This window comes from Xiphophorus maculatus, chromosome 12 (assembly GCF_002775205.1).
Source record: "Xiphophorus maculatus strain JP 163 A chromosome 12, X_maculatus-5.0-male, whole genome shotgun sequence".
Taxonomy (NCBI): Eukaryota; Metazoa; Chordata; class Actinopteri; order Cyprinodontiformes; family Poeciliidae; genus Xiphophorus; species Xiphophorus maculatus.
In genome coordinates, this window is record NC_036454.1 from 17,268,191 (window position 1) to 17,811,774 (window position 543,584).

Here is a 543,584-nt window from a genome sequence, read left to right on the forward strand (position 1 = left end):
TGTGTGATCTCTGATGCACCGTTTTAGACGTGTAACTTTGGGGCTGTTAGAGTAGGTCTGTGCTGTGGCCGTAATTTGTGTGTGTATGTCTGTAGTTAGTTGTTTGTGTATGTGTTTTTCTGAAAGTGTGCGAGTGTGTGCTTTGGATGACAGATGTGTGTGTGTGTCTGAGTTACAGGGGCCGTAAATGGGACTGGGGCTATACTTGCATGGTTTGCCTTTTGGACATACCGTACATTCCTGTACTGTTGTTTTTGTGCTGTAAAGTGCTGTTTTTGACTCCTCTTTGTCATATCTGTGACTGTGAAGATTCTTAGAAAAACGTGGTAAAGACGGTATGAATTTTTGACATCGATATTAAATGTTAGTGCAAGAAAAAATATGGGTAGTTGTACTCGGATAAATTTGAGATTAAATTAATCTTTTCATGTATTTTCCTGATTTTTGAAAGGGATTAAAAAAGCAACCTACTGGACGTTTCTTTGACATGAAAATTAATTGTCCAGGTTTAGATAATTTAGATGCATTCAATACTGCAATCATGAATGGTGACTATTGTGAAATCTTTGCTGAATGTTCCTATTTTGTAATTGTGTAGGTTAAATATACAAAATATGAAGTATGTTGAGAAAAATCAAACATATATATATACATAAGAGACAATCTATAGCATAAAGATTATTTTACTTAAATTATGTATTTATTTTCCTATTTAACTTAAATTCTGCTGGCCAGTTACAGAGCTTTTTTTCAGGGCAAGTGTCCAAATTATATCAGAGATAATTTATTTTATTTTTACTATAGAGATGATTTCTTTCCATTTTAGTAAATTAAAACTCTTCTGTCATAAGTGTAGATGGTTTCGTCTACGTGTGTTTAAATAATTGTGATTGAATGACAACAAAACTCTTAAAACCTGGATTGCTGATCTATGAAAATGTTTAAATTCTGCGATCAAAGCATTTCTGTTTATGAATTTGTTGCTTTGTTCTCCAATAACAAATCTAGTGCGACACGATCCAAAGGAATAAATTACGATCTTTTAAATTATGCTTTTTGTCTTTATTGCTTCTTGACACATCTCCACTACAGTTACACGGTATTTATGACCCTTGAACTTTTTATTTATTTATTTAAACAATTTTATATGTTATTGTTGAAACCAGGCAAACGTAGAAGAGAACTTGAAGGAGATGCCTCTTCCTGTAAGACCTTGAATATTAATGAATACAGACAATGTGTCAATCTGAGTTTTTGCTGTTTTTGCACTAAAGGATAGGAAAATCCTTCAGTTTTTCTGAAATATCAAAGTCATTCCATTACACATAATGCTACTGTTTCAAATTTTTGTTTCCAAACTGAATTGGAAAACATTTTTTTTATCACTTTGTAATTATGGGACACTTTGAGTTTATGTATCATAAAAAACTCCACTAAAACGTATCAAAGTTTGTGGTACTGAGTCAAAAAGTGAAAAGGTCAGTTTTTGTATTTGTGAGTTGATGGTATTTCAGTTTTTATTATCGATAATATTTCTATGAATTTTACATGAGGGTCAAAATAAAAAGTTAAACGCTGAGTCATATACAGACGCTGTTCAACTTTTCGTAGTTTCCAGGTTTCTTTGAAAAGATTTGAATTAGAAACAGGTTTAAGTCTCCATTTGTGAGTAAAAGTCGGTAAAGCGACATATTTCTCTCAAAAGGTTAAAAAGAACATACTTATCAGAATTTTTGCTAAAATTAGAGGGGGCATTGACTCTGTTATTGATCTGATATTTCACTCTGACAGGTCATTCTGTTACTGACCTACTATTTTAAGCATTTAAGTAAATATTCAAGAGTAAACACAATTGGAGATCCTGCTGAGGGCAACATCCAGGACATCTTGCATCATGCTTTTCCACCCTTTGTGACAAGTGTTCGCAGTGCCTGTTCATGCTGACTCTTCCTTTCTGATGCAACACTGCTCAGGGATTGACCTGCATGGTCTGGTGACACAAATAAAAACCGTAAAACAGAGCAATACTCACAGGGTGAACTGAGTCATATGATAAAGGCTGGCAGTAAAAACAAGGTTGTCATGTTTACAACCTTTTCCTCAACTAAAAAGATTCCATTTTATCTCCTTTAGTTTTCAGAACATAGACAGTGTTTATTATCACTGTCTATGATCTGAATTTTAAATTTTAATCTTAACATTAGTAGGGAAAAATAAAAAAAACCCATTTAACTGGTTTTTTGATATAAGCAAAAATGTTCCTTACATGAAAGGCTGATATTCTCCAAATAAAATTTTGTTTTCGGGTTATAGCCAAAGTAGCAGATTAAATTGATTAACTAAGCCCATCTCTGGGTTACTGTGGAGCAGCATGTTCACAAACATCACATTTAATCATATTACACAGGAAGGCCTAAAGCAGTAGATGTACATCTGAGCATAGTATAATTAATTATTTTCAGATACTGTTTTCTTTCTGCGTATATTGTTCACCTGAAGGCCAGTTTCCACTCTGAAACCAAGTCAGACATGATCACTGGCCAGGTTTATCCGGGTCTCTCACCAAAACCAGAATTTTCTGTGAGTGTCTTATCAGATAATTTAGGGGAAGAGTGGGTTATACCGAAGAGTGTAAATGACTTTAAAAAAAAGACGTTTTACCTGTGTCATAAGTTTGTTCCAGTGATAAAACACCCCACATGCCACAATACCTGCTACAATTAACCTCCTGAGACCCGGGCTTTTGTTTGATGTGCATTTTTTATGTCTCCTTACTATTTGGGATTAGTATGACCTAATTTTAGTTTAAATTAAATTTTAGCTTTCTATGTGCTCTTGAACTATGTCAAAACCAATGCCCTCATATGAGGACAATGGGTCTGTTTTTGCATATACATTTCTCCTTGTCATTTGGGATCATAAGGACCCAATTGGCCTAAAAATGAAATTTCAGCTTTCTACAATAAGTGGTTTTCTCAAAACCCAATGTCCTCAGACGAGGACATTGGGTCTATCTGTGTGACGATAAGACCATTCAATCAATGTTATTATTTACATCTGTGTTTACAAAAATGTAATGTCCTCATATGAGGATGCAGGGTCTCAGGAGGTTAAATTTGCAAAAATATTTGTTTATATACTTCTTGATTTAAATACAAATTAAATGTGTAAAAGTTCAATTATACTTTTTACTCAAAGTAAGATATTGTTTTTAAGCAGTTGATGTTAAAGTCCTTTGTAAATTCTGTAATAATTTAAGTTTTAATCATGATTTGACAAATTTACCTCATGAATAGAATAATAGAATTACTTTATTCATCCCAGCAGGGAAATTATTTGTGTATGACAGTACACAAATAAATTTGTAGCCATTTAAAAATGCAACATTCAAAGTTCTCGAAGAAAAGGTATATTGTAGTACTACCAGTGTCACATATTTAGTCAATTTAAGAACTTACAGATTATTAAAAAGCAAGATTTCTAAATGTTTACTTATCCACTTTTTTGTACGCCTAATTCTAGCTGATGTCAAGATACTTAAAGTGGTCAAAACTAGAAGAAATGCTGCTATATTAACTGCCAGATGTTTGCAAATTCAGCATCAATGTTTTACTCATGTCCAGTTTTAGGTTGCGCAGCTTTTATGAGTCGGTTATTGGAGTTAATTTTACAACATTTTAGTCATTTCTGGAACTTATTAAAGTTTAACTTACTTGTTTAAAATTCTAGTTTTCTGTTGATCTTTGTAGGATTTTTTTTCAACCCACTCCTCCCCTGTTTTTTCTCTCTCATTAATTCATTTAGTAATTAGTTAATTAATTCATTCATTTCCTATATATACTTGTCCCATTAGATCTCAAATATGCTTTGCAAAGAAAACCAAGACTGCATATAGCGACCAATTAAATAATAAAATATGTGAACAACATCATTGCAAACATTTAGACTAGAGTTTTGACAAAATCCTTAAATATACTCTGGGACACAAGTTTTTTGGGGGTAAATTCAGATTGGCAAGCATTATGCCATCAACTAAAGAGCTTTCTTTACAATATAAATTGCTACTCAAAGTGGAGAGTCTCATTTTTTTGTTTGTTTGTTTCCATATGACAATTATGGCTTTTATCCAGAATGACTTGGCATACCAGTAATTAAGGTGACTCCCAGTTTATAGAGTATAACAGAGCGCTGAGAGAGAAAACGAAAGTTGGAGCGCATGTGACGAATAAACAGATGAATTCATTTTCATTGCTTACAACAGACAGTAGGGGGCAATATACCAGTTTGAAAAAGACCAAATCACAATGATGATTCATTTTGTCTAGGTATTTGTCTATCTATTCAAGGTCTGTTTAACAGTTGTTAACTTTTAACTGTTGGGTAACACTTGACCAAGCACTGAACCAAGCGAGATTCATTTTGAAGCTTTATAAAAGTAAAATTTAAACGTTGTGTGTGTGTGGAGAAGCACGGAAAGTATTCATACATGCAAAGTCACGTGGAATTTTGCTGATAAAAACATCACAGTGTTAAATATCTTATTTTATTTATAAGCAGAATTTCAGACAAACTGAGATAAAATGAATTTAAACGGACCTCCGCTTATTCTGTATGATTTCACATTTCATAAAGCCACTATATTGATAAAAAATGCTCGCATAAAAACGTGCGTACACTGGGAGCAAACCTGATTCTTGTTTCAAACGTAGAGTTGCGTAAACGTGATTTTTGTAAATTTCGGACCAAGCACCGCATTCTTGCTCGCAGTTGGATGCTGCCTTCTGATAGGTTCAGCGACACGGACCGCCTCCTCTGACGTCAGGACGTCAGACTTCACAGTATAAATATTGGAGCTCTGCGCCATGAGGCTCAAGTTTAAGGATCAAATACAGAGGGGCAGTGATTCCGTGCTCTGAAATAACAGAGAAAAAAAGAGTCAATTTTATTGAAACGTGATACCTAGTCAGCGTAACATTTATACTAATTTGTAAAAGCAGCCGCAGTCATGATGAACGGAGAAATTAATGGTTTCCACAACTCCCTGATCGAGGAGGACTGCTTCTTGTTCACCTCAGAGTCGGTGGGAGAAGGACACCCCGGTAAGGCTCGACACGCCGGCCTTTTCTGCTTCATGTACCAGGCAGCTTTAGAGCATCGTTTTAAGGTTGTATCTTTCCTGCCTCTGTTTTTACACGATACTGGTCATTTTGAGTCTCTTATCTTGCATAAAAAGCTGTAAATATTTAAGGTAATTCTTTCCAGCCGCGCGGCTGTCGCGGGCCAGTGCTCAGAGCACGCGCTGCTACAAGCTAATGCTAGCTAGCTCATAAAATGCTGAGTCTTGTAGAGATTTTTTTCCACATTGTGGACATGACTGGACAGACAAAGGTTCCTGACGTGCCATTTGATTTCAGTAAGCAGTGTTTAGCTTGGTGCCATAAGTAGGTTTATATCAAGATTTGTTTCCGGTCTCGGTCTAGTTGCCCGCGCTGTCTCCGCCACCACATGTACAGCTGCTGAAATGGCGACTGTAACGACACACCGTGTCCCTTCTCTCCCCTTGCCTCAACCGTGACCAGACAGCATTAGTAAAACTTCTATCTCTTCAGTCATCTGATGCAGATGTATATCTTTTTGTGATCTTTTTTTCCCAGATAAAATCTGTGATCAGATCAGTGATGCAATCCTGGATGCCCATCTCAAGCAGGACCCAGATGCCAAAATTGCATGTGGTGAGACATGCTATGTTTCTCTCATTATCATGACTGATGTAACTAAGATTTGATTTAGACTGAAGCTCCTTTGTGCTAAACAGAGCAAATCACTGCAATAATTAATGGCTTAAAAGACTCTAAGGTGTATTTCTTATTCTTTTGCATCTGCTGTCCTAATGCAGAAACTGTTGCCAAGACTGGGATGGTTCTGTTGGCGGGGGAAGTGACATCGCATGCTGTAGTGGATTATCAGAAAGTTGTGCGTGAAACCATCCGTCAAATTGGATACGATGACTCATCCAAAGGTACAGCATTTATTTATTTATTTATTTTCTCCTTAAAGCTTTCTGTTTATACGTGTAGGGGCTTCATCTGCAACTGTTCTCTATACAGGCTTTGACTACAAGACCTGCAATGTTCTTGTGGCTCTGGAGCAGCAGTCTCCTGACATTGCTCAAGGTGTTCACATTGATCGGAGTCAAGAGGACGTTGGGGCCGGGGACCAGGTCAGTAGTCGATGCAAGGTTGAGTGTTTTTTTCATAAGTATTACTTGCTTAAAGCTCACTTATGGTTGTTTTGTTTGTGTAGGGTTTGATGTTTGGATATGCAACGGATGAGACTGATGAGTGCATGCCTCTTACAATTATCCTTGCCCACAAGCTGAATGCTAAAATGGCTGAACTGCGACGCAACGGCACTCTCCCATGGCTCCGGCCAGACTCAAAGACGCAGGTAGAGTTTGCGTATCATGAGCCTTTTTAGTAAGCTCATCTAAAAATGGGAAATACGGGTGTTAAACGTTGCTCAATCTTCTGGCTGATGCTTGTCATGGAAATTGATTTTGGAAGCTTTATTTAATTAATTCGTCTTCTCGCAGGTTACTGTGCAGTACCGTCAAGACCGTGGCGCCATGCTCCCCGTGCGAGTGCACACCATTGTTGTCTCTGTCCAGCATGATGAGGAAATCTGCCTGGAGGAGATGAGAGATGCACTGAAGGAGAAGGTTATTAAGGCCGTTGTTCCTTCTGTCTACCTGGATGATGACACCATTTACCATCTGCAGCCCAGTGGGCGATTTGTCATTGGAGGGCCTCAGGTACACATCACATCATGTGACTTGATTTTAACTAGACATCCTGGAAGTTACTAACTGGGAAACAACTGTTCTTCTCTACAGGGAGATGCTGGCCTGACTGGACGTAAAATCATTGTAGACACCTATGGCGGATGGGGAGCCCATGGTGGTGGCGCATTCTCCGGGAAGGATTACACAAAGGTGGACCGCTCTGCTGCCTACGCTGCACGCTGGGTGGCCAAGTCCCTGGTAAAGGCTGAACTGTGCCGAAGAGTGCTGGTGCAGGTAAGATGTGTTACCAAAGTTTGCTGCTTCTCTCTTTAGAGTGAGGGGTTCCCAGAGGTTTCCGCCTGGAGTTTTGCGGGGGGTTTTTTGTTTTATTTTTTATATATATATGCTTGTTATAACATATGTGTGCTATATTAGGTATCCTATGCCATTGGAGTTGCCCATCCACTCTCCATTTCTATCTTCCACTACGGGACCTCCCAGAAGAGCGAGAGAGAACTGCTTGATATTGTGAGGAAGAACTTTGACCTTCGTCCCGGAGTCATTGTCAGGTAATATCAACCTCTGAGGCTTCATCAAACAGCAGTTCCTGAGCCTGCTAGGAAAAACAAAGTATAGGAATGGGCCAATATTAACATTTTGATTTAAGACAGTTTAGGGGTAATTGTTACACACCGAGAGTAATTAGCATACTCTTAATTGCTATGATTTTTTTTTTTTTAATTAGAAAATTGAGAAGCATGTTTACAGCAGTTGAGATGTTGTAATATTTGATTCTTTGAGTATTCAGTCCCATGGAAGATTACACTTTCTTTGCACTTTATAGAATTATAAACGTATAATGAACAAAGATAAGCTTGCTAGTCAGGCTATCTGCTCTTTTACAGTTTTCATGCTGCATTAGCTTATCAGTTGTAGTCTAACAATATGCTGGCTTGACATGTGGTACATTTTTTGTTTCATCTTAAGTATTAAATTTGAGTAGAAGTATTTTCAAACGAACATTTTGTCTGTCTTGTAATCAAAGGACAGTGTTGGGACTATATTTCACCGTTCTGTGTAATTTTGATATTGCATATAGATAGAAATTTTTGTTTTTGTAAAATGGACAAGTGTGATTTTTATCTGCAAGCTGGAGCTTCTATCTGAGGGGTAAGTGTTTGAAGATCCATTTTTCCATCCAAGTATCGGCCAGTTTCTTCATCATTGGTCATAAGGCTCGACACTGGCGTCTTTACCTACTTGTGTGAGAATCAGTGTGTTTCAGTTTGAGTATGCGATTGGTGCTAAATGTTTTGATTATGTATTCCAGGGAGCTGGATCTGAAGAAACCCATTTATCAGAAGACTGCAGCCTATGGCCACTTTGGCCGAGACTCCTTCCCATGGGAGGTGCCCAAAAAGCTCAAATACTAAACCTGTTAAGCTTTTCCCCCCAGGCTTGTTGGTGTATACTACAGAGAAGCCTCCAAGGTTCCAGGGGTGAAATGCACTTCTTTATTTCCTCTCTCCTCCCCTCACTCACAAATGACACATGACTCCCTGCTTCACTTGATTGTCTTGTTACTATTTTCTGATGGCTGCACAGTTGTGCAGGGTTCTAGGAGACACGCCTCAGAAATTTGGTGTTTTAAAGGCTAGGATGAGTTCCATGAACTCATGCGTCGTAGTTCTTCATGTTCTCCTGTCTTGATGTTCCTTCGCTTTCTCGTTGTGATAGTTGTTGAGTAGCTGCATTCATTCGTTCTCCTTTGGCATTCCAGTCTCGTCAGTACCGTGAGTCTTCAGTGTGATGTCACTGCGGTAGCATATCTGGCAATATGTGCTACCCTTAAGTTTCTGGTGCTACTGAATGTACGGAGCCTGCATGACATCTAAACTTGCTTGGATGCCTAATTTAACTGATGGAGAGCCTTCACCTGACATGATCCCCTTTCAGTTCAGCTTTTTTAACATTCCTCCTCTTCGGTTTTGACACTTATTCCTTGTCCTGGTGTTTGTTGGTTTAGCTTTATTCACTCATCTTTGTGGAGGATCCTGGAATAGCACAATTAAAATGAAAGGGATGTTACTGTCGTCACTAAAAATGCTATGCATTGCAGGCTATGGGGAAAGCCAACTCCTAATCATACAAGCTCAAAAGAGCATAAGGCCTCAAATTTCCCCACAGACCTTTGCTGTTTTCTGACGTAATACAGAAAAGTCAGAAGCTGCTATGCCACTGCTTTGGTCTGCAGAGGGTATCGGATATACTTGATAGGTATTGGGGAAAAAGTAACTTGTTTATGCATTGAAATTCAATTTTAACAGTTTTTTTTTTATTTTTTTTATGGATCCCTTGTTTTTTTTTTGTGGTTTTAAAGTGGCTAAATATTCTTGTACTCTGTGAGTTTATTGATGGCAGGTGTAGCTACAGAGAAACCTGTTTCCCATCTTTAGCTCAACGGGGTGTGGTTTTTGCTGCAGAGTCTTATTGACCACGAAATAAAAACCTCAACACTATTTATTTGTTCTCTGAAACGCAGCGTGGATACAGAGAAGCTGACGTTTCAGAAGGCAGCTTTAAACAGACTTGGAATTACTGAATTGTGAATTATTTTGACTTGATCATTTCAGTGTTTGGCTTGAGGTCCCAGAGTGTTGTACAGAAAAGCTTTGGTCTGCCTCGACGCGTCACTGGCAACTGTAAATGACTTTTACAGGTTATTTTTATTTCTGGATTGCATAACTTATTTTTTTAGGTGGGTTAGTTTTGAAATCCCGTTAAACTACCAGGTGTGATTCTTTGGCTCTCATCTATCCTCATTAATGTGGTGGTCTCATTTAGCTGGTGTGGTACAGAGAAACCAGCCTTGTTTACATGGCATCACATGATCTGGATAGATTAAAGGTTTTGGTTTTGTTCCCTTTTGCTACTTGGTGGCCATCCCAATGGAATACAGTAAGTGTAAGAGTGCCTTTCTTTTTTTTCCTCCACCCACTCTAATTAGATTTTTCCCTTCTCACCAACATGCATTCAACTTCCAGAGAAACAAGTAGCTCGTACTGTAATGTGCTCCATGTCCGAATTGGGTAGCTCCCTCTGTAATAAAAAAGCTATTCATCTTAAAAACTCTTGTGTTGGGTATTTTATTGTGTTTTAAGAGAAGTGTAGACATTATTTTGACCGTTTCTGATCAAATACCAGTTTCAGTATTGAAATGCATAAGTACTGGGTTTAAACTTGTTGCAAGCGTTTATTGCAATAAAATGAACGGTTGCATCAAGTTCAAAAGTGTATAGGAAACAAAAAAAATGGTTTTCGCAATAAATAATTGCATTATGTGCATGGTCGTCATGGCATTACAATATAGCTCATTTCCCACATGAAGTAAGGGTTATCTGAAGGTTAATTTAAAAGGGTGGGATGTTTTAGATGCAGCATATCCAAAGTATTTATGTATCTGAAATCTCTGCAGTTTGTGTCTTTAGCTGTAATTTCAAGATGCCAAATGTGTGCCTTTACCCGACTGTGTGACAGAGTAGATGAGTCATTAAAGCAATTTGTAGCAGTTGATAATGTAACTTCAAGTGTTTGCTGTTACATTAAACCATAAACCAATCTTAGGATCAGTCTTCAGCTAAATGAAATGAGACCGACCCTAATTAGTCACCAGAAAATTTCAGACATCAAAATGTACAGTAAACCCCCCTAATTATCCACACTCCTGACAAATGTAGGCCGTACAGTGATCTTTACATCTGATAGAACTAGTCTGTCTTTTTCTTTTATTACTGTAAGTGAAGCTAACCATTTGGAGTGATGCCTATTCAAGTCAGTGTCCTGATTTGAATAGGACCCATGGATGGAGTAAAGCTTTAGGGTTATGGTAAGGAGCTCCTCCATCCTCTGGAGTTGGAGTTTATCAATAAAGATGAGAGCAAAAATACCAGTGGAAACCTGCAAAAAATAAAATGACAAGGGTTTGATTTCTGTCATGTTTTGCACATCTTTCATCCATCAAGAATGGTATAAAATATTGTATTGACTACAAAAATTGATAAAGCATTTTGTACGTTTTAAATTATGCTTTTCTTATTTAATATAAGAAACTGACCTTTTTGTTGAGTTATTTTAATTAAAATGACCAGGGATATGAATAACTTTTGCCTTAAGATGTTAAATATCTATTTGCTGCTGAGCATCTCAACCCTAGAAGCAATTAAAACTTTTAGCTCAAGATATTTTGATACATCAGTGACATGAGTGATTAAATGCTGAAAGGTATCCTGCTGAGTCCGTTGCACTTTACCTGTTAACCATTTTGATTACATTCTGTACCTGCAATTAAGTCATACACCTACATTTTGTACTAAAAATGTGTGTAAACCTTTACCACATTCAGTTATTTTCACAGCTACTTAAAAGTTGGTTACATTTGAATACAGCAAATTTGTGTTATGAACTGAACAAAGTCTGATTCAAAATATTTTCCATGGAAGCAACTGTAAAGGAAGTTAACTGCTCAAATAAAATGATAACGCCTTAACCTGCGCATTTTAGACATGAAGAGGATCAGTACACTATATTCTTCTGCATGATAAGGTTGTCAAAACTTGCCTAAATCAGATTTGAAAAACATCTGACATGCTCATTGATGATGAGTAAAGATTTTTCCAGTGATCATAAGATCACATTTTCAGTACAGATCAATGTATTTGAGGTCATTACAACCTGAATACCACTGAAAGTTATCTTCACAAAATCTTAACTGTTCTTAGAAAATGTTTGGCACAAGTGTCCAGTCTAGAATTCAGTCCACCACCAAGAAAAACTCATATAACTTTGGCTCCTTTGCAAACTGTCCAATAATATATTTCTTACAATTTAAACACCACCCAAGATCCAAACTCATATAAGAAGATAGTGGTCAGTAGCTGGTTTTCCAAATGTATGAAATAAAAGAGCAGACATATCCTTTGCTGTCTCAGTCGGGAAATTCAAGCAGCAAATTAATGTTTGGTGACAACAATGGTATTACAGTTTCTTGTAATACCATAGTCTCTTGTTTTCTTACAAGAAACTACAGTAAGGACAAATTTATACGATAAAAACAATAAAATTACCAAAGACAGCATCCTCAGATTAAAAGAAATGTGCAACTGAGTTGGGCAATTTAAAGAAAAACACTGCAGTGCAAACTGGAGCTATATAATAACAGTGCAGTAGTTTTTTTTTTTTTTTTAAAAAAAAGAATTTCTTCCTATGTTTTCTATTTAGTCAATTTTTGTCATTTCCGGTAGATTGCTTCATTGGAGTTATATTTTTTCAGGAAATGAATACTACATAACGGTAGAAGTTATCAAAGTGCACCAAAGATCTGGCATGATATGTTTAAATAAAGTGAGTACAAGAGTACATGTTATTGACTCTTGTACTGAAGTAGAATTGAAATGAGCTCAAAAACAAGTTTGGGCTGGTTCCACTAACCACTGATCGCCCAGGGCACGAATACAGGCAACCGCTGTGGCAAACATATCAGGGGAAAGGCGTGCTTTGGGAAAATATCTTAAAATGACGTTTCTCCAGACAACCAGTACAGAAAATACTTGTTTTGAATTGATATTTTAAACGCTTGCAGAACTTCAAGTCAGTTCTTGTCACTGACTTTTTGAGGAAATGATTAGGTAACTCTTGGATGTTGTCAAGAGTTACAACATAAAAGTTTTGTTTCCACCATAAACTTTTATGTATTTTGTGTGATAGATCAACACAAAAATCACTTAATAAAGTACATAAAGAATTGTTACAACTGCAAGTATTTTGTCTTTGCAAGCTTTGGACATGCAGAGACAGACATTTTTGCACGTGCTTATCAGAGTAAAAGGGAGGTGAATAAAAATGCACGCCAAATTTTCCACGATTGTAAAATATTTTGGAATAACATTTAGCGTTTTGTATTGCAAAATAAAATCCAGACGTTAAAGTTTGTGTTTTTAACATGACAAAACTTTAACAGATACAAAAACTCCAGCAAAGTACGACACACTGCCACGTGTGCAGTACGTGAAGCGGTTGGTAGTAGTGCTCCAGTTGCACCATGAAGGACAGTTACAGCAGGGGGGCATTTTCATTCCCCACATCGGCTCAGTCTGATGGCTATATTTAACTGATACTGATGGCTTGGCTGGCGTGTCGCCCTTACAGATCCATGAATGGACAACATTCCTCACCACTACAACAGCACAGCTCCACTGATACACGCTCCTGAAACACTGGGTATGATAGTTTATCAAGAGCTTTGTGGTAAAGCCTTAACAAAGGATGCACTGATAAAGATCCGGCTTTTTTTTACTCTCATTCTGGTTGATCTTTAGTATGCAGTTAGTATTCAATAAACTAGAATATGTGTTTAGATAAGGCCTGCTTATCAAGTTAAAATAATCTTTGGAAAATAAAAACTTGTAAGCAGGTATTAAGCATACTTTTCTCTAATCCCACTTTTATGTATTATAAAATGTTTTTATTGGTATTATGCAATATTCCAACTAAATATCAAGTTTCCATTACTTGTAAGTAGAAAATTGTAATAATTAACACCGATAAAGGCTTTCAGACATCTATCTGTGTGTAATTAATCTACATTATGTGTTTCCATTAGTGATAAAGTTATTGAAATAAGTTGACTTTTAAGTAATACTATAATTTATTAAGGAAGAGGAACATACCATGACCTGCTCTGTGTAGCCTCAGAGAAAACACTGAGAACTTTCCCACAACAAAGTGGGCACCACTTGCAGCAGCATCACACACCAAGACCAAACAACCCATTGAGAAAGCCAGATAAAATGACACTGAGGTTAAAAACTATTGTGGACTCAAGAGATAACATCTCCTGATATGTGTGCTGTTCCCCACACGCACTGCAGCAGACTGAATGTGGAGGGCAGAAGGTTGCCTGTTAAGCTGAGGTCAGTGGGATTTATTACACAGATTAGGTGACAGCTGATGCAATACTGCTGGAGCTTGCTGCTACTCTATTGTATTTTTGGGGGGCAGGAAACTGAAAGCAAACTCATAGTTTGCTCCTCTAATGTTTGGCACAGAGGAAAAAAAAAAATCACATGTATTTCAGACTTCAAGTTTGCTGAAGCAGCAGTTTGAAAATTGAGGTGTGGTCATTTGAAAGGGAGTTGAATTTGTTGACCCTATTATTTCTTAGTATTCTTAGCATAGTATTCACGTCTGTTAGGATAGCAGATTTGTTCAGACTCAAATGATTGTTTACACTTTTTAAACACTTTGTTTGCTCTTGAGTTTGCAACCATCATTTCAAGGACTTTACTATTCTGAATTCTAAGTGAAGGTTGAGTGGAAAGAAAAAGTGTGGTTGAAAAAAAGGCGCACAAGAAACATGTGTAATCACAGCTTTGAGGATTGTGAAGTAAAGCTCAAGTAGCGGATGATCCAAATCTATGTTGCTGTTGAATAAACCAAGACTTCTTAATCACTGCAGCAGATCATCTTCACACTGTGACATATTGATGCAATAATTAAAGCAAAAGGAGCCATAACCATTTATTGCGTGAAGTTCTCTACTAAAAATACCCTCTGTTATGTAGTTTCCTAGTGGTTTTCATTAAGTGGAAGCCTTTATCATCAAATTTTACCAAAGCAAGCACTAAAAGTGTAACAAATCTGCAAATGAGTTTCACTTATATAGTAGGATTACTTAAAATGTTTATCTTTGTATTGAAATTCAGTTTATTGAGATAACTCAACAAATTAACCAACAACAAGGTTACACCAGGACGAGAACAAAATGTACAGAGATTTGCTAGAGGAATATGTTTTACATTTTAACAAACACACTGTGATAACATTGTTTCATTAAACTCAACTTTGCGTAACAAGACAAGTGCTTTGATGTCGGTTATGAATCGCCTTTCTTGTATCATATTAAACTGGGAGTCATTGAGAACTGGTGATGTGTGACTGGGTTATTTTCCAACCAACTGAAAAGCTGTAAAACTGAATGATTAGGTGAGAGAAGAGAACATGTGACTGAACCTCCTCTGGTGTAAGTTTAGTCACGTGCAGAAGGAGGAATGAAAAGTGAACCAGAGAAGGGCGTCGACGGTCCAACGGGGGAGTGTGGCTGATGCACCAATGGCTTCACAGATCCCACTTCTCTTACCATGGGAAGGCTTTACATAACACTGCATATCCTGACCGACCACATGGCAATAGGATGAAGTTTGCATATTTTCAGGCATTAATGAAACAACGAGTTAATCTTCCTCCACAGTCTGAGTCAACGCTGCCAGAAAAATAAAATCAGCCTTGTGTTTTTCCAACGTTCGCTGATGGTAGTGGAACTCTCTACATTCACTTATTTAAACTATATTTTATATTTGCTCTTCTTTTTTTTTTTAAACACAGTTTTATTAGTTTTGTGTTTCAACAAGCAAATAAAAAACATAGTTCTGTGAATCATGCTGTTATATCACATTACATAAGTGGAGAAGAAGTAAAAGGGAACAAAAAAATGTCTTCAATGGTGTTATGCTTTACTTACTGTCATTATGGTCACCAAACATTTTCATACACATTTAATACCTGACAATAGCACAGTCAGAGCTAGCAGTTATGGTGATAGAAAAAGGCATAGTAACACAGAAGGAGGATGTTCATTGGTTCATTGGTGAGACTGACCACTTTATTAGATTCTGTCCCCTCATCACATTTGCTCTTCTAATTTAAAAAGGTTATGCTGGTTACACATTTTCTGCAGGTGACTCACTGTTCTGCTTAACAACACGTGTTTCAGGGGGAAGGATGTGAGTAACTGATTGGAGTGAAGTCTTATATTATGTACCTGACTGGTTTCAGCTTGTTGGATCTGGCACAGATCAAAATCGGAAACAAGCATTAATCACTCTGTGCAAAAGGTCAAAACAGAGCGAAAACATTATCACCCCAACTGTCACTGTTCGTCTAGGGATAAAGTTCACACATAGATCTGGTTAAAATATACATGTGGACAGTAAAATACAAGGAAAGCTATTAATAACCTTTTGAACTTTGAGCTGAACATGATCACTCTGAATTGTGTCACAGGTGCATGTTTCATAATTTGTGCATATTGCTTAGCAAAGAACAATGAATGGATGGTTTGATGTCCAATTTTTTTTGCAAGTAAAAATCTGTAGTGTGCACATTCAACTCCTCGGTCAATATATTGCAGATCCACCTTTCACCGCCGTTAAAGCTGAAATGTTTACAATATGTCTACAAGCTGAATAGACAGAAATGTTTGCCCGTTTTTCTTTATAAAATATCTCAAATTCAGTCACATTGAATGTAGCATATCAGAAAAGTAATTTTTAGTATCACAAGCTCTAAATTGAATTTAGGTCTGGACTTTGACTGGGCCATTCACATGCCTTGCTAAATCATTCCATTGTTGCTCTGTATAAATGATTGGTGTTGATGCAGATCCTCCCTGAGGACCAGGATTAAAAAATCTTAGAAACATGAGGGACAAAGATTTTTCATGTTTCTGTTTGTTTGCTAATGTTCCCTCACAGAACATCTGGGTTCATACTGAGGTTATAACACACAAGAGTTACTAATCAGGAGTCTCCAAAATTTGTTAAAAGATTTATTCAGGGGTGTCAGAGTACAGGTGGATTTTTAGATTGAAACAATGTAAAAGCCATCACCTTTACTCTACATTTTATATACAATTTCTAGTAAAAGGAAATGTATCTTTTCAACCAAGACCTAGAGATCAAAAATTTGACTAGCATTATAGAAATAGTTTGAGACAATATAGAAGAAGCAGGGTAGTCATAAAACTGACAGTTGCTGCCACCTGCTGAGGATTTCATGTAAATCATTTAACTCAGAACATTTCTTTAGTCAGAGCTTATGTTTCCTGCAAAAATGTCACCTCGACAAAATGAATGAAGAGTCACAGCTAAGGGTGGGTGAGTCAATAACAGGGGACATTATCCTGACTCTATTGGGAAACTATAAATGGCTTTTAAGCTAATGTAATCTTTTATTCAAAAAATTCAGCTGTCAAAATGTGTCATAGTATCAAAAATAATGGTATTTTCACAACTTGTAATAAATAACACAACTGGAAACTACAAAACAGAGTTACCACCTAAACAATGTTGTGGCCGCTACTAAACAAGACGAACTTCTCATTTTCAGAACCAAGACATCGCTTATACACCAAAGCTCCATGACAACAATCTTTTTTTTTTTTTTTCTTTCTGGTACCAAAAAAAAGTAGATGCTTCTAAACAAATAAAACCAAGAACATGTTCATTTGATATTCATGTAAACCTAATGGAGTGATAAGTGCTTTTCCTTCTCCTTCTTAACCAACACATGGCTTGTCTTCATGTCACCTCTGCCAAGTGTCATTGTAAATGACAGCAGGATCCTCGTTGTGCTCAAACCACACAAAAGCAGGAGCACAGAACTGTGACTTTAACAGCTTTGTCTTTTAAATCTGCTGTTTGTTGCCCCCCATCACCGGTTGTCTCGTCTTTTATCAATTTCCTTTCGAATTCGAACCTCCAAAGCTGCTCTCATTGCAGCATCCAAGACGTTCTTCTCTGAAACACGCTCCACCACCTTCTCAGGCTTATCCTCCTTAACAAAGACAGAAAGAACAGGTGAAATTTTAAACCAAAGCAACAAGCAAAGTGACATACTTTCAGGCAAAAGAAACCAGTGTTTACCTTGTGCACCAAGAAAGAAGTGATGACTCCAGAGTCCTCCTGATAGTCGAGCCAGAAGAGTTCTGTCCTGTGGATTTCAGTCTCTGTGCTCGACCCACTCTCGTTCCACTCTTCGGGATCGACACCAGTTTCTGGTTCTGAGCCACCTGGAAAATAATCAAAAACCGTTTTAGCTTTTCTCTGCGTAGTCACCATCAAACCCTGAAAAAACATCACAGATTACTTACGCCTTTGTCTCGGATGGTACACCTGGATGTCGGGTCGACGAGGTCTTCTAGGGGTTGTCGTGTGCCTCCGCCTCTGTAGCTCTTTAGCCTGCTTTACTTCTTTATCATAGTCATCTCTTAACACACAAAAGACATGAACAATGTTAACGGCATGACTGATCAAAATTAAAACAAGTAGTGTTTCATTCACTTAAAATTAAACTTGTCTTCCTTGCATAAATACTTCTTTACACAATTATTTAATTTTAGTGGGACTAGTAATGTATTGCTATTTTTAACAGTGTTGCTAGGAAATTAAATCAACATCCTTACAAACCTCCACAGGAGTAGGAAGAACTGTGTGCTGTAAGAACCTTTGGTAGACGACTGCTCTGACCTTGTAACAACAACAGTGGACCAACACCAGCAGATGACATGTTTCATCTGTTGGAAACATCACTGACGTTTCCATCAATGGCTATGGAAACATCACTGATCCCTATATTAGGTGTCTCAGCACTGTTACGCCAAACACTGGGACCAAAACACAAAATTCCCCAAATTTCTTTTTAAAAGAGGATTCTGGACCACTGAACAACAGTTAAGTCATTTATCTCCTTAGTCAGGGTAAGATGCTTCAGATATTGTCTCTAGTTCAGCAATTACAGGTACAAGTACTGTGACATTTATAGCCCAGATAAGTCTGTGAAAGCTGCTCTTTCTTCTTTTTTTCAGCAATCCTCCCACAAACACATTTATCTCCGTGGAATTTTTCCTGCCTTACTTTTTCCTTGCACTGAACTTTCTATTAAAATTCTTCAGTAAAGTGTTCTGTGAGCAGCGAGCTTCTTTGACCCTCCCTCATGATAGTCTAGGTCTAGGACATAGCATAGCATTTTTTTGTATTAGAAAGATGTTTATGGTCTTATGTAAAATTCTAATTTTCGTAAAATCTGAATTCTGTTTATTAGCTGTGTTAAGTAATATAGTCATCAACGTTAAAAGGGCGTGTGGAATATACCACTGTGTGTAATGACTCTTTAAAACAACAGTTTCACATTTTAAATATGCTGAAATGAATAAATATGTTGCTTAAAGTTTTCTAATTTATTTCGAAGCACACGAACAATTCAAATCCACATTATTTATACGCCTGTAGTTTCACACCTTTTGTCTTGAATCCGCAAGGCCTGCTCAGGCTTCCGTTGTTGTTTTCTGTTTTATATGTTAAACCTTTTGTTTTCAGCCATTGACCAAGGTCTTTTCTGTTCTTTCATATTATCTTTAACCTTCAATGTCAGAAGACAGGCTACTGCTACCCTGAAAGTACATATCGTAAACAATTAGCTTTAGCTAACAGTGTCTGAGGAAATTACCTAGCAATTTGGTTCCTGCGGATATGGTGAAGGAAGCCGTGGTTCATGTCCAAACGACCACCGGGTTTATGCACGCCTTCGTCTCTCAAAATATCCATTTCGTCAAATAGTTTTAATGTGAAATGCAGTATTTATAACGTATTTATTACAATAAATTTCAATCAAAGCTCTGACAAAAGCTAAGCAAGCTAGCTGCCCATAAATTGTTGTCCAATTGTACCATTCCCAGCGTTCACACAGACTGGAAACTAATACTAAAATAAAACACCTTGTAAAACCACCTATATCATTTAATATTAAATACAAAGCAATATAGTAGTAGTATAAATAACTAAACAGTTTAGGTTCTGATACAACAACAAAGTTAAACTTTAAAATAAAAAAATATTTTAACACCGGGTTAGGTTTTTGTTAGCTCTTCTTGAGAGCTACGACGCACAGCCGCCGCGAGTTTCGAGGTGCTTGGATTAAACCCATTCATGTGTCCCAGTTAACTTCATCCTTTGTATTTATGTGATATTAAGGCAGCAGAATAACGTATGAGATGATTTCTTTGAAGCGCGAGAGAGATAATGAGGAGGATGACGATGATCACGAAGACGGGGGTCAGTTTGTTTACTTCTAACGTTGGCGCAACGTTTGTTAGCCATTAGCTAAACAGATAGCTAAAGATAAAATATTAGTTGGATTATATGTACGGTTTGGTTCAGTCGGACGCTGGAGACAGAGTAGATATTATGAATGTCTAATATAAAGATACACACTTTTAAAAAAAAATATTTTTTTATATAGTTATGCAGTTAAAAGCTATGTTAGCTAGCATGTTTAGCTAGCACAGTTGTAGCGAAATGTATAGAAACTTCAGTGACTTTGTAAAAAAAAAAAATTGACGAACGATCTATTTTTCAGTTGCTGCCAAAAGAGGCCGAGGACGTGCAGGAGAAGACCGTAGAAGCCGCCATTGTCCGTATCTTGACACCATAAACAGGCAAGACTGAGTTTAATGAGCACAACCGCTAGCTCTCCATGCTAGTTAGGTCCATCCTTAGCCAACAACGTTTCCTCTCTGTTTATCCTTTAGGAGTGTGCTGGATTTTGACTTCGAGAAGCTCTGCTCTATCTCCCTTTCGCACATCAACGTGTATGCTTGTCTCGTATGTGGGAAGTACTTTCAAGGTAAACAATATGAACTGAACCTTACCTGCAGGGACAGAGCATCTGGACTGACTGTTGTGTTTTTCTTGCAGGCAGAGGTCAGAAGTCTCATGCATATACCCACAGTGTACAGTTTAGCCACCACGTGTTCCTCAACCTGCATACCCTCAAGTTCTACTGTCTGCCAGATAACTATGAGATCATTGACTCTTCCCTAGAGGACATTACAGTGAGTGAAGTTATACCATATCTTTTTGATTCTATGAGAACCATCACTTCCATCCATCACAATTGGCAAGGATCATATCCTTGACTACATTGTCTGCCAGCCTGGTTTCTGACCATATGACCAGATAGTAATTTAGAGGGATGGCAAGAACAAAAGAGGTTGATTAGCAGTGTTTCCCAACATGTCCCAGGACACGTTCCTGTGGACCATTGACTCTGCTTTCCAGAAATTGACCTGTTAGCATGTCAGGATAATCATGTCAGTGAAATTGCAACAGCCTCCAGTCAGGGGTCTCTTTACATTCATTATAGTATCTGTTCAATTTGTTGTCTTTCCTCATTTATCATTTTACTTAACTAATTTTCCACATTCTCTTCTCCAGTATGTACTGAAACCAACTTTCACCAAGAAGCACATTGCGGCATTGGACAAGCATGGTAAGCTGTACAGAGCCTATGATGGAACGACTTACCTGCCAGGCATCGTGGGGCTCAACAACATCAAAGCCAACGACTACGCCAATGCGGTGCTACAGGTATTGATGTGCGATTCTCTAGATTTTGACGCTGGGATAATATCAAGTAATATAAAAGGTTTATATTTATCTTTCTAGGCTTTTTCAAATGTTCCACCTTTGCGAAACTACTTCCTGGAAGAGGAAAACTACAAGGGAATCCGCAGGCCACCAGGGGACATCATGTTTCTCCTGGTCCAGAGGTTTGGGGAGCTGATGCGCAAACTTTGGAATCCAAGAAACTTTAAGGCGCACGTGTCCCCACATGAGATGCTGCAGGCCGTCGTGCTGTGCAGCAAGAAAACATTTCAAATTACTAAGCAGGGTATTTCATCTGTACTCAACCTGGCTTCTAATACCTATTGGTGTTGGAGATAAGGTTGTTTTGCTGATGTTTTTTATTGCGTGCAGGTGATGCTGTAGACTTCATGACGTGGTTCTTGAATGCCCTGCATGGAGCTCTTGGAGGCACAAAGAAGAAGTCATGTGAGTAGGAGAAGATTCAGAAGATTTTGGGCACCATATCGATGTTGTACAGTTTCCAGCAGAAATTGTAAATTGTAATAGAAAAACTAATTGAAAGGCATTAATGGAGAAGTTACTATAGTCTTTCTTAAGAAAACGTTTCACTTTGAGTGTTAAATAGATTGTTTCTCTATTCTGTCCTCACAGCGATCATCACAAAAGTTTTTCAAGGCTCCATGCGAATCTTCTCTAAGAAACTTCCACACCCAGATTTGGTATGTTTGCAGTAGTATTTGAGTTATTTAAATGTTTAAATATCATCTTCTAAAAATGGAAACAATAACAAAGTTATTATTTACGCTAACTTACATTTTTGTTAATTACCAGTGTAAACATGAGCTACAGTTTGCTTTGCATTTTTCAAAACTTCACAGCCACCTGAAGAAAAAGAGGCGCTGCTTCTCACAGAGGAGTACCAGGAGCAGATGTCAGAGTCCACCTTCCTGTTCCTGACCCTTGACCTCCCAACAGCTCCTCTCTACAAAGACGAAAAGGAGCAGCTGATTATCCCTCAAGTTCCTCTCTTCAACATCCTTGGCAAATTCAATGGCAATACTGAAAAGGTATGGAATGTAATGCCCTCATTTATAATAGAGAAAAGCTTTACTTTTTACTATTAATGCTACAAGCATGTCTAATTACATTAACCACTAATGCTATGAATGTAACCCTTTCCACTTTGCATTCAGGAATACAAAACCTACAAAGAGAATTTCCTCAAACGGTTCCAGCTGACCAAGTTGCCACCTTACCTCATCTTTTGCATCAAAAGATTCACCAAGAACAACTTCTTTGTGGAGAAAAACCCAACAATTGTCAACTTCCCAATCACGTACGTTAATTACAAAAACGGGACAAAACTTGTACTTGGTTTTTTTTTCAATAGGTCAAACATATATTTTCTTTTTAGAGCAAATATGAAGTTATTTATGCTGACATTTCAATTGCTTCCGCAGCAACGTAGACCTTTCTGAGTACCTCACAGAGGAAGCTCAAGCTACAGAGAAGAATACTTCCTATGACCTTGTTGCAAACATTGTGCATGATGGAAAACCAACTGAAGGGTCCTACAGAATACATGTCCTGCATCATGTAAGTTGTTGCTCTTTACATTTAACATTACTGGCTGAAATCAAGGGAAAAATACTTTTGTATATTGTTCCTTGTCTTTCTAAAGATGTTGATCTTTATTATGGGGGCATATAATGACTGATTTGATGGATGTTTTTATTTTCCACTGCTTGAGTAAATTCTCATCATAAACCTCGGCTTGGAAGTTCTTGTTTTTGCAGCTGTGCAGGATCATAGGAGGACAATAAAATAGCAAAATATGATTTTAAAATTACATCCTCTCTCTCTTTAGTGACTATTTGCTAAAGAGTTGCATTGGAAAATGGTTTTTATTCAGGAAAAGGATTTGATGGAGTTTTTTTTCCCCAAATTCACAGTAACTGCACCCTTCTTAAAATGAATACACTAAATGTGCAGTGTTTGGACTCAAGTGTTTCCATTAGTTTAAGATGCAACAGATTAAAATCCCTAAAATTGTGTGTCTTAATTCTTTACCCTTTGTATATAACTGTACTATTTTAAATGTATTAACTTATTCCCATTCTTAAATTTTTTGTGCAGCATGTAGTCAGCTATGATGTTGTGTGTAGGTGTTTTAAATATAAATTATGCTGGGAAAGTAGGATGATTTACATTTGTCATAACACTTATTAATTTTTTCTGAATGTTTCTCCAGTCATAAAAAAAAATATGCACGTTCTGTGGATTTTCCAAACCTCATTGAGCTGATTTAAAACCCAAAGAAGCTTTTTATATTATCTTTTACACTGTTTAGGATTTTACTCAAGGACCAAATTCATTCAGTTCTGACTGATCACAAATACTGCTTTTTCATGACTATGTGTGTAACACTGTGTGTGTGACCAGGGGACGGGAAAGTGGTACGAGATGCAAGACCTGCAAGTGATCGACATTCTCCCCCAGATGATCACATTGTCAGAGGCCTACATCCAGGTCAGTCTGACACATTTATCTGTTAATTGTGTGTTTGAAAAATTGTAAAGTAAACTGTAAAGTTACCATAGACTCAAAGAAGAATCAGACATTTTATAACGATAAAATCTGCAGCTTCCAAAAGCATGAACTGGATCTTTGTGTACGAATATTGTATTAAAACATCGAGATATGGCTGTTGCTCAACTGTTATTACAACTGTGGAGACACTGAACATACAAGAAAAAAATGGTAAAAATTTTTTTTAAAAAGGCTTAAATTTGTTTTATTTTTCTGATTTGGGATAAACTATGTAGAATTTATTATAAAATATACTAAATATCTGCTTAATAAAGTAGTAGTTATCAAGTGCTTTTAGTAAGAATGCTATATCTTCTTGCCTGGTCATCTGCTTCGTTTATTCCAATCAGGGACAATGTGTAAAAAAACATTTATAAAAGATGGTTTAGCCTAAGATTTAGTTTAAGCTTGACTAGCTAGAAAGACACGACTGTTTGATAAAAAATTGTAAATTATCTGTGAGGTATTTGAATATGTCCTATAAAGGTTTCCGCTGAGCCTCCTTAGGCAGTTTTTAAAAATAAAAAATACTATCTACGTACAACAAGAACAGTGCAGGTGTAAAGTAAAACTGCTAATTTCTTTGCTGATAACTTATTTTCCCCTCCTCATTTTTAACAGATTTGGAAAAGACAAGAGAGCAGTGACACAAACAACCACAGAGGGGTGTAAGTGAGGCCCTCACAGCTGTTAGTTTTGTAATCATTTTGGGAATCAGCTAAATATTTAAGCGACTGGAAGAGAAAAAAAATGAATAAAGTGGCAGAAGAACACGAGGACATTCTCTGAAGAAATGTTAAAACCTCCATGTTCTTTTGTACTGTTTTATGTTTTTACTATGTGGATGTTTCTTAATAAACCAGCACCAGGATGTGTGTCTGTGTGTACATTAAAGTGTAATAACACATTTACTCCCATTTTTAGAGTTTTATTTGTATGGCATTTGCATTTCGAAAAGTCGTCAGAAGAGCAAAAAAAAGAGATAACAAGGAGTCCCTCATCTGAATTGTTGGAGAAAACATGAACGTTTCTTCCTGACAACCAGAAAAGATATTGCCATTTTGTTTTTACATTCATAATGACAGAGACAACCTCATATACAGCAAAACATGCAGAAACTGATAATTCACACAGTGCAAGTATAAATATTTCTCAGTATGTTTGACTAGAAGGGAATTGGATAGGTTCAAAATCAGTAAATCAGAACAAGTGGTTGAATTACATTTACGTAACATTTTCAGTGCATTACATCTTTTCAAAGAAGGTCAAGGTCTGCAGATGTGGACCTCACAAGGTTCTAATTCTTCCACATGTATTTCTCACAGAAGACCTGGTTCTGCAGATTAAAAAAAGAGAAAATAAAAAATACCCCACAAATCAATCTTTAGAGATTTCTTAAGTTAATAGGAAAAATGACCCAATCCCACTTTTAGCTTCGGTGCCTGACAAGCAAAAATTTAAACCCGGCTACAAATGATTGTGTATTTATTGGGATATGTGACAGACCAACACAGAGTAGTTGTAAGAATCTACAACTATTCTGTTGTAGATTAGTAGTTGTCATTTTCCTTCTGTTTTTGTGAAACAGAAGGAAAATAACACGTAATAACCTTTCCTGCAAAATCTGCAGTGTGGCATGCATTTGCTTTCAGTGCTCTAAACTGCAATTAACTGCCTTTAGTATCTATTTAAATCTGAAGTCACATGCTCTGCTCATTTTATACATGTAAAATGCTGCCGCAGCAACACATGAACAGCATGGTCCACAATGTTTAAATGTTGTCTGAAAAGAATGTAAAACACTTCTTTTGACTTCCCAATCATGTTTTACCTTGTGCAGGACTGTCAGATAAAATCCCAATACACTACATGGAAGCTAATGGTTGTAACATGAAAAAATGTGAAATTTAGGATTTTACTCACACCCTTATATGTGCTTATTGCTTTAATCTTATTTATGTGCAGTTATGTGCTGAAGATATAGATATATATATATGTATATATACAGTACAGACCAAAAGTCTGGGCACACCTTCTCATTGAATTCAATGAGAAAGTGTGTCCAAACTTTTGGTCTGTACTGTATATACTGTATATAAAAGTGTCAAAATGATCTATAACGGGAAGGTTGATTCAGTAAATTTTTAGGACAGATTACCTTTTTTATTCAGTGCGGTACACTAGCAAAGCCTGGGCAAGCTTTGAAACTCGTTTTTCTTAAACTCAGATCAGCAGTCAACACTAAAAACACAGTGGCATGGAGCTTAATCATTTAAATGGTTGATTTGTACTTACCCCACACTCCTGAGCAGTGTTTATGTTTTTGCACCAGTAGTTTGGTCCCCAAGTACAAGGATTACTTCCCAGTGGCTCCAGCTTCTTCGATGAAATGCACAGGCCAGCTTTCTGCAGGGAAAAAAAAATCTCAAAACTATTTGGATGCAATAAAAGGTTTTAGCTGCAGAATTAATTTCTACAAATTGATTTAAAAACATAGCGGGGATGTTAATGAAGTTGCATTTCTTTGAGTTTACGTTTCAATCTCCTGTTTATTTGTGAACAAGTCGCTGTCTTGAGAAAATGACAGCTACTCTTTGTGACTTTTATCTTATTCTTACTTCGCAAACATGAGGAACGTCCATTTGGTTTCCCAAAATCTTCTGCAGCTGAGGCCCATGGATTCTGGTGAAAGCATCACACTGAGAAGAGAGTTCAGAGGTTAAAACGAAGCAGTAAATATAAGAACTCTACGATGACAAAATTCACTAAGATAACTTAAGGTTTTTGTATTATTTGACAGATGTTAGCAGTCGCTGAAGCTCAGACCTTAGGGACGGCTTTGGGGTGGAGAGCACACACAGACTGGAGGAAAGCAGACGTCTGAGGCTCGGTGGCGTTCAGCCCCAGGTGCAGACGGCTCAGAGCAGCCAGCGTTTGGCAGGAGTCACAGTCAGAGATCAGGTCCACTTCTGGGAAGGACACCACAGCATTGACCACAGTAAGCTTTCAGAAAACCAAAGAACAGTGATCAGTGGACCAAGAAGGTCACTGTTTTCATTTAATTTACATCGCATTGGTGAAATCTGGCCCACTCTGTTTAGCAGAATTATTTTAATACAGTCACACTAGGGGGTGTACAAGCATGTGCAGCCTATTTAAAGTCACACTAGAATATCTGAATATTCATATTTTTAACCTATCATGAGGTGAACTTGCCGTTCCGCTTTGAATCGTTGATCTGATTCATAACTAAAAAGGTCGCTTCAGCTAGCGGTCACATACTGACCGCCACATTTTCTCCTTCAGTATTTTCTTTTAGAAAGCAGAATTCATGGTTCTGCTTTCTAGTGACTCAGATCTTAAAACAGCAGAGGCCCTGAACATAACACTGCCTCCACTGTGTTTGACTTTATGAGGTTCTTTTTCCTAAAAGCTGTGCAGCTTTCACACCTAATGAAACAGTATACTCACGTTTACAAAATGGATGAAATGCATGAAAAAGCATAGCTTCTGAAAAGCACCAACTGTAAACAATCACCAGGGAAAGAGATGGTGATGATGGAGCTACTTTGAACTGTATGTTCTCTTTGTTTTTCTGTCAACAGTCGCAGTTGTAGTATTGTGTTATAATCAGGATTATATTATAATGAATGAAATCAATCGGACCCAGTGATCGGATTGCTTTGGATACATTTGAATTATTTTAAATGAATTTTGAATAAATAGGATTCCATGTTGTATATGAATGAAATCTGTTTGTCTTGTAAAGGGCCTTGAGAGTCCATTGTGAATGATGCTGTGAAATAGAAACTATCACTGGCTCCCACATATCAGAGGTAGAGCCAAAGTGTCTCAAAGTGATCCTCATTTTAATTTAAGGAATCCATTTCAGAGAGCTTGACTTGATAACATGAAACCATGTTGTGTCAGATGTGGAATCAAAATGACCTACAGAAGATGAAAACAAAAACTCCTAACTGACCTGCAGCTGGGTGCGTCTCAAACAAGCAAAGGTGCAACAGAGAGCAGATGGTGTGTGGTGCAGCCGAAGATAAAAGGAACTCAACGATCTCCGCTCCATATTTGTCCACAAAATCGTTACATTGGTCCTTATAGCTGGACGGTATCAGATCACAGACCTCTTCCATGAGCTTCTTCAAAGTTTCCTGCAGGTTGAGAGTGAGAAGATAATGACCCTGCTGCTTTAAGTGTGGGCAGTGGAGATGAAAGTCTCACCTCAGTCATATTTTTAGGCAACATTGTCTCCAGCTTCTTGATAACCATCAAACACAAGGTGCAAACTGGGTTGAATACATCCTAGAAAGAGGAGGAAGGCACATGTTAACTATTTATAGGGGAAACCATGGTTTCACTTCTTCTGCCAGTTTCTCTTCTGCTTTCTCACACTGACTTCAGAGCCAAGTGCAGAGCTGGACGTGTCTTTACTGGGGACATGATGAAGCTGCAGTTCTCTGTCTTTGCGGGTGGCGCAAAGTCCAAAAACCTCACAGATTTCCTCTGGTTTCTGTTAACACAGATGCAGTGTTAAGTATAATAAAACAAACAAAATGTACACTCCAAAACACGAGTAAGGAGAGGTCAAACTCACCCACTGACTGGTTGTGTGCTGCAGGATCTTTGGCAGATGGATTTTCACCTGTGACTCACATTCTGATGCCTGTTCTTCAGGGAGGCGGCGGCACAAACCATGCAAGGCTGTAAATACAGTCACCTGCGAAAGTGTGATAGATAGTTGTTTATGTTACGGCAGAAGTGAAATCACAGTGCCTCCAAAAAATATGAACGTATATTTTTTTTCCCCACTTTATATCATCCAGCATTATTGCATTTTATCAGGATTTTATATTTTACGCAGCACAAAATTGGGAGACAAAAAGGTGCAGCATCTGTATTGAGCCACCCGATTAAGATTTAGGTTTTGACTTTGACTGGACTATTCTAACACCTGTTTATAGAGGGATTATAATCTCTTATTTTAATTTTAATGCATTTTTCATCACATTGATGTTTGCATTTATGAATGAATGTATTTTGATATTTACCTGCAGCGATGGACCCTTATTTTAACAAATTTAAACCAGCCGATTGTGTTATCTGAACACAATCAGCTGGCTCCTTACCTTGGTGTCTCTGCTGAAAACCATGTTGGCGGACAGCTGGATGATCCGACTGCATTCTGGACACATACCCTGTGTCTGGGGAAAAACAGAGCATGAAGACCAGCTTATTAATAATGTGTGCAATATGTCGCGATGAAGGTCGCATCTTCCTACCAGAGGTTTTTGTCCAGTCAAAGAATCGAAAATAAACCTGGAGTCTCCTGTAGCGAGGAGAACACAGAGTGAAATAGATGATATGACACCAGTACTGAATATATTATAGATGGCCGGGTTTTTGCAGGTATTGTTCAGCTTGATCAGTAAACAAAAAATAAATGGCGACCGACTGTGTGTCGGCGCGGAGCAGACGTTAAAACCTCACCGGAACACAGAGACGCAGCCAGCACCAGCAGCACGAACCCCGAAGCAGACATGGTTGGAAGGACGGACGGAGATTGACAGAAAAGCTGGTGTTTTCTTTAGAAAAACAGCTGTGTTATTGATCGACCGGAAATTCAGCCCCACAGCCTCACCCTATCAGAGCGCGGTCCGTAATGCGCAGGCGCTCTAGTCAACAATAGTATAGAGAGGACAAGGAACGAACATTGTGATAAACTGGGAAACATAATAATAATAAAAAATTGTTTCATACGATTACTCCATATTATCTCAAATTCAACTCGGGACTCTGGCTTGACCTCTCCAAAATGTTAATATTGCTTTCAGCCAAATATGGTGGTAAAACATAAAAGGGTCTGAGTCATTACGCACTGAACTGTCAACAGCAATGGGACAAAAGATTTTTTAAATAGTTTTTTTTAGATTCAGTTTTATTTAAAAAAAAAAAGTGCATATAGTTGAAATTGTTTATTATTTACTCCATAAAGCTGTTTCCTCTAAGTAAAATAAAATTAATTATCAGAAATTGGGTAGACTATTTCTAATTACAAAGTTTATCATACTGATTTTGTATTCTCCCATTTGATGTTATGAAATTTGAACTAGGAAATAATAATAAAAAAAAGAATAAGGGTTTTACTAAAATATAAAAAGGCTATTTTCATGACTTCCTTTCAAAGCAAAATACAAATGTGGAGCAGATGTATTTTCCAGCCTGTATTATTTGAACTGAGGCATTTTGAGTAGCATAAAATAGTCTCTCTATTCCGACTGGGAACTACAAGTTTTCAGTGCACACTGAAACGGAATCAACAGAGGGAATCGTTTTCAAAGAAGTGAAAATGAGCTAAAAAACAAACAAACAAACAACAACAACAAAAAACAAGATAACCAATTTATTTTCATTTTACAGAAAGCCCTCAAAAATCAGCGCTAGATGGCAGCAGAGTAAGGAAAACGTTTTGTTGGGTTTTCTGCTGTAAATGAACCTACATGACCTGAAGACACATGACCAAACTATAGGAACATGAAGTACAATGTTCTGCATTACTAGAGAGCAGCTGAACAAACGGGATGTGTTGACTGACAGCACATTAATTTAATTATAGTGCAAATACTGCAAATAATAACAAGCAATATCATTTTGAAGCACATTTTTTTTACTACTGAGGACATATTTACTGACACCTCTGGTAAAAACATGTAGATATTTTATTACTGAAATATGATTTAGACTGAAAAAAAATTATCTCAGTGAGGAGGAAGAAAATCCCATATAAAGAAAAATGTTCCACACAACCTCCTGTTGCACAATTCATGGCACCCTTAGAAATGAACTCCAATTAAAAGAAGGATTGTTTGTTTATTTATACTTTTAAACTGTTTAAAGTTGTGTTGGGATTTTCTGCTTCACAAACGTAACAAGTGTAGTTTTTTAAAACCTAACAGGGACACTAACTGGAATATTGTGCTTTAATCCAGTTTACTGTTGAGCTTTTCGACAACAAACATGGAGGTTGGTGTGAGGTAAAGGTTGATTAAAAACTAGTCCTCAGTGTTAGGTTTGGTGAGGGATTAGTGATGCTGCGGGCTGTGTTCTCTTCCAACAGCACTGTGAAACGTTTTAGAGTATGGTCTCATGAACTCTTTAAAATATTTGAAAAAAAAAAAAAAAAAGGGTTGGGTTGACGTTGCAAAATAGCTCATCAGACAAGATGTTTTCCTTTGCTGGTCTGAACTTTGACTTCCGAATTCACAGTAATGCATAATTGTTGTGCAGTTATGCAAGTGATGTCTAATTAATGCTTCTTGTAAATGGTGCTGCAGTGAGGAGGTGTGCCTGTTCTATTTTCTGTTAAAACATTCCAGCTCATTGTTGCATCTTCAAAATCTCAAATACAGGAAGGACAAAAACATTGAACAAAGAATTTTGATCAGTTATATTTATTTGTTTGCCTTAATCACAACAGAAACAATCTCAATCACAGATTCTTTGATCCTTTAAATATTTTCTTCAAATCATATCAAAAAACATTGGCAAAGAGAGATTCCCCCAAAGTTCAAATTAAAATACTGGATGGACTTGAATGAAGGAGGTGTTTTTTTTATATCCTAGTCTGCTGCTAAATGATTATTCGTAATAAAAAAACAAACAAGAAAGAAAACAAACAAACAAACAAAACAAAATAAAAAAAAATCCCCAGAAGAAATGCCATTCATCATTACCACTCTGCTGGGAATCTAATGATGACAGAAGCTTTCCAGAAGCCTGTTGTTCTGTGAGGGAACCAGACAGACAAGTTGCAGACAGAAGCAGTAAGCTGCTTCTGTAATCAGGAAGATGAATGGTAAATGGACGATAAATAACCGTAAGCTCATTGTTCAAGACTCCTGCACTTCCTGAAGAGAAGCATATGCCTTTTATATTACAACATTATATTTAAATCCTCCTCTTATGTAATGACAGACAACTAAGCTGACAGGTGGTCTCTGTCTGCTCCCTGCTGCTTCACCTTCAGTGAAGTCGACTCGCATGTTCCTCTTAAAGCATTCATCACTCACATTTCTCCAGTATCACCAGTTTCTCCTGTTTATTTGTTTTGTTAAGTTTGGACTCTTCTTTATTGCTGCATTTAGGTTATCAACACAAAAATCTCCACAGAGTCCACTGCAGAACTTTAAATGTACAAATTTCCAGGTGGCTCCGAGAACACTGGCCTGACCAGAACCCCGCTGACCATCTGTTGAGATGATGGGAGGCGTCAGTCCATACGACCTGAAGGCCGCTGTTAAAGCACCCGGCGCATTCATTACTCCTCAGCTGAACCACAGGCTGATGCAGTAATTCATGCAAAATGAGGCCCAGCACATTAAAATGAACACACTTTTCAGAGGTCTTATATTTAAGTTAAAAGTATCATTGTTTTTAAAAAAACTGATCTTATGTAATATCCTTACTTACTGAAATGCATGATTTTCGTCACCGTTACAAGAAGAAAATATTGAAATATTTCATTCTTCTACACATATGAATTTGTGGTTATTATGAGTATCACTTCATGAAATGAGTCACAAAAATATTGAACCTTTTCTAAATATAATTTTTTTTAGATGCACCTGCACATCCATGCAGGCAGTTGTGGAAACACATGGATCGATTTACAATGTTTCACATGTACATAACAACTCAAAGGCAGAATTGAAGCCAGATGAAAATTAAGTACAGTAATATAAATAAGAAGGCAAATTAATGTATTTTATTCACATATATATGAATTATATATTATTACGGTGGCTCTTTCAACATGTATTTAGCTCAATAGTTCTTCTCCCTACTTTCCTGCTAACATTATTATTTCATAACATTTTTATTTAGCACAACTCTATGTATGCGCTGAAGAAAATTACTGAGATTAAATAGTGAAATAAACAAGGAAATATGTGATTTATTTTTCTATTTAACATCAGACATGGTCATGGGACCGAAACTGACTGATTTGGACATTTTAGTAATTTAAGAAGCTACGTACTTTCCATGTGCATCTATTCAGAGAAAAAAATAACCACCAATTCCAGTTAAAAGTTATTCAGAGAAACCTTACCTTCTTTGAAAGAAACATCTTATTTTCTCCTGATTATTGGAAATCTGTTTCTGGTTAAAATGAAGTTTTCACTCCCAGAAGAATTAAGTTGCATTGACAGAAAGTAATTTAATCCTAAAGACAATATCATTTTCACAGAACTGTTTTTTCTCATCTTGACTGGGAAACTCTTAAAACTTGCGTACTATCACTTCATAACTGCAGTGTTTTAAATTATAAACTGACACCAAGCAGCAAATACATGTGAACTGGGATTAAGTGAGTAGATCTCCTCAAAAATCCTCATCTGATTCATCTGTAAAATGATCAGAGATTCAGCTGTTCTGTCAGTTTTTCCTGGCCACCTGATCCACGTTAAACATTGTCAGCTTACTTCTTTAAATCCAATGATCTCCTTAATCTTTGACCAAAGACACATGAAAAGGTTTTAGTGTGATAAGCCACGGCAACATGAGCATTGTGTGTAAAAGATAATTAGAAGTTTAATACCTCATGTGAAATTAAGATGCTTTTCAGGTATCTTCAGTTGGAGTTTCTCCAACATTTGAGAAATGTTTACTTTTGAGCAGCTGGTTCAGTCTATTTTATTTGGATTTTATAATAGACCAAATCAAAGTAATGCATATTTACAAGGAAGACACGCCATACACAGATTTCTGTTCGTTCATTCATCTCTCTTTCTTTTGATACCCCAAAATAAAATCCAAGGCAACTAGAGGTCATCCAAGTAACGGAGTCCTTTTGTATTTTATTTTATCTCTATTTATCGACGTTGGTAGAGTACAATGATTTCGAAATTCAGAGATTTTGTAATCTGTTAAATGATTAAACTTAAAGTTATTTGGAATTGAATTAAGTATATAAGTATATAATCAACATGTCTACTCAGACATGTTGATTAAAAAGCATTATAATATTTCTGTTGTTGAACTCATTATTAGTCACTCGGTTTATTTCACCAACATTCGTGAAGTACATGGCACACAAGTAAACTAATAGAGACATTTTCCCTAATACAGGCTTAAAACGCAATAAATAACATTGTGTTGGTGAAATTCAATAGAAACCAGAGTTGGATGCTGTCTAGCATGAAGGAGCGGCTGGTTGTATGATTTGAGGGCTGCAACAGCAAAAGGTCAAAACTAGTCGGAGCGTCACCCTGTGACCCGAGGAGAACTTGAAGCTACCGCACTCCACTTTGGTGCAAACAAGATTATGGTTTTGTTCAAACTTAAATCTTCCTGGAAAAATACAAAGAATTGCGTGATGATATCCTCAATCCCATCTGTCTGATCAGTGTATTTGTCATTCAACTGCATAAGAAAATGCAGGTTAAGCTCTAGCCTCACAGGAAACCAATGTTTTTACTTTGTACAGACATCCATCAGCAGTCTGAATAGTTTCCTATTTTAAAATCCTCATCTGGGTAAATAAGTGACTGAGACATCTTTTCTAACCCAGTATATTTGATTTCTGCCATATTATTTAGTTAACTTCATTCAGAGTTATGTATCATAAAAATATGATAAAGCCTCCAGGAAGTTTTTCTGTTGTTCTGGAAAGAGTTAAAGAAAAATGCTCCAGTGGAACTCTGAAGAATGAAATTACCCGTAAATACAAGGCGCTTCTCGCTTTGAACAGGGAAGTATTCCTCCTTATTTGTGATATATAAAACTCAACCTCCGTGAATTCGTAAAGAGGAAAGAAACATAAGAAACATAACGTCATCAGTCAGATACTAAGCAGAGACAAACACGAGGAAACACTAGAAACTTCCAGACATTCCTGTTTCACCCTCGGTGTACCAGAAAAAAAGCATCATCACAGAAATCCCCGGACACCGATGAAGATGTGATAACACACACGTACACACACCCCGTCACCCACACACACAGGAAAATAACCTCTAAATGTATCTCTTGTGTTCCTGAACAATTGAAACAAAGGCACTTACTACCTGCATTATTACTCACATAGCGTCACTTTAAGATGATGCTCCTCTTTAGTCTGCAGCATTGCCAACAAAAGGCGCAGGCAGTGTTAGGTATGCTGTTGCTGTCACTTGGACTAAAACTGAAAAGCCACATACTGTACATCCCTCGCTTATATTTGTAAACCCCATATCACACTCAACTTCAAAACCTTTTACATGACTCTGGTGAGTTTTTAAACCTTTTCAGCAAAGAGGTAATCAATTTGTGTATTTTAGCAATTCAATTATTTTAGGTTATTGTTAATGACTATGGATTACAAATGATGCAAACCCAAAATACACTAAGAAAATTATAATGTTACAAAAGAGCAATAAAAAAAATCAATTTAATAGGGAAATCTCAGCCTGATGAAAACCATCCATCCATCCATCCATCCATCCATCCATCCATCCATCCATCCATCCATCCATCCATCCATCCTAGTCTTCCATGGTTGTAGGGGTCATTAGGCCGGAGGCCTGGACAGGTCACCAGTTTATCTCAGTTGGTTTGATGTAATATTTCCTGAGAATTTAAATTTTGGGATTTTGTTAGTTGCCATAAATATGAAAATCAACAGAATTAATCACCTGAGCTATGCCACTCTCTCTCTACTAATACTGTTATTAAATGTTCAAAGTATCAACATAAAACTCAAAGTATTAATGATTCATTATGACATTGTAGTCTTTCTAAAGCTATTTAGAACCTATTAGTAAAATCATCACATCAATGAAGAAGATTTTATAGATCAATGACGAAGAAGCACCTTGTGGAGGAAAACTAAAGACCTGCATTATTTGTAATAATTTTCAGTTTTTTGTTTGAATTTTACTAAATTGCTTCCTGTTTTTTATTTTCAGCTACATAATTTTGACAATAACAGTGTGTTTAATCTTCAAATTTGACTATTTTAATGATTTGTGCAGTTTAATTTCTTTTTACAGAATATACATGTATGCCATTTTAAGTTTTCTCAAGACCAATTATTCAGTGTTTTATATGTTTTGTTTTATCTGTGGTTTTAATAATTGTATGCATTTATTTTAATTACTTTGTTATCATGCTTTACTGACTATAGTGAGATATTCCATAATTTGTATCTGGGAAAAATGCTCTATGTAAATAAATCTTAATTACTTACTGACTTGACAATATTCTTATTAATTCTATGCAACCTGAAGCTTATTTAAAACTATATTTTTCTTAAACTATATTGAATGCATAATTTCAAACAATTATTTTCCACTGTTTTCCATGGAAAGAAGTTCCTCATTCTTTAAATGAACCAAAGTGACTATGTATGGACTCACTTGTCAGTCAGCCTGTGATTAACCAACAGTCTCAATGCTTAAAGATATTTCCTTCTTCAAATCCTGTTAATCCCTGACTTTAGTCACACATGAGGTCTTACAGTGAATATCAATAGCAGCCCTGTGTGTTAAAGATAATGAGAGATTTTATACTTGAGGTGAAATAAATACACCCTGCTTATGTTTCAGATCGGAGTTTCTCTTTCACTTGATACATGTTTACTTTGACCTGCAAGATCATGAGAACCGACTTTAAGATAAAAGAGGGAGAGAAGTGAGTAAGGACAGATTGTGTTTTCAGATATTCAGTACAGTGAGGAGCTGAGATTCTCTTTCATGCAAATAGCAGCTTTAGACACATTTGAAACAGTAAAACCATTTCGCTCACCCGCTGCTGTAACACATGTTTTTGTCAAGCAAACAGTTTTGGTCATTTTTAAAAAAATACAAATAATTAAGGACTTTTAGTCAGATGGCTATTGATGGCAAAAATGTGTTCTTGTCAAATGGATTTAAGAAGTCTGAATGTCTTCTCTTAAAACATATATCATGAATATTTAGAAAGAATTTGTACAGACTGTTGTGTTCAACACAATTTTTGCATAACACTTAAACCTCTATATATTTTTTCACAAAAATATGTGGTTTTCAGAATGTTTCACACATGACAATCTAAAAGTCTGCCATGCACAACTTCTGAGTTAATATCACCTTTTTCTATAATTACACAATGAAGATACTCAGCACAAAGGTGAATACTTAGTCATTTTCTCCTTTAATGTTTCTTTCAGATTAAGATAAGCTAAGCAGCAGATCAAACACTCTGAAATTGAATGCTTGCTTCTTTAGCAAATGAATTGAAAGATTTAGCCTATTATCATTTTTGAATACTTTCAGTGATGCTTAAAATAAAAACAATCTGTAGCCAGAACAAAAACATATATGGATTCTTATCCCAGCTTCCAGTAAGCAGCATCGTGATAAATGTGCATGCTATATGGCCAATCACTTTAAAAGAAAACTATTATGAATACAGTTTACTTGTAGTTTCTTTCCTGTCATGGTCTGCCTGATGAGTGAACACCCACATGTTGCCAGTAAGTATATCTGTGTGGCTGAGCAGCATTCCAGTCTGCTGGATCTGATTACAGCAAAAAAAACAAAAAACAAAAAAAACAAAACTAAATCAATAAATCATCTGTCAACTAGAGTTATGTAATGTTAGGGAAGCAGCAAACCTTTAATAATCCTAGATTTTTTTTTTTTACCTAAGCTTAATCATCCACATTTATTAAAGAAAAATACTTTACCAGTATTATTTGGGTACATGAAAAATATGGACATTAGCTTTCCAAACTCCGTAGACTCCCAGTAGAAAAGAGAACGATACTTCCAGTACATCTAAAAAATAGAATATTGTGTAAAAGTGCAGTATTTCTTGGAACCAAAACTGTCATTTTACAAAGATGCTTTTCACAACATATTTTAAGCTTTTAAGTTTTGCAGGCCATGTGATTATGGCTTACAAATAAAGAAAACCCAACATTCAGTGTCTCAGAAAAATCATAATATCACATTAAGCCAATCAAAAACATACATTTAAGCACCACTGCCAGACTTCTAAAACTTTTGTACATTTCTATTCACTCTGTCCTTGGTTGGGTCTCCTCTTGCATGAATTACTGCGTCAATGCGCCATGGCCCTGCGAAGGCGTAATGGAGTCCAGAATGCTTTGGTAGCTGCCTTCAGGTCATCTGCCTTGTTGGGTCTGATGTTTCGTTTCTTCCTCTTGGCAACAACTCATAGATTTTCTATGGGATTTATGTCAAAGGAGTTTGCTGGCCAATCAAACGAGCTTTTGGTACCTTTGACAGTGTGAGAAGGGACCAAGTTTTGTTGGAAATTAAAATCAGCATCTCCATACAGCTTATCAGCAGCAGGAAGCATGAATGCTCTACAATCTCCTGGTGGATGGCTGCATTGACAGTGGACCTCAGAAAATCTAGTGGACCAGCACCAGCAGATGACATGGCACCCTAAGCCATCACTGACTGTGGAAACATCACACTGGATGAAAAGCAATGTGGATTCTGTGCCTCTTCATTCTTCCTCCAAACTCTGGGACTTTGAAATGAAATGCAGAATTTACTTTAACCTTAAAACAGGATTCTGAACCCTTTCTATATGATTATAGAGATGGCCAGGGAAGAAGCCTTAAACATTGTCTGGAGTGGCTTGACATGGGGAATGCAACATTTGTATCAAAGCAAATCAAATTAAAATTTATATGTATAGCACCTTCCAGCAACAAGGCTTTTCAAAGGGCTTTACATCTTAAAAATACAAAAATAGAGTCATAGAAGACACAGTCAACAAGTAAAACATTACATTTTGTCAAGCACCATCAAATTATTGATTAATGTTTCATTGATTATGTTTCAATAGCAACTACAAACAGGTGGGTTTTAAGTCTTGATTTAAAGGCACTTGGTGTTTTAGCTGTTTTGCAGTTTTCTGGAAGTTTATTCCAGATTTGTGGTGCACAGAAGGTGAATGCTGCTTCTCCATGTTTGGTTCTGGTTTTGCAGATGCAGAACAGACCAGAACCAGAGGACCTGAGCTGTCTGGAAGGTTGATACAATTGTTGTATGACAGACACAATGATAATGCACTTTATGGCCACTGATAATACATTGATGCATTGCATCAGTTGATAATAATACTGATTGATTGATAGTCCTCCGTAAGATGATGTTTTTATGCATGTTTTTCATATGAGAGCAAAACCTATACAACTTTCAAAAGCTAATCAGTTTTCCTCATTTTTTATGGTTTGCTTTGAAATGACTCGTCTTCCTGGCAATCATTTCATTGTAAAGCTCATTCCTCTCTAAATAAATACAAGTTGGCCCAGCCCATGAACTCTCATGAACTCTAACTTTAGCTCTGAGGAAAACCTCTCTCTCATCTCTGCGTGAGAGAAAAAATAACCATCATCTTTACTCTAGTTATTTGTTTTCTTTTATTTATTTGTTATTTGTTATTTTGTTTTTCTTTCTTTTGTTTTCGTCCCTAGCAGTCGAGTTTTAAATGCTACAATTAATTTTGAAAAATGGCCACACTAATTAGAAGTTGATTCCCACAGTCTATGATGAGCATGAGTGGAAAATACAGCAGAAGAATAATGACTGAACTGTTTTTCTTTGTCTTACAAAAGAAATCTTGAGAATCTTTTAGACACACCTTTCACCTGCTGACATATCATAAAGAATGAGGACCTTTTTCCTGTCAGTAGCTCGTTATATAATGGTATGTGCTTGGCAGGAGCTATAGAAGCTTACACCTAAATTGTAACATTACTCCGATTATGTTTGTCAGTTGAAAGCATGTGTACTGTAAAAACAGTGTAAACTGGATGGATGGCAAAACCTAAAGTTTTTTAATAGGTTTGGTTTTGAAAAAATAAATACTGTGAGGATGTTTTTTTTCTGTGTATTTATGTAGGTTTCTATGTTCAGTCACCTTGTTTTCCTGCCCACACTGTGATTGTCCCCAGCTGTTCCTTGTTTCCCCTGATTACCTTCCTTGAGTATTTAATCCCTCCTGTGTTCCCTGCTCTTTCTTGGATTCATCCTGTGTGTCTCATGTCAGAGTCGTTGCTTCGTTGTCAGTGATGAGTTTCCTTGCCCTCATGCTCACCTGTGCTGCCTGGACTTCTCTGTCCTTCGACTTCACCAAGAAGTTGAAGTCTCTGTGCTCTGCGTTAATTTCTCTCACTTCGACCTGGGTCCACCATGTCTACCTCACCACCTCACTTTATGACAAATACACAAATGTTGTAATGCATGAAAGACAGAAATTTTAACATAAGCAATACAATACCGACAACTTGTGGACATTGGTACCATGTTAAGATGTTTTTTTTTGGTAGAGGTTCTTTAGAACTGACTGGTAGAAAGCTAGACCATTTAACATCATTGTGAATCACCTTGGTGAATCACTTTATTAACATATTTTCATCATTGTATTCCAGACAGGCAGCGCTAAATCCTATCAGCACTGCCTCTTAACATTAACATTGGTAAATGTCGATCTGGAACTCTTCACTCCTTCTGTTGCTTCTTCCTCCTCCTTGTCTATTTAGTAAATCAGCACGCCAGTGATTGTGTGAAGTTAGCTGGGGGCTAACTGCATAAAATTTGCTACTCTTTAATCTGGTAAGCTTTAAAATAAAACTGCTCATCTCATTTTTAAAGAGGCAGTTTTCTATTTCAGCCTGATGTCCGGGATGATAAATACTAGTCATAAAAGCTGGTTAAAAATAAATGAACACACAGGAGTGTTGGTTGAGGTTTGACAGCATCATGAACTTTAATTGAAGGGGCATGCTTCTGAACTAGTGCAGGTGGGTGGAGGGTCATTCAGACTGGACAATTTTATAAACTGGAGAGGGAAGAGAGTAGCTCCCACACCTTGTCATGGAACAAACTAAAAACATCAGTGAGTCCTGAAACTGATGGGCCGTTCTGAAAGGGATCATGTCCAACTTCTGATAAATCACCAACCAACAGCTTTCAAACTCTTGTCATGGATCACCAGGACTAAGGTGAGCATGGATGAAGTTATGAATGAGTTTCTTTCAATGTACGGATCTCTTGGGTGTTAAATACTTATTTTACCAGCCAGCCAGCCAATCAGCCGACAAGATTTATTAATTAATTGCCCAAAGGAAGAAATTCAGATCACTCTGGAGAAAACACAGAAGTGCAGTCCATGCATGGTGGTGCATTCCACCATGCATGGTGATCTTGAGAGAATGTTTTGTCACCAAGAAGTTGCTTTTCAACCATTTCATCTTTTAATCTACCTATTTAACTACCACTTCACTCACTGCAGCCATTTGTACAGAGACAAAATATGGAAAAAAGAATAGTCAGATACTAAAATGATCTGAATAACCTGGTGACGTGTCTGAGGTGTTTCCCTACTGATTGCTGGAAACCAACAAGTCATTTTTTGCAGATATGCAAAGTGACAGTGTAGCATTCTTTTCATGATAAACTGGATGAACAGAAAAATGAACCAGAACCGAATCAGAATCTCCAGAACCTTTTTTGCTCTTGCATCTTCAAAGACTGTCTGCTGCTACATATAAATGCATGCTGATGGTATCTTTTAAACTACAAAAACAAACAAAACAAAAGTCAACAGCATATGTGTTGACAGGTATGCATGTACTTAATGCTGACGTTTTGAAGGAGGAATGCTGAAAACCAGGAAGAAGGAAGAAATTAATTCTTTGTCTGAGTTTTGGCAGGATTACCAACATGAAATGCTGCGTGAAACAACACGCCCAGAGGGTATAAAGAGAAAGACATTGACTCCAAACATCAGTGGCTTCTTGCACTGCTGGAAGTCCAACGTGGATGCAGACAGACAACTGTGGAGTTGAAGCCCAGATTCATAACAGGTGATCTCATTCATTCTTAACATTTCTAAGCCAATTTTATAATAAATGCGGAAAATATACATGTTTTACAGTTAGAAAATTGGAAAATATGTTTTCACTCCAATATGTAATGTGATGAGAATATTTCTTTTTTCTTTTAGAGATGAATAAGTTTCTCTGCCTATTGGCTGTTGGTCTAACCCTTGCCTTGCAATGCCAAGTGGATGCCAGTGAGTAGTTTTCCTCTTCTAATGTCTTACAAAGAATTGAAAACAGATTTATTACTGAAGTAAAACTTTAGAGTATCCATTTTTTTGGTTCAAAGGAAAACAACATCCTTTTAAATATAAGTTATAACTGGATTTTCTAATTCTGGGACAAAAAAGATTTTTCTATTCCAAAAAATAAACTAAGGAAACTGATTCTGTTTGCATTCAGAACGCCATTTGAGCCAGAGTTTCATCGAAAAATGTGTGAATAAGGCTAAAACCAGCGTGGATGAAGCCTATACATACTCCCGTCAAGTGTGAGTGTAAAACCCCGCTCCTCTTCTTTTCTTTTGCTGCTTAACGTTGAACTGAATAATCATCAAGGAATATGTGAATAAATACCTGAACTATTTAAACAACACAGGAGCCTTGACCGGGTGAAGAGAAATGCAGCAAGTCCTGCAGACATCCTGAGAATCCTGAAGCAGCCCAATGGACCGTCCAGAGAGGCGGTGCGCGCTGCAGACTACATGGCCAACACTCTGCATGTGATTAACCACTACCTGTCCAAACGTCACAAACGCTCCATCAATGCCACAGGTATGAATCTGAATTGATCTCTTTAAGGCTTGCTTGCATGGATTGGTGTCACACAACTAAGATTTGCTTTCCTTATGCTTTATTTAGACCTTATCTCTAAGGATGATCTGGGAGTGATCGCCAGACTGACAGGCTGCGCTGCTCAAGTCAGAAATATTCACTGCCAAGATCTTCCCAATCTCAACACGTATCGCACGGCAAGCAGCATCTGTAACAACCTGTAAGGGAAATATCCATTAGCAGTTGTTTACTTAATGCCACCGATAGCCAGAACTTAAAAGTTAGATATTAACCAAAAGTACAACAGCAGCAAATATCATTCAAAATAATTTGTAACATTTCAAAACTATGGGAGTATCAAACTTAGGTTTTATTGTTGTCACTTATAGTAAAAACCCTCGCTGGGGTGCCTCCAACATCCCGTTCCTCCGCTGGCTGCCTTCTGAGTATGAAGATGGCATCAATTCTCCTAAAGGCTGGACTCATGACTTGAGAGTCAACAATCAACTTCTTCCCTTTGTAAGCACATAGAGTATATCTTCTTCTCCTCTTTATGACATCCAGATGACAGCACTTGTTATCTTTGTCTCCATTTCTCCCTTAGGTGAGAGAAGTGTCCAACCGTATCTTGGCAATAAATAGCTCTGAAGTGAACAGTGACCCCCTCTACACCCACCTGGTGACAATCTTTGGCCAGTGGACAGACCATGACATCACTTTCACCCCTCAATCTCCCTCCATCAGGTCATTTAATGATGGCATTGATTGTGAAAAGACCTGTGGCAACACAGAGCCATGCTTCCCCATAGAGGTCTGTATTAAAACATTAAAGCATTACATTAACAAAAGATTAAAACACATTTGAAACATTAAATTCTAAATGCCTCCTGTCCTCTAAACAGTTTCCCTCAAATGAACCTCGCATTCGGGATCACTCTGAAAAGTGCATGCCATTCTCCCGCTCCGCGCCAGCTTGTGGTTCTGGTAACACTGGATACATCTTTGGATCATCCACTGTCCGCCAGCAGATAAACACTCTGACGGCCTTCATCGATGTGGGTCAGGTCTATGGTTCTGATGACAGCAAAGCTCGCAATCTCCGAAACCTCACTACTGATCGGGGACTGTTGAGGGTGAATAATAACTATACAGACAATGGCCGTGACCTCCTGCCATTCACCACCATGGGGGCCAACATGTGTGCCACAAGGCGACGCATGACCAATGATAATAGTGCTGAGGAAGTGCTGTGCTTCTTTGCTGGTGAGTCTCTGTAAAAATAAGCAACTTATTTCTATCTGTAATAGCAAAGCATGTTTCATGACTTTTTGGTCCGGAAGTTATTGTCATCAGCTTATTTGGTTTAATGTGACTTTTTAGGTGACGACCGTTCCAATGAAAACATCGGACTGGCTTCTTTGCACACTCTGATGATGAGAGAGCACAATCGCTTGGTCCGTGCCCTTGCTCAGCTCAACCCAAAGTGGGACGGAGAGAGGCTCTACCAGGAAGCCCGCAAGATTATGGGAGGATACATGCAGGTAAGAGACAGGAAGAGGAGCACAACTTGAAAAACAAAGTTTAAAATCACATAAAACTATGCAAAACAGAATAGAAAAAATACAGATATGTGTGATTGTATGCCCTTGTTTTGTCTCAAAATGTAGTAAAGGGACATATTACATCCCCAAAAAAGTTAAGACATCAAGGGCCTTACAGCTACTGAGTGGAATATCTTTGGATTTAATATTTCTCTCTTTTCCATCAAAGGTTATCACTTACAGGGACTATCTCCTTCACATTGTTGGACCAGAGGCCGTATCAAAGAAGTTGTCCACATATCCTGGTTATAATGAAACCATTGATCCCAGCATTGCCAACGTGTTTGCCACAGCTGCCTACCGATTTGCTCATCTGATGGTTCAGCCCTTCATTTTCCGTCTTGATGAGAATTACCAGGATCATCCAAATTATCCCACCAATCTGCTTCACAGAACCATGTTTGCCCCTTGGAGGATCGTCTTTGAAGGTACAAATCCAAACTCTTAATTCCTCCCAAAAGGAAGCAGATGAACTTGATGATCACATCTAAATGTTTCTATTGTCTCTTCAGGTGGATTGGACCCAATCTTGAGAGGGTTGATTGGTCGTCCGGCCAAGCTGAACACTCAGGACCGCATGCTGACTGAGGAGCTGAGGGACAAGCTGTTTAAATTCTCTGTAAACCTGGCTCTGGATCTGGGATCTCTTAACATGCAGAGAGGAAGAGACCACGGACTCCCTGGTATTTATTAAATATTGATGTTTGTTTTTGTAATTTCTCCCTTTAACGCACTAGATGTTAGTAGTTTCTACAGTTCATACATCATCTTAGACTGTGTCTTCTTGGTTTAGGCTACAACAAATGGCGAAAGTTCTGTGGCCTGTCACAACCAACGACCCTAAGTGAGTTAGCTGAGGTTCTCAACAACACTGTCTTGGCCCAAAAACTGCTGGATCTGTACGGTACACCTGACAACATCGATCCATGGCTGGGAGGAGTGGCTGAGCCATTTGTCCGTGGAGGAAGAGTGGGACCTCTGTTTGCCTGCCTGATTTCCACTCAGTTCCAGAACATCCGTGAGGGAGACAGGTGAGAATACGGACAATTATGAAACATTAAATGATCTAACAATCATTACATTGTTGATGTTTCTCATTCGCAGAACCTAAATTTTAAGAATATGTCTTGTTTTAGGTTTTGGTGGGAGAATAAAGGTGTCTTCACGGATGCTCAAAAGCTGGCAATTAGGGACACGTCTCTTGCCAGAATCATCTGTGACAACACTGGGATCACTGAAGTTCCTGAGAAACCTTTCCAGTACCGACCTCGAGGCTCTGGATACACCCAATGTGACGCCATCCCTGCATTTGATCTCAGTCCATGGAAGGACGGTGGTATGTTCACATTTTGATGTTACATCAACAAGTGTTAATGAAAATGTTCATATAAGATGACAAATATGGATTTCTTTCCTTTAGCTGAAGGTCCAGAAAAGCCACAACCACCAACAGGTAAATTGTTCACTTCCTTTGATATAAATTACTATTGGTGCTATGTCACTTTAAAATGGTGACATAGCACCATTGTGTACTTAAATGGCTTAAGTACACAGCCGTTCAATGTTCACATCTCAAGTTTAGTGTTTGTGCGACTAACATTTACTTCCATGTCTCTTTATTCTCTCTCCAATAATAATCTCATGGGGATTCAGGAGCTTCAGGAATATATAAACTTTTTCTTCTTTCACAAATGAGTAGTTAGGTCAACATAGTAGTTGTTTATTAAATTTTTTTTTACTATTAATTTGACATTCACTTTGCAGTTATTTCAAGAACCCCCCCCCCCTCCTAAAACTTTTTTATTCTCTCAAAAGGTCAACCTGGACCCCCGGGACCCCCTGGACCACCAGGTACTAAAATGTCTTTTAGTAATTAAAGACTATGTAACTGATGTAGAACAAGTAGTATTTTACAAAAGTTTAAATTCAATGTTCTTGCATGTAACACTGTTCATATAATTTTGTGTACAGGACCAATAGGTCTGCCAGGACCCCCTGGACCTCCCGGACCTTCAGGCGCAGCAGCGCATGTAGCTTTCTCAGTGCGCCTTGGTAGTAACGTCCCCAAAGCTGGTACCCCATTGCCTTCCATGATGTCATCTACAATGGACAGAACAGCTATGACCCCAAGACTGGCTTTTTCACCTGTGAGCACCCAGGCGTCTATGAGTTTGAGTTCCACTGCACCATCCATGACAGTGCAGGCAGCTTGAATCTGTTCCGCAATAGAGCCCTGGTTCTGCACTCATTCACCACCCGCCAGAATGGCTACATCACAGCCAGCGGCAGCACCTTCATCAAGCTTGTGAAGGGAGACAAGGTATGCCTGGTGGCTAACAATGGCGGCAACGGACTGACCAGTGACAGCTTCTTCTCTGGTCATCTGCTGTTCACCGAATAGTAGACACTTGTCCAATTTGCACTTTCAATTTAAAGCACTTAAAATTAAGAAGTAAAAAACTGAGTGAAACTGAAGTCATAAATGAGCCTATTTTCCTCCCTCATTATTCTTTGTTATAGTGTGAACCTAATCGTGACAACGATTAAGAAAGGATTAATAATGAACTGCTGCACTTTACTGTTGTGAATAAAGAATGCACTAAATTGTAACAGAAACAAATGAATAAAATGTGTTTCTGCATTATGTGTACCTCGTTTATTTAGGAGAGATTTGAAGTGATTCACAACAAAGCTCAGGACAGCTGTCTTATAGAGCTGAATACATTGTTTCTGAATGAACGGACAAAATATTCTCTGAACATGGATGTGACTGATATGATAAATCCAACAAATAACGTCTTTCTGAGAGACCTTTTTGACTGTGCAGAATGGTCAAAACGTTCCTGAGATCCTGAGATTGCTTACAGTCTCAGGAGTCACAATTCACAATCTGACCAGTAGATGGAGCCAAAGTACAAGTATGTCAACAAGGGGACGCAAAGAGCAACAGGGTCAGTTCCAAAATATTGCATTATTATTTTTGGACATATATTTATTCCTGGAATTTTTAAACTTACTATAGAAAAGTGAATAATTTCGTAAATACCTTTAATGTTTAGTTTTGAACACAGGACATAACTGTGTTGGTTTTCAGATAGAAATATTTGTCTTGCCGGGCTCAGATAAAGAGAGTTGATGTGAAGGGCAAGAATTAGAATACATTTAGTGTATCTGGATTTAACAATTTTATTATTATTATTGGGTGAAAACAATCTGCTGCTACCAGTTTATATTGATGTTGCCTGTTCTTTAGTTATAGTTTAAGGGAAATTGAGCAGTTTTATTTACCAAGTTATAAATTATAAAGTTTCCTTTGAATACAATTTATCCTTTTACACTCTGCAATAAAATGTATCAGTCGTGCTACAGATGAACATCCTGGATAGTTCAGAAACTAATATAGTGCTTTCATACAATTAAAGAAATAACTAACTTGCTAATGTTGTTGCACATATACATTCTTTGTTTAAGTTATGTAGAGTTCCTATGTTTTCATTCCTCTTCATAAAAACAGGAGCAATTTTAACATAACAAATTCATGTTCTGTTACAGATTGTACTTTTAGGTTTGCATCACCTTTGTTTTCTTGTTTTTTGAAAAGGAGTAATTACTCAAGGAAGACTTCGTTAAGGAAAACAAGAGGTTTGAACAGCAACATTTATGATATTCATTTTAAATGATACTCTGCAATCTGGAAACAAACAACAATCACATAAACAAATTCCTGGCACCCTGGAATTACTGAAAAGAATATTGAATGCAACACCTGTGTTTCTCTGATCAACTTCAAAGTGTCTCCAGTGAAGAGGAAAAGTTTCAAATGAGCAGATGTTAAACTACAACCATTTTATAATCCACGTTTTCCAGAAAAAAACACTAATGAATAGATCTGAAGTCTTTCTGTACGAAGCTAAAAGGTGCCACACTTGCACCTTCTTGAAATAAGGGATCAAATAATAATAAAAAGTGGTTATTTTAATAAATGACTGGTTTCATTGTATACCCTCATCCTGTTGGAATCTACATCCTTCATCGAAAACAGAAACAAACAAAAATAAAAAAAAGCTCCTGATATATTGTGATCGATGCGTGACGTCGTGGGTCGCATTAGTGTTGTTGTTTTCTGCACAACGCAGAGGAGAGACGGAAACCAGCTGCTGCGTCTCCACATACTGCCCTGCACACACATCGCAGCGCGCGAGCGCACGTGCACGCGCGCGCCACGCCCCCTCCTGACCTGAGTGGTCACAGCGCCATCCACACAAAGTGACTCTGCGTGTCCCGTGGGAGCAGGGGAATGCTGGAGAGGACGAGCGGCACACGATACCCCATTGTTTAGCTTAGCAGTCACTGATCCCCCTCCACACCCACTCGCAACCCCCTCCGGTCCCCTCTCACCCCTCCACACCCACTGCTCCTCCAAAACACACAGACTGATCGTCTCAGTGAGGGAGATTGATTAAAAAGACGTTTGTGGCTTAGTCTATTCCCCAGTTTTTGCTTGTCTCTCCGTGCTTTAGGAAGTCAGAAAAAAAAAAAAAAAAAAAAAATCCTACACATTCAGTCAGCGGGTTCTGTCGGACCAAAATGGAGAACTGAGCAGAACTCCGGTGTCAGATCCAACAACTTTATTCTCAGGGTCAGATTGAGGGGAGTTGGTGCCCCAGGACCGGAGACAATCTTGGTACCCTGCAAAAACAAATTACAACAGCTTATTAGTTATGTACACATCAACTTAAAAGGTTTTATCTACAATAAAATGCAAAATCGTTGTAATTTGCCTCTTTTACAAAGTTCCTTTTCACTCTTAGTTGACAAACTGCTTAGTGCTGGATTACAATCTGATATAACGACATTTTTATTCAGATCTTCACTTTGCAACATCACAGAAATGCCATTCACAACACAAGATAAAAGCCAATGAAGACAGTATGACATCATCAGTCTCTGTAGTCTGTCCACCAAACATGTTGTGCCTTTTGATGTTAAGAAACTAACTGAGCATCTGCCACTGAAGAAGGGTTTCATTCGGTTTCACTTTGGTAGATCTCAGAGTCCGTTGACCCCACAGGAGAAACACAAATATTTAATAAACTATTTCAGCAGTTTTGAGTGAGAAATGTTGTAAGGAATGGGGCATTGATTCTTTTAGCCAAGGTTTTCACTAAGCAATAGAACCATTTTAAGACATGGAAGTTTTTCTTTCTTTTTACAGAGAATGATAAAATAAAGCTTGCACTGCAAAAATGCGTTGCTGTATCAGACACAACATTAGTACTTCAGAGTTCGTTCATCTGTAGAAAAGTGACTCAAGAAGTTATGGATAATCACTGAAAACATAAAAAGCAGAGAAGAAGCATGCCCAGTAGTTGCTCTTATGTATCAGTTCGTGTCCAGATAGGTTAGAGGTCACACATCTTCCAAAACAGTTGCATTAATTTTCTACAGGAAGATCCAACAAATTGAATGCTTACCTGTAGATTATTTTTTAAACATGTTTTAAAGACATTTATTAATAAAAGGAAAGCAACAACATTATTTTGGGGCCTTTAGGCTCCTTAAGCCCTTGATCCAGTCAGGCCCTGTTTTGTCTTCTAAACATTTCTAATGCTGCACATGATCTGGTTTTATCTCCCAAAGAAACAAAGCTACTCCTACATGAACACACTGTTATTTGATCCACAACTTTTTTTTATGAAGTGATTTCTCTGAATCTCTAACTGAGATGTGAGGCCAATTGAATTCAAATAAGTCTTTATATCTCAACCTTTCAAAAACAAATGTCAGGGCAAAGAAAGAGACACCATTCATTTACAGAAATAGTCAATCAAGATTCAGAACAGATTTTTTTATTCATTCCAATTAGATCTTTGACAAAGATTTCAGCTCACATCGAATAAATCCTTACCTTAAATAAGTATTGCTTTAATTTTAATACAATAATGAATTTTGTGCAAGTAATGATATAAATAAAATCTCTTTTGGCAATATAGCAAATAAAGGTTTCTGACCCAATGACTTACAACACCAGAAATGAAGTACATTTCCAACCCACATTACTCTTATTTTAGCACGCAGTGCCGGAATTTCTACCATGATTTGTCATCATGTGCAGATTTTTCACGGTTTTGGGGTTAAGTGTGGCTGTCAGTCACATAAACAGAGAGGTGTGCTGAGGGACAAGGCGACAGGGCTGGCGACTGGTCCACAGGATTCCCCGAGACTGCGCTTATAATTGGGAGAACATCTGACTTTGTCCCGCGCTGGCAGATGGTGGGCTGAGGCGGGATGCAAGGGGGGAGATTTACATTCATTGTCCGGGCTTCCAAACTCCACATAGAGACAATAGTCCCGGTAAGGGGCAAGGAACCAGGATTCAAGGGGAAAAAAAGAAGTCTTTTTATGAGCAGACCAGTGGAAGCGGAAATTAATTTCAGCTGCAAATCCGTCCAACATATGCAAAATGTTCCTTCTACTGAACAGAAAAAGTGTAGATCAGCTAAATTGTCGAAATATATAAAAAGTAAAAGTTTGCAATTTTTTTTTAAACTGCAACAAACAGAACGATTTAATTTTTTATTTTACTTTATTTAATTTTTTGTGGCTCCACAAAGTAAAATAGGTGTATTACTAAAGTCCCATCAAATTCAAAAGCAAAGTTACATTTACACAATTTTACACGTTTGAGATGGAAATGTCTGAGTGCGCAGCGCTAATTAAGAACTCATTTCGGGCTCTGTCAGGCAGGGGAGCCAACGCCAAAAAGGGAGCGCAGCCCTGACCGCTGCCGTTGCAGATTGATGGAGCAACCAGACGGCCATTGTTTCTCCTGACACTGATGCGATGTGTCCTCAGTGAAATCACAGCGTTCAAAGGAGCAGACGGTGGAGCTGCTCTGAGACGCGCCCCTGTCGAGAGCGCACTTGTGTTAAACGCTGACTTGAATGAAAAGACCAAACAGGATTTTCTTTAGCCATAAAGGATGCTACACTGCAAAAAATTAGTTTTGAAGGTTGTTGAACATTAGCCATTAAATCTATTTAAATTTTATTAAAAGATCATTTTGTTAATGTGATGTTCAATATTGGTTCAATTCATTAGAGACTTTTTTTTTTTTGTGGAATTACAAGAATTTAAGCTCGCATCCAGCTTTAGCTATACCCAAAACGCTATCAAGTTAAACACCATGCAAGACAAGCTTCTTCTTCCAGGAGGAACTTGTTGCTAATGATGAGGTTTTTCTGGGGAAAGTCGACCATCCAAGATTATTAATCTTGATCTAAATAGTTTGAATTCAGCTTTAACTCTCTTTGCAGCAGCGCAAACGGTAAACTTAAGTGATGTAAGTGAATGTGCCGAGCAAAAGTTTTGACAGTCACGATGGTAGTCCCACTTTGACCTATCAAACTTGTTCTGCTCAATTTCAGAAAACTTTGATAAGTTTTTGTGTGTTTTTTTCTTAAGGTTTCCTGAATCTCAAGCTATGGTATTGTAGAGGGGTGAAAAACAAGTTGTTAGTAAACAAAACCAAGAAGTAAGAAAATAGGCACCCCAACATAATTTTTTATTTTGTATCTTTAATTTCTCATCGTAATAAGTTCTGTAGTGTTATTTCAGTTAGTCCGTGCAATTCTACACATGGCCGCTAGGGGCGCTGACGCGTTAGTGACCAAGGAAAGATTGAGCACCAGAAGAATAAATCTTCCTGTTGAAGGTAAAAGGAGCTCAACGTGTGTGTCTCGTCTTTTCTATATCGCAGGTCAGTAAAAATGTATTTTGATGCATAAATGTGGTGTCCTTTAAGAATTAAGAGGTTATAGATTCGAGAGTCAACTGGTGGGTCACTTTGTACAGCTTTGGATGGACACTGTGTAGAAAACGGGACGTATTTCTGGAGGCTAACTAATGCTAATGCTAGCGAACATTGTACACGTGTTGAGCTGAGAAACAGCTGAAGGACTAGAGATTGAATTCATTTTGAACTTATTGTATTTTTCACTTTTGAAACGGTAAAAGACATTTTTTTGGTATCTTTTCTTTATGGGTTATTTCAATAACACAAACAATGTTGTCAAACTCAATGAGTATATGTTGTGCAGAATAAAAATTGTAAAAGCTATTAAAATAGTTAAAAGCAAATCCATATGTTTTTATTTTGAAAGTTAAAAATATAAAAGGTCTGAGGAAAAGGGGACAAGATATTTGAGTTAAAACAAAACTAATTGGTTTGGAGAATTAAAAGCTATCTAAAATATTTTGTCATTCAATAAAATTCATGATGGAGCGTGTTAAAATAATTCTCGTTCGGTTTGAAGGGATATTGCAGTCATTTGTACTGTATTGAATCGAAGGGTTATTTGTTGAAGTTATACAGTGATACCTGAAGTATTTGATATGAAGTATTGCATATGTAGTGTTGTATATGGAGTACGGTCATCATAAGGAGAATAAATCTTCCTGTTGAAGTTCAAAGGAGCTCAACGTGTGTGTCTCGTCTTTTCTATATCGCAGCATCACACGTTGAGGGAAGATCACCTGCTACATTACCCTCAGCCATCCGAGGTTCAAGGGTAACATTATAGATTAGTAAAATTATCCAATTATGATCTAAGTATTTCCAATTTTGACCAGAGATGGTGAAATGCTTCCCAGATTCTTGAAAACAATAAATCAATCAAACAAACAAACAAACAAATTATTAATTTACATGAAAGCTTTGAATCAGAAACCAACTTCAGCATTTTTTTGCTCTACCTTATTTTGTCTTCATTTTTTAACCATGTGAACAACTCTGGGGGGCGCCCACTCCCTATTGTTTGGAAACATAAACAACAGACAAAAATTAAAGTCGCCTCACTGATCAGGGTGAACATTTTCTGCTCTGAATGCTACTAGGAAGGACTGCTGTGAGGACCTGGCCACATGTGAGCACTTTGGGACATCTGAGGGACGTACAGATGTCCCAAATCATTCTTTTTGAGAGAATGATTTGTATCTCCCCATCAGAAGCCTCCAAAAGCCTCCAGTAATACCAGGAAGCGTCGTAAGATTTGTTGTTGGTCACTTCTTAGAAATACATTTAAAAGAGAGATCTGAATACTTGTTAGAAATAGTGACAAGTTTGGAACTGCTGCTTGCTAGCAAATAGAGCTGTTAATAAACTGCAAATGTTGATGGATGTTGTCAATGAAGCTTTACCCTGTACCTTATCATGATAGACTTAAAACATTAACAAACTGCTTAAATTAAACTTTATGAAATTCTTACAATGATTTTATTGTCTTAATTCTTACAGATTGTTTTTTAGTGCAACTTTGGTGCTACTGCCCCGCAGGAACTTTTATCTGAAATGTCACAAAGCTACTTAAATAATAATTTAAAAAAAAACCACACACACACACACACGCATTTTATTTAGCTTTTTGAATCAAAGCTATACTCACAATTTCTTCAGTGATAGCTGAACACAGAATAAATATACAAAATCTCAATGTTAGTTATTCTGTCCAAATATAAAAGTGTCTGTGATGCAGACATTGAGAGTTTGCTTTTCTCTTTTTTAAACAAACAAATAAAAAAAAGAGTCGAACCTGGTTGAACTGTTGTGTGAAAGTTTGTTGTGAGAGTCGCGGGTTGGATAGTGAATCTGGCAGCGGTCCAAACAACGGATGCACTTTACACCAATGAGAGCATCCATTTCAACAATCGGTCCCCCATATGGCACTTGGCCCCTCCTCCACGCTCCATCCCGGCGGAGGGTCTCATTCATGCTCCAGGACAGCGGCTCACTCCAAGCCCACTGGCCTCAGGATCAGCTGTTTTTGATCCAACCCGGCCTTGTGACAAAGGAAGACTTTCTGTGCGCAGATCTACTTTTTTTTTCTTTTTTTTTTTTTTAAAGTACATCTCCATCTCCGTCTGATCCTCTCTGTTGGAGCAGATGATCCGCTGCGCTCCCACTCCTGCTCGAGATGTGCGCTCGGACAATGATTGTAATCTGTGGAGACATATATCTACATTCATCTTTTGAGCCTTGAATGAAAGAAAGTCCGTGCGGATTTCTACTGAGCCCCGTTAAGAGTCATAACACCAGCACCAGACATTTATTTATTGTTTTTCTCCCCCAAACCTCACTGGAAGCTTCTTTTGCGGCGCTTTTGAGGGAGCGCGGCGCCCCGAAGTGGACCCTCTGTTCGTTACTGAAGTGCTTCAACTTGTCCAGGCCATCTTGTCGGTCCGAACCAAATCATAACAGAATTTCAAAAAGTCATCCAAACGACCAGGACAGGGCTTTAAATGTTTGGGATCCAGGAGCAGCTAATACGAGACGTGAGCGGATTAAAAGAGAGAACTCTTGGAGAGGAGATGGATCCAGTCCGGTCGTGGGTGCGTAATGTTGGAGTTGTGGATGCGAACGTTGCAGCGCAAAGGTAAAGCACGAAACTCAACTTTTCCCCGCTACGCTTGCCTCTCAGAACTGTGCAGAATTTAATTTATGACACGTTAGGAAATAGTTTGGAGTGTAGATGTCAGAATAGAGTCAGAAAATGACAGGAAAAGACTTGCTGTAAAATATGAAAACAGCAGCTCGCGTTATGATAAATAAACTCTTTGAAGAGGACACAGCGAGCGATAATGTTGTGAATTAGATTTAGGGTTGAAATTTTGATTTTTGTTTAATGCGCAACAGGGTTTTTCCTGTCCAAAACGTTCAAGTTTGGATGAAAACTGTAAATTTATCGCAAAAGTTTTAATGCAAAGAAGAAAAAAAAAAAAAAAACAAGTATGATTTTTATGTATTGAATTAAAATGTAAACTTAACGTATACTCCACAGTTTTCTCAATTTCGCAAATTTTTTTTTTAATCAAAAAACCCAAAAACGTTTTTACCGCTTAAGCAATTTCAAACTTTTCGAAAAGAGCAAACTGAATTTGATCAGCAGCAGACAGTGAGATTAAAACGTTTTCTTATTATTCTGTCGCACATATTTTGTTTTCCTGACTCCAACTGAGAGGAAAGTTACGTCGCAAAAAGACGAAGTAAAGCTGCAGCTTTATTTAATGAGATAAAATAAGTAGATTTTTTTTTGTTCAATTCAGCGCAATAAGTTGGATTTTTGTTCAGCTAAAAATATTATTAAAACACGCGCAATGCTTAACTCATTATCAATAAAGAGAATTGTCAAGGATGACTTTAAATCAGATTTAAGTATTTTACACGAAACAACCTTCTCAAAGAAAAGAACAATAAGATTTTTTAAAAAAATGTAAATGGACCATTTCAAAGTCGAACTTAAATAAATGTTTCATGTCTGAATGGAGACAAAAATGAGATACGCTCAAAACCTTTACTTTTTAAAATTAATTTCTCATGTTTTGGATTTTAATAAGGTGGTCCTCCAGGTCAAAAGTGTTTTTTGTTTCGTTCATATCACGTTTTATTTTCAATCTATATTATGTTAAGTTAGTGTTGTCAATGTATTTAATTTTAACATTTAAGTCCAAACGAAGGATTTTTTTCAAAACAGGAACATAAGTTGAAAAAATGTGACTTTACACTTTTGCAAATAATGAAGCAAACTATACAATGTCTATAATTTATTTATTAAAGCCATGTTTTTGACTTAAAAATAAAAAGAAAGAAAAATAAACACTAAAAAGCTAAACTTTTTACCTTTCAATTTTTTTTTTTTTTACAGAATATCTGAAACATCTTTACACAAAAACTCCCAATATTTCTCAGAATTGTGTTTCCAGTTTTTATTTGTTTTTCACATTTTAATTTGAAGAAGAATGCACCAGCCTCACACACAAAGAGTTAAACTAGACACAATGATTCCTGAGAGCTGATTGTGTCTCTTCCTGTTGTGTCCTCAGTGGGGTGGCCCTGTCAAGAGCTCACTTTGAGAAGCAGCCGCCTTCCAATCTTCGCAAGTCCAACTTTTTCCACTTTGTCCTGGCCCTCTATGACAGACACGGCCAACCTGTGGAGGTGGAGAGGACGGCGTTTGTGGACTTTGTTGAGCATGAGAAGGTGAATGCCTCTCTGTCTTGATAACTGTCTCAGGATGACATTAATTCAAAACCAATTTTTTTTCATCCCAACACTTCCTTTGAAGAGAAACATACAGTGCAAAAAAATATAATAATAATAATAACGCATTTAAAATCAGACAACATTTCACTTTAACCAGGTGCTCAACCTAATCTTCCCCATCCTGAGTACAGCCAAACATATCGAACAGCTGACGGCTGCATGTTTACATGAGCTTCACCCTCAATGAGCTGATGATGGGGGATTGAAAAAGAATAACTAATGACTAATTAGCAGCTCGCCTCATTAGGAGGATATCACCACTTTTTAAAATGCAAATCATGCTTGCTGCTGTTATGATATACAGTGAACTAATCATCAAAGTGTCTTTTCGTTAAAGCCCCCCCGTGCTTTAGTGGAAGGGCTTGTTGTTGAGTCTGAAATTTCTCAGCTCGGACACGAGTGAAATGAGGAAAGAGTTTCGTGGCAGAGGAAGAGTTGGATATGAAGCAGCTATCCTTCTGACCACATCCGATGGATGTTAGTGTTTTGTGTGGAGGGCAGTGGACCCCCTGCAGCGCCGTCCTGAGAAGAGTAAATAGGGGGGACATCTTCCTGCCACGTGAAGCCGAAACATATTTGTGCTGTCATTCATGCTGGCAGCGGTGCTAATGCCAGGTCTGAAAGCTGTCACTGTGCTGCTCGTCGTGCCACACAGGCCAGCGCCGACTCACATGATGACAGGGGAGAAGTTCATTTTCTGCATGGTTACCCTGGCATCTGTTTTTGCCTCGCAATTATGCAGCAGTAAAGCAATGGCATGGCAAAATAAATGCTCCTCTGAGTGCATTTGCAAAAACTTTATGAAGCCAGGCATCCATCTATCACCTGTTGTGTCGCAGTCTCACTCTTCATATTAGGCTCCGAGTTCGTCTTCATGCATCTTAATTCCTGCACTTTCTTCTTCCCTTTTTTTTTCTTTTTCTTTTACAACTGCCTCGTTTGGCCTGTTTCTTTTTTTCTCTTCCCCTTTTGCTCTCCTCCTTTCCTGAGCTCATCTCTGCGAAATGCAGGCCCTCCTGGGTTATTGGACCAGAGAGCATTCCTTTGAGACCACTTAGAAAGACCAGTGGAGGTAGAGGATGAGAAAGAAAGAGGCGGAACAAGAGCCAAACAGGGAAGAAGTGAGAGCTTGGGCAAAGGAGGGATGGTGGAAAAGAAGTTTTTTATGTCAAGGTCCGCTGGTGCTCGGGCTCACACACAGCGGGGGGGAACACAATTTTCCTCCTGCACACACACAAGCATGTACAAATGTTCCCCCTGCTTCGCAGCAGAAACGACCGTTCAGTCAGATCTCTCTGTTTCAGGATGCTTGTATCAGAGATGATGGTCCTGTCTCTACAGTGAGCCCTGAGCTGAAGGTTAAGTGCTCAGCTTATATGCATGAGGAGCTTTGAGCCTATGGTTCTGATCTGGAAGATGCTCCACGGAGAAGAGCAAGCTCTAGGATGTTAATAAATTTGGTGCTTAACTCTGATGCCCATGTGCAGATGTCTCTACCCCAGTGTACTTATCGGCATGCATTGTGCTTCCCTCTGTGTGATTTTTCCCTGTTTCCAAGGAGCAGACAGGAGAAAAGACAAATAATGGCACTCACTACAAGCTACAGCTCCTCTACAGTAATGGTGAGTTGACAAAAAAAAAAATCAGTTCCTTGTTCTGTATTTTGATTTAATTTTGCCATAACAAGTTATATTAGACTCACTACCAAGAGTCGTAAGAGTTTAGAGGGACACATACCTCTCCGCCATACCCCCAATCCCTCTCCAGCTCATTGCCTGATCTGTCTTTTCTAAGATTTTAAAGCCCTCTAAGCAGCTACCTCTAGGCTCCAGTAGAGGAAAATGAGATAAATGTTGCCACCCCATCCGAACCCCCACCTTCTCCCCCAGCAGTTCCTTCACATCAGATCAGGGGATGCACAGAAAATTGTGGTTCCCATGAGTCACCGCTGCCCCTGCTCTGCCATCCCAGTGGCACCCATGGGAGAGAAGATAAAAGGCGAGTTCTGGAGAAGCCCCGTTCACGCAGAGACGAACGCACCACATGTACACGCGAGCACGCCAAGAGCACTTCCTCTACATGCTCTCCTCCCCCTCTCCTTCCCCCACAAAGCTATATCAAAGGCGTCTCAATCGAGACTTTGATGAGAGGAACACATTTTTAAAAGCAATACTCTCAAAAGTCTCTGTAGAGAAAATACATGAACAGTGACTGTCTTCTCTTATGCAGCAAATCATTAAATGGTGTTTCTTTCCATTCTGCGCTTCACTGTTTCAACTAAAAGTTTCTAAATGTTGTCGTAGTTGCAGATAGGTGCTATGAACCTTTTCAGATTTTGTCAATTTGCGACCAGAAGCATCAAGGAATTTTATTCAGGTGGACCAACGCCAGTAGCAAATGATTGGGAAGTGAAGGAAAGTGATATCATTTGATTAAAAAACCCCAGAAAACTGTGGTGTACTTTTGTAATTGTCCCTCTTTACTCAAATATCCTCAAATAAAACCCAGTTCTATTTCCAGAAGTCATTTAATCCACGTGCGTGTAATTCAGCTTTTCTGTGAAGACCTCAGAGGAGACTAACTGCATCATGAAGACCAATGAACCTTTACGAAAGACAGGCAAGAAGAAGGTCTTTGTTGAAAGAAAGCCATAAGAAGTCTGGTTTTACTGTATGCCTGAAGAGATTCAATGGATCCAGCAAACATGTGAAAGGAGAAGCATGGGTCAAATGAGAAGAAAATTACACCTGAACATCATCATGCCCATTTTCAAGCATGGCGGTGGCAACATCATGCTGTGGGAAAGCTTGGCAGGGTTTAACGGAAGCTAGATGGAGCCAAATACACGGCGGAGACTGGAAAAAAACCCCCTGATTTACCTTCCAGAGGGACAAAGACGCTGAGCTTACAGCCAGAGTGACAATGCAATAGTTTAAATCAAAGCATATTCACATATTAAAATTGCCTAGTCAAAGTTCTGACCAAATTCCATTTGATTGCAAAAAAAAAAAAAAATAAATCCAACAAACTTTTAAATTCTTGTATTGCTTTGTTTTTCTTTCCTTCCTTGTTTGAGTTGGTAAAGCTGCAACATTCCCTTCAAAGGATTAGTTTCTGGATAAATGTAGCAAAATGTGAACAAGCTCAAGGACTATGAATACTTTTGCAATGTTCTGTATTGTTTTACAAATGTTTGTCAATCATCTCAACTTCTAGCCCAAAGCCAACACAGAAACAACCATAAAGAGCACATCCTAGGAAATCCGTGAGAATCCTGTAAATTACAGCCCTAAAGTAGGACATGAGAAATGTTTATCAAACATCAAATGACTCAATTCCCTCAGAAACCATTGCAGAAAAAATATGATTGCACACCACGCTTGTTCTCCTCAGTTGTCTGGACTGAATTCAATACTTTTTTTTTTTTGGTGAGAGACTGTCGGAAGGTTGAAAAAGAATAATGTATCCCATAAATCTGGTTACTTTATTTTTAGCGTTTAGTGGGTGTTGAGAGCATTCTTGAGAATTTCAGGACTGCCCCTGACATACTGTGGTACTGATGTGATTTTTAAAAATAAATCCAGACTTGATGGGTCTCAATTTATCAAATGAAAATCATCTGCATGCGTAACAATTCTCCCTTTTCCTCCTGCTCAGGACAAGTTGCAACGTTAATGATGAGATCCACATCCTGTCTTTTCTTTCTCACAGGGGTTCGTACAGAGCAAGATCTTTACGCACGACTTATCGACTCTGTCACCAAACAGGTTGGCAGACTTTCTTTAAATCTTCCTGAAAGGATTCCAATTCATTCTAAAGAAATTAGTTTAGCTTTTTCCACATGAAACTGAATCCGTCCTGCTGGTCTTTATTTCCTCTTCCCAGCCCATATCGTACGAGGGACAGAACAAGAACCCAGAAATGTGCAGAGTTCTGCTCACGCATGAGGTTATGTGCAGGTGAGTGACATACAGTGATTGAAATTTTTGCCTAACGGGACTAAATCCAAACATCCATTATTCTGTTACACTCTGATTTTCCCAGCATTGATGGAATGCGCTTTTGGGACTCTTTTTTTTCTTAAAAATGGGGGTGTTGTTAAACTATAAGTCTACCCTGCCTGTCATCATCCTTGTTGCAGTGCTGACCCCCTGCTGCTTTCCGCTGTATCGCAGCAGGTCGCCGGTCCAGCTCCTGTTTCTTCTTGGGCCCCCTCTCTTTCTGACGCAGGATTTTTTGCAGGCAGAACTCAGCTACCAGCACCAAGCAATTAATGGGCAACAGTTTCCTCTCTGCTCATTGAACTATAACTCCCTCTGTTATATTTTAGCCAAGACGGCATGTGTGAACATGGTGTGACAAGAGTACTCTGGCAAGCAGTGTTAAAGCGCTGATTTACTAGCATTTAAAAACTTGAATTTGAATCAGGACCAAGGCGATTTTATTGTTATGAGGTGAAGAAAGAGGACAAGTCAAAGGGATGGGGAGCGTGGTCTGGAAGTGGGGCACTGACCTGGGATTCAGAGAGGTAAAGGATGCGGTCCTGGGACACGCAGAGAGGAACTGAGACGGACCGGGCTCTGCCATTGTGTGGCCAGCAGATGCCCGAATGTGACTCACAGCTGGCTAATAACAGAGCCGAGGAGGCAGAGGGCAAGCGTCACAGCTGGGGAGTGAGGCCGTCTGACAGGGGGGCGGAGGGGGGAAGGGCAGGGCCAAGCTGGGACACGGGAGGGCTGAGGCGAGGTGTAGGGGTGGCAGATGGTTAGGGGTGGGGGCACTTTTGTTATGCAGTGAAGGGGACAGGGAGGTGTGTTGGGGGGGGAGGAGGGAGCTGGCCAGCAGGCTCCTCGGACAGAACCGCTGACGAATGGTAGGATGCTGTGGGATAGGGTGTGTGTGTGTGTGTGTGTGTGTGTGTGCAGTGGAGCTGCATGGGGGTTGAGTTTGATTTCAGAATCAATGTGACAGATTGCCTGGCTGGCTTTTCACTTTTGAATGGTCTCTCACTGTTTGTAGGGTGTGTTGTTGTACCTTTTCTTCCTCTTTTCTTCTTTTGTCTATTCTTCCCCTCCCCTCTCATGCCTCCTTTGTGTGTTTCTGGATTTTGGCCGACCGCAGAGAAGCGTTGTCTGGGGCTGTGGATGCTGATGGGCCAGACAAATAATAGCCAGTTTGGTTTCATTTTCTGACTTTTTTCTCTCTTTCTTTCAACCACCCACTCAGCCGCTGCTGCGAGAAGAAAAGTTGTGGCAATCGCAATGAGACGCCCTCTGATCCGGTCATCATTGACAGGTAATGACATGAAACATGTACCTCCAATAGTCCACCACTACACACCTAATGTGCAGGAAGTAAACACTCACACAGAAAAAATGGAAACATTTAACTCTTTCATTTACTCCTTAAATGTAAAGATAGTTTGTGTTTTAAAGCAGGCCCCCTTTCGTACATCAAATGTTGGCTGACACTGTAAGGCAACCTGTCCCACCATTCTGTTCACCTAAGCTGCCAAGATGGGAAATAAAAGAAAAGAAAATATGGTCTTGAGGGTGTTGGTCATTTAATCCCTTTTCTATTTTGTACATTTTCTATTTGGGGAGGTATTCACCTTCAACTCTTTTGCAGTAAAGCCATCTTCTTCTTCTTCTGCAAGAAAAATCAGTTTGTACCCATGCCATGAGGATGGGTACAAACGTTTCTTAAGACGTTGGTGAGCCTGTGAGTCATTTTCTACCACACTTCTTCCTTCCACTTAACTTTCCATTAGACTGTTAGCAAACAGTACTCTTTGAACAGCCAATTTCTTTACCAGTAAAGAAATTTGTCTTTCTTTCTTTCTTTCTTTCTTTCTTTCTTTCTTTCTTTCTTTCTTTCTTTCTTTCTTTCTTTCTTTCTTTCTTTCTTTCTTTCTTTCTTTTTTGTGGGGCAAATGACTGCAGGGCAAGTGTCAAGTCAGCAGTCATTATTACTATGATTGTGTTTGCTATGACTGGGGTATAACATGACATTTATTCTTTCATTAGTCTTACGTAATGTTTAATTTATTAGAAATTGGGTTATATATTGATTTGAATTCCTGATAATCTTCTAATTTATCGAGTCACCTGCTTATCTGCAAATGCTGTTATTTTTAACCTTTCTGGATCTGCTGCAATTTCTTCACTCCTGAAGTTTCACTTGGTGTAAGCACATGTTCCCTTTCATCAGAAGCACATATTTACTCCCTTCCTGTAGGTTGACTCTCATAATAATTGCGCACCTTCACAGCCAGTCAGGCTTTGTGCCAGATGACCACCCCTCTATAATCAGCGTGCGGGTGAGACTTCACGTCCTGGGCTTCCTAGAGGCCAAGTATTGTCTGCTTGGCATTAACCGCAGTGATGAATGCTCACGAGCAAACCATACATGTGGAATAGTTTCTTTGTGATGTCAGAGACACAACCCTCATCACCTCTTCCCCTGTCTCTCTTCCACTCCCACCTTTCTGCCCCTCTTCCCGCTCTTCTGCCCCTCAATTGTCTGTCAAGGAAACACACACTTCATATACGTCAAGGACCTTTTTCTTTTTCTCCTCCTCAGTTCAAGCTGGCTGGCTGTTGACAGTGTGTCTCTAAGGATCTCTGCTGAAGATAGTTTTCATATAACGGAAAAAGAAAAAAAAATGCGCTGTTGTTTCTTGAGTTTTCCCAGAATACAGCAGAGCAGCTGCTTTTCCCATTTACAGTGACATACAGTTCGAACAATGATCCCTTTTGGCCCCTTGTTTTACTTCGTACTTCCTCCTAACATAGTCAAACTATCTTTGAAATTAGCTTGTAAGTAGTTTTTCAGCACATCACTAAGGACATACCAAACTTTTAACCATCTATATATCAGTTTAGACTCATGTGCATCTCTCAAGGGTTGAAATCATTGACCTGCAGGATGAACTAATCAGACTGGGCCCATTTTATCTTGATGGGAGTTTCTCCATCATAACTGATCTGCAGAATCTTCTCCTCAGGGATCAACCAATTAGCAGGCAGTTATTTTCTGATAAGCCAATGGAACTTTGCGTGACCAACATTGGTTTTTCTATTCCAAGACCGAACTTAAAGTGATCGGTTAGCACAATTTGCATCTGCATCCCCAGAATCTCTGCGCTGCTCGTGTGCTCACAGGAATGATGTATGTTTTTAGTGTTTGTGTTGCGATCCTTTATTTATGTATGTATATGGATGTATGAACGATTGTCTGTGTGTCTGCGTGACCCTTACTGTGACCTTTTTCCCCAGTCACTGCTTGGAGCTTAAATTATTCATGTGTGTATGGATGTGTGTGGGGGTGTGTGTGTTTGTCTGCAGCCATGTGTGTGTGTGTGTGTGTGTGTAGGAGACGGTCTGTTTCTGTGGATGCAGTAATCAGCCTCCTGCTCCCAGCCCCAACACCTGTTCTCCAATTAACATGCAGCGTTCTGGGGCCCAGTCGCTCCCGTCGCCCAGCCGCTGCTTTCCACCCCTTTTCCTCCTTCTTTCGCTCTTTATTCTCACACTCGCAGCCTCGTGCCTCCTTCCTTTAAGCCCCCAACCCACCCAAGCTTACACACCCCTCTCTCTCTCTTTTCTTTCGCTCCGTATTCCTACTATTTTGACTCCCAATTTCTTAATTCCCATGCTCCTCTTTGCTTTTCCTTTTTCCGTCTCTTTTGCCCCCTACCCCATTCCCTTTAGCCTGTCTAATTTTGCCATAATTAGGCGGTGTCATTAGGACACCTACCCAAGCACAAGGGAGTTTGCAATTCCCTTAACGGCCCCAAACCCCCACTTTTCTAATCTCCTTTCCATATTGTTTCAGTTTTTTCTCCCCCCCCCCCCCCACCGTCTCCTCCCTGTGCTACTGCTGGTGCTGCTGCACCACACAGCCCCCTGCTCCCCTCCTACTCACTAATCCCGATTTGAGAGAAAAGAGAAAGAGGAGATCACAGCTGATCCATGAGGAGGGGTGGGGATAGGGGGGGGTGCAGGGACGGAAGGATGAAAAGGGCAAGGGCAGCCGCTGACAAAGAGATGACTCAAGTTGCTTATATGGCGAGCATTATCTAATGCTCCACTGCCTGCTGCGTCTAATAGTTTTACATCTGTATAATCTTAACATTGGTGAACCACAGTACTCTTCAAGTGGCTTCTGTGTTTGTAGAAGGCCCACTTATCTTTGACTGATGGGGTGACTGGCTCACTGATTGGTTTGATGATTGATTAGTAGAAAAAAACAAAACAGAGATCGATTACTCTTGGCTCATCACCATAAACGTTGTTCATCAAACTCTCACAGGTAAACTTTATACCGCTTTTGTTTTCTTTTAAAAGTACTTCAGCTAAATTTTTTATATTTGAAATAAACGTGAATATTTCACAAATGAGAATATTTGAGCCCATTAAATTTCAAACAAATTTAAAGAGCAGAACCTAAAACAAATATCTCCCCATTTTAAAAAGTAACATTTATCACCAGTTATTGCTCAATCTGAACTCTCAGTATTAATCTAGGCAGATCTGTTAATGGTGGTGTTATGACCATTCATGACCCTTGACCTCTCAGAAACTATATTGGTTCTGGGCCCAGGATTTATGAGTGAACAGAGGGTTTTTACAATGGAGACAAGCAGATGTCAGTATTAGTGTTAGTCCGGTTCAGATGGGGAGGAGGGGACTGACGGCGAGTGTGTGCTTTTAAATTTGGCTAAGAAGCCCAGATCAATAGATAGTCATAAGGAGTGTGCGGAGGGATCCATCGTATGAGGCCTTGTGAGGGGCAGTCGGGTGATCAATGGCGAGCACTATCTCACTAATTGATCGTGTTTCCAAGAGGGCTCTTTTTTAACAAGCCACTGCTCAGAGAAAAGAAGAATAATCAATAGAAAATTTCCAATGTTGTCAATAGGGCATTTTCCTCCCCCCACACTCAAGATGGACTTACAGAAAAATCTCACATTCTCTCACATTTTCCTTCTAAATTCTGAAACATCCCACCATCAAACATGTATCATACATTTATAAACTTCCAATATTCGGCTGTTTTGCTTCTTATTATTTGAGCTGAAAATTACTTCGGCTGCTCGACTCCAACAGGAATCCATTACTCTTAATCCCAGGTTGTGGGCTGTATTGATCTGTTTGTAGTCTTGGTTCTGGTTATGCGTACCACAGGAACATATTGTTTTCAGCTACTGAACAAAACGGCTTTAATTTTTTATTTTCTTTTTGCATCTTTGTGAATCAATTTAGCTGAAAATTGGCGAGCCTCGACTAAGGTACAAAGACTCCCAGCTTGACGGAGCTTACTGCTTTTATTAGTTATTAATTCTTTAAGCTGTTTTTCCAGGGAGGGAACAGAGCATACATGTTAAATCACAGGAAAACAATGAAGTGTGAAGTAGCTATACAAAGTTGGACAATAAATTCAGATCCTATTTGTTGCTTTATGCAAATGTCTGCTCTCTGCTGATGTGCTATGTCAGTCTGACCATCTGTTTCAGAGTTAGCCTTTCCATATGCTTGTTCCCCGCTTGTCAGAAGCAAATCTTAAAAAATATATGGTGATGCAGGGGTTTCTTGGAGGCCGTCTACTTTGCCCTCACAGCAGGCCGCAGCAGTTTCTCCTCGTCCTGCTAATGGCAGGGAACTGCAGACTCCTCATTTTTCTGCTCGCAGCCAAAAAAACAAAATAGCAGCTAAAAAGTCTTTGGGAAAAGAACATTAAACTATCAGCCAGAGAATAAATGCTGCAGCATTTTTTTGGACCATGTCAGGGGTCGAATTCCTCCCCACTCCCAGATGCGTACTCAAAATCTGCCGCCAAGTCGCTCTGTTAGGCCATTATATAGGCACTCTAAGGTTTATGTCTGAGACAACAATGTCAAACGAGACGGGTTTTCTCAGACTCACTGTATAGATTCGTATTTTATATAGTTGCTTATATTCTCAAATTCACCTCAGCAAAAGGATATTGTGTACATTTAGTTAGTACTGTTTCTGTTAGTAGGTTTAATAATAATAATAATAATAATGATGAAAATAATTTGAATGTAGAAAAACTTGTGGTTTTCCTCTATAGATGCATTTTGTTGCAGAAAGAGTGAAAATTGACGATTTGACAGTATATCTACACATTTATGCATTTAAAAGAAATGGGAAATAGTGAGATGTCTTTATCTAAAGATAAATGTGTTTCCATTTGCAATACATACAAGTACTTTCATGCCTTATGCAAACATTTTTCTTGTCCTACAAGTGCTTTAAACACTGTGTAGTTTAGTGTGGAGGCAGTGTATTCCTACACAAAAATATGTGAAAATACCAACCAGTTTGACTTTGGTTTAGGGAAAAATTTTGAAAAATAAATGTTTTTGTTGGCAAAATTGTTAGCGGCCTTATTGATACACCTGCTAGCAATACTTTGTATTATCCGCATCATTTACTACTCTGTCTCTCTCTGTAACATTTGATATGGTTGCAGCATACAATGGAGTACAGTGTCTAAAGTCCTAAATCATCTTTTATTCAAGGCCAGAGTGTGAAACCTCCCATCCAAGAGATTTTCTCATTCAGAGGTTTTCCTTTAGATGAGAAAAATTAAAACAAATCACCACCCATTATTGTGATAGAAAAGTAATGTGATATAATCATTTGTTTTGTGTTCTGGTGATGCATTTCTGTGTAGATCTGGATCTTTTTTCGATCATTATTCTGCTGAAATAACTTGGTCAAACCCCATTTTTCAGTCTTTTAGCAGAAGTCACCGGATGTTCATTTAAAATCTCCAGATGTTTCAAAGAGTTCACTCTACCAAGGGTTTCCTTTGGAAGGAAAACTGGCCCACAGCATCCCAGATCCTCTATCATGCTCAGTTGTGGGTGTGAGAGGCATTTTTATACATTAATCTTTTTGTTCCCACTGACTGACAAACAGGTCAAGTGGACTTTAACAAACTCTGCGTTTACATTTGTAATGGTAGAACAGAAAAGGCATTCTCCTGGCAACACGTACAACTAGTTGGCATGTAGGCTGCAATAATATGGCTCTCATGTCTTATGGATATATTTGTCTAAGCATTATTATGCCATATTGATACCTAAGAAATATACAGAATACAAATATCCTTTATTGGACTTCAACTAGGAAGTTCCTTGAAACCTAAGTGAACTTAAAAACATAAAGTACATTAAAAATGCTTTGCATATATTTATTTTAAATGGATCAGTTGGATTAAAAAGTAATTATTTAATAGAATTTGATTTTCCTTATGTCATGTTAGAGTCTTCTTCGGATGTTTTCTGTATACCCAAGATCACATTTTGTGTCCATTTTAAATTTTAAATTACTTTTTTTTTCTTTTTTAGTGCTTAAATGATTTTGCTTCCAAAATCTGTCTGCACTGATTCACACATCAATAGCAGAGGTTAATCTGCCCGTCAGTCACACGTACATACATGCCCAGAGACAAAGTCAGACCCTCTGCTTTGCTCAGTCCACTGTCACAGGTCTCTCCCTGGTGGGCCGCTACTGTCCGGTCCCTCCAGACCCCCTGTCAGCGAGCCCCTCAGGCAGGGGGGGACCAGGCAGCGTGGCGACAGGGGGCCTGAGGCTCTAATGCACACAGTGAAGCGGCACACAGGCTGGACCACTGAGCAGCTGGCACAGGAGCATGGGGATGGCTCCTCCCTTGGGGCGACGTGAGCAGAAGAATGACATGAAGACAGACAGGGAGAGAAGATGAATGTCTGGAATATCAAAATCACTGACAGGTACAGTTTCAGACAGCCAGGGCCTCACTCAGAGTTAGACAGAAGACAGAGGAAGTTCAGGGACCTTTGGTTTAGCTGCTTTCTAAAATGTGGTCTAATGTGGTCGGGGCAGATCTTTGACTCTACTGTGAACAGAAAGTTTATGAAATCTGCCAGATCACAAGTCAGATTTACTCCTCTTCAGCAAGTGCTTGTGGCTTTAGCCTCCCCACAAAGAATGGCTCTAGTTTATTTTTGTACGGCAAAAAAAAAAGATGAGAGAAATGTCTTTTCTCCAGAGACTAAGTGGTACTGACAGGAAAAAAGTGAGCATGTTCAATCAAATTAGAAACAGATTTTGTAATTTACTTTAAAAAATACTCTGCTTTTGTAATTTATTTAGTAAACAGATGCTGTATTTGTGCAATCAGGATCTGATTAGTGTGTATATATTCGTGGGTGTGTGGGTGTGTGAGGAGTCAGAGGCCAGTCAGTGGTGGTACTTAGGGACAAGGCCTGTTTTTTCTGGCTGGATGCTGCTGCTCAGGGAGGAGCTACAGTCACGTTTGTGACTCGGTTTGGTCAAATTCCTGTTTAAGGTCTTAAATTTCACAGATGACTTAACAATGCCCCCCTGCTGCTGGACCAGCCCTGCCAGTCACTTTGTTTTTCTGTTTGTTTTTCTGGGATCTGGACAGACTGTGTTTTTCTCAGGAATCGGGTTTCTCCGCAGCTCTCCTTGCATCAGTCTCTGACGCCCTTTTCAAAGACATCTGTTGTTTTACCAGAAATAGATTTTATTAAAGGTCTAATTGTGGCAATAGTTACGTTTCTTTTGGGTCATAGCTGAGAAGGTAAAGATTTTCGCTTCAAATATTTACATGTTAACAATTGTACTGGGGTTTAAATATTTTAAGAATTACAGATTAAAGCTATTTTCATCATACAGAGATGGTACAAGTGCAGGGTGACAATTAAGTAAAGTAAAAAGGAGACACAATGTTCAGGGTGAAGCTGTGTTTCCTGCACAAAAAACATTTTTAAGAGAAACTTTAGAAGCTGTCCTTTAAAGGACGTTTGAAGCACTTTATTGAGCTTAATTTCTGTTGAAACTTTAACATCATCAGCATTGGCTCATTGTCACACATATGCTTTGTAAATATATATATATATATATATATATATATAAAAGCCTTGGAATTAGCCAACACCAGCTCTTGCTTAAAAGACACCATAAGAAATTTCCAGCATGAATCTGTTTTGTAGCCTTTGTAATCTAGACGAAAACTAGCACTTATATACTTCCAAAATGAACATTACTTTTTGATCTATGATTCCATTTATAAAATGTCATATGACAAATTTTGTGTGGAAAATATTTTTAAGTCACATATATACTGTACATGTGAATGCTTGTTCGTCTACTTAAATGTTAAAAAAAAAAAAAAAAAGCAGAGCTGTGCACGTCATAAACCTAAAGGATGACCTGCCAGGTAATTGGTGTCATAATTTTCAAATTCAGGCTGTATTTCTCATAAAATTGCTTGCAAAACGTTTTGTGCTTTATTTCTGTTGCAATATAAATAAAATAATTGCTCTTTTTGGTTGGGGTGATTTGTGGAAAAATTATAAAAAAAAGAACAGTCAACATATGGAGTGAGTGAAATAAAAAAATATATATATTATTATTATTTCTTAAATCCAGCCGGTATTAAAAACAACAGCCTTTTTTTTTGTTGTGCTGTTAGTTTTAAAACATGGAAAGTTTGAGGCTCTGCTTTAACACGCCCTAGACTACAGCTTCAGGAACATTAAAATTGCTTGACTTATTCTCACAAAGCTGCTATTTGCAGTTTCAGTTAGAGTGGTAATTGGCGTTTTGCTAAATAAGGAAGAGTCAGAATTTCCAATGGCGTTGCAACTAAAAACGTATCAGCCTTTGCCTGAGCTGTAAGGACAACTTCAGTATAGAGTAGAATTGAATAGAAATATAGTTTATTGTCCCATGGTGGCGAAATTCAGGTGTACCAGTAGCTAGTTAAATGCAAATAGTAAAACGCATTTTCAAACTAAGATAAAACAAATATGCATATATGAATATATGCAATGTACTGTACAGTATATATAAAGTATACTTTATGTATATACAGTATGTACATAATGTATTTGTACATATATTACTTAAGAAATCACATCAAACGAAAACAATTAATAACTTTTAGCATTCTAATTTTTATAGAAAAGTTGTCACAAGTTGAAAGTTAATGAAATTTTAACTCAACATATTAAAATTAAAGGTGGCATCATCACTTTCTGTGTAACAAACAATAAAGTTGATTCTGGATTTCTTACCAACATGATTAAGTAACCTAACAAGAAAAACAAATCTAGATTCTAGATGCATTTCTTTACTTAACTTATCATTACGGCATCACAGTGCAGTTCCAGACGACATTTGAATTTAATCATAGATGGAAATATTCTAATTTTGCTGAAGTTTTTGAATGTGTGTGTGAATGTGTTGTGGAGTGTGTTTGGGCTCTGATGAATCTGTCAGGACGGAGGGCAGGGGGTGATGTGACTGCTGACAGGCTCCCAGCAGGCCTGCTGAGAGCCCAGATACTCTGCTCGCCCTCCCTCCAGCTTCCCCAGCCACCCAGCTCCCCTTCTCCTCTCTCTGGCCTCGGCTCCGACACATTTGCTGTGTATTAGCCACGGAGAGTAAATTACAGCACCCTGGACCTCTGGATGATTCCTCTCCTTATTCACATGTCCTTCTTCTCCTCTCCTCCAGCTCATTGTCTCCTTCTCTCGGTGTTGTTGGTTTTCTCTCAGTTTTGATCTGTTTTCCTCTCTCTGTCTGTCATTCGCGTCCGGGCTCTTGGACTCCTTCAACCCTGTCAGATTTCGCTCCCCTGTCTGTCTTTCTCCCACTTCTGTTATACTTCTCATCCACCATTCCTCCATTGTGTCACGCTACAAAGCGTTCCCTCCCTCATACACATCCCCTCCACTTCCCATTTACTTTCTTACAAGCAGGTCCCTGTTGTCTAGGCTTCACAGGTTTCTTAGCCGACTCTCTAGCTCTCGCACCTTCTCCCTCTCAAACATTTCCCTCACTCTCCCTCCGTCAGCCCTCCTCCTCCTCCCTCTTTCTGGAAACAGATGTTGTTTGTCAGATCTTATCATTACTGGCTAATTAAGAAGACATCTCTTCTCCTTCTGTTTTGCTTCCCTCTTCCCTCTTCTCTCTCCTCTCTCTCTCTCTCTTTCTCTCTGTGCCATCCATCCCAGATTCATTGTTCTTCTGAGAGAGAGGTTCGGGTCAGGGTTTGATGCACACATGTTATCGGTGAGCCTGATTAGCAACAGATTGACTGAAAGGGTATTAAAAAGGTAACATTAGTGTTTGCTATGTTGCAGGCGACCCTAAGCACATTTGTTGGTGTTACCGTGCATCTCCATCTGACAGTTGTGAGAATATATTTTGAATCTTCATCCCCCAGGGCACACCGAGCATGCTGGGAGAGGTCAGGCCACTGATGGGACGTCTATTCCCCGTCCTGGTTTTGAATTCATGTTCTCTAGACTCCGAATATCCCTCCATATCCATCTATTTGGCAGCACAAACACAGTCCCATGTGGCTGAGCTTTGTATGCAATCTCCGCTTTTGGCTTTGCTCAGGAGACTGAGGCATTAATTCATTTAAAATTGTTAAAATGCACATTTAGAATCAGGTGAGAGGTTGTGGGGTAAAACTGCTTTTGGACCCAGGAGAAACCCAGCTGCGATGTTGGAGTGCCTCTGCTATTCCCTTCCCTTCAGCTCACTTTATTCCTCCCAGCTTCACCATGCCACAGTCAATTTTTCGTGGTGGTATGCCTGAAAGCTTTACAGCAGTACTGAGCTCTATAAATCTGTGCTCGTGTTTAAAAATGTTTGGCTTTGTCACAGTTCTCCATTTTAGTATCGGGCTGGGTCTGGACTGAGGTTGCAGGGCTGAGGCTGGGACAGAGGCGCGGCCAAAATGCACACAATCTGACAGAAGCTACATGGATCATCGTCTCATTGATTATTTTACAACACAAATCCAGGTATTGTGATTTGATGAAGAGATGAGGTTAGAATTAAACTCTAATAGCTTCATGCAAAATGCTTTGTGGAGAAAAAATGACACTGGACACTGTAAGCATTCTTACAGTAGAATATGGTGGTGTCAGTATAATGCTGTGGGGACAAGGAAGCCTGTCAGAGTTGATGGAAAGATGAAGGGAGGGAAATTCAGGAAGAACCTGGAAAAATCTCTAAAACTCTTGTGACTGGGACGGCGATTCACCTTCCAGCAGGAAAACAACCCTAAACACACAAATGATAAAGTAGACGACTTTAGATCAAGTTATATTCATATTCGTGTGTTTGGATGACCTAGTCAAAGTCCAGTTTAAATCCAATCAATAACTTATTGTAAGATGCTGTCCACCCAATCTGACTGAGCTTGCGCTTTTTTGCAAAACGTATGGATCACATTTTATCTTTAAATTGATAAAAGACTTTGCTTTTCAACAAAATGTGGCTCTGCAAAGTTTTGACTCAGGAGAGTAGAACATAAATGCATGCCACACTTTCCAGATTTTCCTATATATAAAAAAATATGAAAAAAACACACTTCAGTTTTGGCTTAGTATCAAAAAATAAAAAATACTAAAGGGATGGGGATATCTTTGTAAGTTGAGAGAGCAAAAAGCAAAACAAACTTGCCTAAAACACACTGAATTTAGACTTATCTGACTCTTTTATAGATATCTGTGTCTGCGTAAAGACATGATGGAGAATGAAGGGGAAAACTAATGGATGTTTGCAGTGATGCTTGCTGCTGAGTGAAGCTGAAGTCACAGATTTCCATGTATGTTTTTGGAGGAGGAGGGGAGGCGTCTGGAGGGACCGGTGTGAAAGGTCCTGTGGTGGTATGCGACAGAGGAGGTATCAGTTCGTGGAGGGTTTTCTGTGCCCCATTAGCAGTGTCAGAGGTCATGTGCCCCGGGTGTTAACCCTGATGACCAGTCTAGCTTCCAGTCTGCCAGGGGACCCTGGTCCAGGGGTATTTATTACCTACCACTACCCCCAACATCCCCCTTATTACCAACACACACAGACACAAACACCCCTCCAAACACAAATCTCCTCATGGAAGAAAACAAATCACCCAAAGTTGATCCTCAGCTGGGGTACATGTACTAATTGGATGCATATCCATACAGCGATGCATGATGACCCATCTGTAGCCTGATGTCTTGGAATTAAACACGGGCTCATCCAAATCTTAGTCTTTAGCGGCGAGTTGCAGCATGTTTTGGCTCCTCAGATGCACTTTGGATCAAAAATCATCTCCTATTTCTGTTCAGATATCTCTGAGACATTCATGTCGGAGGCATTATTTTTACTAATGTAATTTTGCATGACTGATTGTACACACATGGTCGCCTGACTTGGACCATTTTTTCTTCGTTGAACCCGCGAAGGCGTGCTTGTGTGTGTGTGGTTCGCACAGCCTTTGTGTGACACATGCATGTCGGGCTGCTGTATGAGTTAGTGCTCTTAGTGTGTGAGTGTGGCAGAGGAAGGCCCTCAGCATGTCAGTATGTTTTAATGCTTCACATCTGGTTTCCTAATTTTCCTCCCTGCAGCTCCCCTCCACCGCCATGTCAGGACACTGTTTTGTTTTTTCAGGGTGGGGGTGATGGAGGGGATTTCTGATGAGTGATGGCCCTGCATACAGGACATCAACAATCTTCCTCTCTTCCTCCGTCTCTGCCTCTTCTCTTTCTTAATCTTTCTTTTTTGTGTGTGTGCACTCACTTTGTATTCTCACCACCCTGCATCTGAAAGGCTAGATAGATAGATATTGCGAATCAAGTCATTTTTAGTGTCATTATCCTTTTCGCCCTCGTTCTTTCGCCAAATCACTGAATTTGCACTTAGTCAAACTTTAGAAAATGATTACGTAAATGTGCATCTAGCTAACTTGAAACTTGCAGCAAACCCTTTATCAGTTCCCGCTGCCACCAAAGCTGCATTCCCAAGGAGCTGAGAGGCCGATGTGTTTTATGACAATTTGAGAAGGCAGTTTATGTCGACAGTGATTAGTGCTGATGAAATCCTATGAAAGTTTATGTCAAGCTAGGTGCTCACCAGATGATTAAGGCCACGTGTAAAGCAGAAAGCCCTCCTGATGTGTAACAGATGCCCTAATGGACACAGAAATGAGGAACAGAGCATCCACTCCAAAGAACAAAACTATGAAATCTGCCTATTTTTATTTGTTCTCAGTGTCACAATTTGACATTTGGTCTTTGAACTTGGTTTGGTAAAGTTAGTTGCAGCAGTTGGGAAGCTCAGGTCTCTCTGTAAGACATTTGGTCTGTTTGGCCAGAAACAGGGAAATGAATGAAAACAATAAACAAACAAACAAACAAAGATTATATTGAATAATCTTGACAGGAAACATAGTTTAAATGAAATATATTTTAAAATAATAAGGGCCTCTGAGTTTTTGTGCTGAGTTACTAAGATCAGTGTTTGTGCTGGCAGAGTCTAACTCAGAACGAATGCCACAAGAGGAGAAGAAAAATTGCTCTAAAAGCTCTTTTAACCTCAAGCTGACAGCTAAATATTTTATCAGAGAAGTCCATTAGCTGACAGTAAGTTTGATTATTGTTTGATTATTGTTATATTTAGGTTTTCAACCAACTGTGTAAGCCATATTTCAAACTTCAGCTAAACAAAAGGAGAAGAAAAAGCGCAAAAAGTCTCCTTCAGCATCGCTTCCTGGAAAAATATGTTTTCCAGTTTAGTGCATTGCCCCTTGACTGCTTTAACTAAAGTCGGTAAAGATCTCTGGAAACAACATTTCACTCACATCTGGTGTAAAATGATGCAGAGATTTGTTATCTTTTATGTTTCCTGTGTTATAAGCATGATTTTTAATGTAAGGTTCTTGAAGACAGACCCAAATTTAAGCAGACTTTAGCTGTTTAAATAGCTGAAGATGCTCATGTCTGTGAGATAATACCATCAGTGAATCTGAAATGATTTTACTTTTGTATTAGATTGTTTGTCACAGTTTTCTTAGTTGAATGTTTGAGTTCAGCTCTAATTTTAGCCTGCAGCAAAATCCAAAGATTTAAATTAAGCTTTTAAAATGTCTTAAATATAATCACCAGTGTTATTTAGCATATATTGTAAATTCTGCTGTTTTTTATTTATGTATCTATTTTTTTGGGGAGGGAATCCACGTTTAAACATACCTGTGAACCTTTAAAGACTTCTGCCTCTGAAACTGGCCTAATAATGGTCTTTAAAATTGAAACATCCACATCACGTTATCCTGCATCAGTTTCTTCATCTTGGGAAAGTGGGTATTTAAAATGGTTTGGCTTGCAAAAAAATAATTCAGTATTAAGGAATCTGTTGAATTTATGTAACATGTTGAAAACATACTTTGTGCCCTGACTTTTTAAATCATTTTTTTATCTTTTTATTTTTTCAAATCTAAATGTTTTTCATTTGAGTAAATACAAAACACAGAGTGCAAGTGATGGTTGTATGTATTAAATAAAAAGCAACTCATACCAGCCTTGCCGTATGGGAAAAGTAATTGCTCTCTTAACCCTAATAACTGGTTGTGCCACCAGAGACACCAACAACTGCTGTCAAGCATCTGCAGTAACAGTTAAGGAAGTTTTTACATCCAAACCATCATATTGTTTTTTAGGCCATTAAGACGTTTTCTTGATGATGTGTTTTAAATCATGGTTCTGCTTTATGAACCTTGTCCATCTGATCTCACAAGGTATTCTTAGTCAGAAATTGTTTCACCAAAAGTAAGAATAAACTAAATTTGACTATGATGTTTAATAATTAGGATCAAATTCAAATGTATGCAACTGATTTTCACTCTGTCTATACAATTGGATTAAATTCACTATACTCGTTACATACATTGTTCTTTTTTCACTGCTTTTCTTTTAATGTGTCTTAAAATGATGATGTTGTGGATCATCAGAACACAAATACGTTAAATTCAGTCTAGTTACAGTTTTGAAATATCAGAACTACATAATATTACCTCAGTTTGGCATAATGTGCATTTTATTCTTTTCCAGGTTTTTCTTTTCAACAAAGTTCATGCATAAATGCTGCCTTACATCTTTTGACTGCATTACCTAAACCCAAAAGGTTTCATAGTTAAAAATGTGCCACAATACAGACAGAGTGGTTCACAATAGCAAACTAATTGGCTAATTTGATTTTTTTTTGTCATATTTGGCAATAAATTTCTAGAAGACAAACATTTAATATCTGTATTTATCTGAGTCAGCCATGAAAACGCCCACATAGAGGATGAGATATAACCTCAGTCTAGGTTTTAATGTTAACTACTTGACACTTTAGGCTGTTTGTCTTTAAGATGAAATGAAATATCTGGGTTTAGTTGAGTCCATCAAAACCTCCATTACTGAGTGTTGCTGCAAGCATCATCAGGGAGCCGACCTCAGCTCCTGCACAGTCGCAGCCGTCCATGTTTCTCTATTCCTGCCTGTTTTCACATCCCCAGACCTGGAGACAGACTAAACTGGGCTAAAACAAAACCAGGCATCAACCAGCTAGACTGAGACTTGATCGTGGTGGAGTGACTGAAGTCATTTCTTGATTGTGCAGGTCAAGCAGGACTCTGTGGTTAAGCCCATTACAATAATGGGCTTAACCACAGTCATATTTTATATAGTGCTAATCTGATTTAGGAATCATTATTTGAAAATGGATTTATTTTATTCACTCAAACTTTGGTTTTGTCTGGTATTAAAATTTGAACGAAGCAAAATAAATCTGTAAAGGGGCAAAGACTGTTTCACATCACTGTTGTCATAAAGCGCCTGTAACACGAGCCGCAGGTTGAAACACCTATTCAATTTTAACTGGTCTAGTTTTATGTAACTTACTTAATTAAGTCAAAACTATGTTGAATAAAGGCATTAAAGTTGTTGAATTATTTTGTGATCATCAGTTCTAAGCTTACATCATAATGTTCTTGAAAATTTTAAATTGAAATTAGGAAAACTCACAGAAACTCTGAACCCAAAGGTTATTGAACTTAGATCAGACTGTAAAGCAACTTAACTTTACTGCAGAAATTCAGTAGCAGTTCTGCTGAGAAAAAACATTGCGACAATTTTGATATTCAGAAATATTAAATATTTGTTAATATTTAACTCTGTCATAAATAAACATGTATATATTAGCATTTTTTGAGTCGTTTACTTGATAATAACAACTCCACAAAGCTTTATGTCATAAAATCCAAACTATTCCTTTAAAGTGTGTTTAAAGACAGAAAGTGTTACAGAAGATAAAACACAGTTCACAACCCCTGACCACATGCAGCTATGGTTCAACTCAGTTACCATAATTTTGCTTATCAGATAAAGTTTACCTAAGAAACCAATGTTTTCTAGTTCGTATTTGTTTTGTATTCATTTTCTAATCCAAGAGGAATTTTTTTTGTTCTAAAGTTTTTTTTTATAAAGGTTTTTAGTTTAAGTTGATGTTTAAAACTTCAAACTCTCTTTATAAACATTCAACCAACAGAAACGTTGATGCTCTTTTCTAACTCGTCTTATTTACACTTGCACTATTTGCACACTCAAGTGTTACTCACTTGAAAGTGTTATTAGCAGAGAATAACCTGCATTATTGAGCAGAACAAGATGTAAATGTATAACATCACCAGATTAAAAACAAACACACTTGCACGATGAGTTCTTTGAAATCGGCCATTCTTTGCTAATGTCCCTGTGACACAAGGATTACCTCCAAATCTTTGCAGTGTGTCGTACACTGTGCTGTGTGGGTGTGTTACTCCACCAAAACAAAACAAACAACAGCAATATTAAACTTCTGCAACCACAATAGAAGAGGGGGGGTAATAAAAAAACAGAGGGTCCTCAACTTCTTATTAATTATGCAAGATTAGTCTAATTATAATTCAGCAAATGAATGTGTGGCAGAAGGTGCGAGGCGACGGGGCTGGGAGATTTGCATGTTAAGTGGGCAGAGGGAAGCGGCTAATGCATGCTAATATATGCGTCAATGTCTCGCTTTAATTTCAGCATTTGCAGCTGTGTGCGTCCGAACTGAGGGGGGTGAAAAGTTGACTCAATGGGTTTTTGGGTAAGGGAGCTGGGGGGGTGCAAAGGTGGGTGTGTCAGCGTATTAAGGGGTGTGTGTGTGTGTGTGTGTGTGTCAGTGTGTGTGTGTCTCTACATGCCGGTGTGTGTGCGAGGCATCTGGTGTCATATAAACAAGGAATGATGAGAAGAAGTCAACAAATAAGGTCAAGAACCCTCAGAAAGTGCATAAAGCCAGAAATGGATGTAGACAGTCGCTGAATTAGGGTTGTGGTTTTCTTGGCCCTCGGTCGTCAGTTCAGTGAAACTGTCACGTCATCCAGTTAAATGTGTGACGACCGATTGTTACATTGTCTGCAAAAAGGCTGGTGCTACCAAACCTCGTCATTTTCTGTGTATACATCAAATGTATTTAATCTTCTTAAACCTAATTCTGTCCATCCATCCATCCATCCATCATATTCCACTTATCTGAGATTGGATAATAATTTTGATACCCCAACATAAAATCCTTTGCAACTTCTTCCCATATGACGTCATCTAATCAGAAATAAGTCTATCGCTCTGAGCTGCATTGTTGCTGAAAATGTGCTATATAGATACAATTACCCTACATAGCTGTGTGTAATTCAATCAAATATAGCTGCTCTGTGAAGGCCTCAGATTAGTTAGTATCACTGTTGCCCTTTAGCAAGAAGGTCCTGGGTTCGAGTCCCAGCCTGGGGTCTAAATGCTTGGAGTTTGCATGTTCTCCCTGTGCATCTGGCTTCTCCCCACAGTCCAAAAACATGACTCTTGGGTTAACTTGTCTCTAAATTCTCCTTAGAAGTGAATGTGTGTGTGCATGGCTGTTTGTCCTGTTTGTCTCTGACTGGTGACCTGTGCTGTTCCCGGCCTCATGCCCGTTAAATTACTTACCAATCTGTGGCAACACTTGAAGACGGATTCTCAGAAATGCTTCCCTCTGATGTGGTTGAAGTTTTCCATCTTGAGCTGTACAAATCTGGTGGACACATACCCTAAACACTTAATTTGAGAGAACTAAGAATACAAACACATGACACACTTTTTCAAATTTTTCATTAAGCATCCCTCCCACGATGCCATTACGGACTATTTTGTGCTTGTGTGTCTCAAAACATAAAACACTGATCAAGGTTTGTGCTTGTAACATAAAAAATAAAATGTAAGCTCTTCAAGTGGCGTGAATATTTTTGCAATTTGATACTGTTTGATTTTCAAAGATGTGCTCAGCTAGAGTTAGAGTAACACACCTCATAACTTTTCTGTGAGATTTTACAACATGAAGATGTCCACAACATTGATGATCTATTAGAAGTGAATTCTCAGTGTGATGTGTGAGAGGCACATATGGGCCCTTTCACATTTTCACTCCGAACTGAGATCTACCGCAGCTCCGAGGTGGAAGGCTCGAACTCTGACAGATAAATTGTAATCACTCTCTGCCAACAACAATATTGATTGTCCTCTGAGCGCATAACTCAACTCCAGAAATATTGGAGACAAGTTGGAACTGAGAACTAGTTTCAAGCCAGATCCTGTTCACAAGGGAGGAAACTGGAGCAAGCGATGGAGAAATGATCAGTAAAAGCTGAGAGAATGAGGGAGAGATTAGTATTCGATGGGAGGATTCAGGGCTGTGGGGCCAATATGAATTTCCTCTCCACACAGCCGCTCCACATTAAGATGAATTATGTTTGCGAAGAACACAGTGTGGGTGAGATCAAACCAACCCACGTAAGCCAACAAAACGCTGCCTCCTTCTGTGGCATTTTTCTCCTCACTGTTATTGTTTGCTTAGTGGAAACAGCGACAGTGATTTAAAAGTACTTCACTGAAGTAAAATGTAATGCAATGCTGGAAGAAACTGGAAAAGAATTACTTTAATATAAGTACAGGAAGATACTTTGAGGAGAGTTAGATTTATGGTGCATCTGTGATCTGATTGTTTCTGCTGCTGCTTCAAAAGCAGAGCTGGCTGATCAGACACAGCGACACCTAGGGAATATTAATGAATATTATTTGATACAAAACATAGTTCATGCATATATAAAACTCTGACTTTTTTCCTTCACGAATATATTCAAAACATTCAGACACAACAAATGACATTGAGTGAAACTATTAAGAGGTCAAGACATCACAAACGTAAGAAAGATGTTGAATAATAGACCTAAAAATGTTTAAGTCTTTTTGTCATTTTGATTAAAATATCATTTTATGCAATTTAGTGTAGAAAGCTGCACACATGTATAGTGTGATGTTTACATCTGAAATCTGTTCATGGATAAATAAACATAAAACTGAAGTAAGAAGTTTCATGTAACAGAATAAAAATATAATAAGTTGGACTGCTCTTCAATGAGCGATGACCCTGAAAAATACGATAGATCAGTGCTGTAAAGAAATTAAATAAGTTTGTGACCAATTTTTCATTATATTAACTATATTTATACTAAAATTACAGCCATCAAATATTTTGCATTGCTTTTTAATAGGGATGCTTTTGAAAGCATGTTTATTCAAAGCTGTAAAATTCACCAACTTCACTCAACTTTAATTCTGGAAGTTGGTTTTCGCTGCTTCTTTAATTTCCACCTCTCAAAGCAGAGCGGATAAAACCCTCACTGTCTTCAATTTCAAAGCAGACCAAGTATTTTTATCAGAAAACATTGCATCTGGGTTTATTGAGGAAAAGCAAACTACATGTCGAAGGTAATTCAGTTTTCTTTTTCATTTGTTAATGATGTTTTTATTATTCTAAAATAACCAACTTTTATGAATTTTGTAAGAGTCGGCGACTATTTTCTTATTGACATAGAGTAGCATAATGTCCAGATCACAATGTTTTTTTTTTATTCTTCCTGATTCACTTAAAAACAAATAATCCTGTCTTATAGCTATGCACATGCAGTGAGATTATACACTAATGTGCATCAGCATTATTTACTCTGTATTATTACTGTGATTGTGTAGCACTTCCCTCACTCATCAGCGATGTTGTGGACATTGCAACGTCTCCAGTTCATGTCGTTACATCGATTGATATTTTATTCCAATCAGAGCAGCTCAGCCTCAATAAGCTGATCCAAACACAGCAGTTAACCTGGTTAAAAAACTCTGTGCAACATCCTGACAATCTGTCTCATAAAAAGTATAAAGTTTTATCAATTGTTTCTAAAGATATATCATACAATTAGAGACTTCAATAAACTCACTTCTCTCCAATTTTCCTCCTCTTGGTAGAGTTTTCATGCTGAGCAGTTTGCAGAAATGCATGTTTTAAAAGAACTTCTGGCTGTATCAGCTCCAAACATATTTCAGTGCTTTTTCAGTTACATTTTGCAGACAAAACAATGCAGAAAAAAAATGTTCTCCAATTTCTAAAACGTAAAAATGTGTTTTAGATGTCAGAACCTTTAAAAGACTTAATTACACAGACATTTTCTCTTAGTATCCCAGCATGCCAATCAGGACACACTGAACAGGCGGACCAGGAGGTGCACCGGTCTGTCTTTGACTACGAATTTCTATGTAGTCCTGACTGGCGAAAAACCCTCAGGAGTTATGGAAAATTCAGAGATGTTGGATCAACAAAATACTGTGAATGACCTATTATGCAGTTTTGCAAGCACACAAAAATAAACTGATTTTAAAGGATTGGCTGTGAATTTCATGGCAAAACAGCAAGCTGGGGTTGCAGCTGCAGGAATCCCAGATGGTCGACCATCAACAGGAGTTTTGTCAGGGAGCCTTGGTTAGAACCTGGGACCTGATTTGAACATTTCTACAAATAACTCTCCTTCCTTCCTTACTAAGAGTATAAATAGGAGAGTAATTTAGCACCCACTTTTAACCACAACTTACTAAAGTAAACTCAACAACTGAGCAAGGTTTCACACAACTATGTTTGAGTCACATCATGATTGAATTTTTGACAGACATTTTTTTGTAAATTGAGTGGACACTTAGTTTAAGATCTGAATTTTTGTTGTAGTGGGGTCACCATACAGCTCAGATGTTTTTTTGTATTTTTTTTTTATTTAAGTTTTTTTATGGCCTTGCAAAACACCTGAATAGATCTCCTTAACCTCATCCTTCCCTCCCTTCACTTTATATCCCCTTCCTCTGTTTATTTCTACATTTTCTATTCGTCTTTTCACCGTATTTCCATCACAGAAATTCAGCGTATTTCTGTGATGGAATGCGCTCCAGTTTCTTCCTCCTCTTTCCCATCTTTGCCTCTTAGCGTGGGGACTTTGGGATTGCGGCAGAGCTGCGTTGCCATGGCAGCTGGCTATGTTTCCGAACCATGTACACCTGGGATTTGGAGTCTCTCTCAGTAGTCTCCCTCTCTTCTATTTATTCCACCTTTCTTTCAGGTTTTCTCTGGTGTAGCTCAGGCTATCAGCACCCCCCTCCCCCACTGTCTTCGGCTCCACAGTGCGTTGGATTGAAGTTACATACGTGATGAGACTCATATACTTGAAAAAAATAAAATAAAAAATCATGTCCATGCGAGCACCTGCACAAGCCTCCTTCCCTACCTTCGTCCTGCCACTTCCTCATTTAATTTTCTCTGTGGCTGTCTCTACTTCGTTTCCCTCTGCGCTCCCATGTGGGGTTCAAATATGGCATTGTGGGATACCACAGTCCCCTGAGTCCGCTGGCATACATCATTGTCTCTGGTTTACTTTGAAACGCAGCAGCACTTTTCACTCGGCTTGTGGTTCCAGATCTCATTACTTGATTTAAAGTGTAACAACATTGACTTTAAAACTAAACTAAACAGCTGGGATTTATGTCAGAACTGTAATCACATGTACATACATGCAATCACACAGGACCTGGCTGTGAGAAAAAAAAGCCTTCTTTGGCTTTTGGTGTGTGAAAACGGGGGAAATAATTACATACTGGAAACTGTCATGGAGCTTCTTTGTTGCTGATGTTAAAATTTTTTTTACTATGTGCCCTTTTGTTTACCTTTGCAGGTTTTTCTTGAAGTTTTTCCTGAAATGCAACCAGAACTGCCTGAAGACAGCAGGCAACCCGAGGGATATGAGGAGATTCCAGGTACATGAAAGCTGTTTACGTGTGTGTGTGTGTGCACTTGTGTGTGGACATAAAATAGTGGGAATACCAGAGGATGAAGAATTTAATAGCTGTGATAAAAGAGCATCTTTATACTCTTCTATTATAAGACACTCTACTCTCCCATTCAGTCTATTTCCAGGTAAACTGTAGTACTAAAACACTTTTAATTTAGACTTCTCCTCTCCGCAAAGTCTTCAGCCGGACAGCTGAATTGTATGATGGACACAAAATAGATCCTCAGGTGTTTTCCAAGCAGAGCTTATGTGAAATAACTGGTCAAAGAGAATGACCAGTTGTTTTTCTCAGATAGTTTGCTTCACCTTGGGCAGGTGTGAAAACTCGCCTTTTTTTTCCTGTTTACCGCTGGTGCAGCTCTCTTACTGTGGAAATGCAACCAAACTACTGTATCCAGTAAGCTAAAACCAACGAGAAGAAACGCCCACGCTTTTAAATCCACATTTGGTGTCTGTGGAACATCAGCAGCACGTTTCACATGGTGTGGTTTTTTTTTGTACATCTGTAGTTTTGCTGATGGTTCATTTCCCTGCCTGCTGCTTCCACTGGCCTTATGACAGTGCCCCAAATGGCCTGATGCTGTGACTGTATGAGGTTGTCCAGCCTGCCTGGTCTGCTTTCAATAAGTGCAGCGTGAAAGTGAAAGGAGCCAAATGAAGTGAATCTTTCCGTATTTCCTGCCTAGTTGAACCTTGGACCATCAAAGTGCGAAAATGCCTTTAATTTAGCCAGAATAAAAAATCTGTTTCTCTCAAAATTTTGTCTTTTTCTAATATTCTAAACTCTTGTTTCATATTACTGTTTATATGAAAGTCGCCTGCAGCTGCATAAACTCTTTGATGAGACAAAACAAGTGCAGGTTAACATCCTATTTCCTTAAATGCACAATAGGAACCTTGGCAGACAGTTTGTTTACTTATGATAAAAAGTGTCTCATATCTGCAAAACTCTCCAGGAAGAGGAAGAACTCTAATCTGCCAACCTTAAACAGCTTTTAGCTACTTGGCTCTAATGACATGGCTCTCATGTTGTCTAAAAATGTGCACCTGATTGGCTGCTCCCCCGTCACGTTCAAATGAGAAACTTTGTTGCTCCCATTCCAGCAAGTAGCTAAGCTAAACCAGTTTATCATTACCTGATCGCACTGTTCACTTTTTTGAAAGTAAATTCACCCTTTTTTTTGTACAAATGCCTTCAGCATGCTCAGCATTACTCATTTATTCAAGTGCATCCTTCGGTTCTGAATCCAAAGTAAAAAGACACTCCAAAAGTCACGACCAGAAGAAACCAGACCACAGAACAATGACGGTAACTACCAGGACTCTGAATTAGAGCATCGCTTTTAGTTTGGTCCATTTATCAAAAGTAGACATCATTTGAATACCCAGCATTGTGTTTTTCACAAATTGTTCATGTTTATTTGTCTTTCAATACTTATAGTTAAGGAAAAAATGGGAATATTTCTCCTTCTTTCATAAGAGTAATTGTTTTTACTCCTTGGAAAAGTTAAGAAGTCATTTTTAGATAAATTAACTTTACTGACAAGCTATGAGACTGATTTTTTTTTTTTTGATATCCAAAGAGAACATTTGGTTTCTGGGTCTTAAAGCCAATTAAAGTAGCTGAGAGTTGCTACAGTTGTCACATGGCAAATCTCTGGGAAGGTTTTCCAGTGGAAGTCATAATGGAGAAAGAAGTTAAAGGTGAAAGTTAGAAATCAATAAGAAGTCAGAGAGATGGAAAGACAAACCAAAGAGTTATATATGTGGGAGACATGGCTGTGGGGGCGCCTGGGTGCAGGAAATAGGTTGAGGTGTTTCAGGAAGTTGTCAAGAATTGAGTGATTGGCTCCAGATGGGGAAGGTCATGCTCCGTGACCCAGGAAGTGGTCACAAGGGACTCCTCGAGCTCACTTCCTCTGCCGTCTTTCAGCACCAGCGGCCTCTCTCTGGCATTCTCCTTTGCCCGGCAAATCCTTGTGTCCGGCTGCCCCCGCCCCTCTCCGTCCTCGTCTCCCACCGTGTTTGCTTTAACTCCTGTGGTGTGACACATGCTGAGAAGTTATGAGTACACGAGCGCTCCAAACTCTGGGCCTCTGGGTTAAAAGGTGATCAGGGCTGGGCAGGAGTTCGCTGCTTGATCGATAATTTACAGTTATTTTCCTTTCCCTTCCACCACCTATGGAACATATGTTTTTTCCCCTCTCTTTTGCTTTGCTCCTTCACCCCCAAAAGTTTCATTATGTGTGTCTTTTAAGATGAAGGTTTATTATACATGTCATTTCAAAATATATGTCATAATATCCTGGCGCATATAAATATTGCAAATAATCAGGGCAAAAACTTGGGACTATCCCCTTGTTAAGTGTATAAAGTGCCACCTATGGGGTGCAGATGTAAGTGGGAACATGCAGTAGGCAGAAAATCACATTATGGTGCCATATATCATCCACTGCTTTAACAACCAGCTGAAATAGGAGATTCGGTTCATATGTTAGTTGTCACTGAAGGATTAAGAGGAGACAACGTGAGCCTGCTGCGTGCTATATGAATCAAAAAGTTAGTCCAGAGTCAGAGGCAGAGGCCATATGGTGACCCAGTGGAGGAGTGAAGGGGTGTGACAGCGCCAGAATGCAGATGTGTTGTGGAAATCCCTGAGATGTCAGATCATCCATTAAGAAATATGACCGTCACCTGTACAGAAAAGCAAATTGTTGCTCTGGGATTTTCACACTTGTAACGTGATATTTTGACTCTTAGCCTGCAGTCTAAATGCTTCATCTACGCTCATGCGTCTTCCTCTTTGCCCCCTTTGTCCTCTCGCTCAGGTGGTCTTGTCCAGCACAGTGAGTGTAGATGGACACGTCCTGGCCGTGTCAGACAACATGTTCGTCCACAACAACTCAAAACATGGCCGGAGAGCTCGCCGACTGGAGCCGGGAGAGTCTGTGGAGAATACCATGGAATATGGTAGGACAATAAGATAAGAGGTTTAATTTACCTGTTTTTAGTCAGAGTTTCGTAAAAGTACTTATACGGTTTTTCATCATTTGTCACATTACAAACACACACTACATATTTTATCTGAATCAAAGATTGAGACTGTGATTCATTTACACACAGGCAGACTATCTCTGTAGGCAACAAGTTGAGCCAAGTTGTATTTGAGGGTATCAGAGTCAAGGAGGCTGAATAAAAGGTCGTATATTTTCTACTTTTTGTTGATCTATACCATAAAATCTTGAGGATATGATGTCAGAAACGGTGGAGAAAAATGAAAAGGGTGTGAATACTCTGAACATAGACCGAGAAAAATATATAGTAACCAGTGTTATCGGAAATCTCACTGGGTGCGAGTATCGAAGAACTTTGCTCGACTTTGTTAAAGTTTCACATATTTGAGAGGCAAAAAAGAATTAATTTACAAGATTTATTAAAACAAGCTTAAAACTTACAGTAGTAATATTTCATTTCTGCACTAATTAATGACAGCTTTTACACAAGTGAAGAGTCAGATCATTTTTCCAACTCTATCCGGACATTTGTCCTGTATTTAACCCAACTTTTAAATGAGGATGTCTGTGCATGATGCATGACTTTAAGTCACACAAACTCTTTTCAAGCAGCTGTTTTGGCCTAAGATAACATACATTTATATTGTGATTTTAATCTTCAAACCTTTTCCACTCAGTCCATACAGTGCAAAAAGTTGTAAAAGTGTCTATAAGCTTTGTACTTTTTCACATTTTGTCACAATACAATCACAAGTCAATGTATTTAATTCAGGTTTTATGTAATGGTCCAAGAGAGTCATTAATGTACACTTGACATCCGCACAGCAAAAGATGACAGTGGCAGCATCATGATGTGGGAATGCTTTCTGCAGCATAAAATAAAAACCAAGTCTCCTTTTTGTGTTGCTCTATCACATAAAAAACATGATAAAATGTGAACAATTAATGAATACTGCTGGAGGGCGCACACATGTAAAGTATACCTGACACTTTTACCCTCATTTCTTTACTTTTATTGATCGTTATTGTAGATTGTATTAATGAAGCTTTTCTCTCCCGTCTTAGCCACCCCCTGCATCAAAGCCATCAGCCCCAGCGAAGGCTGGACCACCGGCGGGGCCATGGTCATAGTCATTGGGGAGAACTTCTTCGACGGGCTGCAGGTGGTGTTTGGAAGCATGCTAGTGTGGAGTGAGGTAAGAGTTGTCTACGAAACATCCCGCTAATGATGCTGCACATTGTGAAATGAAATGCGCAGCATATGGCTTGTCTCATTATTTGGGTGATTTATGAGCAGTCTTAACAATTGAATCTTCCCACAGTAATGAGTTAGCCTAAATATTTACAAGACGTGGGGAGGCGTTTTTTTGGTGACACCGTTTGTGTGCTTTCTCCTCAGCTGATCACTCCGCACGCCATTCGTGTACAGACGCCTCCTCGACACATCCCTGGGGTCGTGGAGGTCACCCTGTCGTATAAATCGAAGCAGTTCTGCAAGGGAGCCCCTGGACGCTTCATTTACACAGGTATTAGGATGAGCCATTTTTCTTAAAGTTAGATCCAAAGATTTAAATAACTGTTTCTAAAGCTTGACAATCTAATGATTTTTTTTAGCCCTTAATGAGCCAACTATAGACTACGGTTTTCAGCGACTTCAGAAAGTAATTCCCCGGCATCCAGGTGACCCAGAGAAGCTAGCCAAGGTGAGACAAGAGTTACCTAAACTTATCTTTAAAGGAGTTATAATTATTATGCTTTTGTCCTGGAGTTGTCAATTAAATTTCTTTTTTTTTTTACAGGAGATTCTTCTAAAAAGAGCAGCAGATCTTGTTGAAGCCCTATATGGAAATCCACACAGTAATCAGGTACTTCGAAACAAAACTGCTTCCTACATTTGAAATTGATTGTCATTAAGTAGGGCATTTCTAATATAGAACATAAAATACTTTAATAATTGCCCTTGAATTATACAAACATTGACAAACCCCTTGAACCTTTTTCCATTTTATTGTTGTAATCTTTCCTTACCTGAGAAGATCCTTGTCTAATGTATCCTCCCTGATTTTGCTCTTTCAATTGGGAATTTGTTAAATTCCACAAATTAAATTTTTGATAAGCAATCATGAGCACAACTTTTGCACAGAAATGAAAGAGGATTGGAAATATTATTAGCATTAACTGACAAGCAAGGCTACGCAACATAGGAAACAACAATATTAGTTTTCTTTTTAACTAGTTTTAACAAGATATATTGGCATGGAGGAATTAATAACCATTTATCAAACATTATCCACACACAACAACATTATTCTACATACAGGATGTGTTCAGAAAAAAACTGTACAAAGCTTTTTGCTTTTTGTTGGCTCTCTGACAGTGACCCACATGAGTTCATGGTCCATTTAACATTATCTCATGTTAACATTGTATTAAACAGTTTAACTGTTTCTTTAGTTCAGACCCATAACGCTTGAGGGGTTGACAGAGTGTCACTTAAAGATTCTCAGTGTTACAGATTAATTAGTTCACTCCTGTTTACTACCAGAAGTAGCAGCACCAACACATATCAGCCAATTGGCTTCATATTTCTTGAAACTGACCTGTTGTTTGTCACTTTGTTCGACTTGCTGCAGGACATGCTGCTGAAACGTGCAGCTGACATTGCCGAGGCACTCTACAGTGTTCCCCGTCCTCACAGCCAGTTGCAGGCGCTGCCCAGTTCACCAGCCCATGGGAGCGTCATGGGCCTGGGCTCCTATCCATCCCAGCTGGGGGTTAGCATTGGAGATCCAGGACAGAGCAGCCAAGGTTAACAAACTGAGCAAGCCAATCTTTTCTTCTGTCTTTCTGGCCAGTAAAGCTTATGAGCCTGCTCTGATGTTTCCTCCAGGTTATATCCGTAACTCCAGCAGTTTGTCTCCGAGGGGTTACCCCTCAGCTTCCACTCCCCAGCAGTCGAGCTACGGAGGCAGCGGAGGGATGACTGGAGGCTACGGGACAGTTCCCATGACAAGTCTGGGAGTTCCTGGATCTCCTGGATTCAGCAGCGCTTCACCCACAAGCTCTCCCTACAGTAAGACTTGCTGCCTGCCTGGAACTCACAACGTTGATTCTGACTCGGTTTCAGGCTTAACACCGTTTGTTTCTCTCTGTTTCTCAGTAATGCCAGCGAGCCCCACAATACCAGGAAGCTCCAGCTCCTCGTCTTCTCTCTTGCCTTTCTCCTCTTTCCCTTCTGCTGCTAAACAGAAGAGTGCTTTTGCTCCCGTCCTCAGGCCCCAAGGTTCTCCTTCCCCCGCCTGTCCCGCCTCAGGGGGGAACAGCTTCAGAGGTAGTCATCCAACTCACTATCTGACCCCGCTGTCTGAACTCACCAATGCAGTCTAACCCTATACTAACCAACTCAAAAGCAATGACTGAACACGACTTGGGTGATGTACAGTAATGAAACGCCTGACTGATTTAGAATCATAGATTTTGTATATTTTTTTCTCTCCAGCGATGACGGGCCTGGTTGTCCCCCCGATGTAGCAAAGCACCTGCCCCCAATCTGCCCCAGAACACTGCTTCACTTACCTCCCCTTCTTTTTGGCACTGAGCAGGGAGACTGAAAAAAACTGATCACTAGTGAGCGTAACTTTTCCTCCCTGATTCCAACCACTGTCTCTCAGCCCCCTTTTTGCGACCAGTCAGTGGAACGGGTGGGGTATGAAAATGTCCAAAGACCAGCAATCTTCTCCAGATGCACAGGATAACACATCAGCCTCGGCTACAAACAGCAAGACTGGACAGTTTACTGCTGTATGTGTGTCTGACAGGAAACCTCAGTTTAATTTCACCTGAAGCTTCAAAAAGGATCTGTCTGAACCTCTGATCCACCGCCACATACAGCATCTAGTTTTTGCAATGGCTGCAAAAGACTTACATGATGCACTGCTGGATCGCTGTGCGTCGACGGATGCCGGACAGCTCAGATAAGAAGCCGCAGCTCTAAAATGTGGGGTGCTTACTTTGTGTGTGTGTAGACACACTAAATGGCATGTGCATACACTGTCTGTGAGCTAGAGAGAGGTTGTTTTGTAGTAGACTTTTAAAGACAACTTACATTCCAGAAAAGTAGAACCCTTATATTTTGTTTTGATTGTTTTTTCAAGGGAGAAATCTTTCTCATGGGTTATTACTAAAATGAATTCATATATTGATTTATTTAAGAACAAGCAATTTAACTTATTAAAGTTAGTTTAGGGAATAATATAAACGTGTTTTTATAAACTGGTTCTCTTTCCAACTGTTGATGAAATTAAGCAAGCTCTCCAATTGCCAATTACTTTGATAAATGACACTCTGTAATGGATTTTTTTTAGTGGAGTTTTGTTTTTTTTTTAATTAAACTTCCCTACTTTTCAGGTTCTTGCAAAAGCAATTATATGTGTTTTGCCCGCAGTTAAAGATTATTGTCCTTGTGTAAAAGGAAATATTAGTTAGCCGTATCCTTTTTATTTCCACTTAAAATGCATGCTTTGTTACACCGATGCTCTGGTACTTTTTCACCCTGAATAGTTTGTGAACTTTCATTTCCGATGTCTAGTCACTATGCAGTATAGGAAGCAAAAGCACAACAGCTCAAACAAAAAGAAGAAGGTGTATTAAGTGGTCATTTATTATCATGCTCATACAGCCACAGTTCCTTGTAAAGGTATTCAGACCTGTTGAGTTTTTCCACATTTTGTGAGGTTGCAGCACAAAACTGCAGTATATGCACAACATATACCCATAATATACCCATAATTGGGATTTAGAGCATAGACCATTACAAAGTAGTGTAGTGAAAAAAACAATTATGTTGCGTTTGATTTTCTGCAGTATAATAATGGTGAAGGGGATATTTGGCCCAAAACATGTCCCAAATAATTTGGGGCATGTTTTATTACCAGCTTTATTCATCTACAGACTGATTTTTTTTTGCTTATAATTCAAGATTAGTAATATTGTAAGGAGAAGGTCTGTGAACAAACGTTTTCAGTTCTTCAGATTGTCAAGTTGGTTAAAGTTTGGCCATTGACTGGGCCATTCTAGCACATGAATATTTTTTACTTTTACTAAAGCTTTCCTTTATATGTTTGAGTCACTGTCCTATTGGAAGGAGAACAATTTAGCAAATCTGAAGTGGTTTTGCAGTCTCTGACTGTTTTTCTTCTAGTTTTATCTTTTATTTAGCTCAGTTCACCTTCACTGTCGTTGCTGAAGAATATAAAAACCACAACATGATGCTGCCACTCCCAGTTTCACAGTGAAGATGGTATTTTCAGGGTGATTTGCTGTGTTAGTTTTCTATCCCACACAGTTTTTGTTGATCAAGAGTAAAGTTTGACCTAATCAGAGTAACTTCTTTGGCTCTCCACATGAGTTATGACAAACTGTAAAAATGAGTTGACTTTTAGCAGTACTTTCTTCTTGTCCATAAAAGCTAGATTTGCAACAGATTCTCCCATCTTCACAAAGGATCTCTGATGTTCTTCCAGCACAGGTTTCTTGGCTGGTTTTCTGATTATTGCTTTCCTTTTCCAGGCTGTAGATGTAGCTGGGCTGACATGTCCTGAAAGGTCTGAAGTTGTGCTATGCTCTTTTTACTTCCAGATGATGGATTAAACTTTGCTTTGTACAATGTTAGAGCATTGATATATTGTTTTATGACCCAATCCTGCATTAAGGTTTTCCAGAGCCTTATTCCTGAATTGTCTGTTGAGTTTCTTGGTATTCTTGCTGTTTGGTCCTGAATGTTTTCTAAAAAAGATCAGGTTGCAGCACTTTTAAGATGCACATTGAAGTTGCATGTGAAACGTTCAAATCCTTTTCTACACTCCACAATTTTGTTTTACTTTGTGTTGGTCTGTTGCATAAAAATTCCACAAAAAATTATTTGAGGTTGTAACGTTGGAAAATTACACAAAATTCAAGCCGTATGAATACTTTTGAAGGCATAGCATTATTCATCACAACACGAACTCATTCTCAGGACGTGCACAAAGAACGTAAAGGGTAGCTGACGTAAGCAAATTTGTTTTTAGAGTTCAGTTAATCTTATTTATTAAAAAATGTTAGCAATTTATTTTTATGTTTTTTAAGCCATCTTTTTTTTTTTGAAGTGATACAAAAAAATGGTGCAAACGTGATTTGTAAATTCTAAGGTGTAATTATATTTTGTGCTCCAAATAAAACAAGTAAAAGGAAAAAATAACTGAAGTGAGTTGAAGTGGTTATACACATTTCTTTCTTATGTTACGCTGTGGTGTCCTGAACATGGAGCTTTTCCTGCAAGCCTCCACATCTCAAGGTTGTGCCTGATCTATTTTTGACTATGCCCATCACCTGTGTGCTCGTGCAGCTTGTTACACTGTTTTGTATACATAGCTGATGAGCCGCAGCATCTTAATTGTGATGCGAGCGTTAAAGACTGAGTAGAGCATGTCAAGATAAACAACATCCTCCTCCCTCCCTTCTTTCCTCCCCCCCATCTCTCTCCTCTCCAATAAGCCTGCTTCTCTCTGAGGACCAAGCCTCTGGGGGCCGGAGTGAGAACCACACGAGTCTCCTTCCAACGCGGCCTCTTCCTCTCTCTGTTAAAGAAAAAAAAAAATACACTCACACACAGAGGCATGCGGCTCACCGCTGCCTTGCTTTCTTCAGTCTTTGTTTGGTGCTGCTTCATCCCGTCTTTCTTCCTCTCGCCTCTTATCCTCTCTTGCAATGGTCCTTCTCTGTTAATGTAATTAGCACTGCTAAAGAAGGGCAGTTAATTACCCACTCTATTTTGATCGGGTAATTAATGTTATGCCAGGAAACAGCAACTGTTTCATTAACATAGCCCTCAAAGCAGTGAGGGGGTAGGGTAAGCACCCATTGGTAGCAAGTCTGCGTGTACTGTGGCGTTTTTGAAGTGACAATGAGGGGACGTGTGGACTTCAAACACCAGACACTGCCCGCCCTTTAACCCCACAACCACTTGCTGGCCGTTTCTTCCTCCTCATCTCCCCTTCTTCCCTTTGATAAGTTATTAATTTGACAAGTTAAAGTCAGCTCTGTTGCCAGCACCTCAGCATTCATCTTGCTGAGTGTTCCTTCTGCCCAGCGGTGCAGGAGCCATATGCTCCTCTTCCACATGACGGTTTGGTTGTGAGTGCTGCGGCGCCGTTTACCGTTTTTCCCTGATCACAGTTTGGATAAAGACAGCATGAGATGCCACCTGCCACCGAGTCATTCCACATCACACATCCACATCACCGCCATCCAGCTGTTGGGTAGGCGAAAGCCCTGCCGTGTCATCCTTCATTACCAGGACAGCTAAAATATGATGAGTTTCTTGTTTAACTTCACGTGCCGTGTTTCTTGCTATAGAGGAAGCAGAAAACACACCCTTCCTTTTCTCCCCTCTCAAGGGATGTGTTTGTGTTTATATACCCAATTAGCCCTCTGGCCACAGCATGGCCATGCATTAGGCTGACATTAGCCCCGGGTGGGTGTGACGTCTGTGTGCATGTGTGCAAAATACAGTGAGCCCCTTTCTCATTTGAGGCATAATCAGGGGTGTGCGTGCCTTATTAGGCAGCCCAGGGTAGATCTTGACGGGGGTGGCCTACTGTTTTGTCAAATAGATTGGTAGATTGGCTTCCAAACACCCAGCCAGTGTCCTTTGCCTTTGGCCCATCAGTGAAGCCAGCATTGTTGCCCATTAGAGCGATGGACCCTGATTCTTTTTTTTTTCTTTCCAAAATGAATTCCCCACCCCTCTCCCTGCCATTCCCTTGGGTGTCACTAGAGTGGGGTGGCAGATGGAGGAGACACAGAGCTGCCCCCAGAGACCGAACCCCCAAACCAAAAACACATACACACACACACGCGCGCATTCACAAATAGGTGCACACACTAAAACATTTATGTATACAAATGCATGAGCACCACATATGCACAAATACACACACAGTAAAGCAACACAGAGATCCCCAGACAGAAACCTCATCTGTCAGCCTGCTGCTTTTGTCCGGTCCACAGGAGTGTATTCAGCGAACGCAGAGTGACGTCTCTGTACGATGCCTCCATGCCCCGAGTTCCTGGGTTTGTGATTGGGGTCAGAGAGAAAAAAGAGCTTCATAATGCTGCTAACTAATGCTACAATCTAGATCCAACTGCTGCAGGTTATGCCTGTTTAAAAAAAATGCAATACAGATTTATAGATATTTATTCCTTTGATTTAGATTGATATGTTTGATATGGACATCTAAATTTGTCATACTTTTTGATATTTGTTGCAATAACAGTCACCAGTTTTTAGAAATACATATGTCAGAGAATCACAAATGAGACAAAATATTAATCTTCAATTGCGTCTTTAAATATATTTATATTTATTGATGAAACTAAACTGGACCAGGCCTCTTCAGAGCTGAATGACTGCTGGTGAAAACGTTCAGCTATTTTATTTGGGTCTTGGAGAAGGCTTGAAAAATGAAAAATATGTAATGAATGAAACATGAAATAACCCACAGAAAAATATAATACCACAATGCAGTATGATTATGCATGCTTAAGAACCAAGGAGTGTATTAAAGAGTTGGTGATGCAAATTAGTGCAAAATTGACTAAAGGGTGAGTATTATGTAACCTCAACATTTTTGAGCTTTATATCATGTTATGTTGTTATTCCTCTTTCAGAAGCACCCTGTTTTTGACACCCAGTGTTCCTTTGATTCGTTCAGCCATGTTTGAGCAACACTTGAATCTGCTGTGGCAGCCATTCAGGGTTGCCTAAAGCTTGCTCATTTACCCAAAGCTGCACTTTAGAGCTGCAGAGCAGTCTGTCACTTTACCTTCCCTACTCAGACTAGCGGCAGCATCAATTAGCAAACACCTGGAGGAACTACACATCTGCTGAGCTTTACATGCAAACTACCTCTCAGTTCAACATTCCTAAGAATGGTTGTAAACAGTATTATGGAGGAGCACTGTTGTTGTCATGATGCTGAAAGGGAAAGAGCATCTAAAAGAGGTAAGCCAATTTCAAGGCTTAGTTGCTGTTAGCTTAGAAGATGGGACATTTTGTAAAGTTGTTAGGTTGTTTTTTTGTAACTTGGTGTCATGAAAGGGAAGAAAAAATGCCTTAAAAGAGAAAAACTCACCCTCCTGGACCATCTGTCTATGACTGGACTTCTCATTGTTGGGATGAACTTGAATAGAGAAAACTGAAGGTTGCTTTAGCTCCATTTGGAACAGTCCTAAGCATAAAATAATACAGAAATACCATAAAAATACACACAAAAACACTTAATTTGATTATCCTACTTATTTTTGCCTAGAGACCTTTTACTTGAAGAGAGTTGAGCTTAGCTGTTTGGCTGGTTAATCCAGTGGGTAAAATGGCTAACTGCTCAGCTAACAGCTTGTAGCTTGTATCAGCACTTTGTATTGCCTTGTTGCTGAAAATGTGGTATATAAATAAAATTACCTTTACCTTTAGTGTGTTGCCAGGTAGTACACCTGGCTAGCTGCAAAGCTAACAGCTTGCAGTGTGTTGCCGGGTAGTACACATTAGCAAGGAACATGGGCGACTTTAGCTTTGTATCGCTGTAACGCCTGAGTTTCCCAGATTAATTTCAATAATGGAACATCCTAGTCTAATGTTTGCACCTGGAACTCCTTTCCTTTACAAATGCTCAGGAGTCTAGACTGGCAGTTTGTTTACAATCTGTAATATTTGTACATTTTCACAAAAGTTTGAGTGACTTTACTCTAACTTTTAAACCCTAACTTCTGTGAAACAATCTACTAATAATGCTACATATGGTGCAGTAAAACTACTAGAAGAAGTATATGCACATAGAAATACATTTTGTTTAAAATGTTACTCAAGTATATGTAACTAGTTACTTGTATAGTAAACAATGAAGGCCAGAAGAACCACTGACTCTTGAAAAATGTTAAAATCTGTGATATCGCTGTGTTTTAGAGGGTGACCACGCTGAATAGGCAAGTAATTAATACTCAAATACTGCTTTGACTGTCATATTTTCCAAACTCAGATCCATCCAAATGTAATTAATAAATTTGCTCTAATTTGTAGCTTTTTAAACATAATTCATGAGATACTTCACCAGCATATCCTTTGAAAGCAAGGGGCCTGAAAATGTTGCAAAAATCTCTTATTTCTGTGGCCGGCTCTGACCCTCAAACACACAAACTAAAGCCTTTTGTGGAAGACTGATTCTTTTCTATATTATTACATACACGTAAGTCCGTTTTTTAAATAATTGTGGTTTAATTGAGCCTTGTTAGAAATGTAAAAATACAAGTACCTGCTGTGGTAAATCGGTTTGATGCCAGGAAGGTGCTTTATAACAACCTTTTTTTCTCCTCTGGTAACCATACTGACAATTAGCCAGATTAGAGGAGTGGAGATGTAATTTGGGCCAAACGTAAGTATCGGCTGTTTGTGCGCGCGGCTGCGTGAGGTGAGAAGGCCTCGCGCTGGTGATTAATTACAGCCAGGCCGCGTGACAGAGGTTGAGGCTCTCCCAGTGCCGTCTGCAGCCCACATGAAGGCAAATCCAGCCTGGGCTAATTGACCCGGCTTCTGTAAGGCCATCCATCAAGCGTGGCCCAAGCGGACCCGTAAGAAACACATTATTCAGAGGTAAGTTTGTTAACCAACTAACGCTGCACCATTCATTACTGCCATTAGCTCCTACCTTCATGGTTGTCTCTGGAAAGTGCTCGACGCTTCGCTCAAATGTTCCCAACACCAAATTTGAGTTTTAAAATAGAAGCGTTTCCGGCTTGAAAAATAAAATGTTTTCAGCGGAGGAACTTTTAACAGCGTTAAACAGCGTTTTTCAATGACATTTAAGTGATAGACCGACACAAAGTAGTGCGCAATTGTGCACTGGGTTTAAATTGATACTTGGATACAAGATTTTTTAAAAGCATATGTTGGGGAAAGTGCCTCCACTGTGTGTGGTGATAGCTCAGTAAGTGGCGTGTATGTTGAGTGTAGGTGAGTGAGATGTGTAGCAGCCGTCCTCCGGTCAGAAGGGGGCGCTGTGGGCTAAAAACAAGAAGAACCGGGATGCTGGGGGAGCGAAGAAGAGACGGCATGTGTGAGGGGTGAGCGTAGCCGAGGACCGGAGCAGCAGTGATGGGATTTTCGGCTCCTTTTCGAGATGCGGCTCTAATGGCTCTTCTTACTATGGAGAGCCGGCTCTTTCGGCTCCCAAACGGCTCCCCATTAGTGATGTGTCGGTCGCTAACGATCCGGCTCTAAGAGCCGGCTCTTTGAAGTGAACGATTGGAACCGGCTCCACAATGGGAGCCGTTTTAGGATCCTATTTGGGAGCCGGGTTTTTTTCTACAGTATATCGCTGTATATATGGGGAGTCCCCATATATATTTTTGACATTATTAATTAATTAATAGCTTAAACCTAATTTTATAATATTTTGTTTCATTATTTACATTGTTAAGCACTTATGATGAGTAAAAATGCTGCATAACAATGCTTTATAAATAAACCTTTTATTATAACCAATTAAATTATCACAAAATAGCACCACTTCCACAAAAATAACTTAAAATAAATTAAACAGTTAAATATAAATACAAACACCCACCACAATACGAAAAAGTATCAAAGCAGCTTCATAACAGAAAAGGTGCCACAATACAAATATCAAATAATATTCAGTGTTATGTGTGATTGGTCACATGTGTGGAGCACACGCTTGACATGAGGGCAGTGGACCGACCGAGGGAAAAAAACTCTCCGCTCTAGCACTGGCAGAAGAGCAAAACGCGCAAGAAGAGGGAGAAAGCGGGGGAGAGACAGCGAGGCACCGCAGGACAAAAAAAAACGATGTGGGGAAAAACTATCGGCTCTGGCACTTGCAGAGCACAAGCACAACGACAGTGAGGCGGAGAGACAGCGATATACTGTAGAAAAAAACCCGGCTCCCAAATAGGATCCTAAAACGGCTCCCATTGTGGAGCCGGTTCCTATCGTTCACTTCAAAGAGCCGGCTCTTAGAGCCGGATCGTTAGTGACCGACACATCACTACTTCGGACCAATGATGATGTCACGGTTGCCTAGAGACGTACACTAAGCCCCTTTTGCACTGCACCGCTGGACCCGGGTCGACCCGGGTCCATTTAATAATGGCGTATTAAGCTTTGTTGTGCTGCTTTTGACCAAAAAAGGTCTGAGCTAACTCCCGCTCTCCGGGTAAACTCAACCGACCCTCGCCACAGTTGTTCTTATCTTCCCAAACTTCAGCAGTTTTCTAGTTGTTCTGCTGAAATAGTGTCATCAACTTGTGACATCACGCATAATGATGTCACAAAGAGCTAGTCACAAAAAGCTGCACACTTGAATTCTGCAGTCATAAGCATTGCAGAAGAGAGAGAGAGAGCAAGAAGAAGAATTGTGTCCTAACAAGAGTTTGAAAAGGAAAGTTTTTCAATATTAAAAGGAATTCCTCACAAACAAATAAAGGAAAACATGGGACAGATTTTGGATTTATTCAGACAAAAAGGACCAAAAGTGAGTCAGCGCAATAAGGCTTCAACTTCTGATTCTGCGAATGAAGAAATACAGCAGATCTTGGCAAGAGAGACAGAGAAGCTAAATGGCATCTTGGAAGAAGTGAACATGATGTCCATTGAGAGACAGTCACTCATTAAAGTAAACGAGGAGCTGAAGAATAAAGTTATAGACACAGAAAAAGCGGCACTTGCAAAAGACAAGGAATTAATAAAGCTCTTTGATGTAAACAAAACTTTACAGGACGATAACACCGCATTGAAGCAGGAAAACACTGCACTGAGGCAAAAAAACACCATCTTGGAAGAGGAAAACACCATCTTCAAGCAGAATAATAAGGTCCTGGAAAAAGAAAAGACTGCCTTGGTGCAGAAATACACCACTCAAATCAGTACCCTGGAGCAGAGAATTTCCACATTAGACCAGGAAAACACTTCTCAGAGGGAGAGAATTTCGACATTAGACCGGGAAAACACCGTTCAGAGGGAGAGATTATCTCATACAATGCGGACAAATGCCTACCTGGAGCAAAGAATAAGGCATTTGGAACGGCAAAACTTTGGTTATGAGATCGATAACAGAGACCTGCATCACAAACTCAATTTAAGAAGAAGGCAACATGAGCAGGAAAAAAACTCCCTGATGCTAACGATCACTGCTCTGGAGGTGAAATGCACTGCCCTCGAGGATGAAAAGACTGCTTTGGAGGAAGAAAAGACCGCTCTGGAGGAAGAAAAGACCGCTCTGGAGGAAGAAAAGACTGCTCTGGAGGAAGAAAAGACCGCTCTGGAGGAAGAAAAGAACACTCTGGAAGAGAAAAACACCGCTCTGGAGCAAAAAAGTACCGCCCTGGAGCAGAGAATAAAGTACTTGCAGCAGAAAAACAAGACCTTGGAGCTGATAAATGCCACCCAGGAGCAAGTGAAGAGCTCTCTGGAGAAGGAGAACACCACCTTGGAGCAAGAAAACAATAACCTGCAGCTTGAAGTGGGACAGCTGAGGGACAGAATAGAACAGGTGGTGTCAGACCAGCCACAGAATCAGCCAACTGTATTCAGAAGAGTGATCAGAGGCATCGCCAATATATTTCTGAAAATGTACCTAACAGGCACTCTCAGGTACTGGATCGAAAGATGGTACTTCTAAATAAAGAAGTCATGAGGGCTCCAAGCTTCATGCTTGATTATCGGTGGTCTCCATGCTGACTTCCAGGGCTTCGTAGCAAGTCCCGTTGGTCTCCTGGCGAACCTCCAGGGCTTTGCATTGAGTCCTGTCGGTCACCCGGCCTGCATCCAGGGCTTCGTAGCGAGTCCCGTTGGTCTCCGTGCTGGCCTTCATGGCTTTGTAGTGAGTCCTGTTGGTCTCCGGGCTGACCTTCAGGCCTTTGTAGCGAGTCTTGTTTGTATCCGGGCTGACTTCCAGGACTTCATAGCAAGTCCCGTTGGTCTCCGGGCTGACCTCCAGGGCTTCGTATTGAGTCCTGTCGGTCTCCCGGGCTGCCTCCAGGACTTTGTAGCAAGTCCCGTTGGTCTCCGGGGTGGCCTCCATGGCTTTGTAGCGAGTCCCGTTGGTCTCCGTGCTGGCCTCCATGGCTTTGTAGCGAGTCCCGTTGGTCTCCGAGCTGACCTCCAGGGCTTTGTAACGAGTCGTGTCAGTCTCCCGGCCTGCCCCAGGACTTCGTAGCAAGTCCCGTTGGTCTCCTGGCAGACCTCCAGGGCTTTGTATTGAGTCCTGTCGGTCTCCCGGGCTGACCTCCAGGGCTTTGTAGCAAGTCCCGTTGGTCTCCGGGCTGACCTCCAGGGCTTTGTAGCAAGTCGTGTCAGTCTCCCAGCCAGCCCCAGGGCTTTGTAGCGAGTACCGTTGGTCTCCGGGCCTACCTTCAGGCCTTCGTATTGAGTCCTGTCGGTCTCCCGGGCTGCCTCCAGGGCTTCATAGCGAGTCCTGTTGGTCTCCGGGCCGACCTCCAGGCCTTTGTTGCGGGTCCTATTACCCTCCTGGTTCCTGCTCTGCCGCGGGCAGGTTCTTGCTCCGCTGCCCTTGTCACAGGTCCCATCGACCTCCTGGCGAGGCTCAGGAGGTTGGCTGGAAGGTCAACAGGACCTGCCACAAGACTTAGGAGGTCAGCCAGGATTGGACACATCCCCAGCATCCCCAAGGTTTCCGTTCTGCCGCCAGCGTCCACCAAGGTTTCTACTCTGCTGCCGACATCCTCCTAGGTTTCTGCTCTGTCTCCAGCATCCACCAAGCCTGCTGTTCCGCCGCCGTCCTCCTCAGATTCTTTTGGTGTTCCTTAGTTGTTTCCATTTCATTTACCTTGTTTTCCACATTCTTCATTGGTGTTTCTAATTACGTTTATTTCTTGTTTCTAGTTATTTTCCTTTGTTCTAATTAGGTTCCTTTAGTCTACTTACTCCTTTGTGTTTGTATTTTGGTTATTTCTCCTTGTGTAATCTTCCCCCCTTTCCTTTGCCACTTTCTCTACCACTGAAAAATATGTATGTTGAAAATTTGATCACTTTAAAATAGGAATGTGAATTTTTTTAATAAATGAAAATTGCAACCATGTACAAATAATGACACTGAATTTTTTTAGGTTAAAATTAATTCTGAATTTATTTTAACACTGAAAAAGTAAACGCTAATATACAACATTCAAATTTCAGAGGCATTTTTTATTCAAATTCTGATAATAAATTAAATAATTAAACTAATAAATTCACATATTTACTTCCATACACGTTAAAATACAGCAAAAACTCCTAACTGTGGTCTGGAATTATTTGAAGATCAATGGTGAGCATTATTCTGTGTGTGTGTGTGGAGAGGGAGCATGATTTAAATAAATAAATGTTGCAGGTGACAAAATATCACCTTTCCTCTGTATAATTCATTCAAAGAAAATGATTACACACAAAATTGGTCAAGAAGGAAGAATAAGCAGATACCAAATAAGGGGTGGGTATCGTCCTCTTTTGTGGGGCCACTGCTTAGGGCAGCATGCAAGAGGGCAAAACCTCTAAAGGAAGATAACTTAGGTCATGTGACTCAAATAAATACAAGGATGGTTTTGGGTCAAGAACAAAAGTTGAGATGACATCAACTTTTGTTCACTAAGATTGATCAACAATGGGAAATTAAAAGCTGGGAAACAGTCACTTTAAATGTTTGATAAATCAAATAAATCAATTAAACAGTTGCTTTTTTCAGTGAGAGTGGGAATTTGATAAATAACACACTATGTGTTAACCAGCAGGTGGTCCTAGTGGTGTATTCAATTCAGTTCAATTCAAAAATACTTTATTGATCCCAAGGGGAAATTAACTTATTACTGCATAAGTCTGTTGTCAGCGGTGAATATAATGCTGCTGTCATTGTCTCTGATATCATGCCGCTATCAAAAATGCTCTGCTATGTGTTTTAAAGACAGTCTCTTCCCACACCGCTTCGTCGGCCCCTTTTGCAAAATGATTCATCGGCCGGACGGTGAATGAGTACACACAGTTGGCGGTTATGTCGAATGGGAATTTAGGAGACAGTGACGACTTTAAAATATATGTACTGAGAGAGACATTATATTTTAAGTTGCTTTTTCTTCATGTGACAATAGATAGATATTTTTCTACAGGAAAACAAACATTTTACCCACCAAAACTTAACTTGCGCTTAGAAAATAATTCGGCGAATCTGCAGCCCATCAGCTCACAGCTAAACTTACATAGAGCAGTGTCATTTAGTAATGGGATTTTCGGCTCCTTTTTGAGATGCGGCTCTAATGGCTCTTCTTACTGTGGAGATCCGGCTCTTTCGGCTCCCAAACAGCTCCCCATATATATTTTTGACATTATTAATTAATTAATAGCTTAAACGTAATTTTATAATATTTTGTTTCATTATTGACATTGTTAAGCACTTATGATGAGTAAAAATGCCGCATAACAATGCTATAGCAATACCGATGCGTGTGATGTCCGCATGTGCCTGTGCAGGTTGTTTGTCGAGCCTGCACGATAGGAAATGCTGACTTTGCACAGTCTGCACTCTGCCCTGGAGCTTGATGTAGCATTAAAATGAGTCCAAATCTTGCTCCGTTTTCTGTCACTCATTTATTTTCACCTATTCAGTTCTCACACTGACTCCCCTTCTTTCTGTCGTGCTTCTTGACCGCTGAGTGAGTGTCTGTGCATAAACACCTGCCGACGAACGCTATACAGCTTGGCCAATTGCCTGCCGTTTCCACAAAAAAAGTGGAGATAAACTTTTTTTTCAGTGTTTTCCCGCCACATTATTAATTGAAACTATGTGTGATTGGTCAGATGTGTGGAGCAGACGCTTGACATGAGGGCAGTGGACCGACCGAGGGAAAAAAAACTCTCCGCTCTAGCACTGGCAGAAGAGCAAAACGCGCAAGGAGAGGGAGAAAGCGGGGGAGAGACAGCGAGGCACCGCAGGACAAAAAAAAAACGATGTGGGGAAAAACTATCGGCTCTGGCACTTGCAGAGCACAAGCACAACGACAGTGAGGCGGAGAGACAGCGATATACTGTAGAAAAAAACCCGGCTCCCAAATAGGATCCTAAAACGGCTCCCATTGTGGAGCCGGTTCCAATCGTTCACTTCAAAGAGCCGGCTCTTAGAGCCGGATCGTTAGCGACCGACACATCACTACTTCGGACCAATGATGATGTCACGGTTGCCTAGAGACGTACACTAAGCCCCTTTTGCACTGCACCGCTGGACCCGGGTCGACCCGGGTCCATTTAATAATGGCGTATTAAGTTTTGTTGTGCTGCTTTTGACCAAAAAAGGTCTGAGCTAACTCCCGCTCTCCGGGTAAACTCAACCGACCCTCGCCACAGTTGTTCTTATCTTCCCAAACTTCAGCAGTTTTCTAGTTGTTCTGCTGAGATAGTGTCATCAACTTGTGACATCACGCATAATGATGTCACAAAGAGCTAGTCACAAAAAGCTGCACACTTGAATTCTGCAGTCATAAGCATTGCAGAAGAGAGAGAGAGAGCAAGAAGAAGAATTGTGTCCTAACAAGAGTTTGAAAAGGAAAGTTTTTCAATATTAAAAGGAATTCCTCACAAACAAATAAAGGAAAACATGGGACAGATTTTGGATTTATTCAGACAAAAAGGACCAAAAGTGAGTCAGCGCAATAAGGCTTCAACTTCTGATTCTGCGAATGAAGAAATACAGCAGATCTTGGCAAGAGAGACAGAGAAGCTAAATGGCATCTTGGAAGAAGTGAACATGATGTCCATTGAGAGACAGTCACTCATTAAAGTAAACGAGGAGCTGAAGAATAAAGTTATAGACACAGAAAAAGCGGCACTTGCAAAAGACAAGGAATTAATAAAGCTCTTTGATGTAAACAAAACTTTACAGGACGATAACACCGCATTGAAGCAGGAAAACACTGCACTGAGGCAAAAAAACACCATCTTGGAAGAGGAAAACACCATCTTCAAGCAGAATAATAAGGTCCTGGAAAAAGAAAAGACTGCCTTGGTGCAGAAATACACCACTCAAATCAGTACCCTGGAGCAGAGAATTTCCACATTAGACCAGGAAAACACTTCTCAGAGGGAGAGAATTTCGACATTAGACCGGGAAAACACCGTTCAGAGGGAGAGATTATCTCATACAATGCGGACAAATGCCTACCTGGAGCAAAGAATAAGGCATTTGGAACGGCAAAACTTTGGTTATGAGATCGATAACAGAGACCTGCATCACAAACTCAATTTAAGAAGAAGGCAACATGAGCAGGAAAAAAACTCCCTGATGCTAACGATCACTGCTCTGGAGGTGAAATGCACTGCCCTCGAGGATGAAAAGACTGCTTTGGAGGAAGAAAAGACCGCTCTGGAGGAAGAAAAGACCGCTCTGGAGGAAGAAAAGACTGCTCTGGAGGAAGAAAAGACCGCTCTGGAGGAAGAAAAGAACACTCTGGAAGAGAAAAACACCGCTCTGGAGCAAAAAAGTACCGCCCTGGAGCAGAGAATAAAGTACTTGCAGCAGAAAAACAAGACCTTGGAGCTGATAAATGCCACCCAGGAGCAAGTGAAGAGCTCTCTGGAGAAGGAGAACACCACCTTGGAGCAAGAAAACAATAACCTGCAGCTTGAAGTGGGACAGCTGAGGGACAGAATAGAACAGGTGGTGTCAGACCAGCCACAGAATCAGCCAACTGTATTCAGAAGAGTGATCAGAGGCATCGCCAATATATTTCTGAAAATGTACCTAACAGGCACTCTCAGGTACTGGATCGAAAGATGGTACTTCTAAATAAAGAAGTCATGAGGGCTCCAAGCTTCATGCTTGATTATCGGTGGTCTCCATGCTGACTTCCAGGGCTTCGTAGCAAGTCCCGTTGGTCTCCTGGCGAACCTCCAGGGCTTTGCATTGAGTCCTGTCGGTCACCCGGCCTGCATCCAGGGCTTCGTAGCGAGTCCCGTTGGTCTCCGTGCTGGCCTTCATGGCTTTGTAGTGAGTCCTGTTGGTCTCCGGGCTGACCTTCAGGCCTTTGTAGCGAGTCTTGTTTGTATCCGGGCTGACTTCCAGGACTTCATAGCAAGTCCCGTTGGTCTCCTGGCAGACCTCCAGGGCTTCGTATTGAGTCCTGTCGGTCTCCCGGGCTGCCTCCAGGACTTTGTAGCAAGTCCCGTTGGTCTTCGGGCTGGCCTCGATGGCTTTGTAGCGAGTCCTTTTGGTCTCCGGGCCTACCTTCAGGCCTTTGTAGCGAGTCTTGTTTGTATGCGGGCTGACTTCCAGGACTTCATAGCAAGTCCCGTTGGTCTCCGGGCTGACCTCCAGGGCTTTGTAACGAGTCGTGTCAGTCTCCCGGCCTGCCCCAGGACTTCGTAGCAAGTCCCGTTGGTCTCCGGGGTGGCCTCCATGGCTTTGTAGCGAGTCCCGTTGGTCTCCGTGCTGGCCTCCATGGCTTTGTAGCGAGTCCCGTTGGTCTCCGAGCTGACCTCCAGGGCTTTGTAACGAGTCGTGTCAGTCTCCCGGCCTGCCCCAGGACTTCGTAGCAAGTCCCGTTGGTCTCCTGGCAGACCTCCAGGGCTTTGTATTGAGTCCTGTCGGTCTCCCGGGCTGACCTCCAGGGCTTTGTAGCAAGTCCCGTTGGTCTCCGGGCTGACCTCCAGGGCTTTGTAGCAAGTCGTGTCAGTCTCCCAGCCAGCCCCAGGGCTTTGTAGCGAGTACCGTTGGTCTCCGGGCCTACCTTCAGGCCTTCGTATTGAGTCCTGTCGGTCTCCCGGGCTGCCTCCAGGTCTTCATAGCGAGTCCTGTTGGTCTCCGGGCCGACCTCCAGGCCTTTGTTGCGGGTCCTATTACCCTCCTGGTTCCTGCTCTGCCGCGGGCAGGTACTTGCTCCGCTGCCCTTGTCACAGGTCCCATCGACCTCCTGGCGAGGCTCAGGAGGTTGGCTGGAAGGTCAACAGGACCTGCCACAAGACTTAGGAGGTCAGCCAGGATTGGACACATCCCCAGCATCCCCAAGGTTTCCGTTCTGCCGCCAGCGTCCACCAAGGTTTCTACTCTGCTGCCGACATCCTCCTAGGTTTCTGCTCTGTCTCCAGCATCCACCAAGCCTGCTGTTCCGCTGCCGTCCTCCTCAGATTCTTTTGGTGTTCCTTAGTTGTTTCCATTTCATTTACCTTGTTTTCCACATTCTTCATTGGTGTTTCTAATTACGTTTATTTCTTGTTTCTAGTTATTTTCCTTTGTTCTAATTAGGTTCCTTTAGTCTACTTACTCCTTTGTGTTTGTATTTTGGTTATTTCTCTTTGTGTAATCTTCCCCCCTTTCCTTTGCCACTTTCTCTACCACTGAAAAATATGTATGTTGAAAATTTGATCACTTTGAAATAACGGAGCAGTGGCTCTGTGAAGCTTTCAACTGTTAGCTGGCGCTATTAAAAGTTAACTTCCAGCCACCGTGTGGTTCATGTTCAAGGCGTATGAAGGAGTTAACCCCGAAGTAGACTTCACTTTGGCCCTGGAGGAAGAACTCCCCTGTGTCCTCCGACCACGGTCAGAAGACTGAGCAGGAAAGGTTAACACATATACAAATTACCTCCCATGACTAGATACTTCATATAACCACCTCTTCCTGCTGTTACAGTTGAAATATTTTGGGGTATGTCTCTGCAGGGTCTGCACATCTAAAGACAAGCTTTTTTCCATTCTTTAAAAATATTTCAAGGTTAGTCAGACTAGGTGGAGTGTTCTTGTGAACATTAAGTTTTCTAGCCTTGTAACAGATTTTAAATTGGATTTGGGTTTGCAGTTTGACTGGACCAGAGATGCTCGACTCTATAGTTCTCAATGATGTTCTGCATGTTTTAGGGGTGATACTGCTCCAACACAGCTGTTTCAAAAGACTGAATTAGCCCCTCAGTGTGTCACCACGTTCTGCAGGAGCTCTTGCAAGTCACCCTTTCATTAGAACCAGGTGTGTTAAACCAGGGGAGCAACTAAAAGGTAGAGCAAACTGCCCCTTCAGGACTCACTTTGGACTGTGCAGATCTGACTTTATGTTTAAAGTCAATGTCCTATTCAAAAGTGAATCCTCATCTTGTTCATATTTAAGAGTTACCTTCAGGATCACCCTGTATTTAGCTCCATCCGTTTGTCTTTCCTTTTGGAAAAACAAACCCACAGTACAGTGCTGCCACCACTATGTTTCATCACACAGTGTTCAGGATTATGTGCAGTGTTAGCTTTTGTCTGCACCTGCTCAATATTTCAAGGTATAATTGTCATTACAATTTGAATGTGTGCAAAATACTGCTTGAATTCAGTATATAGTAGAATAATATCTCGGATGTCATATATTCAAAATCCAAACAGGAGAGCCACATATTTTGAAAAATATTGACCTTTTAGAAACATTCACTTCCCAGTTATGCACTACTTTGCAATAGACTATTAAATAAAATCTTAATAGAGTACAGGGAAGTTTGTGGTTATAACTTGGCAAACTGTGGAAAAGATGAAGGTATGTCGATACTTTGAAAAGGCCGTGTGCATATCCTGCTTGTTCTGTATCATGTGTGATGAAACAGAGTTGGTGTGTTCGCATTACTCACACTGCTTTTTTCTTCAACTGCCCTTACAGCTGCAACATATGTGCAGCAGCTTGACTTTTTTTATCCACCTCCTGCCCTCAGACTGACAGCAAATCTTGTAGTTATCAGTTCTGTCAGCAGACTCCATGCCTACAATGTGCATGAAATAGCTCAATAGTGCCACCTACCTGTAAAAAGAGGGTGTGATTTCTGATCTCATTTACTATCTATTTGAACTGTAGATATTTTCTATTGTATGTGGTTTGTCATTATATACTCTTAGTATTATATTAATGTATTTGTGTTACATATTCTAAGACGGTGTGGTAGGAGTGACAACAGTAGCAACAAACCCAAACAACAATTTTCTTTGCCTGTCTGTGTATCAGCCTGCATAAATATGCAGAAGGATATCTAATCAAATAAATCCATTCATTAAGGAAGCTACTGGTATTTCTGCTTTTGCATTAATTACATAGTCATTACCATATCAATTAGAGAAATCAGAGATCATGTAATTAAGGTTTAACCAAAAGCACCTGCTGCCTCAGAGTCGTGATGTGTTTGTGTGTGTTTGCTTCACTCCTAATCTAATTTCTGGCCTTTGACAGCACTCCCCCTCATCAATCCTGAGCTGTCGGAATTCAGCTTCTTTTTTTGTTTTGTTTTTGTTTATAGGTGTGGGTGGTGGCGGTGGCGGGTGGGTGACTATGTTTGGAGGGGGTGTCGCGTGAAATGTTGTCATGGCAATCAAATTGATTGGCAGGGACGCCTGATTAGAAAGGAAGAATAGGAGGCAGGTGGGAGGAGGCGGGGTGTACATCTAAAGGAACAGATTGGGACCAAGTGAGGTCTAGCTGGGTGTCACCAAGCGAGTCGCTGTCTTTCTGAATTTGGTTACACCTTGTAAAAGATAACCAGTAATTACATTAGCGTTTCACTGAGGATATTCATGTTTCCTGATGTTTCTGGGTCAGAATAATACCAACAGATGCTCTCTTATTCATATTTAAAGCACCTGAGCTAAACTGTTTTCAAAATATTTTTTTTATATTTGTAACAATTAATGTGTAAAATTTTCTGTTTGTTGTGACTTACAGTTATGAACAGGAAAATGGGCTTGATGTTAAAGTAGACTTATCTTGTTACAGAAGTGATTCTCAGGGGAATATGATGTGGGAATAAAACGATATATACAGTATGTAGACTGGTTTTAGTAACAGGTCAGGAAGGAGAATTTAAAAGTACATTAATGGTGCCAGGGGGGTCTGAGGATCAATTGGTGAGATGAAAACCAGCCTCTGATCTTTCTTCTTTTGATTTCCTCTTTCATTTCGTTTTATTTTCCTAATTTTCCAACTTTGCTTCCCTCATTCTTGATGATTATTAGTTTTCTTTTTTTTCTGCACTATTCCTTTGTTCATTTTATGAAGCTCATCTGAGTTTGCGCACTAATCCTTGTGGATCAGATTGTATTTTTTTTTATTAGTTTTTAAATAGTTCCTTATAAATGAGCAATCTTCTGTCGACATTAACTATTTCAAGAGAATACCATATTTTTTTGTCTGGGTGGATAATTTCACACCTGCAGGTAATTACTGTTTTAAACTGATGTAGCACAAACACAAAACTTAAAACTGCATAAAATTGTTATGACGATCACTTTAAACATCAAGTTCAGCATTATTATTATATGGTACTTTAATCAAAATGCAATTTTATCTGCATACTTTAGATTACTTTAAAATAATTAAGTGATTTTACTTTATAGTTTAAAATTAAACCTGGATGCAGATATATGATGTTAGATTCTGTTTAAATATTTAAATTTAAATATCAAACTTTCTGTATATTAAATATCTGCAGGTGATTAAAAAAACCTGTCATAGAATCAATAGTGGCACAAATTGTTGATTCATACTATTGCATTTCGTAAATCATCCAGCATTAAGTGCCTGGCTTCTGCTTCTTTTTTCTTTTTGATGTTTTATTATTGCATACCTCCTAGGCTTTGCTCTTATATTGCATACAATAATAATGTTAGATATTGGGCTGGACTTTTACTTAGTCCAGGATTTTCCATTTCCTAATTAATAGCATACCTTTGATTTACTGGTGTTTTTTGGGGCTTTGTCATGTTGAAGGATTGAGTTCAGCTTCAGATTTATTTCTTTACAAATGGTCTCTCATTTTCCTAAAGCACCTTCATACAAAATTTGTGACCTGCTCCCTTTTGTACCAACTGTAGCATGGTTTATTCCATGATGACATTTATGGTTCATGTTGACTTTGTAACATAACCACTATGTTTGTTTGTTCCTAAATAAATACATTAAAAAGTAAATATATCAACCTGTCGTGTAGAACAGTTGCTGTGATTTCATTGTTAAAAAGTATTCAATTTTCCACTGTTTATAACTGATTACGGGTAAATCCTGATATGTTCAGGTGTGTGTGAAACGAAGGAGTAATTAAAAAAGGGGCGTGTGCGTCGGGGCAGGAGGCGCAAGCGGGGAGGAAGACGCTGACCGTGGGATCTGTGCAGCGGGAGTTTTGACTTATCTGATCGTTTAAAACTAGTAAAAATCAAAGGAAAGACATCAAAAAACAGCTATCAAAGATCGCCCCGTGCCACAGATGGTTTTTTAGGAACTGGATCGGAGTTTGCACCCAGGAAACCGCTCCCGGTGCAAGTGGACGCCACCAGTGCGAGAGGACGCCACCGAGGGGAAAGAGAAACGCTCCCGGTGAGATCTGGACTGTACTTTTCTTTTTGGGGATTTTTGGTGGTACCACTCTTTTTTCGTATCTTTTTGGGGAGGGGTTTGGACGCTAGGATTTTTCATTTTGGATCGGGACTTTGGGGAAATACTTCCCGGACTTTGTTTATTTTTCGAGGATATGGAACTGCTTTATGGACAATAATCTCTTTGAAAAAAGGATTGGAAAAAATTGGACATTTACTTAATTAGGTCTTGTGCTGATTTAAACCGAGTAACCATAATTATTTTTTTTTTGAGGGAATGGGGTTATCGACCTATCTATTAAGATAACTATTATTATTTTGTAGTATTGTATTCTAGTTGAATAAATCATTGTTGCTAAGGATCAACTTATTTCTTATTGAGTGATTTGGGTATTTATGTATTTATTTTTCCAAATTAATGGTGTAGCCTACCTTACCTGATTTCTGGGACAGATCCCCCTTGTGTGTGTTTGTAAGTTCTGCTTTAAGCCGAATGTAACAAAATGGTGGCCAGTATGGGGACAGGATAATATAATTTCAGGTTTTGTGCTACATTAGATAACACAGTTAAAGAGAATCCTATAGTAGATTTGAATGTATTTGTTTTGAGTGTTTTTTCTTTGCAAGATGGATGACATAACTTCTCAATCACAACATACTGAGGAAAGAGACGCTGATGAGAATGAGGAAGAATGTGGAGCAGGTCTTGTAGATCAGGAAGAGACATTTAGCAACAGAGAGGGAGACGCCTGGGTTACAAGGAGGAATCCTGTAGGTGAATTAACTTCTCTGATTAGCTCCCTTTATGTATCAGATAATGAAGTTGAAGAAAGAGAGGATGACGAGGAAAACTATCTCACTATGTCAGACATTAATGGTATTAGGAATGATTTAACCAACATGGGGGGTAGGATTACCTCATTGGAAGAAGATTTCCGGGCATCTGTAGACAGTGCTTTGAATAGGGAGCAAAACATCAGGACATATATAGATAGAAATATTGAGGCCCTGCAGCAATGCATGGACACTGCCTTTAAAGACTTTGAAGCTAAGGTTGTAGATTGTTTGCTGCGACGGGATGGGAAGTGGAAGGCTGAAATAGAGAGGCTGAAGCGCGCTAGACTCTCTACAGAAATTCATTCCCTTGATAGTGTCAGACCAAGTCTCCCCGTGCCTTCTGGTCATCTCTCTTCTACCATGAGGCATGTTTTCCCTGAAACATCATCTCCACCTTTAGCCCTACCTGTACAAGGAGTACCACAAGGCAGTCTTGGACTTTCACACCCCCAAAGATTGGACCAAACTACTGCCTACATCCCTCCAGGAATGGTTCCAGTCAGGCCATCAACAGACAGTGGGATAGTAGACCTCCCGGCATCAACCTCTCACCTGGCAGTTCCTTCATCAAGTAGAACATCTGTGGTTTACTCCAAGCCCCCTGTGCACATGGAGTTCCCAACATTTGAGGGTGCAGGAGAAGTTTCTGATGTCTTAAATTTTATTGATCAGTGTGAGACATTTCTAACAGTAAGGCCTCTGGCTGATCCTGAATTATTGGGAGCTTTAACAGCTGTCTTAAAAGGGTCTGCTCGGTGTTGGTGAAGTGTGGCTAAAAATAAGATACACAACTGGCTTGAATTTAAAAATGCTTTTTGTGCTGCCTTTCTACCACCAGACTATCTTTCAGAAGTGGAAGAGAAGTTAAGAGATATGGTCCAGTTGCCAGAGCAATGTCTAAGAGATTTTGCCTTTGAGTATCAAGCACTATGTCTAAGATGGAAGCCAGACATCAGTGAGACCGAGCTGGTGAGGAGGATTTTAAACAACTGCAATCCCAAGCTAGCTGGCTGTCTTCGTGGCACAGTCACCTCTATGGATCAATTAATAAAGGTGGGATCTCAGGTTGAAAAAGACTGTGCTGGTGTTAAAATTTACTGGGGGAAAGTGGATCAGCACAAAGCCAAAGGAAAATACCCAGCAAGATCTAAGGGAAATCCCAGAAAGCCAGCCGATTCTGTATCTGTTGTTCAGCGAGGCCCGGGTTCCTCCCTCCTTCATGTTCCCATAGAAGTGCGCGACAGGATGTACAATGCTGTGCTGGATACAGCATGCACCTATTCCCTGATGAGAAATAGTCAGTGGAAAATAATTGCTAGAGAAGGGGAGGTTTTGAAGCCAGCTGACAACCAGAAGTTTGCACTTGCCAATGGCAAAACCTACAGCGCTTTAGGGAAAGCCACAATCATTTATGGTTGGCATGGGATGATGTGGTCGTTGGAGACTTTTGTGGTGGAGGATAATAACCTCACCTTTCCCATTATCCTAGGTCTCGACTTCTTGTCCAAAACCTCTGCCATCATCAACCTGGGTGACCACACCTATGGGGTAAAAGGGCCAAAAGGTTATACCTTTTATCCTTTTTCATTTTCAGCTGCTGCCAGAACACCTGTGCATGATGGTCATTCTCCCCTAAATCTGATTTTGGCTCTGCCAATGGAAAAGGACAAAGTACCAAACACAGAGTCATATCCCATGAAGATAAAACATCCTCCAGAAGTCCAGAAGGTTTTGGAGGCCTGGCCATCTGTATGCTCGGATGCTTTGGGCAGAACGTCTGTGGAAGAACACAGAATAATGACCACAGATGAAATACCCATCCGCTGCAGAGCTTACCGGGTGTCTCCTTTCAAGCGGCAAGTAATAAAAGACCAGATTGATGCTATGCTAAAGGATGATATTATAGAGCCATCACAGTCTTCATGGGGATCCCCCGTTGTCCTTGTTCCTAAGCCAGACAAATCTTTTCGTTTTTGTGTGGACTACCGAGCTTTGAACACCAAAACGCTTCAGGATGCTTATCCCATGCCCATCATCCATGAGCTGTTGGAGTCAATGACTGGAGCAAACATTTTCAGCACCCTGGATTTGAAATCTGGATATTGGCAGATGGCAGTGGCAGAAGAAAGCAAGGAGAAAACTGCTGTTATTACCCCGTTTGGACTTTATCAATTTAAGCGCATGCCATTTGGATTAAAAAATGCAGGAGCGTCCTTTCAACGTTTAATGGAGAAAGTTTTAGGAGAGCTACGGGGAAAGATCTGCTGTGTGTACATTGATGATGTGATTGTTTTCTCAGCCTCAGCCGAGCAACACCTGAAAGACCTGGATACAGTATTTGCAAAGCTCCATAATGCCAATCTGTCCCTCAATCTTAAGAAATGCAACTTTTTCCAGCGAGAACTCAAGTTCCTGGGACACATTGTCTCAGCGGAAGGCGTTCAAGTGGATCCGGAAAAAACCCACGCCATTATGGTTTATCCTACGCCAACTAACCAGAAAACACTTCAGAGATTCCTCGGGATGGTTGGTTGGTACCACAAGTTCATCTCACATTTGGCAGAAATAGCTTCACCTCTTTATCAACTGCTCAAAAAAGATGTTTGGTGGGAGTGGACAGTGGACTGCCAACGTGCCTTCATGACCCTGAAGAAAGCTTTGGTGGAATCACCCATACTGGGGCAGCCAGATTTCGAGTTACCTTTCGAAATACATACGGATGCCAGTGACATTGGTCTGGGGGCCGTCCTTGTCCAACCAACTCCGGATGGAGAAAAGGTTATTGCTTTTGCTTCAAGATCATTGAAGGGAGCAGAGCTGAACTACTCCACCTCTGAAAAGGAATGCTTAGCAGTGGTTTGGGCAGTGGAAAAGTGGAGACACTTTGTAGAGGGTACAAAGTTTACCATTTACACTGACCATGCTGCACTAACCTGGGCATTTAATTGCCCCAGAACCAGTTCTAGGTTAACACGCTGGGTGCTGAGATTGCAAGAGTTCAATTTTGAAGTACGATATAGAAAAGGAATGCACAATGTAGTGCCTGATGCGCTGTCCCGAGCAATGGGTTCTAATCCTGCTGGAACAGCCCAGGTAGCCCTGAATTCTGCTAAAACCTTGTTAGGTTTGCCCCTATCATTTACGGAAATCAAGGAAGCTCAGGAAAAGGACTCAGACCTAATGGAGATGGTTCAGGATCCGAGATACCAGAGACCTGACAAGATCTCTTTCTATAAAGTTCATGATCTCTGGTACAGGAAGACCACACTGAAAGATGGAATCAAATATCAGCTGGTGATTCCCAAGTCTTTAGTTCCTCAATTTCTACAGTACTTCCATGATCGTCCACTGAGTGGACATTTGGGCAGGCTAAAGACACTCCTCCGGCTGTTAGAAGTAGCATGGTGGCCGTCAGTCCGTAAGGATGTGTGGCAACATGTAAAGAACTGTGCAGTTTGCCAGAAGTATAAACCAGATAATCAAGCTCCAGCTGGCTTTCTGCAGCCGACACCGCTGACTGAACCCTGGGCAAAACTTGGGGTGGACTTGATGGGACCTTTTCCACGCAGTAAAAAAGGAAATGTCTTCCTTTTTGTGGTGATCGACTACTTCACAAAGTGGGTGGAAATGTTTCCTGTAAGAGACAGCAAGACAAAGAAGCTCATCACTATCCTCCAGGAGGAGATATTTACCCGTTTTGGAGTTCCACAAAGTCTTGTGTCAGATCGTGGGCCCCAGTTTACCAGTCAAGAGATGGCCAGTTTTTGCTCTATGTGGGGGGTAAAGCACCATTTTACCACTAGCTATCATCCCCAATCTAACTTGACAGAACGAGCTAACAGAACTATCAAAACAATGATAGCCTCATTTGTTGGACAGCATCACAATCAGTGGGACCAACATATAAGGGAGTTCCGGTTTGCCATAAATAGTGCTCAACATGAAACCACAGGGAGAGCCCCTGCAGAGCTTATGCTGGGACGTCAACTTCAAGGGCCATTGGAGAGGATGATAGCCAAACCACCATCACCTCAGCAACCCACTTACAAATTGTTGGCGCAACATAAGGAGATGAAAGAAGAAGTCAAACGGAAAGTTGGGATAAGTCAAGCCCGACAAGCCAGATACTACAATGCCCGGAGGAGAGGTGCACAATTCCGGCCGGGAGATTTGGTCTGGGTAAGGTCTCACCCACTTTCCAAAGCAATAGACAATTTTTCCTCAAAGCTAGCGCCAAAGTGGTCAGGACCAGCTACAGTGAGGAAACAGTTAGGCCCAGTAAATTATCAGCTTCAGTGGAAAGGCCAGGACAAAGGAACAGACACGGTTAATGTGGTTAACTTAAAGCCTTATTTTGGAGTTCAGCCTCCCTTGCCTCCGGCTGGGGGGGGGGGGATTGTAACATAACCACTATGTTTGTTTGTTCCTAAATAAATACATTAAAAAGTAAATATATCAACCTGTCGTGTAGAACAGTTGCTGTGATTTCATTGTTAAAAAGTATTCAATTTTCCACTGTTTATAACTGATTACGGGTAAATCCTGATATGTTCAGGTGTGTGTGAAACGAAGGAGTAATTAAAAAAGGGGCGTGTGCGTCGGGGCAGGAGGCGCAAGCGGGGAGGAAGACGCTGACCGTGGGATCTGTGCAGCGGGAGTTTTGACTTATCTGATCGTTTAAAACTAGTAAAAATCAAAGGAAAGACATCAAAAAACAGCTATCAAAGATCGCCCCGTGCCACAGATGGTTTTTTAGGAACTGGATCGGAGTTTGCACCCAGGAAACCGCTCCCGGTGCAAGTGGACGCCACCAGTGCGAGAGGACGCCACCGAGGGGAAAGAGAAACGCTCCCGGTGAGATCTGGACTGTACTTTTCTTTTTGGGGATTTTTGGTGGTACCACTCTTTTTTCGTATCTTTTTGGGGAGGGGTTTGGACGCTAGGATTTTTCATTTTGGATCGGGACTTTGGGGAAATACTTCCCGGACTTTGTTTATTTTTCGAGGATATGGAACTGCTTTATGGACAATAATCTCTTTGAAAAAAGGATTGGAAAAAATTGGACATTTACTTAATTAGGTCTTGTGCTGATTTAAACCGAGTAACCATAATTATTTTTTTTTTGAGGGAATGGGGTTATCGACCTATCTATTAAGATAACTATTATTATTTTGTAGTATTGTATTCTAGTTGAATAAATCATTGTTGCTAAGGATCAACTTATTTCTTATTGAGTGATTTGGGTATTTATGTATTTATTTTTCCAAATTAATGGTGTAGCCTACCTTACCTGATTTCTGGGACAGATCCCCCTTGTGTGTGTTTGTAAGTTCTGCTTTAAGCCGAATGTAACAACTTCTTTTAGGATCTTCTTTCTGATTTCAGGAGGAGGTTGCTCTGGCTTGGGTTGCTGGGAGATGTTTTAAATGTCCTCAACTTGTAGACTGTTTCCCATACAGGCAATGGTTGATTTCAGAATGAGATTTTCATCACTCCCTCGGGGTTATCAACTACAGCCATTGTAGTGTTTTAGTTTAGCTTCACTTTGACACCACTAGATGGCAGAAGAGCATTATGGCTCCCAGCTTTCTGTTTAGTTGCACACATACCTGTTTTCTTCTTTCCTTATGGAAAGAAGAAACTACTGAAAAATCCACACCCATATTTAAAATTTGTGCAGTCTCATCTTTAATCTACGGTAGTTTCCTCATTATTATCTCTATTTTTGTTGAGATGTCTACTAGTTGCTTGGAGGATTTTCCCTGAGTTATTTAAAGAGAAGATTTGATCCTATGCTGTTTTTGCACCTGAATTGAAGGTGAGGCAGGTGTAATAAAAAGATAGTGACCATCTTGATGAGTGGTTGCCATCATTATGCACATTTAACTCACAAAGGACAATGGTTTCTGTCATCTGATCCCAGTCTGGGGCAGTCGACTCAGGAAATAAGACAGATGCTGACTCATGATGAAAACAAAATCACAAAGTTATCTACTGTGGATAGATATTATTTGGTGGATTCATTTAACCAAATTTTTTCCTGTAGATTGATTATTGAAAGATGCATTATTGCGTCACCAATAAAGTACTTTATTGGTTTATCACCAATATGACATATGAAATATTACAGGCAGGCAGCATGTCTTTTCTTTTTTTTTTTAAAAAATGAGCAAAACGAGCAGCGACCCTTTAATACAAGTACTGCTCACTAAACTATTGATTTTCTGTCAGCTTTAGCACTGTTTCCATTGGTGAGTTAGTAATGCTGCTGCATCACTAAATCTGAAAGCACATTTACATTGAATTCTGATCTACATACCTCCTTCAAACACTCAGCCAAGTCAGATGAGTCCCTTCAGATGAGGTGGCAGGATGCCTGCGCTACAGCACAGTGTGGACATGATGCCTGCCCTTGGTTTGTTGCCTGCCATATGGCTTTCCTAATCAGTGCTGTCTCTGCTGGTGCAGCTCCAGTAGGGAGGGGTAGAGGATGTGTGTGTGTGTGTGTGTGTGTGTGTGTGTGTGTGTGTGTGTGTGTGTGTGTGTGTGTGTGTGTGTATGTGCGTATCAGTGTGTGTAGGCGTGTGTGTGTGCTGGTGTGACAGGGAGTGAAATCGGAATTAGGTAGCACTATCTCTGCCTTATTCTGCTCAGGCTAAATGTCAGGGAAGCAAAATTACATCTATCCAGGGTAAACAAAGTAGGTGGAGCCTAAATATTAACAGAGCTGGATGTAGAAAAATGTTGATTGGATGTGAGTTTATTTCGGTCTTATCTGGAAATATATTTCACCTTTGTTTCTAATTCTTCCTTGAAAATGTGGAGCTTGAAATTTAACATTCTGCCCATAGTGTGAACATAAATGAAGATTTTAGTTTATTTCATACGATTCTTATAGGCCTGTCACACTATTTGTCAGGACCTTGTTTTGGGTTTTGTTATTATTTGTGTTCCTTACTTCTATTAGTTCTGCCTGTTTCCCATTTTTACATCAGGTTCTCCTTAGTGACTCTAGTTATTTATTGTGTCTAGTCCTTTTTTAGTTAGTCTAATTTTTATTATGTTTTTTGTGTCTAGTTATTTTGTTACTCATTTCCTAGTCCCCAGTGTGCTCTTCTCTCCCTCGCCTCCTGTGTCACTTCCTTTTTTTCCCCCTTTTTCTCTCCCTACACCTGCAACCCGTTAGCCCATCAGCCCACGGTTTTTGCTCAGCATTCAACCTCCCAGTACTTAAGCACATCATTCTCACTTCCTCTTACCTGTTCGTCCTGTCTAATCCTGTTAAATCCCGTACCCTTTTGTTGTCCTTTGTTCCTGTGATTTTTTGTTTATTTGTTCTGGTCTGGTTCCCTGTGTCCTCCATGGTTTTTTTTTAAGTTTTTTTGTATTTTGTTTCTCCATTAAATCTTTCAACATGATCCATGCTCCCAGCTGTCTGCATTTTGATCCATCCTCAAACTCACACTTCATTACACTATTGCATATCTGCCTTTTGCTTTAATGGCTCTGGAAGACATGACAGTCCTTCATCACATTTAAAACTTTCTCACACTTCAGAGTGTCTATAACCTGGTCAGATTTGGTGGTTGAAACCTCAAGTGAAACTTAAGCCATAACTTCTTCACTAACTATTATTTGACGACTGAGAGGCTCTCAGACAGCTTTGGGATTTATGCATATTATCACATCACAGAAAATTGACGTACCCTGTCATGAGTTGAAGCCATGAACATCCCCATCTATTTCAGAAAACACGCAGCTTTCCCTATGGGGAAATATCAGTAGCTTTACATGCACTTTTAAAAGACTTGACAGTTCTGCATGTTCCCCAAAACCACCTTATTTTCTCAGGTTTAGGTCCATCTAGCTTGTATATTTCACAATCAGCATATTTGGCAATATATTAAACTGTGATGTAGGCTTTCATGTTAATTTATTTTACAATATTTTGACTGTAAAGGATTAAAAGCAGATTCCAAAAGTTAAATCTCTAAATGAATAAGTAATGTTTGCCATGGCTGGACTGTTGTTGTGAGTTGATATTTCTTTATTTGCAATTGGATATACATTGCTGTCTGAATATTGGGTTTCCTATTTTCCATAGTGGTATTGCTCTGCGCTCTCTGTTTTGTGCTGCAGTCAAGTGTTAATCTCTGCTTTCTGCGTATACTTCTTCTCAATATTGTCATCCACAGGGGGCAAGATGATCCATGGTGTAATAATTTCCATAGATCGCTCAGGGCTCAGACAAACTTGTTGTTTTTGCTTTATAAATGTGGTCAGTTTAGTTATTTAGGCTCTCACTAACTCTTGGGTCTTTTTTATCTGTGTTTCCATCATCTATTTTTGATTAAACACACTTGAATTTATGAATTTTAGGGGAAAGTCATAATCAAGTTTTTCTTAACTTTCTAACACTTTAATAACGTTGCCAATGCAGTACTAATCTTTAACCAGCAGAGGGTGCAACTTCGCTTTTGTTTCACTGCTGACATTTTTATTTATTTATTTATTTTTTTACCTTTCCTCTGACTACGGGCCATAATCAGTTTCTGATGGATAAAAGAATGTGTAATCCTTTGATTCACTTTAAATCACAAAATTACATCTGGAGTTCATTCATACTGTAGGTGCACAAATGCATTAGGGGCTTTTATACATCCCCTCAGCTTATTTTGGGCTGATGGTGACTAATGCTGCTGATAAAATACATCTGCTAAAAGCCTAGGTTGATGGTGCAGAGGATGGCCCAGGCTTGCAGAATACTGTATCTCACTGTAGGCTGTGGACCTCTGCCAGCAAACACACAGGAGACTCTCTCTGTGTTACAAATGTAGGGGAGGATTCAGCATGAGCAGTAATGTAAAGCGGGAACACGGTTGGCTGGCTTGTTGCATTTTCTGCATCTGCAGAGGGTGTATTAATAAAACTGATGCAAAGCTGATCATCAGTGACCACATTGCTAACATCACATAAAAAATATGTATCTGATTAGTAGTGTAGAGGTCTAAAACACCATTCCTTAAGTGCTGGAGTTTACATGTCTGAACCTCTCTTTTTTTCACTGTTAATTTGCTTATTAATAAGCCAATTTAAAAACTGTACAGATAGTTCAAACATAGTGATCTTCAGTGTCATGAAAAGTTTTCTAAGGTCTTTCATCAGAGTTATGGTGTGTGAAAGAGATCCACCGTTCAATGTAAGATTTTTATTTAGATCTGAGCAATTTAGGAAACAAATGGAAAACCTAGCGGTATTTTTGTTCTTACTGCAGAAAGTATTATAACCTTTTGATTTTCTTCTTATAGAGTAATAGAACAATTTAACCAGTGAATATTAGCTGTTCAATTTCTCAGGCGTGTAGACAAATGTGTAGCCAGCCTGCAGCCAGAACTGTCACTCATTGGTTGCTAATTATCGTTTTAAAACAACTTTACTTTAATAACGGCTTTGTCTTCTCCAGACTGGACTACAGTAAAACTCTTCTAATCAGGATCTCCAGCATGGTTTGCAGAGACTTAATTCACTTAAAGCTCTGCAGCTAGGGCCAGGATGCGTGTGAAAATATTAACATATTGTGTAAATTCCTGATTCCTTTCACGGACTTCCTTTCTCTGCCAGATCTCCCTCCACACTCACCATGCATGGAGACACACACCTACCAATAAGAGCCCACTCCTCTGCTCCACTCAATCAAAACGCCTCTCCATGTCCAGAAAAAAGCTAAGCACCATGGGAGATGGGGCCTTCTGTGCTTTTCTCTCTTGTTTCTGGAATGCCACAATCCATAGTTTAAAAATGACACGTATCTGCAGAACCTTTGATTTTTGGATTAATTTCTTTCATATATGCTATAGTTCTGAGTTGCTTGTTTATATTCCCTATGGTTTCTTTTTTATGACTCAGATTTTTTTTTATGCTTTTAATTTTTTTAAATAAACACATTCAAATACTTGGTATTGTTGTTATGACCGGCTGTGCTCTTCTTAGTTTCCACACAATTACTGTTTTTTGTTACCTAAAATATTTCTCTACAGTTAATGTATTAGTTGTAGAAAATATTTGATTTATACTACTGCCAGTAAAAATCTGTATTAAAAAAAACAAGTGGGGTTGGGGCAGCATGTTTTTCTGTACTCCTGTTCTTTACTAAATTGACCGTGACTTGTGATAATCAAATGATGGAACATTTTGAATCTGTGTCTTTTGTTGTGTTACTGGCCCACACCAATTTGTATGCCACTCCCCTAAATACTGCAAAATACAATATATTCAGACAAATATTAGAAAATATTTATTAAATCCTTGAAAAGTCATGCAAAGGACAGAGGCACTTGACCAACTTATTCCAAGTCATCTGATTTAGAAATGAATTTAATTTATGGTTAGTATTCTTGTCAGATTTGCTCTTACTTTACTTGAATCAGTCTCACTTCTCTTAGTCTCAGGTTTGGATGGTCATATCTTTTATTCAAATATTATTAGCTTTATATTTGTACATTTTTCACATGCTACTCATTGCCTTCCCAGTTTATGTTTGTCTACTTTGGTGTCTTTGAAGACCAGTACAGACCCATTTATTAAGTTAGAATATTATTGGAAAGTTTATTTCAGTAACCTTGTTTACTAAGTGAAACACATTATATAGATTAACTACACACAGACTGATGTTTTCAAGCTTTTATTTTTTAACTATAATTTTCTGACATAATAAAAAACAAAACATTTAGAGTTAGAATATTATATCAAACCAACAAAAACAATTTAATACAGAAATGTTGTCTTAATGAACAATATTGTTAATGTCTGCTAAATGGTTATTTACAAAAACACTTTTAATCTGACATATGAACCTCATTAAAACACAATCTGATTTGCAGCAAATGACTATATCTTAGTTTAATCTTAGCTTAACTATCCCTGTGTTGCTTTGGTGCTCCCTGACACACTCTTCTTTTTTTGATGATCATGTCTTTAAAAGACTATAGTTTCACATCAGACGTCCTTTTTAGTTATACTTTACGTACAGAAATAATGTTTTGACAGTCACTGACAGCATTTTTTGACTTCTTGTATAGTTTTTGCCTCACACTTTTCTCCTCCATACCACTGCCTCGTCAGTTAAACTTTTTGAGTTTTCACTGAATGTGGCAGATTATCCACAGTGAGCTTCCATGTTTTGAATGGGCTGTCTGCCTTGTCTCTTTTCACTGAAGTAGGTTTCTGCGATTGTTTGTTGTGGCTCTGTCAGGTCCCAAACACTGTTTCTGGAGGAGCAGTAGAGCAGTTAATGTGCAGGCGGGTGCTGGCTATCACACTGAAGGGAGCTCAGGCAGTAGCTGTGCGTCTCTTTGTTCCCTTCAGCTCTCTACAACCTGTCTTTTCTAGTGCCAGGCAGGACCACCCGACAGGCTGTTCGTATAGGTTAGATAAACTTACGAAGACACCACCTGAAGAGGTGGTCTTAAACAAATCTCCACAATTTTTGAAATATGGCATTTCTGCTAAGTTATGGCCCTACAAATTTACCTTTAGTGCTTATATTTGACAAGCATTATAGGTCGCAAGCATTAAGTTTCACAAAACTTAATTACTTTTGTTGACTGTTAGCCTGTCACCAATAACACAAAGCTTGCTGAATCTTTTAAAGGGTAGAATATTCTGTAAAGTACTTTTTTGAACTTTATATATTATGTTCCCTCATTATTAACATAAATCTTCCATGGCAGTCATTCAGGTTTTTGTAAACTTTTGCTCATAGGAAGTGCGGCCTTTTTATCCTGCTTCCACCTGACAAGCACCCCTGGCCCACTCAACTTCTCCAGGCTAGTGGCAGCAGCAATAGCAAACACCTTGTGGAGCTGCAAGTCTGAGTTCATCATATAAACTACCTCCCAGTTCAGTGTTCCTAAGAACAGTTGTAAATGGTATCAAGGAAGAGCATTGTTGTGATGATGCCCTGAATGTGGAGTGTCAGAAAAAGCTTCTTAAAGAGACAAAGGCCCAATTTCAAGACACCAAATTACAAAGTTAGATTTTTTATAAGTTATTTTTGATATATTTCCCATACAGCATTTTTATAAGAACAGAATCCAACATAGTTACTTGATTGTGGTATGAAATATTACTATCTACCTGGAAAATATACCATACCCTCCTTCAAGGTTGTTGAGTGAAAGAAAACTGTGTTTATGTGAGATCACAAAAATATTTCTCTCTCTTCAAGATACTTAATCCACCTTGCCTGCTGGTGGTGGTCAGAAGGCCTGATGCACCAGTACATGATAGCCTGTCTGTGTGAAAATCCACCGTTGAACGCTGTGCATTTTCTCAGCTAGAGCAAAGCTTAATAAAACTGATAAAATGGTATTAACTGTGCAGCAGGTTCCTGCTGGTGATTCATTCTGACATATTCCCCAGGGGTTCAATATTGTGATGGATCTGTTGTCACGGAGCCGTCAGCACCATCAGTATTTGTGTTTGTTTGTGTTATAGCTGGGCCACATGAGCAAGTGATTTGTGTGGTAGCACTGCAGATAGAAAGCAATATCACCACTCTTATTTATTAGCATGCTGCAGTGTAGAGAAGCACATCTGATCAGCAGTGATGGTAGCGCTGATGGGAAAAAACTTAGCTAGCAAGTGTTTAAAGAAAGAAATGTTTCATGGAACATTATGAACTTTTTCTAATTTTTTATGTCTTGCCAACACTTTAATTTAGGGTTGTTCTACTCAGCATTATTTGTTGCCAACACCGGTCCAAGTAATTTAGGTTTTGACATTTTCATATACCTAGTCTCAGTCCAGTACTACAGTAAAGTAAAAATATATATGTAAATGCAGGAAATTTAATGCAATATCCCACTACATTTCATTTGTATTATATGGTCTTTATAATTACTGGAATTGTGCAACACTTGAGCCCTTTATCAATGACACTATTGTCAATATTACTGTCTGTTGTTTTTCTTAACTGTAAGAGATGTTTTATCTCTGCAGGAGTTTCTTCAGGTCTGACATTCACATGCATTATTAGTTGGCTCTGCGAACATGAGTTGAAAGGCCAGCCTGCACTCCTGACCTCAAACCTGTTTAACACTTGTGGAATGAATGAGGGTGTGCCGTTCATGCCAGACAGACCAACAAATCCAAATTTGGTTAACTTGTGATAAATGCTGTTGGAAAAATGGGATGCTATTCACAGCAGTGTGTGACAAAGCTGCTAACCATCCAGCAGTAGTTGTGGTTTCTCCCACATACAACTGACACTCATGTTAGCTACATGAATAACTTGCTAAATTGTCAATATGTCAAATTCTTTTTAATTTAAACCACCTAATCAATGACTCCAAACAGTAGTAGAATATTCTGACATTAAACAAGAGCATTTAGGAAGTTTTCTAATGGATGCAACCCAAATACTAAACTTTGTTGTTCAACTCAAAAATGGGTAATAAACTGGCTGTCTATTGATGTACTGTTACAGCAGAGAAACAATCGACTTTGCAAAGATTTCTTTATATTTGTGTTCAACTGAAATGTCAGGTAGACTTTTAAAATGTGGTTCAGATAATTATTTCAATAAATATTAGAAGTCACTGCAAGACCAAAGGAAAAAAATTAGTTGGAGAAATCAGAATAAAGACCAATTTTCCTTTTTTTATTTTATTAATGGGCACTCAGTAATTGAAAGAAAAGCAAGCCAGGTATAAAAATGTGAAAGAGTCTAAGCGCAATCACATCAGCAGCTTTATGACTCTAAGTATGTGTCAGCACATGTGATGGCATGTGTGCAGACCCTAGGTGTGTTAGTGCTTCTAAAGTGTCTTTGTAAACTATATGTGTGATGTATAGTGAGCCAGGCGAGAGAGATGTTAAAGGATTGTTTTTGCCTGTGCCAGCAGTTTCAGAGAGAGGAGGATGGAGGGAGAAAATGGGGAAGAAAAGGGTGGGGAGGAAGGCAAAGAGAGGAGGAGAGGCAGAGCAATACCAGTAAACAGGTGCCAACACCATTAGCACTCTTTTTACTGTGCACTTGTTTTTTGGGGGGACTTCATTATTAGAAATAGTAAATGTATATGTTTTTAACAATAACTCTTCTTCAAGAAACACTGTTTGTGTTTAGCTAAGAAAATATGATTTAGGGAAATAAATGAAGCACCACTTTTAATCAGTATTCCTGCTTTCCAACAGATGTGAAATCCACAGTAATTGCTCCCTGCCTCACTCTGAAAGAAACATGCAGACTGCACCAACAGCCTTGCACGGGCACCGATCCTGTCTGCTGCAGCGCCTGAACATTAGCGAGTGAGGTAGAGAGGTGGGGGGGAGGGCAGAAAGATAGTAGGGAGTAGACAAGTAGCAGACCCCCCATCCAATACCTAATACATGTCTAAGAATTTCTTTTTTATTTCCTAAATTATCCTGGTGTGCTTGCGTGTGTGTGTATGTGCATGACTGGCGGGGGCGATGACGGGATCCCTGCACTGCCCAGCGAGCGATCCTACACAGATGGACACACAGCAGGTCTATGAGATACTGGGAAATTAAATACAGGAAAAGGAAACAAAATCAATGCAGCATGAGAAGGGAGAGCTGACTTTGATTTAAAGCTGCTCCTGCTATTTGCCAACTGTCAGTTCATCCTTTTGCAATCTTTGTTGATGGGGAGGGTGGCAGGAGGATCGAAGCCATTTTACAGCATGTGGGGAAGAGATGCAGGGAAGGAAAGTAGCTATAAAAGAAGACAAACCTGTTTGTGCACTGTTATATACACTCTCTGTCTTTGGATTAGTGAAGGAGGGAGACCTGAGAGGGAAAAAACTGAGCACAGAAAGTGAGATAGGGAAGAGTGTGCAAAAGAGAGAGGGAGGGAGAGCAAGAGAGCTGCGCTGCAGTAGCATCCCACAGCAGACGGCTGAGGACCGCCGCTGTGTGTGTGTGACTGCACTGCTGAAGAGGAGGAGGAGGAGGAGGAGGAGGCAGAGGGTGAGCACGCTCACAGACTCTGCAGGGCCACAGAGGAACAACAGTCAGCAGCAGCGCTAGTGTTGGCCCGCATCAGGTAGGAGACCCGTCCCCTCCGCAAGTGCGTTGTAACAAGATCTGGACACGCCAACGCCGCAGATACCCGCACCAGCAGCAGCAGCAGCAACAGCAACACCACCAACATGGCACAAGCAGCCAAACATCTCCGCAAGAACAAGGATTTAGAAGCCCAGTTGGAGAAGGAAGAGAAAGAGAAGGAGGAGGAGAGGCTGAGAAAGAGGAGTCGCTCCCGGGATAAAAAGCGCAAGGTACTGGGACCCTTCACAGGTGGGGGGCAGGCAGGGGTGGGGTGACTGGGAGGGGTGGCTAGAAAGGTTGAGACAACCCTCCTGTTTTCTCTGTCATGCTATGTCAGGGGGTGCCAGGGCACACATGGGAACCCTGTTCAGAGTGTGTTTCCACTGTGTGTACACTGAAATACATGTATGTCCTGTGCATACAGACACGAGGAAATGGTAGCACACACTGCATGCTGTCCTACTCCTGACTGCTTTATCGACTGTCCTGTCTCAGCTGTCTCAGTACGTTTTCTACCCTCTTCTCTTTCTTTGTCTTCACAATGCAGTATGAATTATTCCTCCACCAGGACAGTAAGCTTGCTTGACTCTGCAACAGACCCTCTCTCTCTCAGTTTTTTTCTCCTCAGTGAGGAATTGTAATGACTGCAGAGCAATAACCTGCAGGCTTCTGTCTGACTGAGAAGTACCGGGCAGAGCAGAACAACTGGCAAGGTTCGTTATAGCAATAAACCCCCCCCCCCCACATCATCAGGTCTGCTTCATTCCTCTGGACGCTCGCTGCTTTTCACTGAAACTCATTAATGAAAATGAGTCATCCGCAGATTGTGTATTGGTGGTGAAACCGGTCGTCGGTAAACGAGTTCAGCCGTCCTGTGAGTGTGCTGTGTGCCAGGCTAGCTGTAAACCAATCTGACGCTGATGCAGGAGAGACAGCTTTATGAACAGAAACACAGCACAGCTTCTTCTTTCCCACAGGGGAGGCTGGGCTCAAAGGCAACTTTAAAGACTTTTCAGATGTATTTGAGCAAAATCTCTAAGTTAACAGAAAGTCAAAGAGAAAAATTATTAGGCAGTTGCACATAGATAGATTTCTGTTTCAGATTGATCTTTTTTTCTGTTTTTGATGGAAATTAATCAGCACAGTGACACACATGCCATCACTCTGACTTTTGTAAGCTGTTTAAGCTCCCATGGTCTTTTTTCTTCACCTCCTCCTATTCTTTAAAAGCCATACCTTATCAACCTTTTATTTCAGGAAGTGAATGTAGAGATGACTGTGTGTGTGCATATTGCTTGTGTGAGAAAGTGCAGTCTGAGCCTATCTGGAAGATGAAGTTCAAGAAGGGAAAGCCTGCTGCTCTTACAGTGTGAATGAGGATGTGATGGGAGTGCTGTAGAGGGTGCAAAGGCAGTTCAACTTTGACTTAAAGGGTCTGGTATTCGATTTGAACATCTCTTATCTCTTACACAACCATGCAGCTTCAATCTGGGAAAAGCTCTCCCTCCTTCAGCTCTTCTTCATAACCTCTCCTTCTCTCCTCTCCTTCCTTTTTTTAACACTGGCTTGTAGCCATTAATGTTTTTTAGAGCAGATCTTAATACTGGAGGGATTCTTTCTGTCACTCATTGTTTCCTTCCTGATGCCTTCAGCTCTTTCTCCAGGCAGTAATTCACACTTTGCCCGGCTGTCGAAAAACTAAAGTCTACATTCACACCTGTTTTCTTAGGAAGGTTGGTGAATAGCAGTGATCCCCTCTTTATGAATGTCCCTGTCAACAGATTTCCAGTAGTGGCTAGAATAAAACTGTACTTGTGACAGACACTTTTAAACGTTTTAAACTTTTAAATGTCTTGTGTTTTTTGTCAATTTATCTCTGTGGAATATGATGTAATTGCAGGTAAACACCAGAACTTAATCCTTGTTTTCACATTAAAAGATATCAGCAAAAATGTTTTTTCTAAGTGAAGAAAAAGTCTTTAATAGCCAGTCTCTATTTGGCTGAATAACTCCAGAGACCTTATATCTACCAGTCTCTGACCTCAGTGTGAGGAAGGTTTGCCCCGCTCTTCACTTTCAGCTGGAAGATGTTTGAGGGGTTTCCTGCATGTGAAGGCAGGTTGAAATCTTCCCACTGAAACTGAATTATATCAAGATCCGGGCTTTGATTCTGCTTCTCTGTGACTTTCCATGGTCTTAGTTCTTATTTTTTGGATAATCGACATCTTCATGGTCGAGTTCGGCTTGAAGTCTTTTTCTGTTTTTCTCAAGTATTCTGTGATACCTGGTCAAATGTATGGTGGGTTTTATGATGCTGAGCTGGTCGGGTCCTGCTTCAGCAAAGCATGCCAAATAATGACACTTTTGCCTCCATGCTTCATTGTTGGCATGATATTTTTTTCCTTGGATGATGTGATTGGTTTACATCAAACATATATTTGGTTTTGGTGTCCACATAATTCAAGTTTCTGCCTAAATCTCTGGCAAATTGTCTGTTTTTCAGTGAACAAACTCCTTGTACACCTGTAAATGAAAAGGAAATTTTAGGGCTTTGGAGTCTGCTTGTAGCATCTTTTACTCTGCTCTCTGCTTGGCTATTCAAGATTTGCTTGGAGAGCCAAACCTCGGCTTGAATTTACTCCTCCTGAAATCAATTTTTTGGTAACAGGACAACCAATTTTTAATCCTTCTAATATCTCTATTATTCCTTTACCAGACTCAGAAGCTGCTACAGTTTTTCTTTTCGAAGCCCCAGATTGCTCCCTCAGTCTTTCCACGTTGTTTACTTTACCATTCAGGAGCATAACAATCTAAACATCTAAGGTTTAAACAAGGTAAGCCTCCAAAATGCAGAGTGATTTGCCTGTGTAATTTTTTGACCTTTCAGTTGTGGCAAATTTCCTTTAGGTTAAGTCAGGGGCAACGATTGTCTATAATTATCCTAGTGCGGCTTTAAAAGTCAAAGGCCTAATTTATTTTCAATCAATTTCTTTTAATTTTTGAAGATGCAATTTTTCACTCCTCTCTGCATGAGGTAAAAATGAGTTGGTGTTTCTGATGACTGTGTGGAGCTTGTGAGCACATAAATCTTCATCTACAGATGAATGAAAACAACAATTCCTCATCAATGGGTGAAAGTTGCGTTTTAATTAGCTCCACGGTGTTGTGGCATTGTACAGCGCAGGTCAACTGCTGAGTGGTGGATAATGTTGTCCTCAAATTACTTTTATTGATGAGTTTGCTCCTCTTGCAAAATGAGCATTGTCAGGATGCGAACAACGCCTATATTGTCCTGGTCAGCACCCATTTTCACCTCTTTTATGTGCTTTTGTGTCCAACAGCTTTGATGTGTCAGGGATTACCTCGTGACAGCAGCCATGAAGTTGTGCTTTGCTGCGATCTTTGTCTTAAGTCAGCATGAGGGACAAAAATAGGAAAAACTTAATACCTGCAGGTTTTAGTACATTTTTTCCAGAGTGTAAAAAACAGCTTAGAGACTCTTACATGATCATAGGACACGTTGAGTTTGAAATATTTTCTACATCTGTTACATTGTGAGTTCAGCATATATATATATTTTGACTTACATTTTGTAGATCATGATCTAAAGTGTAGTTGATAGTTTTCAGATTCACCTTCTGTCTGTTCTTACCAGGAAACTAGTGATCTGGTTTTATTTCTTTTATGGCAAAGTTTTGACCAAAACATTGAACTTTAATATTACATAATCATTCTCTCGTCATCTTTTCCTGATATAGGTAAAAAAAAATTTAACTTGTCCACACTGATTGCATCACCACCTTATTACATTACAGTCTTAAAAACTAAGAAACAGTCTAGATTAGGATCACTGTGCAGTTTGTCAAATTGCTGAAAAATTGTATTTTATTAAACCATTTTCCCTTTCCTGTTTTTTAGAAAAAGAATTTGTATTTAAAAACAAGTTTTAGTATTTCATTATATTCTTATTAGATCTAGACAATAATAAGTCACATTTTTCTTTATTGACCATGCCATAGCTGTAGCTGTAGGGAGACGATATATACAAGGTTTCACATGTAGAAGGAAGGAAAAGTATAAACCTTGTGATTTTTAGACCATAAATGTCTTGAGAAAGCAGTTGCAAGGTGTCCTTACAATCTTTTTGATAAATGTTTGCAGTTACATAAAACCTGACTAATTTTATTATGTTAACTATTAACAGCAAACGTTTGTATTTATTAAAAATAGGTGGAAAATTAACCAAAAATCTATAAATGTACAACAGTTTGTAAAGGATAAATGGACCCATATTTAATTGCCTAAATATTGTTGACACATAGTTCAATCAATTTAAACTTCCAGAGAATGTATTTTATGAACTTATTACACTGAACTAAGCATTTTAAAAAATTTTGAGACTGAATGAAATGCTGCAATAGAAAGGCCAGCCTTTCTGTTTACACTGGATTCTTTGGCTGCTCAAGTGCAAAGAAGCATTGTGGCCTATCAGTAGTGCTTACTCTGAAACTCATCAATACAATAAGTCTGCTCAGGATGCACTGCGCTGCTTTGTTGGCATATTTGTCTGGCAGTATGTTGGCTGTAAATGCACAGCAGCCCATCAGGCACCTTAGCGGTAAAAATGAGCTGCACTGGTGCAGAATGCCACGGCTCAAAAGGCTGTTAGTGAACACTGCAAAGTTAGACAGCACTGTCTCATAGCTCTGCCCTCAACCTGTCTTCATGTAAACCAGACGAGGCTGGAGCAGATCAGCATTCCAACAACGTCTCCGTCTGCCCTCCAAAATGTATCTCCTACCTTCCACGCCTCAACAGCAAGCGGAGCTGTCGATCAACTTAATGTCTTGCTGTCTATAACAGATTTGTGCTGAGGTGTTTTGCCGTGTATTTATGTGACTTTGTGTTTTCAGGTTTGTTGGAGTGGATTAGAAACATAGTGTCTTAACAGCATCAAAGCCAGCAGCTTCACGGTGTCTGCAGATCAGTCCTGCTTATCTGTACCACAGTTACGGTCATCAGAGTGAATAATTTATCTAAATGTCCTTTATGACCTCATGTGTAATCATAACCCTGAAGTAAGCATGGGGAGCTACAAGATTCCTTTGGTATGATAACCTTGAGTTAAAAGTATAGTGCTATGGTATTTACACAAAAATGTAATAAATATGCACATCATGGTTTGTTTGCGTTTTGCTACAACCAAAAGACAAAATTTATTATTGATATTTTCATGTTATAACTGCTGATTAGTAGCACCAGTTATAACATTTATTTAGGGTCATTTTGACTCTGATGCATAAAGTTAGGATGCTGGTTCATGCAATACCTTTTTGGCCTGGGCTAAGGGTTGACTTTCTGTTTTTTAAGAGTAACATAACCTGATGTTAGCTGGCTAGATATGCTAGCCATAGCTTGTCTGCTTGATGTTTGAAGCAGCCTTAATAGGACTGAGTTAAACTCATTTAGTTTCCCCACTGTGTGTTATTTACAAGAAATATTTACAAGTAGCTGAATTTTTTTTAGGTCTTGTAATGAAAATGTTGGCTGCTGCTTTCAACCAGATGCAGCCATAGATGGTTTTTAAAACCTCTGCACGTCTTTATTCTATTAACCTCTCCATGCCAATAATCAGCTTAGTTTCTCCATCTACAGCTTTTATTTCTAGAGCTAGTTAGCCGTGGAGAGCTAATGAATGTCTGCATCAGTTTCTGTTTTAAATAATGTCACTTTACTTTAAAGTAAATATGTCCAAATTAGAAAAGCTTTGATATTCTTCTTTAGAATATATATTGTGGCATATTAAGAAAATCAGTTATTCTTGAACAAAATAATTTGTATGCCTAAATGTTTCAGAAAAGCAAGAATTTGAAAATAACAGCTTGCCATTTTGTTTCAAGATACCCAAGAATGTGGATAAACTTTTTGTAAAATATTTAACATAATTTCTATTGTATAACTTTGAAAATCAGCATACAACAAACAAAATAGCCACAATTTCCTCAAATATTTGATTAGTTTTCAGGAGTTTATTGGTAATTTAAAATTTTTTAGACTGTCTTTGCTTTGAGTTTAGCATGTCAACACAATTTAAACTTACCTGTGCTTGTGTTGTAAATGTCATAATTCTTTCCTTTTTGCAATTATTGAAGGATCATCTTAATGTTCTGATACCTGTTAACTGTTTCTATGTCAAATAAGATTTTATATTTCATCTCAAGTTTTCTAAATTTAATTTCAAAAGCTAGAAGAAAATACATTTTTATTTGTATTTTTCTTCCCAAAGGAATATGGCATAAAATGTACACATGGCTTATAGTTAATAAAAACATTAGAAAAGCTTTGATATTCTTCTTTAAAGTTAGACAGATCAAAATATTGTCAATACTGGCTGGAGATTAAGATTAAATTGCTCATTGGCAATGCTTAACTTTTAAAGAAAATGGGAAAGAAGCTGATTTACCATTTAATTTCTTTACATTAATATGCTTCTCAAAATGTGAAGCTATTTTTAAACCCCTGAGTAAATATTGACTTTGTGCTCTGAATGAGAAATTAGAGAGATTTTCTGTTTTTCAGAAGTAGCTGTGGTACTGTGCTTAATCGTGTCTGTATAAAGTGCTGGGTAAGCAGCATCAAGCTGATCCATGGCTTCCTTTTGTTCCCAGAACTCCTTGTACTGACTTCTCTCGCTGTTGGATGCATCGCCTTAAGGTTATGGTTTAGTTAAGCTTTTCATCACGTTGGTTGATTAGCTGCTTTCTAATGCATCAAATCTGCTGTCACTGTTTTGGTGACTGTGGGAGCCACTCAATAACAAAGAGCGTCTCATTTGGTTGACATAATTGTGGCCTAATAAAATGGACCATAAGCAGAAGAAGATGCAATAATCGGATGTGCAGTAACGTTTTTTGGAAAGCCTCTTTATAAAAATGTATTGAGTGAAAAAATATCAACTTGGCTCAGTGAAGAAAAGTAACTTTAGCCCTTAAACCTGACAAGGCGTTGAACCATACGTCATGTCATTGACACACTCTTCTTTGTAAAATTAGTATAAATCAAACTTATTTGGTGTTTTTTAATCTGTTTTAGATTAGAAACAGATTAACATACAATCAGAATCAGATTTAAGTCTTGAGTTTGACTGCACTTGATAAGGTCATGAACTGATAGTTGGGCATTTTTCATCAGGATTTTCTGTTGTTCCATCAACAGCAGCAAGTTGTCAATGTCTTGAAGCTTAAATGTTTAATCAAATTATTAGTAAAATAAAGATGTTTTGGGGAAATGCGAGACCTGCCTTTGTTTACATTTTAGTAACACTAATACTAGCCTTGTATCGCTCACATTTAGCTACTTTTATCAACTATCTTGTTGAATCATAATCTGTGACCTCTGATCCTGGATGAGTTATCATTGAGTATTTTTTGTAAATCTCCATTGTTTATTAGTTTGATTTGAAATAATTATCTTGGCAATGGGGTAAATACTATTTTCACAGCACTTTATTGTAAAGTCTTATGAACTCCTAATTATCTGATCATGTTTTTGACTGGATTTTTTATTTTTGCTCCAAACTTGGCTGTTTCCGTCTGATTTCTCTAACTAAAACATGCTGACTGTTGAAGTTTTTTGTGCCATTTGTTTCTGTGAGGAAACATACGCATTAAAAAGCTGGGGGATTAACAACTTCAGATATTTTTAAAGCAGGCCATCTTGCACAAACAGTGAAGGAAATCCTCTTTTTCTACATTTATTTGAGACTCAAGCTTCGTTTATGAACAGTCAGTTATCGGATCTCTAACTAAGCTGCTGATTTCATTCAGCTTTTGGATTTATTTTTGCAATATAGCCTTGTTTTTGATTGAGGATCTGTTTTTATTGTAGCATGTAAATTAAACTGAGCGACAGACAGGTAAGAAAGTTGTATAATAAAATATATGAAACCAGCAATAACTGGTTAGCTCTGCTGCTTGAATCAGCAGAAACAAACACTTTGTTCTTTACTATCTAAACACAGCTGTGTACAAATTTGTTGGCACCAGTGGTAAAGGTATGCTTAAAGCCTTCAAATATATTGTTTTATTGAAACGGTGTAAATTCACTCTGAAAACAAATTCAACCATAAAGCTGATTTAACTTATAAAATGTGTGTGTGTGTGTGTGGGGGGGGGCTGTTTAACACAATTACCAGTGCAGCACTTTTCTGCAGCCCTTCTGTCACACTTTGTACATTGTCATTTTGCCAGAAGAACAGCTTCTGCTCTAATATTTCACATATTTCACATGGATCATAAAGACAGCGGGACCAGAGGTCTGGGGACTGAGCTGGTCTTGGAGGAAGACCTCAGGTCTGATTAATCATTTCCTTTGTGATATGGGAATATACGGTATGTTTGACATTTAGACTTCTGAAAGGCCTATTGACCACAGATTTCCAGTTTTCTGAGTTTACCAGAATTTTACTTAAAATCTGATTTTAAAGAATTATTATGCTGTGCACTATTTCAATGTTACTAAGACCTTTAGAAGCAAAACAGGCACAAAAAGTCAGAGAAAATTCATCTGACCGAAGCAGATCATACTAAACTCCTTGGAGTTTAACAGACTACACACGTTTACATCCATTCATAGTACAGCAGAACATTTTTTTACGGTATTACTCACAACCAGTAGATTTTATAGATGGTCCCTCATAGTTGAGATGTTTGATGCAGTTCTCTTATAGTGAGCATTGGAATTTTTTTTTTTACTTTCCTGCTCAATGTGTGGTGGCAATAATAAACATCTGTTATTATTTCTGCTTCGTGTTGTGAAAGTTTCGACCTTCTGTTTGACACAGATAGTTTTTGGGTCCAGAAACTGTTCTGTTAGAGGGATTCTAAATTCAGGTTAGAATTAGTTTTTTTAAAATTGCGTTGTAGTTGGAGTTAAAAGAATAAATCAAATCTTCATGTATGTTAGCTACAGTGTGTTTACATCTCGACTTATCACCAGTTTTACCAACCTGCAGTCTATATATCCCTCCTCTCTTTGCGCAGCCTTCACTCATTTCTCTGAGTCTAATAAATCCCATATCATGTATGCCTTCAGGGGACTGTGGTCCTGTACAGCCTCCATGACAGATGATTTTGTAGGTCTAGCTGAGGCTCTCACTCGTGTTGAAGGTACCTGCGACAAAGTTTTACTGAGTCTGGCTCTTGGAGCCATAGTGAAAAGCTGCAACCTGCTCTGCTTTAATTAAAGTGTGTATAAAAAGCACATGTGGGGCCAGTTAGAGGTCCTCCATCCTCAGTACTTCTGTTTGGACGAACACAAACTCAATTTATGAGGTAGCAGAGAATAATAGCTTTAAATCAAATGTCTTAGAAAATCCAATAATCAGAAAAAGTCCCTACTCCCACAAGTGGTAGCCTTCTGTTTTAAAAGAGAAACAAGAAATAACATCAAATATTCACAAGGCAGCCTCTCTCTGCAGAGCTGAGGCTTCCCTAAAACTGTGAATCCTCAAGATATTTTTAAATGCACGCTCAAAGCTCCCCACCACAGTTTTCACCTTACTGCAGCAATTCACTCTCCAAGTCCGAAGCCACATTCATCTTCACCTGCTTGTTATGTCCTCATAACGCCTTAATGAATGAAAAAAAAAATGATGCATCATTTTGATAATGCTGAAAAGCCTGGGGATCTCTGTTTATTGTTGTGCTTCCTGGCTGGTGATTCTCATTAAAGCTGAATTCACAAAACGTGCATCACTGCAGCACTCAAAGAACAAACAGAGGTTTGCGTTCAGGAATTAAGATTTGCAGCATCGGTGTGAGCTTGCTCTCACACAACTACAACTGATGTGTCATTATTGAAAGGGGCTTCCTTAGATTTTCCCTCCCTCCCTTCCTTTGCTCCATCTTCTCCCCTCATCCCTCTCCTCCCTCCGTCTGTCTCTCCTTGGCCGATTGTGCTAATCTCTTTTTCCAATTGTTATTCTGGTAGTGCAGCTGTTACATAACTGCCTGAAACAAGAATTGAGAGATCGGGGTTATTGAAATGGATCCTCATCACATCTATACAAAAAGAGGAAAAGAAGGAGAAAGAATGAGATGATATGTTCTGAGAGGAGGAATTTGATACGTCCTCTCCGGACAGCTTGTTGGGAAAAAACTTGGTGTTTGGTGTCTGTTATCCAGCCCGAGCTCTTTCCCTTTATGCTCCTTGTGGCTGATGAGGGTGGAAAGGACAGGAGGTGAGGCAGCGAGCTCAGTGCAGTTTGATGTCCAGGTACTCTGAGCCCTGCGTTGAAATCCTCAGACTCTTGGGTTAATAGAACAGAGCTAGAACATCTGCAATGGGCTGTCTACCATTTACGGTATTGATCTGCTCTGCTTTGCCTGGTAGAAAACAACTTCATCCGTCTTGTGTGCTCTGCTTTAAGCAATATATATGGGTGCTATAACTTGATGCATCTATAGTTTCTTTTTACTGGTTCAGAACAACTACCGAATTTATGCTCTTGTGGACTCAGGTCCACAAGAGCATAAATGCCACTGATCTCTCTAATGGCACCACAGTGAAGGTCTCATTATATTTAGAGGGATTGTGATGGAACGTAATTTCTGGCCTCTATGTTTAGCTCCAAGCCCAAGCTGTTACACATTTGTGTATTCAAGGCAAGCCTGCCAACATAGGACCATTTGGTGTGTGTGTGGGAAGCACCTTATGTGTTAGCGATAGCGTGCAGGTGTTTGGTGTGAAGGAATCCTACTCAAAGGAAGAGATACAGAGTAGTAAAGGAAAAGCAAAACAGTAAAATGTTACACTTTGCAAATGTAGTGGTATCACAACTACAAGCTTTAATGTGATTTGTTGAGATTTTATTTGAAAGACCAACATAAAATAGTGCTTACTGCAATTGTGAAGCATGGTTTTTGACACGCATCCTGCTAAAAGGTGGAGCGTCTCTATAGAGTGAAATCTTTTGGTTTTTAGAAGTATCCAGTGTTATCCTAATCCATCTCCAGAGTGATATGCTGTGTTAACTTTCTTTAGCACAGTGTCTTCATGATACAAGTTACGTTTTGGTTTCATCTAAACAAAGCAGCTTCTTGTGTGTGACGTGCAGCAAGATGCAAACAGGACTGGTCATGTCTTTCTTTTTGCCATTCTTCCAAAGTAGCCAAATTATGCTGCTTTAAACTCTCAAATTTCCCCATGACCTGTCTGCTGTGATCTTTGGTCTTCATGATCCTGTTTCTTCCCTAATAATCTAACCTCTAAAGAATTACAAAACAGCTGGACACATATCAGGATTCACATATGCACAGGTACGCCCTGTTGACTTGATGTCTGACAGCGGCTTTTGACCCTGCATTTTATTTGGGCTGTCAGAGTAAAGGAAGAGTATTACACACATTTCATTCAAAATAAATAAAACATCATAAAACATTTTCTATACACTTCAGTTATGCACTACTTTGAGTTAGTCTATCACATAAGATCCGGATGAAAATAAGTATATTAATTTTGTGCAGTCCACACAAAACCTAAACAAAGTCCAGTTTTTAATGTATTTTTAGGGTTAGCTGGACTGCTCAGAGGTTGGAGGCTTGTTACTCTCCTGAATGCAGGTACAAATCTGACACTTTAAAGGCAATGAGCAGTAAGTTACAAAAGCTGTTTGGTTGTGTGTGACATATTACTTTATGACAAATCCTAACAGAGTGCAGATTTCTTGAATCATCTAATCCTTATGTCACAGTGCTGTGGAATTACAGACCAGTTAGTAAAAGCTTAATAATTTGTAAACCCCCTCGTCTCAGAAATGTCACCATCTTTTCCCATGACATAAAGCTGGTATCACTTGTTAAAACATGTTTCACATCATCTGCTGAAAATATTGCAGTGCATCAAAAGGCTATTTTAGACAGACAGATTTTCTAATTCCTTAACCAGAAACTAATATACTATGATTAAATGAAATAAAGGTCAAAAACAAATGACAAAGTCATATGTTGCGTTGCATGAACCCATGAAGTTATCAACTTCTCTTGGCTGCAAGGTTTTGTTTTATGTTTTTGAATTACAAAGGTGTCATAGTAAAGACTTTCTGTGTTTGTAAGGGGAAAGATAGTGGGAATGTATTCAGAAAGACTGGGTGAAAGCATGTAACCTTTGGAATTGCTCCAGAAGGTTTTTAACGGCCTTGACGAGACACCATTCATCTGTGAATACGGTGTCATTTTATTTCAAAATGATAGGTCTCTCTATTTTCTTTACTCTTCTTTACTATAATGCACTTTTGGTAACTTACATTTTATTTGGAGTATAGCAGCTGGCAATTGCACTTCCACAACTGCTTTCCTTGACTGTGGCTTCTTACCAGCTTCATTCTTTACTGTCCCCTGCAGGTTTCCCTGCTATCTAGAGTGACAGGGCCAGCACTGACCTGCCTATGTTTAACGCCATTCAGTCTTTTTGCTTCTTGGTGAACTCGTTTGTTCATTGGAGAGAGACACGTGGCTTGTCTTGTGGGAAAGGATTTACAAGCTAGCTGGGAGGATAGCAGTGTCGCCCAACGTCTAATTGGCTGACCTCGGAGATTTTCCCTGAGCAGATGCTGCACCTCCAGTGCCCATCTCCTTCCCTTGTTCTCTTTCTCCCCCCTGCTGGAGTTCATTTCTTCAACCCTCCCATAATCAATTCTCCTGCTTCAACACAGACAACCCTCTTCCTTCTCTCTGCTGCAGTCACTTGAGGCACATTGCAACACTGCAAGATCATGGTCTGTTAACACTTCCCTCTCTCTCTCTCTTTTTCTCTGAGTTTGAGTTGAACACCATAGACTCCCATTTAAAGAGATTAAATGAGCAACAATGAGAGGAAGAAAGATGTGCGAAGCCTCCGTCACTTTTACTGCTTCAGCAAGCTACAGTTTTAATGGGCAGGGAAGTGGGAGATGTGGATAAACCAGCTTCTACCACATCCATTTGTGCAACCTTTGATCTGGTTATCAGGCAATTGTTGTTGTACTACTCCCGTATTGTTTCTCTCTGCATATTAAATATGTTGAGATCCATGGTAAGGGGTTTTTAACTCTTGATGTTAAAGGAAATTCTACTTATAGGCAGCAACTTCACAAGGTCAACCACACTTTGTTCTCGATCTCATGTAAGCACACATGTATACAGACCTGGCACACACACCCCGTCAGCCAGCTCTTAGTCAGCACTGTGCTCTGTCGAGAGGGTTAGATGTCGCCCCCTAGTGTTCATGCAGAAGAGTTTCTTCTGATGGAAAAACTGAAATCCCCTTCATTTGCTTCTCCTTTTTTAGTTACATAATCCAGATATGCTGGAGTTTAACACTACTTTCTTTTTAAACTTTGCATAGATTTGTTTTAAACTTTGACATGCATAATTTTGTATTTATCTCATTATTATTTTTTTAAACATTCAGTATTACAAGTTTTGTCAAATTAAAGAGTTACTTCTGAAGAACAAGAGGATAATGATTTATTTGAAAATCTGGGGAAACACGAGAGATTATTTATCTCATAGAAGGACAGAATTCAAAATTCAAGTCTTGTACTTGAGGTAAACTGTGATTTTTGAGTGTTAAATCTGGGCTTTGGAGTTGGATTAAGTTACGTTTTGGGGACAAACGCGTTATGTCTTTGTCTCTGACAATTTGCAGGGCCCTATCCTTCTAAATTCATCTTGCAGCATTCTTCATACCACTCGAAGTTTTTCACATTTTGCTATGTTAAAACCACAATGGCCACTAGATTGTTGTCGGGTTTTAGCTGATAGAGCAAAATTAGAGCAAAATTTTGACTTGGTAGTACTTCAAAATTAAAGAAGAAAATAGAGTTTCATTGGCTTAGACTGAAGCAGATTCATGTGTTAGAATGACCCAGTCAAAGTCCAAGTATAAATTAAGTCCAGAATCTATGAAAAGATTTGCAATTTGAAGCTTGAAGTTGAACATTTGGTTCTACAAAGAATTGAATCTGGGAGGTTTATTAAAAATCCATTGTACATTTTTCTGATTTTCAGCCCAAAAAATCTAATATTTGGAAACCATGTATCACTTTAAGCTTCAGGATTATTGCCTTCTTTTTGTTAGTCTATCAATGAAAAATCTGTATGATACACCGATGTTTGTGCTTGAAACTTTACAGTGGATTCAGACACATTTCTTACTTTCTCACTTTCAAAACAGACAAAGGCCTTTACATGTCATCTACACACTGACATTAAGATGCTCACTCGGACATCCATAAATAATTTTCTGCACAACCACAAGCTGTCTTTCCCTTGCAGAAGATTGATCAGATGACCACAGAAGAGCACTGTGTCATCTTTGATTGTTATCTTTACCAACACAGTTTGGTCAGATGAACACCAAAAGACTGATGGATCTGGAAAGGCTCTTTTCTGTGAATAATTCATTGCTATTGATGGGGCTGAAGTCAAATACTGTTGACATGGCTACATTCATCGTGTCGTCTGTCTTTTTTTTGTTGGTGTTTCTCCTTTTCCTTTGTATACAAGCACTTCTTCCACTATTTTGTTTTCTCCTGGCCACTGTAGCCACTTTTCTTTTCATCCTTTCTTTCATTGACTCCATGCAGAGTATAAGTGAAGGCGAATATATTGTGGAGCTTGAGGCGATGTAGGACAGTTACTGTGGTGATAATGGAGGAAATGTTTGTCAGAGCATAGAGTGCTGTGACTTCGTCCTTAGCACCCCAGGGCACCGAAGTATAACTGCATACTGGGTGGCTTCTGCATCTGATGCAAATGTGTGTCTGTAAATGAGAGAGCGTCTATAGATGTGCTTAATGTAGATTCCTCTTTATGTGGCCATTTTACTGCCTCTGGGTTGTTCTGTGTGGCAATTTTTGCATCTTCTGGATGCAAAAATTTCTGAAGAATATCTATAACGTGTAAAGGAGATAAAGCAGGGATTGCTGCATATTTAAACACTGAATGCGTTAATTTGCTACCTAATTGTAGTATTTATTTACAATACTTTGAGGAAACTTTCTCAAAGTAAAAATCGTGTTAAGCTCACACCTTTCACTCTTTGATCTTTATTGAATATGACAAGAGGATGTGTGCAGATTTAAGTTGCTCCATAGAAAAAACAACCATATGCAAATTATAGTGTGAAGTGATACGTTTAATTATTCGTCAATATGTGAACCTGCAAAAGTTTTAGTGATCTTTTTCTCACAAGGAGAAAGACTCAGTATTTTAAATGGAAATATTAAATAATTTTTTTTTTAAAAGTCCCAGTTTAGTATATGATTACTGTGAATACTTAACATAATGTTTTAATATGAGCTGAACAATTACAATTTCCCAATAAAACCATGCTGATAAACCAAAGATTTATAATGCCTTACAGCCTTGCTTCTTGCAGCCATGCATTTGATGGCATAGATAACTAATTGTTAGTTTTAAGAATAAGCAAAATTAAAGAGCTTTGATATAATCACAGTTGCAAACCCACAAAAATGTCCATCATGTCATTTTCTAAACCAATAGAAATTTTCTTTGATTGCGAAAGGCATATAGAAATTGTTCAATTCCCTGTTCCTGCACACTGCTGGTCAGCTGGCCTAAAGTCAGTTGCTACATTCTTTTTTTTTTTTTTCGAAGAAAATCAGTATTGGCTGTTTTAAACATTTTGGATCTGGGCTAAAGTTTACAGCTACCAGTTACATGCATGAAGACTATTGTATTGTGCAGATAACTTGACAAAGTAATCGGCTGGATCATTTGTATGCTCATGTTTCTCTTTAAAGAACAGAACAGCAGAAAGCTGCAGCATTTTGTGGAATAACTGCAACTAAACTACAACTAAAACTCCTGCTGAATTGAATGGACTCTTACATTAGATTTTTGCCTAAGTCTGTCAAAGTCAGAATGGAAATAAAAAAATGTATAGCTGTAATACTTATTTTACCTACTGTTTTTAAAGTGAGACTCTTTTACCAGATTATTCTTTGTAAGTATGTTATAAAAATCCCCTAAACTTGCAATACTTTGGTCCCATCAGTATTTTCTTTTGTCTTCCCTGAAGCTGGTGTCTGTCCTTGGCCAGGAAACTGGAGATAATTGTAGTCTTTCCTTTTCCCATCATCAATTTTCTTGCCCCACATCTGCTGTCATCACTCCATTCTAGTTGCTTTTTTGCAGTTTCTGCTGACTGTGTGAAACCTAATATACATTATGCTTGTGTTTTTTTACGCTGTGGCCGTTTTTATGATGTGCCGTGCTTACCTTTTGTCAGTTTTAGGTCTGTAAGGCTTTTTCATACTTGGAGTTTTTCAGTTGGTTCTAAGCTGAATAAAAATGAAATGCGTAATGTGTTTTTTGTCAAAGCATTACTAAGAGAAATTAGTCTAGTAATTAGTAAATGTATGCTTTAATTGGGTTTTCATGTTGTTTAAACACATTGCCTTCATTTGTACATGCAGCATTAATGCGCTGTAGTTTCATGTAGTGCCATATTTAATTCTGCTTGGTTCTGCATTCCCACTTTGTTTATTTTTACCTTTCACTGCTGTTTCTTTGTTACACACTGGTAGCATTCTTGAACTTCAGCCCTGTTTGTTGTGTAATGTGCTCAGAATATGTCGATGCCATGCAGGGGTGTATGCGTGAGTGTTAAAATCTGGATGTTGTGTGCAAAGAGCACTTCTGGTGGTTCAACAGTTTTAACCCAACATAGCTGCGTGGTTAGACACATGTTTAGTGTTTGTTTTGTGAGAAGTTTTGATCAAGTTGGTTTAAGTATCAGGATGTTCAGAAACAACCCAGGAACCACCAATAATAGCCAATAATAAACTGGAAGATTGGAGAAGAGAGAAGTTTCTGCTCTAAAACTGACTGAAGACTCATCTTAAATTTATAATTGACCACATGGACAAGCCAAAATGCTGTTGGAAAACATTTTTACTGTCTGAGGAGAGAAAGATGAAAATAACTGGTCATAAAAATATAAAGTCTTGTTGACACTTTCAGACCATGAAGTACCTTGCTGTCAGGCATGGTAGCATCATGGTAGCATCATGGTAGCATCAACTTAATTCATCCAAATAGAGGATGAATTAATGTAGACTGAAGACTAGATTCTCCTCAAACCAACAACTAGATTTTCTGTTTTTATTAAATGGTGGAAATGTCACCCGACTAGGACAACATAAAAAATAATAATTGGAACTGGTTTTGGAATAGATATTATAGACTAACGTTAAGTTTCAAATTGTGTTGATAAATTATCAACTATTCTTAAAACCAAATCCCTACCTTGTTTCTGACAAGAATGGTCAAATTTCCAGCCAGCATCATGCAAAGGTCTTTGTGATGGAACTAAAAGTGTGTGGTTTTTACTAATGCAAACTTAGCAAAACTATTACTGGTTTTTATGCCTTGTATATATTTGAATCATTACTTATAATTTAGATTCACAATTAATTAAGCCTTGTGCATCACTTCTTAATATATTTAGAGTTGTTCATTTGAATAATCACACCTCCCTGAGACATTTAAACATTTGCTCCATTGAGTGCATTTACAGCATATTGTACTGAATGACCATAACTAAGAATGTAAATTAACACTGACCATGTTTGTTCCTACTTAATACAACATGCAAGTCAAACGTCTGTCTCCTGCAATATCATGATAAAAATAAAATAACTGCAGGGTAGAAAATGACAGATTAGATAACCTGGAGAAGATGAAAGAATACTGTAAATTATATCTGATATATAGTCTTCCAGTTATGAGGACATCAGAGGTGGATGGAGGGATGCATGGATTATAGCTCCCTCTGCTGGTCAGATCAGATTTGATGTATCTTTGATTTCTCAAAGTCTTGTCTACGATCTGAGCAGGTTGACAGCTTGGAGTTGGCGCAGTCAGCAAGATACTCTGACTTGTTGGCTCTGAAATTTTCTAAAAGACACAAAGAGAGAAGATGGGAGGTGTCATAGACCGAGAACTGTGTGTCTCTCATGAAGAATCAATTGCATCGCTGTGTCTGAGTCCTCCGGAGGACTCATTGTTCATCCGATACACACAGCCACACATTGTCCCAGATATCAGCAGAGCATGCAGTTCCCACACACACACACCCGCACACGCACACACACACACACACACACACAGCCTGTATTAACAACTGCCTCTCCCTCCTATCCAGTGCAGCAAATCAGAACTGGTCTGCAATACTGTTACGCAGCACCATCAATTATTCAGTAAGGATTCAGCACTTCAGTCATGAAGCTTGATCGACAGCAAAATGAAGAGAAAGAAGCAAAATGAAAGAGAAAGAAGATTGAAAATTATCACATTTATTTAAAGAACTCTTCCAAATGTACCTTAAACTGTTTTTATTCATACAATGTATGAGTCACATGTTCTGATTTACTTATTTTGCATATTATCGCTGTTGAATCATGACAATCTCTCTGCACCTGCAACATAAATGTAACACACAGCTCTGCATACATTAGTCCAATGCTCCCCTTAAAATAACAACATCAGCACTATGTACTGTATGACATTTATTAGGTAAGAATTTACTTCCAGGTAAGCAGATATGTGAGTGTGCTTAAGGACTTGGGACGTATCTTTATCTGAAAACCTGAATTTCCCCCTGGTGGGACAAATAAGGATATTTCTATTCCTATCTGGATGGGGAAGCTTCTCCTGAAGCTGCACAGAGGACTGATGTCACACTTGCACTGCTTGTGAACGATGTTGTGGGGATTTCCATGGAGAAAAACATATTTGGACATATTTTTCGGTCATTGGGGGGAAGTGGAGGATACTGCTGCATGGAGCGGCAGCAGTGAAATGCAAAATGTTGTCGAATGTGTGTCTGCTCGGGTGAGCCATTTATATTTGCTGTCAGTGAAGTAGAGTTTTGGTGCAGAGCTTAAAACCTTGACTCTGGTGGTGTGTGTACTTAGTGTCAGAAAAGAAATGCAGATTAGAGGAGGCAGCTCTGGCACTGTGTGGTCCACAGCACTGCAGGGTCATGAATGATTTAATGGCAGCAGAGGTGAGCTTCATCCTCCAGCTCTCTCCAGATGCTCACTGACATCCTCGACACGAAGAAGAGGTGATTCAGCTTCATGGCCAAACCAACTGTTGTGTGAATGATTGACTGTTTTGCCAATATTTTATGTGCATTGCTGCTGCATTTTGCCACAGTTTATCAGTTATCTTTTCTCATTCCTAGACAGTACTTACATAGGTATCCTAAAGTCATAAAAACTTGATTGAAAAGATACTTTTATAAGGTGAAACTCCTATTTTAAAGCAGTTCATTGCACATAGTGTTTCAATTTTATTTTGGAATTCACTTTCTAGGAAAATTTAAGTAATACAACCAATGAAGAAGGATATTATTTCAGAAAGTTTAGCCTTCTGTAAAGTTTGTCCATGTACTTTTCAGTACAAGCACTCATTATTTATTTGCATGACTTATTGCTTCAGCGTGGTTTGGCTCGGAGGCGATCATCCTGTGACTGCTGAGATGAAATGGAAGCCCAGGCTGCTTTGACAAGGGCCTCATCTTCGTTGTTGGCTCTGTTGTATCTCATCGATGTAATTCTCAGTGTGAGGTTTAAGTCAGGATAATTTGTTGGCCTATTAAGCATAGTGATAACATGGTAATTGAAGCAGATATTTGTTCTTTTGGTTATGTGTGTGAAAGCCCAGATGGAGAATGAAACCAGCTTCTCCATTAAATTTGTCAGCAGAGGGAAGCATGAAGCTCTCAAATATTTCCTGATAAAAATCTGTGTTGAGAGTCTCTGTACTTTCATCTCTAAGGAGGACTTAGAAAAATAAGAGCTGCAGGATAGAACTAAAAGTGTTTTTTTATTTATTCAGCCATACCAGTTTAACACAATTTCTGCAACACATTTTAAGCTATTATTACAGCTTTGTGTTTTTCTTATTTCCTTATATAATTTCAGATGTATTTAGATATTGTTTTTAATCAAATACGAGAAGTTTAGCACGAACTGTGTGGCATGTTGAAATTTAAATTAATTTGATCTTTTTATAGACTCTTTGCAACATAGTAATGATTTGAGCATTCATAGTTTATGATTTTAAGAATACCAATACCACCGAGTCAATATGGAAGTGACTGAACATAAAAAAAACATTTTCAGACTTGAACTTCAGCACCATGGACAGAGATATAATGTTTTAGTACTTTTGCCTCTGCAGTTTTTCTTTTTGTGTCCATCGTACTTGTGCAGACATTATGCATTATTTCAACCTACCATATATTTTAACCTAACATACTACAATAAGTCAGAAAGCAAGATAATCCGATTTTGCTAGCTGTAAGAATACTTTTAAGACATTCACCAGTTATACACCAGACCCTCTCTTTTACTGGGAAGACTTTACCATGGAGAGCTTTTAGCTTACTCTTTTTGATTTAACTAATCCTTATGTAATTTGTGTGCAGTGAACAACATACAAATGGTAAACGATCTGCAAAATTCAAGAAAAAACAAATAGACATTTTACAGATCTCTAGAAGTGGTGCCAATAAATCTGGAGGGCGCTGTTTTTTTTTTTCATGAGTATATTGTCTTTTTTCTAATTATTGTTACAGTTCTCAAGTGTTTTAGATATTTTTTGTACATTAAATCACTACCATGTCACTGACTGAAGATTTATGTCCATAGTAGAGTGAAATGAATCTACTGGGCAGTCTGGAGCATTTCCTAAAACTATTTAAAAAGTTTAAATTATGACATTTTTAAAGATGAATAAAATCTTTGACTGATTTTTTTTTTTACTTCTTGTTACAAGTTAAGTTAAAGAACAGTATGCTTTGTTTTGTTTCTTCTTACTTGCACAAAGAACAAGTGTGTGTTTTTTTAAGCAGTGTTAAAAAAGTTGAAAGATTAATTTTTTTAAAAATCCCGATTTAATGTTTTCAGGACAGTGCTTACATAAGGGACAATGAACAGTTTATATTTAGTTGACCTTTATTTATATCGGTTGTCTCATTGAGAGCCAAAACCTATAAACTATAAAAATAAAGACCCAGCAATTTCATATGTTATTAGCATTTATTGTACTTAACAATTAAAAACTTGGCAAAGCAGATGCAAATGAAACATTTCTTAATAACAAAAACAAACCCTGGAAGGTCCAACACTTTTGATGCTGAGTACCACAAATGTTGCACAGTCAAGGTTAAAAAAATACAGAGAATAGCTGTGTTACAGCAGTAGAACAGTGTGGAGTAAAAGTCTCATAGAAGGACACATCTGAAAGAGATGAATTGGAAAAGAGAAATCCTAAGTAGGTATTTGATATTAAAAGGCAACACAACGACAACCTGAGGATGGGAATCAGAGTATAGTTGAGTGAAACAGATTGCAGAGAGCGTAAGGTGGTAGGCATGTTGTTTGGTACTTCCTCAGCTGCACATTACTCTTTCATGCTCCATTTATTAAAAATGGCAGCCAATGTGTCATCTAAGAGCAGAAGTATTTTAAAGGTTTTGCTTCTGGTTATTCAGTTTGTTTATGCTGAGACTTTTTTTATAGTTGGTGAGGCAGTTGTACTGAGAGAATAGCAACACGTCATTCAGCAACACTTAGGCAGGGTTTGTGCTCTTGTCTTTTTTCTGAAAATACTAAGCAGTAAAATTTAATGACCAACAGCTAAGTTTCTAGACTGCTGGAAAATGTTGGTGAAGGTCCCAACTAGGACAGTTCACAAAAATCATGCTATCTTTTTATTTTAAATATGGCCGCATTCAATATATGTTTATATTTAACTTTTTTCATCAATGATGAAACTATTAGTTAATAAATTCATGACTAAATACAAATATTTGAAAATGAGAATCTGCTAAAGTTATAAAAACATTAAATTGTTAATTTAGTTGGTAGCAGTTGGTAGAGCTGTTGCCTTGCAGCAAGAAGGTCCTGGGTTTGATTCCCGACCCAGGGTCTTTCTGCACAGAGTTTGCACGTTCTCCCTGTGCATGCATGGGTTCTCTCTGGGTACTCCGGCTACCTCCCACAGTTCAAAAACTTGACTGTTGGGTTAATTGGTATCTCTAAATTCTCTCTAGGTGTGAGCGTATGTGCATGGTTGTTTGTCCTGTCTGTCTCTGTGTTGCCCTGCGACAGACCCCGCCTCTCGCCTCAGCTGGAGATGGGCACCAGCACCCTTCCCGACCCCATTAGGGACAAGGGCGGATGGATGGATGAATGTTAATTATAGCCAGTCCTGCCTTCGTCAGATTTAGGATTTTTCTACAGGAAGAGATTTTCTCTTCTAATATCCTCATCAAACCTCAGATCTACTCAGAATGACTCTTGTTGCCATAGCTGGCGGCCATGTATCGCTAAAATATGAAAGCACATTACCTTGCTATTGAGTGCCTTGCCTGAGTTGCTATTCAGTGGGATGGTCATATAAAAATGAATGGATGTAAAAACAGAACCTTTATAATTATTTTTGTTACATTGATAGTTTGGCTGCGATGCTACACTTTGCAAAAGGTGTTGGACATGTTGCATAAAGAAAAGTCAGGAAAATCTGAGTTAATCATAATGGATATTGTAATGATTTTATTCATTATTGTAAGTAAATATTTTCCCAGTATTGTGCAGCCCAGCCGGTACTGGAAAATTTTCTGTACCATTACACAGTTAAGAGTTCACATTTCTGGGAATTGACATGACTTGACTACATGTTGATTTATTAAACAAAAGCAAAATTGTTTTTATTTTACTATCAGCAGGATTTTATAAAAACTACCTCGAACAGTTTTTTTTTAGGTTGCTTTTCTCATCTTACTTTTCTCACAGATATTTGTACTCTGCAGCTCACACCTTACTAATGATAATTTATTTAAATATGTAAGTAGTTTCCCACACATTGGGCCTCCGAATACAAACATGTTCTTTTACTGTGTTGAACAGTGTATCACCTTTTCACCTGCACTTTCTTTCTTCATCTTAACCCCTCTCATGGACTACAGCTTCCATTACTACTTTCATCTCATCGTGTCAAAACCTCACAGCTCTTTCCTCTCTTCTCTCTTTTCATTGATTCTCTCCAGCACTCTACTTTTTAAGATGTTCACATTTTTTTCTCTCCTCTGCTTTTCTTTTCTGTTTAGCCGTTGAGCTGACCCCATGTGTGTCCCCTTCGTATGTACTCAGCTTTGACAACCCCCATGAACCACTTTTGGTGCATCAAACAGGACCTCAAGTGCTCTCTTCCTGTTTGAGAGCTTTACAAGGGGTTAGGCACTCTTCGGTGGTCGGTATGCGTTTTTATTTGGAGCAAGAATACAAACTTTTTGAGGACAGAAGAGTACTTTTCTCAGACCCCAGGTGTGAAATATCCCCTCTTTTGTTTGAATATTGAGTAAAGGAAGTTAATTTAGCTGTAGTGCAACAGAAGAAGTTGAGAGCTTTCAGGTTTAAGGCCAGGAACAACTATTTTTAATCCAATCTTGGCATCAGCATATTATGTTTTCATGTCTTCCTAAACTTTACTGGGATTGGTTCAATCTCATATTGTGATTAAAAGCACAACCTACTTTCCAACATTTCTTTTATAAATTAAACTCTAGATCTAGACATTATGCTTTGCAGTAGATGATTAATGTTCTTTTTATACATATATTTTGTCAATGCATGGTCAATGCTGACATTAGAAAGACATTAAAGCAACAGTAAAGCATCAAAAGCAATTTGTCATCATAAACTCAATCGTAATTTTCTTGATATTGCCTGTCAATACCAAAAATTTGCAGTGTTTCAGCTTTTTATGCTTTTGTTTAATTTTAGTTGGAAGATTTTAACTGTCGTTTTGACTGAAAGAGACTCCACAGGATTTGTGCCTGCTATAATTTTTATTTGACATGCGACTTTGAGACGGAATAACAGAATAATATCTGTTATTCACTTTCTCAGACTTTCAACTGACTTTATTTCTAGGTTGGAGTGAAAGTGCTGTTAAATAATCAGATACATTATTTCAAATGCAAGACAAATCCAAACTCTGTGTTGGCAAAATTCCCTTGAAACTTTGTTGCAGTTGCAGTTTTCCTTGAACTTTGCAGTGACTTTAGGAGTTATAAAGTGTAGCTGCTGTGACAGTCATTGGTTATAGTCGTATTGCTAAAAATTGCAGATTTTCATTTTTGCCTTTCTCCCAAACTCATGGCTGAATAAGACATTGATTAACATTGCTGCAGCAGCAGCAGTGACCCACTCAGCTTCAGTGGATATAATTTACATAAACAACATTGTTTTAAATGGCACAGTAGGACTTTATGTGCATATAAATTTTTTACTAGTCCTGACACTTTCCTAACCAATAAAACACGTTATAGTAGGCTACATGTTGATGTATAAAATGATCCATTTTTAACCTTAATCAATTCTTTATCATAGAATTAACTCATTAAAAACACAAATCAAACAGAGTTTATGTAAAATTTGTAGCAGAACATTAGTGCAGACTAATTTTAAGGAGAAAAATCCTTAATGATGCAATGGCGTCTTGCAGCTTTGTCTCGATATGCCGCTGTTTGTTAGCAGGAATCTTTAGCTTCTTAAACATCAGAGAACAGTTAGTAACTGAATTTTAAGATGGAACAAATACCAAACAAAAATGATAGACAGAGCTAATACAAGGTGCAGTTCAATGTTATAGGATAAGATCTTTAGCAAAATAATAAATTAAAACTAATTGATGACACAATCATTTCCACTGTTTAATTTCTTCGTCTGGTTACGAGGATTTTAATGCAATTTCACTAAAACTTCTACTTAAGTTTTTTTGTCCATTTTTTTTCTTGTGCTTTCAGTCAAATAATTTTTTTGCCTTTTCTTCTCAGCTGAGTAGAGGTTTACCTCCGGGATGTTATCTCTTGTCCTAGTTTTTTTTTTCATTTAGTGTTTGTCACCTGTCAGTGCATCCCATTAAAAATGTGCAAGAGAGAGAAATACAGAGAGAGAGCAAGGAGATGAGGATGAAAAGAAGGGAAGGAGCTTAGGGATGCACAGTGGAAATATTGAGAAGAGGAGAGAGAGAGCTAAGCTGCAGAGAGGGCATAGTGACGTCACTGAACAAACCTCACACTGATGATAAGGGCAACAAAAGGCGTAGTGATGACAGTCGGGGTGCCTTTGGGGCGCTATTTTTAGATGCATTCAGCACGGATTGTATTCACAGGAATTTTTTACAGTGTTTGCAAGTCATTTTTGAAAGTATCTGAAGGGCTGTATAAGTAAAAAGGTGAAAGTAAAGGTGCATCCAAGGGTGTGTGTGAAAATGTGGGCGTGTGCATCCTACCTCCTGGCTTAGTGAGCACGTGTGTGCAGGTTTTAGCCACGTGTCGTCACTGCTGAGCACAGAGTTAGGAATTGCTGCAGAGAAGAGTTCAGTGTGCTGTTCTAATGTTCAAACACGAATGAAATGAGTTTTTAATGGCTGCAGTTTTCAACAGAGATATTTATGCAAAAGGACTGAAAAAGAGTAAAACAAATGCTGTAAAATTCAGTTAAACTGATTAGCACTTCAATGAACTTGGAAAGTTTCAACGTGATGATGGCTCTAAATAAGTAATTTTTTTAGGTATAAAAGTGTGTTTTACTTGCTTAAAAGGCCTTTATAAAGTCAGAAAGAAAAATGGTTTCTTCTGAAGGATTTGACAGACTTAAAGGTTTGTCTCTGCACCTCACAGCTCAACTTCTGCCATTGTTGTTCTTTCCCCCGCAGAGAGTATTATGTTTCAGATTCAGTTTTCCTTGGGTGGATCTAATGAAGGAGATTACACCTTTGTCTTAAGAGCAGTGAATCTATAGCATTTCCTTGCATATTCACACTACGCTTCTGCAGTGTTTGTAGACACCATAGCAGTAACTCTCAAGACTGCTGGAACATTTAGCTGCTTTGGATGAGGTACATTAAGAAGACTTAATATTGGAACATACTGTGGAAATGTGTTATCTGTGTTCATCAAAGGATCTTAATTTACCTGTTGTCTAAAATAACCAGTACAGTAACCAGTCCTTCATTACTGCAGGCCTCTTAAAGTGGTGAGGAGAGTTTAGTTTTGGCAGAATTTGAAGCAGGGATTCAACCTTATTTTAGAACAGTTTTCATATGTGTGCATGTGTGTCTTTGTGCAGACGGCCTTGTTCCTGTGGGTGAGTAAACAATAATAGGTAAAAGAAACAAAGAGGCTTAGTGCACTTTACGTGCAGCGGTGATCGAGGAGGCATCCATCTTTGTGTCCCAAGAGGGGAGCAGTAGAAGGTGATAGAACAACTGTGATGGATGGTTACCAGACGCTCCTGCTCCGCTCTGCCCAGTGCAGAGCAAAGACCTACAGACAGTTTCAGTTCATGCACATGCGACCTCTTACAATGCAACCCAGGAACTGTTATTTTGCAATTTAAAGCAAATTGTAGTTACTTGCATCTACCTTTTATTTGTTATATTCACTTTTAACTATCTAACCAAACCTGTAAGTCTTCTTGGCTTCAGTTTGAGGATTTAATTGATACTAAGTTTTCAGTAAGTGTAGCTTCTTTAATTCAGCTTTCTTTTATACCAGCTCTCAAAGAAAAAATCGGTCTGTTAGTTAAATGCTTCATTGTATTCAGAATGAGTCTTTACTTTAGGGCTTTTGTAGATGTTGGCTAGATTGAATGTTTCAGAAATACCAGAGGCCAAAAAGAAACATACTTGTGCTAAATTTGGGTTGTAATTACCTTCAAGTCTGTTATGTGTTGATGTGAATTGAACTGGGAGCTCAGCCGCAAACACTGTTGCCTTGCAGCAAATAGGATATTGAATTTATTTTCATTCTATATGGTTTAATGTTTTCTGCTGATAATTAAGTTTTATCTTAGAACCTTTTGTACTGGGATTAGGGATTTGTGTAGTATTCTCAAAATTAAACTTGCTAAAGTTGAAGGGGTGAAAAAAAAGACCCCTGTCCTCCAATCTACGGGCTTCATCTGTCTAATATTGGCTTTAGATTTTGATGTAGAAATAATTTCCGGCTATGTGAGTAAAATGCACTGTGTGTATAACGGAAGAAAGTGTCAGTGTTATTTACTGCAAAGATTCATAAAACCCGAAACACCATTGCTAACTAAGTAATCTATGCAAATGTTGTATAATATCTTATTTTTAGGACACCTAAACATTATTATTTTAATTTCCCATTGTGGAAGTGCTGAATTATGCTATGTGTGCATCTGACAGCCTCATCAAACTGTAGAGCACCACATTAAGCCCTGCTTCCCAACACAATATTATGTAAAACTGTAAAACACAATAGTCCAAAATAATGTTCTCGAGCTCATACAGCAGAGCTCTTATCCCATGTTTTTTAGTCATTCTGAATATCAGCATCTTGTAGTATTTATTTGTCAACAACTGTCCAAATTGATCTAGTAACTTTGTTTTAAGAAAACAAAATCCTGAGTAACTGTAGCTGAACAAAAAATATACTTTTCCATTATCCATCTATCCATCCCTCCATTGGATTCAAGTTTTGGACAAGTCGAAGATAAAATAATAATTTAAAAAAACTAAATAAAAACTCAGATTGAGTAGAATTATGACAGAAAGTAACAGTTTATTGATGAAAGAATGTGAGAAAAGGAATATAAAATACAATTATATATCAATCTGAGACTTTAGAATAGTCTTACTCTTATAAACAATAAATTAGAATAAGAGTAAATCTGTACTTGTGGATTGCAAAATCTACCTTTCGTGTCGTTCCATTCTGTGGTAAATATTTCTGTAACAGGTGAAGAACTGATTTTTGTTCAAGATGTAAAAGTCAGCTAAAGTTAGTCTAATAAAACTAAAACAAATAAATCTGAGCAAAACTAAATTACATTTCAATCAAGACTAACTACAACTAAAATAAAATCAGTATTGCCTTTAGATTCTTTTTACATACATTTTATTGAAAGCAAAATCAGATCTGATTATTATTGTAAAATTTGCATATTTAATTTTACAGTTGGAGACATGATGCTCCATATGTTGTCCTTCCACATGGCACATTATTGTTCTGAAATACATTCTCTGTACTTGTTTTGCTTTGCTGTGAACCATGACCTATTGTCTCCACTAAAGAAAGTAGTACAGCTGCTATTGCTTTTGGATTCAGTCGTAGCATGACTCTTTGGCCACACTTATTAAAAGCATGTAGCATTGGCAGGGGAGGGCTTGCGTGAGTGGTAGGTGGCATGTTGATGTGAGACTGGGTAATCCACCGGCTGCTCCTCTGTCTGTGCATGGCTCTGGGCTGGGCGCATACAATAGAGCAGACCTGAAAAGCACCATAATGAAGCACAGGCTGGAAGAAAAGGCATGTCTCTTTCCATTTCTGTGAGCGAAAAGAAAAGAGCAACATAAAAGAATAAAGGACAAGAAAGAAAGATGAAAATAAGCCTCTCAAATCCAGGTTTTTGGCTGTGCTGTCTCTTTGAGTTTATCTTTTTGCCATGCATGTGTTTTATTATGGTAATGCAATGTTGGATAAAAATAGTCTGAGATGGCAGAGTAACGGTTTTCTGTGAAAAGAGGAGGGAAATTAGAGGGATTGCCACTGAGGCCTTTGAATGTCACTGATAAAGAGTAGAAATACATTTTAAAAGGGGTTTCCTCCTAATTCTCTTAGGTTTTTTTAATATGACGAATTTTTAAGAGACTAATAAAATAATTATGTGCTAATTGTGTCTTTTAATTGAACTTGAAGATCTGAAGATCACAGAGCCATCTGCTGTGTTCCTTGAGCTTTTTATTATTCAGTTTGCTTCATGATTTTCTCTAACAACACTTTGTGCAGCAACCCTGACGATTGAAACAAAAATAACTGATGCTGAGTAAGAACCTGTTTAGTGTTGGAACCAAATTTGTGGAAAACACCCTCCACTAAACCTCTGAGGTTAAATTTCACACAAGTGGACTAATTAGGTGACTTCTAAAGGTAATAGGATATATTGGATATTCAAGGTTATCGGGGTGAAAGTGGTAAGCAAATGTGCATGGTATACCTTTCAAAGTGGAAAAAAAAAAAATTGAAAACCAAAGTGGCAGAGTGACAAAATGTGGAAACGTTGGAGTAATGTGAATAGTTTTGAAAGAGATTGTAATTTTTCAGGCTTCAGCCAGGGATCCAGAGGCCCTTTTAATTAAACCAGATCCTCCCAGACCCACACCCACCATCTGAGTGATCCACTGATAAGTACTCTCTGAGGTGGACAGAAAAAGACGCAGCTAAAGATCAGAAGTTGGTGCAGTTTCACTTCACTGCAGAGAAGTTCAAAGCAGCTTCTCAGCCTGCGTGCTGTGATGTTAATCCGACCTCTGACTCAGGCTCGCAGGCAGAAGAGGAAAAAAACAGGCTGAGTTAGGAAGGAGTGAACAAAATATCAGGAGCATTTCTCTAAGTAAAGAGGTTTAATGGAGATATTCACTTTCTGCTCAGCTACAGGTGACGCTGGTTTAAATCCAGCTCAAGCATCAGCAATAGCCATTTGGACACTTGCATGAATAGTTACTTTAACCATTAAATCTGGGATTTATTTAAATGTGAGGACCAAAATAAAGAGCCATAAGAAGAAATACAGAGGTGATAGGTAGAGGTGACTGCACCGTCCTTTCCTTTCATGCCACCTGCTGGTTCCACCTGTGTCCTCTCCTCATCCGTTCTTGTTGTGTTCAGAAGCTGACGGCCACATAAAATTATTCAGGCTGATTAAAGGAGCTCTTTCTTTTGCGCTTTCACCATGGACTTTACTTCTCACTTTCTGCCTGTGTGCTCGCACTCCATCACACTTTAGCAAAAGGGAAAGCCTCTCATATTTCTCTAAAGCGTAATTTGTGCTGTGGAGCTATAAAATATAAAGCAGACATTTTTACATTGTACACAATTTTCTAGAAATGACGTATGAAATTGTAGTACAGACTTTATTTGCGTGTATTTAAAACAAGAATTTGTGCAAAATTAATGACGTCACGTATTTCCAAACACAGCATTCATATTTTATAGTTATGCCACTGCCTGAGTTTCCCCCATTTTTACGTACACATGCAGTTTTTGATGCTTATCCATGCTCTATTTGACACACATCTATTTTGAGCCTTGTTTAGATGAGAACCAAATAAATCCAGATTCTTCAGGCTCTCCATCACCTGCCGCCTCTCCGAAGAGGCTTCTTTGGTAGAAGTTTTTCTTCTCCTCACAACTTGAATTATTTAGTGGGGTCCATTTAGCTTAGATACTGTGTCAGCCTTTCACAGGGAACCAGGGCCAGTTTGACATGTGACATTAAGAACTTGATTACTCAGTGTTGATTCTGCACTTGAAAGTAATGGACAGGAAGGGAAATTATCAGGGGTGAAGTAGATGGTCTGTGAGAATAAGACACACTGGACTCCTTGAGATATTTAAGGTGTTTCCATGTTCTTTGTTAGTCATTTGTTTGCAAAAACAGTTTTATAAGTTATTTGAATGTCTGACTTGTATTAGATAATTTCAATATTAGAGAGGTGTTGAAATATGAAGCACAAAAGTTTTAAAGCTCAAAGAAAGGATGGGTGACTAGAACTTGTTAAATGGCTACAATGTCTCTAACTGGAGCATCTCTACTGTGAATATTCTGGATATTAAATAAAGGCAAATTCGCCCATTGTGATCTTTAACTGATATTTTTTGACATCCTTATTGATCTTTACCAATGTGAATTATAGAAAGAGTTTTCTTCTAAGCTTGTCTTTAAGTTTATTCTTGCATTTTTAATTTTTTTGTCATTTAAAACTACATGCTTGATGTCAAAATCCCCAAACTCTCCCAGAAAAAAAAGGTAGCTAACATGTGACAAAATGTCCTGTTTCATCCTCGTCACTTTTGACTTGCATTGCTCTGTAATTATTCTTTAACAGGTGTTTTTCACGCCCATCTGACCTTTAGTCTTTTGGCTTTTCACTCCTTTCTTCACTTTTATACTCAATGCTGTCAGCAACTTTACTGTTCATGACAAGCTGCTGGAATATTTAACACAAAAGTGATTTCACTACACAGATGATCAAGCAGAGTGATCTTTCATTTGTCCTGCAGCATTCTTAAAAACTAAATGCCATAAAGCTGCTGATTGGTTTAATGTTAGTTGTCGAGAGAATTGTCTTATTCTCTAATCCTTTTCATCTGAAGCGTAACGGTCGGAGTCCCTGTGTGTCTGTTCACCGTCCCCAGGCCCTCTGATGCTCCAGGACAAATGGCTTGTTAGACTTATCAGCACCCCTCTCCCCCTGGTGCTTCAGTCTGCCTCCCCCTTCCTCCTCTTCGTCTTCGTCCCATACTCTTTCCCTTACCCCACTCTCCCTGTCATCACAAACCGTCTGCTACTTAATCCAATTATTCCTATAAGCTGACACGCTCTGTAGCTTACCACAAACTCTGCGGGTGACGCCCCTGTTCTTCACATCCGTACAGCGACCCACAAACGCGGACGTATTAGCACAAACAACACAACTCTGTGTCCAGCAACACTGCTGTGCATTACTGCAGGTATCCTAGAAAATGAAGCCAATGTTAAAACAACATTTGATGGGAAAATCTAGAAAGATAAAAAGCATCCAGTATGAGTTTTAGGGTCATTTGTTGATGCAATTTAGCCACCCCACTATGCTGGTTTTTTGTAGAGAGACAGGCCTCTGCTGTTATTGTCTGATTCACTGTACCCTTGAGTTGACTCCATTTATTTTAGTGTTTTTTTTTGCAGTCTTTATTGCTTTACCAGCACCTGTATTCACACGCCTGCATCGTGATACAGGAGGCTGTGTGCCGTCAGTGAAATCTTGCTTCTTCCATCTCTGTCTTCAGTCGTTGGGCGAGAGGCAGCGCATAGCCTGAATGGGTCGGCACTTAATCAAAGTACTTTGGCTCAGTAAATTGGTTATTGTGTTTTCAAAGTGTTGCAAAATAAAAACATTATTTAGAGGGGTTCTGTCTCAGCGCTGCAACTGACAGTTGATCGTAAGATACTCATGGATAGACTGTGCTATGCTGGTTCAGGACCAGAACTACATTGTGTTTGAGAGAACAAATTTTGTGTCCCTATTCAGGGCAACATACTCTCTCTTCCTCAGATTGTGGAGTGCTGCAACATCTCCTACAATACATATTCTGATGCCATAAAGCTTTATATTCCTGTTGAATCACTTAGTTCTTTACAGTCACCAACTAATCCTGTCCATAATACCACCTGAATTGATGCTCTTAAATTAGGACTGAAAATATTGTTTTCTGCAGCTTTAATATAAAAAATTTTAATTATCAGCTCATTTTTATATCTCAGAGCTGTCTTAACTGTTTTATTTTCACTTTAACATTTCTCTTTTTACTTCAGTGTTGCTGTCACTCTTCTACTTTCATACTATAATGTAATTTTCATTACTTCTGTTCCCTTATTTTTCTCTATAGCATGTTGAACTGCCTTGTGAATGGACGTCTCATACAAATGGACTTGCCATGTTTATGGTCATCGAATGTGAAGCTACGTAACATCACCTTTCCTGGTCATGGTTTGTAACCTTCGGCCATCGCACTTGGTCAACAGCTAAAGTGCTAAATGGTCAATGCTTTGACAGCTTGCATCATAGAAACACAGTCTATACTGTAAAACTGCTTGCGCATAGTAAATGGAAAATGTGTCATAGCAGCCGTGACAGGATAATTAATCCCTAGATTCTGCGATTTCACCCCCTTCCTCAAATCTTGACAAGTATTTCTGTCGCAGAGGGGGCAGCGAGCGTCACAAAAGGAGCTGTGTTCGGTTGTTTTTGGTGCTGACACAACAACAGTTGAGAGTAACAGATGGAGCTGGTGGTGTGTGTGAGCGCGTGGCGGGGTGTGTGTTTTAGGGTGACCGGTACTGGAGCTGGCTGCAGTTTGATCCGAATTACAGAGGAGGGAGTTGGAGCAGACTTTGCTGTTTGTCTGTCTGGAGGAAGAAGTGGGAGATGCAGGTGTCAAATACTGATAAATTTTGGGTGATCCTTGTTGGGTGGGTGTGTGAGAGAGCATTGTTTTGTTTTCACACTTGAATACTGGCACATTTTTAAACCCATGCAGAGTTTTCCCTGTAAAATCTACTTGATACAAACAAATGGAGAATATACCAAGTAAAAATATTCATACTTTGCACAAAAGGTTTTGAGTTGAGCAGCAGAGTCAGATATGTGGGTTGTACCCATGAAAAACTTGCCAAGTTCTTTCTGCCAAATGCCAAAAATCTCTAGGTGGAGACTGTGTGATTGTGTGGGGCAGCATCTCCCCACACTGGAAAAAAAAGACTCTTTATCATCATAGGAAATCTCAATGCATAGAAATATCCAGATGAAATTCTGGAAACAGTTGCAGTGTCATATTTTGACTCTTCATCCAAGATGAAAATGTGCCCTTAGTTTGTGGTTTATCAAAATACAACCTCCAGAATCTAAGAGCGGCTGGAATGACTCCCCTGTTGTCTGTATCTCAACGCCATTGAACTCTTGTGGGATCAGCTTGAGTGTTTTGTTGGCAACAATGACCAACACAAACACGTTGGCTGACTTTAAACAAATGGCATGCTACCCCACAGCAATGTGCAACCAAGCTGGTGATCGTACTGCAGACATTTCTTCATATATCATAGGAAGTATCACAGATCAATAAAGTTACTGCATTATCAAGTAGTTATGTGTAAAATATCACAGTAGTGATACACTCAGTATTACAGAAAGCTTCATTTTAAATAGCTTTTTACATTGCTGCGCTTCCTCTGACTTCACTCTGACATTTCTAATTGAACTTTTATTGATATTAAAAGGTTTTAGTTGTTTTCCAGCCTTTTTTTTTAAACATTTCTGACAATATTTATGACTTTGTCATTTGGTGTCTGTATGTTCCCTTTCCATGATGTGACAAATGTTATTTTCTATGTGTTGCAGTTTTTGCTGCACATAACTAGTTGTTTGTTTCTTTGTGAAAATTTGAGGTAAGTACACTATATTGATATCTAAATGTTGCAAGGTTTGTAGAAGGAAATCCCAGTTCACCCAACGTGACACAGCTCAAGAAAAACAAACAAAACAAACACATGTCCTCGTGTTGTCCTCCATTGTGTCCATTCCGCCCATCTTAAGCTACCATGTTTCCACCAGGGGGTTCTTATTTTAGACAGATGGAAGTAATGATGGGGTGGGACAGGGTTGGGAAGGTTTCTTTTCCTGCTCTTTAGCTCGTTCTTCCTCTTGATTTTTGCTGTTTCTGTTTTAATTTTCACCTGTTCCTCTGAATCTGCTCCACCATTTAACATTGCTCTCTGTCCACTCTCCTGCTACTGCTGCTTTCTCCTCTTCTTTCTTTTCTTTCTCCTCATCGCTGCTGCTCCCTGTTGCAATTAACCGGGCTCTGTCTCTATGTCGTGTGTCCTTTTAGGCCCACGCCGTGCATCGCTGGCTAATCGATCAGGACAGTAGTGTGAGCTCTGAGATGCCGGATGGCCAAGGAGTATGGCACTATGATGATGAAGTAAATACCAGCAACACGTATCTCTGGATTTTCCTGTCTCTTTATATGTATCTTTATATATATTCATATATTAAGTATCTATAATCACCCTGTCACTTGTAGTTTGTGTCACTTTTGCTGTTGTTGTTGTTTTTTTTATCTTTATCTTGTTTTTGTTGTGTTTTGCTTCTGGTATTGTAGTTCTGGTTCCTTTAAATTTCTAGTGTTGCTGTTGTGCTGTGAGCTGATTCAGTCAGGTGTCGTGGGATCAGGCTGGACCTTTTTCTTTGTTCCCGTCCTTGCTTGAAGTTTCATACTAACTCGCTAAGTTTTAAGTTTAATTTATTTATTTTTTTGGTTTGTACGTTTTCTTTCTTTTTTGTTTCACATAATTACACATTAGTGTCTATTTGTATATTGTAAATATCTATTTTGATGTCTTTGAGTTTTCTCAAAATGGACGAGCATATTGCAAGGAAAGAGTCCACGGGTAAAATATACTCTAACCTAGGTATAGTTTGTAGATGCAAGTGTTGTCTATGTCGGTTTCTTGCTACATGTAGTTATTATTAGTTAGTGTAAGACAACAGTTGAAGTATATTTCCTGTGGGTTCTTCTGATTTACAAAATATGCTTGTGTCATTCTGTGTTTGTGTTAAGGGTTAAGTCACAACTTAGAGTGTTTGTGGGAAAGAGATGGAGAGTGAAAGGTTATGTTTGTGAGATGATTATTTTATCAGTGAGTTTGTGTGCATGCTTTGTTTCCTTCCTGCATGCATTATCTCTGTTTATTAGCACAAAGTTTGATTTGCACGCCCGTCTGTCTTTCTGTCTGTGCTGCAGTCTGCGTCTGTTTAACTGTGACGTCCCTGTGGAGTAATGTTGATGCCTGCCTTTGCTCATGCCTTTGATGTGTCGGTGTTGTGTATTGTGGCCGTGCGTACATCCCATGAACCTGTCACATGCTGTGCCTGTGTTTTGTCGGTTTTTATCTGTTTAAACAGTCTGGGATAGGTTGACCAAAGGGTTTTTATTGCACATGTACAACAGATGATCTTGAATCCAGCGTCAGTTGTTGGAGGAGAGATCATCTAAGTCCAATAAAGCTCCCAGGGAAACTTGTCCCAGATGACTCTTGCCACCATGATTTCCCTTCAGATCCCAGCTCCTCCCTTTGCTCTCAAGCCAAATTCCTAAGCCTTATCTCCTGATCTCCATATTGCTCCCAATCACTCTGGAGCATCATTGGGTTTGTCTTAAGCAAAGCTTTTGGAAGAGCAGAGCCTGCTTAAAAAAATGGGTGAAGATGATGAGGGGAACATATTTAACACAGAATAGATACAAATGGAAGGAAAGCGAGAGTGCAAACCATCTTCCAAAAGCCCCGAACGTACTTTACAACAATATGGAGTCTTTCCCCTGGATGCCTTTGAATGCCAATGCACTGAACAATTGATTTTGTGTTGAATTCAGTTTTATCTTCTGTATGAATGCTTGAAAGGTGATATTTCTACTTTTTCATTTTTCTTTCACCTGCCAGGACTACAAATATGCATATCATCCTTTAATTATAGGGCTATAACATAATTTACATGACAGTTTGCTTCTGTGACATTTTGGAAAGGGCTAAATGAATGCTGGGAGGCAGATGAGACTTGCAAACATCGTGTTTGTGCCCAGAATACAGAGACGGAGAGAAAAGGTGACACAGTCCCAAAGAGCCCAGCCGCACTTGCTTGACTTTTTCAGCCCCAGCAAACAGTGAAGCCTGGAGATCCTTCAGTCTGCAAGTTGCTTATCTATATTTGCATTATATCAGAAAACAAATAAAGTGTATTTTTTCTCGAGATAGAAATCTGAATAATATGTGGCTTAGAACTTTTTTTTATTTTTTTTGCTTTGTTTCTTTTTACTTTTAGGTTAGTTTTGCGGTCCAGAAATATTGACAAATATAGTTTTTAGTTTTTGAACTCGATAGTTCTCGTAAATTTAGATGTCACAAATTAGGTTGAATTTAGCAACTTAAACAACTAGCAATGAAAATGTTATGCCTGTTGGATACAACACTCCATTCGCTTATTTTAAGTGTCTACACTTTCACAATTCAAATTATTTTGTTTATGTTGCACCACTTCACAACAAATTTCATCATATCAAACTTCAGTCTGTAATGACAAAAAGTTACATGCCTGATGAAGCCCAGCTGGTTAGGTTTGGTCACTGACTTTGCCACATGCTGAACAAGCTCATGGTGAAAGTGGGAAGGAACAATTCTCATTTAACAGGAACAAACTCCAAGCAGAACCCAGCTTGATGAGAGGAGCCATCTCACTGTTTTAAACACAGAGTAGATATAGAAAAAATAGACATGCTACTCCAGGATTACTTTCTACATTAATTAACAAACAGTTAATAGCAGTTGTTGTTCCTTTAGTGGCTTCATCTAGGAGAGAAACAGCGAAGCATAGAAGTTATTGTAGCAGCAATAACTTTCTGCTACTTCAGGAAGGTGACAGCTTAGCACCAAAATATCAGGATATATATGGTTTCATAAAAAGAGAAAAATTAGTGGAAACACTAAAATAGTTATCGGCAGCAATAATTACATGATTGGACAGAAGTATGAGGGGAAAAAACAAACCTTAGTGTTACTATAAACGAGTCAAAGTGGCCGAGTCAAAATGATCAGGTCGATTGACGCAGTCGACCTGATCAGCTGATTATGAGTCCAAAACAAAACAACCACAGGAACGCTCTCATCTTTGATCCTATTACAGTTCAAGTAGAATAAGGACTTGCAGCTGCTGAAACAAATGTATGCAGCTAGAAGCCTGGAGGAATGTTATCAGCACTTGGCTTGATAACATGGAAGTTAAATTCAGCTGAGATAATTTTGCCAGTATTTTTGAAGGTGGATAGTTAATAACTTAAATATAGGTGTATACCACAGACTTATACATTTTTAAGTTGGTTTTAAATGACTTAAGTCAGCTAAACTGAGGGATGTGGAGGGGAGAAGAAAGAGTTCGTCTGACTTGTAGGTAGCTGTCCACCACTCTGGGAATTTAATCACTTTTCATATGACTGACTTTAAAAAATAATCCCTTTAAAGAGGTTTAAGCAACAATTATCCAGACATAACCTATACATACAGATACTCATTATCTTACCATTGAGTGTTATGCAGGATTTCACTTATAAGAAGTACAAAGTTCTGTTCATACTGAATATAAATGAATTTACTCCTGTTCAAAGTGAAGCACTTATAAATTCACTTCACTAGTTTGCACACATTCACTGATCATTAATTAATTATTCAAGAAGGTCACCTACATCATCTGACTTTTGTCACATTATACATGCATATTTACAATGTTTTTATACATGTTTCCTTTTTTGATTGTAGGTTGCTCAAAATGTCTGCAAACTGTCTTTAAATTGTTTCAAATAATAAATCAAAGAATTTGATCAGGATGAAATGCACGACTTGACAAAGCAAAATTGTAGTTTTGAGCACAAAGTCAACTGGACTAAAATGCTGACTTGTAAATAAAAGTTTAGGATTTTTTTGATCATCATTGGTCACTGAGAATGTTTTAAAGATTTTATGCTCTCTTCATCTATCTTGTGTCTGGATGGTGACTCCTGGGTAGCAGGCTGCGCATTCTCAACACTGCAGTGGCTTTTAGCTTTGAGGGTCAAGACCTCCAGCTTTTGGTGGGAAAAGTTTGGGTTCTGTTTAATAAAGGTTTGACAAAATTAAAAGTATCACTAACATAACTTCATTTCAGAAGTAAAAAGCAACACTTTTCTTTATTTACAGATCCTCATCATTGTCAAATATAGTGTTTAATATCACCACAAGACAGTTTAAGTTCCTCCATTGAAGAACAGCCTATTTAAATTCAAAGTTCTTAAAAATTACAAACGACACTTACATGCGTATTTGAATATAATGTTGCACACACAATTACTTTAATAATGGAGGTACTGTAATCATTGAAATACTTTTAGAATCATTTGGATTGCTTGTTACAGAATATGTGTGTCCTGTGCAGTAATGAGAGATAGCAGCTTTCACACTGACCAGCTGTCTGTATGCAGCGACATTTAGCTGTAGAAACCGAAGCAATGTTTTTGGACCGTACACCAATACTTTCCCATTTATTCCTCAAATCCCACTTACAGTATAAACAGCTTAGATGTCACAAATTGCCAAATTAGATGTCACAGTTGCCAAACTGTTTTTTTTTTTTACATGTGCTAGCTTTAGAGAGAGATATTTAAATGAATCACAGCTGTGGGAAATAATGTACCGTAGTTTATCTAAATTCTGAAATTGGCCCATTCTTTACTTTTTAGCTGTGGCTGAAAAATTATAACCATTTTTTGGAGAACTGACTGATGTAGATTTTTTTTATTATTTTTTTTTCCGGTGGAGCAAAAAGTTAAAAAGTGTTCTTTGAATAAAGAGCTCCACCGATTGTCCAGGAAGAGCTGCAGAAATATGACAGTGTCTGAAAAAAGGTCCAATGGATCTTTAAGATTTGCTACTAATGATTCAGTTTCAAACTGAACAGGGGGGAAATATCAATTCTTTGTGATCCCAAACTTAAATCCAAAATCCCAGCAAGATAAAACCAGGCATTCTGAAGTAACAAAACACTGAGTTTTGATGAAACTATCTTTAAACTGAAATCAAAAGCATCAAGTGGTTTTATACTCACTGGTGGCTTTAAACTAGTAAAACAAATCATGACTTTCCCTGAGGGCTGATGTATTTCATATGAAAACATAACGCTTCATCAAACCCTGCTCCACCCACTCCTGTGTCTCACATCAATGAGATGTCAGAGGTGTGTGTAAAGGTCTTGTCCCCTTTCCCCACCATCAATAGTTTTAGGGGGCCTGGAGAATAACCCTTATAACCCCTCAGCTCTAATTACCCCTCAGTGAGTCCTCAGAGACAGACGCTCTGGGAGCTGAGCCCCATTCGTCACAGTGCGTCTGCACAGTGGACCCGGTCTGGGGAGGAAAAAATGCAAACTGTCACACTCTGCTCTGTCATATAAATTCTCCTTCGTCTCAGTTTTTCTGTTGCAGCTGCTCCCCCGCCAACTGTAGATGCAGACTACATTAGGAAGCCCATTCACAACCAGCCACCAGCATTTGGCTGTAATTTGTCTCGGCTAGGGGAGCAGAGGGCAATTTACATGTGAAAGGCCACGCCATATTGAAATATTGTAACTAATTTTTTCTCTCTCTAAGGGTTGCTGATACCAGCTTTACAAAATTCAGATTAAATGTTTGCTGCCAATATGAGAATGGAGTATTATTGTAATAGTGACATAGTTGGCTTTATACCAACTTTAGTAAGAGTTCATGAAAACTGGGCTCCTCATCCTGCTGACCCTTTACAAACTAACTCATCTTTTGTGGCTTTTTTCAGCAGAGAGATGCAACATGGGAGCAATTTTGATCTACAAGCTTATTTCACAAATCCCAATATACTTATAAATTCAAGCTTTATTATATTGAGTAGATAATGCCTTAAAATGATTTGGTTTGAGATTACATTTGAGAAAGAATAAATAAAGTTACTCTCGCAGTGTTTCATTCTTATAGACATTCAAATTTAGAAATCAATTACAAGAACTGTGAAAAAATAAAATGTTTTTATTAATGGAAGTCATTCCAGAATAAAGCATCACTATTTAAAAGAAAAACTCCAACTTTCATTCAGTTTAATCATCATCTCACTTAATAAGAAGCTATTAGCGGTTTAATGACTCCATTTTGTTTGGTTACTTTTCCAAATATGAATAATCTTTTCCCTGTTGATATACTACACTTTTCTCACTCATAGGTTTACACGTTACTTATTGTTAAGATTAATTAATATTAGCTTTATCTTCTGTTTTTTTTTTTTTTTTAATTTAAAGCAGCTATTTTACTTTGCTTTGCTTTTTCCACTGAAATCCAGGGGCACCTTGGATATCATCTTTGGGTTTTTCTTTGTGTGCAAATGTTCACTGGATGAAAAGAGAGAGACTGAGCGATGAGCTATGTGCATGCATGCGTGCATGTGCATGTGTTATTGATGAATGCGCAGGAGTGCATGGTAAAGGTGGAAGTATACTCCAAAAGAAAATGCCAGTTAAACTGCAAGGCATAAAGAAACGTCTTCATTTGATGGATGATCTGTTCAATGCTGCAGGTTTAGAAAGGTCCATGCAGCCGCAGGAACAGAAATAGTTTCTGAACCCTGAGAGGATACCCACCTAGGGCCCAAAAGAAAGGTCTTAATGAATCCCCTTGTTAACTCAGGCACTAATATGCGCAGCATTTAGAAATGATTCAAAAGTGAGATCAGAGAAAGAAAGCTGCATGTCCTCATGTGAGACACATATGGATTCTTCATTAAAACAAAAAAGGAATATATTGCCCACCTAGGTTAGATGTGGTGTAAAAGATCTTTATATGCAGCAATTTCTAGTTTTTTTTTCAACAAAGTGTGATAAATATGTTGTAAATAAAGATTTAGGATGTAATTATGTATCAGTGGAAAGTGGATGGCAATGGAAATAGTGTAGGTTCATTTTGGAAGGTGTTCTGAAGCAAAGAAAGTGAGACTATGATAAATCATTTTAAAAATGCTCCCTGACCTATACAGATAAAAAACAACTCTGTTGGGAGAAAATTTAAAACAAAACCCGGTTTCTTTAGTCTGCACATCCTAAATATATTACGTTTTAGGGACCTTATGAGACAGTAGTGAGTCTTATCAAGTTCACATCTTCAGCCCGTTATAATGAATATGATTATCTGAAATCAGATTCAGCTTAGCTAACAAGATTTACATCTTTTAGCAAAAGCCATAGTTTGCAGTGAAGTTTAAAAGGAGAAAAAGGTTCTCATTGTCTAAAGGTGTTGGTAAGCAGAAGGGATCTTTGGTAAGAATGCAGCAAATCATTAAACAAAAACCACTCTGCAAGTGAAAGATGGTGGTGGAAGCATAATGCTCTGGGCTTAGTTTTTTTCAGCGTCATTATTTATTTTTTGTAAAGGTGGGTAAAATTACAGTTTCAAATTTCAGTCAGCTTGGACTCAAAACCTTCCGGAGTCTGATAGAAATCTGAATATAATGGATCACTGAAACAAATATGTGAAAATCATGCAGCCACCACCGTGTGTCACTATGGGGTATGGTGTTCTTTTGGTAAAGTTCAGTGTTGTCGCATCAAATTTACTCTTTGTTCCATCTGGCCAGATCATACTCTCCCATAAGGCTTTGGAAGGTCTTAAACAAGAAATTATGTTGTTTTTTTTATATTGAAAGGAAATGCTTTTGTTTTAGTGCTCCATTTCTAAAAACAACTGGGCCAAAAATGTTTTGAAAAATGTTATCATGGTCTAAAACACAAACTCTTCTAATTCAAGCCTAGATTTTTACACTTTTTATATCCACTGTTGAACATTAATGCAACACTTATTGGAGTCTTAATGGGGAGGGTTTTTATTTCCAAGACAATGAATTTGTTCTCCAGTTTTTAATTCAGCCACCCCACTTTGAGTAACTTTTGCACCAATCTTTGCTCCTGTCAAAATGTGCAGCAAAATTCAGTTTGAGTATACTGCTGCCAGAACTGTATGCTTGCACATGAAAGGTTGCTGCATAGGTGTGTATGTTGAATGCAGGCGAGTGTGTGTTTGCATCTGCATGCAGAACAGCATAGGTGAATGCGTGTGAAATGAAAAGAGGCTGTCTCTGACTGAGTGTGTGGGTGGATGTTGGGGTGTGTGTGTGTGTGAGGCAACATTAAAATAATCTCATTTAATTAAATGATTGAAGAAATACCTAGAACACTTTATTTAGGGTGAGCTGGAACAGATTGATAAGAGCATCTTCTTAAATTGCTCATCGTTATAAACACGTCAGTCTCATATATGAAAGTCTGATGGGCTGGGCAAAAACTGCAGACACATAAAATATGTATTTATCTGCTATTTAAGAGTTGTGGCAGTAGAAAGTTTGAGTCAGCAAAGCTGAGCAGATGAAGTTGCCGCCGTGCCGTCAACAGATTTGTGAAAAGAACAGAAGAAACTGTCCATACATCACCTGAGTCGCAGGTCATTCTCCAGGACTGTTTCTCCATCATCACAGTTACAGGGAACAGGACATCAAGACTTTCTGCTTTGCTGTGAATTAATCAGTTTTTCTCTTCAGTTTTCCACCTGGCTCCTCTTTGCTTCGCTCAGTTACAGGCTTGTGTTGCACTGGGAGAAATGCATTCCTGAACGTGCCTTCATTTTCTAAAAGACATTCACGCACTGTATTAGACAGACTCTATAACAGATAAAACAAAAGGATTTCTGCCATTTGACCTGAATGTCAGTGACATTTTAATGACATTTATATGTATCTCAATTTTAGAGAAATTATTGTAGGTCTAAATATTCACAGTCAAAGTCCCTCCAACAAAAAACAAAGAGAGGATGGAAGAATAATTAGCTCCATTTTGAATCTTATGCTTTATTCATGCAGTTTAATTTTTTTGTGGACAATCGAAGTATATCATGTCCCACTGAGCCCTAATACAGCTGGTATTTTGTAATTATGTGACCATTAATTTCTTCTGAGTACAATTTGAAGTCTTCAACAACCTCATATTTTATGCATATATTAACCAGACTGCTTGAATTATGATTTAGCTGCAGGAGTTCTGCCTGATCCAGACACCAGCACAAATGTTGCTGATGTATAAACTCCTTATTTTAATTTATGGAATCTGTGACAAAATCTATTGACTTATGTATGATTTTGACCCTCCCTCACTCTGCATATCCACCTATTGTCTTCTCCACTTATGAAGATTAATGGGAGTCTGGCCCCGGATTGACGTATTGCTGCTGTCATTTTCTATTGCCTTCATCTTTCTTGCTCTTCACCTTCATCAGTTTATTTTTTTTCTAACTTGCTGCTTTTGTCTTTCACAGGTTTATCTGGCTTTGCTACGTTGAGGTCTCTGTAGAGACACTTGCAGGTTCTCTGTGCGTGATATCGTGTATCTGTAGGTGTGACTCCTGTGGGCTCTGACAGATAAAATGTAATCTGTTTGCAGAGAGAAGGCGTTTCTAATTCTCACTTCTTTTAATGCTTATTTAAATGGTTCCTATGGCAGTTCTGGGGCCAAGTAGACTTACGTTTTCTTCTGAAGAGGAGCTGAAAGACGGGATAAGGCACAGAATGAGTGTTTATGTGTGCAAATGAAAGGTTTGCAGTAGAGCTGCATAATCGGCCCAGCCCTATACGCTTCTCAAAGATGCTGCAGGACAGAACTGCAGAGCATCACAGTGCCAGCAGAAGGGCATTTACTAGAAACCGCTGACATAAACGCAACAGTTTTGGTCAAAAAAAAAAAAAGTTAAAAATGCAGTGATGTGTGAGGATAGACAAGAAACAAGTTGGAAAAAGGCGGTTAACAGCTTTTGGTGTTGATTTTTCTCCCTTTTTTTCTCTGTTCTCTGAGCCATCGGGTCATGGGCAATAAACTACCCCAAGCAGCATGTGTGGATGGCTACAGGCTTTTATTCTAACAAGGGCAGCTTGACACAGTGTGCAGAGGGCAAGTCTGCATCAAACCTAAATCATCCCCGCTTAAAAACCAGAGTAAGGCCGACTCCATAATGATCTGAACTGCTCTGATCGCTGTCCTTTCTGACAATATACATGATGAACTGTACAGTTTAAACCCTCACAATGACAGGAGATTTAGTCCAGCTCAATGCTTCTCACACCTAATTCTCTAGAGAAAACTACAGGATATGTTCAGGGGGAAAGGGTTTTACTTTCTTGCCTTTGCTTGTTTTTGTGATTCTATTTCTCTGTTCTTCCTTTCCTTTTTACGGATTCATAAATTTGTAGTCTCTAACGTAATGGAGATTTCTACTCTTCCAGGGGAAATAATAAAAGACGATACCTAATTATCCTCCTCATTGGGGAGGGTAAGTGAGGAGGGTTCGAATCGGAAATCTGGACCAACCTGTTCTACCACCTGCTGCCACCAGAACAGCTATAAATGGCCCCTTATTAAAGCAATATACTTTAAATCATTCAACTTGACACACACCATGTAGAAAGTACAAAAAAAAAAGAACTGTAAGAAGGTGCTCAGATAACCACAAAATTGAACATTAATTTTTTCCTACGTGTGAAAAACTTAACGCAGCACGTCATCGTAACCTGAAAACGCCATCGTCATATGGACATGAGATTCTGCCAAAATCATTCTGTGGAGATTCTTTTCTTCTGCAAGACACAGAAACATGTTGGTTAACTGGAAGATGGATGGGAAGACTTGGGCCTGGGGAGGCGGCTACGTTTAATCTGTGACTTGATCATCTGTGATCACTTTAAAACTGATGTTGAAGGACAGTCTATTCGATCTGAGCTCGAACTGTGTCACAAAAATGAATGAATAGATGTGAAAAGTTGATACAGACATACACTAAACCAGATGCATCTGTAATTGTAATGAATAGGTGGTTCCACAAAGTATTTACTAAGAAGGGCTGCCTTGTACCACAAATATTGGCAAAATGTGCAAAGGCTTTTGGGGAAAGAATTCACTTGCAAGGCACCTCACTTCTTCCATAGTTGTGCTGAGCACCTTCACACTCAGTGATGCTAAGTAAGGTTTTGGTTTCTGGACTTCTCATAAGACTCTTGCTGATGCTAATTGAAGGAGTCATGGTACTGAGCCAGAACCTCCTTTCATTTTAGCATTGGATTCATTCAACTTCCAGAGCAGCAGCCACAACAAAGTCTTTCCACAAAGAAAATAAATTGCATTTGGAGACAAGTTATGCGTTAACTTTAACTTTAGGATATCCTTCCATATTTTGTTGCGAGTTCAGTTCATCTCAACGGGGTCAGCAAAAGGACATTTTTGACATGATTTTCTTCCCCTTTCACTGAGGACCACAGGATAATTTGTCATCTCTTCATGCACATTAGCATCCATGGTACCCTGCTCCTCACTCTTTCTTTGCTGAGCTCTCATCACTCTCCAGACTAAGTGCTGTGGACAGGACAGTCATCCCCACGTGATGTTTTTGCTCAGGGCACGGCCTAGTGGCATTGAGTAGTGTATAGCTTTCTTTTTTTGTTTCCCCCCCCTCCTCCTTTCTCTCTCCTGCTAGCATTTATCTCTCTGCATGGTTTTGGCAGCGATGTGCTTTTCCCAGCATTTAGCCAGGAGAGGGAGAGCGGAGGGGAGAGCCAGAGAAAAGGGGCCTTTTCAAGCGAGGAATGACGGACGGTTTATTAAAAGAGGCAGGGCCTTTTGAGAGGCTTCCCCACACCCCATCCATACCCCATGTGTCTGGCCTATTGTAACTGGGCGGTGGCAGGAACCCCTCACCACCACCACCACTGCTAGGCGCTTTGTCACTGTAAGTCACCTCACTGACTGAAGCAGAGCCGCACGGTAAAAAAAGAGAAAAGAAAAACCACACCCATTCGCCACAGTAACTCTTCACCATTCTGGTGCGACCTGGTCCGTGGAAAAAATGGATTGTCTGGCTGTCACAAAACATACAGGAGACACAGAGATGGGCGTGATGCACTGGGAAGGAGGGACTGGAGAGAGGAGGGAGAAAGTTTAGAGGGACGTGGAGGTAGAAGAAAGGTAGGAGAGGAAGAAAGCAGGGAAAAACTTTTAGGTGAATGAGTAAATATAAAAAAAAATAGCAAAGAAGAGGCATGGATGTCTTCAGGACCTCATTGGGAGACCTGCTTGTTTTTAAGCTGTGTGTTAAATGTGTGTCTTTAGATACAGGCAACATTCCTCTAGAGATAAACCCCTGGGCCCCCATCCACTGAACCCCCACCCTCTCCTGTCTCTCCACCCACCATGCCTAGTCAAGTGTGTGTGTATTTGTCTGGCCATGAATGTGTGTGTGTTTATGGTGGATGGGGGTCTGCGTGTCCTGTATCGCAGCACTCGCAGGGGGCCACAGAAAAGACAGCTGTGTTTCTGAGAGAAACAGAAAACTTAAGAAAGGGACAGTGGAGGGCCAACAGGGATGCCAGTCAAGACCGTCACTTTTGGAGTGAGTACCGCACACTCTGCCATCCGCCGCCTCATGCTCCTCTCTTTCTAGCCTGACTCAACCTCCTCTTACTTTCTCACTCATTGTGCTGTGTAACTCTCTCCAGCTCTAATCTTTTCTTTCTTACTTGTTTTCAGAAAATTTTAACCTTATTTTCTCAGCTTTACTGCACCTGCAACCATCTCTGTGTTGGTAATGAACCTTTTCTAACTTCCAAGCTCAAATTTGTTTCTCTGTTTTCTTGCTCTCTAATATTTAAATGATAATGCATTGCTATCAACTCAATATGCACTTGGTTACTATTCAAGACATGTTCTATGTCTGTTAGTGCTCAGTTTGCAAAAAGCCATTTTTGTTTGCCCTCTGTCCACAACAGCCATTCTGGAGACCTTTCAACTTGTTCTTGTTTTCAGTCATAAATTAGCATCTGAACATGGTGCCTGTCAATATGCTGCGTATTTAAGGCACATTTTAGTAGAAGTTTCTCAGTGGGGTTGGTTGCTTGGGAGGATCCTGTGGTGCATGTGCATCAAAGATTAGTGCGTCTACATTTGGGTGTTTATCATGGTGTGTTTTGCTCTTTAATCTTGTTTTTGGCTTCATTCGGACGTCTGTTTGATGTTCAGCTTGAATGATGTCAGCCAGGATTAGCTGTGGTAAGCAAACGGGAGGTCAACAAAATGATTACTGGATCAGTTAATGAGAAGTTTCCAGTGGAAAGAGTATAGACTGACTTACTGAGCCCAAGCAAAATAGGGTGGATACCAACAAGGGTCTAGTGTTTATTTTATGTCTTTGATAATACAGGGAGGGTTCATCAGGTTTTACAGTGATGTTCATGATGTAACTCCTAGAAATACAGCTTTTGTCTGAAGATAAATGTCATTCAGTTTAGTCAGCTCTGAAACCTGTTTTTCCTATTTTTGGCAAATAGTATAAAGTAAACAAAGAAAAAAACAGTAGAGATCAATTAAGCCTCCTTAAGACTAACTTTATGTGCTCAACAAGATTTGTTCCTTTGTAGCTCATGGATTTTAAGAGTGTCGACGTACAACAAAGCACAGAGAAATAATGCAGATCGCTACCAAATTTTGACTCAAATTGTTGGATGAAAAACAGACAATGTTATTGCAATATATGGTATTCCTGTTTTAGAAAGAAAAAAATCATGGTTTTAAGATGCAGGTTTGAAATGGTAGCAAAATGGATGTAATAAACTGAGTTCATTAGACCCAGGAGATTTCAGGGAACGAAGTATCATTCTCTGGATTCAACATTTTCACCTCCATCTATAGTCTAATAAGGCAGCTGCTGCATCAAGGAACTGCTCATGGTATGGAAAAGCATGTATGAAACAGCAAAAAATATATTCAGCTTGACATGATAACTTTAGTGTTGTTTACTTAAGCCCCAAATTGTTCCCAACTCTACAATATTTAGATTTGGAATTAATTTCCACTAAGAAGTTTGTTTTATTACTTGTCTGTTTCATTTATTTTCTGGAACAATGTAAATTGAATCAATGTAAATTGAATATCAACTGATTAAAAAACATTTTTCTTTACCTTTCATTAATAAATTAATGTTAAATTGTTTATACCCTTCTCCAAAATAAATGAAAAAATCTTGGGCAATACATCAAACAAACCCTTCTTGTAATTGTTGACATGCCAGTTGCATGTTTCCACGGGTTTCTGGATGATTTATTTTTGGTGATGAACGCGACATGACCTAATTTTTAGCTCCTTTCACAGATTTTCCATCGGATTCAAGTTGCGACTCTGGTTTGGTCACTCAAGAAGTAAATTTTATTTCCTTCCAGAAGTACCATGCATGTAAAAGAAAATATAACTATAAACTTAGCTCTACCAAAATATTAAAAAATCTTTAACTTACCTGTATACATGGAACATTTCAGCATTCAGAAAGAAGCAGCAATCTACGAATATTAACATTTATGAAGATTTTAATTATTCTATATGACCAAAATCACAAAATGTTTCTTTTATATGCCAAGTGTGTTGAATGAAATAATTTTTAAAAAATTTTCTAAAAATAAAGCATGTGTCACTTATAGTACTCTTTTTATTTTGCTTTGTGAGATTAAAGTCTCTTTTGAAAGCATTTCAAGAATACATATCAATACTATGAAGTATAAAATATTGACAAACATTTTTGTTCTGTGTTTTCAGTAACTTCAAAAATAAATTATATATAAATGTATGCAACTTCCTTCATATTAGAGTTCAAGCAGTGTGGTATTTAGGGTTCATATTTGTTTGAAAATATTGAATGGATCTTTTTTTTCTAAATATATTTCACATTGCATGCAGCACCTGGAACAAAGAAGAATAACAAATGACTTACAGTTGTGTAACTGTGCAGCAGAGCACCATTTGTTTACCATATCTTTATCCTATTCTCTTAAGCCTAGCCCAACGCTATCTTCACCCTATGGCTCTCACCCTCATTGTCATTCACAAAAGATCACAATAACCATAACAATAATACCCATGACAATCTCATCTTGAGGCGCAGAGGCTGCAGCAGGGCCAGTCATAAAGAGACAATCTGTAGGCAAGGCAGAGACAAACAGTGGGCTGCAGAGTGGGGGTCCCCAGGAGTGTGAGAAAGTAAATACTGAAAGTGGGACACTCCACAGACGAACGGTCAGACAGATGAGGCTTGAGGTTGAATCTTTAGCAGCTCTGTCCTTATTAACTGTGTCCATGTGTGAGCATCCCCACTGACAGACTTTTACACTAAATACATCTCTGTTGCTGCAAACAGGCTGCTGCCAACTCCTCAACAAGCTGCAGGGACTGCAAGCAGTAAAAATAGAGGGGGGGGGGGGGGGGTTAAAAGAGCAAGTCAGCAGAAAGAAAAGCAATGAAATAGTTATTAAGCTCTCTGATGTCATTACCATAGCCAGCATTTTGTGTTGCCCTTAATGAAAAAAACTTGATCATTAGTCTAAAATAGATCTAGATATTGAGTAATGGGAGGTTTAAATAGAAGACATTACGCAGGCAGTGTGAGCCTGGAGAGTTTTTATTTTTTTATTTTTTTAAGTTTAATAAAGTTTTGCAAGAAAAGCAACACTTGTCCTAGCTGAACATGTGTAGACTCCTTATTTTCCTCATTTTGCTGTGATGGCACTTTAACTATTCATCATTTGCACCTGGTGCTACATCAGCAAATTTCCAGGTTTATTTATATGTTTGTATGTGTGGGCGTGTTGGGGTGTGTGTTCACAAAGGAAGGATGTCTTTACTTGGAACCTGTTTGCTAATTTTAAAAGAAATCCTTATATTTCAACTCCAGTTTTGATCACTTGTTTGGTTTGTTGCTAATCTAACCAGCATTCAAGTGAAACGTTCCAAACTTTTCATTTAAGTTGCATCAGAAACAATACTGTTGAGCTTGCTTTTGTTCAGCAAGGAATGTGAAACAGATTAAGGATCAAATCCTCATTAAGAGCCGGTTGCATTAAAGAAGTTATTCAATAAATGGTTTAAAAATTTACATTTTGGTTCACAAAGTTCTAGTTTGTAATGTAAGATCAAGTTGTTGCAAGATAGCGAAGATCTGCTTTCAGCTGTGTAAGTGTTCTCAGTCATCTTATTTTTATCCCTCACACATTAACACACACACACACACACACTCCGGCTGACTCATTCACATCTGCTTCAAAACTCTCTTGATTGTGAATGAAAATCAGCATCATAAAAAAAAAAAAAGATTTTTGTCCTGTTCGTCTGGAGCACTGATTGCTCCATGTGCATACATACACACACATGCATCTTTTTGAACACTGCAGTGCACTAGTGAGGGGTGATGTCATTCTATCTGCTGCGGCACCAGCAGAGGAAGCTGAGCAGGAGAAATAATAACGGAAGAGACATGAAGGTGGAAAAGGGAATAGACGTAACGGAAGAAAAAAATAACGAGTGTTGGGAGGATTTGCTGTGATGGATGACGCTGAGAGATTAATTTCGATTGATAATTTTGAGCTTCATTATGAGAAGCTGTGCACCAGTCTTAGCCTGAGGACAGCTGCACATTGTGAGCCATTGTGTTTTGATGCTACCCATGTTAACCAAAAAACGCTTCTATGCAGGCTATTGTCTGCTCTTTCTACTCTGAAGAGTGTGATTAATGTGCTTGCTTGGTTCTGCTCAGTCCAGAAGACTCAAGCTCAACCACTTTCTGTGGGAGATATGGAAAAGGAGGGGGAATCATTCATTTAAATCCAATTCAGCTAATTGTACCTGAGGAGTTGCTTCATCACACATTCCTGTCGTCTCTTTATATAGAACATGCAAGCTGCACCTGTTTATGTGTGAGCCCGGGGATGGGTGTGGTTGTCCTAATCTTTATCTCGCCGCACCACGCACTCCCTCCTTGACGTCAGCTGCTAATCACACAAACACATGAAAATGCAGAAGTGCGCAGTAGGAAATCCTTGCCGTGAAGGGAAATTCTTCCTGCAGGGCTTTGAGAATGAGTTGCTGCTGTTGTGTAGACATCTGCAGACTGCACAGGGGCTCACATTGAGGTCACTACGGTGTTAGGTACGGTTTTCACAAGAGCATCCATATTGTGTAAAGTTCTTTTCTTCAGCAGTTTGCTGTTTCTGCAGTGAACAAGATGTTTTGGATGTTGCTATGACAGGGTCAGCAAGTACCAAATATAACAAAAACACAAAAGCTTTGCATACAATTTGTAAGTTTTACATTAACAAGAGGATTTGAACATTGAGAAAAAGGACATTAGTCTGTCATGTGCGTGAGGCAACTCTGTATTGGTCAGTTATTGACCCATGCAATAACTGCACACAAATAAAACAGTCTGATATCCTGCACTTCCCCCATTATTTAGACCTGTTTCGCCCAGTATTTGTTGTAATATTACATATTTCTTAGCCTGGCAATAACCTTCTTGTGCAATTTCACTCAAAAACATTGTAATTTCCAACAGAGACTGGGCTTTCTCCACTGGACTTAAATTGCGTCTGGTAGATTTTTCTACTGGGCCAATCAGCAAACAGAAGGAGAAGTTGTGCACGATGATGTTGATTTTCTGCGCTGCTTTAAAATTGTAGTCTGCCTGTAGTTTTAGGTCTGGCAGCGGAGGAAGTGAACGAAGCCGTTCAGTCTACGTTGATCACGCTTCCACTTAAACACACTCCTTTCTTGTCAGTGGAGGATTAAACTGGCTCATTACATACGTCAAGGGCAAATGTTATCAAATGAGTAAAATTTTTATCTTCAACACAGTTCACGCATCCAGGATGAAATCGTTTCTCAACAGCTAAGAGCCCAAACCTTCTGGAAGAAGCAAAGTGTAGCACAAGTGTAGCCTGGTTTTTACCAGGCTACACATTTTCATGTGCATAATACAAATTAAATCAATATTTAATTTAGTGTAAATTAAATCAATAATTAATTTACAGTAAATTATACATTGGTTGTTGTGTTATTGAAGTCCTAATACTGCGATCCCAGAGAAGGTCTGGAGTTTTCAAAATTTTCGTCTGCTGGATGTGGCACAGAGATATACGATGCTGCTGCCATGTTTATTGTAATGTGAAGGTCCATAAACAGGATGGGAGCAGGCAGGGTAATGTCTTATAGCAAAAACTAAACAACAAAATAACAATTCGACCAAAGAGCATGATAAGGGATGACTGAAAACAACATGCTCAAAAAAGAAAGCAGTGACGACTGACAGAGGCAAGATTTGCTGAAGGGCTGTAGCTGTAGCTGACAGTAGAAAACCAGAAGACATAAAAACAGACCATCAAAACAACCATGAAGAAAATAACGAGTCCCAGTTGTTAGGACAGCTGCCCCTGTAGCTGCACACTGCTTGTAAGGTGACTGAAACAAGGCTCTCACACTTTCAAAGATCAACAATCTCAACTATTTGTAAATGTTTCCCAGAGAGCATTGTACTGTTTTAACTCTACCGTTGGCAAGCTGTGAGCTGCCTGTTGGTTCAGACAATGCTCTGTCTGCTCAGCAGCCTGTACACTGAGGCAGCTGATATCAAGTCGTTATAGCTGTGTTACTCTAGATTCTAGAGTAACACAGCTATAACGACTTGCTGTGTCTAGAAAGAGTAAAAAGTTTATGTAGGTTACCAAGTTTAGTAGGTGCCCATATTTTTGCAAATCCAATCAAAATCAAAATGTTGAAAAAGTGATTACAATCAAGTCATTGATTAATTAAAAGTTATTTTATTTTACCAAATTGTGGTATTTTTACTCAAAGTTATCACACATCCATCCCTGGTGGTAAACGTGAATATCAAAACTCTCAAAAGTTAATTCAGATGTGGGTTTTTTTGTTGGATCAAAATAAATGTTTCTGTTGTGTGGGTGTGCTTCTGGGTTGTTTGCAAAGAAATAAAACTATATCAGAGAAATAATTATCTTTAAACCTTAAGACTTTGCACAGAGAAGTCTGAACAGGATTTGCAGTTCATCTCGTGAGTTCATACTTTTCCACTGTGTAAATTTCAACTTGAACACATACTTGTCAGATGTTGTTTTGGTGCCACAATCAGCTGGAAGCAACTTTTGAAACTTTTCAGTTTTCTTGCCAACAGATTCCCTTATTTTTAAAGTGATCTCTCTCTTTGCACAGTTTTGTGTGACTGGTGTCCCGCTGAGGGTGGGTTGTGTCATTTGTTGCTATGCCTCTACTCCTGGCATGCGGATCCTTTCTGTTTTTTCACCAAAGGCCCCCCCCCCGACCTCTCTCTCTCTCTCTCTCTCTCTCTCTCTCTTTTCCTTTCTCTCTCTCAACCAACAGCACTGTCACAACAGTATCCAACAAAGCATAAAGCACTGTGTTTTGTAGCATTTTGAGAGGTCTGCACAGTGAATGAATCCATTATTTGCATATATGTGCAAACATGCAACTGCAGCCTCTTGCAGCATTTTGAGAAATCTGGTTGGATGGAGTGATGCAGGGGAGGCACAGTGAGAGTGGATATTATGTGAATGAAAGGAAAACGTCCAGGTTTTGACGCAGTTACTCCCTGTCATTTCCCCCCAGTTGCTCTCCAAGACTGCTTCTCGCTCTTTCTCTCCTCCCGTTCTGCCCCCCCTCCAACGCTCCCACCCCTGAACCGCATGAGTGATCCCGTTCCAGCGGCACTCCTGCCTGCCTGGGAGAGGCACGAAGCCCTCAGACACAGACAAAACACAGACACAAACACTAGGCGTGCAATGTGCCGGGCCCTGAGCCGGGACCCGCTGAACCCTCACGCTCTGCCCCTCTCCCTTTCCTTTAAAGCATCATTGTTGTATGTACGTTACATTTCCTCTTTATGTGAGTAGCTGATAATATTGGGGGACAATTTGAAGTTTCTGCTGCAATTCTTCAGTCAGATTCTTGTCAGACCTTCAAACTCCAAACCGCAGAGGCAGATTTTTAACTTGCAATCAAAAATTGCATCAGGGAGGAGAAAAATTAGGGAAAAATTGGCGGACAAGTGCCGACTTTGTATGATCCCTGGTGTTGTAATTGTTGTTTTGTTTGAAAATATTAACCAATCACTCTCCTTTTCTATTTTCCTTTCTTTTCCTTTACGTGTCTCGCACTTTCTCTGAAACCCATCGTTCCCCCCTATTTTTCCCATCCTTTTTTCTACTCCTTCAGGCAGATGCTGGCAACAGTTTTCTCCGAGCGGCTCGATCTGGCAACCTGGACAAGGCCTTGGAACATATAAAAAATGGCATTGATATCAATACAGCCAATCAGGTGAGAGAGAGAAAAAAGAGAGAGAGAGAGGGAGAGAGAGAGAGAGCTATCGTTCTCCAGATTAATTTAGTCTCCAGCAAACTGAACTGGTCATCTGGTCATTGTTTTTTGTATTTCACTGTCTTTTTGTAGGGTTTTATTCAAATTCATCCATTTTTGTGTTAACAAAAATTACTTCAAAATGTTCCACCAAAAAATAGAAGTTGAGATTTTTTTATGAGCATTAATTACCTCACCATCACTGCTTGGAAGATTTTATTTTCTTCTGTCTACAGATCGGCTTTCAAGCAGATTAGATTTGGCCTAATATGGAAAATTAGATTATAATCTTTCTAAAAATATTGGAAATAAAATAAATAGTAAAATGTATGTATTTAGGATGCTTTGAAGCAATGTGAGCAGTAATTTTGTTTCATCCAGAAAACAAAACAAAACCAAGTTGTTCATACAAATTATGTCCGTTAACATTGGGAGTATTGCTGACCCATGTCTTGCTGCTCAGTCATGTAGAGAGACCACCATTATCAAAAGATAACCCTGGATTACTAATGAATAAAAAAATTGGGAATATTTGTGTTCAAATGTTTTGCTCCTTCCCACTTCAAAACCTCACTTGTGGCTCATCTGCTAATAGCACCTTCTCCCTCTCAGGACATTTTTGTGGTATTATTTCCTGTAGTAGAAATGATGGGTGTAAAAAAATGCCCTAAGAAAACTATTTAAGTCCCCATAAATGGTTCTGCAGTAAAAACATTTAACAATGAAACAATTCCCTGTGTTATTTTGTATTTCTGTGTATGTTTTAATTGTTTCTCATGCATGGACTGAGCACTGTGCCTGTTTGCTCACCTCATGCATGCTCTGTTAATCTGATAATCAGTTCTTTAAGGGGAAAGCTACAGTTCAGTGTGTGTTAAAGAAATGGTGCAAAGGATTCCCATTGCTGCATCTCCTCCATCCTGCCTCCTTTACTTTGACAGTTGTTCCCTGAGTGTCCAGGAAGGGGCAGCATTACAGATGCCCTTGGGCTCCTAAAAACTTTGCCTGTTCCCAGTTTAATTTTGCTCTCTTCAACCTTTTGTCCAAGACAGCAATTACAAAAGATCCCCATCAGGTTCCACATGAATACAAAAATAGAAATGGAAAGTGACTCAATTCTGTTTGTGATTCATAGAGAGCTCATTGATTAACACTACAGATAGATTTAAAAAACTGTCCATTGACAGACTGTTTTTGATTCGAATATTCTTGAGTGATATTTTATTTAAAATGTGTTCTTCTCTGCCACCTTGTTGTTTTGGTTGGTGTAAATTGTACCTGAGTTGAAGTGATAATTAGCAAGATTCCCATAGTTTTGCAATTGAAGTTTTTTATTTATAGAAAACTAAGTCAAAATCAGATAAAATGTGAAATATGGATCACATTTTCTCAGTTTTGTTTGATTTGCATCCTTGTCAAGAAGGTTTACATTCATACAAAGATATTTCTGAAAAAAAACTGCAGATTATCACTTTGCCTCCATTGTGAAGTTTGTTTATACGTTGGGGTTGTTTTCTGGTCTGAGTAGACGCCTCCTACTCTTATCACCAGCACACATCCTCACTCCTTCACCGTGTTTTCTCCCCACTCTCTCCTCTTGGTTCTCATGCTCACCTCAGTTTATTTTTTCAGCTTTTTTTTTACCCTTCATCTTTGCTTTCTGTTTCTTCTCTCTCCTCTGTATCCAGTAGAGTGATGGTGTGCTGTGGTCTCCCCACTCAGAGGAATAATATCAGTGGTGTGGGAAAGGTCCAACCTCACATGTCCTGTGCGGCTGAAGGTAGGCTGTGTGAGGTTAGACCTATCCCACACGGCTCGTATTCTTCCCAGCCATGAGACCAGCGGCCTGCCATCCCCTCCCCTCTCTCCCTTCTCCTATAATCGTCACTAAGCGAATGAAAAGAAGTCCTCGTCTTGATTTTCATTCCTGTAGACATCGTTTTTGATGATAACCTCTCTGAGTCTGGCATATTGCATGCTGTTCAGTAATACGCTTGGTGTGTTTGGTGAGTGATGACGTTACTGTGACTTCAAACCACTCGTATCAGCTGGCATGGCGCTCGTGTGCTTGTGTGTTCCCACCGTGTGCGTCATTGTTGTAGGACTCTCCAGTATCAGGTCTGCTCTTCTCTCTCCCTCAGAATGGGCTCAACGGGCTGCATCTGGCCTCCAAAGAAGGCCACGTCAAAATGGTGCTGGAGTTGCTTCACAACGGAATCACACTGGAGACCACCACAAAGGTACAGTATCATGCAAAGGAAGAAACGCACCAGCTGGGGTTAGAGCAGTAGTAGTACTGCAGTAGTAGTAGTAGTACTAGTAGTAGTAGTAGTAGTACTAGTAGTAGTAGTAGAGCAGTAGTAGTAGTAGTAGTAGTAGTCTGCACTACCGTTTATGTTTTAAATAAAGAGAAAATCCCCCACAGAAAGAAACAGATACGATGTGCTTCACCTGTACAGGAATAATCTGACCTATCACACATGGCTTTGCAAAAGATGTGGCTAAGTCAGTCCTCATTGAATCCTTTTGTACTTACTGGGTCATCATAAGAGACTGCAACAAGTAACTGGCTCATTTTCACTCTATAATTCTATTTCCATCTAAAATATCAAGGAATATGCCTTCAGGCACAAGCTCAAACAACCAACCATCACCTTTCTTTGCTTTTTTTCTTGTATGTTGGTTCTATTCTATTCTATTCTATTCTATTCTATTCTATTCTATTCTATTCTATTCTATTGTACTCGGTATGTCATTTACTCGCTGAATAACCAGACGACTCCAGCTCTAATTTTCTAATTAATTCAGCTAATATTATTTTGAACTTTTTGAATCTCCTAAATTTTGTTGTAGCACAGAGATTTTATCTGCAGATCAAATGCTCTAAAAAAAATCACACGGTGGCTATGTCACAACAAAAATAATTCATCTCTTTGTGATGCAGTAGAAAACTGTTCATGACTGGGACTGAGTGCTTCAAAAGCAACAGAGATTCTTCAACAACTTCACCAGGCTTTATGTTTAACAAAATGCATTTCATTTTAGTGTTTTGGCAAAATATAAAAAAGGATGACAGAAGGACTTTATCAGATATGAAGAAAAAATTCATTTATTTAAACCTTGCATGTTGAACGTTTAGAAATGATTGCTTTAGTAGCATATGGCTTAACAGTGTCTTGTTTAAATATTAATTTGTCTTGTTCCAAAAAAATATCAAAGCTTTGCAAAAGAAGTACAGATCTCTGTACCTCATTTGTAGGTAATTATGCCATATTTGCTTGTGTTTGAGCAGAAAGGGAACACCGCCCTCCACATTGCAGCTCTGGCAGGGCAGGAGCAGGTGGTCACAGAGCTGGTAAACTATGGAGCCAATGTCAACGCTCAGTCCCAGGTGAGAGCTGCTCTCACTACAGACGTCCCATGATTCACTGAGACTGCTTCCCAGTCCTCACTATGTGAATTTAGCCGCTGTAGCAACTACTGCAAATCCATCTGTTAAAATTCATCTCTGTTTGTCTGATATTCCTGTGTGTTTGTGTTTCCTCTTTGTGTGCATCCTGGTGTGTGCATCTGTGATTTTGCTTTGTTGTGTGTGGTCTTGTATGTGTGTGTGTATGTCTGTGTGCATCGTGTGTCTTTCTGAGACAGAAGGGTTTCACTCCACTCTACATGGCAGCACAAGAAAACCATCTAGAGGTTGTGAAGTTTCTCCTGGAGAATGGAGCCAATCAGAGCATTCCAACAGAGGTACCAAAGAACTGAGAGAGAAAGAGAGACCCTTTGCTCTCTGTGTTTTCCATTCTGCTTTGTTTTCATGAGCCTCTCTTCTTGCATCGGTCCGTTTTCAGCTTCATGAGTCAGCCCCCCTCCTGACCCTCTCTCTTGTGCTGCAGGATGGATTCACGCCGCTCGCCGTGGCTCTTCAGCAGGGGCATGAGAATGTCGTAGCTCTGCTCATCAACTATGGCACCAAGGGGAAGGTCCGGCTCCCTGCACTGCACATTGCAGCACGAAATGACGATACGCGCACAGCTGCAGTGCTTTTGCAGAATGACCCTAACCCTGATGTCCTCAGCAAGGTTTGTGGCCAAAGCAGTGTTTGCTGTATTTTCGTGTGTTTTTCTTCCGATAAAATGCAGAAGTGGTAATGTTGAAATGCATGTTGCAGACTGGATTCACCCCCCTCCACATTGCTGCACATTATGAAAACTTGAACGTGGCACAACTGCTGCTTAATCGAGGAGCAAATGTAAACTTCACTCCAAAAGTAAGAATCACCAAATACAAGGAAAGGGATGCTTATATTTGTTCTAATTTTTGTTCTCAGTGTTGGTATGAGCTCATCTCTGTGTTTCTGCAGAACGGCATCACGCCTCTGCACATTGCTTCCAGACGAGGGAATGTGATCATGGTCCGACTCCTGCTGGACCGGGGGGCCCAGATTGATGCCAAGACCAAGGTAAGACCAAAAGCTGCCCGATTTTAAACTCCCGTATTCTAATTCTACAAATCACCAACTAAATCATTAACAATCCGCTGTTTTCAGGATGAGTTGACTCCTTTGCATTGCGCTGCCAGAAACGGACATGTCAGAATAATAGAGATCCTGCTGGACCACGGGGCTCCAATCCAGGCGAAGACAAAGGTAAGAAAAAACAACTGTTAAACCTTCTTTTCCCATATGAATAAAAAAGTAAAGATGTTATTTTGTTTTTTTCAGAATGGCCTGTCACCAATCCACATGGCAGCACAAGGGGACCACATGGACTGCGTCAAGCAGCTCCTACAATACAACGCAGAGATTGATGATATAACACTGGACCACCTCACTCCGCTGCACGTGGCAGCACACTGCGGGCACCACCGCATGGCCAAAGTACTGCTAGACAAAGGAGCGAAACCCAACTCGAGGGCTCTGGTTAGAGATATATCATTCTTTTAAATTCCACTGAAGTGATGAACTGTAGCAGTGCATTTTAAAAATATTCACAACCCTTGAAATTTTCTCACTTTAAGATTTGTATCATAGATCAGATCAGATGCAAACAAAACTGGAAAGGAAAATCTGGAAAGTGTGCCACTTGTTGGTATTCAGGATTGTTTACTCTGATCTGAATAAAATACTATCAAAACCTTTGGCTTCAGACTTTAACCTCTACAGTAAATAGAGCCCACCTGTGTGCAATTTATCCTCTGAATAAATCCAGATGTTCTATGAAGCCCTTAGAGGTTTGTTAGAATAGAATAGAATAGAATAGAATAGAATAGAATAGAATAGAATAGAATAGAATAGAATAGAATAGAATAGAATAGAATAGAATAGAATAGAATTACTTTATTCATCCTAGCAGGGAAATTATTTGTTGGAGAACAATAGAGAGGCAGACATGTCGTACTGCAAACCCACCTACCTAAGCTGACCGGGCAAAGAGAGCATCAATTAGAAAAGCAGCCAGAATACTGTATGGTAAGACGGGAGGAGCTGTGGAGATTCGACGCTCAGGTGGAAAAGCGTGTAGGAACAGTTATGAGTCTCTATCTCTATGGTGACAAATAGTGGCGGCAGCATAATGCTATGGTGATGCTGTTCTTCTATGCGGACAGGGAATTTGACCAGAGTTGTCCAGGACAATTGCTGGAGGTTAGCACAGGGCAGTTGTAAAAAATACTAAAGGGAAGTTGACCTTTGATTGGGACAACGCACAAATAATTTTCATTTGCTAGAATAGATAATTCACGTTCAAGGAATAAATCCACAAATTTTAAACTGATGTTTACAGACATGCTTCTCGCTGAGCTTGAGCTATTTTTACTGTACTGTAAAAGTTTCTGTTTCTACATGAGCAAAGCTGCTGTCCAATAATAACAAGTAACTGTTTGTTGTTACAGAACGGCTTCACTCCTCTGCACATTGCCTGTAAAAAGAACCACATGCGTGTGATGGACCTCCTGCTCAAACAATCAGCATCACTAGAAGCTGTGACTGAAGTAAGAATTCAGGCAGAAAGAATTGAAGATTATTCATCCTAAAGTGTTTAAATGTTTTCTTAAGTTTGTATTTTAATGCTCTTTTATTCTGTTTCTGTTTTAAAACAGTCAGGCCTAACCCCCTTACATGTTGCATCCTTTATGGGTCATCTTAATATTGTGAAGATCCTCCTCCAGAAGGGAGCTTCTCCCAGCGTCTCTAACGTGGTATGTAGCTTAAAGTTATTTTACAACCAGCTTAAAGAACCAGTTCTCATGTTTGAAATGTTGGTGTTGAATCTAATACGGGGGTTCTTGTTTCTGCAAACAGAAAGTGGAGACTCCGCTCCATATGGCATCTCGGGCAGGTCACTTGGAAGTGGCAGAGTTTTTACTGGAGAATTCAGCTCCAGTGGATGCCAAGGCAAAGGTAGATTAAAATAAACAACATGCAAGGTTTCATTACAAAGACTGACTCATTTTGAATTCGTTTTATCAGGACCGACACACTGAAGTAGATCTTATTATTCTAACCTCACTTACCACATCTTGTTCAATTACACAGTCAAAGTCAGATCCATTATAGTGGAATATATAGAGATTTTCAGGAAGTATGCTATTCTTCCTGATTGCTTGCCCCTCCCTCAACAGGATGATCAAACACCTCTGCACTGTGCTGCTCGGATGGGTCACAAAGAGCTGGTGAAGCTTCTGCTTGACCACAAAGCTAACCCCAACTCCACCACAACAGCCGGACACACGCCTCTGCACATCGCTGCCCGGGAAGGTCACGTTCAAACCGTGCGCATCCTACTGGACATGGAGGCCCAACAGACCAAAATGACCAAAGTAAAAGAAAAATATTCTGGTGACGCTGTGTTATGTAGCCAGTTTTAGCTGGGGTTCTGGGCTTAATCTAATACTTTGTCCGCTCACCTTTTTGCGCTTTTGTAGAAAGGCTTCACTTCACTACATGTAGCCTCCAAGTATGGGAAGGTGGACGTGGCAGAGCTACTGCTTGAGCGAGGAGCCAACCCTAACGCAGCTGGAAAGGTGAGGGAAACCAATAACATCCAGGGACCTGGATGAATAAAACATTTCCTTTGGTAAATCCCTGATCTTGTTTTAACAGAATGGTCTGACCCCGCTGCATGTTGCTGTACATCACAACAACCTGGATGTTGTTAACTTGCTTGTCAGCAAAGGAGGGTCACCACATAGCGCTGCCAGGGTAACAAAAATGGGTCTTAAGTGAGGCAGTAAAATGTTTATAATCCACACATATTCTTAAAAAAACAAAACGCCTCCTTTCTGCTGTCCAGAATGGCTACACTGCCCTCCACATTGCATCCAAGCAGAACCAGGTGGAGGTGGCCAACAGCCTGCTGCAGTACGGAGCTTCAGCCAACGCTGAGTCACTGCAGGGCGTCACTCCGCTCCACCTCGCCTCGCAGGAGGGAAGGCCTGACATGGTTTCCCTGCTCATCTCCAAACAGGCCAACGTCAACCTGGGCAACAAGGCAAGAGGAGACAGATAAAGTGTGAAACTGAAGGTTGGGATTTTGTTGTGATGTTTTAATTTGATGAATTTGTATTTTTATTCTTCAATTCAGAGTGGATTAACACCATTGCACCTGGTGGCACAGGAAGGACATGTAGGCATTGCTGATATCCTAGTGAAGCAAGGTGCTTCGGTCTACGCTGCCACACGGGTGAGACTCCTTCATTTCTTTTTCTTACAACAGGGGTCAGCAGCTATTAGAGTCCAAAGAGCCAATATTTGCTCTTGCAAATACTTACCAAAACTTTCCCAGGGCGACAAATCCTCCACGGACCTTAGAGAATAGTAAATGTATGACACAAGGACTATAAATAAACCTCTTTGCTTTGGGTTGTGTTTGAAGAACCACAATCTGGAGACACAATTAATCATTTATATGAAAAATATTACATGAGTAAAATTGGAACATCTGAGTTAACTTGTATGAAAAGTGAAGAGACACATAAAGAGGGTTTCCTGCCTTTTAAACTTTCAAGACAAATGCTTGAGCTGTGAGCTGCCTAGTGAGCAGTGGCGTAAAGCACCACTGACACATGCAGGTAAAAAGCTAAACATCCTATTTAGGTTCACTGTGGATCTTATTGCTGAAGGTGGAAAATATATATATCTATATACAGTATATACGTAGATCTATATACTGTATATATACAGTATATAGATCTATATATAGATAGATATATATCTATCTATATATAGATTTATATATATATAGGTATATATATATATAGATATATATTAGGAAGAGTTAGATTTGTTTCAATAAAATGCTCTCTGTCTAAAATACATTTTTGCCACGCACACAAATATAGACTGGTTTGTATTTAAACTGGTCATGCTAGCTGTGGCCACATGGCTCTGTTAGCTTACAGCAGACATACAGTCCCAGCCAGAACACCTCTAACAGGAGTGAGACTCTGATCATTCAACTACACTCTTGATTTAGTGAATTCTTCAGAGTGATTACATCATACAGAGTTTTTAATTGGGTTTTTCCTCTTGACAGATGGGCTACACCCCTCTGCATGTAGCGTGTCATTACGGTAACATCAAGATGGTGAAGTTCCTCTTACAGCAGCAGGCCAATGTTAACAGCAAAACAAGGGTGAGTTTTTACGCCATCGATGCCTGAAAAACTTTCAACGACCAATTCAGGGTTGGATCTTAGAACTAAACTGCACTGAGTTGAAAGGGGCTGCATAGTTGTTTCTTAGTCACAGCCATCTTATTAGATGTTAGATCTGCATTAAAAAAATATAAATATGCATTGACAAATGACTGTATATGTTACTGAACCTTTTTGTCTCCCTTGCAGCTTGGTTACACTCCTCTGCATCAGGCAGCGCAGCAAGGACACACAGACATTGTGACTTTATTGCTAAAACATGGTGCCCAACCCAATGAGACCACTACTGTGAGTTTGAGTGCAAACTGCCTTCTTCCTGCGAATTCTTTTTTCTTCAGTGATGCAATCTTCTTTTTTTTTTTTTTTCATAGCATGGCATGTCAGCACTGGCCATTGCAAAAAGGTTGGGATACATCTCTGTTATCGATGTCCTGAAGCTCGTCACTGAGGAGACTGTTTCTATGGTGTGGAATGTAGAAGTGTCAATGTTTTTCCAGTGTTACAGTCGTGCAATAACACTTGCAAATGCAATTCCACAGAGCTTTTTTGGTATTGCTGTCATATCTGACTCTGGTTTCTTTCTGTGCTTTGCAGACGACAACAGAGAAGCATCGAATGAGTTTTCCAGAAACAGTGGATGAGATATTAGATGTGTCTGAGGATGAAGGTACAACATTAAAATATCACGTTGAAACAGTGGGAACTCAGGGTGTTTGAAATATAAGAATATCATTTTTTTTTCAACTCTTCTTGCCCTTTGCTCTTTTTAGGAATTGCACAGCTAACGTTAGGTATGAACGTCTACTTCTCTTTTTTTGCAGCATTCAGAGTGTTTTGTAAAGTTCTGTGTGGCTCCATTTCAAGCTCTTGCCATCTTTGTTTCCCTTCCTTTCTCTCTCAGTCCGTCTGTAGTGGTGCTCACTGTGGTAGCTCTGGTTTCTCATTGGCATGCACCCATGGCACCCATGTCTGTGACCTCTCTATGTCCCTTCAGTAACACTGTCATTCTCTAACTCTCCAGGTGTCACTTTTCTGCCCCTCCATTGTTTTGTAAACGTCACAGATACCTGCTCTGTGACATTTTACCATTCATAGTGGATTGGTGTTGTCTGTTTCGGGAGCAATGCTTTGCTGTGTGTGTTTTAGAGTGTTGGTTTCTGTACATTTTACTATTTTGACTGTATTGTGTGTTCTTCTGATCAAGTAGGCTGTTGGGTCTAAAAATGAATTAAAAAAAACAGATGAAGGATGTTTTAATCTTGGTTGCCATAATTAGCAGCCAATGAGCACTCCGAAGTTTTATCTCGTCTACATTGTCTTAGATAGAAGTCGCTCCAGCCACATCTTCCTACACATTTGATTCTGCAACATCCACAATTTGATTGCACTCTAAGCCGAAGACACACAGATTCTTTCAGTCAGAAAATTAAGTAGCATTAGTGGCACAACTCTAAGAATCCACATTTACTGCACATACACACCACTGCCACTGAAGTAATGCAGGTGCTACACAAATATCACAGCAATGACCCATAATAAAATTAATTTATTTCATGCTACGCTGAGCAGAAACTCTATCTGCACTGACATATATTAACTCTCCTCTGATGCAGTAAAACACTGTGAACTATATGCCCCAAAACACTTGCATAACACAGTTAAAAGATGTCAAAACACTTTGTTGTTCAGCAAAATGTGAGAAAATGGTGTGACAACAGCTTTACAGTGTTAGGGAATACCCAGATTATTTAGATCAACAAAGCACTGCACACTAGTGCAGCCTATAAATACAGTTTTGCAAATCACACCGACAAAAATAGAGTAGAAATCAAACTCTGTCGTGCAAACAGGGGCTGGGTAGCTCACTGGAAGCCAATGCTTGAAGCTGACAAACATGACAAAGGACCAACAACAAGGAGGACGGTGAGTTTACTCAGAGAGACGAAACATCAGACTATTTAAAAATGCCTTGACCAGGACCTGACACCTGAGATGGGATCAGGACATCCCTTGTTGGACTTGGTTTGATTGTCCTACTTGGAGACGGACATAGAGACAGAGATCAAAGCTGAGGCACTATTCACTGAACATGATCAGGTGTGCAGAAGCACAGCTTCAAATCAATGCCTTTACTTTTATTAAATTTTTTAAATGAAAAAGACAACATTTATATCAGTTTAGAAGGGATCTGTTTTTGGTCTATTCACAGTTAAGATTTTATTTATGTTTCCACATAGTGGCTAAAAATCATGCGTGGAAGTTTGATTTTACAATGCTGTTGACAGTTATGTCTCAGCATATTATGATTTTATATTTTTAGTCCCCTGATAGTTCATTGAGCAGATTGTCTCTAAATATAGAAAGTAGCTCTTTTGCAGTCTTAAAGATACAAATCCAGAATGGTAAAGTGATAGCAGCATGTATTATGAAGCGCCTGCTTTCTAGCATACGATCAAATTTTAGCAGCGGACATCGAGGACTTGAGCTGAATCGTGGTGCTGTGGACAGTGCAGACACACTCATGTAAAAATCGTACACAGGGAAGCTTTCTTTTTCTTTTGCTGCAGTTTATCAAGTGCATTTTTTTCTCCTCTGTTTTGGGGTAAATAACCAAACCCAAAACGCTTCACAAGATGTTATTCAGATTCATGTGTTGTATTCAGAGATTCTGTTTGTGCTGTGGATGACTAAAATCCTAATGAGGTAAATCAGCATCTACAGTTTACATATGGCACGATATTTTTGCCTTAAGATTTTTCAGTCCTTGAACTAAAACTCGTTTTTGAGCCGTCCTCCGTGATTTTGTCATCACATCCAGGAGTTTTTGCAAACATGGTCATTAGTGTCTCATGTCATCAGTCTAATCTCTAAATATCACAGCCATCATTCTGGGTGTCATGTTGTCTAACCCTTCTAACAGCTCGTTAACAGTCTCGTTTTCTTTCTCTCTTTCTCCTGTGCTGTGTCACCAACCTGACCACGATCTGTTCGCTCTCTTTGGCATGTTGTTCTCTGAAGGAGAGGAGCTCTTGGGGACAGAAGGGGCCAGGTACATGAAGATGGATGACATGAAAGACCATGATGACGATTTCCTCTCCCCCAAGAAATCACTGGAGTACGAGAGAGGGCTGGGCACAGCGTAAGGGGGGCTGAGAGGGGGAGCAGGGTAGCGAGCCAAAGCCAGTAGTCATGGGCCAATAGCCGGATGGGGAATAAGGGGTGCTCTACAGACATAAATAAACCCTGGGACGATTGCTTGGGAGGAGCAGAGATGTGAAGAAGTGTTTTTAGTCTCACTTCTTTTTTCCTCTTTTCTTACAACAGGAATTACTCACCGGCCATTCCCAGGATTCCCCGTGTCTCCCCGGAGAATGTGAATCTGCCAGAACATGAAATGGATCAGGTACTGCAAAGGCTAGAGTCAGAAATGCAACAAACTGAAAATATCACGTCATAGTTACAGGGATTTTTTTTTTTCTTCAGTCATGTGGTCAAATCTGAAGTTGTCTTGTTTCAGTTTTCTGACTGTGACTCGCTTTACTTCTAAGGCATCCTTAACAAGGACATGCAATTTGGTAGTAGTGCCTTTCATTGTCTTCATTTTCATTTAGAATATCAGAAGGTATTCAAATTTTAAAAGTTGAAAGGTTTTATATAAATGAAATTATTCTCTCTCTTCAAAAATATTTTTGCAGCCATTTTTAATAATGTTTTACTTAATGGAGAACTCCAGTCCCTGATCTGACAAGGTAGTGCTAAAAACTTCAGAATGCAGAATGGCTCTCATAAGTCATTAAGAGATGTCACAGATGGTAAAAGTTGGTGAAATTATATATCAACAATTTCAATACAGATTTTACAAACAGATTTAAAAGCACTAACTGAATTGTAAAATGTTCCACATAACGTATTCATGAATAATACCAAACAAACCTCACTCATTCTGTAAAAGAAGGTAAAGGTAATTTTATTTATATAGCACATTTTCAGCATCAAGACAGTTCAAAGTATTTAAAAGAAACAACAAACAAGGTGTTACTTTTCCTCTGCTTTTTCCTGAGACAAATTTACCACCATCTTTTAGCAGAAGGTGTTTTTTCTGTAGTCAAATATCTCTGGTCTTTGATTTTAGTAGAGAATCTATTTAATTTCTTAGAGTAGTATGAGTAATTGCTATTTACATTAAACCAATACAAAACCACAGTTTTTTCACAGAAATGTGGGGTTGATGAAAACTATATTTAATACTTTCTGAACAGCTGTTATTTTGAAATAACAGTGAAGGTAAACACATACAGACAGACAAATGTACAAATACACACAAACTTGCTTCGGATGAGTAAGTTTAATCAGAACACATTCTTATTTCTTGCACATGACTGAATGGTCGACATCCACAGTAAATCTAACACTGAAGTTGTTTACAAATACATTCATTTAAGTCATTTCGTCAATGATTCCTGGTAGGAGTGATGTAGAAAAGCTACACATTTGGTTTTGTATGGGGTTATGCAAAGCAGATATTCATGAATGATTTGTTTTCTGTGTCATTTAGCAACACACACCACTTCCACTGCCCAAAGAGTACGACGACGACTCACTGATTCCCAGCAGTCCAGCAACTGAGACGTCTGACAATGTCAGCCCAGTCGCCAGTCCCATCCACACAGGGTCAGGACAGCCACAGCAGAGGCTTTTTATCCCCCAACCTCTGTTCTTCTGCTTTGTCATCCTGTCATTGTTTTTTTCCCTGCAACAGATTCCTGGTCAGTTTTATGGTGGATGCTCGAGGCGGTTCAATGCGAGGCAGCAGGCATAATGGTCTGCGTGTCATCATACCTCCACGGACGTGTGCGGCACCCACTCGCATTACCTGCCGCCTGGTGAAGCCGCAGAAGCTGACCAGCCCCCCTCCTCTGGTGGAGGGAGAGGGGCTGGCCAGCAGGATCATTTCCCTGGGTCCAGCTGGGATGCAGTTTCTGGGGTGAGCCAATCACAGTGCTGCTGTTCTCTGGAAGAGGGGGATATTTTGTAAAATCAACATGTTTGAACTTTATGTCTGTGTGCTGGAATGAGCAGGAGCTTTTTAAAGAAACAGAGGCCCAATTTGATTTGCATTAAATCGCAAAGTCAAATTTCTTTTAAGCCATGTTTGGTATATGTAGTATTTTTATAACAACTGAAGGGAACATAGTTACTTGACTGTGTTATGAAATGGGACTATGTGCCTCAGTTCTTTTGTGTGTTTAGTCGCTTTATATCTATAGATTCTGATCCACTTCTGTGTGCATGGCAGACCAGTGATTGTGGAGATTCCCCACTTTGCTGCTCTGGGTCGTGGAGACCGAGAGCTTGTTGTGCTCAGGAGCGAGAACGGATCTGTCTGGAAGGAGCACCGCAACCGCTACGGTGACGAGGTGCTGGAAACCATCCTGAATGGGATGGATGAGGGTGAGTTATAGTCCATCACAGTTCATTTTAAACTGAGAGCCAGATACTCTCCAGTAGTTTTACGTTTTTGGAAGCATAACGCTTGCCTCTTCACCACAGAACTAGAAAGTCAAGAGGAACTCAGCAAGAAGCGAATCCGCCGCATCATCTCTACTGACTTCCCTCTTTACTTCGCTGTTGTATCAAGAGTCCAACAAGAGAGTGACCTGATTGGTCCAGAGGGAGGCTCACTTACCAGTAAACTAGTGCCGATGGTGCAGGCAACGTTTCCAGAGACGGCAGTCACAAAAAGAGTCCGCCTCGGACTGCAGGTGAGATGGGACGATGAGGAGGAAGGAGAGGAGGGGAGAAACGGAGTTGTTAATCCCTGAAAGAAAGCATGCTGAATTTATTTTACATGAATTTACATGACTTCATTCATCATGAAGTCATGTCACATGTGCCAAGCTTGTTATGTTGCTTTTAAGAATCCTACAGGACCTTTTTGCCTTCTTTCATTTTTAATTTTGCATGCACCTGTCACCTTTATGCAACTCTGGACTGCCTTTTTAGTGTTGAGATTGTATTTTCTTTATTTTATTCTATTACTAATGTATTTATGTCACCTACAAACTCTGTATATCAAATATTTAACACATTTATTGGAGATGCCTAAGGATTTTTATCTGTTCGCTTTTTTGTTGACTGGACAGACTTTGTATGCATTTTTCAGTTTTAAATGTGCTTGAATGTTTTCATCTTCAAAGAAAAGAAGTGTTTTGCTGCACAAAAAAGTTTTTAACCCAGTTTTTTTGCTCAACAATTTTCTTAATAGCCAAACTTTTTATATCAATTAAACACAACAGAAGATTCTTTTTTTCTAAAAGCACTTCAGACGAAAATAAAATCCAATTGTATTCTCTATTGAGGTCTTCACTTTTACTTTGCCCTCATTATTTGTTTGTTCTGGATATTCTTTCTAAGGTAAATAGACAGAATTAAATTATATAAATCTAAGACTAAATTTAAAGTTTGGAATTAGATCTTGTTAAAGATGTTGCTGTAAATATTTACCTGTATTTGGACACAGTGGTCCTATTTTAGTGCATTTATCATTGACTGAATATTTTCTTTGTTTTTATTTTTAAAATTTATCTACAACTGTAGTTGAAAAAATTAACTATGCTTCTAAGATTTTACATATTAGGCTAATAGCAATAATAATCATTGCTTTATTCTGACCTTACTGAATTGTTTCATTGGGATCTGAGTTATCTGACAGTACTGGAGTGAACTGTTCATCAATTTGGGCTTCAGGTGTTAAAAATTGCATTGCAGCATTTTTCTTCTTTCTTTTTCACCCATTCCCTTGTAGATTCATTGCTGTGCTTACCTCCTAGTTCTGTTGCATGATGCAGTTTAATTCGATCTTTGACTCTCTTGACATTTTGGCTACAGAGTTCCTTTTCAAATGAACAACTCTTGTGACTGCAACCCAAGCCCGTTTCATCACCCTCTGCCAACTTGTTTGACAGCCGACACGTTCAGAGCTGTTGTGCTAATATTGGTTTTCAAAAATCGTCATGGCAAAATCTTCCTCTTTCTGTTTTGTTCTTTGCATAGTTTGTTCCAGAAACTCAGATTATAAGTTTAAGCTTTACTGCCAGCCGAGTTTAAGGATCTTTTAACATTTCTTCTAAACAAACAGTATTTTCTCATTTTGTTTAATCATCCTAGACCTTTAGCAATAAGCATCTAGAAAACCCTGAGTTACATCTTCATTTATTTTATTGCATAGATACAAATTAAATATTCTTCAAAGTCCACTGTGCTGGAGGATAAGTGATGTTCTCCTCTGCAAATAAGTTTTGATTTGATTGACTCAAAATGATTTGAAAGTAGCTTTACAATCTTTCTCAAATTAGCATAATTGACAGATTTAGTCTTTAGCAGTAACTGGATGCTACCTCCGAAACTATGACCTGAAAAACTAATTATATAAATAATGGTGAAAAAGCTTATTGTGGCATATGTTGCTGTTCATTTGAGAGTAAATTTAGCTGCTAGAGACAATATGATTTTGTTCTGTTTTCTAAAGCCTAAAGCTGCCAAACAAGTTTGATTATTAAATTACATTTTTTATTCCTCGGTAGGTTTTTACCATCTGGCAGAAACTTGAAAAGACCAAAACAACAAGTAAAAATAAAATAAACCGACCACTGTATGTTTTGGATCAACATATTTCAACACATTTCACTCTTTGTAAAGAAAAATATGCCTTACAGACATTATGGTCATTTTGTAACCTCATACTTAAGATACTGAATGTAACAGGATAAAAAAAAAGATTGTAAAATTAGCTTTTTTCTAAAAAACAAAAATCATTTCCATATATTTAGAAACCCATTTATTTAATTAAGATGCTATTGTAGAGAACTTAGGTCTGAGAAACCAAGTGGCCTTATTTGTTGATGTCCTTTTTGTATTAATGATTGTAAAAGCTTCTTGTTAACACCCACTGTTACAATAAAAAACACTTTTATACACATACATCCAGTTTGTGTCACTTTTATTTGTCCCTGAAAAAATAAGCTATTTTTAATTAGTGCATTTTCATTTTTTTCTCCTGTTCTTTGCATTTCATCATCCCTGTTTTTTTTTTTTTTTTTTTGTCATCCATCCATGAGCTTCTTATACTTTACTACCTCTTCGGTGATCCCTCTTTAATTTAATTCATTTCACACAATCACTATTTTCTCACACATTTTCCAACCTGTGACCCCGGTGCGTCTCCCCGCCCCTGTTGTTTACCACCTCAGGCCCAACCAGTTCCAGATGAGCTGGTTGCAAAACTGCTGGGTAACCAAGCAAACTTTAGCCCTGTAGTCACTGTGGAGCCTCGGCGGCGCAAGTTTCACCGTCCCATTGGCCTGCGCATCCCCCTGCCTCCGTCCTGGAGGGAGAGTCCCCGTGACTCAGGCGAAGGCGACACCACCAGTCTGCGTCTGCTCTGCTCTGTTATAGGTACTGCATGCCCAAACTGTGAGGTGTCTGTGTTTATGGGACCAGATTACTATAATAAAAAGGAATACTTTTATTCAACATGGTTACTGGCGTAAAAGATGTTGATTATCATTAGACATCCCTCCTCTACCTTTGATCACTGAGTTTCCTGTTTCCCACGCTGTGTGACTGCCAGGTGGAACAGCCCCAGCCCAATGGGAAGACATTACTGGCACCACCAAGCTCCTCTATGCCAGTGACTGCGCCAGCTTTACCACTAATGTTTCTGCACGGTAAGTTCAGCTGGATACTTTATCAAATATAAACACAGAAAAGCATCATCCTCTTGAAAGTAAAATACCTGGAAGCCACTTTTCTTATTGGATTTGCGTTCAACAATGTGGTCCTTTGTCATTGTTTGCTGATAGGTTCTGGCTGGCAGACTGTCCTCGGACAGCTGAGGCCGTCTCCTTTGCCAACCTGCTCTATAAAGAGCTATCAGCTGTACCCTACATGGCCAAGTTTGTAGTGTTTGCAAAGATGAACGAGCTGCGCGAGGGCCGTCTGCGATGCTACTGCATGACAGACGATAAGATGGATAAAACTCTGGAACAGCATGAGAACTTTACCGAAGTCGCCCGCAGTCGAGACATAGAGGTCAGTTAAATGTTAGGAAGGACAAGACAGACACCTGAGACTTATTCCTCGTTGACATCGTTAAGAAACACATAATTAATCATAGCGAATGTGTTGCAGGTGATGGAGGGAATGCCACTTCACCTGGAGTGTTCAGGAAATCTGGTGCCAGTGAGGAAGGCCACACAGCAGCCGCGCTGCTTTAGTTTCCAGGCTTTCAGGGACAACAGGCTTCCAGTCTCTGTCAAGGTGTCATTTGATTTTCTGCAGTTTCATGGTGCCAGTAGCAAGGTCACATCCACTCATCATGGCCATGATTATCATATTGATTGCAGGTTTTTAATGGTGCACTTACGCTATTTTTTAGGATGAGTTGAAGATGCAAAGTACAGCATCATAAATTGGAGGTCAGGTCACAATTACGTTATGCATTGCAAAAATATTCATGTCATATATCTTAAACATCTTGTCATGTTGCAACTCTTCTTTTGATGGATTATTAAGCAACAAAGAATATTTGTTTCTTTTTCCTCAAATAAAATTTAGTGCAATCAAGTGCATACAGAAGTCACCTCATTTGCAAACAGTCTCCACCTCCATGTAATTTCACAAACAGCATCATGAAGACCAACAGTCCATACAGGTCAAGGATAAACCTATAGAAAAATTTAAAGCTGGGTAAAATTATAAAAATGTCGCCAACTTTAAAGATCTCACACGGCAATGTTCAACATCCAAAAGTGGAAATGGCAAGTATAGCACAACAACAACCAAGAAAGAGTCTTACAGCTGAAGAAAAGGGAAAGTCAAGAGGGTCATGGTGATTCTGGAGGAACTGCTATGACCCACAGCTTAGGTAGAAGATTGAGCTGATAGGACAACAGTCTCCATAGACGCCGTTGTACCTGGAGACAGTTGGGGGGTTTAAGTTGTGGTAATGATATGACAAAATATATAAAGCTCAAGAAGGGGTATGAATACTTTTACAATATTCTATTTAAGTGCCAATATCTTATTGCATGCACTAGTCACATCAGTAAAGTTGCAGCCATTGAAAACCTTCATATTTGCCATATTTATTTATTACAAAATCAGTTTTACACCAAATTATGTGTAAACACTCTACCACAGAAGAATAATGGTTCAAATAAACCTTTAGCAACCAAACAGTCAACACAAGAATCAACTGCTTTGCTACCCACTGTTACTACATCATCTCTAGTGTTTCTCTGCTGAAACCCTTTATCTGTGCAGGTACGAGACAGCAGTAAGGAGCCTACTGGATTTTTATCTTTCCTACGGAAGTCCACTAAATATGAAGACAGCCAACAAGTACTCTGCAACCTTAATATCACTATGCCTCCTTGTATCAAGGTGATAATTTAGTGGATAACAAACAAGACACAATCTACTCTTCAACCCAAAATTATCCATACCCCAGGCAAATTTAGATTTAAAAGTATTTTTCATCCAATCAAAAGATTGTTTCTTCTAAGAAATTAAACAGATGCTTCCCCAAAGTTAACAAGAATCTACAAGGAATCTATTATAAGAATAGGTATTCTTATTTATATATTTTTTTTAAATTAGCATATCTAACCATGTTTATATACTTCACAATAATCACATAAAAATCTTTACGTGCATTACAGGAATGAAACCTTTCCACCTGTTTTCCACTGGTATTTTGATTATTTATTTTGGGGATGAGCTTCAAGCCTTTGAGGGTCATCACCTTAATTTTTACCACTCTGCACAGATTTTCTATCAGACTTGAGACTGAGTAAATTATTGCTTTCTGTCAGACAAAAGATTACTTAAAGATTTAAATCTACACTTGGAAGGGGTGTGAGTAATTTTGAGCTGAACTATGCTTAATGACAATAGTTTTCCAGAGTTTTGGTTTTAATAGTTTTTGCTTACCACTTAGATTATTGGTAGTGAAGATAGGAGACGAACTCTGACCCCTTTGGCTTTGAGAGAAAGATACAGCGCCCTAAATGAACCCGCTTTGGGTAAGAGACGCACTACTGGATCAATTATTACATTTACTTGTTTGATATCTTGGTGATATTAAAAAGAGGACTCAGTATGGTGGTTTCATGTGACCTTTTGGTTCTGGTCCTGTTTTCTGCAGCATCAATGAGTGCAATGGAGAGAACGGAGCTGAAGATGGCAGTGATCGCAGAGCAACTGGGTCTGAGCTGGGCTGGTGAGTAAACACTGAGTGTATGCTGAAGCTGCTTTTTACATTTACCATCTGTGTTTATCTAATGTCTAACAAGCATGGCTGGCACAGCTGACAGGATACAACCTGGTATCAAACTATACAAACTTCTGTATTGTTTCCCTCTCTGATTGTTACACAGAGAGATCATTCTTCCTCTTTAGGGTCTCCGTGTACCGGTGGGACACTGGCCTCAAACACGACTCAGAAATCATCATTTATGTTTTCTCTTTTTCTGAACAGAGTTAGCACGTGAGCTACAGCTGAGTGTAGATGATATCAACAGGATTCGAGTTGAGAATCCAAACTCCCTCCTCGAACAGAGCTCCGCGCTGCTCAACTTGTGGGCAACTCGTGAAGGCAAAAGGGCCAAAAGTGAGTCAATGAGATATGAGAAAGCAATGCAACCACATGTTGCATTGCTTTCTCTCAGTATCTGCCTGATGATCCCTTGGACTATTAAGTAATTTTCACAGTAATTTATTTTTAGAATGGGCAGATAAAACAAAGACCAAAAATTCAGACATAACACTGAAGATAAAAATTGATTTGCATGTTTTAACAATCGATAACTTAATGTAACTGGCAATTAAGTCAAAATGTGGGCGATTTTAAATGTAATATAAACCAGTAACACAATAAATAGGACATATAAATAGGAGGAAATACAACATACAATACCACGTGGAGCTCCATGCAATAGACCACAAGAAAGGTAAGAAATGAGCCCACAACTGCAGAGAGACAGATTGTTGAAGATCTTAAGTCAGTACAAACCACTGTCTTAAAAAAAAAAGAGAAAAAAAACAAAACATGAATCTTGGACAAGGACTTTGTTTTGCTAATTAGCAATTAAGATGGGTCAAGGTTGGTTCTCTTAGTGTGTCAATGATTCATATCAACACTAAATGTAAACACATGACTGGCTAAGGAAGAGTTCGGCACAGAGACCTGGTCAATTTCCAACCCTCAGTCCTTGCTGGAGTTTGAGACTTTGAGTTAAGTTTTGCTGATACACAATTAATATTAAATTTATGTAAGTTTTTCTTTTTTCCAGATTTCTGTTTCATTTTCTATCGATATCAAGATTAGGTGATATGGACAGACATTTCTTTCCTTTCTTAGTCACTATTAAGAGAACTTGTTTGCCTCGCCTTCTTTAGTGTGGCTTTGTGTGTTTTCCATTCAGTGGAGAGTATATACACCGCCCTGAAGAACATCGACCGTATGGACATCATCAACATGTTGGAGGGTCACCCGCCCCAGCCTATGAGACAAGGCTCCCGTGACCTGAACAGACGGCGACACAACGACAAAGAGCATCTCTCCCCTGGTATGACCAATGGTAAGTTTTCTGCCAACGTTCAACAGTGCAGCCCAGTCCTACTGCGCCGTATGCCCTGACCCAGAGTTGCTCCTCTAATATTCATTCAGTGGTGCTGAAAGTTTGAGAGTTTTGTTGACTTCTCTATTTTCCTAACAAACACCCAAAGAAGCATCAGGTTTAAGTTCTAGAAGTTGATAGAGAGTTTATAGTGGACCCCCAAAATTCACAACACTGAGGAACCACAAACGGCTGCAAATAGCTAAACATGACTACTTGAGACCACCTCTAAATACGCCTTTAGCTCCCTATTTCAATAATTCAGAAATCACATATTCCTTAATATGCATTATTACGTGAAAACTATTTTGGTGCTTCCACAGAACTGGAAGCTAACGTCCATGGTGTCTCTTTTCTCTCCACTTGTGGGTACGGGCAATTGATGCCAAGGAAAATTAATGTATCTGTGAGATTGGCTGCTTTGCAAACATCAGCCAACAGCATCTCAAATACAGAAAAATCCCAGATTATACAGAATTTCCAGAAAGAATTTGGAGTAAAGTTTCACAGAAAAATCCACAAATAGACTTTAATATATTGTATGTGTGTGGGACAAGAAGCAAAATATGTGTTTCAGTTCAGATAGTCTCCAGTTTCATAAGAAAACACATTGAAATTCTGTAAAAATAGACAGAAAACTCTTGGCTTATTGTCTTTAACAAAATCCTATGTTTTGTTAATAATTTTAAAAGCATTTATGTACTTTTAAGTACATCTGTTCTTCCTCTTTACCCCAAAAACCCTTGAAGGACAAGTGGTATTTGATTCTTTTTGAATCTCCTCTGTTCTTCTTATGTTTTTTTGTTTCCCACTGTGGGGACACTTTACCTCTGCTAAATGCAGTGGGACTCAGGACACTCCTACACCCCTGTAAGCCATTTGCTTATCAATTTTAAGCTGTATGGCTCATTGTTAGAATGAGGATTAAATGGTGGATGCTTATAGGTTACTGACATTATTGAAAAATGTTTTTTGATGGAGCTGTGATCTACTTATTTATCTTACAGATAAAATGTATTCATTTTGCTAATAAAAATGCAGTTAATACAAGTTCTGGAGATTATGATCGAAACGCTTTACACTTGTGGCATGAACCTACCCATTCAACTCCAAATACTTCCTGCTTTCTTGAGCTTGCTGAATTTCAGCATTTAGACACATTCAACTTTTCTTCTTGATATACAGCATCTTTCCCAAAATATTAAGTTAATCCCTTCTATCTGAATTTTGTTTTTCTGATATTCCAAGACATTCCATGTATCATTCTGCAATTCTTGCAGAGGAGGATTTCTGATTGGCTGATTCTTAAGGTCGTACTCTTGCCTAGTCTACACCGGTATCCTGCAAGTTTAAGATGTGTCTGCTTCAACACACCTGAGTAAAATAATCAGGTCATTAGCAGGACTCTGGAGAACTTGACTGAATACTGAGGAGGTAACTTAGTCATTTATACTCCAACTAGGCGTTTCCTTCTTGTTTTGAGAGGGTTTTCTGGAATGCTGGTGTATTACTGACAGTGTTGTCATATCAAAATGGCAATTTCTGTTCTCCCTTAATCTTTCTTTAGATTTGAAATATGTCTCAAATATCTAAATAAGATGAGTAAGATTGAAGGCGGGAGAGCTCCTTCTCCATTTAAGTATCAAATGTTTCCTGTAATTTACAAATAAATGTTTTCTTTCCCTGCTTTTTGTTATTATCTTATTATCCTTAACAAGTTTTAATTTACTATAGGGACATATTGATGCATTAGTATTGCATGATTTTTCTTCTTTAATTTTAGTAAAGTGTTAGATTTTCAGTTTATTGTTTAACAAAGGCTTTAAAAACGTGTCCTCTTCTATTTAAACCTGTTGCAGTCTTCGCGCAACACTCAGGAGGAGTGTGGAAATGTCATGGTCAGACAGCAGTGGTCATGGTCAGACTGTCAATTTCCAAAACCACACTAAAAAAAGAATCTCGTAAATGCTCACAATGGGATCATGCAGCCCAGCAGGACTGCGTACAAAATAAAAAACTTGTGAGGTCTAAATGATCCTGTCTCTTAAGACCACTGGAGGGTTAAGTTCAGTTTAAAACTCTATGAAACAGTTAAGAATATATCTTCCAATCAAAGTTATTAGACAGGTCATCAAAACAATCATATTTTTGTTACATACAGTAATAGCTTGGTAAATGAACTTTAATGTAACATGACAATTGCTTTAGTAACACCTACTCATACGTGATAAATCCATCTAGAACCTCAAATAACTAGCATTAGCCATTTTCTCCTTTTCCTTGTGGTTTCCTTCATTCATGCATACTCTGTGTCTGATTTATTTCATTTTCACATCTGGGCTGATGTGAGCTCCTCCTTGTCCCAGAGTGCAGACAATGAGGTAGCCAGTCCTGCATATGAAAAATGGAGCAATAATCAGCGATGTAACTATGCAACCCAATGTGAGCATGATGGTGAAAGAGGTGAAAAAAATAGTATTACAGATACTTCTAAACTATGACTTGCTGGCATCTTTTAACGTACTGAAATGAGGTAATAAAGGCAGCCTTATGTTTTTTTTTTCTTCAAAAAAGTGACATTGAGCTCTAGAAGATTTAACAAAAGACGTTTACAGTCTGAAGTTAAGTAAAAATACCTTGATGTCAGAGTCATTATTCTTGAACGTTTTTGCACTTTGGCATATTGCAACCAAGAACACTGATGTATTTTTGGGTATGTTAGAGCAACACTAATGATTTCCTGCCACACCGAGATTTTCACGTTAAGTCAAATGGCTACATTTCTTTTTCATTCAGCAAAAGTATGTTCCTCCACATATTTGCTGTGTCCCCAATGTTGATTGTGGTAAAGTTATAAATTACTTTCAACAGCAACTTTCTGTCCTCCTTAAATAACATCATTTCTAATAGTTGTCCTGTTAACTGGTTCTCCAAACGTATGGATATAATTGCTTGACCTCTGTTCTGTGAGATTTTCAGAGCTTGGCACATTGTCTTATTACTGAACTATATTTACCATTTACCATAAACATTTCCACAGTTTTCTCCTGGACCCGCCTGCTGTGTGCTTTGGTCTACATGATGCTGTTTGTTCTCCAATGTTCTCTAACAAACACCTGAACAGCTGGATTTATGCTGCGGCAAAATTACACACATATGGATCTAATAAGATGAATTTTAACAGCAATTAGTTGTGCTGAATTTTATTTGGGAGTATCAGAGCAAATGAGGCTGAATACAAAGGCACACGTTGAATCATGGGTTATTTTCCTTCCACTTCACAATAATGACTACGTTGTGCTGGTCAAACGCATAAAATCCCAATGAAATACATTTAAGTTTATGGTGGTAATATGACAAAATGTGGAAAAGTTTCAGTCATATAATACAACAGAATGATACACAATGGCTGCTCCATATTTATTTAAGCATTGTAAGAATCATATCAGTCATCTCAAACTATACCAGTGCCACAGCTCAAATCAGTAATGCTTATAAAAAAGAGCTGTATTTTAAATATGCCATAAAGAATTTTCCTCTGTTCAATCAAAGCGTCTTTGCAGATCTTTTCCACATCTAAAACATACTCTGTAGGCTTTTTTTCTGTCTCTAAATTCTTTCTGCCTGTGGTTGCATGTTCAGTAGTTTGAGTCTGTCCAGGGTTAATGTTGGTGCACTGAATGTCTTTTTGGGAGCCGTGTTTTCATTCCCTGTGAATCTTGTCCTCTCTGTGTTTCTCTGGACATGTCATCTGCAGCCTAGCCGCCCTACTCTTCCTCCTCCTCACTTCTCTCCAAACTCTGACCTCATGCCGACCTCATGTTGACCTCTGACCCACATCTTAAGCTTTTTTTCTCTCTTTTTTTGCGACTGGTGCATTTACTTTCCCCTTATTTTACCTGTCGAAAGCCCCACCTTTATAAGTGTCCCCTCTGTGATAAATATCCCTCACACAAACTGTTTTTTCAGCACCCACTGGGAGGGGGAGGTGATTCTCTCTTTCTTTCTCTCTTCCGCTCTTGTCACACTGTTTCTGTCTGTGTTCATCACTCTTGTTTATACTCCTCTTTCTCTCTTGCTCCCTTTCTCTTTTCTCTCCCACTCTGTCCTTTCCCCTCTTTTCCCTGCCCTTTCTCCCTTACCCTCCTGCATGACTGCATGTGCACCAGACGTTCATTGCTCATCTCCCTCTGTGTTTGCATGGATGCACTGGGAGGATGGGCAGCACTACCACTAACTTGTCTGAGATCACAGCATTGAAGCAGCTCGACCAAAAGACGTTTCTTTGCATGGCATGCTATATATACTGAGAACGACTCTGCAGCCTGTTTTGTTCCTCCTCAATAATCAGTCATAGCGGGGGTAAAAAGGCTGCAGTCCTTTTTTGTCAACTTTGACTTGTGTCCGCTTTGTTCTTGTATGAATGTTATTATTGCTTTCTGTGTGTTGAGTTTATTGTAAATTGTTTTCATCTCTTTGATGCTATTTGTCAGTTAGTCCTCCTTTCTCTATATGTATTTTGTTAAGTGTGAGCGATCAAATCAGTCTGTGGGGGTGTATCTGCGTGAGTGTTTTTATGTGCTTTAATTTAGAAACTACTGCTGTTTGTACATGTGTGCCCATGTGTGAACAGGCAAAAAGAGTCACTTTTCTTTACATGTTGTTTTTTTTATAACCTTCACTTCTGATACTTTACTTTTACGTTTCAGACAACGCCTCCCCATTTACTAATTTTTGTATTTTCCCCCCAAAAATCATTAGTATCTACTTTAGTGACAAGCAAAGGTTTGGTAGAACTAACATCAGAACACATCTGGTGTCAGATGCTGACATAAAGAGCATTTTTATGTTTTACATACTAATGTTATGAACATAGCTTTCGAATACAAAGCTGATATTTTATCTTAAAGACAGGTTTGCTCCAAGTATTTGCATCAGAAGTTGTAAATCATGTTAATCTAGTTCCGACATGTTCCATCTACTGACCCAAAAAAGGGAGGAATCCTTAAAATTTTCTAACATTGTGTGTAAAACAACTTCTTTATGAAACCCACACACTAGGTTTCATTCAATTACATACAGTTGACCCTGTTTATGTCTAAAGCACAAAATGATGATCTAAAAGCTCTTTACGAGACAACAAGTTCTGTTCATATGCATTACAGAGGAGTTAATTCACTTCTGACATGATTCATCTCATAACAATTCATTACAGTACAAGCCGAGTTAAGTTCATGTCAGCTACATACAGACCTTCTCCGTCCAATTATAATAATAAAAAAAATTAATGTATTATTAATTCAGCGTTTTCGGTTAAAAATTATCTAATCAAGGAAATCCAGCTGAGAACATTAGAGTAATTTACTTGATAGTGAATGCAATGAGTCAAGAGTACCTTCTATGGGACATAATAAAAGGAATTACACAAAGATAATAGCAGTCATAGATCCTTCAATGACCTATTTTGTTTAGGAAACAAACACTAAACACCAGGTCAAGGGGTACTGTATACAGAAGAACAGAGAGAATATGAAGTTAGTAGTAGTACAAATTTCAAAATGTGTCATTTTCCTAAATTTATAAAAGCTGTTTTTAATTACTTGTAACAATTATGGCAGAAAGCACAATATATACATATGTTTACATATGTGTACATACACATATGTTTTTCAATTTTATTTTTATCCTCCCAGGCTCTTAGTGAAATAAAAACTGGTCCAGATGTTTGCTTTCCCCAGTTTCCCACATTGGACATATTTATCTTAGCATCAAAATGCTGCCAGTTGTAATTATTGACAACATGATCAGGTATGATCATGATTTCAAAAAGCTGCCTGTGATCAGTAGGTTCCAGCTAAATTTAAAATGGGATATTATTAAAACCATTTTTTAAATCTTTATTCATTCATTCTAAATCATATTTTTTGATAGATTTAATGATTTTATAGACAATTAAAGAACATGAAAAGAGCAGTTGACCGTTTTAGCTGAAGATCTAGAAGTGTAATCTTGTCCTTGGCCTACATTGAAATCTTTCTCTGCGGATTGTATTACTGACTTCCCTGTTCTCTCCAGCCTGACTGTATGCATGCAAGTGTATTACAATCCGTTCTTTAAATAATGGTGCTCAGTCCCTCTGAATATAGAAAATTAAACCCAGATATATACTTGACCACTGGAGAATCTCAGCTTTGTTTTGTTTTTCTGAAGTTTAAATTTGCTCCATTGACTGGGGTGTTTGTATTTTATATTTGGAGAGAGAATTCACAGGAGTCAAAACATTATGTTTGAGAAAATCTCACTGTTTATGCACAGCCTATGAAGGAAGGTGATAATTTCCAAACTTAATGAAGGAGAGGAGGCCACTGTGTTAAGTTCTGCTTTAGGATGGAGGTGCAGATATTTCACATTTAGCTACAAAACATCTACAAATATAATGGAAATGTCCCAGTCTTTATTTATAGCTCTGCTAGAAACGGAAGTGATCAATGTACCCAATCATTTAAATCTAAATTGCATTTGTATTAATCTGAGATCCTCTCCTGCTACATTCAGATAGCTTATGTTGCATAATTAGATGTTTCAAAAGCAAAGAAAAAAGTGTTTTATTATACTGTATGTGACACTTAATTGGACTGCAGTTGGGAGGGTAAAAGAGAAAGTAGGACAAGGGGTCTTTTTGCCTCTCAGTCAGTCCTGTCTCAGATATCTTGTGCAGCCTCAGCAGTAGCCTGCAGTGGACTATGACTCCCGTTACACCCTGTGCTCTGTAGAGTGAGTTCTTCACTGTGCCGTGTACAGATACAGTCAGTCTTACTTTTTCTGTCCTTACAGTATGGCCTGCACCACCTCACTTGGTTCTATCTATGCTTAGTTTCATTTTCAGCAATAAATCATGCAATTTAAAATTATATTATCACTAATACTTCATCAAAAATATTACATTAATCTTCAACTAATTTCCAAGGAAGAGTCATTTGCTCTTCCTTGGGCTGCTATATGTATTTTATGTAAAAAAAAAAACAAAAAAAAAACCTCTTTACTGTAAATTAGTGACTACAATGTCAAGCTTTATTGGACAAAACATTTATTAAGATAATTCAAACGCACTATGTAGGAGTGACCTGAGTCCACATCACATTGACATGTCTTACTGGCTGATTTTGGAAAATCTATTTAAACTATTGCTTTAGGCAGCAACCATGCGGCGTTTACAAACCTGTTTGGTGTTTTTACATCAATACTAACAATGTAGCGGCATTTTGAATGCATGGAGATGAACACCTGTGTCAGAAAGAGAATACTGTGTGATGATGTTGGGAATCTGTTGGTTTGAGATTTTAAATATGATAACTTTGAGTAAAAATATTATTTTCACAGTGTTATAACACATTATAATAGAAAGAGGTAAAGCAAGAGTACGACAGTATGCAATTGCTTTAAGACGAACTGGCTTCCTAACCTGCTCATAGCTAATAATTTTTTTAAAGAACGCTATTAACAATCAAGTTAACTTACTTAGCATTCAGGCTAATTGGTGCCACATCTATGAGGGTCAGACACTACTGGTGTAGGTTCTTCAAATGAAAATAATTGTGTTCAAATTTTTTGAATGCATTTTACAAAGTCAATTTGTTTTTTCTGATGGGTTTCATGAATCTTAAGTTGTGGTTTGTAGAATGTGTGATGCACAATCATCTAACAATGATTTGAGCAGTTTGGGATTTTGAGCTACAGATGATCAAGTGCAATCCCGACTCATTGAAAAACATTCAAGTAGCTCTTTACTTAACTGATAAATCAAAAGTTGCAAGTAACCTTAGTCAAATGGCCAAATAGCTGACATCACAAATCATCAGTACACTGATAAATCACTTGGTGGACTTTTACTTCCTTTTAGCATGTTTAGCACAAAAAGAGACCACCTTAAAAGAGGAAGCCCCAGTACTTCAATAAAATTCAAAATCTAACCTCATTTGAGAAGATTCATCAGAGGCTGACAAATCTTCCTGCTTGCATTGTTGTTATGTTTGGTAAGCAGTCATATGTCCCTAGGTTTGTTTCAAAATGTGATAAATGATTTCTATTTTTGAATTTCTTAAGTGGTAATAATGTTGTAATAGCTGTGAAAACTGACAGCTATCCATCCCTAGTGGACATGTGTGTGTAAAGTTATGTCTGATGAGAAAATGGGATTGCCTGCTGATTGCATGTTTTCCAGCCTGACTACAAAAAACAACTTGCCTGTTCCTGAGAGAATTTGAATGCATGTATCACTGAGTGGGCGGATATGTGTGTTTCAGAACGCGAGTTTGCGTCCCTGCTGGACAGGGATCAGTAATCCGTCTCATCTCCCTGCAGGTGGCAGCCAGCAGAGCAGCACCAGCCACGGCTGGGGTCGAACCTTGGTCTCAGTCAGTTGGTCCGATTGGCTGTGTCTGCTGCTGTTACTGCCACTGCTCGCACCGTCAACATTGGCTGATTGAGCTTGACAACCTTTCTTCTAAAAGCTGCCCTTGCTCTCTTAGCTAATTGCACCTTTGTTCCAGCTCCTGTTATCTTGGCCATACCCCCTCTTTTCTTTCCCACTCCTCTCCCATTTGTCCCTTCAGCCTCCTCTTCTCCTCCCCTAGATGCCCAGCTCCTGGGCTGGGGCACTTACCTCCTCCCAGGGTCCCAGTGCTGTGGGGGTGAGGTAGAGAGCGAGGCGGGGGGGCCGGGTGTCAGCGTGCCTCTCTCTGTCTCGCTCCAGGTTATGGGCTTGCGCAGGAGGAGCTCCATTCGCCGGCCTCAATGCAGTACAGCCTGCCCTCTCCGTTGGGTGCCGAGCCTTACTGGCAGGAAGTATCCAGCCTGGACTGTGCACCAATTGCCACCACAGAAGAAGACACCCTAATGGAGATGTCCGATGTTCAGGTTTGGCCCTCTGGCAACAGCCCTTCCTTGGTACCTGTGGAGGACTCCTCGCTGGAATGCAGCAATGCGGATGACTCAGAAGGTCTGCTGGGGCTGCCGTATGGAAGTCTGGGCCGACCGGCCAGCCAGGCCAGTGCAGCCAGCGCAGGGGGTGTGGTGCTGAGTGGTTCTATTGAGCTGCCAGAAGATGACTCAGAGATGGGAGTGGATTCTCTCAGCACAACCACACCAGCCTCCATTGGGGGAACCATAGCAGGGATCAATCTCAACGGGCTAAACAACGGTCAGGGGTCAGAGGCAAGCTCAGAGTTATCAGCCGTCACGAGTACGACGGGTGGTGATGGAGCTGAAGGAGGAGGACGACGACTAGGTGGAACTGGCTCAGAAGAAGGACATTCTCTTGTTTCAGGACAACAAAGAGTGTATGCTCGGTTGAGTGAATCACCTGGTCTGAGCTGTGTTGCAGATCGGAATGGAGACAGGTTGGTAAAGCCGCAGTATGCATCTAGGTTTGAGTAAAATGTTCATAAAAAAAATCTGAATCCTGGTTTTATTGCATGCCAGTGCCAAACCATTCAGATGTGAGTGACTGCAAAGGGACTGTAACTTATTGTGACATTAAGTGTCCTCACTTATCTTCTGTTTTCAGGTCAGCTAATGGTGGCAACGGAAGTGGAGGAGGCTCTTTCCTTTCTTACCTGCAGGAACAGACCGGTTCAGGATGGATGCCTGTCACTGACCCTACACAGGCTTGGGTGGGCACCCAGTCTAAGCCCAGGCAGGCCATGGAGACTATGATTTCATCTGTACGTAATGCTGTGGATGTAGACCCATCCCTAATGTCCCAGGAGGCCTTGCTTCAACCCGTGAGGGACATGGGGCACTCTGAGATTTTACGGGGCCACTTCAGAGGTACCCAGCCTTTTGAGAAGGGTCTGGGATTCCCACACAGGGTTCCAGAACTGAGAGCCTGGGATGACGTGCGCCTGAAAGGCCAGGTGAGTGTGTTGATCTTTCATTTTCTTTAAAATTCAGTCATAATTCTTCAAAGTCAGTGGGAATTATAAAAGTGAAATGTTTTAGTACATTACCAAATGACTGCACAGCCAATGACCAACTAAATTACCTCCAAACAAGCATGGTGAAATTCCACAAATTGGCTTTGGAAGAACCAAATTATAGTTATGATCAATGCAGTGTAATGGCTGCTACTCAACGTTATTGAGGAAAATTTTTAAATTATTGATTTTTACTTTTTGAATATCTTCATCATATTCACTCCAGGGATTGGTCATGATCTCACTCCCTCATCTGAATTTCTTTCTCTGGCAATGCAAATATTATCCAAACCCAAGTACTCTTATATTTATTGTTTAGGTTCAAAATAAAATAATTAATCATAAAGACACTGATCACTGATCACAAAAGTCACTTCCACAAACTCACACACTCTAGAGCCAAAGATGGCCACTCACAGTATGAAGGTCCAAATATAGAAAGCATTCTTTGACTCTCGTTAGTGTTACATGAGACCCTCCCCAAGTCGCTCCCACCTCTTAACTTTGTACCCATGACAGACAGACAACACTACCAAAGGCAAATCTTTACTATGATATTGCTTGACTACAAATATCAAAGTGTAATTACTATGTTTCTGGGGTAAATGTCATGTTTAGGTGAACACCATTAAAGAAACTATTTGGGTTCATTTGGGACCTGCATTACTGTGTCAGTAACTTAGTTGTTTTTGCCTGATTGGCTGTTTAAATCCCAAAGAAAGGAAGGGAAAATAACTGAAGTTAAAGCTGGTGTATTACCACAACACATGGAGCTGCACAGGAGCAGGAGGAGGTATTTAAAGCCCACAGATCACATGGGCTGAAAGTCAGAGAGGTGTTAATAGAAGCTCCACATAGCTGCTCTTGGTTGGATCTTTGACTGGGTTCTAGTAAGGAAGAGACGTGGTCAGGAGGGCCCACTGCCCCAGCTGCTGGAGGACAAAAATGATCTGAGACACCAGTTTCACCAAAACAGCGTCAAGAGGGAAAAGAGCTGCAGCTGTTGCTCTCTCTCACAGCAGAGAGGACAGTTTGAGAAAAGGGAGTAACTGAAGGCTGCCTGCCTAAAGCCGCTTTGTGCAGACCGTGTCGGTGTGCTGGGCATTAAACTGGGGCGATGTGGGCCCTGGTGACCGAGCTCCTCTTCAGCTTTGTGCTGCTGGCTTTCTTGGTGATCAGCTGCCAGAACGTCCTCCACATTGCCAGCGGCTCTGTGCGCACTGTGCTCAGTTACATACACGCTCAGCTGGACCATGAGCTGGGTGAGGTCGAAGGGGTTGCTGACGAGGAGGAGAACGTGACCACAAGGGTGGTCCGCCGCAGAGTCATCCTCAAGGTACAAACGTGAGGGCTAGGAAGGAAGTTGAACAAAACCTTTTTGCAACATATTGTTTCATACGTTTGTTAGGAAATACCAGGTTGTAATATTGATTAAAAGATGCAATGATCTTCATATACCCCATCCCCCATGAAAAAGACAGAGAAAACATCTATGCTTTCTATCTAAGCAGAACATGAATACAGTCTAGAATCTTTTATTGGCATCTAAATGTAGCTACAAAGGACACGCTGCCTAAAAACGTCAGGTGTTTTCCTGGGTTTAATATTGGCAATAAGCCGTCCGGATATAGTCAGAAAAAGTTGCTCATAGACGCAGTGTGTTAATGTGATTTACAGCAAAAAGGCTCTTGCTCACATGTTTATGATTCTTTAAGTGTCATTGCAATTAGGTGGAACAAACACAATAAATGCTTGCTGAGAAATAATGATGCAGTAATAATATCTAACAAGTTTATGCTGTGACTGTAAAGCAGAAGTACTTCTAGAGCATTATCCTCTGCTGCCATAAAAACAGATAAAACTCAGTTTAACAACTCTGAGCCTTAGTTCCTTTAACATATCTTGGTCTTTCATCTTCTTCTTTCCTCTTTACATCTTCTCATTAAATACATACTGTACTCCTAACTGTGGAAACATGGTGATTAGATAAATGTCCATGCAAGTTCAGTTTTTATTAACTTCACTGTGATTGTGTCCAAGAATTTCCGAATTAATATCTAGCAGTACAAACTGTAGAAAACCTATCAAATGCTGAAAGAGGATTTTAATGATCCTCATGCATTGCGATTTTAAGCATGCAATGTAAAACGAATAGATCCTGAAATCAACATCTCTATCTTCTCAACAAGCTGTTGGCTGCCTGATTGTCTGTGTTTCCACTTGGTGGAGAAGTAACTTGATTGCAGCTGCACTGCACTGGTAGTTGCAATCAAGTTTATAGGACTGTGAAAAGTAACTCAAATCAGAATGTTATTTTTTGCAAAGCTCTTACAACCCACTTAACCTGAGAACTGAGCAGAAAACAGCAACAAGTTACATTTTGAATCTTTGATAGCCTTGAAGCTGAGACAGGAGAGAACACAGTAAATATATTGGAATAATTAAAAGATTTTGCCTTAATGTGTGGTGAAAGTAATGTTGCGCATTACAATGAAGACATAATCTCTACTGTGAACTATAATGCCAGCAACATGAGAGGGTTTTCTTCAGCAGGAACAGAGGAGATGGATAGCAATAAATACAAGTTAATATTGGAAAAAAATCTGTAAAAAGCTGCAAAAGACTGGGATGCAGATTCTTCCTTCATCAAGATGAAACCACTGAAGAAGGACAAGGAAAAGTGTTTATGGTTATTCTGTATCCAGTCTGATTGCTTTTGAGTTACTAGGCAAAGAGAAAACAAAATTATTTTTGTTCCTCTTCAAAGTTATCTACCACTGTGTGCTGGGTCTCAGATAAAATCACAGTAAAAAAAAATCTGAAAGTGTGTTGTACTCTGAAAGAGCTCAAGGGAAATTAACAGTTTTGATGGACTAAGTATGAGACAAAACTGACTGATTGGGCAAATATATGACTCATGGTGAAAAGCAACCCAGAGCTACTATAAAGAGTTAGATAGATTGACCTCTCTTAGATTGTGCAGGCAAAAGGTTCAAGGAATTGCCTTAGAAGATTCTCCAAATTTGTTAGATTTTTTTTTAAGACTCTGCATCCTTAGGAGTCAAAAATAAATATCTCAAATTGTATGAAATTAGGCATATCTGATTCAATATATATATATACAAATGTCAGGTAGATCATGCCTGCAGTTTAGGAAGAATGTATATTTTTTAGTTTTTAAATGAGAAAACTTGAACATGAGCATTTTGTTGTCGACAGGGCGATGAAGTTGAAGACCTTGCTGGTGGGCAAGTAAGTGAGGAGCAGTTCACAGATGAACATGGAAACATCGTAACCAAGAAGGTCAGCACTTTCAACATGCCTTATAGCCACAATGAAATCAAGATTTTGTTCTTTCTCTGTTAAATATTCATTCAGCATTTCCCCCCATAGTGATTATTCAAACAATTGTAAGATGTATCGGAGTTCTTCATTCATTTCATGTTGGATGTTTTTTTAGTACAGTTTTTTTTTCTCCATCAACATTTCTTCTTCTCCTTCTGTTACTTTGTCATTCACTCGCCCTCGTCTGCCCCCCCACCCCCACCTCCTGTCTGCCAACATCTAAAATGTGGAATAGATTGTACGGAAAGTTGTGCGCAGAGGGAAAGGTTTGGGAGAAGAAGGGGTTCTGGAAGTGGAGGGTTCCCTGCTGGATGCCAACGAACTGGAGGGCGATGCTGAGCAGTACCTGAGCTACGCCATCCTAGGCCGCGACGGCAGCAAGGTGGGCTTCTGATCTGCAGACAGCTGTGTGGCTCTCTTCAGGTTTCAACTAGTAAGAGGAATTGTTAGACCTGAGTTTGCTAAATGAAATTACGTCCGATAGTACAGCTGGACACCATATGAGGATTAGCTAGTGTAAAGCAGTGCAAAAGCCTCAACATAACGAGATGAAAGCAGTAAGCCTGAATGTGGTTTTAGTTTGTCTGTAAACCAACTAACCAGTTTCAGTGTGTCAGATCTAAATCACTTAAGATCTGACGTGTGTTTGGGTAAATGCTACACACTGACTTTCTGTTACATTTATTTCCATCCAAATGTTTTTTTATGTTCTTTTATTTTATATCTGTGGAAAAAACAGACTCTCATTTTCTGTGTGCTTTGGCTAAAATGCAAAAATCCATCAGTTCATTCAGAATTTATTCATTTTTGTCATCATTAAGTCATTCCTTCACTTTGATTGTTTTCAACGCTACAATGAATGAAATTACCTCCTGCAGTTGTTATAGCTATAATTTTTCTTTCTTCTCAAAATGAGTGATTCATCTGTTTTCCTGCTTTTATTAAAGCTCAGTCCTTCAACTACGACTGTGTCCTGATCCCTCGAGCTACCTCTGATTCACATTTCCTTCAGTCATCGAATGGGTTTAACATGGCATGTGGTACAGAGTTCTTACTCTAGGTCTATTTGCAAAAGTGTTCATACCCCTTGAACCTTCTCAAAAGTTTCCACGTTACAACCACAAACATTGGTTATTTTATTAGAACTGTAGATAGACCAATACAAATCAGAAAACTGTGGCATCTTTAATCAAGCCACTTTGATATTCCAAAGTAAAGTCCAGTGCAACCAATTTATTTCAGAAGACACTTACGTAGTAAATAGAGTTCATCTGTGTGTGATTTAATCTTAGTATCGATACAGCTGCTTTATGATAGCCTCGTAGGATTGTTAGAGAAGAAGTCTGAGCAAACATCCTCATGAAGACCAAGGCACATAAAAAACTGGTCAATAAGAAAGCATTCTGTTTATAGACAGGTTCTATTTAGGCTTAAAGCAAAGAAACTATCAGGAGGTTCATCTGCAAACCTGCCAGGTCATGTCTGGTCACCTTAAATTGAAATCCAAATAAGGATTGATCATTGATCATTGATCACACAAGCAGCGAAGATATTCATGATAACTTAAAATAGCTTAAAGTTGCAGTGGGAGAATCTGTCAACAGGTCAAATATTAGCCACACACTCCATAATTGGGCATTAAAGCAAGAAGGAACCTGCTTCGAAAGAAAGTCATGTGGTCCGAGTTTGATTTTACTTTCTAGAGGAAACAACAAACGTGAAAAAGGTGTTCTTGTCAGATAGAAGGAAAATGTATTGCTTTGGCCCACAAAACAACAGTCTTCTATTAAACAGATAACCAAAGCGGACCACAGTTGAAATGAAGCTGGATAAGTCAAAGTTTGGGAAATAGGAAATACTGGAGGAAAATCAGATGAAAGAATGAAGAATGGTTTACATCGAAGCATATTGGTGAAGTCCAAGTCCACGCCTAAATCTACTGAAAAATCTGGGCCAATGAGATGAGATATTTTTATAACCAGAACAATGGGAGACATTTTCATACACCGGGCGTGCAATTATGGCAAAAACATACAGTAAAAGACCTGCAGCTTTAAATGCACCAATGCAGAAACGTTGAGTAAAAATACAGCCAACATTATTCAGATTTTTATTAGCAAAAGAAAACTGAAAAATCTTTTATTTTATTTCCTCACAATTAAATTCCATTTTGTGTTGGTATATTAAATAAAAATCCAATAACATATGTTAAACTTTGTGGTTGGAACCAGATAAAATAAGAAAAAGTTCATGGAGTATGAATGCTAGCTTCTGTTCAGATGGATGGATGTTTACTTGGGCCTTTAACAGTCTGTTCAAATACTTCCCATTTACTCTGAACCACATTCCCAGTGTTTTATCCATCTTTAAACTTTCCTGATTTCCATCCTTGCTTGACTGTTTATAAATTGTTTACTTTTTTAACCTGTTCTTTCCTTTCCTATCAGCTGTATATTTCTTTCACATTTCATCATGTGTCCCTGCTGCCTGTCTTCTATTTATTGTCTGAACAATTTTCTTCCTCTCCTGATATGTTTCTACCTTTCCAACTTATCTTTTTCTGTTTCCATTCCTTTATTTTATCCTCCTTTACTAATATTCTCTAAGCCTCTTCCTTTCCCCTTCTGTCTCCACCGTCTCTCCTCAACCCTGGGACTTCATTTGGTGTAAACTCCCTCTTTCTCTCCACACAACGTAGACCGATTCTGTGGATGTGAAGAAAGGTGCTCAGATAGTGAAATGTGCCAGTCTGCGGAGAGTTAAGCAGTGAGGTAGACAGAGTGCTGCGTCCCTGCAGGTATGGGACTGACCTACAGTGCCTCGTCTGACCTGTGGTTAGAAAACATTTAATCTGGTCTCTCTGGATTAAATGCATCTAAATTTACCTTTGAATAAATACTAATGATATGTAACATTATACTGGCACAGCAATGTGACAAAATGATCAGCAAATAGACTCTGTAGCTAAAACAATGTGGAAATCTTACTCTCAACATAGTGTAGAGGGGCTCTGTGAAGTAATCAGTAGTCAGTATCTTACCTCCATCTTACCTGCAGTAGTATTCTGATTTACTTTAGTTTGGGAAAACAGATTTTTTCAAACCCTGATCACTCTTTAGTATGATTAAACAGGAATTATCATATTACATTAACATATTATTTTATGTGAATCAACACTACAGCGTATGTTACATTCACTGTTCGTCCTCCATTGTGGCCCTTGGCTACATTTTGTGATGTTATTGCACTGTATTAACATCACAAATGCAGTGCAGTTTTGACTGAGCAGTTTTGACAGCTGCTCAGTCAAAACTGATAAGCGGTGGATGCTGATGATGATCCATTTCTGGTCAGCAGCCAAGGTCTCAGTGCGTCTGAGGCACCAAGTGTACCCAGAAACTATTTGAATTAACATTAATCCAGTTTGACAAACCCATGTCAAGAAATATCTTGTAGCAGTTGAATTAAGCAGTATTTTGTTTATTTTTAACCTTTAGTTATCTCTCCCTGCTAATTACCAATAATGTTAACAGACCATGAATCAAATTGATATTTACTGTAAATATCGGTGGTGTTTTTGGATGTGGACCATTTGGCCAGTTGCCCAGGGTTGCATTATTCATTCAAGTAATGAACCGTACACCTCCTCATGTGGTTTTAGAGGCGGCCTTAAAGCAGGATGGAAGTGTATCAAGTGTTTAGCACACCAGGCAGTGTCTGTAGCATGGATCTTGTCTGCCAAAGCAAAGTCCGGGCAACAATTCACCAATAATCTTGGAGAGAAGAAAGGATGAGGAGTTGTTCTTTGTCACAACCTCTGTGTTGCAGCGATATTTGGCATGTGTAGCTGAGACCAAATGCTGTGCTTTGCTAAAGATAAGACATTCTTATCTTTGGACATATGGCGCAAGATAAGATTAGATTATAGGTTGTACGTTTTCTTCTTTGCACTACTTTGACTAACTGTTAGCTTGATTCTAAAGTGAAAAACTATTTTTCTCTTAAGTGAATATAGTGATGTTTACGGTGGGGAAGATACTGACCACTGATGCAACACCACACAACCCCCAAGTCAAAAAATGTCTTCTCATCCCTATAAGTGTTGTAAAAGCACTTGATGTACCTCAATATCATTTTTGTTATTGATTTATTTTTATGCAGTTTCATTAGCTTTTGTCAAAAACATATGATAATCATAATCAAGTAGTTTTAATTTTTTTAGATTGCTAACCAACTACTGAAAACCTTGACTGCTTCTGTGCTTTTTCATTCTCACATCATAGCACGGAGTTATATTTGTGAATAAAAAATCCTAAGGACAAGACGATACTTTGTTCACTTTGAAGATTTTCTTATTGACATGACAATTCTACAATATATATTTATCCATACGTCTCTTGAACATTGTCTGTTCAAGTTTCATTTTGCACTAGAACACAAATATAATTCCAAAGTTTCGATGCAGAGAGATCTTTGAAGTTGTACTGGGTCAGTGGTTTTTCTCTGTGCACATTGTGACAAGTCTGATAAAGTCTGACACAGTGTGCTGTCAGCAAAACCAAGACAGATCTTGTAAAGTGGCAGCTCTCAAGGACAAAGCTGCCAAGGCAGTTGTCTGGAGAATTTGAGCCACTAGGCAGTGGGTCGGCGTGTGTGTGTGTGTGTGTGTGTGTGTGTGTGTGCGTGTGTGTGTGTGTGTGTGTGTGTGTGCGTGTGTGCGTGTGTGTGTGTGTGTGATGGTGACTTGCCCTTTCTAAAATAAAGACCATGACATTCCTGAGACTTCTGATGTTTCAAGTGCCTCACTCTTGCATGTTAACCTGCTTTTGCCAACCATTTTTGGTTAAATGCCACAGCAGCAGTATTGTGGGGGGTGTTGGAATTAAGATAAAGATTGTGGTTTGTACATAAGGGAAATTGTGAGCATTTTACCAAACTCAAGGTATATGGCACTTTTAAATCTCTTGCACAGAATTGTCATGTTTGCTTTGAAATGTTTCTTTTTGCATGCAGTCTCTTTTGTACAGGTGCACCTCAATAAATTAGAGTGTCATAAGGAAGTTTATTTAGTTCACTAATTCAGTATGAAATGAGAACAGTGCATACAGTTGTTACACAAATAGACACATATGTAATTTTTTTTTTTTTTTTTCCTGAAATGTAAACCTACTGAACCTACAGTTGGTACGTTTGCCACCAAAAAGTGGGGCAGCTACCATTGATTCTGAGGCATCTGCCATGATTTTGGTGGCAGCAAGGGCAGATTAATTACTGAATATGAATTGAATAAGAATATGAGCAAGTTCAGAACAAATCAATACAAACAAAAAACAAAATAAGAATACATACACATACAGCCGCCACTTATTCTTTGGCATTTGCCACCGACCATGGCAGCCGTAGCATCCTAGTGGCAGCTGCCACAGCATATATTACTTAATGGAAATGCCACTTTCCATCAAGTAAATGTAGTCAAAATATGACTGGTTTAACACATTTTAATAACCAATAATATCACCATTTGAAAGATAATTATTAACTAACAAGCAAAATAACCAGAAATTCCCCAAAGCAGCAGCAGCAGCTTTGGCTGCTCTTTGGCCTCTTAGTGGGGTCCTAGTGGTAGCTTCCAGCAGCTGTGGCAGTGTTAGCTGCCACAAGTGCTACTGCTAACTGCCACTGACACAAATTGAGCTCACTGTCTCAACATTGAGCAACATCTTTTCCTTCTTTACTCTTTAGCCCAAGAAATGTCTGGTGTTTTTGTTGTTTTTTTTTGTTCAGGAGTGTCATTAGACAAAGAGTGTAAGAGCTCCACTTCTAGGTTGACTCTCGAAGCTGTGAGTATCTCTCATTGCTTGTCCAACACTGTCCTTCCACTCAACTTTCCATGCTTAAATATACCACTCTCTGAACAGCCATCTTCTTTACCAACATCCTTTTGTGCTGACCGGCGGGTGTCACTGGCTGTCTAATGGACGACTGTTATGTCAGCCGTCTTCTCCATGATTGTGTGATGTCATATTATGTTCAAAGAATAACATTTTACTATTAAAAACAATTAATGGCCCTATGTGAAATTCTGATAAAACTCATTTTTGAGTTACCATTAAGTCTGAGCAATAGTCACCAACATTAACAGAGCCAAACAATTTAAATGAAGCCTTCTGTAAAATAGCCTTCTGTAAAATAAATGTTACATGAGTTTATGAATTAAAGTATTATTGAGATAGATTTACATTCTACTTGACTGAGATGCACCTGTACCCTATTAAAACATTTGTAGCTTAATGCAGCATCATTGATTTCCTCTCTATCCACAGAGTTCTCCACAAGATTCAACCCCTTCACCGAAACAATCGTACATGGACACATGACCAGCAGCAGCTGTCAGGCAGATGACCACACGGGGCCTGGCCGACAAATGAAAATGAAATCCCCCTCCAACATAACGACAGCGGCGTTGCCGACTTTCAGCACGTTTCAGAAGAAAAGGATAAAGATCTAACTTATAGTTTTTATTACCTCTTTATTTTTAAGAAACTCTGGTTATAAAGAAAAAAAAAACAAATCCTACTAGGCTAGAAGCATGATTTCATATAAAACAAAATCAAACACAGGCAAAAAAAAGAAAAAAGAAAGAAACGCAGCCGACATGTGCTTCCTGTTATCTGTATCAGCATGAGTGATTGCTGCCGCATGGCCTGTCTTTAACTACAAATACAGAGGGAAACACAGGGGCGGGTAAAGGGGGTGGGATGGGACAGGCATGCAATGTTCATTCAATAACTGGTCTGATTTCTAAATTAACCAGGAAATTAACTGTTTAACAGTCAGAGAAAAACAGAGACTACAAACTCAAATTCCTCTCTTCCTCAACACACAGATCCGTTTTAATCCCCTCTCAGTGCTCCGAGCACAGTAAAGCTCCTCCAACCACCCAAGAATATCAGTGTTGTACATAATATTGTATGCACTCAAAAGCTCTACATGACAGTGTGTTACGTGTGTTGTTTATGTTCTCTAAGATCTCTATGCGATGCCACTGATGCTGCTTCCATGTACATAAGAGATTCCTCCCTGGTTTTCTTGTTAGATCTGTTCTGTCAAAACCTATATAATATTAGTCTATATATCCTGAGGTCTTTGTGGGTACAAGAACATGCAAACGTTATGTCGCTCTGCCTGTTTTAATTTAGTTTATGCTCATTTTTCTGCACCTTTCACTTGCTGTCATCATTTAGACTGCAGAGAGACGGACTTCTCCTCCATCAGTTGCTGTACTGTGGGTCTTTTTTCATCTTTAGGAGGCAGTTTTAATACCTTCTCTTTGTGTAGAAGGAAACAGTTTCGATGAACGATTATAAGGAGACTAAACTTCTCTTACATCTCTCTTCTTTTGCTTTGGTTTCGTCCACACTGTTTTGTAATAATATATCTCACCTCTGCGGTCACCCTATCAGAGCACATGTAGCAGTCCTGTCCTCCTTCCCTGATAGAGGACAGGATCCCACCTTCCGCTCGCAGCTGTCCAGTAAATCCTGCAGCATTTGACCCCACCACACACACACACATACGGTGCACATACTGATCACCTGTCCTCCACTAGAAGATGTCACTCGATGAGGTAGCTGAAACACTGGTAATGTAGCATTGATCTGACTGGGCAGGCAGGGGAGCGTCGCACCACGGGCCGAGATCGTGTTGAGCTCTTATGTTTGTCCTTTGGATGGCTACTTGGAGCGTAGCAAAGGCAGTCAGTCACCGATCACTGTGATGAGAAACTGTAATACTGACCTGTAACTGTGAGCCTGGCTCCCCCTCGTCTCCAATCTCGTCTCCTTTCAATTCATCTTACGTTGTAATAATTCACTTTCTTCTACGTTTATTTATGTAATATTCAAAAGGAGCAATAATTGCTAACAAAAAAGAAAAAAAGCATATTTATGTGTGAGAGTGTGAGAAAAGAATGGAAATTTAAGGATCAAAGGTCAAGGTCTTTCTAAACCTTATCACAGTTTTAGAGTCTTCTCTTTTTTCAGAAATGATGTCAGTAATTTAGGATTCCACCTTTGCGTATTTTGATTCACAAAAACATTATTTATGTTGGTATGATTTCATATCATAAATCCAGTGGCGGTTTTTGCGCAAATGGCACAAAATAGAGGAAAATATGCACAAATCATTGTAGAACAACTCATGCTTAATCCAACTGTGTAGTTTCTAGCTTGTGTTAATCTGTGAAGGTACTGATTCTAAAAGATTAAAGTATTATAATTTAACTTTTTAATGTTAATGCATGTTACATAAAGATTGAAAGTTTCATGAATCTCAAACTGTGTTTTAAAGAAGTGGCACCGACCTGCTCAGAGCAGAATAATCCAGTTCAGGTTCAACAGTCTCTGTTTCCTTTTTCAAATTTTGAATAAACAGAGAAAATGTTGTCCAAACTGTTAAAAAAAGAGTGAGATATTTCTAGCAGTCTACAACTCAGATACCAAGTTCAGCATCTTTACCATCCAACATTGCATAGATGTTTTTTTGTTACAGTTTTACACTGTTTTACACTCCTCAATGACTGGGCATGCTCATGCCTTTCCTGATGGAATGACGCCCTGGGTGGTGAGCCATGTCAAAAACCGTCACTGCAATGTGCCCAAAGTTTGATTTTGTTGTTCATTTTAGAATGTAGGTGTGTTCAATCAGTTTTAAATCTTAAAGACATTCATATGTACCTTATAAGTTTGCATGTGTTTCTCTTCTGTCCCAGATAAAGGGACATTTATAGTTAGGGTGTGATACTGCAAATAGTCAGAGACTATATACATAAACTTTCTGATCAGTTTTAAAAGTTGATTTACCTCAATATGTGTGTGCCATCTCACATGATGCAAACTATCTAGACATGCATTTTATTCCGATGTCATGTTCCCCTCTGAACTCTTTATCAGACAAAAATATGTAAACCACAGAAATGTCGCAATAAGCATCCATCTGTAAATGTTTAGTAGGCTCCACAGCCAGAAACGATGAATGTAAAGTGGTGGTATTACTGTGAGTCCTGTTATGTGTTGGCTCTGTATTTCAGTAGATATTAGGGTGTTCACTCTGATGTTTAATACTCAGTATCTGCTCATCACACATTTGACTTCCTCCTCACTTCATCACAAACATACATGAAAGACGGTTTTTAAACAGGAAAGCCTTGACTAGTATTTGCAATTATCTCTTTGTTAGATGATATTTATATTTTATTACCTTATTTAGTACTTATGAAAGTAAGATTATCTATTGAATATTTATTGAACTAAAAGTAGTTCCCGGTCTGTCACAGCATACAATTTGCACCATACAACGTAACACATGTTTTTTTGGTTACACTGCAGAGAATTTAAAATGCTTTGCTTAATATATCAATTAAATGAATCCTGAAATGAGCTAAATTTAAGTATATAGATGACTTGATATTATATATGCAAGAATAATTTCCCATTATGTTTCTTTTTGGAAATGTCAAATCATTATTCTTTCAGATATATATTTTTTTTATTTTAAGTTTTTGATGACTTGCTAATATCTTTTTACCATTTTTTCTGGTCTCAAAGGCTGATGTGCCACAATACATACAATACTTTTCTTTTGTTGAAATTTATATATGTGACAATTTAAAAAAAATACAATAAATAAGCTAAATATTATAGCAACTTCATACATATTATACATAAATAACTATTAAAATAATAAATCAAAATTTGTATTTATTATGTGTTTTTTTTCCGTTCAAGACTGAAGTAGCTCTTATTTATTATGATATTTTTATGTAAATAATTGACATTACAACTGTGGAAGTAGATCGTGGCAACTTATGTTGCAATAATATAAGGACAATGAAGTATTATTTTTTTATTATTAATTTGGATTATTATGCAATCTAGTGTTTCATAAAATTAGCTAATATTTTAATTTATTTTAATAAATTAAGTTTTTATAAAAAATTATATATTTTTAAATGATCACATATATAACTATTTAACAAATTATTCATGTATTGAGTGTGACACTTCTGACTTTCTATTGTGCTGCAGTGTAAGACCTGGCAGCTACTGAACAGAGTAGATGGAAACAAAAATAGCAAAATAATATATGTGGTTTTGAGCAAATATAACAAATTCATAAGCTCACATCAGTTTTTTCAGGATTTATTTTACTGTATATGGAGGCTAGAAGCCGATTTTTTAACTTTTTAAGGCTATTTATTTATTTAATCTTTTCTAAAGGGATATTTCATCCTTCCTACATGTTTGAGTTGTTTTTACAAGCTGACTGATTTTATGACTCCTCTGCTGATGTCAGGGTTAGTGTTACAGGGATCTGATTATTGGGGAAAACACACCAAGGGGGAGCAATCTCAAAAAAGATGGAATTTCTTGAGGAATTAAGTGGCTTCAAGATGACAAGCATTTTTCCTCAACACAGTCCTCCCTCTATTGCTTTGTTTTTGTTTTTTGTTTGTTTCCCTCTTACCAAATATGAGACTGAGCCAAATCTGAGGCTTCCACATGGTGACGGACTGAATGTGGTCAGAAAGGTGTCCGAGCAGGTGCCAGCAGGAGGCGCTGTGCTTAAAAACAGCGAGGTGAAAACCTGGAAAGCCCTGCACCGAGGGACTGCCAAAAACGATGCCATGCACCAAGTTCATGCAAAAATATTAACTCCTGCAAAAACTAGAGAACACATGTATATTCCTTTAGAATGGATTGAAGACATTATTAACGCAATAGCATATTACTCGATACTAAGGAATGCAACTGCGCACATGCACAAAATGTTTTTAACATAAAAAAGCTATATATATATATATGAAACATATAAATATATATATTTACTTAGAATGCTATGCACCCTTACTTGTCAACTGGGATTTCTATTATGTTATGGATGTACTTTTAGCATCATACAGCTGTAGCTACCAAGAGACTGTTGAGTTCTGGGTATTGCCTGCAACCTGGGGATAAATGGGGATATTATGGGTGTTTTAACTTGTTTTGTTTTATTTTTGTTTTTTATTGTCATGGAGAGTCAAACATGGATTTAAAATATACATGTGAAAACCTTTTAATCTAATCAAAATCTGAGGGCATCTATTGACAATTTACTCTGTACACCAGCTCAACATTTACAAAATTAATAAAGAAATGAAATGTGTTTGCGTATAGTGTGTATACTTTTGTGACAGCCTCTAATTCACAGCTCACAAACATGCTCACACCAATACGCAGATCAGTAAGTAACTTGAGATTAAGTGCCTTGTCCAGGAGCGTGTTGACGTGAGAGGGGATGGAGAGGGAATTGAATACACAGCTTTCTGATTGCAAAATGACTGCCTGCCCTATCAATCACTGAAATAGGTAAGAAGTACAAATTAAAAAATATTTTAACTATCCAAAAGGGAAATTAAATAGGGTTGTAACTTACTTCATTCAAGTATCTTCGAAGATTATTGTGGATGGTGATGCTGTAGGCAGTCTCAATGCCTTGACAGCTAAATATCCAATCAGAAGAGACAATATCCCACATTAACATGTTTTAGATATGAACCATCAGTTGCTGGGTAGCACTGATATTCCAGCTCATTTGCTGTTGCTACACCGCTTTAAATCTTTGTCTGGTGATATCCTTACACAGCCAGGGAGAAGGGTGGAGTAAGGAATATTATCAGTACCCAATAAGATGACTTTAAGAAATGTTTTGAACTTCCTCCTTCTCTCTTTCTGCTCTGCATCCATGTAGCCTCAATATAAACTCCTTTGAGACTTTTGGTTAAAAACTGCAGCACAATTCACCAAAAGTGTTCAATGCTAAAAGTCTTAAAGTTTCCAAACTTTACACGTTTCCACAAAGACAATTTAAAATGTTGGGAATACATAGTGAAGAATTATGAAAATATATCTTTACTTTGATTAATAAAAGTAAATATTTTAATTAATTGCGGATCAAATTTGATGTGGTCTGACGAGTCTTGATGTAAGCTCTCAGAGTGAAAGGCAGATAGACAGAAATGAAATTTTGCCCTGTAGTCCTTTGTTTTTAATCATTTTCGTTACTGTTCAGCATATTTGGATAAAAGAGCCAAGATGGTTAATCAGTGGTTAAGAAAGCTGATGTACGCTAAAGTAGGATGTGCTGAAGAAATTATCCCTGTGCATCTTGAATATTAGAAGGTTTTCTTCAAGAATTAAAGTATAATTTTGGAAAAATATAACTTTTGAGACATAGCAACGAGTGTTATTTGTTTTTAATTACTTTTAGCCAGGCAACATGCATGGTCGTGTTTTACTAATAACATGACTCTTGCAGATTTCACTGAGTCTTTCAGTCTAAAAGTTTAACACTTTGCATGTACTGTTGTTAAAATACTATTATGTCATGCAAGACCTTACAAAGGATGCTCTTTTTGGTATTTCCTGCTTTCAATCTTATACTGGAAAGGAAAAATATCAAAAATTAGTTTGTAATTTTTGGAGATTTCTTTTACATGTTTGATCAGCTCTCTAATAAAATATCTTATTTGCAGAAACGTCCACAGTTGTGTCAACAGGACACCAAAGGGTCAGTATTTTAGGATCAATATTTCTTAGCATAAGATTGAAAAACATTTTGAGATTTTAATGCAATAACTTATCTGGTGAAATCTAAAACTTATTTAAATTTTTTTAATGTCCCATTTTACATATTCATTATTTTGTATTTTGAGTTCCTCTAACAAAAAACTAATTTCAAGCCGAACCCAAACAATTTACCAGCAGTTATATTTACAAGTTTTCACAGAATCCCACAAAAAAAGACGGTGTGTTTGCGTGTGTGTATTTGAACGGAGTTGGTAGACAGAATGCAACTCTGCAGCGATTTTGTAAGATTCATGCACAATCTGCCAGTAGAGGGCGCAGGGGCTCAATTCTCCTTATTTTTCTTAGCAGTACTTCCCCTGCAGCCTGTCTGTCTGTCTGTGTGTTGTTTTGTGTGCATGTGGAAGCAAAGTGTCCTGAGGGCCTTGTAACAAAGATCCTCGACACTTTCAGTGTGTGTGAGACGGTGGTGATATGAAGAACTCAGACGGTATTCTTCATTTGCACTAATGAAAAGTAGATATTTATTTTTATTTAGCAGAAAGGAGCCATTCTGTTGAGCCAAAGCAGCTTCTGTCACTCTCCCTGGCTTTTGTTCCCTGGCTAGACTTTTCTTCGCTGGTTCATGTCACTCAGTTAGCTAGTTTAAGTTCATTACAGTTGAACGAAAATGTCCACCGACTGCCAGAAGACAACTGCCAAGACCATCCCGTCGACCAGGAGGGTGATCATCAACAACGCGGACCACATGCCCCACGACTACTCCACCACCCCGGGAGGAACCCTGTTTAGCACCACTCCTGGAGGTACGGACCGCACTGCCTGCACACATAATATTTATACATATAAATACGACTGAAGGTCTATTCCTGTGCGTGCAGCCACATAGCAACACCTTTAAAGAGCAGCTTGGTTGCGTTGTGTTCATGCTAACTCCTCGAGGGCTGCTGCAGTCAGCTGGTGGCTCTGCTGCAGCTAGCTGCTAACGCTAGCAACAAACGCAAAGAAGAAGAAAGTCTTTCTGAAATACTTTATTGTTGTTATCCTTTCAGTGGAGGTGATATGCTCCAGACAAAGCTTTTCCTTTAAGTTGGATGTGTTGAAAGTTTAATTTTTCATTTTATCTACGATCTTGATCAATAGCTGCAGTTTTTTTTAGGATTTAACCTCTGCTCTCTGAATCACATGGCCAGACTCCCTGCAGCTTCTGTCACCATAGATATGCACTGTGTGTGTGTGTGTGTGTGTGTGTGTGTGTGTGTGTGTGTGTGTGTGTGTGTGTGTGTGTGTGTGTGTGTGTGTGTGTGTGTGTGTGTGTGTGTGTGTGTGTGTGTGTGCGCGCGCATTACAGGTGATCTGTAGAGGGCGCTGTCGTCTCTGTGGTTTTCATTCAATGTGTTGCAGTACTTTTTTTTAGCAGAGGTCCAAGTTCAGCTTTAGATGGCGGTTCCAAATTTTTGAAGTGGGGAGTTTGGGGGCCGATTAAAAGCTTATATGTACCTGCAATATATAACCTTCATTTAGTATAATCCAGATTAGTTAATCCTGGTGAAATGAAACATTTTCTTTTCAAGTTTATAAAAACTGGCTTCACATGATACAACACTTTTAGCTAAGTATACAAGTATGTCACATAAACTGAGAATATTTTCTGTATTTTACTCATACCGTATGTAACATAACATCCAAGACAGTCTAACTTTAAAGGATGTTCTTTTTTTCTTTTTTTTACTCCAATTTCTGATTTTACGAAATAAATATCTTGTTGACATCCTGGTGACTATGACTCATATTAAGAGTCAATCATTAGGTTTGTGTGTGTGCATGTTTCACTGTTTCTCAACAGTTTTATTCCCTTTCACTTCTGTTAAATCATCTGTCCTTCCCTATTTTTTATGGTTTACAGTGTAAACTATGTACATACAGTCAAAATTTGTATTTGGCCGTACATTTGGCTTAAAAAACTACTAAAAAATTACAAACTTGTCTGGAAATTTTTTTGAAACATTACTGTTTAATCTAAAGTTGTTGGGTTTTTTAAATATACTTTATACACTAGTGATTATTAGAGTAAGTTGTTAGTTGCAATACACACTTCACTTGCTACTTGTAAAAAGATAATAAATCCCCAATAGATTGACAAATTTTCAACATATCTTTGCTTTAGGAGAGACTGTTAGTCAAGAAAGAAAAATGTCTCAGACATATGCTTTGGTCTGTTTGACTTATTCTGAATAACTATTATATTGGCAGCTGCGGTTTGATCTTTAATTGGTTGTTTCTTTCTTTCAAATCATGGATCACAGAGTTAGTTAGCAAATACACACAGGGTGTCTTTTTTTCTCTTGGGTTTAATGTTTTTGTAATGCTTCTCCTTTTCATTTGGACAGGAACCAGGATCATCTATGACCGAAAGTTCCTGCTAGAGTGCCGCAGCTCTCCGCTGACCAGGACCCCTCCTCGAGGGTTGCCCCCCATTCCAGGGGTCACTAGTCCGCCATCCAAAGGGCCCAATGAGAAGACTGTCAATGGGGAAGTCGAGAACAACAACTCCATTTCTGCTCCTGAAACGAGCAATGCTGGTATGTTCACACCTCAGATAAACATTACATGATGAGTAAAATGTCTCTGGATGCTACAGTTTGATAAGATGCATTGAGGTCATGGTTGCTGTTCTCTGTTTTTTACAGCATTAGCCTTAACCTCTAGTGTTTGGTAATATTCTCTTTGCCAGGTTTTTTCCAACTTTGGCACAATAACATGCATTTATATGTTAGTTTGACATATGGTTAGCAGTTTGGACAAATTCAAGAGATTCCATTATTTTTGGAAAATGATAAATACCAGTAGCCCGGGCCACCACTCATGGCTGGCATACTGGTTGCAGAGAAAATGAAAGCCATTCAGATTTTGACCCAATCAACCAAGTGTTTGAACTTTTACATCTTATGTGAAAGAATGGCTTAAAGAGAGGCACATATGTGAATACTAAAACCTCCACTGCTCAGCACTTTTTATGCATTATTTTTTTCATTAAAGTATTATTTTTTTGGTTAGTTTTAAATATGTTTCTATGTATTATTCCTTTTGAAAGCCTAGCCAGGGCCTAGGCTTAGTGTTTGAGTAGATGACCTGTAGACAAGACAACAGTTTCTTTTAAATGAAACATTGTTTAATGTCTTGCTCCTGATTAAATATATTTATAGAAATCCAGTACAATATTCCAGGAAAGCATAGATGTAGAAGTATCATCTTTTTCCGATGGTTTTCTGCAGCAGGACCTGATGATTCACCACTATAGACTCCATGAATTTTGCCATGTAACCGCTCGTAGAAAATGTAAAAGCTTAAACAGAACTGGACGGTGCATCACATTATTGACCAAAAACATACCAGTAAATCCACCAAAGACTGACTGAGAATCAAGAAATGGAAAGTCCTGGGCTTACATGCTTCAAATGCTGTGGAGTGACATAGAAGGGGCTGAACATGCATGAAACTAATCAAACAGGTCTAAAAGTGGAAATAACCATCAATATTTATTTTAAAATAATTTTTATTTGGGTGTGAAAATTGTTATGGGGATTTGTGTGTTTTTTTCCGTGAGTAACATTTGTTGTTCTGTGTTTTGTAGGTGAAGACGCACAGTTTGAAATGGACATCTAGGCAGAGCTTTGCGACGATTACATTGTGACAAAGAGATGACCAGGAGCACCTGGTGATTTCAGTCTGGCTTCATCATCATGTTGTTTCAGCATCCATCAGTTTCATGCTCTTTTGGTTCTTTTGTGCAGAACAACGCTGCTTTCTGTTTGCTTTAAAGCTCAGACCATTTTTCCTTTTATTTTAGTTTTTTTTTTTAACATGAAAGTGTGCCTTCCTGTAGTGGCTTGTGAGTTAAAAATCACCACTGAAAAGTACCTAACAACAGCAAAGCCTCATCGATGGGTAACCTGAGCACTTGAAGGAGATACAGAGCTAATCCTCTGAATATACATTCATTCCAGAAGCGCTTGTCGCTCAGTGTGGTTCCATAATCCTGCCAGCTGTCTTCAGATACTGCCTTCAGATACTACAAATGCTGTCCACCTCAAGTGTTACATAAAGAATGTGAAACTGTCTTTTTTTTTTTGATGTCACAAAACAATTTTCACACTGTTTGTGGTTTGAATAAAGGAATGACGATTAACCTGTTTTCTTTGTAGTAATTTTTCATTAAACACAGAGTTTTTTTTTGTTAACATCTATGAAAAGCAGATGTTTGCCTGATAAACATGTATGAGTCTTTATACTAGATGTCAGAGTACGTGTGCAGCCAATATACATTTCACTGGGATAACTTGCTGGCTCCTGAACCTCCTGTGCCGCCGGTTCAATGCGAATGGTTTCAGAGGAATTCCTCCAAGGAGCCGCTGGGGGCTGATAACCTCAGCCAGTGGGCTGAATAAAGAGAGGTCAATATACAAGTGTACATAGCAGAAACTCCCACCTTCCACTCAACATTTCACTTCAAGGTGAAGCCTGTTGGATTCAATTTGCACAGATCTCTAAACAATCTCCTTAATATGAACGCTTCTAAATCCTGGATGAAACACAATTATCCACGTGCTCAAACATATATTGTAAATTCAACTGGATAAACAAGTTGGTGTTTAAGACGATTATATTTACTTTTTTACTATGACCTGTTAGCATATTTTAGTGTCTAACATTCATTCTTAAAAATGAAAAACAAATTATTGGATTTGATTGGATTAAATCATGAACACAAACGAGAAAGGTTTTCACATCGGCTATTTTTTATGTACTATAAAATGAGAACCACTTGATCTACAGTATAATGATAGATTTAAAAAATCTGTTGTGTTAGGGATGGAATGAAATGGTGCATTCAGGATGGGTTAAAGTGTGGGAGGTGTCACTTTTGACTCATTTTGTGATATTAAAGTCCAGTTACACTATCAGTTTCAGGAAAGTCTGCTCACTTATTGTCATCCATCTGCCAGATTAAAAGCACAAAATATCTGCAACATATGCAGGGCTTTGCAAAAGTATTTACACCCCTGTGAACTTCTTTACACTTTAAGCCACAAACTGAAATTGCAGTGCAATTTCATTGTCATAGCCCAACAGAAAGATTATGAATAATTACAAATGAGACATAAATATGGCTCATGTAATTAATTGCTGTTGTTTTTTTAATACATTTTTAATATTAAAATATTTATTGACTTCATGAATGCATGTTCTCAAGGTTTGTTTTCATTGAAATTCCCAGAAGGAATGCGTTAAATAAGAATAACCCCTAAAGTTTGAGCTCTGTCTCGTCTTGAATAAACATGGATCGAACAGTTTCAGCTGATCAGTTCCAGTCGTTCCCAGGTTCGCCTCCACAGTACCTTCACCATGCAGGTTCTGAGTCTCTCCATTCCTCCACAAGGCTTTGTTTGTTTGTGTCACCTCTGCTTCCTGACTCTCCATCCCCCATTGCCAGGATAAACAAGCACTGCTGCCTTCTTTCTGGTCCATTGATCCAGAGAGGTTTCTGTAGTTTTAACCCATGTGCCTGTTGTTCACAATCAACAAAAGAAGCCTGGATAAGGAGCACAGCTAATGACACCTGTAATGGGTGTGCTGTAAAGTGTTTGAGATGTGGATTGCTGAGGTGAAAGAGGTAATCATACTGAACTGTTAGCTGGTTGGGAGTCAGCAAAGAAAAGTGTGATGAATATGTGGGTGATTATCTGTTAACTGGTCGAGGAGAAGTGATTGGGACAGTAAATTGGACTTATGTGTGTTGTGCATTTTTATTCTACTCTCCAATTCACTACTTGATAGAGCCGCCTTTGACTGCAGTTACAGCCACAGGTTTTCTACTAATTTTGTGCATCTAGAAACCAAGATTTGTCAATTTGAGCAGAGCATCTGAGAGGAGCAATTTTTGTCTTACCAGATGTTCTCCACATGATCAGAGATCTGTGGATCTCTACAGCTCCTCCAGAGTTATGTTTGACTTTCTGGCTGTTTCTCTTATCAATGCCATTGTTCTTTCCTAGCATGTTGGTACAGGTGGACAACCACATCCTTGTGGGTTTGCAGATGTGCCACTGCCATGCTCTGCCCATCTTCAGCCGATGGGTTGATCAGGTCTCTGTGAGATGTTCAAGGCTATGAATGGTTTTATAACTTCACTTTGCTTTAAACCTCTCCATAACTTCCTGTCTCATCTGTGTTCCTTGGCCCCCAACATATTTGTTCTCTAACAGACCTATGAGACCTTCACAGAACAGCTGGTTTGATATTCATCTTAAATCACACATAGGTTTACTTTAATAACCAGTTAGGTGACTTGATTGTGCTGGTTTTTATCTACGAGTCACATAACACTGTTGACATGTTCATTTAAATACTTTTAGAAGGTTCTGTATTTAGTTCTGTATATATTATACATTCCAAGACCATGTGATCAAGAATAAGCCACATAATCTAACACATTCGTCAAAATAAAAGATTTTAATATATTCTATTATGTTTTATATACAAAAATATACAGCAATCTATAAATAGACAAATTATTAAAATTTACACACTGGTAACATGTATAGAATAGTAAAATCTTACCCAGAAAGGATAAGAAATTTCTTTCAACACAGAAATGCTTTCAATAGAGGGAAATGACAAGAAATGCTATTATACTTGATTATTAATGTTACATGCAAACAAAAACACAACAATTCAGGTTTATGCAGTAATCCTTTCAGTGGCAGCCGCACTCTTCAACAATCATATCCTCGTGGTGCCGCAGGGTCAGGTCATCGTTCTCGTAGTACAGCATGGAGAGCGGGGAGAGGCGTGTCGGCACACAGGAAGGGCAGGACACTCTTCCTGGGTTGTGATGTCTCAGCAGGCTCTGAAAGTTAACAGAACATTTCACATGAACTGCACAATCAGAAGGAGCCATATTCTGTAGTCATCATCTTACCTGCATGTAGGCGTGGTTGGTGGGGTTGAAGGACTCGTCTAGAGGGATGGGACACTCTCCCTCACAGCGATAGGCGTTGTAGCGCTTCGGATGCACAATCCACTCATCCCAGCCAATGTGGTCAAAATCTACCCACATGTCCACCCTGCGACACAGAAGCCCCTGAGCCTGTTCCGCTGCGAGGGCCACGGTAGGTGCAGCCCCATGGGTAACTCGCAGGGCCTCCAATCGGTTCCTCTTGCGGCGCCGGCTTTTCCTATCGCTCTTGACCCTGTTGGCTGTCACATACTTGGAGTTTTCCACAGTGTGAATGAGACTGTAAGCTCCAGAGGAATCCTGGGGCAGGTTGTGTTTGGAGAAGATGACCATCATCACCCGATTTGTGGTTGGATATTGTACTTTTCTTTGACTTCTTCCCAAGATGTCTTCATCCCCATAACCACTCCCGCTGTCTTTCTGAGTCACCCCTGAGCCCTCTCGGCTCAACACTGCATCTCCCTGGTAAAGCCAGTATTTCAAGAGATTCGTCACATTGAATGCTTTCCAGGAAGACTTTGTGCTGCTCGGTGTTGCACCAAAGCTCCCCAAGAAGACAGCCTCCTCCTCTGACGCCTGGCCATCCAGGTCACAGATGTGCTTCTGGGAATGATATAAATCCACAGTAGCATGGTGAGAGGCAGAGAAAGCTGGGAGTCGGATCTGAAGCTCTGCTAGCTGGACCAGCTCACTGGTGGAGATGGAAGACATGTCAAAGGTGACCATCCATCTGTCGCCCACTTGATGACAACCTTCACGAAAAACCAGGAGAAAGAGAAATCAAAGTGTGACACTCCAAGTCTGAGCGAACGTGGAGAGGCCAGGTCGCTGGACAGATGTCAAAACATTGAAGTGAGAGGGGAAACGGGGCAGGATGTGTATTGGACCCCCCTGCACAAGGCCGTCTGAGGGCTAATATACAACCGCCCCACATAAAACAGAGCCAGCCTTTAAGTCCAATAAGCATTTTGACACTTGCTGAGCTGTAAAAAGGGAGGGTCTGATAACACAGAAACTAACAGTCAAGGTGTAACAGTCCTGAATGTTTGAACAAAAAATGTTTACCAACCTTTAGCCACTAGACTCAGTACAGAATCAGAGCTGTAAGCTGACAGCTGGTCCCTTGGAGCTGCAAAGGTGTTGAAAGTCAGTGAGGCGATGGAGTCGGCAGCACTGAAGGAGCGGTACAGCTGCATCATGTACAAAGGATATCTGCTGCGATGATTAGTTGACATGTTTCCATGAGCTGAACTGGTCTCCAGGTGTGTGTGATGTCTACGCGTCCGCGTCGAGATGACGGCTCCAAAGGAGCAGAGAGAGAGCGTGCAGAAGACAGCCAGGACTCTGCTCTCCATTTTAGCTGAAACTCACAAAGATCTGCCTCAGTCTGTCCTTCCTCCAGCTGCTCCAGGGCACAAATGATGTTGAGTGCAGATGGAGCTGTAGACTGGCCTTTTATAACAGACAGCTGCCCTTTGATGACCCCTGACCACTGCAGGCATCTTAACGGCTCCTCTGATCATCAGAGCACATCAGAGGGCCAGAGAGTAGCTGCTTTTAGCCAAGGTCATTGTCCTGTCAAACTAACTTTTAAATGCAAAACAGGTTATATTAACAATTAAACACTGATATTATTGACACCTTTTTTACAATGACTTGCAAACGTGTTGTATTACTCTTTAACCTCTCAAAACCAAATCACCTTACAACCAAGAACCAGTGTGTTACGATTTTATGTAATAGATCAACAAAAAACTAAGCTTAATAACAATCTGAAAAGTGTCACATCGACTCCCTTTTACTCAGACACCTCTAAATAAAATTGAGAGCAAACAGCAGATTTCAGACGTTACACTGAGCTGTCCTAGTTCCACTGGCAGATTATTTCACTTTTAACAAGTACTTTTTAATCAATATTAAGAAATTATTTACTTAAAATAAGCTCCTGCTGAAAAAAGTTGCTTGTAAGTTAGTTTTGTCTTATTGTGAATGTACTTGGATCATATTTTAATTACTAATTGTCGCATTTCCAGTGTACCAGTTAAAGCGTTTTGGTTAAAGTTAAATTGGGACTGGGTCTCTCCAGAAAGTTCACTTTGGTTTTGATGAACCATTAAGAGCTGAACTTGCTGACGTTCTTTTAATCTTCATTCTGCTCCGTAGATAAAATAAATCTTGACATCAGGGTAATGATTTGACAACATTCTCCTTCCAAAAGAAAGCTAAATTTTTTATTCTACAAATCAAGTAAATTATTCATCTGTTCTTGATTATTGTTTTATATCAGGGCATGATGTGTTGTTTCTTAAGATATTTTAGTTAAGCTCAGCCTTATTAGAAAGATTGCATGAAATGGAATTTATGCAGGTCTGGTAATAGTTATGTCTGAGTGTGGAAAGTGAAATTGAACTCAGCATTTCCAAAAATGTAGTTTATGACTTCTTTTAAATTTAATAGTGTGTTTTACTTTTTCACAGTGGGCCAGGTTTGTTTTCTTCCATTAATAAGTGAAATCATCATTTAAAAATAATTATTCTTTGCATTCCAAAGTTCAAAGGGTATGAGTAGTTTTTCAAGGCATTGTGTAAAGATGCTCAGAAAAACACAAAGAATAAACAAACCCCAGGCAATTAAAAAAAAAAAAAATTTATTTAGTCAACAATGTATAAGAAATCCACACATACAGATCCCCACTAAACACTTTGTGGCACTTTTCACAGTCATTCTTTAGCTTATAATTATTACTTGGTATAAAAACTGCTGGATTCATCTGCATTTATTGTTTGGAAAAATAAATATTTTAACAGATGAGTATTTATACAGTTCAAGAATTCTGGTTGGAAAACAGTGTTGTGAGAACTAACAAACAACTGGAACTTTAATAAAAAAAATGTAACAGAATCACTAGAAGTGAAACATTCATATAAAGACAAACTGTGTGCATTTTAAAAACAGTGGTACAGTGCTCTTTTGTGTTATTTTGATGTCTTTTGTTGCCCTCCGTTAGCGACTGTTCAGGTGAATCTTCTCACAAAGTTTTAAAGAAGTCCTTCACCTGTAAATGTGAAAAGGTTATTTAGGATCACGGTGGATTAAAAACACGTACACATCATCAACTCCATTACAATATAAACATTAGCAAATTTATAAGATAAAGCACATTAGAGACCCCATGTGGCTCACATAGGTACAGCAGCCACAAGATAGAAAAGTCGAAAACTTACCTTTGCAACAAACAGATTCTGCACTTTGGGATCACTATTAAATGCCACACTGGCATCGAGCTGCAACACAGGGATCTTTTTCAACTTCTCAAAGTGTATCCTAAGGTTAAAAAGAGCAAAGCTGTGTCAGACACATACATTAAAGGCTTCAAATACCACACAATGCAGACTGCCATCTGCTGTTACAGTAATTACTACTGAAAAACTAAAATACTCAATTTATGTTACAGTCTTGGTAAGACGAAAGCGTGTTTTGAGCAAAATAAAAATCAATTGTCTTTTACAGAGCTCTAAAATTAGTTAAATCACAACACAATTAGTTTGGTTACACGATCAGAAACAACAGAAAATGCCGTGATGCCATGGCAGAGGAAGACTGCTCTGTAAGGCAGGAGCTCAGAAGATTGGAAACTGCAGCTCTGAAGAGGAGCTGCGCCTCAAAGGAGGAGCTAGATCCACCCAGGAGTTTTGCACAGCTGGAGGGTTGCCCTGGGAGACTAAACAATTTCTCAAACATACAAGAAAGAAAATCAAAGCAACACTCCAGGGAGAAACATTACAACATAACGTAAAGCTCAAAAAAAATTTTTTTCCATAATGCTGTCCCTTTAAATATCTTTAAACTTGGTAAAGACCAGACTACTTTTAACATATTGTACTATGTGAAATACACAGAAAAATGAAGGTGCAATTTTGTTTTACCACAAATGTATTTATTTATTTGCTGCAGACACATGATGTGTTTCTTACTCAGTACTCTTCTCTACCAGCCACTTCTCATGCTGCCTATGCAGCGTCTCCAAGTAGTCCAGCTTCACTCCCTCCTCCTCAGGTCTTCCCCGTGACTTGAGACGCTCCATGCACATCTGAGAGAAGCAAAGTGGCTTGCGATTTCTTTGCAAGGTTTTGAATTCAGAGCAATAAGAAGAAAAAAAAAAGATCTTACATCCATACCTTGGGTGAGGCTCTGAGGTAGATGATGCCCTCCAGCTCCACCCGGTGTCCAAACTGCTCCACCATCAGGGAGTGCCAGTCCTGGTACGTCACCCATTCAGTGGTGTTGATGCAGCCCAGTTCAAACATATTCAGAGCAAAGATGTATCTGACAGAGAAGATTTAAGGTTAGTTTAAAGTAGGCAGAATAAAGCTACATAAGTGGATCTCACTCTGAATTCACCAAAGATAAATCAACACAATACTTGAAATCCAGAATGTGTACTTATGTCTGGGAACTCTGGGAACCACAGTTTATTTAAAAGGACTGATGCTTTAAGGACAGACACGGACATGGTTGAGTCTTGATATAAAATGTTTCACCTGTCACTGTAGACCGAGCGCTCATACACCTGGACAGGGGTTTCCTTTGCGTTGAGGAGATGAGCAGGAGGGGCCTGAAGTTGTATCCTCATTCGGCTCACACAGGAATATGTTTGAAATGTGTAGGACCAGCGCTGAGGGTCCTGGTACATCATCTCCAGCAAGTTGTTGGCTGTTCCTTGGGGTGAAGCATCTATTTCCTGGTAAATAAATGGGAATAATTTAGTCTTTTATTCCTCTTTAGCATACCAAATGGTCAAATGGTGTCTGGGAGAAAAATAATTTCACCTTTGAGGTCTTGATCTCAATGTTCTGCCATTTACCGACAGGCTCTTGCACCACCTCCCAGTCTGTAGAAACCGACTGCAGGAGTTTTGCAAAGGTTGACTTTCCAACAGCTGTTAGGAGAAAAGCACATGACATAGTAGCAATATTATGCAGTCTTCCCAATGTGCAATTCTTTAAATTTCACATCACCTGTACACATTAAACCATAATAATTCATATTATGATCATATTATCCTGGTGAAGGATAATATGATCATTTCTGTTTACTCACTTTAACCAGAAATACAATGTCTTGCAAAAATATTCATACATGTTGAGCTTTTTAGTTTTTCTCAACCAACCACAAACCTATAAATAAAATTTATTGGGGTTTTATGATAGCCAAAAAGAGTAGCGCATAATTGCGAAATAGAAAACGGAAAATGCATAAGTTGTTCTTCAAATTGTTTTACAAATAAAAACCGAAAAGTGTGGTGTACATTTGGATTCAGTCTTTTTCTTGATTTTGTTTTAGCACTGGTGTTTATAGAGGCCATATGTTTGCAGTGCAGGACAAATTGATTATTCTGAGTTGTGTATCCCTGCAGCTCTTTCACAGATGATTGTCTCTGAAGGAGACTTTTGCCACGCAAAAGTCTGATCTATGAGATCATACTGAGGTATGCCACTGTATAAAGATCTTTACAATAACTTTTTAATAACTTATTTTATATCTACTAGTTTTTCTCAACTACAACGGACTCTCTGTAGTTACACAACTTAAAGATCCAGTGATCTTACCGACGTTTCCCTCGATAGAAACTCTCTTCACTCGCGATGCACCATCCTTAGATGAACTCGAGTAGTTTTTAGAGCAAGAAACACTTGGGTCCCCTATATTTTTATCCATATAGCTGCAGATAGTTGTCCTTCCTCTCAGAAATGAGCTGTTTGGTGGTTTCCACAGTGTGGATGCAAACCTCCTGAGCTGCATCAGACCTGAACCCTGTTTCTGGATTTCAGAAACCCGGTGTAACACAAGTAGTCGGTGCAGGGCAGCCATCAGGAAATGCACTTTAATTTTTATATGATAGCAAACACTTTCCCTGTCTCTTATTAATCAGCAGAAACATCACCAGGAGATGAGCTCATGAAAGCTAGCTCTACCCAAAACATCCTAATGCAACATCAACTATCGGAGCAAATTAAAACGTCTTTCTACGCTTGTAAAATATACTTTATTTCGATTATAAAAGTCAAATTTCAGTCTCGCATAAGTCTCTCCTTGTTAGCACAATTCTGAGTTAAATTTTGTAACATGTGCCAGTTGCTAAACGCTACCAGCGTAGCGTTAGCAACTAGACGCACTTCCGGCATAACATCATTTACTTTCACAATAAAAGCCCTTCAACAAATATGTTATTGCCCCTAGACGCTAAATGCGTATTTCTTGATTTTATGCGTCAGTGTAAAAACTAAATGTCAGCGGTGATGTTGCACAGGGAGAATGATATATTTATGCATTCGAATATATTTTGCATTCATTTGAATTCTTGATCTTTATTGTGATACCTCTAAAAACAGTGTAATTTACCTTCAGTCATCTAACACAGCAAACCAGTCAGGAAGAAAGTGGAGAAGTAAAGTTAAATTAGGCTATATACATATATATATATATATATATATATATATATATATATATATATATATATATATATATATATATATATATATATATATATATATATATATATATATATAATTTGATATGTCACCACAACTTTATTTTGTTTAAAGAAAATGACCAGGATTTTAAATCCATTTTATGAAACAAATGAGTGAATATTCATTCTAAAAAAAAACAAAAAAAAACACAATTTCAGTACTGAAATAAAAGCATTTACATTAAAAACTATCACAGAAGTCCCAAATTACAGTTTTATGCAAGCCATTTATGAATGCATAAATAAATGATAGCAGCAGACAATTTAGCTATAATCACAGATCAAAATAGTGCCAGAAAAGATTTGAAGGTAAAGAATTTGTCGTTAGAACAACATTATCAGTAACTTGTGTTTTTGATGGTGATCTTTTGAGTAGCGTTGATCTTGAAGTCGCCAACACCTGAAAAAATTAGGTATTTCAATTATTTAACTTCAAAGAATTTAACAGACTACAGTAGTTAATATTGCTGAATGTCACTGCAACAAGTGTGTGTGTGTCTTTACCCTCAGTGAGAGCCGTGCCATCAGAAGAAAGGTGCCAGTATCTGCGGTCGCTTTGTCTGGCCTGCTCTCCGTTTACAGCGCTTAAGAATGGTCCCCACAGACTGGATTCCTTTTGAAATCTGCCAAGCAGGATCAGGTTTTACTCACTTCAGCAGGTTTGACAGACAGTGACTTGCTGCGGCTCATTAAATCAACTTACGTGAAGCCAACATTCTTCCTCTCAAGCAGCTCCAGGGCTTCCAGCAGGGAGCTGCCCTTTGGCACGTCCACAGAGTATGCAGCTGCAGCTCCGCTAGCAGTCACCACCTCCATCATCACATTCACTTTGGTCTCACTTGGTAAAACCACAGCAGGGTCTACAGGCTCCAGCACCAGTGTGTCTGCAAAAAGAAAAAAACATGTGAAATAAGAAATGATACCGATCAAAGTGACCAAAAAAAGCTGGAAGCAATTCTGCACACACCATCCTCATTGAGGCAGTCCAGAGTTTTTACCGACAGGTAGGTTTTCCTCTGGAGCGCCGGCAGAGTCTGAGAAATAGCCATGGGGTTGTGGTAGGTGTTGCTTCTGGCAGCTGTTCTCATGGCCTCCATTGAGGCAGAACAATCTCCAACCTCACTGCCCATTGCCAGTAAAGCCTTGAATGTCAGTAAATCAAGCACGAGTGATTTTTAAGGTTTGATGCAGAAACAAGGTGAGGACAGAAAACAAATAACTTCTTACTTGAACTGCCAGACCCGTGCTGAACTCATTGCCAATATGACCGTCAGATCTACGAGAGGCCAGAAGCTTCTGCTTGATCTTGTTGAGAGTTAAATTCAGCTCCTCTGCATTGTGTGAATATGATCCAGAGTTCTTCACGCACTGAAGGGCCATTCCAGCCATAGCATAGGTATCTAGGAGGGACAAAAATGTTGAATTACAAAACAAACAGAGATTTAAAAAAAATGAAACACACCTGGTCTGCATGTTGTCAATATGTTATTACAATACCAGATTTTAAGATGTGAAAGCGCTAAACTGTTTCCATACATTTTGTTGCAATCATCTTATATATTTCAGCTGAAAAACAATTTTTTTAGATTAAAAAAAGTGCAATAATCCAGTTGCATAGTCTGCAGAGTCTTAAACTAATAGTTTTTAATACAGTCTTCTTTGGTAGGACTCCATGAGCACGCCACATCTTGACTTGATAAGATTTGCCTAAACTGCCTTGCAAATGTTCTCTAGATCGGAACAGTTTATTATTTGAATAGTACATTGTCAATGCCGTTTTTAAATTACTAGTCACAGCTATTTTATTTTACAAATCAAAAACTGTGCAATTTAATCCACTTTACAGATCAAAGATTTTCAACAGCCCTTTAACTCACCAATGCTCTCGGTTTCTCCGTGTTTGAAGTGCTCATTGTCTGCTGCTTTGATGAGCTTGTGGCTGACATGGTTGCTGACCCTTATGCCACTCACACAGAGAGCAAGCACACCCAGGCTGTACTGGTAATAGTTGGTCAAAGGGCGGTGGCTGACTGCAAGACGAAAGAAAAAAAAAACCTAAATGACATAAATCTTTACTAAAGTTAGAAAAAAATTATGCTATTTTGGCATTATGTTGTCCTGCTGAGCTTGAATCAGTTAATAATTGCTCTATTCTTGGATAATGTTATGTTAGTTATGTCTTTAACTGTTTCATTTTCGCTGTTCAGCGTTTTCAGAAATAGTTTTCTTTCTGAGAGACAAATCACAGCAGTGAACTCTGACCTCATGCTGCAGGACAGTAAAACAAGTTTCTGCAAACGTTTTAGAAAAAAACTGAACCCGTGAAGGAAAATCTTACAGCCGATGTGCTCTTTCTCCTGCTCCATCTGCCTCTTCAGGTGTGTCAGCAGTGTCTCACTCTTGTCATCTGCAGTGAAGCTGATGGTGTTGAGGTCATAGCAGGAGGACTTCAGGGCAAGACTATACAGCGCCATGATGCCAGTCACAGCCTGGCTGTTTGAGAGTGAGCTGAAGACAAAGTTAGACAAAGTTAAAAACAAAGAATGTTCATAATTTCACATAGAACGTCAATGTACTGTTACGAAACGTGGAAAAATACGTTTGAATGTCATCGTGAAGTTCATTTTTCAGTTTGTTGAGGTGATCCGTCTCCTTGGCCTGGTTGTGGTGATGAGACAGTCGAAGACCCAGGTGAACGCTGGGATTGGGAAGTCCTTCTGGACTTTCCAGAGAATGAACAAGATTCCTGTTGAGTGTCAGGAGCAGCTCAGAATTGGATCCTTCAGTATCTGAAACAAATTTTGCCAAAAAAAAAAAGACAACTTACAGGGATGTCTCTGTGTTGTTGCTGACATCAACAAAAACTTTTGGAGGATTGTGAAACCCCAAGAAGCTGCATCAGCAGCTAAGATTAAGAGCAAATTACAGAATGCCTCTACCCAGATAAACTCAATACAAGTTAAGAAATTGCATGAGGTAAAAATAAAAACACCTTTCTACTCTGCTGCTTGTGATCGTTTTTTAAAGGTTCAGCATTTTACAGATTTGTTTAGTTTTTGATGGAGCTGCTTGCAGGTGGATCATTCAGTAAAATGGATGGCATGAACTTCCTCTAAAATATGGTTATGATGTTTTGATTTTTATCTTTATATAGTAAAAGATAGACACCAAATAAATACACATACCCCAAAATCCAATTATGAAACTGGGACTCAGCACACCCAGGTCCTCTTTCTTAATTGGCACTGACCTAGACGTCATTTTGTGGAGGTGGCCTCTGTTAGATTTACTGATAGATAATTTGGGGCATCATCTGCAGTAATGCAGGTGCTGCATCAATTTGTAAATGTGAATAAAGAGCTCAGCAAAAAAAGCAATGCTCTCCATACTGATTGGTCAATAATTTATCTTTGACATATGATCATGAGATAACTGTCATGGTTGAATGGATGAGATCCTAGGTGCAAGCAACTAAAATAAACTTCTCCTATACAACAAATTCAGGTAAGGAGCTCCATAAGCCATCAGAGGAGCTCAAAAAATAGGAGCCATTTAAGATGGTGTGGGGATCTGACCAAGATGCCTCCAGGGTGCCTCATTTTAGACATTTTTAAAGGCGCATCCCAATGGGGAGAGACCCCAAGGCAGAGCAAGAACTTACCAGAGGGGCTAAAAGTCTCCTCTGGCCTGGGTACACCTTCAAGATCGCCCAGTATGAACTGGAGAGTGTTATGAGGAAAGATGTCTGGCCTACTATCTTCAACTTGCAGGCTGCTTGTTGTCTCAAAGAGGAAGACATCGAATGGATGGGCCTTAGCAATGACATTAGTCTCAAAAAGGTTACCATGCACATTGACTGTGCTTGTTCAACTAAGTAAAATAAGAAAAAAAATCTACAAAATCCTACTTTTATTTTAATGCTAACCCGAACCCTAAGCTTAAAAAAAACATTCAAAATTACTATGATTTCTTCATATTATACTAGATAAATGATTTCTGAAACGTTTTTGTTTCTATTTTAATTTTAGGTTTTTATCCTTAAGTCTAAAGTGTTCAACGAGTTTCTGCCAACTGGGCGAGATCGACGAGTCAAAATTTCGAAGATTGCAAAATCTGAGAATTTCCAGACTTGGTTGCATCACAATTCAAGTAGTTTTAAAAAGTGTTTACCGTTTTCAAGATAGAAATATATATTTAAAAGTTACTTACCACACGGCTTGCTAGAGGCAAAAGCCAGCAGTCCGGTAATAATCACTAAAGCCAACATTCTGGCTGTCCAAAAAGAAAACAAAATAGAAAAATTAAATAACAACACAAACATTCACATGACATTGAAGCATTTCACACTATTAGAACAGTACAATCTTCAAATATCAGCAAGATATAGGCACAACACTGCTGCTACCTAAAATAGTAAGACATTGTTATTGCAGTAATGTCGCAATGGTTTTGCTGTCAACTTTAACAACAAAGCTGTAAAGACTCAGTAGCTTATTACCTCCTGAGAATCCAATGCAAAGAATCAGCGCTGAGTGGGAGAAAAACAGAGAGACAAATGCTTATAACGCCTCGGTCTCACATGACCCATCATCTGAGATGACACAACTTTGAAAAAGTTGAAGAGTTCATCGTATCTTTAAACAGCAATACAACAGGAAGTTGGAAAAGCATATGAAACATTTAGATGATTGTGATTGGTTAGAATTCGAGGCGCTTGTGAGGCTGAGCCAATCGAAGTTAGAGTTGGGAGGGCGCTATCAGCCTCACTTTGAAAAGCAGAACCTTTTAATAATGAAAGAACAACTAGATATAGTTACTGGTTCTTCACGCACAGCTGTTTATTCTAACTTACTGATGTAACCGATTGTGTTGACGAAAAAGAATCTGTGCGGAGTGTGGCACAACTACGTTACCCACAATCCACCTGTGCCTCGTGCGTAGCTCACGCTCTTTCTAGAACCTTGACGAGTCTTCCAGCGTAAGTGTGTTTTTTTTTCATTCGACGTCAGGTTGACCCGTCCTACTTTCAAAGCCTTTCACACACACCACGCACAATAAGGCGTGTGGTCTATGAGCCATTTCTGCTTAGCCGAGGTTTAATTATTTTATCGGGTCATATCACCAGATGCTGTTATTGTCCGCTAATGACCGCATTAAACAGAGAAACCCCCAACTGTGCGGAGAGGAGCTAGCTAAACATCGACAGCAACAAACGGCGAGGGGGCAGGGCAGGTTCACAGGTCAGCGCTTTAACTTGTGTTTTTCTGAACTTGTGCAAAAATATTAAAATTTTGAGAATTTTATTACCATGCATTATTTAGATAAATAACACCCCAACCAGATACAAGACATAAATTCCGTAGTGTCATGTTGGTGACAGTCACTACGTGCGTCCTGTACGTCGTAGAAAAATAGAAAAATGCATTTTTTTTTTCAAGCTGATCTAATTAGCATCAGTTCTGATCTTTCAGATTAACACTTCTTATAATCACCTGCCTCAAATCAACCCTTCCACTGGTTCTTCATGCACACGTTCGTCCCTCGGGCAGTGAGCTGGGGTGTCTACCAGCCATGTATTCATTTTCAGGCCCCACTACTCTGCCTGAATTTGAGTTGGGACCTCCGAGTACCTCTGACAGCCTTCAGAGAGAACTAAACTCAGACAGGTATGGTACTGATTGGTATGTTTTTCACTCAAGTTTAGCGCCGACACTTGACCAGGAATGCATACAGGAATGTTTTGTTTTTGACATATTTGTCTCTGCTCCACAGCAGCTGGGAAACAAGACGCTTTCGTAAGCACAGGAGACTAGATGATGGGTAAGTGAGCAACGTGTGGTGAATAATAATTGTAGCCCTGCTATCAATTAATCTTATTTGAATTTTATGCAATAGATCAGCATAAAGTGGCACATATTTGTGAAGTGGAAGTTTTTAATGTTTTTATTTTAAAAGTAAAACTGGAAATTGTGATCTGCATTTGTTTTCAGTCCTCCTGACATCGTTTTTGTAGGATCAACTTTTGCTGAGATGCTTCCATTTTGCCAGCTTTACACATCTTGATACTAATAAGCTGATCTAAATCAAGTTGGATAGAGAAAGTCTGATGAATTTGTAAAAGTTGCCACTTTGCATTTCGATCTGCATTTGGCTGGCTATGAGCTACTTAATTTTGCTCTGTCTTATAAAATTCATTTGAAAATACACAAATGTTGTGTTTTTAATGTGACAGAATGTGTAAATGTGTAAAACATTTCACGCTGCATGCAGGCTCCACACAGGCGTATTCTAACAAATTTTCTGCTTTGTCAGGGGTTGCAGTGCCAAAAAGCGAAGGTTAATGCCTGAAACAGAAGTGGATATTTTGGTGAACACTTGTCCTACTCTGTCAGCACAGCAAGTCCCCCTTCCTCCTCCTCCACAGCCATGTTCAGCACATCAGAGCCTCACTTTGCCGCAGCCCTCTTCTGTCCAGCCCCGAGCTGAGATGGAGAGCCCCTGCATGGAGATAGAAGCGGCTCATAGGAAACTGCAGGAGATTGAAGACAGGTATGGAACAACTTTCTGCCTGCTTGTCCTCAAGTTGAGTCAGAAATATAAAACCACTAATGCTTGTGCATTCATGCATAATCCGCTGTCAGACCTTCAGACCAAAGTCCAAACTTTGGGTGATTTTTCACTTACTTTTACTACCGCCTTGGTAATATACATATTTCCCATTGAGTCCTGCAGTTCACTCCATTTATTTCAAACAGAGGGGCTTTGTTTCACTAATCAGTTGTGGTTATTTTTCTGTTGGGTTCAGCACAGAAAAATTACAGTCACACAAGGTATGACTGTATTTGTTCACTATGATGTTGATGTGTTGCAGAATAATCCTTGAAGATGACGATGAGGATCTTGATGTAGAGCCGGTCCCGAGGCGGCCGGTTCTGGTCATCTCAGATAGTTTGAAGGAGGGTCTGCAGCGCGGCATCAGTGACATTCTCCCCCAAACTGTGGCCCAGTCTGTGTACGTGCTCCATGCTCATTTCCATAATCCTTTAACTCCTGAAGTACCGAGCCCTCCACTGTTACTTTCATTCCTTAGAGTATCTGCACTACCGGAATGCCATGTTCTCTTATGTTACTGGTTTTGAAGAGTAGCTCAGACAAAAGATCTTCGAGTCATATTTATTCTCCAGGGAAACATGGATTACTACATAAAAGCTCATAGTGTTTCTGATCATTTTAAAACAGTTAAAATAGCTAATAGGTATTGCTAGGAGTGTTTTTATGTATTTTTTAAAATACTCTGCTAGCATTTATTTTGTGATTTCCGGCCCCCATTCAGTAATTCATGTGTTATGCTGTTGCAAACTACAAACCCTGAGATGCAGGAAGCAACAAATCATCATAAGTTCAGCTTACTTTAAACTTTCCCACATACCTTTAAAATACCTCCAAAAGAATTTTGCTCCTAAAATCAGAACATTTTGTTATGCTAGCCTGCCTGCTCCTTTATCACTGGAAAATGTAAAATAAATTGGGTTTTACATTAACCTAAGAATGTTATGGCTATAAAGCAATCATATTGTTAATCATTATAAACTGTTAAAGTGGAATTTTACCAGATGTTAATTATGTTAAATCTTAGTTATTATGTTTTATTATGTGGTCATATAAAGGAAGTAGATCTAATTTACTGAAACTTAAAGAAACACTGATTTCTCCCCCCCCCCTCCTACATTTACACAAATTAAAAACAAATTTAGTTTTGGTGTAGGAGTCCAGAAAGGTCCAGCAAACTAGCTGCATTTCTAGAATTTTCTGAGATCTTCATAAAAGCATTTTTGGAGTTTAATAAACTTACGTTTGACTATAACAATTATCTATTTAATGTCCATCTGCTGTGACTTTTTTTCCCTTCACTCTCTCCTTCCTCTTGACCCCAGGAGTCCTTCAGGCATGGAGCTGGTCCTGTGGCGTCCTCCAGAAGATCCCTTCTGCCAGAGGCTGAAGGACTCGCTACAGAAGCAGCGGAAACAGCAGACGGTCGGCCGGCAGCACCCAACTCCATGTTCGTCTCCCAGCCCGCCCCTCAGCCCCTCCTGTCCACCTGCAGAGACATGCGCACCCATGTACAGCTTCCCTGTGCTCCACCACTCGGGGGAGGAGGACATGGAAATTTAACCTCGAAGCCAAAGTGAGAGACTGGACAAGCGTCACAGAATAAGCTGATCGGTTGTGTTGTGATCTCCTGTTGATCTTGAGCTCGTTTGTGCGTCATTTATTTGCCACACATTGTTTTTGTGGACAGATATGTGAGGATTAACTTTAACAGTGTTATTGATGTAAACCTTGAAGGCCTGTAAACTTGCCGCCTTACTAACATTCACTCATAAGTTAGAGGCATTTTGTTCATATGAGTGACCAGCAGCACACTGATGTAATGTAAATATGACTTATGTTACTGTTGACCATAAGTGTGCAATGCCTGGCTCTTCTCTGCAAACTTTAGGGAGTCCCTACAGAACACTAAAAGCCTGACTTCCTGTTTACCGTTATATTGTGGTGGAGGAGTAATCCTCCTCTGTCGCTGAAATGCTCTTTGAACTTTGACTTTAAGAACTCAGTTGTTTTGTGATAGAGGAGTAATGTTTCTCTGGTTCAGATATTTGCCACATCTGTGACCTTTGATTACTTTGTAAGGAATTCTGCAAAGGCATTTTTTTATGACTTGCGTAAACTTTGCATTTGTACATTGCCATGAAGCATTGTTACTTCTTTTGTTTTATAATAAAACATGGTTCATGAAGAGGTTTTTAAAAACATTTCTCTACAGTTTTCTTAAAATAGCCTAAAAATGTTAAATACATTTTTAAAGATAAGCAACAAACTCAGATGAGCTAGCAACAATAAGCAGCTAAAAATTAGATTAATACATTTTCCAAATGGGCTATAAATTGTTACATTTCTGGAGATCTTAGTCTGGAAAGTCTCTGACACATGAACAGTTCAACTTGCTTAGACTCCTCAGAACGGAGGAGTGGCTGTACAGTTAAAGCTGACATGATTAATATGTACTGGTAGAAAGGCGTCGTTTTCGTTTCCTGAACATTTCCATAAGTCATGATGTCATTATTTTCCTCCAGTAACAAGGGTTTCCTCACACATGAGTTTTATTAGGTTATTTAACAAAAGTGGCATGATTTAATTTACAGTTCACAACTCATTCACAGTTCACTGTCGACAGGCCATGGAAGATCCCTTTTTCTCAGCACAGATGAATGCTGCCTTATGTCACAGTGACCTGCTTTTTATTCTTCTATCACATGCAGATGTAACAGTGAGTGAGTCATAATGGCTGCCACTGATTGGCTTTAAAATACATTCAACATCATTTCAGTTGTGTGGTTTTGGAGTCATACAACAAAGAATGCTTTTACAAGGAATTAACTCAGTGGGACCTGAATATTAAGCCACATTTTTAAAGTTTTTAATTATAAAAAATTGGCACAGCATGTCTCCTTTTCCTTCCTCTTCTCAATTTTGCTCTAATTTGTTTTAGTATATTATAAAATATGAATGGGCCAAATTTATTAGTGCTTTTCTGGACTATTTACAGCTCCAAGCACTTTACACCAGTCTCTTAAAAACCATTCAAACTCACATCAGTACAGATCTTGGGGTTTAGTGTCTTGCCCAAGGGCATATCATCATGTGGCAGGAGAAAGCTGGAATCAAACCCTCAACTTATGAAGTCCAAGACATCTACTTTACCCACCTTCGCCCACAGGAGAGTTGTGGTTGCAAAGTAAGACGATACAAAAAACTCCAAGGGGTGTAAATACTTTTGCATGCCACTGCACAGCCTGTAATTATACTTAGCAGTGAAATATCCTCAAAAATCTCCTTTGGGTAATTCCCCTCTCACTGTTGTCAGAAAGGATCCTGATACATCAAAGCTAAGTGTGTCTGGGAAAGCCTGATTTTCTACCTGGAGCTGCTTCACTCTGCTCTGCAGGGAGCAAAGGAGCTGAAACAAAGAGACGTCTGAGGGGACGTGTGCAGCAGCAGCGCCGACCGCTGCATGATGCAAGTGGGAGCAAACAGCCTCCTGAGATTCCTGATGGAAGAAAGGAGAGAACAGGAACGGTGTTAACGTGTTTATTGAAGGAATAGGTGTGAAAGAGCCGAATGCTAACACGTCGTCTACCTTTGCGCCAGACATGGTGCTTCTGTCAGGACTTGTTTCTTTCATCTTTGATGCATTTCTGTAAAACAATCATGGAGACTCTTTAAAAGCTGCCACAATGAGTAAAAAACACAGCACCCGTAGGAACTTACATGTTTAAGTCTACAGGTAACGTCTACTGTGCAGTTTTAGATTGAAACAATGCTTTTTACATTAGCTGGTTAGTTACTGTGTTATTTGTTACCTGCACCTCATCAGCGTTGTCTTGCACCTGTGGGATGAAAAACGTTTGAAAAGTGTTTTCATGGGTGGACAGCCATGACTGAAAAGAAACATGCACGGGACATGTTGTAAGGATGATTTTTCACCTCTCCAGATCAGCCATCAGCTGCTCGGTAAAGCTGCCTGCGAGGCGAGCCGCAGTCTGCTGCTTCCACTGAGCCGTGTTGCTCTGAAGCTGCCTCAGCTCCTGCTCCTGGGCCTTCAGCTGCCTGCAGAGAGACGCTGCCGCCCCTCCCTCAGGCCCAGGAACCTGTTTCAGACTGCAGAACTCCTCAATGTGCTCCTCAATACAAGTTAGAATAAAACAGAATTTCAGCAACTGTGTAAAACTATTTGTGTATGCTTAAACAAATGCGTTTGTATACAGTTTGCACCTGAATAAGACGTGCCTTTAAAGCTTGATCTTTCTCTTGCCTGTGGAGGTTCAGTTCTTGCTGCCGAAAGGAATATTAAAACATAGAGATGCACTTATAGCCAGTGCCCCAAAGACATGTTCATCACTCTTGTCCTCTTTCAACATTTTGTCATGTTCCAAAGCATAGATCAGGAGGATTTAAAAACATCAATCAACACAAACAGTGCATAATTAAGAAGCAAATTGAAAAAAGATACTTTGTATTAATATCTGAGATGAAAACGGTCTAAAAAGTGTGGCATGCATTTGTTTTCAGAGAGTTCTTAATATAAGTCAAGTTGGGGAGACAGCGTCATGTGGTAGACGATGCACAACGTTATGAATGACTAGAAAAACACCCGACTTCATCCTGAACACACCATCACCATCCTGAAACAGTGTTGGCAGCATCATACTGTGGGGATGCTTTTCATCGGTAGAAACATGGAAACTTATCAGAGTTGATGGGGACATGGATGGATGGAGATGAATACAGAGCAAACCTGGAAGAAAAGTTCTTAAAGGCAGCAAGACTTTGGTAAAATGTGTTTTCACCAACACTCTCCATCCATCCTGTCTGAACGAGATTTAACTATTTGTCGAAGAAAAATATATTTGAAGTCCATGTATCTCTTTTTCCATTTCACACCTTAGTACAACTTTGTGATGAACTGTCACTTAAACACCCAACAAAACACATTAATGTTTGTGCAGCACAACTTAATATGAGGCTGTTGAAGTGTGAATAATTTTGCCATGAAGATACGAAATCCTCAGCTCCTACCATCACTACCTGAGCTTCTTCCAGCTCTCTGTAGAGCTGCAGCTCCCTCATCAGGTTGTCTCGCTCCACTTGCAGAGAGTCTCGTTCCTCCTGCAAACCCGTCAGCTGCAGCTCCTTCTGCGCCAACATTTCGCCCAGTGCTCCCACCTTGATCCTACATTCTCCCAGTTCGTGCTGGAGCTCGCTGACTTGAACATCGGGGGGCTAAAAGTGAGAAGAAGAAAAGCAGAAACAACATGTAACCTTTCACCCAAAACCGTTCAACATCTAAAGTAAAATAGAAAAACATTACAAACTGGTGAAATATTTATATTAAATGATATCAGAATGCTGCATTAATATGAACTGGAAAATCAAAACAATGTATTTTTCAACTCCTCAAATAGCACCACATTTTGGACAGAGATTATTGCAGTGGCTCAGATACACTTCTAAAAAAAAAAAAAACTGCACTGCTTTTTACTGCACCAAAACCAAACTAAATATCTAACAGAGATCCAGAAAACTACTGCCTTTAAGACAAGAAAACATTTTTGGACAAACTAAGATAATGAGTGAGACTGTGGTCTGATCGATGACAAAGAACAAATCTTTATTAGCATCAAATGAAAATTTGATATTAAAGCAAAACCAAACTATAAGTGATTCAATTTCTGAATAAAACATTTGATTTTATTCAAAGGTTGCAGGCGCTAACAAATCCTTTCAATGTTGTTTTATTCATATTTTGTACAAGATTTGACTTTGAAAGTGAAAGAAGAGAGTGTCACCTCCTCAGTCTGATGCCTTTTCTCCAGCTGTTTCTGCTGACATGCACATCTGTTCAGCGGTGAGCTCCCTGCCTCTGTGGCCCTGTGCAGCTCCTCATGAAGCTCCTCCAGCTGCTGCTCCAGGAAGTCATTAATGAGTTACAAATATTTTGAAACACATTCGCAGAAAGACAAATATGTTGTTGCTCCTAATTTTGTCAAATCCAAGACAAATATTCACTTTGAAAAACCGAAAAACAAAAATAGCAGCATTCCTATGATAATTTATTTTTTGTTCTCAATTGTGATCTGATCCACTGCAGTGATGTTTGAATATGATTATGTTTGAGAAACGATGCAAGAACAGAAGAAATCAAATTAGTCATTTAAAACCAAAAACAGGATTTATTGCTGAACTACCTTCTTCCAGCAGAACACAGTTTTCAGATGTGACTCTGTCTGCCTCTGGAACTGCTGTAGCTGGTACCTACACACACGCACACATGTGAACCCCGTTTCACTACCTGAGTAACCAAAACACAAGCATGTTGGTGAAGATTTAACTTTGTGGCAAACAGATTATTTCTCTGACCTGCTGTTTCTCAGAACAAACTCCAAAGATCTTTTCTCCTTCTGCATCCAAGTCGTATCTGCAGACAGTTGTTCTAGCTGCCGAACGGTTTCCTGCGTCATAAGCAATAAACCGAGGCCTCAAACTACAGTTTTAATCTTATGTCCTTTTCTTAAACAAGGCCACATACCTTCTTTTTCTGTCGGAGTTCAGAGAGACAAAGCTCAACTTCTTTCAGCTGAATCCACTTTGATCCGAGTTTCTTCTCCTCGTTCTCACATTTCTAAACAAAAAGCAAAACACTGCTGCAGACACACAGGATGATTTTGGATAAATATTATAAAGAGTGAGCTCTATTCTTACACGTCGGCAGTCAAAGACTTCCTCTTTCATGTTGATGCAGTCTGACAGCTGCCTCTCTGATGTCCTCACTGGAGTGGACGTCCTGATGAGGTCTTTAATGTCTTCACTGCTGTCTTTATTTTCACTTAAAAAATAAATACAAATGTGAGAAACTGAAACACACACACATGTACACACAGACACACACAACAAGGGAGTCACAAAACCTTTAAAATGTTGAAAATCACAAAATGCAGAATTTTTTAAAAATCTTCTAGATACCTGTTGGCTTTTCTGTTGTTCTGCTGACTGTTGGAGGACGCAGAAAGACTTTTCATCTGTTCATGTGCATCAGAGAATCTCCTCGCTTTGTAATTACAAAACAAACAACTTGTTTATTGTTTAATAAAATGTAGTCTTTTTTTTTTTTTGATTTACCTGCTGTATACTGAGTTTCTCTCTCTTCCTCTCCAGCTGAGTCACTGTCACCATGGTCAACACAGATGTCATTCAAATCACCAACATCCTCCATGAAGGAGCAACACCCTTGTGAGGGAGTGAAAAAGGTTACAAACATGCTTATGGAGTATTAAATATATGTATTTTAAAACATGTTTTGTATTCGTTTTAATCTTTATTTAAAGTTTTGCATCCAGCACTTTTTTTTTTGTCCTTTACGTTTCCTCTTTGGCTCCTGCTGCGCCTACCTGTCCTCCTGACCTGCTGCCTGACGTCCAGATCAAGATCGCCGTCCGTCGACATGTTGCCAAAGCTCCATCTTGCAACTCCTGGAACAGAAACAAAACACATGCTGCTTGAGGTCAACTGGCATCCTGACGAACAGGATTCAAACATTTTAGTCGCAGATCTGCATTTTTCCAAATTCAAATTTGACCTGTTCAGATTGCACATGAAGAAGGGACCTACTGGAATTTCTTCTAGTCAGAAAATAAAAGCTAGAAAAAAATCCCAAATGAGCGCAATGAATGTAATTAGAAACAAAATGTTAGCAGTAGCTTCAGAACAAAGGAGCTGAAGAAAATGAGATCACAGAGACCACAAGGTAACAAAGTGAGAAACTGCTGAGGCTGCAACTCTGATTAGTGTTTGTGGAGGAAACAAAGCGAGCCGAAGTAAACCGAGTCAACGCCATCACCAAGTAAATTTTTTACAGCCAAGACGTTTAGAGGCTTTGAGCCTTACAAGCTGATCAGTAATATAATCCTCTTTGTTTTTCCTTCCACAGCCTTTAGAGGTTTCAAAAGGAGATGCAAAAACAGAAATGGTAGAACAAGGGTTGTTGAAGGCAACAAGAAATCTTCTTTGTTTTAAATGTAGCTGCTTAGGTTACAATAGAGGCTTTAACAGATAACCAATGAAAACCAAAAATAAAGCCTGATTTTTGAAGAGAGAACAGACTGAAAGAGGATGGAGTCTTGACATAGACATAATTGAAAAGACGAGAAGCTAAACCCATTTAAAATTCTTTTCTCTGACTTATTTTTATTCCAGAGATCAAAGATAGAAAGCAAAGAAGATTATCCATTATTTTTTTATTTTCCAGCAAAGCTGTGATGTTTCTGCATAAAGAGTCTGAACAAAATCTGCCCACAAACAAATGCTAACAATGTATTGTAATATCTTCTGTTATTTTGGTAGAAATTTTCCTTGTCTAGGCTCACACCGTCTCAAACACTCTCTTTGTGTTGAGACAGATACGGTAGAAAGAGAGAACACCCTCTGTCATGTCTGGCGTTTTAACCAATAAATAATCCTTTTACAGATTTTACTGTTTTGTTTTTTTCTCTGGATGTTGCCAGTTTTGATCACTTTCATGAGTGTCACTGTCAGAGATTTCTTTCCGCTCTGTCTTGTTCTCGCTGTCTAATTGATCCGTATTTCCAAATGGAGAGAGGTCTGTCGTCTCCCCTTTGCAGCTTCTTCCACATTCCTCAGAGCAAATACTCTCTGAAAGAGGATGTGACTCTCCAAGAAGCCTCAAAAGCCTCCAGACAACCTGATCTTGCCAAAATTGACTTTCCTCTTTGCTCCTGAGGATTACATCCAGACTTCTTCTGATTTCCTTGTTATTAACAGAAACATCCCAGAAGGTCAGTGTATTTTTTGGGGGAGAGAAGAAAACATTGCAACTACAAACTTCAATGTCATTCATTTACATTATGAGAGGAAGAACTAAAATTAGTACATTATTGTGGAGTTGATGCAAAAATTATGTGCATTTTTTTTTTCTTTTTTCAGAAATAAAAGCTGGAGCTTCTTTGATATACAAAAATGGTAAAGTTAGTGTAGAGGTGCAAAACTGGTGGAGACGTTTACCAAGACTTGAAGTAGAAATACAGCAAAAATGGGTTCTGCAAACTCAGGGTGAGTTGAGTTTGTTTTAAATAAATTAAAGTAAATAAATAAATAAATAAATAAATATTGACACTTTGTGTACATCCTCATAATGTTGCTTAACCATTTGCTTCAACACCTGGTAATTAATTTCTCCACGCATATGTACCTGCAATAAGACAAAAGGGGAAACGTTTTGAAAAAATGTTTTTTTTAATGAAAATATCACCAGTGATTTTCTTTATCACTGGAATGTGCAATAAAATGCAGGTTTTATTAGTTTGAGTTTTGCTACAGACACACAGAGGAGCTTAGAAAAACCAAACATCTGTTGTCACTTGTGTGGAAAGAAAAATGTCACTTATTTTCTGGTGAATATATGGCATACATTACCGTTTTTGCCACTTTTTGATGTAGGAACCACATCGCTTTTTAGTTTTGGAGAGATAATCTGCAAAAAAGCAAGGATATTTGCTGAAATAACTTTTAGTTAAAATATTATGGGAGAAAATGACTGATGGACCAAACATAGCATTAGCAGACCTGCAGCTGTTCAAGTTGTTGGTCTATAGCGTCTAGGACGAGGTCACAGTGATCAGGTCTGGGAGTCAGATGATCCAGCCTGAGATTGCTGTCTTTTTGATCTGCATCTAAGAGACGAAACTGCGGGGTAAACATTGTGCAAATGTGCAACAGAGCGAGCAATAAAGAATGCTTTAAAACTTCTGACCGGAGCAAAGAAGTTTGCTGATCTCTTTTGTCTCTCTGCCCTCTTCGTAATGGCCAGCCATGCCCTAAATCTGCAGAGAAACAGTCAGCTGTTTTTCCTCATACCAAATAGAGTTCCCCAGTGTTTCAGGCCGACCGGCAGCCATGATTCATGTGAGAGTGAGGAATGTTGTTGCCCAGTTGACAAGGAAACCTGGTCAGCTTGTTGGGAAGCTCTTTCACCAAGGAGACAGCAGGCTGTCTCAGTTTCTCCCTCACCGCAAAATGAGCTTTAAAGACAGAGGGCGTACTGTTTTATATAAATGCCTTAAAATGAGATTTTGCATTGACTTGAAAATGTCAGAATCTGTTCCTTAGCTGTGTTTATTTTGAGTTTCTGTGTCTCTTAGTCTCCGTGTTGTATTGTCTCCCCTTGATTGTTCCCAGGTGTTTCTTGTCTCCTTGATTACCCTCTGTGTATTTAACCCCACCTGTGTTCTTTGATCCTTGTCCGGTTCTCGTCGTGTTTGTCCAGTACCTGTTGTCACTATCTGCGAGCTTCTGCATCCGCTCCTTTGTGCTGCCTGGACTTTGTATGTTTTTGGATTTTTGGACTACTTTCATTATTAAACCATCTTATTCATCTTACCCTGGGTCTGCTGCCTCTGCCTCACCACCCAAATCATGACAGAAAACCTCTGTAGCATCATGCTTAAAACACAGTAAAACAAAAACAAACTCAAACTTGTGTTTTTTTAATCTACAGACAAATTTGATTTGGTGCCAACAAACTTATTAAACACTTATTAGCTCCCCTGGATGCTGTTGGAAATTATTTAATAGCAAAATCCGACTGGTAAATGTCAGAGCTAAGAAAGAAAGAAAGAAAGGAAAAAAAACAAGCAAGAGAGAACTTACTATTTGTTGCCTTGTCGCTTACCTTTAAGCAGACACAGTGAGTAAAGTTGCTCCAGATCCTGACTCCTGCAGTGGCTAAAAAAACTTGCTGCTCCTGAGGGAAATCTGGGAAAACTAGTTGCTATGGAAACACTTAAACAGCTCCCACTTGCACATGTGCAGTCAGAGCTGAAAGACAAAGGGGCACTAACATTAGTATCAGAGTTTCTGACTAGAATCCTCAGAGGAAACTGAGGACATTTATTGGACTTTTAGGGACTTTCTGCTGTACATTTGATCCCCGCAAAAAATATGATGTGAAACATGTTTGCTTGAATGGGGTAAAAAGCATAGAATACATGTCATTGTCCACACGTTCTTCTGAATCAGAAAGCAGTCACCAAGTCAATTATTAAGAAAAATGTGTTCAAAAAAGGAATGAAAATGAGACTGAATTTAAATTTCTCCTTCGTCCCTTTTCAGACCCCACAGTGGGAAAACGGCTCATATATACATTGAATTCTGGAAGGTAACTCAACTATTTCGCTGTTATAAGTTGCTGAAAGTTTGATGCGTCAGACTTTAATTTCTCCTGGCAGCGTTCCTCATGCCTCCAGTTCACTAATATTCTTTCGGTTTCTGTGCTGTCATTGCCGTTTTAAATCTTAGCAGAGACGTCTAACAAAATTTATGTCTGGTCACTATGATGACTGCTCTAGTACAAAGGCTCTCACTCCTGCAACCGACTTCTTTAAGATATTCAGCCACCAAGTCGGAGCTGATATCAGCTTCCTGGCCAGGAGAGGGAAGACTGGACTCGTTTTTGTGTTTTAATTGGACACATCGAAAAGGTGGTCCTCAGAAGTTTGATGCCCCCCAATAATGCCTGATTTTTTTAACATTCTTTTTATGTCTGACAAAAACTTGGGACACATTTCAATGGAGTTGGAAAATATATAAAAACGATTTTTAATTCAATTTATTGATACTTTTATAATTATTTATTTGAATACTTATACTTAATTGTCATAATATATTATCTTGGTATTCCTTTAATTGTTTTAAACTATTATAATGTATAGAGTTTTGCTCCAGAACAAGGGATTTTAAAGACACCATCCAACAATGTTTAAAATAAAAAATATTCAGCAAACACCAGGAAAACATACATTGTCGTGCTCACATGGCCCACGTTAGTTTAGTCAGATATTTGAAAAAATTATATTTTGTGTATATTTTATTCAAATTTTGTGCTTTATCCATAGGACCTGTTTTGTCCCTCTTCTCAAGAATCACTGACTAATTTTACACTTAAGGAAAATTGCATTTGCATTTGCTGTTGGACTTTTTTTACTGTAAAATTCTGTGGAAACAACTCAAAGGTAAGAGGCATTTATGTGTGGCGATGCTTTCAGTCAAAAAAAGGCAAAATGGATCTCCAGCCGTCATGCTTTTATTCTGCCACAGATCTGAGCAGCATCTAGTGAGGAGGAACCATCTTCATCTCTCGTGAATTATTATGTTCATTATGGAAACACGCAGCATGAAGATACCAACATGAGAATAATGGCACCCTTGAGAAGAAAGAGACAAGGAATGAGTTAATGAAAAACTTTGAAAGTTTTTCATTAACTCATTACGTTAACTCAACTTTGAACTCATCTTCTATTCTCATAAGAGAAAAGAAGATGCTTTCAAGGCAAACAGCTGCTCAGTTTGAAGCATCAACAACTTTGACAGACTTACAGTCATATTCAATAAATTAGAATATATGTCCCTATTAATCTCTTTTGTCCAGATTGTAAGTACCTTTACAAGCAGGTATTAAAGACACTTTTCATTAAGCTAACATGTTTATATTCTTTTTTCTTACTGATCTGATGTATTATTCTAATTTTAAATGTCATGTAAGAGAAAAATTACCATAATTATCAGAAATAAAGGCTAGAAACCATCCATCTGTGTGCAATTAATCTGTATAATGAGATTCACTTAGTGATAAAGCTTATAAATAAATTGATTTTTTATTCTAATTGAATGGATCTGAACATTCACTGTGCTGTTTCTGCAGGTGCCAAGTACGATGAAGGCCACTTCACCATCAGCCACTGAAGTTGTGATATTCTGAAACATACTGATCCAAATAATCCCAAGCTCAACATGACTATTAAAATGTATAGCAACTCAAACATCACATGAAGTCATTTTCTATTGCACCACTTGTTTTAGCTCCACATTGCAGTTGCTCAGTGGGGATGCCTGGACAGCCAGGTGCATCCTGGGATTACTTGGGCCACACATCCCTCTATAGATGATCTGTTCAGCTCACTTTTCTTTTGTTCAGAGAGTGAATCTCAGAATCAAAACACCTCAAAATTTGTTGTCTGTTTCTCTCATGCCTGCATTCATCCACTGCTGGTTTTAGAATTACTTCATATTTTGGATTAACTCATCTAAATTCTCACTACTCTTCATTTTATGGTTCTGAGAGAGCCAAGACAATTTGGGGGATAAACTCTGCAGGGGATCCGGCCGCCTCCTCAGTCGGGTCAAATACCTGCATGTCATTTTGGGTTTATCCTGGGCTTCTGTTCCTGCTGTTGGCAGGCTGATTAGAAGAGGTCTGATTGTGTATTTCCATGCAGCACCAGGTTTTATTGTGATCCCATGGTGGAGTCCCGGGCACTGTGGTCAGTCGGATCCAAAAGCTGCTGACGGGTCATCATCCTGATGCCATGGCCTCATCTGAGCCTCTTTCTGCCTCTGGGTGGGAGGGCTGGTGGAGGTGGGGGGTTGAAACTCAGCTGGGTGTCGCCTTTCTTTAAAATCTTATGGTTTGGCTTCTGGAGTGTGTATTATGTTCATCCTTTACTCTGTCAGAGTCCAGTAATGCAGTCTGACAGATATGCATTGCCACATGAAATATAAGACGATATACACATATATGTATATCATCTCATATTTTAATTGTGTATATATATATATATATATATATATATATATATATATATATATATATATATATATATATATATATATACAGTTCTGGAAAAATAAGAGAGCACTGTACTGAACGAAATTGAAAATCTCCTGGTTAGTCCACCAAATATTGATTTGTGAACTCTTCCTGAGTTAAAACGTTAGTATTGTTGTTTCTAAATGAATATGAACTTGTTTTCTTTGCGTTATTTGAGGTCTGAAAGCACTGCATCATTTCTCATTTTCTGCAAATAAATACAATTTTGCTTGTAATTTTTGAGACAGGTTGTCAGTAGTTCATAGAATAAATGAACAATGTTCATTTTACTCAAACACACCTATAAAAAGTAAAATCATAGAAACTGATCATTTTGCAGTAATTTTTTCCAGAGCTGTATATACAATTAAATTATGGGAGAATGAACATTGGAAGGACCTTGATTCATTATTGTCAAATCATGAACCCTTATTAAATAATCTCACAAAAGTCATTTTATGATCTTGTATTCTCAAACCAAAAATCTTCTTCAATCAATCAGGACAAATGGGAAGGATATTATTTTCTCCACATCATCACATCAGAGGAAAACATTTCTAACATGTGAGCCTTAAGGACTCTATCAAAAGCACATTTTATTGTGTTAAGACAGTTTTTTGGCCAAATTACATGCTACTCAGGGTTAACTCAGACAGAATCAGTTCAGGTTAGAAGTTAAAAGTGACAATAAATCCTTCAGGCTCTCTGTATTTTCTGTACAGATGCTCCATACATAGTTTAGTAGAACTATTCATCATTTTTACAATATTATGACAAAATATTCACACAAATTGACTAGACGGTAGGTACAATTACCTCCAGCCATGATTTCCACATTCCTAATAATAATTACAAAAAAATACTAACTAATTTTTTTAAAACTCTTGTCACCATAGACTCGTAGTGCACAGGTCAGGGGACTCGTTCCCTTATTCAGTCAGTTAAAGGCAAAAAGACTCTGTGTATCTTTGTGTGCTGATCCCAGATCAGCATGTTCGCAAACAGTGAAGGAGTTATGATTTGGTGTCGAAGCAGCAGCAGCAGCAGCTGAGGCAGTCCTCTGTGGCTGCAGCCGACAGCACAGTGGAGTGCAACAGGAACCAGCCCTGTCTGCCTCTGCAACCAACTTTACCCGTCTGTCAGCTGATTCCCCCTGCAGCGCCGCGCGCACACCGCTCCAGGCTCGCACACAGGCGGGATTCCCTCTAATCTCAGAGCCACTGCTGGTGGAAGAGTTGGTCGGATTCGAGTAAGAAACACCAACAAGTTGCAGGCTGAATGATCTAATAACCAACAAACGCGTCAGTGATAAGGTGCAGACTTTTTTTTGTACAATCACCAACGGGTTACAGAGGGCGAGGCTGTGTGTGAGCACCAGAAAACAAGGTAAAGAACATGCACAGAGGGGAGATTTCTAAACATCAATTCAGGCCATCTGCACTCACTTTTAGTCCAGCAGTTCACAACCTTTTAGAGTTTCGACACCGTGGTCAACGCCTGTGATTGTTGGCACAAGTGAAAATGGTTGCACTAAAGTCAATGAGAAAAAAGTGCAAAAATGAGGTTTTTGATTCTATGATCAGATAAACCCTTGAGTTGCACCCTCTATTTAAATCTGACAATTAAAATCTATTCAGGAGACTACAGGTTAATTCACAACTTCATCGATTCAAATCTGCATGTTTACCTATACCTAGTCATGACATTCTATCATAACTTGTAAAAAAAACAACAACAAAAAAAATCATTTTAGTCATACACCCTAACCACTGCACAGCTTTCTATTTTTGTTTTGATCATTAGGAAATTATGGGGATAGTTATGAAATGGTGAACTCCCATGTATGATTGTATATGTATAGAGTTTGAAATTAAACCATTTTCTATTCATATTGATTTAATGTAGGCCATTAAGCTGATAAAATATGGTGGACTGGGACCTCCGGAGGCCCTGAGCAATATATTATTTCTACAACAATATCTTGTAGAAATAAGATATTATTCCTACAATAAAGTCCTTTCTGTTTATGACAGAATTGACTTTAAACCATTTGTCATCAAAGCAGGTATGAAACGCTCTCCAGGTGGGTAGAAACTGAAACATGTTTGGTACAAAATGTCCTTCACCAGAATAAATGAAATTATAGAAGCTTCAAAGATAAGAATTGGCGAAGAGGTGAAATGACCGGCCCTCATTTAGTGACATAACATTGGTGAAGGTGATTACAAACAGTTTCAACTCCAATATGTAAAAACATTTGATCTATTGTTTTCTACATCGTTCAAAAATTATTCTATGGCTGCCACGGTTCTCGACTCACGAGTTGAGAAGCACAGTTCAAGTCAACCACAGCGAAAAGTGCTTTCAAAGGTCTTAATGAAGAGTTCAGTAAATGTGAAATAAATGTTTTGATCTGGCACTAATGAAGAACATACTGTGTGCCACCTAAATGTTTCCACCACTCCTATATAATTTAGCTAATCACAATCACAAATGGAAAAAATATCTAAAGGATCTTTGGATAACAGATCAAAGAGGCAACTTTAACTAAAAATATTTATATAAAGTATCCATTAAATGTCATTTTTCTCTGACCACATAAAGGGTCTCCTAAAAACAAAAACTGCATCTCTATAGTCATGAGTTAAGAGAAACACCAACTTTCACTTAAAATAAAATAGCTTTCTGTGATATATCAAATTAATTAAATAAAAAATTTATTTGTACAAAATCTGACTAACTCACTACTTTCACTTAATTATTTACTTATTTAATATATTGTAGTAGAGTTTTTTGGCAGCCTGGCGTTCATATTTTAAAAACTATTTACTTCAAAATTCAGTTTTCCTCTCTAATGATTTTCTTATAATTGCACTTGAGCTGTCTGATCTGCATTTTAAACTGTTCAGTAGTTCAGTGTATAGCATATAATCGGTCTTATCACCATTTTTAAAACTTTTTTTGCAAATCAACCTGATTGTAATCTTCTCCATGTAATCAGGGAGTTAGTTAGGTTTTATAGTTAACTGGGATTACTGAGATTAAGGGTTTTACTGATTGACATGTGAGGAAGTTTGTCTTTAAGAGGAAATACTGGCATGTGTATTCAACACTGTTGTGTTTCAGTGTGGCTCTTGATAATTTCTTCAGACCAGTAAGAATCGGCATTCACATGAAATTTCTGTCCAGCTGCTGTTAGTCTGTAGTGGAGTGAATTCTGGAAAAGTGCACTGAGTTTATTTGAGGAGCAGCAGAAAATCAGCACTGTGCAGGGAGGACTGCTGAGGGAACGCCCTGTCTTCTACGTTCAAAATAAACAAAAACACTTTTGGAGGTAATGTGTAATCAGATATTGTGTGAAATACACTTTCTCACACTCCTATAGATCCTTGTGGTGGTCACAAGTCGGCTTTGTTCTACGGCCCGCAGCCCAGAGGCCGAGCGGCTCCTTGTCCGGTGAGGTCGGTGTCGTCCGAGATGAGCTCCTGAGCTAAAAGATTTCAGGGCACATGCTCCAGTCCTCTCTCTCCTTCGACTCCCAGTAACCTCCCTTGTACACAAAGTTTGTCTCTCCAGTGATCGACTCCCTCCTCTGGTGAAACCACAGCGGCTGGTAGCCTTCATAGTCTCTGCCTGAGGATGAAGCACAGATTTTACTTCAAAAACTTTGTCCACAAATCACAGAGAGGAAAAGGCACGCTTGCAAATAATTACTGAGGAAAACAGAAATGTGTTTCAATGAAAAGCAACCGGTGTCTGCGCACTACATTTGGGTTAGCTCCAAATGTGGACCAAGCTGAAACAAGTTTGAATGAAGATTTTAAGGAACGAAACATCAAACAAAAAAATTAATATCAGAGGAAAATAAACAGCCATTGTATATCTTATGTCAAACCAGTTGGAAAAGAGGAGAAACTGCAGCTTTTTGATGTGCGAGTTGTATATTTTATTTTTAACAAATATATCGAAAATAAGCTCAGCATTTATTTTTTCTAAATTGTGCATCTATAGACTACTCAAACTACTTCTCCACTTCTTTTTTAACAACTTCAAAGTACTTTACTGAGGTTTTATTTGTGGATCAAAACAAAGTAATGCTTTGTTGCAAAGTGGAAGGTAATTGATGGGTTCTACATTTTATTACAAATTAAAATCTAAATCAGCTGCTTTAAACCTCTGTAAACTTTTACCATTGAGCTGTCTGGTGTGTTCCTTCATTTTAAGCTTTCCTACTTTTATTCAAGTGTATCAGAGTAAAGAGGGGACTAAATAGATTTTTAATTTTTGTCTGTAAAAAAAGAAAATAAATAAAAAGTAAAAACAGAAAAATTAAGAAAACCTTATATCCTCTTCCTTCCTGGCCACAGGCATGGGCTATAATGCATTGTTAAACACTGCAGGTTCTAGTTGTAATGTGACAAAATCTGAAAAGATTCAGGGGTATGAATGCTTTTGCAAGGCTCTGTACTCATGTTTAAGTCAACATGTATCTTAGGCCAGTTCTGAATGAAAATGCACACGTATGCAGAAAAACGTCATGTGTTTTCCTGAGCTGTTATTTAAAGAAGTCGACATGAGAAGAGCATCATGCAGATCCAGAGGCAGAGCACACAGAGGACACACAAAATGATGGAGAGAGTGTGTGTGGGATGCACAAAAGAGGGGCACAGGACAACCCCCACTCACCAGAGTCATAATCACACTCTGACCATCAACAGAGGGAGGAAAAGAAAGACAAGTCATGGGTACATTGAATAAAACCTTGCATTTGTCCAACAGGGACAGTCTAGATGAATCGTTCCAGGTCTGGGTTAGGAATTTTAATAAAGAAATTCACCCTCAAACATTTACTTTTCATCTCTTCATTTATACATTTTAAAATAAGTTTTACAGCCAAACAGGCTGACCAAAGAAAATACCTGCTAAATGAAGCACTCACTTCCTTCGAAGACCAAACTCCTTGCTATATAAGACGTACCTTCATGCAGTGCACCTGTGGCCTCTGCTTCCCTTCGCCGTCTCACAGCTCTTTGTTTCTCTTCTAGCCTCTGTTTTTCAACGTTCGCCTCGTCCCACCGGCCGTTCTCCATCAGCCTCTGGTCGGGTCTCAGCCGGCTGTCGGTCAGCGCCACCCCGTCCTCCGGCTCGTTCAGCACCAGAGCCAGAGAAGAGAAGTAGTACATGTTCTCAGCGTTTTCCCTGACAGAGTGAGAGGAAATTGGCCGGAGTCACATTGCAATGTTTTACATTCAGTAGTATTGAGTGGACGTCGCAGCCCTTTTCTCAACAGCTGTGACTCATAAATAACAGTCGTCTGATTCGTAGAGCAGAAGCTTACGGTAGAGGGTATTTCTTCCACAGGAGTTTGGGGGGTAAGGTCTGATAAACTGTCTTCTGCTTCCCTTCTGATCCGCTGGCCCCTTCGCTGCTCTGAATGATCTTAGCACTTTCCATTTTTTCATCCCATGTACCAGAGAGGATGTAATGAGCCTGGCCTTTACTGTCTGCTACCACACCTGTTACCTGAGGATGAGACGTTATCATGTACATTGTTTGTTAGAAATGTCAACACACACTACTGAAACTTTAGAAGATTATTACAAATCTCTACCAAATGTAAGCATCCATGGCCATAAAAGTACTGTCCAAACTTTAAAGAAGCTTAATTGATTTAACATGTAATGTTAAAAAATAAATCACAGGCTGCAGTATACATGCTTTGTACAGTGCCTCCCAGAGTCAGTACTTGCAGCTACCAAAGACTACTGTTGGTAAAAAAAATTGGTAGTTTCTACCAACTTTGCACAAAACTGTAATTTGTGCCCATATTTCTTTGCATAAAATCTGAAGTCGTGGACAAATAACACATGACCAGACTTTGATTTGAACCTAAGTATTTGCAAACTCCAACAGGAAGATTAACCTTTATTTAACACCACCTGTTTTCTCAAAGTCTGACCAGTTTCATGTTCATACTGAAGAAAAGCATTCCCACAGCATGCCACCTGGTGGGTTTCTTTATGACACTCTTTCATAAATTCCAAATTTGAGGCATTCATTGAGAATGGTGGTTGCGACGTCACAAAATGTAAAAAGGCTTTCTAGCGAGAGGCGGCACTGTACAAATTTACCTCTAACTGTTTGATCACAATTATAAGCAAAGTGTGTAATGTTAACCCTTTACCTTTCGTGGGACATCCCTGGAGAAATAACTGTAAGGTATAAACTTCAGCTGGCACGTCTCCTTCGTCGTGTGATTGATGATTTCAATGTCTCCCGACTGAGTGAACACACACAGAACATTATTAATGAGGAAAACACTCCAATAACTACACCATGACTAAACAACAAATTTTCCTCTCTTCATCAGCTTGAAAATTTGATGAATATTGATGCATTACTTTCTGCTGAAATGCAGAGAGTCCTAAAGGACCTGTTCAGTTTTTTCAATTAATCAGCTTGATGCTGATTAATCATCAAGTTGATTAATTGATCTAGGTCATCAAGCGTGACCTAGTGCAAAAACTAGGTCACGCTGCTGTTCGATGGGGCGCTAGCATTTGGCATGCCGAGGTGAGTGAAGCTTGATTAGTGCAGACAAACCATCACCTATTAGTAGCTCAAACTCTAAATTTTGATGAGGCAAATCAAAAATCAAAGACTTTTGTCTTTGATTTTTGACCCGAATAAGGTATTCTGGGTATGAAAGACCCAACAGGGCAAAGGTAGCTTCCTGGAAGAGCTGTGGGAGGCCACTAAACACTAAACACTTCTCTTTTAGATAAGAAAGAGAACTTTCATATCTAAAAGTTCTCTTTTAGATAAGAAATTAAAGAATGACGTCTGAAAATTCAAAAAAATACCCATACTCATTTTTCCCATCCTTATTTGGAAGATTCTAGATGGCCACCTATTTTCATAATCTGTGGGTGAGCTCATAATCCTGGCAACTTCAGCCTTGCTGTGTGGACGTGTAGAACGACTGAACTGCTACTACAGCAATATGCATTACCAGTCTGCTTTGGGCCAATTAAGACTTGGCCTATAACAAATTGCTGTATTTACATGGGCAACCGGCCTCCTACAAGACTATCCTCTTTCAACAGAGTCTGTTGGAAGATTGTATGTGTACTTAACGGGCAAAGAGTGTCAAATTTGGCAGCATAATTAATATGACAAGTGTTATTCAGGCCTCAGAACAGAAACAATGTTTCTCTGCACTGAGACTACAAGCTTAAGAATCTGTCCTATAAAAAGTATTCAAGATGTTTAATCTTGAATACTTCAGACCCAAATAAAGTATTCTGGGTCTGAAAGACCCAACAGGGCAAAGGTAGCATCCTGGAAGAGCTGTGGGAGGCCACTAAAGTAAAAGGTGTGAAATGTCTCCACAACCCAGATCCATCAAATACATTAATACTCATAATCAAAGTCATCACCGTAACCACGTCTAGCTTTATTTATTTGGCTGCTTAACTGATCAGGCTGCCTGAGAACAGTTTGTAGTTTAATATTTAAATAGTTTAATATTTAAGCTGTTCACTTGTCTTTTTCAGCAGCAGATGGCAGCAAAAACACGTGATTAAAAACAAAACAACACACATTTCCAAGACATTCCGGCTATTGTAAGCCTTTTGAAATACTGAGAATGCATAAATATGTGACAGGATTATAAATATTCCTGTCACATTCTCTTTTATGCTTTTCTCCAAGGTTGCAGACATATAAAAATACATTAATAGAGCAATGTCCTACAAGATAGCAAAAATCTTTAAATCAGGCAAAGTAAAAGAAATGGACCCAAAGTCACATGTCATGCATGTGAGTCTGGGCCCTCTAAAAAAAATTTTTTTAGGCTGTTAATAAAGGTCAACATTTAAAATTAATCCATGTTTCACTATTTGGTACTTTGCACTACATACTTTTACAACAAGAAAAAAAGGATAGATTTGAAGGTCATGGCAGTACTGCAGAGAAACAACTCGTTCACAAAGAGAGAAGCTCAATAACCTGGTCAATCCACAGTCTCCCCACAATGATGTTGTGCACCGTGGATGTGACCTTTCGCCACACATAGTGGTTCCCGCTGGAGTGGAAATGCAGGTGAATGACACCTGGGGACACAAAAGGACAAAGTAATATTATAGGAGGGAATCATTACAATAGCATTGTTAAGCTTCCTGCTGTCATAAAAGGTGAAATGAAGACTATAGGACTGGATTTATGATGCAAAAAACATTTTTTCTAGTATTTATGCTCTGTACAGAGTCACTTTTATCTACATCCACTAAGACATAACCCCAGCATATTTATGACATCCATTTCACGAGGAATGATTCCCATTATTTTTCTTTTTATTACACTGAAGCTATCCAACACCAAGTGAGAAAAGTCAGGCATATGCATCACTGGGCTGATTCAATACCAAACAAATCTTTTTTCTATTTATCTGAACCAACAAACCTCTTTGTCTTCCTAAGCAATATAGATAATATATCCTGCTATGGTTTTATTTTTGCAGATGAAACTCTAATTTATGCAAACAGGTCTGTAGTTTACATCGTTTGTGCTAATGCTACTAAACAACCCTAGAAGAAAAAAAGTTGGGTTTTTTTGACACAAAACATTCATTTCTATTACCCAGTCCTAAAACTCTAATGCAAATTTATGTGCAGTCTATTGGAACAGATTCCTCAGTTTGTACGTTTCTCACCAAATCCTTAACAACCGTTTTAGTGGACAGGGAAATGTCTTACCCAGAGGCATAATGGAGAGGTATTTGCCACGGAACTTGCTGGCAATGGTGATTTCCTGCCTCAAGGTCCAGCCTCTTCGGGAAATCACGTGATGTGCAGCTGCAGGCGGGTGATGGCTCACCTGATCAGAAATAGACATAAATGCTAAAGGACAAAGAATGTAATCACTTTATGCTATTTTAAAATACATCCACCCGTTTGAAAAATAGGACTTGACACCAGTTTATGAGTCAAATGTGAGTAAGCACTTTGGGAAATGTGCAAAGAAATTTTTCCTGTAGCTGTTACCTGCTCACACAGTGAGCGGTAGCCAAATTCCTCCAGGCGGTCGAGCTCGTAGGTCTCTCCCAGGAGAGGGTTGAAGGGCTTGGCTGTGCGGTGGACGGTGGTGGAGTACGAGGAAACGGAAAAGGCCGCAACTAGGCACATCTGCTCCAGGGAAGACTCACAGCGCGCCGCCTTGTCTAGAAGCTCGTGATACTCCAGGTCCTCGGTGAGACGTTGTAACATTGACAGGGGCTCGTTAAAGTTCACCTGTTGGAGAATCACAATTTGTAAAACTCACTACATTTTACAAAACAGTGTGTGTCATATTAAATGTAATATACTCTGTTTAAATTCAGCCTCATAATAAAGCAGAAAATTCATTATTATAGAAAAGAAATTGAAAATAAAAATCAGAAAAGCATGGTGTGCATTTGTATTCAGCTCCTCTTTGCCAATACTTTGTTGGACTACCTTACTTGGAAATGTTGGAAATGTGTGTTGTAGGTCTTTTAGGATATGTTTCTACAACTTTACAGATCTAGAGTCTAAAAACATTTTGCTCATTCTTCTTTTCAAAATTTAAGCTCCGTCAGATCAGATGAAGAACATCTGTAAGGATCTATTTTCAAGTCCTGTGACGGATTCTCATTAGGATTTAGGACTAGACTTTCACTGGATCATTTGTATCACATGATTTTGCTGTAAACCATCCCAATACAGCCTGACTGTATGCTTAGTGTTGTTCTGCTGAAAGGGGAATCTCAAGTCCACTCTCAAGTCTTTAGCCCTGTATTTAGCTCCATCCATCCAATCAACTATGACCAGATTTCTTGACATTACTTAGGAAAGTATCCAGACAGCATAATCCTTACACTGTATATTTCACCAAGGAGTTGGTGTGTGAGTGTAGCAGTGTGTTCAGATTTTATTGAAAAAAAAAAAGAATTGCATGCTGAACCCACGCATGCTATTTTATGTTGGTCTATCACACAGAATTAAAATGAAATATATTAAAGATTGTGGCAAAAGGCATCAATATTTTATAAGGCAACATACTGTATGTCTCAGACTTACAGGCATCGGGATTTTAGAGAGCTCCTTTCCAATGCAGTTCTTCATGATGCTCCATAAATTTAGGGAATAATTGGGCTTGTCTGGGATTTGGGTCCGGCGTTGCCTGCATCGCACCGGCTCTTTCGCTGAGACATCATTACAGATCGGGGACATCTGGGATGGAGAGAACAAATAGGAGTGGACACAAAAGTTTCAGAAAAATGGTTCAGTCCCCACGAAAGGGCTTTCAACACGTCACTAGACTGTGACTCAAATGAGGAAATTTAAAATGGACTGGGAAAAAAAACAGATTTTTGACTTATTAAAATTTAATGCATTGATAAAACCATACATCTGTGGCACCACAGGGCTGATGACATGACGGCAGAAAACACTGAAATAAGCTGTGTGTGTGTGTGTGTGTGTGTGTGTGTGTGTGTGTGTGTGTGTGTGTGTGTGGGTGTGTGTGTGTGTGTGTGGGTGTATGTGTGTGCGTGTGTGTGTGTGTGTGTGTGTGTGTGTGCATGTAAGCGTTTGTGTGTGCATGACAGACTCTGAGAACAGCAAGTGTAAATGTTATACAAGTAAATCAATGAAGTGTCAGCCCTGTAGAGCCACAAATGGATCTATACTGAGAGCACAAGAGTCAGCAGCATTTTCAAATGTCAGACATATTATTCATTCTTGTTAGAAGGACAGACGCTTACATGGTCTTCCTGGTTAGAGTTGCTGGCTTGGCCTCCGCTTGCTCCACTTAAATTACTCTGAAATCGCCTGGAATAAAATAACATTTTCTGCATGAACAAATAAATAAATGAATAAAAGTGCCTATGAAATTCACAGCAAATAAATGAAATTACAGAGTAGAAACAAAGCTCTCCAACAGCAATATTGACTCTTAATGGTGTTTCTGGAATAGAGGAATATACCAACCTACCACAATAAAACAACAGCTGAAAGACAAGTTAAATTACACAGATCTGGCAGTGAAAATGAAATGCTCTATTAGGAAGTCCTGGGTTCTGGCAATATGCGGGTTTTATTTTGATATATATGCCGGCTTCACCCTTATAGACAGAGAATAACACAGTCAATCCTGAGACAGCTGCAAAAACTACTGAGGAACCCGAGCATAGAAGGTGGGGAGGTTTAGAACATGCAGACATCCTCCTAAAAAAGACAGACTGTCTAAAGGACAGATTCTGTCCACTGCTGTTTGTCTCTATTCTGAAAAAATAGCTGATTAATTTTTTGAGAAGAATTATAAATGACATTTTAATTCTTTATAACAAAGAGCAAACAAAAGCAAAATCAACGAGTAAAGGACACAAAAACGTTGCCTTATTGAACAAAGATAAAGGCAAAATGAAAGCTTGTATTAAATTCAGGTAAACCTCCAAACTCCCTGGATATTTACAAAAAATGGATAACCCTAAAATTTTAAAAAATGACATCTATTGCTGACTCCTACGAATATGATTCTTTTGCTTTTGTCACTTCAATACAATTAATTTCTTTTTCCAAGGACAAAAACTGCATGGAGACTGACTTGTGTTGCGTGCTTTCACTGGCAGTCACTGTTATGAACTCAGTGGAGTCATCCATGGCATCAAAGTACTCAGTATCCTCATCTTCATCACTTGCGTCTTCTTTGTTCACCCTTTCACTCCCTGCAGTTAAAGTTAAATTTGTCAGACTTTACAGACATCAGACAAACCCACTCAAAATATTTAATAAGGCTGAATTTGTATTTTGCAAAATTCAGGAGCAACGAGCATAAAATCATATACCCATGGTGATTAATCAAGGAATAACAAGATTAGTAAAATTACCAATGTTCCTGCTGGATAAGTAGCCTGAATGATGCAATTTCTGAGTGTGCTTTGCATGTTCAGCATCTGACACCAAGTCTGTTTATGAAAAGATTGCATCCAGAGGGAAAAAACACTCATAACCTATGCTTACAGATACCACAGATATTAATTTAAATTGTGAAATCTAGAAAGATATAAATTGTTTGCTTTTTCTTCTGACTACATTCTGTCCTCATCTTTCCAGTCATCTGTTCATTAGAAAGGAAAAAAGCGCAGATGAACAAAGGTGCTGGTCTGTTTTCATTTGTAACATCTGTGAATGCCTGAAAAAGTAGAGGCAGGTTTAATTTTTATCATTTTTTCCCTCATTTTCTACAGGAAAATGCTTGAACACAGAAGTCATTGAAACTGGGCCAAATTCATTTTAATCTTTTTCTTTTTTATATTTGATGATATTTGCAGATCTGTGTTACATGATAGCTTAAGTGACCAACATGACTCAGTTGTTAAGTATATGACCAAAATGAGTTCACATGTCCATTCATAAACCATTTATCTGTATTTTTAAGCGCCACTGCTTCCTACATAGTGCTAAGTAGATAAAGTAATCCTGAACTCAACTTTAAGTAATCATTTTTCTTTGGGAAATGCAAACACATGCTCCACCACCTACAGGGAGGATCTGAAAACAAGAGAAATGTGAGTTTACGGGACTATAGAGAGTTTTTTAAAGATACATTTTTTGGATAAACAGACCAGTGGATAAATATTTTTAGATAATGTAATTACCACCTCTAACTTCCCTTTCTCCCAATCTAAACCATCTGACACAACTTAAAGTTTTCTTCCTACACATGAGGATGCTCTGTAATATACAGCCTCAGGCTACACATGACTTTTAGCCAGTGAAACCAGGATTGCTCTGAGGTCCATGTGAGGAAATAATAGACATTTGGTCTCACTCTGACTGGTGGTTGGGGCACTGGGTGTGCTGGAAGCATGCGTGGGTGCTTCTCTCCACGCTCGCTCAAGGCTGTTGTGCTGCTTCGCGAGCTGCTCGATCGTCTCCTCTAGGTGGGTACGCTGCTCTCGCTCGTATTGCAGCGCCCGCTGCAGTCTTCTGCTGTGACTCTCAGCTAGGTCCAAAAAGTCTCGACATGCCTTAGGGAGATATGAACATGGGGATGGTTACAGAGCGATAGCTAAAATGTCTAATGTATGATAAACTCTGAAAGTGTGCAGCATACAGATTCTGAGTTAAAACAACAAAAACGTGTTTAAAAGAAAATCATAACAGTCTAGAATGACCTTTAGCCAAAGTAAGAATTAAAAGCAAAACAACCCTACAGACAATCACTGTAATCAAAATTCTTTAACAGCACTAGTTGTTAATAAATTAATTAGAGTGGTAGGCAGTTACAGACTCGTCTTGCTGTGTCGAATGTACCTCTGAGCAAACAGCTTGTGCTGATGAGCTGCAGTTAAAACCACTGAGGGCACAGCAGAGGCATTTCTATTGACCAGCTGAGCCAAGAGGGGGCATCATTGCTGCTCTGATTTGATTGCTGGAAGGAGGTTACTTCAGATCAGATATTTATTACATGTCAGCAATTGTTGGCTCTGCATCAGGATTTTCACAGCCTTCCTCATATTAAGCCTAAAGGTCATTGAACCTGAATAACATATCTCAGTCAACCTCATACTTTGAAACATGCCTTGTGACGGTCGCAGAGGTTTTAGCAGAAAGACAGAGCTAAAGAATAATGATCTAAAAGTGCTGCATTGCATTTTACCTCTGCCTTTTTGTGCAGACTCGTGAAACAGTTTTTTGCCAAGCTGAATATCTAATCACATGATTACATTTGGTGTTTTGGTCAATTCCACAAATGTGTTACCATTTCTGCAGAATGTGAAGAACTGCTGATGTTTGAGCCTAATCACTTTTATAAATGTGGAGAAAAGGAACCACCATCAAGACTAAGAAATGTGACATAATATAAAAACATCATATGATGTTTTGAAAAACTTTAATCACACATCTATTAGTTGGAAATTATTTAATAGTAAAATGTGAAAAGGTAAGTGTTGGAGTTAAAAAAAAAAGAAGAAAGAAAATATTGTTCTAATACACCCTTGTAAAATGAAGAATAAAGAAAAATTAATAACACTAAAAAAATAAATACAATTCATTTGTCCTGCTCAATATTTCTCAAAATATAAATATTTTTAATGCACACTGAGATTGAAAAAAGTACAAAAATCAGCAAATTCTTACAATCAAAAGCTTTGCAATACACTGAAGGGATGTTGATTGAGTTAACAAGTATATTGATGTAATAAAGCCTTATGACATTTAAGCCCATTCTGATTTTTTTTAAATTAATTTTTGTAATTTAAACTATTATGTTAATTTCAAGCATCAAAAAGGATAAATATGGTTTGTCACTGATGTTTATGCCAACAAACGCTCATCCAAAACATTCTCTTAGGTTTGACTTAAAAAAATAAAAGCAATTTTCTGAAAATATTTTATGTCATTTGTATTTTTTAAGAACAGAAAGGAGAAAAAAACAAGATGGATTAAAAAAAAATCAGATTAGGCATGAAAAAAAATCTGATTATATTTACACTCAATGGCACTAAACATTTAAAATGATAAGATAAATCTTGTTGCTTAAATTCTTAAAATGAAAAGAAATATATTTCCTGAACAGACTAAATAAAAGTCACTAAATGTTTCAGAAACGACACAGACAAGACAGAATATGACATTTCCTCGTGGAAATGATAATAAGCCTCTTACCTTCAGCAATCTTGCTTTAATGCCAAAAGATCATTGCTGAGCTTAAATGTCAGGTCTATGTGTGACGTATGAATCAACTTCCTCTGACAGAAGCATGATATGAAACTCAAAGTAAACTCTAAGATGTTTGAAAGTTCCACTTTTTAAATGCTGACTCCTCAGTACAATCACAGGCTACATGTGACTTGTGGTGTCTTGAAGAATAGAGAATCAGTAACATCAGTATAACAGTGAAGGGAGATGCAGGAAAGATTTAACATCATTATCAATAATAACAATAGTGATCAGTCTTAGATTAAATTACCCAGTTTATCAAACCAAGTCTTTTCACAAAAGATAAACGTAACCTGTTCTCTGAAATTTACATAACTTAATCAGTTTGTCTAAAGATTAGATCTGTTTTGAACTGAAACTGTAACATTACACTGAGCAGACACAAAATAAACTGACTTAACCTTTTACGTGATTAAACGATAATAACCCCAAAGTGGCATGCTCTGAAATCCATACATGCACCAAGAGGACAATCTGTCACTAGACCCACAAACGGCACATATGAGAAGTTAGGTCAAGGTTGATTGACCTAAATTAAAACCTCCTCAGGCTGAAATAAAAGATGGAATATCCTTAGTTTATAAAATGAAACAAAAAGTTGTTAAGTAAAAACAGCTTATTTCATAAACATTCAGGCTTTAAAAGTAGTTTAGCATTAATTTAATAAGTTTGGTTAAAATCTCATGACATTAGAAATCTTACTCTACAGCAGTGGTCCCCAACCCCCGGGCCGCGGCCCGGTACCAATTGGTACCGGTCCGCGTAAGAAACAATTAAATATTTCCGTTTTACGTATTATGTGAGTCTGGAGGAGCTTTTATTTTGAAAATCCTTTAACCGCACTCTCTCGGTTACATCTTGCGCGCCAGCACTGAGCCCACAAGCAGCAAAATGAGTAAGAAACATATCAGATGTCTTTGGAAAGTTTCTTTGCGAGGGGAAAAGGCCCAGAGAAGAGACAGGAGAATGAATTTATCCCGGACCGATAGGTGATTCCCACATTCCAAGCCCGCTCTGCATGACATGGTGACCGGCTCGTTAATGAGGGAATGAAGCCTTCAAACTGCTTCGCCACATAGAGACCAAGCACGCTGTGCATAAGCAACACTTCGGGTGTCATTGTCTCTCATCGCTCCCAGATGGAACCATTTCGTTGCAGAGAAATACGCTCAGGGCTCCCATTAGTCGTTATCGTAAGTTAAAATTTTCGCGAAAGTAAAACGTTCGTTTTTGTGGCCCATCTGTATCTTATTTTGAAGGGATATAAACGTTACCATAGCGACCCCAGTCAGAGAGCGTTACGGCAGTGGTCGAGACGAGATGAGAGGAGAGGAGCTGGAGAGTTTTAGGTCTGGTTCACACGGCACGATTTAAGGATTGTCGGCCGATTTCGTGACCACACACGACACGAGCCGATAAAAGTCCAACAGGTTCGTTCGGTTCGTGTGTCCAGCTACACGACAGGAGCAACACACCACGCACGAACCGATTCCACTCGCGAACATCCCGATTCCAGAGGAAAATCCAGTAAAACCCCCAACATACCATACGTGAATTTATAATAATCAAACACGGATGACGATGTAGAAGCAGCAGTGATAGTTTGTGGACTCATTTTAAGCGATAAAAGACGTAACAAATAGAAAAGGCGTTTGATAAAACACGGCGGAAGCAGCCGCTCTATTTGCTGCACTATGATTTGAAGGTGAGTTGTTTTTTCGTAGTTAACATTTTTAACTGAATAAACATAGCCACAAATAATAAACATATATAAAATGACCTTTACATATAGTAATAAACATTTCCACATATCACCTCCGATGTCGACCGGACTCTCAGTTGCCATGTCAACTGTTTGGGATTCCCTCCATTCTTACGTCATCGCGCTTTCTGATTGGCTGCCTGTCACATTCAACAGGTTGCGTTCTCGCTCCCAGTCAGGGGGAAAACCCCACAGGCTGCTACATCGGGCCCAGACAATGTTGAATATGCCTGATTTTAGTTCGGGCATATTCAACACACCACTCACTGCAGGACGTTGTAAGATTGTCGTAAAGGGAAAATCGGGGAAAAAAAAAAAAAAAAAAAAAGGCTTTAGCTGGAACGCCAACATGCAGAAGCATTATCTGACGGTCCCGTGCCCCAGCAAAATTGCCAAGTCTTGACCGGTCCGCGGTAAGAAAAAGGTTGGGGACCACTGCTCTACAGGATCATAGCGAAAATAGAGCTAAAACACCCTGGGTAGTTTAAAAACTAAATATATACATGCATAATGAAAATCCTGTGAACAGCCCAGAGTAGAAGAACAGTAAAGTACTTGCAGCAATAATTAATGATTGTATGATATATTAAAATCAGTCAACCTTGATAACTTTCTATCACTTTACTTTGGATACAAAATTATGTAATGAAAATTTAACAGTATCTTCCAACAGATTATCTAATCTAAAATTTGTAATTTAATCCAACTTGCATGATTCTGTTTTCATATTTCTAAAAAAATCAAAAGGGCGATACCCAAAGTCAGGACCGCATCTCTGATGTGGAAGCATATAATTTAATGCTATGAACCTCCAATTTAATATGGCTTGACTATCACCTAATCATAATTTATATCTACATTACTTGAAACCAGCACTCCTGAACAAAAGACTCCACTGAATCAAGTCGACTCTGAAAGCTATTTTCTGCTTCTCTAATCAGGATGTCCTTGGGAGCAAAGCAGCCGTTCCATATAAACCTTTCTGTGTTTAACACATGAATCGATCGGTCAATCGATCCAACACATTGCACCCCTGAGGTCAGTAAGTGTGGGTGAGAGTATTTTTGTAAAAGAAACAGTTTTATGCTAAGAAGTAAAACTGCTAACTGTTATTCTGCAGACAATAAAATGAAAACATTTCTAAAGTGTTTGCAAAAGTAATACATTCCTCTAACTTTTTCAAGTTTGTGTTTTGTGAAAGTGTCGCGTTGCAACAACAGACTATATTGTTTTATGCTGATTTTATCTGACAAACAAACACAGAGTTCATTAATATGAAGTGAAAGGAAAATTACACAACTTTCCTTGTTTAACGGTTAAAAACCTTAAAAGTCTATCGGCTTCCTCTGAGTTTTGTATACTTGGACAATCATGTTTTTGCCCATTGTTCTTGGTTAGCTCAAGCCTACTCATTTTAAATGGCGACCATGTATGAATGTCAATTTTCAGGTCTTGCCTCAGTTTCTTAATTAGAAGGAGATCTAGACTATAACTAGTCCATTCTGACACATAAATATTGATCGATCTAACCAGTCTATTGCAGCTCTGGCTGTATGTTCAGGTTTGTTTGTTTTTTCCCCCTCTATTGAGCTGAATAATTCAAAATACACAACCTTTACTAAATAGGTTTTTAAAGTTATTGCTTTCCCTGGATCTTAATTATAGGTACCACCAAAAAGGTTGCATTGCTTATATCTATTGTTGAATGAAGAATAAACTGAATTAAACATTAAGCCACTGTTTTCATACTATTATTTATTTTAAAAAAATATGTAGAAATCATTTCATAGCTATGTGAAATTTAACTTTACAAACTTGAAGTTTGTATTTATAACATGAAAACATCAGAAGACATTCAAGGAGCATGAATATTTGCAAGACTCTATCTGAGGAGTCCAAAATGTACTTCCCTTCAAATTATTCGTACTCACAGGTAGACGCTATTGCAAGTTTAAAATATATTTACAGCAGCTCAGTTTGTAATAATATAAAAAGTTCAAAGATACTAGATAAGTAGACAGTTATAACTAAGATGCTGAGACCAAACCCACATAAAAAAGCAGAAAAAACAAAATTAACAAACCTTTTATTTTTCTTTGCTCGCTACAGTCCGTTTAGTCAAGCAGGTTCTGAGATTTCTCTACAAGCTGGTGTCGAGAGTTTGAGAAATGTTGGGGGGCTAGAGCTATTTTTGTCACCCGTACTGCATATCATATTTAGTGTTCCTCCTTTGGGATGTCAACCCCTTCGTCATACACCACTAACAAAACTATGGTAACACACCGGGTTGTAAAGCATGGAAGAAACCAATGAAGTCCATTTGTGTCTTGGAAAACCAATGAACAAATGCATGACTTAGACAAACAGTGTAGTTGCATAAAACCAGCTAAATAAAAGGGGCAATAGATGTGGTTATGTTTTAGCAGCTTAAGCCTGATCTGTTGGGGTGTAAATGTGCCTGTCTAAACATGCGGGCCGCAGTAGAGTGGCTGTGTGACCATCTAATCTCTCAGGACTTACTAGCCAGGACATCATAGATGACTGGTATTCCTGTCACATTGAGCTTTCTGCAGCATGCAGGATACAGATCACTGAAGGCGTACTGCTGGTGCATCTTTTAACTGCAAAGTCTGGAGTACTTACATTGATCATAGCATTGGAAGTGATGCGGAAAAGGGTGGCTCTCTCGTTAACTGCCTTGATCTTTTCCCCTCCATCCAATGGGACTTTCAGTCCTTCCAGTTCACTGAGGGAACGCTGCAGGGCGGCTCCATGCTTGGCGATTAGGTCATTACAAGTGCTAAGGTCATCAAGCTTGCTGACAAGTACCTTCAGGGTACCCTGGATCTCGCTGCGGTCTGTCTGCGATGTGGGCTCCTCATCTCCTGAGTCATCTGGAAGGGAGAAGTCACATTAAAAAAAATGCTCAACAAAGATAAATTATGTATTATGTTTTTACCCAGGAGCGTTTTTCTATGGAGTATCCACACGGCATTGATAAACATGTACAAAACCTCATTAAGAAGTGACACATCCCATTAAAGATGCATAAACTTGACTTGTAGATACATAAATTAATGTCCAGTTTTCAATACTAAGTAAAGCTCACTATTTGAGATCTGGCAGAAAGCTTATTGGAGGCATTTAGAAATAGAAACAGTTGTGATTTCAAATGATAAAGATGCACAAAGGCATCGCACATTTTTCTTTTCTACTAAAAAATAAAAAAATAGGGACAAGCCATTCAAAAATTCAAAACATGTCTGTTATGTTAAACAGAGGAGAATGCCCAAGGCTGAACTACAGTGCTCCAGTTTAAGCCCCATTTCACATCCATATAAAACACTTTTCAAGAAAAACAACACAGATAACCAGAGAACATGGGAGAAATAAGATCCAGATCTATGAACAACTTTGTTGATGAAGTCACTAACAAACCTGTCAAAACGGGGAAGGAAGTCACTTAAATTAAAATCTAATGCATGAAACTGCATTTATTGAGGTTGCAAAGAATTGCTGTAATGCAATATTTGGTACCAATATCATACCAAAAATCTACATACTGACAATATATTTGGCAAGTTCAGAGGACTCCAACTGTCCTTAATGCCCACATCTGATGTATATTTTTTGTGGCCAAGATACTAAAGCTCACAGAGAGGTGGCGACATTGTGGAATGGTTAAGAAAGTAAGAAAACTGTTTGCAAACCATAATCAATATCATCATTGTGACTTTTCTCAATAGCATCTAAATATTTTTTCTGAAATGAAGTATCTTCACTGGATTTGGAAATATTGGCAGCTTTTTAAAAAACTCATAATTAGGATACCATCTCCAGATTTCCTTTTTGTAGAATGAAGCTGCCTTGGTAAGCGTAAGCATCCAGCTTCTTCTATGCCTGAAATGCCACAAAAAACCATCCATCCATCCATTTCTTACACCCTTGTCCCTACTGGGGTCGGTAGGTGCTGGTGCCTTTGTCCAGCTAACGTGCCGGGCAAGAAACAGGGTACACCCTGGACAGGTCGCCAGTCTGTCGCAGCTCAACACAGAGACAGACTGGACAAACAACCATGCACACACACTCACACCTAGGGAGAATTTAGAGAAACCAATTAACCTAACAGTCATGTTTTTGGACTGTGGGAAGAAGCCGGAGGACCCGGAGAGAAGCCACGCATGCACAGGGAGGACATGCAAACTCCTTGCAGAAAGACCCAGGGCCGGGAATTGAACCCAGGACCTTCTTGCTGCAAGGCAACAGTTCTACCAACCCTGCCACAAAAAACACGCAAAAAAAAAAAAGTAAAAAAGTAAATATGGTAGCTGAGGGTTTACATTACTTTACTGGATTCAAATTTGAGCAGCAGCTTGTTTGAGTGTCCAAAAACAAAAAAATCAACCAACCCCAAAAGACACATCTATACATTTACTCATAGATCTTATGAGTTCATCAAATTTTCATCATCTATAACTAACCCGAAATGTGAACATTAAAATATGTTGGACCATACACAAGCAGAGTGCTGCAGATGTATAGAGACAACTGTAATCCCAACAGCAAAACATGGTGGTGGCAACATCACAATGTGGAAATGCTTGTCTTCAGCAGGGACAAGGTTCCAGCTAATGGAAAGATGGATAACAGAAAAATCAGACAGTCCTGGAATAAATCCTTTTAGGGCCTTGAGAGACTGGAAACAGGAGCAGAGGTTCACCTACCAGCAGAACAACGACTCCAAAGCCAGAGACTCCAACAGAATTAAATGAATTTGAATCAACAGTCTTCATATGACAACAGGTGAAAAGGTTGGCAATGTGTAAATACATTGCATGGGTTTGACTGCATGCCACTAATCATGTTTGAGGAGGAGCATTTTTGAACAACTACCCACAACTACTGGATTCTAACCAGAAGTTAATTATGCTTAGACAAATCCTTATAGTGCTGGTTATAACATGCTGGTTTTTATTTTTGATCTGATACTAGGTTTATCTGTTTAGTTTTGAGGAAAACTTTGCCTTCAAACCCCAGCTGCACAAAGAGAAAATTGTACCACTGAGAGAAGGGAATAGAAGAATCTCTCACCATGTTTGCATTCCTGGGCATCCATTTGCAGCCAAAGGTGACCAGAGTTCATTGAGTAACAAGCAGCACAAACACACACTAAACTCTAACCCCGAGGTGCTGTAAGTTGTCAAACAGATCTCCAGAGAGACACACAACAACCACACTATGAGAAAAAATACACACAACAAAACAATCCAGCTGAGGATTGGCACAGCAGCTCTCCAACAAAAACAAAAGCAAACCTGGAATTGAAAATGACACCAGGAATCCACCTATCGTAGGCCAAGAGATGAGGAGGAATCAAGTTACACAGAACAGCAATACAGTCACTGATGTGAAAGTAAAGGTATAGAAAAAAGACGGGCTGAATGTATCCAGTAGTGGTCTGAAGGGGACGTGGTCCGATTCCAGGGCAGCAGCCAATAGGAAATGATCTCAGTATGTTCTGAGAATTGGGGAGGATAATAAAATCAGCCTTTAATTAGCGAAGCATGACAGCTATAAGTTTGTTGGCCAGTTAGCAAGTTAGTTAAACATTTCCTTTCACAAGAAAATAATCATCTCCCTTCTAACAATATTTGACTGTACAAATGAATTTGTCAAAATGAAAGATATAAAAGTTTATAAAATATATTTTGCTGATGCAGCACTGATGTTGCTCTGGTCTGGTGAAGAAAGGGCCGAGCCAAAAAGTGATTCGATTTACTGGACTACCTACCCTCCGCGCCTCATCTACGGTCATGAGATCCTTGCTGATACAGATTTTATTATTATTATTTATTTATTTATTTATTTTTAAGTCTGACCTGGTGATTTAGATTTCGACTGATCACAGTTTTCATTCTAAGGAGCATAGACATAAAAACAAAAAACCTGTGATGATGTTTGATCTGTCGACCACTAACCAAAGCCGTATATTGAAGCAGCTGACTGATCAATTGAGTGGAGCGCTGCCTGCAGAGATTTGGTTGTTGCTTTGGTCAGGAAAGCCGAGTAAGCGAGATCTGTATGGACGGCGACTGTATGGAAAGTTTTCCATGTGAAGCTCAAAGGGAAATCTTTCAAAATGAGAGGATATGTTTTCTTCTAGATCTTATAACCAGAAAACGTCACCAAAAACAGCTAGATCACCAAAACATTTGCAGTAGACAAATGTACAGTAGCAAATGTTTTACTGAACAGCAAAGTTGCCACTGACAGAGCTACACAAGGCTGTATGCTCTGCATCACAGTCAGGTTTCAGAGAGTGAAATTATTTATTAAGCATAGATCATTTTAGCTCTGCTCTGAATCCAAAAAAAATGTGGGAATTCTGTGGCTAAATTAAAATATTCACTAACCTTTGTGTCAAACAGATTTCCTCTTATATCCCCAGAGTAAAGAGCTGTTGTCCTTGTAATTGTTCTCACTGACTGCAGTTGTTTTTTGGCATGCTACACATGAAACTGATCAGCTGTATGATACCCGAGGCAGTCATTATGCATGTAAAGAACTAGATAATCAAAAGCTAACAAGCAAGGAAGATACCAAATTAAGTGTTTTTGATTTATATCACTTTAAATTCATTTTCTTTTGGCTCCACTCTATAAAAATGACGAGTACTTCCTTTCAAAAGCAAAATGTTGTGTACAAAAAGTATGTCTGCACTTACAGACCTTCTCCTCCAAGATGACTCCCGTTTCTACAGAAATAAACTGTGGTTGAAAGTATTGACTACCTGCTCCTCTGAAAAAGATATCGCTACATAAAACGTTTTATAATTATGTCAGAAATATCCTTTCTGCAATGTCCTCTCAGTTCACTTAGTCGGATCTCTGTAGCATCGACAAAATGACAAGCACCATGAGACAAGCATACATAGTGAAGAGGAAGGCCATTTAAAATCAGTAAACATCAGCAATATATCACTTGGTACAAAAATTTAATATTAGCTTTTATATAAACTTTGAATAACTCAATATGGTGCATTAATTGAACCTAATGGTGTCATTTAATTTATACTAAAGCCGTTCTTTCACATTTCTAAGCCCTTTCTTCACACCAGCAGATGGATGGGTTCTCACACCAACATCGATGTCGAGAGGCAAGGACAGAAGCCCATTACCACACTTGTCATGCCTCAAGGTTACATTACCCCCCCGCCCATACAGCCCAACACCTTCAAGAACGCTCAATAGAAACACATAACCAAGCCTGTTTCTGATTCATCAGCTGAAGGTAACCTGGATGTTTATGGCATAAAATTACATAACACGTAATACAGGGGAGCTGCAACTAACAATTGATTATTCTAACAATTAATCAAAAAAAAAAAAAATATATATATATATATCATCCCATGCTCAAACACACGTCCATGACAAGTGAATAAGCACATGCTAGATACGCCAATTAAAAAGTCAAATGATAACGAACAAACCCTTTATAACTCGAACATGCCTGACAGCATGGAACACATATCAGAATATAATAACACAATAAAAGGCAAACCCAGACAGGGTTATTAACCATGTTTTTAAATACAAGCAGCTTGTCCTAGAGAGCAGAAGTACAATAACAGAGGATCTTTCCTAGACCTTAATGTCATTCAGGGTACAACTAAACGGCCTTCATCTAGACCTGAGAGATCATTTCAAGTCAAAGACGGTGAAAAGTCAGGGCTGTACGTCAAAGCCAAACCGCTAAGTGCTTTGTGGACTTCAAAAAGGGTTGTAAAGGTTTTTCTAAAATAAAACACGAGCTATGGATGTGAATTTGCCACTGAAGCATGATGATAACATTTCTGTTCCTCCTGAGCCAAAAGTTTATTAATACGATGACTGTAAACTGAATTATATGTCATATTTTTATATTGTGAGCTACACACGACTGACAAGTCTTTAGAATATTTGCGTTGACAAGAATAGAAACAAGTCTCCATATGACTAGAAGGATAAATTAGGGTCATTTAGTTAAGCTTTAATTGTTAGGCCTGTTGCAATTAAACATTTGTCAATAAAGTTAGATAATTTTGATTATTGTAAAAACATTTCCATAATGCCAATATAAATGCTGCATCTTTTAATGTTTTTAATCTATTAATAGTTAAACCTGAGTAAAATTTAAACATTATTAATGAAAGTACCTATGTGCTGTTCTGCTTCCTGCAGCAAACATTACATAAAAGCAACCAATAATTCTGCAACTGAACATGTATTAGAAGCTTTGATCCTTCCTTATTGCCCTCCAGTACTTTAAGTAAAAACTAATTCTGAATATGGGTGAGTAATAAGAAAAAAAGCAGCAGAATAGGTAGCAGGAGCATGTAATCAGGTGAATAGCAGTCTGGTATCTCACGGTCAGGTTTTGTTTCTTTGCTAGTCCCAGAGGACAGGCTGTCAGATCAGTGGAGTCAGGCTTCCAGCTGACAGCACATCACGGTGTTGGCAGAAAGATGAGGACAAAGAGCACATATATTGGCACATGGGAGAAATGGCTTTAAAACTGTGCATAAACTCACTACTACCCCTAATTTAAGGAGAGACAACTGTACTGTATTGCCATTTTCCACAGATTCTAATGTTTACTGGAGTTACAACTCAGTTGTTGCAAAAGAAATCAGCTCAAATATTCTCTGGAAGATGTGAGCATACGTCACATGGATATTATAATTGCTTTGAGTATCTTAGATCTCTTTAGAGAACAAATTTTGCACTTTCCATAGACTGTACAAAGTGGTGGGCAAAGTCTCCCACTATAAGGGGCAACATGAGAAATGAAGGTTCCTAAAGTGTTTTTAAATTAACTGCTCTTAGCCATTAAGTGCTGGCACCAATTTTTTCAGCTTCCAATGTTCCAACATTCAGTAAATTTTCTTAGATCTACTCTTTATCGCATTAGGTAGATTGACTACCTCCAGAAAGTAAATTGGACCCTTTAAAACTATTCCTTTTGGTACACAAAGTTTACTTAACAACTAATAAAATGAAAAAAAAACAACAACAAACAATACTGGTAAAATAAAGGCAAAATAAAAAAAATAATAAGATCTTTTCAGGAAGTCTGGTTCACACGGGCTGAGGTAGCCAGATTAAAACTATAAACTCTACAAACACTTGACGATCACTGCTCCTCCTGAGTCACAGCTGCTGATTAATAAAGACTTTATAACCAACAATACATGTAACAAACCTGCATTTAGACACTGACAAATTGAAAACTTCCAATCACCACACAGACACATTCAAGTTGTTCATCCAGTTGTAGCCCACAAATAGATTTCAATTAATGCAAAGACAGTCATTTCACAAGGATTTCTATCAAAGACCATTTACAGCACAGACAGCAAAGAGAGGAAGAATAATAGAGTATGTATAAGGAAAGGGTAAAAATGAGAAGAATGTTGGAAGCAGTAGAGGATGAACAGGGATGCCTCCCTGGGGATGGAAGTTTAATCCTGTGCCTGTAATTGCTAACTGACTCCATAATTCCCCAGAGATACATCACAAGGAGACAAACCGAGGAGACATCAGGTTTAACCCTGTAATTTGGCTCTCAACTCTCCACAAGCAAATGAGAAACAGCACATTGCAACTTATCACTGTCCCCAAAGTTTTAGCCACGCAGCTCTGGCAGTGCTTCTAACCCAACACACACACAGGAAGAACCGAACAAAAGTGAAGATTAACACCCTGCTGCAGCCACTAAGCAGTGAGTTTTAATTCAGCAGCATGTGCTGTGATAGACAAAAAGAGAGAACACTCTTTTATACTCCGCTATGCTGAATTTATTTCAAAAACTTTCAGCTGGGTCAAACCTTGAGAGCACATAGCTTTGGTTTACTGCAGTGCTTGTATTGGAGGTTGAGGTCATCAATTGCTCCAAACCCTAACTACTAAGTGAACTCCTCCACATATGTTGAAAATAATACCAGAACTACAGCAATAAAAATGCCATTTACTCTGGAAATAGGGACAGGCAAAACTAAACATTTTTCTTCAGCATCTGAATCACAAAATGACAATAAACTCAAGGGTCAGAACATTGCTCGTGAAAATCCAAACTCAATTGTGATGGATTGTCACCTTTTATGTCATGTTCCCCATTTTTGTACTCCAAGAAATAATGTCATAAAAATGCAAGAACAAGTTTTTAAAGATCAATAAACCTTAAATTCTAATTAATATTTAACACTGCAAGTGGAAGACACTTCAAATACCCAACATAAATAAACAAAACAACAGAAACAACAAATAAAGTGAATAATGAAGTCTCTGTAAACAAGTTGAGACCAATACACCAGACTGAAGACTTTTGTCTTCCAATCTATGGTGGAAAGAGACAGAAAAAAGAGACAACAATTAATACAAATGGAAATGATCTAGCTTGTTTAAAAATATCATGCAATTAATTGATTTACACATCAACATTAGAAGGATAAAATATTATTTCAGCTCACAATATTGTCATAAAAGGCAGTTTTTAAAAGTCTTTAGCTACGTCTGATTTCTGAGCATTTCAAACACCACAAATTATTAATGTAAACCATAAGGTGTGGTGTTGGTAAGAAAAAGAAATTAAGATCTTTTAGGATGTTTAGTTGAGCTGCAGTTTGATAATCAAACACTGAAAGGTTTTCAATATTTAAAGTTACTGCTGTAGCTACTGCTGGTTGACCAAAAAAATTGGGGAAGTGAAATTTATAGATAGCAAGGACTTTTAATAACTCACAAACTAGTTTTAAAAACAAACTTTTAATTTAAAATATGAAGCTAAATGATGAAGTTTATGAAAATTGACTCAAGGAAAAAAGCCAGGCAGTTTTATTTGTGTCATTGATTTTACTTTTTTAACATTTACATTCAAAACTGAAATGCTAACGTAATTGATGTTTCTTTCTGACTAACATCCTAATTTCCAACAAAAACACTTCCTTAATAACAGTGTTAGGGAACAACTTTATGTGACATTTAGAAACTATGTGTCTTCAGAGTTTTCTGTTTTGTAACCCATGACACTAGAGGTATTTAATATGCAGACTGTTTATTATTTTTAAGAAAATAGTGCCATGCCACTTGAATCTTTTACATTTTGTCAGTTTACAACCACAAATTAGTATTTTACCAGAATAATTTAAAATAGACCAACAGAAAGAAGTCTATATCTGGGAAACAGAAAGAAAAGGATATGTGGTTTTGTAATTTGTTTTACAAATAAGTCTTAAAAAGGAATCTGCATTTGAATTCAGCCTTCCTGAAACAGTAGCTTGTAGAACTGTTTTTTGATGCAGTTACAGGAACATGCCTTTTGTGGAATCTCTATACTAACCTTTTTGCCCATTTTCCTCACAGAATATTGGGCCATTTTAAACATGAGCCTGTTTTGATATAATTCATTCTATTGTGCATGTTTAGGGTCAGTGTCTTCCTAAAAATGATTTGACCCAATCCCAAGTCTTTTGCAGCCCCCATTTACCATCAATTCTGACTTGCTACATAGCTACTGATAAACTACAAGTGAAAACTTTTTTTAAGCTTTCTTTCAACACTGGCTTTGTTTCAGCTGCTCTTAAAGGTTAGATCTCCACAGTGCACATATAACAGATGTTTTAGGAATAAATTGTGGGCTGTGGGTCTTTGTAGCTCCCCCAAAGCTACTGTGTGCAACCACACTGGTCCTCTGAATATTTATCTTCTTACAGCACTAAGTGGGAGGTTTTTCTCTGAATAATGCTGTATGAATTTTGGCGGTTTAATAGTTGTGCCATATACCGACAGATCAAACAGATCAACAGTCCTGATGAAAGAAAACACTGCAATTTGTTGGAATATTAGGTTCCCCAAATACTGCATGAGTTATAAATGTTGTCTCCAACATAAAGTTCAAATATTTGCACTAAACTCTGTATATATAATTTACCTTCTAACAGTTTCCACCAAATAAGGAACAACCAAGTAAGTAAACGGTGAGTCTGAGGATTGGGATGACAGTAAGTGATGGTTAAGAGTCATGGAGAAAAAAAATGATTGATTGCACACATTTCAAAGGTTTTTCAAAGATAGCAATGTACAGAACAGCACCAAAAGAACATCAAACACAAATGAAGAATGTTGTTTTCCCACCATTGGTCGTAAGTAATACTGATTTGTCATAGAATCCTGTTTCATTAAGTAAATGTCTTATTATCTCTTGTAACTGAATGGAGGGGAAAAAACACTTTATAATTATCAAACATCCTACAATAGGATATAGAGAACAGGTTCTAGGACCCTGAAATATAAAGCTATCCCCCTGCTTACAGTTTCTGATTGCGTAATGAAGTTTACGTTGGGAAAAAGTGCACACAGATGAACACTGCAAACACAACACATTGGCCTGTCACACTCCAGCTCATCCATACGCAGATGTAGGTTGGAGTGAAAGGAAGAAAGTGAGCAGAAATGAGCATGAGTGAGAGAAACGTGAGGAAAGACGAGAAATTACATGCAGTGCAGAGTGAAAAAGAGAAGGCAGGCTGCTCTTTTCACAGAGTGAGCAACTGCATTGTTAGAGGATGCTGCAGAAATGTCAGCATCCATGGTTGACAGGGAGCTGGATGGAGGAGTGACAGACTGCTATAAGAGAAAGAAAGAGATACCAGGAAGAAACCTGTTTTCAGACACATGGAGATAATTGTGACAGCTCCAGAGCTGCACCATTAGCTACAAACCTAGAGCTGTCACCATACTGACCCCGGTTGAGTTTACTCAGACAGCCCGAGTTGCAGAGGGAGCGGATCGCCCTGGGCTCCCAGCAGCTCCGGCCCTTCATCCCACTCTCTGCAGGCCTGATCCAACTCCACTCTCCCTGAGATGCGACGCTGCCCTTGTGCCACTACGTAATCATAGCGAGGGGAGGGCTGAGGCACTGACTTTCCTTTCCCCAGCGTTACAGCATGCACACAAATAAACTCGCACTCAATCCCGTACAACGATGTGGGGCCAGTCGCACGCTCCCCTTCAGTCCTAGGTCCAAAACTGCATTCCCTGCCCACCAAAATCAGACGCACACAATCTGCATACGCTCAATCACAAAGCTCGGCACGTTTACAATTCCCCTTCACATGCTTTCCTCAGTGCAGTGCAGCTTGATGGGGAAGGGAGGGTGGAGGGGAGGGAGAGGAGCTGAGAGGAGATAGGACTCGGCAGCTAGCAATCATCTACGACCAAAATTGGAACACATTTCTTTCTCTCTGTCACCTCTGTGTATCTTGACAGAAATACTCAACAATCTTAAGAAAGGGAAATGACAAGGGAAACAAATATGTTGGTTAAACTAGTGAGAGCTTGTAGAGCAGCTGTAAATGAGGAAAAGATTAAATCAGAATAGGGATGGAGGAAGGTCAAACAAAACAAACCTCTATAAAATGTCTTTGTGCTACTGACCAATGTGTTACTGCAGTGTCGCTATGTTTGATTGTGTTTTTAATGCTGATCAGCCACTGATGGCTCAACGAGACATACAAACAGCTGCAATACAGACCGCACTGCCTTCAATTTCAGAGTGGATGAAGGTTGTTGCCCCAAATCAGAGCTGAATTACAAATCCCACTGTGCTCTACACCAATGTCACCTCAGTCAACTGCTGTACATTTAGCTGAGGGTTGCAGAAAAGACACATCAATTCTATGCAGGATTCATCAGTCACTTTTTAAGGACTGAACATGCCTTTCACCCTTTTGTTTATTAGTTTAAAACCCATTCATGGAGATTTCCATTATTATTTTTAAAGACCGATCTCTTATCTTCATAATTAACCACACTGTATTTAGTTTACATGGCATATGTTGATGTATTTGCATATCCACAAATTATATGCCTTTCGATGGATCTCTTAAGTTTTTTTTTTATCTGTGCCATAAGCTACTGTTACACTGTTTCCTTGTCATGCCCAATGTAAATATGTATTTTAAGCAAGTCTAGATATGAAAAAATTGAATGTATTTTGTGAGTCTCTGCATCTCCCCAGATATGTGTCACTTACTTTTTTTAGCTTTGCAGTCAAATGGGCTGATGAAAACTGGAATACTTTGTATGAATTTTCATCATCTCAACAAATTCCTCAAACTATTGTGACAAAATCTAAAAAAACGTTGCACATTCCTAGTATAAATGGATATGCCTAGTTTTAAAATGCAGAAATTTCATGCTGGTTTTGCATATTGGCGCATGTTAAATGAGTCTGATTAAGTTGTGTTAAAGAACTTAGATGTTAAATATTTAATTCAGATGAATAAACACAAATCAAATAACCATACAAATTGTTATTTTATCTTGAGAACAGTATTTGTATTTAAATTTTTTTTTTTTTTTACAATATTTGTTGCTTCAGCAAGTTTTATAAAATTTAAATGTCACTACTTTCTTCACACAACAAAAGTGCAACTGTCTGACTTTGTCACAAACAAACTTGCTGTTATTGTTATAAGTTTGTTAAAAATTCTGTAGGAGTTTCTGACAACAGCAAGAACAAGTAACAAGAAAGAGCTGCTCTAGGGGTGAGGGTGAGGAGATAGAGGGGCTTTTTCTAAAAGGCACTGAAGCACAAAAGATCTTCTTTAAGGGTTTTACATCCTCGAACTCTAAAAATGGAAAATAGTCATCTTGTGTGATCTATGAAGAACATTGGACAATGAAAACCCAGAAAATGCAACCTACTCTTTTTACAGGTCCCAGGGTCCCAATACACTGATCAAACTCAACAAGTCCTGTAATAACATGAGCCCACATAGCATGTGATCGCTAAGCATCAAAAGAACATTGGGTATGTCTCAGGAGATGTGAGCCCTTATATGTTGATCCTGGGCTACTCTTGCACAGGACGACTGGTTTAACTTTCACTATGTGAAAACCGATGCTTAGTAGTCTGCACACAAATTCAACAAACAGCATGTTTTCTGAGCGTTTTGCTTTGAGTTTGATAAAAAAAAAAATAATAATAATAATAAATAAATGTTTGAGATGTATGAGATGTAGGCTTTGATTTAGGAATTGGGATGCCATTTTTCCTTCGTTCTCTCTTGGATTCAAAGCCACAATCTTTATTAATAATTTTTTTTTTCCTTTGTTAAAATTTGTTCAAGCTTGTAATCAGTCAGTCTGCCTATTTAGAGGATGACAACTAGTCACTGTGCGATTTGGAGATATGGTATGTACCACACTGAACATTTACTACTGAAGTGGAAAGTTGTCACAAGAGATCATCAAGAAAGTTTTAGACAAGCATATTAAAGGTAAAGGCTACAAGACCACCTCCAAGCAGCTTGACTTAGACTTAGACTTGGACTTAGACTGACTTTATTGTCATTTTGCATGCACAGGGTGTATAAAGAACAAAATTTCGTTGCATACGGCTCAGGACAGTGTTTTGAGGTTCCAATGTTGTGAGGTTACTCCAGAATAAAATAAAATACAGTATAAAATATGAATATAAATATGAATATAAAATATAAAGTGCAGTACTGACAGTAAAATGGAAGTTACTTAGCTCTGTACATGTGCAAGGTATGAAGTGGAGACCAGTTTTTGAGTGCAGTCCAGTTAAGAGTTCAGCAGTCTGATGGCAAGTGGGAAAAAGCTGTTTCGGATTGTAGTCACATTCTTGTGACTACAATTACATATTATTTAGTGGTTTAAGGTGCACATGACTGTAGCCAACTTCTCTGGCTGTTTCGCAGGCCCATTGGATAATATGAATGGTACCCAAAGAACCCAGAACAAAATCCAAAAAATTTTAAGGTGAATTCCAAAGTACAAGGACTTTATGGGAAATGATCAAGGAGGAAACCAAAGCATAAAAAGTAAGGCTGGAATTTGCCACAATGCACACCGACAAGCCACAAAGCTTCTGGGAGAAAGGCCTTTGGTAAGATGAGTCAAAACTAGAGATCTTTGGCAAGGCACATCAGCTCTATGTTCAGAGAAGTTATCAAGAAGATAAAACTGCCCATACTGTGAAACATAGAGGAGGCTCGGCTATGATCTTACGCTACTTTGCTGCATCTGCCACAGGCAGTCTTGTATCTGTTCAGGGTGTGGTGAAATCTCAAGATGATTAAGGAATTCTGGAGAGAAATGTGTTGCCTGGTGTCAGAAAGCTTGGTCTTAGTTACAGGTCATGGGTTTTCCAACAGGATAACAACCCAAAACACACAGCTAAAAAGCACCCAAGAATGTCTAACAGCAAAACATTGAACTATTCTGAACTGACCTGAAACGAGCCCTGATCTAAATCCTGCTGAACGTCTGTGGAGGGAGCTGAAACATGGCGTCCAGAGAGGGCGCCCTTCAAACCTGACACAACTGGAGCAGTTTGTGCATGAGGATTGGGTCACAACACCTGTGGACAGGTTCAGAAGTCTTATTGACAATTACAAAATTTGTTTAATTGTAGTATTACCTCTAACAATTGAGCAACAAAAAAATATTAAGTTACAAGTATCATCATTTTTGTCCAGGCCAGTTTCATTAGTTTTTTTAAATGATTTTGTTGAATCACAGTTCAAAAGCAAGGTCTGCTTTAACCTTGATAACCTTTAGTAAGTTTTTATTTATTTTTACCTTTGTCACCTTTGGGTTATTTCAATGACCATTGTGGGTGTTTAAGTCATTAGCAGAGGGGAACCAACACTCTGATCCATGTGTGCATGTGAGATAGTCTCAGTGAAAATGATTGTGATAAAAGTAAAGCTGTAACAGCTTAAAGTGCTTTTGTAACCAAGTCTCATTTTGATAGACATCTTATTGGGAGAAATCTGACCAAAGAGCTCCTAAGTGGTGCAAACTTCCTCTCCATGACATCTCCATTGTTAGAATGATGCACAAGTTCCAGTCCACAGCAAAAAAAAAAACTACTCAAAACTCTAATCTCTGACAAAAACCAGTTGCATTTTTCACAGGACATATCGCCAAAATCACTAGCTCTGTAAACAAAGCTTCTCCATTTCAACACAAGCCTGTGTGTCACATAAGAGTTGAGGCTTTATTAAATATAGTTAATGATACAAAACTGGATTTTGCTTCATATAAAGTTGCTAAAGGCCAAGCCACCTGAACGACAGTGAAAAAAAGATAGTATATTTAAAGAATACAACAGTTTTATTATAGTAATTACTGCATTAAGGAGGGAACCGAAACACACAGAGGCCAGACAGCCTGAAGGCACAGAGCTCATTAAAGCAGTGAGATGGTCTGAGAGCAGAAACTGGAGAAAGAAACCTTTCCCGATGACATTTTAGGGGTCACACTTGACAACATTTAAATCATTAGGCCATGTTACCTTCAGGTCCAGTAGCCATTTAAATGTAGCTAATCTACATAAAGGGACCCAATTACTTTGCTGTCTCACCTCCTCTGAAGAAACACAAACTCAAATTTATATAAAAACTGTAAATATCTTTAAAAAATAAATAAAATACATGCCTTTATGTGCACTCACCCTCATGTTCACCACAGATCCTGTGGTAATAATGACCTGCTTTACCAAAAGAATTAAAGACAACTGCAAGCATTTAGACCGATCCAATGGCAGCCTGCACTGGCCAAGAGGTTTTAGTAATCTTAAAGTAGAATTTGAACCCACACAGCAGAGTGAAGGACAGCAGACTTTTGATACACAGGGAAGTTAATCATCCAGCTCAATGAGCATATAACGAGCGATGAGTGTGAAAAACAATGTGGAATATTCATGAGTTCTGTAAGTATCTGTTTTTTTGCCTCTAAATTACATAATGAAGCAGGTAGAAAAAATAAATCCTATCCTATTTTCTATTAATCTATCTTCATCTTCGTCATGAGTAAAATTACTGTGTAATTGCTGCTTTTGCATTTTTGTCGGTGTAATGTCACAGCAAATTATTTGTGGAAAATTTGTAGATTCTCAAACTTTTTTGCAGACTGCATCTAAAGTATTCAAAGGAAAACAAAGAACTAAGATTTTCCTGCTTTTGTCAGCCCTGGATGATTGTTTATTCACAAAAAATAGTCAAATAATGTCAACCATAACAATCTTGTGAGCTAGCTCTCCTTTAAACAAAACATTTTCTAAAATCAAAAAGCAACAACACTGATATTTAGAGCTTTAAAACGACCCAAAGACTGTTCAAAGCACTTAAGTTCACCGGGAAGACTAAAAACAAAGAAAAATAAAATAACTAAATTCTGAGGCTCCTTTGTCCTTGCTGATCAACTCGCACAATGTTTAACTAATTTTTATTTTAATGATCTGCCAAATCAGCATTCTCCATTTCTAAACTTTTGCATCCTGCTGATAAAGCAGAGAAGCTTTGGGGAGAAAGAGAAAAGAAAAAATGTGTGTGTGTTTGCATAGGGGTGTGTGTGTGCGTGCAAGCAGGGACACAATGGTGGCTTAATAATGAGCGCAGGTTCTATGCAGCATGTAGAGCTCACAGTGTAAACACTTGACCCACAGGGAGTAATAAACCTTGTAACAGTGAAGGACAGCACAACAAAACACGCATGACTGCAACATAGTCTGAACAAAGCTCTCTTTATGTTTACTGATGTAGCTTTTATCATTCACATAATATGTTCTTTACTTATTTTACTACTTTCCTAAAGGTGTTATTCACCATATCTATTTTAATCAGCTTGACAAAGGTTTACCAGGGCAACAAAGCAGAATAAAGCAACAGTCTGGATCAACTGTAGCCTAACTTCTAAACCAGAAGATGAACCAAATATTATAATCTACACCAGAACGTCTACATGTTGCAAGAATAAATCATTTATCTATTACACATAAACAACAACTTTTGGCTAACTTTGTAACACAATAAAACAATACCTTCACTCCTATTACAGATAGCGACACTGAAGTCAGAAACCAAAACTGAAACAATAAAAAAGTTTACAGAAATGCATGTGGCAGTAGTAATCATTGAATCTCAATAAATATTTGTAGCATAACAGAAACAAGAAAACACCAAGAAACAGACTGAAATGTTGGGAAAGCTGTGTCTTGGGATATTAGTATATTAGAGAAGAGATGGCTATTCTTTCCAGACAGCAGGTTCCTTGGGGAGGGGATATTTACAGAAGAGCCCTTTCAACACGCACATTAAGGAACAGTTATTTATCTGACACTGCTTGGAAATAGAAAACCCCAGAAAGACAAGAGTAAAGACAGAAGAGGAGGAAAGTAAAAAAAATATCTAATCAAAAGAAAGATTGACGTAGCTTTAAGTTCGAGAGCGATAGAGGCTCATCAGGAACATAGAGTTTAATTAGTTTCAATCGATTACAACATGTATTTTAAGCAAAACTAATACAGACAACATAAACAACTAGAGATGAATCGAGGAACTGTCTGTGTGGAGACATTCAAATGTCGATTTGACTGACTGACTGCATAGTCAGAATCACCTGAGTACAAAGCTTTTCTGATCAATGAATGCACAACACCTAAAAAATACGAGTTTGTACCATTTACCCTCTTCGGTGTAGAAATTGTTACTGTAGGAATGAGATTTAGAGTCAGCTATTTTAGTATCAGTAAGGAATTGAAAATTAAAATTAAAAAAATATTTTCCTATGGAGGCAAGTCAGCTATTCATTTTGGCTGCAAGACGCAAGAGGGTCAGATTATGATCATTTCACTTCCTTGCCATTTTGCCACACTTTATAACGCTTTCATACCAGAGCTCTTATGGTCCACTTTATTTGGGATTGTGTGAACAATCAAATTAACTCTAGTGCATCTGAAAATGTGATTGTCCGTTCACATGGAAATAAACCCTGGTGCGGTTACATTAAGGGAGTGTTCTACAAACACAGTAAAACATCAAAATCTTCCCTCTCGGCCGTCTTCTTCTGTACAGCTGCATTCATTTCATGAATATAGAGCAACAATGCTTGCTTTCTTGTTTTTACAAACCTGCTTGAAATAAATAAATAAATAAACCAACATGCAAGATTGCTTGCTGCCTTGCCAGCAGTACATACTGAGCAATTTACCCTAAGTTAGCAGATGTTCTAACAGCATGACATTGTCCAGGCTCTTTGGTCCGCTTTCAAAATTGCACTGTGAAACTGACGCTTTATCAAATTGGTAAGAAGTGAATTTATCTGGAGTTTTCCCTTGCAAATAACAGGAAGGCTAAATGTACTAATGCAAAGTTGATTTGTTATTAATGGGATTTGAAACTTTTGAAAACGCTGCTGGAATAGAATAATGACAGTCTTTCAAAAACGACGCAATGTGAAAATCAGACGGTGGCAATATCACAATAAACTTCAAAATATACAGTAGTTGTCTGCATGAGCGAATCATGGTTTTCACATACATCCACAGGAAATTACATCGATAAAGAAAGAAAGGCAAAGTGTGGTTAAAAAACACTGGATAAACAAAAACCAGGCAAAAAAGAAATATCACCATCGTCATGATTTTTGGCAGGACGACTTCTTGAAGAACCATTAACAATCTCTGTTTGGCTTCCTTAATGTTTGTTACGTTACAAGACTGAATCTCACTCTGAGCTCTTTGTCTCCGTCTCACCTGTTATTAAGAACTGGAGCTGAGGTAGCAAATTGTGCAATGCCAGCACACAATTTTTGTTCCAACAAAAACAAAGGCAAGCCATAGAGTACACAGCAGCAGTACAACTAATTGAAGAAGCTGATAAGAAGCACACCATCTGTCATTTCATAACATCCTCTCAGGGACTCCAAAAGTAGCAAAGCACAGCAAGCTCCCCAAGCCAAAAGCAATATAAAGCAGCTGCAGGTCTATTTAGCATAGGCAAATATTGAACAAAAAAAAAATCTAGGAACATTTTTCAAAAAGAAACCTACTAATTTTCATCAAAGTGTTGTTGTGAAAACTTCAATAAATAAAGTTATCAAACTGACAAAAGAGGACAGTCCCAATTGATAGAAAAACAATAAATACTACATATTTCATTTAGCCATTAGTCTCGTAAGTTTAGTTATTAAGTGGAAATATTAAAAAATGTAGGTCTAAATTTAATGTGATGTGTGTTTTGAAAAGTTAATTTTACAGATTTGCCATTTAAATTACACTGGATTTACCATCTTCACATATAGTTCACTGAAAACATCTAAAATACAATTAGACAAGTGAACAGAAACATCTATTCAGCTTTTTACAGTTTCAGGTATACAGAAATGCTCAAAGCTACTCACATTTCATAGCTTAACACAAACGGAGAAAAACTGTGTACTTACTTGAGAGAGATTTCCCCCAGAGACTTCTGATGAAAATCTAAATATTTTACGCAAGACAGGAGAGTTTGACAAAAAAAAATAAGAGAAACTCAGAAAGAAATGAACACGGATGGATGCAAAATGGAGCAAATGGCTTACTGAGAGAGAAGGGGGGAAAAAAGAGAAGGCGGGAAAAACCAGACAGCGAATGTGAGAGGGCTGTGGGAAGGGAGAGGAAAAGTGGATATGTGGAAGGTTGAAAAAATAAAAAAAAAAACAGCCAAGACAAAGAGGGAGGGGATGTGGCAATATGATAAATGAAGTGTGCTTAAACATGAGATGTTAATAAGTTCTCTTCTCACATTGTGCTCTGATATTTCTACAGTTTCAGCACCATGGACAGTTCATGATGTTTAACAGCAAAAGGTGAATCACAGAATAAATTTAGGGGGAAAAAAAACAGAAGGAAGATAAATCATTGTCAAAAACTGGAAATATTTTAAACGGCACCTAACTTGATAAAGTAGTCTAGGGTAAAAGCAAAAAAGGTCACTAGACTACCATGCTGACCATTATAATGAAGCTATCAAGCTGGACACACTGGGCTCAGGCTATTTCACAACATACCTTGCCTCAGCTCTGCTGTATATTTCTGAAATTAGTCAGAGATGGAGACCCTTCTTTGAAGAATCAACCAATTTCTATATTTTACCCCAAACAGCCATTTCTAAAACCTTCTCTGTTAGTATAAAAATATGTCAACTGAGGCTATAGATGTATTTAATCGTGTCAGGCAGGCTTACAAATTCAAGTCACTAGTGGAACAAGTTATTTCAAGGACAGTGATCCCACTTCACATGCAGGCGCAAAAACATGGCACGCATAGGAGGTCAAGTCAAAGTGAAGGGAAACACTGCCCCCTGCTGAGCTGAAGCTTTATGGTTTAGATCATGTTAAAATGAGTGAGTACATGGATCAAACTATTCCTAATAATGCAAACGCTAATGACAAACTTACAGACGGTATCTTTTCTAACAAAATAAGACGACTGCCTAATCAACAAATCAAATGACAGGTGCTACAGAAATATTGAATACAAATGTGGGATGCAAGGGATTGAAAATTGCAGTACATCATAAGACAGAACACAGTTAAAACATTTTAAAAAATACCACATGATGGCAATGGAACAACAAGCCTTGTAATGGATATCAATGTCTACCTTTAGCTCCCTCCTGACATCTATCCGCAGTTTACACTCTGCTCACCTGAGGAAATCGATATGAGCTCTTTGTTCCGAAAACAGAGAAGCAAGGGTAGGTTAATGAATGCTGACATTCTGGTGCTGATCCATGTCCAACACCACAAACAAAGAAAAAGATGGTCCGACAGAGTCTGAACACACACTTGTTTAGTAATTCATTTGGGTGTTAAGGCAGTACTTCAGTGGCTTTCTGCGTGGACACTCTCCACAGACACTACATATTCTGTGTAAGCAGTAAACAAAAGGAAGTAAGGAAAAAGCACAAAGACCTGTGTGCAATCTTTCCTCACTGACTCTTACCTTATGCAGCACAATTGCAAAAGTATTCACACCTCTTAAAGTTTTCCACATATGCATTGTTATATCCAAAAACTGTACGCAGATGACCAACACAAAGCGGCATAGAAGACAAAAATTACATGGTTTTCAACATTCTTTTACATATTAAAATAATCTTTTTATTCTACTAGAAACATACATTTATCAGGCAGCAAGAAAGAAGAAATCAAATCAATTTCATGAATGTTTATACCTACATGGCTGGAAGAAAAACATTTTTGAAGACGTTACTAACGAGCACAAAGGACAAAAGTAAATAAGCATTTTAAAATAAGAAAATGCCATTAACAATACCAGCCATTTACATTTTTTACTCTGATTAAAACTTCCCTTTTAAGAAGTGCTTCATTTCAAACTGTAGCCAGCTAGTTTATTTGGGCGTTCCTGATAATAATGTCACTGACAGATGCTCTGACAACCAAATGGTATCCTTGGTTTAAGCATATTTGATGTTAATTATTATTTAATTGAGCTTGATATATGACCTTCCATTGTAACCAACTTTAGTTAATTAACTACTTGCACAGTGAAAACCAGAGAAAACCATCCTGTGACAAATATCATTAAAATAAGCAAAGTGAACTGTTAAACTGCCCAAAACCAACATAAATCTACAATGACACACTAAATGAATCCAGTCAATCAATAGCCTAACCTTTTTAAATATACCAGCATTCCTCTGCAGCATACGTGGGTGAGCTTAAAAAGCACTCACATTCTTGTTCAGTCTATATTTAGTGATCTGACTTTCGCACAGAGGCCAGAAGAATATATAATCTGCCTCACTTTCTGCAGAACCTTTTTACTGTAGACTAAAGCCGACTCCGAGTTGATGCTGTGGTAAAGTGAGAGAAAACAAAACACCCAGACTTTTCCCACAGCCTTTGACCAAAGAACTGCAAGCCTAAATAACAATAGGTCCTCTTGGAAAGGGGAATGACTGAATGGAAGCTCAGTTCTCCCAGTGGCATTAGCATACTCCAGTTTGTTTTTCCCAGTTTGGTTGTGGAGTCACAGCTGCCCTCTTCTGGCTCACAATATAACATGAATAACATTAAGCAAAACAGGCACAGTAAAACTAAGAACTGGATTGAATACCAAAAAGCAGAGGACATGGCTGATTGCAGAAGGTAAATGAAATGTATCCATATACAATGCCCAGCAAAAATATTCATACAACCAACATTTCTATGTGCATACTTCAATGCTCAAATTTGGCAGGAGGAGCTTCTGTACACATTGTTTTTCAGGTGTTGCCATAATATTGGTGACTACATTCGTATATTGTGCAACCCTACGCTGAACTGAGTTTAGGTGTGGGCTTTGACTGAACCATTTTAACACATAAATATGCATTAATTCAAACCAATCTGATGAAGCTCTGGCTGCATGTTTAGGCAAGAAGGTCCAGGATTTGAGTCCTGGCCTGGGGTTTTTCTGCAAGGAGTTTGTATGTTCTCTCTATCCATGCACAGAACCTCTCTGGGTACTCCAGCTTCCTCTCAATATTGAATACTCTAATTTTCCCTCAGCTATTTGTGTGTTTTTGTATGGTTTTCTGTCCTGTGTGTCTGTGTTGCCCTAAGTTGGACTAGCGACCTGTTCCCTCATCACTGGAGATAGGCACCACCCTGCAAGGATGAGCAGGTGTAGAAAATGGATGGCTGGATTACAAAAGGTTCTGGAAGCTGATCTAACCTAATGTGTTCACAGTTCAAACATACCTGTACACACATTTGTATTTTCAACTGTTGATTTGGGAGGGGGAAAAAAATCAGTATTGACTTGAATCTAAAAGTAGCTGCTGCTCCTTACCAGACTGATCATTCATCATGCGGATGGCTTTAGCTTTAGCCAACTCCAGCGCGGTAACCCATCTCTGCCGCTCTACTTCAGTGCTCGCCTTCAGGTGGTATGTGCGACCGCCGCTGCTCAACACAATGTTGCAGGCATCCTCTGTGTCGATGTGTGCTGTGGCCAAGTTTATAGTTCCTCGACATGTATGCGCCATCTCTGCCTGTGTCCTAAAAAAATAATAAAGGGTATAAGGTAAATCAAAACATACTACATAGATGGGCACACTGGTCATGAGTATGAATGAGGAGGAAACAGAATTTCAATTTCAGTCTTTAAATCCAAAAAGGCTGGGATTGCAGCTGGCATTCCTACTGCTACAAGCAGGGCAAGAGAGAGCAACTGCAGGCAAAGCAACAGTAAAACACTGAGTCGCTTCACTGAAGTAGAAGTGAGTAAGAAATATGTAAATGCACACATTATGAATAGTAAACTTGCATCAGTTTATTTTAAACAACTCTTATTATTATTTGCACCGGCTCTCCCTCCTGCTGGTGAACTGTGGGTATCTGGATATCCTCACGACACCAACTGTGTGCAGTCAGATGGGCTTTCAAGTCTACATAACAAGGCCATTGTGCAACTTCAGGCCTGTACACAACTGAACAATTAATAAAAATCCAGACAAAGAGAGAACAGAGTATGAGAGGAAGTTAAAACAAGTGAACAGTAACAGAAAGGCAGAATCATAGCAGAATGATTTTTAAAAAAAAGATCAGAACAAAGTAATCAATAGCAACGCCAATTGTTTGCACATGCTGCACCAAAACTGATATTTTACCACTAAGATGCACAATCATGTTTCTTGGAAAGAATATTCTCAAATCTTAAAATGCAGCCCTTTTTTGTAAATTAACAACATAAACATGAAAGTGCTGGAACTAACCGGTACTTGAATCTACAAATAATTCACTGCAGGAATAGTAAAAACCCGATTCTGTGAACATACTTGATGTTAAACACTATCTAAATGCACCAGCAGGTCTAAATGAGATGGAAAAATACCACGGCCTTATTCTTATTTTACGACGGTCTGAGGCAATGTGGAAATGAGTCCTGTGGCCTGGCAAATCAAAATTTGCGACAGTATATGGTTATTAAAGCCTCATAAGGAAAGAGACCATCTGGCTTGTTATCAGCACACAGTTATTAAAAAAACACCAGCATCTGTGACGGTATGAAGGTGGATTCATCCACATGGCAAATGAGATCTGCACATCTGCGACATCAAAAGAGGAACAGAAAAGACATGCACATTTCCCTTTTGTTAATAAATTAATTAATATCTGTGAAATGATCAACATTTCTCAAAGATCTTAGTAAGCAACTTGACAGACAGTGAAAACATCCTTTTTTTGATCTGAAAACAAAGTTTTCAGGAGGCTGCATAGTCTCACCATAACCAAATCCCCAAATATCAAAATGAGCAGCTTTTTGAAATATATAATGTATATGTAATGTAATAATATATAATATAAACATATATATAATAATAATATGGCTGGTTTTGTTAAAACTGCATTTGTTTATTTATTTAATCTTTAACCAAGTGTAATCTCATTGTGTTATTGCATTAATGTCTTTTCTTGCTGTCTTTGAACAGAATTTACACTCCAATTATATTAATATTGCACTGACTTTAGTTTTTTGTTTATTATTTTTTATGTAAATAGGCTACAAATTGTGATATTTATTTTTTGATTATATTGTTTTCCCATATTCATCGATAAAAAAGAAGAATTGTCTGGCCAATTTCTGCTCAAGAAAATACATTTTTGCTTCATTGTAAGTATATTTTTCTATGTTCTAAATCCCCAAAAATATAAACAAAAGTAAAATGGATTATTTAATTTTAAAAAATACATGTATACAGTACAAAGAGCTGAAGCAGTTATTCATACTATAAAAAACCCTCTTTTACCACCACTGTCGTAAAAAACACACCGCAGTCAAATGACTTCCACATGAGTTCATTTTTATTCATTTTCTTCAAATTCTGATATTTTGCCTTTCGATCATGTTCACAGAAAAACAAGGTCTTGAATATATTAAAACCAATAAATTCAATTTAAAACCAACTCACTAAATCAAAATGGAGTCTTTTGCAGCAACTTATAGTGAGCCTGGTTCTGCCAGATGTTTCTACCTGTTAAAAGGAAGTTATTCTTCTCCACTATCACCATGTGCTTGCTAAGGAAGAGGGATCACTGCAATGACTCAATGCAAATGGCTCAATTTCCATAGACAGACATCTTCTAACCAGTTCATCTGAAAAAGAGACTCTGATTGTTTTAGGATTGTAATTTGGATTAAATTGATCTCGGTGTAATTTCATCTTAGTGGGACAATATGACTAGATTGTATTGTTATGAACTGGATTGGTCTGCACCGAATAAGAAGTTCCTCTTAACTGCATATGAATAAGAACTGTTAGTGCCCTGAAATGACCATTGTGTTAGTTTGGTGAACTGATACTGAATTGAACCAAATATAGATGTTGCTGCACTAATTAATTTTTTTAGATCAGGAAGCAAGACGGTTGAGAAACAAAAAGGCATGAAGGCCAAATGCTCACAAGTTTGCAGGTTCATACGCTCAAAAACAGCCTTTTAAAGCATGCAGCCATGCCATCAAACTCTTTAAGTTCTCTTTCTCACAAGAAAAACGTCAATCTCCCTAATAAGGTAGCCGCTGCCTCACCGTGTCAAAGGTTTAGAGTGTATTTATAAATTCTGCCAGGCAGCGGCTTCCCTAAAGTCAAGTCTTGTTATCATGCCAAGCGAGAACAAGAGCTTCAGTGTACCATTCCTCTGCTGGCACTTGGTGCACATCAGTTCTGCAGACAAACACTGCACTGGGGCCATGCGAAGCGGAACAGAAAGCGGGCCGGGCAGGGATCCTCAACAGTCCAGTTTGTGGTTTCACCCGGCCGAGCTCAGCTGTAAAGTTCTGCACGTTAACTGGGTCAGAAACAGAATGTGCTGCTGATGAGTAAGATGAGACGCATGCTGATCGCTGCTGCCCTACGGGGAGGCCAGGCCATGCAAAGGCCATGAAACTACACAGTCAACAAAAAAGCTGGGAAACAGAGATAAGGACCACAGGGGCGCTAAGGCACTAGTTGGATGAGGAAGGGGAGGAGAAAGAGAAAGTAGAGCTCAGGGGTCAGGGGGTAGTTCCAGCATGATGTGCTGCATCAGGAGAGCATCGATGTGCTTTACCTGTCCATCCCCTGTGCACACATCCTCATAAAACATAAATCCACCGATCTGGAGCATGTAATGACAGAACAAAAACCAGTGAACAACACAGGACACACGGCCATGAGCATGAAAACACAAACGAGAAGAGAAAATGTGACGAAGTACCCGAAGCTTGAAACCATAGATCAGTTTTATTGTGGCTGTAGGCTACAATTTAACAAGACATGGATGAAAATGTCAAAGAACCACTTGATAACATGCTGAAAGTAAAAAACAAATATGAAACTTAGAAAAAAGAGCAGTGATGCTCCATTTTGGACAGCTTGGCATGAGCTGCAGAAAAACTGAACCAATGACAAGTTAAGTATGTGGCCACTGGCCAGAGAGTCTTTTTGTCATCTCTTAGCTGCTGCCACATAAAAACACTAAGACCACACAGACAGGCACCCAAACAGAGACACTTTAGCATGCACACCCTGTCGTCTGGTGCTAAAAGCAATGAATAGCCCATTAACAAAATTAGATCACAGCAGCAATGTTGCTTGCTCCAGTCACTCCAGATAAAACGCCTGTCCGACAGACAGGATTCAGGCCAAGATCGAACCTTCAGCTGGGCCCGAGGTCGCCTTGCTCAACATTCGTTCTCCTCCTCCCCCCGTATCCCGAATGAGCAAGCAGTAACACCATAACCTGACTCTAAAAAGGACCGAGGCAGCAGTGAACACCTGATGAGCACTTAAACTGATACGATCTGGTTTCTCTCCAGGTACTGGAGCAAAACAGAGACAGACCAGACGGCTATGAAAGACAAGACCAGGTGGCCTGATACTGCAGCTCCAGTAGCACCCAAAGTTTTAATGTCCTGTAATCCTCCCTAATTCAGAGCTGGATTTACATTAAGAGGTTACTAAATTGTGCAAAGAGTAGTAAATCTGGGAGCAAAGTCACTTAAGAAATTAAAAAAATGAAGATGTTCCAGGAAAGAAGAAGATCTTGTCATATGTCTTCTTCAGCACAACGAGGCTCTTTATGTGATTTGAACTAAAAGGAGTCATGACACAAAGCTGATGTGGAGGAAAGAATTACCAGGCTTGCGGTTTTCTAGCCAAAGTAATGGAGCAGTCAATACCGAATGCGATTCAAAATCGCTGTTCAACTCATTACACTTTAGCTTGCTCAACTGCTGAGTGTGTCAACCCATTCATAGACTCAAAGCATTGATTGGAGCTGCAGGTTAAAGAGCCAAGCCAGAGCTTTGGAAAAAAAAAAAAAAAAAAAACAGGCTGCAGGAGATAAAGTGATTTCTTAAGGAACTGACAGAATTTCAAAAGGTGTGTAACTCACTATTAAACTATTAGAAATCTAGAGACTTCTTTAAAATAAGACAAATGCCAAACACAGTAAATTATACAAATTATGTGTAAAACTTTACTATCACAAGTACAGAACATGGTGGTGGCAGCATCATCCTGGGACATGCTTTACTTCAGCAGGGCCTGGGAAGACGGTCCTTCCAGCAGGACAACAACCCTAAACATAGAGCTGGAGCTACAATGCAAAAGTGTAAATTAAAGTATGGTTATGTGCTAGAATGGTCCATTCAAAGACCAGACCTAAACCCAACAGTGAGTCTGTGGCAACTGGCAAGCCAGAGGTTAAATGATGCTCTCTATCCCGTCTGACTGAGATCGAGGTATTTGCAAAGATTTTAGTTTCCAGTTGTGCGAAGCTGTTACATACAAAACCTAAAGACTTGCAGCTGTAATTTTAGCAAAAAGGAATCTATAAATAATTGGCATTTGAGTGTTAAAAAAGTTTGTCTATATGTTTAATTTTTCAATTCATTAAAAGGTTTTTAAAATGTGTCATTAACTTGCCACTTCACAGTTATATAACATTTTATGTTTGGCTATTGCATAAAATACATTGAACCCTGTGGTTGAAACATGAAAACGTTTATCAAATATTAAAACCTGTGTGAATACTTTAGACTTCTTAGTTTATCTTCTAGTTATCTGAGAAGTATCTTAACTAGTAACAAGCTCAAACTGTTGACCAATGCCAAAAGTCAATTATGAAGCTAAAACATCTCAGGTTTGGGTGGTTTCACAAAAACGATTTTCTCCTTCTCTGAGCATCAGTTAGTTTTTCTCCTCTGTCAGGAATCTTGCTTGATTAAACTGAGCGCATCCTGGCTGCTTTCTACTGAAGGTTTTTTACACAACCAATCCTTGTGTTTTTGAACAAGGGAAGCTGTTGCAAAATAAAACATCTCAAAAATTAAAAGTTGCATCTCTATTTTTATCCAAAATTATCCCTTTCTCTTAGTCTAATAAAATGACAAATAGAGAACATGCGCAGAAAAAAGGGTACATGTGGGAAGCAACACATTTATGACATTTATGACATACGATGAAAGCACATTAATTAACATGTTGTCACGTTTGTCTCTGCTCCTTTTTACTCCAGTGACAGTCAGTCAGGAGGCTCACAGAGAGGCAAACAAAGCCCAGAGTCAAACACACAAACAATGCGGCCGTTCCAGGAAGACATCGGCGGAGGGAACAACTTGTATGCCTCAGCGCGTCTGTGCTCAGATGTTGACAGGTTAGCTTTCCTTCAGTGGGGGCGGTCATCGTATAACATAATGGACTATTAATGCTGAGCGAGGCAACAGGTGTCTTTCATTTCGCCGCAACTACAGGCAGGAGACTTTGGCTGTGCAACTGTTCCACCAAATAACATGTTGATGACAAGAAAAAGGCAGGTGGCAATACTTGGAATGGAATCAGATGAAGAGGGCTTAAATAGGTAGCTGCAAGAACAATAGGTAGATAGTATTTCCTGTTTAACAGAATGACACTGTAAAACACCATAAACAACTACAGCACCTGACTTTTGAAGAAAAACTTATTCTGGATGTGTTTGTGTCTTTTGTGTTAATTTATCACCAAGGTCCCAGCACAATTATCAGTTTTTAGGGATTTCCATTTCAAAAAGTCACAGCTTTAATTAACAGACTAAGGTTTCCTCCATTGAGCTGCTTCTTCCTTCTGCTAGGAATCATTTAATTAGGGAACTGGGTGAAGCAGGACAACAACTGTTGCAGATAATGTTTCTCATTCTCATTCAGGGTTATACATTTCATATGATTTAAACCTGTGGCTAGTAATTAAAGTGCATCTCAGTTGTAAAATCTAAGTGCTTTAGAACAAACAACAGGGTGAGAAGCAACCAAGTGGTACAATGTATATAAAAATCAAGTATCAAGTATATGTCTAAAGTTAGCACATTTAAGACTTTGACAGCTGTGAGTGAAAAAATCTTCTGTCTCTAATGTGAAAGTTATTTTCACGTGCAGGTTGTGCATTAACCTGAGGATTTTAACAGTTGTCCTATTAAAGTAAATTTTAACAAGACAAACAGGAGTCTTTTGTGCTGAATAAGCACCTGACCCTCTTGGATGTCACATAAATTCTCATCTCTTTTTTTCCATGTCTAAGCAACATTTAACTACTAACATCCATGCCTGCAGAAACATGACTCTCTCACCACAGAGTCACAGGTGTGTCTCTAGTATAGGTGATGTTAGGTAAGAGGAAGCAGCTGTTAGAATGGGGTGAAGGCAGAATAATGATAGCAGCAACATAAAGTCATGTATCTTATTACATTGAGACAATGAAGCAGCTACTCTCAGTTAAGTGAGGTGACGCAATAATTGAACAAAACCTTAAAAGTAACATGGCTCTACAAATTTTCCGGCTATTATGAAAGTCTGACCTGGGTAACATTGAACAAATACACTTGAATCAATGTTTTTTTTTAATTGAACTGAGTTGGATGAAGTCATTTTAAATAACTACTTAAATAAACCGCTGTCACTCATTAACACTTATGCAAAAAGAACAAGAGGTTTTGTTTTATCATGATCAAAGATCATTTATTTAAAGCAAAAAAGCAACAATTATTAAGTTAAAATAATGTATACTATAACTATGACATTATTATGTCGCTATTTGTAGTTTGATACATAAACTATAAATGCATGCAAAATTCTGTAGTGCTTTGCATACTATGCAAAATATCTTGCCTTTAGTTTAAGCTATTCTCATCTTAATAGAGATGCAAAATATGCAGCTGAAAATAAGTGTGCACATCAGGTAAGGAGGAGGTTGCACTTTGCTTTGCTATTCTCCAACGTATCAAACTGCGGTCACTCCAGCACTTTCTCTGGCATCTTATTAAAATGGTATTAACTTTATAATACATATTTTTTGTTATACCTTGACACCAGACCCCACCTGATGCCTAGTAGACTCTTCTATTTTAATGTTCATTGAAACTTTTTATTAACTTCTGCCTTCTTGACAGTCCTGTTTTCATCTAAAAGGACGTTCCAAGAGAATCATATCTGTTATGTTTCAGTTTGATCTCTTTCTATGTACTTTTCATTTGTCAACAAGAACACTTATGTTTTTTATTTCAGTTGTTTAATTAAATCTGGCAGGGAGAATTCAAATAAATCTGACCCTTTCTACTAAAGTAAGCTAAATTCAGAAACAAAAAGGACAATTTTGCAGTCAACAGTTGTTGACAAATTAAGTTAATGCAGCCTAACTGCAAGAAATTCATATTTCAAACAGGACCAGAGTAGCTTTTCTCAGCAGGCTGACTAGAGGTGTCTAGCAACAGGTGGGAAGGGGAAGCATTTCTATATCTTTTTTTGTTATATTTTGATGCTTATGTGAAACTATTAGCTTCTAACTTGTATGCCTTCTTAGCCAGGTCTGACTTTTAAAAGCTGTGAATCTCAATGGATTTCTTGACTGAATGAAGGATAAATACAAAAACATTTTGTAAAGCTGAGCTTTTAAAAATATTATCTTGGATTTGTTTTAAATTATCTTTATAATGTAATTTTTGTCTTTTGAGTTGCATATTGATATCCATCTCTGTCTAGGCTGAAATCATATCAGTCTTGTTTCAGTTTTATTTCTGCTCCAGGTTTATTTAACAAGCCACACATCTACTTCCTAAATTGTGTGAATTACGGTACAGGGAATTCAAACAAATCTGAATTTCCCTTTACATTTTAGACAAATGTAGTGACAGTAAAATAAAAATAAATAAATAAAAAATCAGTCCCAAATTAATCTTAGTAAAATCAAAACAAAAAGAATATTAAACTTAAATGTAATGTGATGCAACGATAATAACTGAGAGGGGCCGTGTAGTAGTGTAGAATGTTATCTAAACAAATGGATTTAAAAAGTTATTTTCAGTGCTGTTGACAGCTCAGGACAGGGGGCTAATGGGTTAGCTTGGTTTGCTAACGTCTGTATCTATGGTAACCTTATTTTTTCTGACATTAATATTATCTTAGGAAACATGTTGCTATAGATATACATGTCTCTCCCTGTCTGTGCTTCAGGTCATCCACAGCCTACATACATTCAGCCAAAGTGAAAACACTACGCCCTCCGTCAGCTGGAAGTAAACAGACTGCCTGCCCGTTTGACAGCTAGCTTTAGCCCGCCGCTAGCCAGCGGAGGGAGCCAGCTGTCCTGATGCGCCGACAGAAATATGACACTCTGTGTGCGTTCACATCCAGCACTCCCAACACACAAAAATAAATATATTACCTGTAGTAGGAAAGTAGGCCATTGCTAAGGACGAACCATCGCCGTTGGTACCCTTTCAGATAGTTAGTCCATTTAAAGAGCCAGCCTTTGTAGGTGTCCGACCCCGGAGCTGGGGCCGCGGTGGAGGTGGATGCCGAGCCCTTCCCTTGCTCGCTCATCCTCGGCTCCGCCGTACGCCGAGGAGGCGCAGGTTGATAAACCGGACCGAACCGGGGAGGGGGCAGCGGAGACAGGGACACTACGCCACTGCGGCTGTCGGGGAGAGGACGTCCTCGCAGACGGGGAGGAGGGTTCGGTTTACGGCGAGAGCAACCACCCTGGACCCCTTTCACATGACTCCGGAGGAAGGACGAGAAGTGATGCCAAGACACTTTGCTGATGCAGACAGCTGCGGATTCAGGACACGGAGCTTAACAGAGAGGAAATGCCCTACAAGCTCTCCCAGTAACCGGTTGCAGCTATAACCAAAAGAGCAGTTATCGCCATGGCGACTGGTCCAAGCTGTTGGAGGCAGCGTTTCTGAGCGGGAGCGGCGGCTGGTGTTCGCTGCCCGAGCCCCGGTGCCTGAATGGGAGCGACAACTCGGTGAGGTCCAGTCTATGATTCAGAGCTGCACCACGTGACGGGGCATCTACACATTCTTAAACATTTGACTTGCGTGGGGATTCTGATTCCTAACCTCAAGTGGGTCAGGTGACCACGCAGATGTATTTCTGAAGACATTTCAGGACGCCATACAGGGAAAAGTACAGTTTGTGTCTGTACTAAATACAATGAAGGTTTCACTGTCATTAAAAGTTAATTATTATTTATATCAGTTATCAGCATTTGGTCTTCTGCCATTTGTCATTGGAATACAATGCAAAGGTGATGGTACACATTTATTCTGTCTTATTAACACACTGTTAATGTCAGAAGTTTACGTACAGTCATCCTGGACATACAAATCGTAATTATAATTTATGCCTTTGAACCATTCTTTTTGCTAGATGGAAATATACACTTCAGCTTCTCAAAAAATACAAACAATGAGCACAAGTTGAAGTTCTTTTATTTTTTTTATTAAAAGAAAAATATATATATATTTTAATTAAAAAAAATAATAAAATATGCACAGGAACTTGTTTACACTCTTAGCAAGTTGTACCCTAACTACGTGATTTCTGCAGAGACAACAAGATTCTGACTGGTTATAGGAGGCTCAGGACAAGTCTTTGTCCTGTTAGAACAACCAGCTATCTGACCATGAAGTTTCCGTTTGATGAAGACATTCAAGATGTTCAGGATCAACCATACACTGGAAGATGGAGGAAAATCTTTCACTAACAAGTGAGCATAACATCAACATTAACTGCTTTTGCTTGTTTGTTTTATTCTCCTTTTAAACAGCACTTTGAATTACTCTGTTGCTGAAAATGTGCTACACAAATAAACTGCCTTGGCTTCCCTTTTGTCTTATTATAAATCCAAAAAGCCTGGTTTGCACTCATTAAAAAAACATTTTTGTCTGATTTATAAATAGTGAAGGAACTTATTTGGATCAGACCTTTGTAATGCAGCATAGGAAGCACATAAATACTGCATAAGTCATGCTAAAAAATGAGAACCAGTCACACATTTTCTTCTATAACACGCCTAAGGGTTCTCTGTTCTGCAAATGATCTGCTTTCTGGTAAGCATCAGTACATTTTTGTGTGGTTTTATTTAACCAGCTGTAGAAATAAATATGTTCTAATTTCAACTAAATGTACATATGTAAGAAGCTGAAGTCACATTACAGCTGAAAACATCTGAACCCAAATGGAGGTGACTGTGTCACCACTAGGTCTCAATGAAGAAGGAAAAGATAAGTAGTTAAAAAAATCTAAACTTGACTTTTTCACAATTAAATTTATATATACAAAATAATATGCACAGAAGACATTTTTGTCAAGCTTTATGTATACAATCACATGTTATTACTTAGATTTAATCCACTACAGCCCCATGAAGAGGTCTAAAGCAGAATTAAGTTAGAAAAAATCATTAATTAATATGTTGCAAAGACTTTAATGAAAAACTTAGTCCAAATCAAGTAACAAAATTATCATCTAGTCTGCCTGACTAATAAAGACAGATATGCAAGGCACGTTTTCATCAGATATTTGTTGTCTCCCTTCTCTCTGGCTCCAGATAGCATTGCTTTACCACAAGATGGCATTGTTGTCATAATTATGCTTAATTTGTCATGATCATTGTAAATGATTGAGAAGTAATCCAAACAAGATTGCCATTCTCAAATGCATTTATTTATTCATCATATGTCAAAAAAGAAAAACAAAATACTCAGAGTACCAACACCTTAAAAATAAAGACAAGGTTTCAGATTGAAAAAACCGAAACAAACAGTAGCCCTTTTAATTCTGAAACACACACACACACACAAACTGATGGGAACTCATGCTACACACAGTTGCTTTCTCATTACTCTGCTACATATTTCTCTCAGTTTTTTGTACTACTACAAAAAATGCAACCATCTGGCCCCACTGAAGGATTAGCACTACATTTGGAGGAAATCATGAGCTTGTGCTCTCACATGCCTTTGAAAATGACAACATTCATACACTCAGCTGCTCACTGTGGAGCCAGGAAACCATGTAGTACAAAAAAAATAATTAAACACAAGATCACATTTTCACATCAGTGCAATTAAACCCTGACCTGTTGGATTTTTACCAACAATAGCATGCAAGATGATCCCTCTGGAGCTTTTCTTATATACAAATTGGTCGGTTGTGTTCTCAAAGTACCTACCTTGATCTAGTCAAAGGAAATAAGAGTTGCTCACAACATTGCCTTTTTGACGCTATTCCAATAGTGATGTTAAAGCTTTAGTAATGATCCATTTGCATCCTGGATGGTACATGTAGAAGCCACTGAGCTGTGTTTATGCACTTTTATAGGATGCAAGAGTGCATTGCACACGGATTACAGCGACTGCAAGAGGCATTTTCAATATGATATATTGGTGTGTAGTCGATTTAGGGCATCGCTGCAGGGGTTTATTGCTCCATTCAAATCCAAAGCATCAGCATCTGTTTCCCTATCTTGCTGTGTTTGTCCTTTACCTGCCTGAAAGTCAGTTATCAAACCGCCTCCCTTTGCCTTGGCTTGCCCTCTCCTTCACACATAGATACCTGCATACACTTTAACACCTACCATCATGGGGATGCCAACGTCCACTGAGGTCCAGAATTTTGGTCCCCACAAATCTGTCAGGGCCCACAATTAAAGTACATTAAGCACACACACATACACAATGCTAGCACAGGTTCTTATTTTATGCTCCTGCATGTCCCTAGTTTCAATATACTCTGCAGAAGCAGAGTCTGAGTGAGGGCAGACAGTAGTGTAAAGCCGCACAGTTTGTCATAATAAGGGACTGCAGTATTTTCAGCTGCAAGACAACCTTAAAACACCCTTGGTGGGGACGAACAACCTTTACCCTAATCTGTATCAGAGTCAGGGAAAGAATGTCTATTGCAGGCTAATTCATCAGACCTAAAATAAAATACCATCTAATCATATCTATGTACATTTTAAGAAAACCTTTCTAGAAGATTTAATTTACTGCAGCAATTCAATTAAAGCAGTGGAATTTGTACATTACATAGATTCACTACATTCCGTATGATATATTTCAAGCATTTAGTTTGGTCAATTTAGATGATTATAGTTTACATCAAATAGAAATCTAAACTTTTGCTTCTCAAAAAATGAGTTAAACTAAACAGCAATAAAAATTTATTTTCTAATACAGAAATGTTTTGGTGTGGTCATGATTGTTGTTCAACAAACAGTAACTGGAAAGTAAGCCGCAAAGGTTGGCTGTTCGTAGAACGCTGCACCCAAGCATTTAATGGAAAGTTGAGTGTAAAGAAAAAGCGTGTCTGAGAATGGTGCACAAGCCAAAGAAATATCTTTCAACTGTTGAGAATAAGTAATTCTGTGTTTTTCTTCTGTCTCTTTTAACTAGCTGCAAAGCTAAGGCTAAAGGAAATGACATGTTAGGAAACGCCTTCAAAGTTAAAGGAAGAGGATATGACACACTAGGGAACGCCGGCTAACGGAGGCTAACAAAGGAAGTTACCAACTGTTACTTGTTGCCATTTTGTCCTGCTAACTCCTAAAGGTAGCATGAAAAATGGACCAGCTATATTTTGGTATTAATAAATGGAATTCATGAATTCAACTCACTGACTCTTCTTCAACCTCGTACATCAAGAACTTAGCGTGGAGAACAGATAAATTCTCCACAGTCTTGAGAAGGTTGTAAAGTGAAGCCCATTCAAGAGTTCAGGAAAGATTCACAAGATGTAGACGGCAGTTGAAATTAATACCTCAAGAATCTCCAGTCATATATGCAAATATTCAGTATGTGAACTAAGACTCTTGTATCACGTGTCCAAAAGAAGAAAAACATATAAGCCCACTCCTGACAGAAGCATCCTGTCTAGTCCGAGTAGAAAGAGGACTAGACTGTTGCTCACTGATCCAAAGTCCTCTGTTTAGATGAAGGTAGATTTTGAAATTCATTCAAAAATTTAGGTTCCAGATTCTGGAGGAAGAGTTGAGAGGCAAAGAATCCAAGATGCTTGAAATTCAGTGTGAAGTTCCCAGAGGCAGTTATCATTATGGGGTGCCATGTCATCTGCTGGGGTTGGTCCACTGTGTTTACTTAAATCCAAAGTCAAAGTCATAATGTCCTATTCTGACATGCTTTATGGAGATAATTTCATTTTTCCGTAGGATTTGCCATTGGTATCACTGCTGAAAGTACAAATACCTGCTTAAATAATTAAAATGTGACCGACCTAAACCCCAAAGAAAAACTTCTGAGTATTGTTGACAAAAAGGTAAGAGACACAAGAACCAGCAATGCAGACAAGCTAAAGGTTACTATTAAAGCAACATGGACTTTCTCAACACCTTAGCAGAACCACATGCTGGTAACCTTGATGCCGTGTGACATTTATACTGTAATTTATGCACAAAGAACCCCAACTAAGCACTGAATGCCTGTACTATATAATATAGGGCATATTTTTCGTTAGATTGACATATCTGCATTAAAAATCTTTTCAATCAGTCTTGTGTACCGGTAATATTCAAACTTTCTTAAAAACTAAATTGTGTGTTTCCATTAACAGGGATCCATAATCCTCCAATTTGAAGAAAATAGATGCTTGAAATATATCAGTCTTTGTGTAATGAATCTTTGTGATAGATGAGTTTTCCTTCTTGAATTAAATCACCGAAACCAATAATCTTATTGATCATTTTCAGTGACGTGCACCTTTGTTTTTTCTTTATCTTTGTCTTCTTCTATTGTGGATTATTGGCCTTGTATCTCAAAGTAAATCCTAATGCGTCATATCTGTAGTTGTGCCTTTTCACCATCCTGAATATGACAAATCCAAAAGGAAGACTCAATAATATTGCTGCCTCTCTGGTTTTGAGTCTTACAAACACAGCTTTCATGCTGTCCGGCCCAGTTACAGACCTGATGTATGAGTCGTGTTACATTCGGAGACCCGGCCTGAAATGTTTAGCCTTCAGGCTGATGTGTGGAAACATAACTCTGTTGGATCTCAAGTTGCTGTTGCTTCTATCGGCTTCCTCCTTTCTACACAGGATTAGACTAGGAAGTGGTTAGATGAGCATGTGTGGAATTTCAGAGTCTGTTACAGCGCAGAGTCAAATAAACCTCATGAAAAATCAGCTCAGTTAAGCAGGAGGCCACGGGGTATTTTTCCAGCCATTACGATAAAGAGTACTTTTCTCCAGGGTCTGCTACACCACAGACATGAGAAGGGGTGGAGGAAGCTCTAGGGGTCACATGACTGTGCACCGATTCCTCTGTAGCGCCCCCTGCAGACGGGTGGAAGTATGGTTCTGGCGCATGCCCCGTGCCACGGCGATGCCCAGCAGCTCCTTGAAGAGCAGGACCACATGCCAGTTAAACTTGGCAGAGCACTCCACGTAGCCACACTTCCACGTCTTCTTCACCAGGACTGACACGGCCCTGCGGGGCATGAAGCGCTGCCTCTGCAGATCCCGCTTGTTACCCACCACTAGGATTGGCACCTCGCTGCTGCTGCCTTCCCTGAAGGAGAATGTGAAGTGGGAAAAAAGGAGGGGTTGGTTTCAAAAGGCACAGCTATCAGCTTGGTGTTTGTCAAACCTGTTGTCACTGTGTAGTGAGTGTGCGTGTGCCCATCTTCTGAGGTGTATGGGGGTGGAAAATTAGAGCACACACTGACTCAAGGGGCCTCCCTCTGCAGTAGGCCCCTTATGGTATTACTGGATATGAAAACATATGGCAAGCAAGGGCATACATTTGGGCCTTAAGATACAGTTGCAGTCAGACGTTTGAATTGACTCATATTCAGCATGGGGGTGGTTCCCAAAGATTTTCTGGGCCCCCCTATGGATTACAATAAAATTCCCCCCAAAAAGAAAACAAAATCAACTGGGCACACACATCATTCAACCAGACATAAACCTATATGCATATTTTGTTTTCAAACTCCACTAAAGCTTATTTCAAACTTCAGGTTGCAACAAAATACACTATAAACCATCTTTAAAGTGAAACACTTTCGTGTAAATTTTTTTTTCATTCATCCATACTGCTTCCCGTCCCTCCTACAATGGCACTGCACCCACCCTAGGGGGCGCGCCCCACACTTTGGGAACCACTGATTTAAGATAATTGCTTTAGTGTAAAATGATTATCCAACATAGAGCTTCTATGAACTTTAAGAACAACATTTAGAGGTTTTAATATATTTTATCACGTTGCAGACAGATTTCAATGCCATGTGCAAAGTCCTTGCATAAACTGGCGATTAATTTGAGCACTTTTGTCTTCAAGCACAGACCTGGTGTTTAAGCATAATCTAAAATATTGTGGTTTTCTTTTGGGAACTTTGTCTTGCTGGAACTCCCAGATGTGAAAACGTTCAATTATTTGATCTAAATTGTCTTTCTTTCACTTTTCAATGTTTTTCTGTTTCACTTTTCAGTAATATGCCTGTTTATTTTACTCCTGGCCCTGTTCAATCTGTTTACATTTTTAAGCTCTTGTAACCTGGCTACAATCCAGCAGCACAAAAGGCAAATACTTGTAAGATTTTTCCCAATCTTCAGATTTGGATCAATGTTTCGCACAAAAACAAACAAGACTAACAAGGTAATTTCATGCTGAAGATTACTGTATGTAAATGTCCGACCAAAGCTGGATTTTATAAATCTGAGTCCTGCAGCACAACCCAAAAGCTCTGTTGTAGGCTCTCAGGTCAAAACATTATTACTAGATTCTTATTGCTGGCTTAGGGATCCGTTGAGTCAGTCAAATAATAAAAATAGAGATTACTTAGAACAAATTGTATTTCAATGCAATAAAATTCTTTTGCATTGCTTAAGCTGGAGCTGTACACTTCATTCAAGTTAACAAATGGATTTGGAGCATTAGTGAAGTGAAATCCTCTGCAAGCTTTTAAATCAGATAATAAATCTTCTGCTAAAATGACTGCAAAGATTATGCAGAGGTAAAATCTTGCAAAAACTGCTGAATTATTAACTGATCTTTTCTTCTATTAATGAATAAAGATCTTTTTGTCCCGAATTGGGTGAAAATCTCTGACAATGATTCGCATGTTAGTGCATATTTCCACACCTGCTTTCACAGACCAATAGCTTGATGGAGTTGTTACAATTACATAAAAAGAGACAGATGCACAGTTCATTTTTCAAGCCCTGAGGCAGTGCTCAGTAATCTCACGTAAACTAAAAATCATCTCACAAATCATTGATTTCTCAGAGGGAGAGAAACAATCTACGTGAAAGTGTTTGGATTCATGTCTTCTTATGAAAACCATGTGGGAAGGGACCTGGCGCCATCAGAAGCTTCAGTGAACTAAAGGAAGGCTTCATGCTAGAGGGCTGCAGAAATAAAAGAGGAAATTCTGTGTTACTCTGGTTTTTAGCAGATTTTTGTAGAGCCAGATCATTTCAACCCAACATTTTGTTCTTTTGGAGCTACAGAGAGAGAAACCCTCGATACCTCCATTATTCATGAACTCCACACTGGGTTGGTCCCCGCCTGGCGCTTGGTGAGTCTCTTTCATTCTGACATGGGATCTGCGTCCTGTGAAAACACGCCTCTCCTGCTTGGGATTCCTCTTGCATACACCCTGCACGTTCCCTATAATGGGTTTCTGTCTCTGACCATAAACATGGAGGGGAGGATGGACTTTGTGGTGGCAGCTTGGTCATGTACTACACAGCAAACAAATGAAGTCCCTCTCTATATGGAAATATATTCAAGTGTGCCAGTGTTGTGAATAACAAAGCAGGTTTTCTTCTGATCCTTGATGTTCAGCCCTTTAGCCTCATGTATGTTGACACAAAGCCGTTCAGGAGACTTTGGATCTGTATTTTATCACCCTTGTTTTCACCCGTTGTTCCCTTCATGTCAAATAAAAGCAGAAATATCCCCCACATAATCTTCAAACTGCTGGTGCTGCCTTAGACAACGCTCGTGAAGAAGCGCTGCATCAAATGTCAAAACAAAGTCGCTCAGATTTCAAGGAGGATGGCGCTAAATTAAAAGATACCACCACAGAAAGAGTAAACGTATATCTGTTGCAACTGTTACACTAAAAAGCTTTGTTGCTGGTGCTTAATTGAGAGATGAGGCAGCTTTATTTAAGACATGAGCAATGAAGTGAAAAGGTTGTAGATCATGATGAGGGGAAACGTGCGAGTGTACCTGTTCTCCACTATCTGCTGTCTGATCATTTTCACGTATTCAAAGCTCTCCACACAACAGATGTCGTACACCAGGATGTAAGCGTTGGCGTTGCGGACGCCTCTGCAGCGCAGATCCAGCCATTCCTGAATGACAGAGAAAAACACAAAAATATGCCCAAAATTGACTTAAGAAAAAAACAGCTTAAATTTTAAAGTTTTATATATTACAATAAAAAAATACACACATACTGTAATTTTGTCAGTCAGTTGATGCTGTTTCTTTGTTTTAGATTTGTCTTTGTCATGAATTGGTTGTATTGGTGGTGGTGAGGATAGAGGCGGTGGACCCAGGTTATTGTGAGAAATGGTTATTTTAATGATGAGCAGGAAGGTGAACAGAAATCCAGGTAGCACAGGTGAATGATGAGGCTAAGAACTCAAACACACTGTTAGCACTGGGAAGGTACACGACTAATGACACAACAAGCAAATGACTAGGACCCGACAGGGATACACAGATACAGGTGGGATTAAACACACAAGGAAGATAATCAGGGGAAACAAGGGACAACTGTGGACAATCAAAGGGAAGACGGGACAACAAGGAACTAAATTAACACAGAGAAAACCAAATCCTCACAGTTTTAGCTAGTGGTAGGCTCACTTCTAGTAATTCGCTAGTGCGCTAATAACAGAGCTAATTTTACTTCTAGGGTTTTTGCTAGCTTTGAAAGCCCCTAGCACACCTAGCGTCCCCTAAATTAATTTTCTGGATAAATTCTGAAGTGCTAATTGACTTGGTTGTGTCGACTGACGTTCAATATCTATGTTGACGTTTTGGTTATTGACTTAGGCTAAGTCATTTTAACTTGGACGTTTATATTTATGCTCTTATTTTGAAGTCTACTTACGTAATGGTTCCTTGTCCTCTCCTCACAATAAACTTTATTGAGCAAGTGGGATTTACACAACAAACAAACAGCCTCTGCACTGTAACGCATCCCCACTGCATGATTCTGCCACCACTATGTCTCACCACGCATGTGGAGTGTTTCTGACAATGTGCTTTGTTAGTTTTCAACCAGACATTAATTTCCCTCCTACTTCAAACTACTTTAAGTAACTTCCGGTAGATCGCTGATTTATGTGGTTTGAAGATTCTTTGGGATTAGTCTGAAAAATGTTGAAATGGCTCAGAAAGTTTCTCTGTTTGCATTGTAAAAGCCGTGCATTATTGTTGTTGCAGCACCTCTCAGAAAATGCGGTTCACATGCTAGCACACCAGTGATTACAGTGGGCAGCTAACTGAAGAGCATGTGCTGCGTGTTCCTGTTATATTCTAAAGGCTCTTTGGCTCTTTATCACATTTTGCGTGCCTCTGCTGCAGGGAAGGTGAGCAGTGAATGAATTCCTGAATCTGACGCGACTCCCCGAGCTTTGCCTACTTCGTGTAAAGTCATTTGGTGATCACCGAGAAGAAAACGCCGCTTGGTTTCCTAGCTACACACATTCAAGGACGATGACCTATGTTAGACAGAACTAATCACTCTGAGTCAGTCAAGGGAAGAAAAAGCAACAGTTTTACTGTTTTCACTGCCATATCAGAATCTGTTGCCCATGGCACATTCAGCTTTGTAAAGAACAATGTCTTGTTTGATAATTAAAAGCACATTACAATAAAAACATTGTGATCCTCCTCACTTCTGTTCATGGTGCGTTTCCTCAAACTCTCATAAGTGTTGTGTTAAACCACGCCAACAGCCTCAACCGGCAGGCAATGAATTCATAAATATTTGATCTGATAAAAGAGGGAGCCAGAAACTTGAAGGAGAGGGGAAAGGGATCTTCTGGAGGAAAAAAAAAAAAAAACAAATGCTGAAAATAAAAGAAATAAAAATAAAAACAAGGAGAAGCCTGAGAGAATGCTGAAAAGATGAAAAAGGCAGAATGATCAAGGGATGAACAAGACAGAGAGTCACCACCAGCTCTGCTTTAATAGCGGCTTGGCTTTCTGAGACTGCCGTGGGCTCAGATGAAACTCATCTATGTTTAATTTAGCTTACCATGCTGTGGATGCAGTGGGAACCGTACAGGAAACAATCATTTCAGCTACTCTAATACAATTACTGGAAAGGAGCTTTAGGATTTCATCAGTCAGCATGGTGGTGCCGTGGTTAGCAGCACTGTTGGCAGTAATCTGATTGGGGGGTTCAAATCTCAGCCTTTCTGTGCCTGTTCCCTCTGTGAAAGCACAGGTCTGCCCAGTTTCCTTCCACCGACCAATGACATGCATGTTAGGTTAACTGGCCTCTAAAAATGCATTTAGAAATGACGTTCTGAATGCGTGGTTGTTTGCCCTGGAGTGTCTCTATGTTGCCCTGGGATTTACAGCCGGCTTGTGCAGAGTGAACCCCATCTCCCCCCAGTGACCGCTGGAAACAGGCACCAGCTGTCCTGTGAACCTGCTGCAAGCATGAAGCAAGCACAGAAAATGGGCGAATGGATTTCATCACTGAGTAAGTGCTTTAGTTTTCTGTTTTCAACACCAATTTCATAATATTTTACTCACGATTATATTCTATGTAAGGTTCAATCTTGTTATTTACATTGCAGCTCAACAAAATTGTTCAGAAACACAGGAGAACGTTTGCTTCTGAGCCTTTTCCATGCACTAAATGTATTGCTAATGGAAAAATGTGTTCCTTGAAAGACTGATGATCTTATTATGATTTTATTACTGGTCTGCATTGTTACGCTCTCGAAAAATTATATCTTCTTAATACTGCACATTGCTCTTAAATTAAACTGAAGAATTAATTCAGAAAAAATTGGAAGCACTGGAAGTGTTGGGAATGTTGGTCTGTCTCACATCTTTGGCAGATCTGGATCTAGGTTTTCCTCCTAATAGTCGATCTGTGAGAGACAGTGAAGCAAAACTGACTCAGCATGTCATAACAACAAAGTTGTTTTAAACAACAAAGTCTTAGCAAGTGGTACTATTTTTACCCAGAACAGTTTGGTGTGAAGAGACACAGCAGGGAAGCTTTGATCAACTTATTCTTGGTGTATAAAAACTTTCACGTCTTTCTACGTGTTTTGAAAGGTAACTGATTGGTAAGAAAAAGTTACTTCTACTTGCTCTGTGGCAATACTTTGCATGTTTTTCTAATCCTTTCGACAAATAAACAGAGAGGCAACTTTCTGGGATGGCTACAGGGAAAAGTATTGCTTGTGAGAGAGAGAGAGGACCTTGTCCTGGTTTGGACTTTTGGATGTTTCATTGACAAACATTTTAATAATGATTTCCAACAACACTGGCAAATAGAATTTCACAAATAACTACTTTTAAACAATAAAGCAAATTATTTGTTTAAAACACCTTACTGCAATGATTTTTTTTATTGCAGTAAAACCATCTGAAAATGCATCAAAATCCAATTTTAAAGTAGAATAAATTTTTTTCAGAGGAATAAATACTCCAAGATTTTATTTTTATTTTTTTCAAATCTCAATTGTTAAAATTGTTGGCACCACTGCTGTTAAGATCTTGTGCAACCTTTGTTTTCCAGTATGGCAGCACTTAGTCTTCTCCTGTAACAATTCACTACGTTGGATCATTCAGAGGGGGGGTCTTTGACCTTTCCTCTTTGTGAAATCTCTCCCCGCATATAAAAACTCTTCAGCTTGTTGTAAACGTTTTCTACAGGATTTAAGTCCAGGGGCCGAGATGGGCAAGGAAGAAATGTTTTGGATGTCATCATTTTCCTGTTAAAAGACAAAATACTGACCAATTTAGATGATGAGATTTGTAGAGGAGGCATACAGATGATTTAAAATCTCCAGGCATTTTCAATGAGTAAGCAAGGTTCCCATTGTCTGACCTGCAGCATCACAAATCATCCACTGTATCTAACAGTGGGCATGAAACGCTTTTTTCTCATAAGCAGCATTCACTTTGTTTGAGCGTTCATCACTGAAAGTTTCCTCTAAGTTTCTCCATCTCTAATTTGGCAAACTACACGTTTGTTTTTTCTAACATGTAAGAGGAACCTGATGACTTGGTGATGCCGCTTTTTGCTGCAGTTCTCTAACACAGAGGTGGAGGAATCCTTTTACATTTACATTGGGATTTATTTCTAATGCCGCAATGAGACACATTTTTAACAGGTGTGGCAATAAATCTGGAAGCAATATATAAAGTGTAGGTCTTTGAAAGAGAACGGCGAGAGGAGAGAGATTATAATCCATTCATAATCACAGTCTCTGCTGAAATACTGCCTTGATTTTGAAAGCTGCTCAGATTAAATGTGTTTAGTGGTTGCTGGATGATACACTTTAATTCATCTCAGATTATTCAACCTTCTTTTGTTGTATAATATTGGCTTTCAATAGCATATATCAAAATATCAAAATGCAGACTGTCTGACATGCTATAAATGATAAGCTGATAAGACCAACATGTGTGACACTAAAACACAAATTGATTTGATGTTGATTGATGCTGCTCTCTGTAGTTTTGCTCCTTTCCACCAGAACTTGAATTTAAAACGGAGAAATTTAATCACACACAAAAATGTCTTTTTCATGCCAGCATGCTGCTCCTCCCACGCATGCAGCTGATAATTTATGACAGCGTAAGATAAGGGAAAAAGGCGATGATCAGCGTGGTGATGTTACTGATAATGTCAGCATGCTGGTGAGAATGAATTTGCCTTCATTGGGCCTGGAAGAAGTTATTTATGGGTCCGTGTCAACAGGAAGAAACAGTCTCACATGAGTGGGATGGTAATGAGGCTGATGAGACGTGGAGGAGAGACGTACGGAAGTACTGCAGGCAAAACGGGGAAGAGGACGGTGAGAAAACAGGTGTAAATATGACGATTTCTCTTTCCAAGACATTTAGCACCATTAAGAAGTGACTCAGGGTAGAGGCAGATATTACTGCTGCCATCTGCCCCCCCTGCTGACCTTGGGACCCTAAAAGAGCATGAGGTCACACAACAAATAGATCAGTTCCATGACTACTAAGAAAAACCTAAATATTTGTCAAGCTTTGTTAAAAAACACATTTGTAGCTAATTTAAAAATATTCAGTTGCTTGTGTCTGAGTTGGTAAAATATTCTACTGCAATTCACTGTAGATGGTTTAACAGGTAATAGATTTTTTTTTTCCAGGGCGGATTCTGAAGAAGAATATTAAATATTATATATTTCTTTTTTTGTTCTGATGTCAGAGGGGAAACGTACTTAGATAGTCAGTTTAATGTTCCCATGGTGACATAATCTTTTCCATTTTATGATGCAGAATACGTGCTCAGTAAAGTTCCTGCTGGGGACAAAACTTCTGTACACGACTCTCAGACAGAAGACTCTCAAAAGTTGAATGAACAGTCTATAGATGGATAATATTTGGATAGTCATTGCTCTCCTGCCCATTTGAGTAGTTCAGCAGAAATACAACATTGTTCTTACCTTGTTTTTCTAAATAAAATATGTATTTGTGTTCTTTTAGGGATGAATTGCTCAGTAGTTGATTAGTGGACATTAGGCATGTCCAGTTAACTGTATGTACTGAAACTGTATGTGGAGTATGATTATGGGGAGTTGGTGAAATACTGACTAGTAAACACAAAGTGATACACAGGGCTTTAGGACAAATACGTGTTGATGGGAAACCTAACGGCAAAAAACACCTCAACAATGACCAGAGATACAGTAATGAAACACAAATGAAAAACAGTGACCCAGTTCCAGTGAGACAGCTGAACTCTCAGAACAAACCTTCCATATAAACATGAAACCAGCACCAACCAAGCCAAATGTTGGTGCTGTGGTTGTGATAGATGTTTGTTTTGCATCATACGCTACGCTAAGTCCATTCATTGTCTAAGCTTTGTATCCTTGTAGGGTTACGGGGAAGTGGTGTCTATCTTCAGCGGTCATCAGGAGAGGCAGGGTACACCCTGGACACGTCTCCGGGGCAACACAGACACACACAAAGCAAATAACCATGCAAACACACACACACCTGGGACAATTTAGAGACCAAGTTAATATTCACAATTTTTGGAATGTGGGAGGAAGCCAGAGTACCCAGAGAGAACCCATGCAGGCACAAGGAGAAGATGCAGACTTCATGCAGAAAAGCCACAGGCCAGAAGTCAAACCCAGAACTTTTTTGTTGCAAAGCAAAAGTTCTAACAACTCTTCTACTGTGTGGCCCACAACAAGTCCAGCTATTATTATTGTTATGTTCCTGCAAAGAGTGTTGTTTCTCTCCACAGGGCCAACATGCTCAGCATCTGTCAGTGACTGTCTTTTAACGTGTCGCTGTAAAACACATCTGGAGATCCCGAAAGACTTTGCCACCTGCTGAGAGAGCCCTACTGGAGCTGAAGGGACTATCTGTCTTTCCAAACCACACACTACAGTACCTTTACTGTTCTTTTGGCCAAAGTTAATTCTGTTTTTTTTTTTACTCTAAAATATTCGTCCAAAACATTTTTTTTCCTTAATTTATGTTTTAGAAATCTGAACAGGACCATAAAAAAACTATTTCCTGGACGATTTAGCAAATAGAAGATAACTATTAGGTAAGTCAGCCTCAATTACTTAATATTAGAAGTGATTATTCCCTCTATAATCTTTTGCAAACTGGTAGATGTTGATTATTTCAATAAATTAGAATCCAAACAGAATATAATTATTTTCACTTTTTGAGTGCTTTGTTTAATGCTTTGGAAAGGTCAAAAACTCTTCTTCAGATGATTTCACTTTATTGACATGTCATGAGGCTAATTTGACTTTTGCTAACATATGAAACTGATTGAGTTGTGGCTGCTAATGCCTTTTAAAAGTAGCAGCTAAATTATTTGAGACAGATGCTCTTGTGGCTAACCTAAGGGATTGTTTGGCTAAATTTTGGAAACCAGCAAGAACAGCAGAAGTGGGCAGAAGAGCAAAAAGCTGTAACAGAAAGTTTAAAATTAGTAGGATCAAAATAACCTGTTGTTCAATCAATATAATCCTTTATTGCCTCATTAGTCACCTGTAAAATAAGTTGTGTTAAATGTGAGAATCACCACAAACTGGAGCAGCAATGGGGGACACGGTGTTGCTGAACAAAAATGTATTTCTGCTTTTGGCCTCATGCAACCTCACGTCGGCTCTGAGGTTGCAAATATCGAAGTCCCAGTGTAACTTTAATAGAATCCAAAGCTATTTCAATCCCCATTTTGTTGTGTTTCTCAGGTAAACAATGCATATTTTCTGCCCTTAGCAACGCATTTCATCACAGCTCAATCCTAATTGAGGCAGCTGAAGATATGAGATGCACACGGCGGCCGCTTTCAGTTGCAGCCTCACATCTCGTGGCCTAAAAATAGCAGCTTGTGTTCTCATCTCGTATCTCTTTGTCATCCAAATCCTGGTTTTAAATGCGGAGGTGGAGCTTGAGAGCAACACTACGTCTGCAGAGCCAAGCAAGAAACAGAGCAAATAAACAAAAACCAAGTGCTGGAGCATGTATACCGCTGATGAGCATAAAGCAAAACATCAGGGTGTGTGTGTGTGTGTGTGCCGATGTGCGTACGAGAGAGCGTTGAGCATGCTTGTGGGATGAGAGAGTGCGGAGTGTGACAGCAAAGTGTGGCCCCACTGTCTGCATCCTTCAATCGGCCTTCTAACCAGTGCGGAAAAAGAGCATCTCATCCTTCGCTCCTCAAGACCCAAACAGAACGTGTCTCCCTGACAACAGCGGGCCCTGGTCAGTCTCCAGCATGCAAAGACAAAAGCTGTTGCATCTCTGAGTATCAGGACGGGCGAAGAAGAAGAGCGGCCGTTAATGGTATGTGTGTTTGTGACGGATAATGCTGGAGCACCGGGTGTATCGTGGTGGGGAAAGGCTGATGAGCAATTAGAGACGTGTCATGAAAAGGCCACAGCGCCTGACTAGCACATAAAATCTATTACAGGCCCCACAGGTGAAATTTCAATTAATCAATGATGACCTACAGTTGGAGAATCATTAAAGATGGCAGGATATATCACTCCTCAGTGTCTTTGCCTCTTTGGAGACAGAGTAAAATATTTTTTTGGAGTACTATGATGTGTTACAGAAAGCTGAAGTGATCTTGGAAAGGATTGGTTTGCACATGAAGCTGCTGTCAGGATTGTAAATCTGGGATCAGTCTGGCTTTGTCCAAATCTTATGTAATCCACTTATCATCTTCAGTCTCATTCATTTGCATGTCTTTCTCTTTTAGCACATGGATGATACAGAAGGATGGAAAAAATATACATATACATGTTTTAGTTTAGTTTCCCTGGAGGTTTCATGAAAATCTATTACAAACTCTAGAACTAAGAGTAATGACAAGTGAATGATCCAGGTCTACTCTTTTTGATTAACACTCTGTAAGGGGAGTAAATGTGATTTTCATTTTAACTTATTGATACTTACTTAATGCTTTAAAAAGAGAAAAGTACCTGGGCTTGTGCTATATGAAAAACACAATAACAAAGTACTTTGCACAAGTATCCACAACCAACAACTGCAAAGGATTGTATGGGATTTTATGTGATAGAGCGAAACCATGTAACACATAATTATGAAGTGGAAGAAAAAGTTTTACAAATAAAATCATTTAAATGAGTCAGTATTTTAAGTTCATCTCCTTCCACTGTGATAACATTTCATAGAGCAACATGTGGCTCTGTGGATGTTCTTTAATGACTCTTAGAAACTTTGAAAATAATACAGAACCAACTAGACGCAGGTTTCAGCAGTTTTTGATATTTTGATGGCATAATAACATTGCATTGCTACAACAGAAGGATACTAAATGTAATGCTTATATTAGACTTATTTTTCTTGCTGTTGGAAAATACAATATGTTCTTTTTTCCAATAATTTTCCACTCATATCAACATTTCATACAGCACACTGCATCAAAGGTGGACTCAGAAGAGACTGAGGTTATGAATGGCTCTTTGGAGTGTAAAGTGACCCTTGACCTAAGCAATCAGACTGAGTCCAGACTCTGAAGGAGCAGCAGAGATTTACAGCTCAGACGGGAGAAACAGTCCCCAGGACAACTATTAGTCCTGAACTACACAAAACTTTCCTTCATGAAAGAGTGGAAAAAAAAAAGTTCAGAGGAAAATGTTGTTTTCTGGTGTTAGAAGGACAAACAAGCTGGTCAGAGTTAATGGGAAAATGGACAGAACTAAATCAGGACAATCCGGGAAGAAAACCTCTCAGAGGGTGAAAATTATTCAAGACTGAGACTTGAAAACTAATGTTCACAGATGCTCTCCATCTAATCTGGATCCACATCCATCTCCCCACTTCATCCATTCTAACGCAGCCCTGGACAAAAACACCTCTGTTCGCTGGACACACCTGCCCACACTGTAACATCACCACATCCAACACCTCATCCAGCACAACTGCTCTCTGGGCCAGGCAAGATGACGCCTGGTCCTGGTGTTATAGGTCATCTAGAACACTGACCACACTGATGTAATCAGTTTCAAATGGTCTGTCGTGACACTTGGGCGCCTCTCACCCTTAAATGTGCCAGGAGTTGAGGGGCGCTCATCATTCTGTGCTGCACTGTACACAAGGAAGCAGTCATCAGTGTGGGATGTGGCCAAAGGACGTCCACTTCGGAGACTCTCCCAGTTTCTCTCTCTTACAACAGGCTGACGGCACTTTGTGGCATTCTAAGCTCAGTTGTTATTTCCATCTGAGATGATGTGAAAACGTGAACAACTTGATGAGGAGGTCTGCTTAAGTACCAGCTCTGATTGAACCAGGAAATGTATTAGTTGATTCATGGATCAAACGCCTGTTGTCAGTTTTACTATTCATTGCAAATGAGAGCAGCAAGTTGTGTGAAAAGTACTGAAAATTTGAATAGTTGGACATTAAGTTACAATAGTACATTTTAGGGTCATCCTAACGTTTCCCTCAAAAGCCGAATCTCCTTATCTTTTTGTGGGTAGTGTGTTTATATATGAAGTAGAGCAAATTCTGGAAAGATGCTGATGGATTAATGCTCTGCATGGAGTTCTGACCCACCTGCAACAAAAACACAACACAGACAAACCGGGATGAAAACAAACTTTTTCTGGTAGAAACATAGTCACACTGCTCAGTCTGTGGGAAGCATGGCAGCTTGCAAAAGAAAGCAGAAACTATAGATATCAAAACTTTGCTGAGCTGTTTCCCATGCAGAGGGTTACGAAACAGAAGACAAAGATTATCGTAAAAAAAAAACAAAAAAAAACTTTTGCGTCCTTTCAGCTTTTAGATAACTTGTGAATCTCTCCACAGATGGGTACATATTCCAAGTGCTTCCACAAAAGTCCAAACGACACAACGTGTTACATAAAATGCTCTAATTTCTGCACAGTTCACACAGTGAGCATTTAGAGAGATAACTGAGAAACTGCCCAGAGAGGAGCGAGAGAGAGAGGAGAGGGAGCATCGTCAGTGGGTGGAAGTCATGGAGATATGGCACAAAGAAAGAAAAAAAAAAACAATAAGAGACAGAATAAGACAAGACCCATCATGCTGAATGCTCTATCAAGCTTAAATCCATCTGACACCACATCCGATGGCCGCACTGTGACAGCTGTCCTCTGGAAGCTATCAGCAGCAAACAGGCATTCTGCGAAGCAAACAGATCTCAGTAAAATAACAGAAATCAGGGACTATAGCAAGCATGAAAGTCTGGTGGAAACTGGGTCACAAGTAGCCTTTTAAAAACAATCTGAGATGATGAAAATCGGCCAGGCTGCATCAGCATGGAGGCGTACTGACTCAACGCATCCTTCGGCTTATTCATCACAAATTTCAGAGGACAGATTACTCCTCGCCTGGTCACTGTTACTCTGATGGTGTCCATTAAGCTCTTTAGAAAATGTCTAATTGACTGCAGCCACTCAGACCTCCATCGGTGGTCTATTCCCTGCAGTATTGTAACTGGGAACGGTGCTTTAATTCAATTTGCTACATGCTGCGAGTAAATTTCAATCACTGTTCTTTGTGCTGCTCGGTATACCCACAGCCCCTGATTCGGGTTACGTGTCTCCGCTGATGGGGTCAATGCAGACAGACACAGTGACTCAGACTTGCTGCCCAGTCAGTGCTCTGCCTGTGACCAGAGGACATCAACAAAGTGAGGACAAGCAGGACACAACAGGAGCAGAGAGCAGACTTTTCCAGGTCCGTTCCTCTGCAAATAAAACCCCACCGATCTGTCTGACAAAAATGTGACAGTAGCCCTCAGTTGATGTTCTCAAAAGCGACCCGGTAACACTGATGCGCCAAAAGCTTGTTGACGCGACTCAACCTTTAGGGACAGTTCAACCCTAAGAGACTCATCTCGTCTTACTCCTGCTTTCTGTTCACATTCACCTTCGTGTTCTCCGAGCGGCAACATTTAGCAGAACGAATCGTTATAAAATGTCCCTGTTGGTGGCACACAGGGGACATCTGACCTCTTATCACCTTTTGATGAAACATTAGGTGTGGAAGAAAAGCTGTAATTGTGACAGGTGGATTGCTCAGGGCCCCTCTGCCAGCCCACACGCCGCCAGCTGCTCGTCTGTTGGATAACCACAGCTTTTCTTGCAGGAACTGTCAGTGAAGCTGCGAGAAAAGAGGACATTTTCTGCTGCAGTAATTGCCAGGTTGGTGTGCTGACCTGGGAGATTTTCTCTGATGAAAGTCATCGCAGACAAGAGTCGGACAGACCCTGCAAACGACGCAGACGGGATGTGATCTTTGGTGCAAGGTTAAGACACACTTGACTGGCTATTAGAGAGAGTTAATGATATGTCCACATCCATGTGTAAAGTTAGGCAAGGTCACCTCTACAGTAGCTGGAGGTGTGGTGCCAATTTATGTTTAACCTCTAAGACTTCTTAAAAAATAAAAAAATCCACATCAAACCAATGAAATTGTAACCTAAATCTACTCAGGTGTAATTTAATCTCACTCTAAATCCAGCTGTTCTGTGAAGGCCTCAAAGGTTTGTTGGAGGACAAACAGCATCATGGAGGAACACATCAGACGGCTCAGACGTAAAGCAGCGGAGATGTTTAAAGCAGTATCAGGTTATGCAACAATATTCCAGGCTTTCAATATCTGTCAGTGCACTAAAAATCCTCATGTGAAAACGGAAAGAGTGTTGCACAACTGCAAGATACAGCCACCCACCTACACTGATAAGTAGAGCATAATTCACAGCCAAGAAGCTCATGGTCATTCTGGAGGATCTGCAGAGAACCGAAGCGAAGGTGGCAGAGTGTGTTGACAGTACAACGATCAATAGCGCTCTCCGGATATTTGGCCTTAACGGTGGAGTGACAATGCTGGAAAAAAAAGCTCAAAGAACTTTCATTTGTAGTTTTCCACAAGTCAGGTAGAGGACATAGCAAAGACGTTCTGGCCAGATGAGACTTAAATCAAACTCTTTCACCTCACCGTGCCCACTCTGAGACATGGAGGTGGCAGCGTCATAGTAGAATCCGTGGTGACGCTTCTCTTCTGTAGAGACAGGTCGTGCCAGAGTTGACAGGAACAAGGATGAAGCTAAGCTTCTGAAAATCACTGAAGAAATCTGGTTGATTCTTGAAACGTTGAGTTTTAGGCCTTGGTTCACCTTCTACCAGGACAACGGCCCTAAACGTACAGCCACAGCTACAGTAAAACTGCTTATTAACACGTAATCTGGTGGCACCGTGATCCAGTCAAAGTCAAACTACAAGATACTGAATCAGGTGGGTTGAAATCAAATGCACAACACACTTTTCAGATTTTATTTGTAAACCGTTTTGGAAAACATAACCTTATTTGTTTTTATCTTGATGTTTATTCGCCTTTTTTTTTTTTTGTTTGCTTGCTTGTTTTTTTAAGCAACATCCTAATGAAACAAAGTAAAGTTTGTGGACGAAAACCGACAGTGAAAATGTTCAGGAGGTATTAAACTTTTGCAAAGCACTGTATGTATGGAGAATAACAAAGAAATGTTTAATGGTTATTTGAAGTCTGATTTTGACACATAAAGCGGGTTTCTCTCTAAGCTGTCTAAATTCCTCCAAATTCCCTCTTTGTGTTTCCACACTAGAGGAACGGCGGCACAAAGACGGGATTTAAGACTTGGAGGATTGGTGCTCAGGATTTCTTTTTTTAAATGCCCAGTAAAACTAATTCAAGTTATTGAAACTTCACAATCTATGTTCTGAAATTTTAATGTTTTGGGGTTTTTTTCAATCAAAAAATAAGTACCAAAACGTCACTGGAAATAGCTGCGACAGGCAATATTTTAAATACACTCATTTGAGTGATTGAAAGGAGAAACTTTAAAGGACATTCAGTTGTTTTTAAAATGTCTAAGTAAAGCAAAACGCAGAAAGATACAGAGAGCCTCCTCTCGACGTATCCCTTCATTCAAACGTGTCTTCTACTAATCAGAGGTAGCAGATGACCCCTGACCATGGATAAAAGGCCAGTCTGCTCTGTCTTTTCACAGAGAGTTTAAATAGATGCAGCAGCAACATCATATCATCAGCTCATCTGACTGCACCTGACTCTGAGTGCCGCCGTATTGTAGGCAGAAATCGACCAAAGACAATCTAGTGATTGATTTAAAAAATTTATAATTTTCTCATGAGGGGTGTAGTTTACAAAGTGATGCTCCAAGGCTTTAAGTCAGTCTCCATAGCAACAAGTAAAGGCATCTGATAGTGAAAAGGGGATAAATAAGGTTCTTATTTTGTCATCTGGCTGTAGCTGCCAGGAGATGCTGATTAGTTAATCAAGATTTGAGTTTAAAAAAGGGAATGTGTGTGTGTGTGTCTGTGGGCGTCTGTGTGTGTGGGGGGGGGGGGGGGTGCGTGCGTGTGTGTGTCTGTGGGCGTGGGTGGGCATGTGTGTGTGTGTGCGTGCGTGTGTGTCGCCTTGTTTTTAATACAGTTTGAGGATTATTTTCCTAACAAATTCTACCTTGTAGGGACCAACTGCTCCTTATGGGGCCCAAAGCCAGGACCCCAAAAGAAGTCCTGCTGTTTTTGTGTTAGGGTTTGGCTTTAGGACTAAGGTATAAATTGAGTTTAGATTAGGATTAGGGGTTAGGAACACACTGGAAATGGTTAGATTTAGGGTAAAGGTCAGCCCAAATGAATGAAAAATGAATGAGAATCAATGTGAAGTCCTTGTGAGACAAAGAAAGACATACTGTGTATAAATGTGTGTTTGCTTGTGTATTTAATCATGGATTGTATGATCTATTTTGCGAGGTGAAAGTAGAATCATTTAGGGGTTAAACATCTGCTAAAAGTGAGCCACATTACCTGACTGGCACTTGCTGGGAAGGAGGAGATTGGCGGGACGTCCAAAACCTTTAACTCATACATGTTCCCGTTCAGAATGACCGAGGGTCTGTATACATATCTGCTCCTGGTCGGCGTGTACGCCTCCGAGAAATCGTTATAGATGAACTGGCGGATTATAGAAGTTTTGCCCACTCCGGGAGCACCGATCACTGCGATACTCAGCGTCTCCACCATTCCTGGAGCCCGGATTCAGCACCATGGACAGCGACAGCGGCAGATGCGTACCGTCCAGTAAACACAGCTGGATCCCCCGCTGCTGCTGCTGCTGCTGCTGCTGCTGCTGCTGCAGCCTCTAAATCACCTTAGGTAGCCTCGGCAGCGAGCGACAGAACCGACAAATCATCCAAAGCGAGGAAACTTCATCTCCCAGGTGGGAGCGACAAGAGATTGTCACAAATACAGGCTCAAGCATGATCGCGCAAACGGAGGGAAAGGGGTCTTCGTCGCCTCTGAGGGAGAAACTCTTGTTGTTGTTTTTTTGTTTTTTCAGGGGGCATCCCCGGAGAGGAAGCAGAAAAGTCCGTCCTTGCTGTCTCCACTCGGACATAATCTCATCCACGCTCGGCTCCGACCTTGCCAAGACGCGCAGGAGCTCTCCGCGCAATCATTGATTGCCTCCTCTGCACCTCTCGCTCATTTTCCCCAGCGCTGCACCACCGCCTGCGCGCTCCTCCATGGCAGCGGGGGAGGGAGGGGAGGGAAGGCGCACGGCCGCGGGGACTAGTACAGAGGCTCTCCACGTGTTCTGCAATGGCATTAAACCTCGGAGTCTTCTCGCCTTCCGCTGCACAAGAGAGGGAGGGGAACGATCATCACAGTTGACAGAGGTGCGTCTGCTGTAAAGGCATCTAGAGTGCGATCAGGAGCGCTGTGCGTCTGCCGTTGGAGAGACAGGAGCTCCGCGCCTCCCACCCCCTCTCTCTCTAACATCACTAATATCCCCTGCACTGCTCATCCAATAGGATCAGGTCGTGCGCAAAACGCGTGTGAAAGCGTGGTGTTCCCATAACGCCGCGGAATACACGGTAAAGGAGCAGGCCACACACACACACACACACACACACACCCACACACACACACACACACACACACACACACACACACACACACACACACACACATAACTCCCACACCCCCACACCCCAACATCCAGCACCATACATCAACAAGGCGCGGGGGTCATGCAGGCTGAACATCACATCTCTGGGTGACCTATTAGCTGCTGGATGGGGTCTGGAGGTTGGGCTCTCGGTCAATGCCTGGCATCAATCACAGCCTGGTGACAGCTCCACTCAGTGGATCAGTCTGGAAAAAAAAAACAAAAAAAACATCACGTGTCTCTAAGTGACTGGAGATGAGCTTCTGACAGGAGCAAAGTGCAAAACTTTGCTCCTGTCAGAGTTTTCTTTGGTGATTAAACCAGAGCTGGTGTTTGTCATTTCTGTAGCAGAGGTATAAACTGATAGCTGTGAAAAGGCCTGCAGAGCTTGTAAACAATTTGCAGTATTTTCCCTCATTGTGGGCCTGAATTAAATACACATGTTGAGTTTTTGAACTACTTCTGGAAAACTGGACATTTTCAAAACAAGGACTGACTGCAAAGGTTTGAAGAATTTGTTGTAAACTTTTGTTCTAACAAACTAAGTTTCAGCTGTCTTGTTGAGTTGAATAATATGGAGCCCGTCCACCTTTATTTATGTCATCCACTTTGTTCTTTCCCACAGCATAATGCGTCCGCCGCCATGCTTGCCTGTTAGTAGAAGTGTCCACCGTTTCAAAACCTCATATTAAGTTCTCAGAACTTTCTTCTCGTCTTCCCATTTGGGAGCAAATCTCTCTCTCTTTTTCTCATCTGAGCATAAAGCCACTCACCAGAAGGCATCGATTGTACATCTTTGCAGGTGCAACTTCTATTTAAACTCAAAAGCAGCTTCTTTCTTAGTTCAAATCCTAAGAAAGTCCACCATGATGTGAAGCTCGCAACACTGAGGACAGTCACACTACTGGCTCACCGCAGGCTTGTGCTCCGAGGTTCATAGATTGCTCCTCAACAACGTCATAAATATTGGTTGCTCTGGAGTAAAACAGTTTGGCAAGTGACAACCAATTTCTGAACTCATCTGAGTTGTTAGTTCATCAATAAACACTGAAGGGATCAAATGCAGCCTTTAAATACTCAAACTTAACCTGCCATTCATGCTGATGATGAGTGGATGGAAACATTTTATCTTCAACATTTTATCTGTAGTTATCTATGGGAACAAATAAAAAATATACACATTCATTACCTTGACATAACTCTTAAAAATCTCCTCGTTTCTGTTTATAGCATCCAAAAAAAAAAGCTCTTTTAAACATAATAGCTTTCTTTAAAGAACTATTTATGTCATTAAACTTTCAATCCCAACAACAGAATAGCATAACAGCATAGCAGGAAACATGTAACCATTTTCTCTTGTCAAAGCTCAAACTATGTGGACAGGACTGCCTCAGCTGCAACAGACTCCTGATCCCAGCGTTTCATACTCAGATTTCTGACTTTCATTTCTTCAACTCAGATGTGCATAAATAGTATAAAATATCATCTGGTGTTCTCTGCTCTCACCACGAACACACACCTGCTAATGTCAGTGCAGTGTATCATAAAACATTTAAAAAGTGTTTAAATGGCTGCTGGGAGTAAACTCAGAATGACAGGAGGGGCGATGTGCTACTTTGCAGCTTTTAGAGTTCAAGCATCAGAAACACTGGACTATCCTTCTGGTTCTCACCAACACTACTGAATAAACCCATACAGAAGGATAAAAACAAGGATTTTCTGCTTGTTGATTGAGACCATGCCAATAAAGTAGGCGAATTGGCGCCCCCTATCGGGTTGCTTGTGTAACAGATGATAAATATCAGATTCTCCTACTAACAGAACATCTGATAGTTATCACAGATTTTGTGTTTGACTTTTCGCCAGCCGCCGAGTCTCTGTTGCTGGATGCAAAGGGACATTTCTCTCTCACAGTTTGAGTTTCTGAGTGTTTGTGTTTCACATCAGTTCAAACGGCAGAAATCCTGGTTACACATAAAAAGCATTTTGGACTTTAAGACACACCTGGCTGCTGCTTCAGCCACAGCCCCAGTGGAGAGTACAGTGGCTTGCAGTGATATTTATGCCACTGAAGTTTATTTATATTCTGTCAAATTACAACCACAACATAATAAACCAAAAGAAAGTAGGTGGAAGGAGAATACAAGGCTTTTAGATTTAGGTTAAAAGTAAAACTCTGAGATCAATAAATATTCTGCATCACTAGATACTGAGGCTTTTGCATTTTCTTAGTGAAACTAATTTGGGTGTTTATGGACAAGTCTGGGTTACTTTAGTGTATTGATCTGGATTTTGATTGAGCCATTCAAGTCGTCCAAGGAACTCAGCCCACTAGCTGCTTACTGATTGGTGAATCAGTGCATGAATGCGAATATCCAGAGTACAGCCGAGTGAATGCGGCTCGTGTAAAAGCATTGCACGTTGCCCGAGTAACAAAGTGCTGTAGAAGCTAAATCCATTTAGCATTACTTGGTCTTCTAGATGTCGCTGGTTCTCTAACAAACCTCTGAGGACTTCACAGAAGAGCTGGAGGTTTACTCAGACTAAATTACACACAGGTGGATTCATGGGGTGACGTGTAAATGCAGCTGGTTGCACTGAATCTTATTTAAGAGCATCAGTGAAGGGAAGTGAGCACAACTGATCACTTCAGATTTTTTTTTTTTTGTTATATCATAAAGCACTTTTTTGGAAATTAAAGTTGAATTTTCTTTCCTTTTATAATTATGTGTTAGATTGTGTTAACTGTAACAAGACAAAATGTGGAAAGGTTCAAGCTGTACGAATCCTTGTGTAGGCCACTAAGTGCTGAGCAGAGAGCTCAGGGTTTTGTTTGCATGCTTGAGCATCAAGTGTGCAACACTGGCAGCTGGTGACCTGGGAGCACAGTCATGGACATCTTAAAGGTCACTGGTTGTTACAAAGCTCGGTGGGAAAACAAACCAGAGGGGTCTATAAAAATGTGAACTTTACCGAGCAAATAACCGAGGTAATGTTTTACATCCTACAATAACCTGGGATGTCAGGAGAAAAAACAAGAACAACCATGTGGATTCGTCAGGGGACTTTAATTGTTTTTCTCCAAACAACGTACACACATACGACAAAATCAAGTAAATCAAGAACCTCTGATTAAACATCTGATTAATTAACACAGCATATGTCATATGAATCATCCGTCAACACACACAAAAGGGACGCACACAGAATGCACAGCCTCTATTTTCATGAAGTAGTGAGAGTAGGTGCATTCATGCCGAAGAGACAAAGGGCTTCAGAGTGACGACTTGGAAAACAAATCCAATTAGCCCTCCTTCAGGTGAGACAGTGTGCTACGAGACGTATGCTTTTATCTGTAACAAATGACATTAGTTTGTGTCACCTGGGCCTTCATCTCCGGTGGAGAGCTGCAGCGAGGTTTCAGAGGAAGCGAGAGCAGAGTGGCAGAGAGCCCGAGAGGCCGTCGCTGACGCAGGAACCGACAGGACATATTAAAAAAAAAGAAAGAAACCTTGCACCCTGAGGCTCTCTTCCAGCCTGCTGCATGAACACTAACAGGGAGAATACAAAACACAAATTAAACCATGGAATGACTAAGCACGAGAGCAGTGAGCTGACACACGCTGCTAGTCTCTAAATGTCGAGATATTGATGTAAAAAAAAAAAAACCCCGACAGATTTCCATGCATACGTCGGACAGACATTCTGCTTTCAAAAACAGTAGTAGATCCAGATCCACCGCTCTGTAAAGATACTAAAGAAAACTTTATAAAAATCACTATAGTGTAGTTTAAGTAATTATGTGTCCATCAGTCACAGGCCTCTTTCTACTGCGCCTCAACTTAAATGCACCCCTAAATAAATATACTGAAGCTGATGGCTCACCTGCTGATTGCGGGTGCTAAAAATAGACTGAAGTTTGCAGAGAAGCGGGGCTAGAAAATGATTGTAGAGCCTCATGCAGAGAAAGTCACAAGGACAGACGTCGGTCCGCCGTCTGGCCCTTAATGAATATGGGTCATTATGAGGGAAAGGCAAGAAAAACTGAAGATGTTCGAATAATTTAGCTCAAGACGAAAATCCTGAACTAAACATAATTAAAAGATAGAAAGCCTGAAATCGGTGCCGTCTTTTCGGGAACTAATAGTGCTGCTCTAATAGGTTACAACCGACGGCTAGGTCATCTACTGAAAGGACAACATGACTGCAGGACGGCGTTTCTGCGCTGCACCAGGCTGCAACCTGGTCGACGCGTCGCTGAGAAAGAGCAGAAGAAGGTGCCAGAAGGTCGGTGCAGCGCAGCGGACGGTCGGATGTTCGCTCAGTTCTTCAGCACGGCGTCGTAGCTCTGGAAGACGCACTGAGAAACCTCTGGAGCTCTGCACTTCAGACACACCTGAGGGACAGAAGGATCTGATTAATGACACGCAGGTTTTAACGAGCGATAAGACAACTGACTGTTTAATCTTATCTAAAATCTTCGTGCTCAAAGATGTTCCCCTAAGTATATTATTCCCTCAAAAATATTTGATAAGATAACTCATGACTTAGAGTTAAAGCTCAAGTTTTTTTTTTTTTTTTGCTTTCATAAGAAAAACATCCCAGCGTGAAAACAGCAACAGACATTGAAGGACACCAGCAGTCCAACAGCGATCGAGCTTCAAAAGATTATTTTTAGTAATGGATCCTTTCATTTTTGGGGAAATGCGTTTAATATACATTATTCCACTTTTTGGGGGGGGTTTTCTATTGTTTTCATTACTATACGATTTACCAGATTCAAATCTAGATATTTTCCACTCAATTGTACAAAAATTCCAGACATTTACAAAGTATAATCTATGGATCTTCTTAAATAGTAGTCAGATTTTACTGTCTTTAAGACCCACAAATAATGAAAGAAAACAAACTGTGAACTCGTACCACCACCTTTATTGACATAAGGACATTAGACGTACTTTAGGAGCCGCAGCTCCAATTCAACTTGAACTGAAAGTTGTCAAAAGGCCAAAATGTAGCAGCATATCAGTTTTGAACACTCGTGCTTTTAGTCAGTACGAGACAAAACCAAAATGTTAAAATATGATGTGGTAAATCAGAAATGTCAGTTTTTATAGAAATCAAGGCGTTAAGACTGTTGCCCTTTAGAAATTGAAAGAGCAAAAAAAGATTAAATTAGGCATTTTTCTTGTTCTTTTTTACCCTAACATATTAAAGTGAATTCCATATTTTTACTGACTATGAGCAAAAAATAAAAAATACTTTTGACCACTCAGTAAAATCAACAAGCAAAATTGGGAAATAAGCTAAAAAAAAAAAAAAAAGGAAAGTAAAAAAAACAAAAAGACTACAAAATAAACAGAAAAAACAAAACTGATTTAAACAAATTATAATAAAACAGCATAAAAATGAATGATACTGATAGACACCTCAGAAATCAACATTCTTGAGTCGAGTTTCGAGAGATTTTTTGGGGTAAATCAGGCCATGATGGGTAACTAGAATGACATGATCACTCATTTAAACATCTTAAACATCTTCATCAGGACACAGCAATAATTATTTCTCACATGGGAGGAAAAAAAAGAAAAGAAAGAGCCTCGGATTAAAAGGCCCTTAATTTAGTCTTATCAGGCACAGGCAGACCTACGGACAGAAATACAGATACATAAGCACACTGGAGGAAACAGCGGCGGCCTGCCTGCTCTTTGATGTCGGCCTCAGCTGGGGAAAAGGTTCTGGATTTAATGGAGCATCATAAAGTGAGCTACCCCCCCCGCTCCCCTCTCCTGTCAGACTGCAGATATTATTTTTCTCCACAACCAGGAGTGTGCCGTTTAGAGGAAACACCAGGCAGCGGGGGTTCTTGCTTGCATCAGTCCAGATTCTATCACGATGTCGCAGAAAGCAAATCGGACCGAAAGGATTTGGGGGGGAAAAAATGCAGTAATTAAAATTCTGCAGGAGTGAAATCCTCTCAGCCCTGTGGCAGCCAGAAGCTTTAATGACCCACGAGTCTCTGATGGGAAAGACGAGGACAACCTGTCCCCCCCACAGAGACGGCGAAGCGCTGCCGCTCTTTCTGCTGTAATCACCGTCACCGCTCAGAATCCCATTTGTTACACTGAAGAGGAGCTGATTAGTGCGTAGGAGGCAGGGTCACATTGTGGTTTTACAACCCCGAGGCGTACCAGTCAAACCCAAGAGTGGCACATTCAGGTAAAGAGGCACATTCTGAAACAGCTGCTTGCAGCGATGGCTGGATCGTTCATCTAGTTAAGCAGAAAAGGACAGTGTGACCCCTTTTCTCATATTTCTTCGAAGCTTTTCACTGGATTTGATGCTGAGTTTTTTTTTCTTTGTGAATTAACATTATGTTGAGTAATCCTCCATTATCCTAATTACAAGCCGGTGTGTTCACTTATTTTGTTATAAGCCATTAATTGTCTGTCGCCTCTCCCCGTATCAGCGCCACTAATTCTCTATAATGTTTGCTCCATTATCCTAATTACGTTGATCAGGTATTCACCTGAAACGGGATGATGTGTTGAAGAGCCGCAAAGCGGGAAACGCAGGGTTGTCGATAAATAACGCCGCAGCAGCGCAAAGCCTCCCTCGGCTCTGCGGTCTTCACTAATACAAGCTGCTGACGGCGGCGTTCAGGCAGCTGCGCTGCTATCAGCAAGATGGCAGGAAGCGCAGAAGCTGCGGCTGCTGTGCACAACTCCTAACGGCAGCACGCAGGAGCTCGGCTTGTTTTTAAAAACAACAGCAGCGCCACGTCCTCAGAGCATAATGGCGAGGAAATTACAAACTCAAGTAGGAAGAAGAGGGAAAAACAGGGTGTTAAATATTAATGGATTCTTCCTACACGGTTTTATTTTCCCTCTTGGAAAAAAAAAATGTGAGCATTTACTATCAAACTGTTTTGATTCTGCATCGCCAAGCTCCGGGTGGGAAAAATTAAATCTCAAACTGCAACATCATGAGCCAGAAAGGTTTATATGCACTGTGCTAGATTAATTTGTGATATACACACACTGTGTTTTCCAGTAAGTAAAGAAACAATCAGTTCTGTGGACTGCAACAAAAACCTGTTAACATCACCTTTAATGAACCTTACAATGCTAAAAAAAAAAAGACTAATTTCTCTATAAAAGTGATTCAATTAAAACAAGTGTCTAACATTTGTTTCAATGTCTTCATTATGCAACAGAGTGAACAAAACTGTAACAAATATGAATTATTAGTTATTTTATAAAAGGCAAACTTGTTTGAGATGATCTATTTGTATCCCAGAAAAACCCCCAATAATCCTCTTATAATATTTTAGCAAGAATATTAGCTTAAACCTTAAGAAACAGATAAAATAGCATACATTTTAAAAATCTGAGATTGATTCTGAAAGCTCAGCACTCAGACCTTCTGCCACAGAATCAACAGGTCAGAGAAAGGAAGGAAAGCAATGTAAATGATGCGGTGCAAAGAAAGAAGAAAACAACCGGCTGGGAAGTTTGTGAGGAGAAACCCGACTGAGGCGTCCAGAAATAAGCCTGCATAAAGGATAAAGTGAAACCAGGTGTTGATGCAGAAGAACACCAGATACAACGAGAAATAATTTAAACGACAGCAGCGAACAACAAGAAAAAAAATCCGAAGTCTATCGGCTGCCTGCTGACAGAATGCTTTTAGTAGCGGATGGATGGAAACTTAAAGTCTGCAGATTATCTGTATAGGAAATAAAAACGAGTTAAATCAGTGAGATTCCTTGGAGGGAGACAAACCAACAATTAAAAGATTTAATCAGGATAAACAAAGAAAAGTTGAAAAGATGCGTCACAGAAACCAATTATCATGTACTGAGTTGCTATCCTAGTTATTCCCCCATCTGATTATTTTGATACCAAAACATTGCCAATGTTTTTTTTTTTCCATTTGTTATTCTCCAAACTGCGTCTTTAAATGAAGAAAAATGAGCTCAGATGTTCAGCAAGCACTGAACCGCAGATGTTGAGATCGATCAAGATCAACTCCTTCACGCTTGCCTGCAGAGAAAAGCTAAATTCTCTCTGAAGAAAAGTTTTCTGGTCTGATGGGGCAAAGACTGAGCTTTCTGAAGACAAGAAATATGTTGGAGTCAATGTGAGGCTTCCAAACCTAACAAAAATCCAAATATTCCTACTTTGAAGAGTGGAGATGGTAGCATGAAGCTGAGGGTTACATCCACATAACAGCAGCTTCCTCACAGCAAATTCTGCAGAGTTAAATCAACACTATGCCGAGTCTATTTGGTCCTTATCAGAATTGGTGTTAATTTAACTCTTTTCAGAGTTATTTCACCAAGAAAATGAGTCATTTTAACACTTGAAAGAGTTATAACTATAGTTGAAATAACTCTGTAAGAGTTAAATTAACACCAATTCTGATAAGGACCAAATAGACTCGACATAGTGTTGATTTAACTCTGCAGGAATTGATGTTCCAACACAAGAATGATCTCAAATTTGACCTAAAAAGCAAAAACCCACCAACAAACTAATCAAATAAAATGAACTTATACATATCTGCCATGAAGAGTGGTCAAGTAACCATCCAGAATTATACCAGATCCCAAACTGAACCCAGATTTACACCAATTTACTAAGGAACATTTAACCGCATATCAGTTGGAGTGTATGTATATTTCTGACTCTCAGTGGATTACTCTGAAACTGCAATAAGAAGAAAACATTGAGTCCTGTTTCAAACGATATTGTTAATTTTGTTACCAACCTTTAAAAAAAAAAAACAACAACATTCACCCCAATTATGAGTGTATGTAAACCTTTGAGCTGCACCGTAAGTGTGATATTGAGAAATTAAAATTTTTGGCCTTCTATTAAAAAAGAACCCAAGCAATAAAGCTCACAGGCTCAGAATCCCGACATACAATATTTGTATGTCGGGATGCTGAACAGAAATGGATTTGTAGGCAAACTGAAGCCTTGTGCATTCATGGAGCTTCATGGTGTCTATTTCTGAGTTTACTGACAACAGTAAGAACACGCTGTAGAGGTGGGCAGAGAAGAGGAAAATAAAAATAAAAATTTAAAAACTCCCAACATCACTGGTCACATTGTTACCATGGGGACAGGAGATGGCAGATGAAAACACCCCATCTTCATGTCAAGAAGATGAGGAGCATCCCAAAGCTCCCAGATATACAGTATAGATAAGTTCAGAGATGGGAAATGAGGTCGTTAAAGGAAGTAGACTGGAGCTGCAGCTGATGTTTCATACAGGAATAAAAGCCATTCTGCAGTGTTTCCTGTCTGCTCGAAAACTTCTCACTTTTTCTTTCTTCCCATTGCCTTCGTAGAGTTGTTTTCACCTGCAGCAGACAGCTGTTTTCAGCAAAGAAAGGTGCGAATGTGTGGAAAAGTGGGAATGTTAGAGACATGGCTCTAACGAATACAATGTCATATCAACTCAATAGGTGCCGAGTCTCCAGCTGTGCAAGTTTAGAGCTCCAGCTCCTTTTCTTCATATTACTAATAAATTGTTATATTTCTGTTCCCCCATAAAGATCTTAGTTTACGCAATTTTCAAAGCGAGCAAATCTCTTTTGTAAAATTTTTGTTTTTGTAAAAAAAAATAATACAAAAACAAAACAAAAATCTGAATTCAAAATTGTGAATTTGAATTATTTAACTTCCTAAATAATTAAACACATTTCTAAAGAGTTAGCAAGAAGCAGACTGGAGAGTGGAACTGGGACAAATCTTTAATAGTTCATATAAATAGAAAGGTATCGTGGGAGAGCTGAAGTCAATCAAGTTTAGATTATGAGGGAAAAATAGGCCAAGCTATGATTATGGTTCAGAACAACACTGGGTGCAGAGCAGGAGAAGGAAGAAAAAAAGATAAAAATAAATAAAAAAGAACCCATAAGCGTTGTATGTTTCCTCTGAAGAAAATTATTCTTAATCCCTTTTTTGTTTTGTTTTGTTTTCTGAAACACCATAAAACCCAGTGAAAAATGCAGTGACAGCGCTTTACTCCTTCAGGTCTAAAAATAGCGTTCGACAAAAGGCTTTGGCAGCTTGGCTTTAATGTTCTGTGCCAAGAGAGCGCTGGGGCCCTGCAGCAGGCAGCAGCTCACAGCGTCACTGTACATTATGTGCATGCAGCAATATAAACTCTGCGGCTACGTTCACTGCACAATTTGTAGCCTACTGTGCCATGCAAAACCATTTGCTCCTCAAGACCTTTTTTTTTTTTTTTTTACATTTTCTCATGTTAATTTAATCAGTACAGCTGACCTGTATTTAACAGGTTTGTTAGAGAAAAGAAAATCTGTGAACAAATGCAGTTGATGCAGAGTTAGATCAAGAAACAATATCCCAAAGCTCTGAGGATCTTGATCTTGAATCAGTCATTTGAAAATGAGAACAGTATGGTGGGAAACCTAAACGGAGAGGCCATGAAAGGAGAGAAGTGGTCAAAACGATCACGGTAACCCTGGAGGAGTCGCAGAGAACTGCAGCTCAGGTGGGAGAAAACTGCTGACAGGGCAACTATTAGTTTAACCTTGATGAAGGACAGGCAAGAAAATAGAAAACAGAAACACGAGGAAGAAGCTTTTCTAGTCAGAAGAGACCAAGATAGTATGCTTTCTGAGATGACATGCAAAATGTCCTACGTTACAGGACGTTAGCATTGCACATCAGCCTGACCCTACAATCCCCACTGTGACATGTCGGTGGCAGCATCATGCTGTGGGAATGCATTGTCTTCAACAGGAAGAGGCAAACAGGTCAGAGATGATGATGAGAAGGACGAAGAAAAGATGTTTTAGGACTAAAATTATACTCAGGAGAAAAATTAATCAGTTAAATAAAATAAATGTGAGGAGGGAAAATGTTCCAATTTAATTTCAAGGTCAGTGCCATAATTCTGAATGGCACTGAATCAGTGAGCTTTGAGCGATACTGAGGAATACTTTGGACTTTAAAATGAAGCAGAACAGAATAAAGACAGGAAGAGAAAATACTGAAGGATAAGAGCAAGCTTCCTGGATCATTAAAGTTTAATAAAACAGGATGTGCTGTGAAATACAAAAATAAACTACACATTTCTTCCAGGGTAACAAATATTCCTCAATCACTCAGGATACTTATTATTGGAATTACATTTCTGTTTAACAGGTTGGTCTGTGCAATGATTGATAAACTGAGGGAAGTGTGAACCAAATGCAAATTCTGAGGATTTAATGACCACACATTGGATGACTGATAAATTGACGGGGCCAGACAGGAGTAAACAAAAAGACAATTGACGCCGCCTTATAAATTAAACATGAGGCGAACGCTGACGGAGAAATGAGCAGGGAGGCGAGTCGCATCAAGGTCACCGCTCGTTCTGAATGTGTACGCCAAACACAATCCATCAACTTCATGGCCGAGACTCGCTGACAAAGCAGAGACGGGCAACGTCATAACGGACAGGAACACGTCAATACACCCACACAATACTCAGAAAGTTTGCTGTTCAACGCTGTGCATCCGTCTCTGTCACGGCTGCTTGTTCACTCGGATCCCAGAACGTCAATAGTCTCGATCGTCGTGGTGGAGCAGTGACAGTCTGATCGCTGAATCATTCCGACTTTATTCAGTACAGAAGACTCTTAAACTAAATTGAAAGACCTTGCTCACTTTAAGTATGCACAGACTTAAATCAACATGATCTGAAGCACCTTTCGATTCAGTTTTCTTTGGTAGGAGTCAGCTTCAAACATGGCAACTTTCTCAAAGCTGCAGTATGTAGCTTTTATTAAAACATATATATACACGTGTGTGTTTACATGTTTGTTTAAACTATCACTATGTTGTATGATATTAGACAGAGTCTGCAGAAGAAAAAATATAACAAAGAAAATCAAGCTCCTCCATCTCCCCTCTGTGGTCCTACAGCTATCTCCAAAAGTACACAGCTTAGTCAAAAGCAACCAATCAGAGCCAGGAGGAGGACCACACTGATCACACCCTCCCTGATGACGGTGGATAAACAATTTTCCTGTAACGGTAAGGTGTTTCTCCACCATTAGCACATTTAGCAGCACGTACCAGAGGATTATTTACACATCTTCCTCCTGGCTCTAATTGGTTGTTTCTGACAAAGCGGTGGATTTCTTCAAATGGCAAAAGTAGCACAGAAAGGAGGTCATCAGTCACATGCCACACTGTCACAACATGGTGACAGATTTAACAAATGTGTAAAAACACAGTGCTTATAAAAGTTACATACTGCAGCTTTACGTCATTTTTTATGGATTTAGATGTATGCATGAACTCACTGTGAAATCTGAAACCTATCTTCACATTTCTAGCAGAAAAGTTTTGGGCAAAAATTGAAACACATTTGGACACAAAGCAGAGAGTTTCACTTAAAGAAAGAAAAACCTCAAAGCATAATGCTACCAACGCTGACTTATACTGGGACTATGCTGTCAAAGTCTGTGCTAAGCCTTTTGGAATTATGTCCCAACATTTCCTGCTTGGTTTCATCGACTATAATATGTTCTCATACAACATCTTTGTGAGATTAAAGTCAGAAATTGGTGTTTTCTTTGGAAAAAACAAAAACAAAACTGTTACTCTTACAATCCTGCACCTTCATTCAGATATAGCAGGATGACAGGGGAAGCAAAAAAAACAATCAATAAACAACAAGAAAATCTGCACAATGTAGGATGGAGACCATCTAACGTTTATTTCTATGAACATTCTATGAACTTTTCTTCTTACACAAATTTAAGTGTGAATTTTGTTCTCTCATGAAGCTCCCAGGCCTACAGAGAACAGCTGGATTTATACTGCAATTATGTGAAACACAAGTGGGCTTTATCTGCCTATTAGGTGGACTTCTGAGGACAATCAGTTTTATTTGGGGGTATCAAAGAGAAGGGGGTTGAATACTAATCCAAACCACACAAAATCTTATTTGCAAAATAATGTAAAATTTAGTTCAGTTACAAAAGGAACATTTTACCAAATGACAACAGTCAAACATTCAAAAGGATGCCTTAATGTTCTTGACAGGTTGTTATGTCATGCTTATGTTAGTCTTAAGCACACACTTTCAAATAAAGTGTTACCAAAAAACTATTAATCCTAGGCAGAAATTAAAACTATGTGCAGATATATGACGTAAAATGTGTCAATGGTATATTAAAGGTTTATGTTTATCTGACAAAAATGAAAAGGTATAAGGCAGGGGTGTCAAACTCCAGTCCTCAAGGGCCGGTGTCCTGCAACTTTTAGATGTGCCTCTGCTGCACCACACCTGAATAGAATAATTAGGTCATTAAGGCTCTGGAGAACTGATCTACACAAGGAGGAGGTAATTAAGCCATTTCATTCCAGCGGTTTGTACCTGTGGCACATCTAAAAACTGTAGGATACCGGCCCTTGAGGACTGGAGTTTGACACCTGTGGTTTAAGGGGTGTGAATACTTCTGCAATTTACTGAGTGTATCCATGGATGTAATAGGTTATAGAAAGCTTGGAAAGTAAGCTTGTGAAAAAAACCCCCAACTTTTTCCTCATCAAAGGAATCCATCTGTCCCTCGTCTTTCATTTAGATGAGGGTTCCATTGTCTGCTTGTTCTCATAGTGAAATATTTCTAAATATTTTAATCGTCTTTCAAACTAAATCACTGAAGGTGACCTTGTCTCCTCCCAGCTGTTTCCTTCTTCAGTAATTAGCAGCACAATCACAATTGAGATAGTTTTGAGAGCCGTGATTAAATTGAACAGTTTGTTGTGCAAGACTCACTGTGAAAGTCGGGTTTCCTGTCTGAACCCTGAGCTCAGCCAGAACCCAGATGCCGTTGCTGAGCTTGGTGGACTGGTACAGCATGTCCTGGCCGTCCACGGTGCGCTTAGCGATGGTGAAGATGTTGCTACCCTGAAGTTTGTTGGAGACTGCATCTGTTAACAAAGAACGCAACAAGAGATCAACCTCACTGCTGAAAATGGTGAAGCACAGTTTATCTTAGCTCAGATATTTAAACCTAAACCCCTCACTGACTTCGGTCATGCTCTGAGACCATCTGTCATTAAATGCACTGGACCCTGCAGAATCTCTTGTTCCCTTAACCTACCCTAGACATTCTCACCCCGGGCTTTCTGTGAAACACCTGTGTAGTTTCTAATTCTGAAATAACTCCTCTCTGCGGCCTGAGTCTCCCTGACGCACCCCAGCAGGACGTGAAATCCTCTCTCTTTGTTCCTGGAAAAGAAATTCAATCTGTCGGGGTAACTCTCCATTAAGCCATTATTATGAATTCTTCTCTTCAGCGCTGCTCACACTCATGTAAAACTAAATTATGACACATAAATAGAGAGTGCAGCTGATGAGTCTTTATCAAATACAATTTGCTTCATTAGCTGGGATTAGTTTTGAGATAGACACATCTCCGTCTGGCTATTTTAGTATGAAAAGAGGCTGCAGCGCACGGCTGTGCAGTGATGTGTTTTTCTTTTCATTAACCCCCCCGTCTTACCCGAGCTGAGATGGCAGTCTTTGATCTGAAACTGGGCCTCGTTGTCATTAGAAATGTCTTTCCATGTGGCGAGGAAAACTTGTCTCTCTGTTAATGAAGACATGCAATCATTGGGTGAGTTCCACAAAAGCTTTCTGAAATATATGGGTCAATAGCAGCACAATTTGCGTTACTATGAGTTTTTCCACAGTGCAACAGAGATAAAAAAATAATAATAATAAAGGAAGCAAGCAGTGTGTGAGCAGTTCATTTTGACTGTCGAGACAAGGTGTCCTGCTGTGGCTTTGGCTGTGGAGCATTAACTCTCAGCCTCTGGCAGCAGACATGCTGCTAGCCCCATCAGACGGCTCCACAGGGACAAATGCTGACACATTTTCACCAAATAAATCAAACAGCAACTCAAGAACAAAAGAAAAACAAAAAGAGGACTCAAAATGGCCCTGTTGTATAATCTGCCCTGCCATGTGAAGCGACAGGCTTTTAGCTGGTGGACAGTAAACAAGCATTCGCAGTACACGTCCAGGAAGAGTCACAGGCATCAATCTTTCAGAGAGGGCTGCTTATAGTACACCGGCTGACGTCAGCAGGGCTCAGAGGCATTTGTGTGAAGCTATTTAGCAAGGAAGCACTCACCCATCTTCCCATCTTCTACAAACAGCATGCTGATGGGGTACTGGCAGCTGAAGTAAAACACGTCAATGTTGTTCTTAACAGCCACCTGCGGGGAGGGGATTAAGTTTGGATGAGAGGAGAAACAAGAAGCCATCTCAGAATAATTACTTTTCAAGTGCTTTTCACCGAGAGACGTCACTTCTTTTAGTGTGGTCCAAAAAGTTGGAGTATTCAACTATCCTCCGAATTCAATGAAAAGAGTTATTTATTTAGAATCAGACTTTATAAATTCAAATGAATCTCTGAAAAATACAATTTCAGATCACAAGGCTGTTGGTACCTTTCATTTAGTCAACAACAGCTTTCAACCTGTCAAATAGAAAAAAAATGTAAAAAATTAAGTAATATTTCAAATGTGTTTGTGACAACTGCTTTGAAAAGTGCCAACTTAAAGTGTGAGATGATTTCTGGATCGAATGGGTTTTTTTCATTGTTGGTCTCAATCATAATTTCAAAGCAAATCAGCACTTGATTGTTTTCAGTGTTGTCAATCTTTTAGATCACAAATCTGTTCATCAAAAATAAACAAACAAAATGAAAGAAAAAATCAAAAACACATCCAATGATATAACTGGCCATTTGCCATCCTGCTTTCTAGGTATTCAGAGCCAGCCGCTGAACAACACAGTACTCAATGATGTCCCATTGCCAAGCCACACAGTTTAATAAATAAATCAGTCCAACCTTTGCAGAAGCAGATAAAACAGCTTTAGCAGGGTTCTGTATTATTTCATAATCTTGTATATGTGATAAAATGAGTTAAACTCTCACTAAAAACAGCAAATGAAAGAAACTGCATTGCTCCACTACTTATAAATATCTAAAAAGCATTAATGTTCTTCTGGACACATGAGTCAAAGCTTTATTTAGCTCCAGGCTCTATTTTTCTCCAAACAAGGCTCTAATAAGTGCATTGAATCCACTGGAGTTTTATCTAGAGGAAGTGGGAGGTATGAGCCTCAAGAAACCTGACCTTTTGTACCAGGAGTTCACATGATCTGCTCTACAAATTAGCTTTAAACTGTGTTGAGCATGAAACAGTGCAGACTTATTACGCCTTCGTTTTGCTTCTTTAAATGTTTTAACATACACAGTATTTATCTTTATCGTAATAAAGAGTCTATTTTACATATTATATTCACTGACATATATGTACATTTTTACTGCTGGTTTCTTGTTTTCTTTTTTCAATAATTTTTGCAGAGTGCTATTTTGAAATATGACTCCAATAATCTAAATAAAGCAAAAGTTTCTGATCTATAAATAGCATTCTTAAAATGCATCAAGAGTGCTAAAAATAAAGACACAAAAAGGAGAAATAAGGAGCAGACAAGGATAAAAATAGGATAAATGAGAACATTTATAAATACTCCAAAGATTTTATCTGACAAGCTATAGATTTAATAAGGAATTTGTTTGCCTTAGCTTCTCAGTCAGCTTTACGGTCCTGAAGGATTAAGCACGAGAGTGTGAAACAGATAAACACAGATCTAATAAAGGAAGCATCTGCAGAAACAAGTAGCAGGCAATGTTACTGTCATTACCCAGCTTTATAAAGAGCTGCAGCTTTGCTAGAAGAGTGAGTCATGAATAATTCAATGCAGCATCTTATTCCTAAGATGCTGCACAAATAACGCAACGTTTTTGAGATGGAGCTTTATTAGTTAAGGTAATATTGGTGTTGCAACTTTGGCTCCTCAATTTTTAAAGATTGTCAGGTCTGTGTAACGTGGAGTTTGTACGATTTCATTACTATGCTAGGAGGACTTCACTACAAATGCCATGAAGATGCAAAATAAAAAAGTTGACATGAATACAGATGGCATCTGCATGTGTAACTATCCTACAAAGTAAAACTGAAAAATATACTATAAACAGTGGAAATAGGCCAGATCAATACTGTTCATAGGAAAAGTAGAAATGTTAGAAAAGCTGTGCAGGCGAGGAGAAAAAGGAGGAGGCATGTGAAACCATTAATGACCATCCATTCCCTTTCTCATCCCCCCTTTAGCAGTCTTATCTTCCCTTCCCAGGTGCAGGCAGCAATAGTCAGCCCAGTCAAAAAGAGCCACAGAGATCAAAACCCAACCATTGCTCCATTTACAACCTTTCACAGTAGCGTTGGTGAATGTTTCAGGCTTAAACCGTTTTATTCTCAAAATGGGACAATAGCATGGTAGAATAACAACGCAACGCACTTGGTCATTTCAAGACAGCGTCTCAATGGATACATTCAGGACACCGAGTCAAACAGAGCTGAACAGCGTTAGGGCTCTGTTTTGCACTGATACCTGATCATGTTGACCTGTTCAATCATGACCCTGAACTAGGTGCATTTCCATTAATCAGAAAATTGCTTGAAATTCCAAAAATAGATTTGATAATGAAGACACAGCAATTTTGCAAAAACTAACGTTTTTTCTTAAAAAACATTTCTGCGCCAGGTTGAGGAGGATTTTCAGCAATATTGAAATAAATGTATTTCGCAAAACCGCAATGGAAAAACGTTTTTTGCAGAAAACTGGCTGGTGAGTCATGTGATCAACAGCCAGATGTTACTACTAGTGAAAACCACAAAGAAGACGACAGGAAGTCGTAGGAGGATGATGGTTTGTTTTTGGGGGTTTTTTGGACAATGTGCAGCTGGCTCCACCCAAGCTCTCACAACATCGCACATTTCATAAAAAGTTGTCATTCAAATGTGTTGTATCTGTAGCTCTTCTGTGAAATCACAGACTATAATTTCTCAAAAACGCTGCATAGTAGCTGCTGCCAAGTATAAGGGCTTGTTGCGCCAAACCCTGAATAAGACGCAGATGTTTCCTCTGATGGCTGATAGATGATGAGCGCCAGCAACAAGGCTGAGTTATGAATGTATATCATGTAACTGTTTACAACCGTCACTGCTATTGTTTGTAATAACTCGTTGCATGAACAAGCATATTGACATGTGATTTTAATTTCATTTCTTACTTAATGGAAACGCTGCAATTGCAAAATTGTGATTTTTCGACATTAGCAGAATATCGACAAAGATTTGTGAGCATTTGTAATGGAAACGCAGCTAGTGATGGACAGGGAAGCACTGAACCTGAATGAAAACCAACCCAGCCAGGTAACATTTAGAAATGTTGTTCATAGTGTAGGTTTTACCTGCAGATTGTTGAGTGGATCCATCTTCATAACAGGTCCAACCGTATTGAGTGGAAGGGTCACTTCGATGCTCTGGTTGGGGCTGAGGGGGGTCAGAACCTGGAGAGGACCAGCTGGAGCAAGACCAAAGCTAAAGACAAACAAAGAGGAAGAAATTTCACAAAATTCAACTCATGACAGAAATGTAAACAAATAAAAGACAGAACTCGATCCTACCTGTTCCTGTTAAACTGAATGGCAAAGTCAGTCATGACACTCATTGCTTTATTAGTGAGAGTCATCTCCATTTGGATGACACCGGCACGGCGGGCAAAAGTGCCAGATATTTCAAGCCCCTTGCCCTTCATGGCTGGCAGCCAAACCTGTGGACAAAGTGATGAATTGTTAGGGCTCCATAATTATGCAACCAGTGAATTTCAATCCTAGAGTACGAACTTACTGTTTTTGGTGGGCTGTAGGCTCCCATGGGCATACCGACGCCACCTCCAAGATCAAACAGGTCATCCAGTCCGCCGCTAACAGGAGCGCTGAATGAGGCTGCTGGCGCAGCTGGAGGAGCACCAAAACCAGCCCCCATCTAAGGGTCATAAAACATATGGGACCGTCAGTGTTACCCCTTAGGAGACCATTAAACTTCAAAAGATCTTTAATAAAAAGGACTTACAGCTGAACTTCCTCCAAGGTCTCCTCCAAGCTGAGCATGAGGAGTAGGCACAAAAGGAATGTTAAAAACTATATAATGAACAAAAAAACACTAGATAACACCCTAAAAAGATTGAAGAGGGTGAGGGAGGAGTGAAACGAGCTAGAAAATGTCTGTGTGATTAATGGTAGCTATAGGGTTTAAACTATTACTGAACCCTGCAAAAATATTCCGTTTTATTGTGATTTTAAGTGGAGTAGTGATAGCTATTCACAAAGTAATCATAATTGTGAAGTAGAACAAAAACAATACATGGATTCCAATGTGTTTTACCAAAATTAATTATTAAAAAAGTGGCATGCATATATATTCAGCAACTTTTGCTCTGAAACCTCGAAATAAAAGCCAGTGAAACCAATTGCAACAAGAAGCCACCTGATTAGTAAATATTATCTGTGGCATCTCTAGAGGAGCAACAGAGAGGTGAGCAAATTTTTCTACAAAGCAGCTATTACTCATGCACTATAAGTCATACACTTCATTAAGCTGACATTTATTAAAAAGCAGCAAAAAGAAACAAATTCATAATCTGTAGCATTCTTCAGATATTACTTAAATATAAAATTAAGACCAGGAACAGATTTCCTTCCATTTCACAATTAGGAACTGTGTTGTGTTCATCTATTATTTCTCAATAAGATACATTTAAGTCTGATTTTTATGTGACAAAATATTAAAATGTTCAAGGGTACGAATACATTTGCAAGGCACAGTAAAAAAATAATAACAAAGGAGACATACTTAGAGACAAAGGATGTGTATGCTTTACTCTTACTTGGTATAAATAACTTAAATTTGACTGGTTTTATTGCAATGCATCTAAAAGTGAAGGCTGAAGACAGACTGAACAAAACCTTCATAATTTGTGGTTCAGTAAAGTCCCACCTTCATTGAATGGGACAACCAACAGTACAACAAGTGCAAACAGGAAGCGATTACTGCTGGGGATGCTACGGAGAGGAAATAGTGGAACAATAAAGGTCTATATAGGCTGCTGGCCTTTACTGGCCCAGTGTGGTCCACTGGACCGACCTCAGTGGGGCTGTAATCTGGGGGCGACGGGGACTGATGCGGGATCTGAGGTGACTGAGGAGTGTCCGTCCGCAGAGGAATGGGCGGCTGATTGAAAGACGAAACACATTGCAGAGCCAAAAAATAAGATGAGAGATGGCCTCAAGGATTTAGCATCAAGCTAGCTGCACAAGTCAAAACAATATGAGATGATGAATGAATGAAAATATCAAAGCAGGTGTGTGGAAACTATGTAAACAGGGGTTAAAGAGCCCATATTATGCTTTTTTTTAAACTTTTTTACTTTTCCTGCAAGGTAAAAAAGTCATTAATTACACAGCTGTAATGACTTTCCACTCCTGAGCTGTTTCAATAAATGTAGCATAACTATAAACTTTAACCTGGCTGTAGTTCATCCATAAACTCTGAAGAATTCAAAGTAAAGTGCTTCTCTACTTTATTTGACTGGTATAAAAATCAGTTTGAATAGTCCACTAAATTACATTACACAAGGAGTACAGGTTGTGTCTTTTCCATCAGTTTAGTTGGGAAAGATTTCAATGATGGGTTAAGAGTGTGTAATAATAATTATTAATAATCTTCATTAAAACTTTAAGCCTCTGTGGAAATGTAGGAATCTCAAGAAAAGCTGTGTTAAAAATAGTGTGTTGAAGTCTTTCTTCCACTTATTTAGCTTTACAGTGAGTTTAAGCAGAAACATTTAAAGAAAACTGTTTTCTCTGAGGCAGAGAGAAGTTTACCATTTGTAAGCATTTCTTGAGTGAATACAGCTTGCCAAGGATTACAACTCTACTCAGAAAAATGCTACATCAACAACATTCTTTAGCACTGGTTTTATTGGGTTGGCTAATGAGCAGACTGGCTTTAAAGTGAAGCTTTTAAAAGACAAAGGGACAAAGAGCGCAACATCTACCTGAGGTCCCCATTTCTAAAAGTCCCGAAAGAAATTATCCCCCTAAGCACAAAATGGGCTCTTTAAGACTTATTTTTTAAAAAATGGTTTTATATGACTGACAAATATCGTGCCCTTTCTCTGTAGTTACCGGCTCAGACTCATCCCCCATCTGCAGATGCAGCATTGAACAAGGAAAAGAAGAACAGATAAGAAAAAAAAGTAAAAGAAAAAAGAATAAAATGTAAAAATAGAAAAGAAAATGTTCCATAATTTAGCCCAGTGACATTAAGCTTATAAATGATCTAAACCTGACAGATTGACTCAAGTAGCGGTCTTCTGAAACGTACCAGGCTGTCCAGTCCCCCCCCAAGGAGGTCCATGGCGCCCAGCTGCATGCCAGAAGTGGCTGGGGGTGGGGGTCCAGTGGTGGCAGGGGGTGTCAGATCAAGATTGAGGAGGTCACCCAGGAGGTCACCCTGTGACGGTATGACCGCAGGCGGTGCATCAGAAACTCCAGCTGCAGAGCCAGTGTCTGGGCTCTCAACGCTCTCTCCACTAGAAAGAGGTAAAACAAGTTCAAAATGACAGGATGAACTAAACAAGCTCAGCAATTTCTTAATTAAAATGTGCCCTTACTAATAAACGATACACATGCACTCACCACAGAGATGAATGGCACTTTATTTGGGGCTTTGAGGACACATCTGAACTTTTATGTTTCCAGTGTGGAATTATAAACAAATACTTTTAAATAAGCTACAATCAAAACTCTGATTGGTTGAGCTCTTTTTTTTTAAATTAAAGTCAGAAATAGTAGACCTCATTAAAACTGATTGGTGCAAGTTCAGAAACCAGGCTTTTAAGAACAGTTCACTAATCTGTAGTTGGATTAAATTCAGTGTCCTTGGGGATGGATTTCAAGATTGCCATTTCAAAAGGAGGGTAGATGGGAATATAAGCTCATTGTGAAATGAGCCTGACTAAACCTGGAGAGGAAATTGTTCAAAATGTTCAGAAACTGGAACTGAACTAGGAACTGAAAAGGAATGAAACATGATGTGAAACAAGTGCCAATCTCCACAGTAAAGCGAGTTTCATGATCAAGAGATTGATTTAATGCATCAATAAAAGCCTCAAAATGGTGACATTCATGCTCACAGTGAGTGTGACAAATTTATCGCATGCAAAGCATCTTCAGCACAAAAAAAGTATTTCCTCTTTAAACCAAGGTAAAAAAAAAACTACATCCATTTAGAAAAGCCTGTTAAAACATAAAGGGTTCAATGTGTAACTTACGATCCAGCACTGCCTGGGAGTCTCTTGTGCTGAACCCCGCGGCTGCCCTCCACAAAGGCACTGGGAGGCTTGTGGTAGACAGAAGCCAGAGTCCCAATGTGGCAGATTAGCTCCTCCAGCAAGGTCGGCTCAATCAGATCCGTCTCCTCTGAGATCAGAGGCTTCTCAGCCAGAACCACCTCCTTGGCAGCCACAGGGTCCGTGGAGAGCAGACGCCAGTAGATGTAGCCTCTGTCCCTGAGGTCTGGATTATCAGAGTCCTGCATACAGATGTGGAGGAATGACAATAAATATCCATGAAGTATGTAGGATAAATAGTTTAGACTCTCTGTTCCTGATATGGGGCTAAGGTCTGAGAATTAACAGTATTAAAACCGAGTTTGCCTCAATGTAGTGGCCAACAGTAAACAAATAACAGATCCCTCTCCCAAAAGAGATTAATAAAGATAAATCCTGTAGATTATGCACTAACTTGCAGAAGTCTCACAGAAAAACAATTTGTGTTCATGAAGCAATGCTGTATTTTGTTTTTATGAAAACATTTAAAAATACCATCACCACACAGAAAAAAATTACAGTGAGGTTCTTCTTGAATTTGGTCATGTTGGATAACATACATTATTATGTTAAAACATGCACTATATAAAAGTGAATTATCTTATAAAATCAATCGACAACATAAATTCCTACTTATGCAATCTGTAGATGCAATCGGTCTCTGTTCATAGTAGGTTCAAGATAGAAAAATATATGTGGTTCCTAATTATTAAGATGCAGCTATATTGACATACAAGACAAGATCAATTTTAATGGAACAGAAAAGTACCTAAAAACACTTGGGAATCATAATAATGGAAGATCAGGGCTTCGATCTATAATCTCCCATAAACAGTCTAAACATCTCAGCTGTAAAAGATTGTTTCTATGCTGTCAGATATATACTAAAATGATAACCTTACTAGTTAAGAGTTTACAGTTAATTTAGCTTGAAAATGTTGCTGATTACTGATTGAACCAACTCAGAGGTGAAGGAAAGAGGCAACCATTTCCAATGTCTACTTTTGATTTACATTTTAGAAAGTCTGATGAAGGTTAAAAGCTTTATAAATTTATCAGGATTAGAATCAGTCTGAGTCAAAAAAGTGGGAGTACAAAACCATGTTTGCTCCTCTTGCGTCACCTATCCTTTTATCCAAATTAAAAAGAGGAAGAAAGGATTGAAAGGCAGCTGGGCAAAGGCATAAGCCAGTTATGAGTATCAAGGTTTTAAAAAAGTTTACAGTTTCATCAATATTTTCCATCATCATTCCTACAGTTTAACGTCCTGCTAGTGAGATGTTAAAGTGCTAGAGTCACAATTATCAAATACTTTAAATCACTTTAGCAGCAAAAAAGGTTACTTTTACTCCTTTTTAAATTCTATCCCGAATACAAGTTAAACGGGACATGCATGTGTAGAAATAACTAAAGTACAGAATGGAAAAATGTTGAAGATAATAATTTATTATGGTTTTATTCTCACCTGTGTGGCCAGGCTGAGGACCTGCTGCACCAACTCCTGGGTCTCTGTTGGTTTCTTCAGGAACAGCTTGACTATTGCAGTCAGGAGCTGCAGCTGCACCTAAAAGGGTCACAGTGAACATGAGTTACAGCTGCGCATATAAACATTTTAAAATGGATTCCCCAAATCTGTAACGCAGCGGATTTAAAGAAACAACTGTTTTCTGAGCCTCGATATACAGACCAAATATACAAAGCTTCAATCTTTAAATTTGTTTTTGTGGTTTTAAATATATTCAATATAATAAGGGAATCTTTTCTCCATGTTATGAAACATGGTAAAAAAATAAAAATCTATCCTGCCAGCAAAAAAAAAAAAAAAAAAAAACTTTTATAGGCAATAACACGACAATCCTTCACTTATTCAGGCGGTACAACCTTTTACAGCTCTACATCTCCGACTATGAGTTGCAGCTTTCATAATTTCAGAATTGAAAAACCACACAATCGTCGTACCCAACAGTGAACCACACGAGAGCGTGAAAAGACAGGCTTTTTGACTAAATGTGTCCAGAGTGAGGGTCTACCTTTGATTTAAATGCTGCCTGGTGAAGATCGACTGCCAATTAAAACCTGGTCTCTTAAGCTCATCTGTACTAATGCCTCCTACGTGTTGCAATATTTACAGCAGCAAATAAGCTACATTAATCATTTTCATGCAGAAAATACACACTCTTCTCTGCCAGCACTGATTAGAAATCATTGACTGAACCACAATCAGTTGCTTTTCATTTTTCAAATAACAACAAACCCAGCAGCTTACTAAACACACCTGAGTGCTTTCATCATGGAAACCCTCCAAAAAGCTTTCGAGCAGCTCATCAGCGTTGTCAATGCGCTCAGCGTACTCTCCCACAATCCAGATCATGGCAGCACGCGCCTCCGGCTCATCCAAGGAATCAAGGTTCTCGCACAGAGTGGCAATCACACTCTCATACCTACAAGGAGTTACACCAAATAACATTACTTTTAAAAAAACTTAATAAATCAATGAAAAAAAGAAAAGAAAAATGCATTTAAACAATTTGCAAATGTCTCCAATACAATTTAAACTCAACCTGGTAATGTTTTGTCAAAACAAAAAGGCAGGAAACAGTCGTTAGGGCACATCAAAGTAGTGAAATAAGGTCCCAACTTATTACCTATTTCACATCAAACAGCACTTTAGTGTGGCATTTTTTTAAGAAGCCTGACAAATGAAAATATATTTTTGCACACATTTAGGCAACGAATTCAGCCTTTTATTCAAGATGTGCAACCATAATTCCCTCTGAAGTGCTTCAGGTTCTTCTGATCTGCATAAAATTTGCAGCATTTAATACTCCCATTTGCATAATGGTTTTACTACAAGCTATGCTGAGGCACAAATGTTTAATTAATGGGAAAGAGCAAACTTTGACTAGCTGGTGACTCATTTGGCTCAAAGCGTGAACCATGCCGAGTTGGTAGGCTTTGTAAAGCTGCTCCCTTCAAGGCTCACGACTCCGGGGTGATGGTGTACTGCTGAGTGGGCGAGCTTCCTGTCTGCCACATGAATCCCGTCCACAGTAGAAGTCACACTGCGGCCAAATTAGCCTGACCTTTGACCATGTGGAATCACAGCAAGTTGTCAAAGAAAATCTAAGGAGGCCCCTAAATCCTTCCTTAAAATCTCTAACGCTTATCAGGCAAACATTTATAAAATAACATATATATACAAATATTTTTCCCTTTAATCACATGAAAAATAACCATTAATATTAAATTTTGTATTTTATTTTTAAGAATGGAAAAAAGAGAAAAACAGATTCTGAATTGGAGTGATTTTTAGCTTGAACCTGACAAATACCACTAGCTCCAATCTGTCATTTCCCCTAAATGCTAAAGCCTCATGTGAAGCACAACACTCTTCAGTGTGGAAGTTGTTAATGAGGAATGCAGAAAATATAACATTCAATAGTTTAAACCATCAATAGTACTCTCTAAAGCAGGGGTGTCAAACTCCAGTCCTCAAGGGCTTGTGTCCTGCAGTTTTTAGATGTGCGACAAGTACAAAACACTGGACTGAAATGGCTTAATTACCTCCTCCTTGTGTCAATAAGTTCTCCAGAGCCTTGCTAATGACCTAATTATTCTATTCAGGTGTGGTGCAACAGAGGCACATCTTTGGACTTTGACACCTGTGCTATAAAGAGTACTTTATTGAAATAACTACAAGCACTGTTGTCATGTTTACCAGTAAATATCCTCCACATTTTTACACAAATCAGCAGCTTTGTGGGAATCATTTACTAAAAACTACATAAAATGGTGAAATTACATGTTTTTTAGAAATTTCTGGAGAAAAGGTAAATGTTAACACTGGTGTGTTGGACAAAACGTACTTGTTGGGGTATTTGCGGAAGATGTCCTTGATGACAACTATGGCCTCCTGCACCACATAATTGACCTTGGTCTGTATGAGATCCAGCAGTGTGCTGACGCAGCGCTCTGCTGATTGCTAATAGTGAGAAAATGAAGGGGAAAAAAGCCCAAGAGACGTTAAAAATAACAGCTTTAAAATATTTAGACAATATAAACAGAGCTCATTTATAAAACTATGATTTGAGTATTTGTGTTTTCCTGGAATGAGGAAAACATTATGCAGATGAGAACATTTTTACATGTCTGAAATAAAAAGCACAATGAACTAAAATCATAGTGTTTTCAGTAATAGGGCCACCTTGTGTATAAAGCTGTGCCTTACAAGTGGTCAGTTATCATTTGCATTCATTTGAATGTGAATTTTGCTTTAAGTGCAACAATATGAAAGATTGCTGAAGAGTATTTGACAAACAAAACCGGGCAACAGTCCTCTGTGATGTCCACTAACCTCCACTTTGATGGCACAGCGGCCAATGGCCCTGACCGCTTTACGCACAAAGTCCACATCCACCTCAGTTGCATACTCCTTTAGCTCAGCCAGCACCTAAAGTAAAAAACAGGACCACACAAACTGCATCTTTACTTTTCATTTGCATCCTTAGATTAAGACCTCAATAAACCTAAGTATTATTATAAAGCTAATTTATTTCAGCAATCCAGTTGAAAAGCTACAACTCAGATTATTTCTGTTCATTCTATGATTTTGAAAAATTCATTTTCTCAGAAAATTTGATTACAGAAGACCAATGAAAATGATTTTTATTCAAAAATGTTAGCCTACTGAAAAGCAACTATATCTCAAGTAATTTTTCACTGTGCTGATAAATCTTTTTCTCCTTAACCGAGGTAAAATGACTTTGACATCTGACATTGCCTCTTGTTCAGAAGTGTAAGAGCACCAGGTTTTGAGTCCGGCTGCAGTCTAAACCTTGTGAATCTCCACTAAACTCTTGAATCAGCTTTGCCTCACAAGCTTCTCGAGGCTGAAGGTATTTCTGTTGCTTGAGCATTTTTCCTACATCCCCAGTTTTCACGTCGGACACAGCACTCAGAGAACAGCCAGCTTCTTAGTAATGATCTATTGTAGTTAACCCTACTTGGGGACAAGTGTCAGTGATTGTCTGCTGAATGACTTTCAAGTCTCCTCCTTGCCTTCACAGGACATAACATGATTTCTGCATAAAATCTTCCTTTTTAGTTCTTGTTTTTTTTTCTATTTTGGATTTTCACAAGATGAAGTGAAAATTTATTTAAAATAAACTGTTTGAAATAAATCAAACTGTGTAGCCATTCTTCATATGTACAAGTTTCACTTTTCAAACTGAATTACTGACAAAAATCAACTTTCAAATTTTCATTCATCAAGATGAATATATATATCTTGGATAGGTTGACGGTTACCTGGGCAATGTTGGCCTGAGATGCAAGACGAATCATTATGTCCAGCTTCTCCAGTTTGACATAGATTGGGTCGTTGTACTTGACAAAGAAAACCTTCATTTCATGTTTCAGGATTTCCGGTCTAAAAGTACACATTGAACAAAATTTTACCACCAAAAAAAAAGCACCATTATTAAGCTTTGTCTATTCAAAATTGAGAGCATAAAATAGCTTTTCTGTCGACATACCTTCTCTGCACAATGAGGTTGATGTTTCTGAGAGCAACATACTGCAGCTCAGGCTCAGCAGAGAGCAGCGTTACCAGAGGAGGGGCAAGCTTCTTCAGCAGAGTGCCATAATAGTCCAGGTCTTTAGGGAGCATTTCCATGAACTTCATTAAAACTTTAACTGCTGACAACACCACCGCCGAGTTGGCATGAGAGAGCCTCGGGGTGACGCGCTCACAGATGCTGGCAGATAATAACGATAATAGGAGGGAAACAAAGAAATTATATAGAGCTGCTCAGAGTCATTTAGAGACGTGCAGGAAGAGGAAATACGTTGGTGTGAGTCGCTACAAAAATAATAATCTTACCTTTGGGACTCTCGATCATCCCGAGGTGTGTAATTAGCTAGACAGTCAAGAATAAATATCTGCCCCCACTCTGTGCATTCATTAAGAGCTGTCAGCAACTTGTTTATGGTCTGAGGGTTCAGGTCCAGGAGATTGCTGTTGGGATGTGATTCTGCAATTTCAGACAGCGCTGCCACGGCATTTGCAACGACCTAAAGAGAAAGACAAAGGTCAAGGGCTGCAACATCTGCAAGACTTGCACGAATTTCAGTCATGCCATCACAAAGAGCCGCACCATGGGGTTGGAGTCTGAAATTAGATCCTTGAGAGTGTCCAAGAAGCCTTGGTCCTCCACTAACTGGGCATTGATATCGTGCAGCTTTGCAACACACACCGCAGCCGTCTTCCTCACGTAGGGGTCTTCGTCCTTCAGACATTTTCTCAGAGGCTCACAGAGGTACTCGGTGATCTTGTCCACACGAATACAGCCCATGGTGCGAACGGCGAGGGCTCGGATGAGAGGGTTGGGGTCTTCACAGTCCTGGGTGGGTGATTGACAAATGTGAGAAGTTTCCAGAAAATATGCATTCCTTTAGCCTTTTAATCAGACATAAAATCAAATTCCTTTTTAATTTGTGTTTAAATGAGAATAGTCAAACAAACTAAGGGGTGCAGTCTTCTTAAATTAGAAAACAGGATGAAAAAGTAAAATACTTAATGAAAAGCTGTGGATGACAACACAGAAACTGATCTTTGGAGCTAAGCTGCCATCAGATGGATGAAAAAAAATACCCAAGGGGACAAAGAACTTCAAGAAACAGTGATGAGTTTTTCCCATAAAATGTGTATAAACAGGTTTAAATTACAGACAATACTACCCACACAGTAATTATGTGCTGCACTAAAGCAATTTGCTACTATAAAAACCAGTACAATGCTGTTACTAAGAGAAAAACTTGTAAAATTATACCTCTCCCTTTTGATTTCCTGATTCCGTGCAAATAGTACTTTAAAAAACACACACACTCAAACTGCAAGTTGGAATTATTTAGCTTGGACTGATAGCGTACAAACACCATCACAAACAGTAATGACAGGCTGAGCTTCACCTTCACAAAGGTGTTAACAGCCATGATAGCCATGTCTGGTTGACTTTTGGCATAGTTCATAAGATAGAGGTAGACCAGCTTTTTCAGTTCCAGGTTGTCGGTCTGCATGCAGTTCACCACATCTGGAAACAGAGCACTGCAGGAGAAATCATCTGTTAGAAGACCAATACCATCATACACTTTGTTCATTTTCGACGTTATTGCTAGCTGCTCACCTGACATCCTTCCCCACTGTCATTGATGCAATGACCTTTTTGACAGCCTCCTTCTTCTTCTCTTTTTTGTCACTGTTCAGCTCCGCCTTGAGTTCAAAAATCTCCCCTAAACAAACAAAAGACAAAGGCCAACATGTTTCCATGTTAGCATGCTATGATAAATTAAAAGTGAGCAGAACCAGCCAGTCAACGGTATCATGTTGTGGAAAATGTTTGAAACAGTTGTCAAAAGACTGTCTATCACAGCTGCTTGCTACAGTCAGTTGGCTGAAAGTACGCTTCTACACATTTCCCTCATTCACAAAACGGACAAAGTCAGCTGTTTTGAAATATTTTTGATCATATAAAGCACCGACCGTCATGGAGTGGAAACTGAAGGAGAGCTACTTATCACTCGTATTGAAGTGGTGATGTTTGAAAGCCACATTTTAAATGAGATGCTGCAAAAAGTGTCAGGAGTAGATGGACTTTTCTATACCCATAATTAGCAGATTTGGTGCCACTTACTGTATGTCGACTGGCTGAAAAAAAGACTACTTCACTGTTGCTTACAAAAAACCTTATTTGTGATTTTTTTGGTGGGAGAAATATTTTTAATTGTGAAAGGCACAGACTCACAATATGAAAATCGAAAGAACACTTTACCCATCAACGCTGTTTTAAAACTACAGCAGGGAAGAAGCTATGAGTGCAATGACTACTAATTATCTGACTGCATGCTGGCTATCAGCATGCAGTCAGATATTTTATTTTAAAATGGGACATTTTATTTTATGCAAATAAAATGCCTTCAATTTCAGTTAAATTACAGCAACGTGTGATTATGGTTTTATCGACAGACGAGAGCGTCCACAGGTGTACCGTACTGAGCATACACAGAAGCCTTTGCGTGGGTGTGTGTAAAGTGTACACAGAAACAGACTTCCGCTGGATTTTCACAACCTGCTGTAGTTTAATTAACCAGCTAATATCAGTTCTTTGCAGAGCAGCATGACAATTAGGTCTGTTATTGTTTTAAATTAAAAAAAGAGGATCATGAGTTTTTATTTTAAATATTTTCTGTTAATGCTATGATGGTTCTTTTAAAGGATCTAAAAGGGGAAATTCTAAGCAGTGATGTTCCTTTTTTACTGACATCCTTATTAGTTTATCATAAATTTGAATCAACACAAAACAATTCTGAAAGTAGGATTTATTGTGAGTCTCTGTGTTCGATGTGGTTTATTTGTCATCGAAAAATATTAGAAATATACAAAGAAGTGCTGTGCTGATGAACAACATGCTCAAAGTGCTTGCAGAGTGTTAAAAAATATGAAAACTGTAAGTGTCCTGTACTCGTATAGAACGTTATCAAGTCTGAGGACTCTGATGTGCTTTACGTTACAATCAGTCATTCACATGCTGATGGTGATAAGCTACATTTTAACCACAGCTACCATGGGAGCAGCCCGATAAAACATTAGAAAATCTGTCATAAAAACTGATGGAAGTGTGAAAATAATAAATACATTCCCTTTTAGTGTATGATTAAAATGTGTATTTAAAATCTAAAAGTTAAAACCTGAAATCAATGGATTAAAGCAGTATAAAAGTGTTGAGTGTGGGTGGGTGCAACAGCTGAGCAGAGGGCTGGCGATAGTTTTCCTGTCTATCCTGAGTGTGCTGAACTGGTCAGGTCAGGGTTTTTTGGTATGGCCAAGATCTGGAGAACCAGAGAGCTGAAATGTGAATCTGGATCCAAAGGCTTGATCCAGTTTCACAACTGGACCAAGATGTGAAACTGGTCCATTAATGGAAGGCGAGTTGAACTGAGTCTATTCTGATGGCCACAGTGTGGTAGGACAAGCTGCACTCATTCACTTAGACTTAGACTTGTACTTTATTGATCCCTTGGGAAGACTCCCTCAGGAAATTGAAGATTGTTGAAAGGGTTTTTACATACAACTCGAAAAAACAGATTATTAAAGTTTTTATTAACCACTTTTATTTTACTTTGGTAAACAAAGTTCGCACATGTTATTTTCTTTATCTCTTGAATACAAGTGTTCAAATTAATTCAACATATTTAAAATACTATTCTGAGTTTGTTTTTTTCTGGTTACTTATCCCTCAAAGGTTCCTAGGCTCTTCTGAACTGGCCTAATTCGAATGTAATATTTCCAATAGTTGAACACTACCTTTTATTCTTGTTATCTGTAACCAAGTGATGCGTTACTGGTTTTACATGGCTGCCATTCAATCGGCGCCACCAGGCCCTCTGACCACCACCAGCAGGTAAGGCAGGTGAAGTGTTTTGCCCACAGAAAGACTGAGACAGATGGAGCGCTGGGACAAACTCCTGAGCCACTGGCGCCTGAGCAACAATCTTTCATAACATAGGAAATTTAAGAGCTTCATAATTCCTGGCTTTTACACAGCAGGACAGGTAGACATATATTATTTGCACCACACACACACAACAATAAGAGAGAGTGGAAAGTCATTTACTGTGAGAATGTGCATGTCATCTTTTACACTGATTATACTTTGCATTTTGTCAGTAGAAACTAAATCTGCAAGAGGTTTGAAGTCATCCTGGGAATATTTTGTTAGGATAAAGTCTGTTTACAATCATGCGTTTCTTTACACACAGCAAGTTAATCTATAAACATGTCAATAAAGGGCAATTATGGCCTTAAATTTAATCCTAGGTAATTAGAGTTTCCTGGTTAATGTAAACCCCTTCTAGAAAAAAGATCCACACCGTTACATTTCTAGTAACTCTAAAGATTCAGACATTAGGTTGAGAAGATGAGGTGAGGGGTGTGACGTTGTTTGCAATCTGCAACTTTACCAGGATATTTTATTAAACCTAACACATAAATCATTTTATTTTCTTTACTTATGTAGAGGCAGAACACAATATATCATGATATATTTGCATGCTGATAAAAATATATACATTCTTTCTTTCCGAAAGCAGCAAAGTTAACGTCTTTTGACTATAATAATTTGTCTAAAGGAGCCGGTCCAGGAGCCATTTCTCAATATAAATACATATAGCAATTAAATATAGGAAGCTATTTATTAACATAAAGTAAGTTATCAGACCTTTCTTGGTAGTAGTGAAGTACTTGGAGTCTGTCATCTTGGATCCAAACTGTCTGTTCTCCTGCAAAAAGCAAGAGGATGAAACAGAATAACTGCAGGGTTTTCACCCAACAAAATCCTTTAGTAGAGCAGCAGGAAATACTAGAAGTGCAAGCAAAGGAAAATAAAAGGATTTCCCCTCTTTTCCTGAATAGATAGTGGCAGATTGGGAAAGAAACCAAAAAAAATTGCTGAGAAACCAGATTCTGATTATCTTCTTTAGAGAGAAAATGTCGAAATCAGCACAAACAGAGCCACCAGTAGTTTCTTCAGCCAACACTGAGTGAGTTCAGGATGGAGAATGAGCATTTCCACTTCATCAAGCTGCCATCAACAAAAAATACTGGAAAACGCTTCATATTACAATAAAGAATTCAATCTAATTTTTTTTGTAAGTAAAGCGTCCAAGCATCCAAAACTATTAGGACAAAGTTACACAAATTTCTATTTTTTTTGTCATGGATATTCACTTAAGCAAAGCAAATGATTAAACTCAAATAAAAACCACAGCAGACAAAACACAAGAATTTAGATCAAATGAAGTACAGAAGGAATAAAGTAGACGGACTGCTGACTAACACAATGACAATACCGATTATGATTAACCAACATTTTCCTCACTGATCGCTTTCATTTATGTCGTCGTGGCAGCACAAAATCATGAAAACTCAAGCAGCGTCCAATATATTTATTAAAGTCTTATTTGTACATACTTGAAGCTATAATACTAGTTGTTTTTTTGACAAACACAACTGCATGTCCCTAAAATTGAGTACATACACGTTTTAACACAACATAAAAAGAATCGGTTTTGTGTCTACAAACTTTACTATCGTCAACTCACGGCAGAAACAAGGTAAAACCCTCAGTTTTGTCTCGCAGGTAGCTGTCAACATCCGACAGGTTGCTAGCTTCTTATTGCACCGCTCGTTAACTAAACTGACTTAGTAGCTAGCTGTTTACACTGCTGTTTAAAAGATGATTACTATATATACTGCTCCAAATTGACGCCTTAAGCTTATGCTGAATCATAAATTAGTAACGATAATGTACAATGCAGGCTAACTTTAACAAATGTAACTTAGCCACATAGAAGTAAAGATGTTCGCTAACTTACTAGCATTAAGCTAAGGTGACGTTAGCACGGTGAGCCCGAGTGCATACAGAAACAAACACCAAGTATTTAGTTTATGTCAACATAAAGTTAACTAAATACAGCCATACGAGTAAGAAATCACAGATTCTTCTCGCCCAGTTACTCACGCATAACTGACTAGCCCATTCCTGCATGTTTGCGGTAGTTCGGGTAGATGAATGAAACTGATGCTAACGGCTAGCGGAGCGCCTGCTGTCAGTGTCGGCTAGCAGCTCAGACATGACCTTCTAAGTCCCAGCTTAAGGAAGCCTTCCCCGGGAAAGTTAAGCTCTTAATCTGTCAGCCTAATACAAACCTCACCCCACGAATTAGCGTACCTTCTGGAGTTATAGTGAAGCTCCCCACACAACCGTTTAAGAGAGAAAATCTCCACAAACACCTTACCGTTTCAGGCGTAGTAGGAGCTGTGATGGCCTTCGTCTCCTCCCACTTGTTTTACTTCCGTCTTTACACAAAATACCAACTGTCAAACAACGTCAGCCTTTATTCATTTGGCATTACTCTGTCGTTTACAGTGCTGGGAAGCGGAACTGTTGAGAGAATAAAATAAAATAAAATAGAATAGAACAGAATAGAATAGAATAGAATAGAATAGAATAGAATAGAATAGAATAGCCCTTTACCGTCTCAAAATGGGGGCTATTAAGTTGTACCAGCAGCATGTCAAAGGTAAAGGGCATGCATATTCAGGTTGAAAAAATGTAACAATAAGCGGTAATGCAGAAAGGGCAAGTTACAACATAAGAAAAACAATAGTGTATAGTAAATTAGAAAAATTTACTACTCAGATTAAAAGATAAAAATGTGCAGCACAATGGAGTGAGAAGAGAAAAAACTGCAAACATACACGGTCATTTACGTTTCTTAGGATTAGTAATGGTTATAACGTTAAAAAAAATACACGCACAATTTGAAACAAAAGTCTAAGACATAAATTACTTAATTTGTACAAATATATCCAAAATATATACATTTTTGGTGTTTTGGGTAGCTTATGCATTGTATACTCTGAGCGTGAAAGGCATTTTGCAGATGCCTTTCACTGACACTGTAATATTCTCTTACAGTGTCAGTGGCAGATTTGTTCCAGAAAAAGCCAGAACGAACTTTTTCATATGTTGCACAAATAATCGTTTAATTTATTTATAAGCCGTATTAATTATTGATAATGAACTAAATGGAAGCGTGCTAGATTAATCTTTCACAGAGTTGTTTGTCAAAGCGAACTGTTCAATTTGTTTCAAATTATACTGTAAAAGTAGTTACAGTCATATAAAAAGCTGAAATTCATTGAGAACCTAATGTCTCTAAGTTTACATGTAAGCCAATGAAGAGGTGTGACACAAAATGACAAAAAACTGAATTAAAAGCAAAAAAATAAGATAGATATTGACATGTTTAGCAATCAATCTTTGATAAATGTTAGTCACTGGCTTGTCAGTCCCATTGACACTAGGACACTAAAATAAATAATAAAAAATAGAATATAGCTAACTATATAAAATATAAATGTCAAAAAAATATAAAATGAACACTTGTGGAGTTTACGTAGGATGGTAATATCTAAATAAATATGTATAATTATTTTAAATAAAATGAGACAATACAGGCAAAACAATCTCAGAAGAAAAGTGTTTATTACAAGAACAACTTGAAAGCATTTTAAGAATTAGAAAAAAAAACTTTTTTCAGTATCACTTTTGTATACTTACATAGTACACAAGATCCAGCAATCTGTACATCTTTCTTCTTTTTTTTTGTTGGTAAAATGGCATCACATCACAAACATTCAGATTTCACCGATTTAGATTAAAGACAAGTGAGAGTCTGAGTCTCATAATATTTCAAAATGGTGTGCACAAAAAGCAGGCTTTTTTAAAATTATAATAATAAATCTTATGAATGTCAAAAATTTTCCCATGCTTTCTTGATGTCACAGCTTATGTAGCTGGTAGGTTTAGACTACCAGTAAAAATTATATTTAAATGCATCAAAACAAATTTTAAATTCAACAAACATAGGTATCAATAAGTTTATACATGTAAAACCTATGGCTCCAACAAGACTGATGCAGACTAAATTATTAAAGGCTATGTGCATCTTTAAAAGTTAAAAAACTAAGCCAAATATTTATTTTTAAAAGGGTTGTTCCATTTTGTAGGTGGCAATATTTCAACAGATCTCCTCACATTGCTGGGTTCTCCAAACCCCGTTCACCTTCAGTCTACTGGACACAGAGGTCATCTGAGCTCAGTCAGAGCTGACACCATAAATAAATAAATTAGATCAACATCCTTTCTTTCTTTACTCCAACTCTGTACATATTACCATATCATATGTACATACATACACACAATCTCTACACTTTCTTTTTAGGCCATTCACTTACAGCGTGCTGCAAAACATGCATATATTCCACATTATCCACACTAAAACCCTCAATATAAGACGTTTTGAAGTCTCAGTAAAGACTTTTATACTTTCAAATTAATTTTACAAAATGTGCGCCTCTTGATTACATAAAACAGTGCTGTAGTTGCTTCTGGAGTCTGGTGTGCTCTCTACTGATGCAACAGCAGCTTGAAAACAAAAGAAAACCTCCATATCCAGTTACACATCAATTATTCAAGCCTTTTGCAGACACTCAAGTTAGCGCCTTGCTTTATCCATTTGTGTCCATTGGGTCATTCCATTGTTACTGGTTCTAATCAGATCATGACAATATAAGCATATGCAGGAAAATAATACAACAAATATCTCTTTTAGCCACTAGATGTCCCCATCAGTTTGTTTAATCAGGATGGAATACATTAGGATTTCTCAAGGAGTGTAACTTTACATCAAATTTAATGTACAATTAAAGTAGCCAATGTTCTTCAAAAAAAAATTTTAAACATTCACATTAAATACTTTCGATTTATTTCACAATAAACAGTAAATTATGGTAATGTAGTGTTACCAAATTCAAGCTACAAAAACATTCAAAAATAAATTCATGACTAAACATTTAAGGCAAAGGGAGTTGTCAAGGCATTTTCCAACACCATATATGAATTGCATAGCTAAGGCATGATGGGCCTTATTACAGCAAAGTATGTACATTAAAACTGTATATTCCATGCCTTGTATTTACAAAAACACCCACCCAGCATGTATTTACACATTCATTCTCGTCAGCGTGCGATTCCTGCTGCTCATACATATTAAACGCTGAACACCAGAGTGCTGTTTGGTCAAAGAAGGAGCTCTCAACTTTCCGTTTCAGTGACAATGACGCAATTAACACAAATCTCTTTATATTTTTCATAATTCGGCCATTTAAAAGTATAAATTAAAACCATATTCTGCATTAAAATAACCAAATTAGACACAAATTGAGAATTAAATAAATATTATTAACCTTGGCTATAATGACTGACTGCTGTACAGAGATTAGTTGATAATTTATGCATCACAAGGTCAGCTGAATCTATGTTGTTGAGTATGCATGTTACACAATGAATAAAATGTATGTATTTATATACTAAACCTTCTATTAACATCAGTAATGTGTAGAATCCTACAGTTTTAGTACCAGTATTCTGACTACTAAAGTAAACTGAGAGATGATGACCAACTGCAACAGAAAAAGGTCCATTTGACCATAGATTTAGTGTTAGTGCAGTTTTATAAAGCTGATGCTTCAAATACATGGCACATAACCATGCCCTGTGGTGCGGCACATGGCAGCACATATGTTCTTCTATCTCTGGATGTCAACTGTGAGAATGTGTGCAGCTAGGAGAAAAAAAACACTATTATTGGCAAAAACAGCCCCATGCAAACAATATCATGATAAAAATAAAGACCATTCCTTTGGTAATAAAGAATTTGGCTTGAGTGCAAAAAAAGCAAAATGGACCCCAACAGGAAAACAACGGAGATACGCCAAGAAATATGTTAGTGACCGAAATCAGATGATTTACAGCTTGCCCAGCCAAGATGAACTCAAAAAGGTTATCGAACTGTAGGCACTAAATAAGTTGAGTTAAGCCATAGGACTAGAGCTAAAGATACTGACAATAAAGGACTCAAACTTAAAATGTGTTCATAATTTACAAAACTAGACCTCGGCAGGTGCTAGTCATGACGTTCATTTTGAAATTTTGAAGTTTGGGTCATTTTGTGCAAAAAGAATAAATTATAGAAGTGAATCTTCTGCATCAGGATGTCAATCTATGCCTGGCTTGAGGATCTTTTGGCATATTGGCAAAAATAAATAAATACTCAGAGCTCACTTCAGTAGGTACTAAGAAAGCTAAACATCCAATAGTAAAGCTGCTCATTTTCACACGTTTGAGTTCTTAACCTAAGTCTGCCATGGAAAATGCCGGTTCTAGAAATGATGCCTGCCTTTAGGAAACACTCAAGTTAATGTTAGCATTTATAGTCTACACTACCAATATTACTAATGATACTAAAGACAGTGTTAAAATGTGTGTTTTACATTAATAAAACCCTGTTTTACAACAACTGCTGCATTTTTAACATTAATTTTTAGAGTTCTTGAGATACTAACTTCTTATAATAAACAAAAATTAGTATTGGCAGGTCAAGGCTTTCTAAAATTCAGAGATCAGACATCAGCCACGATTCTTTTATCGGTGCATCTTTAAAAAAAATCTTAATGAAAAGTTGTTTAACATGCAGTGACAACAGTTTTTAGCCCAAATGTAAGTCTTTTTTCAGTTACACAGTAGTCAAAGAGCCTGCTGCAGCAATCAGTTTTGTGCTATAGCTTCAGTGTCTAGGCTTCCTTGTGCAGGGTAGGAGCAGTCTTTGTTGCCTACGGCTGGAGAGTGAGACTGAGGAAGAATAATGTCTGTGAAGTTCTGGTGCAAGTTCTTGCATAAAGCAGGATGGGAGGTCTTACGTGACAGTGGCGGCGTATTGCAGGGGGACAGAGTTTTGTTAGTGTGAACATTTTTGTGTCTGACAGGGGTGGGGATTCGTGAGGGGGTGTTCTGCAGCCTATCGTCAGTACAAGGCCTTAACTTTACACCCGGTTTATGCTCGGAGATCGAGACTTCATTGCGTTGTCCATTTTCCCCATTGGTTATTTTTAAGGATGTTGGAGGAGACCCGGAGCGGGATTCACTCAAGCTAAAGGACATTGAGGAGTTTTCACTTGAGGAATCCTGGAAAGAGCAGTCCTCAGATGGTGCAAGGGGTACAGGTGATAGACGACCCTCTGGAGGCAGGAGGTTATCACTGTTGCCACCATTTTCAAGATCATATGGTAGATTAGGCAGGTGATTTTCTAGGGGAACATCTCCTTCTGTCACTGAGCTCAAGTCAAGTGGACATTTTTGACCTGAGAGTCCACCTGTAGGAGAACACCCATGTTCTCCATTCATATTCCTGCTATCTATAGCAGGTTGGGAGGGAATATGATTCATTAGCTCATCGGACTTAGTATCTCTAAGGCCAGGCAAAGAAGCTGGAGCTTCCCTTTTCTCTACTAAGCTAGAAATTGCGGGGAGTTTCTTGAGACCCCCTTTCCATTCCCCCCAGTGCTCACGCTCTGTGTGACCCAAACCATCAAGTTCGCCAAGATTTTGTCCATAAAGTATATTTAAAGGGTCCTCTGGTGGGAAGTGTTGGAGGTTAGTCCTCTTGGATTGCTTGAGGTAAGGCAGACTTCCAATCTTTGCACCCACATTTAGGGAAGAAGTGGAGGAGTTAGAGGAAGAAGAAGCAGAATCAGACAGAGCAGACTCAGTGAGTGCATGTGCTACCTGTAGTGTTGCTCTTCCTACAGCCTTACCAGTAAAATTCCCCTTGACCTGCTGGGAATTGGCCAGAAACTCAGCCTCGAAGCTGCGATAGAGGTCCTGTTCTTTCTGAGGGTCAAATGGTGGCAGCATTTGGTAGCCTAACCCAGACCCGTCCTCTCCAGCCTCCTGGTTCTCCATGTGAGAAATGTTTTTAGGCTGGCCTCGGACAGCTGATCGAGGAGCCTGTGAGAGTCGAGGGGAGCGGGTAGCACAGTTGTTAGAGTTACGAGGAGATGAGTGTGGTGGACGTCGCCCTCCAGAGGTGACAGGGGGTAGTAGCTTGCCTTTTCCTGTGGATGGTGAACGGGGAACTTGGGGTCTAGGAGTAGTGACAGCCTTTTTGACAGGGCTGCTGTTGTTGCTTTGGACTCCTTTAACTGGCGAGTTGTTGCATGAGAATGACTGCTTCTTACTGAAAGCAACACCCCCTCTAGGAGAGGATGGGGCTACCTGTTTAGGCAGATCTGCATGTCTTTCTGAAGGTGGGCGCTGGGAAGCCCGAGGAGAGGAACAGTGTGCAGGGCTGCCATCACTTGACAAAGTGCTGCTTGTTAACTTACTCTGGCTGTGAGAACGAGGAACATGGAGCCTCCTCGGACCGTCATTTCCAACAGAGCGCCCTCTGTCTGTCCGAGACGTCCGTGTACCATCAGAAGATCCTGTTGGTGGGTTGGGTTTTAGTGTTGGCGGAAGCGAAGAACGTTCCCGCGACTGGCTGCGTGCACGGGGAGTCGAGAAACATGTGGATGGGGTTTGATTGCCTGCTCCTGCTCTCTCAATCATATGCTTTCCTTCCTTGCGGTTGACAAGTAGTACCACTTGTTCACCAGAGCGCCGTGAAGGCCCACCGAGTGACTGCCGCCCGCCTCCCCCTCCTCCTTTAGAGGAGGCTGTGGAAGAGTCACTATCTCCAGAGAGACGTCTTGTCAACGTTTCTTTATTCCTGCATGTAAAGCAGACAGTGATTGAAAATAAAGTAACACCTAAAGTCCATTACATTTCTATCTTAACATTCAGGCTTTACTTACAGTGCCTCACTTGCAACTTCCCATTGTGATACTCTACAACCAATAACGTTTTTGTAGGTTTATTGTACAATGTATTTTACTGAGAGTAAAATAGATTGTAAAGTGCCATAATTAAACAGTGCTGTTCAAACATGTTCAAATCTTGGGATATTGTTTATTACTTAACCCTGCTTCAAACTTCTCCAGAGCTTAATCCTAGCTAGGCGGAAAGGTCTGTTCTTTTGTCTGGTTGCACTGTGTAATATTTAGGTCAGAGTGAATGAGATTGAACCAAACTTTTGAGATTTTTATGTGTAAAAGTAATCATGTTTCAAATTCTTTCCACTTGAAATTCATTGTAAAGTTTGTGTTGTTCAGTCATAAAAATCTAAAGCTCTTACATTGAAATTTGTGTTTTTCTCATGACAAATTTTCAAGTTCAAGGGTTGTGAAGACTTTTGTAAGGCACTGTACTTCAATATAAGTGGGAAAAACATGAAACTTCTTTCACAGCTCTTAGAACACTAATATGTTTTTATTTCCCCTTCACTTTATGATGTGGCATGCGTGGAGCTGCACTGCACTCAGTTTATCTGATGCCAGACTCATGTGTGTCTTGCAACACAGAGCAGCAGCAGTGAGGGGGGATTACAAGGAAGATGAGAGCATCTGGGGACAGGATTAGAAGTCTCACAGATTTTCGAGCCTAACGCATACCACTGGCCTTTCTACAAACAGAAACCACTTAATTGTCACATACCTAGAGGACCGTAGGGTTTATCAGCTTATTACTCACATTCTTTGGAGGAGAAACTAAAATAGACACACACAGACCTGCTTGAACAGAGGTGGTGTTATTTGCTTGATTGAAAATTGCAACTGTGCAGTTGCACTGTACCATCTAATGCTGACTAAACTCAACTCAAAGTTTCTCCCTGATACTGTACCTAGGGAGCCACTTTTGCAGCCAGTTTATAAAAATTGGACACTGTTTTTATGTGCAGGGCTTGAAACAGAGAGCAGTGATCAAACAACAGAGATTTCCCTATCGATCTAAGTGTTTGTCACCTTTTTTGATGACATTTCCAGTGAAAAGGAGGCTGTATTGTCTTATAGTTTTATACATTCAATAATTGAAAAATAAATGTGAGAAGATTTATCAACAAGTGGTATCAAAACAAAGTATGTGCTAGCACTGGCATTGATTTGATCAAACTACCATACTGATACTCTGTGTTGACGAATAAAATTCTTAAACAGCTGTAACTGAGATATCATAATCAATTGTTTGCAAATGTATTTGAAAATGCAGCAAAGTTACAAAGTGCAATCAGTCCTTCTCTGTCCCCACATATTTGGGACTTCTGTAAAGTCAATGACTCAGATTTTCTTTTTAACTTTTTAACACTTTGCATTAACAACTCAATTTCACAGCTTTTTTTATTACCAAAATCAAATTTGAATGCATTCGAATCTGAATCTGTCAAGTATTGTCAAAACAGGATTTCCCTCATCTATGGAGAGTTAATTGGATCTCTTGTTGCAGTGATTGAAGCCTAAACTATCTAAAAGAAGACAGATGAGCCACACACACAGGCTTGTGGTTATCTGCAAACTATCCGAATCCATGACAGTTCAATTCCGGTTACCTGGGAAAGACCAATCCAATTTTCTTTATCTTATTGTCTTTACAATCTATTGAACTATGTATAATAATCGGAACTTTATGATCAGTATTTTGCTAAGAGGGAAGTGCAGCACATCAGAGAATGTGGTTTCTGTCTACCAAGAAAGAAAGAAAAATTCACCATCCCATCATGTTGTCCCTATGATAATTATATTAATGACAATGGAGGGGAGAAAAAAAGTGAAGTTGCTTTTACAAAATGTTGTCTACCTTCTATCCACAAGAGGGAGCTACAGGGTGATGCAGAGGCAGAGTTATCAACACAATGTCACCTGAGATTAGATAAATCTGCTCTGGTCTAATCTGTGGTTTCCTGGCATGTTTATTCACTGTGTGTAAGTCTCACTCTCTGTGTGTCCATCTGTGTACACCACAGACTGGGCAGCAGAAGCTGAGCATGCTCAGTGGGGACACCGGTAAGACTCTGTATTGGACTTATCTGCACACCTGCACAGAGGTGAAGACACTCACCTGAGAGGATTAAAGTGGCGCGGCTCTGAGCGATCTCTTTGTGGCTTAGGGAGCAGAGTTCGAGCTCCAGCAGCGTCCACCTCCGTACGGACAGATGAATTTTGGGATCGACCAGGTCGTGTGGAGGAAGAGGAGGAGGAAGAGGATACACTTGGAGCAGAGAGAGGCTCCAAGGAGCGCCTGTCGTTGGGTTTGTAAGTTGAAATGCCCTCATTCCTCCAGTGTGGACCTGGGCTGGTGGAGCGGGAGGAGTGGGCACTAGAGGACTTGCTCTGGGCTCCCTGGCTTTGACCACTTGCTTTAGCCTGGTGGTAGCGGTGAGCTGAGTGGGAAGACACATTAAACTTTTAGCCAACAGTGACCAACGATTAAGTCTGTGGTCGGGAACTATACCACATCACATTGAGACTTGAGAAACAGTTGATGAAATGAAGTTGCTGTTTGACACAGATGAGCTGCTGATAAACTAGTCAGTAAAAGCAGTTTGACAAGTTTAACAAGATAGCAGGACAAGCGATCTTTCTGTTGCTTCTTGTGGTTAAAGGCATAACAGTCTGTGTCAGCTATAAAGATACTGATCCTTTGACTCTTTAGCAGCATTTTGGCTTAAGATGGTAAGCCTCACCCAGCATTGTTATGTACATACTTTGCAACTTGTTGCCTCAAGTAACATTTTATAATTATGACAAGTAAGAAGTTAAAAAGAACAAAATGTCACAGTCCTGGTTAAAATGTTATAACCACACAATAATGTATATAAGCTGTTGGAAACAAATGAACCTGCATTTTTTAGGCCTTTTCTGCATTCTCAGTTTCACTTCTAGATTTTTCTAAAATTACTTGGATCTTATAAATGTAGGTCCTTTTCATTGGCAAGTGACATATTTCACTGTATTCCAGTGCAAATTCTCACAGAGTGGCAAACCCATCCCTGTTATTTTTCTTTTCTCACTTGTTTACAGTTATCCTAATTAGTTGATGAGTTGTTTTATTATGTGCATCCTGTAGCGTTATAAAACATTTCCAGCCTTTCTGGAGCTTTTGGAGTGCTGATCACATTTTACAAGATTGGAGCTCTTTCATTATTATTCTTTACTGATTCAAATTGCTGAACTAGTTTCTTTGTAAAATGTCAAGATCTGCTTTAGCCAGCTGTAAAAAAAATAAACATACATTTGATTTAGGTGTGATGCATTAGAGAAACATTCAAAACACGCAGGAAACTGGTCTTTTAGGAGTGACTTTGGGTATTGTTTCGCTGCATCAACAACAGTGCTGGGTTACGCTCTCTTCTCTCCAGCTCAATCCACAGCTTTTCTAGTGATTTTATGTCTGAGGACTGAGATGGCTATGAAGGAAGATTGAGTTTGCATTATTGATTGAAAAGGATTTTGTTGATAATCATTTTTAAAGAAATAGTTTTGCAGACTCCACCAAATTTGGTTTAAAGTTTTTGTTTTGCATAATGTACTTTTGCAGTTTATCACCCTTTGCAGTCTAACAGAAAGATGACAAACAGACCCACCGCATTGCAGATCTTCCACCATACAGTGGACATGAGGTAATTGTCCACATATTTATCATTCTTTAATTTACACCAGAACAAACTAAAATGTTTCAACCAACAATAACCAACTTCTACTGTATATACATTTTGCATGCATCGAATAAAAATACACAATTTCTTTTTCTCAGTTTGAAGTGAAAACAGACCAAACTTGTCTTGCTTTAGGTCAGATAGAATTACCAAAATTATTTCTATTTGCTAAATTCTCCAATGATGCATTTATCTCTTGTCATTCACCTCTTTGTCATTACTGGATCATTTAGCTAATAGGAATAACTTTGGTAACTATAACTAACCTAAAACAAGAGAAGTTTGGTCCAGTTTAACTTCAGGCAACGTGACAAAATGTGGCTATTTATTTAGTGTATGTAGACTTCTGGTTGCTATAGAGACTTTGTGACCGCAGGAGGCCGCAGCTATCAGAGGTTCTCTGAAAACTACAGTTTTTATCTCTTATACCATCCTTTTTACTTCGCGTGGTGGTAAGATAAATATGGGTCCTCGCCCAATCTAATGGACCAGAGGCAAAGAAAAACAGGCCATATTTATCCCCCAGGGTCACAAAACGTTAAGGATTACAAATCAGACATGTGTAGGGACTCGAGCAACTTTAAAAATATATATAAAGTTTCAAAGTAAAAAGGATTTAGTTACATTTATTTCAAAGGAATTGTAAGAAATAAAAACTATTTTGGCATCAATAAATTTGTCAGTTTTTATTATAATGGATTTTTTCCCCCTTCACTAAATACATGTATTCAAAATAAAGTCAGAAGTTTCAGTTTCTGTAATAAAAGATTCAGTTATTTACAGGCTTTTCCAACATATTTTATTCAGGTTATTCTCTGTATATTCTCGAACATCTAAAGTATTTCAGAGTTCTACCGTTTGTCAGTAACTAGTAAACTAGTATAGTGTGCAACTAGTTTACTAGTTGCAACTAGTAAACTAGTATAGTGTTCGTGAAACCTATAAATAACTTTATTATTTTACTTTTAAGACTTCTAAAGGCTGCTTTAAAAGCTTGTGTGCTTTGTGGTAAAAAAAGTTGGTGAATGATAGGGTTGGCATGACTCACGTTGCACATGTGCATTATGGGTTAGTGTGGGCAGTGGAGTGACTGCATATTTTAAATGGCAGTTTTGTAGCATTTCCCAAACCTACATGTTTTTTAATCAGGATGTAATTGTAGATAAGGTTCATTGTGACGCAGACTGTCTAAACGACCTCAGGTGTCTGAGTGAGTAAAACTGAAACGGAGGGATTAATGCAATGAAAACGTTTATCCAACATCTCTGACATTTACAGTTAGGCATAAAACCTCATGAGTTTTATTAATTATGCAACACATAAACAATAAAACTGTTTTGTAAGGGACAAAAGGAGAGCAGGAAGTGACCTCACCGAATGCAGCACAGCGACACGGATCATGCTTGTCCAAATAGTGCTCCAACGTGTCCCAGCCCCCTCCGACACGCACCATCACATGAGTCCGGAGGACCTGAGGAACGGGAAGAGAAAACAAGGCTTCAATAGATGAAGGGAATGGAACAGACATGCACATTCAAACACAAATAGACCTGATTGAACACAAAACTGCATTGATATGGAAATTTTACAAGCGGGGCCGCTTGTTGAAGGCAGGCAGGCGGAATCTCCTGTTACATAAAGTCTGGATTTCCCCCTTCCTCTCACTTCCCCTCCACTCCTTCTTTCCCCCCCGCCCCCACTGCTACCATTTAAAGGGCTGCTTATGATTAAACAAAATAAAGCAGCATAATAAAAAAAACATGGCATATTCTCCATTTGGGATTTCTACAGGATGGTTTTGCACTGTACTAAGTTTCTTCTGCTGTCCACTTGTCTCCCTAACAGAGATGTCATTTTTCAGGAGCAATTAGAAAAAGGGGAATCGGGACAAGCTAAGAGAGGAGGGTTTGGGGTGTATGTCACTTTCCCCTCCCTTACGCGGTTCTTAGCACACACCCACAACATCAGGCCGAGAAGCCTCTCTCCCTCCAGGCAGAGGCCGCCTTCGTTGAAGCTGCACATTTCCCTTGATGTGACAGCTCTGTGGATGCAGCCCGCTCCCTCGGGTTGTGTAACACAGTCTGTCTGCCACATGTTTCAAAAATTGCTTTCCCCCCTGGATGCGAGGGCATTCAAGGCAATCCATACGGTCAAATCTGAGTGAGCTGGCACAGAGTTAATTTAATTTGCATTCACCCATGCGACTCTGCATCTTATCAGCATGACTGTGGTCAAAAAGAGAAGGCAGACAACAGATGAACCCTACAGTCTGACCCCCGCCTCTCCTCCATTGCAATCCCTGAGGCTGCTGTGACTTTGTTTCCTCTGCCTCTGTGTCCTTCTACATGAAATCCATCAAAACAGCTCATCTGCTTATCTCTATCAAACCAGTTTCTATAAACTGCTTACTCACCACTGCTTTGACCTCCTGCCAGTAACAGGTTTACTGTTTGTGTGATGCAGTGTGACCACCATGAGCCAGCAGCGCAAAGCCAGTTACACGTGGTCCAAAACACGCCATCATATTTTAAGCATCTCTGCCGTCAGACACGGACGATACATAGAAGATATCAGCTAAAGAAGATTTGTGTTCTTTCTTACTCATGCATATTTGTTTTATGTTTAAATATGTCTGTCTAACTTGTTTGTTGTTATTTTATCACAGTGAGTGGCTGTGATAATGGTACCAGCACCTGGGAATACAAGCTAAGGCTTCAGTGAAAAGCAAATATGAAAAACCTTTAGCATTGTTGTCATTTTGCTGGAGAATAAATCATTGCACTGTGGATGAATTAATCATTAACACAGAAGTAGTAGTAAATGATAAAAAAAATAAATAAAAGAGGCCGGACCTTGCAAAAGTATTTATACACCTTTAACCTTTTCAGAATTTACATCACCAACAAAACTTTTATGTATTTTATTGGGAATTTAAGTGACAATCCAACCTAAAGAAGCATAATTGAGAAGTTGGAGGAAAATTATATCTTTTATTATTATTTTTAACCCTAAGGAAAATTCTGACCAGCTAATTGCTCTAATAAGTCACTTAATTAGTAAACAAAGTCAGAAAAAAAATCCTGTCAGGCATCAGAGTTTGGCTAGAGAACTGTAGTGATAACCCTTTTCCTGATGGGAAAATGACAGTAAGGATCAACCTAAACACGTTATACCTCAGGAGCAACACGGAGAGAATGGAACGGCTTTCCTTTCAGGAGAGAAAGGAAAAGCTGTTCAGAGTAAAAAAAAAAACAACAAAAAAAACATGGACGAAGCAACGCACTGTTTTTCCATTCAACAGAATATCTATGACAAGACTTAAAAGTTTAAGACACTCTTCATCCAATCTGATTGATTTGGGGCTTTTTTTTTTACAAAGATGATGATCCTGCAAGATATACAGAAACAAAATACTTGATACTTTGGAGTTTGTGTTTGTAATATAAGAATATGTGAATAAGTTTAAACTGTATTAATGCCTTTATACATCATCATTGTGCTTCACTTGTCTCCTCATGTAACGACGTTCTCCCTCTGATCATTATACATACATGATGCATCAGCATCACAGAGGAGTTTCCCCCCCTGCTGACTGCTTGTGAAGGGACCATGTTCCACTTCAGAACTCCGGCTCAGCTGCCTGCTTTACAGACTGCTGAAGGGGCTTCACAGTTTTTTTAAGACCACAGAGACACAATCCCTGTTTCTATGGGAACAGCGAACAGAGAGGCTTCTTGTCAGCTTTGCTGAGGCGTGTTCAACCACTGTCCTGATATTAAACTCGTGGTTCATTTCAGCTGTTGTACTCAATGACTGGAGCCTCTCCTCCCACTGAAAAGTAACCCACACCCTAAGGACAAAAACATCCCATTACCCACCACCCCTCCACTCACAGGGTGATGTTTGCTTTCATGACTTCATCCCGCTTTAGTGTGAGATCCTTGTCACAGCTTTAGTAGCTGAATAGGAGTTTGTAGGCAGCTAAAGCCTTTTAAATCACAGGAGAGGAATAAAGGAAGTGTGTTGGGTGCACTTGGAGCTGCTTAGGCAAGTGCATATTCACTGTCATCCCCAGCGATGAATCAGCAGAGGGAGGAAACAGCATGAAGAGAGCCAGTCTGACAAGTCAAAGGCTGCGAGACAAACAATCACAAACCCCAATACCATCTCAAGTATGACTCTTGAACTGAAATGACTTCTTAAAGAGACAAACACTAAAAAAGCAGATCACAGACGAACTTAAGAGTGATAATATGTCAGGAAATACAGGGAGGAGTAGGATTTTCCTCTTATCTTATAGTAAAATCATACTGTTCAGGTTGTTTGTTCTAAAATACTCATAAATGATTGCCTTACTGTGAAAAAAAGAAAACACTTAAAAATTAACCTATGCTGCATCAAATTCTGGATCTTTCTTCAAACATGTCAATACTGGATGTCGGCATGAAAAAAAAGAATAGAAAATTCTCTCTCTATGACATTTTAAAAAAGCATCTTAGTCAAAATGAAAGTCATTCTTCAAGCATTTTTACTCTCTACAACTCCTAAGGTAAACTACTGTCTAAAAGGAGACTAAATGTTTGAAAGGGAAAGAGATGAGCACCATAGAGGACAGGGAATTGTAAAATCTGTTTAATTCTGTTGAAATAAGCTTTACAAGCAACATTTCAAGAAATGAATAGAAACAGCCTTTACTGAAACACACTATGTGTTGTACAAACTTAGTAAAAGTGTTATGGAAAAAGAAGTTTGTCTTTTTTATGTAAGTTATGTAAATATTGACTTTCACTTGTAGATATTCTTTGAAACCTGTGTGTATTTTCTGTGATTCAGGATTTATTTTGAAGGTTTTATGTAAACATCTTGGACTGATATAGGCAAAACAAATTCCTCACATGGACATAATTATACACTGAAACAAAAAACTACAAATTTGCCTCATTTTGCCAACATTTTAAATGACTGATGTATATTACTAGCAGAAGGAGAAAGTCCAAATTAGATCTAATAATATTGGTACAGATTACTGCATCTTTATAAATTCAAAGGGTAAAACTGAATCTACTGATTATGCACTAACATCTTTCATACAGCTGTTTGCTTTAAGAGTTGCATACTGTAATTCAAAATAGAATATAGTAAGTAAAATACATTACAACCCATTGGATATTATATTGAAGGCAAAGACCAAATGGTGCCACCAGAAATGATAAATAATGCTAGAACTTGCAGCCAAAGAGTCTGATGGTGTAATTTAAATACATGGAAACTAGAAAACCATCCAAAGAGTCCATTAATCTGGCTCCGGTGCATCTGAGGCAGGAGAGACCAAATCGATCTCTTCTGAACTGGCCTTCCTGTAATATGCCCAGAGGAATGGTGAGGGTACATATCAACTCCCAAACTGGGAGAAACATGACAACAATCCGACAGCTTCAGCCAAGATAAAGAGAGCACAGGAAATTACCTAACGCTCTATTTGCGTCTGCATAGAAAAGGTTGCTTACTGGGTGTGGGCCAGAGAAATGCAGCTTGTAAAAACTCTCATAATGCAAAGAAATCACAGTGCTGTTACATGAAAGCACTTTAAAGTGGTCTGAATTAGCCAAGCAGCTGAGTTCTGTTGCTTCATAACCCTTGGAACAACACGTGAAGCCATATGTCGGCACCATGCGGTTCCACTCAATTACTGAACCTCTTCAGTGCCAAATATAGCAGCAGAATGATTGTAGCTTACAGCATTTATGATCTGTGCTTCGGTTTTACTGTTTCATTTAGTTTCTGTCAGTAACTCAATTTCACTATGACAAAGTATTGGGGACAGACAGTTGGAGGAAAAAATGAGAAGGAAATATTTTTTATTGCTTATTTGTTTTGTGATAAAATTTGAAATGTAAAACAAAAAAGAGAGAGCGAGAAAAAGGCAAAGCAATGAGATGAAAACTGAAAATGTTTCATCAAAGCTAAAAGGATGAGAAGAAAGTCAGAATGACTACAGAGAGAAAAATATCAAGAATAAAGTTGAAACAACACTGGAGCAAAGACTTGCAACAATCACAGCATGAGTAAATGAGCTAAAACTGTAGAACAGGATTTATTAACAAAATGTATTCTCTTAAACATAGTGGATGCAAACTCTTACTCAGGATGGATGTTGACTCGACGCTGACCAAACCTGCTTTTAGAGAACGTAGCAGTTTCCGGATTTTGCCATTTCTTTAAGATTTTATTTTCTCTTTATTGTCAATATTGTCACTTAAACCACACAATGTTTTTCTCATATTTCAACTTTGCTCTTGAAATCAAATTTCAACTTCATTCTCAAGATTTCACCGTTATTTTGCAAAAGAAGAGTGGCCCTAAAGCATATGACATACTTCTGATATCTGTCAGTATGTTAAGCACGGCGACAGAAATTCTTTAAGAAATAAAAAAACTACCATGTCCTGATGGGGACATTTTAAAGATTATTCCTTCCACCATACCTCAATGTACCTCTAAACTTTATAAGAGACACATTCTCTTTCTAGCTATTCTGCGGGATTGAATAAAGTCACTTGAGGTTACCCAAGTTTTCTCTGAAGAGCATAACTCTCAGATAGGCTCAGATATGGTTGTAAATAACTTTTTTATTTCACCATTATAGTGCGTGTACAGACATAGCTCCAATAAAGACACCCACAAAAGTTATCTTGCACAATATTCCGTACAGTCATTATGTTGAAATTCTTCTATGAACCAGAAGAGAATCCAAAGAAAGCAGCCATGAGGTAATTAATCTGTTACTGAAATCCTGTCAAACTCCACTCATTTTCTATAGACCAATAGAAAAGACTAATGCATTTTGAATAACAGAGTTCAAGTGATTGAATTTATCTGCAATTTTACCAAAACATCAGGCTCCTTTCTGACAGCCCACTTACTGATGACTTTATATATTTATGTGTATGTAAAGTGTTAGGCATGGATGGTGAGGCTTTACTTTGTCTACTTTGATCTAAATTAAAATCCAAACGTCTTTCTTCCATTGAATTTTTTTTTTTTTTACTGTAACTTTTATAGAAATAGGATGTTAGGAAGGTACATCCATCCATCCATCCATTTTCTTTCCCTAGTGGGGTCGGGAGGGGTGCTGGTGTCTCTCTCCAGCTAATGTTCCGGGCGAGAGGCGGGGTTCACCCTGGACAGGTCGCCAGTCTGTCGCAGTACAAAGGAACAATAAAGGACAAATTGAACCCCAATTTTCAGCTTGACGAATCCCTCTTGTTTGTAGTTCATATAAAGAAGTTCTTTTGAAATCTGAACAGTATTTGTCTATTTCTACAACATGTGTGAGTTTGGTATTAAATTCGAAAAGTCCTGTTCATAAGAACGTAATCAAGAATAATCAGCAAAAAATTTATATTTCACTGTTTCGTTAAAGACAGGAGAGCTGGATGCTATTTATCATTTTAACCCGGCTGTCATCAAAAGGCAGGAATACACTTTATTGTTTTAGTTTGCTCATTTGTCTTAGTGCAATCATAGAAATTCAATCAAGTTTTAAAGTAAACATTTAATTGTTTTGTTATATCAAATAGAACTCATCCAGTAACTATTTAGCAAAGCCTGTGAAACTCAAGCTAATAAAATATGTATTCAAAGTTACATATATACTGCACATTCAAGTGCAAAAGTAAAACATAAAACAGTTTGATAAGCAACAACTCCAATAGATTAGACCTACCCTGATGAAGATCAGAGCACTGGAGTCTCCTACTTTGTACTTCCCTTCAGACACTTTAATCATAGGAAACTGAGCTGGACAGGAACACTGGCCAAGGATTTCACGTACCTGATGAGAACAAAAAAAAGGAAAAAAAAAAAAAAAACACATTATTTTAACAATGACGACGACTTACAAAGGTGACACATATATGAGGGGGAGCCTGACGGAGATGCCTTCCTGTTCTTTGAGGAGATCATGTTTAGTCATAATTATGTGTAACTGGGGATTAAAGCACTGCTAGACAAGAGTGTAACAGCATAACAATGACTCTCCTTCACAGTGTGAGAAATGAACAGTCTCTTGGCTGCCAGAGAGTTAGAGGATGTTGGACAGTCATCTTCCTGCCAAATCTCCTTTCCAAGTACCTCCTCGGTGATAAAACACTGTCCCTGGCTGTCTTATCATAATAAAAGCTTCTCTCACCTGATCCTATTACACAATTATGGTTTTTGAACTCAACACAAAACACCTCAAAAACACATTTCAGCGCTCAATAATGAACTCTCTCTCTCTCTCTCTCTCTCACTCTGAGCAGCTAATGACATATTCTCTGCTTGTGGCATCATGAACCTAAAGGGTTAAAAAAAAAAAGCCCGGACGCTGAGTGGTGGTGGTGGAGATGATGATGATGATGATGTAAGCAGGCCGGTGTTGCCAGCTGGGATCTGAATTGGGAGTCAGAGCCCTTGCTGTGGTCGAAGGGGGTGCTTATTAGGCAACCAGGAGTCAGACACAACTGCAGGGCGGAGTGAGATCAGCCCTGTGCTGCACATGCCGGAGTTCTGTCTGGATTGGACAGCCTGCATGTTTGCCTTGGCGTCTCTCTCTCAGACAAAGGCGTGTGCACACTTGTTGACGAGGAGGTAGAGAAAGTGGAGCACCGAAGGGGCGGAAAGCACAGGAGGACAGGATCAGTAAATGCCTCTTAACTTAGTGTGCAAGGACAACAGGGCTGAGGTACACTGAAATAATCAAATGACATGCTAGAAGAAGATTGTGGGTTTGTGAGCTTTTAAACTCTAGATGTTTACAGCACCTTTCATGAAGTACATCAGGCTTTAGGGACATACTTTGCTTCTGGCAAGTAGCACCTTGTTATTTTCTTTAAATGGCATCCTTCTTTTATCCAATGCTAATTAAAGAGGGGCGACTCCAAGCACTAAGACTCTGCATCTCACCTGCAGCTACGTTCTCCGTTTCACCTGCTGCACTAAAGCCTCAGCTTACTGTTTCACTCTTTCATCCACTCTGCACATTTTAAGTCCCTTTGCTGGTTGATTGGGTTAATATGAGGATAAAGTTCATGCATCATATTTTAGCGTCAGAAAAAAAAATTAAAGTATTGAAAGTATGAAGCACAAATTGATCAAAATCAATTTTTCCTTTGCTTTCCAAAGCATGTTAATATTTTTAAAGGTCATTTTCTGAAACAAAAAAACATGGTCAAGCTCCATGAAGGTAAACAAGTCAGGATGACAAATGTCTCCTAAAAGCCTTTAAAAACAGTTTTGCTCTGTGTTTACATATTTAGTAAATACTACATCTAAAAAATGATTAAAATATTTACTGATGTTAGTCGAGGCACTTATGGAGCATTTACACATTATTTAGCTGGACATCCCTGAAAAAATCCTCACTATACATCTGGAAGCGTCTTTTTAATGTAAATAAAATGTGGGAAAAACTAACTGCAGACAGATCAACAGAGTGGTGAAACAGACAATACCTTTAGAAAGATGTTTTGGTAACTATGTTACTGTAATGTTGAAAACCTACAGGAGTAAAGCATGAGCTGATTATATATAGAAGTGTGTGACTTGGTGACAGTTGGAGGAACATGCTGATGCACGTATGTGAACATCAGAGTAATGATGGTCAGAACAGGAGCAAAAATGTAATCTTTGTGAATACTGGCATAATTTTGGTGTTACAGGTGACTGTTCACCATAGTGATGAATTACAGGAAGGTTTGGTTCAAAAAGAGCACCTTCAAATGGTTTTTAGGATCCCAAGCTACTGCTCTTGGACATTTCTCATGACTTTTCCTCACTGGAAACATTGCAATATAAATCTTCACGTTTTGAACCCAAATTCAAACTGCAGACATTCCTGTCACTGCTTTTTTCCTGGATGTACTTATACTCTGGGATGGTGGCTCAAACATATAATGTCATCACTTTCAGCTGTTTTCTCAGCTGCCTTGTGCTTGTTTTTTTTTTTTTTTCCTTTTACGCCATTTTACATATTTTCTTGTTTCTGTCATGGAAATAAATGTAACTATCACGAACAACTGAACAGAAAACAGAGCTGTTAAAATTGTTATATAGTATATACCATTTATTATTTTTGTTGTTGTGCTTGGGCCTTTACTCTTTCTCTGCTACTCTTTCTATTATTCAGTTTCAGAGAATGACCAGTCCATTTTGGAAAAACTGCAACCGGTGAGTGAATGGAAAGATTGCTATAACAACACAAACACAAACACACACCCAGCTCACTGTTCCTTTTTTCACTGTGCAGTTTGTACTCACCTCAACTGAGGTCATGGATTTTTTCAAGGGAGGAGCACCACGACTCACACAGAGCCTCACATGAAGAACAGAGCAGGAAAATGAACAATAACATCTCTAAATGATAACCTAATCAAAAGACACTCTGGCAGTTTAAGTGTTTATATTGTAGACTATTTGGTGTGAAGTGTGTGCAGCTTCCCATGTCTTCACTGTGTCAACAAGACTGGAAATACTGAAATATAAATTCACACACACACACACACTGTCTGCAGAAGGAGATGGAATGGGAGGAGTGAGAAAAGGTCAGGCAGGAAATATGCGGAAGTGAGCAGGAACGCTGAGAAAAACTACAGGAGGAATTACAGACCCAGATGATCTGGAGGAGAGACAATTTCAGCAAGAGTTGCAGATGTTTGAGAGAGAAAAGCAAAGAGTGACTGAACATTAGATCACATGTCCCCACTACCCTTTTCTTAGAACCTCCTGTTTTTATCTTAAGATAAGCAATACGGACATGTTTTCCCTAAGAACAGAAAGAGAAATGAGTGTTGTTCTCTTAAAGCCGAGCCTCTGCATTTGTCCTCAGATTGTTTCAGGTATAATTAACATTCCTTTAAAAATGCCTCTGCTCAGATCACGTCATATCTGCCCAGCGTGAGTCAACAATCTCCTAATTTTGTTCCTTCCTGACCTGCAAACTTCTAAGGGCCCATTGATGACAGAGATAGGCAGACAGAACCCTTGGGAAGAGTACAGGAAACAGGACAGGAGGAGATAAAAAAGCTGTTTAGGTTTTACTATCCATTTCTTTATTGATTCAAGTGTAGATTATACATTTAACACTACCAGATGGCCTTGAAAATAACATTATGACCAAGCAAAGCAGACTTTTGTATTCTACAAAGTGTGTCTGCACGTAGAGGGCTTTGCAAATGCATTCCTGACCCTTGAACTTCTGAACCTTTCGTCACATTACAAACCCAAGCTCCAGTGTATTATACTGGGATCTTATGTGATAGTCCATCTGAAGCTGCTCGCAGATGATGGGAGGATGGACTAATTAGAGGAAAATCCCACACTAAGGAAAAACTTTAGGAAATTTACTAGTAATACTGATCTGTCATGTACTACTTTGTGTTTTATTCTATGACATAAAATCCCAATAAAATAAAAGTTTGTGGTTGTAATACAGCAGAATGTTACAAAAATTAACGGGGCATTAATATGTTTGTGAAGCACTGTTTTACTGATACAGAGTTCTTGCCTGGACGTTCCTCACAGTTTGGGAAGCTCATTTTCAGTTTTGCCTCTCGTGACTCATCTTAGGACCAGGCAGTTTGCTAAGCGCATTCTTCAACATTAGGTGTGCTAGTCCACTCATTTTATTGGCTCATTTTATGGCCTTTCTACAGAGTACAAGTGCTGCTACACTCCAAACGATAAAGAACAAACATTACTTCAAGTTTCCTTCTTTTTGTAAGACAATGTATTAAAAACCACAGAACAGAGAATTTAAAGGGTTTTTATCAATGTAGGGCAAGACTCCTCTTTCAGTTTATCTCTCCATGGGCTGAAGCCTGGACATTTTCCAGAAGAGGGAAAAAACATAAGATAAGGAGAGAAAGGGGAGAGATTCAACCCGAAGAGGGCAATTCCCTGGCAGAACAAAAATGTTATAAAGTTTTTGAACCACCATCCTACATATCTAACTTTACTTCCCCTCACAAACACACACCATAAACCAGAATTGCTCCAATCCTCTAGCTCATAAATGCAACACAGTCTGCGCACAAATTAACTTTGTAACCAGCATGGGGTGCGGGGAGGTGCAAAATGACAGCATGAATGACAATAATGTTTTCTAATTACGTTAAAGCTGTAGCCTGAGGGATGGAGCTGAAGCACAGAGTTTGTAAGGTGTGTGTTACAGGCCCAACCAGCACAGAAGTGGCAGAAAAACAGATGGATGGACGCCTCTGGGTCACGTATGTCAGTTAAAACACCCACATGGGGAGGAGGAATAGATTGTACACATTGATAATGAGTTTAGAGGCTACGGTTATTTGTGCCTTTCTGTGTGATAATGATTAGTTTTGCCATTAAAGTGTAATGAAGGTGGACTAAATGGGAGAAGATCTAAGCCATTGAGTTTATTTGTGCATGCTTCACCTTTTATATTACACTGTGTTGGTCCATCACTTAAAAGCCCAATTAATACATTGAGGTTTTGTGGTTGAAAAAGTTCAAGTGGTATGGATACTTTTTTAAGGCTCTGTAAATATATTCATACTCTCGCTCACTAAGTAAAAAAATTGAAGCAACTCTTATCAAGGTTACAGCCAGCAGCTGCTTAGCTAAGCAAGTCACAACAAGAGCAAAGATTGGCCCAACAAAAGTTGATGATAACCATCATTTCAAGGGGTTACTTACAAACATACTATCCTAAGGTCTCTTCTTTTATCCAAACAGAAACGTCATTATAAAATCTTATGCCTGTTTCTTATCTTTTTTAACAACCATCATGTTATGGAGACCTGAGAGGTGCCTGTTAGATAACCAATTACTTTATCTAAAGAAGGCTTTCATGCAGCTTCATGATTTGTATAGGGCTCCAGATAGCATGGCTAAAATGTAATCATACTTGCTCCACAGCATACAAGGGATGATGCAGCAAGGGAAATTATTCTCTGTAAATTGATACTTGTCTTCTGACAACATGACAAACGGCCCATCAGGTGCAGAAGAGATAACAGAAACTGAAAGGCATCGAGTGCTATAAGTGCTTACCTCTGTTGCAATCAAACAACAACGTAATCAATCAGGTAAGGAAGTTAAATATCAGGTTATATCAGTATAACCCGTTTGCCAATATGTTTCGAAAGAGGCTCAGCAGCAATCTGCACTCATATTCATGGGAAACGTTAGGGGAATTCATGTTCAGCATCTGTCTGAGGTCAGACTGTTGCGGAAAACACCTACTGAATAATAGTTCATAATTGCTGAAAGAAGCCTGACCAGATAGAGACTTGATTGAATGGCAATCATGCAAATGATCAGCTGATGGCATCAAACGCTCCAATAAAGGCATAAAGTGGGTAATATGCAAAGTGAGGAGTCAGCAGTTTCCATCCACAGCCTGCTACACAAAGAGGAGGCAAAGGAGTGACGGCTGCAGCACTAAAAAACCTTTAAAACACTAAAGACATGAGCATATGTGACACTGAAGGCTGTCATGCTCTCTCAGCAAAGCATCTGAGTGTGGTCCAACGCAAAGCAGGATGACCTACTTTCACTCTCTCCACTGTAGCCCTGCCTCCCAAAGTAGCATCCACTGCAGTCAGGTTTAACAGAGTGTACAGTGAAGCCACTGTAGGTGCACTGTCTGTTGTCTGCACCCCTTTTTTATTCTATAAATGCACGGCTTGAGCCCGAAGCGTAATACAGTAGGGTCGATAAGACAGATTCGTTCTCTTCTTTTAATCACGAGGAATCCTCGCTGACAGATGGAGATGTCTGCTTTTGATTGCCTCCCCGCCAACTGCAGCTGCCTATTCCTTTCCTACCTTCAAGGACACCAACAAAACACACGGTCACACTCTGCGTTTTGGTGTCTCCAGGGTAGAGACGGGTGGGGGAAGGGAGCGACGGCTCACGTATGAACTAAAGAAGGGCTGAACGTGAAGCCTGAGGTGGGAAAAGATATGAACCAGTTTACATGAGTGAGCAGGCAGAAGGAATTACGCTGACTGAAGGAATTCAATCAAATATATTGCATCCTTATGCTCTATAAGCTCTATCACTTTATATGTATATATGGGTAAGCAGCAGCAGCAGATCAGAGGAAGAAGTACAGATGGTGAATGTTGACATGAGGGTGTGTAACAAGAAAAGTCAACAGCTAATCCTCATTGTATCCAGCAATTGGTGGATGTGACACATCCTGAGCTTACTGAGTCACCTGACGGTTGAATAGGTATTTTCAGAGTTCATCACCTATATTGCATTGTTTTATAAAACAAAAAAACTACTCTATAATTACTAAGACACTAAGAGGAAGCTGAATTTTAAGCTTTCTATCAATAAACATTCTCAGTCTTCTTGAATAATCATATGGATTTCAATTATTTCCAAATCTTAAACAACAGGAATACTCTGTTGTTTATAAGAGTACAGTTAGACACACCAGCATTTGAAATGACGCAACATGTAGAGTAGTCTGAATAGCTAAAGAACATCCACCCATATTCTGCTTGTGTTTATTGTTGGTGGGTTGCCAAGGAGGTGATGCCTTTCTTTAACGGTCAACTACACCCTGGACAAATCACCAGTCTATCACTGGGCAGCAACTCAAACCTGAGAAGTGCAAAAGTAACTGATTAACTGATCTGTATTTGTAATCACACATTTATCTGAACTGTGGGAAAATACTGCAGCACCTGGGAAGAATCCACACTAGTACGCACCTGAACACTGTGAGCAGAAAGGGCATGGCCAGGATTTGAACCCAGGACCTTCTTGCTGCTGTGCTGCCACTGAGCTGCTGGGAGTCAGTGCAGTTAAAGTGGTCTTGGAGTGAAAAGCTTCACACATATTAACAGAATAGCTCACATTTTCTGCTTGAAATTTAAACCTGTGATTATTCATGATGTCCTGCATGTGATGTAAACAATGATTTAGCTGTTATGTCCTAACTAAGACATGAAAACCAGGCTGAGGGTTTGGAGCATGTCCATCTGCAGAAACATCTTTGATACATCAATCTAAAGTGAAAAGCGTGTAATAAAGTAGGACTGTGCATGATTAGCAAAGCTGTCATGTATTTTTTTTTACATTTGGAATGGGTAAGTCATTTAGTTTACATTAATCTGCATTAATGACACCATTGTAGTGTATATGCTAAATAGTAAAATTTAACTGCAGGCAAAAGTGTGACAAATAGCAGCTGTAAAGATTAAATAAATATCTCAACTAAATACATAAAATACCCTTGATAATACTCAGCTACTTAAATCCACCAGCCTCATATCTAATAACGGTTCATTTTTTTTCATTTGTTCTAAATGACTTATTTTAATCACTTCTCTCTGTTTTGTGCAGCTAAAATGCAGTTTCCAAAGAGGAAGAGGACTGGATTCTCAGACAGATGATAACCGAGATTAATGCGGTTGTCTGAGTGTTTCTCTTTCTCCAAGTCTGACACATGACACTGTGACCGCTCAGGGGCAGAGGGATGGTGGCTGAAAAGGAAAAGATGGGCATATGCATCAGTAGCGCTCCTCTAAACGTTCTGTCCCAAAATGCGTTGGCTTGTATAATCCTCAGTCATATGAGCGAGAGTGTGTGGACTCATATGCTAGACAAGTACAGAGCACATCCTCCTCCTATTTCTGTCCACAGAGGTCACCAAAAAAAAATAGCGCTCCACTCATGCTTGTGAGTGTGACGGGCACACTCACAAGCATGAGTGTGCCCATCCGCCGTCTCCTCTCCTCCTGCCCCATTGGCTCTCAGATCATTGATGTCAAAGACGGGCATTGTTCCTCTCATCAGCATGAAAATATTAACTCCACCACCATTCTTGCAGCCCTGCAAAAGCATGTGTTCTGCCTGGGTGTTTGCTCGCTCATTAGCTTTGCTCTGGTCTGCTGAGGACCAGCAACTTCTAATAAAGATCAACCAGCTCAATATGGATTAGAAGACAAAAAAGGTTGGAGTAAAAAAACACTTAGTGGATGCTGCAGAATGCTAATTATCGTATCAGTGTTATGCTAATTATTCTTGGTAGCCAGGCTGACTGATAAGACACTTTGATTTTTAGAAGTCATTTGTGAGGAAGAGCAATTATTTGTGGGTGATGGGCTTTCTGACCACTTAGTTGAAAAGGATTTAAAAAATATGTGCACATTCACTCACACTACAGGAAATCTACAAACTTGAAAAAACACTTTCAGAAAAACACTTGCACACATTTCTTATGCATTACTCAGAGAAATCAGGATTCCCAACAGCTGCTAAAATACGGGACAAAATACACTGGATTATATTTACTTTGAGCTAAGGCTAAAGGGAGCGTTGTTGTGGGAAAGTGTGTTCTTATATCCTGGGGGAAAGCTTAAACATGTTTTCGCCCTTAAACATGTGAGCAGAGAAATCATCACAAGTCAAAAGGCAGCTGACATGTTTAGTTTGCCTGTGGGCAAACATACAGGTGCATCTCATTAAGTTAGAATATCATTGAGAAGCTAGTTTATTTTAGCTGTTTCATTTCTGGAGGAAAATATATTTCAGCTTCATTACACAGAATGATAAATTTCCAGTGTTTACTTTGGTTTATTTTGATTATTATGATTTTTTTTATAATAAAAGCACATTTAGCTTCTTAGAAAATTAGAATATTACGTAAACCTAATACAAAAACATGTTCAATACAAACATGTACAAGTACCCAACCAAGTACTGAGTTTACACTGTATACACTCAGTGCTTGGTTGGGCCTCCTTTTGCATGAAGTACTGCATTAATGAGGCGTGGCATGGAGCTCAGCCTGTGGTTCTGCTGAGGTGTTCAGAAAGCCCAGGTTGCTTTCATAGAAGCCTCCAGCTTGTCTCAATTGTTGGCTCAGGTGTTTCCTATTACCCTGCTGACAATAATCCAGATATTACCTGTGTGGTTCAGCTCAGGAAAGCATGAAGTTCCTTAAAATGTCTTGGTAAATGGCTGGGAACACATTAGCCTTGATAAAAATCATTGGACCAATTCAGCAGATGACATGACTCCCCAAAACATCGTCCACTGTGGAAACTTCACACTACACGCTTAAGATGCGTCTGGCTTCTGTGTCCCTTGTGGACCTTTTCCAAACTTCTGAAATGACTTCACCATCCTCTCTGTTCTGTGGTTATACCCGCTGCTTGTGTAGCTTATTCTACCACACATTTCCCTCCACTCAATTCTCCAATATGCTTGGATACGCCACGACTCAGTGATAGAGCAGGCACACATTATTCAGTCCTCAACTCAGTTGGACCCAGTTCAATTCCTGGCCCTGGGTCATTTTCTGCACATCTTCTCCTTCTCTCTCTCCCCTCTTTCCTGTCCATCTACTGTTGAATCAATGCCACATTTGCCACAAAATTCTCTAAAAACGCTTGGATACAGCAGCCAGCTTCTTTATCAATGACCTTTGGTGGTTTACCCTCTATATAGATAGCGTCAGTGGCTGTGTTCTGGAAAACTGTCAAGTCAGCAATCTTCCTTTGCTTGTGTAGGTCATGACATTTTTTTTTGTTTGTTTTAGAAATAGTTGGTTTTATTGGTCTTATGCATGGTAATGATTTTCTGACACATTGAATTTTGGCTGGAAGCCATAAATCATCAAGAATATGATATAACTGTGTAATTAATCTATAGGTTTAACTTTTCAGTGATGCTCCAACTTACTTGAATCCACCTTTAGTGAGTATAGTATCAGAAAATAACAATATTAAGAAACCTCATGTTTTCATCAACAACTCACCAGTTCATCCAGGTTTCGCATGTCACATAAAACTCTCTTCTGTGGCCAGACGTAAGGCTCCGGCTCCGGTTCCTCCTCATCCTCCACACTGTGACAGCTCTCCTTCCGACTGTAACACCTGCTCGGTGAGCTCATCTCTTCGGCCTGCTCAGCTCCCTCGGCCTGCAGGCTCTCCTGATCCCGGATCTCCTCTTCGATCTCCTCCTCCAGCTGGATCAGCATGGGCGCAAGCATGCCAAACTTGGACCCCCGCCGCGCCACCTCCAGGAGACACAGGATGAAATTCTTCTCGTTGCATCTCTCCACCAGGTCGTTGGTCTCAAACATGAGGACGTCCTTGATCCAGAGCTCCTGCCTGCACCAGGTGATGAAGTTGGAGACGTTATCCCTCGCCAGGAACGAGCCGGGGATCACGTTCCGTGACTGGAAGACAACATCCTTCGACGGCACCTTCATGGACTTCACAGCCTCCGGGTTCTCCAACTGGAATTCCTGCGCTGCGCGGTTCACGGTGTTGGCGTGCCGACACAGGGCGCAGCCCGTCTCCAGCGCATCCATGAAGGTGTCCGCAGTGACGTCCAGGTCGTAGAGGGTCTTCAGCCATTCAGCCAGGTCCTCCTTCATGGCATACAGGTATTCTTCACTGGATTTAAAGGGCCGGATGCTCTTAGAGGCGGCGGACTGAATGTTGCTCTGATCAGCCATATTGTCGAAATATGTATCAATAAAGTCTTACTTGATCATCCCCGACTGTCTCATTGCAGAACTGCACTCCGAAGCCTCAGCCACAAAACAAAGCGCAATGACCGTTTTGACGCACCCATGCCGATTTGCATGTGCGGTTCTGAACTGCAGCTAATTGAAGCCAGGCTTTGTGTTGTCAGGAGCATATCGGGATGCAGGGTTGCCGTGGCGCATGGATGCGTTTTCCGGATGTCTGCGAAACCCGCTTCCTCTACGGAGCGCATCGCAGGGTTCCGAGGAGTGGGAGCGGAAAAAATGGTTCAGTACTTGCCCGCCGACGCTCACCCGATCCCCGGTTAATCCACCCGACGGCCGGCGGTTCCTGTCGGCCACACACTTCCACGTGTCGCCATGTCTGTCGGAGGCCCACCAGCTCCTCGTCGGGAGAAATGACGACCACTGAGCAGCTCACAGTCCACAGCTCATTTCCCTGCAAATAGGCTCAGCCCATGTCGCACCGCCTCTTGCGCTGAATATGTTGACCTGCTGCAGCTTAAACCAGCAGAGCGACTCGGAGGCACATCCCATTATGAGGGATAAACGCTGGAAGAGGAAAACTTAACCCTGTGTTCACCGAGTCAGCGCTGAACAAAAAGTGGCTGGATTGGGTCAGGAAACCAGCAGCTGACCAAAAATAGGACAGAAATAATTGACTCATTTACAGTCATGTTCAAGACTGATTACAGGCCAGACAGTATGACTCAGGTTAATAAAAATAGCGAAACTATTTTTAACTCTTTTTCATTTTAAACGAAATAAAAAAAGAATGATTTTAGCAACTCTTCTGTATATTTTATGCAATATTTGCACAGAATATCAACAACAGAAGGGCACTTAAAAATTTTTTTTAGTTGCCCACTTTAAATGTAAAAGTGGACTAGGTAGCTTTCTTCATTTTTCATATTCATGGAAAGGGCTCACTCAGCGGGTCTTATTCTGTTAAGTAAAGTTTTAATTTTGCTTTGTATGATGTCAACGACTCATCTTCAATTTTAAAATAAAACATTTAATTGAATACATGTTTATGAAATCTATCTTATCAAATCTAATTTTGTAGCAAAAGGGCAAAAAGTGATTCTTTGAATTGATAAAGGCTGACCTCCATTATGGAGCAAATGCATGACACATAAAGTTGAGATTTCCATATCAGAATTAGTTGATAAAATTGTCCAAAGCTTTGAACATTTCACTGAGCACAGTTCAGTTCAATCCCTCTTCCAAAAATTGAAAGAATATGGGGCAACTGCTAAGCCACCAAGACATGACCAGCCACCAAAACTAACTGCAAGTAGAGTGTTAGCCAAGAAGCCCAAAGCTCTGGATGAGCTGCAAAGACTCGCAGCTCAGGTTGGAAAACATGTTAACGTGAACACTGCAGTTGATTACAAATTTCCATCCTTTTTAGATTTTTGTTGCTAAAAAAGAACAAGAAAATGCTTTGTTTCCACCTTACAATGATATGCAACTTTATCGTTGTCAATGACATACCAACTTGATGTTTTTGGTTGTGCAAAGTACAAAAAGCTAAATGAATATTATTCGACTGAAAGGTCAGCTGTAAACTCAAACCTGTACATCGCTTCATAGCTGTACCAACAATTAAAAGATGGTTGAGTTAGAAGTAGAGTACCGACAACCTTTTAAAAATGACAAAGTTTGTTAACTTGTTACAAATTAACAATCTACTTTAAGATGCTTCAATATCTTCAAACTCTAGGATAGAAAATGACAAAGAGACTGGTGAGATATCTATTCCAATATTCAAGTTACTCAGACTGGTAACAAAGTACAAAATAAAATTTCCAGAGATAAGAGCACATATTCTGCCACGGGTATGATAAGATTTTTGTTATTCATTTACAGCAGAACAGGTCTGCTAGTAATGTAATTAGAGAAGTCTTCAGCACCTGACAGATTTGTTTAAGATGTAACTGTAACAATAATTCACAGCGAGGTAAACGTAAGGCCACACTGGTCTCAAATGATGAACTTCATGCTCTTCTAGCTTGATTTGTGACAATTTCACATGTAAAATTCTACATTTTGAAGAACAGGCAACCACTAAAAAATGCTAACCATGGTCTCAGTGAGAAGGGAGTGTTTACCACCCGTTCAGCAAAATGAACACCTTTGAATATTTAATTAGATGAATAGCTGCTTTAAACCTCTTTAACCCTATAACGCCAAACGTATCATATGTGATACATGAGTTTTTGAGACCTCCAAATGAGCAGTGTGACATTTTTTTCCCTAAAAAACCCGATGTATACAATTAGACACATGTAGTGCACTGATAATCCAACAGGGGGTAGTAACTTTCTCACCAGAGGCCTTTCCACTGATACTACAAGACTGCCATGGCAAAGGACTGGGACACATGCGTTTTCAGCAGGAAAACTTTGCCAATTTTAGAAGGTTAAGGTAAGAAAAAAAAATTGTTTTGGGGTGAACTATCAATAGGAACACTTACTGAGTTGATGCAATGTAAAATTACTTAGTATTTTATCAGAATTTTTTTGTAAAACCGTGTTGAAAAGTGATGTATCAAATTTGATACAGTGGGTCAGTTAACTCGAAAAATCAGTCAATTATCTTTTTATTGTACTTCGTGTATTTTACATCATGTCAAGCAATGTACAGTCTTTTTTCATATAAACTAATGACATGTTTGCATGTTCATAATTTGGTACATTTATAGCTTAAAAATAGATATGCAACTTGCACCTTTTGCTTATTTTCATTGAAAACTGACCAATTCAAAGATAAAATAAACACTCTGTTTTTTGTGCCTGTGTGTTTTTTTTAGATGGCAAAGACATACACTGTTGAATATATTCTGAATATGATTATGGATGGGAATTCAAGTGACATTGAGCAGCTAGGGGAGGATGAGGATGAGGAATGGACTCCTGCAAGGATTGAGGAACACCCAGATAGCGGCGATGATGACCACCTGAAGAATGTCACGCTGTTGACGAAATCATGGTGCCTTTCAAAGGAAAATCACATCTACGGTGCTACATGCCAGGAGAACCTCACAAGTGGGGGTTCAAGATGTGGGGACGTGGTGGGCAAAGTGGCTATCTATATGACTTTGATGTGTGCCAAAGGGCAGAAAATCTTGACCAAGAGAAATCTGATGTTGGTGCTACAGGAGATGTTGTCCTGAAAATGACCTCAACCCTTCCAGCAGGAAAGAATCACAAAGTTTTTGCTGACAATTTCTTTACGTCAGTTCCATTGGTAGAGCACTTGAAACAAAGAGGAATCTACTACATAGGCACAGTCCGAATGAACAGGGTGAAGAATTGCCAACTGATAGATGAGAAAGAACTGAAGAAAAACGGAAGAGGGTCACTGGATTTCAGAGTAAACCAGGAAAACAACATCATTGTGAGATGGTATGACAACAAAGCTGTGAACCTGCTCTCTTCTTTTGTTGGTGTTGAACCACTGGGCAGTGTGAAGCGTTGGGATTGAAAAGCCAAAACCCACATAATGGTTCCCAGACCGGCCATTGTTGACACAACAGGTTCATGAGAGGCATTGACCTTCTTGATATGCTTTCTGCACTGTACAAGTTCAGCTTCAGATCCCGAAGATGGCACATCTACATTTGGTGGCACACCATCACAGTGGCAGTAATCAATGCATGGATCCGCTACAGAAGAAACCTGGAGAAACTGCATACCAGGCAGAAACACCTGCCCCTGCGAAGGTTTCAGGCCTCTGTTGCCACTGCCCTCACAAGTGCATGAAAGGTCAAAAAGTGTGGCAGACCTTTGTCCTCTCCGGAAGCAATGCCAACCCCTCCCAGGAGGAGGAAAACCACTGAGTTGCCCCCTGATGTGAGAAAGGATGGCCTCAATAATTTCCCAACATGGGGAACCCGACAGAGATGCAAGCACTGTGTGGGCCACTTTGCCCATGTGTTCTCTGAGAAATGCAGAGTGCATCTTTGTCTGAACAAGGACAGAAACTGTTTCCAAGCCTATCACAATGCAAAATAAAAAGGTTGTGAGCCACAATATGTCTAGAAAATAATTGAAATGTTATGTACTCGAGACTGCCACCCTGCCAGTTCCATTGGTGGATTTGTTATTGCTGCATTGTTGTAGCACATTTTATGTTTGGAATTAACAATTTATCTGAGTTATTTGTGTTTTATTATGTTTTTGTTTGTTCAAGAAAAAATAATCTTTGAGCATTGTGACCCGATGTATCAAATATGATACAAAATGAAACTCATATATGGAAAATGATATTTGAAAAAAAATTTTTTGTTTGTTCAGAGGGACCAATAAAGGCTCCAGTTTCAAAGAATTGGAATTTCCTGTCAGTTATTTCATGGTGTGGGCTTTATAGGGTTAAATAAAACATTTTGCAATTTTAACTTAATGTATGCAGCCCAGATGTTTGAGGTCATATTTTTAGAGTCAGTGATTTTAGAAAAATAACACAAATAAAATCTTACCTGTGTGAACAGCCAGGTCAGTGGTTGGTTCTCCTGCTACAATCACATTGTGGTAACTCATTCTTAAAATTTAATAGAAAAATTGTATTAAAATCTTGGCATAAGACGATTCCAGTAATGGGCCCAGCTCTAACCCAGAATCAGTTGTGCTTTTACAGATCTCTTGGTCACAAACACTAAAATTCAAACTGAATAAGCTGTAGCCTATTCTCCTGCTTTCCCTGTTAATTTAAATGTGTCTAAAGCAAGTTAGTTTACAGAAGGTCTGATTCACCAATTTCTTACATAAAATGTCTTTAAATAAAGCTTTTGAATGCACAGGCTAGCCACAAGCACTGCTTTTCTACATAACGCTGAAAATGTCTTCTCAGTGTGGAGGAATACGTTTATTTCATTGCTTTAAAAGTTTTTCCAAAATCTGGTTTCAAAATGTTCCAACTGCAGTTTTAATGGAAAACTACTATTTAAAATTCTGGCCGGCTCTTGACTGGACAGGCTTTTGTGAACTCTTCCACCGTGCCTGCTAAAATATAAAGCAGAGTCAACGCAAGGAAGGGTGGTTTGTTTTCATTTAAAAAGAGTGACGTCTGTTTAAGAGACGGAAACCAAGAAGGGGGAGAGTAGCACAGAGAAAGAGAGAAAAGGTGGGAGGGGGCAGATGAGATCATTTTCTGGGCCTGGATGAATCAGCTCTTCTGTCAAAGAAAAAGTACACAGCAGAGAGAAGTGACCAAAGCAAATGGGAACAATTTGAAGACGTCAGCTGAGGTGTAGCTTCCTGTTCAATAGTACTTATCTGAAAGACAACTAGTAAAACGTTACGTCAATAAAAAAGGGGAAGGAAAGAAAACCTAAAATTTAACTAAACTGAATTCTTAGGAAATGTTCTCTTAAGACTATGAATGCTTCGGAAACAGACTTAAAACTTGTGACCTGAAGATAAAAAGGAACTTCTCTTTTTCCAAGTAGAAAGGCTAATTGTATTCATATATTTATGGAATACAGGTATATGCAACAACCACATTTCCAGTAGTGTTCAACATCTCCTTGCAGTCAATGCTGCAAGAAGTTTTGTTCAATTTTGCACCACCTACTGACAAGAAAAGGGATAGAGAGGCTCCATCTGAACCCACAGCAAACCAGGTATGAAGTTTTCTATAATCAGTAGGTGATGCTTTTTATAACTGAGCACATCGATTTCCAATAAGCAACTTGATACTTGAATTATCTGATAAGTGCTGAAACAGCTACCTTACAATTTAACCTGACCACCATCAGGATCCTTATTTTCAGTTTGACCATAAAAGAAATCGTCTATTTCAGCTTTCATTTAGTAAAACTGAGGATGTCTACAATAAAAAGGTGAAATTCGCAAAGTTTTATTTCCCAAGTTTATCATCATCATCATCATACATCTGTAAGTTTATGGGAAAACAGGGGCCGTTACATCAACCAATGAAAAATATTGGATTTACAATACAATGTCAAACCTAATGATATTTAAAAACAAACTGAAACATGCACAATACAGTATGCAGCGTAAACATGGTAACTAAAAAAAGAAAAGAAAAAAAGGTAACTAGAGTGGAAAAACTGCACAGGTTGAATGGACGCAGTTCTATAACCATCAAAATATGGAATCATAAATTAAAACTTCTTTTAAAAATCAAATTCCCCAACAGGAATAATCAAGAAGTTCTCCTTCAATAAGGTCGGTCTCTGCGCTCCTGGCGGTGGTCCCTAAAACAGAAAAAAAAGGCAATAAAACCCCTTTACTGGATATTCTTTTAATATCAACAAAACAATCTCAAGCCTAAATTGAACACCTTACCTCATCTCCATCTTGCCCCCAGGTGGTCCCATTCCTCTTCCCCCTCTGCCACCCATTCGGTCCATGGGCGGTCCTCCACGCCCGGCTCCGCGGAACCCTCCCCTGTCCATTCCTCCACGTCCTCTGAATCCACCGCGGTCCCCTCCCCAACCTCCACGGAAACCACCGGGTCCACCTGGGCCTCCGACTCCTGCTGGCCCACCACGATCCATACCTCTGCCCCCACGCATTCCAGGTCCGCCTCGGCCTCTTTCACCACCCGGGGGGAAAGGAGGACCACCACCTAAGCCCTCGGGTTTGGGGGCTTTGCACTGGTTACACTCCATCCTCCAAGCAAAGTTTTGGTTACCACAACCCCTGTGAAAAAAATACAAATGTAGTTACAAAACACAATTATAAACACACACACACGTGCCTGAGGTGGCGGTACATACGGATTAGGACACTCCCAGTCGCCGGCTCTTTGCTGCATGTTGCCTCCTGTTGGTCCACCTCTGCCCATTCCACGTGGACCGCCTCTTGGGCCAAAGCCTCCACGGTCCCCTCCTCGTCCCATCATACCTGAAATTCCAACATTTCAGGCATCACACCATCAGATCCAACACATGCTACAGACGTTGGTGACAAACTGTAATAGTTTACCTCCACGGCCCATCATGCCATCACGCATAGGCATGCCGCCTCTCATTCCACCCATCATGGGCTTTCGGCGCGCCATGGACACCTTAAGTCTTCGTCCTTGAAACTCCTTCCCTGTAATTAAGATAAAACTTTGTCATCTCAGACACTGGGTACACTTTACAAAGTGCTTCTGATTTTTCTTATTACTTTGACATTTAATCTATAAATCATACCATCAAAATGCTCCACAGCTGCTTTGGCACAGACGGGCTCCTCATAGGACAGAGTGGCATCACCTTTAGGCTTTCCTGAGTCTTTGTCTGTGTAGATGTTGATAGCAGGTTGACCCAGTCTGCGATTCATCTTTAAAACAAAGCGCGCACAGTTTAGTTTCAGTAGCAGTTGTGGTTAAATATAAACCATCCTTATTAATCTCTTAAAAATTGACCTTAAATTTTTCTTTTAAGTTGCCCGTTGAAATGTACTACAAAGACTTGTGGTGAGATGAAACTGGAATTTTTAGGATCAATCTGTTGAGAATATCTGCATTTCCACAAGTAATACCCCTCAAGAAAATCATACATCTCCCCTTCCAGATCATCTTTACATCATGTAATCTACACATTAGCCTCACAATCAACTGAGAGGGGGAAACAGGAAATCTGGAGGCTAAAGAAAATGTGCTAATCACAGTGTGCGCGAGTATGGAGTTTTCCCCAAGAGAAAACATGTTTTAAAAACATGAATGTTGTGAGTTTTAGGCTCGTCTCCTTTGGATTTCTAACCCCAGGAGCATAATCTGAAAGTGTACAAAGCCAACGATCGACTTGATTTGTAAAGACAAAGTAAACTGTAATGGTCGAGTGAAGAACTAGGAGGTAAACCAGGGCTAAAAGCTATTATTACCCTTATTGGCCCAACATGCTTGAAGAATTCAGCCATTTCCTCTATGTTGGCCTTCTCAGTCAACCCAGTGATGTAAATGGTGCTGTTCTCAGAGTCATCTTGCTCTTCTGGACGTCCTACAGGTACAAAATAAATCACAATAGTTTCCATTTCCAATAAAAAGATTTTTAAATATGAAGACAATAAACAAGACCTTTTTTGCAAATTCCTGCACAAAACCACATATGCCTTGTTCAGTGTCAAAAGTACTATATATATATATATATATATATATATATATATATATATATATATATATACACATACATACATACATACATACATACATACACACTATCAGATTCTTAGGTTGAAGATTCTACTTACCCATTTCGCGTTCATCGCCACCCATGGGTCCTGTAGTCCATTGAGTAAAAAGTAAACAGAGGAAAAAAAAGTCAGTGCATGCAACTAAAATCCAGTAGACAACACCTGATAACTACAGCTCATAAACCACACTCTTGTGCATGACTTGTATTGGGAAGTTGAAAAATATGGTACCTTTTGGTACAAAATGTCCACAATTGATAAACTCAATTGAAAAATTGAACACCTCAGAACCCTTGGTATGTATATATAACTCTTTGGGAAAAGCCTTTAAGACCAGAGTGAAATCTTTAAAAAAAATAAAAGATTCAGCTCAGATTTGCCAGAGCAGCCGCAAACACTTTTCTTATTAACCGATCTAAAAGGTAGTCAAACCATTACCAGTGACTGAATTATATAAAGTACCCCAGAGCAAATGGTCTCAGGCATATAAAAAAAAAAATCCAATATTTTGATGTGTTTTTGTAGGAAAAAAAATAGCATACCACAATTTATATCAATGTTGAAAGCATATTTACCCAAAAAGTGTTACAGTTTAGAAAGGGCTAACCAGTGTAATACTCAGTAACTTACCACCAGGCTTACTGAAGCCACCTCTGTCTCCAGCGCTGCTATGGGGGAATAAATGGAGATATGAAGGCGTTTCCCTTTTACAGCCACTTCCATGGCTCGAGCAAAGTGGCTTGATTGGGGGAGTAATAAAAACATTCTATCTATCCCAACAGCAACTTCAATTAACTCCCAGAAATCTAACTATAAATGTACAGTTCATTGACAAAAATTATACTAACTATGTGCCATTCCTTAGCTTGGTACAACATCCAATGACAGTTTGAAACAGTGGATACAATAATCCAAAAATAAAAAAAGAAAGGAACATGTTTATGTTGGCTTTTAAAATGTGATAAATCCTAAAACAAATGTACACAGGTAGAATTATTTCAGATGCATTGATGGAACAATATAAAGTACCATCACCTCAACATTAGGTTACAATTTAATTACTTTTACATTTAAAATATTATAAAATAAAAATACAATGCATCTGAAATTTCACAGGAGTCATTGTCATTACATTCACCATAATAAAGACAATTACATGTTTTTAACACCAAAACAAATACAAAGTCTACCAAAGATATGATAAATTTAAATAAAACAGGTGGCTTTATTGACTTTATATACCCATCATGCTTAGAAAAACAAGACAAAAATAAAAACACCATCCTCAGTTCTTGATAAAAGGGAGACTTCGAATCTTTGTTTAAGCTCCTTCCTGTTGCTTAAGCTGGAGACTCTGTACTGAGTACAGATACTTTTTAGAGAAAAGATGGTTTTAAATGGCTCTCACTGTTACCTGTACGGTATAAATGTGACAAAGCATGTTAAAAAGGCGCTGAAAAGAAATAACATTTTTATTCCAAACATGTCAAAACACAGTAACCCCACCCCTCACCCCAGAGCACAAACACCTGTGCAAAGCTAAACTGTGATGAAGCCCTACATTAACTCTAAACCCTATTAAAAATGTAAACTATTTTATAGAACTTATAAAAAATTTAAATGCACCTGTGTTTCTGTATATTGTTGTTAACAAAAACCTCCGCTCTCCCGAATAGTTTTAGCACCTTACTAATCCAAACCTGAACACCTGACAGCTTAATCCAACCATTCAGTTTTTTTTATTATTGAAAATCCATCTAAAGAGAACAAAGTTTATTGAACCAAAACAACCAATATTTTTAACAGACTTCTTTTCTCAAAGTTGAGAGTTGTAGTTAAAGGTCCAACCAAACCAGCAGGGATGCCTGCCATGACCTTCGTGCTTGTAAAGTTCCACCTAAATCTACCAAACCGTGTAAAATTTGTTTTTAATAGGTAAAACATTTTCATAAGTATGTAAAACAAAGACTGCCTGATATCAGGAAAACATGGTTTTGTGATGATTTGATTGTGATTATATGAATTAACCCATATTTTCCATACTTTTGATTTTCATCACAATGTCCAACATTCTATGTGGACATTGCAACTTAAAGGGGGGAAACAATATTAAAGTATTTCTGACAGGCCAAAGCTTTTGACATGTGAAACTTGCATCCTTGTCACATTCCTATCACATATTGCACCCAAGAAGTCATCTGTGGAACACTGAAACTTCAATGAAAATTGGGTTTTAAATTTTTTTTGCCATTCTGTCAGAAAACCTTATATAGATTATTATGTCCTGAGTCCATATTGACGAAAACACCAACTTTTAGTGAACATAAAAACTGCACCAATATCCGCTTTACCAGTGTAAACACAAACTATTTTGAAAACGCCAGTGTTGGGGTCTCCCACCACTCCACAGTATTCGATACCAAGCACAGTATACCCTTGAGCCAAATACTGACAACATCGACACCATTAAAAAAAAAATTAAATAGTAACTTTGAACCCCGATCAGGACCAAACAATAAAATTACTGTAATGGTTGAAACCTAGAAACCAATGTAGGCGTTGCAATTAAAAATAGAAAAAGAAACAATATACTAAATGCTCCATTTCTGAAATTTGGATTTAAGGTTTATGCCACAATTTAAGTCTGACTGGATTTTTTTAGGTTTTTAATCTCAATTATCTCAAACCAAGAAGTAGTCGAAGGAGAAATGCCTAGTGTCTGACCTGTTAATACAGAAAATGTGCTGTCCATTAGTGCCCCCCTTCATAAAACATTTGTCATGCCTCCTCTTTGTTCCTTTTTGTACCTGCTCAGTTTAGGGTCTACTGTGATAAATCATGACATCTCCTTCCACTCCTTTGCAGATTGTCAGATTTACTATGAAGCCAAATACAGATAAACCCTACAAAGAGGTTATTTGAATTTAAAATTATTTGAATCCAACCAAGATTTTTTATTAGGTGATCGAATCGATCGATCAAAAATGGAAATTTAAAAATCACTCAAAACCTTCACAATAAATCTTAGTTGACAAAATAAAAACCTTGATTGCTGACCAGATCTGGGAAATTTGTCTCCGCTGGTGACCTCCAAGTCTTTGAGGTTGAAGGTCTTCTTTCTGTCACCCTTATTGTTTTCCACAGAATATTGGATTTAAGCTGAGACTTTGTTCAAAATGTTAATTACTCCCAGTCAGAAAAAAGAAACATATTGATAAATTGAATAAATACTTTCAACAACCCTGCCAGAGGTGTACATATTTTGATCTCAAGTCCTGTTCCAGCCAGCTTCAACCTGGACATCTCAGAACTGGTAACAGCTCTACTCCATCTAGCCATAAATATACATTGCACACCGATCTTGCCAACTTTGGTTCTCTGGCTCCACACCTCAAACAGTACATTACCAATCTGGGGGTTATCAAATTGAAGCAACACATTAGGTATGTTTTGCAGAAAAGCATCTTTCTGTCAAGGCAGATAGCAAGACTTAACCCAAGTTCTCTAAAGTCAACACCATGAGAAAACACCTGCTCTCGTCACCATTCGTTTGTGGGCCATGAGATCAGTTGTTCTGGTCCAAAATATAGGCTAAAGCTCAGTGGAGTCTTTTTTTTTTTTATTATCATGGTTCCCAATATTTGAAACATGTCTTTAGATATTACAGGCATCTTCACTTGTTTTAACAGTTTCCCAGTGGTTTTAGGGACAGTGCAAGTTGGCATTATCCTCGATTATTGTTTTTCCTTTTACCTCTGCAGTCCATTTATACCTGCCATCTGTTTTTAATTGTAGTTTGACTGTTTTATGTGCTACAATCTATAATTTTACAGAACCTCAAGTTCTACATGTGCTTTATCTATAAGCAATTTAAACTTATTTAAGTTTAACCTACTGTTTTTGATAATACTTGAAAACATTTAAGCGTTAGCCCCCGAAAAAATATTAATGAGCTCGTAAAGACAAAAAAATCTCAAAGGCGTTACAATGTACCAAGCGGGTATGAATGAGCACAAATGTGCATTTAAGAAGGAACCAAACATACTGAACATAAACGGGACGCTTGACTTAAAATATTTTATGCCAAAGTCCTTAAAAACATGGTCTGAAGTTTAAGCAGAAAAACGATGGCTTAACTCATTTTGTGTTTAAAACTTTTCTAATAAAACCCTAACGTAAACATCTTAGAAAAAAGAAGAAACACTGCCTGTAAAAATCATCAACTGTCCAACTTCCCATCTATCCAAAAAAATAGTTCTGACTCAGTCAATTCATGTCTTTAGAAATTAGCTAATTAACCTAAAGTTTAAGCACAGGTTGCTCTTTCAAGTTATTGTGGGAAAAAGGGACATCCAACTTACCTTCAGCCAAAAAGGTCAGAGCTGAGAGAAACTGGAATAAAATGGCAATAAAGCCATTGCAACTGCATACCAATGGCTTTGTGCCTCCACCATCACATCTTCAGAAGGCAAATAATTTTTGCATATTATTTTAGACCTGTTCTCCAACTCAATGCCTCAAAAGCCATCACCCTGCAACATTTAGGTGAATTGAAGGAATCAAATTCCTGAATTATCTTCTCAGCAACTCATAGGGCTGGCTGGATTATGGAGCTAAAAGTAGCAGGGCAGTTGCTCAAATAATAAAATAGGAGATCTCTGGAGAATAATGCAGTTGTTTCCCCACAGAATGTCTCAGCTCTGCCCAACATGGCAACAGCACCTATGATCAAAATAAAAATGAGATCACGCGATAAGGAAACACACTTACCCCATTCCACGACCCATTCCTCGCCCACGATGCATCATTCCACCTCGTTCAAAGCCATCTCTTCCCGGGCCCCTGCTGTCTCCTCCTCCAGGGTACCTTCCGGGTTCAGACCCTGGATAGCCAGAACCTCCACCTTGGCCATCCTGTCTGTAGTTGTCTATAAATATGCAACATAGCTTTATTAGTACAAATAGCCCACATATGTTTACAGCCATATTAAAGTGCTCCATTCACAATCCATCTTAGCGACAAAAAGCCAAACTTACTGTAAGGGCCAGACTGGTTATAACTGGGTGGTCCACCTTGTTGGTTGTATTGATTGGCTGCTGGTTGCCCGTAGGAACCAGCACCCTGAGGAGGGTAAGCAGGAGGAGCTTGTTGCTGCGGTGGGGTCTGCTGTTGGTAGCCCTGCTGCTGGCTGTATCCAGCCTGCTGACCCTGGTACCCAGGCTGTTGCTGTCCATAAGATGTTGGTTGGGAGTAGGAGCTTTGGTTGTAACTAGCCGGTTGGCTGTTAGCACTGCAACTACAAAAAGTCAGTAAACAAAGAACTACAAAAAAAAAACTGAAACTTTCATTTAAAATGATAACCCTGTTTTCATTTTAACAGGGTTAAAATGAAAACAGGTAAAAGATACACAAAACTTTTACCTCTGTGGTGCAGAAGGTGCAGCCTGTTGACCATACCCAGGGTAGGCAGATTGGGCAGTGTACCCTGGCTGAGACCCATAAGACTGGGAGGCAGCTGGAGCAGCTGCAGTAGCAGGAGTCCCATCATAACCACTGGCTCCATAACCCTGGGCTGACTGTGAATAGCCATGAGCAGTAGACTGGGTAGGAGGATAACCAGCTGCAAGAAAGGAAGTGCTATTATAATACTTGCCCTAGAATGATAATAAGAGTTAAATATGCAGCCCTGGTAAGTTGTCTTTTTATTCTTTTCGTTTCCAGTATCATTACCTGCAAATTATCTATTGAATGATGCAATAAACATTTTTAGGCACCCTTTTCTACATTAATTTAAAGCTAGACCCTAACAGACTACAATGAAAAATATATGTTACAAAAAAACTGACTTGCTGGTTGCTGGCCATATGATGACCCATATTGTTGTTGCTGTTGAGGATATCCTCCAGCTGCTGGGGTTGTCTGGGTATAACTGCTATCAGCAGCAGCTGCGGCAGGCTGAGTGTATGATCCATAATTCTGCTGGCCATAGCCTTGCTAAAAACAAAACAAACAAACAAATCAAAAGAATCAAAACTTCATGGAGAAGTTGTTGTTTATTTTTTTAAATAATGACACAATCCATTAATCATCACCATATGGCAAGCTCAATCTACAATAGACAACTATTCTATTTATATTTTTTAACCTTACCTGTGCTGACTGGCCATAATTCTGTGATGGCTGCGCAGCATAGGAGGCATACCTGTGAGGAAACAAACAAAAATATATATATTATCCAAGTTAGAAACCATACAAAGTAATCTAAACAAGATTTCTCCAAATGCAAGCAGCACACGAATGCTTCCTCTACTAGCACAGTTGCATACCCATGATTTAAAAAAGTTTTGCATAGGTTCATTTATGTGAAATAATGAAATTAGTATTCTGAAGTTGCACTACATTCAAACAGAGTAATAATAAATTACAACAAACGCATAGGCACAAAAATATGTACAAGCAAGAAAAAAAAAGGCTTCGATTAGTAAATACACATGTTTTTTCAGTCTGGAGTACCATTCCTCAGTCCCAATTGCCATTATTTATTTTGAACTAAAGTCATAAAAACACAATCAAATAATAGTGTAAATATTGGATTAACTTAAATATCTTACCCCTGCTGAGCACCACTCTGGTTGTAGGAGCTGTAATCTGTGAGCAGAAAAGAGATTATTAACAACCGTTTGACTTTCTAATAAAACAGTTTGCGCGCGCGAGCCACACAGTCCCGTTGTTAGGCCTACGCTGAAAAACTAACGAGCAAGCAAATGAAACCCCACACGACGGCTCCAGCTACCAAATGCAGACTGGGTGCACTATCAAAATGTTTTAGAATACCAGCTCTTAAAAAATAATAGCTACGTTTAAACGCCGTTGTATTAAATAAAAGGCCGACTCGTTAACTACAATAGCTCGAGGAGCTAAAACTAGGCCATGCACGCTGCGTAGGCAACGGTCATTGTAAAACAACACTCAATTAAAATCTATGTAAACGCGTTAGTCTCACCAAAACACGTTCTCGTACGATAACTTGATCTACAGAACTACTTCACTTAACAATTGGAAAATGAATGTAAAAGATGTTGCGATTTTATTTTATTTTTTAACTCACCGGGAGCAGACGCCATTTTAGTAAGTCTGTGCAAGCCGACGAGATGCTGCTAAATGCAAGAAGAGGTTCCACACCGCGCTAAAGAACCACGAAGTCTCGCGATATTATTGTCCTGCAGTGACGACAAAGGCAACGGGTAGGGAAAATTATTTTTGTGAATGTAGCCTTTAGTCATGAAAAAAGTACGCTTTGGAATCGAGTCGTTTATTTATTTATTTATTTATATATATGTGATACTGATACTTTTGGCCACAATGCTGAAAATGTTTATTACCAATGTTTTACTCTGCATGCATTGTTGTTTATTCAAATCACTCAAACTAGAAACTTGTCCTGCTTGAGTAATACAATCCTTGAACCTTTTCCATCAAACTAGATCCAGTGTTTAACTAGTTCTAGAGTTTGGTAATAATCAGCTCCTTGTATCCTCTCTGGTCCCATAGTTTGAAGAACCAGTGCTAACCCAGCATAGGTTCACTGCTGGGCCAGAAAAAAAGAGGACGACCAATTTGAACATACAGATAAATCTACTACAGAAATCAAGGGTTTTCAAACTCCTCAAAGGTTGCTGTCCTGCAATTTTCAGATGTGTCCCTTGTCCAATACTCCAGAATCAAATCAGTTGATGTTGACATTAAAATTCATACCTATGTCTTTGTTATGTTTTAGTTTCAATGAAAGCAATTTTCTCTGTTGCAGAATTCAATTAAGAATCTGCTGCAAGACTTGAAGTCTTTTTAGGTTACTGTTGGGAAAAAGGAAACCATGCATCTTTTCTAAAACCACTGTTATACACAATTTTGTGGCTGTCGATCATAGAGAATGTCAAATAATGATGTTGAAGTGTGTAGTTGTAGTGGAACAAAATCTGAAGAGCTTCAATTGGTGAAATACATTTTCAAAACACTGCACCTAACAATGATGCAGATTGTCAGAAAACACTAACAAGTTAATGAAACATACCACTCAGAAACTAATCCTCCAATTAAATTTTAAATTTACAATGTTGTGTAGCAAACAACTCAAATAAAAAAATCTAATACAAAAAATGTCACTACTTTCATTAATTATTGGCAGCGGTGGGAAGAGTAGCACTCCCTCAATAAATATTTACTCATGTAAAGAATTAAAAGTATCAAGAAATTACTCAAGCACAAGTAAAAAAGTGTCTGCTGAAAAGAATACACAGGTACTGAGAATCTGATCAGAAGACAGATGACAATGCAATGTTGGCTGCTAATTCTGATATTTTAAAGACTGAGGTGAAAAAATACTTACAAATAAATATCTTCATTCCAAAATGCAAAAATTCTGCCAGAAAAGAATTGTCCAAATAATATTTTTCCAACATAAAACTTACAACATGTATACATGTTAGAAAAATGCGAAGAACTTCCAGTGATAATATTTGCTATGTTAAATACTACTATCCACCTCTAATTGTAAGTACAGGAAGCACGCATCCAGGATGACCTGTAGGTGGCGGTAACACGTTGTAAATTATAAACATAAAGAAGAAGAAGAATGTTTGCGGAAGTTTGCATCCTTTCGAATTCCTTACACCTCGAAGCTAAAATCGATTTTACTTGCGTTATTTTTATTATATAAAGTGGCGTAATAAATGTAAACTATAGTTAATTATCTACCATTCTGTTGAGTCAAAAACCACAACAAATCCTAGTAATCGTTATCAGTTTTATTTAGCAGTGAATTACCTGTATAGGCTTTAGCTCTCAGTCTTCTATTGTAGCACGAAAAATAATATGGTTATGCATATTTAAAATTTCATCGGATATAATTATCGTATGATGAACCTCATCAAATATTTGTTTGCCTGGTTTAATGTCGTGAAAGCCAGTGGAGAAGGTGCATCTGATGTGAAATGATGCTGAGCCGTGTCCTGTCAGTGAGGTCCTTGTTTGGGTCGGAACGTCCTGGATTCTGCCTGGTAACTTTTGCTCTGATAGCATTTATGCTGCTTATGTATGCTGGGGGCATCCAGGCAAGTCTGAGCGTGGGCCCAGGAGGATACTTCCCAAGGTTTATAGGTAACCCTGTTGTTACATCTAATGAACATCTTCAAAACACCACTTCAGATTTACGCAAAGCAAGCATGTGGATTATTTTTTGTTTCCTCCTCAGATGTGTTTCTGTATGCTCTCAGTCATGATGACTCGCCCTCGTTGCTGATCAGCGTGGTCCTGCTGCTGCTGCTGGGATCATGTCAGGAGCATCGCTGGGGGTCAGTGGCCTTCCTGCTCCTGTCCATCCTCACAATCACCATGCTGGCATTCATTTACACCCTGGTGCTGTTTGTGGTTGGAGGGGACGCGAGTCGGATCTGTGGCTTCTCTGCCATCCAGCTCGCTCTATTTACGGCTCAGTGTCGACAGGCCACACAGAGGAGGCTGCTGAGGTGTTTGCCAGTCTGGTTCCTGCCGTGGCTTTTTCTGATCAGTGGTTTGCTGCTTCTACCAGGAACACCAGCGCTGCTTCACCTCTGTGCAATATGCATCGGACACAACTGTATCCTTTCCTGTGTATGTAATCTGCAGATGCTTGTCAGGACTGGTACATCCTATAAACCAGAAGTTTTAGTTTGTATGTTTTTTTTAAATTTTCTGTCTCATGTGATTTCTTTGTGATTTAGATATATTCCTTTGTGTCACTTGTTTCTTGTTGAGGCCATTCTTTATTTTGGGCAGTCAGCGTATCTTTGTGGAGTTTTAGGTCTCAGTGTTTTTTACATCTGTATGCTTGGCTTTTCTGTGTCTTTTAATATATTTTTTATTTATTTTTTTTACCCCTCCAGGGGGTCTTTTGTGGGCTCTAGTGTCCCTTATATGATAGTGGGCTGACAGGAAACGGGGGAAAAAGAGGGGGGAAGACATGCGGCAAATATCGTCGGGTCCGGGAGTCGAACCTGCGACGGCCGCGTCGAGGACTCAAGGCCTCCAAATACGGGTCGCGCTAACCGCTACACCACCACAGCACGCCCGGCTTTTCTGTGTCTTTATCTTTGGATGTTGTGTACTTCTTTGGGGATGCAGATTGTGTTTTTAAGATAAGGTCCAGGCCCTGGACCCATGACACTCTATGTATAATAGTTTTGTGGTTTATTTAGGCTGAATGTTCCCTCCACTAAATCTGTAATGAAATCTTTCAAACTTTGGTGACTGTCAAGTTATCCCCTATCTCCTTAATTTAACATGCAGATCATCAGCCTTTCATTGGGGCGCTACAGGAACTGGAGGAGACCAATATTTTTTCTTTCATTCCTAATTGGATGTATGTTCCTACTTCGGCCAGGGTCAGATTGCCAACATTTACCACCTCACATAGGTATTGTAAGTCAATTACATTAAATGTCTGACTATCACTTTTAAATATATTCTTGATCATTTTCATATTTTGTTGCAGCACATCCACACAAAATGTTGAAAACTGTATTATTTTCCTGCTGCTTTAACACTACTCAGTACTTTGTGTAAAGTAATGGTCATAATGTGAGTAAATGTAAAAAATATAATAATTTACCCAAAAGCAAATTTCACAATTTGTCAATTGCTTAGATCGCTTCCCCAGTTCATGGCTGTGGATCACGCAGCTCCTCCACCAGTGAGGGACCCCACAGCTTACAACCTCCACCCTTGGATGGAGCCTCCATCACCTGCCTGGGTGATGGAGGTGCAGGCTGCTGCTGTGTCTGAGGCAGAAGTGCTGGAGGAGCAGATGCTCCGAGCCGGGATAATGGCCTCCTTACAGGACACTCCTGACACAAAAGTAGAGGTCCCAAAGTCATCAGTTTCATCTCTGCGGTTAGTAGAGTTTATGGCGTGTATTTTATAAATAATTGGTTTTTCACTTAATACGTTTTTAATCCTAAAGTCTGTATTTACATGCAGATGTCTGTTTTTGGTTCCTGCCAGGCTTCAGCAGCTGGAGAAGATGGGCTTCCCCACAGAGAAAGCTGTGGTGGCATTAGCAGCAACCAAGCAGCTAGATGGCGCCATCTCGCTACTTATTGAAGACAGCATCGGAGAACAAGCTGTGGTGGTAACTAAGGGAAAGAGCCATCCACCACAGCAGAGCCCCTAAACAAGTTGACACTACTGGTTACGTTTGCACTTTTGAATCAAACTGGACACACATCGTGCTTGGGTTTTGCTGAGCTTCTGTATTTTCCCTGTGGGCTACATGAAGAACCTTTAATATCTAAACTATCTGGAAAATGTGGACAAAAAGCCGAAATGTTCCCAAATAAAAGTTTTTTTTATTTCCAAATCTGCACATCAGAGACAGTGGCTGTCAGTTTATTTTTTTCAGTTGTAAAAGTGTTTAATGAATACTTTTGTACCACCAATTCAAAAAGGTGACACGTTGAAATAATAAAAACATTTTATTACACTTATCATCTAAGCAGGATTATCTTAACACAGTACATTTGCAAGAAAAGAAAAAAAAATCAAAATACAAAATGGTTACATAACAGCTTACAACATAAACTACAATTTTAAATAGTTTCACAATAACTTTGATATAAGATGAAAAAGAGTTTTCATCAGAGCAGTTTAAGCAGTCATAGAACACAACAGTGGTAAAATATGTTCAAGTTCAAATAACAGTTTCCTCTGTGAGTGTGTTTGGGATCTCAGTCAGCAGAGCCGTTTTAATTTCAGCACATTCAGTTTTCGGACTGCAGCACCATCTAACATAGATGCCTATGTTTGTGCAGATTTTATGTCAAAAACATTGATTAGTCACTTACACAAAGAAAAGACACCAGAAAACTTCTAATCACCATTTAAAAACACATCAAATAGAGATGACTTCATCTTTTTAGTGCACTACATAACACTGAGTTAAACAATAAGATGAAAATATAGGAATACTAGCGGAAGGAGGATGTAATTTTGTAATACAGACTGTACAAGCTCAGAGTATTTAAATAACGGACTCTCTTCAGATTGCAGACAAACTATGAAAGCAGCAAAACCTCACACTGATTTCTACTTCTCATTTCTCTAAATGAACCCTTACTGTCTAGAACTGTTTTGCTGTCACGACCACCAAGAATGAAAATCTTCCTTTTTCTTTCAATATGGTTACAGTTGTTTTATTTTTTTTTTAGCATTCAGATGGAGAGGAAAATCAAAGCAGTTCTCAGGTAGCAAATGAATCAGGGTGTCATGGAGTTATCAGTTGAGTTTCCCTGAGGTGTTCCCCATTCCTAACTATTTAATAAAAGCCCAGACTGGGCACCAGATAGGGTCTGAATGTGCTGAATGCCGGTGAGAGACCTGTTGGAGGGGAAGGCCCAGTCTGTGATCCTCAGGGTCAGTGTCGAGGATAGGGGTGCTACTTTCCTCGGACTTTGGTGTCGGTGAACAGAGGAGAAGCAAGTCGATGTGGAGACGCACCTGCTCGCTTATCTCTGTAGAAACTAGGGGAGGATGTGCCGAACGGTCCGTCCCCAGACCCTAGATCAGGCTCTGTTGAAGAAAGACAGCGGTTGGAAAGGGGCCTCCCTGTCCATCAACATGTGTGGCCATGCGGACTCTTTAGTCCACTGATGTTGAAAAAGTAAAATTAAGACTTTTCTTAATTTTAGCATTACACATATCTGTAGAACTTCATCTGCGTTTGGACGTTTTTTAAAAAAAATCAAGTTGTGTTATAAAAATATTAGTTTAATCCAACCAAGTTATCAGAGGACATTTTCCCTTTGATCATTGTCCCCTTTGTTTAATCTATCTGTAAAAAACAGAAATACACTACAGGTTATTAAGGTTGTTGTAATCAAACATTTATTTAAGAAACCTTTTCTTGATTAAGATGCCTGAATGAATTGAATGTTTTTCCTTTTTCATCTGTAATTCTTGAGAAAATTGTTGCTGGTCAAGTGTTAAAGGATTTTTCATATTAAGGATCTGTTTGAAGAGTCTCAATTAGTCACTCTATAAGCTTAGGCTCCTACTACTTTCCCTCTACTAATTTCAATTAATTCAATATTTGCAAAAAATGACTCCCTTTAACTTTATGTTCTCTCATCAAGTTTTCTCTCTATAGGAGGTAGCCTGGCATTTCTGTTTCCTCCATCTTCTTTTTTCATATAAGATACTTTCCCATTTCATTCTTTTATGTTTCCTAGACAGAGACACCGAAGAACTGCCACTACTTAAATTTGTTCTGTTTTTCGTCACAAGGATTGTACAACTGGCCTAAGACTTTATCTATGTCTACGCCTAAATGAACCATCACCGCCATTAACTCTTAGTTCATTCTTAATATTACAATATTATATTGTATTATATAATATTAATTTACAGCAGTTAGATATTGAAATAATAAAACAAAACAAAAAAATATATAATAATTATTCCTGTTAGAAAGCAGTTATTCCTTTCCACTGTCACCATGTGGTTGCTTGGATTCCTGCAAAGTCATTGACAGTTGGGTCTTTTAGACATTTAACCTTTTCTGATTGTAATGAAAAAGTGAAGCTAACCCCATTACTTTATACCTACAATCAAATTGGAATGCAACTAATTAAATGCAAATCTGTCAATGGGATTTAATTTGATTTGTTAAAAATGTTTGAGGAGTTATAATTACATGTACAGTAGTATTTCAGACTCTGTATATACTTAGACTCACTATCTTGTTGATAACACATTTATAGATAAATAGTAATGTTACAAAACAGCAATTCTGCTAGATTTATTACATTTTTAAAAAGGTTAAAATTATCCATTATAATGCAGCAAATTACAAATAAAACAGTGAAACAAAACATTTCAGAAGCACCACTTTGCATTTTTTCTCTATATAATTTGGCATTTCTACAAGGTGTAAAAGAAAGAAAGTGCCCCAAAAAATCTAATTCTAAGCAAAATAAATGACTCAGTGACAGGAATCAATGTTATGCGTTTAAAGCTCAAAACTCTGCCAACCCAATTTATTAGGCTGCGGCGATCAGTCATGTAAATATCTGATTTATTTGCTTCTCAGACCCAACGGACAAGCAAAATTATTCATATCCTTCAAACATTCTCACATTACAGCCACAAGTTTCTGCATATTTTATTGGGATTTAATGTAAGATCAAAAATATTATTAATCTAGGCCTCATAATTGTTTGCGAAAAGAAAACAATAGGAAACAGCAAACTCAACTGAGAACATGAGGTAAGACTTGAAGATTGATGCTTGCAGAAACTCTCCATTCAATCTACATGATGTGAATCAAGTGGAGTTCTACAACGTGTTGCCTCATGAGGACTGATAATGCAAGGCGTTGCTTTAGATTTTTATTTGTAAAAAATTTTAAAACCCATGTACCATTTTCCAATTTGTGTTGATTTATCATAAAATCCCATTTAAATCCCAAACATCATGAAAGGTCGAAAAGTTAGAGTATGAACACTTTACAATATAAAGTACACACATACCCATATATATATATATATATATATATATATATATATATATATATATATATATATATATACACTGCAGTGAATCTGCAGTATATATATACGGTATATATATATATAAAGTTATGTTAAACAGATCTAGAATTTAAAATGCTTCTTTTATATAAAAAGGCTTAGAAAATAATTTTAGCATCTGCTGTCATCAAAACATGAATACAAAATAACTTCTCAACTTTACATTACATTTAAAAACAGACGGTGATTATAAATCCTACATTTCTAACACTTGATCTATGTTTTCTTCATCTAATTGAGAAATGAGGGTCAGCAGGACTGTGGGTGTTTCGGCATTACCTGGCCAGATGATAGCCTCCAACAGTGTCACCCTGCGAGCCAGAAGCTCAAGGTCTGCCTGCAAGTCTTGGAACATCTGCAAGCTAATGTCCTATCAGAGAGCAGTGACAGTGGGACTTTGTGAGGCTGCAGAAAAGACTGTCCAAGTCCTGGGGCTGCCTGTGACTGCTCCCGCCCTCTGTCCCAGCAGTTAGGCATGGTGGGAGTATGGGCCCACCCGCAGCTGTGACCCCTGCCTAAAGCTGACCCTTCCGCAGGCCTCCTACTCACCATGAATACCGATCATAGTCTCAAGGATTAAAACCCTCTCGGCTAAGATCTTCAGCGCCTCTCTGATCTGATGTATGCCGTCCCCCTGTGAAGATAGATACAGCCGTCAAGGTAAAGAGCAGAAGCTAGAGGACTGCTCGCCAAGATGCAAGTCAGGTTTCCAATACAGTTTAGCTGTTAGAAGGTTAAAACAGTCCACATATCTGCCCAGCATGACTATCCATTCATTATATTTCTCTCTATGTTTCCTTTATAAACATGCTGCTAAGTATTATAATTCTCTGTCATGTTGGGCAGGCAAACATCAGCATGCACATGACAGACCAGTATCACGTGGCAGCATAACACAGCTGAGTCACACTGTCAGGGAAGAGATGACCATGCCATCTGCATTCACTTTGCTTATTTTTAACTCCACAGTGTTCAGTCTCAATGCAGCAGAGACACAGAAGTCACCCGTCAGAGGAGGTTTACTCTTACATCTGATTTGTCTTTTGTTAAGGGATAAGGCAGTGACCTCAGGGGATCTTTACCTTCAAAAGTAACAAAAGTACTGCAACAAGAGATGTAAGACAGACAGAGACAGCTTTATGCATCATGATCCTCAGAGACATGCAAAGAAACATGGCTGAAGGTTGTGAATGGTTTCTTTAGAAAAACATGCTAACAAAAAACATACCAAGACTTGTGTGCAATAGAAAACGGCAAAGCTGCTTTAGAATATTGCTCTGGAAGGGTATGTTAGTCAAGTTCTTGGACAGTAATTGAAATGTCTGCACATTATAGACTGTGTGCAGACATACGTCAACATTTACAGATCCCAGGGGAAGAGATTGAGCGACTTTTGTAAATTTCTGACATCTCCTGCAGGGACTAGATAGACAGAGGACATCTTTTATTCTATTATTTTAATACTGCCAAAGAAATCTCAATCCAAATAATGCTACATTTGTTTCTTATGTTATTAATGGCATAAAAAGCTAAGCATCCTGTGTAAAACCTTTGCAATTGAGTTGCAAAGGTTTTACAAAGGTTCACCTTCCAGCCTCCTGTCTCAAGCCTTTTGCTGATTTTAGCAAGTATTCTTGTAGGACTGACCTGTATGCAGACCTACCCATTTTTCCACTACCTCTGACCAGCCTCTCTGTCAGATTGAAGACAATACCCACCTAAACTGTGAATCTAGCTCGTCTGGAGTTATTATGACTCTCTTGACTGCTTCTCTGATTAATGAGCTCCTTGCTTCTCAGTTCAAGTATATGCCAATCTGTGGTAATACCTAAAGGAAACACTGTTCACAGGTGTACTACAGTAGTTCACAGTTCTTTTTCTTTAAAAAAAAAACAATCAAATTGAAATAACTGTATTGTGCTTTAGATGTAAACCTACATCTAAACTGTTAAAGTTGGGCTCCAAGGAACAACTAAATACAATTAAATAAGCCAAAAAAAAAACACATAGTTAAAAGCAATTGTATCAAAGCTAACATCACTGATACTAGCAAATTAGTGAGTGACCATTTTCTGCTAACTTTTTGTTATCGACACCAAGTTATCCAAATAAAATAGCAACTTTGCCATTTTCCTTTTTAATTGCACAGTATTAGTTTACATACTAAATATATTAACTAGTTTATTTTAAAAGCTAGAAGAAAGAGTTTATGCAGCATTGTGCTTTTCATGCAAGGCAATACAGTGGAAGAAAAGGGATAGCTGTATCCACTCCACCCATATCGGAGCGCAACACCTTAAAACGCAACTACTGACACACAATGGAGACTTTTGGCATATACATCTCATCTATTTCATTGAGATTCCTGTATAGAAAACCAAGCAAATTGGTGAGAGTTAATATTGCACATTTGGAACAAAGCAAAATGAAGATTTTTGCACCAGTTAAGAGTTGTTGTTCTTGTGCTGGTATAGGTGTTTATATGCATATGCCAAAGTAAGAAGCTGAAAAGGTGACTGTGAATGATAGTCATGGGGACAGTAGCTTGCAGTGGGAGTCAGACAGCTTTAGGGTCAAGAGGAGAGGGGACAGCAGTCCAGAGCACACCCCAAGGACCAACAAAAACACACTTACACAAACAAATCAGACAGATCAAACACATACAGGGCAACATTATAGTTTTAAAAACAATATGAAACAGATATAAACTGATCTATTGATAGCTAGGAATGTATGGGATTGATAGAAAGAGGTGCAACTGAACAAACCAATTCATGGAGAGTCACAATGATTGGAAAACGATCATAACCATAACCTCAGATGTTGGGTCATGGTTATTCTTTGGAAAAGATTCACTGCAGTTCAAAGATGTGATGGCCAAATAAAGATATCTTACATTTGGATTGTTCTTGTAAAATGAGAAAGATGTCAAAGAAAACTTAGAGTTAGACACAGAAAATATTTTGATGCTCAAGAAAAAAACAAAATCAAAATTATGTTGAAAGCTTTCTGAATTTTCTTTGTTGCCCGGTGAGCTACAATCAACTACAATCTTACCGGCAAGCCTTTCTCCCCTGACTCTCCTTTGGGACCTGGTGCTCCCTGAGAAAAGAGGAGAATAAGTTTCGCTTTAAAACTCGAAGCTGTTGAGAAGTTTAGAGCCGCAGAAAAAAACGAAAAAAACATTCAGTTTATTAACTGTGCTTCTCATGGATTGTGTGCTTTTATTGCTGCTGCCCAGGGTGGTTTACCACAACATAACCAATATGACGTGTTGATGTTTCCCTCCAAAACCTACAAAGCAGAGTAGAGGTGACTTACTGGGTCACCTCTGAAGCCTCGTTCTCCTGGATAACCAAGAGGACCCTAAAGAACAAAGTACAAGGTAGTTGTGTTACAGTGTTATCAGCTTAACTAGAAATAAACAAAGGATTCGTCAAAATTAGAGCGTTTTTAGGCCTTTTAAGGTCAATCATTAAAAAAATAAGACACATACTCCACTTTTCACACTTTTTGACATTAAATCAAAAAACCATTTTTTAGGTCACTTAGGATTACCAAAGTTATTTCTATTTGTTATATGCTGGAATAATAGGCAAAATAATATTTTTTTACTTTGTTCATATTCAGACGTTTACATATAATTTTCTAGAATTGGCTTTTAAGCTGCATGGCTCAGAACAAACGTTTTGAGTGTCTTTCTATTAGCTTGTCACTACAGTTTACTGGAGTTTTGGTCCATTCCTCCAGAAAAACCGAGTCAGCTTTGTTGATCAACTTGATCTCCCACACCACAAATCTTACACTTCACTGAAAATAGGGTTCTGTGATTGGCCTCCCCAAGACATCGACTTCGATGTCCTTAAGTGAGTTTGTAAATAAGTTGGCTGAACGGTTGACATTACCGTTCATTTGTAAGATCAATGTCCATCAGAGTTGCTCAATTTTCTCTTCGTTTCATTAAATATAGCTTGGTAGTTTATGTTACAGAACAGAAAGTAAGAGCCTCACAGATTTGCTTCTTGGCTTGATGAAGGTATATCTTATCTAAAATACTCACCCTTTCCCCACGATCTCCTTTTGGCCCCACTGGTCCTGGTGCCCCAGATGTTCCAGGCGTCCCCTGTAGTCAGAATGCATTTGAGATGACATATATTCATTTTAAATATGATTATATATGCACATATGATTAGATTTATATATTTGTATAGCAGTAAGTCTGACAGTGCTAAGAGCAACTGATGACTATGTTGCATGCAAGGTAGCTTACGTTCTGTCCTGATGGGCCAGGAGGTCCTACTGGGCCTCTGGGACCTGGGGGACCTGTGTGTAGAAGCGTGGAGTCATTATTTCTCTCTGGTGAAGATGGCAAAACTCAATCTGACATGTTTGTATTTCATCCCTTCGTTTGAAGGAAACCTTTGAGTTTCATGAACTCAACCTTCTCAGACTTCAATAACCGACAGTGAAAGTTGGATAAAATGTATACTGTAAGAGCTTCGCATGCGGACGTATTTTCAATTATAGGATGTTTGAATGTGCACACAAATGTTTTCCAGCAACCGCATAAACATCCTGTAAACAATAAAGGCTCACCAACAGGCCCGGGAGGACCCTGAGGTCCGGGAACAGGCAAACCTCTGGAGTCGTGGAAAGTGTTGGTGAAGAAAGGATCTTTTCCGCTATCTGGAGATGAAAGACAATCAATGAATCGTGGAGTTTCTGACAAAAGTAATAATCTGCAACACCTTACATGATAAACATATGTCACTGACAATACTTTAACGTTTTTTGTCTCATAATTAGATCCACAATAGAATCTCCTATAATGCTCCTTTGTATACCGTAGATGCAGCAGCCCGTCACTGAAGGAGGTCTCCAGCTGAGCTTCATGCATGGGGTGAGAGACATTGTCCAATAATGATGTTATTGACTTCCTCTGTCTCCCAGCCCATTCTAACATGTATTTATGCTTTGATGTAAAGCATTTATTGTTGCTCTGGCAGTATATTTAGGATCTATGATCTATTGAAGTATGAATTTCTGCCTCAATATCAAGTCTTTCACAGCCTCTAACAAGTTTCTTGCACTATTGTCCTGTATTTAGCTCCTTCTTGTCATTACAATCTGACAAGCTTCGCTATACCTATCAAAATAACAAAAGTATTCCTATAGTGTGATGCAGCCGGCACCATGCTTCTTTGTGGAAGGCAAAAAAATACATTTATACTATACTTCGGATAGATTCATTTATATGAACACCCATGTCTTGGTAGGCTTGCAGTTGTACTAAGCCCCTTCCATTTTCAGATGTTCAAATCTGGCTTTTTTTAATATTCTCACCTGATATAAACATTTGCACAACTTCATCCCTGACCTGTTTGTTGTACTGTTGATAATGCTCTCAAACAAATCCTGGAAAACTTCACAGAATGGCTGGATTTATTAAACGACACACAGATGGACTTGATTTAGTAACTTCTGAAAGTGATAGATTACACTGAATTTTATTTCTGTGTATCAGGTTACTGGGGGATTTCATTACATTTTTTATTTATACATTTTGAAGACAGTTTTACACTACTTTGTGTTGCTGTCACTTCAAATCCCTCGGTTGTACTTTGTGGTTATAATGTGACAACATATAGATTACCTGTTATATACATCACTTTTGGTGAAGTGCTTTTTGCCAATGGATTTTTTCAATGTGCTCTAGAGACATCTGCAAAACAAATGCCATGGACACTTTATGGTTTTTATTTAACATTTTAGGGAATCTTGTGAATATGAGTTTTGATTATATAGTTTCATTTGAAATTTCTGCATTCAGCCATAGATATGACTTAGTTTGTGTGCTCTCAGCAAGTTGCAACTGCTAACAATTATAGGTGACTTTGCACAAGAATCAAGTTAACCATTTTTTACATGCCAATTTAAGAGAAAAAAAATTGTAGAGTTATTTTCCCATTTTTTTTAGATATCCTTTCTGGGCTGTTTAATAAAAATACTGTAAAAATAACAGAAACAGTTTAATGTGGCATTAGAAACTCCTGTGAGTCCAGTGAAACGTCACTTTGACAACTTGATCTGACCTATGACCTACCTATGACCTCTAGAGGGCAGTATTTTAAAAAAACAACAAATAAACAACATGAAATTTCATGCAGAGCTCAGCAAGGCTGGGGGCTGAACTAAACTGCCATCAAAAGCATCCTGGTCATCATTAAATCCAGGTTGGATGGCAATTAAAGTTTAGTCATGTTATGTTTAAAGGTCTCCATATATTTTATGTGGAATTCACTCAGTCAAACCACATGTACTCACAGCATTTGAGCAAGAGGAAAAGGGTGGCAAACATGTGTGATGACAGAAGTGTGTGAATCCTGGGTCATTTTATTCTAACAGGAAGCACAGATCCAATCACAGGCCTGAGACCTCACAGATACTGAAGGGACAGAGGAAGAGGAAGAAGAAAATGATGAGGACGGCTGACAGTCATAAACATCCTCCCTCTGCCTGAGGTGCAGACACCACTAAGAGATCGGGAGGAGAGGTGACACCTCTCTTTTTCCCCATTTACAACACAGTGAGGCTTAGTTAGATGGATTAAACAAGCAGACGCTTCTAACATTGACATATTCCCACAGGCATCTTCTTTGCTGCTGATGCACATTCAATGGCCAAATAAGCCAGTGTTTTCCAAAGGAAGCTCGGTTCAGACCCGCCTTCACCGCTACTTTGATGTGAAAGAAATAGCCCACATTTTGGAAATCATCATGCCAACCCCCGCGCCCCCGCGGCTCTCCACAGCGGAACCCAGAGCTTACAAATCTGTGTGTTGCATACTTTGTTTTACCACCGGACCCGAATGTAAAACCCACCCATGTGTTGACCTTGAAAGAGCCCATCCGTCTCCCGCTCCCCTCCCTGAGCTGTCTGGACGGCCTACATCTGGAAACCGTTCAGTGATGTCGGCTGTGGACAGGTTCTCCTCTCAGAATAGGAAGTCTGTGCTAATTTTACACATTTTGTATCTGGTAAAACACTATTTGATTGTGATTTACTCTTCTGGTAGCAGAACAACGTCAGAAGAAACAGGCAGCAGCTAAAGGATTAACACCAATCTTCATGTTTTTATACAATTTCTACATTTTTGTAAAGAGTTCTGAATATAACGTTGAAATTCAGTAAAACTGCACCACTTTGCTTATGAAAAAACTTAACTAAAGATTTGTGCTAAAGCTAAAGCTTTCATTGCCTGAACATAATAAAAAACTTCCATCCTTCTCTGACATAGATATGTTTATTTGCTATTCATTTCTTTAATCATCCTTCTTAGTATTTTTGGTTAAAGGGGTCTTGTCAGATTCTCCTTTTACCAATCCTTTTGTCACCCTGTCTGAGTCTCTTAAGGCACTTTCATCATGGTCATGTAAAAAAACACACAAACCACAAACCCCCTGTTATGGCTTAATCCTTTCACAGGCCTTGGGTGCTTTTACATCATTCAGCATTGGATATGGAACCAAAATGGTGTGGCCTACAACTTGCTGCAGACATATTAAGAACCATTTATGGTCGATGCAAAATTCATATGGAACTTCTGAGTTCATTTGTCTCAAATCTTAGTCTGCCATCAGGGAGCTTGAGGATGCTTACCCAAATGCATCAAACAGAGTCAAAACCACTGTCAACAGGAGGGCCAGTTTAGCACACATTAACTCACATGTGATCAGCAAGTGAACAAAGAAGAAGACGTGTTGTGTTTTATTTATAGGGTTAATAGTGCACTGATACAGTATCATTGTTTCGTTTAGAAAGTTTAGATTTATTATACACTTTCTACACTTGGAATCTAGAAGCCAACTCAGAACTGCTTTGCTTAACAACAATGGCGACTTAACAAATGCTTCAATATGCAAAACAGTGAGACATATTTATGCGTGGAAAGGGGGTATAAGTGGGTGTTAAGGAAAATCCCACAGTGATGAGCTCTACTGTAGGCAGGTTTTCCACATTCCTTCTGTAAAAGCATAGCTATTTCATGCCAGTTTTAGAATGACCTTAATCACAAGACGTATTTAACATGTGACATCACTGAAGTATAGAACGATTTGAAAGGCGCTTTGGTTGTTACCCTGCCAGTTTCCCTGTTGCTCTGATGTTGCTCTCTTGTGCTGCTATGGATTTTTTTTCTTGTTTTTTTTGGCTCTAGTGGCCTTTATTTGACAGTGATCTGACAGAGAAGTGGGTTGTTAGAGAGGGAAAGACATGTGGCAAAGGTCAGCAGGCCAAGATTCAAACACGTGAGCCACATCGAGGACTGAGCTCTCCGTATGGACTGTGTGTGTTATTCCTGAGCCATGGCTGCACACCCACTTCTGATTTTTTAAGTTAAGTTTGTTTTCTGTCATTTATTATACTCACACAAGACCGTCTTCCTTCTTACTGCATTTGGGTCCTCAACAATCACACTGTATGAGAACAAACCTGTCACCTTCTCCTTATGTTTTGTCTAAAGAAGACAATTCTGTAATGTTTGACCAAACTTCTGACTGATATTCATTAATTATAAGTCCTGGCTTTAAGGTTGATTTGTATTGGACAGTGCTTTGTAATTTCATGTCTGTGAAAAGCGCTTTATAAATAAACTTTACTTACTTAATTACTTACTTACTGTCCCTGAAAGGTGGCTTTAAACAAAAAGGACTCTGTGGTGCCATTTCAAGTATTTCCTGGATTTTGAAAAATATTTTTTAGAACAAAATGCATTGATGTTATTACTATTAAATACATGTGTTGCAAAAACTTGTTTAAGTATGCCACATCCTACTTCTTCCTCTCCTTCTGCAGTTTATCTTATCTTGTTAAAGAGCATCTGACGAGCCACGTTTATGGCGAGCAGAACAGGACTGGAAATTAGTAAAAAGGTTTTGAAAAGTCTGCAGAAAGCCAGGGGAAGTATTATTCTAGATAGCTGTAAAAGATTACAAGAAAGCTTGGCTGCTTGGAAGCAAGGTAGAGCATACTGAGGGGTGCAATCTGTGTTTTTGATTTTAATCAGGACTGGATTTAGGAGGACGTAGTACCCTGGGTTAGAATTAGTTTTGGTGCCCTATCAACACAAACTTATTTTATGCATATAAACAGAATATCGATTAGGTGCATGTCAACTTAAAGGTTGTCAGATGATATTCACCTGAAAATACAGTTTTTGTAAAACAAACCTTGCATTTGTCCTCATGGAAATGTCCCCCATTAACACGACATCATGTCCACCTTCATCCAAGCGGAAAACAACCCAAGATGTTACAGTAACTATGCCAGGCCTGTATGCATAACACGCAAACTGAAATGCACCAGAAACAGAGAGAATGTGCTCAAGCTTTGCTGCTGTTGTGCCCGACATGCATGGAGTCAAGGGTAAGATTAGAAGTAGGTGCTATGGTATCATTATTTTCAATGAGTTGTGTATTGGAAACACAGCTGTGAAAACGATGCCCCTCTTCTTCTTCAAACTAATCTTGAGACCAGACAAAGACAACCAGAGTAAATACAATACAAAAATTGTTATTGTGATCTTACAGTCTGGGCAGGACAACAAAGCAATTTCTAAAGCTTTGGGACTACAGTATATTTCAATCAGAGCTAATTTAAATAATGGAGCTGACATGGAACAGTTCTCAACCTTTCCAGGAGTGACTAGCTGAAAAAAGGTGCCTATAAGACGACATTAATAACTCATTCAGGAGGTCACAAAGGAACTCAGAACAGCATCTAAAGTGCTACAGGGCTTATTTGCCTCATTTAAGGTCTGTGCTCTTGATTCAATAATAAGAAGGAAACTGAGCACAAACGGCGTCCATGCTGCAGTTCCCTAGCCAAAACCCCTTCGGACCAACAAGAATCTAATAGTTTCATATTTGCCACAAAAAAAAAAAAAACACACACACACACACACATCCCCATGTCGACAATACTGGAGATCTTTGGGAAAATCGATGCGAATACAATATTTGAAAAGTTACGTCTGGCATGAAACTAATTTCAGAAAACAAACATCAAATAAAAGCCAACCCTGGAAACAGTTACTTACTGTGGTCGGGTTCTGGGATGCGGGCACCTGCTGGCGATGGTGGGCCTGGAGGCCCAGGTGGCCCGGGCAGCCCTCTCTCTCCCGGGTGTCCAGGTGGGCCGCGGGGTCCTACAAGAAGGAACAGAAGGTGACAAATTAGCATAGTGGCAGCGACACGGTACGTCATGGTAGGACTCAATCTTGATTTCCTTTGCTCAGAGGCATGTTGCATTGCAGACTGATGAATGACTGGGGCTGAAGTGCAGAAGGGAGGAAAAACTATGACAAAGAGCGGAGAGGGAAAATATTAGCGAAGGTGTTGATACAACTTGATGGTGTCTAGTTGGTATGTGACTACATGTGTACATATGGAGTAAAGTTCTGGGCTTGGTGGAATAAAGGGCACAGTGTGAGTTGATTAAGTTTGTTACTCTAATTAACAGGAGGGTCATTAATGAATCTGTGCGAATAACTTGGTGGAACCTTAACTCAAATAAACAGAGCTAAAGTCAAGTCTTCCTGCAAGTGAAATGTTCCCAGTACCATCAGCTGTTCAGAGTAAACACACAGCTGTTCCTCCACAATATCAAGCTCGTCCACTGAAAACCTATAAGCCATAATTTCATAGTAACTTTAATGCTTGAATAGGCATGTAAGACTGAAAGCTCTACGTAGAGGAATCTGGAGAAATATGGGATTCCCAAATGAAAAGTGTAGAGGAATCCAGTTCACAGCAGTCTTTAACAGGTTTCAAACAAGCGTCCAGTGAGAGTGTCCCCTCACTTACGTTAGTCGCTAATTTGAAGCTGGAAAAAGCATCACCACATCATCTGACCTCATTTAGGCCATCACCTCTGTCCTTCCATCTCGTCAACTCTGAGGCAATTGTCAACTAAAGTCCAGTAATTACTGAAGTGCCTTACGATGTTATTACAGCTTTGACTTTTAGACTTTGTGATTTGTTTCTGTAAACCTTGATATGAAAGAAAATCTTCCAGCATTTTGGCAGCTTCTTTGAGATATTAAGTCATCTATAGGATAGTGGTTTACATAAATACCCCAAGCAGCCCTTCAAAGTTAATGCAACATATCAGGGAAATGGTTTAAGTTGTTCCTGTACAGTTTCAGTCCCCTCCTAGTTCTGGGGGGATGCTGTGACAAAATATGACAACATATTTGCAACTCAAAGTTCACTTTTTTCTTCTACTGTAGTAATTTATACATTACACTGGTCGCATTTTACCCCTGTGTTTATCTTTTACTTTGAATGAAAGACAAAAAAAACTAAAACCTTTCGGATACCCATGAAGTAATAGAGACAGAAAAAACAATAACACCGCAGGCATATGGAAATCATAATGGAGCTGGGATTTGTATACGTACAGCTCATGCTTACTTCAGATTGAAGTCACATGGTGCTACTCAGAAAGTGGGTTTGTAGTTCAAGTTTCGCTCTAAATCTCACTTTCACCTAGCAGCCAACGCAAAGAAGGGTTCATATGTTAGCCCGAAAGGAGAAACACTCCCTCTGTGATCCAAAGCAGAGGGGTAGCAGTCGATAGCAAGAGCAGATGTTGTGGCAGAACTTAGACCACCGTTTACTTTAGTCTTTACAGTTGCAACTAAAGGTAGACAAACTTTTTCTCAACAGGTCATTTGTTATTTGTCCACAAGGAGTAGTGAGATCTGGATTTAAAGGAGAGATTGATGATTTGGCTTGGCTCCAGGCTGATGACAATAAACAGCAGGACACAGACGTGTGTGTGTGTGGGGGGGGTGTATTGTGCCTCACAAAAGTATTGAATCCCCTAAATTTTGTCATATGTCTTCATACAAATTCAAAGTATTTTGGTGGGAGGCATTGGGGTTATGTAATTGACCAACATAAAGCAGTGCATTGTTGTGAAGTGGAAGGAAATTGAAAAATGTTTTTTTCAATATTTTACAAGAAAGCCTGTGTGGTTTTGTTTTCAGCCCCCTTCACAGCAACAGATACAGCTGGACAACAGCACACAAATGATAGAAACACCAGAAAAGTAAGGCATGAAATTTTGAAAAACTTAAAGAAGGTTCACCAGATTATAAAACCTAAAGCAGTGGTTAAAATTTTTTACCATTCAAAATAAGCAAATAAGCAACTGCAAACTTAGTAAGACATGGAAACTGACAGCTACTGTACATAAGAATAGCACTACACAGAGAAACAATCATGGTCCATGGTATCTGATCTAGCACCCAGAACTATTAGGAGTGAACACCACAAATCTGGCATATCAGAAAATTGGTGACATAAAAGTCGTTTAAAAAAACAAGCCAAAACCTACAAGGTGTTTTGTTTGTTATTTGAAACAAGCCATGTACTGTAGAGAGCAAACAGGTGGAAGTTGGTGACCAGATGAGTGAAAAGTTCAACTTTTTGGCACAATATGTTAAAATTTCCCAGTCAAAGTCTAGGTCCAAATCCAACTAAAGCAAGATTTGAAAATTGTAGTTCACAAATGCTCTTTTTCTAATCTGACTGAACTAGCTGGCAAATAAGGAAAGGCAGAAACATCGTCTTCAGATGTAAAAAGCTGGTAGAGACATTCCCTTAGGATCTGCAGTTGTAATTACGCTGGTTCTAAAAGATACAAAATCAATTGTGTTAAATGCATCCAGGCTACACATTTTAATGTACAGAAAATGATTAAAATAAGATCATTATCCTTCCACTTCCCAATTATGCACTACTCTGTGTTGTGTTGGTTGCAGAAAAGCCACTTGTACACATAGCAGTTTGTGGTTGCTGTAAAAAAACAAGAAATATGTCAAGGGTTGTTTCCTTTTGCAAGGCACTGAATGGAGTCTGTAAAAACCTTTAGCAGTACTTTTAGAAACAAATAACTTTAGATGCAAACCAATAAAGTGTAAATTCCCTGAACAGCCAGCAGACCTCAAAGGCCGCTGGAATGTTCCAGCTTTCAGTACTGGAGGGTCTTCAAGCTGACCAAAGACCAAAACCATTTCTGTGACAAACATTCTGGAGCTGAACATCACAAGTCAAATTTATCATCTATTGTTTCTGCTGCTTTGTGGTCAGGACTAATCCATTCAGTCATCTAGTTGCATTGACAATAATATGAGTTGTTAGAGGTCGTAACGATTGCTCTGCAGGACCAACAAGGTTTTGTCTAGGGCACGCAGACAGCTCAGTATGCTTAATGATCAACTGGTTGAACAGTTTATCTAATCTCAGATGTCCGTCTAGCTTTGGTCTTCTGTTACCTGCTGGTCCTGGCAGTCCCTTCGATCCAGGAGCTCCAGATGGGCCTTTCGCTCCCACATCCCCTGGAGGCCCACTGGGACCTGGCAGCCCTTGAGATCCTGGCTTTCCTGCGAGTAAAGAAACAATCAGGGGTAATCATGAATCCCCTCGCAGGTTTACATCCTGAATGACATCAGCTGAAACGCAACTACAATTACAACTCACCATCTCTGCCAGGAAGTCCATCTCTGCCCTTTTCACCCTGAGGACCTGTAGGAAAACGGGGAGATGCCTTTATGTGGAGGTTCATGTCTATGAAAAAATCTGAGCTCAAGCCACCTGGAGAAGATGAAGTGTAAAATCCTTGGAGGAATTAAATCAATTTCTGTCCAGCTTTCCTCTGAAAGCAACAGATGTCTGTAGAGTAATATTGCTCTTATGATAGTGTATTATTGAAATGTTGATTTCAATATGCCAAATAAGCCTGTTGTTTACAGAAACTTACATTTTGTAGTTTCTGACTGGATGCTAACATTACGAAACATTAGGTTAAATTATGATTGAAAACAAAGGCTCTTTAAAACAACAACAAAAAACCAACAATATAAAGTTTTTTTGAGCTCTTTCAACTTGTCAGGCAGATGAATTAATTCATATCACCAAACTAAACTCAGCAAATTATCGACTACTTCCTCGTTTTTTTAGAAGAAGCTACTACAAATTTCAATCTGTGTTGCTGAGATTTTATGTGATCCACCAAAACAAAGCAGAGCATAAATGTGAAGGAAAATAATAGACGTTTCTTTTTTATTTCAAACAAAAATCTGAGTGTAGCATGCTTTTCTGTTTTGATACTTTCTAGAACCAGCTTTTGCTACAATTACAGCAGCAAGTCTTTTTAGGTAAGACTCTACCAACTTTTCACATCTAGAGCTGAGCTGGACGATATAAACAATACATTGTAGATATTTCTCTTTCTCAATTATGCTTCCAACTCCCTCTGTGACCATTAGTATCTTGGGAACTATAATCTGTGTCAGATTATAGTTCCCGCTACTGCGGTGTGAATATTACAAAGTGGATAAAAAAGTCTGATCAAATGACAGCTGGTTTTCAATCTAAGCAGTCCTTTGTGATTTTATTATTGAACACTGATGTTGCAATGGTGACAGATTTAAATATTTTGAGCAGCCATAATCTAGAGAATGAAATTGTTGAAAAATGTCTTTGAAGCTCCATTTATATTTCCTTAGGCTTGTACTTTGACTATACCATTCTAACAAATGACTCTGCTTTGATGTAAAGCAGTTCACTATAGCTCGGCTGTATGTTTAGTGTCGATGCCCTGCTGACAGGAGAATCTCAAGCCCAAACAATTGTTTTGAGTGGATTTTGTTTAGGGACAACAGAGTACAAGGGGCTGAATACAAATGCTAATCACATCTTATGGATTTGTATTTGTTAATTTAAAAAATATATATATAATTTTCCTTCTACTTCACATTTGTGCTTTGCTTTGTGTTAACGTATGACATAATCAGCAATACACTTATAAATGGAGACGCTGTATCTCCATAGAGCTGCTGGAGGTTGGTCTGATATGACTGTGTAAACCTTCTGGCATAAAGAAACATAGTTAAGCTTTTAATTAAACACAATCACAATCATCTTTAGAGTTTCAGCAAAAAACCTCTGCCACTTTGCTAATATCCTCATGCTGCAGTTTTATGCTTCCACTTTGTTAAAACTATTTTCTCCAACAAAAACAGAAGCATTTGCTGGAAAAACACAGAAAAAATGTGTATAAATGTGCTCAAAGCAGCAGATTGCAACACATCCACTTTCACCCTAATGGTTTAATTTCATGTAAACAAAATCTGTGCTAATAAACTAGTTAGACTAAACAATACCTAACAGTTTTTCAGACCATGTGGTTTTTGATGTGCTGGGCTAATCGCGTTACATGCCAGAGTAGACAGGCAAGGATCTTGCTTTAGTGAACGGAAACAAGTGTTAAAAGTGCAGGAAAAAGGATGTGAGGAAATAACCGGGAGTGAAAGTAATGATCATATTAGCTTGAAAGAATGGAAGGTAGGGCTGTCTTTTGACAAAGTTAGAAAAAATGATTTGCTACATTCTAAATAAAGTAAAATGTACATATTCATCATCACACAACGCCATGGGTTACCTGCAGGGCCCTGCTCACCAGGAGCTCCCTGAGCCGACACGGCCCCCATTAGCAGCGAGGTCTCTGGAGACGTTTCTCCTTTACTTTGTAGGTGGCGATGTGACGTGCTGCCCGGCGCTGTGAGCAGCTGCACCTGGGACAGGTAAAAAAAAACAACAACAAAAAAACCAGGTAATTTGATAATATCTTTTAATAAAAAAGGCCTGGGATCTTGCCCAGTGATTCAGATACAGCTTTCACCTTTGCCTCCAATGAGTTGAGCTTTTCACTCAAAGCTGTGATTCGACTGCAGTTCAGACAACCTGAAAGCCAGAAAGTACATTTCTTCAGCTGCAGGATCCAGGCATTGATGCATCTGTTATCTTGTTTTTTTTTTATACGAATAAGAAGATGTTCACATCTCTTACTTGAGAGGGCCTCTCCTGTTCGTGTTGGGGGACGGCGAAGTGCGGAGGCTCTCCTGACTGCCTCTTGAGCCACGGCCACGTTCCCCGGATCTGTGATGAAGGACAAAAATTTATTTATTTTTTTTTTTTCAAAAAATTCTTTAAACTTCAAAACATGATTATTAGATTTGGAAGCTCGTACATCCCTGATAAATGGCGGCAAAATGCAAACATACCCTCCCTTTGTAAAATGAAGCAAATTTGCAAATGAAGAGAAGAAATATGATTCTGATTTAACAAACCCCTGAGGTCTTCACTGAATACTGTATTTATGCTGGGAAGAAATCATGCACAGGCTTTCTGCCGGTGACTTCTGAAGGCTGTGAGATGTGTTGTATTTTATTTAGGGGTAGCAGAATTAAAAACATGCATCATTTTCCCTCTAAATGCTACCTTGTGTTCTGCAATAAACAATCCCAAAATGTACAAAAATGTTAATGGTTGGAATGTGACAATTAAAAATGTGTAGGGGTGCGGAGGTCAGTGTGTAGTTTATTTCATCATGTGCTGTTTTCTATCCATCAGAGGAAACCTTTCAATTTGTCAAATCTTCCCGGGGAGAAAAGAAATGTCGAAATCAACTTTGAGTGCATCAGCTTGCTTCTGTGTTGCATTTCTCAAATTCAAACTGCACACTTGCTGCGTCCTCGCTACGTTGTCTTCCTTTTCCATTGTTTCTTTATGCAGTTTTAATCTGCAGGGTTGGGGACTTGAGGCATGTAAAAAGAAAAACAATAGATCCCTTTGTGAGAAGAGAATGGGCTGTCTCAGCTCTCGTTCTGTCTTTCCTTCATTTTACAGAGTGTAGGAGTTTGTGTCCTGAGGTTCTGGGATGTTTTGAATGGGAAGACCTTTTGTGGAAACGCTAGACTGATTCCATTGTCCAGGCAGGCTTTGCCCTGGTTGGCCCAGGTGCTTTTAAAACAAATAAGAGGCTGGGTTCAGAACCTCATTAGCCACCAGGAAGCATGTCTTTCCTTTCAGTGCCCCAGCTATGCCAAGTGCTACACTGAATGAAGCTATAAAATAGCACCTGCAGCGCACAGCTGAGGCAATAGAGCCATATTCCCCTTAAACAGCTTCACTTGACATAGCTGCAGATGCCGTAATCCGCTGCAGGAAATCCGAGAGATTATTATCACACAGGAAAAATAAACGTTTTACATAAACTTACAAAGAAACAGCAGTGAGAGTGATCACCCAAAAGTTTAAAACACAATGCACATGGTTCAGGGTAAATTCAGACTGCTCCAATTATCCCCACTGCCCTCACCTTTGTGCTCATGATTTCAATGTTTGGGGTTGTGGGCATTTCTCAGCGGATTACATGTGTAGACAGACTCAAACAATCCACAACTTGAGATTGAAATGTTATGGCATGAGCTCTGTATGGCCCTCCTTACATGTTTCAGTAACAATATAAACTCTTGCGCTGAGATGAGGAGAACACACACTCAGTCTCCCCTCCTCTCTCGCCCGTCTCACACGTCAGTCCACATGAGGGAAAGCTGCGGAGACAAAGGGAGGTGTGTATGTGTGTACATGTGCGAGCACATCCCGCAGAGCCTCCCCGCAGAGTCCGGCTCATGTAGACGGCTGCTTTCAATTACAAAAGGAGGAGATCTGGGCCGGAAATATAGGTCTTACTCCTCCCCTTGCAATAGAACCTCTTGTCCTTTAGAAGTAAAGAACATTTAAGATCGACTTCCCCCAAACTGAAGCTTTTGTGAAAGGAATTAGGTTTTGACACAAAAACCGCTGCCCTCCCACTCTGCTGCAGCACCAAGACCCGTGTGTTTATCTGCACCTCTGCAGACACAGACAGAGGATCACCGACATCCATTGCTCTGTTGGCCAATAACAACATCATTACACTGCATCGTCTCTTTGATCTCACTGACTAATTGTCCCAACTCAAGGGGTCGAAGAAATGTGATAATGTATTTGACCTGTTCAGGCCCCAGTTACCCCAGTGTCCAATCAGCAACCGAGCTAGAGCGCTTCATTAGAGATACCCCTGAAGAGAGTGCAGCAGGCCGGAGACTGCACCTTTTCTTATCTCAAACACGCACAGAGTGCAGAGATTCACTTCCCAGCATGGTCTTTGCTCCTGACGGAATATTGGAGAATAACAAGTAAGATGTGAGGGCACCAAGTTAATCTTTTCCACTTTCATAATTACTACGTGTGGTTAAGAAAATATGAAAGATGACTCATGGGGCTGTTGTAGCAAAGAGATTAACCTCCAAAGAAGCTAAGACATTGTGTGAAATAATAAAAAAAAGAAAGTACTGGAATTTAATAAAAATACCAAAAATGAACTCTGCTTCTTTGAATTTTCCACACTGTCCTGGAAACTCTGATTGAACTGTTAAAGGTTTGTTCTGCGGGGAACAAACCAGATTCTCACTAATTTTAGATAAAGACGTTTTCAAATTGCTTAAGCGGTACTTTTAAGCTCCTTCTTGTTGAGAGGCGACTTATGCGCTTTGAGCTTTCCGTTGGAGATTAATGCACACAATGGGGCAGCAGCTCTTGAAGGAAATGTTTAACCACAAACTGCAGTCAGCAGACGCAGCAGAGAGCTCAGTACTGATCCATCTCTGTCTGGTTGATTAGCTGAGCTCAGCTCTGCAGCATCATTAGTGACCAGGGACTGACAGCTAGGCGAGGAGGGGAAGCGTTTGTCTCTGTCTCAGTACCAGACACACTTATGTCTGCTGCTGTCTTTACACAACACAGAGACATGAGGTCTGTTTACATTAAACAATTGTTCACAGAGAGATCCTTTTTTATTGTTTCCTCTCAAAACAAGAGATAAATAAAAATTATATAGGTCTGGAAAAAATTAAGAGACCACTGCACTGAACTCCATTGAAAACCTCGTGATTATTCCTTCAAATATTGATTTCTGAACTCTTCCTAAGTTAAAACATTAGTATTGTTGTTTCTAAATGATTATGAACTTGTTTTCCTTGCATTATTTGATGTCTGTAAGCGCTGCATCTTTTTAGTGATTTTGACCATGCCCTCTTGTATTCTAAAAGCATTGCTTCCTCGTGTTTAATAATGAAATATGAATTAAATAATCATTTAATTTTATAAGTGTTGGTGGGATGTAGATGTGTAGTAAAGTAACTATGAGAGTTTGAAAAATGACTCTAATGAAGTACACAGATTTTGAGTTTAAATCAAAAAGTTTAAACAAATTAGAAAATGTAGAGCTGTGCCTTCATGTAAAGAATTTCAATTACCAGAGAGAGCCAGATGGATTATTTATCCCTCTCCTCAGCATGGGCAGCAGGACCAACACTTTTCCTCAGTGAATGACTCAGACATATGCCAGCTGGTACTGAAGTGTATTAGAGCAGATCCACCTAATGTTTTCGCCTCTCATTCTGTTGACTAGTCTCAGTCGGGTTACCTGGAAGTCGTCCGAAGAAACAAAACCTGCATCTAGACCCCAGTGTTTACAGTTCTTTCCCAGGGTCTTCAGTTTCTTTTATTAAGTGTTCCGCCTAAATGTTTGAACAGACTTCGTCATATCCTGACTTTAGAAACAAGCGGCCTGTGAGGCTGAGAGCTCATATTAGGGAGGTTCAGCTGTAATTTCAGTTGAGAAAGAAGCTTCGTCTTCCTGTAACAGTTGGTCAGACAATTGATCCCCATGTTATATCCAGACTTCCACAGAGTTTGAGTTGAAAACAAGCGCACCCCATAAGCCAGGTAACATCCGTTGTTTTATATAAGGCTGGGTGACAAGCTCCAAAAACATGTGGCAAACAAACCCGCACTGGGACTGAGGCGAGAGTATGCGAGGTCAGAGAGGTTTTCACCTCGTGTGCACACATCTCACCTCATCAGTCAGCAACAACACGCAACATAAAGGAGGGAGACTCACCGTAGCACCCAATCATCACCATTCACAGAAACATGAGTTACTTCCAAAGCAAACATGAATGAAACACATTTCATCTGGTTACTTTATAACACAGCAGTTTACTTACACCAATAACGGATATAATACATTTGTGGATGTGGGTACATACGTATTCATGCATTTAACTACTAATGTTTGGGTAAATGTTGAACCTTCACCATACGCCAATTTCAGTCTTCAATAAGCTTCTGGGAAACTTTTGGCTAAATATTTAGCTACTCTTCACTAAACATTTAACTACCCTGGTTTACTAGTTTAATGGTTAGACAAGGTTAATGTTAGGGGAACATGTTTTCAACGGGGTTGAGGTCAGGTCTCAGGAGAGGCTCATTAGGACATTTCTCATTTGAGATCTTATCATCCGAACGTAACGTTCCTCCACATATGAAAGGAATTTGTTTAGGATATTCAGTAGCAAATTAAAAAGAAGTAGGGTGAAGTTTTTTTTTTATAAACTGGAAGATGTCGCTCACCACAGTGAAGCAATGTGAACATTATACTGGATTGATAAGGTGCTGAAGAAGAAAAAAGCAACTGCTCCAAAATGGCCAACTTAAAGTTACTATTCGGTTCTTCTTACATGGACAAACCAAAACTCCCTTCAGGAAGAAAATGGTCTGATCACACCAGGCAAGTATTGAGCTATTTGGAAAGAAGTGTGTTTGTCGACATCACAGTAAGGTTTTCTACACTAAGCCAACTAACAAGCATGGTGGTGGCCACATCATGCTATGGGTCTGTTTTGCTGTCAGTGGTATTGATGCATTTCACAAAGAGGATGAATTAATTGACATAAAAGACAAACCAAATTAAGAGATTGATGGTTGAAATGTGGACAAAGATAATTATTTGAAAAGGACAAGGCAGATCAAACTGGTTTTGGAGTAGCGAAAGCCAAACAACAATGAGCTTTGTGAATGAAATCTACATTAAAACTGGGTCTCTGCCAGAAAACAACTAGTTCTCTGCCGATTCTGCCAAGAAACATGCTCAAATATTCAACCATAATGACGTCAGTAGGATATTCATGACAATAATGAATATCCTACTTTCTTTCTTCTGCACACATCTGAGATTGTACATAGGTTTTTCACCTTGTGTGGACCAGAGAACATCCACCATGAATTTAAATTACTGCAGACATTTTTCTTTTAAAAATGTGGTTATTATTTTCCCAGAAGTTCAAATAAATCATTAAAAGTCCCAAAGTGTTTGCTGCATACATGCTTGTGATAAACATCTGATCAATATGTTAAGTGTCTGTAAAATGTGCAGCCATTTTTTAGACTGTTTTCCAACTGAATCAATTTAGTTCAGAAGATTTACCTTCTTACTGACTATAAATATTGCCAGCTGTCTAAATTTACATTTGCTTTTTCTATACTTTTTGATTTGTTTCTGTCACAATTCAAAAACAAGAAATTTTTGCCTGTCTTGTAGATCAATTGAATTCAAGAAACCAGATGCAGAGCTTTTGAATAGCTGAGCAAACGAGCCTAAATTCAAACCGTTTAAATATTTTAGTAGCCCCTCTTTGACAACTAAAACTTAAATAGGAAAAAGCAGTCTAGTTGTTAAGCTGAATGTAATATGGTGTCTTATGTTGTGTAAAACGTATATAAATAAGATCAGTTCAACTCTAAAATCTTTGGTCGTGTACCTCGCTTGCAGAGTTTCAAAACATCGGCACCCAAAGTAAATAAAACTGTCCAAGTGTACATGTGGGTGTTCACTTTCCAACTGTCTACACTGCAGTACTTACATCAGTCTTTGCAGCCCATCCAGGTGTGCTCACACACACAGCCTCTAATCTTCCACAGGAAAAAGGAGGGTCTCCAGCCTTTCCTCCCTCCTCTCTGTCGAGCTGACTCTACCTCACCTTTTCCCTCACTCACTCTTTCTCCACTCTCTCTGTTTTTCCAACGCATTCCTTTAGCGATGCTGATGTCAGTGACAGGAGTCTCAGTCTGACCGGCCCTCCCGAGCAGGAACTGGGTTCTAATTACACAACAGTGCAACAGTGCTTCCTGCTTATTAGATTCCCCAGCAAGTTTCACCATGGAAAAAAAAATGTTAGCAATCTAAACGACAGACAGCAGGACCAGACAGTCTGAAGTACCTGAAGGGCAATTCTAGTTAGTAATTACAGGCAAATTGAGCTTTGTTTGAGAAGCACTCACCACCTTCAAGTCTAATTACTGGTCAGAATAGATCTGCCTCTTCTATTGGGACTCTGTTTGTAGCAAGATGTTGCGGAAATTGAAGAAGAGGGGCTTAGGTTCAGAAAGAGTCATAAAAACATTTTTTACAGAATAGAGCAAAAAAAAAAAAAAAGATTAAAACACCTTCATGTTCTCCATATGTTATAAAAAGAAAAACCTCAACCCTTAGATGTATTGTTAAAATGGAAACGGTTAAAACTCTGGCATGAAAGCAAACATTGCTGCGGTTTGTGTAGCGTGGCTAAAATTAGTGGTGGGCGCTGTCAAACTGCAGCACGCGGATTTGACAAACAATCTGGTCAGGATGGGCTGCACAAACATTTACGTCTTTAGAAAGCAGCAGATGCAGAGGCTGACACTCCTCACTTATATTAAAAATGGCACAGTGCCTCAGAGGCTCCTCCTGTACAATCCCTTGGTAATATTCATCTGGCTTTTCATCCAGAAACATCCAAATGTTGCATCTTTTCTTTCTTGGTTAACAGAAGAGAGACATAAAACAGGGCACAAAAGCAAAAAGTCCTACTTGTAAAAACTATCTATACACTGATGGTGTAGACAAGGCGGCCATGTTTGCATACATACTGTATGAAGGTCTCATTCAATCAGTCAGATATTCATTTATACAAACCACTTAGCCTCAACCTGAACCTATTTCTACTCTAATAGTACTCATTAAATCAATTATAAATAACAGTTGCAGTTAAAAAAGAACCCTGATTAAAAACAAAGTTTTACAGGCCGTTTTGAAACACCTATTTATCCATTTTATCGTCGTCCACTTTTCCATATTAGTTCACGTCAGCAACAGCCTCGTGAGGGAAAGTCGTGTCTTTCCAGCAAACTTCATTTTGGTGGATCCCAGGAGATTCCTGGAAGTGAGCCCTGAGTCTGCTCAGGAGTCTCTTCACACTTACTGGGACGCAAGATGTCTGAACCGTCTCTACTGACCGCTTTGAATCAACGGTCCAAGTCCATCTATAGTTCCAGCCTCATTACGGAGGAAGCTCATTTTAGACATTCCTGTCTGGGATCTTGTTCTTTTGATAATTATCCAGATGGACCGGTAAGTCTGAGAGCTATGCTTTTTGGCTCAGCTCGTTTTTCACAACAAAACATGGAAGCAGCGTCATCAGCGTTACTGCAGACGAAGTCCTAGTTGGGCTAGAAATCTCCCAATCCATCGCTGCTGAGCAAGACACTTTAACTCCTTTACTTGAGGGAGAGACTCATCTCCAGATTTATATTTGCCTTAACCAAGTGCTAGAAGTTCACAGCTTGAAGCAACTAGAATCAAATCATCTGCCACAAACAAATATGAGGTTACAAAACAAGCAAATCAGAAACTCAAATTTGTTCCAACCGCCACTGGGAAGAAGCTTGGCTTTGTGCAGAGGAAATGGAGACAGTTCCTCAAAAGCCACACAGGTAACACATCGTCTTGCAGCATCTCCCAAAGATGGAGGGACACATAAGGCTTTTCCACAACCATAAACACATGTATGGACTGGGGGACTAAACTCCCACAAACCCCTCAACATGTGTGTTTTGGTTTCAGCAAGGAACGCAACTGTAATTTGTATTTACTGTTTTCATCAAGGTTTAGAGATCTACACAATCTCTTTATTTTGTTACTGCCACTGATTTTGTAACAAAGTTAGGCCTGGGATTGATTTTGCTTCCTTTCTGCAAATTAGCCTCCCTTCTTTTTGTTTCTTTCTTGCTTGATTACGCTTCCAAGCAAACGCAAATAACTCCTCCAAAGAAAGTACAGCTGTTTGTTTTTATCCGAGCAGTAAATAAAACCGTGCTCCAACAATGTGGGTTTTCTCTTCCTAATTCTGACCGCACAAAACGTGAGCATAATCAAAATCTCTTCTGGTTACGTTTGATTTTGTTTTGAATTAAAAGGGCATTTTTTATTAATAACAATTTATTATCATCCAGAACAGAACCAGCCTTCTTTATTAGGTTGTTGAGCCTTTTGAGGTCCCTGGTTCTGATGCTGCTGCCTCAACAAACGACGGCAGAAACAATGAAACTCTCAGGGGTTGCAGATCTTTGATCTAGCAGATGAAAACTGTGATCCTGTCTCAAGGCTGAAGCTAAAAGTGCAAAACCTTGATTTCCAATTAATTAAAAAAGTTAAACTGTGAAGATAAAAAATAAAATTCGTCTCGAGGGACCACTGAGTTACAATTTCTATGCCAGCACATATCAGCATAAAAATAGATATTGTATTATCTCTTTAGAACCAAAACCAGTTCTACAAGGGTACTGGCCCCTGTTGGCCCCTGTCTAAAGCTGTGCATGACTGCTTATGTAGCATTTAGCAGAAATAAGTTATTTTTCCTCTAAGGCAACAAAAAGAGGGGCAAACCGAGCAACATCAACTTCAAATTAGCGAGGCTAATGCTAAACCTAAATAGCAAAATGGAGACATTTTTCCAACTCCATTCCAACACTGAGCATATTGTTGTAATACTAAATGCTATAGAAATGGCTCAATAGTCTTTAAAATTATTTATTAACAATTCAAGATAACACGTTCTTCCAAGGAACGAGATTTGGCACAAATAGATTTTTTTTTTATGATGAATGTTTTGGAAATTGTCAAATTCCTAAAGTCAAGTAACATGACGTTCATTTATTGTGAATATTGAAGCTCTCTAGATCCAGGAAGCTGAGAAATTACTCAAAGAGAGTCACTGAGACTAAAGTATCTAAACAAAGGGCTGAAAAGACTAAACAGTGAAAGATGTCGAACTGACCAACTGCACTGACGGTAACAGCAGAACGTTATGTAGAGTTTATACGAAACTGCCCTCTGCAAAAACATCCTGCAAAAATCCTGGCAAGCAGACGTCTCACTCCGACCGCGATGATTACCATACAGGTAATCATACAGGAGTTTACACACATTGGGGCTCCCAGACTGAGCTGCAGCCAAGCAGCAAGAAGGCCAGTTTACAAACTTTTATCTAAACACTCTGCCCCATGTCAAGCGCTGGTGCTGAGTGAGTCAAAGCTTTCTCTCAGCAAGGACAAGTTAAGTCCAGCACACAGCCTGTTTATTCAAGTTTGGTCTGAAAAGTATGCTGCCACATTGGCCAAATGTAATTTCCCTACTGTGGTGTGATTTGTATGTGAGAGCATAAAAAGGTAAACTCTTGCTAAGTGAGACCTTTAATAGCCCATGTATTTTCACCGTTATTACCTACGTAAATAACGAAAACAATAGAGTCTCCTGCAGAAAAAAAATCCATGACAACCAAATACAATGCTCCAGTTAAATAACACTGACTGCGCTGGTAACTAAACTCATCCATCCTGGGCCAAAAAAACAACTTTTAAACTGAAAGCTGGGTCAGCTCCCCTTCTGGATGACATCCTGCTTCAATAGCAAACAGTAAACCTGCCTTTATTGGGTCTCCAGGGCTACAAATGAACTGACTGCAGAGCACATGTGCAGCAAGAAAAGGTCCCAATCTGTCCTCACTTCTGTTTTAGTTATCCTTATGATTCAGCGTCTTTCAGCGAGTATCTTTTGTCCACTTCCCTAATCATAACAAATGATTTGATCCTCAGGTTAGCCCTCCTAAGACAGGATAAAATTGCGATGATGCTATCCAGCGAAGCTCAGAGGGTTTGTCCCACAGGAAATGTTAAGATGCAGCAGTCAGAAGAATCCAAGACTGCCCGGATATTTCACTGCTTCACACTTGAGAGAGATGCGGAGAAGTCTGTGAGAGCATGCTATCATCTCCTCATTGTAAATATGTCTGTCTGCCAATATAAGCAGCGTGCAGAAACAAAAACTCCCCAGAGTGTTGAGGTCAAGCAGGAACATGTTTTATTTTAATCCGCTGGTGAAATGAATTATGCTGGGTGACGAATTCGTTGCTGATGGACTTATTAAAGGATATATATTTTTAGAACCAAAGCCTTAGTTGATGGATACACATTTGTGAAAATCTACAAAATTACGGTCATTATGTTTCTTATCTTGCCATGTATTTTATTATCTAACTGTGTATGTCTTGGGGTGACTGGTATTAAACATGCAGTACCCTAATGGGTCAGGGCAGAGTACGTTTCTTTTTGCCATGGTGTCAACATCCTGTTTTCTGGCTTTACACCTTTAATGGTGATCTGAAAAGTCAGTCCTCTAGAGACGGCATCCTGCAGGTTTCAGTTCTTTCCACCTGAATCAAATGGTGGTTCATCAAAGGCCTCTGCAGAGCATTAACACGCTGAGGATTTAGTTGAACCTTTTAAATCAGCTGATTTATCAAAACCTGTCAGAATGGCGGCCTTTGAGAACCGGATCTGGACACTCATAGTTCGCCATAGACAAATCTGTGACTGCCTCCAAGATAAACCAGAGGTTCATTTTCTACTTTCTAGGGTTATTTTCCTACATTTGATTATATACATACATAATTGAAGTGTGGAAAAATAAATAGAAGAAATCACAACACTGTACATGTAGAAATCAGTAAATCTTTTAAATAGAGACAGTTTACCTACAAAAGACAGAGAGAGAAAAGTAATTTTTAAAATTTGTATCCCTGATGTTTTTGTGACTTTCGTCGTTTCAAACTAAGCGTTTATTGGAGTCGGCTTAAATAATAGACAGCGACTAGATGTCTGGAATCAGTTCAGGCTGAAGGAGAATTTAACGCCAGCGCCATCAGTTTCAAGTCGGACTGCTAGACTTTCATCTTCAACTCCATGAAGGAATCATTTGAGTTTTCTTACCAGACTAGGACATTTTAATCTTGTTTGAAGCAAGAAAAGAAAAATAAAATGAAACTTTTTGCTTAACATAGGTTATTGCATCGTATCATATTATCTTTATTGCACCTTTAGTAATAGGAACCACAAAAAGATTGCCCGACAGCAGATAGATTCCTGCATTAATGCGAAGCAGACATGGCGTCTGGCCGCCGAAAACAAATCCAGCTGTTTCTAAGCATCAAACCTGCATGTTGTTGAAAGACATCTTCTGTTTTGTATTTGCTTAAGGTTTAATACACACAGGAAGATGTGACGCAACAGCGGGCTCTTAAAACCTCTCATCTAGATTTGTTCATCTTGCCTCAAATGAAAACCTTGTGAATGCAAGATTAGAAATTGAAATAAAAATACAGCATGGAGTCCTCACTAAAAACATTCAAAAGTAGGAGCAAAGATATAAAATTTTAATTTATTGGGTCAAGTGATTGCACTGACTGATGATCCATCTCTCTGACTCGCAGTCACAGATGTGAAAGATCTCAGAGCGGCGGCAGAGTGCCAGGATCAACATCATGACCTCTGAGCTCCAGGTTCTGTGAGGGATTGATGGTTCTTGTGCATGCTGCTACTGCACAATCCTTAAAATGAGCAGCATAATGCAAAAACATGCATTATATAACTGGGTGGCCATTTTTAAACTGGCCAGAGAGTGACCACTGAACTTTGTAAAACACATTTTTTATCTTGATACTACAGGGACCACAATTTAAATGCAATAAAATCCTTATTGCAATAGGTGCCATGCATAAAACTGTTTTCCTCATTGGGTTTCATTGACCTGATGTAGATTTTTGCGACAAAGACCATAAAGCTCAGAGAGAATCATGACATTATGATGATGCCATCATCGCAATATTTAATAATATCACAGTATCATGTTCTCCTTATATCGTGCAACATTAGTCGAGACTTTCAGTGTGCTGACAAGACGGTGCCTTTGTACTCACGATTGCTTGGAGATGCACACAATCCCACTGGAGCAGAGAGACTGGAGCTATAATTAAAGACAGCGTTTAGCTCTCTCCTTCTAGAAGCAGTAGAATATCAAAAAAATGTGTTCAGGGGAGTGGTATTGGGATCAAGCCAGATGTGGATTTGCTGCTGCTAATTTGTGGACTGCAGATGTTTCTAAAGCTCTTGGAGGATAAAGACCTCTATTTACATAAAAAGGAATAAAATATAAACCCCTAACATGATGCAAGCTTGTCTGGATCTCTGTAACAGTATTCATCATATATAAATATTAAGCCATTAAAAGCCTTGATTGTTTAAGTGCTTTTATATCTTATTGGTTTAAATACATTGTGGCCTGGTTTTATTGTAACGAATGTGAACTTTAACCTGCTGTCTCTGCATGAGGTTTAGTCAAAGCAAACTGATATTTCACTTGTAACAAGACTTTTTCAAACATTACAAGTGAAATAATCTGCCGGTGGAACTGGAACTTTTTCATCAATATTAAGGAATTATTGACTTTAAAGAAGCTCCTCTATCTTGTTGAACAGTTACTTGTAAGTTAGTTTTGTCTTATTTATGGTTTAGCAAGATATTTGCACAGATAAATTTCATTCTTGATTTTAGTGATTGATCTCGTCAATTTGTTGGCATTTTTTCCTGAAGTGTTCGTCTTAGTGTTGATTTGAAATACTATATATTCTAAATCAACATACAAAGATCTAGTTTTTCTTTCATTGTCTTTTAAAAAAATATTCATCCTGTACATTGATTTGTAAACATCAATACAGTTTTACCCTCCTGTTATGTTCGTTTCTAGGTTACAGCAAAAATTTTCGTGGGTCAATTTGACCCAGGGAGTGTTTAACCATGCAATAGTGTCAGACACCAAAATATTCCTCCAAAACATTTTTGTATCTGATTATTAACTCCAACACTAACCATTTCAATCAATATTTGTGCAATGATGTTTTTTATTTCTCAGAAATTAAGAATCAATGACGACAACCTACTCATTTACTCATCTGGACATAAAAAATGGAATTTACATTTTTTATGTCTACTGGAAAAAACCTAGACACAAAAAAACTATAATTTCCTTGAAATAGATTTTTGGTAAAATTTTTTATATTACCCTTTTTTTTTTCAATGGGTGATTTTTATAATTGAACTTGAGACACACATACTGTTCAGGGTCAAATTGACCCGCTGATTAAAATCAAGACAAATGAGTCATGCAGACAGTATTTATGTTTTCCTCCACTTCGGCTGAGTGTCACTCAGTGTGGGTGGAGTTTGTCCACGGGAACAGAAACGATTCCCGTCAAAAGTTGTATGAACACCTGCTTTCTCGCAGTTTCCTAGTGAAGTAAAGAGAATAGTGAGAAAGTGGGCTTGTGGGCGTGCACATGCGCATGTATGTGTGTGGTGTGTTTCTGTGTGTGTAGTGAAATATGGTTCATAGCTGCAAGGAAACGTATAGAATTGGACATTTTTTAAAATCTTTTTTTAAACTTCAACTTGATTGCCGGGTCAAATTGACCCAAACAGTATTTATGTAAAAAGTAGATGCGGGGGGGGTAGGGGTTACAAATGTGTAAAATGATAAAATTTTGTAGAGTGCACCTATTACGGCAAATAGAAAAAGTTTCATGCAAAAAAAAAAAATACTTCAAACTATTTAAAAATACATTTTTAAACTTTAAAACGGGTCAATTTCACCTGCAACATAACAGGAGGGTTAATGCAGCTTAGCTTAAAAACCAAAGACATTATTTAAAGGTTTTCAGGTAAATGTGTTTCAGAAAGAAACTGCTCATTCCTCACGCTATACACATAAGTTTGACAACAAATCATTTTCTAGGAGATCCAAATAAAAGAGACCTCATTTAGCTCCGTCAGCTCAGATAGGTGTTAAATCTGACCCCACTTATTGGGGATGTTTCAAAGTCTCACTGGGGCTGAAACCAGAATTTGGTCCAAAGTCAGAATACGAGCGAAGCAATCAAACAAATCTACATGTATAAATACTTCAAAAGAACGAGGGAGTCAATGACTGCGTGAAGCTGAGCTCGTCTCTGTTTAATCCCTGGGTGAATGGTGCACTGTGTGCCAAGCATTCTTCTATGGCTTTCTATGGCTTTTTGGAGATTAGACCCCACTAACATCCAGCGAGGCCCGCAGGGTGGGATCAAAGCTGGGTGAGCTTTGTGGGCTCATGGGGATGACTGGAGGACCGACAGTCAGTTTTCAGGTAGACTCGAACTGAAATCCCAGACCTCAACCAAAAATATGAGAGGGCGATGCAGAACGCACACACCTGGTTGGAAGTTCATGTTGCGTAAATCCATCTGAGCGCTAACTGGCCCTGCACTGATTGATGTAGGAGTAAAACTTGAACCAAAGCAGTGAAGGCGATATGCGGCGCCTCGGCTCAGTGAGGTTACACAACCAAATGAAAGATTTTACTCATTTCTCTCCTTTGGGTTTGGTTCGCAGTTTGCACAGGACAGTGCCTTGCAGAAGTATTTTTGAATGTTTTCCCATTCAATGCTTTTCAGTGAAAATTTTATTTGACAGACCAGTCTTTGTATTTGGCCCTTCTGAATCAAATACAAAGACCACCATTCAGCTACAACAGCAAGTCTTGTTGTTTCTACAAACTTTCACATCTAGAGACTAAAATCTTTGCTCATTCTTCTTTTCAAATCAGCTCAAGCTCAGTCACACTGGAAGAAGAGCAACTGTGAACCTCAGTTTGAGCTCCGTCCCACATGTGTGTGTGCAGAATAAGATTTACATCTACACTTTAAAGAGGATATTCCAGCACATTAATATAGTTTGATTAAACCATTTCATTCCATGTAGGACTGTGTATTTAGGGCTGCTGTTCTCCATCCATCTTGGTCTAAATTCCTTACCAGGTTTGTTTTCCCATATAGTCATGTATGTAGTTCTAATTATCTCCACATCAGGTCTGACCATCTTCCTGCTCTCTACAATATGATGCTGCCACCATATTTCAAGGTGCAAATGGTGACGTGTTTGTTTCCTGCGACGTAGAAGATTTTGCGTGTATGCTAAAATCTTCAATTTCAGTTCAGTGTGTTCCTCACACAACTTCCATCAAACATTTTTATTATGTTTATATAACACTCACTTTTTTCTTGCCACTCTTCCATAAGTGGCGCAAACGTTTGTTGGGTAAAAGACTAATTGCTAACTTGTCAAAGAGATTTTTCCACTCGAGCAGCATATCTCTGCAGCTCCTCCAGATCACTGATGTCCTTGTTGCTTCTCTGATTAATGCTCCGCTTGTGTGGTCTGCAAATTTAGGCAGACCGCCATATCTGTCTACCCTCTCCTCTTTCACATGCTGGATTAAGCGGTAATCTGTGAGATGTTCAAAGTTTGAGATTTTGCTCTGTAATCCATTTTTGCTACAGGATTCTCCACGTCTTTCTCTCTGATCTGTCTGCTGTGGTTCCTTCATGACATTGTTTGTTTACTAATCAAACCACTGAGGTCTTCAAAGAACAGCTGTATTTATCATGCGGTCCAATCAAACACATGGATTTTATTTCATGGTAAAGGAGTAAAGAGCACTTGATACAAATGCATGGCAGACTTTTTATTTTATTTGCAAAGAATAGTTAAAACTATACATCATTTATTTTTCCTGTGTCACAATTCTCAATACTTTGCTTTGGTCCATTATTGTAGCATCACAACATGTGAAATCAATGGGTTTGAATACGAGAACAAGGAACAGAATGAGGAGCTTTCACCATGAAAACAGATGAAATATGATAATGTGGGAGGCAGTTTGGACGTTGTCCGGCCCAACTGGCTAAACTTGCATCCAACAAGACAAGACAGACAAAACAGACGTGCTGTTTGATCTGCAGCGACCTTCGAACACCCAAAAAGATCCACTCAACGCATGACCTTTGCCCTGGCAGAAAGGAAAACAGGACGTTTGCCTGAATCTATGAAGGACAACAAAAACAAAGCGGAGGAAGTCTGTTTTATTCTTTTTTAGCAACAATATAATCTGTAAATCTTTACAAATTAGGAAAACAGCTCCAGGCAAGACCATCACACAGAGGGATAGTAAACAGCTCAGAAATACAACAGAAGGAATTAAAAAGACTAACGTTCAGGAGGGCCTCAGGGCACACTGAAAATAAACCGGCTTTGTCCTCAAACATGTTTAACTATTAAAAGGGATTTAGTGTGTCTGTGCACATGGTGTATTCTGAAACTAAACCCACAGCAGGAGCAGATATGCAGGGGACCAAAAGATGAGACTAATTACAGCTTGTTGGAATTTTAAAAGCTTATCTATTTATAGTCGAACCTATCTGCAGCATCTCGGTCCTGATGACAAACAGCAGCATGAGGCATGTTTCAGTAACTACCAGGAAATGAACAAACAAAAACAAATAGTAAAAGAAAAACTGTCCTCCAGAGGACTTCAGCGCCACACAGACAAACATAATCACAGCTTGGTAAACACAGACTGATTTATCTTGATGCTACATCTCTGTTCTTCGTTCCTTCCGCACAAAGTGGAGGTTTATTACCCATGGAGCTTGTTTGTTGTCCTCATGAACCGTCTCTAACAGGTGTCTTTCTGCATCGGCAGGCGCTTGTCCTCTTCACTCTGTCTGGAGAGAGACCAAGCCCCACGCCCTCATATCAAAACACAGCCACAACTCCTCTGATCTGGGCAGCGTTAACTCCCAACATGTGGTTCTGTCTCATGTCTGCTTCCTCTTGACAGATGCAAATAAAATGGGCCCTTATGCACACACGCCGGGGACTGTGGTCTGTTTGCATTTCGCACCATTGGAGATAAGTGTGCGTGCGCCGTGTGCTCTATAAAGGGCTGATAAGCCAAAGAGGGCCATCCTGAGCTGAGTGCTGCAGATGACAAACACACACACACACACACACACACACACGAGACAGCTGACGTTTCTCTACAATTTACTGAAAAAGCAAGCGTAAAACAAGATGAATGACCGACGCTTTCCTCTAAAAATGTTTCATGAACTATAAATAAACAGTCTATTTTTTATATTATCAAGTTTTCATGTTGTTCTACTGCAACTTGCAAAAAGATTAATACCATTAGAGTTTTTGGTAATGACACATCCACAAACTTTGGTGTGTTTTTAGTAGATTTTAGTCAACACAAAGTAGAGCATAAGTGTGAAATGGAAAGAAAATCAACATAGTTTTCAAAATTATATTACAAACAGAAAGTCTGAAAAAGTGTGGTATGCATTTAAATCATCACTTTTTAATCTGATACCCATAAAAAATGTAGCAACTACGAATCCAAATATAAAGGAAGGAATATGGAGAGAGCCTTATGGCAATACATTAACTAAAAGTTGGAAGCAGGGTTAATTGTACGTCATGCACTTTACAAATCTGGCCTTAATAAAACAACCGCAGGAGGAAAACCATTGCTTAAAGAAACTCAATATTAGTGTTGTTTTTGTTTCCTACAAACCATGATAAGATGGGAGAGACAAATCCCAAAAAGACTCACATCTGTAATTGAAGCAAAAGATTGTTCTACAAAATATTGGCTCAGGGGAGTTTAATACAAATGCACATCAAACTTTTCAGATTTTTATTGGAAATAAACATTTTTAAACCCATCTGTCCTTTCCCTTCACTCCACTCCACAAGTCTACACTACAGTGAGTTGGTCTCTCCATCGCATAAAATTCAAATAAGTGCTTTGAATTTAATGAGCATAATGTGACAAAATGTGAAAAAGTTCAAGTGGCCTGTTTACTAGTGCAAGGCACTATATCTTAGGTGTGATCCTGAGGTAGGAACCAGCAGCGATGGATAATGTGAGACCGAAGCTTTAAGGAAGAAAACAGACCCAAGCTTTAAGAATCGCTGATTTACATGAGGGTACCTTATGCTTCAAGGACAGATTTACTAAGTGTAGAATGAGTTATGCTCCGAACTGTAGAGCAGATGTAAGGGATTTGGATTTGTGCTCATTTTTTTGGCAGAGGAGGGACAGGGCACTGAACGATTCAGTGCAGGAAAACTGTCAGGAGTCCTGCGTTCGCATTAGTTCAGGTCCAACTCTGCCTGTGCCTCGGTGCCAAGTTAGAGTCGCTGCCAGGTGATGGACTGCAGTGACGTTCGTTCTCAGCCACTCACATGCTAAAAGGAGATATTGTGGACGCATTAATTCCCCAAACCTGCAGTTAATTGCCTCTGCAGCAAATCACAGAGACAGACAGATGAGAAAACTGTTGGGGAATGAAAAGGGATTAATGATAAGAGCCCAGATGAAATGTGGGGAGGATGATGGTGTTTCCCTTCAATTCAACCTGCACTCTTCTTCTACCTCAGCAGAATGAGGGTCTTATCTCTGAAAGGCTCTTGAGCACCACATGCCCGCTGACAGAGCTGACTGTGTGAATACTTGCGCACAGCGATGAAACCATGCACACATGCAGAGGAGAGGCTGCCGTGCCGGAGGATGGGGGCAGATCAGAGGAGATCTGAATCTCGCAGAACCATCTCAGCAGCTCAGCCCAAACAACAGCCAAACAATGCCGGGCCATCAATCACGCCTTATCCTTTTAGCTAATAAAACAGACTGTGCGATCACAGTTTTCAGGTCAAAGGGGGTCGACCCACCCTGCGGGGGCTCTGTCAGGGGCTGACGTGGTGGATGCAGCTCTTATCTCAGCAATGCATTGTAAAAGAACACAGGCTCCCCTTCAGACTCCTCCCTGCTGGTATTCACACAGTTTTTTTTTTTGTTTTTTTTTCTCAAAAGCCATCCTTCACTCCCTCACATGCACATAGATGAGAAACCGCTGATTGAAGACGTGGAAAACTTTAGGACAAACTGCAGAGTAGACACTTAAGTAGAACTAATATGCAAATTCAGTTGCGGAAAGTTCCGGGAATAAAAATCTATTTTCTTCTTTAAAAGTCTGGTCTGGGAGAGACAGGCACTGATGAATAGGACACATTTATTTTTATAGCTCGCCAAAGTTTCCAGCCCTGAATAAAACAAAAGACTTAAATTCAACAAACAACTAAGAGGTCAGAGATAAAGAAGTCAGGATGGACTAGATTAGTTTCCAGCTTGTGGCCTTCATTCTCAAGTTCTGAATATTTTTGTTTTTCCAAGTACGCAGCTAAAAACTAAAGGAGACGGGGCCTTTCGGGAACAGTTTCCCTCCGCAGCTCCGCTCTGTTTTACTGACTCTGGAGGTATTTAAAAAGCAAATGAAAACACTTTTGTTTCCCCAGGTTTTTATGCCATGATTTTATTGTGTTTCTTATGTTTGTTTTATACTTTGGAAAGCTTAAGGTTGATTTTTATTGTGATTTAAATAAAATTTACTTACTTACATTTACCCACTTTCAACCTTTCAATCAGCAGTTAAAACGTTCACATGTTCTGCATATGAGATGAATTTAGCTGCAACTGTTACTGTGCGTTTTTCAGCTTTATGTAAACGATAATACCACTGAGAACCACAGGATACCATCTGTGACCATTGGGATACAAACAGTGCACATTAGTCACTAAATCATTCCTTATCAAACTATAGAGCATCAATCTTTTGATGCAAATGCGTATGAAAATGCCCGGCCTTATTTAAACCCTGTTCCAACAATGCCTTGCTATCCATCTGATGTTGTAGTGTGAATCATCTGATCTCCACCTAAGGCAGGTTTTTGAAGATTTTATTGAGGTTTTAAAAACTTAGAGACGTCATACTGTCCATACTGATCATATGTGCCACTGCTATGTAATGCCATGTACCTTAAATGTTAACTGGCGTCCACAGTCACCAGACATCAGTCCAAAAGAGCAACTCTAAGATGTTTTGGAACAGGAGATTCAATCACGGTTGTACAGATAGAAAATCTGCAACAACTACCCCAAGTTATAATGTCAATCAGGTACAAAATCTCTGACGAATGTTCCTGACACCTTGTTCACTCCATGCCACAAAGAATTAAGGCAATTCTGAGGTCAAACAGAGAGAGGCTGAAAGGTGTACATAATACAGTGGCCAGTCAGTGTCATGTTTAGGCCTGTGTGTTTCTGGCAAGATGATGAACAGTGTGACAGCAGCTGAAGCAAGAAAGAAATCTTAACAGTCAGCTTGTTTTTAAAATGATCTCTCCTCTATCTGCCACCTTTTCAACAGCTTTTCAACTTTTTCAAAGCTTTTTCTCTGATTTTGACTTAATGCATGATTTTAATCTGTAAAGAAATGGCGTCATAGACTAGCAGTTCACAACATTATACATCAAATATTTATTTAGAAGTTCTGTCTTTTGTGTGTGTTTCTTTTTAAAGACATGCAACAGAAAAAATGTGTCAAGAAACACTCACATCATAACCTGTAAAACTTCAAAATATGTGATTAATGTCAAAAAAACTAAAAGCCGTTTTAGTGTTAAAAACTAATGAGGATATATCACTATAAGAATGTTGAAGTGCTGACACCACTATGAACCCAAATAAACTAAATGAAACAATCCATTAGATTATGAATCATGCTGGATTTGGCATTTTAACCTCATACACTCATCACCAGGAGAGCATTAATCATCACAGTTATGTTATTCCAGAGATTGTATCATCAGTTAGATGTACGGTCATGCTGAGACACAGTGTAATGTGAAGATAGTTTCTTTATTAAGAGTTACAGGAGAAAAGTTGCACGTTTATAGCAAACTTTTGGTCTAAGTGGCCCTTTGCGGTATAAATCATGTAAATACAAGACCCCCATGGTGAGAGGATTGTAATCTATCACAGCCGTCCTTTATGCAGCAGCAGCAGCCGAGGTGACATGCAGAGCCCCAAACTCCAGAGATCACTTCTCCTTCTGCAGGGAGCAGAACACTCACACACTATGAGATAAAACATCTGGTCTGTCTCGACTAAATATGTCTCCCATGTGACATCGTTTGCAGCATCTATCTGTCTGGAGTTAGTATTTATGGGAATGTGGAGTGCTAACGTGATGTATGTATTGTTTCTGTCCTCCCTCTTTGTCGCTGCAGTGCCAGTTGGGCTTTGAAACAGAGCTGGAGGTCTTGGGTCAGAATGACCTTGGGAGCTATGATACTTTAGCAAACCTGGACAAAAATGTCCCACGGTCTTTCCTGGAAATGTCTTCATTGTTTAAAACGATAAGGAAACCATACACAATGTGGGAACTTACAAAGCAATCCCATTAGTTTAACTTTCTGTACACCCTATTTATTTCATTTCAACACTGGACTCACAAAGAGACTGCACTAAATACATAAAGACAAAATTACAGCTGTCAAGTCCAGCAGATGCAAGCAATAAAGAAACACTCCTAAATGTTAAGAACATTTGGCTGCATAAAGGAAAAGCCACAGCCAGGATGCTGCTTCTAAGTCAGTAAGCTATGAGGACCAAGACAAGAAACAAAATAAGCTATTGGGTTGTTTGATGCCACATGACACTGTAAACTGACTTATTTAAAGACCAAAACCATTGATTTAACATAATGAGACTGCAAAGTATAACACATAGTCAATGCTAATATGTGCGAAGCTAATTTGTGATATTTTAAAATAAAAATGAAATGATCATGATTTCATCCTTTTTTTTCTGTACATGTCTCCCTTCAAACTCAAAATACATCAAAAGAAAAATGTGATCTTAAAACTGCCACTATTCAATTTATTGACATTTAAATCATGCATATAAAATTCACATATTTTGATGTATGTTTCTGTACATTAGAGCGAGTAAAAGATGCTTCTGATTCTGACAGAAAAGAGATGCATCCCACAGATTGTAAAAGGAAAAAATGCCACCTGCTGAAAGCTGGTATATTTTGTAGAAGGTATATAGGCAACCAGCAGCACTGCTGGATTTACAAAAGAGCTGGTTGATTTACCAATTACCAAAGCTGTGAAGTCTGATGTAAACAGGGGCAAAATGTTTTACTTCATGGAGCAAATGTGGTCTGGATGTGAACTCATACATCACCTTCTCGTGTACCAACTCCTTCTCAGTTTTTTGCAAATCTAACAGCAAAACAGGCCACTTGGTTCCCTCTCTATTCTCCTATCTCAGCTTTCAGCAGACGGTATTTATTTCAGGCAATTTGTGTGTCACAAATCGCTCTGGTCTTAAAACTTCCAAAGCAAATTGTTTGGATTTAATTTAAAATATAACCAGAAATGTGGGCATGTTTGCCGTAAATGCACACACAACACCATGTGGGTAAACCCTTTTTGTGCAGACAAATGGGGGGGTTTTCTGCTCAGTAGCACAATTTTAGATGCAGATCTTACTTTCCCTTTCAGATTATGTGAAAAATAAAACCCAAATGTGTGTGGGGGGGTGTGCAGGCGTGTGTGTGAGTAAGTGTGAGGGAAATCATTGGTCTTCCTCTTCTCCCCTAACACTGCCTAAACAGAATCAAGCTTAAACAAAGAGTGGCTGCCAAGAAAAGACCTCAAGATTCATTGGAAAACCAAAAACTCTCTCAAATTCAACATCTGCCCTTGGCATACAAGTAATTTTAACTGAATAATGAGATTTAATATCTTTTTTAAGATTACATTCCACTATAAAATTTAAGACAATGAAGTCAAGTTGTGCTGACTCTGTGCTCTGTTTAATCTACAGACTCTTAAACTACTTATAAAACCTGTAAAAAATTATGGCCATTTAAAGCAAAGCAACATTTAAAAGGCATTTCACACAATAATTAATCTATAAACAAAACCACTTTAAAGAAGATGACAGCATTCTGCAGAATATACATGACATCATCCACACAAATGGAAAAGGAAAGTCACTTTAAACAATTTCATGCCCTCCTCCCTTTTCCTGCTCTCCCACGGAGAGTAATAGTTTTAATTCATCTATAAAATCTAAACCAGTGAGAATGAAAGTAAATCCTATTTTGAGAAACTAGGGTGATAATTTCTCTTTGTCCGCTCTGGCGGAGTCCTAAAGACTGTGAAAACGGTTGAGTCTTCCAGAGCTTTAATGCAATCAGCAGCTTTTACACTCAGTGACCTCAGAGCTCATCAAGGCTAAAAGAATCTTTGCCAGATCACTGGTGAAGAAGTGAAGGAATCATTTGTGTCAAAAAAAAATTACGCCACATCTATCAAATAACCAGAGACTCTTCAAAAATGTAAAATTAAGACAAAAAAAATGTTCAAACACCATCCCAGATTTTGATTTAAAATCACTGAATTCAACAAAAACTTTTGTTTCTGATGGATGAACGTATCTTTGCTGATGGCCTTGATGCTTCCCATCACCCTAATCTTTAGCTCCCTCCACAGATTCTCAAACATATTGATGTTGGGACTACGAACGTCATATTACCTCCACTAAGAAGAAACATGATGGTATGATTGAATATTTAAACCTAAATCTCCCAGGACAGTTACTGATTTTAGGGGCAAAGACTCTATTTACTGTGGTTATTCAAGCTGTAATGAAAATTCAGAAAAACAACAGAAGAGTTTAATAGTATTTAGATTTTTTGTTTGTGCAAACAGAGTAAATCTATGTCCCAGACATAGACAATGGTTTTGCCTGCAGCCCCTCACCATTATCCTCTCTCTACAGTTACAGCTTACTTAAGTCAAACCTTACTCCACTGTCACTATCTTGCTCAGTGGCTGGTTGAGTGCAACCCATCTAGTGGCCTTGCTCAACTAAGATGGTCACTCAGAAGATATTTTGCCTGAATGAGGCTGCTTTCATAGTGACACTGAGAGCCTGAACTGGAATTACCTCCATCTAATATTTCTTCACATCTCAGGTGGAGCCAGATGAGAGGAATTCCACCTTGGCAAAAAGAGCCGCTCCAATGGATGAACGATCAAGAGCCATGTTTGTAATTAATCTCACAGCTTGCCCTCTTCCTTCAATAAGCGGCCCTAGGGGCATGAGGGGCCTTCGTTATAATTACACTGGACACTGACAGCTCTGGGTCCGTTGAGGCCTGACGGAGGAAAACTGGGTAAAAGCAAATCTTTAGAAGACAGAACTAAAGACAAAGTGCACATAATTCCCCCCTCAAAATGCTGTGGCACTTTTCTTCTGTGGTCCTTCTGCTGATTTACTGATACAGCAGGAGTAGAAAAGGCACATTGTAGTCGCTCGGCATCAAAGCCATTACATGTCTGTGAAATTCAAGACAAACTCAGAGCGAGTACATCTCGAGAAGCTTCTTATCATAGCCCAGCTTCAGTGCTGCCACTTACGGGACAATACTATAATTGTGCCACAAAGCACCAAATCCTTGGACTCCTAAATCCTCTGCTCTGTCTTTTTTGGGTCCACTATCCGCCCACAGCAGGGGGGATTACCGACTGGGAACCAAACGAGAAGCAGAAATCTAAATAACTTTCCTTTGTTTAGATATGTCAAAATATTTGTTGCCCCCAAACAAAAACTGTGGTACATGCATGGATAATGTTCATCCTGGTTATTATTACAGAAAGTCTCCTTTGAGCCGTAAGATGTGCAGGCGAAAAATATTAGCTTCCTCCTTTAATCTTAAGTCTTTAAAACATTTTCTTTCTCCGACTTAAAACATTAAAACATCTTATTACGCGTTGCACATTCAGGTTTTTTCTTCACCTGGCATCACTCCTTAACCAGTGCACCAGTTTTCATTTTACACTCATTTTTTCCTCCATCTAAGAGCGAGAGAATAAATTATGATCCGTTGCTGGTCTGAGTGAGATCAGAGGAAGGAAAGGGAGACGAGGGCTGAGCTTACACACGTTCAGGACAAACTGTAACTCTCCATGTTGTCTCTGGGTCAAAGACCCATCTGGCTGCAGATTTAGTGACTCCGCTTCAATAGAGCTCTGTTTATACAAGTAGCTAAGTTTACACTGGCAAAGTGGAGGGTTCATACAAAACACATTATCTGACAATAATCCTTTTCAGTCTTTTGTAAATAGGATGTAATAAAGAGAGATGTCCAAAGTGGGCGATCATTTCGAAAGCGGTCAGAGAGTCCATTTTGTGTGATTCAGAACCAGATCGTCTCACCGCTACAAGTGTGAACTCAGACCTTTCACTGAATTTCCTATTCAGACAATTCTCCCAAAGGAGAACCGCCATTCACAGCAGGATCATAATGAAGCTGAAGTGGTATTTTCTTCAGCTCCACAAATGCGTAAAACGAGAAGAATATGTCTTCTGCTGGATGTCATTATCCAAATTAGTGCGGGTACATTTCAGCATTCGGACTGAAACTTTAACCCAGATTTATTAGGGGGTTTCCTGTGCATGCAGACTTTGTGACAACACTACTAAATTATGTTCCCATTCAGGCAGTCCCATTACTGATTAGTCTGCTGAAAACTTTCTTTATTGGTATTATATTTAATCAATAAATGGCCAGAAAGTAGCCGTAGCTAAGCCTGCAAATTAAACTGTCATTTTCTGCAACAATCTAAAATCCCGACTTGGAAAACCCTTCAGCCTTTTACTTTACTCTTTTTATGAGTCAAAGTCTGAGTAAAATAAAAGTGTCCTTTGTGGCTCTGTAAGGATATAAGGAGGTCCAAGCTGCATCAAAAACAACAACAAATACAAGAAATGTGAATTGTAAAAAGAGAATGTCACCTTTAAAAAGTTTAACTCCATCTCAAACAATAGCTTACGATAATGATATTGATCATTTATACAGTTATATGTTCATCAGTAAGCACTGTCCATATGAAGTAAATAATCTAAAGAAATAAATTAAAATTATAGAATACCATTTTGGTAAATTTCTAGACTGGCTCAAAATCCAGCAAACTAATGGACAGTCAATGACTCAGTATCTGTCACAAAAAAATATTTAAAATTACATTTTCCCTGCTCTATGTTTAGATTTAGATGGGTATGATTCCTCAAATTGTATTTGTTAAATTTTATAGTAACATTGCAGAATTTAATAGTCAGGCATGTTTTGAAGAGTACATAGCAAGAAAGTACATGGATTCTCTATCCTCTCAATTCTTCTCCTTTTAGAGAAAACCACCAACAGTATTTGTTCATTTTTACTACTTCTTTGCAACTTAAGTCACCTTCTACCCTTCATGTCCACCAATATTTAAAACACATAGCTTTATATTTTATTGTTTTCATTGTATAGATTGGAAGAAAAAAAATACTGTCTGCAGAAAGCTGGTAGTAATTTTGACGCTGGAGAAAAACAGAGCAAAGTAACTTTTTTCTTTTTTGCAAAAGAAAAAACAAAAAGACATGAGTGCCAGTGAGAGTAGAATTAGTCTTATCTTCCTCTAAGATGGACTTAGTATTTTTTTCCCAAATTCTTCCTAATCAAATTATTGTCTAAACTAGCAACATGTTTGAGGACTGTGTAAGCTGCACTGCTTCCTGAATCCTCTCAAAGTGTCAGTGTCGTGAATCACATTCATTACTGCTGTGACTCAGTAATTTGAGTTCACAGCCTTTATAAGCCTTGACTGACCAGAGTCATATGTGGTGGGGAATGCATTTATTGCGTGATTCGTGTGTTTTTCTATATGCACTAGATGAATGTATGTGTCTCAAGGGAAGGGAAGGTGTTTTTAGTGCCTCAGAAATCTGTGAGTTTGCTTCATGCAAGACCCTGAGCATGAACAACTGAGTGGACCATAAACACCTGAGGAAGCACACACACACCCCTACACACACAAGCGCAGACACCCTCTCTGGACTGGGATTACAGCCGTGATCGAGGTGAAGGAGCCAACATGTGCATACAGGCTGTGGTCCAGTGAAAACACCAGAGCTGGTTGGTCCTGATGGGGCCAAACAACTCTGGTGGTTGGCTCCATCCGTAGATCCAGGTTTAGAGAGTCCAACACTGAACCTGGACCTACAGGTTTAGAGTTGGACTCCATAGTTGATGATTTCAACCCGCTGAGTCTCACTACTCCTCCAGTCAGCAGCAACAGACTGAAGGGAGGTTTCAAGATCACTGACTGGACAAGTTTAGTAACATAAAGCAACAGGTTGACATGGTGACTTTGTGTGGAAAGGATAATCCCAACAAGACAGTAGCAAAACTCCCAGATTATAAACTCCGGGTCACTAAACAACTGAAGGAAAACAAGACAACAAAAATTTTCTTTACTGATTGATTTGGTTGATTGATTTTTTTACTTAGTGTTGTCAGTCATCAACTAATTTATTATCCATACTTCAAAACACAGCAACTATTTAAACAGCTTGACTGAAAAGGTACAGGCACAAGCCTTATATTTATGCCTTCCCTTAGTTTAACTAAGTTAGTCCTTCATAAATAATTACAACATATGAAAAAACCCCAAAACATATCGCTTCTCACTACACAGAAACATAAAAGAAAATTTAAAAATCCAAAGTCAAAACAGATACAACACAATTTGAAGTTATGTTCCCTTATAGCCATCAAATATTTTCTTTTTCATCCATTTTTCTGTAAACCAACAATTAAGTAAATTCTCGTAAGTCCATGCTTTCATTAATTCATAATTTAAATCCAATGACAGCAAAAGATTCTCTTTTTATCTCTTTTTTTTTAGCTTATAAAGTTAAAAACATGTTGTAAATGAGATTTGGATTCATAATGTAAAACGTCTTTGCACCCCAATTGGCAGTAAACTTAATTTTGCTCTAAACATTATTTACATTATTTTGTAATAAAACCAAATCAGAAAATTTCATGCTAGCAGATTTAATAAACAGTGGATTTGTATGTCGATAGTAACCAGCTTTATTAATAACCCGTATGACCCGCTTCGTTGTTGCTTCATGTGTGGATCCCCATATTTCCACACAATATGTGTGAATATGTGACTCCAAAAGTGGAAAAAAAGGAACTGCATCATCTCAACTCTGCTCCACCATTACTAAAAACTATTTGTCAATTTTACCAATTCCAATTCTTTTTAGCATTTAATTGTTTATTGCACTTTTTAAAACAGTTTTTACGCCGTTATGTCTGTGTGTATATGTAGTGCTGCTGCTCTCTGCACCTTTTTAATTGCTTTTAGGGGATAAATAAAGTTTTATTGAATTAAATCAAATTGAATTGAACATCAAGACTCTCACAAATTAAACCCAAAACATCCAGACACATAAGCACATTACTTTTTGGCTCTAGAGTGGTCCAAGCAAGTAAAAAAACAAAAAATAGCTGTAGAGAGCCTGAACTCACTGAAGCCTGATCAAATAAACCTGCAAATATCAATTAGTTAGAAGATATTTAAATGTTTAAAAATGCTAAAACACAGTATTTTAAATGAACCTAAAGAAATTTCCATGGACAGTGAGACTGTTGGATGTTTTGTAATATCATAGCAGTTGATTTTTCTCATAAAGTTGTCATGTTCTGTGTTTTTCTGTGTGTTTATTTCGAGTTTTCTGTGTCTCTGTGTTGTCCTGTTCTCCCCTCGATTACTCCCAGGTGTTTCTCATTCCCTAATTACCCCGTGTGTATTTAGTGTCGCCTGTGTCTCTGCGTCTCTGTCGGGTCCTCGTCTAATGTACTCTCAGTCCTTCGTGTTGTCCTTTCGTGTAACCGGTTGCTACCGGCGTCGAGCCCTGGCTTCCGCTCCGCCGTGCTGCCCGGTGTTTGTGGACTGTTTTGGATTTTGTTCATTAAATCATCATTTCTCACTGCATCCAGGGTCTGCTGCGTCTGCCTCACCACCTCAACACCACCACTTCATGACAAAAGTTGTCAAGGTTTACTGCAAGCCATGAAAGGGACACTTGTGGAAAAACATGTGGTCGCATGATACCAAGATCCATCATCTTTTCCTACATACAAACCACATTAAAACACGGTGATGGCAGCATCATATTCAGACACAGAGAAGGAGGTCAGAGTTCACGAGAAAACAGATGGAGCTAAACACAGGGCTATCTATGAAGGTCAAATAACTTGCAACTCTAACTGCAATGACATATTTTTTCTCAAATATCACACTTTTGCACAGTTTTTCAAATACACTAAAGTCTGTCGTTGTATTGTTATAAGATGCAAAAACATTCATTAAATATAAATACTTTATTGCTAACCTCTACAAACATGGAATATCAACCTCTTTGGTCATCTAGTCTTGTTTCCATTGTTCTCACTTCAAAAACGGCCAATATTTCGTTCTGTTTTTGCGTTTGGATACTAAAACAAAAGAAGCACCCACAGCCATGACCTCGGGAAAAGCTCAACTACCAGCAAAGAGGTTGGCTGGTGGGAAACTGAACCCAAAGCCAGAGGGTTGGAGGGCAAGAGGCCATAAAAGATGTTGTCACAACAAGACGGCTGTGATGTAGTGGTCTGTTTCCGCTTAAGTGTACTCTGGCTGGGAGAAGGTTTGTAGTTCAGGTTCATAAAATCCCCACCCACTGAGCCACAACACCGAAGCTCTTCTGATGTGGCTCTATACGTGTTTATGAACTTATTACAGCGACAAAAGAACTACAGTAACCACAGGCTGATCTAAAAAAGTTATTGTACTTTTTATTTTTCTGCTCTAGCTATCATCACTAAGCAGGCGGACAGAGGCAGCAGTAAAGGGAGAGGTTACAGCGTTGCACAGGAAATTTTTGCAACTGACTGATGTAAGCATATGAAAAAGGGAGTCTGTGTCTAATTTGACAAATTAGAAATTCTGGGTAGCTATATGTAACATGAATATTTATGGTTTATGTGGAATTCTTAAAAATACCAACTTATCTGAATGTTTTTGCAACCCTTAAACAAGTCAACTAAAATTTCTGTGCGGCCCAGGAATTAATCAAACCGAACCACTTTTCCAAAGCTGAATTAAAAGTACGTTAGTTGTTTATACAAGTGCATCAATCTAAATTTTGTCGCTGAAATCCAATTTTTACTTTGCTGTTTGCAATTTTAGTCAATTCTTATTTTAAGAACTTTAATGCAAGAACAGAATTTGTAGCTTCTTTTTTTTGACTGCCAGTCATGATCTGTCATTAATTATTTAGATTCAGAGCAGAGGAGATGTCACACTGTGTGTGAAAAACCAGCTGTTGTAAAACAGGGCTTTACTACTATTTTAAAACCAAGACAAAATGGTTACAGTGTTGAGATTTTAAGCTCTCTTTGTCCTGAACAATGTCGTCGTCAAGTGACCATACCTTAATGTCTCTGGATTTCTGCCTCGATTTTTGGTCAAGGCTGATCAAGCTAAAAAAAAAAAAAATAGATTGATTTGCTGTCGGAAGTCAACTTCTCTGTGAAGAAGTCGACTTCACATAGAAATCAACTTCTCTGTACTATTAAGTAAAATTAAGTACTTACAAGTACTTAATACTTAGGTAAAATGAAATAATTTTACTTAATAGTAAAATTAAGTAGCTCTAAATGCACATCAGCTGAGTCCTAAGTCATATTTAAACTTAAAAAAAACAAAAAACTGGTTTTTACCACTGAAAAAAATACATTGGACAAAGGAGGAAACTTTTCTACAGTAGCTTGATTTATAATCCAGCAGCAGAAGTCAGTATGTACCTTATATTGTGTTTAAAAACATTCACGGTTGTAGGAGGGATTTCCAGCTTTCAGATTAGATCCTTTGAACTCATCAGCTGCAGGGAGTCTACCTGCTACGTCAATGCTGCCATTGTCCCAAGAACAACGTTCAAATATGGTTCATTACCGTCTCACAGTCCAACTAAGAACAGTGGTGCTGTCTTAATATGTGGCACCTACATCCTGCAAAACTACAATGTATATATGCATGGTTAGAAATGGTCATGAGATGAAAGAAGGGAGCAGATGGAGTTAATGCAGTTTTAATGAAGGAGGTACATTCCACACCTTCACTCATGGAGAGGATTTAAAAAGCTAAAAAAAGGTTTTTTTTTAAAGGTTTTTCTTTCTAACTACAAAATTTGTCTCTGGGCCACTCAGTTTGATCAACAGCGGGACAAAAAAAAAAAGGAGATAACATCTTTCCTCTTATTGCTCATGATGGGGCAATCTGTCAGTCCACTCAGGCATCAAGCGCCGAGAGGAAAAGCCTTCGTTTTACTCCTGTGTTCGTGTGTTTGTGTGCGTGTCTATTGCCATCCTTCAAAGTTTCGTGCAGCGCTGAGTGCGTGCCTCGTTTCCCTCCGACTGCAGGAAAAGCAGTTTTCTGTGTTCTCTCACTGGAAGTCTTGCGAAATCGTAAATAAATCAGTAAGCAGAAGAGACATTTCCAGTCCGGAGCCCAGATACATAAACTTTAACTCAGAATCGAGGCTAAGGGTGCATGAAACTTTAACGAAGGTCTGGTGAAAGGACTGCACAGCTGCATTCCCTTAGATTTACAGGCTTTTATTTTGGATTAGAAGAAAATGGGAGAGGCTTAGCAATGAGGTAAAAAAATCAAAATAACAAAAGGACAGGAAAATATGTTTTCATAATTTGCCTAAAAGCTGATCTGGTTGCGTCAGAGAATAACTCAATATTTTGTTCTCATCTCCTTGAATGAACAAAATAAAGAGAAAAAATTGTAGTTAGGCTGCATCAATATTATACCTAAAAATATCAACTTTGTGTTATTGGAGTAAAATAAAGCCCTTTTCACAGTAACATTGTGTAATTTAAATATCTTTCCCCCATAAGTATGAAGTAAACGTATTTACATGCCTTAAACCTCAACACATTTTTGTCAAATTACCACAAAGTTCAATGTGTTTTGTTTGTATTTTAACTGAGAGCAAAAAAAATTACTTTCAAGTATTCATGAAAAGCATTTTGTGTGTCGCAAAAACCCCTGACCATAATGCTGCATACAAATGCACCCTCACTTTTCAGATAAGAAGGGAAGAAAATGCATCATTTTTCATTTTGGTTTACACTCAGCCACAACGTTGTACTGTTCAGTCACATAAAATTTTTATATTTGATTCTTTGTGGTACTTTTCCAGTGTTGGTCCCAGAGAACAGAACATATCTACAGGATACAGTTCCCACCTTAACATATCTGAATCTTTTACAGTAACTACTTTCTAATGACAAAATAAAACAGAGAAGAAAGAAGAGAAGAAGGAAAAATGTTATATATTTTTTTATTTTTATGTCTGGCTGACACTTACGTGTGTTGCTTAATGGAGGTAATGTTCTTCTGGGCTTGCCAGCACAGGGTGACTGTGCTGGACACCTTTCAGTGTAATCTCATCTCTTGATCTGGTTTGTCTGAACTTTGACTGTTTCCAGTTTGCACTAGTCGTCCGTTTACATAATTCTGCATGTGAGCTGCGTGCTGAATATTTTCTTCTTCTCAAACATGCGAGAGAAAGCCTGAGCACGCAACAACACTTCACATCAGAATCAACCGGAAAAAGAAAGAATAACCTAGACTATGGAACACCTGCTAATCCAAATACACAGGACGCCTGGGAATGTGACTTGAAATAGCAGAGCTGGACGTAGAGGTGCTGAAGTTCTGCGTTATTACTCTGACAGTACAGACCCGTGTGGTCTAGCAGCGATTAGAGTTGAGGTCATCTCCTCAGACCTTAGGGTGGAGTTCCTCCACTCACAGCTACTAAAACCTGCAGCCACTAAAGCAACTAATCACACAGAACAGCTGCATCCCTCACTGTATATAAATCCTCGACGCCTCGCTCTCCCACCCACACGCTGACTCTGGCAAACACATACTGTACGCTGGCCTCCACGCACCACCACTTTTCCTTTGCAAACAGCAAGCTGCAGCTGACTGATGTTTGAAGTGCGGGGTTTTAGCGTGCAGGCCTGAGATAAGCTGCTCTGAGCTGTGAAAACACAGATTACATTTCTCCAGCTTATTACTGACAGCGTGCCTCTGCCTCGCGGTCATGCCGTAATTGTGACCCAAAAACCGCAACCTCCGCTCGGCGGCGAGATATGACTAGATGGGGTATCCCTCCTCCCCCCCAGTTCCTCCTCTCAAACCTGTAAAGATTTGACAGCCGTGCTAATTTAACTCTACATTCCCCCATACGTTTTCTTACATCCTCCTGCGATAAGCTGCCACCATATTTCTTTCGAGTGCTTTTGGTCGATAAATCAGAATCCGAACCAACATATTAAGTGCTGCTTCTGTAAAGTGTCATCTTCACACTTTTCAAAATCTATCAAGATCAGCAGATGGGAGAAAAAAGTCCAAAATGTTAACCCAATAAATTCACAGACACGACTGCTGAGAGTGCAATCACCCTTCATCCCTTTCCTGAGGCATTTCAAGTCAGCTCTAATATAATAATGCTGCTTCTAAGGGCTAAATTTGATATTCTCATCACAAAATTACCTCTAAATGAGGTGCAATTTTGATATTTGTGTTAAATGTGGCATAAGCTGAGAGATCCCCACTGTAAACTAGCTTTTACTTTCTTGGTATGCCAAAGCCAAACAGGCATACATTAAATCCCCGTTTCTGGCATGCAATGAAAGTGCCTCCATCTGCAAATACTTAGCCCCATTTTTTCCCCTTTTTGCTCAATCAGAGATAAAGAGCATTGTGTTCCAGGTCCAGAAGTAAGACAATATTTCCAAAACCTAATGGAAAACAATTAAGACCCAGTAATTACACCAGTGACCTGGAATTCCAGCCAAGTTCAGAGTTTGGGGTGAGAGAGAAAAGAGAAAGAAAGCTAATGTGAAAGATGCCTGCCTCTTGGACTGTTATTTTACGCTGTTACTTTTGTCTATCAGTAATTATGTGATGTAATCTTTGGATCTTATAGCCAATCGTTCTGTGCATGACGGCTAAAAAAAATTGCTGCCACAGTCAAAGCAAACTCTTGTCTCGAAGCTGTACTATCTGTTTCTGCACAGTCCTGCTCTGATTGTACAGACAGACAATCCAAAATTGAAACAGAGACGTGTCATATTTAACAGACTGGACCTGTGCAGTTACACATGCTGAGCGGCATGGAGGGGGTGAGGTTTCCTCTCACATCTTAAGGGGCTGTGAAAAAGTATTCGTCCACTCCGATCTGAAACGGAGGCATCTAGTTCTCATGCAGTCTGAACTGATGCTGGATTTAATGCAACTGCCCATCATTAAGCCACTCCCAGAGTAAAGCTTAGCCTGAAAACACAAAAGTTACAAAAGGCAGAGACACAACTTAACTTGTCACATTGTTTATAAAGTCTGGGATTGACTGGCGACATGTACAGGGTGTAACCCACCTCTCACCCAATGACTGCTGGAGATGAACCGGACCCCTTGAGGCCCTGCACGGATAAGCAGGGACAGACGATGGATGAATGATTCTCAATTGTTTTTAATTCCAGACTTTGAATAGGACCGTACTTTACTTTTAACCTTTCAGAGAAAAAACTTGCTGGTGTGCTTTGAATCATTGTCTTGTTACATAATTTAACTGCAGATGAGTTTATGGTCACAAACCAATTATTGGACATTCACAAGGCGCAGAATGTCCTAAAGCAGCAGCGCAGCCCCACACCAACATGCAATGTTCATTTTCTTAAATGTTATATTAGTTTTACACCAGATATTATTTAATGAATAAAAAAGGTGTAACTAGGTAGGCATTGTAAAAAAAATAGTAAAAAGGGCTAAAAAAACAGTCAGAAAAACTGAGATCTTAAAAATACACTAAATTGAAATCATTAATTCATAATTAGTCCCTTTCAGCATCGAGGCAGGTTAGATTCTTAGGACTTCTTAAAATCAGATGCACTCCAAGTCTTAAGAGGTGTTCGTTGTCATCCACACTGGTTTTCTGAAGATGTGATTTCAAACTTACACCCATTGAACTGCAGCCTTACTTTCACTTGGCAACACTATGGTTTCAGACTTTAAGCAGGGTCTGGCCTCCAGGTTCACCCCTGTGGCAGCGAGCCTTTGTTTCTCCTTAAGTAGTAGAACCAGACAGACAGCAGTGGGGTATCAGGTTCTCCACTGGCACGGGTTCTGCTCACGAGGCAGGAGCAGAACAAAGTGCCGGTGGCCCTGGATGGCATCCACACTGCAGAGGAGTAAAAGCCCCGTGAATGGGAGCTGTCACTGCTACTCAGCAGCGTCTGTGATCTGAGCCACCCGGAACGACGCTCTGATAAGTGGCTAATCCCAGCATCCCCGCTGGCTTGGTAGACCCCCACTGCCATGACAACCAGGGGGGGGGGGATCTCCTCTAGCAACAACTTAATTGGATAATTTCCTCCCAGTTTCACTCTGTGTGTTTTCTCCTTTTGTTAAGTAAAGTCTGCGCTGTCTGACTGAGAATGTGTTTTTCGTCTTTCAAGAGTGGGGAGGGTTTAAATCAGGCGGTGCATTTGGGTGGTTTCGGCGTGTGCAAGTTTAAGCAAGCGGGGAAAGTGGAGATATTTTTCTTAAACTGAAGCTGTGCTGCAGCAGACCGCAGACCAGAGGGAGGGTTCACCTGGGAGAGCGAGCGTAAAAGAAGTATACAGCCTCTGTTTTCATCACCACAAAAAAGTGACCACTTTAACCACTGTAAACATTTATTGTCCTTTGTCATGCACGGTCTGACAATTTATGTTACACCCATTCAAGCTCCGGGTCACGACATAAACAGATGCCCCACCCTCCTCCCCAGACGGCAGAGACCTGCAGACTAGTGCCAGGGAAAGTCATTATGCTCTACGAGGGCGTGTGTGTGTGTGTGAGCTGAGAAATGAAAACAGCATGGCACTTTAAGAAGATGAAGAGTTGGTTCCAGCTGGACCATAAAAATGAAAACCACAGTACAGAATAAGACTTGACGGGCTAAATTTACTGCTGGAATAAAGACATTACAGCTGATTAACAGAGCCGAGGTATTTGACTCACCCTGAGGAAGCCACAGCCTCTTATTTCATAACTTCATTTAAGGGACAGAGGCTGCCTTATATAAGCTTAATGGAAATCACTCCTGTTTGAAAGTATTACTTGCACAAGCACAGCGGAGGGCACATACTGTATGCTGGCTATGAGGCTTTAATGAAAATAGAGGAGTAGGGACAGATGAGTCAGCCAGATGAGAAGGAGAAGGGAAAACGAAAACAGTAAAAGAAAAAGGTCCCAATGTTCACTCCTGTCCTTTTTTAATTATGTCCATATTCCAAAATAAAATCCTCCTTTAGTCGTCTCCTACCTTCTCCACAACCAGTGCCGCTGAATCCTGGACAGCATTTCCACTCGAGTGAGGTCACAGTGCGGTACACCACTTTGTAAGATGGTCTCACTACTGTCTTGTAGCTGAAAAACACAAAACAGATAAGTGTGATTAGAATCAATTGTTTACTCTCATTTTCTTGTTTTCTGTGCATCTGAGCCACCTGTCAAAATTATATTTACATATTTTGTTCAAAGTCTGTCATGTGAGAAGAATAAACAAACATAATCATATATGACTCAACTTTTTACTCATATAGATGCACCAACAAACAAATATTGACAAGAGTTTGTTGACTTTTAGCTTGATCGGCCAGTTGGAAAGGTACAAATTAGGTCTTCCTCCTATCGATGAACATACCGTACCTCAACTCCAACTTATGATGACAACAGCGCTGTTCGTAGTGGAAGCTGTCACAAAGTAAAGAAGATTTAAAGTTGCCTATTTTTGGTATCCATTAGATGTATAAAATTAAGTAAGACAAAGCAGAGCAATGTTGGGCGCAATTTACGAGGAAAGCGTCATATCAGCAGGCCTAATCTGTTTAAAATCAAAAACTGGGGGTAAAATTGGGATTAGTGCATCTCTAAAAAAAATGTGTATTGAGGAGTAGGACAGCTGTACAGCTAGTGCTATGAATGTCCCCATTACAAATGCAGATATACATAAAACTCAAGACTTTAGAAGGTAATTCATCATTTCAATCATTAAAAGTTTGTAGTTTTTCTTGGAGAACAGAAAAACTGTTCTCCAAGTCTTATTCGTCCACGACTCTTATTCGTGGACTCCAGTCGAATGCTCCCTGAAATGTTTTACAAAGTGTCTGGTTACTCTCAGCACTGAATGAATCATGTTTTTAAATCTATATCAACCTACAATTATCTGTTCTTTTATAAAGTCTGTATACAAAACAAATAGCAGTAGGGTTGAATTGTAATTCTAGAATTTCTTCCCCTATGCTTTTCACATTCACATGGAGGGAGAGTTCAGGTTCCCTACTTCTTTTTGTATTGTGTGGGTGGAGGGGTGGCACAATCTGGTCCTTCAAACAAAGACTTCTTAAGAGCACATTTGAAGCAAAAGGATTTGAACTGTCTTAATCCCCCCCACCAAAATGTCACTGAATTAAAGTGTAAAAGATTAAGTTGGTTTTAATGTCACTGAAAGGTAAAAAGAGGTTCATTAAAACATGTTCAATGAGGTGGAAAGTTGGTGAGATTCACCAAAAATAACGGTAAGATTATAACTCCATTGTCTGTGTCAGGAAGATGCTCTATTGGGCGTCTGAATGGCTAAAATCTGGTCAGACAGAAAACATGTTAGCCAATTAACTCAAAATGAGGAAGTTCAAATCAGCATGATAGAAAGTTAGCAGATATAGATAGCCTACAATTTCACAACAAACTGTTGCTAAGCAGGACAACATCTGTGTTTCTATGGAAAGTTACTTTGGTTGAATCTGCCACATGATTGCTTTAGCCCAATGGTAGACCTTTTAATTTTCATACATGATAAATAAAGATATGTTTAGAAAATATGCTCCTGTACTTGTCAAGTCTCGTAGTTGTTTGAAAATCATCCTGACTGACAGTCGATCCCTCAAATGAGCTGAGGAGAAAGATTTATACCAACATCTGACTAGCTAGTTCCTTAATTTTTCCTCAAGCTCATGGTGAAATTATATATTTCCACTGCAGGTAAGGAAACTATTACCAGTAAATACTTCATAAAACCTAATTTACAAAAATCCAAACTAACCCTGTAAAGCAGATAACAGGAAGCCTGGACAAAGTACTACAAAGTTGCTCTGTTTTGTCCTTTTTGAGCTTTCAACCCCTATGTAACACGGTGCTTTTGTAGTAGCTGTAAAAATGTCTGAACTAAATAATTACTGAATTGTGTCCGCTTTCAAAGAGCTGAAGATCAAGGGTTTATGATGGTGTTGCGGAGCGGGGTCCATAAGGTCCCCTTGACCTCTCACCTGCCTCCTGAGCATCCCTGCGGCCAGCGGCAGGTCTGGTAGACCCGCTGGAGGATCGTCCCGTTCTGCACCTGGCAGGTCACTGTCTTGGTTACTGTATGAGGACACCAGTTCCTGCAGAAACAAACAGGCAAGTCAAGCAGAGATACAAATAAGGGCAGAATGAACATTTGTTGCTTGTAGATAAAAAACAAAATCACATTTTTTAACTTGGCCGAGACGAACGTCTTCAATCACATGCTGTTACAAAAGCTAATTAGCCTTGCAGTCCCAGTTGGTTTTCTTTGTTCCTCCCTCCCCCGCCCTTTTGTTTTGAGACTTCCTCATGGTGTTTACATGGTTTTAATCAGCCACAATTTTCCCAATGAGTGCATTGAGGGCTGTATTTACTCTGACGTTGGTCCTCTATCAATGCACATCCGCTGGCGCTGGGGTCTTGGAGGAGGTGGAGTTTCTCTGGAGTGGATTTTTAACACGGGTTACAGCCGGGTCACGAGTTCACTGCCTTCCCATGGATGGCTTCTAAGACATTACTGGGACTCACTGTTGCTACCGAGAAACTAAACCATGCAGATGATTTAGAGACCATGTGATTACAGCACAGGTACCCAAAACATAAAGTGATGCTTTTTTAATGTAGCAGTCTTAAAAAGAAATCTGGTTGTGTAAAAGATATAAAAACACTGAGAATAGGTTGAGTTAAATCCTGTCTGAAAGCCCTTTTTTAGAGGAGCAAAATGATATCACACAGGAGATGACTCTGAGAAACATTTAGCTATAAAGCCAACATTTGAACCCATCTCTCTAATCACAAATCACATGGCATTCATTTATGAGAAAAAAAACTTGGGAAAGCTGCTGAATGACAAGCTGTTAGAGAAATAAGAGAACAATTAGCATTATCAGTTTGTACACAATCGATGGATGTATAGACGGAAGCTGTAGAAACCACAAAGCAGACCGCGCAGCCGCAGCGCAAAGACCAAGCTTCATGTGTTCTGCTGCCAGGGAGTATCCAGGACGAATGGACTGTTCTGTTTGTCAATATGTTCGGCCATATGTTTGTATGCATCAGAGACAGTTTACATTAACGAAAACTGCTGAAGGCAAAGGATGTGAAGCTGCTCCCTTTAACAACCCCCACATGCTCTGCTGGCCACACACACACACACACCACGCACACACGTGAGCTGACTGATGTTCTGGTTCTGCTCAATGGGTTTGACTTTTGACATGAAGATATACATTTTTCTATGATTTCTGAATTCATTTTGACTTCTTCCCACTCATGTAGCGTTTATTTTATAAACTTTATAAAACCTTTGAAGGAGAATTAATTTCCAAATTAATCTAGATAAACACAATTTTGATTAAAAAAGAACAATTTAAAACTAAAACTGAATTCTTATCCCACATTACACAAATATACTGTATGTCTAGGTTTAATACATCTTGATCTATCCTTCCTTTTAAGAGACCCTAAATTAACATTACAATACAGTTACTTCTCAAGTTACTGGTAGAAAATCTATGCCTTTAAAAAATATTTCCCAGGTAGAGGAAATTATATTCACTATAAGATGAGGTCCTAACAGCGACTCCTCCAGACCCAACAGATAAACGTCTGAGTTTCCCAGGCCGACAGGAGGTTTCACCTGGGAACGACACAGGCGGTTCCCGGGGGTTACGTGGAGGAAATTGGGGGAAGGGTTTATGGTCTCCCCGTTTTCCTTCTCTTTGCATGTACGCTGTTGGCAAAAAGGAAATTTCCCACCGCGTTTGCTCCAATAAATGAAACTGTTTGGGATACAGTACTGAATAGTTGTTTGGCTTATATAAACTTTAAAGCGGTCTTAAGATGTTAGCATGCGGGCATTTAACACATGCTGAGTGAAGATGTGTGAAAATATCTAAGATTAATTCATATTTTATTTCAGTTGTACAATTTTACACAAAAATAAAAAAACTATATATATATATATATATATATATATATATATATATATATATATATATATATATATATATATATATATATATATATATATAGTTATATATATATAGTCTCTTAAAAAGATAAAAAGAGAATAAATGGGAAAAAAAAAATAAAAATTCCCTTCTCACCCACCGCGGGTGGTTCTTATCCTCTGAGCTCGGGTCCTCTACCAGAGGCCTGGGAGCTTGAGGGTTCTGCGCAGTATCTTGGCTGTGCCAAGGACTGCACATTTTTGTACTGAGATGCCTGATGTTGTTCCTGGGATCTGTTGTAGCCATTGGTCCAGTTTGGGGGTGACTGCCCCGAGGGCCCCGATGACCACAGGCACCACTGTGGTCTTCACCTTCCAGGCCCTCTCCAGTTCCTCCCTGAGGCCCTGGTATTTCTCTAGTTTCTCATGCTCCTTTTTCCTGATGTTGCAGTCGCTTGGTATTGCTACATCTATCACAACGGCTTTCCTCTGTTGTTTATCCACTACGACAATGTCTGGTTGGTTCGCCATTACCATTTTGTCTGTCTGGATCTGGAAGTCCCACAGGATCTTAGCTCTGGCGTTCTCCGCCACCTTTGGGGGTGTTTCCCACTTTGATCCCGGGGTTTCCAGTCCATATTCTGCACAGATGTTTCTGTACACTATGCCTGCAACTTGGTTATGTCGTTCCATGTACGCTTTCCCTGCCAGTATCTTGCACCCTGCTGTTATGTGCTGGACTGTCTCAGGGGCCTCCTTGCACAACCTACACCTTGGGTCTTGTCTGGTGTGGTATATCTGGGCCTCTATTGCTCTGGTGTTTAGGGCCTGTTCCTGGGCAGCCAGGATGAGGGCCTCTGTGCTGTCCTTGAGTCCAGCTTTTTCCAGCCATTGGTAGGATTTACTGATATCAGCCACTTGGGTTATTTGCTGGTGGTACATCCCATGTAGGGGCTTGTCCTGCCATGATGGTATCTCTGGCACCTCAACCTCCGTTCCCTGTTGTCTGAGATATTCACTGAGCACATTGTCTGTTGAGGCTTTGTCCCTGATGTATTTATGGATCTTATATATAATACAAATATATATATATATATATATATATATATATATATATATATATATATATATATATATATATATATATATATATATATATATATTTCCCATTTATTCTCTTTTTAAGTAATACACATTTTCAATAAAAAATCCCCAATGCCACAGTTAGGTCCCTCTATGCCAAACAGAAGTACTCTCTGAAGTGTTTTGTTTGTTGTAAATTTCACTGTATGTTGATCACATACAAAGAGGCAGGATTACAGTAAGCCTTTTCCAGGCACACAGTGATAGTTTATAGCACAATCAAGTCACTATATTACCTTCAGTTGTGATAAAAAATATTATGTAATTTCTTTTTAAAAGGAATTTGACTTCTCAATTTAACACCTTGAAATTTGGTCTCTGTCTCTTTAAGGAGCTCCTGCTCTTGAATTTAACATCATCACAACAACGTCTCTCCATTAAATTGCTTACAATGTTCTTAGGACCATTACACTGAGAAGTAGCTTATGCAATAATCTCAGGTAATTGCTTAGTATTTGAGACTGACGCTAGTCTGGAGGAACTGAGTGGGAGGGGGTGCTCTGATATTCGCTGCAGGATGATTGTTTTGCTGTACTAAGCTTCTTGTTCATCTCTGATCCATTAGACAACCACAGAGTCAGCCGAGTGTTTCTGTAGATGACAGGAGTCTGACTTGTGCTGAAAATCTGAAGTGTACAGCATGAAAAGGAATGATGAGAGTACAGTCCCCTGTGGTGCTCCTGCGCCACTGCGGCACCCTTAAAATTCACTGGATAAATAAAAAAACCCAGTCCTCACAGTGCTGCCCGCTTTGTCCAGATAACAGTGGGTTTGGTAAAGCAGGTTGTTTGATAAGAGTCTTCAATTCCAGCTCCACAGCAATAAGCAAACTGCAGGCGGTCACTGCAATTGCATCAACTGAATAAAGACATATCGCAAACTCACTTTCTCTTCTCCTGACAAGATGCTGAAAACTCCTGTAACAAGGAGCACAGGTGCTCGCTGCACTAAATCCTTCACTCTTAAATGGTTCATAGTCAACACCTTCCCCTTAGTGGAGGCACCCGGGTGTTATGAAGTGTGAAACCCACCAGCACCATGCTGTTTCACTGGCAAAACACCAAGTGGGCCCTCAGTGAGTATCAGGTCTCAAAGCACACATGGCACACTCTGAATGCTATAGGCCCTAGCTAAATAAATCATCCGCCGTCTCCGTCGCACGTAGCCACAGCCAAGAGTTAAGAAAGAAATCACAGCTTTGTCCCATCTGTTCCTCAGCGCTACAGAAAGCAAGTGGTGGAGAAGACAAAACAAAAGAGAAATGAATTCTTATTTCTAATGTATGCAAATGCGGACAGGATGCAAAACAAAGAAAAAGCTTATAAGGTACATTGGAGCTAAAGAGCGTGCCCTCATTTCACCCAGACATGCTGCATGCTTACACTTACTCCTTACTATGCAAGGGGGAGAAAACCTGAGAGGAACAACTGCGATGTGAACCGAAATCGAAACGCAGATGATTCTCTGGTAGAAAAACATTCCCATCCAGACATCTATTCTCAACAGCAGGAGAAAACAGAAGAGGACTAACGCTAATGCAGCGAGGAGAGAATTTTTCTAGATTTCTGTCATTGGAAAAAACTCAGGGGAGAAAAGAGGAGAAAAGACCGATGCAGCAAATGGCTAAAGGAAAGGAGAGGTCATTTTGTCCTAAAGGTCTCAAACTCCAACGGGAGCAAAAAAATGAAAAAAGACAATTACAAAGCAGCGCTGGTCCCATGGGAGACAGGGGGAGGCTTAAGATAAATGTGGTTCAACATAAAATGACAAAAAGACAAATAAAGAGTCCGAGTCAAGGTGAAATTAATGAGCTCTACATTCCTGGCGCTCTGAAAAAATAGACCTGACATTAGTTATATTCAGTCTTTATTTTTGGAGGAGTTAACAAATAAGTTAGTTCAGAATACTGTGTCCGTGTGCAGCATCATCAAAACAGCACAAACAGGTCCTCAAAGTCAGAGCTAAGTGACTCTTTCAGCAAAGACAAAGAAGAGTCATTTGTCTTTGTCTGTTTTGAGTTTTCTGATTTGGACACCTGAGCTTTCCTCTGTCTGTTAAGGGTTTGTGCGTTTTCTAGTGTTTTAAGAATGAGTGTAAAAAAAAAAAATAGGACTCAACTGACACAAACCATGGAGAGCTGTTCTTTAGAGGGGTTTTAACTTGGATATGGTGATCAGAGATTGAATTATAGCAATAGATCCCTAAGGGAAACCCAGACATCGCTCCACTTAGAAACACTCTGTTGCTCTTTCAGGGAAATCCCAAAGTGTTCCCAGGCCAAAGGGGATGGAGACTCCCTCCAGCAAGACTGTCCACTACCATCAGTGTGATGTTTCTAGTAAACCTCTAATAGGGAGGCATCCTGATTTGATGAATGAACCAGCTCAGCCGACTTATTTCAATGTAGAGCTCCACTCCAATATAACACTCGATGATGGAGCTTCTCATCTTATAAGTCCAACTCTCCTAGGAAGGAAGTATACATCATGATCCGCATATCATGACCAAAGAGTTCGTATTTTAGCGTTCTAGTTGAAGAAAATGTTTTGAAAGCCATGTATTGTTTTCTTTCAATTTCACAATTATGTTTTACATTGTGTTGGTCTATCCCATAAAAATCCAGATAAAATACGTTTAAGTTTGTGGACGTCCCGTGACAGAGATTGAAAAAGTTTACATAGCATGAATACCATGCAAAAGTAAAATCCAAGCAATATTAACAATTTCAAACATGCCATGTACTCATTGCATGTACAAACTCCTCAGTTTGACAGTGAGTAGAGCATTCGTACGTCTATCAACCTCTAATTCTCACTTTATTTTTCCTTTATGGAAAACCTCAAGATAGGTTTCTTTAGGCTGGGATTATTTCTTTGAATGATAAAACACCTGAAGATGCTAATAAATATCATGATGGTTCTGAGAGTCTGTTCGATCCAGGGGCATCAAACTCATTTTCATTTTGGGCCATATCCAGATCATGAATGTCCATAAAGGGCCGGTTGATGCAGAATGTATTGATAAAACCACCCATTAACAAACTGTTGTTATTTCAATAAATGGCTGTCTCTGCATTCAGAAAGTAAAACAATATTGAAAATATTTTCACGCCGACTTAATTTGGCTCTATACAAATAAAAACAGATTTGATTTGATTGATAGAGCGGTATTTCGGCACACATAAGTTATCTTGGCCAAATCTGGCCCACATAAAACATTATAGTGGGCCAGATTTGGCCCCGGGGCCCCAAGTTTGACATGTGGTTTAATCCAATAAATAGTCTGTCAGGAATGTAGCTAGCTCTCAGTGAAGCAGTAGATGTATTTAAGGTTATTTGAAAAGATAAAATCAAAGGCTGTCTTGTTTAAACCTGCAGTAACCTTCATTTCAATGAATAAGCAAGGCCAGGAATTAGATGCTCACAGAACATAATAAGTTCTCCAACCGTGTCAAACTTCCAGTACTAAAGATTTATCCACCCTAGTAGCATAGTGATGCTCTGAAGTATAATAATCACTGAAAAAGGTTCCTACTGAGTGACATAACATGTCAGAAAATTACTCAAGATCAGTTTATCCCCTGGCTGCTGTGGACAAACATTGAGAAATTGTTTTTGGCTCCGGATGGGCTGGTTGACACCATTAACTGGTGTGTACACAGTAACACCAGACCAAACCGAGACGTCCTGCTCCTTTCATTTCGCTTCAGACTCTCTGACCTTTCTAAGGACAGCGGCTGACTCGGAACAGCAGCAGCTTTTTTCCTGCACACAAGCGCTGACATCTTCCCAAAACAAGCCCAGATGCTGTGGTGTCCCAGCGGCTTGTGTTTGGTAAACACGTCAACAAACATCTGGATGCGAGTGGCAAGGGGAGCGCAAGAGGCGAGATGGTGGACGAATGGAAGTTGTGTTGTTAAGTTAGAAAGCAATATCCCACACAGCACCGTTCGACCCGCATCACCTGAGAACGGCACACCTGCAAATCGACTAATCCATCCACCTAAACTTACAGGGAGGCCAAGGAGAACATTAACCAGAGAAGCAGCCAAGAGGCCATAAGTAACTCAGGAGGAGCTGCAGAAATTCACAGCTCAGGTGGGAAAATCTGTTGACAAATCAAACTAAGCTTATTTGCTTATTTGTTTGATTAATGTCAAACAAATAGTTTGACAGCTTAAACTATCAAATATTTTGATACTGTGCTTAAACAGATAGTTTAAGCACATTGTTGAAAGAAAGCCATAAAGGCAAGGCAACTTTATTTATATAGCACCTTTCAGCCAAAGACAATTCAAAGTGCTTGTACAAAGAAGTTAAAAACAACATACAACAGAATAAAAATAAACAAAATAAACATTACAAAGTCCCACAGTGGCAATGCAGTTTGTTATCGTCAAGTAGGGAGGGAAAACAGACAAGTGGAAAGAAATACTCTGAATAAATTTGACAAAAATTGAGTTTTTTACTATTGCAAAACATTATGTGTGCAGGAAAAGATGACACTAGCCACACTGTATCTCTGTAGACAGATAGTGGTGGCAGAACGGTGTTGCGGGCCTGTTTGTCTTCAGCAGAAACGAGAAATCTAGTCAAGGTTTATGAGACAAAAGAAGAAGGTAAAATACAGAATAATAGCAGAAAAACCTTGTTACTGGCTGCAAAAGACTAGCGAGTAGTTTGAAGGTTCACCTACCAGCAGCACTAAACATACAGCCAAATTGATCAGCTTAGAGCAAACAATGTCCATTTTTTGTACTAGTCCAGTCAAAGTTCAGGTCTAAAAATAATTGGCAAGACATGGGGGGAAAAAAACCTTGAAACTGCTGTGCACAGACCCCCATCTATTCAATCTCACTAAGCTTCAGATAGTTTTGCTAAGAAGGAGAAGAGAAAATCTCAGCATCAAGATGTAGAAAACCGGTGAAATCTTAACAGAAATCACTCACAGAGGTAATTACAGCAAAATGTGACTGTAAAGTAGAACTATTTTGTAAAAAAAAAAACATTTATTTTTGATGAAATTAAGATGAGACAGCAAAGAAGTGTATATGTGTGTCAGGGTACAATTATTTCATCTTGAATGCGATCAAAGCAAAGGAGTTTATTGTAGATTTCAGAAGAAAAAGGGTTAGATAAAAACCCTATTTCCATCATAGGAGAAGAAGCAACAGTGGATGAGGAATATAAATGCCTCGGTGTTCACCTGGACAACAGACTGGACTGGAGCTGCAACAGTGAAGCCGTCTATAAGAGGAGACAGAGCAGACTGGAGGAAGCTAAGATCCTTCAAGGTTTGCAGAAAGATGCTGCAGATTGTCTATAAGTCTGTTGAGAGTATCATCTTTTCTGCTGTCATCTGCTGGGGAGATCTTTCCTGCCAACCGTCATTGCTGCCTACAATAACTCTGAAGAAATTTGAACTGATATGAGTTACAACATTTAATTCCCCTATGGTAGCAATAAAGTATTTTTTGAATTTGAAATTATAAGTATGTGGTACTTCATGTTGTTCTATCCCATCAAAAACCCAATACACTATAGTTATGTTTGTGGGTGCAATATGACAAAAAATTGAAAAAGTCCTTTGGATACTTATTTGTAGAAAATACATTTCCTCTCATCTTTGTACTGAACTCTTACACAGACCTAATCTGCCCTTTGAGTACAGAGGTGTTGCTCAGAAACACCTCTGTCAGCGAAACCCCTATAAGGCGATCAATCATTTTACAATATCATTTCCTTATTAAAATCAATAACCCCTTATTCTGGAGAACATGACCTTACAAAAGCTTTTATTTTGTGGACAAAGGTGAACCTCAAAATAAATTCTGACAGCAGAAGAAAGCAGATGATGGGGCTGATTTGACACAAGGGGCCAGAATGAGGATGAGACAGCTGAGGAATAAGAAAACCAACTGTCAGCAGCACAATGAACCGGTAGATGGATGGTTCTGAGAGTAAATCTACCAAGTCACGCAGTGAAGGAATCACGCACAAGGTTCAAAAATGGATGCCAATAATTTTATGTGTAAACAAGTAATTTTAAAATACTAGATACTTGTATAGTATAAATAAGTGACTATAAAATGGTGCGCTTCTTACTTTTTCTGGTAGACTGAGGTGTGAGTGGCTGCTTTCTGCGACCCGGCTGAATATCCTTTGTAAAGTCCAGTCTTCCAGGTCCCGTTAGCAAACATGGACATCCAGAGGATCAGCACCGTCCACAGCAAACTTTTCCTGAACAGCGAGTCTAGCTGGTGGGATCCCATCTTTTTCTGGGGATTTAAACTACGTACGGGGACAGTTTGCGATAACGAGTCCAACTCTTGGTCCAGTTAGGGATCAGTCCGGCCGGCGGGTCCAGCTCAGATGTGTCAAACTGAAGCAGGGCGGCAACGGAAGACAGGCAGCATAATCACTGAGTGGAAACGAGTAGAAAACTGTCCAACACTAATGCATCCGTAACGCAGTCGGATTTAACTCCCCTGAGACAAGAGGACTGGGTCGAACTGTGGCGGCGCTTGCGTCTGGAGCAGAGCTCAGATTTCCGCGGCTGAACCTTGAACGCTGTTGTCCTCCCTTCTCCTCCGCCTGTCTGAGGTCCGATCCTGCAGCGGGCATGGAGCAGCTTTATAGTCTCCTGCGGTGTTTTAAAAGCTCAGCCTGCTGGGTCTTTCTCACTCTGCCCCGCACTGAGGACAATGCGCGCTCACGGCGACGCCACTTTAACGCACAGAATGAATTATGGGTACTGCTGCCTCTCAGGGTGGCTCCAAAATCAACAACTCTTTGGCATCACACACACTAAAGCGTTTATACCACCGCCTTTTACGGTATCATATTAGAAAGTGATAAATATAATTTTCAATTATTACAAATTCTTGTCAAATAATCTTAATTCCTTTCCTTTTCTAAATTAACACAACAATAAGTTCTTTAACATTTTATTTCTGACCTGTTTGGCGCATAGCTTCCAGCCCTTTAGCGGTATAAAGGGTGAAGTTTGTTCACTAAACTCTGAGGTTGACGGGGCACCAAGATTTATCCCTAGATCAAAACTTAAGATGCCCTCTAAAGATAATAAGTTGTATTTTAATTTATTTAGGAATATCACAGAGAAGAAAACTGGATAAGAACGAAAATCCAACAAGTTTTAAAAGTCTATTTGTAAAAAACAAACAAAACAATAATATTAATAATAAATGTGTATTTTCAATTCACTTCACAAATATGTACAACTTTGTGTTGCCTATAAAATACATTTCTAATAAAACCCATTCAAGCGAAAAACGAAATTCAAAAAAGCTCAAGGAGTGTAAATAGTTTTGAAAGGAAGTGTGCATCTCTTTGAGTCAATTGGGGTTGGTTTTCTGTAAAAGCAGCCATTACCCGTAAGACAGTGGTCCACTCCAAACCAAACACCTGAAATGTAACCCAAAACTGGGACCTGTGGTATTTATCTGCCTGTGGTTCCTCTAAGCTGCACCAGCTGCAGAAGATACAGCCTGACTGCAATATGCCCCTGCTGCTGAATACTCAGCTAAAGTTGATAAAAATGTTCTTTCATATCTCACCACTAATACTACCACATTCAGCACCAGTGGAAATGCAGGGTTGATCATTAGTTAGACAGCATTTTGGGATCCTCTCTCCCATTTTTAGTGGCACCTTCTTCATTTTAAGGACACCAGGCAGTGATTCCAAGCACTGATTCCCAGATTGCTCTTTCTTTCTCCATGGTCACTTTAGGAGAAGAAGTTCTACATCCTCCATTTTCCACCCTTTTGTTTTCTAAACTGAAAGAGCTGCATTGCCTATTGTCTTCATTGCGCTGAATTTACTCTAAATCTTCTCAGTCATATAAAGCTCCATTAACTACAAAGAAACATTTTCCATCCTCTTTTTCAACAGGGGAACACAATCCTTCCCCTCCTGTGTTTGGTCATAAACATGTGCTAATCTTCACTCTTTATGAGTGTCGTACTAGTTAAGGCCGAGGAGGGGCCTGTCTAACCTTTAACCTTTGCAATTCAGACGGGACCATATTAGACTACATAATAATGGTAATGAGATGCATTCTTGTGATCTCATGTGCGGGTCGGGGCTTTTGAGGATGCAGACCAAAGAAAACGTAATATTTTTATGGTAATGGTTGTCAGAGTTTCTTTCATTTGCATCTACCAATCAGAATTTAGTCTATGTAGAACATTCCTGACAAAAGCGGCATTGTCACAACAAAAGCTAAAGCCCTATGTTGCACATGTAATGGATCAAAAGTACTGCAGTTTTCCCTTTGTGTGTGCGTGTGTGACCTCACTGCTCAACTAAAGGCCAAATCCTCTGGGGCTGTCTTGATTTTTCAGAGGTAACTTTACCTGCTTTGCTGCTGAGCTCAGCAGCCTCAATTGAGTGGAGCTGTCCCAGATCTGTACATGACAGTAAAATAACACACACAGCCCTGCCCATTTTGCAAAATAGAAAAAAAAAACCCTGCTATATATACTTGTGTTAAAAGGAAACCTTTCCTCATAGCACCATAGTTGAGATTCTGCTATTGAAACAACAACAACTCTGTACAGTCAAAGTGCTTTATTAAAACATACACAACAATAAAATTACAAGATGCACCTGGACTGTTCACTAACATTTGTTTATTTGAAAACTAATTTGCATTTGTAGGATAAAAAACTGTCTGGTGACAGTATTGCTCAGGTAACATTAAACTGAAGTACTTATGAAACAAGCAGAGAGCAAACAGTGTTCTGTGCTGCCATCTAGCGGGAAAAAGATAAAGAACACATTTAAAATCTAAATTACTAAGGTGCACGTCAGCTAAACGTGTAAAAAATAGCTTGCAATAATGCAACTTCTCAACTACCCATAAAAAGCAGAAATCAAATATACCACAATAATTTAACCTTAACTAGATATTATCATGATAAACATGACAATAAGTTTTTCATCTCATTAAGGCTGAAGATCTTCAGTCAGTGTTGAGACACAAACACACTCCCTGCAGAATCCAATGGGAGAGGTGTAGCGTTGTAGACAGGTCTGCCTCAAATACTAACCCCACACCCATCGCATTCCTTCGCATGGATGTTGTGTACACTGGTGTCCTCATAGTATTCTGGGGTCCAAAACACAAGGAAATGACAGACACTAAGAAAAAAATATCCAAACCGTACAAAGTACATAAGTGTGTAGAGAGCTTTATCCACACCTGCAATCTAAGGTGACATGTCTCAATGGGGATGATTCTGAGAATGGGCAGTTCAACAACCAAGTCTTTTGGTTTGCTCTTCATTAAGCAGTTATTCTCTATGTCCCAGTCTGCTCCCTCCAGATACAGTCCAGACACAAAGCAGCCTGAGACCACCAATGCAGTTAGTCTTTAAAATTACTCACTAGAAAAGCTGCAAAAGATTAATGTCTTGGCATATTACCTTTTCTGGGCCTGTCCATTATTTCATCCTCACTGCGGAACTGGGTCACTTCTGTGTACAACGTAGAAAGATCCAGTGGCCAGCCGTTTTTCCTGCAGGCAGCTTGAACCAGAGCGGTCAGATAAGACTCTGGGATGTGAAGTCCTGATAGCCACATAATTTTTGGTTCTCCATCATGTACCTGCCAGACGCAAGATTCACACATCAGACACCAACATTTTAAGACATAATATAAAAATAAAAGGCTTTGCAAGGCTCTTCCAAAGTCCAAAGTTTAAAAAAAGCTCTGAAAAGCTAAGTAACCCCCAAAAAACCTTATAGCCTAACAAATGTACTGAAGTCACAGCAAGTACTGCACATAACCCTAAACAGTGAAACAAATATGTAAAACCCCAAAATATAGAGTTTGGTTTTAACTATCAATGCACACGTTAAAAAAAAACAGTTATCAGGTTATTTGACCATTTCTTACCCAATAGTAATACAGTTCGTAGCGTCTCTTGAAGTGGATCATCCAGTTCCCGAGGGATTTTAGAGTCTCAGGTGCCAGTTTCTTCCAGATGCCTGGAATGTGGCCATTAAAAAGGGCCCGAGCCACTTCATCCAACTCACTGCTCATTCCCACCTCACCAGCCAAGGCCTGGGGGAACAAGGCATCTGAAATGATCTAGAGGTGGACTAAAGGGAAGACACAATAAATGCATGGCCCCATCCTCACCCTTTGCAACTCAGCCAAAGACAGCTGCATGCGAACCACCAGCTTGTTGAAGCGCTCTATTTCCTGAAGCAGAACCACAGTAGTTGGGGAAATGTCTGTGCCAAACTTCTTACGAATCACGTCCATGTCAAACAGCTCGGGAAGTTTGTTCTGGATGTCCTGGGCCACCTGACTTATTTGCTCTTCCCTTGTAATACTTCCACTAGATTCGCCTTATGAGGAATGAGGAAAAAGTATGTGAAGGCTAAACCAACAATCATCACTTTCTCAGTTATTTTACAGTTTACCAGTTTTCATTGGAAGAGTATACTACAACAAAATGTTACAGTAAGGATCCAGTAGAGAAACAAAAAATTATACCTGACTGAGGTTGAAGGTCTATCAGGTGAGACCACAGCTCTTTAACAGCCAGAGTGTAATATCCTATCTCTGCGTTGGAATGAAGACCCATCACCTCTGGTGTGTTTGCCAGTGGCATGTTCTCAATCTCATCTGCAACACATGCCAGGTTAAAGCTGCGAGTGCAAGAATATAATAAAATATTTTCTGTCTTACAAAAGAGTGCTTAGGCAGGAGCTGACCAACATATATTGTCTTTGTGCCAGTTGGTGGGATTTTATATTCTACATCTTTGTTTTTGAAGAAGTAGAACTGCCGGAAGGTATAGAAGAGGAAATCTCCAAGATACTCATCCATGTAGACAGTCAAGATCCTGCGGTCAAAGCTATCTATTACGCGCCCACCGTACATCACCTAATGAGACATTGTACATATAATACTTACAGCAACAATAAAAGGACATGTCATGAAAGCAAGCGCTAACAGTGTTGCCTAACCTCGCCAATAAGATATTTCAGACTACCCCAGGGGATGTTGATGTCTCTTTGGGTGAATGCTTTAGTCAGGTAAGTGTTCAGGATCTCCATGCACACCTGTTAAGCAGTTATACTGATTCAGCTACTCAAAGGTTAAAAGTGCATGTTAGTGTGCCAGTCAAAGAAACAGTTAGTCTTGCACCACTTACAAAGAAATCTGAATCGCTGAAGTCATAGGACACATTCCAGCCAATCTTTCCGTACTTTCGCCTCTCTTGAACCACAGCATGGAAGAAGGCCAGCACATACACCAAGCTTTTGAACACAGGGTGATCGCATGCCGACAAGCTGTCGTGTGAGATTTTGGAGTATGTTGCTCTCATGTTCAGCTTGAGACCGTTGGGAGGCTCTGTCACAACCTACAAACAATGTCAAAGGTCATTTATATTTCTTGAAATTATTTGTTTCAAAATGTCTGTGAATATGATCTTGTTTGCTAAATACTCTACTTTAATAATAATAACATTTTATTTGAAAGCATGTGGAGTTCTTTTCTGGTTTTCAAATATATTGCGCTTGGAATCTAAGGTTGCTTCTCATGTGATCGTTGGATAAGTTAGAATTTTTTTTCCCCAAAAGATAGTGTAATAGTCTATTGAACTATTACAGATGTCGTCCATTCAATATGAGGGAGATTGAGCTATTTTGCAAAAAAAGAATGAGGAAAAATTCCAGTCTTTCAATGTACAACTGTGGTAGAGACATATGTACCTCACGAAACCTGCAGCTAAAAGGGGTTCATGGATGCTGAATAGAAATGCACACTACACATTTCAGAAGGCTAGGGAATGTGCTTCACCTTCAGAGAATTTTGCAGGATGCCAATAGGGAAATCCTTAATGGGGTTGGTTGTGATCCACAAGCGGAAGTTGGGGTTGGGCTTGGTGATTCGCTCTAAAGCCTTCTCCAGCTCTTTCAGCCACTTCACCAACAGATGGCAGTTCTGCAGCATCAACCACTGACCACGAGTAGCCGCCTTGTCCAACAGATCTAGTGCCACCTTCATGATAGGGTCAAAAACCAAAACTTCTTTTAAGTGACGTACTATTAACAAGTATACAACATAGAGAATGTCCATTACCTTGTCTTGTCCTTGTCCCATAGCAAGAAACTTGAACTTGCTGCCTCCAAAGCCTGAAGATTCTGCCAGTTTCATCAGGTCACTGGCCGGGTCAGAGCCGGGGCTCAAGATAAAAACGATGGGAGAGGAAGCTGTGCTGTGTTCGTAAATTGAGGCAAAGCTGATCACTGGGGGCTGCACATATCTGAGCAAAAACACAGAATCAAGGTTATGAAATTTAATATGGATTTTTCTATCAGAGCAAATTATTATCTAATAGTTAGCACCTGTACACTAAATAATATACTTTGGTGATTTTAGCTTTATGGCTCAGTGACATAACATTAATAAATATAATCCCTCCCAAGTGAAATTCATCATTCTGCACAACTATAAAAGGTATTATTTTTTACGAATAGTGAATTTTACAAACACTATTCTTTGGTAAAAATGTCAAACATTTATTGTCATCGACAAAAAGAACAAATTTTACATAAAAGCTAAAATGTATCCATATACCCCTACTAATATTGGATTAAATGTATATGCGTCTATATATTTGGGCCTCTATGCATAATTTTGACCTTTGTGGATTGGAGAAAATTCCAATTAAATTCAAACTTGTGTGCCTACTTAATATTTTTGAAAGTCATCAAACTTGAATGCAGTTAAATTATTTCACGATGAGGTTAACGGTACAAATGCACCATGAATAGTGACAAGCTAGCAGGACATTCACGCTGCTGATGAGTGGATCGGCGCTGTGTTTCCATTTAGAGCATAACTGAAAGAGTCTCACTTCTCGCCCATGACCCCAGTGACGTAGTCGGTCACACCTCTGAAGACTCTGTCAACACGGAAGCAGCGCAGCAAGAGCAGCTTCTGAAAGGCCGAGAGGTTCTTTTTATATTTCATGGGAAATGGGGCCTGTTCTGGGGCATCCAAGTCATACCACTGAGAGAGGAAAAAAAAAAACATAATGATGATAAAATTCATTAGTTACACTCAATGCAATCTGCTGGGATTGAACTGAAATGACTTTTTTGTAAAGTGCCTTGAGACAACATTTGTTGTGAATTGGAGCTATATAAATAAAATTGAATACAGTTTACTTAATCTGATCACACTGATGTCACGCTGATGTTATCAGGTAACTCACTGATTTCCACTCAGAGGAATTGCTCTCGATGTCGTCAGTCAGAGAGTCGAACTGGTCAGGAAAGAGTTCTGAGAGTTTCACCACATCCTCCCAGCCCTGGTCAGGAAGCCAGTCACATGGCTTCTTTTTAGAGCTTTTTTCCAGAGATAGGTTACCTTTATGCATTTGATAGGGAAAAGAAAAAGAAGTGCTTTGAGGATTGAGTGTGTTCAAAGATATTAATTACTTTGACGTCTTTATAAATAGGTCACCTTTTATAAGAAATTCAAGCTCCTCTTGGGGTGCCCTTCCATCTGCCTGTTCAATCTTGATTGTCATATTGAATGAAAAGAGCAACTTGTGTCTCTCAAACAGCCCTGCCGATATTTAAAGGATGAGAAAATATACAAATTAAAATATACACCTTAAGAACGCAACATTATTCCAACTCACGTCTTTTACCTGTACAGCCATAGTTATAAACATTGTATGTCAGAGTATTGATGATGTTCTCGAGTCGTTTGAGAAGGGAAGAGTCAGGCCGAGCTTTCCGTAGCGACATGTCAAACACCTTCAGGTAGGAAGCTAGTGAATATTGGTACATGCTGTTGACCAGAGCCATGTCTGTCAGTACGAAGAACAGGATGGCGCCACGCTTTGCTGCAGGCCTGTATCCATCTCTGAGTTTATCAATGTCCACCGATGTCTTCTGTGCCAACTTGAGTTTCTCGAACACCTGGCAATAAGAGATTTAACGATAAACAATAGTGCTGTATTCTTGAATGATTTAACTGTAGCAAACCCCGCCAGAGCTAACCTCGGTGGATTTCAGCTTCGTTTCCTCAAGAGTCTCAACAAGCTCTGTGTTATCCAACATGTTGCCCGTAGATGTGGCTAGCTCTCTAAGCAAGGAATCTCCAAGATTTTTCAGCAGCTTCTTATTGTCGCTTGTCTCTTGGATCAATCGCTCACGCTGTTCCTCCAGTTCCCTCTTCTCAAAGCCCATGATGACGCTCAGGAGCTGGTCTTCCAGACCTTTAAGTGTCACTGTGTGAAATATTAACACATTTAGATTTTCAAAGTCAATCCACTTAGTGCCTGCTAACATACAGATGACAACCCCAGTTATCATAGTGTGGGTCATACCTGTGTAGTTAATGACAATGGCTTTTCCAAACACCGCTGGAGAATATTTGGGATTAGACAATTTGGTGTTGAGATAAAGTTTAAAGTTGGGATCAAAATGCACCTCCTTGTCACCCAGCATTATAATCTGTCGGCCCTCGGCTCCTTTCACATTTTTCTCCAAAACATTGTCAATTACTGGATCGATATACTCATCTACATCTTGGAAAAGGAAGGGAGAACCATATTTAATGGCCATCTCCAGCTGTTTCAAAAAGTCCGGATCATTGAAAGATGAGATCTGGGGGAAAAGATGTTCACAGACGTTAGGAGTAAACCTTAAGCTATCAAGTCATTATTTCAAGTAAAAAAAAAAAATGTTTGGAAGTTTCTTATAAAAGTATTTTAAAAATGCTGAATCAACTTTACTTTTTGTCTTAGAGTTAAGTCTTTCTGACTCACTCATTGTTGTGTTGTTTTTTTTAATTATTTTTAGAAAAAGGTTTTTTTGAACAGTGCTGAAAGTCAAGTGACAAAAAGGAAAACTTTTCCAGGGAAGGTTATTTTTTCTAATGCTTCATTTTCTACTTTCAAAAGTAGAAAGTGATATGTTCTAATGTTACCTCAGAGGCAAAAAAATAAATAAACAAATTCTCCTTTTTGATTGTCTTATTATGTTTTGATAAATTTGTGTGTAATATCCTATCAGAAAGGTTTTGGTTGAAAGAGAATAAATGTATATCTAAATTGGTCAAGGGAATAAATCATTGAGGGTTAAAATGCACGTAGCATTTTTACTTATTGTCTTAGTTACTGACTGTCTGGATAAAGCTGTGATGTAGAAATTTTATAGAATTTAACTATACCCGATGCTAAGAACAGCAAAATGGAAAATTTGCAACTCAAATGACCTTTCTTGAGACAAAAATGTGATCTAGAAAGGGGCATTAGCCTTGTGAAGATCCATCGCATCTTCTCAAATCCTTTAAAAAAGTAATATATAAATGAACCTTTTCATTTAGAAAATTGTTGCATTCACGATAAAGCACAAAGAAAACTGAGTGGACAAAAAAAAAAAACATTTACAACTGCTCTCTTCTGTGACAGCAGATATAAAAACATGAGTGATAAATAAAAGAAGCTTCCCATTTTAGTTTTTTTTCCTATGCGACTGCAAAAATGGAGAAAATTTATATGAAAATTTTGTTGGTATTTTGCACGTAACATCTTACCTTGAGATTGTTGCTTTCCTCCTTCTTTCTAACCCAGTTGTATGCTTGCTGCTGAGGATCGATGCACAAGGCAAATCGACTTCCTCTTGTTGTCAGGATTCCATTCTGCACAGACAGCTCATCAGGAGGCAAACCCTCAGAGCCCCATCTGTTGCATAAGTTCAGTAGGCACAGTTAGTTTTGATCACCACTGAGTTCAAAAAAACTAATTGATCTATACAAAATTTTTCTGTTGACAAGGTTTAAATTGTCTTGTCCACAGTGGATTACATTTCTTATTTTATCTCCCACCTGCTGATCTCTGTTTCATCAGTAAGAAGGCTTTCCACTTTGAAAGGCTGACTCAAGGGGATGCCTCTCTCCTGCACATCTTGTACCCATATTTGATACACCATTTCATTCCTGAAGTCCCAGCTAAAGGCCCCCTCGTAGCACAGGAAAGCGGCACACACCAGGCAGTCCCCAAGGAGGCGCACACGCCTCTGCTTCAACTCGTCCAAATCTGTGTTCCACCTAAAGTCCGTAAAAAAGGGTCAAACAGGTATTCAGTTATAAAAACATATCCTATATTTAGAAAATATAGCACATATGAGAACAACAAAAAGTTAGGGTCCATTTAAGCTAATATCCTTTGACTCTGGCATGTGAATGGAATGTTTTTGGACAATTGTATTTCTTGTATAACTGAACCTTTCATTTTCCGAGCTGAGTCCAGAGATGAGTTTGTCAGCGGCTATAAGCCTCCTCTCCATGACTTCAGCCTCTTCTTGCAGCTTCTGCTTTTCCAGGATAGCGGCTTCGTACTTCTCTTTAAGACCTTGCAATTCTGTCTGGATATCTGTAAGTTCTTTTTGAATGCGCTCCAGTTCCTTCTTGCTCTGAAAAAAGTCCTTTTCTAGGCGTGCCACCTAAAAAACAATTTAAAAAAACCATGATGTATTTTTGATTCCAACTGTTTTTTATGCAGTACAGCAAAAGGGGAACAATGAATTACTGAATTACTTTATCTCTCTTGGGTTTAATTTCCTTGGCGACATCACAGTAGCCCACGATTGCTTCCACAAACTTGAGCATCCCTGAGCCAGCTTTACTGATGGCTTGCATTTCCTCCAAACTTGTCTGTAGGTTCTTTAGGAAGCCTGGTCGGGTTGAATCATATAACAATTTACAGTTAAATGTGGATTGCTGTTAAGACATAAGCAAAGCATTATTTGCTGCTGATGTTGTGTATTATGTCTTTGCTTTAATGTCTACGTGGACCATGTGTTGATGACTCAATCAATAAACGTCATTGTTGGTTTAGTCGCATTGTAAAGCAGGTTTCCCACATGTCAAGAAGCCATCTTACCTTTGACTGTCCTGACCTGGGGATTAGCTATGGCATCACAATCCATCTCCATTAAGGAGCGAAGGAAGTTGGCTTCAGACATCATCCCCCTAGCTGACTGCCAGCTGATTTCCTTGTAGCCACGTAGCACCAGAATGCACTCACAAACCACTTGCACTTGTTTAGGTGGCTTAGCAAAAGACCTAAATTAAGTACCAGTGAGAAAGAGATAGTCAACAGAAGAGGACTGTTTATGAAATAATTAAAATATTGTTTCTGATGATTAAAATCTGTCCAATACTTCAGCCCATCCACACAATTTTTTTAGGCTATCGTCTTGTTTTCCAGTTCTGTGTTTTATCTTAAGTTGTAGCTGGTTATATTGGCTAATTTTAGCATCCGACAATTTTTATCATTATTACAAATAATTTTGTCAACAAAAAATAAAATTTAGATTACCGAATCTCAGTCACATCTGATTTTTCCAGGTCTTGCAGGGCAATACGAGCTGCCTCCAATGCTGGCAAGGCTTCAGCCAAGGAACTTTCAGCTTCTTTCTTCTCAACAGCAATGACTTTGTTTTGTACTTCAATCTCCTTAGCTTTGTCTTCGGCCAAGGTTTTTTTCTCTTCAGCTAAAAGAAAGAAATTTAAATATTTGTTGATACTGTAAGGTTATCGTTTTTAGCCATACATAATAAATCCATAGACCTCTAGAGCTCATAGCTGAAAGATGCAAGCATTTACTGACCTACACTTGTGTTTACAGCAATGTTTTCCAGCAGGATTTCACAAGCTTCGGACTTTTCAGCAAGGACAATCTTCTGATCTGCCAGCTTGATATTCAGTTCAGCCAGCTGATCGCTGGCTTCCTTCAGTTTATCCAGCCCACCCTCTAAGCGCTTGCATTGAGCTACAAATGTAAAGAACAGCCTCTAAAATGATAAGTAATGTACTAATACAAAGCCTTTTGCTTGTACTGGTCCACCAAACCGAGTTTCATGCTTAATATTACATCCATATCTTCTTACCTAAAATGTATTTGTCTTTATCCTCCAAGAGAGTGCAGTAGGTGTTAATAAAGTCCAAGTAGTTCTTTGGAGTAACAAAGTTATATCGTCTAAGTTTCTGCAGAAAAATCTTGCTGTAGTCTTCAACATTGGTATGGACCATGCACACATGATCTATGACTGCCACAGTGAGAGAATCAGGGATCATTGGGTTTTCACCTGTAGAAAAACAAACACCAAATGAAAGAGGTAGAGTCAAGTGACATTCTTTTGACAACTACAATAATGGAGGACGGTAAAGCCAAACCACCAAAATCAGAATGAATTTGAGGAGAGGATTAAATAAAGAAATATGAAGAGTCGCTTCATATTTCTTTAATATTCTTGTCATGACACAGTTTCTCTTGAAAATGTCAGTGCTTCTGCCTACGGGAAAAATGCTGCACATAACCAGAGCAGAAATTGCAACCTCATGCCTGAATGCTGCCAGTATTTCATGTTTAGTTTAGTCACAAACAGTTGTTCACACCTTTAATGGATTACAGGTAGACAAGGCTCACCAAAGAGCCAACTCAATGGACAAACCACCTCAGACATTTTAACCTCATGAACTCAAGCTATGGGCTCCAGACTCCCTTCTTATATCTTTGGTGCCCACTGTGTAATGCATTGATGTATGCAAAAGACAGCAGATGAATTCTGCCTTTCACTCATTTTTCTTTTATGTCTTTTTTATATAGATTTCTTTGATTGGCAAGCATGGAAATGAGTATAATCACCACTATGGGCATGCTTGATTGCAGTTAAAAAGTAAAAGTTATAGAAACAAATCCCTCCCTCCTTCTTCTTCCTATCAGGAGTCGGATTGTGGGGGCAGAAGCCGAAGCACAAACACTCGTTTTTTTCCGCCCAAGAATAAATTCATTCAGAAAATAAATGTGTAAAAACATACCAAGGAAAGAGTGAGCCACTGCTTGCAATGCTTGTGGAGGCCATGGGAGGAACCAGTCTATCACAGTGTTGTTCATCAGTCCTTAGAACAAATTGTACATAATTAGTAATATGAATTTCAAAAACTTTAAAAAAATTAAATGCACATGTCACCTGGAAAGTTCCTGCAGCGTGTCCTTAGAGTGTCTCCTGCTGGAGACATGCCTAACACAATGTGCAGATTGTTAGCACTTTTACTGACAAAGTATTGCCACACGCTCTCTTTGGAGGGACCTGATCCCATTTTCAGAGCCTCTTCACGAATCTGGTTGAGAACAGACTCCTTCTCATCATCGGGGAACAGTGCAGGAACTATGCCTATGAAGAGACTTTCTGATTAGTGATTATTTATGATTTCAGAGGATGTATGCTGTCTTGGTCAAAGGAATTTATCAAACCTGAGGTGAGCATGTTGTTGATAAGTTCCAAGAAGCCTTCCTCAGCAACGTGGGCATCCGTGAACAGGAATACTATCTTCTTGTTTTCAATGCCAAGCTTCAAGTACAATCCTTTCAAATCTTCTCGGAGGTTGGTCTCACAGTATCCTCTGCTAAGTGTTATCTCAAACACCTGACACAAAGTTTGTTTCTGTTACTGCAAGTAGTAAGTGAATCTCTAAACATGTTTTATTTCTTCTTTTCTGTGCAAAACTTCAGTTCTTTTCAATTCAAACAACCTAATCATTTTTGATGACTGGCAATTCCTTGTCCTTAAATATTGGAATACTGGTAGAGACACACAGCCAGAATACTTGCTGCTGTAACTGTAAAATAATTTTATATTTTATGTCTTCTTTCTAATTTGCAATCATGTATGTTAATCTCTCACAAACAGTTCCAATAAGTAGACTAAATTTTATTTGCAACATGAAGAAATATGAAACAAAGAATGTGTGGTGTATGAACAATTTTGTGTATGAATAATATTCTAACCAGAATTGAGGTTTGGGTAGACCTTCACATATACATAATGTACATTTGATATTTCTTAATAGAATTCAGCCAGCATGAATTTACAATTAAAAACTATGGTATATGCATTGTTGGTTTTCGATTGCAAGTAGAAAATATATTACAACCTCACACTCTGCAGCAAAAGCAGCGAGCTTGGCGAGGGACTGTTTGCCGGAGCCCCCCACTCCGACAAGCAGTGCGTGGCCCTGATCGATGCGGACGATACGGTGAATTCGAGTCAGATGTTCCAGAGCATCTTCGAACAGTACAAGGTTCATTCTTGACATGGTCTCGTTGTATTCCTCAAGAATAAACTGTAGAGTGCAAAGAAAATAGTGGGTAACGCATGGTAGTAGCTAATGGCACAAAGTGTTGGATTATTACAATATGGAAATTCAGAAAGGACCTTCGGTGCAGGCAAAAACTCTCATTTATGTCACCGGACTTACCTCAAAGATTGCTTTTGAGGATTCATAGTCTTGAATGTCCTCATAGTCCCTGGGTTCAGTTTCATTAAAAGCATTCCTGTAGTCCCCAAAAAGTATTGGGTCGCTCATCACTGCCTCCATTTCTGCCTTAAAATGTTCTCCGACCAGATTCTTTATGTGACCTTGAACCTTTTGGGAAAATATATTAAAAGTTGACAACTCCATGATAAACAAGAATGAAACACTCAAAGATTTGGATCTAAAAACAATTATGATACACAAAGTTGGCAATCAATTACGGTAGTATTAATTCAACTTGCCAACGTCTTGTCAGTTTCATCAATAAGTCTGTCATGGAAGATTCTCAAGCACTCATTCCTCCAGACACGCACAAACTGGGCGACAGTCACAAATCTGTAAGAAAAGCAGGAGGTCATTTTGGAAGTCCGATTTTTCTTAATCTGTCAGTTGAGTAGGTAATAAAACAGATCAGACATCTCTGGTTTGGTGAGAACCAGTCCGGTGTAGACTCTTGACAGGTCTCTGAGGTTGAAGATGTAGTGGAATTTGGAGGGAGTCGGTGGAAGATCTTTAATGATGAGATTGTAGAGTTCCAGGGTGCAGTCTGTGACTTTATCACACACCTTCTGAATGGCCTCCTCAAATAGCTAAAATACCCCCATTAGCATTTTAATAGAGTGACATGAAATGGTGATGTTCTGTGTGTAAAACAGAGACTTACTTTGGCGTGTCCCTTGAGAATAGAGGCATAGATGAGGCGGAGAGACTCCACAGATGGAAAGGGGCTGCTGAAGACGCTGAAGAGTGAGATGAAGCGTGGATCCACCTCATTCCTACCCCCTCCTGCCTTTCCCATGGCAGCAATAAAGCCGAGGTCTTTCAGGATTTTGTAGTTAAGTTCTTTTCCTCTGTCATAAATACCGCCTCGGTCCAAAAGCAGCTTCAGGAGTGCAATAGGCTGTTGTGTCCCATAGCTATCCACCTGCATAGTAAAAAAGGAAAGCTTCTTATACTTTCACTACCAAGTAAATAACAAGTGATTTAGTAGATATGTTGGAGCACGCACTTTTGGTATGTTCATGTCATCAATAAATACCAGCAGTCTCTTCCCCATTGTAGGACCATATATATCTTTGGTCCTTTTTTCCACATTAGCCTCTAAGTTTCTCTGCAGATCCATTGAAGTTGTTCTTGATGAAAAGTTGATGATCAGATTAATCTAGACAGAAATTACATTTTTAATCAGATCATACATCCAATGCCTTGCAAAAATACAGTATTTCTGTGCTTTGGCTGATTTCATATTTTGCTCACATACTTCTCTGTATTTTAGATACATTTTATATGATGGATCAACACAAAGAAGTACAAAACTGTCAACTGCAAGATTTATTGTTTTTAATATTTCCCAAATATAATCTGAAAAGTATGAGGTGTACTTGTATTCACCCTTTTACTCTAATGCTCCTAAATAAAATCCAAAAACCACTTTCCTCCAGAGCTCAACTAAAAGTACAGTTATTCTGTGTGCAATTTATTCTTACTATAAATATAGTTGTTTTGTGAGAGCTTCAGAGGTTTGACAGACAACATAAGTGAACATCATCATGAAGACCAAGAAACACAGGAAACCAGTCAGGGCTGAAGTTTTGAGAAAGGTTAAAACAGGGTTAGTCTATAAAAAAAATATTCGATTGTTTAATGTTGAAAAGACATGATACTGGAGCAAAGGTTCACCTTCCAGCATTAAGACAACAAACACACTAAGAGCTACAATAGAATAATTTAGACGTTCATGTGTTAGTATGACCCTGACAAAGTACTGACAGTTAATCCAGTTAAAGATCTGTGGGTTCACATGTGTTCTATTCAATCTTACTGATCTTGAGCTATTTTGCACGGTGGGCTAAAATTTCAATCTCAAAGCACAACCCAAAAGGTTTGCAGTTTATTTCAGCAAATGGTGGTTGTACAACATATTTTAAGGATGGCTAAATATAAATATACAACACTGCTTAGATTTTTATGTGATCATATTTTGGTTTAATCCCATTTCGCAATCATGTGCCACATTTGTTAATCTAGCAATTAAAACCCACATGAAAACATACAATATTTGCGATTGTGACATGAGGAAAAAAAATCTAAGGAGTATGAAAACGTTTCAAATGCACTACATGATTGAGTGATTTAAAGCTGAAATTACCCATGTATCAGAATTAATATGCTTCAAAAAGTTAAGAATGGTGGCAGTCTTTGAAGTGCCTGATTCTCCAACAAGTAAGACTGGTCTTTTTATCTTCACCATCTGCTCCAAGATCCAGCTCGCCCTTGTGGTGTCAACAGTTGGCACTAAAAAGGATAAAAAGAATTTAGAACCAACCTCAAAGGCTTGAATACTTAAACTCGTTAAGTATTTTTTAATTTTTTTTCAAATATGCAAAAAAAAAATACTGCTCAGAGAAATAACTGTTACCCAGAATATCAGCAAACTTCATTTCAGGAATGTGAATGTATTTTTCTACCAGGGAGCTCCAGGGAACCCACTTCATTTGAACACCATCAAAATGGAAATCATACAGAGTTGGGAGGTATGCTGCATGAAGGCAATAATATGACATATTTGTGAAGTGTTATTTATTCTATTCCAGATGAAAGAATACATTTCAGCTTCTTACCTGGGATATCACTAGGCCCCGCCAGTACATTTGGATCGTGCACGGCGGTTAAGCAGGAAAGTCTTTTGATGAACTCATCAAACTTGAGCCTGTGACTTTCCACCAACGTGGCTCCCAGTGAGCAGTACAGAGCTTCCAGGAAGTAACACTCCAGGAGATCAGGGCTGCTATCATCACCCACCAGCAGTGCATCCAGTGTCAAGCACAACTGAGTGACCTGAAGAGATGATCAAAACATGCAAAGTGAAATGAAACAGTCTTAATGGCAAACTGGTTTGAAATTTAAATAATATATTCTTATAAATTCATCAATGCAGTAACATATTTGAGAAGAAGTCAACCTACCATATTCAGGTCTGTCTGAGGGACCACCGTCTCCAGTTTCTCTTCCTGTTTACCGTCAACAATACCGTCTATAATCATGGCAATAGAGCTGTGCACATATTTCTCAAACAGTCCATCAAGAGTCTCTTGTTCCTGAAAAATAAATAACATTTTTATTAGAAATACATTTTAAAAATTAAAAAAATACAATAAATACTGAATAAATCATTCTAAAAACCTTCTCAGGTCGACTAGCCACCCATCTTTGCCAATATGGGGTGTATCGCAGGTTCTTCGGGTCAACAAACACCATCCCACAGCGAGACACAGTAGCAGGGGAAGCATACTGCAAATCGCCAACCTGTAATGGCAGATTTTTGTTAGACCTGTTAATAGTGTACAAATAAGGTATTCTGCTTACAGAAACATGTAAATACAAACAAACCTCAAACAGCAGTGCACAATGGTTCTGTAAACGAATCCGTTCTCCATTAGCTAAAGTGAGGAGCTTGTTATCATCCATTACCGAGTTCATATTTTCAACCCAAAGGGCGTCGACATCCCCATCAAACAAGATGTACCTGGAAGTCCAATGCAATGGCTTAAGAAGTTTATCAGAGAAATATAATTTGCTTGTGTTATTATGAAAAGAAAAATGAACAAAAATGCTTGTCTCAACACATGCAAAGCAGGTAGAGACATACAAATGAGCAGTTGTATAAGCATCAGAAACTGACCCCACAAAGTATTTGCTGGGAATGACTACATAAAAATATGCACCACAGATTTTCATTTCTATAAAGTTTGAAAACCAAGTGGCACCTTCTGCTCCATAATTGTCTGCTACCCAGAGCTTATCACATAAAACTGATAAAATACACTAAGATTTATGGTAGCAATGTAAACAAATTTGAAAATATTCAAGCGGTGCTAATACCTTTTAAGGCAGTGTATATTTACCTTCGCTCTTTTTTGTCAGTAGGCCTGTTGATCTCACGGAAGATGTTGGATAAAATCCCATCAGTCCAGTCTCGAGTGTCTGGGTCAAGAACTCCATAAAGTTCAGTGACACTCATGGCTTTAGAGTTCAGTGGATACAGCTTTGTTTGCAGCCCCATTCTGATTAGGAGAGAAAATAGAAAATAACCATAGTTCATACTTAAAATCCACATGAAGAAACTATATTGACACTTACTTAGTCTGAGCTTGACACAGCGTGCTGATCACAACAGATTTTCCACCACCGGTTGGGCCTACAACCATTGTAGTGTGTCTGGTCATCATTGTCTCATACATCTGCACTACTTTATCCACCTACCAGAATCCGGGTAAAAGCAAAGTTTTAAAATGTCTCTTTGACAAGAGACTTCAAAGCGATGATGGGTAAAACAAATGAAGGCTATGGGTAAGATGAAGCACCTGGTTAGGAAGGACAATATATTTGTTCTCTTCCAGTATGTACTCAACAGCATCATTGAAGTTAGGATAGCGAACACGAGGGCAGTCAAGTCCTGGGAAAAGGTCAGTGATCAGACCAAGGAACAAAGGGACATCCTCATACACAAACTTTGGCAGATTCATGTCTCTGAGAGCGCGCATCAACACCACGTCCTGTTAAACACAGAAATGCAACAATTAAATGACAAAGGTATACAAAAAAACCTAAAAGTAATAAACTGTTTGTAGACTTTAGTTGTTATATATTTATTTTAAAAATCCTCAATTTTTCCATTCAAGGTTGTATGCATTTACACAGCAAATGATTTTTTTGCTACCAGGAAAAAAAAAAATTCTTGACTGAAAGAAAATAATTTAAACCACAAGCAACAATCCTTGTAACTACCTCATTCAGGTTCGGTGAGTCTCTCTTTAACTCTCCTGCCATCACCAGGACAGACTTCAGAGCACGAAGGCCAAAATCATAATGAGACTGCTTGGATAGTTGCTCACGAGCGAGCTTATAGAGGACTGTCATTTTCTTTGCAAGCACCTAAAATTAACAATATATTAAAAAAATTACATTTCATGAATCATTTTATATTTTTGAACAATATAGGAACTCAAACATAGCTCTGACTTACGTGTTTTAAGATATTTCCTTTATAGTCAATATGGAAGAACTAAATCGTGAACAAATAATTTTCTATTTTTTTGTTATCTGGTTACCTTGGCCAAGAGGAATCCCTCAGAGAAGAGCATTATCTCACAAATCTGCTGTAGGTCAGGAACAATCACCACCACAGGCCTGAAGAGGGCTTTGACTGATTCTGGGAGCTCTGTACGTCCTGCGTAACCAGGGTTCATGGTGATGAAGATGCCCATGCGGTCATCCATAGTGATCTCTTGTCCCTCAAACTGAACATAGGAGCAGAAGGAAGTTTTCAAGCATGTTAAAACCCATTTTAGTCACTGCCAAAAGTATGTGCAAAATCCCCAAATTATTAAACTGTTCTTTGCTCGGGTATCCATATAGCAGTTGATATTGCTACATTTTGATATACTGAATCTCGAGCATTAAAGTACAGCGATCTGATTTTATGTGATAGACAAAAAGGAGTGCAAAATTGTAAAGAGGAAAAAAAGAGCTTTAAAATCTGTTTTGAAAAACAATCTGTAAAAGGTGCTATAATTTGCATTATATCAATTGAACTGATATTTTACCCTTCTTTTTTGTAAACAAAGGTTAGTTATTTAACACAGGTGGACTACATTTACAAGTTAGATTAATTCTAATTACACAGAAGTTTATTTAGAGAAATTAGAGTAAAGGGCGTAAACATAAACTCAAACCAAGCTTTTCATAATATTAATTATAAAAAGAATTTTAAAATCAGATATTTTCACCTCACCTCCCAATTATGCACTACTTTGTGTTTATCTATTGCATAAAATTCTAATAAAATACATTGAAGTTTGTGATTGTAATGTTATAGCTCAAGGATCATCTCAAGGGTATTACTGATACTCTGCAGATTGATGAAAAAATTGTTTACTTTTAGACTCATTCATTATAATGATTTACCTGAAATGTTTTACAGTGTAACATGAGAGCATTGCGTATGGTCTGCATTTGAGAAGAAATAACTGACAACACAGAAGCATCGATTCGATTGAACTCATCAAAGCAGCCCCAAGCACCACACTGGGCAAGACCGGAGAAGATCTTCCCAACAGCCTGCGCACAGAGAAGAAAGGCATTGAAGTGCAAAACAGTGTGATGTTTTTAAATACAAAAACATCACAATAATAAATAATTATCTATGCATGTTACTTGATGTGTGCCTCCTACCATGTAGTCCATGCCCTCACCACAGTTTGTAACCACACACAATAGGCCTAAAGCCTTAGCCAGATCTTTGGTGGATTCTGTTTTTCCTGTACCAGCCGGTCCAGCAGGAGCTCCACCCAAGTACATAGAGAGGGCCTGTTTCACAAATACACAGCTCTTAAGTTGCCACTAAAAACACACCACAACTTTCCATGTGTCTCTTTAGGTATTGCAATGTGTCTTAGGACCTGTGTGAGGGTCAGGTAGATCCGGTCAGTTAATGGAGTTATAACCAGTCGACCGTTCAACCCCATGTACTCATAGCCATAAGAAAACGTAGCACTGCACTGATGAACAAACAGGTCGTCATGCTGCTGGATCCAATAAAACCTCAGTTGACTTTCCCACTCAAACTCTTGTGCATCCATTATACTGCAAAAAGGTCGATATGTTTACTCAAATCTTGTTAACCATGAAACATAGCACTAACTAGGTTGAAATATGAATGCTCACCTATTGTCGACAAAACTGTCCACAATGTCTCTGGCATGGACATCAATGATGAGCACAGTGTTAATCTTCTTTCTGTCATTTTTCTTCAGAGGTTGAGTGATGCGTGTAACAAGTTCATCAATCTGGCGGTGCATCTTTTCAGCGTAGTATTTCAGAGCATATTTTTCTCCTTCTTTCACCTTTTTAAATACATCTTGAACCTCCCAGGTCCACCATACTTGATTTGCAGCAAGCACTACCATACCCTGGTACAGAAGCATCCACTCTACCCTGATGAACATGGGAATGAGATATTTATTGCAGCCTGTTTGTTCATGAGAAATCCTGTAAGCTCTCTATGTGTTAACACTTACCTACTCTTGTCTTCACAATAGCAAAAGATTGCTTCCTTAGTGATAAGCCTGTTAGTTCTCCGCATCTCCTGAAGTACTGCCAACATCCACTCTTCCACCCTTCCCTCCACTGGGACGTAGCTCCTAAACTCCATCACCTCACCTTCAGCAGACACCATGGCAGCAACTACTGTCTCGCCACTGGTTTCCACGTCGAATTTTAGTGAAGCTATGTTGTCGTACATCTTGTGCAACAATAAAGGCAAAAAAAGAACATCAGTAACAGGATTTACAAACATGGTGAGCAGTTTTTCTCTTCTTCTCTAAAGGAGCAGTGAAGTGCCTTTTTTTCCTGGTGAATTTAAAAACACCTTCAGTTTGATGTATTACATTTGTGGACAATCAACCTGTATGGTGTCTATGAAGTCCATGTGTCCTTATAATCAATTGGTTGAAAATCCCAATATTCAGCTGTTCTATGACTGGCTATATTAATACCCACTTAGTCTACGTCACAGGAAGGCGGGTTTTTCTGGTTATCAAATTGTGTAACATTCATTTGAAGGCAGTCTGGGAGTCTTACGAAGTATGGCATAATGTTTTCCAAATGCATTGAAAGTATGACAGGGGTACTATATTGAAAATAATGATTTATATTTAGTTTATCTTGTGAAATGACCTGTCACCTTGATCATGTGTTCCTGAACACAAGCAGGGTCACTACTCCCAAGAATACTGAGCAGTTCATCATCAGAGATAAAGAAAAAACGCGGGAATGCATTTCGCTTGGAGTCCAGGTAGTCATTAAGGCTCTTCTGGCACCTCTCTAGACCAAGACTCAAGGCCTGTAGGTCTGTTAGCCGACTAGGACCCAGGCAGCAATGCTTAATATTTGGAATCTTCTCTGTGTCAGTCATTATCTACAAAGAATTGAAAAAGATATTAATTGTATAAGTCCATTCACAACGTACTCTGCTTTGATCAAAATATATCAAAGTGTAGCTCACTTCTTTAAACTTCTTGTCAATATTATCAAACTTCTTAGCTTCTTCAGGTAACTGCGAGCGAATGTCTCCACCAATGAATATGCTCTCCAGGTACATCCACTTTCGCTGTACAACCAGCCATATCTATAAAAAGACCTTTCCGTCAGTTTGCCTTTGAATGGACACAGTAAAGACTTATACATTGCCATAATAAGATATTCATATGCCTTGACTGTTTTATATTTTGTTAACATTAAAAATAAAAGATTTACTGTGCTCCGGGAGTATAGGGTGCCGGGCCCTTTGATAAGGGCTATTAGGTCCCTGTACAACCGGTGCCAGAGTCTGGTCTGCATCGCCAGCAGTAAGTCAGGCTCATTTCTGGTGAGAATTGGACTCCGCCACAGCTGCCTTTTATCACCAATTCTGTTGGTGACAGTTGTCACCAACAGAATAGGTTTCATTCAAACCAAGATTTGAATAAAATCTTTTATTTTATGGACAGAATTTCTAGGTGCAGCCAAGGTGTTGTGGGGATATGTTTTGGTGGCCTTAGGATCGCATCTCTGCTTTTAGCAGATGATGTGGTTCTACTGGCTTAATCAGGTCATGATCCACAACTTTCCCTGGAGCGGTTCGTGGCTGAGGGTGAAGCAGCTGGGATGAGGATCAGTGCCTCCAAATCTAAAGCCATGGTCTTGAGCCAGAAAAGGGTAGAGTCCCTTCTACGGGTCGGGGAGGATGTCCTGCCCGAAGTGGAGGAGTTTAAGTATCTCTGGATCAAATGAGGGAAAATGGAGCTGGAGATCGACAGGTGAAGCGGGCGCTGTACCTGTCTGTCTTGGTGAAGAGAGAGCTGAGTCAAAAAGCAAAGCTCTTGAGTTATTGGTCAATCTACATTCCTACACTCATCTACGGTTTAGCCCTGGGTCATGGATACAAGCGACTGAAATTAGTTTTCTCCACAGAGTGTCTGAGCTCTCCCGAAGAGATAGGGTGAGAAGCTCAGTCATCCGGGAGGGACTCAGAGTAGAGCCGCTGCTCCTTCACGTCGAGAGGAGCCAGTTGAGGTGGCTCGGTTAGGATGCCTCTTGGACACCTCCCTGGTAAGGTGTTCCGGGCATGTCCAACCTGGAGGAGGCCCAGGGGAAGACGCAGGACACCTTGGAGGGACTATGTTTCTCGGCTGGCCTGGGAACGCCTTGAGGTTCCTCCAGAGGAGCTGGAACAAGTGACTGGGGAGAGGGAAATCTGGGCGGAAGAAGATGGATGGATGGATGGATGGAATTTAAATCCATGTATCATTTCCCTTTAACTTCACAAACATTTTCACTTTTTGTTGGCCTGTCACATAAAACCCTAATAAACCATACCATGTTGTGTGCTTATAACATAAGAGAAAAATAAGAAATACTAAAACCGGTTTACCCACCTCTATTGTCTCACAAATGAGCGACAGATCTTTTTCCCACCTCTGTATAATATTAAGGAAAGGTCCAACAAAACGGCTGCCAGCCATACTCTGTAAGTTCATGACATCATTGTCCACATTCAGTAGGATCTCATCTACAACACCTAGAATAACACCATGCTCCTTGGTGCCTTTGAAATACGTCTGCACGTTAAACCTCATATTGTCCCAGACTTCTGATACTGCTGTAACTCCCTAAAAGCATACAAATAAAAAAAGCAAAAACATGCAGTATATGATTTGTCCACAATTACTAGTTTCAATTGTAAACTGATATAGATCAAATTTGAAGTTCAGCTGGATATGTTAAATTGAGGGAAAGGTTACCTTCTCAATACTCAGCTCTTTTACAGCAGAGGTGACAATGTCACCTATCACATTAGCATATTTGTGCAACTCCATAGCAAACATGTTCTGCAGAGTAAAGTTCTCTGGATTCATCTCAAACATGGTACCGGTCCTTTCCATTAACTCCTTCCAGTGCCTGAAATATAAAAACTTGCTCACAACAATTTTGCTGTACAGCCCACAAACATATTCCCTTCTCAATTGTATTAAGAGAATATTTTCATATTCAATAAATTAGAACATGTGTTCCGCTGAGGCTCTTTTGTCAGTTTAAATGTACCTTTTGAAAATAACTATGTTTAAACAAATATTAAACCACTTTTCACTAAGCTCATAATTCTGTATTAAAAATTTGTTTTTAATTGGTCATATATAATAGTCTAATCTTAAAAGCTGCGTTTTCATTAGGTGCAAGTGGAAAATTGTTAGAATTACAAGAAATAAACGCTTCAAAACATCTGTCTGTGTGTAACTAACCTACATAATGTATTTTGCTTAGTGAACTAAGTTACTGAAATAGCCAAACGTTTCAATAATATATACATTTATTGACCATGACTAAACATTCTGTGTAAACACAATAATAAATTATGATGGAATTTAATCATTTAAATGCGAAAACATGAAATCTTGAGCATTCACACTAACCTGTCTCTAAGGGCTTCATTCTTCAGGTCTAGCAAAAGCGGCAAAGATTCTTTGAACTCCTTCATACATGCATCTAGATAGAAGGCCACGGGTAAAGTCCGCACATCTTTAGGCAGCCTTCTAAATCTTTTGATGAAACCCTCTATGCCGTCCTGTAGCACCTGCATGTCTAAATCGACCCACAACGTCTCAGACCACGTTGCTTTTGCTTTCTAAAGAAAAAAGACCAGACCATTTCATGAACAACCTGACAACCTCAAGAACACCTGCAATTTCAGTTCTTCACTGACAGCAACACTGTCCCACCTTCTGGGCCTCAAAAACATTATATATCTGTCTCAATCCCTGCATTTCTTTCTGAATCTTGGTAGCCTCTGGATACATGGTGACTGGTAGGTTTAACAGTTTTTCAGCATTGGTGAGGTCATACCGTTCTGCTTCTATTTTGGCTAAGTCCGCCTCGTAGTTAGCCATTATTATTAGTCCTGGAAACAAGAATAGCGTAGCATTAAAAAAAAAAAAAAAAGAAATTACAAAACCATGAATCATCCAAGCACCTTTATCCAAATTATCTCCCACAGATCCAGGACCGTGAAGGTTGAAGCTTTCAGCAAAAATACGCAGTTCCTGTTTAAATTCTTCAATCTTGTTCTTTGTAATCTTTAAAAGTAACACAGAGAACAGAAAGTGCATTCATAGGGTACTACATAGGTATAACTTTGCAAAGTACAATGCCTGGCAAAAGTATTCATACTTATTGATCACATTTGATCACATTACAGCCACAGACTTCGCTGTATTTTACTGGAATAACTCAGCACGAAGCAATGAGTAAATGTGAAGTGGAACAAAAATTCTACAAGGCTGTTAGAACATTCTACAAGAACAAAAATGTAACACTTTTATATTAGGCTTCCTTTACTCTGGAAATTATTCAAATTTATTTATGTCATAAATAAAGTCCAGAGCAGATGGATAGGGAATAAAGAAATGTCACTTGTTTTAACATCACTTTACTTGTTTTAACAAGTGACATTGCTTTAACATCTTACAGATCACTGTTGCAACCATCAGAAGTAAATGAATAAACATATCGGACAGAGAGGACTTTTTTCAGAAAACAGTCTAAGAGGACTACTGGACTTAAAATTTGTGTAAAAATTCAATCCTCATGTATTCCTGTACTTGCTCTCTATAATTAATCACCAATTTTGTTGAGCTCCAAACATTTCTTTTGGATTTATAAGTTTGTTGTTGGTTATATAATGTAAAATAAAATAAAATTCGAATTGCATTGAAGGTTTAAGTTGTGATACATCAAAACTTCAAATGGTATGAATACATTTGCAGGAAAACTTGTTAAAATTAGATTTTATTTTTGTGTGGCTTGTTTGAGTTTTTCATGCCTTACATCAGTAAATGACTTTTTGACTTCTGCTAGACTTTCATCCACGTCTCTAGCTTCAACAAAAAGATCATTCCAAATACGCGCAATTTTGGCAACTAGATCCTGTTCATCTTCGCCAATCTAGAATGCAAGCGTGACAATACATTTAACAAGTTAAACAATGCAGTTTTTTCAATAGCAGTCAAATATCTGACACATTACCTTCACGTTGTGCATGGCCAGAGTTCTGTATTTTTCCTGGATATCAGTGTATCTGATTTCCACTTCTAAAGACATGGCCCTAATGTCTGAAATGGTGGACAGCACACTCTTCAGGTCATCAAACGTCTCAGGGCTTTTCTTCAGCTTCTTCTCGAATTGCTGTTTTTTTGTAGACACAGATGTTATTAAAAATATGAATTTTGACCATGGAAGCATTGAAGTGTATTGAAAAACGCACCATGAGTTCGTCCTTCAAGCTGAAGAGATCCTCCTTAGCAGGCTTATTTAGAAAGCTACTAAGTGAAATAATCCAGGACTCAGCGAGTTCCTGCAGTGTGTTCACCAGTGGTTCCAGGTTCAGATAGATACTGTACTTGGCCTTGAATCGAGGTTCCTGCATCACTTTATGCTTAATGTTACTTAGGAACTGTAGCTTCTCATCGTACATAGCACAGGATGGGTTCTTTGCTGCAAACGTTTCATTGACAATGGTTCTGTTCTTTTCCCAAAGGGCTCGATAGTGTTTCCAGGTGTTTAGGTACCGTTCCATGGAGATTAGAAGTCGCTTGATGTTTTCAGAAGTTGCCGTAGCAGTCTCTTTTAGCGAGGGGTCAAGCCAGACGTCGCTAAGGAAGGATATCGTTACCAACTCCTCCTCACCATACACTTGCTGCGGTGGGCATTCGATGCAGGTCCCATTCATCCAGCGTGGAAACCGCTTAACATAGAAATATGGCCACAGTTAGAAAAGAAAATTATTTTCATTTTAATAAAATTGTTTAAAAATTGTGATGACCTTACTTTAGTGCACTCAATACATTCTCTAATGCATTGCATGATCACCCAATAGATTTCATTACTTTGGGGCTGTGACACAATCTTGGGCGCAGACAGGATGGCATCAATTTGAAACAATGGTGTTTTTCCCAGGAGCGCCATGTCGAACTCCTTAATGCTCCTTAAAGCAAAGTCAATATGAAAGACAGGACAGACAGAACTGTGGTTTCTAAAAAGAGAATAAGACTTTAACAAAATATATTTCAAGTGATTACCTCACCACCATCTTTACTATAGAGTCAAACACTTTGCGCTCCCAGTGAGTGTAGTAATTTGCCATAGATTTGGCTTTTCCGCTGCTGGTTCCCAGGATCAAATGTTCAGTCTTAGTGATGAGGAAACCAATGTCAGTGTATTTACTAATAGGTAAAACCAATGTCTTGACCCGTTCAAGCTCAATGCGTCTGCAGAACTCCTTGAGACCTTTGAAACAGAGTACACTATATAACATTTTTACATTCTTAAAAAACCTTATTCGTACAGCAAATAAATAAAATACGTCTACCTGGTACATCGCTTGATGTGTCTGGTGCTGGAAATTTTAACATGTTGGACATCATTATTAATTGTAACTTGGATTCTATTTCCTTCTCGTTGTTCAAAATCTGCTTGACCAGAGATTCGAATTTAGAGAGGTTCTGTAAACCTTGGTTGATGAAGTCCTGTATACCTGAAACCAAACACATATCATGCATATACATTTCCCCAATGTGGATATATCATCTTTCACATATATAATCACTGACCACTTATTCAGATACACTTGTTTAATTGCTTGTTCACAGAAATAGGGAATCTGTCCTTCTCTCAACTTAGGAATTCAGATGTTGTGAAGTTGGCTTGCTGAAGTTCAAACTAAGCGCCAGATTGAGTACAAAAAGGAAATTAAGGCATTTGGAACTTTTGTTTTTAAATATTAACAATTTGCCCAGGCATACAAAAGTCTGCCTCGTCAGTGAGTATTCAGATAGTAAGGTCTATGGGGTGTGCAATGGGCTGGATATTTTCTTGACACCTTGTTTCCTGTAAGAAAGAACATGACCAGGTGCAGTGTCACAAATATAATTTCCAGATTGAAAAAAGCAAACAAATAATGACATCAATTTTTAGTGCTTTTATTCAATCAGTTTTAACTTTATCATTCGTGTCATGATTTGATACCTGCTCCTGAAGGAGAGGAACTCACTGAGCCAGCTGGACAAGCAGTGAGGGTTGCCAGAACAGAGAGTTGCAGAAGGATTGGCTTTACTTGCAGTGCCTGGCCAGCTCCATTTGCAGTGATGATTATTATCCTTTGTGTGGTGTCTTGGGTGGAGATATTAGGCTCCAAATTTAGGTTGTTTTGTTGTATTGCCATCAATGGCGGTTTTTAAATATTGTCTGAAATGTTACATTTTACTTATTGGCCTTCAACTGAGCAAAAGACCGTATGTTTTGCACTTGTTCCTGGATTTTGTTGGTCCTTCTCTACATATTCTATCCATTTGTTGAATAACTTTAATAATATATTGATATTTAATGTTTTTATGTATTTGATTAACTTGTTTTGATTAGATGGTGATCTCCCTGTCTCACACACATACACACATATTCGTGGTCATCGTTTATCCAATGACAGCGGATAAACAGTTTTCCTGTAACAGTAAATTGTTTCTTTGCCATAAGCACATTGAGCAGCACATACACTAGGATAATTGATGCCACTAAGACACTCCTCTTGGCCCTGATTGGTTGTTTTTGACCAGGAGAGGTGCATTATCTCAACAGTAGTACTGGGAAGAGGTGGAGGAGCTTGATCTTTTCACACATTATCTTTCTCACAACATGAGAACACAACATTATGACAGTTTTCCCAAATATGTAAAAACCATTTTTATACAAAGATACATAGGCCATCTTCAAGTTTTTTTGAGCACGATAATGTTACGATAGATATTCACACTACTCCAACAATCTCCACAACACTTAGGGATGTGGTCTATGGTCTGTGCATTCTCGTAATGAATGCACAGCTGGTAATTGTATCTGGGTGATTATATCAGGTATGTTCTCTAAGAAATCTTTACAGTAAATTGCTGAGTCAATGGCACAAGCAATTAAGACAGTTCTGAATAAAAAAGTGAGTCCTGAGTACTAAGAACCAAGCACCAAGTAGCTAACAAAGTGGCGGTTTCTCAATTAAAGTACCCAAAGAATTCCAGTTGAGTCGTTTGCATCCATACTGCATCCCTTTTGTGACTTCCTGTATTTGTGGTGCCAGCATAATGATTTGACCCTCGTTCAGAGTGTCCATCACAGAATGATACCGCCTGACAAATTTGTTCAGATCGTCCACATACCTAAAATTAAAATCAACACATGTAAAGAGGCAGATAGAAGAGTGTGGTTTAAGCAATTTGAATAAGATCTGATTTAGTGAGAGCCATCACCTGATGAGAGTGTTCTCTAGAAGAGCCACATTTTCAGCCAGCTTAGGCACAAAGAAGCCCAAACCTACAAGGTAGTTTGTTTCAGAAATTATTTCCTTGATTTCTGGAGCAAAGTTTACAGTGTATTTCACATTCTTTTTCTGGCTTGCTTCAGGTGCATTTGATTCCTAAAAATGACAAGAAGGCATTTGTTTTAGGACTACATTTTAAAATAAAACAAATTAATACTTGTATTAATTTAGTGACTATGATGGAGTATCAAGGCCAAGCTAAGAAAAAAAAAAAGATCATATTACTAGAATAAAGTCGTAACAATTCACTTTATTTCTATAGCGCCAATTCACAACAAATGTGGTCTCAAGGAACTTCACAAAAAAATAATTTCATTTCAGCCACACATGCATTCCAATTGATTCTAGTTATAAAGAGTGCAGTAAACTCAGATAACTATTCAAAGTCATTTAAAAGTTTCTATCTAAGGAGACCCAGCAGATTATATCACGTCACAAGCAGCAGAAAAATCACTCGCGTTGTGTTGAGACAATCTCTTGTACCGAGCATGAGTGTAGCGACAATGGAGAGGAAAATCTCTCCTTTAAATGGAAGAAACCTCCAGCAGAACCTGGCTCAGTACATATAGCCATCTTCCATGATTGTTTGTGGATTTACCAAAATAAAGTCATAAAATTATGAGAATAAAGTCATGTTATGAGAATAAAGTTATATTATTATTATTAGAATAAATTCATACAAAAATAAACCTGAAATATGAGAATAAAGTTGTAATAATATGATAAAGTTGTGATATTGTGAGACTAAAGTTGTAATATTACCAGAAGAAAGTCAGAATATTAGTAGAATGAAGTAGTTGAAGAATAACATTACTAATAATGTTATTCTTCATAATAATGAAGATATGTTAATGTTATTTATAATAACATTATTATTAAGAATAATGTTATTATTCTTAATAGCATTATTCTTAAGAATAACATAATAAATTATGAAGAATAACATTATTATTCTTCATAATAATGTTATGAAGAACAATGTTTTTCATAATATTATTTTGTTATGAAGAACTCCTTCATAACAAAATAACAAAAAATTTAAATGAGGAATATTGAGCATTTAAAGTTATGCTTTGGTATCAGTTTTTACAAATGAGGATATTCTTGACACTTTAACACATCAGCATTGAATTATTATCAGTAGCAGGACATCGAAACAACTGTGTAAATGACTGCATCTATTTCAAAAAAAGAATCACATGGCTGAACTGGTCAGGTTTGATCATGCTGTGCAAGTTTTTTCTCATTAAAACAGCTTTTTTTCTCATAATTTAACTATATTCTTCTGGTAATTTTGCGTCTTTATTCTGCTGATATAAGGACTTTATTCTAGTAACTAAAAAATTAAAAATCCTCATAGCCTGGCCCTAACACTCCATCATAAATAACATCCCTTACCACCTCTTCGATTTTTTTAGCAGTCAACAATTTTTTTTTCATGAGTGATAATAATTTGCCCTCTGTTTCTTCCAGCCAAGACTCGTACTTAATCGTCTCGTAGCCTTTCAGCTCCATTGCCATTGTCTCATACTTGTGCTTTGCCTGAGAGCAATACAGTAGAGGTAACAAATGGTGCCAGTACTTGATGGCTACCTGAACATTTACAGTTAGTCTAAAAAAAAATGACACTGTAAAATGCTTCACCAATGATGTCTGTTCACTGTTGAGCATTTCTGGAACTTTCAGGAAGGGAAGAATGGTTTTTTTGATGCGGCGGGCAAGAGCTCGAGCCCATCTTATAGCTCCGGCAACAGGAGGCTCATTTTTTGTCAGTTGAGGATGGTCCTTCTCTGCTTCAAAGATTTCACTTATGCTATCCACCTAGAACAGGAGCAAAACATGCTTGCTGAGGGTCTATCAAAAATAAAAACAAAAAAGTTATCAAACACCTACACTGAGTGGACAAGCCATGCTCCTTTCTTTTTCCCTTTTTCTACAGTTACTAAATAGAACTGAATGAAACTACATTTCATAACTACTTGAACAACAGTATTTAATTCAGTTTGGACTATGTGTTAACTGTTCTGCAGTTGAGGCTTTGATGAAAATGACTCTCTGACAAAACATTCAAAGCAATCAACTCCTTACATTTAAAGTACAATACCTCTCTGCAGTACTGGGTCAGGATATCATTAAATTTTCTCTTCAAATGGTTGTTGATGGCTTTTCTAGTGCTGATTTTTTGGAATTTCTGCAGCAACTCAAAGGCAGCGGCCGAGAAGTGCAGAGTGTTAAAAGACAAATCAACAAAGTCGATGACCCTTTTGTCGATATTCTAAAGAAAAAAGAATCAGCTTGACAAAATGGAGGCAGCAAACAATATGTGAATTTTCACAAAATAAAATAGTATTCCAAATTGTTACAATTATTTAGAATTTTCTTAACTGACCTCGATTGTATTTTCAAAATCTTGAATAATCATTCTCCAGCTGGCTTTCTTTGATATGCTGAAAGGATTGAAGGTAACATCCTGGAAGGGCAAAACTAGCTCGTTCACTTCTTTCAATAACTCGTTAACGCGTCTGTCTCCTTTCAGTTCTGGACCAAAGACGTTGTTGAACTCCTCCAAAGCCTAAACCGTCCAGAACAATGCTTTTTTTAAAACCAGTATAGTTGTACATAGAGTTCTTATGTAAACTTGGGTTTTATTAATGCAAGATTAGGAAAATACATATGTTCACTGACCTGAAAAACCCTACCCAGGTCCTGGCAGACCGAAGCCATGTAATTAGATCTTTCAAACAGTCTTATGCGATCAAAGTCCCAGTGAGGAGTTTGGTGTAGTTTTTCAATTTGACTTCGCATCTCAAAATACGACGACTTCCATTGCTCCAGAACCTGTTTTGCTTCAAGCACTCTGGTCTTCGCTTCTTCTCTGTTTTCTCTGTTCAAGACATAATATTTAAGTTAAAATCTAACCAATTTCACAAATAAAGAACATTGATAAAGTACTGACAAATAATAGCATTACATGTAGAGCATTTTAACCAGTTTTAAAGCTACAAACTTCAGTTCAATCCAATTTAATTATATTCAGGAAAATTAGAAATACATTTTTCTCTGGACATCTTTCAAAAAAAAAAGTCGACCTTATTCAGTTGCACAGTTCAAATCCCTTCTAGTGAATCCAATTCAACCTGAAGTAATACTTTCACATTCATATTTTACAATCAAAATCAGTTCACAGAAAGAGACTCTTGTTTTCCCCTAGGTTAAGCAGACGAGAAAGAGAGGACACGAACCTGAATATTGAAGTTACAACAATTCCTTGAGCCACTTGCTCACACAACTGCCAGGCAATACGCTCCATCAGAGGGACCATTCTTTCATTGGAGTTATAGTGAAGAGAGATCATCCACATAATCTGCAAGCTCTCCATCAGATCAGGGATGGTCTCCAAGATCAAAGCAAAGTTGGCTCCTGCAGCCAAATTCTGCAAAAGATAGTAATGAGTTTGACAGACGTGAAAGAGGTTATATCACAACTAATATGGACTTCACTGCAAACTGTCTTTATAAAAATGGTCTGAGTGTAAGAAATGTTCAATAAGAATAATGTAAAGTTATATCTTTACCATGAAGTGTCTCTCTAGTGTTCTAAGGAAGCGTATATTATCATGTGCCTCGATGTGGTATTTTGTTAGTTCAGCAACCGTTCCATTGAAGTTGTGAAGGCAGCCTGCATTCGCTGCCTTCAACACCTCAAAGATCTTCTCTGCCACAGGCTGCTTAAGCTGCTCACTCAGAGCATTAAAGACAGAAGAGCGCTCCTGCCAAAGATCTATCTCAGCCATAGGTCCTGGTCCCTATGGGAAGATTAAAAGTGAACGTTCAGATTGATCAGTGGATCACACCTTGTTATTTTTTTTGTTTTGTTTTTTTAAACAAAACAAGGTAGTCCTTCAAATGCAAATGCTTGGCTTGTCCCGACACTTCTCAGACAGTTTTGGGTTCTAATGAAAAAAGCTGAAAAAAGTAATTATTTCCAACCTGTGGTCTTTTGTTCAGCTGTTCCTCAATTACAAAGGTAATTTGAGTCTGCCAGTTCATCACACACCGCTCCAAAGCCTCTAACATGTCTGGAGTATTGAGAAGCACATCCACCTCTTTATCCAGGTCAATCTCAGGGATTTGGAGTGTAACCTCATCTAGGGAATACATTCAATATGTAGACTCAATTTTATTTCATGAATGGATTTAATGTTAATATATTTTTGTTTTTCCACCTATGATGAAAACTACAAACAGAACTAAAAAAAAGATTGTTTTTGATTACTTGTATAAGTTCAAATATTTTACTAAATCTTTGTAGTGCAAACAAATCCCTCAGGGGTGATCTTTCAAAAAATGTAATAAAAACGCTCTAGGTCCCTTCCAGGTCGTACAACAGAACTTCTCAAAAATAACAACTTTTTCCCAAGCAGATGGTATTGTGAGGTTTCATAGCTTGAGAATCATGTGGCTTTTAACAGTCATGCTCCAAAAAGTTTATTCTGATCTTATATATGTCCACGCCTGTCATATAACCAATGTCCTCTTTGCTCATTTAGAAATCCAGAAAACTTGGCCTTAAAGTTTAAATACTAACAATGATGTCAAGTCCCAGTCATGAGACAGTTATGTGGCCTAGAGGGACACTGAAGATGTCATTTCATTTTTCCTGTCAGGTCAGTGAGAGCTCCACAGTATCAGCTGCAGCAGAGTAACTTTGGTTTCTCTGTTAATTCAGACTACGACATGGAAAAGATAATATTCTATCCTCCGAGTTGACAAATTCATAATGTGGAATTTATACTTTTACGACAAATTGAATACAGAGAAAATTATGTTGATTAAGGGATTCTACACTAGCAAAAAAAAAAAAATTAAATCCTCATTGCATAATTTTCTTTATTATAACATTTTTCATACCTGAAATTGCTATTGTTGGGGGTCAAAAACTGATTGTTTCCATTCATGACTAGCACTATCACATTCTTCCTTTATTATATGTAGATCAAGTGTAAATTTTAGCATTGACTCTGAATAAATGTTAATATGGAGAAAAAGGTTTTTTCTTTGTGTCTCAAACAAAAATGGCTCAGTGGGAGATAAAAAATTTATTCTTTGCAGTTACGTTGATTGTGAGACTAATTGATTTGGAGGCTGCTTGTTTTATGAGCATTAATCTAACATGGCTGAATATTTCTACATCTTTTACCATTAAAAGATATGATTAAAACAAACCTTCTATTTGAAGGCGCAGAAGAGTTGAATTGACCACTCCCAAAAACTTGTGTGTTCTGTTGAGCAGTTCATCACGAAGGATCAATTTCCCGCTTGACTTAATCAAACTCTCATCTTCTTTACTTTTAATTTTCTCTTTCTTTTCACCATCTTTACTAATCTTGTCCTTAGGAGGTTTCTCCTTGTGCTGAACACCTGATCCAGTACTGGACATCTGGTGTGCAGTGAGTAGGGGTATGTACATCTGAAGAGAAATATTGAATTATACAAAGTATTTTCAACAATGGAACATTCTCATTTTCATAAGCTAATCATGTTTACAACTGTCCGATTGGCGACAAAGGGAAATACTGCTGTTGATATCCTAAGCATCAATCCAGCTACTGACCCTCATGTTTTGTTAAACTTACATGTACAAGTTTTCTCTGCAGCACTTGCACGGGGTCTCCGTTGTGCATGCCAATGTCAAACAGCCTCGGCATTAGGATGTTGGCCTCCGTCATATTACGTGGCTCAACAATAGCATCTGTTCAAAATACAAACAGTATTTGAGTATGTTTTCATGCCTCATGCTTGAACCATTTTGAATATTTTAGCATAAAATGGTCCTCTTACCCTTTGTATTTCTGAGAAAGTAGAAGACCCGAGCTTTCAGAAATTGCTCTAAGTGCCGATTTACAGCTACATGAAGCTCAGTGTGATATACAACTTTTACTTCAGTTACCTAAAAATGTCACAACAGAAATTAGCTTAAAAAAAATTCAGCCATCATAAAATTTATGTAAAATATTGCACTGATAATCACTAATACACAACTTAGGATTTTACAATAAACTCTTACGTAGGTTTCCTCATTTGGCTCCTCTGAGTCAGATGGGCCCTGTGTTTCACCAGCGACTGTCTGGCCAGGATCTGAGGGGTCTTCATCTGTTTTCTCTGAGGTGTCTTCATCTGTTTTCTCTGAGGTGTCTTCAACCTTTTTCTCCGAGGTGTCTTCAACCTTTTTCTCCGAGGTGTCTTCATCTTTTGTCTCTGAGGTGTCGCCATCTTTTTTCTCTGACGGGACTTCATCTGTTTTCTCTGAGGTATCTTCCTCTGGTTTCTCAGAGGGATCTTCATCACTTTTCTCTGAGGTGCTGCCATCTATTTTCTCTGAGGTAATAGTGAAATCATTAAAAGAAAAAAAAAAAACTTGTTTTAACATGAGTTTTCCTTAAAAGCTCAGAACTTAATTTCACTTTGCGAAGTTCAGATGACACAATCATGCTTTTGCATTCTATTTGCTGATGTTAATTTAATTTATATATATATATTTTTAGGTCAGGTCTTTCCTTCTAATTCTGAATTGGGTGGAGAATTTTTTTTTCTAGGGACTATAACATAATAATGTAAATAGCTTTCTTTTAATCAGAAGTTTTGAATCAAAATGAAAATGAAGTTAATCAAAGAATACACAATTAAACTTTGGGTGATTTCTATTTTTCTCAAAGAAAGGCATTGGTTGATTTATTTACTCGCAAAAACAGTGGGAATTCTTAGTTTTCATGCATTTAAGAAATCAGAACAAAACTTCTTCTATATTTGCATCATAAATGTCCAGAAAGTTGTGCTTAGAGAAACTGCACAAATGCTAATTAGAAATTGAGTATCTTAACCGTTCTAAAATAGTCCAACGTTCCTGCATTCAAGCTGCTTAGATTTTAATAAGCTAATGTTGTCTGGCTAGATTTGAAACATTTGTGAATACTAAATGTATCTGACTAAATAGTAAGCAGCTCGGTACAGAAATAAAGTTTTATCAAACAATACTTACTCGAAGGAACTTTAATTTCAACTTTTTCCTCTCTGATCGTTTTATAAAATAGGAGAAATGACGGTGAGTCGTCGTCGGAGACGTGGTCCAGAAAGTGAAGAATCTTCATTTCTTCTTCGCCATCTCCACGATTGAGGAGCTCATCGAAACATTCAGGAGAGTTTTTCAAATTAAATCCGGCTGAGACCCTCTCCCGGATCCAATCCATTCGCAAATCATCGTATCCCATTTTCTTTTCAACGTCATTTATCAACGTTTATTAAGTGAAACTCTTACGGTTGAAATCCAACTGCAGAAGTTTGGTCAACGGCTCTCTGTTGCCTTGACAACGGCGCAACGTCTAGAAGAGATGGTGGGTTAAGCAACTCCCAGAGTCAAGACTGAAAGGCTTCAGTTGGCCTGATTTAGGAAAGGCTTGACTAAAACCTCCAGTTTTTTTATGTGCTCAATCTACAAGCTTACTTTTTTTTTTAAACTAAATACTCACAACTGTTTAGGACCAATGGCTCCTTAATATCTGGTATGTTCAAGCGCAGTTTTCAATAACTATTCAAAAACCAACACATATATTTGGCCTTATTTCTCCATTTCCCACACGTTAACACTTGGCCCAAATATTAAGCTGTCTGTTATTAACTTAAGTCAACTAAAGTGACTTAAGCAACGAAGCTGTTACCATGCTTTTAGGAAGCAAGTCTAGTAGTGAAGACTAAAAACTCACCATGGAGAAGAAGTGACTTTTAAAGTGTCGTTGTTGCCACCTGGTCAGATTTATTAGGAAACTGCTGATTACCTAATATCAGCAGTTTTTTAATATCAGATTTTCACACGCAACCATTTCTTGAGTTTACAGAAGAAAAGTCACGAAACAGAAAGAGTTTCTAGTGAGTGGCTGCTGTGTGGATAAACTACCTATTAATGTCACAGGAGAATCGTCAGATTGGTTTCAGATGATAACAAGACCACAACAGGCGAGGTCCTGTCAGCTAAAAAAACAGGAAAGCAAGGCTGTGACTCACATAGGGTTAATTAAACTGGACAAGCACACTAGAAAAACTTTTAAACATTTAAGGAAAATACAAGAATATCCTCAAAATAGAAATTTATTAAGTCTATTAACAGAAAAGCTCATCAAAAGAGATACAAGATGGAGTGTCTATCAATTAGGGGAAAAAATGGTCAAATCAACCCTATATGAGTGAAAAGACCATATTCACTCCATAAACAAACAATTTAACTAAGCTTCAAAGTAAGCAAGTTTTCCTCATAACCTGTGAATTACTGGTTTCATGAGCTTAGACATTCGGCTTGTCGGGTAAAAAATAAAAACAAAACAAAAACAAACGTAAAAGAAACACGAAAAAAGGGACAGAACAAAGGAAAACAAGCATGGAATCTCTGGCGACTGGGTGTGAAACATAAGGTAAGACTCAAATAACTATTGTTTTGTCTGATGCAATGTTTGAACGCTTTTGGTAAAAAGTCTAGATGAAATATGTAGTTTTTACCCAACTGAAAATAACAGCAACAGTAGAAAACGCAGACATTCCTTCACCCAGAAGTGACGACATTAAAGCCTGGTTACGTTTTAAAAGAAAAATCAAAATTCAGAAAAAAGCTTGGTCTACGTCGACAAACAATTCAACCTGGCTAATGTGGTGAATACTGATGCAGGATTTCTCAATCAACAAAGCTGAAGTCAGCAGATTAATAGTTTTTCCATTAATGGAAAATTAGGCTGGCATCGTTACTGACTGGGGTAAAAAAAAAAAAGACAATAGAATGCACACAAGAAAGCCCACCCCCATTCATCTTCGGTTCTCTTTTTAAAAATACAGACAAAATATAATTCTGCAAATGCACAGACATATTTCAGCTCACCCACAGAAACCTTTAAACCCTCCCACTGTGTTGCAGTTTTATAAATGAATGACTGAGGTGGCATGTAGTTGCACCTGTGAAAAGCTGTCCACAAAATTTTTATGAATTCAGTTTGGAAATCCCAATTAGACGGAGCAAATTTGAATGGCAAAGATGCCACCATCTTCTAAAAGGAGTAAAAAGTTTGGGGAGGAACGAAAGCCCCTCCGTTCTGTCGACCTCCACTTGTCAAAGGACAGAAGTCTCATGAGGGGGTCTTTCATTAGGGTGGAGTTTATTTCATATCTAAAATGCCACACATATAGAATGATTAAAATTTTTCTTACCAATTGGCATGATAAACTGAATGAGACGTTTGAAAATAAGGATCAAATTGGAATGGAATTGTCCATATGAATAAATAAAATGGATCTGTCTTGTTAAGTGCTTTGGGAAACTAGACTGAATAATGACAAACTGTGTGCCTCCAATGAGAGTAAAACAGCGAGCCCCTTCATCAAGACAAATTGATTTAGAATGTAAAAAAAAGCTGCCAGAAGGCCTCATGAAACAAATCCAACTTGATAGTGGCCATTGCTGTTTGAAGATTTGTCTGGGTTGGGTTCATAGTGGGAGTCTGTTCTGATGAGAACCCTGCTGGCAGTTTCAGCATTAGTGAATATACAAGTGACACTCCATGCTCCCAGTAGTCTGACAAGCAGAGGTGCCAAGTAGAGGTATGCAAAAATATTTGTCAAATTTTGTTGTAGTTTTGACATACATACAGCTGCATGTATGCCACTGTTATTCACTTCCGGGAAAAAAGCCACACAATTCACCCAGAAGCTAAGGTCGACCCATTTAACCAATTGAACAAGTTGGATCTTCTAACTTGGTGGATTAAAACCAGATCAGATTAGCAGAGGCTTAGAGAAAACAACAGAAGTTAGGAAAATTTGCTAAAAATAATGATACACAGCAAAAAAAAATCCAGGGAAACAAAACAGAAATTATGTGCAAGTGAAAAAGCTAAATGTTATTTAGTTCTTATTAATAAGCTCCCAAAAAACAGCTGCAAAACATTGGTTTATCACATTGTAGGGTTTTTGTTTCAAACCAAAATTTTGTCATTTTGCAGTTTTATGCAGCATTTCTTCATTTAATCACCTCAAATTTAGCAAGTGACACCTTGCTAAATGTGCGCTGATCACAGCGCAAAACACTCTTTCTTGCATAAAACTTTGTTAATCTACACACTTTGTTCACCAGTGTTTGTTTTTTTTTTTTCAAAATACAGTTGAGAGGCCAGTGTGGTCATTTCTTCATGTAAATTGTAAAAACAGGAAAAAAAGAAAAAATAAATATGAAGAGCACTTTTTGACATCTCTTGGTGATATCTTTTTGAGGTGCTGGCTTCTTGCCACAGAATGTCTTGGTATTGTTAGTCCCTTCACAGTAATCCATCATGTTCAAAGCTGGAAGGCAGCAGAGAGAAGGAAAAAGGGCAGAACTTGACTCCAGTCCCGCTGTAGAATTTATTCTGAAATTCAACCCTACAGAGGAAGCAAACAGCTGTCAGAGATATAAAAACACTGAGATAATTCAAAGAACTGTGATCCTTGGCATCAATAACGTGCATACCAGTGCAGCCGAAGGGCATGCAGGAACGCAGACAGGCCCTCCATGACGAGAAGGATGGACACAGTGAGAACAGCAAACAGACCAAACACAGGAACCAGGAATACAACCCCAAGAGCAGTGTCCATTCGAAGTCCAACTCTCATCACCATGGCCCAAAGCACCTCTGACAGCTCTGACAGAGAAAAAAAGTGTGGAGGGATAAAATTAAATTAGTGTACTGTTATTCTGAGGAAATGAAAAAGACATTAAGTAAGAGAGCATTGATCTGAACTCCTCTGTGCTCATTTCACTGCTACAGTTTTCGATAATAAACAGCGCAGCTTCATTCTTTAGGAAATTGAGGTTTGCTACTTCACCAAACCTGCACATGGCCCTGAGTGAGCACTGCATACACTCATTTGATGTAAATGATGTAAAACATCACCCCTCCCCATCAAACCAATAGAAATCTCTTTGCATAGGTTTCCATACTGTAGTAAAAACCCAGCTTCACTGACACTGTTATGTTTTGCACAAAGATAAAAAGTTTTGCAGTTTTTTCATAACCATATTACTGTCAGGTCTGCCCAGCTTGCTCAAAAATCCCAGAGCATGATGCTGCCACCATGTTTCATCGTAGGGATGGCATGTTCAATGATAAGTTTCCACCCCACATAGAACTGTACTGACAGTAAACCATCGTACTTACGGGCATGTGCCAGGCTGAGAGCCCAGAGTCTCAGATAGGAAGCTGTGTTGGAGACACAACCCAGACAATACTCTATGGTGTGGATGGCCTGATGGAGGAACTCATCTGCAAAGTTAAACTGCAACAACAACAAAAAGAGAGCTCAATTTTAAAACAAATTGGAAAATAATGATTTTTAAGCATTGCTAAATATCAAGTTTCACCTCCTTAGAGAGGTGCTCTCCACTACTGGAGGGATCGCTGTGACTGTTGCCCTCCTCCATGTCTTCAGACCTCAGAAGGCAGAGTTCTTCATCACTATTTCGCCGCACACGCTCATATCCCTGACGGTACAAAAACAAATTTTGTGCATTTGTAGATTTAAAATTACATAAAAGCAGCGGCTGACTAGTTCTAATCCAATATAAATATGATGCATGTTCCAAGTTGAGAGAGAAGCTAAGACATGGCATAAGGCAGCTGAAACCTTCTTTTAAAGTATAATCTTAATAGAAGAACCCTGCTAGTTATAACTACTATTATCTGATATATTTTGATTTTTACAAACTGAAGTATGGCTGCAGCTTTATTTTTTCTGTGCTTTCAAGTTTAAGTACAGATTAAGGTTTAAGACACACATTGATGAGCTAACATGTCTTCAGCGCTCACCCTGTACATTCCTAGACGGTTTTGGCCTCCGTTCTGAAGCCAGCGGAGGTAGACTGGTTTCCCCAGCAGTAAAACAGGCACTGAAAGAACAGCAATGACCACCAGGAATATCTGCAGGCCAGTCTGGAAGAAGATACACAACTCTCACTCATTCTTGATGCTTTATTATTCCACTGGCAACTTATTCCACTGGACTGGAGCAGCTTTAGGAACAATACATGAAGAAGATTCTAACCTGTCCTGGGTAGAGGGGCTCCATTGCTTTCCCCTGCTCGGGGGGCTGCTTTGCATCCCCCTGCATGAGGAACATGTTAATGAAGTGGATGAGAATACTAGGGGCCAGTTTGGAGTCCTTTGCGGTGAAGGCCAGCCATTTGTAGAATATCATGAACACCAGGTAGCCAAACAGACACAACAGGAACAGGAGTTCAGGCAAAAATACCAAGTAGAGGTTGTACCTCTTCCTAAAGTACCTGTTTTTATTTGGGGGAAAAAAAGAAGGAAAGCCGATTAAAACACAACAATTGGTTATGAGGAACTTTTCTGAGTTTAAAATAATGATATAAAACCTGCAAGAAATGACTTACCGGTGATTGTAAGTGCTGAGGATGACCCCGAAGCTCATGTGTATGATGCCCAGTATCACTGACATTTTCATCTTATACGAATTGAGGAATGTGAGGCGATTGGATGCCAAGTTCCAGATCTTAACAAAAAAATATAATAAATAATTGGAATTCATTTCAATTACATTTTTCCTAATACCGCAAAGAACAGATTGTTGTGGACATTTTTGCAAAAATATATGTAACAATATGTTCAGAAACAGTCATCGTTTTCCTGTTGATCTATGTGATCAATAGGTATCGATCACAAAACAAGTCTTTGGTTGTAACATGATTCAATGTGAAAACATTCAGGGTCAATGAATAGTTTTTGACTGCATTATTACATTTAGATTACATGAAATGCAATCTTAATTTTAAAGAATAAAGACTATGTCAAGGAATAAAGACTATTCCTTGCACACACTTTTTTCCTTTTAGGTTTATATATTTGGTTTGAAAGCAGCACTCCAGAAAGCAGAAAGCAAACAAACATTCATCATACAGCAAACTGTTACAACAATAACCCAAAGTATAACAGTTTTTTAAAATGGTGTATTTTTTTATCTGTTACATTTCTAAAATAGTCCATCTGATAAAGTTTTTTTTTTTACATTAGCCACAGTAACACCTTTATACATAAGATAATTAAATAGCTAACTTACTGGGTCAATTCCAAAAGGGTATGGTCCTTTAAAAACTCCAGTAACATCTGGATCCAGAGTCAGAAAATTATTCCCTTTGAGGACCTCCGTCCTATAAGACAGATAAATAAATCATAAGTGTGTTTCTCTATCAAATCCACAAAGATCCACCGTGAGATCCTGGCTGTTAAATACTCACGTCCAGACTTTGGCTGTAAACATTGCAGTAACGTTCCACCCAGAGCCAAAGATATTCAGCGACTTTGAGAAACAGTCATTGTAAATCAGGCCGGTGTAGATGGAGAACAGGCCCATCATCAGAATGATGTAACGCCCCTCAAAGAACGTGTTCCAGATCTGCAGTTTACAGTCACATGTCAGACATGCCACAATGAGCAGGCGTTAATATGAACTTTGCTCACCTCATTTCTGGTGTTTTTCAGCTTGCGGTTGTTCTCGTACCGCACCATCCACAAGGCGAACAGAGACATAATGATTCCATGACCCAAGTCCCCGAACATCACAGCAAATAAGAAGGGGAAGGTTATGATTGTAAAGGGAGCTGAAAGTAAAAAAATAATTGAAAGTCTTTTAAGTACCTTTTAATTACCTTTAAAAACCTTTTATAAAATGTTGTGTTTAGGTTTTATTAAAACACAGAAATACACACAAAAAAAATGACTCCTGACAGATTAAATCCAACTCACCTGGGTTTACCTCCCTGTAGGAGCCCACTCCATAGGCATCCACTATGTTTTGGAAGCCAGACGTAAATTTGTTGGTCCTGATCAGAGTCGGGGGGGTATCAGTGGTGGGGATACGATTGACAAAAGAGGGAACAGTCGCTCCACTTTTTCTCTGAAATATTGATGAAACAATAAAGTGTCACTAGATTCTGGAAAGAAAAATTAGGATGACTTTCACTCTAAAATTATGTTAATTAATATCCTTTATTATTCAGTCAGCTGTAGCAAATGGTGGATAAAAGAAGATATAAAATAGAAGGACTATTCTGTTTAAGATTCTTTAATGGGTAATACTGACTGTTCCCTAAAAACAGAATGGTTGATGACTTCCTACTCACCAAAATAGAAAGGATCAAACAGCTGTTTTAATAAGAAAAGGCAGGTTTATAGGAACATCTCCTACTTTGGAAGAAGAGTCAAAGCTTTTTCTCACCGAGCCGTCTTCCAAGGCTCTCCGCAGTTTAGGAATGTCGTTAACAGGACACCACACCTCAGCAATCAGGCACTTATTAGTCACATCGAAACTGCAGAGGTTTAGAATGTAGTAGATGGCCTTCATTTTCTTAACCTGGACAACCCAGGTGTAGACAGATTCAGAAGCCTTGATCAGGACCTGCCTCAGGTAGTCTTCTGTTCTGTGAAGTACCTTGAACAGAGAAAAGATGTGGATTCCTGATGAATTTGTACAAAGTGTGGCATTTGACCATTCCTGTGGTCATAGTGAAATCCACTGCTAGGTGGTTAAAAAGTAACATCTAAGACTGAATATGTTGCAAGAAAAACAAAACAAAAAAAGAGAAAAAAAACTAGATAAATCTGAAGGGTTTGGCTCTTTAAATAATCAGGGGATTATTTTGCTGTTTAGTTTTACAGCTGGTAGAAACCTTCATAATAAGACAGAAGACATACTGTGTGTAGATCTTGAATGCGAGTCCTCAGGCCTTCCACAACATCGTTCCTCTCATCGTTGTTACTGGGATATGGGTACAAGTGACAGTGGTAGCTGCAATTTGGGGAAAAGTTTATTACCAAGAAGAACTACAAACAGGAAATAAAAACATAAGGTAGCAAATGTGAGGCAGCTTTATGCGTGCTATAATTACCAATCGCAGATCTTCTTTACTTTCTGGCCAATTTGGTCCCCCCAGTAAGAGATGAGAAACACTACACTTTTAGTGGGCTCACCCTGCAGCAAGAAAATAAGAAGGTGTAGTGACGAAAGACATGAAGGTCTTTGACAGGAGTCTTGAGCAGTAAATCCCATTTACCTCTTTCCGTAAAACATGCCTGTCTTGATTGGCTCCAATTAAGAGAATCTAATAACTCTGTCTGTAAAAATTTGTCTGACTTTCTAGTAGTGAAAGCTCATCTGTTACAGAATTAATGATTAGTCACAGTCCTGGATGCTTGCCATCTGGTCAAGTGGTGAAAAAGGATAATCTGATTACAGCTGTCTGTGGACATAATTATATAGGCCGGGTCAAGAAGAGAGCTGGATCCATAGCCATGGATTCCAGCCACCCGGGCCACAGACTGTTTGCGCCGCTGCCATCAGGCAAGCGGTACAGGAATATATGGACTACAACAAACAGACTGAGAAACAGTTTCTTTCCCACAGCCGTCAGAGCCATTACTCCCTGCCGCCCCCCCCTCCCACACATATCATAACCTCGCAGTCACACATACATATCCCCCATCCCCACACAGCCATATTGTTCTGCACCTTGCACTGTCACATCATCTGCACTTTGCCATAATTGGACCTGCTGCTACTTCTTTGGTGTGGTTGAGTGCCTTTAGTTAATTTTAGTTGTATATATTGTTATTATTATTATTATTGTGTGTTTGTTTATTTTTATTGTATATATGTGATTTTTTGCACGGGAGCTGCAACAGAAATTTCGTTGAATCCTGCTCAATGACAATAAATGCTATCTATCTATCTATCTATCTATCTATCTATCTATCTATCTATCTATCTATCTATCTATCTATCTATCTATCTATCTATCTAATCACAAGAGTCGCTGCTGGCAGCCACCAGGAGGGCACTTTAAACAACTTTTTTATTTGAATTATAAATTTGCTTTTTCCACATTTTTTTCATATATTACGTTTTGGCAACATTGTTTCTAAATTTATTTTATCCATAAATCCTAAAAGTGTGGCATGTATGTCTCAGTAAACTTTACGCATTTACATTTAAATGATATTGCATTGCAGAACGTTGCAAGATAACTGAAGCCTATCAGAGAGAGCGTGCCTAAATGCCTAAATTTCGTTCTGTATACACCCTGTGCATGCAAAATGACAATAAAGTCAGTCTAAGTCTAAGTCTATGGAAACATTCAGGTCTTGCCACAGATTGCCAATTAGATTTGGGTGTGAACTTTGACAGCATTCCAGTGCAGCTCTGGTTATATGTTCATGGTTGTTGTCCGGCTAGAATGTCAACTTCTGCTCTTGGTTTAAGTCTCTTGCGTGTTCTAACAGATTTGCTTCCAGTATCGTTTCGCAATTGGCTTCATCCATCAACCCAGCTTTCAAATCCATTAGCGTCCGCTACGAAGGATGTTGCCACCACAATGTGTCATTGCAAGGGTGTTGGGTTCAGGGTGATGCCCTGAAGAACTTGTTTCTGCTTGTTTCTGTTCCTCTCATCCTATTACACATATCCTGCTCTTATTATTTCAGACTGTTTTATTATCTTTCCAGTGTAGTGTCATGAAGAAGAAATGTAACACGACAGGAAATGGTATTAAACTTCATGGTCTCTGTGAGACGTCAGGAACCTACTGTGTCGGGATCTTCCAGGTACTCTTCAACCTCCGCATAACTCAGGATGGTGTAACCTTTGCAAACTCTCCAAAGCATTCGCTCAAAGGCTTCGATCTTTGCTCTTTGAATCAGCCCTGAAATGAAACTGCAACAAAAGCATTAAAACATGCATAATCAGTCTACAAGATGTATGACCACAATATTATTTAAATCTAAACTATTGCCTAGTTAAAGAAAATGTCATTTGAAATTTTCTGATATAGAAATTTAAAAAGAAAGCAAAAGATGGTGAATCAGAGATGAAGCTTTCAGCAAGATGAGTTAATGATTATCTCCTCTCCTTTTAATTATGAACTATTCTGTACATTTTTAGTAAATAATTAAATTTTAAGGTGTCTTTTGAACTTGCTGTGTGTGGTTGGGTGATATTTCCTGTGTTGAAAAAGTGGGGAGAGAAGATTTAGAAATACCTCAGATCAATATCAGTAAAAACAAAAATTGAGCCTGACATGTGTTAAGAGTAATATCCTGTGCTAGTTTTCCTCCACGCATTTAGAACTTCTGTCAATAGCACCTTCTTTTGAGCATATGCTGTTTCCCCTATATTGTAAACGGGATTTCTTATGGTTTTCTTTAAAACTGACTTTCGTCTTCCTCTCTTTTATAAACAGCCAGATTCCTCGAGTGCACAACTAATATTTGAACACTCTATGACCGCTGCCGCTCCTCTATAGTATCTAAAGGTGTCTTGACTCCTCCTCTGATTAATGTTGTTTGTATCTTTTTCCTTGCACTTTACAGTTACACAACATTATGTATAAGTCTATTACATGACCTTGTGATGACAAAATGTGAAAGAGTTCCAACTGTATGAATGAATGAACAGTATTTTAATGAATAAAACCTAAGAATTTAATTATGATTTAACATACCCACAGTTTAAAAACCTTAAGGGATAAAAAACATTAAGAACAACCCTTAAACAAACTCGATCTTCTGTAACATTAGTAGAATCACTGCAGCACATACCCCAGTTTGGCTCCTAGCCTCTGCATACTGCTGTAGTCCATCCGTGTATCTTTTTCTAGAAATGGAAACTCCTCATACTGGACTTGCAGTGGTTCTCGCTATTGGAAAGACAAGATGTGCCCGAGTTAAGGAAAGAAAACATTCAACACCAAATTTAAGTCGTGTGAAACTAAGCCGAGAGTATGACTTTATCTGAATTATGTCTACCTCAGCACTTCTCTGTACAAAGTTGCGTGTGATGCGAAGCATGTGTGTGTACTCTGTGAGCTCCAGCAGATTCTTCTGCAGCTTTTCCTTGTTTCTGGTTACTTCACCTAGTTCAACCTCAAGTCTCTGAAGCTGCTCCTGTAATTAAATGTATAAAGATGTGTAACAAGCAGAAGAATGCAGCACTAATGGACACAATAAAAGGAATCATTACCATTATAGTCATTATATGCTTGGGTGAAGGAGACACGGGGTTCATATCACTTTCTGGCAGTGAAATGTCTGCTTTTTTGATTTCCCTCAAAAGGTAACCTGTTGAAAACAACAAGCAATATTCTTTAAAGGCATACTTTCCCAGCTTCGACATACAGCGGATATCCTTTAAATAACACAGAACAGCATGAAACCCAAGACTGACAGTGTGTAATTTTCTTCTTAATCTAATAATTCAGCATTTGGCTAACTAAAGACAGCAGTGCATTCAGCTGAATCTACAACCACCTGATGTTTCTCATGACCACTGGGTCACTTAGGTCATCAGAGAGGAGATATACTGAGGCGTCACATATTTGTCCTACATTTATCTTGCTACTGTGAGAAAAAAATCCTTCCATTTATAAAGATTTTGTTGTGGTTTTGACTAGCATGACTTAGTTAGACTAGCACAAAAAGCAGTGTCTCTGTGTTTACCCTACAGAATTTAGACACATACCTTAAAGTCTGGAATTCTAAAAATCATATCTAAAGCAAGCATTTTCAATTATAAAATGGCACAAAAGAGTAACATGTTCATCCTTGATATTTTCTGCAATATCACCAAGGCGTAACAGAACACCAAGATGTCCTGTTACAGATGGCTGCTTTATACCTCCCAGAAAAAGTTTGGCATGAAACATCCAACAAAGCTAAAATATGAAATGGCAGCACCTGTCAAAATCTGGTCATTTGTTGCAGCAACATGAATGAACAGACCACATGTCTCCTTAGAAAACGCCGTTTCCTTTTACATATTTTCTATAAGGGCTTTTGGAGGAAGAAACAGTGGTTAATTTTTAATAGCTAACTTCAAATCTCCCTCTGCTGTAAGAACATCCACGCTGAACATTGTTTTGCTTATTAAGAGCTGGTGGTGCATCGTTACAATTTGTTCACTGATTAGAAATGTTATAGTTTTCAACTGGACAGCACAAAAATGATGGTGACAATCCCTAAAACATTGATTCTCAGTGTAACTCTACCTCACCAAAGCAGCGTTTTGAAACGTTTGACTTGGCTCATTTACAAGTCAAACGTAAATGAAACTTCATTTCATTTTGCGTGGGCAAGTTCTATCATAACTCGATAACACTAGATGAACGTAGACAGTTGATATGAGCTAGAAAGCCCTACTACTGAAAGCAACAAATTGAAAAAAAATAAACTATTTTAATCTTACCAAGGATCCTCTCCATCTCTTCACATTTTTTGATCTCGTTTACATGTTTTCGCTGGAATGAGTTCACATTAGGATTGAGCTGGAACAGATGTGAGAAAGTCCATTAGTCATGCACAGGATCAAGAACATGGCAGTTAAAGACACTGATATCTTCAGAAGAGACATAAACACACAGTTAACAAGTAAATGCATTGGCTTATTCACAACAGGATTAGAAACTGTCCTGCTTTGCACCCAAAACATGACGGTGGAAAACACAACCACAACAGGCTAAGAGTAAAAGCAAAAACTCAAGACAAGCAGAATCAACAACTAATTTGTTGTTTTTATCCATTTATTATAACTGTTTTTATCAGGTATATCAAACAGACATGCACTGATCAGGATTTCCCTGGTCAGTACTAATTTTAGGTCTTCTTTTTTCTAAGGTCTGAGTTGCTGTATGTAACTTTGACCAATACCATTTTTTTTAAATCTACAGAGTACAAGAAAAATGAAAACTTATCCCAAGGCAGGCTTAAAATCAACGGTTATGTGATTTTTAATAAACCTTTTAAAAAGTGGGTCAAAATAAATGCGTTTGTCTCGCATCGTTATAAAAAGAATAGGTTTTCAGTCTTAATACGTTGAATAAATGTAGAGGGAAAATTGTATTTTCCAGTATTTGACCCACCAATTCTTAGTGGGTCCGATCAAGAGTAAACTGGATAATCGCTAGCGTTTATTATTAGCAATAATTTAGTTAGCTTAATTTCTCATTGGATGTCAAGACTCCAAGCATTTCGTTTCATGACCCAAACTTTGGAAACTACCTATTTAGGATAAGCACAACATTCATGGTTCAACCTATTTCGCTGAGAGTACACAGATAGTATTCTTTTTTTTTTTTTTTTTTTTTTTTGAACAACATAGAACAGTAATAATTACAAACAGATACAACATAAATGGGCTTTACAGAACATAGAACAATTATTTTACAATGTCAAAATCAAATCGGTGCTCGAGGGTTGCAGTTCTTTAAGGGTAGTTATGATTTGAATGGCTTTAGCATTTGAGCTGATTTTTAAGGATTCTAAATAGATATTAATAGAAGATAATAAAATCTGGAAATTAGGTTTTTGTTGTAAATGTTTGGAGGTGTGAATATGATATTTACCATAAATAATAAAAAAGTTGACAACATATAAAAATTCTGTTTTGACAAGTTCATATTTCTCCATCCCAAACAAAATATCCTTGTCTGTTAAAGTAATATTGAGATTTTTTTGATGAAAAAAAATGGACATATCTCTCCAGAAGATAGTATTCTTTTTTGCGGCTTGTTTGACTTTACAAAAACCCAGGCAAATTATATTTAAATTTCCCTCGTGGATGATGCATCTGAAAGAAACCAGTACTATTAATTTTCAGGGCGCAGAATAGTGTCATAACTGTGAACTAACTTTATGCAGTTCCAAGAATCGAGTCAAACATACATGGAACTTCATTTCATTTTGCGTGGTCAAGTTCTATCATAACTCGATAGTTTCAAAGTGACTTCTTATCGTGACTTGGCAATCAAACACAAATAATCACACTAGAAAAATAAAACTTACGTCTCTGAACTCCACCAGTCCTAGTTCTCCCAGTTCACTGATGCAGTCGTAAGCTGACCCGGACTGCAGAAACAGCTGGGCCAGACACATTTCCTCGCCTCGGAGCAGAGAGCTCATCCTGACAGCGTATATTTCCCTGTTTCAATAAGCAAGCTGGCCAGAGCCGGAGCGGTTTCTTGTAGGGTAAAAGCCAACACTCGTCTCTCACGTCCTTCCTTGTTCTTCCATGACTCGGCCCAGCAGATAAAATGATATTTCACTTACATAACTCTGAATTTACACGCTACAAACAGGAGCTGCTCCTGCTGTTAGCCAGCTAACAGGTTAGCTGGTTGAGCCGTCTCCGCGATTGTTGGTTAAGCGTTGGTTTTCTTTATTGTCTTTTTAATATATATATATATGTGTGTTTATTAAGCTCACCATAGAGTTTTGTAGTAAGTCATCTCACAGTTTATAAAGTTTTAGGCGTGAGTTTGTCATCTTCGTAACTCTCCACGTCACTTTACTTCTCACTGATGACTACGACGAACTTCTACCAGAGCGAATCCACCAATGACACAACGCGTCTCAGGAGTCTGCGCACTGCGAGCTATTTCATTTTAAGCCCTCTGCTCTGTCTGCAGGCTCATACAAACAACCACAGCCATACAGGGCTCATGAAAGCAAACAGTGAAGTCTAAACAGCCTCCTTGGGGACCCCACCTCCACGAAAGGCCATTTCTACTTTTCCTTTAACGCAACAAATTGCATAGTCTATGATTATATAGATATAGGTTATTATAATAACACATACTTTATTTCTCAGTTGCATTTCATATCCTCGTTGAGCATGAAAATGACACATAATGAATTTACAAATATTTATTTTGTGAAATAATTTCAGATAACGAGGTGTTATAAGATCACGTTTTATTTTGAACGAAACTGTTATTTATGTTAAGATGTGGAACATCTACCCTCTTGCTGGGGTCGAAGTGTCCATGTCTTTAAAGATCTTTATGTATCATATTGTCTATCAGTCTGAGAGGTTGGTGTTTATTTTTAGCATTATATTTAAGCACCCAAAACTTACAAAGTACGCCTGTTTTTTTTCAGTTGTTGCACAGAACAGTTAAGAGGGAGCTTCCCACAAAGAGGCCACAGCTATTTGAGGTAAGGAAGTAATGTAATGCTGAAAACTACACACTAGCACCCCAGTTAAAATATATCTATTAATTTTGACCTTCTTAACATAGCTTCTAAAGTGTGAACGTTTGTTTTTTTTAGAATTCATACAACGTTTCTCACATACATGGGGCCTTAAACAGCAGCAACGTTTGCTGAGGTTCGGTTTGGCTATGAACAAAATCTTAAGACTTATCTTTTTGGTTTTCCTGTTTTACTTATTAAGAATATTTTCTCCCTGTTTTAACCTTATTTCATGTTTATTGTTTCTGTAGTTTAATTTACATTTTTAGTTTAATTTTGAATCAATCAAACTCAATATCCACAAGGTTTATTTAGTATAATTGCTGTGCTGTGATTAATTAACTATAATAATGGTCTGGACATAATCTTAGTTTCAACACTCGCATTGGCATTTCAGGATCTATGGTCAGAATTTGAGTGAGAACAGGACTGGATCAAATGTATCTCTCCAGGACACACAGATGTAAGCATGGCAAAAAACAATCTCCAAAGGTCACTGTAAGAGAACTAGAGCAAAACTATAAATGATGCATTTGTTCTAAAGTTTTATACATATCTTTGCCAGAGGTGTAGCGATATCTGTAAATTGGTTGTCAAGATGGATCAAGTCAATTTATCAAACAAAAACAAAAAATCTTAAGCTCTCTGGCTGAATTACCACCACTCCACAGCAAGTTTAAAAGACTGAGTCACTTTCTTTGCACAAATATTTGAGCATTTTAAAGCCTTGTGGATTTTATGGTATTACTCATCAACCACACCATAAAGTCAGTGTTTAGAAATAAACCAACTTCAATGAAGGATTAACACCTCAGTGGTTTTAAGAAGAGGAGAGTATTAATATTGTGCCCCTTTGTTTACTTTTCTCTTGAATCATTTCAAACAAGAACTTTAATCAAGAACCTGAGTCTCAAGGGGTATTAGGAAATACAAATCCAGTCTTGTCAGTGAACAGAAAAAAGATTCTAATAACAAAATATGAGCTATAAATTAGTTGAGTTCAAGATAAAAAAAAAATTCTGATCCACAAAAACCAGTGAATCAGAACTGGGCATACTGATCCATTACAAACGCTATGGCAAGAACGGGCCAAATCAGAAATGCAGGACAGCACAAAAAGGTTATGCATTTTTGAAAAGGAAGTATCATTACTATGCTTTGAAAACATATTTTAAAAAATATCTTTATTACAAAAATATGCAAATACACTTTAAGTGCATAAATAGAACATGTCCACATTTATAAAATCAATATTTATAGAAAAATACACAGCATTTCAGACTATTTAGTATTTTGCACTTTTGCTGATTTACCTGAAACTTATCCTTTAAATTTTCTAAATATCGGAGTCAAACATTGCGCCAGGCCTGTCTTATTTGTCTCCATGGAGTTCCAAGAATTGCTGGAGTAACAAACATGAAAACTAAAACCATCCCTTTGGCCAACGACAAGAAATAAGGTTCACCTGTGACAAAGAAAGGTAAAACATGTTATTGTAGCACTGTCATAATTTTATCCACTCTGCGATCTGCTCTTTTGGTGGAATACTAATTGGTAAAAACACTACACAGTAAAAAGATCTCACTGTGCTTTTTACATTCATTTACAGTCAAAATTATTTTCTGTACTAGTGATGGACATTATCATCTTGATCAAATTTGAACCTCATCTTATAGTAATTTACTCCAGTAATTGCATTATAACAGAATTATTAAGCAAAGCTTTTGAGTAACAAATGATTTACAGTAGGAAGGTGAACATCCACACCATCTCTTACCAGGACAGACTACATTCCTACCTGTATAATGTCTGGTGAAGGGAAAGGCGAGCTCAGGCCAACACACATCATTCCTGTCACAGTCATACTCTGTGAAGTTGATCTGAAACCTAGAATAAAGAATACACCCTGTCACCAAATTGATTATGTATCTAAACAAACAGCCTTTTTAAATGTGTACGCGCCTGGTTTTGGCTGGTCCTGTATCGATGTCAAAAAAGGTGACTGAAGAGATGATTGGGAACAACTGTCTTTTTTCTGGGTCCTCACATACAGAGATGCTACCTCCCCTACAATCCAGAGCCCAAGTAGACATGCCATAACTCCAAACACAAAAAGAATTTGGTTATAAATACTTGTTACGTCAAGAATATACCACACAAAGATTTGCAAAGACTAAAAGCAAGCTTTGCTGTAGCTAATTATCTAATACCTGATTTCTAAAGCTTGGATTTCTCTTTGGGGTATTCCATCTACCATGCTGGTGGTGAGGCTCCAAACACTGATGTGTTGATGAAATGGAATATCGCTGCACACACCTGAATTGTTGTTCATCACTGAGCTTGAGTTTGGTGTCACAACTGCATTAGATTTGTGTAATAAATCATTTGTTAGAACATCTATCTGGCACAAAACAACAAGGCAAATGTAGGTGAAAGCAAAATAACTTATGAGTTGATTTAGAAAAAGAATTTGCTTCTCTGTTAACCTACTTACAGCTTATGTTTAGCCAGTCTGTCATAGTTGTAAGATCTGGGTTACCACGCTGTGCTACATATGCCGCTGTGGTCAGAGAACTCTGCAGAGCAGCAACAGTCTCTCTAAAACATGAAAAAACATGACATCAGTTGCTGTAATACATATGTATTTCCAAGAGCTCCTTGGAAAAGTATTCCTACCCTTTGAAGGTTTTAACATTTCTGTCACATTCTTGTAATGTTAATAAATGATAGTTTGTGCTCATAAAGTGACAAAATGAGGGGGAGTTCAAGTGGTATGCATACTTTTACAAGGCACTGTAGTTACATATCAACTAAAGGTAAACGATCATGGTGAGCAGCCAACCTCAGGAGATCACACTGAGTCATATTTTGCTTCCCGATAGGCAGCAAGCAACCTGAAGTTGAATTCTCCCCAAACACAACTGGCTTCATGCTGTCAGTGGAACAGAGACCATCACCCACTATCAACCAGATCAGAAAACAGGGAGGATAAAGTATAAGGTTTGAAATGTGTTACTTAGTGTTAATAAACATTCATCAACACCATTACTACAGAGATTTTACCTGGTTTCCAAACATTGATCGGTGTCCTCTGTATTAACTCTGTGTTATTGACCAGAATGCCAGCAATAACAGGTCGTCCCACTTGATAACCTGCCATGTGAAATTGGTATAATCCTCCGTAAGAGTAGCAACCTCAACAACTGAAAAAAAAAATATATATATATATTTTCTCTCACCTGGATTTCCTGAGTTGGGCTCGGCCATAGAGTCTCCATTTAGAAACACAACAGAATATCTTGTAGTCACTGTTTAGAGGACAGGACAGCAGAATATGTCAGCCCTACACAACAAGACTTTAACTTTGAAAAAAATAAAGAGTTTCACAAGACTTACAAATTCCATTCGAGATAACTCTCCCAACAGTGCGAGTCAGTGAGATATTGGTGATGGCATTTTCTTTCCAGTAGAATTTGTAATTTAGCGCTAAGGTCATTTTCTCACACCTCAGCCTCTCACCTAGAGATAAATATAAACCCATTTTAAGTTAGATGTTAGACAGAGCCAGTATATTTGTTTCAGTGATTAAAGTCTACATATAAATAAAATTACCTTGACCACTTGAAAGGAACAAATCTGGGGTCTTGTCATCAGTTAAATTTACCTTCACAACACCTGGTTAAAAAAAACACACATACTTGCGCTCAAAAAGTGTCAAAGCACATCAAAACACTGCTTTAATTATGTAAGCAGGTAAGACCCACCGCCTTGCCCATTCAGCACGTCAACGCTCAAATCTTCCTGCAGCGTTTTTAAGGGAGGACCAGTTGGGCATGAGTTAAAGCGAGTTATACACTCGACTTCAAAATTTTGCAGAAAGGCCACAGGAGCACCAGAGCACCGTCCCAAGACCATCTGAAAAACAAAAACGCATATAAAATGTTATTAGTTGTAAGTCTGACAAGAACAAATAAAAGAATACAACTAAAATTGCTACAAAAAATAAAAACAAAAGGTGACACTAATACAACCAACCTGAGGTATAGCGAAGTACTTGTCATCGGATGTGACAACAGGACTTCCCTGAATATACGGAGTAAATGGCATTGGAGCAGACCGCACAGGCTCTTGGAAGGATGGGCCAGGCCTGGGTGCACTACACCAGGAGAGTGAAAAAATGTAGCACAAAAATTACTGAATAAAATCAAAAATACAAACCAAAAAAAAAAAAAACTTTAATGAAAAATATTCTCACATTGTGTCTCCTTGATAGAAGAGACCCAGATAGGGGTTGTTTTCAGGTGGAGAAGTGACACATAAAAATTCAAACCAGTCTGGGGAGTTTTCAGCAGAATGCACAGAGCACTGGAAATCTGGAGCAGGGGAGACCTGTCCCCCAAAGGGTCCTAGCAGACAGTGGGACGCAAAAATCTTTAGATCTTCGTTGGAACAGTCCTGGTAGAAAACACAAATAAGAAGATTTAAAAGAGAAAACAAACACATTTGACTAATTATGTTTATTAAATTACTATAATAAAAACTGATACCTGGTCACAACAGCAGCGTACATCACATGCTCTGGATGTCAGGTCACATGGACAAACACCAAGAGGTTGGTACACTTGGTTTGGAAATACTGTGTTATTATCTGAAATGAACAGACGACTCTTAGAAAACAAGCTGCTTTTAAAGTTCTCATTTCACAATATGATGAGAAAGGCTTAATTCAAACTACCAGATCCTGCATGAGGAGGAAACAACCGGGCGTTTATGGTGGCTTGGATCAGCAATGACGCCTGGGGTCTGCTTCCAAGGCAGGCGGACACCTGAAGAGTTTCCAGCACACACTGCGGTTTCGGACAGCAGTCAGGACTCGTTTCGTTCTCACCACACAAATGCAGGCTTTGATTGAGTGTCAGTTGAACACGAATTGCACTCTGGGAAGCAGAATTAATTTGACATTAGTATAAACAAGAGGTGAATTTCATAAGTTCTTTTTTGTCTATATGTGCAGTGGCTGAGTACAGTTGATGGGCTTTTGTACCTTTCCCATTTGCTCAGTTGTGAGTGCCCACCGTGTTGCTTCTGTTACACATGATGGTGAACCAGTGCTTCCTGTGAAAGATAACAACTATGTTGTTACAATTCATGTTGCTTGGAGGTTTTTCTTCAGCAGTGATATCTGGTCACTGATCATGGGAAGAAGGATGGAGTTAAATTTAGAGCAATCCTAAAAGAGTAACTCCAGGAGACTCTACACCAAGACACGTGTTCACTTTACTGCAGGACAGTGAACCTAAACTTTCAGCCAGAGTTGCAATGGTGTGATGTAGATAAAAGTAAGTTCTTCTATTAGAATAGACATTTAATGTCATTTTTCTTTCTCTTTAATTATGGGTTACTTTGTATTGGTCAATCACAATGAATTCCAATAATAAACAAAATACATTAAGTACATCATTGTAAAGTTAAAAGTATATATGAATATTTACAATTACAAGGCACTGCATAAAATCTGTATTTTCTTTTCTGGTCGAGCTAAACTGAAAACCAAACTATTAATCAACAATTAGTAAATGTTTTGTGGGGTGTTTTGTCTTTTTTTTCCCTACCTGTTGTGATGGAAACAGAAACCGTCTTCAGATTCAGTGAGATCCTTGATGTGTTTCCCAGCAGAAATGCAGATACTTTTGGTCCGTTGGAGATAAGAAACGACGGCTGAAAAACTGTGAATGAAAAATGCAATTACTGTTTAGCTACAGTCCCAGCCATCTGTGTACGATAAAATTAGTTTTAGCTAGTTCCTGTACGAAACGTAGCGTACTTTCAACGCAAAACGATAACTTTGAGGCGAATTACGTAGAAAGATCTTACCCAGAGCGTTCTGAGGGCGGACAAAACTGACGAGGAATAAGACAAATGAAGTCCGGCCTGAAATAGACGCAGAAAGTACACCGATATAAGCCATTTTGCTATTATACATTGGACATTTGTAAACTCTGTTAGGTGTCCTAGCAACAAAGTGTTAACCAATCACGGCCGAGAAGCCTTCTTCTTCTGAGAAAACACAAATCTAAGCTGTGCGTAAAGTACACAACAGCGACCTCATCTGCTCAAGTCAGTGTCATGAGTCTACCGGGAAATTTCCCAAATGATTTCTAGCTTCCTAATGGATAAGAACATTTTCAAAGATTATAACAAAAATCATTCTAACATCGTACACAATGTATAAAATTAGCTTTCATCTAGCACATGAAGTAATCTGACTTAGGGCAAGGATTACGACATGATGGTGCTCTATGATGCCTATGATGGTGCTCTTAATCATAGTCTGTCTTAACCATCAGCTACCGAATATTTAATGGGTCAGAAAATCTAACATCTATTTACATTCT

The 543,584-nt window shown here is 38.9% G+C and overlaps 23 protein-coding genes and 1 long non-coding RNA gene across 54 annotated transcripts; 8 read left to right on the forward strand and 16 right to left on the reverse strand.

Moving 5' to 3' along the window:
- The first annotated feature begins 4,869 nt into the window (after positions 1-4,869).
- Positions 4,870-9,910, forward strand: LOC102235192 (S-adenosylmethionine synthase). The gene is made up of 9 exons (XM_005794974.3): positions 4,870-5,099; positions 5,655-5,732; positions 5,897-6,019; positions 6,108-6,220; positions 6,304-6,447; positions 6,593-6,811; positions 6,893-7,075; positions 7,217-7,350; positions 8,112-9,910. The coding sequence occupies exons 1-9, from the start codon at positions 5,006-5,008 to the stop codon at positions 8,212-8,214; spliced, it is 1,191 nt and encodes a 396-aa protein (XP_005795031.1). The 5' UTR covers positions 4,870-5,005; the 3' UTR covers positions 8,215-9,910.
- Positions 9,911-16,428: 6,518 nt separating this feature from the next.
- Positions 16,429-19,334, reverse strand: c12h2orf68 (chromosome 12 C2orf68 homolog). Its single transcript, XM_005794975.3, has 4 exons — positions 19,121-19,334; positions 17,766-17,881; positions 17,539-17,684; positions 16,429-17,449 (listed from the first exon to the last, which is right to left on the reverse strand). The coding sequence occupies exons 1-4, from the start codon at positions 19,216-19,218 to the stop codon at positions 17,327-17,329; spliced, it is 483 nt and encodes a 160-aa protein (XP_005795032.1). The 5' UTR covers positions 19,219-19,334; the 3' UTR covers positions 16,429-17,326.
- Positions 19,335-19,548: 214 nt separating this feature from the next.
- On the forward strand, positions 19,549-24,539 carry usp39 (ubiquitin specific peptidase 39). The gene is made up of 13 exons (XM_023343742.1): positions 19,549-19,725; positions 20,030-20,108; positions 20,202-20,296; positions 20,368-20,504; positions 20,887-21,039; positions 21,118-21,343; positions 21,430-21,504; positions 21,691-21,758; positions 21,918-22,106; positions 22,233-22,375; positions 22,500-22,635; positions 23,482-23,568; positions 24,250-24,539. Exons 1-13 carry the CDS (start codon positions 19,665-19,667, stop codon positions 24,298-24,300), a joined length of 1,500 nt encoding a protein of 499 aa, XP_023199510.1. The 5' UTR covers positions 19,549-19,664; the 3' UTR covers positions 24,301-24,539.
- Position 24,540: 1 nt separating this feature from the next.
- LOC102236120 (prosaposin-like) lies at positions 24,541-29,296 on the reverse strand. Its single transcript, XM_005794978.2, has 11 exons — positions 29,131-29,296; positions 28,923-28,969; positions 28,770-28,844; positions 28,238-28,360; positions 28,040-28,153; positions 27,865-27,945; positions 27,611-27,794; positions 26,455-26,597; positions 26,247-26,327; positions 25,924-26,034; positions 24,541-24,964 (listed from the first exon to the last, which is right to left on the reverse strand). Exons 1-11 carry the CDS (start codon positions 29,180-29,182, stop codon positions 24,926-24,928), a joined length of 1,050 nt encoding a protein of 349 aa, XP_005795035.1. The 5' UTR covers positions 29,183-29,296; the 3' UTR covers positions 24,541-24,925.
- Positions 29,297-41,434: 12,138 nt separating this feature from the next.
- LOC102221439 (eosinophil peroxidase-like) lies at positions 41,435-46,536 on the forward strand. Its single transcript, XM_023343154.1, is given in 17 exon segments — positions 41,435-41,506; positions 41,647-41,715; positions 41,924-42,011; positions 42,119-42,294; positions 42,382-42,514; positions 42,684-42,813; positions 42,899-43,105; positions 43,197-43,557; positions 43,675-43,835; positions 44,065-44,323; positions 44,408-44,578; positions 44,689-44,926; positions 45,032-45,231; positions 45,316-45,348; positions 45,711-45,746; positions 45,867-45,968; positions 45,971-46,536. Coding segments are annotated over 16 exon segments (2,688 nt in total). The 5' UTR covers positions 41,435-41,506; positions 41,647-41,648; the 3' UTR covers positions 46,297-46,536.
- A 7,008-nt stretch (positions 46,537-53,544) lies between these two features.
- On the forward strand, positions 53,545-92,306 carry LOC102236375 (transcription factor COE2). 4 transcript variants are annotated; one of them, XM_005794979.3, is made up of 16 exons: positions 53,545-54,325; positions 55,773-55,929; positions 57,551-57,614; positions 59,704-59,759; positions 59,878-59,951; positions 61,219-61,287; positions 82,954-83,035; positions 85,899-86,040; positions 87,150-87,280; positions 87,484-87,610; positions 87,699-87,787; positions 87,884-87,949; positions 88,718-88,892; positions 88,975-89,157; positions 89,245-89,415; positions 89,584-92,306. In XM_005794979.3, exons 1-16 carry the CDS (start codon positions 54,192-54,194, stop codon positions 89,613-89,615), a joined length of 1,752 nt encoding a protein of 583 aa, XP_005795036.1. In that variant the 5' UTR covers positions 53,545-54,191; the 3' UTR covers positions 89,616-92,306. The 4 variants fall into 4 exon arrangements, with proteins under 4 accessions (XP_005795036.1, XP_014323929.1, XP_023198868.1 ...); XM_014468443.2 differs by having other exon boundaries at positions 57,557-57,614; XM_023343100.1 differs by having other exon boundaries at positions 89,245-92,306.
- A 1,731-nt stretch (positions 92,307-94,037) lies between these two features.
- On the reverse strand, positions 94,038-117,731 carry LOC111610344. The gene is made up of 3 exons (XR_002753611.1): positions 117,653-117,731; positions 95,258-95,353; positions 94,038-94,192 (listed from the first exon to the last, which is right to left on the reverse strand). It is a non-coding gene; the product is annotated as an uncharacterized LOC111610344 (long non-coding RNA).
- Positions 117,732-126,294: 8,563 nt separating this feature from the next.
- On the forward strand, positions 126,295-226,790 carry LOC102236976 (ankyrin-1-like). 14 transcript variants are annotated; one of them, XM_014468989.2, is made up of 45 exons: positions 126,295-126,629; positions 160,939-161,031; positions 180,795-180,896; positions 183,077-183,175; positions 184,228-184,326; positions 184,584-184,682; positions 184,829-185,014; positions 185,104-185,202; positions 185,296-185,394; positions 185,482-185,580; positions 185,656-185,853; positions 186,825-186,923; positions 187,032-187,130; positions 187,234-187,332; positions 187,554-187,751; positions 187,857-187,955; positions 188,035-188,133; positions 188,225-188,422; positions 188,516-188,614; positions 189,467-189,565; positions 189,776-189,874; positions 189,958-190,050; positions 190,181-190,253; positions 190,357-190,377; positions 192,605-192,725; positions 192,911-192,989; positions 194,142-194,257; positions 194,346-194,570; positions 194,883-195,037; positions 195,137-195,348; positions 197,836-198,040; positions 198,216-198,312; positions 198,448-198,676; positions 198,776-198,904; positions 199,910-200,029; positions 200,586-200,670; positions 200,793-200,867; positions 201,126-201,257; positions 202,072-202,227; positions 211,019-211,664; positions 211,832-212,180; positions 215,460-215,543; positions 215,821-215,967; positions 218,284-218,382; positions 221,909-226,790. In XM_014468989.2, the coding sequence occupies exons 1-44, from the start codon at positions 126,504-126,506 to the stop codon at positions 218,353-218,355; spliced, it is 6,108 nt and encodes a 2,035-aa protein (XP_014324475.1). In that variant the 5' UTR covers positions 126,295-126,503; the 3' UTR covers positions 218,356-218,382; positions 221,909-226,790. The 14 variants fall into 14 exon arrangements, with proteins under 14 accessions (XP_014324475.1, XP_023199318.1, XP_023199319.1 ...); XM_023343550.1 differs by having other exon boundaries at positions 192,605-192,701; XM_023343551.1 differs by having other exon boundaries at positions 192,605-192,635.
- A 1,776-nt stretch (positions 226,791-228,566) lies between these two features.
- Positions 228,567-232,400, forward strand: LOC102237234 (eukaryotic translation initiation factor 4E-binding protein 1-like). The gene is made up of 3 exons (XM_005794983.3): positions 228,567-229,017; positions 230,602-230,793; positions 231,846-232,400. Exons 1-3 carry the CDS (start codon positions 228,882-228,884, stop codon positions 231,875-231,877), a joined length of 360 nt encoding a protein of 119 aa, XP_005795040.1. The 5' UTR covers positions 228,567-228,881; the 3' UTR covers positions 231,878-232,400.
- Positions 232,401-234,968: 2,568 nt separating this feature from the next.
- On the reverse strand, positions 234,969-236,584 carry LOC102237495 (nodal homolog). The gene is made up of 3 exons (XM_005794984.1): positions 236,299-236,584; positions 235,194-235,981; positions 234,969-235,121 (listed from the first exon to the last, which is right to left on the reverse strand). Exons 1-3 carry the CDS (start codon positions 236,582-236,584, stop codon positions 234,969-234,971), a joined length of 1,227 nt encoding a protein of 408 aa, XP_005795041.1.
- Positions 236,585-237,861: 1,277 nt separating this feature from the next.
- On the reverse strand, positions 237,862-241,756 carry LOC102221703 (deoxycytidine kinase-like). 3 transcript variants are annotated; one of them, XM_005795090.3, is made up of 7 exons: positions 240,839-241,756; positions 240,059-240,168; positions 239,771-239,970; positions 239,408-239,555; positions 239,204-239,319; positions 238,454-238,553; positions 237,862-238,284 (listed from the first exon to the last, which is right to left on the reverse strand). In XM_005795090.3, exons 1-7 carry the CDS (start codon positions 241,098-241,100, stop codon positions 238,258-238,260), a joined length of 963 nt encoding a protein of 320 aa, XP_005795147.3. In that variant the 5' UTR covers positions 241,101-241,756; the 3' UTR covers positions 237,862-238,257. The 3 variants fall into 3 exon arrangements, 2 of the variants coding, with proteins under 2 accessions (XP_005795147.3, XP_023199667.1); XR_002753597.1 differs by lacking the exon at positions 237,862-238,284 and having other exon boundaries at positions 238,465-238,553; positions 239,400-239,555; XM_023343899.1 differs by lacking the exons at positions 237,862-238,284; positions 238,454-238,553 and having other exon boundaries at positions 238,560-239,319; positions 239,400-239,555.
- A 91-nt stretch (positions 241,757-241,847) lies between these two features.
- On the reverse strand, positions 241,848-246,415 carry LOC102237750 (transcobalamin-2-like). The gene is made up of 10 exons (XM_023343901.1): positions 246,260-246,415; positions 245,971-246,033; positions 244,361-244,550; positions 244,100-244,269; positions 243,639-243,791; positions 242,989-243,161; positions 242,729-242,903; positions 242,465-242,645; positions 242,266-242,384; positions 241,848-242,161 (listed from the first exon to the last, which is right to left on the reverse strand). Exons 2-10 carry the CDS (start codon positions 246,026-246,028, stop codon positions 242,100-242,102), a joined length of 1,281 nt encoding a protein of 426 aa, XP_023199669.1. The 5' UTR covers positions 246,029-246,033; positions 246,260-246,415; the 3' UTR covers positions 241,848-242,099.
- A 314-nt stretch (positions 246,416-246,729) lies between these two features.
- Positions 246,730-250,558, forward strand: ccdc117 (coiled-coil domain containing 117). 2 transcript variants are annotated; one of them, XM_023343902.1, is made up of 6 exons: positions 246,730-247,001; positions 247,233-247,427; positions 247,537-247,581; positions 248,074-248,310; positions 248,633-248,773; positions 249,696-250,558. In XM_023343902.1, the coding sequence occupies exons 2-6, from the start codon at positions 247,333-247,335 to the stop codon at positions 249,931-249,933; spliced, it is 756 nt and encodes a 251-aa protein (XP_023199670.1). In that variant the 5' UTR covers positions 246,730-247,001; positions 247,233-247,332; the 3' UTR covers positions 249,934-250,558. The 2 variants fall into 2 exon arrangements, with proteins under 2 accessions (XP_023199670.1, XP_014324452.1); XM_014468966.2 differs by having other exon boundaries at positions 246,732-247,001; positions 247,534-247,581.
- Positions 250,559-250,928: 370 nt separating this feature from the next.
- On the reverse strand, positions 250,929-259,126 carry LOC111610286 (protein MLP1-like). Its single transcript, XM_023343372.1, has 18 exons — positions 259,064-259,126; positions 258,146-258,215; positions 257,959-258,065; positions 257,809-257,866; positions 255,768-255,848; positions 255,499-255,606; positions 255,343-255,427; positions 255,082-255,205; positions 254,909-255,001; positions 254,740-254,831; positions 254,568-254,634; positions 254,169-254,282; positions 253,399-253,602; positions 252,595-252,654; positions 252,307-252,503; positions 252,183-252,209; positions 251,960-252,017; positions 250,929-251,869 (listed from the first exon to the last, which is right to left on the reverse strand). The coding sequence occupies exons 2-18, from the start codon at positions 258,204-258,206 to the stop codon at positions 251,645-251,647; spliced, it is 1,761 nt and encodes a 586-aa protein (XP_023199140.1). The 5' UTR covers positions 258,207-258,215; positions 259,064-259,126; the 3' UTR covers positions 250,929-251,644.
- Positions 259,127-262,487: 3,361 nt separating this feature from the next.
- LOC102238007 (oxysterol-binding protein 2) lies at positions 262,488-312,672 on the reverse strand. 3 transcript variants are annotated; one of them, XM_023343818.1, is made up of 15 exons: positions 312,123-312,672; positions 303,239-303,447; positions 281,189-281,439; positions 274,889-275,087; positions 273,662-273,782; positions 272,820-272,886; positions 272,134-272,286; positions 271,081-271,326; positions 270,793-270,913; positions 270,047-270,150; positions 268,221-268,316; positions 267,375-267,559; positions 267,015-267,235; positions 266,723-266,740; positions 262,488-265,669 (listed from the first exon to the last, which is right to left on the reverse strand). In XM_023343818.1, exons 1-15 carry the CDS (start codon positions 312,278-312,280, stop codon positions 265,527-265,529), a joined length of 2,292 nt encoding a protein of 763 aa, XP_023199586.1. In that variant the 5' UTR covers positions 312,281-312,672; the 3' UTR covers positions 262,488-265,526. The 3 variants fall into 3 exon arrangements, with proteins under 3 accessions (XP_023199586.1, XP_023199587.1, XP_023199588.1); XM_023343819.1 differs by lacking the exon at positions 266,723-266,740 and having other exon boundaries at positions 312,123-312,667; XM_023343820.1 differs by lacking the exons at positions 303,239-303,447; positions 312,123-312,672 and adding an exon at positions 291,328-291,653.
- Positions 312,673-314,242: 1,570 nt separating this feature from the next.
- rasl10a (RAS like family 10 member A) lies at positions 314,243-336,283 on the reverse strand. Its single transcript, XM_005794987.2, has 3 exons — positions 335,286-336,283; positions 320,941-321,065; positions 314,243-318,270 (listed from the first exon to the last, which is right to left on the reverse strand). The coding sequence occupies exons 1-3, from the start codon at positions 335,499-335,501 to the stop codon at positions 318,000-318,002; spliced, it is 612 nt and encodes a 203-aa protein (XP_005795044.1). The 5' UTR covers positions 335,502-336,283; the 3' UTR covers positions 314,243-317,999.
- A 3,192-nt stretch (positions 336,284-339,475) lies between these two features.
- Positions 339,476-370,725, reverse strand: ap1b1 (adaptor related protein complex 1 beta 1 subunit). 5 transcript variants are annotated; one of them, XM_023343660.1, is made up of 24 exons: positions 370,356-370,410; positions 369,054-369,114; positions 365,964-366,069; positions 365,749-365,884; positions 364,935-365,180; positions 364,661-364,851; positions 364,314-364,535; positions 364,087-364,207; positions 363,134-363,229; positions 362,646-362,761; positions 361,055-361,220; positions 360,245-360,343; positions 358,723-358,982; positions 357,774-357,981; positions 357,575-357,595; positions 356,532-356,618; positions 355,461-355,490; positions 355,236-355,373; positions 355,013-355,158; positions 354,797-354,926; positions 351,605-351,689; positions 350,972-351,058; positions 350,242-350,396; positions 339,476-340,822 (listed from the first exon to the last, which is right to left on the reverse strand). In XM_023343660.1, exons 1-24 carry the CDS (start codon positions 370,380-370,382, stop codon positions 340,748-340,750), a joined length of 3,009 nt encoding a protein of 1,002 aa, XP_023199428.1. In that variant the 5' UTR covers positions 370,383-370,410; the 3' UTR covers positions 339,476-340,747. The 5 variants fall into 5 exon arrangements, with proteins under 5 accessions (XP_023199428.1, XP_005795045.1, XP_023199427.1 ...); XM_005794988.3 differs by lacking the exons at positions 356,532-356,618; positions 370,356-370,410 and adding an exon at positions 370,633-370,725; XM_023343659.1 differs by lacking the exons at positions 356,532-356,618; positions 370,356-370,410 and adding an exon at positions 370,566-370,625.
- A 1,141-nt stretch (positions 370,726-371,866) lies between these two features.
- Positions 371,867-399,946, reverse strand: gas2l1 (growth arrest specific 2 like 1). 2 transcript variants are annotated; one of them, XM_023343774.1, is made up of 5 exons: positions 398,624-399,944; positions 388,553-388,660; positions 382,201-382,297; positions 379,230-379,551; positions 371,867-377,007 (listed from the first exon to the last, which is right to left on the reverse strand). In XM_023343774.1, the coding sequence occupies exons 1-5, from the start codon at positions 399,326-399,328 to the stop codon at positions 375,009-375,011; spliced, it is 3,231 nt and encodes a 1,076-aa protein (XP_023199542.1). In that variant the 5' UTR covers positions 399,329-399,944; the 3' UTR covers positions 371,867-375,008. The 2 variants fall into 2 exon arrangements, with proteins under 2 accessions (XP_023199542.1, XP_023199543.1); XM_023343775.1 differs by lacking the exon at positions 388,553-388,660 and having other exon boundaries at positions 398,624-399,946.
- A 5,258-nt stretch (positions 399,947-405,204) lies between these two features.
- Positions 405,205-414,694, reverse strand: ewsr1 (EWS RNA binding protein 1). 2 transcript variants are annotated; one of them, XM_005794990.2, is made up of 15 exons: positions 414,617-414,694; positions 414,120-414,156; positions 413,659-413,710; positions 413,355-413,502; positions 412,930-413,128; positions 412,545-412,798; positions 412,279-412,435; positions 408,139-408,173; positions 407,566-407,595; positions 407,200-407,315; positions 406,527-406,656; positions 406,315-406,425; positions 406,107-406,233; positions 405,673-406,029; positions 405,205-405,581 (listed from the first exon to the last, which is right to left on the reverse strand). In XM_005794990.2, exons 1-15 carry the CDS (start codon positions 414,630-414,632, stop codon positions 405,545-405,547), a joined length of 1,806 nt encoding a protein of 601 aa, XP_005795047.1. In that variant the 5' UTR covers positions 414,633-414,694; the 3' UTR covers positions 405,205-405,544. The 2 variants fall into 2 exon arrangements, with proteins under 2 accessions (XP_005795047.1, XP_005795046.1); XM_005794989.2 differs by having other exon boundaries at positions 408,139-408,176.
- A 1,447-nt stretch (positions 414,695-416,141) lies between these two features.
- rhbdd3 (rhomboid domain containing 3) lies at positions 416,142-418,906 on the forward strand. Its single transcript, XM_014468948.2, has 5 exons — positions 416,142-416,664; positions 416,759-417,142; positions 417,832-417,958; positions 418,189-418,434; positions 418,546-418,906. The coding sequence occupies exons 1-5, from the start codon at positions 416,499-416,501 to the stop codon at positions 418,712-418,714; spliced, it is 1,092 nt and encodes a 363-aa protein (XP_014324434.1). The 5' UTR covers positions 416,142-416,498; the 3' UTR covers positions 418,715-418,906.
- A 94-nt stretch (positions 418,907-419,000) lies between these two features.
- On the reverse strand, positions 419,001-485,998 carry emid1 (EMI domain containing 1). 4 transcript variants are annotated; one of them, XM_014468932.2, is made up of 17 exons: positions 485,354-485,997; positions 476,140-476,253; positions 474,138-474,241; positions 438,041-438,130; positions 437,874-437,935; positions 437,634-437,766; positions 435,671-435,715; positions 435,466-435,573; positions 432,223-432,330; positions 426,723-426,812; positions 426,397-426,449; positions 426,187-426,249; positions 425,448-425,492; positions 425,184-425,228; positions 425,023-425,034; positions 422,676-422,760; positions 419,001-420,108 (listed from the first exon to the last, which is right to left on the reverse strand). In XM_014468932.2, the coding sequence occupies exons 1-17, from the start codon at positions 485,518-485,520 to the stop codon at positions 419,975-419,977; spliced, it is 1,458 nt and encodes a 485-aa protein (XP_014324418.1). In that variant the 5' UTR covers positions 485,521-485,997; the 3' UTR covers positions 419,001-419,974. The 4 variants fall into 4 exon arrangements, with proteins under 4 accessions (XP_014324418.1, XP_023199504.1, XP_023199505.1 ...); XM_023343736.1 differs by lacking the exons at positions 422,676-422,760; positions 425,023-425,034 and adding an exon at positions 422,406-422,496 and having other exon boundaries at positions 485,354-485,998; XM_023343737.1 differs by lacking the exon at positions 425,023-425,034.
- A 1,850-nt stretch (positions 485,999-487,848) lies between these two features.
- On the reverse strand, positions 487,849-522,372 carry dnah10 (dynein axonemal heavy chain 10; the record flags this gene model as incomplete). The annotated part of the gene is made up of 78 exons (XM_023344072.1): positions 487,849-488,381; positions 488,475-488,620; positions 488,698-488,878; positions 489,170-489,337; positions 489,416-489,627; positions 489,776-489,907; positions 489,997-490,168; positions 490,252-490,347; positions 490,440-490,649; positions 491,090-491,290; positions 491,372-491,555; positions 492,150-492,304; positions 492,510-492,664; positions 492,761-492,865; positions 492,951-493,224; positions 493,306-493,535; positions 493,635-493,914; positions 494,846-494,993; positions 495,137-495,358; positions 495,536-495,753; positions 495,848-495,984; positions 496,194-496,375; positions 496,632-496,806; positions 496,923-497,084; positions 497,203-497,400; positions 498,134-498,214; positions 498,286-498,489; positions 498,570-498,741; positions 499,250-499,438; positions 499,574-499,741; positions 499,873-499,966; positions 500,048-500,220; positions 500,295-500,555; positions 500,640-500,792; positions 501,780-501,925; positions 502,050-502,169; positions 502,252-502,468; positions 502,597-502,728; positions 502,814-502,936; positions 503,021-503,156; positions 503,536-503,694; positions 503,771-503,889; positions 503,995-504,186; positions 504,419-504,565; positions 504,742-504,930; positions 505,598-505,750; positions 505,865-505,999; positions 506,092-506,275; positions 506,357-506,626; positions 506,710-506,933; positions 507,375-507,608; positions 507,696-507,818; positions 509,107-509,340; positions 509,473-509,629; positions 510,142-510,353; positions 510,448-510,626; positions 510,699-510,801; positions 511,553-511,669; positions 511,751-511,909; positions 511,989-512,468; positions 512,552-512,708; positions 512,803-513,010; positions 513,093-513,257; positions 514,775-514,926; positions 515,017-515,183; positions 516,486-516,629; positions 516,732-516,908; positions 517,192-517,362; positions 517,477-517,659; positions 517,773-517,971; positions 518,330-518,520; positions 518,662-518,892; positions 519,077-519,234; positions 520,313-520,556; positions 520,723-520,838; positions 520,928-521,036; positions 521,154-521,464; positions 522,126-522,372. Coding segments are annotated over 78 exons (13,959 nt in total), but the record flags the coding sequence as incomplete, so codon positions are not given.
- Positions 522,373-523,212: 840 nt separating this feature from the next.
- atp6v0a2 (ATPase H+ transporting V0 subunit a2) lies at positions 523,213-536,541 on the reverse strand. The gene is made up of 20 exons (XM_005794991.2): positions 536,002-536,541; positions 534,407-534,485; positions 533,186-533,283; positions 532,972-533,109; positions 532,765-532,862; positions 531,754-531,880; positions 530,061-530,143; positions 529,867-529,960; positions 529,391-529,603; positions 528,919-529,069; positions 528,634-528,773; positions 528,411-528,568; positions 528,233-528,323; positions 527,550-527,668; positions 527,198-527,435; positions 526,963-527,085; positions 526,518-526,637; positions 526,315-526,432; positions 525,627-525,798; positions 523,213-525,538 (listed from the first exon to the last, which is right to left on the reverse strand). Exons 1-20 carry the CDS (start codon positions 536,116-536,118, stop codon positions 525,436-525,438), a joined length of 2,580 nt encoding a protein of 859 aa, XP_005795048.1. The 5' UTR covers positions 536,119-536,541; the 3' UTR covers positions 523,213-525,435.
- Positions 536,542-538,158: 1,617 nt separating this feature from the next.
- On the reverse strand, positions 538,159-543,206 carry tctn2 (tectonic family member 2). Its single transcript, XM_014468905.2, has 18 exons — positions 543,064-543,206; positions 542,802-542,915; positions 542,234-542,304; positions 541,925-542,126; positions 541,737-541,837; positions 541,445-541,644; positions 541,225-541,345; positions 540,954-541,104; positions 540,802-540,864; positions 540,586-540,708; positions 540,429-540,497; positions 540,253-540,342; positions 540,032-540,149; positions 539,684-539,787; positions 539,400-539,547; positions 539,152-539,289; positions 538,988-539,076; positions 538,159-538,654 (listed from the first exon to the last, which is right to left on the reverse strand). The coding sequence occupies exons 1-18, from the start codon at positions 543,170-543,172 to the stop codon at positions 538,539-538,541; spliced, it is 2,127 nt and encodes a 708-aa protein (XP_014324391.2). The 5' UTR covers positions 543,173-543,206; the 3' UTR covers positions 538,159-538,538.
- Positions 543,207-543,584: the final 378 nt, after the last annotated feature.

Excerpts from the sequence above, each read along its gene's own strand:
- LOC102235192 (XM_005794974.3), top strand. The coding sequence starts at position 5,006 with ATGATGAACGGAGAAATTAATGGTTTCCACAACTCCCTGATCGAGGAG. Across the intron at positions 5,100-5,654 it reads GGTGGGAGAAGGACACCCCG|ATAAAATCTGTGATCAGATC; the intron begins GTAAGGCTCGAC and ends TTTTTTTCCCAG. Across the intron at positions 6,812-6,892 it reads TTGTCATTGGAGGGCCTCAG|GGAGATGCTGGCCTGACTGG; the intron begins GTACACATCACA and ends TCTTCTCTACAG.
- c12h2orf68 (XM_005794975.3), bottom strand. The coding sequence starts at position 19,218 with ATGGATATTTTGAGAGACGAAGGCGTGCATAAACCCGGTGGTCGTTTG. Across the intron at positions 17,685-17,765 it reads GTACCATCCGAGACAAAGGC|GTGGCTCAGAACCAGAAACT; the intron begins GTAAGTAATCTG and ends ATTATTTTCCAG. Across the intron at positions 17,450-17,538 it reads CTTCTTTCTTGGTGCACAAG|GAGGATAAGCCTGAGAAGGT; the intron begins GTAAACACTGGT and ends GTCTTTGTTAAG.
- usp39 (XM_023343742.1), top strand. The coding sequence starts at position 19,665 with ATGATTTCTTTGAAGCGCGAGAGAGATAATGAGGAGGATGACGATGAT. Across the intron at positions 21,040-21,117 it reads ACGCCAATGCGGTGCTACAG|GCTTTTTCAAATGTTCCACC; the intron begins GTATTGATGTGC and ends TTATCTTTCTAG. Across the intron at positions 21,759-21,917 it reads AACTTCCACACCCAGATTTG|CCACCTGAAGAAAAAGAGGC; the intron begins GTATGTTTGCAG and ends AAAACTTCACAG.
- LOC102236120 (XM_005794978.2), bottom strand. The coding sequence starts at position 29,182 with ATGTCTGCTTCGGGGTTCGTGCTGCTGGTGCTGGCTGCGTCTCTGTGT. Across the intron at positions 28,845-28,922 it reads TGACTGGACAAAAACCTCTG|ACACAGGGTATGTGTCCAGA; the intron begins GTAGGAAGATGC and ends GTTTTTCCCCAG. Across the intron at positions 26,598-27,610 it reads TGAGACGCACCCAGCTGCAG|AAGTGGACCTGATCTCTGAC; the intron begins GTCAGTTAGGAG and ends TGTCCTTCCCAG.
- LOC102236375 (XM_023343100.1), top strand. The coding sequence starts at position 54,192 with ATGTTTGGGATCCAGGAGCAGCTAATACGAGACGTGAGCGGATTAAAA. Across the intron at positions 59,760-59,877 it reads TCGACTCTGTCACCAAACAG|CCCATATCGTACGAGGGACA; the intron begins GTTGGCAGACTT and ends TCCTCTTCCCAG. Across the intron at positions 83,036-85,898 it reads GGGATATGAGGAGATTCCAG|GTGGTCTTGTCCAGCACAGT; the intron begins GTACATGAAAGC and ends CCTCTCGCTCAG.
- LOC102236976 (XM_014468989.2), top strand. The coding sequence starts at position 126,504 with ATGGCACAAGCAGCCAAACATCTCCGCAAGAACAAGGATTTAGAAGCC. Across the intron at positions 185,203-185,295 it reads ATGTAAACTTCACTCCAAAA|AACGGCATCACGCCTCTGCA; the intron begins GTAAGAATCACC and ends GTGTTTCTGCAG. Across the intron at positions 185,581-185,655 it reads CAATCCAGGCGAAGACAAAG|AATGGCCTGTCACCAATCCA; the intron begins GTAAGAAAAAAC and ends TGTTTTTTTCAG.
- LOC102237234 (XM_005794983.3), top strand. The coding sequence starts at position 228,882 with ATGTCCACCGACTGCCAGAAGACAACTGCCAAGACCATCCCGTCGACC. Across the intron at positions 229,018-230,601 it reads GTTTAGCACCACTCCTGGAG|GAACCAGGATCATCTATGAC; the intron begins GTACGGACCGCA and ends TCATTTGGACAG. Across the intron at positions 230,794-231,845 it reads TCCTGAAACGAGCAATGCTG|GTGAAGACGCACAGTTTGAA; the intron begins GTATGTTCACAC and ends TGTGTTTTGTAG.
- LOC102237495 (XM_005794984.1), bottom strand. The coding sequence starts at position 236,584 with ATGGAGAGCAGAGTCCTGGCTGTCTTCTGCACGCTCTCTCTCTGCTCC. Across the intron at positions 235,982-236,298 it reads ACTGAGTCTAGTGGCTAAAG|GTTGTCATCAAGTGGGCGAC; the intron begins GTTGGTAAACAT and ends TTTTTCGTGAAG. Across the intron at positions 235,122-235,193 it reads CCAACCACGCCTACATGCAG|AGCCTGCTGAGACATCACAA; the intron begins GTAAGATGATGA and ends GTTAACTTTCAG.
- LOC102221703 (XM_005795090.3), bottom strand. The coding sequence starts at position 241,100 with ATGGCTGCCCTGCACCGACTACTTGTGTTACACCGGGTTTCTGAAATC. Across the intron at positions 240,169-240,838 it reads TTCTATCGAGGGAAACGTCG|CTGTTGGAAAGTCAACCTTT; the intron begins GTAAGATCACTG and ends TTCTCCTAACAG. Across the intron at positions 239,556-239,770 it reads CGCTCGGTCTACAGTGACAG|ATACATCTTTGCTCTGAATA; the intron begins GTGAAACATTTT and ends CTTCTCTGTCAG.
- LOC102237750 (XM_023343901.1), bottom strand. The coding sequence starts at position 246,028 with ATGTTGGCTTTAGTGATTATTACCGGACTGCTGGCTTTTGCCTCTAGC. Across the intron at positions 242,904-242,988 it reads GCACGGGTCTGGCAGTTCAA|GCTTTACTGGCAATGGGCAG; the intron begins GTAAGAAGTTAT and ends CTGACATTCAAG. Across the intron at positions 242,385-242,464 it reads AGGAAGAATGTTGGCTTCAC|ATTTCAAAAGGAATCCAGTC; the intron begins GTAAGTTGATTT and ends CCTGCTTGGCAG.
- ccdc117 (XM_014468966.2), top strand. The coding sequence starts at position 247,333 with ATGTATTCATTTTCAGGCCCCACTACTCTGCCTGAATTTGAGTTGGGA. Across the intron at positions 247,582-248,073 it reads CACAGGAGACTAGATGATGG|GGGTTGCAGTGCCAAAAAGC; the intron begins GTAAGTGAGCAA and ends CTGCTTTGTCAG. Across the intron at positions 248,311-248,632 it reads CTGCAGGAGATTGAAGACAG|AATAATCCTTGAAGATGACG; the intron begins GTATGGAACAAC and ends GATGTGTTGCAG.
- LOC111610286 (XM_023343372.1), bottom strand. The coding sequence starts at position 258,206 with ATGGCTGGCCATTACGAAGAGGGCAGAGAGACAAAAGAGATCAGCAAA. Across the intron at positions 258,066-258,145 it reads CAGCAAACTTCTTTGCTCCG|ATGCAGATCAAAAAGACAGC; the intron begins GTCAGAAGTTTT and ends TTCGTCTCTTAG. Across the intron at positions 252,018-252,182 it reads ACAACGCTGATGAGGTGCAG|AAATGCATCAAAGATGAAAG; the intron begins GTAACAAATAAC and ends ATTGTTTTACAG.
- LOC102238007 (XM_023343818.1), bottom strand. The coding sequence starts at position 312,280 with ATGAGCGAGCAAGGGAAGGGCTCGGCATCCACCTCCACCGCGGCCCCA. Across the intron at positions 281,440-303,238 it reads CATGATGAATGATCAGTCTG|ATGACTCAGGAGATGAGGAG; the intron begins GTAAGGAGCAGC and ends TCTCCCTTCCAG. Across the intron at positions 270,914-271,080 it reads ACCGCTCACTGTGTGAGCAG|GTGAGCCATCACCCGCCTGC; the intron begins GTAACAGCTACA and ends ATTTCTGATCAG.
- rasl10a (XM_005794987.2), bottom strand. The coding sequence starts at position 335,501 with ATGGTGGAGACGCTGAGTATCGCAGTGATCGGTGCTCCCGGAGTGGGC. Across the intron at positions 321,066-335,285 it reads TCCCAGCAAGTGCCAGTCAG|GAATGGCTGGATCTGCGCTG; the intron begins GTAATGTGGCTC and ends TCTGTCATTCAG. Across the intron at positions 318,271-320,940 it reads CAGCAGATAGTGGAGAACAG|GGAAGGCAGCAGCAGCGAGG; the intron begins GTACACTCGCAC and ends ATTCTCCTTCAG.
- ap1b1 (XM_023343660.1), bottom strand. The coding sequence starts at position 370,382 with ATGCAGGAATGGGCTAGTCAGTTATGC. Across the intron at positions 355,374-355,460 it reads ACCTTGGAGGAAGTTCAGCT|ATGGGGGCTGGTTTTGGTGC; the intron begins GTAAGTCCTTTT and ends TATGACCCTTAG. Across the intron at positions 355,159-355,235 it reads CCTACAGCCCACCAAAAACA|GTTTGGCTGCCAGCCATGAA; the intron begins GTAAGTTCGTAC and ends CTTTGTCCACAG.
- gas2l1 (XM_023343774.1), bottom strand. The coding sequence starts at position 399,328 with ATGGCTGATCAGAGCAACATTCAGTCCGCCGCCTCTAAGAGCATCCGG. Across the intron at positions 379,552-382,200 it reads GTGTCGCTGTGCTGCATTCG|CTCACCGCTACCACCAGGCT; the intron begins GTGAGGTCACTT and ends CTTCCCACTCAG. Across the intron at positions 377,008-379,229 it reads CGCCACTTTAATCCTCTCAG|GAATAAAGAAACGTTGACAA; the intron begins GTGAGTGTCTTC and ends CTTTACATGCAG.
- ewsr1 (XM_005794989.2), bottom strand. Across the intron at positions 406,657-407,199 it reads AGCATGTTGGGCCAATAAGG|ATGAATCGCAGACTGGGTCA; the intron begins GTAATAATAGCT and ends TTTGTTTTAAAG. Across the intron at positions 406,030-406,106 it reads GACTGGGAGTGTCCTAATCC|GGGTTGTGGTAACCAAAACT; the intron begins GTATGTACCGCC and ends TTTTTTTCACAG.
- rhbdd3 (XM_014468948.2), top strand. The coding sequence starts at position 416,499 with ATGATGCTGAGCCGTGTCCTGTCAGTGAGGTCCTTGTTTGGGTCGGAA. Across the intron at positions 417,959-418,188 it reads ACATTTACCACCTCACATAG|ATCGCTTCCCCAGTTCATGG; the intron begins GTATTGTAAGTC and ends TCAATTGCTTAG. Across the intron at positions 418,435-418,545 it reads TCATCAGTTTCATCTCTGCG|GCTTCAGCAGCTGGAGAAGA; the intron begins GTTAGTAGAGTT and ends GGTTCCTGCCAG.
- emid1 (XM_014468932.2), bottom strand. The coding sequence starts at position 485,520 with ATGGGATCCCACCAGCTAGACTCGCTGTTCAGGAAAAGTTTGCTGTGG. Across the intron at positions 437,936-438,040 it reads AACAGGAGAGGCCCTCTCAA|GTTGTCTGAACTGCAGTCGA; the intron begins GTAAGAGATGTG and ends TCTGGCTTTCAG. Across the intron at positions 435,716-437,633 it reads TGGTGAGCAGGGCCCTGCAG|GTCCTCAGGGTGAAAAGGGC; the intron begins GTAACCCATGGC and ends GTTTTCCTACAG.
- atp6v0a2 (XM_005794991.2), bottom strand. The coding sequence starts at position 536,118 with ATGAGCTCTCTGCTCCGAGGCGAGGAAATGTGTCTGGCCCAGCTGTTT. Across the intron at positions 533,284-534,406 it reads AGAGATGGAGAGGATCCTTG|GTTACCTTTTGAGGGAAATC; the intron begins GTAAGATTAAAA and ends TGTTTTCAACAG. Across the intron at positions 529,070-529,390 it reads GAGCCTTGGAAGACGGCTCG|AGAAAAAGTGGAGCGACTGT; the intron begins GTGAGAAAAAGC and ends TCAATATTTCAG.
- tctn2 (XM_014468905.2), bottom strand. The coding sequence starts at position 543,172 with ATGTATAATAGCAAAATGGCTTATATCGGTGTACTTTCTGCGTCTATT. Across the intron at positions 542,127-542,233 it reads CAACTGAGCAAATGGGAAAG|AGTGCAATTCGTGTTCAACT; the intron begins GTACAAAAGCCC and ends TCTGCTTCCCAG. Across the intron at positions 541,346-541,444 it reads TTCTATCAAGGAGACACAAT|TGCACCCAGGCCTGGCCCAT; the intron begins GTGAGAATATTT and ends CTCCTGGTGTAG.